The sequence below is a fragment of the Ornithorhynchus anatinus genome, chromosome 1 (genome assembly GCF_004115215.2).
Source record: "Ornithorhynchus anatinus isolate Pmale09 chromosome 1, mOrnAna1.pri.v4, whole genome shotgun sequence".
NCBI lineage: Eukaryota > Metazoa > Chordata > Mammalia > Monotremata > Ornithorhynchidae > Ornithorhynchus > Ornithorhynchus anatinus.
In genome coordinates this window covers 67,958,037-68,534,752 of record NC_041728.1, presented here as the reverse complement: position 1 = coordinate 68,534,752, position 576,716 = coordinate 67,958,037, and the positions used below count along the sequence as shown (strand labels likewise).

Sequence of the window (576,716 nt, the reverse complement as noted above, 5' to 3'; positions counted from 1 at the left end):
TCTTGGCGATACTAACAATATTGGTATCTGTTAAGCGCTTACTATATCCCAAGCACTGTTCTAAGCACTGGGGTAGATACAAGGTCATCAGGTTGTCCCACGTAAGGCTCACGGTCTTCATCCCCATTTTACAGATGAGGGAACTGAGGCCCAGAGAAGTGAAGCGACTTGACCTAGGTCACACGGCTGACAAGCGGCGAAGCCGGGATTAGAACCCATGACCTCTGACTCCCCAGCCCGGGCTCTTTAGGCTTTGACGTTTCCATTACGGGTAACCCCAGTGAAAGGGACCCTAAGGAGAGAGAGTATCTCTCCGGGACACAGCTGCTTCACATTTGAGTTTCACTAGCGTATATAACCTCTCCTGCCATGGTAAGGCGTCGATTCACAGCTCGTACATAGGAGGTTCGTAGCGTGTACGGTACTGCGCTCATTACAGTACCTGGCACGTAGTAAACGCTTAACAAATGCCATTTGTTAAAAAAGGCATAGAATCATGCTCTGCACACAGTAATTCAGTGGAAAGAGCCCGGGCTTGGGAGTCAGAGGTCACTGGTTTGAATCCCGGCTCTGCTACTTGTCACCTGTGTGACTGTGGGCAAGTCACTTCACTTCTCTCTGCCTCAGTTACTTCATCTGCAAAATGGGGATGAAGACTGTGAGCTTCACGTGGGATAACCTGATGACCCTGTATCTCCCCCAGTGCTTAGAACAGTGCTCTGCACATAGTAAGCGTGCTTAACAAATACCAACATTATTAAGCGTTAAACGCAATTGATTGATTGATGACATCTCTTCTTGGATGTCTCCTTCGACCCCTCGAACTTAAGGTGTGCAAAACGGAGCTCCTCATCTTCCCACACCAACCCTGTCCTCCCATCGCTGACTTTCGTGTTCCCGAAGCCAGCACCACCATCCTCCCTGTCTCAAGCCCGGTAACCTTGGCATTCTCATTCATTCATTCTTTCATTGAAGCGTATTTACTGAGCGCTTACTATGTGCAGAGCACTGTACTAAGCGCTTGGAATGTACAATTCGGTAACGGATAGAGACAATCCCTGCCCAATGACGGGCTCACAGTCTAAACCCCACCCATCTCTCTCGGTCAACCCCATGTTGCCCGTCAGTCACGAATTCGTGTGGGTTCTTGCATGTAACGGCTCCAGAACCCATCCCCTTTATTTAATAATAATAATAATGTTGGTATTTGTTAAGCACTTACTATGTGCAGAGCACTGTTCTAAGCGCTGGGGTAAATACAGGGTCATCAGGTTGTCCCACTTGAGGCTCACAGTCTTCATCCCCATTTTCCAGATGAGGTAACTGAGGCCCAGAGAAGTGAAGTGACTTGCCCGCAGTCACACTGCTGACAAGTGGCAGAGCCGGGATTCAAACCCATGACCTCTCGAAGCCCAGGCTCTTTCCACTGAGCCATGCTGCTTCTTCTTTATTTACATTAGTGTCTCCCTCCCCCTCTGGACTGTAAGTCCGTTGCGGGCAGGGAGCATGTCTACCAACTCTGTTCTGTTGTAGTCTCCCAAGCGCTTAGTACACTGCTCTGCACACAGTAAGTGCTCAATAAATGCAACTGATTGATTGACTGACCCCTTCCTCTCCATCCAAACAGTGACCATCCTGGTCCAGGCACTGGTCACTTTCACGCCTCGACTTCTGCATCAGCCACCTCATTAATCGCCCCCATTAGACCGTAAGCCCGTCAAAGGGCAGGGACCGTCTCTATCTGTTACCGATTTGTCCATTCCAAGCGCTTAGTACAGTGCTCTGCACGTAGTAAGCGCTCAATAAATACTATTGAATGAATGAATGACCTCCCCGCCTCCAGACTGTCTCCACTCCAGCCCACCCTTGATGAAGATGACGATGATATTTGTTAAGCACCTACTACGCGTCAAGCCCTGTTTAAGTGCTGGGGCTAATCGGGTTGAACACAGTCCGTGTCCCACCCGGAGATCACAGCATTAAGCCCCGTTTTACAGATGAGGAAACTGAGGCACTGAAGTACACCCCCTTACCCTCTCCTGCTTCCTCTTTTCTGTAAATTATTTTCATGTCTGTCTCCCCCACTTGACTGTAAATTCCCTGAGGGTTGGGGTAGCGTCTGCCGACTCGAGAGTATTGTACTTTCCCAATCAGTACAGAGCTCTGCACACAGCAAGTTCTCAATAAATACCGTTGATTCTTGTTATTATTAGCGATAATGGTAATAATAGTATTCGTTAAGCGTTTACTATGGGCAAGTATTGTACTAAGTACTTGGGTAGATACAAGACAATCAGGTCAGACACTCTCCTCCATGGGACTTCCTTCCCTTCCCCCCCGCCCTCTACTTTTCTCCCTTCCCCCTTCCCCTCCCCTCAGCACTGTGCTCATTTGTATATATTATTTATTACCCTATTGATTTTGTAAGTGAGGTATACGTCCCCTTGATTCTATTTATCTTGATGATGTTGTCTTGTTTTTGTTTTGTTCTGTTTTGCTCTGCTGTCTGTCTGTGTTAGACTGTGAGCCTGTCATCGGGCAGGGATTGTCACTATCGGTCGCCGTATCGTTCATTCCAAGCGCTTAGTACAGTACTCTGAACATAGTAAGAGCTTAACAAATACTATTGAATGAATGAATGACTTACAGCCTAAATAGGAGGGAGAACAGGTATTTTATCCCCATTTTACTCATAAAGAAACTGGGGCACTGAAACTGGGCCCAAGGTCACGGGAAGCAAGGGGAAGATCCGGAATTAGAACCCAGGTCCCCTGACTCCTAGGCCTGTGCTCTTTCCACTAGGCCATAGTTCTCCTGATTGATTGAATGATTGATTGATTGATTGATTGATATTGCTGGGTCATCCAACGGGGGGACCCACCCCAGGACTCTATCTCCATCAGTGGCATCAGAGAACAGGCGGAGCAGCTGTGAGCCCTCACCTTCAAACTTGGAAGTGGATCATCATGGCTCAGTGTAAAGAGCCCGGGCTTGGGAGTCAGAGGTTGTGGGTTCTAATCCCATCTCTGCCACTTGTCAGCTGTGTGACTGTGGGCAAGTCACTTCACTTGTCTGGGCCTCAGTTCCCTCATCTGTAAAATGGGGATTAACTGTGAGCCTCACGTGGGACAACCTGATTACCCTGTATCTACCCCCGTGCTTAGAACAGTGCTCTGCACATAGTAAGCGCTTAACAAATACCAACATTATTATTAGTATTATTCGATCCCCCCAACATCCCCCCTCTCTGGCCTTAATTTTCCTTCCAGTGACTGAACAGGAATCATTTTTTCCATAGGCGTATCTAATAGTAATTATAATAATTATGGTATCTGTTAAGCGCTTACTATTTACCGAGCACCGTTCTGAGCGCTGGGGTAGGTAGAAGGTCATCAGGTTGGACACGGTTCCTGTTCCACGTGGGGCTCACGCTCTTAATCCCCTTTTACAGATGAGGAACCCGGTGGAGGCTGCTGGTGTTTCCAGATGCCCAGGTTGATGGGGGGAAACAGGTTTCCCTACTCACCCCATAATGGGGAAGGCCTCCTCCCCCCCATTCCCATCTTCAGCCTCCCTTCCTATCCCCCAAACTGCAGATCCAACGCTTCTCCGCAACCTCTCCCCGACCCCACCAGTGGAGACACCAAATTCGGAGACACCAAATTTCTCTTTTCCCCATTTTCTTCTTGCCCCATCCCTTAGATATCGTCAACTGGGTATTCCACCCCTCCCCTCGCCAGGGTGGTCTCCCCACTACAGGTCTTCCACCACATCCCTTCCTTTGGGGGTCCATCTCCAACTGATTCTGCATCACCACCACCTCCGCAACCATCCCCCCCCCGCCTCATCTCCCTTATAATTGTGGTATTTGTCAAGCACTTACTACGTTCCCATCCACTGTACTAAGGGCTGAGGTAGATACAAGATAATCAAGTCCCACACGGGACTCACAGTCTAAGTAGGAGGGAGACACCCCACTTTGAAGATGGAACTGAGGCCCAGAGAAGTAAAGTGACTGGCCCGAGATCCCACGGCAGACAAGTGGCGGAGTCAGGATTAGAACCCAGGTCCTCTGACTCCCAGCCCCGTGCTCTTTCCATTAGGCTACACTGCTCTTTGCTTCTTCGCCTCCTGTCCCAGCCTCATCCCACTACCAGCTGCAGCCTGCATTTTTCATCCCTCACCTCCTTCCCTGAATATTTATTACTCTCTCCTCCGTCTCTTGCACTGTTTCCTCTGGCTCTGCTTCAGCTTTTCCCATCTTTTCCTTCTCCCTCAATCTTCCCTCCAGTTCCTTTCCCTCTCAGGAAGAAGCCGCTATTTTTTCTTATTCTAGCAACCAATTCTTGACCATCCTGTTTCTAGAGAAATGTCCCGCACTCACCTTTTTCTTGAAATTCCATTGCTTTGCTTCTCTTTTTCCCAGTTTCTTCAACTGGACAGTTGCTGAAAACTAGAAGAGTCTTGGGTGTAGGGTATAGGTTTTCTTCTTTGTCCTTAGATCGGAAGGCGTCTTCATAGACTGAAAATTGTGCTGTCATTCCACATCACCCCCACGACACTGTAAACCCTCTGATATGAACTCTCTTCTAGTTTCTAAATCTCAGTTTCTTTGGGGAGCCATTCGACCAACATTTGATAAGGGAATGAGGGAGTTTAGAAAAATCAGATTGGTTCTTCGAGAAATGTCTTTTTATCCCCAACTCAAATTAGTTTTGTCATTCCCCGTTTTCCCACACACACACACAAAAAAATTAGATGGCCAAGAATCTAACCCGCCTGAAACTGGATTTCCAATGCTAGCAATATGGTATGAAGGGCAAGTATTTTATTCCCATTTTACAGATGAGGAAACTAAAGCCAGAGAGCTTAAATGATTTGCCCGAGGTCACATAGCAGGCAACTGGCAGAGCCAAGACCGGAGCCCAGGTCTTCTGGCTTCCAGTCCCATGTCCTTTCTACTAGACCACACTTCCTTATATGTACATATCTATAATTATAATTCTCTTTTTTTAATTAATGATGTGCATATATCTATAATTCTATTTATTAATAATGATGCTACTGATGCCTGTCTACTTGTTTTGATGTCTGTCTCCCCCCTTCTAGACTGTGAGCCCGTTAAGGGCAGAGATTGTCCAGAGATTGTCCAGAGAAGCAGTGTGGCTCAGTGGAAAGAGCCTGGGCTTGGGAGTCAGAGGTCATGGGTTCTAATCCCGGCTCCGCCGCTTGTCAGCTGTGTGACTTTGGGCAAGTCACTTAACGTCTCTGGGCCTCAGTTACCTCATCTGTAAAATGGGGATGAAGACTGTGAGCCCCATGAGGGACACCCTGATCACCTTGTATCTATCCCAGCGCTTAGAACAGTGCTTTGCACATAGTAAGCGCTTAACAAATACCAACATTATTATTATTGTCTCTATTTGTTGCTGAATTGTACCTCCCAAGTACTTAGGACAGTGCTCTGCACACAATAAGCACTCAATAAATATGACTGAATGACTGAATGTATGACTGCTTGTCCCTCATATTCACTCATATGGACTGCTCTTGGATCAGGTGTTTGTTTTCAGGGGGGCATTAGGAACTGCCTGCTTAACATATATGTATAGGTTCATAGCATGTTGTCTTCAGAGACAGCATAGGAAATCCAGAATCCCAGACACATTGCTTCAATTAACTCAATAAAACTAAAGATATCTTTCTTGCAAAGAGTTGAGTTGGACAATTTCAAGAATCGGCATTGCGAGGATTCGAGGACGGTCACTATCCTGTCACTGGACAGTAAAGTACTCTTTTAGGTTTCTCCACAAAGAGGGAAGACGGTACAGGCTCAAAATGGCAGCAGGAAGGAGTTAAGTGAGGGCTGCCTAATCGTGAGAAACTGGTGACATCTCCTTGACTTAGGGTACTTGCCCGGGGGGTGGTGTCCTAGCGGCCCTCTGATTCCAACACTTGCCCGCTTTAAGCACAACACAGAAAAATGGAATGGATAACTTCATCGCTTCCCTAGGCACGCTCAGGGCTCCAGTTATTTGAACCTTGTCACCGAAAACCAACACGTCAACACGCCGCATCCGTTGGGCAACTTTGCCCCCGGATAAAAGTCCGACACCTCTGTGACTTCAGAGTCTGTGTACCAAACCGATGAATTGCACTCCCCTTATCTCCCGGGACAAATTCTTTGGAGAGTCCACTTTGTCGAGGCATTTTCTGTTCTATTATTAGTGCAATCAATTCTTCGGTACAAAGCCAGTTAAGGTTAAAAAGACAATCTCGCCCAAGACTCAGAAGGAAAATTAGGATTTACATATTCCTATAGCTCATTACTCATACAGGAGTATTCACCGTGGGCTTAGCCAGGGCAGAGCACTGCTCTAAGGCTCGGGAGAGTACAATGAGCGTTAATAGACCTGCTCCCTACTCTCAAAGAGTTTACCATCTAGCAAAGGAACCAGACACCAAAACAAATTACAGGTAGGGGAAGGAACAGAGTAAAAAAATATATGTTTTTTAGTGCTGTGGGGAGAGTAGGGGTGGGTTAATACACTGGGTGGTCTGCACACAGTGAGCTCTCAATCAATCCGTTGTATTTACTGAGCGCTTACTGTGTGCAGAGCACTGTACTAAGCACTTGGGAGAGTACACTATAACAATAAAACAGACACATTCCCTGCCCATAATAAGCCGACCGTCTAGAAGAGGAAACAGAGGTCAATATAAATAAATACAATTACAGATTTGTACAAAAGTGCTGTGGGACTTTCCCTCTCCCAGTCCCACAGCACTTATGTACATATCTGTCATTTATTTATTTATACTAATGTCTGTCCCGCCCTCTAGACTGGAAGATCACTGTGGGGAGGGAATGTATCTATTTATTGTTGTATCGTACTCTCCCAACTGCTTAGTACAGTGCTCTGCGCACAATAAGCGCTGAATAAATTCAATGGGATGAAGGAATGAATGAATAAAGGGAGCAAACCGGGGTGAGGAGAGGAAAGGAGGGCTTAGTCAGAGGAGGAGATGGGCCTTCAATAAGGCTTTGAAGGTGATAAGAATAATTGTCAGATGTGAAGAGGGAGAGTGATCCAGGCCAAAGGCAGGATGTGGGGGAGAGGTCTGAGGTGAGGGAGACAAGATCGAGGTACCCTGAGAAGGTTAAGCAGCCTGGCATAGTGGATAGAGCACGGGCCTGGGAGTCAGAAGGTCATGGGTTCTAATCTCGGCTCCGCCACTCATCAGCTGGGTGACCTTGGGCAAGTCACTTCACTTCTCTGTGCCTCGGTTATCTCAACCGTAATGGGATGAAGCCTATGAGCCCTATCTGGGACAACCCGATTACCTTGTATCTATCTCATTGCTTAGAGCAGTGCTTGGCACATAGTAAGCGCTTAACAAATACCAACATTATTATAGAGAAGAAGCGCGGCTCAGTGGAAAGAGCCCGGGCTTGGGAGTCAGAGGTCATGGGTTCACATCCCGGCTCGGCCACTTGTCAGCTGTGTGAAACTTTGGGCAAGTCACTTCACTTCTCTGGACCTCAGCTACCCCATCTGTAAAATGGGGATTAAGACCGGGAGCCCCACGTGGGACAACCTGATCACCTTGTATCCTCCCCAGCGCTTAGAACAGTGCTTTGCATATAGTAAGCGCTTAACAAATGGCATCATCATTATTACTACTATTAACATAAAAGGAGCAAAGTGTGAAGACTGGGTTGTAATAGGAGAGTAGCGAGGTTAATTAAGTACCTAAGTTCTTAGAGGGCACAGACTTATGGGCACAGATGGTGTGGGAGAGAGAGAAATAGAGTGGGGAGGTGGAAGATTTATTAGTTTAGGTGGGAGGGATCTCAGCAAGGCACAGGTAGATACCTCATCTAGAAAATGGGGGTTAAGACTGTGAGCCCCACGTGGGCAACCTTGTATCCCCCATGCTTAGAACTGTTCTAAGCAAAGCATTGTTCTAAGCGCTGGGGGATACAAGGTGATCAGGTTTTCTAAGCAAAACACTGTTCTAAGCGCTGGGGGACACAAGGTGATCAGGTTTTCTAAGCAAAACACTGTTCTAAGCGCTGGGGGATACAAGGTAATCAGGTTGTCCCATGTGGGGCTCACAGTTTTAATCCCCAGGTAACTGAGGCACAGAGAAGTGAAGTGACTTGCCCAAAGTCACACAGCTGGCCAGCGGCGGAGCCGGGCTTAGAACCCACGACCTCTGACTCCCAAGCCCGCGCTCTTTCCACTGAGCCACGCTGCTTCTCTAACAAATACCAACATTATTATTATTACTATTAAAATGGGATGGAAGAGGTGACCAGCCAGCTAGGCCATTTTCTGAAGGTCATGTCATCTGACTTCCATCGGAGCTTCCTCTCCGCAGGGAAGACAGAACCCAATCCTTTAGTCCCGTGCAAAACAGTTCCCGGGAGATGGAAAATCCACTCCCAGCACAGATGGCAAATGTGTCAGTAGCCTGGAGCTAATCCCCCGACAGGACAAACCTGCCCGGCGGGTTATGAATGATATCACCCGTGCGGAGAGATGGGCTCACCCTCCGCCACTGCCCAGCACATCGTCCACATTAGGCCTGCTATGGAATCCCCGCCCCACCCAAGTGAGGCGGGAGAAAACAGGCGTCTTCCCTTTTAAGAGCCAGACAATAGATGGTTACTGTGGTGTCTGTGAGCCAAGCACTTTCCTAAGAGGTGGGCTAGATAATAATGTTGGTATTTGTTAAGCGCTTACTCTGCGCAGAGCACTGTTCTAAGCGCTGGGGTAGACACAGGGGAATCAGGTTGTCCCACGTGAGGCTCACAGTCTTAATCCCCATTTGACAGATCAGGGAACTGAGGCATAGAGAAGTGAAGTGACTTGCCCAGAGTCACACAGCTGACAAGTGGCAGAGCCGGGATTCGAACCCATGAGCTCTAACTCCCAAGCCCGTGCTCTTTCCACTGAGCCACGCTGCTTCTCTATTCATTCAGTAGTATTTATTGAGCGCTTACTATGTGCAGAGCACTGTACTAAGCGCTTGGAATCTACAATTCGGCAACAGATACAGTCCCTGCCCGTTGACGGGGTAGATGAAAGATCATCAGGGCTGACACGCAGTCCCTGCCCCACATGGGACTCGCAGGCCAAGCAGAAGGGAGAGCAGAGCTCGTCTTCCTAGATGGCATTGGAGATTGGCCAGATCCCTTCTCTGTCTCTCCAAGATAGCTAAGAAAAAAGCCAGGTGCTAAGGCTGGGTTAATAATCATAATCATAATGATGGTATTTATTAAGCGCTTACTGTGTGCAGGCACTGTACTCGGCGCTGGATACCAACAAATCGGGCTCGGCGCTGGATACCAATAAAACGGGTGGGACACAGTCCCTGTCCCACGTGGGGCTCACAGTCTCCATCCCCATTTTACAGATGAGGTAACTGAGGCACAGAGAAGTGAAATGACTTGCCCGAAGCCACACAGCAGACAAGTGGCAGAGCTGGGATTAGAACCCATGACCTTCTGACTCCCAGGCCGGTGCCCTACCCACTACTTCATGCTGTATGAACCCATGAGTTCTAACCGATGCCTAGAATCCCCCCACCTCTACAGTGGTGCTGCAGTTAAGCTTTTCTTCCTACAAATGGACTGCTAGGAAATGTGCCTAGTTTCTCAGTGGCTGGTTTCTGAGTCACTAGCTTCCCTTCACACCCTAACGCAGGCATCCACAGACAGACATCCCGTTTGCTGAGCCGTATCCCCTCTGACAAATGTTTCCACCTGCTCTTCTCAAGAATTCCTAAGGTCCAGAGAACCTGGTGCCAGCTCCATGGAGTTCTAGAGAAGCCGCTTGGCCTAGTAATGTTAAAAATATTGATGGTACTGGTTAAGCGCTTACTAGGTGCCAAGCACTGTTCTAAGCACTGGAGTAGATATAGGGTATAGGTTGTCCCAGATGGGGCTCACATTTTTAATCTCCATTTTACAGATGAGGTAAATAAGGCCCAGAGAAGTCAAGTGACTTGTCCAAGGTCACACAGCTGGTAAATGGCAGAGCAGGGATTAGAACCCACGTCCTTTGACTACCAAGCCCGTGCTCTTTCCATTAAGCCATACTGCTTCTCTAGAAGAAAGACCATGGACCTGGGAGACAGAGGACCTGGGTTCTAATCCCAGCTCTGCCCCTTACCTGCTCTATGTCCCTTGGACAAGTCGTTTAACTTTGGTGTGCCTCAGTTTCCTCATCTGTAAAATGGGGATTCAATCCCTGTTCTCCTACTTAGACTGCGAGCCCCATGTGGGACCTGATTATGTTGTATCTTCCCCAGGGACACATAGTAAGTGCTTAGCAAAAATCATAATTATTATTACTATTGGAGATCTGGCAGCAGAGTTTAGAGTGGGGAACAGCAGAAAGTGGGATTAGGAACGGAGGGGTTGAAGGTGGCTTTATTAACTTTCTGTCCCTGGTTGGAAGTCTCCAAACAGGTGTATTTCTAAGGGGAAACTCCAGTCGGGTCATCCCGTTGGGGCTACCTAATAACAATAATGTTGGTATTTGTTAAGTGCTTACTATGTGCAGAGCACTGTTCTAAGCGCTGGGGAAGATACAGGGTTATCAGGTCGTCCCACGTGAGGCTCACAGTCTAAATCCCCATTTTACAGATGAGGTAACTGAGGCACAGAGAAGTAAAGTGACTCGCCCACAGTCACACAGCTGACAAGTGGCAGAGCCGGGAGTCGAACCCATGACCTCTGACTCCCAAGCCCGGGCTCTTTCCACTGAGCCACGCTGCTTCCCCTAAGCATCCTGCTCCCTAGAGACCCTAAGAGGTCATTAGAGAAGCAGCGTGGCACAGTGGAAAGAGCACGGGCTTTGGAGTCAGGGCTCATGAGTTCGAATCCCAGCTCTGCCACTTGTCAGCTGGGTGACTGTGGGCAAGTCACTTCACTTCTCTGGGCCTCAGTTCCCTCATCTGTAAAATGGGGATTTAGACTGTGAGCCCCACGTGGGACAACCTGATTCCCCTGTGTTTACCCCAGCGCTTAGAGCTCTGCACATAGTAAGCACTTAACAAATACCAACATTATTATTGAGCACTTTCTCCTGTCCTCCACCAAGAAATACCTCTCCCTCAGCTAAGAGAGAATTTACCCTGTTTTTGAAGAAGTAGTGTGGCCTAGTGGAAAGAGCACAGGCCTGGGAGTCAGAGCCCCTGGGTTCCAGTCCGGGCTCCGCCACTTGTTCATTCATTGATTCAATCGTATTTATTGACCACTTATTTTGTGCAGAGCTCTGTACTAAGCAGTGAGCAAATCACTAAACTTTTTTTTATATGCCATTTTTTCAGCGCTTACTATGTGCCAGTCACTGTTCTAAGAGCCGGGTAGAAACAAGCTGATCAGGTTGGACACAGTCCCTGTCCCACATGGGGGTTCACAGTCTTAATCCCCATTTTGCCGATCAGGTAAGCGAGGTAACAGAGAAGTGAAGTAACTTACCCGAGGTCACGCAGCAGACAAGTGGAGGAGCCAGGACTAGAACCCAGGTCCCCCTGGCTCCCAGGCCGGAGCTCTATCCATTAAGCCATGCTTAACTTTTCTGTGACTCAGTTACCTCAGCTGCAAAATGGGGTTTCAATATCTGTCCTCCCTCCTACTTTAACTGTGAGCCCTGTGTGGGACAGACACTGTGTCCAACCTGATTAACTCCCCTCTAGACTGTATATTCATTATGGGCAAGGAACATATCTGCTAATTCTGCTGTAGTGCACTCTCCCAAGTGCTTCGTTCAGTGCTCTGCACACCGTAAGCACTCAATAAAAGGTTTTGAATGATTGACTCCCCTGTATCCACCACAGTGTTTAGTATAATGCCTGGCACGTGATAAGTGCTTAACAAATACCATTAAAAAACCCTCTCTGCAGAGAAATTCTATCACTTTTCTCTGAGAACTATTCTAGGGTCTGACAGAACAGATCTTTGTACTAAGGCTTGAGAGACCTCAAGGCATACAGCAGGCCAGATTGGGTGTCCACTAACTGAAGGAGAAAAGGGGCTGGGGCTGGAAGCTTTAGAGAAAAATGGACAAGGATTTCAGAGGCTGCACATTCAGGCTGAGACTGAAAAACGACAATAACTCGGGTCTGGAACCCAGAATAGAGTTGGGCTAGAGTCAAAGAGAGTTATTCCATTAGCCAGGGTGGGAATTGCCTGAGGCTTGCATTTTATCTCAAATACCAGAGTGAGATGTTCTTTAGAATGATAATAATGATAATTAGGGCATTTGTTAAGTACTTACTATGTGCCAAGCACTGCAGAAGATACAGGATAATCCGGTAGTACCTACTCACTATTCCAAGTCGGGCCTATACTTTTAAGGAGAGGGAGAACAGGCAAATATGGTCCCTATTTTACAGTTGAAGAAATTGATGCATGCTAACAATAATAATAATAATAATAATAATAATGGTATTTGTTAAATGCTTACTATGTTCCAGGCACTGTTCTAAGTCCTGGGGCAGATACGATATAATCGAGTTGGACAGGACTAACAGTCTTAATCCCCATTTTAGAGATGAGGGAGAGAGGTGAAGTGAGCTGCCCAAGGTCACAGAGCAGACAAGTGCCAGAGCTGGGGTTAGATCTTCTGACTCCCATGCTTGTGCTCTGTTAGAGATGTTAAGTGATTTGCCCAAGGTGACACAAGAGGAAAGAAGCAAAGTCAGGATTAAAATGCAGGTTCCTTGACTCCCAGACCCAAGCTCTTCCACTAGGCCATGCTGATGGTGTAAAAAAGAAAAAAACACAACACCCTTCAAGCCTAACAAGGGGTGGATTGCTGAGGATTTGGAAAGAAGGAAATTCTATTAAGAAATTGTGAGAATTCAGAGACAGACAAGCAGTCAGGCAGGCGGTCAGGCAGACAAGGAGTGAATCAGGCAGTCAGGTGAGCAGACGGTCAGGGAGACTGTCACGGCAGACAGACAGAAGGTTAGTCAGACCCTCAGCGAGTCAGGCAGGCTGTGGTATTTGTTAAGTGCTTACTATGCGCCAGACACTACACTAATCTGGGGCAGATACAAGTAAATCGGTTTGGACACAGTCCCTGTCCCAAGAGGGGCTTACAGTCTCAATCCCTATTTGACAGATGAGGTAACTGAGGCCCAGAGAAGTGAAGTGACTTGCCCAAGATCACACAGCAGACAAGTGGCGGAGCTGGGATTAGCACCATAACCTTCTGACTCCAGGCCTGCGCTCTATCCACTACGCCACGCTGCTTCTCGGGCTGTCAGGTGGGCAGTCAGGCAGTCAGATAGACAGGCAGGGAATGCGTCCGAGAGGCAGACTGTCAATCTCATAGTCAGGTAGCCAGCCAAGAGGCAGTCAGTAAATGGACCTGCTTTGATAGGGTTTCCACTGGCTAGAGCACAGTCCCCAGCAGTAGTAGGGCGGCCTTTCTAAAGACGAAGGAGAAACAATCCTTGCTCTCAATACCTACTTCAAAGGACACCCTTGGCTCCCCCATTCCTGGGCACAGCCCCAACAGCCCTGGGGGCCACGCCAGTCCAGAGTCGGTCCTAGTTTGGAGGGGTGAGGCGGGGAGGAAAAGATAAGGAAGACCCTTGAATAGCTTTGACCCATTTTTGATTGGCGGATATGAGGGGTCAAGGTGATTGAGTGCTTTAAAGCCCGTGGTAAGGAGTTTCTGTTTGATGTGGAGGTGGATTGAGGAGTGGGGAAACACGGACTCCGTGGTTTTGTAGAAAAGTGATCCGGGCAACAGAGTGAAGTGGGGTGACCTAGTGGACGGGGCACGGGCCTGGAAGTCAGAAGAGCTTGGGTTCTAATTCCGGCTCTGCCACTTGTCTGCTGTGTGACCTTGGGCCAGCCACTTCACTTCACTGTGCCTCAGTTCCCTTGTCTGTAAAATGGGGATTAAGAGCGTGAGCTTCAAGTGGGATGTGGACTGTGCCCAACCTAATTAGCTTGAATCTACCCCAGCCCTTACTACAGTGCTTGGCACATAGTAAGTGCTTAAGAAATACCATTAAAAAAGTAGGGACCCGAGTGTGGAGAGACAGGAGGCCGGGAGGTCAGCAAGGCGGGGTAGAATAAATGCTTGGATTAACATGGTAGCGGTGTGGATGGAGAGGAAAGGGGTGGATTTTAGCGATGCTGCAAAGGTTGAACCAACAAGATTAAGCGACAGATTGACTATGTGGGTTGAGTGAGAGAGATGAGCTGAGGAAGTGCTCAAGGTTATGGGCCTGTGAAGGTGGTAGTGCTGTCTAGAGTGACAGGAAAGTCGGGGGAAGACAGAGAAAAGTAAAGAAGATAAGGCTACCCGTTCTCAGAGACGATGTGTGTTTTTAGCATTTACAGTAAAAAAGCATTAATTTGGATCTCACTCACCCGAAATTCATAATTCAGCCCCCTGCTTCTTTCTTTTCCCCTCTCTAGGGCTGCCGGAGGAAAGCACACTTTGATCTACAGTAGAAAGTGTTTGATCTTCAGTGTGGTTAACAAAGTCTCTATTAAACTGCAAGTTTCTTGCTAGCAGCAGGAGCAATTCAAAGAAACCTGGGAGCCAGAGGGAACAAGGAACCTGATTCTCCATCTGTTTGCTGCTATGCAGGTTAAAGAGACAGTCAGTGAAAGAGACAGAACTGTACAGATTCCGTGAAGCTCCGTCGAAACTTTTTTTAGGCTATTTGTTAACACTATGAGCCAGGCACTGTGCTAACTGCTGGGGTAGATACCAGCAAAACGGGTTGGACGCACTCCCTGTCCCTCATGCCCAGGGTCACACAACAGACATATGGAGGAGCCAGGATTAGAACCCAGGTCCTTCGGACTCCCAGGCCTGTGCTCTGTCCACTAAGCCACGCTGTCTCTCTTATGCAGAGCACTGTACTAAACACCTGGGAGAGTACGATATAACCAGAGTCAGACACATCTCCTGCCCAACACCATCCTCTCTACCAAATTCAGCTCCCTTGTATCCCTGTCTCTCTATCAGTCTTTCACCAGAACAACCCACCCTGGCATTATCATGGATTTTTCTCTCTCAATCAATCCATGGTATTGATTAAGCACTTACTGAGCACTTACTGTGTTCAAAGCACTATACTACATACTTGGGAGAGTACAATATCCTAGGCTGTGAACCCCACATGGGATAAGGACCTTTTCAAACTTGATTATCTTGTATGCATTCATTCATTCAATCGTATTTTTTGAGCACTTACTGTGTGCAGAGCACTGTACTGTGATTGGGAAACTACAGTATAACAAAACAGTGACATTCCCTGCCCGGAGTGAGCTGACAGGCTAGAAGGGGGAGACAGACATCAATACAAATAAATGAAATTATAGCTATGTACATAAAGGCTGTGTGGTTGGGAGTGGGGAAAATCAAAGGGAGCATGTCAGGTTGTATCTATCCCAACATTTAGTGCAGTGTTCGGCACATACTAAATGCATAACAAATACAATTATTACTAGAGTTATTATTTTAATACAATAGATTTAGTAGACACGCCTCCTACCCACAAAGAGTTTACAATCTTGTGAGGGAGACTGACACTAAATTACATTACAGGTAGGGCAAGCCACAGAGAATAAGGATTGATACAGAAATATATGTGCTGTGAGACTGGTCGGTCAGTCAGTCGCTTGAGCGCTTACTGTGTACAGAGCGCTGTTCTAATCACTTGAATGAGTACAAAACAATAATAAACAGACCCATTTCCGGCCCACAGTGAATTTACAGTGTAGAGGGGGAGACAGACATTTATATAAATAAAAAATAAATTACAGATATTTACATAAGTGTTTTGGGGGTAGGAGGGACGAGGCATAAAGGGAGCAAGTCCGGGTGATTCAGAAGGGAATGGGAGAAGACGAAAGGAGGGCTTAGGCAGGGAAGGCATCTTGGAGGAGATGGGCCTTCAATAAGGATTTGAAGGTGGGGAGAGTGGAGTATCAAAGTGCTTAAGAGATACAGACCGAGCAGGATAGGTGATGCAGAAGGAAGGGTGAACAGAGTGGGGATGAAAGATGAATCAACTTTTCAACCTCCGTAGGCCTTTTGTTGCCTAATCCTCCCAGTTCTTTCTCTGCATCATTTCCAGGATCCACCCCTTCCTCTCCATCCAACCAGACACCACCCTGTCCAGGAACTTGTCATAACTCACCTTGACTACTGAAGCAGCCTCTTCACTGGTTTCCCTGCCTCCAGACCCTCCCCACTTCAATCCACACTTCCCTCCCTTGCCTGGATCATTTTTCCAAGACGTGATTCTGCAACTGTCTTCCCACTCCTGAAATAAATTGTTGACCATTTTTCTCCGTGTGAGGCAGAAGCCCTTGAGAATGGCTTCAAGGTATTTAATCAGATCTTTTCCTCCTACTTATCCACTCTTTTTTGCCCAGTATTCTGCAACTCACACTCTTCATGCCCCTCTAACCTAACCTACTCATTGGGCCTCTTTCTCATCTCTCCCGCCATCAATTTTTTTGCTCACCAACTCCCCCCAAGCTTAGAACTCTCTCCCTCTAAAGACCGTAGCCTTTCCCAGCTTCACCATCCTTCTGAAAACACAACTCCTCCATGAGGCCTTCCCTGATTATTTTCAAATCTCCCACATTCATTACCCACCAACTTTTACTTCAGTACTTCCGCACCATATCAACTCTTAGATATTCTCAGTCTCCCTTAGTACTCATATACAGATCTTCCATACTCTGTTACTTAAACAGTAACTGAGAAACGTGTCTACCAACTCTATTATGCAGCGTGTCTCAGTGGAAAGAGCACGGGCTTTGGAGTCAGGGCTCATGAGTTCGAATCCCAACTCTGCCACTTGTCGGCTGTGTGACTGTGGGCAAATCACTTAACTTCTCGGTGCCTCAGTTCCCTCATCTGTAAAATGGGGATTAAGACTGTGAGCCCCACGTGGGACAACCTGATTCCCCTATGTCTACCCCAGCGCTTAGAACAGTGCTCGGCACATAGTAAGCGCTTAACAAATACCAACATTATTATTATTATTATTACTCTCCCAAGAGCTCAGTACAGTGCTCTGTACACAGTAAGAGCTCAATAAACATGATCGATTGATTGATGAGGTCATTTACATGCCTTTCCTTCTTTTCATTCTTCTTCCCATCCTTTCTCCTCTCCCCACCCCAAATTCTGCCTCCTTTACTAGACTGTAAGCCCCTTGGGAGCCTGGGCTTCAGAGTCAGAGGTCATGGGTTCGACTCCCGGCTCTGCCACTTGTCAGCTGTGTGACTGTGGGCAAGTCACTTCACTTCTCTGTGCCTCAGTTACCTCATCTGTAAAATGGGGATAAACTGTGAGCCTTACGTGGGACGACCTGATGACCCTGTATCTCCCCCAGCTCTTAGAACAGTGCTCTGCACATAGTAAGCGCTTAACGAATACCAACATTATTATTATTATTAGGACAGGAACTGTGTCCTTTCTCATGATTTTGTATCTAGCCCAGCCCTTAAGACATAGAAAATGTTTTAAAAATGCAATAATTAATAATTATAAGCTCAAGGGCAGGGATCCTATCTATTAATGTAATGTTCCAAAGTCTTAAAATAGTTCTTAATTAATTCTATTGATTGATTCATATGTTCATCTGAATTAATGAGATTTTACTGTATTTATTCATGTGAATGCTGTCCTTCAGAAGCTACCTAACTTGTTGGTAAATAAGCTTAAACTTAGATTCCCAAAGTTTCCGAGTTCAAATTCTGTTCTGGGTCTGACTAACTCTGTAGCTTCAATTTCCCCTTCCCTAATATGGAGCCTGTGTTACTGCCCTTCCACCTGAGGTTTTTCATGCATTCGATCATATGTATCGAGCATTTATTGTGTCTAGAGCACTATACTAAGTGCTTGGGAGAGTACAGTATGATACAATACAATATAAATATATATAGTAGATATTTATATATACAATATAAGCAGACACAGTCCCTGCCCACAGCGAGCTTTCAGTCTAGCGACTTCGTGTGGAAGTTTTTGTGTGGAAGAGCTAGGAAAAGCAAAAAATCAGTTATATTTATTGAGTCCTTACTGTATACAGGGCATTGTATTAAGTGCTTGGGAGATCACACTACAAAGGAACTGCTGGACACATACCCTGCTCACAGTGTATCACATCTGTATCAGCCTCCTTGCTGACCTCCCGGCCTCCTGTCTCTCCCCACTCCAGTCTAAATTTCACTCTGATGCCTGGATCATTTTTTTACAAAAGCATTCAGCCCACGTTTCCCCACTCTTCAAGACCCTCCAGCGGTTTCCCATCCATTTCTGCATCTAACAGAATCTTCTTACCATAGGCTTGAAAGGACTCAATCATCTTGCTCCCTCCAGCTCGCCTTGCTTCTTTCCTACTACAACCCAGCCCTCACACTTCACTCCTCTTAATGCCAACCTACTCACTTTCCTTTGATCTCATCTATCTCACCATCCACCGCTCACCTGCGCCCTACCTCTGACCTGAAACACCCTCCCTTCTCATATCTCACAGACAAGTCTACTCTCCCCGGCTTCAAAGTCGTATTGAAGGCATATCTCCTCCAAGAGAGCTAAGCCCTCATTTCCTCTTTTCCCACTCCCTTCTGCATCACCCTGACTTGCTCCCTTTAATCACCCCCCACCCATCTGCCCCACAGCACTAATGTCCATAACCCTAATTTATTTATATTAATGTCTCTCTCCCCCTCTAGACTGTGAGCTCATTGCAGGTAGGGAGTGTATCCGTTACGTTGTTGTGTTGTGATAATAATAATAAGTGTGGTATTTGTTGTGCCAGGCACCGTCCTAAGCGCTGGGGTGGATACAAGCCAATCGGGTTGGACACGAACTCTGTTCCATGAGGGGCTCGCAGGCTCAGTCCCCATTTTACAGATGAGGTAACTGAGGCACAGAGAAGTGAAGTGACTTGCCCAAGGACATACAGCAGACAAGTGGCAGAGCCGGGATTAGAATCCATGACCTTCTGACTCTCAGGCCCGTGCTCTACCCACTATGCCACATTTGTAGTCTCCCAAGAGCTTAGTACAGTGATCTGCACACAGAAAGAGCTCAATAAATACGATTGATTGACAATGAGTTTACAGTTTAGAAGACTACCTGTAAGAGTGCAGGCAATGTGATGAATGGATCGGATCAGTTTACAATACTCCTGGCAACAATAATCTGTACTATATGCAGCCCCCATTAAAGCATCTTTGTGTCCAGAGAGTGTAGGATAACACTTTGAGTGCACAAATATCAATGTTATTTATTTGGTTCTCTATTCATCTGTGGCGATATACCCTGCTCCATTAGAGAAAGACGGTGTCTTCTACTTCTTGTTTTAGGTGTGCAGAAAATAGCTCTGGGTTCTTCAGGGAAAATGTCATTTTTAGATTTCAGTTCAAAGGAATATTAAAATCCAAAGGTCGGCAAATGTCCTGGATATCAGGTTAGAGATAAGACTGAACTTTCTTCCTCAGGGAATATACTGTCCTTTTTTTTTAATCTCAAGGGAAATTGACAATGGCTGGTTGGCGTTTCTCAGTTCAGGCCAATTAGGCAAATCTTTGGCAATTTCATTGTGAGGGCAGCACGGAGTGCTGTTATTCACTCCTTAGAATTTGCCATCGAGATCAATTTCAATGTAAGTGGCTCATTTCTTATTTGTAAAAAAAATCTGTAATTTCTCCTCCTCCACTATCATTTCAACTACTTGGCTGAATCAGATGGTTTAAAATAAGCCAAGCTCTTTTATTCAAAAACATGTTGTTTATCTTAAAGAGAGACAAAGCATTTTGCTTAATAGCAATGTCTTCGGTGCGAAGTGTCCCTGGGTAGCTCTCTTCTCTGGGAAGTTAGAGATGGGGGTGCTTCAGCAGCATGGTGTAGTGGATAGATAAAAAGCCTGAGTGTCAGAAAGGTCATGGTTTCTAATCCTGATCCTCCACTTGTCAGCTGTGAGACCTTGCGCAAGTCACCTCACCTCTCTGAGCTTCAGTTACCTCATCTGCAAAATGGGGATTGAGACCGCGAGCTCCATAAATACGCTTGAATGAATGAATGTGGGACAGGGACTGTGTCCAACCTGATTTGCTTGTAGCCACCTTACTGCTTAGTATAGTGCCTGGCACAAAATAAGTGCTTAACAAATACTACAATTATTATTGTTACTATTATTAAGCAAGGAATTCATAGAGCCTCACTCCTCCCAGTTGGGGGAATCCCTAAGCAATCGTCTTGGTCCATTCAAGGGGAATGAGGCCCAGAAGATGCTTGGGTTCCATCAGCTCTCCCCCTGCTATTTTACCTCCCTAATCTACGACAACCCAGTCTGCACACTTCACTCCCCTAACATCAACCTACTCTCTTGTACCTGAATCTCATCTCTCTTGCCACCAACCTCTTGCCCACACTCTCCCTCTGGACTGAAACTCCCTTCCTTTTCAAGTCTGTCAGACCATCACTCTCCCCATCCTCAAAGCCCTACTAAAATCATGTCTCCTCCTAGAAGCCTTCCCTGACAAGCTCCACATTTTCCCCATCCTATTCTTCCTCCTTCTGTATCACCTAGCACTTGGGTCTGTATTTCTAAAAGGCTCTGGTACTCAACCCACCCCCAGCTCCACAGCACTTAGGTGCATTTCCTGTTCCTCTGTTGTTTCCCCTCTTCTTGATTTATTATAATGTCTGTCTCCCCCACTAGACTGTAAGGTCCTTGAAGGCAGGAATCCTGCCAATTCCAACTATATTGCATTCTATTCTCCTAAGTGCTTAGTACAGTGGTCTGCACACAGTAAGTGCTCAATAAATATGAGTGGCATTCAATTCCTAAATATATAGTTCCACAGGCAGTTGTCATAGATGAGGTTCAGAGAGGTGTATTTGCTGTCCAGGAGGAGCCCAGGTTCCAGGGAGCTGTAATGTTTTAGTTTGTTTTTTCTAATGGTATTTGTTAAGGCTTACTATATGCCAGGCACCATACTAAGCGCTGAGGTAGAATTGAGTTAATCAGGTTGGACACAGTCATGACCCACATGAGGTTGACAGTCTTAATCCCCATTTTACAGATGAGGGAACTGAGGCACGGAGAAGTGAAAGTCACACAGCAGACAAGTAGCAGAGCTGGGATTAGAACCCAGGTCCTCTGACTCCCAGGCTCATCCTCTTTCCTCTAGGCCACGCTGCTTCTCGATGCCAGAGTTCACAGAGGCTAACATCCCCACACATCCCCACCTCTCTCTCCAACATTTAATAATAATAATAATAATAATAATGTTGGTATCTGTTAAGCGCTTACTATGTGCAGAGCACTGTTGTAAGCACTGGGGTAGACACAGGGGAATCAGGTTGTCCCACGTGGGGCTCACAGTCTTCATCCCCATTTTACAGATGAGGGAACTGAGGCACAGAGAAGTTAAGTGACTTGCCCACAGTCACACAGCTGACAAGTGGCAGAGCTGGGATTTGAACTCATGACCTCTGACTCCATGACTCCAAAGCCCCTGCTCTTTCCACTGAGCCACACTGCCTAGTTGGCCCTATGTCGTGCACAGAACCCCCAGGTAGCCATTGCTGTTGGCTCAGTGAAGAGGACACTTGCTCGGAAGCAACGTGGCTTAGTAGGTAAAGCACGGGCAAGCTTGTGTGACCTTGGGCCAGTCACTTCTCTGGCCCTCTATAAAATGGGAATTAAGACAGTAAACCCATGTGGGACGGGGATTGTGTCCAAGCCAATTAACTTGTATCTACCCCAGTGCTTTTAATGTGCATGGCACATAACAAGTACCATAATTATTATTATTAATAGTAATAATAACTAGGAGACCTGAGTTCTAGTCCCCGCTGGGCAAGCAGAGACTGCTCACTTGGGCTCTGTTAAAGTTGGTGAAGCTTTCTGACCCAAGAACCCCTAGGTTGTTCCCTGAGGGGGACAGGCCCTGCAGGAATCTCTGGTAACATCTGGTTAGTGTGGGTGGTGAGGAGCCCAGTGGTTTCCAAGGCAACCACCTGCTGGATTAGCTTTGGCCTGGAATGCCCTCCCTCTTCATATCCACAGACCATCAGTCTCTCCACCATCAAAGCCCTTATTAAAAGCATATCTCCAAGAGCCCTTCCCTGACTAAGCCCAGATTTCCTCTTCTCCCGCTCCCTTTTATGTCGCCCTTGCATTTAACAATAATAATAATCGTATTTGGTAAGCGCTTACTATATACCAAGCACTGTTCTAAGCGCTGGGGTAGATACAAAGTTATCAGGTCGTCCAACATAGGGGTCACAGTCTTAATCCCCATTTTACACATGAGGTACCTGAGGCCCAGAGAAGTTAAGTAGCTTGCCCAAGGTCAAACTGCAGACAAGTGGCAGAACCAGCATTAGAACCCACATCCTCTGACTCCCAAGCTTGGGCTCTTTCCCCCAGTCCACACTGCTTCTCACTTGGATTTGTACCCTTTATTCACCCCTTCCTCAGCTCCACAGCGCTTATGTACATATAGAGAAGCAGGGTGGCTCAGTGGAAAGAGCGCGGGCTTGGGAGTCAGAGGTCATGGGTTCAAATCCCGGCTCTGCCACGTGTCAGCTGTGTGACTGTGGGCACGTCACTTCACTTCTCTGTGCCTCAGTTACCGCATCTGTAAAATGGGGATGAAGACTGTGAGCCTCCCGTGGGACAACCTGATGACCCTGTATCTCCCCCAGCGCTTAGAACAGTGCTCTGCACATAGTAAGCACTTAACAAATACCAACATTATAACATCATTATCTGTCATTCATTTATTTGTTAATGAGATGTACATCACCTTGATTCTATCTGTTTGCTATTGTTTTAATGAGATGTTCATCCCCTTGATCCTATTTATTGCTATTGTTCTTTTCTGTCCGTCTCCCCCGATAAGACTGTAAGCCTGTCAAAGGGCAGGGACTGTCTCTCTCTGTTACCGATTTGTACATTCCAAGCGCTTAGTACAGTGCTCTGCACATAGTAAGTGCTCAGTAAATACTATTGAATGAATTTATTTATATTTTAATATCTGTCATTTCCCCTCTACACTGTAAAGTCATTGTAGGAAGGGAACATGTCTACCAACTCTCCTTTAACTCTCTTTTTTATGGTATTTGTTAAGCCCTTACTTCATATCAGAGTGTCCTATGCTCTGGGGTAGATATAAGATCATCAGGTCTGATAAAGTACCTGTCCCATGTGGGGCTCACAGTCTTAATCCCCATTTTACAGATGAGGTAACTGAGGCATAGAGGAAGTGAAATGACTTACCCAAGGTCACATAGCAGACAAGAGCTGGAGTTAGAACTCAGGTCCTTCTGACTCCCAGGCCCGTGCTCTATCCATTAGGTCATGCTGCTTCTCTACACTATAATTCTGTTATATCATACTACCCCAAGTGCTTAGTACAGTGCTCTGCATACAATAGGTACTCAATAAATATGATTGATTGATGGATGGATTACAGCTAGGATTAGCATTACACTTTGGGCACTTTGGTCATAAATGGATCCTGCAAGTACTTTACAGTACACTGCCTTCCTGATATCCCTCCCCCTCCACACACATACATTCACACACCCACACACAGACACACACACACATTTGTAGGAAAGAGAGTCAGAGTGATGCAGAGCAAGCGACCCACACTGTAATCAATCCCTTTACTCTTGTCCTGAAAGAGGCTCAGCCATTATTCCTTTTTTTTTTAACTATATTTGTTAAACACAGATACAAGTGCCGGGTGCTGTACTAAGCACTGGGGTAGGTGCAAGTTAATCATTCATTCATTCAATAGTATTTATTGAGCGCTTACTATTTGCAGAGCACTGTACTAAGCGCTTGGAATGGACAAATCGGCAACAGATACAGTCCCTGCTAATTGGGTTGGACACGGTCCATTTTCCACATGGGGCTCAGAGTCTTAATCCACATTTGACAGATAAGGTACCTGGGGCACAAAGAAGTTAACTGACTTGCCCAGGACCAAACAGCAGACAAGATTCTTGACGGGAAACCCATGATTATTTTGTCCTGATGGTCACACCCTTTCTCCTGGAGGTTAGATTCTGGGGAGATTTTTAGCCTTCCTCGAGTATCTACTGCTTTCTGAGGCCTTCAGCTCTTAGCTCCAGGGACTCCAAGCCTCCAGGGCTCTTCAGGGCTTAATAATAATGATGATAACAATAATAATAATAATGTTGGTATTTGTTAAGCGCTCACTATGTGCCGAGCAGTGTTCTAAGCGCTGGGGTAGATACAAGGTAATTAGGTTGTTCCACATGAGGCTCACAGTCTTAATCCCCTTTTTACAGATGAGGTAACTGAGGCACTGAGAAGTTAAGTGACTTGCCCAAAGTCACACAGCTGACAAGATGATGATAATTATGGTACTGGTTAAGGGCTTGCTGTGTGTCATGTACTGTACTTAGTGCTGGGCTAGCAACAAGATCATCAGAGCCCTCATGGGGTTCACAGTCTGAGCAGGAGGGAGAACAGACATTGAATCCCTATTTTGCAGATGAGGGAACTGAGGCACCGGAGAGGTTAAGCGACTTGCCCAGATCACACAGCAGTCATGAGTCAGAACCAGGATTAGAACCCAGGTCCTTTGACTCCCGTGCTTGTGCTCTTTCCGCTAGGCCATCTTGCTTCTCACTAGAGGCTTGTCGAGAGGCTAATAGGATGATAATAATAATAATAATAATGTTGGTATTTGTTAAGCGCCTACTATGTGCAGAGCACCGTTCTAAGCGCTGGGGTAGATACAGGGTCATCAGGTTGTCCCACGTGAGGCTCACAGTCTTAATCCCCATTTTACAGATGAGGGAACTGAGGCACAGAGAAGTTAAGTGACTTGCCCAAAGTCACACAGCTGACAGGTGGTGGAGCTGGGATTCGAACCCATGACCTCTGACTTCCAAGTCCGTGCTCTTTCCACTGAGCCACGCTGCTTCTAGGATCAGTACCTGGATGCTTTATGTTGGGTTTCAGGGTCTTTAGCTGACAAGAGAGGAACTCACCAGCTTTAATCTCTTTATCATCCTCTAAAAAAAGGTGTCTTCCCCCGGAAAAATCCAAAAGGCAAGTCTTCCCCCAGAAAAACCCACGCACGTGGGCCTGCCCTCACTCACATTTATCCTTCATCTGAACAGCTTGTAATGATCTGGACTGAGAGGGACTTGAAATTCAAACCCTTGAGCCAAGCCAGGCGTGGATCCAAGGTCTTCCCAGACCAATATTCTGCCACAAACTGTGGCCACATGATCCGTAGAGGAACGCGGTGACGGTTGCCTTCCTGGACATCCATCTTATCACATGGGATGGTCCATATGACCACCCCGGTGTTTCTTTCTTCACCCACAGCACTTTTATATATATCTGTATTATCTGTAATTTCATTTATTTATATTAATGTCTGTCTCTCGCTCTAGTCTGTAAGCTCGTTGTGGGCAGGGAATGTGCCTGTTGTATTGTTATATTGCACTCTCATCCATTCATTCATTCAATCAATCATATTTATTGAGCACTTACTGTCTACGGAGCACTTGGAAAGTACAATCCCAAACACAGCACACACAAAGTGCTCAGTAAATACATCTGACTCACTCACTCACTGACCCCTAACTTTCCCTCTCAAAACTCATTATGGCCCTCCTCTCTGTGAACTTCCCCAAACCCCTCTGGAGCTTATTGATATTTTGGACCCGCCCAGCTTGCTAGGGAATGAATCCCGTATCTTTACCACCTTCTCAGTGAAGTGTTTCTTACAGTTGTCCGGCAACTCCCACTTTCAAGCTTCAGTGTTCTGCCTATTGTTAATTGCTCTGTCATAATTTTGTCCCCTTTCAGCCTGCATCCTTCTACCTTGAAGAGACCTGAGCCTTTCAGTGGCCTAGTAGAAAGTGCATGGGCCTGGGAGTCAGAGCACTAGGTTCTAATCCTGACTCCATCATGTACCTGCTTTGTGACCCTGGGCAAGTCACTTAACTTCTCTTGGCCTCAGTTCCCTCAACTGCAAAATTCAATACCTGTTTTCCCTCCTACTTAGACTGTGAGTCTCATGTGGGACCTGATTATCTTGTATCTTCCCCAGCATTTAGTACAGTGCTTGACCCATAGTAAGCTAAATAATTAGTATTTAACTTTATTATCCAATTAAATAATTAATTTATTAAATTATTTAATAAATCAATTTTATTTAACAAATAATTAGTATGTCACATTAATTGAGTACTTACTGTGTGCAGAACACTGTACTAAGTGCTTGGGAGAGTACAATATAGCAGAGTTGGTAGATTCCACTTGTAGATTGATTGATTGATTAATAGACATGTTCCCTGCCAACAGCAACCTTACAGGCTAAAAGGGGATACAAACATTTATATAAATAAATTAGTATGCACGTAAGTGCTTTGGGGCAGAGGTTTGGGTATTCACATTATTTCAGTCTGTCCCCCAGGAAAACTTCTCTATCGCTCTAATCATCTTGGTTACCTGTCTCTCTCCCACCTTTCAGTTCTCCTGTCTAAATTTCAGTCACAAGGGTTGGATTAGGTTGGTGCAATGAAATAAATGATCCCCCCTGGAACTCTAGGGGTTCCAGGCAGTGGGTCTGAGGGCTCCAGTGTTAGATTCTTCCCAGGAGTTCGTTCCTATCATACCCGATTGGATCCAATTAGAGAAGCAGTGTGGCTTAGTGGTAAGAGCATAGCTGCAGCCATCCAAATGACCCGGGTTCTAATCCCAGATCTTCCATTTGTCTGATGTTTGGCCTTGGGCAAGTCACCTCGCTTCTCTGGGCCTCAGTTACCTCATCTGTCAAATGGAGATTAAGATTGTGAGCCCTACATAGGGCAGGGATTGTGTCTAACCTGATAAACTTGTATCTCCCCCAACACTTTAGTAGGGTGCCTGGCACATAGTAAGTGCTTAACAAATACATAAAAAAGAGAAGTGGAGTAGAAATAAAGGAAATCCGCTTCCTCAGTGCCAAAAGTAAAAATTGATCACTCCTGGAATAAGGGGGTGGGGACCTCCTAAAGGTGCCAACTCTGCTACTTTTACCCGTCCCTTCTTTCCCCAGCTGGAAGGTCTACAGAAACTCTGGCTCTGGTGCAAGACCTTTTCTAATCACTCCTGCAAGTGGCTTTTTAAAAATGTTTTTTTCCATGCTTCCTCTGTGTCAAACACTGTTCTAAGCACTGAGGTAGGTACAAGTTAATTAGGTCAGACACAGTCCCTGTCCTTCATGGGGCTCACAGTCTAAGCAGGAAGGTGAGCCGGTATTGAATCTCCATTTTACAGCTGAGGAAAATGAAGGTCAGAAAAGTCTAGTGACTAGCTCTAGTTCGCACAGCGAGCGATTGTCAGAGCCAGGATTAGAAACCTGTTTCTCCGACTCCCAGGCCTTTGCTCTTTCTACCAGGCCATACTATTTCTTAGAGGTCTTGTAAATGTTCTTCAATGCCCAACGTTGGCTCTGGGGTCTGTCCTAAACAAACGTACTTAATGATCCTGTTTGAGCTAAAGAAGGAAAAATAATAGACTTAAACACAAGGCTCTTTATGCAATCCAAAGAGGAAACTGCTGTGGCCCAGGGTGCTGCCTATTAAACAAAGCCAGAGACCCATTAATAAAGAACGAGTTACATAACCGAAAGCTAAAACAGAGACATTCTTATCTCAAGGTCATAAGAGAAGAACCTCAGATTAGCAGCTGTTCATTCCAGTGACATTCCAGTGAAGTTTTCTCTCCTGCAATGGCTCTGTGTTCAGTGAATAAGAGAGTCCTGGTAACTCTGCCTGGTCATAATGACAAAGGCCACACCTGGCCGATGCTTATTGCTCTTCTGACTTGGCCAATCAGTCAGTCAATCGTATTTATTGAGCGCTTACCGTGTGTAGAACACTCTCCTAAGTGCCTAGGAAAGTAGCAATGCAACAGACGCATTCGCTGCCCACAACGAGCTTACAGTCTAGAGGGGGAGACATTAATATAAATGAATAAATTAAAGATTCGTACATAAGTGCTGTGGGGCTGGGAGAGGGGTTGAATAAAAGGAATCAGTTAGGGTGATGAAGAAGGAAGTCGAAGAAGAGGGCTTAATCAGGGAAGGCTTCTTGGAGATGGGCCTTCCATAAGGCTTTGAGGTGGGAGACAGTCAATGGCTGTCAGATAGGAGGGGGTGGCGTGGCTTAATGGAAAGAGCACGGACTGGGGAGTCAGAGGCCGTGGGTTCTAATCCCGGCTCTGTCACTAATCTGCTGTGTGACGTTGGGCAAGTCACTTTACTTCTCGGTGCCTCAGTTATCTCATCTGTAAAATGGGGATTAAGACTGAGAGCCTCAGGTGGGACAACCTGATTACATTGTATCTTCCCCAGTGCTTAAACAGTGCTTGGCACGCGCATAACAAATACCATTATTTTCAAGCACTTAGAACAGTACTCTGTACACAGTAAGTGCTCGATAAATACAATTGAATGAATGAGTGTGCTCCAGGCCAGAGGTGTACCAGTGTGAGTCCTCTATGGAACGGGGACAGTGTCCAAGCTGATTATCTTTTACCCCAACACTTAGAACAGTGCCTGGAACATCGCCCTTCACAAATGCCAGTATTATTAATCCTCCCCATTTCAAAGATGAGGTAACTGAAGCACAGAGAAGTGAAGCCACTTGCCCAAGGTCACAGAGCAGACAAATGGTGGAGCGGGGATTAGAACCCAGGTCCTTCTGACTCCCAGGCCCGGGCTTTAGCCACTAGGCCAAGCTGTTTCTCTCTTCCGCTACTGTCACCTTGTAGGTCGTCAGTGAATGCCCAGAGTCTGGCAGCAAGGCAAGGAGAGCTCAGAGCAGTCAGCACCCTGGGCGACAACCGCCAGTCAGACTGAAAGGTCAAGTCACAGGCCACCAGGATGACTTCATCGCAAAACCAAAAATGTCATTCCCACAAGCTCAGCCTAACCTTCCTTCTCCCTACTGTGCTGAATTTTGACAAAGGAACCAGAGAGCAAATCTCTCTAGTGTCAGTGATATTCCCTTCCCATTTCAAGACCCTCAAAACACCTCGAACTTTTGTTGACCTGCAGCTGGGCCCTGGATAACTGAGCGGAAACCACAAAAGCATGGTTCACTTTGCAATTTCCAGCCTGGCAGTGAGCCTCAAAAGAGTCTGTGTTTAAATCCATGGACGGCAGGGCAATCCCAGCCCAGTGGGTCGCTACCCCATGGGGTCAGGGTTAACCAACCAGAAGAAGAATCTATGTTCATTAAGAGTCTGTTCCCTGCTTTTGGCTAGGGTGTTACACAACCTCTAACTGCACTTAAACTGCGGAGTTGGCAAGTTCATTGGAACAGGAGGGTCGGGAAGAGGAGCTTTTTTGAAAACTTACCCACATTCCAAATGAGCCTGGCTGCACTTTTCTTGGATTTAAACAAAAGCTGATTTGTAGAAAAAAATAACTTTAAGATTCCCCCTGGCTGAAGCAGGCCAGGATGAATGTTTCTTTGCCCTGTTTTTGCCTTCAGGAGAAAGTGATAGCCCTCGGGGTCACAGAAAGGTGAAGGAACAGCATATTTCTCCAAAATGCTTCTAATCAAAGGGCCTTAGGATATAATCAGTTAATTGCTTCTGACATATTGCGATTAGGTTGTTTTACAGAAAGAAGTCATTATCGAGCTTTCTTTTCTCCTCATCCTTTCTCTTGTTCTTCCCAGGGCTTAGATCACTGGTTTGCACACTGTAAGTGCTCAGTAAATTTATTTGAATAAAAGAACAGTGTCTTATCCAGAGTGAATTCTTACAGACTCTACAAACCTAGCCCTTTCACGTGGCTTTGGGGAATAAATTGAAACAAGTGCCCTTAATACAGTAAACACTCAATAAATACCACTCATTGATAAATTTCCCTTGGGCACAGATAAATAGTTTTGAATTCTTTCCCTCCAGTAAAGTCCTGCTGCTGATTTTCTGTAAATCTAGGACCAAGAACCATTGTGACCTAGTGGAAAGAACACAGGCCTCCAGTCAGAGGGCCTGGCTTCTGATCTCGACTCTGCCAGTTGCCTGCTGGGTGACTTTGGGCAAGTCACTGACTTCTCTGGGCCTCAGTTTCCTCACATATAAAATTGGGGTTTCAACCCCTGCTTTCTCTCCTACTTAGACTGTGAGCCCCAGCAGACAAGTGGCAGAACCGGGATTAGAAACCAGATCCTTCTGACTCCCAGGCCTATGCTCTAATCACCAGGCCATGCTGCTTCTCTGACCTCAGGGCCTGAGGGAAGTATTCGGCAGGAGAACGGGGGCAAGGAGACGAATGGGTCCCCCGCTCCCTGCCCTGCTGGTAGGAAAGGTAGCTCATTGTTCCTGATTTCCTGGGAACTTTGGTGGTCAACTTTTAGGAGAAAAGTTCCCTCTAAACTGTAAACCTGTTATATTGTACTCTCCCAAGCACTTGGTACAGTGCTCTGCACGCAGTAAGTGCTCAATAAACACAAATGATTGAATGAATGAATGAATGAAAGTAGAAATCCAAGGCTAGTCACAGAATAAGCTCTCCTTTCCCCTACGGAGCGGGAGTTAGTATCCTGACCCACTCCACACGAAGGAAAACTCCAGCCTCACATAGGTGAACGCAGGTGTATTCTGTGTTTTCTTACATTTTACTCCAGACTGTAAGCTCACCTTCCAGACCGTAACGCGGCACGGGCCGGGGACGTGCTTATCAGCTCTTGTATCGTGCCCTCCCAAGTGCTTAGTACAGTGCTCTGTACATAGTCAGTGCTCGATAAATACCACTGATGATGATGATGACAACTCAATTTCCTCCACTCTCAAACCTTCTGCTGCCGGGGGTGGGTGGGACCAAATAGGCTGCCGTGAAACCTGTCATCCTGGTCGTCTGCTCTGAACGCTGGAATTTTATGGGTTTACACTGGGAAGATGAAAAGACAGCACTAGCACTGAAAGCCATTCTAAAACATTTGAGAGAAGGCTGGCTCTGTGCCTGGAGCTGGATGAAGACAACGTAGATTATAACAACAACAATAATAATATTTGTTTGGTGCCTTTCTATTAAGCAAAGTGTAGATACACGTTAAGCAGGTTGGACACATTAATTCATCCGTTCAATCGTATTTATTGAGTGGGTACTGTGTGCAGAGCACTGTACTAAACACTTGGAATGTACAATTTGGCAACAGATAGAGACAGTCCCTGCCCAACAACGTGCTCACAGTCTAAAATGGGGAGACAGACAGCAAAACAAAACAAGTAGTCATGCATTAATACCATCAAAACAGGTAAATATAATCATAGATACACATCATTAATAAAATAGAGTAATAAATAGTATATACAAATATACACAAGTGTGGGGTGGGGAAGGGGGTAGAATAGAGGGAGGGAGTAGGAATGGGGGGAGATCAGCCTGGGAAGGCCTCCTGGAGGAGGTGAGCTGTCAGTAGGGCTTTAAAGACAGGAAAAGAGTTAGTTTGGCAGTTTTGAGGAGGGAGGGCTTTCCAGGTCAGTGGTAGGACGTGGGCCAGGGGTCGATGGTGGGACAGGCGAGAAAGAGGCACAGTGAGAAGGTGAGCAGCAGCGGAGCGGAGTGTATGGGGTGGGCAGTAGAAGGAGAGAAGGGAGGTGAGATAGGAAGGGGCAAAGGGATGGAGAGCTCTGAAGCCAAGAGTGAGGAGTATTTGTTTTCTGCAAAGGTTGATAGGCAACCACTGGAGCTTTTTGAGGAGGGGAGTGACATGCCCAGAGCGTTTCTGTAGGAAGATGATCTGAGCAGAGGAATGAAGAATAGACTGGAACTGGGAGAGACAGGAGGATGGGAGATCAGAGAGGAAGCTGATGCAATAATCCAGTCGGGATATTTTGAGAGATTGTGCCAGCAAAGTAGCAGTTTGGATGGAGAGAAAAGGGCGGATCTTGGCGATGTGTGAGACTGGAGTTGAATCAAGCTAATCAGTACCTACCACACATGGGGCTCATAAATGAGGTAACTGAGTCACGGAGAAGTTAAATGATTTGCCCAAGGTCACACATCAGACAAGGGGTGGAGTCTGCATTAGAACCCATGTCCTTAAACTCCCAGGCCCAAGCTCTGTCCGCTAGACCACACTGCTTCCTTTATTGGTGAACTTTTAAATCTTCCAATTATCCGTGTTTTGTTGTCTCTGTAATTCTATCTGCCTTCCCCAACCTAGATTGTGATGCCTGTGAACGCCTTATCTTGTTTCTACACCAGAGCTTAGTATATAATAAATTTGGAATAAATGCCCTCCTTTCTGCATTTGCCTATGCATTTGGGTCTCTACCTCTTAAGCACTTTTGATATTCACTCCACCCCAGCCCTACAGCACTTATCCTATACTCTGCTGTTTCCCCAATATGTAATTTATTTTAATAACTGTCTCCCACACTTGAGGACAACTCTAATAATAATAATTGTGGGGGGTTTTAAAGTGCTTTCTATGTGCCAAGCGCTGTATTAAGTGCTGGGGTAGATACAAGATAATCCGGTCCCACATGGGGCTCACAGAATAAGTAGGAGGGAGAACAGATATTGAATCCCCATTTTGCAGAAGAGGGAACTGCGGTCCAGAGAAGTCCACAGGCCCAGATCAGTGGTGGAGCTGGGATTAGAACCCAGGTCCTCTGACTCCCAGGCCTGTGTACTTTCCACTTCACCACACTGCTTCTGTATTGTGCTTCTCTGATGCATTGTTCTTTCCCAGGTGCTCAGCACAGTGCTCTGCGTATAGTATATGTTCAATAAATACCACAGACTGAGTGAAATGCAATTACTTCTCTGCCACAAGTCACAGGATAAATGAGGGCAAAGAAGCTCAGAAATGCTTGCTGACAACTTTGTCCTGCATTCTAGAAACCAGCTCAGTTTTCATCCAAGGATTTCAAATTACTCAATTCTTATGGGGTCTGATGCATAGTACAGTGAGATTTCTCAAGATGCCACCCATCCTAGGCCAGCCTTGCTTACAAAAATGATGGCATTTGTTAAGCACTTACTATGTGCAAAGCACTGTTCTAAAGCAGTTACCATCATACTCTCCATTGTACTGTCATGGGATCTAAGGCCTAGAGATGTTAAGGGCCTTGGGCAGGGTCACACAGCAAGTTAAATCATGGATTAAGATTCAGGCTTCCTAACTCTCCACCAGTGCTCTGTTTTGGGAAAAGGCATGGCCTAGTGGAAAGAAACCAGGCCTGGGAGTCCGAAGACCTGGGTTCTAATCCCAGCTCTGGACCAGTACTGTGGCCATTTAGATGGAGAGGAACGAGAGGTTTCTAGAAATGTTAGGGAGGCAAAACTGATGGGATTTGGCTATGGGCAGAATATGGAGATTGAAAGAGTGGAAGGAATCATTGATAATATCAAGGTTACAGGCTCAAGACAGGGAGAATAAATCAAGAGAACTGAGGCATGATGGTCTGGAATAAGTGGAAGAGATCTAGAGGTTTTTGTGGTGAAGGAGGATAGTTTTTTGGGGAAAAAGGTATGTGGGGAAGAAGGCTGGTTAGGAGGCTGTTGTTGGAGAGTGGGATTTCGGAGTTGATGTGGTTAGAAATGGCATACTGACAAAAGTGATGATGAGATCCAGTGTGTCTAGGCTACACACTGGTGGGGAAGATGAAGAAAGGTGAGAAAAGAAGCAAAATCTCTTAGAAAATTGGAGGTTGGCAGGGGGGAGGCAAATTACAGCTGCTAATAATTGTAGTGGCTGGATGGAAGGGACAGATTGTTAGCTTCAAAGGAAGAGAAAGATAGAGAAGGATAGAGGCAGGGGGGCCTAGTGTAAAAGCAGCACAGGGGTCAAGGAACAGGCTGATTCCTCCCCATTTTCACTGCAAGAGGGGTGGAAAGGGAGATGGTGAGGCTCCCTCAGGGGCAAGCAGCAGGGGAGACAGTGAAGTGAGCCTGGCCTGAGGCAGGAAGAAGGGGAATTTTCCCACAGTGGAGTGGTGATTCTCTTTATCTCATCTTGCTGGGAAATGGTTCAGTTCGGGAAACTGGGGAGGGGACCCAGGAGGATTGGAAGGGAGTGAGCTGGTAGGGTACATTGCTGGGGAAGAGCAGTGTGGCGTAGTGGTTGGAGCACTGGCTTGGGAGTCAGAAAGACTTGGGTTCTAATTCCAGCTCCACAACATTCATTCATTCATTCATTTAATCGGACTTATTGAGTGCTTACTGTGTGCAAAGCATTGTACTAAACACTTGGAAGAGTACAATAGAACAATAGACATATTCTCTGCTCACAGCAAGCTCACAGTCTAGAAGGGGAGACAGACACTGCTATAAATAAATAAATTACAGATGTATACGTATGTGCTGTACATCTGCTATGTGGGACATGGGCAAGTCACTTTACTTCTCTGTGCCTCAGTTCCCTCATCTGTAAAATGGAGAGTAAGGCTGTGAGCTCTCTGAGGGACATGGAATGTGTCCATTCTGATTATTTTGTATCTACCCCAGTGCTTAATGTACTGCCTGGCACATAGTAAGCACTTAACAAATACCATAAAAAAAAGGTGATTTGGGATTGTAGAGGGAGGAGGGACCAGGGATGGGGTGAGCAGAGAGTCTGGTAGGGGAGTTGTGGTGAAGTCCTGGAATCTCCAAGCCTGGAGCTTCCACTCCTTGGTCCTGCCTGGTTGCAGCTTCCACTCCCTGGTCTTGATTGGATGCAGCTTCTGGTCCCTGTTTCTGATTAGACACAGATTCTGGTCCCTGGTCCAGAGGGACTGAAATTTCCCATCTCTGATCCTGAGTGGCCACAGCCTCCAGTCCTGGGTTCTAAATGACCACAACTTCCATTCCCTGGTCCTGAATGATCACTGCTTCCAGTCCCTGGTCCTGAGTGACTACAGCTTCCAATTCCTGGTCCTAAGTGACCACAGCTCTAGTTCCTGGACCTCAGTGGCAGCGGCTTCTAGTACTTGGATGCCCACAGCTTCCTGTTCCTGGTCCTGAGTGACCATTCATTCATTCATTCATTCATTCATTCATTCATTCAATCAATCATATTTATTGAGCACTTACTGTGTGTAGAGCACTGAATTGAGCACTTGGGAAAGTACAATACAACGATAAACAGAGACAATCCCTGCTCACAACAAGCTCACAGTCTAGACCTGGGGAGACAGACAACGATACAATAAATAACATCATAGTGTTATTTAACATGCATAAGTTAGTAACATGCATAAGTGCTGTGGGGCTGTAGGGTGAAGGGAAGAGCAAAAGGAACAAGTTGGAGCCATGCAGATGGGAATGGGAGATGAGGGAAAGTGGGGCTTAGTCTGGAAAGGCCAGTCCATGTTCTTAGTGGCCACAGCCTTCCAGTCCTGGGTTCTGAATGACCACAACCTCCATTCACTGGTCCTGAGTGATCACAACCTCCAGTCCCTGGTCCTGAGTGACACAGTTTCCAATTCCCAGTCTTGGGTAACCACAGCCTCCAAGCCTGAGTGACCACAGCCTCCAGTCCCAGTGCTGAGTGGCCATCTCGGTGCCTCAGTTCCCTCATCTGTAAAATGGGGATTAAGACTGTGAGCCCCACGTGGGACATCCTGATTCCCCTGTGTCTACCCCAGCGCTTAGAACAGTGCTCGGCACATAGTAAGCGCTTAACAAATACCAACATTATTATTATTATTATTATTATAAGCCTCCAGGCCCCGGTCCTGTGAGGCTGTAGCTTCTGACCTCTGGTGCTGAGAGAGTGCAGTTTCCTGACATTCTAAAGTTGAGAAGGGATGAACTGCAAGGCTTCTGGAGCTGGCAGTCCCCAAACAGTCCACGGTCAAGGGGGAAACCATTTCACCTCAGCCTCCTCAGTCCTCCCCTCCACCCTGCCATTGGTGGCCCCCCATTTCCCACGGCAGGCCCCCGGCCTCCTCCATGGGGGTGGAAATTCTGGATCTGAGCAGAGTGCCAGAAAGAAAGAACTCACACACTCACACAAACACACAGCATCAAGAGAGACCACTTTCCTGCCACTGCTGCCTCACTACGGAGGCAGCCTGCCTCACTAGGCCGATAATAATAATGACGACGATGGTATTTGTTAAGGGCTTACTATGTGGCAGGCACTGTACTAAACGCTGGGGTGATTACAAGCAAATGGGGTTGCACGGTCAACACAAGCTGGAGGTGGGACCTTTCCTTCTGTTCTTCATCTTCTCAATCCATTTCCTGAGCAGCGCATCCCGACAGGCCCCAACTCTGGGGGATGGGTTGGTGGGTGTGAAGAGATGGGGAGAGTCCTCAATCATCATATCCATTCCTGGTGCAGCCCTGGATCCCTCCTACGATAATAATAATGATGGTATTTGTTAAGCCCTTACTATGTGTCAAGCACTGCTCTAAGCGCCGGGGTAGATACAAGCTAATCAGGTTGGCTCACTGTGGACAGGGAACATGTCTGCTAATTCTGTCATATTGTACTCTCCCAATCACTCAGTACAGTGCTCTGCACATAGTAAGAATTCAAAAAATACTATTGATCAGTTGATTGAAAGGGACAAGGTTTAGTCTGATAACTTTACAAAATACCCCAGTACTTACAAAGAGCAAGTGCTCCATAAATGCCCAAAGAATTACAGTAATAGGACTAAGAATAATACTGGTTCAGTTAGTGAGACAGTTCTCCTTGTCTGCTGAACAGCAAGTTCTGGGTTCTGCAGCCACAGGTCAGGGACTATCTTCCAAGAACCCTATGCTTCTAGTTGGCTGGTGTCTCTGCCGTCAGGAGGCAGAGCAAAAGTTTCCAGGTTAAAAGCAAATACTGAAGTAAAATCTGCCTAACAAAGCTGGAGTTGGCCCTCCCCTTTTGCAGGCCCTTTGGCAGCTCGCTGGTTAACTCTCGAGTTGCCAGAGCTCCATTTTCTTCTGGGTAGCTCCCAGAAATTCACAGATACTTAAGGCCAGAGTGTTTTTTAATAACCAGCTGGACGTCGTGCTGAATCCTGCGGGTGTTTGTGTCTGGAATTATCATGCAAAATTACTTAGAAATTATCTATTTCTCTGCTAATAACAAATCCAGTCTTTCCCAGATGAGGGCAGTTTGCTGGGAGAACATTGACAATATCGTTACAATGGCCTAAATGAACTCTTGGATGGTACATTCTTCTTTAATGGTAATAAAAAATAATAATTATTATTATGGTATTGTTAAGCTCTTACTGTATGCCAGGCACGGTACTAAGCACTGGGGTGGGTATTAACAAATCAGGTTGAACATAATCCCTGTCCCACACATAGTCCCTGTTCCTGGCACATACTAAGCACTTAACAAATACCATCGTTATTATTTATTTTTGCAAAACTGGGAGCATCCAGAGAGGCTTATAGTCAAGGTTATCAGGGGAAAGAACGGAATCCTCAGAGACACCTCTGCCACTCGTCCCAGCCTGAGCCCAGCCAGGGATGGGACAGAAAGTCAGACTCTAATAATAGTACTAATGATAACTGTGGTATTTGTTAAGCATTTACTTTGTGCCAGGCACTGTATTACACTCTGGGTAGATACAGTATAATCGGGTTGGACACAATCCTAGTCTCACATAGAGTTCACAGTCTTAATCCCCGTTTTGTAGATGAGGCCACTGAAACCCAGGAAAGTGAAGTGACTTGCCTAAGGTCACACAGCAGACAAGTGGCACATCTGGGGATTAGAACCCAGGTCCTCTGACTCCTAAGCCAAGCAGCGTGGCTCAGTGGAAAGAGCACGGGCTTTGGAGTCAGAGGTCATGGGTTCGAATCCCAGGTCGGCCACTTGTCAGCTGTGTGACTTTGGGCAAGTCACTTAACTTCTCGGTGCCTCAGTTACCTCATCTGTCAAATGGGGATTAAGACTGTGAGCCCCACGTGGAACAACCTGATTCCCCAGCGCTTAGAACAGTGCTCTGCACATAGCGCTTAACAAATACCACCATTATTATTATTATTATTACTAGGCCAGATCAGGTGACCATTTGGAAGCTGGTGGACAGAAAAGGGATGGAATAGGGTGGAGGCCTCTAGGCTTTGCTCAGAGGAAAAGACCTTTGTTCCCATACCCATGACCAAGAAGCCTTCCGTGTTTCTAGTTTCTGAGAACCTGCTAACCAGACTAGGGCACTGGAGAAGGTGAGGTGAGAAGTGTGTGTGGCCCAGTGGAAAGAGACAGGACTGGAAACCCCCATCAGGAAACCTGGCTTCTAATCCCAACTTGCCTGTGGTCTGCCCTTGTGTAAGAAATTCAATCAATGGTATATACTGAGCGCTTACTGTGTTCAGAGCACCATACTTGGGAGAGTACAATACAACAGAGTTGGTAGACATGGTCTCTACCCACTTAACTTCTCTTAGCCTCTGTTTCTCTATCAGTAAAATGGGGAATAAATACCTGGTCTCCTTCCCCCTTAGATTGAGAGCCCAGTATGAGGCAGGAACTGTGTCTGAATTGATTGTGTCTATCCCAGTGATTTGTGCAAAGTCAATGCTGAAACAATATTATTATTATTATTACTCACTCTACCTCAGTCTCATCTATCTCACCTCTGATTCCTTGCCCAAATCCTCCCTCTGGCCTGGAACTCCTGGAACTTCCTTCCCCTTCATGTCTGACAGACCACCTTGAAAGTCTGATTAAAATCATATCTTCTCCAAGAGGCCTTCCCTGATTAAAGCCTCTTTCACCCTACCCTCTCTCCCTTCTGTGTCACCTATCCACTTGAATCTGATCCATTAAACATTTAATATTCACCCCACCCTCAACCTCACAGCCCTTATGTCCCTATCCATAATTTATTTTAATGTCTGTTTCCCGCTCTAGACTGCAAGTTTCTTGAGGCCAGGGATTGTGTCTACCAACACTACTGTATCGTATTCACCCAGGCACTTAGTACAGTGCTCTGTACATTGTGTTCAATAAATACCACTGAAGAGAGGACCGAAGGGCAGACATTTCCCAGATAACTTCGCAGGAGGAGCAGGGCGGCACTGGGAGGTGCTGGAGGTAGAGCCGCTGAAACCATGGGACAAAATGGCAGAGAGGATCAGGGGGCAGCGTCCCTGACCTGGGAGTCAGAGAGTCCCCATCTGCCATCTCCTTCCTCCTGACCGCTCCCACTCCCTTCTGCGTCGTCCTGACTTGTTCCCTTTATTCGTCCTTCCCGCTCCCCCAGGTCCACAGCACTTAAGTGCAAATCTGTCATTTTATTTATTTATATTAATGTCCGTCTCCCACTCTAGTCTGTAAGCTCTTTGTGGGCAGGGAACGTGTCTGTTATATTGTTATATTGTACTCTCCCTAGCTCTTAGGATAGTCCTCTGGCACAGAGTAAGTTCTTGATAAAGACGACTGACTGGCTGATTGATTGAGCCACTGAGTCTCTGCCGGGCCTCGTGGCAGTGCCAGGGGGGAGGGGCTGGCTCCGTGCGGGAACTCCTCATCTCCAGGAGTCCCCCGTGCCCTCAGCTGGCTCTGGGGTGGAGCAAGCAGGGGGTATTGCAACTTGGAGCCCATCGCTGAGGGCGTCTCCAGACCAGCTGGCTCGGGAAGCCGGGGGCCACGACCATCCAGTCTTCCAAGGTCAGCCGGGCTTTAGGCCCAGCGTGGTGCCCAGGGCTGCCCCTGCTCGGTTTGTAGCCCTGCAACTATATTTAACTTGGAACAAAGTCTGAAACCTGCAGAGACGGATCCTGTTACTTCCCCGTATACAAAATAGTCATCTGATTCACAAGTCCCACAGTGCAGAAAACAAGCAGGCACGGATTCCCAGATGGTAAATTTGATTTCTCCTAAATCTCAGGCAAGAAACTGAATCTAAATGCGGCCAATCCTGTCCAACCCTGCCCCTGAGTCGAAAAGCCAAATCCTGTTTCTCTGCTGCAGAGACCGTAGGCAGCGGGGCTTCGAGCCAATCGACGGTATATATTCGGAACGTACTGTGTACACATAGTCTGTCAGTCAGTCAATCCTATTTGGTGACTGCTTACTCTTTGCAGAGCACTGTACTGAGCACTTGGGAGAGTAAAATACAACAGTAAACAGATATATTCCCTTCTCACAATGAGCTTACAGTTTAGAGAGTACTGTACTGAGCACTCGTAAGAGTAAAATACAACAATAAACAGATATATTCCCCTCTCACAGTGAACTTAAAGTGTAGAAAGTACTGTATTAAGCACTTGGGGGAGGAAAATAGATGGAGGAGACTGGCTACCTACTGGGTTCCTTATCACTGTCTGCTGGTCAAGTGCATTAAAGCTTCAGAACCTCTCTGCCTGAGTAATAAGGGAGAGTCTGTGAAATGTAACAATCAAGGGAAGACTTAAGTCTTGCTGAGTCTAGAAGGATAGGTCACGATTAGTGCCAAGTGATACCATCAACCATGATTAGTGCAAATGTGAAGCCAAGTGGGAGGGCCCCATCAATCAACCAGTGGTAGTTATTGAGCACTTACTGTGTGCAGAGGACTTTTTTTATGGCATCTAGTATTATGTGCCAGGCACTGGAGAAGACACAGCTGAACTAGATACAGCTACAAAGCACTGGCGAAGATACAAGATAGATTTTGTTAATGAGATGTACATCACCTTGATTCTATTTATTGCTATTGTTTTAATGAAATGTACATCCCCTTGATTCTATTTATTGCTATTGTTTTTGTCTGTCTCCCCCGATTAGACTATAAGCCCATCAATGGGCAGGGACTATATCTGTTGCCGATTTGTACATTCCAAGCACTTAGTACAGTGCTCTGCACATAGTAAGTGCTCAATAAATACTATTGAATGAATGAATGAATGAATGAATGAATGAATACAAGCAAATCAGGTTGGACAAAGTCCGTGTCCCACATGGAGCTCACAGTCTTAATCCCCATTTTACAGATGAGGTAATTGAGGCACAGAGAAGTGAAGTGACTTATCTGAGGTCATGCAGCAGACAAGAAATGGAACCAGAATTAGAACTCAGGTCCTTCTGACTCCCAGGCCTGTGCTCTATCCACTGGGCTTTCAATGTATTATCGGCCAGCAACCCACTTCAAGGAGCGGCCAAAATCCAGTGGATCGTGCACCTCAATGATAGTCATGGCTCATCATTCAGCGTGACTCGGTGGAAAGAGCACTGGCTTAGGAGTCAGTGGGCATGGGTTCTAATCCCGGCTCTGCCACCTGTCAGCTGTGTGCCTTTGGGCAAGTCACTTGACTTCTCGGTGCCTCAGTTACCTCATCTGTAAAATGGGGATTAAGACTGTGAGCCCCAAGAGGGACAAGCAGATTACCCTGTATCTACTCCAGCGCTTAGAACAGTGCTCTGCACATAGTAAGCACTTAACAAATACCAACATCATTACTATTATCATTCGCTTTGTCTTCCGCTGACTTGATCTGGCCTCTAGAAGGTCTGAGAAGTGAAGCCACCCGAAATGCTGGTCTCCCAGCAGGACCGGTGAGGTTGGTGCGGATGCCCCCGGGGGCCCGTGGGACCAAGTGGGCCCCAGGACCAGCCTTGTCAGGAGCAGGGGTGTTGGCTGGCCAAGGGGGTACCAGCAGGGCTGCTTCTAAATCCAGCGGCCCATCCATTCTGGGTGGGTGAACTCCAGAGTGATCAAAGTGACTTTGGGCATACTCAGTTTGGACGGGCAGGGATTGAGGTTTCAATCCGCACCCAGACCTGTTCCATTTGCTGCCAGAGAGTCTTGGACAAGCAGAAAAGCACCAACCCCTACCTGCTGGGCTGCATTTTACACAAAGACCCACGGTCACATGCAAACACCGAAATACACACATAAGCTGACCCTAATAGTCACAAACATTCTCACACACGTGCACACATAATAATAATTATAATAATACTTGTGGTATTTAATAAGTGCTTACTATGTGCCATGCATTGTAATAATAACAATTATGATGGCACTTAAGTGCTTGTTTTGTGCCGGGCACTGTTCTAAGCGCTGGGGTAGATACGCTGGGGTAGCGCTGTGTCCCACATAGGGCTCACAATCTTAATCCCCATTTTACAGATGAGGTAACAAAGGCACAGAGAAATCAAGTGACTTGCCCAAAGTCACACAGCTTATCAGTGACGAAGCTAAGATTAGAACCGACGATCTCTGACTCCCAAGCCCGTGCTCTTTCCACTAGGCCATGCTGCTTTTGTACTAAGCGCTGGGGTAGATATAAGCAAATCGGGTTGGACACAGTCCCTGTCTCACACTGGACTCATAGTATTCATCCCCATTTTACAGACGAGTTAACTGAAGCCCAGAGAAGTAAAGTTGCTTGTCCAAGGTCACACAGCAGACAAGTGGTTGGGCTGGGATCAGAACCCAGGTTTATTTTGTTTTTATTGTATTTATTTTGTTAATGAGATGTACGTCACCTTGATTCTATTTATTTGCTATTGTTTTAATGAGATGTTCATCCCCTCGATTCTATTTATTGCTATTGTTCTTGTCTGTCTGTCTCCCCCGAGTAGACTTTGAGCCTGTCAAAGGGCAGGGACTGTCTCTATCTGTTACCGATTTGTACATTCCAAGTGCTTAGTACAGTGCTCTGCACATAATAAGCGCCTAATAAATACTACTGAATGAATCCAGGTCCACATGAACAAAAGTACTCACACACACATAAATGCAGAGTAGCCTAGTGGAAAGAGCACGGGCCTGGGAATCAGAGAACCCGTGTTCTAACCCTGGCTCTGCCGCATGTCTGCTATGTGGCCTTGGGCAAATCACTTCAATTTTCTGTGCCTCAGTTACCTCATCTTTGAAACAGGGATTAAGACTGTGAGCCCTATGTGGGACAGGACTGTGTCCAACCTAATTAGCTTGTGTCTACCCCAGCGATTATTACAGAGCCTGGCACATAGTAAGTGCTTAAGAGATATTTTTAAAAGTGGCAGGTCAGGAATTAGAACCCAGGATCCAGGTCCTCTGACTCCCAGGCCCATGCTCTTTCCACTAGACCACACTGCTTCTTGCTGTGGAGAAAAGTTGGGCATAGAACATGGCAACAACCTGAAAGGGTAGTCACACCTTGTGGGGGTCCTGTCCTGTTGCTCTAGAGGCCAGAAAACTCTATTTATTGTTATATTATACTCTCCCAAGTGCTTAGGTCAGTGTTCTGCACACAGTAAGTGCTCAATGAATACGACTGAATGAATGAATGAGACATCCTGCTTTAGGCCACAATCTTCTTGCGAGGTTCCTCGGTCGTGGTGGCAACGGAGCAGCAATAATGGCAACTGTTAAAGCCAAAAAAGAGAAGGAGGCAGAGTTCCTACCGTCACCATTGCGACCAATCTGGTCTTTCTGGGACAGCGATGGGCATTCCGGCACAGCCAGAAAGATCGCATCCGGCCACACGAAACTCCCATCGCTGGCCTGCCCAGACCAGTTCCAGTGCAGCCAGACAGTCGGGTTGATAATGGCCAGCATCCAGCCGTGACTGCTTCAGGTTGCTCCCAACTCGGATAGGCCCGTGCCACTGCTCAAATGCTGCTGTGCTCTGCTAGGGGCCCCATTGGCAGACTCTCTGGGAACCCCGCTGGGAGCCCCCTTGGCAGACTCTGTGGGACCCCTGTAGGGATCCCTACTGGGAGCCCCATTGGCCACTCCTCTGGTAGCCCCATTGGCAGCCTTGCTGGGAGCCCTGCTGGGAGCCCCCCGGGAGCCACCTTGAAAGCCCCGCTGGCAGATCCGTTGGCAGGCCCAGGCAGCAGGGGCTGGGCAGAGATTTCTAGGAAGTGATGAGCCCTTCGTAAGGGTGAGGAGCCCCGCTAGCCAGGGCACGGGGCAGATGGGGTGAGTTTTTTGCGTGTGTGTGTGCGTGCACGAGCGCACACGTGTATCTGCCGGCTGGGTCTTTTACATCTGTGTCTGCAGGGGCAGGAAACGTTGCTATGGAAATTGGACACGGCCTCCGGGTGCCTTTGCTGATCTCTGACAGCAGCAAGCAGAAAGTCCAATTTCCCCTTGGGTGTGGAGCCTGAGGATGTGCACCAAAATGGGTCTTTAGATGAGGCAGGTCTATCTGTTACCGATTTGTACATTCCAAGCATTTAGTACAGTGCTCTGCACATAGTAAGCGCTCAGTAAATACTATGGAATGAATGAATGGCCTGCCCCAGGTTGGGGGCTGGTGGGGAGAGACAGAGACAGCGACAGAAAGATGGAGACAAAGGAAGAGCAAGGCAGAGAGACAGAGAGAGAAAGAGAGGGAGGGAGACAGGGAGAGAGAGAAAGGACCCAGCTCCAGAGAACTTTTCCTACCTCGGCGAGTTTGACATTGACCCACATTCTAGGTCGGTGACTTCCCCGGAGGCAACCCTATTAGGACTATGTCACAAAGTCACAGTGCCTCGGAGAGACGTGATTGGTTCTCATTCAGAATCAGGTCACCACCCCTGCAGATCATTTCCAGGGGAGGATGCTGCGACTTGCCTGGCCCAGGTCACCCCTTCCCACAGAAATGACCAAGGGAAAAGAGAAACCGCCGTGGGGACCGGCAGTTTCGGAGGCAGTGACCAGCGAGCCTCCTTTATTGACCACGGTTGTTGTGGCAGCTGGAAAGCTTTCCACGTGGACCGTCACTTTTCTGGATTTGTCAGTGACAGGGTGGCTTCCTGACCAGGGCTTCCTGACCATCACATGTTCCCAGCATTACAGAGGAGAGAAGGACCAAACTTCCTTTTTTTTATTGTATTTGTTAAGCACTTGTGATGTGGCACATAGTAAGCACTTAAACTTCATTTGGATTATGATTATGATTATTATTCGAGTGTAAGCCCCTTCAAGGTTAGGATGATGTCTTTTACTTTTAACTTTTATTGTTTATACCCAAGTTCTAGAATAGAGCTTAGCTCAAAGCAGACACTTAGTACACATAATCGGGTTAGGCACAGTCCCTGTCCCACATAATAACAATAATAATAATTCTGGCACTTGTTAAGCGCTTATTGTGTGCCATTGTACTAAGCGCTGGGGTGGAAACAAGCAAAACAGGTTGGGTGGGGCTTCCGGGCTTAATCCCCATTTTACAAATGAGGTAACTGAGGCACAGAGAAGTTTAGTGACTTGCCCAAGGTCATACAACAGACAAGTAGCATCGTAGGGATTAGAACCCAGGTCCTCTGACTCTCAGGTCTGTGCTCTTTCCACTAGGTCACCTGTACTTTTTCATATATTCATTCATTCATGCACGGATGCATGCATTCATCTACTCTCAATTCTGCCACTGGATCGTTGCGTGATGCAACCTTTGGGCCTCAGGTTCCTCAGCTGTAAAATGGGGATGAACTAGATTGCAAGTGCCATGAGGGATAGGGATTGTGTCCAATCTGTTAATATTGTTCCTACCTCCATTTTTAGCACATAATAAGCACTTAATAAATAACATAAATATTATTCATCAATATTTACTAAGCACCTACTATGTGCAGAACACTGTACCGAGTGTCTGCTTTGAGCTAAGCTCTATTCTAGAACTTGGGTATAAACAATAAAAGTAAAAGACATCATCCTAACCTTGAAGGGACTTACACTCGAATAATAATCATAATCATAATCCAAATTAAGTTTGTTAAGTGTTTACTATGTGGCAAGCACTGTACTAAGTGCTGGGGTAGATATGAGACAATCAGGTCCCATATGGAGCCCATAGTCTAAGTAGGAGAGAGAACAGGTATTGAATCCCATTTCACAAATAAGGAAACTGAGGACCAGAGAAGTTAAATAACAAGATCAGTGATATGTGTTTTAGGTTCTTATCCCAGCTCTGCCAGCTTTGGGGCAGGGAATGTGTCTGTTTTCATACTGTATTCTTCCAAGTGCTTAGTACAGTGCTTTGTACAGTAAGTGCTCAATAAATATGACTGAATGAGTGAAAGGGCCCTTGAAAGAAAAACAGGCAGAGGAGATGGGGGAGGAGAGGACAAGGACGAGTCACATGCCCTGAAACTTCCAGAAGTTCTTTTCTGAAGCATGATTTTCATACTTATTTAGTTAGAAATCATCATCATCATCATCAACAATGGTATTTATTGAGCACTTACCATGTGCAGAGCATGGTACTAAGCCCTTGTCTTGTCTTATGCTGGTGAGTTGTCTCTGACCCATAGTCCCTCCATGGACACATCTGTCCCAGAACGCCCCACCTCCATTTTCAATCATTCTGGTAGTGGATCCACAGAGTTTTCTTGGTAAAAATATGGAAGTGGTTTACCATTGCCTTCTTCCAAGCCGTAAATCTGAGTTTCCACCCTCGACTCTCTCCCGTGCCGCTGCTGCCCAGCACAGGTGAGTCTTGACTCATAGCGGATTTGCCTTCCGCTCGTTAGCCACTGCCCAAGCTAGGATTGGAATGGACAGGCCTCTGTTTGACCCTCCCTCCTGTAGCCGAGACTGGTAGAGGACTGGAAACTCTCCAGATGCCATTCTGAGAGGGGGACTAAGCCCTTGGGAGAGTACAATAGAACAGAGCAGGTGGACACATTCCCTGTCCAAAATGAGCTCACAGGAAAGAGGAGATGATTCACTATGTCACTTGAACTGAAAATTTTACCACTTTCTCCTGTGCCAATGGGGACGAGACCGACATTAATATAAATAAATGACAGATATGTACATAAGTGCTGGGGGGGCTGGGAGGGGGGAAGAACAAAGGGAGCAAGTCAGGGCGACACAGAAGGGCCCGAGAGAAGAAAGGAGGTCCTAGTCACGGAAGGCTTCTTGGAAGAGATGTGCCTTCAGTAAGACTTTGAAGCGGGCGGGAGTCATTTTCTGTCAGATATGAGGAGGGAGGGCATTCCAAGACAGAGGCGGGACGTGGGCGAGAGGTCAGTGGTGAGAGAGATGAGATAGAGGTACGGTGAGTAGGTTAGCATTAGAGGAACCAAGTGTGTGGGCTGGGTGGTAGTAGGAGAGTAGCGACGTGAGGTAAGAGGGGGCAAGGGGATTGAGTACTTTAAAGCCAATGGTGAGGAGTTTCTGTTCCATTTGGAGGTGGATGGGCAATCGCTGTCTCTTGCGGAGTGGGTAAACATGTCCTGAATGTTTCTGTAGAAAAAGGATTTGGACAGCAGAGTGAAGTGGAGTGACAGGAGGCAGGGAGGTCCCCAAGGAGACTGATACAATAATCAAGGCGGGATAGGACAAGTGATTGTATTAACATGATAGCAGTTTGGATGGCGAGGAAAGGGCGGGTTTTAATAATGTTAAGAAGGTCGAACCGACAGGATTTAGTGTTGGATTGATTGACCGAAAGCAGGGAGAGGACACAGAGCAAGGAGAGGAGGCAGAACAAGGAGGGGACACAAAGCAAATCACAGAATCGACCTATTTTTCTTTGGCCAGGGCTGCTGTTGAACCAAGGTAATCTGCTGTGATATAACTGCTGTTTAGCGAGAGCTTTGTGAATCACATTTAGGAGAATGTGATACAGTTGGTTGGCACAAATCCTGCCCTTAAGTATCTTACAGACTAGTGGAGAGTGGTTGAGGCAGAGACGTGCTAAGGAGGAAAAACAGACTGAATTGGGGTGATCAGAGGAGGGGAGGCGAAGTGGTTATATTAGGGTCTCTAACAGAGACTGAGGCACTGAGAAAGAAAATGGAAAGGGAAGGGGCCAGGTTTAGTTTTGTTCCATCTGAGATAATAATAATAATAATAACAACAAAAATATGTATTGAGCACTTACTGTGTGCCAAGCACTGTACTCATCTCTGAGGTAGATACAGGATAGTCAAATCAGACACAGCCCGTGTCCTACTTTGGGCTTACCTGTGTCTGCTAATTCTGTTGCATTGTACTCTCCCAAGCACTTGGTACAGTGCTCTGCCCAAAGTAAGTGCTCAATAAATACCATTGATTGATTGATTGATCAAGAAGAAGCATGGCCTGTGTTAAGAGCATGAGTCTGAGAGTCAGAGGACCTGGATCTTAATCCCACTCTGGCAATTACTTGCTTGGTGACTGTGAGCAAGTCACTTGATTTAACTTCTCTGTGCCTCAGTTTCCTGAAGGGTAAAATAGGGATTAAATACGTGTCCCTCCTCCTACTTAGACTGTGAGCCCCATGAGGGACTGACCTGATTATTATGTATCTACCCCAGTGCTTAGAACGGTGCTTGACACACTGAGAGAGATGACATAGAGGTACAGTGAGTAGGTTAGCATTAGAGGAACGATAATATTATAATAATATGTAATATAATAATATAGAATAATAATTAGGAGGTAGGACAACTATTGAATCCCCATTCTAGAGATGATGAAACCGAGACCCAGATAGTTAAGTGACATGTCCAAGATCACCCAGCAGGTGAGTGGCAGAGTTATAAGAGAAATTTGACTGACTCTGTCTTGGCTCCTCCAAGGGGACTAGTGTGCCTGAAACTCCACGTGCCCATTGAGGTTTTCCTGTACCCCATAAATGCTGTAAGGAGAGATGAGATTCTCTCATGACCTAGATACAATCCTGAGTAGCAGCATGGCCTAGTGGAAAGAGCACGGCTTGGGAACCAGAAGGGCCTGGGTTCCAATTTCAGCTCTGCCAACTGCTTGCTGGGCAAATCATTTCACTTGTCTGTACCTCAGTTTCCTAAACCATACAGTGGGGATACCCGATCTCCCTCTTGCTTAGACTGTGACCCCCAAGCAGGAAGGGACTGTCTCTGACCTACTTAACTTGTACTTATCCCTGTGCTCAGAACAATATTTGACACATAATAAATGCTTAACAAATACCATAAAAAAGAATTACTGGGAACATGGCAGTGGATTTGGTTTCCAGGATCCCACAGTGGGTTAATGGCCCAGCTGAGGGTTTTCCCAGAAGAGTCTGGCTTCCTTCCATCAGCCAGAGGCGAAGGTGTAAGGTGGTGCCTGGGTGCAGTGGGAAGTGGCAGCTTCATTTTTCAGCACGAGCTCCAGTTAGACATGCTGGTTTGGAGAATGTCATTCTGGGCGGGCACCTGATGTGAGATCAGCTCCTGAGGAGGCTCTGAGAAGAAACAGCATGACCTACTGAGAAGCAGCGTGGCCTAGTGGATAGAGCATGGGTTTGGAAGTCAGAAGGACCTGGATTCTCATCCCTGATCTGCCACTTGTCTGCTATGTGACCTTGGGCAGGTTCCTTCATTTCTCTGTGCCTCAGTTCCCTCATCTCTAAAATAGGAATCAAGGTGGTGAGCCTCACGTGAGACAGGGACCGTGTCCAACCTGATTACCTTGTATCTACCCTAGTACTTGGAACAGTGCTTGGCACAGAGTAAGTGCTTAGCACATACCATAATTATTATTATAATTTTTCTGTCAGCTTCAAATCACCAGTGGAAAAAACTAGGACCGTCAATCCCCTTCCCTCAGACTTATCGCTTCCCAACAGCCCTCAAGAGTCTTATGTTATGGGCGCCTCACAAACATTAATGAAAGGGGTCAGAACAGTCTCCGGCCTTGCGGCTTCACCAGGTCATTAAGTGGTAACAAAAATAATAATTATGATATTTGGTAAGTGCTTACTATGTGCCAGGCATTGTACTAAGCGCTGGGGTGGATATGAGCAAATGGGGTTGGACACAGTCCCTGTCCTGTGTGGGGCTCGCAGTCTCAATCCCCAATTTACAGATGAGGTAACTGAGGCATAGAGAAGTGAAGTGACTTGCCCACAGTCACAAAGCAGACAAGTGGCAGAGTCGGGATTAGAAACATAACCTTCTGACTCCCAGGCCCACGCTTCATCCGCTATGCCAAGCTGCTTCTTAAGGTGTTTGGGAAAATGTAATTAGACATAAAAGACCTAGGTAGCCCTGATGTTGAGGAGTTACACTGTGATGAATGCTACAGTTCCAGAGCTGGGTTTCTTCAGGTTCCTGGTGCTGTCTGCAGTTGTCAGGGCCACGGTCTTTCAGCCCGGCGCGGGCCGTAACCTGGTTCGGCCCAGCCTGAATCTCAGGGAAGCGGGATGTGGATCCAGCTTTGATCTCCGCTTTCACAGCAGCACTGCAGCAGGCCTAGTGAAAAGAGCACCGGCTTGGGAGAATCTGAGTTCTAATCCCAGCTCTGCCAATTGCCTGTTGTGTGACCTTAGACAAGTCACTTACCTCATCTCTGCCTCAGTTTCCTCATCTGCAAAATGGGGATTAAATACCTGATCACCCTCCTACTAGGCTGCTGATCTAATCACAGCTCTGCCGCCAGACCCTTCCTAGGCCATGCTCTCTACACAGTGAGTTTTTCATCTGCTAGTGAAGCAAGAATTCCCCTGGATTATTTAGATCAACTAGACTTGACATTTGGATTTGCATCCTTTATTCACCACTCCCTCAGCCCCACGGCACTTATGTCGGCTGTGTGACTGTGGGCAAGTCACTTAACTTCTCTGTGCCTCAGTTCCCTCATCTGTAACATGGGGATTAAGACTGTGAGCCCCATGTGGGACAACCTGATTCCCTTATGTCTACCCCAGCGCTTAGAACAGTGCTCGGCACATAGTAAGCGCTTAACAAATACCAACATTATTATTATTATTAACATTATTATTATTATATATCCATAATTTTTTAATTTATATTAATATCTGTCTCTCCACCTAGACTGTAAGCTCACTGTGGGCGGGGAACATAACAACCAACTCTGTTATACTGTATTCTCCCAACATTTAGTGCAGCTCTCTGCATAAACGCTCTATAAATATGATCGATCGATTGATTAATTGATTGATTAAGGGAAGGTGAGGATTTGGAGAAGGAGCATGGCCTAGTGGAAAGAACACTGGACTGGGAGTCAAAGGACCTGGGTTCTAATCCCAGCTCTGCCACTTGTCCGCTGTGTGACCTTGGGCAACTCATTTAACTTCTTTGTGCCTCAGTTCCCTCACCTGTAAAATGGGGATTAAGTCTCTGATCCCAGGGAGAGGGACATGGATCATGTCCAGCCTAATTAGCTCTTATTACCCCAGTGTGCTTAGTACAGTACCTAGCCCATAGTAAGCACTTAACAAACACCATTACAAACAAAAAGCAAACTTGGTTTACCAGATCTAGCACGGAGATTCCCAAGACAAAGAAACAGTTTACACATGATATATTATCTCCCTTCAAATCAAGGGGTACCTTTATTCATACATTCACTCATTCATTCAGTAGTATTTCCTGAGCAACTACTGTGTGCAGAGCACTGTACTAAGCACTTGGAAGGGAGTATAATAGAGGAAAAAGACTCCTCCTGGAAAGCCCTCCCTCTACATACCCCCCAGACAGACAGTTACTCTCCCGCCCTTCGAAGGCTTCTTGAAGGAATATCTCCTCCAAGAGGCCTTCCTTGACTAAGTCCTCTTTTTCTATTTTTCAATTCCCTTCTGCATCATCCTGACTTGCTCTCTTTATTCATCTCCCCTCCCAGCCCCACATCACCTATGTACGTATCTGTAATTTATTCATTTATATTAATATCTGTTTCCCCTCTAGACTGTAATCTCACTGTGGGCAGGAAATATGTCTGATATTATTTTATGGTGCTCTCCCAAGCACTTAATACGGTCAGTGTTCTGCACACAGTAAGCTCTCAATATATATGATTAACTGATGGCTGACCGACTGACAGACCGAGTGGAAGATTATCTGAATCAACACATGTGAGCAGCCTGGGGCGGGGAAACCCTGGCATCGTGGACCAAAAACCAGCCTCTCTGGGTCAGGCCCAACCCCCAGGCAGGAGGGCCAAATCCCATTCGGAGCCAGAAGTGATACCAAGAAGAAGAAGACTGAGGAAACATTTTCAAGATAAAGACATATTTGTGTCTAACATTAAAATATACCAAATTGATCCAGAGTTGGGGAAGGAACGGTCAGAAAGGAGACCGTAAGGAGGCCTGCTTACGAGAAGCAACATGGCCTAGTGGAAAGAACACAGACTTGGGAGTCAGAGGACCTGGTTCTAATTCTGGCTCCACCAAGTACCTACTGTGCAAAAAATGGGCAAGTTGCTTATTCAATAGTATTTATTGAGCACTTACTATGTGCAGAGAAGCAGCGTGGCTCAGTGGAAAGAGCATGGGCTTGGGAGTCAGAGGTCATGGGTTTGAATCCCGGTTCGGCCACTTGTCAGCTGTGTGACTGTGGGCAAGTCACTTCACTTCTCTGTGCCTCAGTTACCTCATCTGTAAAATGGGGATTAACTGTGAGCCTCATGTGGGACAACCTGATTACCCTATATCCACCCCAGTGCTTAGAACAGTGCTCTGCACATAGTAAGCACTTAACAAATACCAACATTATTATTATTATTATTACTAAGTGCTTGGAATGTACAAATCGGCAACAGCTACAGTCCCTGCCCATTGACGGGCTTACAGTCTAATCGGGGGAGACGGACAGACAAGAACAATAGCAATAAATAGAACCAAGGGGATGTGCAACTCACTAAAACAATAGCAATAAATAGAATCAAGGGGATGTACATCTCGTTAACAAAATCAATAGGGTAATAAAAATATATACAAATGAGCAGACGAGCACAGTGCTGAGAGGAGGGGAAGGGAGGGGGGAAGAGCAGAGGGAAAGGTGGGGAAAGGAGGCTTAGCTGAGGAGAGGTGGGGGGGGCAGAGAGGCAGTAAAGGGAGCAGAGGGAAAAGGGGAAGCTCAGTCTGGGAAGGCCTCTTGGAGGAGGTGAGGTCTCAGTAGGGCTTTGAAGAGGAGAAGAGAGTTAGTTTACTTGCCTCTAGATTGTAAGCTCATTATGGGTAGGGAATGTGTCATCTAATCTCCAATCTCCACTCAATCTCCAAAGGCTCCTTCCCCTCTGCCTTCAAACATGCCCACATCTCCCCCATCCTAAAAAAACCCGCTCTTGACCCCACTTCCCCCTCCAGTTATCGTCCTATCTCCCTACTACCCTTCCTTTCCAAAATCCTAGAACGAGTCGTCTACAATTGATGCTTAGAATTCCTTAACTCCCATTCTCTCCTAGACCCCCTCCGATCTGGCTTCCGTCCCCTCCACTCTACCGAGACTGCTCTCTCTAAGGTCACCCGTGACCTCCTTCTTGCCAAATCCAATGGCTCCTACTCCATTCTGATCCTCCTTGACCTCTCTGCTGCCTTTGACACTGTCGACCATCCCCTCCTCCTCCGTACCTTATCTCACCTCGGCTTCACGGACTCCGTCCTCTCCCGGTTCTCCTCTTACCTCTCTGGCCGGTCATTCTCGGTCTCCTTCGCTGGCGCCTCCTCCCCCTCCCATCCTTTAACTGTCGGAGTTCCTCAAAGGTCAGTTCTCGGTCCTCTTCTGTTCTCCATTTACACTCACTCCCTCGGTGAACTCATTCGCTCTCACGGCTTTGACTACCATCTCTACGCAGATGACACGCAGATCTACATCTCCGCCCCCGTCCTCTCCCCCTCCCTTCAGGCTCGCATCTCCTCCTGCCTCCGGATGTCCACCTGGATGTCGGCCCGCCACCTAAAACTCAACATGAGCAAGACTGAGCTCCTCATCTTCCCTCCCGAACCCGGTCGTCTCCCAGACTTCTCTATCACCGTGGATGGCACGACCATCCTTCCCGTCTCTCGGGCCCGCAATCTCGGTGTCATCCTTGACTCGTCTCTCTCGTTCACCCAACACATCCTGTCCGTTACCGAGACCTGCTGGTTTCACCTCTACAATATCGCCAAGATCCGCCCTTTCCTCTCCACCCAAACGGCTACCTTACTATTACGGGCTCTCGTTATATCCCGGCTAGACTACTGTGTCAGCCTTCTCTCTGACCTCCCTTCCTCCTCTCTCGCCCCGCTCCGGTCTATTCTTCACTCCGCTGCCCGGCTCATCTTCCCGCAGAAACGATCTGGGCATGTCACTCCCCTTCTTAGACAACTCCAGTGGTTGCCTATCGACCTCCGCTCCAAACAAAAACTCCTCACTCTAGGCTTCGAGGCTTTCCATCACCTTGCCCCTTCCTACCTCTCCTCCCTTCTCTCTTTCTACCGCCCACCCCGCACGCTCCGCTCCTCCGCCGCCCACCTCCTCGCCGTCCCTCGGTCTCGCCTACCCGCCGTCGACCCCCGGGCCACGTCCTCCCGCGGTCCCGGAACGCCCTCCCTCCTCACCTCCGCCAAACTGATTCTCTTTCCCTCTTCAAAACCCTACTTAAAACTCACCTCCTCCAAGAGGCCTTCCCAGACTGAGCTCCTCTTCTCCCTCTACTCCCTCTGCCATCCCCCCTTTACCTCTCCGCAGCTAAACCCTCATTTTCCCCTTTTCCCTCTGCTCCTCCACCTCTCCCTTCCCATCCCCACAGCACTGTACTCGTCCACTCAACTGTATATATTTTCGTTACCCTATTTATTTTGTTAATGAATTGTACATCGCCTTGATTCTATTTAGTTGCCATTGTTTTTACGAGATGTTCTTCCCCTTGACTCTGTTTATTGCCATTGTTCTCGTCTGTCCGTCTCCCCCTATTAGACCGTAAGCCCGTCAAACGGCAGGGACCGTCTCTATCTGTTGCCGACTTGTTCATCCCAAGCGCTTAGTACAGTGCTCTGCACATAGTAAGGGCGCAATAAATACTATTGAATGAATGAATGAATAATTCTGTTGTATTGTACTCTGCAAGCATTTAGTATAGTGCTCTGCACATAATGAGCCCTCAGTAAGTAACCAATCAATGTTAAGTAACATTGATTGGTTGATCGATAGATAAAACAAAGAGGCCAGCACTTCGAATTTCTTGCCACGGAGAAGAGAGTTGTGGAGGCAGTGAAGTCTCCTCTAGACTGGAATCCCATAGTGGGCAGGAGATGTGTCTGTTATATTGTACTCTCCCAAGTGTTTAGTACAGTGCTCTGCTCACAGTAAGTGCTCAATAAATACGAGTGATTGACTAACTGAAAACCTCTAAATGGATACACACACTCTCTCTCTTTCTCTCTCTCCCCCCTCCCCTGACACTCCTCATCTCCCCCATACGCCTCTCCTCCCCCTGGGACTTAGCCCCAGGCCTGGGTCCCTGCAGAGGAAGAATGCTAATTTGCCTGGCGGAGGTGTCAAGCAAGCAGCTGAGATTCTTAGGGAAGCAAATCAAACAAATCCAACCCATTTGCCTCTCAAACTGGGAAGAATTTTCCCCAGGTGTGTGGAGCAAGAAGTTTCTCTCTCCAAAATAGACTGTCAGGGAAAGCTGGAATGAGCTGGAGGGGATGAAGCCGGATAGAAGGCGGAAATCTCTGTCCCTCTGAAGGCAGACAGGGCCGTCCTGACTCCATAGCTTGGATGCTGAGCCCCAAATCTTTTTCCTGGCTGTTTTCTCCCAGGGCCTCAGTTTCTCTAGGCTGTCCCCTGGGAGATGTGAGAAGTGGGAGGAAGCTGTGCTGTTGAAGGCAGGTGACCTTCAACTCTGAAGCGCTTCTGTACCCTGGAATGCAGTGTCAAAGGGGAGACTAATTATTGCAACCCTGCCGAGATGGAAGCCCAGTCTGGCTCTAGCTGTCCAGAAAGAAGGTGAAGGGAAGGCAGCCAGAGCTGGAAAGAGGAAGTGAAAAGTTCTTTTATTCCAGTAGCAGAGCTAGAAATCACCCTTGAGTCAACCCCCAGGCTTGAAATTGTGCTGAAGGAAATCATATCCTAATGAGCCCACTGTGGGCAGAAATATGATTGTATTGTTGTATTGTACTTTCCCAAGTGCTTAGCACAGTGCTGTGCACACAGTAAGTGCTCAATAAATACAATTAATAATTGAGGTATGTATTCAGCGCTTACTATTTGCCCAGCACTGTGCTAAACACTGGGGTAGTAACAGGATTGATAATCGGGGGGACACATCCCTGTACCATATGAGGCTCACAGTTTAAGAGGGAGGGAGAACAGGAAACTGAGGCCTAAAAAAGTTGTGTTATAATAATAATAATAATAATAATAATAACTGTGGTATTTGTTAAGCGCTTACAATGTGCCAGGCACTGTTCTAAGCACTGGGGTAGATACAGGATAATCAGGTTGGACATAATCCATGTCCCACATTTAGGAGATTTAAGGGCTAAGTCTCCATTCAATCAATTTATTGAATATTTACCATGTGTAGAGCGCTGTATTAAGCTCTTGGAAGAATACAATATAACAGAGTTGATAGGCATGCTCCCTGTCCGTAACGAGCTTGCGATCTAGAGCAGGGACAGACATTCCTATAGATAAAGAAATTATAAATATGTCCATGAGTGCTGTGGTCTGAGGGAGGGGTGAATAAAGGGTGCGAATCCAAACTTAAGGGTGATGCAGAAGGAAGTGGGACGAGAGTAAATAGGGTTTAGTCAGGGCAAGAGGGGGATAGGCATCTTGGAGGAGATGTGCCTTCAGTAAGACTTCGAAGGTGGTGAGCTTAATTGTCTGAAATGAAGAGGGAGGGTGTTCCCCACTTTTTAAATCCCCCCACCTCCAGTGGCCACCTACGCCTGGCCGGTTACCCAACTCCAGAAGCAGCATGGACGGGTGGGAAGAGCATGGGCCTGGGAGTCAGGGGATGGGGGTTCAAATCCCAGATCTGCCACTTAATAATAATAATAATAATAATGTTGGTATTTGTTAAGCGCTTACTATGTGCCAAGCACTGTTCTAAGCATTGGGGTAGATACAAGGTAATCAGGTTGTCCCACGTAGGGCATGTAGGACCCCCTTTTACAGATGAGGTAACTGAGGCCCAGAGAAGTGAAGTGACTTGCCCACAGTCACGCGGCTGACAAGCGGTGGTGGCAAGATTAGAACCCACAACCTCTGACTCCCAATACTGGGGCTCTTTCCACTAAGCCACACTGCTTCTCACTTGTCTGCTATGTGACCTTGGGCAAGTCATTTAACTTCTTTATGCCTCAGTTCCCTCCTCTGCAAAATGGGGATTCAATGCCTGCTCTCCCTCCTGCTTAGACTGTGAGCCCAAGTGGGTCCTGGTTATCTTGGATCTACCCCAGCGTTTAGTACAGTCTTGGAACATAGTAAGCATTTAAAAAATGCCACAATCATTATTATTATTACCCAGCCATGCTGGAGTGCAGGGAATTGGAAGTCAGCATGCTGTTGGATGATGATGATACTTGTTAAGTGCTTACTATGTGTTAAGCACTGTTCTAAGCACTGGGGTAGATACAAGATAATCGGGTTGGACACGGTTCCTGTCCCACGTGGGGCTCACAGTCTTAATCCCCATTTTGCAGATGGGGTAACTGAGGCCCAGAGAAGTGAAGTGACTTGCCCAGCAGACAAGTGGCAGAGCCAGGATTAGAACCCATGACCTTCTGATTCCCAAGCCCTTGCTGCCTATGCTTCGGCAGGGGTTCCAAATCCTCCCGATGGCGTCCTGGCGGGGATAAACTACAACCACGATGGGAACGCGGCCCTCGAGCCAACTGTATTGTGTGAAAGACCAGTCGAGAGTTTGATTTAATAGCTGAGGACTCGGCCTCGGAATGTCCCCTGATGTCACCGCTCTCTCTGCCCAGATCCGGGGAAGAGGTGCGCCTAGCTCTTGGGTCTCTCGCCGTTATGGTCCGTTTGCCAATGGAGAGGTGTTGTAAGACAGGCAAGAAGCACTTCCGACTGTCATCTCGCCATGTGGGGAAGCAGCATGGCGTAGTGGGTGGATCACGAACCTAGGAGTCAGGCTCTGTAGTAAGCGCTGGTATCAATACACACAAATCAGTTTGGATATAGTCCCTGTCCCACATGGGGCTCACAGTCATAACCCCCATTTTATAGAAGAGGTAACTGAGGCCCAGAGAAGTGATGTGACTTGCCCAAGGTCACACCGCAGATAAATGGCGGAGTCAGGATTAGAACCCATGACCTTCTGACTCCCAGGCCTGTGTTCTGTCCACGAGCCGCCAGCGCAACCTATTCGTGACCAATTCCATCCCCGGGCACCCACCCAGGCCGTGCCAGAATCAGAGGCGGAGGTGGGTTCAGACAGAAAAGGGAGCTTCACCGTCAGAAACCTCAAAACCCTCCTAAACCACATCTCCTCCAAGATGCCTTCCCTAAATCCTTATTTCCCTTATCCACCCTTCTTCTGAGTTATCTATAGACTGTGAGCTCATTGTGGGCAGGGAATGTCACCGTTTATGGTTGTATTGAACTTTCCCAAGCACTTAGTACAGTGCTCTGCACACTGTAAGCACTCCGTAAATATGAATGAATGAATTAATTAATTTGGCTATGAACCCCTTAAGCACTCTGATGCTCACCTCAGCCCCACAGCCCTTATTTATATAGCCATAATTTCTTCTATTGTGTGTCTCCACCTGTAGACTGAAAGCTCCTTGTGGGAAGGGATCAAGTTTACCACCTCTATTGTACTTTCCCAAGTGCTTTAGTACAGTGCCCTGCACAGAGTAATTATTATTATTATAAAGTGCTGTTGAGTCATTTCCGATTCATAGCGACTCCGTGGATAGACACTCTCCAGAACGCCCTGTCCTCTGCCATAATCCTCAACCTTTCTAACGGTTCTTCCGTTAGCGTTGTTATGGTCCCTATCCATCTAGCTTGCCGGTCTGCCTCTTCCATGTTTTCCCTGGGCTTTTCTTAGCGTCGGTGTCTTCTCCAGAGAATTAATCCTCCTGATTATGTGTCCAGAACATGCTACTCTAAGTCGAGGCATTTGGCCTTCAAAAGACCACTTTGGCTTAATTTGCTCCAAATTCTAGTTGTTTGTCTTTTGAGCAGTCCATGGTATTTGCCAAGGCATTCTTCCACACCACGTTTCAAAAGAATCGAAGTTTTTCCTACCTTGTTTTTTCACCATCCAGCTTTCAGATCCATACATTGTCCCTGGAAACACCATAGAGTTGACAGTTTGTATTTTTATAGCAATCGTTACATCAGCACATTTCATGACTTTTTCCAGGCTCTTCATAACAAGTCTTCCTGGAAGCACTCAATAAATACCACTGACTGACTGACTGGAACTGGGTGGGTGGGATGACACAGCTACTCTTCCCTGAGACATCCTTCTCCTCCCTCTTTTTATTCCCTTCCCCCTTCTCTTCCTCCTCTTTCTGCCCTTCCTTCTCCTTCTCACCCTCCTAAGTAGTACAGGAGGCACCTAAGATGCGTGGAGAGGGACCATCCAGAAGCAAACGTTGCTTGGCAAAATTTGCATAGGGCAGCAGTCAGAGATGGGGTATTAAATGAGGAGATGGCAGCAAAGCAGTGCTGGCAAGGGTGGTAATAAGAGTAATCGTAATAATAACAGTGGGGTTTGTTTAGCGCTTACTATGTGCCAGGCACTGTACTAAGCACTGGGGCAGATACAAACAAATTGGGGTGGACACAGTCCCTGTCCTGCGTGGGGCTCACAGTCTCATTCCCCATTTCTCAGATGAGGGGACTTGGGCACCGAGAAGTGAAATGACTTTCCCAAGGTCCCACTGCAAGCAGGTGGTGGAGCCGGGATTAGAACCCCTGACCTTCTGACTCCCAGGTCCATACTCTATCCACAACTGTTGGGCAGGGATTGTCTCTATCTGTTGCCGAATTGTACATTCCAAGCTCTATGTGCTCTGCACATAGTAAGTGCTTAATAATTACGACAATGAATGAATGGTGGTGTTTGTTAAGCTCTTACTATGTGCCAAGCACTATTCTAAGTGCTGGGGTAGATATATATGTATGTAGGTAGGTAGATATGGGAAGCAGCTTGGCTTAGTGGAAAGAACCCAGGCTTGGGAGTCAGAGGTCATGGATTCTAATCCCAGCTCCACCACTTGTCAGCTGTGTGACTTTGGGCAAGTCACTTAAGTTCTCTTTGCCTCGGTTACCTCATCTATAAAACGGGGATTCAGACGGTGATCCCCACGAGGGGCAACCTAATGACCTTGTCTCTACCCCAGTGCTTCTTAGAACAGTGCTTGGCACATAGGAAGCGCTTAACAAATACCATCATCATTATTATTTTATTCCAGGTTAATGTGGGACAGAGCCCCCGTCCCACCTGGAGCTTGCAGTCTAAGTAGGAGGGAGAATGGGGATCAAATCCCCATTCTACAGATGAGGAAACTGAAGGTGGTGCTGGTGGCTGTGGCGTCAGTGGTACCTGTAGGGGAAATGGTGATGACGTCCTCGAGATTCCTCCTGCCGGTGCCCCACCGGTTCTGCCGTCATTGATTCATTCAGTCGTATTTACTGAGCCCTTACTGTGTGCAGAGGACTGTGCTAAGTCTTTGGGAAAGTACATTATAACAATAAACGGACACATTCCCTGCCCACAGTGAGCTTAGAGTCGGGCGGGGGGAGGCAGACATTAATATAAATGAATAAATAACAGATAGGGACATAAGCACTGTGGGGTTGGAAGGTGGGGATGAATAGAGGGAGCAAGTCAGGGAGATACAGAAAGGAGTGGGAGAAGAGGAAAGGAGTCAGGGAAGGTCTCTTGGAGATGTGCCTTCCATAACACTTTGAAAGTGAGGGAGAGTAATTATCTGCCGGATAATGGCATTTGTTAAGTGCTTACTATGTCCCAAGCACTGTTCTAAGCACTGGGGAGGATACAAGGTGATCAGGTTGTCCCATGTGGGGCTCACACTCTAAAATGGTTCTGAAATGGGTCACAGTCTAAAATGAGTGACCCCCATTTTACAGATGAGGCCACTGAGTCCCAGAGAAGTTAAGTGACTTGCCCAAAGTCACACAGCTGACAAGTGGCTGAGCCAGGATTTGAACCCATGACTTCTGACTCCCAAGCCCGGGCTCTTTCCACTGACCCACGCTGCTCCTCCAATGTTGGTATCTGTTAAGTTCTTACTATGTGCCAAGCTCTATTCTAAGTGCTGGGGTAGATACAAGGTGATCAGGTTGTCCCCAGTGAGGCTCCCGGTCTTAATCCTTATTTTACAGATGAGGTCATTGAGGCACCGAGAAGTGAAGTGACTTGCCCAAAGTCACACAGCTGACAGGTGGCATAGCCGGGATTAGAACCCATGACCTCTGACTCCTAAGCCCGGGCTCTTTCCACTGAGCCACGCTGCTAAGCGCTGGGAAAGGATAGGAGGAGGGATAGGGCATTCCAGGCCAGAGGCAGGACAAGGACGAGGAGTTGGCCGCCACTGCCGCTGCCCAGATTCCGCCTTCCTCTAACTCACTGACACTGGCGGGAAAAGGGAGGAGATGTCCGGACAGCCCCCACCCGCACTGCCCTTTTAAATCCCTCCACCGGCCTCTCTTTCTCCCACCTCTGAGCTTGAGAGACAGCTGGGGCAGGGCTGGGGGGAGGGGGGAGGCAATGCAGCCAAGGAGAAAGCAAGCCACAAGGCTGGCATCCCCCCGCATTCCACCGCCAGCCACACAGCCCGTGAAGAACAGCTGCCCGTGGCTCGCGAGCCACAGTTTGGCCACTCAGTCAGTCCACCCTATGTATTGAGCGCTTACACTCCTGGCCAACACTGCGTGCAGGAGTCGAAGACTGCGGTCTCGGCCCTCCGGCAGCTAATGGCCTAACTTTTTTTTAAGACTAACTGTGACTGGATGGTGTCCTTTACTTCCACTATATGCTCCCAAATGGTTAGCACGGTGCTCTTTTTTTAATGGTATTTGTTAAGCGCTTACTGTGTGCCAGGCACTGTTCTAAGTCCCGGGGTGCTTACAGTGTAACCAGGTTGAACATAGTCCCTGTCCCACAGTCCCTGTCACGGTCTTAATCCCCATTTTATAGACGAGGGAACTGAGGCCCAGAGAAGCGAAGTGATTTGCCCAAGGTCACACAGCTGACAAGTGGCAAAGCCAGGACTAGAACCCAGGTCCTACCAACTCCCACTAGGTATCAGGCACTGTACTAAGTCCCGGGCTGGATCCAAGCAAATTGAGTTGGACACAGTCCCTGTCCCACACAGGGCTCACAGTCTTAATCCCCATTTTACAGATGAGATAACCGAGGCACAGAGACGTGAAATGACTTGCTCAAGGTAACCCGGCAGACAAGTGCTGGATCTGGGATTAGAACTCAGGTCCTCCACAGGCCTGTGCTGCTTCCACTAGGCCACGCTGCTTCTCGCAGCCTTTCTTGGCTAATCCTCATCTCACCAGCAGGACCCGAAGGTCCAGAGAGATTGTTCCGAGGACTCACCCAAAGTCATTAGCCAAGGTGGCTCGGGAATTGGATGTCAAAGCGCTTAGTTCAGTGATCTGCATATAATAATTGCTTGTGGGCAGGGAATGTGTCTGTTTATTCTTATATTGTACTCTTCCAAGATCTTAGTACGTTGTTCTGCACAGTAAGAGCTCAATAAATACTATTGAATGAATGAATGAATGAATGAATAAATACCACTGATTGACAGGTGCATGAAAGAGGGTGGCCATTATCTGGATCCTCCTGCCTCTGTTGGAAACAGAATATTGAGCTGGTTGGACCACCAAGATCACTCAGACACACCCTTCTGATCATCTTAAACCCCGACTCCCTCCCCAGCCACTGCCGGGACCTCTGATTTATGCCACCTCTTCAATTGCAAGGTGAATTTTTAATGGTATTTGTTAAACGCTTACTATGTGTCATGCACTGTTCTAAGTGCTGGGGTAGATACAAGTTAATCAGGCTAGATACAGTCCCTGTCCCACCTGGGGCTACCAGTCTTAATAGGAGGAAGAACAGGTATTGAATCCCCATTTTACCGTTGAGGAAACCGAGGCCCTGAAAAGTGAAGAAACCTGCCCAAGTTCTCACCGCAGGCAAGGGGTGTGGGCTGGATTAGAACCCAGGTCCTTTGGTTCTCAGGCCTGTGCTCTTTCATTCATTCATTCATTCAATAGTATTTATTGAGCACTTACTATGTGCAGAGCACTGTACTAAGCACTTGGAATGTACAAATCGGTAACAGATAGAGGCAGTCCCTACCCTTTGACGGGCTTACGGTCTAATCGGGGCAAGGTTCTTTGGTTCTCAGGCCTGTGCTCTTTCCACTAAGCCATGCTGTTCATCAATTCTTCATATAATTCTTCGTCAAGACAGTTGAAATAAACATAATTGGTATGAGTCCCCAAACCCGGAGTTAGTAGGTGTTGGAGCCAACGTATTAGGCAGTAAAAACAAGCTGTTCTGGTCCTTGAGCTGATGTCGCTATAAATAAGCGACTGAGGAATGGGATACCCTTTACTGACTCAGCCCTCAGCTATCTAATGACTAAAGAGGGAAGAGTCACAGCCGGTTTGTTCTGCGACCCATTCTGAGCTCTGGGGCCAAGCACCAGCTTGGCTCATCTTTACCAGCCCATCAAACCTGGAAGCAGTAGAGGTCTTCCCTGACTAAGCCCCGATTTTCTCTCCTTCCACTCCCTTCTGCGTCACCCTTGCACTCTTCCAAGAGCTTAGTAGAGTGTCCTGCACACAGTACGAGCTCGATAAATACCATTGATTAGTTGAATGAGCGAATGAATGAATAAATACCACTGATTGACAGGTGCATGAAGGAGGGTGGCCATTACCTGGATCCTCCTGCCTCTGTTGGAAAAATAATTTGCTCCCTTTATTCACCACTTCCTCAGCCCCACAGCGGTTACGCACATATCCTTCATTTATTTATTGATATTAATATCTGTCTTCCCCACTAGACTGTAAATTCGTTGTGGGCCAGGAACTTGTCTACCAACTCTGTTATATTCTACAGAAGCAGCATGGCGTAGTGGATAGAGCCTAGTCCTGGGAGTCAGAAAGTCATGGGTTCTAATACCAGCTCCACCACTTGTCTGCTGTGTGACCTTGGGCAAGTCACTTCACTTCTCTGTGCCTCAGTGACCTCATCTGTAAAATGGGGATTAAGACTGTGAGCCTTACATGGAAGAGGGACTATGTCCAACTCAATTTGCTTGTTTCCCCCCAGCACTTAGGTCAGTGCCTGATACATAGTAAGCACTTAACAAATGCCATCATTATTATTATTATTATTATTACTCTCTCAAGTGCTTAGCACAGAGCTCTGTACAAAGTAAGCACTCAATAAATATGACGGATTGACAGTAGAGACCCACAGCTCCCAAGTATATTCTCATGCGGGCACTCCAGCCTTGAGGAAGGGATGTGTTTTTCCTATCTATTAATACACCAATAAATCAGTGGTATTCACTGAGCGCTTACTTTGTGCAGAGCACTGACCTAAGTGTTTGGGACAGTAAAATTCATCACAGTTCTGTGTGGCAAATGTAATTCCTCAAGTTCTATCTCCCAAAATAATCAATTAATCAAATATCTGGGCTAAGGATATTTTAGGAAACAAGGGAATTCATTTCTTCTGGGTTAGAGTTCCCCAGGGACTCCTTTGCATCCCAAGACCTATTTTCACTTCCTTTTAAGCACTTTTATTGCCCTTCTCTGAAGCCTCTTTGGGTTCTTTTTTTTTTCTAATGGTATTCATTAAAGCCCAGGCTTGGGAGTCAGAGGTCATGGGTTTGAATCCCTGCTCTGCCACTTGTCAGCTGTGTGACTGTGGGCAAGTCACTTAACTTCTCTGTGCCTCAGTGACCTCATCTGCAAAATGGGGATGAAGACTGTGAGCCTCTCATGGGACAACCCGATGACCTTGTATCTACCCCAGTGCTTACAACAGTGCTCTGCACCTAGTAAGCGCTTAACAAATACCAACATTATTATTATTATTATCATCAACTGGGACACAGTCCATGTCCCACATGAATCTCACGGTCTTAATCCCTATTTTACAGATGAGGGAACTAAGGCACAGAAAAGTTCAGCGACTTTCCCTAGGTCACACAGCAGACAAGCAGCCGAGCCGGGATTAGAAGCCAGGTCCTTCTGAGTCCCAGGCCTGTGCTCATTTTCCACATCTCTCTGGGACCAAACTGATCCCCACAGTCGCATAAGAACCTGGTCGTGCCTGGGTGGAATGACTCTCATTTCTCGTTTTCACATTGACCTCTTCCAGCATCATTCATTCATTCAATCGTATTTATTGAGCACTTACTGTGCGCAGAGCACTGTACTAAGTGCTTGGAATGTACAATTTGGCAACAGAGACAATCCCTGCCCAACAACGAGTTCACAGTCTAAAAGGGGGAGCATCATGCTAGCTTGTTGTGTTCAGTAAAAGAAACAGTCGGTCGTATTTATTAAGCACTTACTGTGTGCAGAGCGATGTATTAAGCACTTGGGAGTACAATATTACAGCATAACAAATGCATTCCCTGCCCTCAACAAGCTTACAGTCTAGAGGACTGTAACCAATCATAAAGCTAAGTCTGTAACCAATCGTAACTCCAATCATCCGTCCCCTGAGGATCAAGGTATGAGCCTAAAGTGCAGAAAAACCCAGCTCTACACCCTCTCAGAAGCCAACGTTCTCCTATTTTTTCCCCCATTTCTCTTTTTTTCACCATCTATAGGTCCCCTGCTTCTCATTCCTGGGTGAGAAAAGGTATCTTGACCCCAACTCCTCGGATCCCAGATAATTCTTTCTATTCAGTTAATTCATCATTGGCACTATTGAGCACTCATTCTCTTCAGAGCACTGAATTAAGCACTTGGGAGAGTACAATAAAGTTAGTAGACAGTATCCCTACTCTCAAGGAGCATTCTCTTAAACTGTTAAAGGCAATTATTATTATATCTCTAGAGCTATTTCCTCACCTTTATTCAGACACCACATACTTAGTACTGGCCCATTTTCACAATAATAATGAATAATTATGGTATTTGTTCAGTGTTTACTGTGTGCACTGGGCACTGTACTGAGCACTGGGGTGGATACAAGCAAATCAGATTGGACACAGTCCCTGTCCCAAATGGGGCTCACGGTCTCAATCCCTTCCAGATGAGGTAACTGAGGCACAGAGAAGTGAAGTGATTTGCCCAAGATCACACAGAAGACAAGTGACAGAGCCAGGATTAGAACACATGACCTGCTAATACCTAGGCCCGTGCTCTATCCACTACACCATGCTGCTTCTGTAGCCCACAGAGGACTGGTTCTCAGTATTTTTCTGTATCTGTACCTTTAAAAAATTTCACTTATAATGATTTGGTTATAAATTGAAGGCTAGAGAAACAAGACTATAACACAAAACAATGCAATTTTCAGTACAAACATTTGTTCTTTTCCTTATTTAACTGCATTTCTCTGGTTTGGACTCAAGATATGAAGCCTACTCTGATTTTTTTTTAAATGGCATTTGTTAACCACATACTATATGCCAGAAACTATAATAAACTCTGGGGTAGATAGAAGTTAATCAGGTTGTACACTATCCTTGGGGCTCACAGCCTTAATTCCCATTTTACAGATGAGGTAAATGAGTTCCAGTGAAGTGACTTGCCCAAGGTCACACAGCAGACATGTGGCAAAGTCGGGATTAGAACCCAGGTCCTCTGACTCCCAATCTATGCTCTTTCCACTAGGCAACACTGCTTTTCCCTAGGTCTTGCTGCTTCTCAGTGTAAATTAAATGAATCAGTAGAAAGTCTGAATTGTATATGTGAATACATGTATTATGAGAAGCAGCGTGGCTTAGTAGAAAGAGCCCGGCCTTGGGAGTCAGAGACCGTGGGTTCTAATCCCAGCTCCACCACTTGTCAGCTGTGTGACTTCGGACAAGTCACTTCACTTCTCTGTGCCTCAGTTACCTCATCTGTAAAATGGGGATTGTCTCTAAGCCCCACGTGGGACAACCTGATTACCTTGTCTCTAACCCAGAGTTTAGAACAGTGCTTGGCACATAGCGTTTAACAAATACCATCATCATCATTATTATTATTATTATTATTACCCTTTCACCTCCATCCAATCTGCTACCATGTTAATCCAAGCACTTATCCTATCCTGCCATGCTGACCTCCCTGCCTCCTGTCTCTCACCACTCAAGACCAAACTTCATTCTGTTCTACAGAAACTTTTAGTCCACATTCCCCCACTTCAGTCATTCATTCATTCAACCATATTTATTGCACGCTTACTGTGTGCAAAGCACTCCTCAAGAACCTCCAGTTGTTGCCCATGTACCTCCGCAACAAACAGAGGCTTTACCATCGGCTTTAGAGCAGTCTATCACCTTGACCCCTCCTACCTCACCTCCCTACTCTCCTACTACAACCCTGCCCGCAGACTTCGGTCCTCTGATGCCAACCAACTCACTGTACCTCGATCTTGTCTATCTCCCTGCCGACCTGTTGCCCGTGTCCTACCTCTGTCCTGGAACGCCCTCCCTCGTCCTCTCCAACAGACAATGACTCTCCCCCTTTCAAAGCCTCGCTGCAGGCACGTCTCCTCCAAGAGGCCTTCCCTGACAAGTGATTGGAACAAACTTTGCTTTCCCTCTTTCTTTTCCTTGTCCCAAGTCATTTCTCTTTGCCCATCCAGGTCTGCTTCTTCCCCAGACACATTTACTCACATATATATGTTCACACATACAAAACTAGATAATCAATAGTTCTGTTAGCTCGCTATAGGCACGGAATATGTCTGTTTACTGTTATATTGTACTCTCCCAAGCACTTAGTACAGTCTTTTGCTCATACGAAGTACTCAATAAATATGACTGAATGAATGAATGCTGTTCTGCCATGGCACCCACTACTTGCCATCTTGGGCAGGGAGCGATGTGTTTTTAAGGATCCCACCTCAGTCAGCAAAGAGGAGGTCAGAAGGACTTGGGTTCTAATCCTGGCTCTGCCACTTATCTGCTGGGTGACCTTTGGCAAGTCACTTCACTTCCTCACTATCTGCAAAATAAGGATTGAGTCTGTGAGCCCCACGTAAACGTGGACTGCGTCCAACCCGATTAGCTCATATCTACTCCAACGCTTAGGACACTGCCGGGCACATAGTGACAAACACCATAAATGCCATAAAAAAGTTGGTCCCAGGAGAAGATGCCTGTGTCCCCATTCTATCAATCAATCATTCATATTTATTGAGAACTTACTGTGTGGAGAGCACTGTACTAAGCACTTGGGAGAGTACAATATAACAGAGTTGAGAGAGTACGGAGTTGGTAGATAGGTTCTCTACCTACATCCAGTACAACAACACTATGCAAAACAGTGATTTCCTCTCCCTCTTAGATCCCTATGGATGTAAATAAGGCAGCACAGGGTGGAAGAGCGAATTTAAGGCAAGCGTTAAGAAAGAAAGGTCAAGCATATCCTGATCCCAAATTAGTAAGGCTAAAATTAGCTCAGCTGGGCCCAACAGACAGACCCTATTGGGTTACAAGTTCACTGGAGTTCACAGTGCCCACCTGAATCCTGCTTTGGCTCGGACTGGCTGACGGGGGTCTAAGAAAGAGAAGGAAGTTCTGGGAGCTTGGAATTTAATCCCTGGTCTTGCCGATGGAAGGCTTCAGCCACCCAGAGCACTTCTGTGTGGAATGATATATTCATTCATTTATTTTGCTTTCCATACTCCTGCAGCTAGCGGGTTTATGTCTACTGCTGGGGGCCTCCTGTCTCTCCCTTCAGATTGTAAATTCCCCTAGGGCGAGGCCCAGGTCTTTTATATTTTTGATATACTCTGTCAATATTAATAGATGTTGATAAAAATATACAGATGTACATGATTACTGCAGATAGGATTTAAGTACCCAACTGCCAAGCGGGGGTATCGGCCTGATGAAGCTGGGGTGTGATGACTCAATCGAAGAAGACTTCCTGAAGGATGTGGCACTTCAGGAAAGGTTTAAAAACAGAGAGGAGCAGCATGGCCTAGTGGAAAGAGCATAGGCCTGGGAGCCAGAGGGCTTAAATTCTAATAATAGTAATAATCATCGTGTTATTTGTTAAGTGCTTGCTAAGTGCCACACACTAAGCTCTAGGATGGATAAAAACAAATCGGGTTGGACGCAGCCCCTGTCCTACATGGGACTCACAGTCTCAATCCCCCTTTTACAGATGATGTAACTGAGGCCCAGAGAGTGAAGTGACTTGCCCAAGGTCACACAGCAGATAAGTGGCAGAGCGGGGCTTAGTAACTATGACCTCCCAGTTCTGTCACTTGTCTGCTGTGGGAGCTTGGCAAGTCACTTAACTTCTCTGGGCCTCAGAGAAGTTTCCTCAGTTGTAAAATGGAGATTTAATAGAGGTTCTCCCTCCTAAGGAGACTGTGAAAACGCATGTGGGACAGGGATTGTGTCCGATCTGGTTATCTTGTATCTCCTCCAGCGCTTAGTAAGTGTTTAGCAAATGCCGTAATTAAGGGAGAGTTGTGGTCTGGCAGATTTGGGAGAAAGGGAAGTTCCTGGCCTAGGGAACGACCTGCACAAGGAATCAGAGGGGGAGAGTTCAGCTTTAGAAAGAGTTAAAAGTTGAGCTTTAAATAATAATAATAATAATAATTATGGTATTGGTTAAGAGCTTATTAAATTCCAAGCACATGAATCTGGTCAGACCCATTCATTCATACAATCATATTTATTGAGTGCTTACGGTGTGTAGAGCACTGTAATAAGCACTTAGAGGATTCATTCATTCAATCGTATTTATTGAGCTCTTACTGAATGCTAAGCATTCATTCATTCATTCAATAGTATTTATTGAGCGCTTACTATGTGCAGAGCACTGTACTAAGCGCTTGGGATGAACAAGTCGGCAACAGATAGAGACAGTCCCTGCCGTTTGACGGGCTTACAGTCTAATCGGGGGAGATGGACAGACAAGAACGATGGCAATAAATAGAGTCAAGGGGAAGAACATCTCATAAAAACAATGGCAACTAAATAGAATCAAGGCAATGTACAATTCATTAACAAAATAAATAGGGTAATGAAAATATATACAGTTGAGCGGACGAGTACGGTGCTGTGGGGATGGGAAGGGAGAGGTGGAGGAGCGGAGGGAAAAGGGGAAAAGAGGGTTTAGCTGCGGAGAGGTAAAGGGGGGGTGGCAGAGGGAGTAGAGGGAGAAGAGGAGCTCAGTCTGGGAAGGTCTCTTGGAGGAGGTGAGTTTTAAGTAGGGTTTTGAAGAGGGAAAGAGAATCAGTTTGGCGGAGGTGAGGAATGCTGTGGGGCTGGGTTGGGGTGTCAAAGTGCTTATAAGGAACAGACTCAAGTGCAAAAGTGACACTAAAAAGCAGCATGGCCTAGTGGAAAGAGCACAGATTTAGAAGTCAAAGGACCTGGGTTCCAATCCCAGCTGGTCTGCTACTTTTCTGAAGTGTCACCTTAGGCAATTCACTTCACCTCTCTGCCTCAGTTCCCTCCTGTGCAAAATGGGGATTCAATATCTGTTTTCTTTCCTACCAAGATTATGGCCCTCATGTGGCACCTGATTATTTTGTATCTACTCCAGTGCTTAGTACGGTGCTACTAACTGCTTGGGAGAGTACAATACAACAATAAACGGACACATTCGCTGCCCGCAACCAGCTTACAGTCTGTAGAGGGGGAGATGTACAGAGGGGGAGACAGATATCATTACAAATAAATTAATTACAGATATGTACGTAAGTGCTATGGGGCTGGGAGAGGGGAAGGACAAAGAGATCATTTCCAGTCCCAACTGGGACTCAGTCTAATGAGGGAGAACAGGAATTAAATCCCTGATTTACAGATGAGAAAATCGAGGCCCCAAAAAGTCAAGTGATTTACCCTAGGTCGTGCAGCAGCCAAAGGGCAGAGCAGGGTTTAGAACCCAAGTTCTCTGACTCCCAGGACCAAATAGGCCTCCGAGTTGATTTAGTGGAATGCTTTCAAGGATCAAACTGGCTTTCTGCTAAAATGCCGGTTATTTGCTGCTTAGTATGAGCCCTGGGGTCCAAAACAAAGGGAAAAGGGACCCCGGGGGGGGGGGGGGATTTACTGCAGCTGTGCATGTTGGGGCAGGTTCAGTCTCAACAGGGATTAAGGGGGGAAAAAATCCCTGGCATTCTTAAATTGCCCAGCCCAAACTGGTTGTGAAAGCAAGCCCCCTGCCCCCTCCCAACCCACCCTACACACACTCACTCTCTCTCTCTCACTCTCTCACATACCCCTTTGAACAGCTCCATTAAATGACCCCACAAAACTCAGGCCCAGGCAGGGCCTTGAGGCTACTGTGCTCAGGGTCGATTCAGCCAGAAGACTCTTGCCACTAGAGGCTTAAGTGCTAGGACTCAGGAATGGGAGTGAAATCAATCAATCAATCAGTCACTGGTATTTATTGAGCACTTACTGTGTGCAGACCACTGAACTAAGCCCTGGGGGAGGGTACAACATAACAGAGTTGGTAGACACGTTTCCTGCCCATGGACACCTTAAGGTCTAGAGGGAAGATGGACATTAATATGAATAAAAAATGATGGATATGGACATAGGTGCTGTGGGGCTGAAGGAGGGGGGAAGGAAGGGAATAAATCCAAGTTCAAGGGCAACCTAGAAGGCAGTGGGAGAAGAGGAAAGAAGGGCTTAGTCAGGGAAAGACCTCTTGGAGGAGATGGGCTTTAAATAAAGCTAAAGCCAGAGGCCTTCAACGCCTTCTGTGCCGTGAAGCTGATGGGTGAGGGCAAGACTGGCCCCAACTTTGAAGTTTGGGTGAACGTAGTTTGGAAGTAAGGTAAACCGGGAGTCAAAATTGGCTCCTACCCAAATGGGGAGACAGAGCCAAGGCACATGAAGGCGGCCAGCCGTTCCCCTGGGCCCGGAAGCTGAAGCTGCGCGGGAGAGGGAGCGACCTTTTACACTGTGATGGCGGTGGAGAGACTCTGGCTCATCCTGTGGTTCCTTGTGGATAAGGAGAGTCCACAAGCCCCTGCGCAGAACCAGAGCGGGCAGCCCCTGTCACCCGGACTGTTGCGCCTGCCCCCTCTCAGCCTCACAGCAGGAGATGAGCAAGTCTAGATAATAATGAGAAGAATTATAATGTTATTTGCTAAGTGCTTCCTGTGTGGCAGGCACTGTACTAAGCGTTGGGGTGGATATAAGCAAATAGGGTAGATTCAAGTTAATCAGGTTGGATACAGTCCCTGTCCCACCTGGAGCTCACAGTCTCAATCCCCATTTTACAGTTGAGGTAACTGAGGCCCAGAGAAGTGAAGTGACTTGCCCAAGGTCACATAGAAGACAAGTGACAGAGTGGGGATTAGAACCCATGACCTTCTGACTCCCTGGCCTGTGCTCTAGCCACTACTCCATGATAGGAAAGGGTGATGTGACAGAGCATCTTAAAGCTATGGGTAAGGACTTTCAGTAGGATACAGAGGTGGATGGTCAACCATTGGAAGTTTTTCAGGAGTGGGGAGACATGGACTGGATGTTTTTTCAGAAAAATGATCCCGGAAGCAGAATCGGGTATTTGCCAAGTGTTTACTATATACCAGACACTGTGCTAAGCACTGGGGTAGAACAAGATAATGAGGTCAGTCACGATCCCTGTCCCTCATGGGGCTCACAGATTAAGGGGGAAGAAAAACAAAGATTTAATCCCCATTTTACAGATGAGGAAATAGAGGCACAAAACAATTTAAGTGACTTGCCTGAGGTCACGCAGCCGGCCAGTGGCAGACTCAGTATTAGAACCCAAGTCCTCTGACTCCAGGCTCATTCAAGCTAACTCCGTCCCTGCTTCAAAACTCTTCTAATGGACTTCTTTCAAAAAGCCTTTCCTGATGCACACCTCAAACCACGTGTATATACTTGTAAATCTCACATATTTTTCTGCCCTTCCATACTCTTCTGCTTTGGATTTTTCACTGGGCTGAAAGCTCCTTACTCTCCCCAGTACTTAGTATAGCTCTCTGCACAGAGAAAGTGCTCAAAAAATACAACTGATTGATCGATTTGGTGTGATCTAGGGGCAGGGTGGAGGTTTCAGATAGCAAGAATACAGGAGACGTGACTTAGTGTATAGAGCCCGGGTCTGAGACCCCGAAGAACCTGGGTTCTAATCCCAGCTCTGCCACTTGTCTACTGTGTGACCTTGGGCAAGTCACTTCACTTCTCTGTGCCTCAGTTACCTCATCTGTAAAATGGGGATTAAGATTGTGAGCCCCACGTGAGACATGGACTGTGTCCTACCTGATTTCTCTGTATCTACTCCAGCACTTAGTACAGTGCCTGGCACATAGTATGCACTTAGTAAATACCATAAAAAAAGAAAAGCTGGCCAGCAGGGAAAGGGAGTCAGTTAGCCCACCATGAATACCCAGTACACAAACCTAAAGAGGGTTGGAAAATCCTGCTAGAGGTTTCTGGGGCTCGGGCCAATCTGAACACGCCTCTATCCTACTCATTCTGTTTCTTTCGAGTCCTCCAAAGTTCCGTAGGAGAAATTGCGCCAAAGTTAACTCTCTTTCCCTGGCTTCTGGGACAGCTAATTCTGGGCGTCCTCATTTCAGAATGGCTTGTTTTCCTCTCCCCAGTACCATCATTCCACCGTTTCATAACCCAGTTCAGGGCCCCCTAAAGTCCAGAGTCCAGGGAAGAATGAGAAGGAAATATTTCTGTGGCTATCAAGGCAGACGCGATTAGGCTACGATCAAGGCCCTCACACAATCGGTAATTCACCCTGGCAACGCTCAATCTAAGAGCAAGAACCTGCACTTGTTCAGCACTCCGCAGTGATTTCTCACTGATTACCACATTTTATCCTTCCCGAAAGGAAGGGAGAAGTGAGGCTCTGAGGTCCAGAGAGATTGTCACTTGCCTGAGGTCCCAGCAGGGATGAGATTTGGACCCTGGACTCCTTAATAATAATAAAAATAATCATTGTGGTATTTGTTCATTGAATGCTTAGTTTGTGCAAACTACCATACCAAGCGCTGGAGTAGAAACAAGATCATCAGGTCCCACATGGGGCTCGCAGTCCAAGTAGGAGGGAGGGAGAACAGGTAACGAATCCCCATTTTGCAGGTGAGAGAACCGAGGTGCAGCGAAGTTAAATGACCTGCCCAAGGTCACACAGCAGTAAGTGGCGGAGCCGGAATTAGAACCCAGGTCCTCTGCCTCACAGACCTGTGCTCTTCCCAATATGCCGGCCTGCTTCCCTGATTCTTTTCTCCCAGATCAGTGTTCTTTTCCAAGGCCAAGTAAACAGGGCAAAGTGTAGCTGCTCAGAAATATTAGGAAGCCATTTCCTCTGGAAGCTGGGCATCAAGATGCCTTTAAAGTTGTTGTGCCCCATCCTGGGGAAGGCTGAGATAGCGGGCATCTAGCCAGATCGTATCCAAATGCAATCCGGGCATTCAGCCCGACGAATCCAAATGCAGTTGACCAATCAATCTGTGGCATTTCTTGAGCACTTACTGTGTGCAAAGCATTATACTAAGCACTTGGGAGACTGCAATACAACAGAGTTGGTAGACGTGTTCCCTGCCCACAAGGACCTTACAGTCTAGAGGGGGGTAAATCAGGTTGGACAAAGTCCCTGTCCCACATGAGGCTCACAGTGTAAGGGGGAGTGAGAACAGCCACCTAGTTATAGAATGCAAGCTTTTTTTGAGCAGAAACCACGTCCTCCCACGGTCCCGGAACGCCCTCCCTTTCGCCCGTCTCCCCTGATTAGATTGTAAGCCCATCAAAGGGCAGGGACTGTCTCTATCTGTTGCCGATTTGTACATTCCAAGCACTTAGTACAGTGCTCTGCACATAGTAAGCGCTCGATAAATGCTATTGAATGAATGAATAGGACCTGGTTTCTAATCCCAGCTCTGCCACTTGTCTGCTGTGTGACCTTGGGCAAGTCACTTCACTTCTCTGTTACCTCTTCTGAAAAATGGGTATTAAGACTGTGAGCCATCTGTGGGACAGGGACTGTGTCAAAGCTCATTAGCTTGTATATATCCCAGTGCTTAGAATGGTGCTTGGCACATAGTAAGCATTTGACAATTACCACCATCCTCAGAAAATTTGTCTACCAAGTCTGCTGTATTGTACTCTCTCATACATTTAGTCTGGCTCTCTGAACACAGTAAATGGTCAATAAATAAATAAATTGGTTGATGGATTGATTGATTGATTGATTGATTGATTGATTGATACTTGGCCTTCAGGCTGCCCCTTTAGAATTTGCCCTGGTTGTAGGGGGCCCCAGGGTTGGGGGGTGGGGGGATGGGGCTACAGTTTAAGAGAGCAAAACAGAATTTCAGGAACCTTTTTGGTCATTTCAGACTGTTAAATTTTGGGCTAGTGTAAAATAAAGACATTGGATTAGTTTAGAGAAGCAGTGTGGTTTAGTGGATAGAGTCACGGGCCTGGGAGTCAAAGGGACCTGGGTTCTATTTCCGCAGTTGTCTCATGTCTGCTGTGTGACCTTGGGCAATTTCTCTGGGCCTCAATTACCTTATCTGTAAAAATAGGGATTAAGAGTGTGAGCATCATGTGAGACAGGAAATGTGTCCAACCTAATCACCTCATATCTACCCCAAAGCTTAGAACAGTGCCCGGCACATAGTAAGTGCTTAATAAATACTACTATAATAATAATTATTATTATTATGATACAACAGAATTAGCAGACACATACCATTCTTGTCAGGCCTTCTCCACTTCAAAGGTCACTTCCCTGGGGGAACCGGCATTGACAAAATGCTCGCCTGGCCATACTGGGCTAGGGAAGAGAGACCCTGAATGCCCAGTCCCTTGTTTTGCAGGGGAAGGGGCACCCAGAGAGGATCCTCCAGGATCCAGGGAAAAGGGTTAGAGATCACTTCCCGCTGGATTCAAGTGCAGCAGTGGCCAAGAGGACACGGCTTCCCTTGGGTCTGATTAGTTCTCAGGCTAGTGTCCCGGCTGCAGCCTTGTCTCCGATTCTACATTGAGGATTTTTAACCTTTCAGAAGACTTGCTCGGCAGGCAAACTTCCTGCAGGCAGAACCAGGATTTGGGGGCCAAACTGGATGGGGCTTTTCACCCTGCAGCTGGTCTAACGGTCTCCCGAAAAGCCTGCCTCAGGAGCGCCTTTGCAGATGTTGGTATTTCTAGCGGGTCCCTGTTACGCGCTTACTACCCACCGGGCACCGTACTAAGCGCTGTGGTAGATATAAGATGATCGGGTTGGACACAGCCAATGTCCAGACCTGTGCCTTATGCACAAGCCTCCCCACTTCCCGCTCATCTCCCTGGGCTGTTGCCAAAGAGAGGAGGTTTCTGCTACTGACAGCCGCCGGGCAGCTGAGGAAGGCGGACTCAGTGGCTGCCACGTTAAAGGGCAGAAATTCAAGTCGGAGGGATTCTCGGGAGTTGTTTACTCAGTATTCTGTGATTAGCACGGCTTTGGTGTGCTGTCCTGCAGAATCACATCTCTTTCGGGGTCCCTCAGTGAGACCTCAGGGTAGGGGGAGAGGCCGAGGAGAAGGGAGACGGCTCCCTGCTCGGACGCGCTGAGGCCCACCTGTTCGAAACGTCACCCGGAGGCCAACCTTCGCTGGGTGAATTCCTAGACCTGCTGAGTGGTCTTTTTCCCCACCTGATCTTGTTCTCTTCACGACGATGCAGAAGGAGGCATGGCCTAGACTGGTGGCAATAATAGGGATAATAATAATTCATAACTGTTAAGGGCTTACTTTGTGCCAGGCACTGTACTGGGCGCTGCGGTGGATACATGCAAATCGGGTTGGACACGGCCCCCGCCCCACACGGGGCTCAGTTTTTAATCCCCATTTTACGGAGGAGGTAACCGAGGCACAGAGAAGTGAAGTGATTTGCCCAACGTCACCCAGCAGTCGAGTGGCCGAGGCGGAATTAGAACCCAAGTCCTTCTGACTCCCGGGCTCTATCCACTAGGCCACACTGCTTCTCGATGAGATGGAAGTCAACAGGGAGAGCTAAGGTCAATATTTGGCTCTGCTGCCTGATTAATCTCCATTTCCCTCTACCCCTTTTCATTATCCCCCACTGCGACTTCGGCCCTTCCATACCACTTAAGCACTTGGGTGCTCACGACTCCCTGCAGGACTTACGTACATACCTTTATACTCTAGTACTTCCTCCTATTTGTAACTTATTTATGCATGTCTCCCCTCTTCACCCTTCCTTAGGTTATAAATTCCCTGAGTGCGGGGAACATTTATAATAATTTCTATTATACTCTCCCAAGTGCTTGGTTAGCTGCTCTGCACACAGTAAGTGCTCAGAGCAGTGTGGCTTAGCAGAAAGAGTGCGGGCTTGGGAGTAAGAGGACGTGCGTTCTAATCCCGGCTCTGCCACTTGTCTGCTGTGTGACCTTGGGCAAACCACTAAACTTCTCTGTGCCTCAGTTACCTCATCTGTAAAATGGGGACTAAGACTGTGAGCCCCACGTGGAACAACCTGATTACCTTGTATCTACCCCAGTACTTAGAACAGTGCTTGGCACTTAGTATGTGCTTAATAAATGCCAAAATTATTATTCCAGTGCTTGGAACGGTATTGTTACAGTAATACTACTATTAATATTATTATTGTATTTATTGAGAGCTTACTTCATGCAGAGCACTATACTATGCGCTTGGGAGAGTACAATATAACAGAGTCGATAGACTCTGCCCACAAGGATCTTACGGTCCAGAGGGAGAGTCAGACATGTCTCCCCCTCTCGACTGTGAGCTCGTTTTAGTCAGGAATGTGTATGTTGTTACATTTTACTCTCCCAAGTGCTTAGTACAGTGCTTTGCACACAGTAAGCACTCAATAAATATAGCCGAATGAATGACTGAACATGAAAACAAATGACAGAAGTGCTGTGGGGATGAGGGTGGGGTGAATAAAGGGCACAAATCCAGGTGCAAGGATGATGCAAAAGGGAGAGAGAGTTGGGGAAATGAGAGTATATGTCGGGAAAGGCCTCTTAGTTGGAGAAGACCTCAATATATGCTGCTAATTCATTGTTTACTGTATCCCTATAAGTGCCAAAGAGAAATATAGCCAATATGACACTTTCTTTAGCTCTCTTTCATGATACTGCTAAAGCATTTTCATTCTAGGTTAGGAGAGGGGCCTGGCAGTCAGGAAAACCACCCAGGTTCGGGTGTTTCTTGGGTGGATTTCCACAAAAGGGAGGATGTGATTTCATCTATGGTTTAATCAGGCAATCAATCAGTGGTATTAAGTTACCACTTTGTGCAGAACACCATACTAAGTGCTTGAGACATAACAATACAAAAGGTGATAGACAGGATTCATTCATTCATTCACTCATTCAAACATATTTATTGAGTGCTCACTGTGTGCAGAGCACCGTGCTAAACACTTGGTAAGTACAACCCAGCAACAAATAGAGACAATCCCTGCCCACAATGGGCTCACAGTCTAGAAAGGGGGTGGCAGACATCAAAACAAGTAAACAGGCATCAGTAACATCATTATAAATAATAGAATTATAGATATATGCACACCATTAATAAAAATCAATTGAATTATAATTATAAAAATGTACATATATACAAGTGCTGTGGGGCAGGGCGGGGGTAGAGCAAAGGGAGTGAGTCAGAGAGATGGGGAGGGGAGAGGGAGCAAAGGAAAAAGGGGGAAAAGTGCTGTGAGGCTGGGGAAGTTGCAGGGAAGGGCTTAGAGGTCTTTGAGAGAGGTGATAGGAAGGGGAAATAGGGTTTGGGGATAAGAACCTAGATCAGGAAGTCTTCCTGGAGGAGATATGCCTTGTATTACGCATATGACGGAACACATGTGACTGACAGAGGGCACCCTGGGTAGGGTCCCTCTGGTTGTGACACAAAAATACTCCTCCTTGAGTTCACATTGTGTCGAGTTCGTTTCCAAAGCAGGCTGTTCCTTTCGCTGAGGCCTTTTATTATTAGTTTTCACTCTTGTCTTGCCCATGACCCGATTTATCTGTGCAGGGGAGGGGCCTGGCGGGAGACCCTTTCAGGGACTTTCCTAAGACATCCTAAGGGTCCATGCGTACACACACACGCACACACATACATACACACACAAGTTCTTTTGGGGGGGGGCGGTGGGAATTCATCATCATCATAATAATAACAATGGTATTTAAGTGCTTACCATGTGCCAGGCACTGTTCTAAGCACCTGGGTGGATACAAGCAAGTTGGGTTGGACAAGTTGGGTTGGGAAAGTCCCTGTCCCATGTGGGGTTCACAATCTTAATCCCCATTTTACAGATGAGGTAACAGGACAGGGAAGTAAGTTGACTTGTCCAAGGTCACACAGTGGACAAGTAGTGGATCTGGGATTAGAACCCATGACCTCCTGACTCCCACGCCTATGTTCTACCCACTAAAGTTGCTGGACCAAACATAAAGGTGCCGCAGTGGAACGAAGATGGCCCAGAAGAAAACTGGATGAATGACCACGGTAGCTCTTCCTCACCCAGACTAGATCCCACTAATGGGTTGAATCGAGTGGGAACACTGGTGTTGACCCCAAAGTTCTGCTTGGCTAAGTGGATAGAGCACGGGCCTGAGAGTCAGAAGCACCTGCGTTCTAAAACAGCTCGGCCACATGCCTGCTCTGTGACCTTGGGCAAGTCACTTCAATTCTCTGGGTTTCAGTTCCCTCATCTGTAAATAGGGGATTGTGAGCTCCAGTGGGACAGGGACTGTGTCCAACCTGATCAACTTCTGTCTACCGCAGCACTTAGAACAGTGCTTGGCACATAGTAAGCACTTAGCAAGGTCTATAATTATTATTTTTACCTGTCTGGCCTCCATCCACGGTCAACCCAGTTTGAACGGCTAAGCGTCAGATAGGGCCAGCCCAAGCGAGTAGGACAGTCACTGCAGCTTGGTCATTTCTTTGCACTTTCCTTTGCTATTTCTTCCCCTTTCCCTCTCCTCTTCCTTTTTTCCCTCTCCCCTACCCTTCTCTCCTCTCTTTTTTTCTCTCTATTTCTCTCTCTCTATCTCTCTATCTCTCTCTCTCTCAGAACCCTCTAGCCCCCATACCTCCCTAGGCTGTAAGCTCTGCTGCTCCTTCCAAAATGGTCCCCGGATTTCTGGCCCTTAGACCCACAGTGGCCGAAGGAACCACGACCAACACAACATTTGATGGATGTACAACTTCAAAAATAAACTTGGGCTGTTGCCTTTGTTCTTTCCAATTTCAAAGCTGGCGAATCTGGCATCCACTCAATCGATGGTAATTTTTGAGCGCTTATTGTGTGCAGAGCATTGTACTAAGCACTTCAGAGAGTACGATACTATGCCTGCCCACAAGGAGCTTCCGATCCACAGGAGGAGAGGGACATTACTACAAATTACTGAAAGGGGCAATAGTAGAGTGGAAGAATATGTGTATAAGTGCTGTGGGGCTGGGGTGAGAATGAAAGTGCTTAAGGTATTGTACTCTCCCAAGCGCTTAGTACAGTGCTCTGCAAGTAGAAAGTGCTCAATAAATATGAACGATTGATTAATGAAGGGGTCCACAGCCAAGTGCATAGTCAATGCTGAGGGAAGGGAGGATAAAGAAAAATGAGGACTTAAGGAAGGCCTCTATGCGTATGCCCCAGAATAATAATGATAAAAATAATAATGTTGGTATTTGTTAAGTGCTTATTAGGTGCAAAGCACTGTTCTAAGTGCTGGGGTAGATACAGGGTAATCAGGTTGTCCCACATGAGACTTACAGTCTTAATCCCCATTTTACAGATGAGGTAACCGAGGCACCGAGAAGTTAAGTGACTTGCCCAAAGTCACACAGCTGACCGGTGGCAGAGCCAGGATTAGAACCCATGACCTCTGACTCCTAAGCCCGTGCTCTTTCCACTGAGCCACGCTGCTTCTCTAAGCACTTGAGAAGAATTCCAGTGAGAAATCACCCCACCACAGAGTCTCTCTTGCATCGTTCATCGGGAGGGGAAGGGGGAAGAGCACAGGGTGGGGGGGTGGGGAGGAGGAGCAGAGGGAACGGAGGGGCTCAGTCTGGGAAGGCTTCCTGGAGGAGGTGGACGCTTACTATGTGCAGGGCAGTGTATTAAGAGTTGGTAGCCCATTATGAGCTTACAGTCTAGCTCACCCCCACCCCCACCAACTCCCACCCAAAGGGGTAAACCCCACACGCTGGCACACAAACAGCTCTTCTTGGAATGAGACCATCCCAACAGTGGTGGATTCAGACCACAGAGATGGTAAATAAAATAAATAAATGTTGGTATTTGTTAAGCGCTTACTATGTGCAGAGCACTGTTCTAAGCGCTGGGGTAGACACAGGGGAATCAGGTTGTCCCACGTGGGGCTCACAGTCTTAATCCCCATTTGACAGATGAGGTCACTGAGGCGCAAAAAGTTAAGTGACTTGCCCACAGTCACACAGCTGACAAGTGGCAGAGCTGGGATTTGAACCCATGACCTCCTACTCCAAAGCCCGGGCTCTTTCCACTGAGCCACGCTGTGGTAGCAACCCTCCTGCCACACGCAAGAGAGCAGGACTATGCTATTTTTCCTTCAGCTCTGGGGCTGCACTTGGGCCAAGCATCTTCGGGTTTCCCTGTCGTTCCCCACTCTGTGCCTTAGCCTCACATGAGGAGCGCTTCACCCAGGAAGAAAAATGCTGATGAAAAACCTCCCGAGTATTATGGGGTAGATTTGGAGTTACAGAGGACAGGAATTCCCACCACCTTTTGGTACCCCCCTTCTTCTTCTTTGAGAAGACGATGGGAAGGGAAAAGAATGAGGGTGGGACTGGGGGGCGGTCAGGGCACCCAGGCCGTAGTCCTGGCTCCATCACTGATCTGTTGCGTGACTCTGTGCAAGTCACCTAACTTCTTTGCTTGCTTTCCCAGCTATAATACGGGGGTAAAACGTCTGCTCCTCTCTCTCTTAGACTTGGGCCCTAGATGGGGCAGGAAATGCCCATCTCTCTCTCCACCTCCCACTTCTGTGAACCCTCCTTTTTTGATGGTATTTGTGAAGCAGTTACTCTGTGTCAGACACTGTTCCAGGGGCTGGGATAGATACAAGAGAATTAGGTCAGACGAAGTCCCTGTCCCACCTGGGGCTCACAGTCTAAGGGGAAAGGTGGTTAGCAGAAGCAAGTCGCACGGGCCCGAGCCAGCCGGCCCTGCCTTCCCATCGATCGAGCTAACGCTGGGAAAACTGGCCCAAGAACTGAAATCCGGCAAGGGGCGGACTCTCCCATGTGATTGTGATGATAAAAGATGTCGTGATAATAGGAATGATATTATTTCCCTGGTAATGTCTTAATTTCTGACTTGTCTGTTTCTCATTAGCCCCTAGTGTCTACAAACCTTCCTTTTTCTTTGTGCCAGTTTCCCCACAGCTCCCCTTAGGCTGTTAGCCCTGGTTGGGACAGGGGCGATATCCTAATTGTTCATCTGTATTTAGGTGGTATTCATTAAGCACACAAGGTGCGTGGCTCACTGGAAAGAGCACGGGCTTTGGAGTCAGAGGTCATGGGTTCGAACCCCAGCTCTACCACTTGTCAGCTGTGTGACTTTGGGCAAGTCACTTAACTTCTCTGAGCCTCAGTGACCTCATCTGTAAAATGGGGATTAAGACTGTGAGCCCCACGTGGGACAACCTGATTCCCCTGTGTCTACCCCAGCGCTTAGAACAGTGCTCGGCACATAGTGAGCGCTTAACAAATACCAACATTATTATTATTATTATTATTAATTATGGTATTCATTGATTTGATTAATCAATCCATCCCACAGCAACCCAGCATAGGGACCGGGTCTTAATTGTTTATTTGTATTTTCCCCAGCGGTTAGGCCAGGGCTCAGTACACAGTAAGTACTTAATAAAGTCTGTAAACAGTCAATCCATCAATTCACCTTACAGCCTCCCAGAGTTCCGGGGACTGGGGTCCCAGCTGAGGCAGGAGGGTCTCCTAGAGGAGTAGACTGGGTTCTTTTTTTGCCAGCAAACAGGGAAGAGGTCTTTCCATTTGCTCTGACAATTATGGCGTTTGTTAAGCTCTTAGTATTTTCCTCACACTGTACTAAGTGCCGAGGTAGATAGAAGATAATGAGGTTGGACACGGTGCCTGTCTTACATGGGCTCACAGTCTGAGGAAGAACAGGGATTCACTTTCAGTTTACAAATGAAGAAGCTGAGGCCCAGAGGAGTTAATCGACTCATCCGAGGTCACACAGCAGGCGAGTGACAGGTTCAGGATTAGAACCCAGGTCCTCTAGCTCCCAGGTCTGTGCTCGTTCCACTGGGCGACACTGCTCCTCTGGACAGAGTCAAGGAGAAGACGGGGGCCGGGGGAGAGATTTATCCGTGAGAAGCCGGGTCAGTGAAAGGGGAGACTGGCTTAGCTTCCACTGGAGATGGGAACCTTATGGTATTTTAGAATGGCATTTCTCCAGTCTGTTTCAGCAAAGGGTCAGGTAACTGAGAATGAGATTTTAAATATTCGCAAGCAGCCTCTGCCTTGTTCTGTAAAGTAATCTCCGCCGGATACCCTCGCGCCCGGTTGGTGGATTCCAAAATATGCGCCCTTGGTCTAGAGACAGCTTAACTGTCACCGTGCCTCCAGTGAGCACTTTCTTTCCGTGACTCAGGAATTGGGGTGAGAGCACGTGGTGTCTCGTAAGGGGATGAAACACTCTCGAGGGGCTGCTCGGAGACACCCTTCATCCTACCGGGGGAAGGACAGAGGCAGGCCAGGCTGCCGGACAGGAGGGGAGTGCGAGATTGCTGTGAGCAGCAGGAAGAAGCAGAGGGGAGTCGATACCCAGACAAGAGAGGTTGAGGGGTGGATCAGTAGTGTGTCCTATTGGAAAGAGCATGGGCTGGGAAGTCACCCTATTTATTTTGTTTAATGAGATGTACATCACCCTGATTCTATTCATTTGCCATTGTGTTTATGAGATGTTCTTCCCCTTGCCTCTATTTATTGCCATTGTTCTTGTCTGCCCGTCTCCCCCGATTAGACTGTAAGCGCATCAAAGGGCAGGGATAGTCTCTATCTGTTGCCGATTTGTACATTCCAAGAGCTTAGTACAGTGCTCTGCACGTAGTAAGGGCTCAATAAATACTATTGAATGAATGAATGAAAGTTGGGGACCTGGGTTCTAATCCCAACTTCACCATTTGCCTGCTGGGTGACCTTGGGCAAGTCACTTAGTTCGGGAACACTTAATAAATACTGTTATAATTATTAATACTTGGCAGTGTGGAGTGTTCACGTGGAACAAAGAAGAACCAGAATTGTTTCTTGTCAGAATTCTGGCAGTCAGATGGATTATCCCTGGCTGCTGTGGTAGCAAGGTGTTAGAGACCCAAGACGTTTCCCCTGAGAGCGGGTGGACATTTTAATAATAGTAATGTTGGTATTTGTTAAGCACTTACTATGTGCAGAGCACTGTTCTAAGCGCTGGGGGAGACACAGGGTCATCAGGTTGTCCCATGTGAGGCTCACAGTCTTCATCCCCATTTTACAGATGAGGGAACTGAGGCACAGAGAAGTGAAGTGACTTGCCCACAGTCACACAGCTGACAAGTAGCAGAGCCGGGATTCGAACCCGTGAGCTCTGACTTGCAAGCCCGTGCTCGTTCCACTGAGCCACGCTGACTGTCACACTTCCATCTTCTAATATCATGTTCCGAAGACAAGTGGTTCCTGCTTTTTGGATAACAGCAGGAAAAGCCACGAGGCCTAGTGGATAGAGCAGGGGCCTCGGAGGCAGAGGGTCATGGGTTCTAATCCCGGCTCTGCCACTTGACTCCTGTGTGGCCTTGGGCAAGTGACTTTACTTCTCTGTGCCTCAGTTCTCTCATCTGTAAAATAGGGATTATGTGAGCCCCGTGCAAGACAAGGATTGTGTTCTATCCGATTTAGGTGTATCCACCCCAGCGCTTAGTACAGTGCCTGTCACATAGTAAGCGCTTAATAAATACCACAGTTATGATCATTATTATTGTTTTTTGAGTATGGAGACCTCCTTGGGAATTTTCCATCTAGTGCCTGTCTTCAGCTGCCACTGCTGAAATGGCATCGTCATTATTATTATAACTGCTGTTCTCTTTCCAAATGGTGCCTGGTGACAGGGAGATTGGGAGACCCAGTCGGGAAATGCTGCCGTTTTTCCAAGCAGAACAGCCCCAGATCATGGACAGCTCAGCTCGGGACATGAGGGGCTACTATCTTAGGAGCAGAAGAAATCAATCCTACTAACTTACTCCATTTTGGGCTAACTAGGTTTAAAAAAACAAACAAACCATTGTTCCAGAAAATTGAGGTTTGAAAATGCCAGCATTATTATTATTATTGGGAATTTTCCATCTCGGCTGTTTCCCTGGATTTCCCAGATACCTTTGCTTCCCGGGTCAGAGCCGGGAGAGCAAGACAAGCTTCCTCGATCTTTACAGGGAGGAAATGATGAGGAAGACCCTCTCTCTCTCTGGCCCCGTCAAGTTTGAGAAGACAGAGACCCAGTGAATCGCGTTCCTATGAAGAGAAAATAAGCTTCCACCTTGATCCTGCTTACTGCTCTCTCTCTCTCTCTCCTCCCTTTTCTTGCTCTCTCTTTCTCTTTTTCTCTGGTACCTATCACCGTGGTTCTTAGGTGCGCCTATAAACATCTTGGGCTAAAAGCAGAGTGTTTGGTGTGGGGGGGAGGGCGCCTGCCAGCTCAGAACCCTTCAGCCCAGGAGCTGGGGGATGAGAGTGACAAGGTGGAGTAAGTGCTCTTTTATTCTTTTTTTTACTGCCCCACGCAAGTGCTCGCTTTGTTCCGAGCACCGGAGAAAGGCTTGAGGATGTTGAACCAGACCTGATCTACAAAGGTCTCACGGTCTGGAAGCAGGAGTGGGAGGGAAGGGCAAAGGCAAACACACTGGGAAAGAAAATAACTGGGTAATTTTTTAAATGATATTTGTTATGCACTTACAACATGCCAGGCACTGCATTAAGCAGTGGGGCAGATAGAAGCTAATCAGATCGGACCCGATCTGTGTCCCACATGGAGTTTCGATCTTAATCCCCGTTTTACAGATGAGGGAATTGAGGCCCAGAGAGGTGAATAATAATAGTAACGACAGTATTCGTGAAATGCTTACTATGTGCCAAGCACTGTTATAAGCACTGGGGGAGATACGAGGTAATCGGGTTGTCCCTCGTGGGGCTCACGGTCTTAATCCACATTTTACAGATGAGGTAGTAATAATGTTGGTATTTGTTAAGCACTTACTCTGTGCAGAGCCCTGTTCTAAGCGCTGGGGTAGATACAGGGGAATCAGGTTGTCCCACGTGAGGCTCGACTGAAGCACAGAGAAGTTAAACTACCTGCCCAAGGCCACACAGCAGACAAGTGGTGGAGCGGGGATTAGAACCTGGGTCTTCTCACTGCCAGGCCGGCACTGTTTCCACTAGACCTCACTGCTCCCCTAAACCTAGACTGTGAGCTCGTTGTAGACAGGGAATGTCACTATTGTTGTGCTGTATTTTCCCAAGCGCTTGGTACAGGGCTCGGCACAGAGTAAGTGCTCAATAAACACAACTGAATGAATAAATCGGTGACGTTCAGTGAAAAACGACAGCCGCAAGAGAGGCAGCCCCCGCATCTCTGCCAGAGGACCACAGCACTTCTCCAGGCTCCGAACGGGCCGATCCTGGTCTGACCCTCCCCAGCCCCGGAACAGTTACGACAGAGGGTTCCACCTGTCCGCCTCCAGCGGGCTGGTTCTCCTCCCCATCCACGGCGGGAAAGGAGGGGAAAGGAGAGGAGGCCCCGCGGCTTCCGATCCCCAGGAGGGTCTGGAATCCCGACGGCTCTGGGCCCGGGGCCTCGTGCCTCCGGACTGGGGAATCCTCGAGGAGCAGAGTGGCTCAGCGGCCTAGTCTCCTCTAATAATAATAATAATAATGTTGGTATTTGTTAAGCGCTTACTATGTGCAGAGCACTGTTCTAAGCGCTGGGGTAGACACGGGGGAATCAGGTTGTCCCACGTGGGGCTCACAGACTTAATCCCCGTTTTACAGATGAGGTCACTGAGGCCCAGAGAAGTGAAGTGACTTGCCCACAGCCACACAGCTGACAAGTGGCAGAGCCGGGATTCGAACCCGTTGACCTCTGACTCCCAAGCCCGGGCTCTTTCCACGCCCGTCTGGACCTCGAGGGTCTCTGCCGGGATCCTCGGCACGGTCCTCTAATCCCGGGATCCTAGGTGTAGACCTCTAATCCACGTGACTCTGGATTGGGGAATCCTGGAGGAGAAGAGTGGCACAGCGGCCTAGTCTCTTCTACCGCCCGTCTGGACCTCGAGGGTCTCTGCCGGGATCCTCGGCGCGGTCCTCTAATCCCGGGATCCTTGGCGTAGACCTCTAATTCCAACAGGCGACCCCCTCCTTTGTCCCTCCAAGCCACAGACACACACAAACACACAGGGACACACACAAGACCAGGGTCGTGTCCCCCTTCTATACCAGGCACCATTTCAGGGTGTGGATAATTAAATCCATTTAATGGATCTGGGCCGGACACGCGGCTGCCGATGCTGCCCTCAAGCGGCCCCCTGCTGGAAACTACGGCCTGCCTGGCGCTTAGCAATGTTATTTTTTCGTGGTTCTGCCTTCGACGACGATGATAATAATAATGTTGGTATTTGTTAAGCGCTTACTATGTGCAGAGCACTGTTCTAAGCGCTGGGGTAGATACGGGGTCATCAGGTCGTCCGTAGTTTGCCGTAGATGGTGAGGCCTGACAGACTGCAGGAGGAAGGGTGTGAGGAAGGATGGACTCACAGTCTTCATCCCCATTTTACAGATGAGGGACCTGAGGCACAGAGAAGTGAAGTGACTTGCCCACGGGCACACAGCTGACAAGTGGCCGAGCCGGGATTCGAACCCGTGACCTCTGACTCCCAAACCCGGGCTCTTTCCACTGAGCCACGCTGATGAGGGCTTTTGTCAAGCGACAGGCCCCCTCTCACGGGCGACCCGGAATGTTTCATCCATTCGATAGTATTTATTGAGCGCTTACTATGTGCAGAGCACTGTACTAAGCGCTTGGAATGGACAATTGGGCAACAGATAGAGACAATCCCTGCCCAATGACGGGCTCACAGTCTAAACGGGGGAGATAGCAAAGCAAAACAGAGCCAAAGACATCATCATCAAGGTAAATAGAATCAAGGAGATATACACCTTATTAACAAAATTAATAGGGTAATAAAAAATATATACAAATGAGTACAGTGCTGAGGGGAGGGGAAGGGGGAAGAGCAGAATCAGAATGTGAGCCCGTTGTTGGGCAGGAATTGTCTCTATCTGTTGCCAAAATTGTACATTCTAAGCGCTAGTACAGTGCTCTGCACACAGTAAGCGCTCAATAAATACGATTGAATGGATGGATGGATGGATGGATGGATGGATGGATGGATGGATGGATGGATGGATGGATGGATGGATGGATGAAAGGTTGAGCCATGCAAGATTTTATTCCACATGGAGAATTGAACGTCCCTTTTGGGAGGAATACACTTATTTTAGTTAGTCGCACATGGCAAATTGAACTTCCCTCTTGGGAGGAATACACTTATGCATTACTTGCACATGTAGAATCATCTAGCTGCCCTACCATGAAAGCTTCCCAACGGGGAAGGATTCACATGGGTAACTCACACGTGGTGAAGCAGCTAGCTCCCACCCACACACACTTCCCTCTCAGGAGGAATCCACTTGACGGGCTACATGTCCATGGCGAAGCGCCCACGCTTCCAGCCCCACGTGCATTCAATGGGACACTCAACTGTCCCATGGCTCTTCACTTGGGGCAGAGTGGGCATCCCATGCTCTGGGCAGAGGTGACACACAGCCAGCTGCCGCGAGACTCGACCCACTGTCCAGAACGTCGGAGGCGCTAGGTATTTATCACCTGTCCATCCGGGCTTCTCGAACTTTCGATTTCTGCTCATCCAGTCTCCGTCCCTCCACCTCCCTGCTCCTCCGTACCTTATTTGGTTGGCACGGGGGCGAGGGACACCTTCTGTCTTCCTGGCCAGGGATGTCTAGCAGTTTTGGTTTCGGTGGTGGTGCTCCGCCTGCGCTTCCAAGATCATTCATTCAATCGTATTTATTGAGCCCTTAGTGTGTGCAGAGCACTGTACTATGCACTTGGGAAGTACAGTTCGTCAACAGAAAGAGACCATCCCCTACCCAAAAACGGGTTCACAATCTAGAAGAGACAGATGACAAAACAAAACCCGAGCGTGTCCCACACGAGGAGGAGGCTGACCGGTGGAGAACGGTCACGAGAAGCAGGAGGAAGGAGCGGCGCCGGGGCCCTGTGGGGCAGGAGCCGGGGTGGGCCGGGCGCTGGCTCCGGGACCGACGAGGGGCAGCCCTGGCTCGGGCGGGCGTCCACTTTTCCAATTTGGGCAGTCACGAGAGAGCATCTGACCTTGAGAGGGTGGGTGCCCCCATTCACCTTAGAACAGGGGGTCACCCGAGGAGACCCTTGGTCTTAGACCAAAGGGCCAGAGGCCCAGTTATTGATCAGAAACCAAACGGAGTTCATCTCGTGGATCAATTCGGGGGCTCCGCCAAAGGAACAAAGATCAGGTCGGTGTTCAGAGCGGGGGAGTCATCAGACTCACTCAATGAAGGTGTCTGGGGACCGTCGGATTTATTCATTCAATTGGATTTATTAAGCGCTTACTGTGTGCAAAGCACCGTACTAAGCGCTTAAGGATAGAGGGGAGTTCATCACTGACACCATCCTGACTGGAATAGGTAGGTTGATCTCCGATTCACGACCACGATTAGTCATTTATATATATTAGTCTGTTTCTTCCTCTTGACTGGAAGCTCGTTGTGGGCAGGCAACGTGTCTACCGACTCTGCTGTATGGTATTCTCCCAAGCACTCAGTACAATGTTCTGTCACAGTAAGTAGAGAAGCAGCGTGGCTCACTGGAAAGAGCTGGGGCTTTGGAGTCAGAAGTCATGGGTTCGAACCCCAGCTCTGCCATTTGTCAGCTGTGTGACTTTGGGCAAGTCACTTAACTTCTTGGTGCCCCAGTTCCCTCATCTGTAAAATGGGGATTAAGACTGTGAGCCCCACGTGGGACAACCTGATTCCCCTGTGTCTACCCCAGCGCTTAGAACAGTGCTCGGCACATAGTAAGCGCTTAACAACTATTAAGTGCTCAATAAATACCATTGACGATGATGTCACAAGGTAGAGGGTGTTAGATGGACGCAGCAGAAGCAGTGTGGCCTGGGAGTCAGGAAGTCAGGGCTTCTAATCCCAGATCCATTCATTCATTCACTCGTATTTATTGAGCACTTACTGTGTGCAGAGCACTGTACTAAGCACTTGGAAAGTAAATTTGGCAACAGAGACAATCCCTACCCAACAACGGGCTCACAGTCTAGAAGACGGGCTCACGGTCTCCACTACTTGTTTGCTGTGTTTGCTACTTGTTTGGGCAACATGGTATAGTGGATAAAGCACGGGCCTGGGAGTCAGGAGATCACAAGTTCTAATCCTGGCTCTACCACTTGTCTGCTGTGTGACCCTGGGCAAGTCACTTCACTTCTCTGTGTCTCTGTTACCTCATCTGTAAAATGGGGATTGAGATTAGAGAAGCAGCGTGGCTCAGCGGAGCCTGGTCTTGGGAGTCAGAGGTCACGGGTTCCCAGTTCTGCCACTTGGCAGCTGTGTGACTGTGGGCAAGTCACTTAACTTCTCTGGGCCTCAGTTACCTCATCTGTAAAATGGGGATTAACTGTGATCCCCACATGTGACAACCTGATTACCCTGTATCTACCCCAGCGCTTAGAACAGTGCTCTGCACATAGTAAGCGCTTAGCAAATACCAACATTATTATTATTGGACAGGACCTATGACCAACCCAGTTTGCTTGTATGCACCCCAGGGCTTAGTACAGTACTTGACACATAGTTAAGCGCTTAAATCCCATAATGATTAAGTCACTTCACTTCTCTGTGCCTCAGTTACCAAATCTGTAAAATGGGAATTAAGACTGGGAGCTCCACGTGGACAGGGACTTGTGTCCAACCTGATTACTCTGTCCTAGCACTTAGTAGAGTGTCTGGTACATAGCACTTAAATACCTTTGGGGAAAAAAAAAAGACTTTTAAAACAGCTTTGGCAGAAATGCAGGCAAGTAAGCAGCACGAACCACCCAACCCATAGTGTAAAGGACTTCGTTTTGCCTACACTCCCCAAAAGCTATTGGGACATTTGAGGTGGCCAGCTGCTGTCAGTAGTGGAAGCGTTGTGTGCCCTGGGTCAGGGTGTTTTTCTCAGATAGAATTTGAAGGAAAAGCAGTGTGTTTTCGCTTCCTGTGCTGAGCTGGACTCCCTCCTCCTCTGCTATCCAGACAGAAGCTGTTCCTCTCCCTTTAAAGCTTTACCCTGGCTAAAAAGGAAGCTAGGGCGAGCCACTCTTGGGTTAATTTAGTCTAACCCCTCTCAAAGCACCTCCCCCAAACACAACTTTAGGGCTGCCATGTGGCCAAGCACGTGGTGAATGGCTTCTGACAATCAGCAGTAATAATAATTATGGTATTTGTTAAGCACTTACTATGTGCAGAGCACTGTTCTAAGCGCTGGGGTAGATACAGGGTAATCAGTTTGTCCCAAGTGGGGCTCACATTTTTTTAATCCCCATTTTTACAGATGAGGTAACTGAGGCACAGAGAAGTGACTGGCCCAAGGTCACAGCCAACAAGTGGTGGAGCCAGGATCAGAACCCATGACCTCTGACTCCCAAGCCTGGGCTCTTTCCACTAAGCCATGCTGCAGTAAACCTCAATGGCCTAAAATTTAATTCTGTAAACCTCAACTTTGGTATCATCTGTCGCTATTCCGATTCATAATATTTTTATGGCATTTCTTAAGCACTTACTGTGCATCGAGTACTGTTCTAAGCACTGGGGTAGGTAGAAACTAATCAGATTGAACTCAGTCTCCACCGCACATAGGGCTCATGGTCTAGAGAAGCAGCGTGGCTCAGTGGAAAGAGCACGGGCTTTGGAGTCAGGGCTCATGAGTTCGAATCCCAGCTCTGCCACTTGGCTGTGTGACTGTGGGCAAGTCACTTAACTTCTCTGTGCCTCAGTTCCCTCATCTGTAAAATGGGGATTAAGACTGGGAGCCCCACGTGGGACAACCTGATTCCCCTGTGTCTACCCCAGCGTTTAGAACAGTGCTCGGCACATAGTAAGCGCTTAACAAATGCCAACATTATTATTAATATTATTATTACTAAATAATACAGTACCAATATTGATTCCGTCTCAACTTTGACCATAATGCTGATGGGGAATCAGTCATGATCATTCATTCATTCAATAGTATTTATTGAGCGCTTACTATGTGCAGAGCACTGTACTAAGCGCTTGGAATGCACAAATCGGTAACAGAGAGAGTCCCTGCCCTTTGACGGGCTTACAGTCTAATCGGGCTTTCACGGAGGGGGTTGATTGCATGCTAATGAGTTTCTAAAGCAGCCCCTTTGAGGCCATTTAGCTTTGGAGTCTAATATTTCTCCTTTCCCCTGATTTCCTTCTCCAGACCAGAGCCTGAAAGACCTGGTTGGAAAACTTGTCCAAGGTGGTGCCTACCCAGCAAAGGTTTTCCAATCAGGTTCCCAGAGCCCCACCCCATACCTGTCATGAACCCTCCAGTAATCCCCACGTCTGGGGAGAGAGCTTGCCTTCTCCAGAGCTGCCTTGCTGATCCGAGGAAAGATTGTGGAGGCTCACTGGGTGGGAGAAGGATGAGCATGAAAAGACAGTAAAGGGAGAAACCGACCAGAGATAAAAAGGAAAAAAAAACCTAGGAGAAACAGGTTAAGAAGGCAGGCAAGGAGAATAGAAGAGTCACATTCAGATACACGGTCACGTACACACACATTATCATAATGTTGGTATTTTGTTAAGCGCTTACTATGTGCAGAGCATTACTCTAAGCGCTGGGGTAGATTCAAGGTAATCAGGTTGTCCCACGTGGGGCATTGTCATTATACAAACACACACACATACAGAGCCAGGTATGTTCTCTCCCTCTTAAGCTCTCGCCCCTACTTCCACCACTGCACAAGTTATACCAACTCAGAATGAAGTGGGGAGTGGGACTAAGCTGGTTTATTTGACTTATGTAAACAGCCATTAAGGTTGTCCTCCATGTTCAAAGCTGAGCACCACTGGGGGTGGACTCTTCCTCTCCCTGTAGCTACCGCTGTGTTTCTGGGACAAAACAGGAGGAAAAGCACATAGTAAGCACTCTACGAATATGTCTGATTGACTGAAAACCACCTGAATTGATGTCAGGCGGGCAGTCTGCTACGAAGGTTCTTTCGGGCGGGTTGAGGGGCTCAGTCAAAAAGCACAAAATTGCATCCCGCATAGAGCAAACCCCCTCAACGGGAGACGTTTGGTTCCATGACAGCCAGTAAGTGCAAAGAAGTCACAGTCCTTTGTGACCCATTTCCTTTCTCTAGGGAAGACGGAACTCTGCTTTTTCCTTATTGCCCAGGGACATTGTTTACAAAGACTCTTAGGGGATGCATTCAGAATTCCTCAGAAAAGCTTGCTGTTGGACCCTTCCTGAGCCCTCCCTGCAGCCTCTCTCTCTCTGGGCCTGGAGCCAAGGGCTGGCAGGTTTATGCTCCCACTCAATGGTTTCCAGAGGTGCTCTAGGGACCCTCTTGGGAGCCCCTAAAAGAGGCTTCAGATGGCATCTGCGGGGACTCCCAGAGTACTGCAGTCCCCTTGATCAAAATCATACACTAAGAGACTCCGGAAGTAGGAGCTGGCTGCTGCTCAATAATAACAAAAGTGGTATTTATGTGCTTACTGTGTTCCAGGCACTGTACTAAGCACTACGGTAGATCCAAGCAAATCGCGTTGGACAGTCCCTTTTCCATATGGGGCTCACAGTCCCAATCCCCATTTGACAGATAGGTAACTGAGGCCCGGAGAAGTGAAGCGATTTGCCCAAGGTCACACAGCAGGCAAGTGGCAGAGCTGGGATTGGAAGCCATGACCTTCTGACTGCCAGGCCTGTGCTCTAGTCACTCAACCTTCCACTTAAACCTAGCACCCAGCCCTTTTTTCAGGTGACTGGGTTGTAGGCACCGAATTGTTAAAGTCCTATCTCTGCCCCTACCCTGTTTCACTAAGTCTCCACCTCTCTTCTCCATTTTCCCACACGGAATGAACACAGGCGAGGGTATAAGAAAGAAGATGAACAAGTACTTCTTTGGCCAAAGAGCATGGGGTAAAGTTTTACAAAGTAACACAATTCCCGCATCCCTAAGAATATATTTATGCCATACCGATATGTGTAAATCCCCAGGAGAGGATGAATGAGCCATAAACTGCATTTAGCCTGACACTAATTCAGTAGTACGTGTTCGGCGCATACTATGTGCCAGGCACTACTTTAAGCACTGGGGTAGATACAGGGTAATCAGGTTGGATCCGGTCCATGTCCCACATGGAGCTCACAGTCTTAATCCCCATTTTACAGATAAGGGAACTGAGGCACACAAGTGACTTACCAAAGTCAGACAACAAACAAGTGGCAGAGGCAGGATTAGAACGCAGGTCCTTCTGACTCCCGGGCCCGTCCTCTATCCACTGGGCCACACTACTTCTCCATTCAAAAGGGGAAAGAGCCAGTTTCAGGCCAGAACAACAAGGATACATGCCCATACATAGCTAGAATCCAAAGAACCAACATTCATGCCCACATCAGCAATAAGGTCCACACACTCACTACAACATCATAGAGGTCACAGGGAGGAGGGAATTGGAGGTCAACCGAACAGAACTCAATTAAGATTAGAAAATAAAGCAAGGAAAGGAGGAACAAGACAAATTTCAAATGCTGATTTATTGCAGTTAACATTTACAGTAAAATAATATCTTATGAACAAGTGAGTGGCGCCGTGGGCAAAGAGGCTCTGTTGCCGGGATTTGAACCTGAAAACGCCCTCGGCCAATCGGTAGCCCTATGGTGGTGGGCCGGTTTCTAGTCAGCAAGTTATTAAAGACACTCACGTCCTGTAGAAGTTCAAATAAAAAAAATCTGGAAAAGTTCTCTGCGTCTCGGGCTCCCAGCTGCGGCAGTAAGTTCTCAACCAACACCTCCTTTCCTCCAAAAACATCTCGGTTCATTTGTTAGGTAAAAGCAGTTGCCTAGCAACCCTAAGCCTGCAGATGGCACTTTAAAAAAAAAAACACAATTGGAAGCCTCCGCTGACCTCTTTTATTCATGTTTACCATCCTTAAGCAAAGCCATACTGCAAAGCCATACTGCAGGGTACTAAAGCTGGAAACAGTGAAGGGACAGGCAGTCGGCTCAATTAGGAGATGCCTTGGGGGGGGTACGGGGGGGGGGGCTTCTGTTTTCCCAACCTGAGGCCAGTTTCCCCTCTTCTCCCCGTAGCTGTGATATAGACTGTTTCTATAACCACTCGAAACTAGTTCAGAGAGAGACGTGGCAGAGAGGAACCTTCAGCAAGCAGTCGGCGGCTGGAACCAGGACTCTGCCTATCAGTCCCGCCCTTTTCTAGGAAACTGCTCACACAGGGCAGCTGAGTCGGGAGCACCCACCTGTGCCGGCCTGCGACTGCTCAGGCCTGCAGCAAAAACAGGTTGTTCCCTCTGTCTCATTTGTTTCAGGTCAGTCGAATTTATTGAGCGCTTTCTGTGTGCAGAGCACTGTACTAAGCACTTGTAGAGTACAATATAACAATAAACCGACATCCTGCAGGGTGGCCAAATAACACCGGATCCCATTTCAGGAAGATTGAACTTCTAAAAAGAGAACTTTTAGCTGGGAGCACCCGGTTGCCTAGGCCAGGCCCGTTTGCCTTCTTTTCCTTAATCAGTGGTACTTAGTGTTTACTATGTGCTAAGCATTACACTGAGCACTTGGGGGAGAGTACAGTACAACAGAGTTGGCAGACACGTTCCCTGCCCACAGCGAGTTTACAGTCTAGAGGAGCTGACATCTAAAGCTACAGATGTAGAAAAGTGGCATAGAGAATCTGCAAGTAAGGGTGAAGAGGATGGGCACAAATATAACCACTTTCGAAAAGTCCTGGTGGAAATTGATGGCTTTATTTCATTCATTTAAAATTAAAAACTATTGTTGAAGAAAAAGCAACTCAGCTTTGGAATTTGAGATTACGCTTGAGAGCACACGTGGCCAGGGAGTCAAAGGACCTGGGTTTTATTCCCAGTTCCACCACTGGCCTATGTGAACTTGGGCAAGTCACCTAACTTCTCTGTGCCTCAGTTGCCCCAACTGTAAAATGGGGATTCAAGACCCCTTCCTCCTCCTCATAAGACCGTGAGCCCCATGTGGGACAGGGACTGTTTCCGACCTGATTATCTTATCTACCTTAGTGCTTACTGCTGTGCTTGACACACAAATGCTTCACAAATACCGTAATTGTCACTGTCATCACCAGTGGCACCTGAGAAAACTAAATTCTGCCTTGCCAACCCAGAAGAACAGATGCATGTTACAATATGCAGGTAACAATGAAAACGTGCCAGAAGGACACACGCAAAGGTTCTTTGTGGAAATCTGTAGAACCTCAAGGAGACATGGAGATGGGAGAGCCCTGGTTCCCATCTTTGCTCTGAAACCACTGCGTTCCCCTCCCAGTTCTCCGGAAATGCAGGTGCCTCTTCCGAGCTGTGGGATATGGAGGCAGGAATTGAGGCGGAGGGAGGCTGGGTGTTTCAAACAGAATTCCTGGATCTAAAATAAAGACTGCCGGTGCCCTTTCCCAACTGGACAGGGGACCGACCAGCTGCAAGCTAGAACGACCACGCTGTTAAAGTCCCCAGTGCATTAAATCTGTCCCATTGGCAACTCCCTCTCCCTTGGACAGAGGGAAAATACACAGCATGTGGCTGTGACTCAACTAAGATCAAACAACTGTGGACCTTGGAAGAGTCTTTATAGAGCTGCAGTTCAGAATGCACCCGCCGTTTGCTTTCCTTTGCTTAATTTTTTTTTTAAGTTTGCAGGAAAACCTGGTTGAACAGTAAAAAAAAACCAAAACAAAACACCTCGTGTACAGATTCTACCCCTTTTCTAGGTTAGAAACTGTTTGTGTTAAGTTTCAATCTGCACATTAGCATCCCTTTTCACTGGCTGAGTTTAATAGCTGCAGTCATGTGAAAGGCATCCCGCTCTATCCCAGTGACAGTTCTTTTCCTCCGTTCATGTAGAGTATTCCAGTACACGGCATCCTGCCTGGGACCCTAATAACCTCCTCCGAGAAGACAAGTAGCTGGACGATGGTTAGACAAAAGTGAAGAGTCTATTCTACCTGAAGTAAAGCCAACCCTAGGAAACAAATCCACTGCTAACATTTGTAAAGCTCTGAACAAACTCTGTTCTAATCTGGGGGTGAGGGGCAGGGGAGATGGACGAAGGGGGGGGGGGGGGTGTACCCCTACCCAAAAGCTGAGATTCTAAGCATTATACTCTAAAGTGCAAAGGGCATAGGAAACAAGCTCCTTCTGAGTGTGATTCTCCTAGGTAGGAATTAACATCATTTGTTCATATCAAAATGATCAATTCTGAGGGTTTGAAGGTACGGGTGGGACTTAAGGGCAACATGCAGTCAATGAGGATGAACACATAACTCAATGTTGAAACTTTAATTATAAAACCCCCAAACTGGGACTAGCAACGGATGTCAATACAAATGAACTAGCATGTCAATACAAATGAACAATGGCTTGGAAAAAAAAAACAAAAAACCACCACCAATTTAAATAAGTTTGAGAGCACACTGTACAAATTGTACCCACGTGTCTGTTAACCTTTTGGAAATATAAAATCGACCAAGTCTGCAGTACTTCAATTCATCATGTGCAAGGTTATCCTGAAACCTGATTAACACACTTTATAAATACAAGTTATGTTTAACATGGATAAATCCAACATAGTTAAATACCTAAACATATAACAGGAATTCTACAATATTAAGATGCAATACTTCCACCTGAAAATTAATTTCAATCACAAAGGAAACATACTTGCAGATCTTTAATATTCAGAATGCAAATATATTTTCAATTGTGGAAGAAAACAACCATAGTGATAAGATTAGAAACAGTGTATATAATTGCATAATCTACAAAGGGATTGTAGATATTTCTACATGTGTAGTTATTCTATTTTAATGAAAACAATTTAATACTTAAGCTTACATCAAAATCTACTTGAGGCAAAAAAACCTGTTTATTTCTCAACGAGATACAAATCTTAAATCAAAGTGAGCAAGGCAACATTAGATCAACCACTTGAGATGGTGACATCTAGTTTTTGAAATTGCAAATGAAAGATGAACGTGGTTCCTATCATGTTACCTTCTTCTCTCTTTATAAATGGGACGAAGTAGAGAAACAGAGCTTCAGTGTGTAGGGGTTGGAACCATCTGCAGAAAACAAAAGCAGGAGAGATTTTTCACTCGGCTAGCGCCCCAGGCATTTTCAGAACTTCTCAGATAAATAATTTTATCCCCGAATAAGAAAAATAATAAAAAATAACAATTGTGGCATTTGTCGAGGAGCTGGGAGCTAGGATCCTTGTGGGTGGGGAATCCCTTGCCAAGACTCAGATCCGTGGAGCGGAGGTGATGACCCGCTGCCTGAATGCCATGGCGTTGACTTCTTTTCATTCCTGATGGGAAGAGCACAGGCCTGGGAGTAAGAGGACCTGGGTTCTAATCCCAGCTCTGCTCCTTGCTGGCTGTGCAGTCTTGGGCAAGTTGCTTAAATTCTGTGCCTCAATTTCCTCATCTGGGGATTCGGTACCTTTTCTCCTTCCTTAGACTGTGAGTCCTGTGTGGGACAGGGCCCCCCGATTGCCATGGATCTACCCCGGCAGTTTAACACAGTGCCTGGAACATAGTAAGTGCTTAAATACCCTAATAATAATAATATCATTAATCCATCTCACCTCTACTTTGAAACCCCAAGTCACCCTGCTTTTAAATAGTGTAATTATTTTGAGTTACTCAGCAGTAATAAACAGAATTTTGAAGGGGTACTGATCTCTCTAGCTGAGCTGTTCAAAGCTGGGCTCGGGAGCACTGGCAACAAGACAAAAGAGAGGGCATTTACCAGGCTAAAATGAGAACATAAGCAGAGTAGACCGCAAAACCAGAAGTTTGGCTTTTACGCTATATCAGTAGAAAAATTCCGCAAATTTCTCCCCGACACCTGCGCTAATTCGAAGTCTGACATTAAAATGAAATGAAAAGAATTTTACTTACTTGGAACTCTTATCTGGTAGTGATTGAGTGCAGTTAGGGCTTCTACCGCATCCGTCTTGCACTCCCACTCCAGCAGCCCAGAAAGTGTTTTGGCCGAAGCTGTAAAAGACAGAATGCAACGGCCCTCACCCGCTGTGATCGACAGCTCAGAGAACTTCATTTTGGAAATTGAGGGGATGTTCACTTACGTTTTGCATCAAACACTTTGTATTTGATAAATGTGAGAACCTCATGGTCACTACACAACTGTCACAGAAACAGAAACAAGAACATTATGAAGTATTCTCTGACGAGGCTAAGTACGTGAACCTTGAACAGAAAGCGGGCTGTATACTAAGTGCCGGTTAAGACCAACAGCAGTACCATGCAGAATCTGGTCTCTGACAGGTCACCGTGAAGCATGGTGAGACCCTTTGGATGACTGTTTCACTTCTTGACATCGATCCTTATGGTCACGGGTGGGCCGACCACCAAACACCCCAACTTTAAGAACTCATTTTGGACTTTTCATCTAGAGGAGCTATCTGCCCTCTTCTTGATGCTACTGCTATTTCCATCTTGTTAAACTATCCCTGATTTTCACCCCAGAGGCAGAATGGACTCAAATGATCAAGGCCTTGGACTAGATAGTTTTCCACCTGCATAGACTTTAAAAATATGAAAACACCTATTTAATATTTCAGGAATCAATTCCTACCTTTGTGAAGGTCTCTTCCGTCACACACAACGGAACATTGTAATAATGCAGCACACAAGAGGGTGGCTGGATGATATTCTTAGACGCTTGGCCGGCACTCGTAAAGCGATTATTCTTGCTCATGGCAAAATCCTTGTAACTACTCGTACCATCCTCCAGCTCAAATATTTGACTTGGAACAACAGAATGCTGCTTAGACACACTGGGGATTGAGGGGAAAAGAAAAGAAAAAAGTCCCCATATCTTGTTAGATAAAAAAGCAGCCAAGCAATCATCAAGCAGTCAACCACTGATATTTATTGAGCACTTACTGTTCATTCATTCATTCAATAGTATTTATTGAGCGCTTACTATGTGCAGAGCACTGTACTAAGCGCTTGGGATGAACAAGTCGGCAACAGATAGAGACTGTCCCTGCCGTTTGACGGGCTTACGGTCTAATCGGGGGAGACGGACAGACGAGAACAATGGCGATAAACAGAGTCAAGGGGAAGAACATCTCGTAAAAACAATGGCCACTAAATAGAATCGAGGGGATGTACAATTCATTAACGAAATAAATAGGGTAATGGAAATATATACAGTTGAGCGGACGAGTACAGTGCTGTGGGGATGGGAAGGGAGAGGTGGAGGAGCAGAGGGAAAAGGGGAAAAAGAGGGTTTAGCTGCGGAGAGGTGAAGGGGGGTGGCAGAGGGAGTAGAGGGAGAAGGGGAGCTCAGTCTGGGAAGGCCTCTTGGAGGAGGTGAGTTTTAAGTAGGGTTTTGAAGAGGGGAAGAGAATCAGTTTGGCGGAGGTGAGGAGGGAGGGCGTTCCGGGACCGCGGGAGGACGTGGCCCAGGGGTCGACGGCGGGTAGGCGAGACCGAGGGACGGCGAGGAGGTGGGCGGCGGAGGAGCGGAGCGTGCGGGGTGGGCGGTGGAAAGAGAGAAGGGAGGAGAGGTAGGAAGGGGCAAGGTGATGTAGAGCCTCGAAGCCTAGAGTGAGGAGTTTTTGTTTGGAGCGGAGGTTGATAGGCAACCACTGGAGTTGTTTAAGAAGGGGAGTGACAGGCCCAGAGTGTTTCTGCGGGAAGATGAGCCGGGCAGCGGAGTGAAGAATAGACCGGAGCGGGGCGAGAGAGGAGGAAGGGAGGTCAGAGAGAAGGCTGACACAGTAGTCTAGCCGGGATATAATGAGAGCCCGTAGCAGTAAGGTAGCCGTTTGCGTGGAGAGGAAAGGGCGGATCTTGGCGATATTGTAGAGGTGAAACCGGCAGGTCTCGGTAACGGATAGGATTTGTGGGGTGAACGAGAGAGACGAGTCAAGGATGACACCGAGATCGCGGGCCCGAGAGACGGGAAGGATGGTCGTGCCATCGACGGTGATAGAGAAGTCTGGGAGAGGACCGGGTTCGGGAGGGAAGATGAGGAGCTCAGTCTCGCTCATGTTGAGTTTTAGGCGGCTGGCCGACATCCAGGCGGAGACGTCCCGGAGGCGGGAGGAGATGCGAGCCTGAAGGGAGGGGGAGAGGACAGGGGCGGAGATGTAGATCTGCGTGTCATCTGCGTAGAGATGGTAGTCAAAGCCGTGAGAGCGAATGAGTTCACCGAGGGAGTGAGTGTAAATGGAGAACAGAAGAGGGCCAAGAACTGACCCTTGAGGAACTCCGACAGTTAAAGGATGGGAGGGGGAGGAGGCGCCAGCGAAGGAGACCGAGAATGACCGGCCAGAGAGGTAAGAAGAGAACCGGGAGAGGACGGAGTCCGTGAAGCCGAGGTGAGATAAGGTATGGAGGAGGAGGGGATGGTCGACAGTGTCAAAGGTAGCAGAGAGGTCAAGGAGGATCAGAATGGAGTAGGAGCCATTGGATTTGGCAAGAAGGAGGTCATGGGTGACCTTAGAGAGAGGAGTCTGTACTAAGTGCTTGGGAGAGTACAATAACAGATCCGGTAGACACTTTTTCTGCCCACAAGGGACTTACAAACTAGAGGGGCAACAGTCATTAATATGAATAGATAATAATACGTAATTTCTCGATGTGTACCTAAGTGCTGTGGGGTGAAGGTGAGGCGAATACCAAACGCCTGAAATCTCAGATCCAAGTGTATAGATGACGCAGAATGGAGAGCGAGCTGGGGCAAAAGAGGGCTTAATTGGAGAAGGCCTCTTGGAGATGTGACCTTAGTAAGGCTTTGAAGGTGGGGAGAGTGGCGGTCTGGTATATATTGAGGGGGAAGGTGTTCCAGGTCAGAGGGAGGACGTGGGAGAGGGGTCAGCAGCAAGATAGGTGAGACCAGGGCACCGTGAGCAAACTGGTGCTAGAAGAACGAAGTGTGCGGGCTAAACTGTAGTAGATTGGTGAGGTAAAATAGGATGAGGCGAGCAGAGCGAGTGCTTTAAAGCTGATGGTGAGGAGTTTCTGTTTGAAGCAGAGTTTGTCGGGCAACGACTGGAGGTGCTTGACGAGTGGAGAGATAAGCACTGAACATTTTTGCAGAAATATGATTCGGGCAGCATGGTGAAGTATGGACTGGGGTGTGGAGAGGCAGGAGTTAGGGAGGTCATTACGAAAGCCCATGCAGGAGTCAAGGCAGGATAGGATATCAGTGCTTGGATCGGCGTAGTGGCAGTGTGGATGGAAAGGAAAAGGCTGTTTTTAGCGATGTTGTGAAGGTAGACCGGACAGGATCTGATGACAACTTGAATGGGAGAGATGAGTCAAGGACACCACCAAGGTTATGGGCTTGTGAGATAGGGAGGATAGTGGTACTGTCTACACATAGGGGTCAGATAGGGTTTGGGTGGGAAGTTAAGGAGTTCTGTTTTGAACAAGTTTATTTTGAGGTATCAGCAGGACATCCAGGTAGAGATGTCCAGAAGGCAGGACGAAATGTAAGACTGCAAGATAGGGAGAGAGGTCACGGCTGGAGATCCGTGGCTCAGTGGAAAGGACACGGGCTTTGGAGTCAGAGGTCATGAGTTCGAATCCCAGCTCTGCCACTTGTCAGCTGTGTGACTGTGGGCAAGTCACTTCACTTCTCTGTGCCTCAGTTACCTCATCTGTAAAATGGGGACTAAGACTGTGAGCCCCATATGGGACAACCTGATTCCCCTGTGTCTAGCCCAGCGCTTAGAACAGTGCTCGGCACATAGTAAGCGCTTAACAAATACCAACATTATTATTATTAGATGAAGATTTGGCAATCATCTGCAGATGATTCGCTTCATTTTTTTTCCCTCAGATTGACATAGGCTAAACCAACTCGCCAAGGCTGTTTGTAGAAATAAAAATCACACTCCAGAAACGGAGCGAACACGGACCTCATGTTAAGAAAAAAAGCCTCACAATACTAAGGCCTTGGTCCAGGCCATGCACACACACAAACTGTTCTAGCCAAATGGATGGGTATGGTCAGGAGAACTTTCCCTAATTCCCATCAACGTTTTATCCAAAGCATATAGGGAAAACACATGTAGTGAGAGAGCTGACGGTACAGTAACTTGTTCTAGTTCCCATCACCCATTGATAACTAACGCAGTTATCCTACTAGAGTAGTCAGGTAATTTCTCTCTGAGCCATTCCTCCTATTTGAATACTTTCCACCAACTTAAATATTGACTTAAAGCAAAAGGGATCGATTTTAACATGCAAAGAAACTAAAAGCTGAGCCAGATCTGAACTGCACACCCTGCTATTTTACTTTGAACGCTTCAGTTTGGAAAAAACTCCTAGCTTCAAGCATGCTTCGAGTTTTACGCGAAGGCCGACAAACACTCAAATCTGCAGCATTAACTGACACCGTACGTTGCCTCACTAAAGTCACGCGGCACTATTATGAAAGTGAAAATGATCAAATAGTTACCAAACATTGAGTCTTTTTCCAAATAATTTAACATTATTGAGGTGTGTGACAGCTCTTTCTACTGCATATTCATCCCCCATTTCTACCAGTGCAGTACCAGGAATGGTCTTCATGAATTTGACCTGTAAAAAAAAAAATTCACAGTAACCAGGTAAATCGAGGCAATTGGGCAAGCCCATCACACTGCAAGTCACTGAACTGAAGAGAGTACCAAAGCCAAATCCCAAAGCAGCAAACCCCTCTGTATACAAACCTAATTCCCACTAACAAACCATTCAATAGCCTTCACTAACTTCTTGCAAAAGTAGCCACAATCCAGCAGTAAGTGGCTGGCATTAGAAACCAACTCTAATTCTGACTTTATTAGACACCTGAGACAATTTGCAACCTCAACTTATCGATGCCCCCGCCCCGTCCCCAGCCTCACAAAGATTCTGGAAGTAACATATTTATGTCTCTAATGTACTCTATTACATGTTTCCTGAGTTTAAATACAGCAGAAAAATTGTCATAGCAGAATTATTTCAAATGGCACTAAGCTAAATTCATGTTAATTGTAGTACGCAAACCAGTACGCTGCTTGATTTCCTTTAAATCAAAATTTATAACCTTGACAACTTAATATTCACCCACAAACTTGAGTCTAATATAACGTGGCAGGGAGAAAAACATATATGGCATGGACATCACTAAATGTCCAAAGCAATATGTATCATATCCATGAATATGCCTCATTAAAGATATTACAGTTTCTATTAAATGTCTTATGACTGTCCACTGAAAGAAATTAGTTTTGGCAGCAAAGAGATGTAGAGGAGAACTGGTGTTCAATTAATCAAACAGAATGCCGGGGCATTTTTTAAATTATTATTGTTATTATGGCCGTGAATGCTCTGTGCTTCTCACCTCTATTCTTGAACACTCAGAAAATGGGAAGTGATTTTTACAACCCAAATGAAACCCACATGGGCCTCTATCACACATCAGGGTAAAAATAGAATTAACAGAAAGAAAAAAAAGAGAGAGACTGACTTGGTCACAATCCCAATACCCAAATAGAAACAAAATCAGGACTACTACTGTAAATGCCCACCAGCCAAAATAAAGGGCAGAAAATCATCCACCACTCACAATTCTTACCACGTGGATTCTAGTTGTCGCCTGTGTAATATAAAGGGCCCTCCTGGCTCTAGCTGAAGATCTACGTTAACAGAACTATTCCTCACTCTCCTCCTTGAATCCCAAGAGCCCACTGACATCGAGATTCTTTTTTAATCTGTGTGCCCAAGCGGCCCTACAAAACGATAATGTGACCTCTTCCCTTACGCAAAGCGCCCTTGCACACAGCTGCATTCGTTCCCTTGTCCTCCACAACCGACCAGGTGGAATATCTGGGGAAGAGGTTCTCGTGCCCATGTCAGACTCGGGATTCCCCGTCTGGATGGCTGAAAAGCCGAAAGGACTACTCCTAGCTTCCTAACTAGACAGACAGATAGATGTTTAAGTTTTACCTTTTCGATATTTCCATATAAGCAGAACAAGTTGAAGACCCTTGAGCAGTTCATCTTTAGTTGATGCAGCCCACTAACCATAACCACTGAGCCAGAGGGGTTTCCCCCATGCATGTAGGAGGAGGAGGCCTGGGGGAGTGGATAGGCAACAAGCTCAGGTGTATCTCGAGAGCCCATTCGGTAACGGCTCGGTAAGGGCAATAGTGGGCCATGGGATCCTACAAAAATGGTGAAAAGACATACTTATTACTTATTCCTTTTGCAAATACAGGTTTCTCTCACCAACCGATGATTAGACCAAGAGGACCACAGGATCCCCAGCATCAGTCACCGTGACTGAAGTCCCGTAAAGTTTGTGAAAGTCTAAAATTAACATCCGAAGCCTGGTAGTCATTTGCCGTTCCTAGTTGCGGGGGAAAATCAGTTACGGTAATTGTTTAAAGCTTGATGTTGCCAGAGCCTGGTAGGAGTCCCTCCAAATCCCACTGTGCTCTGTGCTAATCCTGTATCAGTGCTCAATCGACCCAACAGTGGTATTTACCGAGCACGTCCTGCGAGCAGAGCTCTGTACTAAGCACTCAGGAGAGTACAACAGAATTAGCATTTACCGCTCATAACGAGCTTACTCAGCAAACACTGTGACAGTGAGCTAAAAACAGTCACAATTCATTTTCCCTATGCAATGTAAATAAACAGCAAAGCACAATGAGTAGCACCAGCCTGAGAAGACCGGCAGCATTATGTACCGTCACAGAAAATCGTGGTTACTCCAGTCCGAACACTGTGTTAGTTAAACGGTAAACAGAATGGTGAACAGAATACTGACCATGGACACTCAAAATTGCAGTTAGCAAAAGAAACCTGTATTCTCGTGGTACATTTCAGTTTACGTGATACTCCAAAATGCCAGGAAGGTAGCCACGGAAATGCAGATAAATTCTTGGGTTCACATAACCACAAAAGCAAAAAATGGTCTCTGCAATGTGGCAGTTAGAAGAATGTTTAAGGAGTCAGAGCAAAAATCACTGGCAAAGTTATGATTTGTAGGACTACCCACCCCACAGTTGGAAAAATTGATTCTCATTATCAAACCCGACAACTTAGTGGAGGTGCCACATTAGCCCAGTAGTGAAATCTGCCCGGCTCGTGTGTCATCCCCAAAGCCACCTGTAGCATTTCTAAACACATCAATTTATGTATTTCACTTTATGATTTTTCCGTAACCTTATTTCCAACGGAATCTGTGTTTCCTCCTGCTTCCTCCGCTTGCATACAATGTATCTGACACTGTCCTCTACTAGATTCTAAGGTCCTTGAGGGCAGGGGTGATGTCTTTTACTTTTATTGACCTTTCCTAGGCATTTGGAGCAGTAAGAGTTATCAGTGTGGTGAACCGTACTGGACCCTTGGGAAGAAAAGCCACGATAAAGTGGCACATTCCCGGCCCACAAGGAGCTCACAATCTAACAGGGGAGACAAAACACAAACACATTTCAACTAAAGTGGTCAAAATAAATTGAGTGGATGTATATACATGAGTGGTTCATAGAGTGTAAATGAGCCCATAAGTTCCACAACGCTCTGCACCGAGTAGGGATTCAATAAATACTGACCGCTCCGGAAGGGAGAAAATGTGTAATGCATATCCAGGAACATGAGTTTTAAGATTGGGCCAAAGCTGGGAAAGCAGCTTAAAGTAAACTAGCTCCCCTTTCTGCATCACACCTCAAACATTTGCTCTTTTGAGAAGTGATGGGAGGAAAAACTATGAATGGAATTCTGCAGGCTAATTCTCTGGCTAGTTCAGGAGTGGAGAGGTCCACATCTAAAATATCCTCAACAAGGAAATTTGTCATGGAGTTTCTAGTAAACAAACACACTCAGGGAGTGGGAAGTAAAGCCACAGTAAAGTGGCACATTCCCCAGCGCTCAATGGGGAAAAGAAGAAAAAGTCAACAGGAGTAGGGCAAGCCTCCACAGAAAAGACAAGTGAGGAGGCCCGTGAAACTATTCCATCGATCTTAGGTGTGAACTTACCCAAATTTCAAAAACTAAGGAAACTGGAGACCTCGCTCCTTTGTGGACTACCCATCTTTATTCCTGCTCTACAAACTTCAAGCACAAGGAAGGACCTACTGCTAAAAACTGCAACTCAACTGACAGTAAAGCAGTGTGGTCTAGTGGAAAGACCTGGGAGTCAGAGGACCTTGGTTCTAATCCCGAATCCTCCACTTGTCTGCTGTGTGACCCAGGGCAAGTCAACTTCTCTGTGCCTCATTTATACCTCATCTGTAAAATGTGAGCTCTATGTGGGTCAGGGATTGGGTCCAACTTGATTACCTTGTATCTACCACACAACTTAGTACAGGGCTTGGCATATAGTAAGCACTCAACAAATATTACATATGTAAATATGTGTATACATATATTGAGAGAGCGAGAGATTTATACATACACTTTTTTTTTTTTTTAAAAAGGCAATTCTATAATAGGTCAAAATGTTGTCTCAGGTCCTATTTCCCAACCTTGGATAAAATGTATTCATCATCATGTTGGGGTTTTGGGGCTAGATTATCAGCTAAAACCCTGGCTGAATAAAATAAGGTTGAACCATCACTTGTCACTGGGCAAGGTTATTAGACTGCAGAAGGCAGAGAAGAAAACAGAGACAAGCCCCCCCCACCCGCTAATCTCAGAAGGTCAAGAGCCAAAGAAATAAATTTCCTGAGATCGTCTAAGCCAAACGAGGTCCTTCAAAAACTACGGATCCCTAGTTGACTTAAAACGGTCAGGATTTAAATATTTATGGACGAGTACCAGGACTGAAATCATAGGAAATTGTATTTAAGGCCCACCTAGAAGCAAGTCAGAAGGGAGCTCTGACAAGTAACTCTAAAAAGACCAGGGACGGGCCATTCTGCCACCAATTTAATTAAAATCCCCTTTTGTTTCTCCATAGTTATAAAACCGCAAGGCCAGATCCATTTAAATCGGAGACTAAAAAAAGGCAGGCTTCCTTGTGCCTTGGAAAACTTACTTACCATAGCCATCATGTCTAAAGGATGAAGGGTGCTCTCCCAAAATCGCCTGCCTCTGGCGACCCTTTCCTCTATCTGACACAGAAGTAGAAAAGCAGTTTTAACAATGGGAGATGTAGACCCGAACGATTGACTTGAGCTCTCACTCTGAACATACGTTAGCATTACAATTCAAAGAAAAGGTTTCAATTCTTGGTTATCTTTAAACATCCATTCAGAGCAGATTTAAACACAAGTCATAGGTGTAGAACTCCAAAGGTTGCGGAAAAGGCTTCATCTGGCTAACATATTCCGTATAACTTGAATACTGTTTGGCAACTACAAGATACAGACACGCTTAATCTAAGGGAAGACTGGATAATTTTCAGAAAGTGAAGGTACACAAAACTACAGGTTAACACTGTACAGAAGGCTTTACCTAGGCATGTTTTAAAAACAAGCTGTAAGGGCAGTACTTTTGAAAGACAGTACCTGAATCATACTATTAGCTTCAACAGCAACACATTTTCAAAGTGGGCTTCTTTCAAGAAGTTTCAGCATAAGCCAACAACAACCTGTGTTACATGGTTTCACAATCAGTAAACACAGAGTATTATATATGTACATATACATAGTTACAAGCACCTACTGATTTATGAGAGTGCTGAAAGAACTGCACATCAATAGCCCATAGTGTGTCACAGGTTAGGATTTCACCTCAAGCAAAAAGTCAATGTCTCCATTATCAGGAAAGGGCGGTCCTTTCAGCGCCCCCCTGCTTAAATATACCTACGGAAAGCTAACCAAGGGGTCAACATTATTGGGTGAGAGTTGTACCAACCCTCAAAGGATCATTCAGAATGACATGCCAAATTCCCTAAAGCTAGATTTGGTTGTGACAAAGGAAAAACAGTTGCCAGGTTTTTCAGGAATGGCATTTACCGTATTTGGTTGGTAAAAAGCTAAATAAATCTTTTTTATGCCCTAGTTTCAAAAGGCAGGACAGTCAATTTAATTCTTTACAACTTGAAAAGTGTTCCCTCCTAGACCTGACTATTTCTGGCTCTAGTAAATTTGAACAGACAGGTTTTCCATTTCTCTTAGACTATTTCTTAAGCAGAAAAGTGAGAGAGGAGATGAGAGAAATAGTACACTTTCCTACTAGGTGTCTGGTATAACCTACTAAAGGAGAAAAGGTGATCAAATCTACTTCAGGGATCGGGGGAGAAAGAGGAGGCAGCTTCTTTTCACATGCATGAAAGGGTCCAGCCACCTTTACAGACTGTTCTAACAAACTTAACTAAAAACGCTTTGTGACTCCTCACTTCCGGAAGGCTGAAGCATCATACTTTAAAAAGAAATCATTATTAGAGGGCCTTGTTAAGTGGCAGGAACTCAACGGTTCTAGTAACTGTTCTTCAAAATCACCTCTGGCTGTGTGTTCCTACACTCAAAGGTGCAGCTGGAGTAAGAGTGACTGCTGTACTTCAGCCAACTGAGAGTCGGCCCTTCTCTCAGGCCAATAAAGAGTTTTCCTCCTACGGAAGAGCAGACTACTATTCTTTTCCCTTCTGGCTGAAGAGAAAGTCGCAAGATTTAATCATCAACTTCCTACTTGTTGAAAGGATGTTATATGTGATAAGCATGCTAATGAGATTTTGATAAAAGCATATTTTAGCGGTTCCTTCGGAAGCAGAATGGAAGGGACCTAGAAAAATCAGGTTACCATTCTCATCTACAAAAAGAATCTCAAGTTGGACATTAGAGATCAAGCATTGAGTTCCAACTCCGACAAGCACCGCTTTTAAATGAATCATTCCTTTTATATAAAAAAAAAAACCTGCAGTCTCAATAGTGAATAATTTTTGAGAAGCAGTATGGGCTCGGGGCGGGGGGCTGGCAGGAGACCTGGATCCTAATCCCAGCTCTGCCACTTGCCTGCCATGTGACCTTGGGCAATACCCAACTTCTCTGGGCCTCAGTTTCCTCATCTGTAAAGTGGATATATAATACCTGCTTCTGCCTCCTTCTTTGACTGCTTGTCTCATGTGCTACAGGGGCTGCACTTCTGTTCTCGTACCTACCCTACCCCTTAATACAGCGCTTGACATTACCACACAATTATTATCCTCACCACTGATAGTCAATTAATTCCCTGCAAATTGCTAGGAGAAAATATTGTAGCTGCCCACTTGTCCCACTGAATTAAGTGGCTGAGACGCCTTTTTCGATCTGAGTCGGCTGTCCCGGGCCTCTAGCTACCAGAGTTCCACTGAGAACAGCAAATGAACGGCCCAATCACAGCTATAAAATTCAACCTGTTTGATGCAAATTAAGTATTTTTAAAAATTAAATGGTTCCAAAAATTAAAATACTTTGCTAAATCAATCAGCTAATTTGCTTTACAATGGATATTTCAGGGTCCCTAAAACCGTCAGGATTTCTTAGATGCCATAGTAAAACCTGTAAGTTCTTAAGCTTCAAGGTTGTCCTGAATTAAGTGAATTTTTCAAATTGTACTTCAATTGCTGGTAGCAAAGACTAGCCAATACTGAAGTCCCCTTGTTAGCCTTTTACAATTTTGAAATTCCAGAATTATTGCAGTTAGTTGTACAACAATTTTATGAATCAAACTGATGAAATCCCGCACTTCTATAAAATAGCTGATAGCTTAATACGCACCTCAAATTGAAAGCCCTTGTTTTCATATTTATCAACACAATCTACCTGCACTAAACAGGTTACTTCCACCTCAGTTAAGGGTCTTTTTTCCGAATTATACAGGTTACTAAAACATGAGTGACATGTACTATGAAATTACAAAAAGTGACAACTTTTATAAAACAGCCACCTTACAGAAATCAGTCTACACAGCACTTTGCCTTTTACAAATGCATCTGCACACCCCCATCGAATGGTCACAATTACGAACGTTCCCGATAAAATTAACTGACTGCACCGAACGTGCACTTCCTGCGCCTTCTGCCTTGAATATACCCAAGCGGATTGGTCCCGCAGCATCTGACATCAAAGGCTGCGTATAAATGAATCCCAATCATTTGATGCCAAACAAACATTTTGACTCTAAACTGCAAAGACCTCGTTACAGCAGAGTGCAGATTTACAACAGTACAGAAAAAGTCTAGAGTTGCACGCTCTTTAATAGAATGTCTTAAGTACTACAACTGTAACCTTAAGGGAAATCAGACCAATACACACATACAGTTTGAATTCATGGGCACAGTCTATCATGGTGTTCATCCCATGCAAATCTGAAGTACTGTGAGGGTCCTCCTCTTAACGCCTGTGGTGGTGGTGCATGCAGTATGCAGTCAAGGTGAATTGCAAGTCTGAGGTTTTTTGGTTTGTTTTTTTTCAGAGGGCTTTTTTGCTGGTGCCGATTGTTGTGCATGATGCGGTGTAGAGTCAGCCTGCCGGAGTCCTCTATCCTTCTTAATGCCTTGTCCAGGTTGGGGAAAAAAACGTCCTTTCCATAGAGAAGCAGTGTGCAAGTTTGTAGTTTGTAAGGAATATTCTGAATCAGTTTCCTCTCCTCCAAAGAGTGAGAGCTGCTTGGAGAAATGCAAGTCCTTGAGCTGCGGGCGTGCTTGCAAGTGAGCGCTCCTTGCGGAACTAAATAGCTCGGTACACACCAGAAGGGGGCATCTAAGGTTCAGGCATAGCTTTTCCGGGCTCAGGACAACAACAAAGCCCTTCACCACCAACGGCTGGCTTACTTGCATTAACTACTTCATTGCACAAAAACCTAACTGCACAGAAGTTTTGTTAGCACGCACATCTTGAAGACATCAACACCTACCTCGTCTGCCCAAGTACGGCTTAGTGTAGTCCCAACTGTCATTGTCATTCCGAATGACATTAAGGCGAGTCGGCTGTTGAGATTTAAAAAACGGGTAAGTTCACGGAACACATATCCCCTCCACAGCAATCACAGAGCAAAAAAAGGGAAGGTGCTTTACCCTTGCGTATTCAATTTTTAGTGTGCAACATCCGGCATATATATCTGCTCCATTGAGTGCTGCTTTAGCTTTCTGGGCACAGAGAACTGATTCGAACGTAAGTTACGTTAAGGAAATGGATACGAAGACTCCACGCTTATTGACCCATTTCCCTCTCTCCACCGAAAGCACCAAACTTTCCAAAGTAAAGTCATCTTCGCAGACACAGGGAGTGTTTTAACTAACTCTCCTACCTTCGTAATGGATTACAAAACATCCAAGGTCCCAGGTCACGTCCAGCATTAATCAATTTAACAAAAAAGAGAAAAGGCCCTTCTTCCCGACATCCCGCCAGTAGGGGTTTAAAAGTTTTATTCAAATAAACCCTATATGTATTCCTCCGCCACTACCCCATCAGGTTTTTTTGTGGTTTTTGTTTTGTTTTGTTTTTTAAAAAAAGCAGTTTGGGTTTGTTTTTAAACCCTTAATGTTAAAATGTTGAAAAAAACAAAAAACTGACCTTGAATTTTAGTTAATCAATTCAATTCTGCCAGTCACCACAGAAAACATGCTAAATCTGCTGCTCGCAGTGAATTGTCATTACTTTGCTTTCATTAAGGTGACCAATAAGTATTTTGGAATAGAATAACTTGCAAAGTTTGGTCAGTGTTCCATGCATTAGATTTTTCTTCCAGGGAGTTCCCTGCGGGCAGGGAATGTGTTTGTTACACTATTGTTTTTATTCTCCCAAGGGCTCAGTACAGGGCCCTACCAAAGTAAATGCTCAATAAATACAACTGCCTGGCTGATTGCAAAAGCTCCTTGGGCATTCAGAATCCACGGCAGTTTCAGCTTATCGCTTGTGTGCATTTCATCATTTTCCTCACTCCAACAGACAGCCTTGACCTCTAAATCTAAAGTCTGGATATTGTTAAATTTCAGAATAAGCTTTGAAAAGGTCAGATATCCTAAATTAAGCAACATTGCTCAGTACATGAAGTTATGCTGACCATTTGTTTAGCCACCTGCAAATGTTAGAAAGGAGCAATGCTACTGAAGAAACACTTGCTGTGCAAATTTTGAAGTGTCAGAAACACAAAGCCCCAAATTTTGGAAAAATTAAAGCTTCAAACCTGATTTTAACCTGACTTTAAAAAAAAATAATTGCTACACACCTAAAAACCCTACTAGAAAAATGACATTTTACACAGAAAAAACGCAGGGAGGATTTTGGACTCTACATTAACTTTTAACCCCAAATTTTAAAAGGGGGATCCATATGATTTGAAGATGCTAGAACTCTAAAACCAGCTTTCTTGAGTTCACTTTCCTCTTGGGGATTTCTGCACTTGATTTCATTTTAATTCAAAAATGAACACTGGAAAATGATTATCTTTCAGGCCTCACAAATGCAAAAGAATAATTTCCACTTATTTACACTTTTTTAAACAAATACAACTTAAAGCCTGGACACTTAAAAGAAAACCCAGGAGGGTTCAAAATGAAGGTAAAGGATAACCTAATTCTGGATGGTTTCGCATCATAAGCCCTCCAATGCATTCACTTTAATTTGGATGAAATTATTTTCTTAGAATTATAACACAATTTTGTTCTATTTGAAACAGTGGAAACAGAGCAATCTACTGAAGATGAGAAGAGATCAGTGGTAGGAACTGGGACTTTTACTTCTAAGGGTCTAAGTAAATTTCTACACACAAGAGACACTCAAATGTTGTTCAAGGTGAAAAGGCACAATTTAGGATAAAGTTATTCTTAATGCTAAGATTCTACCTGTATTAAAGATCAAAAAATTAGAAATTATCTTCCAGGTACTTTGAACATTTTTCGGTTAATGAACAGCCCTTTTGAGTTTTGGGTGAGGTTGCTCCACTTTGTTAAAGGATGAACTGCAAATAAGAAATATCCTCTATCTACCATAGAAAAGTGACTCATGAGAAACCACCTCAATTTACATGTTTCCAGTTAAGGAAAATAAAGGATATTCAACCATAGCTTGTATTCCATTTCTCTTGAATATAACAATTCGCTGTACTTTTCCAACAGGGTTACACACAGTATATAAGACATCCTGTAGGAAAAAAAAAGAGGCATTTATCATAAGATAAAAAGCTTGAATTTTACATTCTGATTATCTAGGCAAGTTTAAGAGATGATTTTTTTCCATAGGAAAAACAGCTTTAAATTTAAGCAATTAAATCAATTTATGCTTATTCTGATAGTTTAAATTATCACCGTCAACTAAAATCAAACCAATTACTTAAAATTTACAGGATGAAAATTATAAGGTCTTAGAAATTATACCTTAACCTAAGCAAAAACTCCAGTCTAAGTTTTAAGTACAAACATACTTCTCATGCAATTCCAAAATGTATTTTTTGAAATTCCTGTGAAGATGAGTGGATGCCTAATTCGGAATCTTAAAAAAGTTTAAGGTGTCCCTTAATTAATGCACTCAAGTGTGTGAAGAGATTTTACTGGAAGGATGCTGATCAGTTTTCCCCGTGTCCAAAGAGAACACCAGTTTATATTATAAACAGGGAAGAGTTGACCAGATCCTTTTGACTGGATCCTCACGACACCTCCTGAAACCACCTCTTCCTCTACATCCGAATTGCTATCATGGTGGTCAAGGCTCTTGTGATATTCCACATCTCCCCACTCCTCATACCCCTTCAGTTTTTACCCATCCATCCATCCCTGCACCAAATAGAAACTCTTCACCATCAGCTTTAAGGAATTCCATCTCCCCACTACCCATCCTGGCTCCTCTCCCACTACAACCTAACTCACAAACTTCACTCCTCTAACATTCCCCTACTTGTGCCTTACCCTTGTCTCTCTCACCAGCATCCTGCCTGGAACTTCCACGGCACTTAGTCACTCCCCCCTCTCTCATTCATCCTCATACTCGGGGGTTTCCCCATTTGCAATTTATTTTATGCCAATCCCCCACGCTAAATTGTCTGCTCCTTGAGAGCAGGGATCATATCTCCTTACTTCTATTCTACTCTCCCAAGGGCTATCGAAGACTGATATGGAACTGAAACAGGTCACCAAGAGATTCCCATGCCCGTGGAATCGATGGGCCTGTGTGATTTTGTCATTCTCCTACCCAAAGGAGAGAGTGGAGCACGCCACCGCCACAAAACTTTGGGAAGCCTATGACCGTGTTGTGACTGGACACGAGCTGCATGGGGCTTGAAAGTCTGCTCCTCTAGCCACAATACCAAACTGATCTTTGTTTTTGTACTGTCGGTGTTTTGTTTCATCTCCCCTTGTGTGTCACCAGTTCCCTCTCCCTATTTTCATATTGTGAACCTCCTCCAACTCAACCGAGGGCCAAGGATCATAACCAATTCCCACCGCCTAGTACAGAGCTTTTGCAAACGGTAAGTGCTCAATGCTGCTACTACAACTTTGGGCTACAGGATCTCTGGAGGTGTCTTGGAAGTTCTTAGATTCCACGGAGCTATAATGTCATTTAATAGTGAAAACGGAGATGAGATCCAGTAATAAGTGAATACCCTCTAAACTGAAAATTCAGAGGGCATTTTGATGTCTTGACAAATTTTCACTCATTTGGTTTTTAAACCTACTTGTCAGAAGCTGCAGGGTGCAGGAAATACCCAATCCTTGAGTGGGCCACAAGAGGAAAGTCTTCATACCCAATTTCAGAATTAGAAATGAGATTTGAGCTAAGTGGAAAGGGTTTTCTTTTTAGCCCGTGATTTTATCCAGAGGTACGATGAGGCAAGGGGCTGCCTAGGTCTCAGTTTTGACCCTGCACTGGGCTAAATGAAATCTTCTCAATCACAACCCAAGTCAAAAATAAAATCCTGACATTCCTAAGCTCTCTTGCAGTCACAGACTACAGAGAACACGGAGGTAGACTAAAAATTGCAGAGGTGGATGTTACCGAGCAGTGGCAGAGGGAAAGGACAAGGAAGGGAAGGAGCGTGGTCTAACAGAAAAAGCGTGGGCCTGGGAATGAGAAGACCTGGGTTCTAAGCCTGACTGCCAAAGGCTTGCTGTGAAACCTTGGGCAAATCACTTAACTTCTCGTCGCCTCAGTTCTCCTGTTCTCCTTCCTACTTACATTGTGCTCTCCATATGGGACAGGGACTGTGTTCAATTTAATTAACTTCTACCTACCCCAGCACTTCGAACAGTTTTTGACGCACAGTAAGTACATAAGTACCATAAAAACAGCTTTATGTGCATTAAGCAACAGTTTACTACAATTCCACTGTGTTATAATTGTGTTATAATTCCATGCCTTCTGAATTACATCACATTACCATTTTCGGTAGTTCACAAATTCAGTATCTTGTGAATTTGGCACAGTATAATTTTGAATCACTTAATCTTAAGAGTTTCGTGTGTGTGTGTGTGCTTTTTTTAAAAAAAAATCAGACATATAGTACATCCAGTAATGAGAATTAGATATACATTGCCAGCTGCTTCCCAAGTTTAAGGTAGTTACGATTCATACCCAGGGAACTAGGGGCCGGGGAGAGAGGAAGGAAGGTTGACCCACGAGAGCAGGACCCACAGTCCTGTTTCCCCCATGAATAACCTCCCAGGCTGCTGGACTCATTATATGCAGAGGAAACGGTATCCGCTCCAACTTCCTGACACCTCTGTAATCTCTTATATATGACTGAAGGCTGCTAAAGCTTTAATCTCTCTTGTGGGAGGAGGAGAGCCCAAACCCTGTACTCTAGTGATGCTCCCATCCACCACCCAGCGTAACAGCTGAAGGTGCAGAAGGCCCAGGCACTAACTCTAGTGAGAAGAGTGTCACGGTCATGTCAGGAAGTGGTACCTGACACCACTTCCCTTGCTCAAGCTGAATGGCTGCTGAGCGGCCTCAGGGGGCATCACCGGCCCCTCTGCTGCTCTGACCCAATTGGGAGGCAGTGTCACTTCTTTATTCCATGCTGTCCAAGCACCCAATACAGTTAACCTTACTAAAAGGACACTCATTCTACTACTATGTCAAAGGAAGGTTCTCTGGAGCCTGGGTGATGACGTGGTATTCATTTGCACTGTCGATGGCCTTGCCTCATTGCCCCAGATGGCAAGAGGTGGCTGGGTTTGAGCCACGTCTTGTCCCTCTGTTGGCCTCAATCTCCTATCCCCTGGTGCGTTACGGGGCTCCAACTTCCCATACGCCGCTCTCCCGGGGCTTCACTGGGGCTGCTCCCTGACACCATGACCCCACTGATGTTTCTGTTGCTCGGGCTGCCCCTCCCCTCACCAGTCTCTCACTGCTGCCTGGCCATTTTGGACCTTTCCTGCTCCCTCTCTCTCTTCCCTGTAGGGTGGCCCCACCCTGGCACCTCGGAGATGGAAGAAGCTGGTTCATCTGGAGGCAGTCACAGATACCAATAGAGGAGGCTCTCTGCCTCCACATGGGAGCAAGGGGATGTCAACCGGCTGCACACAACTAGTTCCTGGGGGAACCAGAGGTTCGGGAGCAGTTACAGTGGTCAGAGGTCATCGGGGAGGGGCTGGCTGAGAGGTTGGAGATGGAAGCACATTGGTGATGGCTATTTTGAAATTAACAGAGCAGTGAAAGTAAAACCAAGCCAGTTCCTCCCTAGTCGGTCAATTGTATTTATTGAGCACTTGCTATGCGTAGAGCACTGTACTAAAGCTTTTGGGAGAGTACAATAAACAGACATATCCCCTGCTCTTGGAGCAAGGGAGGCAGGGCAGGACCCCAACATCAGCAACACCAGAGGGTTCTTCCTGGGATCTCAGTACCATTCTCCAACTGTAAGCCCATTAGTGGGCAGGGACTGTCTCTACTTGTTGCCGATTTGTACATTCCAAGCACTTAGTACAGTGCCCTGCACATAGTAAGCGCTCAATAAATACTATTAAACGAATTCTCCTGCCCCACTCCTGTTAGCAGTGAAGGCACGGGGCTTGAGCGTGAGATTGGAGAAGAGATACTAGGGGCAAGAGGAGAAGGGGTGAGGAAGACTACCTGAACCAGGGAGAGTGGGAAAGAAGCCATACAGGAGCAGAGGCGGTAGGGGAGAAAACCGATCTACCAGCCGTCACTGGACGTAACTCCGCAGATAGGGCTTACACATTCCAGGGTGGGTCAACGGTTGGCGTATGATGCGTCTCCAAATTTCCATATTGTGAGATGGACATAACTCAGAAAATGCCTGAACTTTGGTTTTTGCTACTCTGTAATATTTAATACAGTAAAACTACATATAGGCAAGGGTGTAAAGCTTTCTAATAGAAAATGTAACAAAAATCTGCCAGTCATGATGGTACCTTCGAGCCATCCACCCCGAACACATTAATTTCCACTAAATCAATGACAACTGGAATGCACTTTTCTTGAAAAGCCTCATGCTATGGGAACACAATCGGATGACTGAATTTATTGAGCACCTACTACATGCAGAGCACTGTACTAAGCGCTTGGGAGAGTACAACTCAACAGAACTGGGAGACACCCCCCCCGACCTCAGGGAACTTACATGAAATATAATAGAACTTCCTGTATTTAAAAATGCACCACTACTGCCCAAATGTTTTCTCGCACACACAAACCTGTTTGTCCACCCAACATTTTTGAAATAAGGCTGACCATAAAGCATTAATAGAATTTGCCAAATATATGGGTGTGTAGATATATATATATGTATTTACACGTACATACACACACATATATCTGATTTTGAAGAGCTCTGCCCTAAGCCACTTGGCTTACAGCAAGTGAAACCACAATTAAAAATTCACATTTTAATTTCCAAATCTCTAAATAGCAATAAAACTGGACAAAAATCTAAAATAGAATCAACTTTGGTTTAACTTTATAATACTGCAGGCATACATACCACTGTAATTGGATAGAGAGGATTCTGGATGGATAGCAGAAGAACTTTGTTACCACCAGATGGATCATCAGTATTTCCTGGTCGGGTAATCCTTTTGCTTGTAGAATAGTTGAAAAACGCCTGTTGACCGGCGATATAGACTGGCTCATCCGCAGCAAATGTTACACATTCTTTGGCACTATCTATGTTTTCAAATTCCACTAAAGCCTGGCGTTTAAATGGCATCATCATTACATAGCTAAAAGAAAACATTTTTCATGAATGATTATCTGTTCCTAGTCACGAGAGAAATTTTTAAAAGTTTCTTTTCAGCTAAATATTTGAACCATCCACTTCACATTTTTTATGGTATTTAAGCACTTACTATGTGTCAAATGCTGTTCCAAGCACTGGGATAGGCAAGTTATTCAAGTGGAACATAAGCTCCTGTCCCACAGTGGGGTTCACGTCCAAGTAGAAGGGAGAGGAAGCAATGAATCCCCATTTTAGCGAGGAGGAATCTCAAGCACAGAGAAGCAACTTACCCAGGGTCACAAAGCAAGCAACTGTCAGAGGCAGGATTAAAACCCAAGCCTTTTCCATTAGGCTATGCTACTTCCCAAAACTTTTAATCAACCCTAATCAACACTAGTCAACAAAGTAGATAATAATCCCAGCCCTGCACCAAAATATTTAGTTGTTTCAGAAAGTTAGCACAGAGCACTCCACTAAGGACTTGGGAGAGTACAATACAATAGAATTAGCAGACTCGTTCCCTGCCCATACTGAGCTTACAGTCTAGAGCTAAAACCCACAAAATTGTCTTGAACAAAAGCAGTTTGAGAACTCACTGATTCAAGTATGTTTGGCATGATCAAATAGCAGTTATAATAATAAACAATATGTTCAAACCGAAACTTGAAATTAGGACTCTCAATGAAGCTGAGGCTCAGAAAATTTCAAGTGTTAGCACATTTTACAGAATAATGTTTCCCACCTGGAGCTTCACAGCATACCTGGTGAATCCTGGAACTAAATTAGAACTGCTGGAAAAATACTACTAGCACAGTACATAATTGTGATATTCGTTAAGCACTTTCTATGTGCCAAACACTCACGATAATGTGATCAGACCCAGTTCCTGTCCCACAGAGGACTCACAGTCTAAGTAGGAGACAGAATAGGTATCAAATCAATCCTCAGGCCCAAATTATGTGCCTGCTCTGTGACCTAGGCAGATCAAGTAGCGGACACGTGATTAAAACCCAGGTCCTCCAACTCCCAAGCCCACGCTCAATCCATCAAGCCATGCTGATTCTCAAAAACTTAGTGGCTCCTGCAGATCAAACCCATGACCTAGGCATTATTAGGGTAAACTGTCTTCAATATACCAAAAAAAGGAGACTCTTACCACTCAAGGTATATAGCAGCAGTGTTTTAATGAAAACCTATGCTCAGTTTTAGTAAAAAAGTATTTTCTAAAATGGCAATTTGAGGCACACTGCCTGACAGAATACGTGAGTGAAAGCTCCAAGCGGGGATAATGTCAGGGCAAAATGCTGCTGCCAAACGACTTCCTCGGCCCACCACTTCAGGTGGCTTAACGGACAGTTTCTTAGGAAGAACTCTTTAGCTTTATGGACAAAAGAATCAAGAGTCAGTTCAGGGTCCTCACCAAAAGCTCAGCAGTAAAACAGGCTAAGTGGCCAGTACAGGCAAGCGCTATCATTGATTTGCTTTGGGGAACTAAGGAAGGAGAATTTAAAGAAAATAAAATGCTGTGGATGCTACAAAACTGTCTTGAACAAAAACAGTTTGAGAAATATTTCTAGAGACTGTGGAAAAAAAATAAATAAATGTTGACCTGGAATCAAAAGTTGTAAAAAGCTCTTCATTCATGCTTATAAACTCTCCAAATACCATGATACTTATGGCATTCATTAAGTGCTAACAAAACCCAAGCACTGTGCTAAGTGCTGTGGTAGATGATCAAATCAGATGCCTTTCTATCTCACAGTCCAAAAATGCCTTATTTACATCCCTTTGTTTTTGGTGCATCTAAACCCTGGATTTTACAAAAAAAAAAAATATTGAAATTCAGTTAAGTGCAGGGAGGTAGGGGATAATAAATCAAATTCAGCAAATGCTTTGGTATTTGAAATAGGTTTCTCTTTCATATGGGTCAGAAACCTAAGAGGAACCTATTTCTGAGCCAAAAATGAAGTTAAGGGAAATTCCCTGAACCTTCCTTCTACCTATATCCCAGGATTCAAGACGTATTTTTTTTTTGAAATCTCTCCACAACTGAAATTGCTGATGAGAAGATATTTGGTTCCATTCCCGACCTCCAGATTTCCCCACCAATTTCCACCCACTTTTGTGGCAGTAACCAATGTCCCAAAATTTGAAATAATACCAATAAAAAGAAATGTCAAAAGGCCCTAACACAGTCTGCTACTGACAGTTGGATCCATTTCTCCAACATCAATTCAGAGATTGGTTACCAACTGACACAGGGTTTTGGTAGTGAGGTTTGAGTTTTGGAATTTCCACTCAACCGCCTTTAATTTTCACTTTTAAAGGTGGTCTTGGATTTTGTAAATCCAAGTCTTCAAGAACAAAAGAAATAATCCAGTTCTATCCCCCATTACCATGTGGAGAAATCTTCAAGAAAATTGGCCCTGTTCACCTACGGGATACCCCGTTCATTTTCTTACGTTATGACTGTGGCTCAAACTCTCCTGCCGTTCACCAGCCCTTCACTCATCCAAACAAGGAGAAGTTGAATGGCTAAAGAGCCTTACCCAATCTTGAAAAAAATTCTGACAGCCTATTCTTTGACTCTGGCCTCCATTTCAGAGTCCATGGAAAGCCCAGATAAAAAAATGAACCTTGAGCTCCCGTTCTAGTTGGCCAGGTTCAAAGTGGAGAAAGCCCCAAGCCGATCCCATTCTAGGGGAACCCGAGAAACTAGGCTGGTTCAGGAACTGAGCAGTGTCTCAGGTTGATTTTAAAGCCCCATCCCAAAGACCCTTCAATTTCATTTTGCCAAAGGTAGCTACTCAACTAACCCAAATTTCAGCTGCCTCAAACCCGGGATGACGTAGACCTAGGTTGTGTTTTCCAAGATTGTTCCTGTCCTCAGGACTTCACCCAGGTATCAATCTACCAAGAGACATTAACTTTAATATTCCTATACTCCTACAACTAATCCTATCCTCAATTCCCTTTAACCATCGGCCCATTTTGCAGTCTGCCTTCCGATCAGCAGCTAACCATACATACAGGAGCAGCATGGCACAGTGGATAGAGGCCAGGCCCGGGAGTCAGAAGGTCATGGTTTTAATCTCGACTCCGCCACCTGTCCGCTGTGTGGCCTTGAGCAAGCCACTTCACTTCTCTGAGCCTCAGTTACCTCATCAGTAAAATGGGGATTGAGACTGTGAACCCTGTGCAGGACAGAGACTGTGTCCAACCTAATTTCTCTGTATCCCTCCCAGCACTTAGTACAGTGCCTGGCACACAGTAAGTGCTTAAATAACACTATTATTATTACTGTTGTAGCATCTCCCATCAAACTGAAAGATGCCTCCTGGACACCCAGTTGCCCCGCAAACTTTTCCTAGTCCTGAAATTCTTCCCTGCAGCCACCCTGCTTCAGGCTGGTCTCTACTGCTGCTGCTCAAATAATGAGCCCCCACCCCAAGGACAGGGACCATGTCTCGTTCCCACCTGTGCATTCTCTCCCAGCACTTAATACAGTGCTTTGCACACGATAAGAGCTTAATACGATTACTACTTAAATCACTCTATTTAAAAATATATATATATATGTATATGTGTGTGTGTGTATATAAAATTACAGGCACACAATTCCTACTTTTAACCACTCTATCTTCATCCTCCAATTAATCATATTATTGAGTGTCTACTATGTACAGTGCACTGTTCTAAAAGCTTGGGAGAGTCCAATACAACTGAGTTTGCAACAGAAAAGACACTGACACAATCCAGAAGTTTAAAGGGATATGTCTGGAGAGCAGGAGCACTGGAAACCACAAGGCATGTTTTTAGATTTTCTTTAGAAATTGTATAACCTTGAGCAAATCATTTAACTTCTCTGTGCCTCAGTTTCCTCATCTGTAATATGTTCTCCTCTCTTAGACTGTGAGCCCTATGTGGGACAGGGACCATGCCTGATCATATCATCATGTACTTACCCCAGCATTTAGTACGTACTTAACAAATACCACTATCATCATTATTACTATTATCAAGCTATGACAGGCTGGGGCTTCACCTGGAAGACCCTCTCCCCAGCTTCCCCAACACACACAGGACACCCATTCCGATTGTTCCTGCTTCCTCCTGCTGGGCTCCCCAGAGTTCTTGCCTGGTTCGAGAACCCAGGAAGGAGTAGTGTGGCAGGAACGCCTACGATCCTTTGTTTGAAAGGCTCACAGGATGATCTGAACACCTTAGTTGAAAAGTCTCCACTCTGGAAAAAAGCTAAAGTCACAAATAAACTTCCAACCTGCTCTGCTGACCAGCGAACTTTTTGCTCTAGTTTTCAAATTTTCATGATTTGACTACTGTACCTACCATATCGTTCCAAATTTTTCAAGAGCCTCCACAAGGTCAGCTTCCACAACTGATTCGCAGAGTCCTCGGACGTGGACGACCGGAGAAACTGAAACTTTGTGATGACTTCCACCAGACTCCTAACAAGAGAAAATGATTTTCGGTTACTTAGGGGTTTTAATTTTCAGACTTATGTAAATTTCAATTACACAAAAAGCTCTGCATGGAACACTTTTTTTTAAAAAAAAAAATACACTAATGTTGAGTCAGACTCCAATTTAACCAAATTTCACTTCCCCAAAAGAGAAGAAATCAGTACGTCTATCTGAAATTAAGTTCGCTTCCAAGGAACCGGGTGGATTCAGACTACTTCTGTTGGTGTCGGAATCTAGAAAAATTACTGCAGATACCACAACTAGCCACGTCAATTATTTCATACTTCTTTTGCTTTCTTTCAAATCACAAGCCGGAAAAAACTACATCAGTCAATGGTATTAAGTGCTTACTGGGTCCAGAGCACTGTACTAAGCACTTGGGAAAGTATAACAGATTTGGTAAGCATGTTCCCTGCCCACAACAAGTTTACAGTCTAAAGGAATCAGCTCTCCCTCCTACCTAACCTCCCTCCTCTCCCAATCAATGGTATTTACTGAGCATTTACTGTGTATCAAGCACAGTATAATGCCTCTGGTTCACACATTCTCTTTCCCTGGTTCTTCCTTCCTCTGCCTCTCCCTAACTGTGGCTGTCTCTGAAGCCTTCGCTTTGGGTATACACTGCCCTTCTCGCTTTACACCAACCCACCGGCACCACCATCACCCTCTCTATCCCAGAAGCACACCACCTTTATAACATTCGGCTCCTTGTTCTCTATTAACTGTCACATTTATTCTGCTGGTTCTTATTCCACATTATTTCTGGATCCCCTCCACCCGAATGGCATCAGTCTGGTGCAGGTGCTCATCAAAACCCAACTAGACTCCTCAATCAGGCTCTTTCCATTCCAGGACCCATTTCATTCATCTACCAGGATCACTGTTCTAAAATGTCACTTTGAACACATCGTCCCAGGTCTCAAAAATCTTTATATGATCTACTGCCTTTTCTCAGTGACTTTACACTTTACACTCTCTAACTTCTGACCACTTGCTCAAACCTCTCCTGCTGCCTGAAACTCCTGAGCATGGCACTCCCCTTCTTCACAGCTCTTCTGAAATCCCACTGGATTTCTTCCCCCTCTAGACTGTAAGCTTGCTGTGGGCAGGGAATATGTCTACCAACTCTCTCATACTGTATTCTCCCAAGTAATTAGTACAGTGCTCTGCACACAGTGAACACTCAATAAAGAGCATTGATTGATTTTCCACAACCAGGTCAGCTTGCTTATTATGTCTATTCCAGTTAGCAAGGGCTCCTAGTCTGCTTCCTACCCTGTAACTCTGGGATTTTCTCCAGGCTCAGTTCTGGGGCCCCTTCTTATTTTCCATCTACACCAACTCATTCACTCCCAAGGCTTCAAAAACCAGCTCTATGCAGATGATTCCCAAATCTCCATCTCCAGCCCTTATCTTCCTCCTCTTCCGCAGTCTCGCATTTCCTCTCGCCTTCAGTACAACTCTGCTTGGATTCTCAACAGACACCTTAAACTTCACCTGTCCAAAACAGAACTCATCTTCCTACTCAAATCCCGTCCTCCCATCACTGTCGACAGCAACACTTTCTTCCCTGTTTCAAAAGCCCATAACGCTGGCGTTATCAACATCTCTCTCACCTAACCCACATTCAACTTTTCACCAGAGCCTGTAGAATAAACCTTCACAACGCTGCTAAAATCTGCCCTTTCCTCTCCAAACTGTCACTATGCTGATTCAAGCACATATCCTATCATGCCTAAACTCCAGTCTATAATTCACTCTGCTGCCAGATCATTTTTCTGGGGGGGGGGGGGAAACCCAAAAAAATCCAGTTCATGTTTCCCTACTCCTCAAGAACCTCCGGTGGTTGACCGTCCACCGGAGAAGTACAGTGACTTTCCCAAGGTCACACAGAAGACAAGTGGCAGAAATGGGATTAGAACCCAGGTCCTCTGACTCCCGGCCCATGTTCTTTCCACTAGGCTATGCTGCCTCTCCATTGATTGATTATAATCCTTGCTCAAAAGTGTCAAGTCTCTTGGATTTGGATTGGCAAGTTAGAGAGAGGAGCTGCTCAATCAATCAAATCATATTTATTGAGTGTGAACAGTATGCAGAGCACTGTACTAGCCGCTTGGGAGATTACAACATAACCATATAACAGACACATTCCCTGCTCACAAAAAAAGCTGCTTCCATTCAATTCTCACAATAGCTTCTGCTGGAAATGCATTTTAAAAGAAAGGGGTGTTAACCAAAAGTTCTACCCCACCAAGGTCACCTTTCTACAAGAAGATTTTGAGGGTAACACCGAGATCAGGGAGAGAATACCCATGTTCTTATTTTCTGAGCTCCCAACTCCCTAAACAAACTAGCAACTAAATCTAAGCTTAGATTTCTCTCTCCCCTGCACCTGCACAAAGTTTCTCTTCTCGGATTTTGTTCTTCTAAAATGTTGCTTTCCTACGGACAACCTCATCTGAGAGACTTAGCAAACTGGCTTCTCTTTGTTATGATCTCTTGTGACCATTCTTTGGACAGCAGCATTCTGAGGACAGCTTTTAAAATTATTTCCTTTTAAGAAAGATCACAGAACTAATGTTACATTTAAACAGGACTGAGAAGTTAAAGTCCTTTATATAACATTACTCCAGAATCAAGAAGACAATTCATTTAAGACAGTTGCCTAAAAGTATCCGATTCAGAATGGAAAAGTCAAATTCCAAGGGACATTGTTCTGTTCACGCAGCGACTTGTACAATAGTTGTTTCTTTTTCCACAGTATAAATGATCTTAAACTTTAACACCCCCATATACTCCCTTACCTCTGTTCTGCTTTCTCTTTCTCTGCCAAACAGCAGCATCCTACCTAGAGAAAGGCTTCCTCTACACACATACATATGTCTCACTCACTGTAAACCTCTATCTCTGCTCCTCTGATCTCTCCCCTTCGGCTAATCCAGACTTCCCACTACTTGCATTTCAAAATGTCCACCATGGAAGCTAGTTTCCAGAAATGGTAGCTTGCAGAAAGAGGCTGAGATTCTTAGTGAGGCAACTCATGGAGGGTTAGCATCATAATAACAATAATAATAATATTACTAAGCGCTTATGAGGTGCCAAGCACGTTTCAAGCACTGAGGTAGATACAAGGTAATCAGGTCGTCCCACAAGGGGCTCACAGTCCTCTTCCCCATTTTACAGATGAGGTAACAGGCACAGAGAAGTTACTCAAAGTCACACAGTTCAGTGGCAGAGCCTAAGATCAGCAAACCCGTTCTAATTCCTTAAACTTCTACTCTAAAAAATGACCCTTGAGTTCAGAAGTTTAAAATGGTCCAAAATCCCAACTGAAGCTTCCCAACAGGAGGGGACTTTAAAGGACCAATACACCCATCACCTCTCTTCAGTACTTAACCGAAGACGGAGAACGCTAGAAAGTTCGAATACTTTGCCCCGGATAGGATCCGCTTTAATAAAAACAACAGTTTTTAACACTTAAAAAGGAAGCGCTCTGCACCATTTTTAAGAGGGACTAGATAAAGCCAAGTGGCTGCAGAAGCCCTTTCTTTCTTCCTTTCAGCCGAAGAGCTTCTGCAGGCTCATCTCCGCTCATTTAAATGTAAAGGTATTTCCTGTACCATTCTAAGAAAGATCTACCTACCTAAACGCATATTAGTAAAAAGCTTACTAGACAGAACAGATGAAAGATTCTGCCTGGGAACATTCCTAACTGTGAGTGCAATGAACTACTCATAATATTCACAAGATGAGTACCTACTCTTTTGTATTGTGCTTTCCCAAGAGCTTACAGGGCTCTGCACAGAGTAAGCACTCAAATACCATTGATTAATTGATAGACTGTCTTCGGCACACAGTCCTGCAAATTTAGAGCTCCATGAAATGTGAAATTTGAAGCATATTTCCAGGACGACAATGCGTGAAGCTTAAGGATTTAAAATTAAAATATTTTAATAATCATTTTTCCTTTTTTTTTTTTTTAAAGTGACACTACTTTCTGGATTTTTGCACTATAGAAGTAATCAAGCTCACCCCTAACCACTTAGATAACAGTCTCTGGTCAATAAACTGGGCAGGAGCAGCTGGTGCTGAGCCCGAGAATAAAGATCACTGCCAGAACGATGGTAACAACCCTGTGGGGAAACAGCGGGTGGAGAGTGAACGCCTTTGCCCAAGACCATCTTTGATGCCAGCCAGGCAAACATAGCTCTATGGAGTAGCTGAAGGGATATGGTGAAAAAGCAGAGGTAAATCCTTTAATCCTTTAGTTCTCACTCCCCAAGCCTGAGTCAAGGATCATTAACATTATGGATTTTAAAATACACAAACACACACAGGGACAGTGAAGATAACAGGAAAGGAAACTGATTCTGGGAGGCTCTGAATTTTGTGTTGTCCTTCTTCCTGTTTGCCCTATCTCCTCTGTTAATACCTGGGGGTCTGTCCCTCTAACTTTCCATTCTTAACCTCTCCACTGTCCTGTCTTCTTGACAAAGCCTTTGCTCTCTATTTCCTTCCCCACGGCCACAACAGCAGCCAAAATATTAGCGACAACAGGAAGCGGGGAATAACCATAATTGTGGTATTTATTAAGCCCTTACTAGGTGCCAAGCACTGTATTAAATGCTGAGGCAAAAACAGGATAATCCGGTCCCACATGGGGCTCACAGTAGGAGGGAGGACAGGCACTGAATACCGATTTCGCAAATGAGGGAACTGAGGCACGGAAGGGAAGTGAAAGGTCACACGGCAGTTAAGTGGCGAAGCCGGCATTTGAACCCAGGACCTCTGACTCCTTTCATCAGGCCACGCTCCTTCCCTTTGCTGAAAGGATCTGGGCAGCACAAGTAGCCTTTATCCAAAATGGCGAAGCCACTACCCGAGAAATAGATGGGCATGCCACATCTGCTCTGTTGCCAAAAACGTTTTGCCGTAAGGCTGTGGCCGCTGGGGAAGGAGCGGGTAGATGGACCGTAGGTAAAGCAGAGGGATGAACAAAAGGGGAGAACATGGAGGAAACTGAGACGACAGAGGAAGTGGGGAGGTTAAGGATAGAAAGATAAGGGGGTAGATGGATGATTAGAGAATCAAATTTATTGAGTGCTTGCTGCACAAAGAGCACTGTATTAAGCAGTTGGGAGAGTACACTCTAACAGAGTGGGTAGACACGTTCCTTGCCTACAACAAGCTTACAGTCTAGGGAAGGCAGCTGGGGGACACAAACAGGGTTTGTTTGTGTGACCCAGTGGAGAGCACAGGCCTGGGAGTCAGACGACCCTAGGTTCCAATCCTGACTTCTCCATTTGCCTCCTCTGTGAACTTGGTCAAGTCGCTTCACTGGGCCTCAATTACCTCATCTGTAATAATGATGTAATTATAGGGGGATAAAATACGGGTTTCTTCTTCCCTTTTAAGACTGGGAGCCCCATGTGGGACAGAGACTTTGTCCAAACTGCTCTTATTGTATCTAACCCAGCACTTAAATACCACGACGTAATTGAAATCTTTGGGAACGTTTCACAGATCTTGACTTATTACTGAGTGCTCAAAATGTGAGGAAAAAAAAAGTAGGATAGGTTGCATAAATATAGTAAAAAGAAGTGTTGGCCTAAGCTAACACTTTTCCCACGCCAGGTATCCCTGAAAATAAATGGGATGGTATCTACTTCAACAGTTTGGTATATACATTTGAGACATTTCCCAACCGTTTTTCTATCCATGACAAACTTTGAATTTTAAGAAAATGTTAAGAAAATATGATAAATTTCACTCTAGTAAAATAATAAAGCTAGCTTAATCGGCAACACTTCAGCTTCAAGCAAATACAGCTGGAGCACACAAAGTCATTTGCTTGGCACATAGCAAGTGCTTAAATACCAATATTATTATTATTATTACAAGGATTTCAGGTAGATCTCACAAAACTCAGGATTACTAAGACATAACCCTCTTAGTATAAAGATTTCCCCCTTCTAGACTGTGAGCCCGTTGTGGGGTAGGGATTATGTCTCTCTGTTGCCGAACTGTACTTTCCAAGCGCTCAGCACAGTGCTCGGCACACAGTAAGCACTCAATAAACATGATTAATGAATGAGTGAATTTCAGGTAGATCTTACAAAACTCTGGATGGTTGAGAGACACCCCTCTTCAAAACTCAATTTTCAGTCCAAGAACAACATCCACACACCCATCAGCAAAAATGGCAATCTTGCCACTTCAGTTCTAATATTAATTTCATTACTGTTATGATTTTAAGGGAGGGCTTATAAAATAGCCTCTTACAATCCATTTTATGCTTTGGGGCAATCGGTACCATTTTAACAAGCAACTCTTCAGAAACCACATATGTAATAATACAAAGGAGCCTTCAAATGTACAGAAAACCTATGATATAATCTATTTTTAACTTTACCACTTCTTCAGACTACCTCATCACTGCTTAATACGACTTAGGAACCACAGAGGGCCAAATCTTATTTTACCCAAGGAAGGAATATTATTAATAATCATAATTACATCACTGTTCAAGCCACCCAGCGAGTTGAATTCTGGTGACTAAAATACTCCTTCAAAAGTACATAAAGAATGGCAGTAGGATTAAATGGTTTTACTCAGAAACCACCTCACCAAAAATAATCCCTACTCTGGCTGCTATTTATAAAAAGCGGGCAAACACAGTAAGCTGACAAAATGGATGATTTTATATACATCTGGTAGTCTTGAACCATTTTCCCCCTACTGCCACTAGGTACACCAAAGACACTGACGAGTGGTGAAATCATCGTTTGAAATTTTTAAAAAGGCTGAATACAATTAAAAAAAAAAAAGGCAATACATTAACATCCTAAAATTCAAAGCCATGCAGTAGGCTCTCTCAGACCCAGGTGTAAAGACAAGGGGAGCCTTATTTCAGCAGCTCAGCCAAGACTAGAATGGAGCTTGTCTGTTCTTAGACGCACGGATCCAGAAACGGTTAGGAAGTGCTGCACTACACGTATTCACCCCCTTGCCCTCTCTCCAAGTCTCTGAACTTCAACTGCAAAACCGTGTGATGCCCCCAACATCCCACAGAACCCCCAATGGCTTGCCTGTCCACTTGGGCAGGCACATTTTCGGCACTCCTGATGACGGGGCAATTTTACATATTCTGTCCGGTCTACCCTCTCCAGAGATATACAGAGTAAGCGGAAGCAGTGTCGAGTTCGGTACCACATATCCCTATATTTGAAAATTCTGCTTTAGTGGGAACTGGTTCTGCTTTAGTGGGAACTGGCAGAGTCTGCCAGAAAAGATACATTAGGTACATTTAAACAAGTTTTTAGTAACATTACCAAATAATTTAAATTTTTATAAGAGCAGGAGTTTAGAAGGAAGAGAGAAGCATGTACTTTGTCTCTCAACAGCGCTCCGCGATAGTCCCCAAACTAACAAATTCAACATCTTTTTCAAAAAATTCCCCAACCTCTTCGAGATGAATCTGTCACACTGGGACATTCACATGTTTATCTGAACTGCTTCTCCTCAAATGCTTTCATACAAAGCAAGCAGGATATGGAAATTTACTCTAAATATGCTCTTCAAGGTCAATTGCGGTAAATTTTAGAACACTGTTTACTCACAAGAGTGAAGCAGGTGAGTAACTGGAAAGTGAACAAGACACAAATCTCCACAATCTACTTTTCAGCATTCTAGCCTTTTTAACAGCCTATGCGTTTTTGGTCTTTAGGCCTCCTAATGTTTTTCTGTAAACAACTTCAAAGGATATTTCTACCTTGAGAATTTAAAATAATCTCTCTCGGTTCCCGGCTGAAGGTGAGCCAAGACGATACAAAGAGAAGCGGAGTTCTAATGAGCCACATGTTTCCTCCAGTATTTCAAACTCTATGCGAACAGTTCCCAGAGAGAGACTGGCCTGGGCCCACAGAGATTATGCCCATCCTACCCCTGTACACAAATGCTTCTGTGGCACAGAGAAGAGCAGCCGAGCGAAGCCAGACCACACGCTTTTAAATTAGGTGCCAGCAGATTCATCACATAATTGAAGCATATCATGCCTCTCATACCGGAAGCCCTCATCACACCCACATGTGTTTGCAATTCTTGCTGCTTCAGCAAACTCGGAAACTTTATCATTAATTCAAATTTGGGAGCCAACATTTGCATGGCGGTCTGTTGAGGCCATCCAAGTGGCAGGCAGTAAACTTTGGTCCCTCTTTAAATAAAGGAGACCATCTCAGGAAAAGAACAGCGCTAGGCTTAAAACAAAGCCAGAAAACAGAAATTCTCGTTAAGCATCACTTTCCTGTTTACTAAATTATGCAATCCTCCATTTTACCGTTACCGTCCCACAGGATACATACCCATAATTGTTTACAACCGAACACCCGTGTGGGGCAGGGATAGTAGGTATCCGACCTATCTCCACCCCTTGGCAGATAACAGAGAGATTAAAAAAGAGCACGAGTAGGGGCAGACGGAGTTTCTCTATTGTACTGAAAAACCAATGGTTCCAGAAAAATAACTGCCGACAGTTGGTTCTCACCCAACAGTTCCATGATTTCATAAGGTACTTTCATAACTGTGATTTTAACGAAGCAACAGGGAAATGTTTACTATACAAAAAGGTATACGGAACTATGGTTTAGGTTTTATATTATTCAACGATTCTTCCAACAACTTCACAAGCATTTTTTAAGTGTGCTTGTCTAGGTAAACGATCTCTAACCTATTTCCTCCCAAAATAGAAACTCAAGTAGAAAATACATCAAATCTGTATTTTAGCCCTAATAATAACAGCATTTGTTAAGGGCTCGCTCCGGGCTAAGCGCTGGGGTAGATGTAAGATAATCATATGGGGTTCACAGTCTGGGCTGGGGGGGAGGGGGGACGGGTCGACACGTATTGAATCCCCATCTTACAGATGAGGAAACTGAGGCACGGGCAGTTAAATGACTTACCCAAGGCCGCGAGACAAGCAGCAGAGGTGGGATTATCAATCAACGGTAATCAATTCGATCACTTTAATCCTATTCACTGGGCAGTTACTCTGTGCAGAGCACTGTACCAGATTAGAACCTAGTCCCTCACTCTGACCCCCCCGAGCCACGCTTATTCCTCTCCCCATTTGTTTTTTCAAGCCCTGGGGAAAGTGATTAGTTGCACGTCTATCTTTTAAAGTGACCTCTTCTTTCTTTTCCACACTTCAAAATACACAGAAGGAAGGATGTTCATTTCGCTGAATTTAACGTTTTCGATGCTCCGAGAGAAATTGTACCAGACGATAACAGTGCTTTCCCTGCCTCTTTCAGTAAAATGTGTCAGTCGGTTGCAGCGTCCATCTCAAGCTAGACTTTTGGCGAAAGCATACCCAACCCTCCCCCCAACTCCCCCGCGCACGCACACACACACACACACACACAAAAAAAACCCACAGAGTATTTGCTGCCAAAATCAAGTACACTGACAAGAAGCTAGCTTTTGCATGAAATTATCTCAAAGGAGAAACGTATCAGATTCCACTTATTCCATCTGGTTTAATCAGATTTCTGCAGTTAATTCAAAAGGCTACAGAGTACAAAGTCACCACTTAGTGCTAAAGGCCGTACAGTTTTACAGAGGAGAAGGGGGACCTTAAACGGCTAAATGCTAACTATATATACTTTTCTAACAACTACAATATCGTATGTCACCTCGATTGGCCTTTCTGAACTGTATTTCCCTTATAAACCTACCAATACCTCAAAAGCCTTTAATACATATATATATATTTTTTTTTAGAAAGGGGAAAGGGTAACCGTCAAAGACGGAGGCTAAATTTAATTCAAAGGGTAACTAACGAGAAAGGTTAGCTCTTTGTCGCCCTTTTTACGCCACGAACGTCCGACCTGAAATGGCAGGACAGTGTCAAAAGTCTTTTCTTTTTTTAAATGTCTTAGTCTTACCCATCAAAACCAGTCCAAACAATACTTCCGAGTAATTATACCTCTTGATCCGGGGAAGGGTTTGGTTTTTTGGGTGGTTTTTTTTCGAATTCGTTTTGACTCCTATTTTTACCACCCCCCCCCCCTTGCTTTTTCTCCCAATGGCTGAGGAACAAGAAGAAAGAAAAAACCTAACCGCACACAAGACGCGTGATCCGACAGTGTTTGTCTTGCTATGGCCAGGTTTGATTACCGAACAAGCTCTCTTCCCCTCTTCCAAGCCCTACTGAGAGCTCACCTCCTCCAAGAGGCCTTCCCAGACTGAGCCCCCCCCTTTTCCCTCTGCTCCTCCGCCTCAGCACGGTGTTCGTTTGTATATCTTATTTATTACCCTATTTATTTGAATGAGGTGCACATCCCCTTGATTCTATTTATCTTCATGTTGCCTGGTTTTTTCGTTGTGTTTCGCTTTGCTGTCTCCCCCGTTCAGCCTGTGTGCGCCCCTCGTTGGGCAGGGGATGGTCTCTGTGGCCCAAGTATCCATTCCAAGCGCTTAGTCCAGTGCTCCGCACATAGGAAGCGCCCGATAAACACTACTGACTGAATGAATGAGTACAGGCAGAGCTTTCCCGCTCGGCCGAGGCCGTTATGCCTGCGGCAGGAGATGCCGATGTGTCCATTCCAAGCGCTCAGTACAGTGCTCTGCACACAGTAAGCGCTCACTAAATACTACTGAATGAATGTCCCATCTCGTCCAGCGTGATCCTAGCTTTGGGGCTGGGGTGGAGGGTTTCCCACAGAGTCTTGGGGAGGGAGGGGGTTGGGAGGGAAGGCGGGAGTGTCCGGCCTCGGCCCAAGGGTGGGGCGTCGTGACCCCCATTATCTCCCACATGGAAATCGTCGGGGTCCCCCGGGGGCGGGGCGGCCTGGCCCACCCCCATCTTCTGGGTGACCCGGGCCGGGTCCCTCCTCTCCTCCGTCACCTCCTCTGTAAAAGGGGGATGAACACGGTGGGCCCCACGTGGGGCCACCTTCGGTCGGTCCCGCGCTTCCGACTGTGCTTGGCACATCGTCGGCGCTGAATAAATCATAATAATAATGTAATAACAATAAATAATAATAACGTTGGCATTTGCTAAGCGCTCACGATGTGCCAAGCCCTGTTCTAAGCGCTGGAGGGGGGGGGGTCCAAAGTGATCAGGAGGTGGTCCCCCGTGGGGCTCACGGGCTTCACCCCCGTTTTCCAGATGGGGGCATTGAGGCCCAGAGAGGTGAAGTGACTCGCCCAAAGTCACCCAGCAGACAAGCGGCGGAGCTGGGATAAGAACCCATCTAGGATGGGGGCTGGGGGGGGGGGAGGGGGGAGGCGCAACCTTCTGTCTAGGGAGGCGTTTTCGCGCAGTGCTTGGCACATCGTCAGCGCTTAGGAAATACTATAACGGGGGGGGGGGGGGGGGGGGGGGGAGCAAGCTTATGTCAGCGCTTCCAACATCCTTAGCGCTTAGGAAATACTACAATTGGGGGGGGGGCAACCTTCTGTCTGTGCCAGCGTTTCCAGCAGGGCTTAGCACATCGTAAATCCTTAGGAAATACTATAATGGGAGGGGGGGGGCTTCTGTCTATGCCAGTGCTTCTAACAGCGTTTGGCACATCGTCAGCGCTTAGGAAATACCATAATGGGGGGGGGGGGCAACCTTCTATTTTTGCCAGCGTTTCCAGCAGGGCTTAGCACATCGTAAGTGCTTAGGAAATACCATAATGGGGGGGGGGGGGAAACCTTCCGTCTAAGCCGGCCCTTCCACTGGCACATCGTAGGCGCTTAGGAAACACTATGGGGGGGGGGGGCCAATCTTCTTTATCAGCGCTTCCAACAGTGCTTGGCACATCGTCAGCGCTTAGGAAATGTTATAATGGGGGGGGCAACCTTCTGTCTATGCCAGCGCTTCGACCAATGCTTGGCACATCGTCAGCGCTTACGAAATATTATAATGGGGGGAGAGGGGGGGCAACCTTCTTTCTATAGTAGCGCTTCGAACAGTGCTTGGCACATCGTCAGCGCTTAGGAAATATTGTAACGGGGGGAGAAGTGGGCAATCTTCAAGGCCAGCGCTTCCAACAGTGCTTAGCACATCGTCAGCGCTTAGGAAATGCTATAATGGGGGGAGGGAACCTGTCTATGCCAGCGCTTCAAACAGTGCTTGGCACATCGTCAGCGCTTAGGAAATGTTATAATGGGGGGGGGGGGAGAACCTATGCCAGCGCTTCTAACAGTGCTTAGCACATCGTCAGCGCTTAATAAATGTTATAATGGGGAGGGAACCTGTCTATAACAGTGCTTGGCACATCATCAGCGCTTAATAAATGTTATAATGGGGGGGGCGGAACCTGTCTATGCCAGCGCTTCGCACATCGTCAGCGCTTAGGAAATATTATAACGGGGGGGAGGGAGGGCAACCTTCAATGCCAGCGCTTCGAACAGTGCTTAGCACATCATCAGCAATTAATAAATGTTATAATGGGGGGGGGGGAAGAACCTGTCTAAACCAGCAATTCGCACATCGTCAGCGCTTAGTAAATGTTATAATGGGGGGGGGGGGCCTAGGTCAACGCTTCGAACAGTGCTTGGCACATCGTCAGCGCTTAAGAAATACTATAATGGGGGGGGGGGGACACCTTCTTTGTATGCCAGCGCTGGGCACATCGTCAGCAAACACTGAAATGGGCAGGGACGGTCTCTCTGTTGCCCAGCTGTCCCTTCCAAGCGCTGCACATCGTAAAGGGATTGAAGGCATAACGGGGGCACGGGGCGATCCTGATGAGCTCGTCGGAGATACAGCCCCCCCCTCCCAAAAAAAGGGATAAGGGGCGAGAACAAAGGGCTTCGTCCCGTCGTGTGCGCGGGGGGGCAAGAAGGGGAGGCAGGGGAGGGATTACCGACGGAGGGAAGGTCCTGCCGCCGCCGCCGCCATCGGCCCGTCCGGCCTGGTCCCGGCGGCCGTCGCCCTCCTCGGCCGAGAAGTCGATCTCGCCCTCCTCCGTCTTGAGGCGCTTGGCCTGGCTCTCGTACTCCCGCTCGTCGTAGGGGTCGCCCGGGGAGGACGACAGGGACGACATGGCGGCGGCGGAGAAGACGACGACGACGACCACCACCACCACCACCACCCCGGCCGCCGCCGGCCCAACGCGTTGTCCCGGGAAGCCGCACGCGAGGGAGAGCGAAGAAGAGAGAGAGAGGGAGGGCGGAGCCTCCGTCGAGGCCGCTCCCCTAATGGCCGCCGACAACGGTCCCCGCCGCGCCGTCAACCGCCTTCGTCTCCTCAGGGACGCTCCTCAGGGAGGGGCACTTCCGGTCTTCCCTCATCCCCCTCAGCCGGGAGCGGGCCCGCCTCCCTCCCGCTCCCATTGGCGGAGCCGCCCGGCGTCCTGGCTTCCCATTGGTCGTCCGGGCTGCTCGTCAGGCCCCTCCCCTCCCCATTCCCCGCGCCCACGTCGCGCTTCCCGCCCGGAGCCCCCCGCACATGGCGTCGGGGGCGGCGCGCATGCGCCGACGGGGCTCGGCCGGTCCTGTGAGGCGAGGGGAGAGGGCGGCGGCGGTTAACCGCCCTTCCCGCTCATTTAAATGCGCTCATCGCGCTTCGCTTCATTCCTTCATTCATTCAGTAGTATCTATTGAGCGCTTACTATGGGCAGAGCACTGGACTAAGCGCTTGGAATGAACAGTCGGCCACAGAGAGAGACAGTCCCTGCCCTTTGACGGGCTTACAGTCTAATCGGGGGAGACGGACAGACAAGAACAATGGCAATAAATAGAGTCGAGGGGAAGAACATCTCGTAAAAACAATGGCAACTAAATAGAATCAAGGCAATCAAAGAAGGAGAAGGGAGAGCGGCGGCACGGCCCCGCCATAGCCCCTGTTAGTCCCCCCGACTCAGCCCTGCCTGTGGCTGGGCCTCCCGGGCGAGGCCCTGGGGCGCCAACTCCATGGGAGCCAAGGGGAATCATCATGATGCTCTCTGCCAAGCGCGCCTACTCTGTGCCAAACACTGTTCCAAACCCTAGTGGGGGTGCAGATCGTCCCGTTGTCCGGGACATGTTCATTTTAGTAGTCTCATCTTCATCATAGTGTTCATCCCCGTTTTAGAGATGAGGGAACTGAGGCCCAGAGAATGATAATGCTGGTATTTGTTAAGTGGTTGCTATGGGCCAATCCCACGTGGGGCTCCTGGTCTTCATCCCCATTTTACAGATGAGGGAACTGAGGCCCAGAGAATGATAATGCTGGCATTTGTTAAGCGGTTGCTATGGGCCAATCCCACGTGGGGCTCCTGATCTTCATCCCCGTTTTACAGATGAGGGAACTGAGGCCCAGAGAATGATAATGCTGGCATTTGTTAAGCGCTTACTCTGTGCCAAGCACTGTTCTAAGCCCCGGTGCAGGTGCAAGTCAACCGGTTGTCCCACATGAGGCTCCTGGTCTTCATCCCCGTTTTACAGATGAGAGAACTGAGGCCCAGAGAATGATAATGCTAGAATTTGTTAAGCACTTACTTTGTGCCAAGCACTGTTCTAAGCCCCGGTAGGGGTGCAAGTCATCAGGTTGTCCCACGTGGGGCTCCTGGTCCTCATCCCTGTTTTAAAGATGAGGGAATTGAGGCCCAGAGAATAATAAAGTTGGTATTTGTTAAGTGCTTGCTATGTGCCAAGCACTGTTCTAAACCCTAGTGGGGGTACAGATCATCCCGTTGTCCCACATGAGACTCCTAGTCTTCATCCCGTCTTATAGATGAGGGAACTGAGGCCCAGAGAATGATAATGCTGGCATTTGTTAAGCACTTACTCTGTGCCAAGCACTGTTCTAAGCCCCGGTGTGGGTGCAATTCATCAAGTTGTCCCACATGGGGCTCCCGGTCTTCATCCCCATTTTACAGTTGAGGGAACCGAGGCCCAGAGAATAATAATGCTGCCATTTGTTAAGTGCTTACTCTGTGCCAAGCACTGTTCTAAGCCCCGGTGCAGGTGCAAGTCATCCGGTTGTCCCACATGAGGCTCCTGGTCTTCTGGTCTTCATCCCCGTTTTACAGATGAGGGAATCGAGGCCCAGAGAATAATAATGCTGGTATTTGTTAAGCGCTTACTCTTTGCTAAGCACTAAGCCCCGGTGGGGGTGCAAGTCATCAGGTTGTCCATGTGGACTCCCGGTCTTCGTCCCCGTTTTACAGATGAGGGAATTGAGGCCCAGAAAAGAAGAATAATGCTGGTATTTCATCAGGTTGTCCCACATGGGGCTCCTAGTCTTCATCCCCATTTTATAGATGAGGGAATTGAGGTCCAAAGAAGAATAATCCTGGTATTTGTTAGGCGCCTGTTATGTGCTGAGCACTGTTCTAAACCCTGGCAGGGGTACAAGTCAACAGGTTGTCCCACGTGTGGCTCCCAGTCTTCATCCCCATTTTACAGAAGAGGGAATTGAGGCCCAGAGAATAATAATGCTGGTATTTGTTAAGCGCTTACTATGGGCCAAGCACTGTTCTAAGCACAGGAGTAGATACAGGGTAATCAGGTTGTCCCACGTGAGGCTCACAGTCTTCATCCCCATTTTCCAGATAAGGTCACTGAAGCACCGAGAAGTTAAGTGAATGGCCCCAAAGTCACAAAGCTGACAAGTGGCAGATCCGGGATTAGAACCCGTGACCTCTGAATCTCAAGCCCGGGCTCTTTCTACTGGAGCTTGAGGAGAAAAAAAGGCCAGGCCTCATCCCCACAGCGGGAAGCGCATTCGTCCCAGATAGCCGACAAAGTCCAAAGGTTTCAGAGCAGGAGAGGAAAGAGCTCGGAGTTTCCGAGCAGAATTTATTTTTAAAAAAACCCTCAATATCGGTGATTTTTACCTCATGATGTTCTTCAAAGCCTGTCCCTCCCAAGTCCCATTATCCCTTTTTTAAAATTGTTTAGCTCTTACAGTGGGCCAGGCACTGTTCTAATCCCAGCTCCGGCCACTTGTCAGCTGTGTGACTTTGGGCCAGTCACTTCACTTCTCTGAGCCTCAGTTACCTCTACGGAAAATGCGGATTAAGACTGTGAGCCCCATGTGGGACAACCTGATCACTTTGTATCCCCCCAGCGCTTAGAACAGTGCTTTGCACGTAGTAAGTGTTTAACAAATACCATCATTATTATTATTATTATTAACTAAGCACAGGGTTAGATACAACATTGTCAGGTTGGATACATTCCCTGTCCCACAGGGTGCTCGCAGACTCGATCTTCATTTTAGAAGATGAGTTAACTGAGGAGCAGAGAAGTGAAGTGACTTGCCTAAGGTCACACAGCAGACAAGTGGAAGAGCCAGGATTCGAGCCCAGGTCCTTCTGACTCCCGGGCCCATGCTCTATCCACTTGGCCACTGTGCTTCTTCCTCTCTTCCCATGGCCCCATTCATTCAATAGTATTTATTGAGCACTTACTGTGTGCAGAGCACTGTACTAAGCGCTTAATAATGGTATTTGTTGAGCACTTACTATGTGCCAAGCACTGTTCTAAGCACTAGGGGGGATACAAGGTAATCAGGTTGTCCCACATGAGGCTCACAGTCTTAATCCCCATCTGACGGATGAGGTAACTGAGGCACAGACAAGTGAAGTGACTTGCCCAAAGTCACACAGCTGACAAGTGGCTGGAGCCGGGATTAGAACTCACGACCTCTGATTCCCAAGCCCAGGTTCTTCCCACTGAGTCACACTGCTTCTCTAGAGGAAAGAGCACAGACCTGGTTTCTAATCCCAGTTCTGCCACTTGCCTGCGGTGTGATTTTGGACGCGTCACTTGATTTCTCAGTGCTTCAGTTACCTCATCTGTTAAATGGGGATGAAATACCTGTCTCCCTCCCCTTTAGGCTGTGTGCCCCATGGGAAATGGGGTTTGTGTCTGATCTTGATTGTATCGTATCTACCCCAGTACAGAGAAGCAGCGTGGCTCAGTGGAAAGAGCACGGGCTTGGGAGTCAGAGGTCGTGGGTTCTAATCCCGGCTCCGCCACTTGTCAGCTGTGTGTCTTTGGGCAAGTCACTTCACTTTTCTGTGCCTCAGCTATCTCATCTGTCAGATGGGGATTAAGACTGTAAGCCCCACGTGGGACAACCTTATTACCTTGTATCTCCCCCAGCGCTTAGAACAGTGCTCTGCACATAGTAAGCGCTTAACAAATACCAACATTATTATTATTATTATACAGTAGGGCTTATCAAATACCACAATTATTTGTCCCCATCCTCTCCTCTCCCCCAAAGAAATGCCATCTCTCCCATGCCTCAGAATGAAAAGTTGGCTTCCAAACCCCTGTCCATGATGGGTTATCTCTCCTAGTCTATTCAGTCCCAACCCCTGGTCTTTGTCCCCTTCGACTCTCCCCTCCAGCTAACACCAACTTTATGGCTGAAAAATGAAGGGATGATGTGTTTTCCTTTCTCCTAGCTAGAACTGGATTAGTCCTCCCGGGGGAACCTCAGCTATTAGATTTTTGTGGAGGCCCCCATGTAATGCAGTCGATTAGACGGTAAGTCCGTCAGTGGACAGGGACTGTCTCTATCTGTTGCCGATTTGTACATTCCAAGATCTTAGTACAGTACCCTGCACATAGTAAGCGCTCAATAAATACTATCGAATGAATTGAATGAATGACATCATGACCCACTGCTCATACTGTAATTTGATCATTCATTCATTTAGTCGATTTATTGAGCGCTTACAATATGACAATAAGTAGACGCATTCCCTGCCTACAGCGAGCTTACAGTCTAGAGGATGATCTAGCTCACCCGCTGTCCGTAGGCAAAATCTGGTTTGGAGGCCAACCAGTGCAGCTCAACTAGCCCTGCCAGCCCCCATTTTTCCTAGACATTCCCTGGCAGCCGGTTGTCTCAGGCCCAGGCTCGGACCTCCCTTTCTGCATATCCTTATCAATCAATCAAGCAGTAGTATTTATTGAGCACTTACTGTGTGCACCGCACTAAGCACAATGTAACCGAATTGGTAGACACGTTTCCTGCCCACAAAGAGTTTACGGTCTAGAGGGGAAGACAGACATTACACAAATAAATGAATTATGGATACTGACATGAGTGCTGCGGGACTGAGGGAAGGACAAATAAAGGCTACAAATCCAAGAGCAAGGGCAACGCCGAAGAGAGTGGGAGAAGAGGAAATGAGGGTTTAGGCGGGGAAATCCCCCTCTAGACCGTAAGCTCGTCGTGGGCAGGGAACGTGTCTTCCAACTCTATTCTACCGTTATATTGTACTCTCCCAATACAATATATTGATTGGAAGCCCTCTTAAAAGAGATGTGCCTTAAATAATGCTTCGAAGGTAGGGAGAGTGTTGGACATGAAGAGGGAGGGCGTTCCAGGCCAGAGGCAGAACTTGGGCGAGGGATCAGCAGAGAAATAGACGAAATCCAGATACAGCAACTAGGTTGGCATTAGAGGAGCGAAGTGTGCAGGCTGGCTTGTAGTGGGAAATCGGGGAGGTGAGGCAGAGGGGGAAAGGTGTTTGAAAGCTGACGGTAAGGCGTTTCTGTTTAATGCAGAAGCGGATGGGCAACCACTGCAGGTTCCTGAGGAGGGGGGAAACGTGGCCTGAACGGTTTTGTAGAAAAATGATCCGGGCAGCAGGGTGAAGTTTGGACTGGAGCGGGGAGAGGCAGGAGGCAGGGAGGTCCACAAAGAGGCTGACGCAGTAATCAAGGAGGGAAAGGATAAGTGCGTGGTAGGAGTTTGGATGGAGAGAAAAGGGAGGGTTTTGGCAATTTTCATTCATTCAGTCATTTATTGAGCATTTACTGCATGCAAAGCACTGAACTAAGCGCTTGGGAGAGTACAATATAACAATAAACAGACATGTTCCCTGCCATGTGAAGGTTGAACAGGCAGGTTTTGGTGATAGACTATGTGGGTTGAATGAGAGAGATGATTTGAGGATAACACCAAGGTTACAGACTCGTGACCAGGGATGATGGTTCTGTCTACGGTGATGGGAGGACAGGGTTTGGGTGGGAAGATGAGGCGTTCTAAACCCAGCTGCCTTTTCATTCATTCATTCATTCAATCGTAATTACTGAGCACTTACTGTGTGCAGAACACTGTACTAAGCACTTGGAAAGTACAAGTCAGCAACAAATAGAGACAATCCCTACCCAACAATGGGCTTGCTTTTCTTCAGGGCCTGCAGTAGACTCAGGTCTAACCCCACCTTTCCTCTTCTACTTGCAAGGCGCATTTCAGCACCTGGGATGGGATCTGCCCTGCGCTTTCATTCATTCGGTTATTTTTATTGAGCACTTACTGTGTGCGGAGCACTGCACTAAGTGCTTGGGAGAGTACAATGCAACTATAAACAGACACATTCCTTGTCCACAACGAGTTTACTGTCTGCAAAATCTAGGCCGCTAGGAGGGAGAACCAGGTTTCCATAGCAGGGAAGTGGGTCTCATTTTACTCGAAATGAAGCAAACAAAATCTAACTCCAGCACCAGCCCCACCCAAAATATCCTCACCAGCCCCACTCTATCCAAGTCATGCTCTAGCTTTCAGAGCCCGGACCTGGGCTTAACTGCAGAGAACGGCACACAACGGTGGCTGACGTAATGGCAGGACAGGGGGACCGAGGATCCTCTATGTCTGTGGCCAACCCCTGCCAAAGTGGCTGCTCAGGAAAAAAAAAGGAAGCCAAATTCAAAGTTTTTACATCTTTCTGTTTAAACTCTGAAGAACAGGAGATATTTTTGAGGTACACCGTGGTGCATTATCCCACGGCAGAAAACGAGGAGAGTTTTCTAGCCAACCAAGGGGTGCAGAGGTTGTGTGGGGGAGTGAATATGTGAATATTTGTACTTGTGTAGGTGAATGTTGGGGGTGGTGTGGAGCCCCTCCTCCTTTCTGGCCCCCAGCCCATTTGATAGAAATCACAGTCACACCTGCCACCCAGCCAGCCACCGCTCCAGTAGGGACACCAAACAAATGAGGGGAGGGGACCCCGCCTATGTCTCTTTCTCTCTGGGGGCGGGGAGACAGACACCAATACAAAGAAATAAAATGACAGATAGGTACATAAGTGCTGTGGGGCTGCGAGAGGGGAAAGAGCAAAGGGAGCAAGTCGGGGTGACGCAGAAGGGAGTGGGAGATGAGGAAAGGTGGAGCTAAGTCTGGGAAAGCCTCTTGGAGGAGGTGTGTCTCCAGTAAGGCTTTGAAGCAGGGGAGAGTCATTCTCTGGCAGATTTGAGGAGGGAAGGTGTCCCAGACCAGAGGCGGGAAGCAGGCTGGGGGTTGGCAGGGAGACGGGAGAGATCGAGGCACAGTGCGACAGCACTAGAGAAGTGAAGTATGAGGTCTGGGTGAAGGAGAGTAGTGAGGCGAGGTCTCTACCCCCCGTTGATCTCAGCTGTGAGATGAAAAACTCAGGTTCTGAGAGACACCAAGACTGCTCTCTGCCCCGCTGCTCTCTTCCCACAGGTCTCTGCCCCCCAGTTCGTCTCAGCTGTGAGATGAAAGAATCAGGTTCTGAAGGACCCCGAGTCCCAGGGTTACCTGCCACTTTTCCTAAAGGTCTGGGCATTTTCTGTCTTTATGTCTTCCCCGAAAGTCAAGGGTCGGGTGGCCATGGGGAGGTTTGCAGGGTCCGGGCCTTCTGAGCCGGGTAGCCTGAGCCCGTGGCTACCATGGCTTCTACAGGGCTTCCGTGTATCTGGATGCTGTGGCTTGTGTGGCATCGCCGAGCCCAAGACCCTGGGCGAGAGCCCCTAAAAATCCCTATGTTAATCCGGCCCTATCCCTGGCGCTGGAAACTGGGAGGCTGCAGAGAAAAGTAGGTTTAGTCCTCCAAGACTTCCTCAGTTAGAAATGCTAGCAGAAATCCTGAATATTAATTCAGGTGACGCCTGAGGCATAAAAATTCTGAGGGATTATCGTGCTGATGCATTTCCGTGAGTCATGATGAACTCACCCAATTCGGTGGAGACGCTTTATTCAGCCAGAAGTATTCTTATTCAAGACCCCTCCCTTCACCTCTCAAATAAATGAAATTACGGAATGTGTGTTGTTGTCTTTATCACCCAATATAATATAACATCAATCATTTTGATTGAGTGCTTACTGAGTGCAGAGCACAGAACTAAGAGCTTGGGAGAATACAACAGAGTTGGTAGAAACGTTTCCTGCCCATAGCGAGCTTACAGTCTAGAGGGGGAGACAGACATTAGTATTCATTCATTCAAGCATATTTATTGATCCCTTACTGTGTGCAGAGCACTGTACTAAGCGCTTGGAAAGTTCAAGTTAGCAACAAAGCTCACAATGGGCTCACATTCAAGAAGAGGGGAGGCAGACGTCAAACCAAGTAAACAGGCATCAGTAGCAACAGCATAAATTATGGATATGTACATAAGTGCTCAAATTCCTCCTGACACTTCTCCCTGCCTCTTCAACCCCTGGTCTTTAATTTCAAGAAAATAAGGTCTAGTACTGACTCCGTCTCATGACAGCCAAGAGACCATTTCCTGAGTCATGGCTCTCCTCCCTCTCATTTCAATCCAGCACTCTATTCCTGTTTTCGCTCTGTCCACTGACTCAGCCTTCATTTAATTATTTGTTTCTGTAAAATTAGAAGAAAAAAGTATCTAACATGAACCTGCTTCCAAGATCTCATTAATTTACTAAAGCTAGTTCTCCGCACAAGAGCGGTTGGGCATTCATTCATCCAGTCATATTTATTGAGCGCTTACTGTGTGCAGAGAACTGTACTAAGCGCTTGGGAAAATACAAAAATAAATAGTGACATTCCCTGCCCATTCCCTGTCTATTCACTTACAACTGACAGTGCTTTACCTTAAGATGTACTGTGCTTTCTATTTTCTTGCCTTCTCACATTTGAATCTCACTCCGGGCTCACAAGGCTGCATGCATTCGTTTATCACCCACTCGGTAATTGTAAAACAGTGGGTACGTAGAGGGGAATAGAGATATCAGTTCTAGAAGTTGCACTAATACATGGTGTGATTTTGATGATTTAAATGATAAAAGATCGTAAATTCCCGTACATTTCCAGTTCATCCATACTTACACCCACTAATGATGGGGTCATCAGATCTGAAACCTTGAAAGCTTAATTTAAACCTAATATGGGACATTTGTGAGGAGAGAAACTAGGAAGTCATTATAATGCATGCAGTCAGGGAAAAAGGTAACTACTTCTGAAGGAAAATCCACCGCAAATTAAGGGTCTCGACCTCTGCAGCTTCCATAGAAATTGCCTCTCCTTTATTCCTGGAGGGGTATCTAAGGGAGCCAGGCAAGAGGGGCAGCTTTCGAGGTGCAGCAGAGAAAGGGGAGCTAGAAAGAGAGCAGCACTTCAGTCTGGTTGATGTGTTTTCAGAAAATAGAGGCAGAGTTTGAAAAATTTGCCCCGAGTGCAAAAATATCCATATGGTAGCTTAGAATGGACTCGAGTGCCTTTTTTTTCTGCCTCAGTCACTGGATGCTTTTCTTTCAAGCCCCTTGTCCTTTATTTCCAAAAAGTGTTTTTTGTTTTTTTCCACTAGAGGAAAGAACGCAGTGTTCCTATCCTACGACCACCAGCGCTTACCATCAATTGTGCTTTAACCTATCCTCTGCCTTCTACCTCAGCTCTGACTGCAAGCTTTTTCTGTAATACTGCCCAACAGCAGTATAATCAGTAGTGGGTGAAGTTGTGGGTGTGCCGTGAAAAAAGAGGTGAGAGAGCAAAAAGATTTATTTTTTAAAAAAATATAAGACACAAAAAGTAAAAGGAAACAGGGAGGAGACCAACAGTAGAGGTGTTTTTTTTTGTTTTGTGTTTTGAGACACAAAAAAAGAAAAAGAGAAAGTCAGACAGATGGCAAAATGCCAGTGCCAGATCGGTAGGGTTTAGAAAGGCTCTCAGACAGTCAAATCCTCCAGCTATCGTTTGTGATGATTAAAATATTACCGCATTTTCACAACCCCCTACCACCGCAACCATGGCAAAGCACAACTTTTATATCAAAATTGGCATTCGGGCAGGCCATGACAGTATGTATGTCGATTTGTCCACAGACTGTAGCCCAGGGTGATGAAAGGCCAATCTTCAAATAACAAAAGGCTACAGGGAGTGAGGGAGAGCAACCATAAACAAATAACAGAGGCAAGATGTAGAAAACACACACAAAAAAACCAAGTACACAGGTTAAAACTAATCAAAGATGTCCTGCAAAAAAAAATGGAAGATGAAACCCTTCTAGGCTAGTATTTCCTTCCCGTCTCTCAGGCCCTCAATCTCGGTGTCATCCTTGACTCGTCTCTCTCGTTCACCCCACACATCCTATCCGTTACCAAGACCTGCCGGTTTCACCTCTACAATATCGCCAAGATCCGCCCTTTCCTCTCCACCCAGACGGCTACCTTACTGTTACGGGCTCTCGTTATATCCCGGCTAGACTACTGTGTCAGCCTTCTCTCTGACCTCCCTTCCTCCTCTCTCGTCCCGCTCCAGTCTATTCTTCACTGCGCTGCCCGGCTCATCTTCCTGCAGAAACGATCTGGGCCTGTCACTCCCCTTCTTAAACAACTCCAGTGGTTGCCTATCGACCTCCACTCCAAACAAAAACTCCTCACTCTAGGCTTCGAGGCTCTCCATCACCTTGCCCCTTCCTACCTCTCCTCCCTTCTCTCTTTCTACCGCCCACCCCGCACGCTCCGCTCCTCCGCCGCCCACCTCCTCGCCGTCCCTCGGTCTCGCCTATCCCGCCGTCAACCCCCGGGTCACGTCCTCCCGCGGTCCCGGAACGCCCTCCCTCCTCACCTCCGCCAAACTGATTCTCTTTCCCTCTTCAAAACCCTACTTAAAACTCACCTCCTCCAAGAGGCCTTCCCAGACTGAGCTCCTCTTCTCCCTCTACTCCCTCTGCCATCCCCCCTTTACCTCTCCGCAGCTTAACCCTCTTTTTCCGCTTTTCCCTCTGCTCCTCCACCTCTCCCTTCCCATCCCCACAGCACTGTACTCGTCCGCTCAACTGTATATATTTTTCGTTACCCTATTTATTTTGTTAATGAATTGTACATCGCCTTGATTCTATTTAGTTGCCATTGTTTTTACGAGATCCCCTTGACTCTATTTATTGCCATTGTTCTTGTCTGTTCGTCTCCCCCGATTAGACTGTAAGCCCGTCAAACGGCAGGGACTGTCTCTATCTGTTGCCGACTTGTTCATCCCAAGCGCTTAGTACAGTGCTCTGCACATAGTAAGCGCTCAATAAATACTATTGAATGAATGAATGAATAGTATTTTGTCCGCGCTATAGATAGTAATTACAAGACTCTGCTCTCAGCAGTTCTCCGTCTTCATAAAGGGCATAAGTGGAGCAAGAGGCCCTTAATTGCAGTAAGAGTGATTTAAGTCGGATTACAAGTTGCTATGCACACTTAGTGGGCTAGAAGAACTCTAGGGGCAGAGGATCATTCTTTCAATTGTATTTCTTGAGCGCTCACTGTGCGCAGAGTACTGTGCTAAGCTCTTGGGAGAGTACAATAGAACAATAAACAGACACATTTCCTGCTCACAACGAGATTACACCTGGTGACTTCTGCCTTTGGGCTGGAATGCCCTCCCTCTTCATAATCGACAGATAATTACTCTCTCCACCTTCAAACCTTATTGAAGGCACTTCTCCTCCAAGAGGCCTTCTCTAAATCCTCATTTCCTCTTCTCCCACTCCCTTCTGTGTCACCCAGCCCCACAGCACTTTCATTCAATTGTATTTATTGAGCGCTGTACTAAGTGCTTCCGTACGTATGGGCATATCCATAATCTATATCCATTACGTACGTATCATAATTTATTCATTTATATTAATATTTGTCTCCCCTCTAGGCTGTAAGTTCACTGTGGGCAAGGAATGTGTCTGTATTATTATTGTGTTGTACTCTCCCGATGGCTTAGGACAGTGCCCTGCACACAATAAGCACTCAGTAAATATGATTAATTGATTCAGCAGTGCTTATGTTCTGTTCTCCCTCCCACTTAAACTGTGATTTCCCCGCACTGGACAAGGGCCGTGTCCAACCTGGGTAACTGGAATCTAGAGGAACAGCATGGCACAGTGGAAAGAGCACCGGCCTGGGAGTCAGAGGACCTGGGTTCCAATTCCACCTCCTCCACCTGCCTGCTGTGGGACCTTGGGCAAAGTTACTTAACTTCTCTGTGCCTCAGTTCCCTCATCTGCAAAATGGGGATTCAATCTCTGTTCTCCCTCCTACTTAGACTGTGAGCCCCATGTGAGACCTGATGATCTTGTATCTATCCCAGCACTTAGTACCGTGCTTGGCGTATAGTAAGCGCTTAACAAATACCACAAGTAACAAATTACTCCTTCATCACAACAGCTCTTCTTGGGCCACATGGCTCCTTTCTCTACCTGCTTCCCATTTCTGTTATTATCATTATTATTGTCATTATGGTATTTATTAAGCGCTTACTATGTGCCAAGCACTGTTCTAAGCACTAAGGTAGATGCAAGGTAATCAGGTTGGACACAGTCCCTGTCCCACTTGGTGCTCACAGTCTTAATCATCTGTCACTGTTGCTCAGTTGAACATGACAGAGGCTTACTGGTGTCACCACATAAGACTCTTTTCGATGGTTTAGGGCTGGGGTGGATGGCCATCTAATCGGTGTCAGGGTCCCAAGCCATAAGTGGCCAGCACTGTTCCAGAGTCTGCCTCTAACTAAAAGCACTAGATCATTTTTCTCCCATCGAGTTCTCTAACAGCAAGAACATTTTCCGCTCGAGCAGTTAAAAGGTGCAACTGAATCATCTGTGGAGTCGCTGAATCTTTGGGAAAGATTTTTCTCCATCTCAGTCTGCTGCATTGTTCTGCAGAAGCCATCTGCAAATTTCAAAAGCGAAAACTCCGACAGACACCGATAATTAAATTTTAGCTTATAATTACGGTGGTGACGTTAAAAATGTCAAAGTGAATTTTTTCCTGGGTTTCTGTTGGGGTGTTGACACTAGCTTAAAGGCCCAAAAGCTTATTTATGGAACACAATTCCCATCTGCCATGATCATGTATTGATTCATTGTAAATTAGCATACCATTGCGAAGTTCTTGGTAGTCAATCGATGGTATTCGCTGAGCGCTTACTGTGTGCGCTGTACTGAGCACTTGGGAGACTACAGTATAACCACGTTGTTAGACATGTTGCTTGCCCACAATGAGCTTACAGTCTTTGCAGTGTGTAACACCACTGCCAATCTACTTACTCATTGCACTCGGTGCCTGGGTGAAACATGACCGACAGGGACAAGTGAGTGAGAGTGACGCTAGGAAACACCTACCCTTATATTCAAACCTTGGTGCAGGATTTCAATCCTGAAGTCTCAGGGCTGAGGCTCATCCATCTTCCTTTCATTCATTTGTTCAATCGTATTTATTGAGCTCTTAGTGTGTACTAAGCTCTTGGGAAAGTTGTTGTCTTATGCTGTCAAGTCTCTGCACATAGTGAGGGCCCAGTAAATACGATTGAATGAAACTTGTGTCCGACCCACAGCGACACCATGGACACATCTCTCCCAGAACACCCCACTTCCATCTGCAATTGATCTACTAGTGGATCCCTAGAGTTTTCTTGGTAAAAATCCAGAAGTGGTTTATCATCACCTCCTTTCGTGTAGTAAACTAGTCTCTGCCCGCGATTCTCTCCCGTGCCGTTGCTGCCCAGCACAGGTGAGTTTTGACTTGTAGCAGATGGCCTTCCACTCTCTAGCCACTGGCCAAGCTAGGACTGGAATGGGTAGGCCTCTACTTGACTCTCTCTCCCATAGTTGTGACTGGTAGAGGACTGGAAACTCTCCAGGTGTGACCCTGAGAGGCTTGGGAAAGTACAATATAGCAATAAAGAGAGCCAATCTATTCCCACAATGAGTTCACAGTCTAGAGGGGGAGAGATAGACATCAGTACAAGAAAACATTCATTCATTCAATCAATCGTATCTATTGAGCACTTACTGTATGCAGAGCACTGTACTAAGTGCTTGGAAAGTACAATTTGGCAACAGATAGAGACAATCCCTACCCAACAATGGGCTCACAGACTAGAAAGAGGAGACAGAAAACAAAATAAAAGAAGTAGACAGGCAACAGGCATCAAGACATCAAAACAGGTAAACAGGTACCAATAAAAATAAATAAATATCATCTTCATCATCACCATCATCACCACCATCATCATTCACTCAATCGTATTTATTGAGCGCTTACTGCATGCAGAGCACTGTACTAAGCACATCACCACCGCCACCATCATCATCATCATATGAGTTTGCCTCACTCCAGGAACTGTACCGTGTATCTATTCTAATTATATCTGCCACCAAAAGGGCTACCATTCTATTTTAATAAAAGTTTTTTATCGAATGTTACAAAACTACAATGACTATTAGCCACTCAAATGCTGAAGAAATCTTAGGCAGTGTTTCTTTGAAAAATCAATGTATCCATTAGAAGCATACTGTAAAAGATCTCCCCGTGACTAATGACGTAATCTCTTCTTCTTCAGAGAGGAATTTCAAGCTTGTAGGCAGGGAAAATGTGTATTTATTGTCAAATTGTACTCTCCCAAGTGCTTAGTACAGTACTCTGCACATAGTAAGCACTCTAAATATGACTGAGTGAAACTGAAACAAAAAAAGCAGAGTAGGAGTGTCTGCAATGTATTTATTTATGTATATTAATGTCAGTCTCTCCCTCTGGACTGCGGACTCGCGGGCAGGGAATGTGTCTGTTGTTATATTGTACTCTCCCTAGTGCTTAGCATAGTGCTTTGCACACTGTAAGCACTCCATAAATATCACTGAATGAATAAATGAGTTTCTACAGATCACTGATCAAGTGTGGCCGGCCATTCGGTTTTAATACTGCACAGTCTGGTTTTCAGCTGACCTCCCCCTCTCAGTCTCAGTGTGATACCAGACACCTCTCTGTTGGCTATTTTTATTTTCAGCACTCAGCTTCCTCTTCCCACCTTTCCTACTCAATCTCTTCTCTTCAGGAGAAATTAAGCAACTGCTTGTGACAGGGAAAGTTAGCCTACTACACCATTCTTAAAACTGTACGAAGCACGGATCATTCAAATGAGAAGTCTAGAGGTTTCTCGGATGATATACCATCAGTGATTTACGAGAAGCCTTATGGGAGATCTAAATCAATGATATAAGAATTAAAACCTAAATAAATGGTATTTCCACTAGGTGGGATTTCATAGAGTACCAGATCCAGTAAATTAAGGACAGCTTGGCTTCCTCCTAATATGACTCATCCCTTTTAAGAGCTATAATTTACTCTAAGACGGTCTGCTGCGGAATTCTTCAAACTTGAGAGATGCATTATAAAATGTCTTTTTATAGAGGATAGTCATCTCAGAGAAGAAACTTGTTTTAATTTTGGCCTTTCCTAGACTTCGGTTTATTTAGAGGAAGTGAAATTTATGTATAAAAGTGGAATACATGAGAAACAGCTTGGCCCAATAGATACACATGGGCCTGGAGTCCGAAGGACCTGGGTTTTCTAGTACTGGTCACATCTCTTGTCTGCTGTGTGACCTTGGGCATATCACTTCACTCCTCTGCTCCTCCATTACCTCATCTGAAAATGGGGATTAAGACTGTTATCCCCAAGTGAGATATGGACTGTGTCCAACCTGATTATTATTATTATTACTGTATCTGTTAAGCACTTATAATGTGCCAGGCACTATACTAAGCACTGGGGTGGTTACAAGCAAATCAGGTTGGACACAGTACCAACCCACGTTGAGCTCACAGTCTCAATCCCCATTTTATAGATGAGGTATCTAAGCACAGAGAAGTAAAGCGAATTGCCCAAGGTCACACAGCAGACAAGTGATGGAGGCAGGATTATAACCCATGACCTTCTGATCCCGGGCCTTTGCTATATCCATTGTGCCATGCTGTTTCTCCAACTTATATTAGCTTGTATCTGCCCCAGCGCTTAGTACAGTGCCTGGTATGTAGTGACTGCTTAACAAATGCCATAAAAAATGTATCCTGTCTATTGTATTTGATGTGTGGGTAAGTCCGTACTCTAATTTCTCTTTGGGAAGCTCAGATCTTGCTCCCCAAGGACCATTATCCTCCAGCGCTTAATACAGGGCCTGGCACATAGTAAGCACTTAAATACCATTATTATTAAGTCTATGGAGCACCACGCTGGAGCACCATGCTGGAGCCCTGTGCTCCTTTACCAACAGTAGATCAGGGTCAGCTCAAGGCATTGGGATACCCCAGTGGAAAGACGGGACAGGGAAGATGAGGCCAGAAGTTGGAATCACGAATAGAAAATAATAATAACAACAGTAATAACGGTATTTGTTAAGCGCTTACTATGTTACAAGCACTGCTCTAAGCACTGGGGTGGATACAAGCAAATAGGTTGGACACAGTCCCTGTCCCACGTGGAGCTCACAGTCTTGACCCCCATTTTACGGATGAGGGAACTGAGGCACGGAGAAGTGAAGCGGCTCGCCCAAGGTCCCCCAGCAGACAAATAGCGGAGCTGCGATTAAAATCTAGGTCCTTCTGACTCGCAGGCCAGGGCTCTATTAGATGACACAGCCAAACAGCATCCTAGGTCATGACTTAGTTTGCCAACGGGGTGAAACGGTGACACCTCAGCACATCCTCTAAGCCACGAACAAACTCACACCCCCAGGGTCAACCTGTGATTGGACCTGACCCCCAAAGGGAGAAGGAGAGGGGGTGGGAGTTCATTCAGTGAAGTTGGACCCCTGTTTAGATTGCCTTTTCTCTTAGTTTTCTCCCTGCCCTGAGAGAGAGAGAGTGTATGTGTGTTTGTGTGTTCATTTGTGTGTGTATGTTTGTCTATCCCCAAATCTCTGCGTCTAACAGAAACTCTTTTCCCACTGGCTTTGAAGCACTCAGTCAAGCTCTCCTGCTCCTACCTCACCTCGCGGCTCTCCTACTAAAACCAGCCCGCACACCCTGTTCCTCTAAGACCAGTGTACTCACTGTAACTCAATCTTGGTATCCAACAGCTGAATCCTCACCCCTCTAGCCTGGAACCCCTTCCCCCTTCATATCCGACGGACCGCCGCTTTCCCCACCTTCAAAGTCTTACTAAAAATAACATCTCCTCCAAGAAGCCCCAGACTAAGCCCTCATTCCCCCATTCTCTCTCTCTCTCTCCAGTCTACATTGCTTTCGCACTGGGATCTATACCTTTTAAGCAGTTGATATTCACTCCACCTGCAGCCCCGTGGAACTTATGTACATATCGGTAATTTATTTTTATGTCTGTCTCTCCCTCTAGATGGTAAGCTCCTTGTGAGTAAGGAGTGTTTCTACCAACTCCCATAATAATAATAATAATAATAATATCTGTTGAGAAGCAGCATGGCTTAGTGGCAAGAGCACGGGCTTGGGATGCAGTGGTCATGTGTTCTAATCCCGGCTCCGCCACGTGTTACCTGTGTGACTTTGGGCAAGCCACTTAACTTCTGTGTACCTCAGTTCCCTCATCTGTAAAATGGGGATGAAGGCTGTGAGCCCTACGTGGGACAACCTGATTAACTTGTATCTACCCCAGCGCTTAGAACAGTGCTTGGCACATAGTAAGTGCTTAACAAATACCAACATCATCATTAAACACTTACTATATGCCAACCACTGTATTTAGCGCTGGGGTAGCTACAAGATAAGCAGGTCCCACATGGGATTCACGGTCTAAGTCGTAGGGAGAACGGGTATTGAATCCCCATTCCATAGACGAAGGAACTGAGGCACAGAGGAGTGAAGCGACTTGCCCAAGGTCACACAGCAGGCACCTGGTAGAGCCGGGGTTAGAACCCCGATCCTCTGACTCTCAGGCCCGGGATCTATCCATTAGGCCATGCTGCTTCACCTTCTACTGTATTCACCCTCATAGGATGGGGACTGTGTCCAACCCAATTTACTCGCAACCACCCCAGCACTTAGTACAGAGCTTGGCACATAGTAAGCGCTTAACAAATACCACAATTTCTATCATCATTATTATTATCCTCTCCCAGGTGCTTAAGCGCTCAAATCAATATCATGGGTTGAAATCTGGTAGGCAGGGCTATCCCTGGGAGAGGGCTATTTGGAGTGAGTTCTCCAGGCCCCATCTCACCCAGCGAACAGGATTCCAAAGAATTTCCATGGCCCGGGATTTTGAGAGACAGGAGCAAGTGTGCCCCCCGATCCCTGGTGTTTCAGCCAGCCGGCCACCCCTCCCCTCTGCAGCAGTTCACTTCACAAGAGGCATGGTTTTACTCCCCTTCTTCCATCTCCTGGCAAACTGAGCGTGCTGGGAGTGGAAGAAGTTTGTCTGGGTTATCCTGAACCTTGAAGGGAGAAGCAGGTGAGTGCAGCAAACTCCAGCCCATGGTCGCAGCAGTGACAGGGACAAATGCTCTACACACAGTAAGCACTCAATAAATACAACTGAATGAGTGAATGAAAGAATAAATAACAGCAGCTGCAGAAAGCGCCGTGGCCTAGTGGATAAAGCACAGGCCTGGGAGTCAAGAGGAGCTGGTTTCTCAACCCAGCTCTGCCACTTGTCTGCTGTGTGATCTTGGGCAAGTCACTTCACTTCTCTGGGCCTCAGTTCCCTCATCTGTAAAACGGAGATTAAGATTGTGAGCCCCATGTGGGACAGGGACTGGGTCCAGCCTGATTACCCGATTGTATCTCCCCCAGCGCTAAGAACAGTGCCTGACACTTAGTAAGCGCTTAACAAATACCAGAAAAAGAAAGACAGAAGGTTTTCTTTCTTCCCATGTCTTCCTCTCCCCTTCCCCCCAGAATCCAAGACACGTGACAATTTGCAGCCTAGACGACTTCTTAGATGTAATTTCGGCTCAGCAGAGTTAAGCCTCCCAGAGCTGCGGAGTTTTTACCAGTGTTTCATGGAATTCTTCAAGGCTGTTATTTACTGCTGTGGTAATTATAGCATAGATCTGGGCTTTCGGCAGATAGGTGGCCTTGGCTTTAAGGAGCGCAGGGATGATATCCTTCCCCTAGCTGCCATCGGGGTCACACGACACGGTGGGGGCGGTTAAGCTACTGAAGGCTAGTGTTTCTCTGTGTGTGTGTGCCCTTCGTCCATGCCAAATCAGCGGGCCCTTGGAGACAACTGATAATCCAAACTAATCAAGACGGAGGCTCGTTCAGGTCATCGAAAGTTAGGAACTGAACCTGTCAAGCTGTCGGTCACGGGACCAGTTTTGTTTGTTCAACCAGGCCCTCGGCTGGACCAACTCCAGTCTGGATAGCGGACATTTGACCTCTCACTTTCCTCTGAAACGTTCCGGTGCTCCCCTGACCTTTTTAAGATGACGTCTCCATAGCAGAAGGTACAGGGGTCATTTGGGAAGAGGTCGCTCCGCTGATGGATGCAATACTGAAGAGAAACTCCTCTCGTCATACTCAATTTAATCCATCTAGGAAACCTAGGCCGTCTTCTGTTTCTCCTTTGTGAGGGTCTTCCAGACCCCCCAAATCACATTACCTGCTTGGGAATCACACTCCCCATCGATTAGAGTGGGTGCGGGGAGAGGTATTCTGAAAACTCAAGAAAGAACGTCTTGTTCCAAATCTGTATAAGGACCTGGGTTCTAATCCTGGACTCTATTTAGTTGCCATTGTTTTTACGAGATGTTCTTCCCCTTGACTCTATTTATTGCCATTGTTCTCATCTGTCCGTCTCCCCCGATTAGACTGTAAGCCCATCAAACGGCAGGGACTGTCTCTATCTGTGGCCGACTTGTTCATTCCAAGTGCTTAGTACAGTGCTCCGCACTTAGTAAGCGCTCAATAAATACTATTGAATGAATGAATGACTCCACCACTCGTCTATTATGTGATGAAATCATTTCATTTCTCTCTGCCTCAGTTACCTCATCTGTAAAATGGAAATTGAGACTGTTAGCCCTATGTGGGACAGGACTGTGCCCAACCTATTTAACTTGTATCTTTCCCAGCATTTAGTACAGTGCATGATATATAGTAAGTGCTTAACAAATGCCATTAAAAAAGGGGGAAGGCAATTATCTTGACTCCATCCTCTCATATTCACTCTGGCACCAAACCCTGATGAGCCCGGCACATAGTGCTTAAACAGATGCCAAAAAAAATCGATCAATGGTATTTACTGAGCACCTTCTAGGTGCAGAGCCCCGTACCAAGCGCTTGGGAGAGTACTATACAATAGAATTAGTATCCATCAGTTTCGGGGGGGTGGCTTGTAGAACTGGGGGTTCAAAGTTCCCGCTGAGCCTCGGGTTAGTTCCTCTGATGGCAACGATAAACAGAAAGGTAGGCCCGTTACTCAGAATAGTTCAGGTAATTTTACCTGCTTCTGATTGCATTAGGGTGAAAAGAAGTCACTGTTCCAGTACACTGCACTACCCCAGGAAATAGAACCAATATTAGCTTCACAGAAGAGTCAAGCGAAACCACAAAGAGATAGAATTTCACGTGCTGTCTTCGAGCATTTCTCTTATCTATCTTGCGCCCCTATTCACCTTGACCTAGTATTTTTCCTTATTCAGTGGAATTTCCTGGGTTATTATCAGTTCTTCCCCAGCACAGCAGGCTGACGGAGGTCAGATTTACCCCCCTCCCTGACAGATCTGAGAAAAGAACCCTGCTGCCGGGCTCGACACTTGCACTTTATCGCCTAGTTTTGCTCATAATTGTGCTATATATTCGTAATTCTGAAATAACAATTGCAGTAAGAAGCATCTGGCTGGGATATTTTGAGTCTACCCACAGTACTTGGTACATAGTAAGCTCTTTACAAAGAGAAGCAACATGATCTTGTGGATAGAGCCCGGGTCTGGGAGCCAGAAGGACCTGGGTTCTAATCCCAGCTCCGCCACTTGTCCGCTGTGAGACCTTGGGCAAATCAGTTCACTTCTCTGTGCCTCAGTTATTTCATCTGTAAAATGGGGATGAGAACTGTGAGCCCCAGATGGGGCATGGACTGCGTCCAACCTGATTAGTTTGTATCTACCCCAGAGCTTAGTACAGTACCTGGTACATAGTAAGCACTTAACAAACACATAAAAAAGCAAATGCATTATTATTATCATTATTTCAATGATATCCAAAATCCCTGTTTGTTCTTAATGCTTCCATTCACACATGGCTTTGAAAGAAGTCTTCTAGACCCCAGAATGGGCCTTTATTAAAAGTTATTTTCCAAATCACTTAAACGTAGCTAAATTCAGACCCTCTTGATTTACCCTGCTCATATTAAAGAAGTTTTTTTGTTTTACATTTTGCGATACTCTACCATCATCTTTCCAATCCCATAGAGTCCTTGGTCCTCCTTGTTTAATTTTGGTTTTGGTTGGTGGCGATGAGGAAGGTCGAGGAGAATGATGATGGGATGATTCTAGAGTAAAATAAAATCTTTTCTAGATTCATTTAGAATGGAATCAGAACACACTATTTCCAAAAGTCTCGTCTTTTAGAGTGGGCTAATAATAATAATAATAATGGCATTCATGAAGTGCTTACTTTGTACAAAGCACTGTTCTAAGCGCTGGGAGGGATACAAGGTAATCAGGTTGTCCCACTTGGGGCTTACAGTCTTAATGCCCATTTTACAGATGAGGTAACTGAGGCACAGAGAAGTTCAGTGACTTGCCCAAAGTCACACAGCTGACAAGCGGCAGAGCTGGGATTTGAACCCATGATCTCTGACTCCCCAGCCCGTGTTCTTTCCCTTGAGCCACACTGTTTCTCTACCATAAGTAATAATAATAATAATGTTGGCATTTGTTAAGCTCTTACTTTGTGCAGAGCACTGTTCTAAGCGCTGGGGTAGATAGTGGGTAATCAGGTTGTCCCACGTGAGGCTCACAGTTAATTCCCATTTTACAGATGAGGTAACTGAGGCACAGAGAAGTTAAGTGACTTGCCCACAGTCACAAGTACGTGTGACAAGGTTTTTTCCCCAAACCTGGTGTCATGAAGACCTCTCCGAAAAATCTGAGGAAGCAACCAGAGAACACAAACAACTTTCATCTTGTTGGGAAAGAGCATTTCCTTACACTCTGCCATTTCTCCAATCTGTAATGAATTTTAATATGCTTCCCCTTCTAGACTGTAAGAGCCTTATGGGCAGAGATTATGCTAATAATAACGGTATTTGTTAAGCACTTACTATGTGCCAGGCACTGTACTAAGCGCTGGAGAGGATACAAATAAATCGGGTTGGACACTGTCCCTGTTCCATTTGGGGTTCACAATTTCAATCGCCATTCTAGAGATGAGGTAACTGAGGCCCAGAGAAGAGAAGTGACTAGCCCAAGGTCACACAGCAGACAAGTGGCGGAGGTGAGAATAGAACCCGGACCTCTGACTTCCAGGTCTGTGCTCTTGCCTCTATGCCATGCTGCATTTCTCCAATCTGTAATTTATTTTAATATTAGTTTCCCCTTCTAGGTTAGAAGAGCCTTATGGGCAGAGATTAAGTCTACCAACTTTTTTTCTTGCAATGGTTCTTGTGAAATGTTTCCTATGTGGCAAGCACTGGGATAGATACAAGATAATCAGGTTGGACATAATTCTGGTTGCACAAGGGGCTCACGGTCTAGGTCGGAGGTAGGAGGATTGAATTTTGTTATCTATCTGTATATTATGTATCTGTATATATCTGTCACGTATTTATTAATTTATCTATCTATTTATACTAATGTCTGTCTCCCCCTCTAGACTGTGAGCTCATTGTGGGCAGGAATGTGTCTGTTTTTTGTTCTATTGTACTCTCCCAAGTGCTTAGTACAGTGCTTTGCGCGCAGTCAGCGCTCAATAAAGATGATTGAATGACTGAATTCCCATTTTACAGATGAGGTAACTGAGCCATAGAGAAGTTAAGTGACTTGTCCAAGGTCATACAGCAGGCAAGCAGTGTTTGTACTCTCTGAAGTGCTTAGTATCGTGCCTGAACAAGTTAAGTGCACAATTAATACCATTGATTGATTGATTAAATAAGAAATGGTCAATCTATTAATGGTATTAATTGAGATAAGGAAACTAAGGCACAGAGAAGTTAAGTGCCTTGCCCAAGGTCACACAGCAGGCCGGTGGCAGAACTGAGATTAGAACCCAAGTCCTCTCCCTTCTGCACCACTGCTCTTTCTTTATTAAAATAGATTACGTATATATCTGAAATGTATTTTAATGTCTGTCTCCTCCTCTACACTGTAAGCTCTCTGTGGGCAGGAACCATTTCTATCAACCCTGTTGTACATTCCCAAACACTTTATACAGCGCTTAATCAATAAATACCATCAAATGATTAACTGCAGGGTCCTGTGACTTTTTCCTTAATTCTCCTCACGTTATTATTATTGCTTTTAATGGCATCTGTTAAGTGTTATGTACCAGCCACTGTACTAAGCATTGGGGTGGCTTCAAGACAATCAGATTGGATACAGTCATATACGCTTCACTACCTGAGAGGTGAGTCAGTACATTGGGCCATGAAAGACTATATAATTCTTTTGGCCATCTCCCCGGAAGCTTTTCAATGGGGCAGTGTTTAGTGCATTTGTGAAACTGCTTTCATCTCCCTCATTTTTACATTTACTGTCGCAACTGGCCAAGCAACAGCTGATTCCGGTTGAGAAGGAACAGTTCTTGCTTCATTCATTTTATTGACTTGCAGGCACGCAAGCAGAATTGCGCATTGTTACTAAATAAAAGTTCCTTTTATATATCTGGGGACGTTTCTGGGGTCATCGCTTCATCTTACTATTTGAACCCGCTCCAGTCAAATGACCAGAGTTGTCTGTCGTTGGACTGTTCTCCTCTGAGCCTACTGTTATTTCAGGGAAGTCGGGTGGGAGAAAAATGTTTTCCGTCTTCAAGGTCAACTGTCAGTTTTTCTACTAATCGTTACAAGTATTTCCGGTACATCCTCCGATGAGACTATCCTTGTCTACTATATAACACCGGGGTATCGTCAGAGAAGCAGCTGGGCCTAGTGGAGAGAGCAAGGGCCTGGGAATCAGAAGGTCCTGCATTCTAATCCCGGTCCTGCCGCTTGTCCGCTGTGTGACCGTGGGCAAGTCATTTTACCTCTCTGTGCCTCAGTTAGCTCATCTGTAAAATTGGGATAGAGACTGTGAGCCCCATGTGGGACATGGACTGTGTCCAAATTGATTAGCTTGTATCTCCCCCAGCGCTTAGAACCGTGCCTGGCACATAATAAGCAATTAACAAATACCACAATTTTTTATCATTTGTTGATTACTTTCATTTATTTTGATGGTATTTATTCAGCACTTTCTTAATAAGAAGCAGAGTGGTTTAGTGGCTAGACCCTGGGGCCTGGAAGTCGGACGGACCTGGTTTCTAATCTTGGCTCAGCCACTTGTCTGCTGTGAGACCTTGGGCAAGCCACCTAAGCTTCTCTATGCCTCAGTTCCCTCATCTGTAAAATGGGGATGAAGACTGTGAGCCCCATGTGGAATAGGGACTGAGTCCAACAAGATTAACTTGTATCTACCCAGTACTTAACACGACTAGCACATAGTAAGCACACACTTAACCAATCCTATTAAAAAAAGTCAAGCACTGGGGTGGGTAAAAGATAGATCGGAATTAGTCCTACTTCATTTCTATTATCCGTGAACACAGTTTTCTATTTAGGATCTTTAATTTTTGAAAGAGAAATAATACAATGATTGCAGGGCTTATTATGTGCCAGACCCTGTCCTAAGCACTGAGACAGATACCAGGTCGTCAGGACAGACACAGTCTCTGTCCCATATGGGGCTGCCCACGAAAACTGAAGCTATAAACCACAATATGAGCCCCAAGCTCTGACTCAGTAATGGAGAGTCCGGACGGCCGAAGTTTTGTTGGGCAAACGTGAGTTGTGGTATTCAGGGCCGAACTCGGGTTTTCAATCAATAAATCGATCACATTTATTGAGCAATTACTGTGTGCGGAGCACAGTATCAAGCGCTTGGGAGAGTACGATACAACATAACAGAGTCAGTGGACGCATTCCCTGCCAACAACAAGCTCAAAGCCTGGAGAGGGAGATGGATATTAAAATAAATAGATAAATTATGGATAATAATAATTACGATATTTGTTAAGCACTTATTATAGGCCAATCACTGTACTAATCACTGGGATGGATACAAGCAAATCCAGTTGGACACAGTCCCTGTCTCACATGGGGCTCATAATCTCAATCCCCATTTTACAAATGAGGTGACTGAGACCCAGGGAAGTGAAGCGACTTGCCCAAGGTCACACAGCAGACAAGTGGCGGAACTGAGATTAGAACCCATGACCTTCTGACTGTTAGACCTGTACTTTAGCCACCATGCCATGTCGCTTCCATAAATGCTGTGAAAAAAGGGTGCAAATCCTAGAGCAAGGGCGACTCAGAAGGGAGTGGGAGAAGAGGAAACGTACACCTCTTCGGGAAAGGCCTCCATCCGGACACTGGCGGCTCGGGCCTCTGCTCCCGCTCTGCCCTACTCTCGAGGCTAGGAGGTGGAGGGAAATGCGGAGCCTCCCAGACAGAGGGGTGTCCTAATAGCAGCTGAGCTGTGAGGGAAGGGGACTCTCCTAGGAGGCTCCAGGAGGGAGGAAGGAGACCCCTCTAGCAGAGCCAGGTGAGCAGAGGATTCATTCATTCAGTAGTATTTATTGAGTACTTACTATGTGCAGAGCACTGTACTAAGCTCTTGGAATGTGTGGGAACTGCCTCACAGGGAGTCACCATGACGATGCTGTAATCGACCTTTGAAAGGTCTTCTTCCTCCCAAACCCCAAACCCCGAAATCCAGTTACACCCACGGTGCCCGGAGGTGGAGACAGAAAGAAGTAATAACTGTGGTGATAATAATAATAATAATTGTGGTATTTGTTAAGTGCTTACTATGTGCCAAACATTGTTCTAAGCGATGGGGTAGATACAAGGTAATCAGGTTGGACAGAGTTCCTGCCCTACATGGGGCTCACAGTCCCATTTTACAGATGCGGTAACTGAGGCCCAGAGAAATGGAGTGACTTGCCCAAGGTCACACAGCAAACATGTGGCAGAGCTGAGATTAGAACCCACATCCTCTGACTCCCAGGCCCATGCTCTTTCCACTTAGACCAAGCCGCTAGACCATGTTGGTATTTATTTCGCATTTTCTACGTGGCCAAGCCCTGGGGTAGGTAACAAGTTAATCAGGTCAGATGCAGTCCCTCCCCCACATGGGGCTCACTGCCTAAGTAAGTTTCCTCAGATGAGGAAACTGAGGCCCAGGAAGTGAAGTGACTTGCCCCAGGTCACCCATCAGGCAAGTGGAAAAGCCAGGGTGAGGATCTAGGTCCTCACACTCTCGGGCCCATGCTAGGCCAGAGGGCCAAAGTCTGGGCAAGCAGGAGCAACTCTGCATCACCTCCAAACCACAGGATCCTGCAGCTTTAACCTTATTTCTCCTCGCTTTATCATTATTATTATTATTACTGTATTTGTTAAGTGCTATGTGCCAGACACTGTACTAGACACTAGAGTCTTCTCTTACGCTGTTGGGTCATCTCCGACCCATAGCGACTCAATGGACACATCTCTCCCAGAGCGCCCCGCTCTCCATCTGCAATCGTTCTGGGAGTGGATCCATGGAGTTTTCTTGGCCAAAATACAGAAGTGGTTTACCATTGCCTTTTTCCACGCAGTAAACTTGTGTCTCCGCTCTTGGCTCTCTTCCGTGCCACTGCTGCCCAGCACAGTTGAGTTTTGACTCGTAGCAGATTGCTTTCCACCCTCCAGCCACTAGCCAAGCTAGGAATGAAATGGGTTGGCCTTTGCTTAACTCTCTCTCCCATAGCAGAGACTGTTAGAGGACTGGAAACTCCCCAGGTGCGACCCTGAGAGGGGAGAGCTGGGGTAGTTTCAAGATAATCAAGCTGGATACAGTCTATGTCCCACATGGGGCTCATGGTCTCAGCCCCCATTTTACAGATGAGGTAACTGAGGCACAGAGAAGTGAAGTGACTTGCTCAAGGTCACACAGCAGACAAGTGGCACAGGGGAAATTAGAACCCAGGTCCTCTGACTCCTCGGTCCAGGATCTTTCTACTAGGCCAATGCTGCTTCTCGGAAACTCTTCCTAAACCCACCTCCTGCTTATCCTCACTTCTACCAGAGGAGTGGGGAGGGAGAGAGACTTAAACCAAATCAGTTTTGCTTCCTGTTCCAGTTGGGGAAGAAAGATGCTCATCATCTGCAAGTTTCAATTATCTAAACTGTCCCTTTTCTGCTTTCGCAAGGATAATGCAAAATTGCATTTGAGCGTTTCATTTATCACATCCCTCTGAAAGGAAGCATTGTCACTGTTTGCTAAATAGAGTAGTTGGCTTACTCCTTATTCGTAAATGCAATCTCCGTTTACAATGCCAAACTCTCTTCGGCCCCATTTTCCATCCTCGGGATAATGGAGTGTTCTTTTGTTATTCTAATTGCACCCTTCACCACTCCCCTGCCACAAGCCTGGCAGACCATGAGAAGTCCTTCTCTCAAGTCCGTGCGATGGAATTTTTGCTGCTAATGGAAACAGGCTTTGCCCATTTCAGTGTGTAAGTAGGAGGGTTAACGTCTTCAGTGTGCAGCTGGATGTATGGTTTCCATTAGTGACTGGGCTTTCATCAGCGCCTCCTCCACTCCCTATTTCGTACATCCTCCTCGTCACTAAATCTGTGGGTTCTAATCCCGGCTCTGCCGCTTGTCAGCTGTGTGACTTTAGGCCAGTCACTTAACTTCTCTGGGCCTCAATTACCTCACCTGTAAAATGGGGATTAAGACTGTGAGCCCCACCTGGGGCAACCTGATTACCTTTTATCTACCCCAGCACTTAGAACAGTGCAAGGCACATGGAAAGTGCTTAACTAATACCATAATAATAATTATTATTAATATTAAGGACCAGGAGCAGGCCAAGAAAAATTGACACTGCTTGCAGCCAGTGGGTGTTTCTTTTTTCAGATTGTGTTTGTTAAGCGCTTACTATGTGCCAGACACTGTACTAAGTGTTAGGGTAGATACAAGCTAATCAGGGTGCACAAATCCCTGTCCCACATGGGGCTCACGGTCTTAACCCCCAGTGGAGAAGCAGTTTGGAATAGTGGACACAGACCTGGGAGTCAGAAGGTCATGGGTTCTAATCCCGGCTCAACCACTTGTCTGCTGTATAACTTTGGGCAAGTCATTTCATTTCTCTGGGCCTCAGTTACCTCTTCTGTAAAATGAGGCTTGAGACTGTAAACCTCACATGGGACAGGGACCATGTCCAACCCCTATTTCCATGTAACCACCCCAGCGCTTAGTACGGTGTCTGGCACGTAGTAAATGCTTAGCAAATACCACAGTTATTATTATTACCGATGAGGTAAGCGGGGCACAGAGAAGTGAAGTGACTTGCTCAAGATCACACAGCAGCATATGACCGAGCCTGGATTAGAACGCAAATCCTCTGACTCCCAGGCCCGTGCTCTATCCAATAGGCTACACTGATTCTCTGAGGTACAGAAAGCAAGATCACACTTGTCCCCCGACCTCCCCCATCCCTTGCCCCCAGTGATCTGACCATCTACAGTGATCTGACCATCACCATCGTATGAGAGCTCCCCCAAATCACCTCTCGCCCTCCTCAATCCCCTCTCCTCCCGGTCCCCTCTTCAACCTTCCCATCCTTCCCAGCAGTATCTTCTGAGATCTCCTACCTCCTCTCAAATGCCACCCCCTCCACAAGCGCTTCAGACCCCATTCCTCTGCACCTTATAAAAACTCTTGCCCCTTCCCTCCTTAACGACCATCTTCAACCATTCTCCTTTTCTTCTGCTTATGTTACCCAACCTTGGTTTCACTGACTCTATCCTCTCCTGGTTTTCATCTTATCATTCTGGCCGTTCATTCTCAGTCTCCTTCGCAGGCTCCTCTCTCTCCTCCCCCCATCCAGTAACTGTAGGGGTTCCTCAAGGGTCGGTTCCTGGCCCCCTTCCGTTCTCCATCTACACTCATTCCCTTGGAGAACTCATTCTCTCCCAGGCTTCAACTACCACCTCTATGTGGATGATATCCAAATCTACATCTCTTCCCCTGTTCTCTCCCTCCCTCCGGGCTCACATCTCCTCCTGCCTTCGGGACGTCTTTACTTGGATATCCATCCTCCCCCCGCCCCCTCAAACTCAACATGTCCAAAACGGAGCTCCTTATCTTCCCTCCCAAACCCTGTCCTCTCCTGAACTTTCCCATCACTGTAGACGGAATAACCATCCTTCCTCTCTCACAAGTACATGACCTTAGTGTCATCCTTGACTCCATTCTCTCATTCAACCCACGTATCCAATCTTTCGGCCTCGCCTTCACAACATCACTAAGAACCACCCTTTCTTCCCCATCCAAACCGCTGCCTCGTTAGTACAATCCCTCATCCTATCCCGCCTAGGTTACGGCATCATCCTCCTTTCTGACCTCCCAACTTCCTGCTTCTCCCCACTCCAGTCCATACTTCAGTCCGCTGCCCGGATTATCTTTCTATAGAAACATTCAAGGCTTGTCACCACACTCCTCAAAAATCTCCAGTGGCTGCCCATCCACTTCCGTATCAAACAAAAACGCCTCACATTGACTTTAAAGCTCTCCATCTCCTTGCCCCCTCCTCTCCTACCTCACCTCACTTTTCTCCTTCTACATCCCAGCCCACACACTTTGCTCCTGTGGTGCTAACCTTCTCACTGTGCCTTATTGTCTCACCTGTCTCACCGCCGACTTCTGGCCCACGTCCTACCTCTGCCCTTCAAAGCCCTACTGAAGGTGTATCTCCTCCAAGAGGTCTTCCCAGACTATGCCCCACTTTTCCTCATCTCCCACTCCCTTCCACATCACGCTGACTTGCTCCCTTTGCTCTTCCTCCCTCTCCCCTCCCCACAGCACTTATACATATGTATGCAATTTTATTTATTTATATTGATGTCCATTTGTGTTGATCTCTGTCTCCCCCACTCTAGACCATGAGCTCATTGTGGACAGGGATTATCTCCCTTTATTGCTGTATTGTACTTTCCCAAGTACTTAGTACAGTGCTCTGCACACAGCAAGCACTCAATAAGTTTGATTGAATGAATGAATTTATTTCCAATGGGCCTGAATTGCCCAGAATCTCACAGGATCCGAAACCGTGTCCATGGAAAGGATCCTTTGACATGACCCTTCTTCTCAGCTCCCCCTCTCTTCCTCGTAACCTCGACTATCTCCCTTAGCTCTCTCCCCCCTGCCCCACAGTACTTATTTATGTATGTATATATTTATTCATTCATTCTTTCAATTGTATTTATTGAGTGCTTACTATGTGCAGAGCACTGTACTAAGCACTTGGAATGTACAATTATTTAATTATATTTATTTATACTGATGCCTGTTTACTTGTTTTGATGTCTGTCTTCCCCCTTCTAGACTGTAAACACTGTGTGGGCAGGGATCATCTCTCTTTATTACTGAATTATACTTTCCAAACATTTACTACAGTGCTCTGTACACAGTAAGCGCTCAAAAAATACAATTGAATGAATGAATGAATGAATGAAGAAAATTGCTTTTCTTTTTCATTTAACTCATACGAGTTCTATCTTTTTGTATTCTCATTGCTTCCTTTGGTCAAAAGATACAACCAGAAAAATCCTTGAACCATAAAATCTGGGGTTAATGCCAGAGAAAGTTAAAAGTTTGCTAGAACATTTTGTAGACTTCCTTTTGTCTATTTCCAGCTTCCCTCTGCACTCTAACAAACATTATTTACATGTCACATTGCACAAGCTAAGAAGCTCTGTGCTCTATATGCTATCCTCATGAAATGTCTAGAACATACTGTTATTGACTGTCCATGATTATGGTATTTGTTAAGCACTTACTATGTGCTGAACATTATTCTAAGCGCTGGGATAGATACAGGGTAATCAGAATATCCCAGGTGAGGCTCACATTTTTTAATCCCCATTTTTACAGATGAGGTAACTGAGGCACAGAGAAAGTAAGTGACTTGCCCAAGGTCACACAGCAGACAAGTGGCGGAGCCAGGATTCAAACCCATGACCTCTGACTCCCAAGTCCATGCTCTTTCCACTAAGCCATGCTGCTGTTCATGCTACTGTGGTTATTGTTATAATTAGCAATTGTTAGTTCTTACTGTGAACCAACTACTGTAGAAAAACCATAGGTCTGGGAGTCAGGAGACCTATCAATCAATCAGTTAAACCATCAGTGTATTTGTTGAACCCTTGCTGTACTAAGCGCTTGGGAGAGTATAGTATAATAAAGTTGGTAGACGTTCTCTACCCACAACAAGCTCCTGGCTCCACTGCTAGTCTGCTGTGTGACCTTGGGCAAGACAGTTAACTTCTCTGTGTCCCAGTTTCCTCCTCTGTAAAATGGGGATTAAATCCCTTTGCTCCTCCCTCTTTATCTGTGAGCCCCATGTGGGACAAGGAATTGTGTCCAATTAATTTATCTTGTATCCACCCCAGCATTTAGTACAGTGTAAATAGCAAATAGCTTAACAAATACCAGCATTATTAACCAGTCAATCAATCATTCAATTGTATTTACTGAGCAATGAGTACTGTACTAAGTGTGTTTGATCGTATTTTTTGAGCGCTTACTGTGTGCAGAACACTGTACTAAGTGCTTGGGAGAGTACGATACAACATTATCAGACACATTCCCTGCCCACAGTGAATTTACAGTCTAGAAGGGGGAGACAGACGTTACTGAGTACAGAGCATTGAACTAAGCACTCGGGAGAGTAATAATAATAATTATGATGATGGTACTTGTTAAGTGCTTACTATGTGCCAAGCACTATTCTAAACACTGGGGGAGATATAAGTTAATCAGGTGATGGGTTCACAGTCTTAATCCCCATTTTACAGATGAGGTAACTGAGGCACAGATAAATTAAGAGACTCGCCCAAAGTCACACAGCTGACAAGTTACAGAGCTGGGATTAGAACCCACACCCTCTGACTCCCAAGCCTGTGCTCTTACCACTGAACCACGCTGCTTCTACAACATAACAGAGTTGGTTGACAGGTTCCCTGCCCACAAGAAGCTCGTAATCAAGAGGGGAGACAGACATTAATATAAATGAATAAATTACAGATCTGTACTTAAATGCTGTACCCCGCCAGGATCGTAACTGGAGAGTTTCCAGTCTTCCAGTCTCGGCTACGGGAGGGAGAGTCGAGCAGGGGCCGACCCATTCTATTTCTAGCTTGGCCAGGGGCTGGTGAGTGGAAGGCAATCTGCTACAAGTCAAAACTCAGCTGTGCTGGGCAGCAGCGGCACAGGAGAGAGTCGAGGGTGGAGACTCGAGTTTAAGAGGAAGGAGGAGATGGTAAAACACTTCTGCATTTTAGAAAAGTCTGTGGATCCACTACCAGAACGATTGCAGATGGAGATGGGGCCTTCTGGGAGAGATGTGTCCGTGGCATCTTTATGGAATAGAGATGACTCCACGGCATAAGACAAGACAGGCGCTTAACAAATTCCACTATTATTATTAACCCCACCAGGGATCAGGCCAGGAGGTGAGGGGAGCTCACATCTCTCAAAGCTGCCTGATGGAACCTTGGCTAGAAAGGAGAACAGTTACGGGCTCCCCTGGCACGACTCAAAATAGAAGCCCCTGAGCAGTGCCAATACTGGATCCGAGCTGCCTTCCACCTGACCCGAGATTTTAGCTGAGAAACAGTGTGGCCTAGTGGGAAGAGCACAGGCCTGGGAGTCAGAGGACCTTGATTCTAATCCTACTTCTGCCACTTGAGGGTTGCGTGACTTTGGGCAAGTCATTTGTCTTAACGTCTGTCTCCCCCCCAGACTAAATTCACTGTGGGCAGGGAATGTGTCTGATAATGCTGTATTGTACTCTCCAAGCACTTAGTACAGTGTTCTGCACCCAGTAAGCGCTCAATAAATACGATCAAACACACTTAGTACAGTATTCTGCACACAGTAAGCGCTCAATAAATATTATCAAACCAACGATTGAATGAATGAATGAATCTCACTTCTCTGGGCCTCAGTTTCCTCATCTGCAAAATGAGGATTAAATCCTACTCCCTTCTACTTAAACTGTAGGCCCAGGGTGGACTGTTGTGGGCAGGGATTCTGTCTGTTTATTGTTGTAGTGTCCTCTCCCAACTGCTTAGTACACTGATCTGCACACAGTAAGGGCTCAGTAAATATGATTGAATGAATGAATACGTCCAACATGATTATCTTTTATCTACCCCAGCCCTAAGCACAATGTGCAGTAAGCACTTAACAAATACAGCTATTATCTCTGCCAGGAGCAGGAACTTTGCCGGCCTAGACATCCATCCCCAGGCATCTAACAACTAGCAACATTAACAAGCTTCCCAACAACCAGTCCCTGCTGTCCTTAATTTTCCCCTCTGATTGTGGCTTAGCGGTTAGAGCACGGGCCTGGCAGTCAGAAGGGCATGGGTTCTAATCCTGCTCCGCCACTTGTCTGCTGTGTGACCTTGGTCTCTGGGCTTCAGTTCAGAGCAGGAAATGGTGATGGAGACGTGGGACAGGTTCATTCATTCAATATATGTACAGAGCACTGTACTAAGCTCTTGGAATGGACAAATCGGTAACAGATAGAGACAGTCCCTGCCCTTTGACGGGCTTACGGTCTAATCAGGGGAGATGGACAGACAAGAACAATAGCAATAAATAGAATCAAGGGGATGAACATTTCACTAAAACAATAGCAAATAAATAGAATCAAGGCAATGTACATTTCATTAACAAAATAAATAGGGTAATGGTTCAGTTGTACCCGTTTGTACGGTGCTTGTACAGTGCTTGGCATGCAGTCAGCACTTTACAAACCTCACAGTTACTGTGGGCAAAGAACATGTCATTTTAATATCCTGTCCTTCCCAAGGGCCTAGTACACAGTGCAGGTGGTCAAAAATGCTACTTTTACTACTAGTAGTAATAATTTCCACCAGAAATTACTAGTAATAATAGTTATGGTATTTGTTAAGCTCTTACTATGTACTAAGCACTGTATTAAGCCCCGGGGTAGATGCAAGATAAGCAGTGTGGCTCAGTGGCAGGAGCCCGGGCTTGGGAGCAGAGGTCATGGGTTTGAATCCCGGCTCTGCCACTTGTCAGCTGTGTGACTGTGGCCAAGTCACTTAACTTCTCTGGGCCTCAGTTCCCACATCTGTAAAATGGGGATTAAGACTGTGAACCTCACGTGGGACAACCTGATGACCCTGTATCTCCCCCAGCACTTAGAATAGTGCTCTGCACATAGTAAGCACTTAACAAATACCAACATTAGTAGTAGTAGTAGTAGATACAAAATAATTAGTTCCCATATAAGGCACAGTTTAAGTAGGAGGGAGAGCAGGTATTGAATCTCCATTTTGCAGATGAGGGAACTGAGGCACAGAGAAGTGAAGTGACTTGCCCAAGGTCACAGTGCAGGAATGTGGAATAGAACCCAGGTCTGCTGACTCCCAAGCCTGCGCTCTTTCCAGTAGGCCATGCAACTTTATGGTGCTTCTAGAATTAGTCCCCTAGTTTTCCATCTAGATGGTAAACTTTCCCCTCTAATAGTAATAATAATAATGCTGGTATTTGTTAAGTGCTTACTATGTGCCAAGCACTGTTCTAAGTACTGGGGTAGATATAGGGTAATCAGGTTGTTCTACTTGGGGCTCATGCTTTTAATCCCCATTTTTCAGATGAGGTAACTGAGGCCCAGAGAAGTGAAGTGACTTGCCTAAGGTCACACCCCAGACAAGTGGCGGAGGCGGGATTAGAACCCACATCCTCTGACTCCCAATCCCGTGCTTTTTCCACTAAACCACACTGCTTAAGCTCAGTGTGGGCAGGGAATCTGTTTATTCTTATATTGTACTCTCCTAAGCACTTAAAACAGTGCTCTGCACACAGTAAACACAGAAAGCACTCAATAATGATTGAATGAGTGAATGAATGACTAGTCAGACCCCTGCCGGACTCCAGAGCTGAAGACACAGGGCCCAGGTTGAGCTCTGGAAAGCAGGAGGAGGAAGGAGATGCCAGGGAGGATCAGGCCTAACTCCCCTCGCCAGCCTGGAGACCCCCTAACCATGTCTTAGGGACTCTGAGCCCCCAAACCCTCCTGCCACTGCAGACACAACCTCACCCTTGCCCTGGGGGACCCACAGCCCCTAGCCCTTCCCCCTCTCCCTTCCCCCTCTCCCTGGCCCCCATGGATAATAATTATGGCATTTGTTAACCGCTTACTATGTGTCAACCACTCTTCTAAGTGCTGGGGTAGATCCAGGTTAATCAGGTCGAATTGAGTCCCTGGCCCCCATAGACTAGTAGATAGAACACGGGCCTGGGAGTCAGAAGGTCATGGGTTCTAATTCCAGCTCCACCGCTTGTCTGTTGTGTGACCTTGGGCAAATCACTTGGCTTCTCTGGGCCTCAGTGCCCTCATCTGTAAAATTGGGATTAAGACTGTGAGCGCTGTGTGAGACAGGGGCTGTATCCAACCCGAATATCTTGTATCTACCCCATCACTTAGTATAGTGCCTGGCACGTAGTAAAAGCTTAACATATATTATAATTATTATTATTGGCTCACAGTCTAAGTAGGAGGGAGAATAGGGGTTAAATACCCATTTTACAGATGAGGAAACTGAGGCACAGAGAAGTTAAATGATTTGCCTGAGGTCCTGCAGCAGGCAAGTGGTGGGCCCGGGATGAGAACCCAGGTCCTCTGACTCCCAGGCCTGTACTCTTTCCATTAGGCCATGCTGCTTCTTGACTAAATTTTGTGCAATTTCCTGCCTAATCTAGAGCCCTCTTCCGCCGGCCACTGCTGCTCCTTTCTGTGTTGAAAGACCTGTTGCCCAGGAAGAAGACTGTTGCAGGGTGGGAGAAAACCGGCGGAAGAATAGAGTGGGTCCCTAAATCTATTAAGAATGCTCCAGAGGAAGATACCTTGGAGACCAAGGCACCTCGGCTCTCCTCTGCATGGGGAGGTAGAGAAACCATCATCATCATCATCATCATCAATGGAATTTACTGAGTGCTTACTGTGTGACTTATTGAAGGCACATCTCCTTCAAGAGGTCTTCCCTGACAAAGCTCACGATCTCATCTATCTTGTCGCCGATCTCTCGCCCACGTCCTGCCTCTGGCCTGGAACGTCCTCCCTCCTCATATCAGAAAGATAATTGCTCTCCCCCCGCTTCAAAACTTTACTGAAAGCACATCTCCTCCAAGAAACCTTCCCTGACTAAGCCCTCCTCTCCTCTTCTCCTATTCCCTTCTGTGCTGCTCTTATTTGCTCCTTCACTTATCCTCCCTCCCATCCCCACAGCACATATGTATATATCTATATATATCTGTAATTTATCTATTCATTAATTTTTCTATTTATTTATATTAATGTTGTCTCCACTTCTAGACTATGAGCTTGCTGTGGGCAGGAATGTGTCTGTTTGTTGTTATATGGTACTCTCCCAAGTGCTAAGTAGAGTACTTTGCACACAGTAAGCACTCAATAAATATGATTGAAAAACTCCTCATTTCCTCATTTCCCACTCCCTCTGTGATGCCCTGACTTGCTACCTTTATTCACCATTCCCCTCCCCAGCCCCATAGCACTTATATATATACTGTGATTTGTTCATTTATACTAATGTCTATCTCTCCTTCTAGACTGTTACCTTGTTGTTGTCAGAGAATTTGTCTGTTATATTATTGTGTCATATTCTTCCAAGCACTTAGTACAGTACCCTGAATACAATAAATACAATCGATTGCAGAGAACCCTTCTAAGTGACTGGGAGAGTACAAAAGAACAGAACAGATCAATCAATAGATTGAATAGAGTTGGTAGACTCGTTTCCTGCCCACAATGAGCTTACAGTCTAGAAAAATGTTTAGAGGGAGTGGTAACAGAGACCAAGGAAAGAACTAAGCAATGACTATCTGGCCAGGAAAAGCAAGCAAAATTAAGAAAGCCAAAGCATAAAAAATGGCATCTAGGGTTTATCGAAAGAACTGTGAAGCCACTTGAAGGAAGTCAAATTCATCCTATTTTCTTGGTTTCTGAGACTAATGTTGTACCTGCCAACTGCTCATTAATGCTTATATGGAGATTACTTCTGCTGAAATTATTCCCTTTCCTCAGGACCAAGAAAATAATCTCACTATGCTGCGAAAAGATTGTCACAGTTTTTGGTTTTTTTAATGTTATGTTAAACTATTACTGCGTGTCAAGCACTATTCTAAGTTTGGAGGTGGATACAAGGTAATCAGATTGGCCTAACAGTCATGGGCTCACAGTCTTAATCCCCATTTTACAGATGAGGGAACTGAGGCACAGAAAAGTGAAGTGATTAGCCCAAGTTCACACAGCAGACGTGGTGGAGTCAGAACTAGAACTCAAGTCCTTCTGCCTCCCAGTCTCTTGCTCTATCCAGTAGGCCATGTCTCTTCTCAATTAAGAGAGTCAATCAAGGTCAAAAGAGCCTAGCAGTGTGATGCTTCACAAGCTGAACATTTCCAGATTTGGGAGTCACCCAGATCTTTCATTCAAAAGTTCATTCAGCTGCTGGGGCAATCAGTCACTCAATGAAATTTACTAAACACTTATATTGTGCATAGCACTGTATTAAGTGTCCGGGAGATTAGAATACAATAAAGTTGGAAGACACATTCCCTGCCCACAATGAGTTGACCATCTAGGGAGCACCACCAGGACCCAAGCCAAGCTTTTCCTCTCAGGATCATAACTGAAGAGTTTCCAGTCTTCCAGTCTCGGCTACGGGAGGGAGAGTCAAGCAGAGGCCTACCCAATCCATTCCTAGCTTGGCCAGTGGCTAGCGAATGGAAGGCAATCTGCCACTCACCTGTGCTGGGCAGCAGTGGCATGGGAGAGAGTCGAGGGCAGAGACTCAGTTTACTGCGTGGAAGGAGGAGATGGTAAACCATTTCCATATTTTTACCAAGAAAATTTCTATGGATCCACTACCAGAACGATTGCAGATGGAGAGCGGGGCGTTCTGGGAAGGAAATGTCCGTGGTGTTGCTATGGATCGGACATGACTCGACAGCATAGGACGACAACAACAAAATGAGGAAACTGTGTGGCAAGTAGCAAATCTTCAGCTGCAACACTTGATTAACAACCCCAAAGGTCCAAGCAAAACCCGAGACCCTTGAGAGATCAATTGAACTACAAATTTACTGTAAGAGGATGCAGGAAGGTGAAGGACACTGGCTTTGCCCATTCCATATAGCTGCTGAAGAAAAAGGGTCATTTTCAATAGTTAAGGTCAGGATTCTCCTTGAGGACAAAAGGATAGACAAACCCTAGATCTATCAATCAGTTGTATTTATTGAGCGCTTACCGTGTGCAGAACTCTGTACCGAGCACTTGGAAGAGTATAATAGGTTTGATAGACATGACCCTTCCCCTCAAGGAGCTTACACAGTCTAGGGTTCAAGGGAAAGGGACTAGGTGGAGGGTTATGAGTGGAGGGAAGGCCACGGGGGAGAAAATTATGATTGTTAAAATCAATCATATTTATTGAGTGCTTATAGGATAAAAACATCTAATAAGTGCTGACCCTGCTTCTGACCGTCTGGATAACCATAGTTATTGACGTGCATTAAAGTGAAATTGGGCTGGCATCTCCAGTCCATCCAATCTGAAGCAAAATCTGAGGAAAACCTGCCACAAGAAGGTGAAATATGTACAGTGATACTTTTTTAAGGACAATTTACTGTTTTAGTCTCGACTCAGGTCTGACATGTTGGACATGGACTCACTTCTCCCACTTTCTGCCTCTCAGCCTTGAGAAGCCTGTCTGTCAATCCATCACTCAAATATATTGAGTGCTTATGGTGTGCAGAGCACAGTACTAAGCGCTTTGGAGAGCACAGAGCCCACTGTTGGGTGGAGACTCTCTGTTGCCAAATTGTACTTTCCAAGCTCTTAGTACAGTGCTCTGCACGTAGTAAGCGCTCAATAAATACGATTGAATGAATGAATGAATACAATATTACAGAGTTGGTAGACACATTTACTGACCACAACGAGCTTATAGTTTAAAGGACAAAAGCTACTCATCTCCCCACACCACAGACAAAAAAGTACCAACTTTAATTTCCTCACACTCCCCCAGGGGTTGAAGGGATGTCTCTCTTTTGAACTAGACGTTTTGGGTCATTAGTGGGTCAAGAGCAATCTTATGGCCACATGACCCTTCTTTTTGGCAGCCGAGTTTTATTATGTAGCTGTCAAGCTAGGAATGAGGTTTTCAAGCCATGGTACAAAGCCTTAGCATCTCTAAGCTCCACTTGTCTGTGACCTCATTGTTTATCATAAATGACTGATGATTGACTAAGCTGAATAGGTTCAGATTCTCCTCTGGGAAGGCAAAGCAAAGACACATGTTGAATGAGGGTTCTGGAGAAGGCACGGTTCTTTTTCCCAGTTAGGAGTAGCAAGGAACCCCCAGAGCTTCCTAAATTCCTGTGCCAAGAAAACACAAGGGAAGCAGCATGATCTGGTGGATACAGCACATGCCTGGGAGTCACAAAGACCTGGTTTCTAATCCTAGCTCCTAGGTTTCTAATCTAATCCTAACTTGCCTGCCGGGCAAGTTACTTCATCTGCAAAACAGGGATTAAGACTGTGAGGCTCATGTGGGACATGGATGGTGTCCAACCTGATTAGTTTGTATCTAACCCAGCGTTTATCTTCCCAGCCAAACCCTGCCCTCCCCTTGAGTTTCCCATCATTGTAGATGGCACCACCATCCTTCTCATCTCACAAGCCTATAACCTTGGCGTTACTTCATTCAACCCACATATTCAATCCATCACTAAATCCTGTTAGTTCCACCTTCTTCACATCACTAAAATCCACCCTTTCCTCTCCATCCAAACTAGGAGCACGTTAATATAATCACTCATCCTATCCCACCTGGGTCACTGCATCAGCCTCCTTGCTTACTTCCCAGCTTCCTGTATCTCCCTATTCTAGTCCATACTTCACTCTGCTTCCTGGATAATTTTTCTACAAAAACGTTCATGACATGTCACCCCGCTCCTCAAAAAACTCCAGTACCCATCCACTTCTGCATCAAATAAAAACTCCTCACCATTGGCTTTAAAACACTCCATCACCTTGCCTACTCCTACCTGACTTTGCTTCTTTCCTTCTACAACCCAGCCCTCACTCTTTGCTCTTGTAGTGCTAACCTTCTCACTGTACCTCCATCTCACCTATCTCCAACACCCGATCCACGTCCTACCTCCGACGAATGAATGAATGAATAGACGAAAGTGTTTAGTACAGTGCCTGGCATATAGTAAGTGCTTAACATTAAATACCATTATAAAAAGGAGAGGGGGGAGGAGATACAAATCAGACTCCCCAGTCTGATACACCATGTCTTTCAATCTAGGCAAAATACGATGCCATACATTATTTTTCCTCCTAAAGCAGGCTTAGATAATTTGGTTTCTGAAAACACTCTGACTGGAACCATGTTGTCCACTGGGTTTTCAGACTCTCTTAGTAACTGGGTGTCGATTAAATCGATTTACTGTGCGCCTGGTGATGAATGTGGTTCCCTGCAGCTGTAAAATGGAGTCTAAGTGGCCAGCAATCAAGTGGTTTTGTTTATGACGATTTGGAAGTGGGGGTGGGGGGGGCGGGGAGGAAAGCAAAGTTAAATATGGAATCCACTTGCGCCAAGAGGGGCTATATTTGCAATAAGAACAGGAATTGTTTCTGCTGCTTCAGGGTCCCCAGTTTGTCCTTCCTGTCGGATATATGTTTATAGAACGACACCTATTGTCTGCTTGGAACTCCATTTCCCAAGTGAGAGTTCAGGGTCTTAAAGGTGTAAGAGGTGAAACGGTAAGAGCACAAGGCACTTCTTCAGTCGAGCACCTATGTTTTTTCTAATATCTTTAGGGCTTTAGGGCAGTGCTAATTCCTGAACCAGGAACACTCCATCTGGAAGGAAGAAGGAAGACTAGAGTGTTCAGATGAGGGAAAAAAATGGCAAACATGGCTGAGAATGGAGAACTACATCATTTTCAAGCAATTCTTTTGCTTCTAAAGATTTACCCTTGGACTAACTTCATCAAACTTTATCAAAACCCATCTTGACTATTGCATTGGAATTTTCAATCACCTCCCTGCCTCCCGTCTCTCCCCTCTCCAGCCACTCCATACTTGAGTATGCTGTCCCAATCATTTTTCTCAAAAATCTCTTCGTCCACTTCACCCCACTCTTTGAAAACCCCCAGTTGGTTGCCCATCCGCCTCTGCATCAAACATAAATTCCTAACCGTTGGCTTGGAGAAGCAGCGTGGCTCAGTGGAAAGAGCCTGGGCTTTGGAGTCAGAAGTTATGGGTTCGAATCCCGGCTCTTCCACTTGTCAACTGTGTGACTGTGGGCAAGTCACTTAACTTCTCTGTGCCTCAGTTACCTCATCTGTAAAATGGGGATTAACTGTGAGCCTCATGTGGGACAATCTGATTACCCTGTATCTCCCCCAGCGCTTAGAACAGTGCTCTGCACATAGTAAGCGCTTAACAAATACCAACATTATTATTAAAATGGGGATTAAGTCTGTGAGCCCCATGTGGGACAAGCTGACTACCTTGTATCTAGCCCAGCACTTAGAACAGTGCTTGGCACATAGTAAGAGCTTAACAAATACCATAATCATTATTATTATTTTAAGGCACTCAATCAGTTTTCCTCATCCTACCCTACCTTGCTGATCCAACCCACACCGCAAACTTCGCTCCTATCAATCGATGGGACTTACTGAGTGCTTGCTATATGCAGGGCACTGTACTGAGCACTTGAGAGACTACGATACGACAGCGTTGGTAGGCATCAATCAATGGTATTTTTTAAGGGCTTACCATCAATCGATCAAATTGCTGAGCACTTACTATGTGCAGAGCACTGTACTAAGCATGTGGGAGAGTTCAGTTCAAAAGAATTAGCAGTCACATTCCCTGCCCATAGTGAGTTTACACTCTAGAGGGGATGACAGACATTAGTAGGAATAAATGAGTAATTTATAATGTATAATTTAAAGATGTGTGCAGAAGTGCTGTGGGGTTGGGGGTGGGGAGAATATATCATGTCCAAAGATCACAGATCCAAGTGCAGAGATGATGCAGAAGCGAGACATTTTCCCCGCTGAGGTCTATAACCCCTCTCATTGCCTGGGCCAGAGCTCAGAAAGCTCAGAACCCTCTGCCATGGAAGTTCCAGAATACTGTCTGGCAGGGGAGCTAGAAGAGACTGTTCCCTTCTCTGAATTAAAAGGAACTGCAGTGTGCTTCTTGGCCTCTGGCTCATTCCATGATTCCAGTTTTAGTGCCTTTGGCTTACAGCAGTCTCAGTTAGGCAGGCTACATCTTGGAGAGCATTTCATCCCTTTTTCGCGTAGGTCCTTGCTTGGTTTGTGCTGCCGGAATGCTCCTTGCAGCTGATCTCTCTCCTTAGGAGCTGATCGTGACCCATTTAGATGCTAACCGGTTTTTGAGGTTTTTTTAATGGTATTTTGTAACTGCTTACTATATGTCAGGCACTGTTTTAAGTGCTGGGATAGATGTAAGATAATCAGGTTGGACGCAGTCCATGTCCCACAGGGGGCTCACAGTCTTAATCCCCATTTTACAGATGAGGTAATTGAGGCGCCAAGAAGTTAAGTGAGTAACTGAGGCACCAAAAAGTTAAGTGACTTGCTCAAGGACACACAGCAGACAAGAGGCGGAGTGGGGATTAGAACCCAGGTCCTTCTGACTCCCAGACCTGTGCTCTATCCACTAGGCCTCATCACTTAACCAGTTCAGCCTACTCTAGCACCACACCCAGCTTTGGTTTCTAAACATGCTTCAGGCCAGTCTGAAAATCCTCGATGCCACCGATTAGATGTCAGCTCGCTGTGGGCAGGGACTGTGTCTGTTTAGCATACCCTCCCAAGTACTTAATACAGTGCTTTGCAAACTAGCTTTGCAAAGTAAGCTTTGCAAAAGTAAGCACTCAATAAATACGATTGAACCAACGTTTGAGTTATTGGTGATCCTCCTATGACATCCCTCTTCTAATAATAATAATAATGTTGGTATTTGTTAAGCGCTTACTATGTGCAGAGCACTGTTCTAAGTGCTGGGGGAGATACAGGGTCATCAGGTTGTCCCACATGAAGCTCACAGTTAATCCCCATTTTACAGATGAGGTAACTGAGGTACAGAGAAGTGAAGTGACCTGCCCACATTCACACAGCTGACAAGTGGCAGAGCAGGGAGTCGAATTCATGACCTCTGCCTCCGAAGCCCAAGCTCTTTCCACTGAGCCACGCTGCTTCTAGTCAACAGCTGGAAGAGGACGATGGGAATTTCGCTCTCTCCACGCAGAAAACCATTACTGATGAGTTTGGCTAATCCAGGTGACTAATAAGCAAAAGCAGAGCTAAATCTCAAATCTCTCTATCGTAGATTAATAATGCATTCTCTCTGCTGCTGAGAGCCAAGCACATTACTTTCTCAGTTTTTAACAGAATGAAAAGGCCTTTGTCCCCCTTTGGAAACAGATCAAGAAGCGAAGATTCATATTTTCTTAAAAGATGGAATGAATAGTCACTTTATCCCCCCCTTTAGCTGTGTATGGAATGGAATAAAATTATATTCTCATGTGCTTTCTGCTCAGAACTAAGACATGAATACGCAATCTGCGCATAATCCAAAGCAGTTAGGTGCAGAATTCATTCTGAATAGCCTGGCCACGGTCCATCTTGGCTTGCATGTCCCTTTGGGCAAAGCAGTGATTGGAGAGGGTGTGTTCAAAATCAGTCAATAAAACTGGGTTGGAACACAGACTCCTCTTTTCAATTTGTGCAGGCCAGCAGAACTAAGAGGAAATGAGAGTGGGAGTGTTTTAAAAAATGGAGCAGAATGAGTTTAAGAGTGAGAATCTACACAACTAGAAGCCACGTGGCTTAGCGGATAGAGCACGGGCCGGGGAGTCAGAAGGACCTTGGTTCTAATCCTGACTCCTCCACTTGTCTGCTGTGTGACCTTAGGCAGATCGCTTCATTTCTCTGGGCCTCAGTTACCTCATCTGTAAAATGGGGATTAAAACTGTGAGCCCCATGTAGGATATGGACTGTGTCCAATTTCATGAGCCCCATGTAGGATATAATAATGTTGGTATATGTTAAGCGCTTACTATGCGCAGAGCACTGTTCTAAGCGCTGGGGTAGATACAGGGTAATCAGAATGTCCCACGTGAGGCTGACAGTCTTCACCCCCATTTTACAGATGAGGTAACTGAGGCACAGAGAAGTTAAGTGACTTGCCCACAGTCACATAGCTGGTGGCAGAGCGGGGATGGACTGTGTCCAACTTCATGACCCTCATATCTACCCCAGCACTTAGTATATACACTGTGTGGTACATAGTAAACCATAATAATAATCATTGTGGTATTTGTTAGCACTTATTATGTTCCAAGCACCGTACTAAACACTGGGGTGGATACAAGCAAATCAGATTGGACACAGTCCCTGTCACCCAAGGGGCTCCCAGTCTCAATCCCCATTTTACAGATGAGGGAACTGAGGCACAGAAGAAGTGAAATGACTTACCCAAGGTCTCACAGCAGACAAGTGGCAGAGCCGGAATTAGAACCCATGGCCTCCTGACTTCCAGGCCCGTGGTCTGTCCACTATGCCATGCAGCTGATACCTCCAAGCTTTGATTATATGCTTTTATCCTAGCCTAAAGGCAGCCAGGGACCAGATGCTTCACCTCAGGTGGGACGGTCCCAAAATCCAGATCATGCCACCTCATCTTTAGATGATGGTTAGTAGGAACCATTAATTAATTAACTATGGTATTTATTAAGTGCTTACTCTCCACCAAGAACTGTATTAAGCACTGGGGTAGATTCAAGATAATCGGGTCCCACACGGGGCTCGCAGTCTAAGAAGGAGGGAGAACAGGGAATGAATCCCCATTTTGCAGTGAGGGAACTGAGACACGGAGAAGTGAAACAACCTGCCAACGTCACACAACAGACAAGTGGCGGAAATGGGATTAGAACCCAGGTCCTGTAGTTCCCAGGCCCGTGTTCTTTCCCGTAGCTTCTCATTAAGATCTCATTAAGGGAATGTCACTGTTTATTGTTCTATTGTTCTCTCTCCCAAGTGCTGAGTACAGTGCTCTGCACACAGTAAGCGCTCAATAAATACGATTGAAAGAATGAGTACACGTATACATGAATGAATGAATGACTTAAGGTACGACTTGGGCTGGATTGGTGGTAGCAGGAGCAGTGGTTGAAAAATAATAATATTGATGGCATTTGTTAAGCACTTACTTTGTGCCAAGCACTGTTCTAAGCTCTGGGGTAGGTACAGGGTAATGAGGTTGTCCTACGTGGGGCTCATGGTCTTATTTCCCATTTTACAAATGAGGTAACTGAAGCACCGGGAAGTTGTGACTTGCCCAAAGTCACACAGCTGACAAGTGGCAGAGCCGGGATTAGAACCCATGACCTCTGACTCCCGAGCCAGGGCTCTTCCCACTGAGCCACACTGCTATAGACGTCAGAGAAACCCGATCCTCAATACAGTGGGTAGCGGTAGTGATGATGACAATGAAGAAAACGGAAAGCTTGTTGTGGGCAAGGAATGATAACTGTGGTATTTGTTAAGTACTTACTATGTGCCAGGCACTATACTAAGCGCTGGAGTGCATACAAGCAAGTCGGGTAGGACACAGTTCCTGTCCCTCTTGAGGTTCACAGTCTTGATCCCCATTTTACAGGAGGGGTAACTGAGGCCCAGAGAACTGAAGCGTCTTGCCCAAGGCCACACTGCAGACAAGTGGTGGAGTCGGGATTAGAATTCGTGACCTTCCGACCCCCAGGTCCGTGCTCTATTCACTAGGCCATGCCAAGGTCTTAGTAGGGTGCTCTGCACACAGTAAGTGCTCAATAAATATGATTGGCTGGTTGACTAGGGGTGTCAAGAGCAGGGTAACCTACCCACTGACCTTCTGCCTCCATCATATTTTGTGCTTCTGGTCTGAAAGTCATTCATTCATTCATTCAATCGTATTTATTGAGCACTTACTGTGTGCTCAGCACTGTACTAAGCGCTTGGAATGTACAATTCGGCAATAGATAGAGACAATCCCTGACCAATAATGGACTCACAGTCTAAACCAAGACCATAGTCCAAGACCATCATGGTGTTGTGACCTCAAGGGAGTAGACTGGGATCGAGACCGAGGTGACCTTGGAAGTGATGGACAGCCGGCCAATCAGTCAGTTAATCGTATTTACTGAGTGCTTACTGTGTGCTGAGCACTGATCTAAGCGCTGGGGAGAGTACAACAGAACAGGCACATTCCCATAGCGAGTTAATAATCTAGAGGGAGAGGCAGACATTGATATGATTAAATAAAATTACAGATATGTGCATAAGGGCTGTGGGGCCGGGGGGGGGGGGGTTGGAAAAAGCGATCAAGTCAGGGCGATGCAGAAGGGAGTTGAAGAAAAGGGAATGGGAGCTTAGTCAGGGAAGGCCTCTTGGAGGAGATGGGCCCTCAATAAGGTTTTGTAGTGGGGGAGAGCGATCGTCTGGCGGAGGTGAAGAGGGAGGGCATTCAAGGCCCGAGGCGGGATGTGGGCAAGAGGTCGGCAGTGAGATAGATGAGCTTGAAGTACAGTGAGAAGGTTGACATTAGAGGAGTGAAGTGTGAGGGCCGGGCTGTAGTAGGAAAGCGGCGAGATGAGATAGAAGGGAGTAAGGTGATCGAGTGCTTTAAAGCCAAAGGTTAGGAGTTTCTGTTTGATGCAGAGGTGGGTGGCTAAGCACAAGAGGGTCTTGAGGAGTGGGGAAACACGACCTGAACGTTTTTATCGAAAAATGATCCGGGCAGCAGAGTGAAGGACGGACTGGAGTGGGGAGACACAGGAGGCTGGGAGATCAGCAACCAGGATCACGGCAAAGACCCAAACAATAATAATAATAGTATTTAATGAGTACCTGCTGAGCGTAATGCACTGCACTAAGCACTGGGAGGGAGAACGGAAGCCCGAGACGCAGTCTCTGCCCACAGGGAGGGTTGTGTTCTAATGGGGGAGGCACATATAAAAATATTTATCATGAAATCAGAAGAGCTACAGCGCCCAGTCGAACGAAACCTTACGGCGATCAGTCAATCTGTGGTATTTATTGAGAGTTTATTCAGAGCAGTTAAGAGACTTCATACAAGCATATATGCAAAATGCTGAGGATAGCTATAAACAGATCCAGAAGCACAAGGGTCAGTTGTTTTGTTGGTCTCACCTCGGGGCGGCGGGAGGGGGTCAGCAGAAAAACCTGCTTCTTTCTTTTTTTATGGTATTTGCTAAGCGCTTATTACATCTCGCTTCACGTCTTCTTGCCGCCGCTGCTACGACTGCAGAGACTCGAGGGGCAGGAACGGTGGCTGGGATTAAGGAGAGAGGGAATTTTCCTGCCTCTCCCCTGCTGCTGCCTCCATGTTGTGGCAGCTTGAGACGAGGCCCCGCTCCACTGTCGTAGCCGCCGTCATGTCATGGAAAGTTTCCTCCCCTGAGCCTCTGGCTTGGAACAGGACCTCCGAAAATCCCGGGAAACAGATTCCGTGGCCGGGATAGCCACGGAGGTGCCATCAGAGAAGCCTCTCCTCCCCGGCTGAGTTGTTCTAAGCAAAGATGTCTTTGCGGGGTGGGGAGGCCGTGTGTATGTGCGTGTTTAGTTTGGGGCCTGGGGAGAGGACAATGTGTGTGTGCGTTTTGTTTTGCGCCTTTGTGTATGGGGACAGGACTGTATGCGCGTGTCGGGGGATGGTGTTTGTCTTTACATATGAGGAGAGGACAGTGTGTTTGTGAATGTGTATGTGCTCGAGTTTTGTGAAATTGTGTATTGGGAGAGGAGAGTATGTGTGGCAGGGGGAGTATTTATCTTTATGTATGAGAGGATAATGTGTTTGTGAATGTGTGTGTGTTTTGATTTATGCCTTTGTGTATGGGGGAGGACAGTGTATATATATGTGTGTGTGTGTATGTGTTTGTGTTTTGTGCCTTTGTGTATGGGGAGCAGACAGTGTGCGTGCATTTTGGTTTATGCCTTTGTGTATGGGGAGAGGACAGTATATGTGGGGGGTGGTGTGTTTGTATGTATGAGGAGAGGACAGTGTGTTTGTGTATGTGTATGTGTTCCAGTTTTGTGCCTTTGTGTATGGAGGGAGGACAGTGTATATATGTTATGTATATTTTTTAAATATTTTTATTACCCTATTTATTTTGTTAATGAGATGTACATCTCCTTGATTCTATTTATTGCTATTGTTTTTGTCTGTCTGTCTCCCCCGATTAGACTGCAAGCCCGTCAGTGGGCAGGGATTGTCTCTATCTGTTGCCAAATTGTACATTCCAAGCGCTTAGTACAGTGATCTGCACATAGTAAGCACTCAATAAATACTACTGAATGAATATGTGTGTGTGTATATGTGTTTGTGTTTTTTGCTTTTGTGTGTGGGTAGAGGACAGTATGTGTATGTGGGAGGGTTGTGTATTTATGTATGAGAGGACAGTGTGTGTGTGTATTTTGTTTTATGCCTTTGTATATGGGGGAGGACAGTGTATACGTGTGTGTGTGTATGTGTCTTTGTGTATGGGGAGAGGACATTGTGGGTGCATTTTGTTTTATGGCTTTGTGTATATGGAGGGACTGGGGGCGGGGAGGGGAGTTTGGGCCTTTGTGTATGTGGAGAGAACTGTGTGTGTGTGTGTGCGTGCGTGAGTGTGTGTGTTTTGTTTTGTGCCTTTATGTATGGGGAGAGGAAAGAGAGTATATGTGTGTGTTTACATCTTTGTGTTTTGTTTTCCGCCTTTGTGTATGGGAAGAGGACCGTGTGTGTGTGTGTGTGTGTGTGTGTGTTTTGTTTTGTGCCTTTAAGTATGGGGAGAAGACATAATGTGTGTGTGAGCGTGCGTGTTTTGTTTTGTGCCTTAAATATGGGGAGCTGTACTGTGACTATGTGTGTATTCACCTCATCTGAATATGTCTCTCTGTTTCTTTCCTCTCTTCACTTCTGTCCCTGCCTTTCTCCGTCCTTCTTTCCCCACCTCTAAGTCCATGATCTTCTCTCCTCCTCTCCAAGCCCACTTCTACCCTCTTGTGATTCTGCCTCTATTTCTCTGCCTTTCTTTCCCCCATCCTCTTTCAGTCGACTTAGTTCCCTTTTGTCTTCCTTTCCTGCCTTCTCCTCCCTGACAATTTAGAAAATATGGTCACTTTACAAAGGGGAAGTCCAACTTCATTAAGATATTTAACTGCAGTGACAAACGAGGTCTCACTGAGATGTCCCCCTCATTTTTGAATGGGTGCAGACAGTCACGCACTCATGAATGGCTCCTTAACTTTTCCAACCTCTGGTTGGAAAAATCGGACTTTTTCGAGGAAGGGAAGACGTCTTGATCGTCGTTCTTTATTCGCCTGTGACTCTGCTGCGTCACAATGCTAAATAACTGAAATTTCCTGTTTCTGCTCTCGGCTACAGTGAAGATGTCCCAGTAAAGCAGGATATGACAGTTCGGTGGAAGGCTGCAAAGCTACAATGAAAATCCAAGGATTTGAAGCATTTAAGACCTCCTCTCTGACTTCTGTGTCGTAGAATTTGGATAAGGCCAGGCTGGCTGCGAATTCTGGCCTTAAAAACCCCTAGTAAAGTGGCCACTTCTGACTTGAGCAATCTGTCGTCTATCCTTCAAATGAGCTTCTGAGCCAACGGCTCCCTTCCCCCATCATAAAAGGAACTGAACTAGTAGGAGAAGGGAGAGACTTCTCAAAGGAGATGATATTGTCTCCTAAAGGTCTCCAAATCCCCACTCAGCCCTGTTTCTAGCCTGGGACTTCCTTTTTCTATACTGCAGAAAACCTACAGGAAAACAGTGTATTCATTCAATCACTCAGTTGTATTTATTGAGCCCTTATTGTGTGCAAATCACTGTACTAAGAGCTTGGGAGAGTACGATATAACAACAATCAGGTACAATAATCAGAGAAGCAGCGTGACTTAAGGGAAAAAGCATGGGAGTCAGAGGTCATGGGTTCCAATCCCGGCTCTGCCACTTGTCAGCTGTGTGACTCTGGGCAAGTCACTTCACTTTCCTGTGCCTCAGTGACCTCATCTGTAAAATGGGGGTTAAAACTGTGAGCCCCACGTGGGACAACCTGATTCCCTTCTATCTATCGCAGCGCTTAGAACAGAGTTTGACACATAGTAAGTGCTTAACAAATACCAACATTATTATTATTATTATACATTCCTGACCACAACAAGCTCACAGTCTGGAGTACTCTGCCAAGCTCTTAGTATGGTGCTCTGCACACAGTGAGAACTTATGAAATACCATGGATTGATTTATTAATTGATCATTAGTGTCTCTGGTCATCCCCAAACTCCAATGTAGGTCAGAGAACATCGAGCTTAATTTCATTTTGAATACTGGGTTCCTTAAGGTGCAGCTGTCAGTAACGAGCAGTTTTTAGATAATTCTGAAATATTGGAGTGTGGTTGACTGGGAGACATGATGGTTCTGGAGTAATGAACTCAAATCTCTGCCGTCACTAATTTGACACTGGGTAAATTCCTTACCCTACTCATCTCAGGTTTTCTCTGTTGCCAGCAGTAACACACAGATCTCATTTTTGTGCATGATAAACTAACAAAAATGAATGTGAAACTTTGTGTAAAAGCAAAGTACTCCAACAGTGTTTGTTAGAATAATAGTTTCTTTCTTGTTTCCTGGGTTCTAATCCCCCCAGCTCCGCCACTTGCCTGCTGTATGACCTTGGACAAGTCACTTCACTTCTCTGTTTCAGTTCCCTCAACTGTAAAATGGAGATTGAGACTGTGAGCCCCACGTGGGACAGGGACTGTGCCTAACCCAATTTGCTTGCATCCCCCCCAGTGCTTAGTATGCTGCCTGGCACATAGTAAGCAGTTCACAAACACCACAGTTATTATTATCATTATTATTATTATATTTACACTTCTCCTCCATCCCACCTTACAGAACCTCTGGGCAGTTACATGCTATAGAAAGTGTTGGGAGAAGCACACCTAAATCAATCAATGGTATTTATTGTGCACTTACTGCATGCAGAGTACTGTACTAAACTCTTGGGAAAATACAGTGCCACAGAGTTGACAGACACATTCCCTGCCCACAAGGAGCTTACAGTCTAGGAGATGTAAGAACAGATAATATTCCCACATGGGAGAACAGAGGATCCCTCTCAGGGTCAAACCTGGAGAGTTTCCAGTCAGTACTCTAACGGTCTTGCCTATGGGAGGGAGAGTCAAGCAGAGGCCTACCCATCCATTCCCAGCTTGGGCAGTGGCTAGCCAACGGAAGGCCGTCTGCCACAAGTCAAAACTCACCTGTGCTGGGCCGCAGCGGTGGGGGACAGAGTCGAGGGTGGAGAGTCAAATTTACTGCGCAGAAGGCGGCAATGGTAAACCACTTCCTTATTTTTACCAAGAAAACTCTGTGGATCCACTTCCAGGAAGATTGCAGATGGAGGTGGGGCGTTGAGGGAGACGTGTCCATGGTGTCGCTAAGGGCCGGAGACGACTCGAAGGCATAGGACAAGACAAGAGAACAGAGGCAAAATTTCTAGTGGAGTCTACTTCTCCAAAGTCACTGTCAACATACAAACCTCTCCCCTCCTTGCAAACTTCAGATGATTGCCCATTTCCCCCTGCGTTAAGCAAAAACGCCTGACCGCTTACCCAGCTTTCCCCATATCCACTCTCTTCACCCACTACCCCCCCAGCTCCTACTCTCCACTCTTCCCAAGGAAAACTTTTCATTTCGCTCTCACCTGAAATCTCCTGCCTCTGGCACTTTGCTCACACTCTTCTCCCTGTTGGAACTCCTTCGCCCTTCAAGTCGGCCAGTCCATAATAATAATAATGTTGCTATTTGTTAAGCGCTTACTATGTGTCAAGCACTGTTCTAAGTGCTGGGGGCGATACAGGGTAATCAGGTTGTTCCATGTGAGGCTCACAGTCTTAATCCCCATTTTATAGATGAGGGAACTGAGGCTCAGAGAAATGAAGTGACTTACCCAAAGTCACACAGCCGACAAATGGCGGAGCAGGGATTAGAACCCACGACCTCTGACTCCCAAGCCTGTGCTCTTTCCACTAGGCCATGCTGCTTCTCTCCCCACTTTCAATGTTCTCCTGGAAAAGCCACCTCTTCCAGGAAGCCTTCCTTGATTAATTTTTCCTTCCCCAAGTCGTGTCATTCCAATAACCATTTCGACACATACATTTATACATTTAGACACCCATAGCAGTCATGTCGATACTTATTTACGTATTCTGGTATTTATTTGTTTACTTATTCCACTACTCATCTTATAAATCTTAATATTACCTGTTGTAGCTCTGTTTTTATCTCCTGCTCCTGCTAATGGTAAGTGTTTTGAATCTGCCTCTCTCTCCCATTAGATTATATAAACTCCTTGAGGGCAGAAACCATGTCTTTTACTTCCACTGAACTCTACCACGTACTTAGTACAGTGTCTTGCACATTGTAGGCAGTCAACAGTATTCATTCAACAGTATTCATTCATTCATTCAATCGTATTTATTGAGCGCTTACTGTGTGCAGAGCACTGTACTAAATGCTTGGAATGTACAATTCGGCAACAGATAGAGACAATCCCTGCCCAGTGATGGACTCACAGTCTGAAAAGGGGAGACAGACAGCAAAATAAAACAAGTAGTCAGACATCAGTACCATCAAGATAAATAGAATTATAGATATCTACACATCATTAATAAAATAGAGTAATAAATAATATATACAAATATGCACAAGTGCTTTGGGGAGGGGAAGGGGATAGAACAGAGGGAGGGAATAGGGGAATTGGGAGGGGAGCAGGGGCAGAGGGAAAGGGAGGGCTCAGTCTGGTAAGGCCTCCTGGAGGAGGTGAGCCCTCAATAGGGCTTTGAAGAGGGGAAGAACGTTAGTTTGGCAGATGTGAGGAGGGGGGACATTCCAGGACAGCGGTAGGACGTGCACCAGGAGTCGAAGGCGGGACAGGTGAGAACTAGACACAGTGAGGAGGTTAGTGGCAGAGGAGCGGAGTGTATGGGGTGGGTCAAAAGGGATTGACTGATTGATTAGCGTCAGGAGCCTCAGAAGTGGGAGTTCCACTTTATTAATAAATTGGAGCACTAGAACATACCATCAGAAAAAAGAGAGTTGAAGGTGAGCTGAGGCGCTTAACAAATACCAACGTTATTATTATTAAGAAAGGCCTAATTCACACTGTGGGCTAGAACTGGCCCTCACTGAAGAAGTTGAATTATCTCAGAGGTTAGAACCCTGATGTAGGAGAGTAAGTCGGGGAGGGGAGACCAATCAGTCAATCAATCGATCATATTTGCTGAGTGCTTCTGTGTGCAGAGTAAGCACAATACAACGGACATGTTCCCTGACCACAAAGAGCATACAGTCTAAAAGGGACAGTTTAAGGCTTAGAGTTTGTCATCCTTTTAAATATGTAAAGAAAGCTTACCTGAGTGGGGAGAACAGAAAAACTAATAGAGAATGGCAGGACAGGTATGAATAGTCAATCAGTGCTATTTATTGAACATTTACTGTAGGCAGAACACTATATTAATAATAATAATGTTGGTATTTGTTAAGTGCTTACTATGTGCAGAGCACTGTTCTAAGCGCTGGGGTAGACACAGGGGAATCAGGTTGTCCCACGTGGGGCTCACAGTCTTAATCCCCATTTTACAGATGAGGGAACTGAGGCACAGAGAAGTGAAGTGACTTGCCCACAGTCACCCAGCTGACAAATGGCAGAGCAGGGGTTTGAATGCATGATCTCTGACTCCCAAGCCCGGGTTCTTTCCACTGAGCCATGCCAAAAATTAGTTTACATAGGACTGCTGTGAAAGAATTGAGGAGCCCTCACTAGAGATGTGCATGGGTTAGGGTAAGGGTTTGGAGGTTTTTTTGTGCATTTCCACGAGTCTTGTGGGCCTGGCTAACTTTGTGGTAGCCATTTGAAAACATTAGATGTTCTGTCCCAAGCTCTTAGAGGGCTCTGCACCTAGTGAGTGCTCAGTAAATATCACTGATTGATTGTTTGGACTGCTAGGGGCAGTTGGGAGTCCACCAGTGCTTAGGTAATGCGAAAGTGCTCATGTGACATTTGGGAGGCTATAACCTGGGGAGATTAAAGATCAAGTGGGATTATGTGATTTCAAAAGAGCTTTGAAGATGTTCATTCATTCATTCATTCAATAGTATTTATTGAGCGCTTACTATGTGCAGAGCACTGTACTAAGTGCTTGGGATGAACAAGTCGGCAACAGATACAGTCCCTGCCATTTGACGGGCTTACAGTCTAATCGGGGGAGACGGACAGACAAGAACAATGGCAATAAACAGAGTCAAGGGGAAGAACATCTCGTAAAAACAATGGCAACTAAATAGAATCAAGGCGATGTACAATTCATTAACAAAATAAATAGGGTAACGAAAATATATACAGTTGAGTGGAGAGTAGCGGTCTGTCTCAACAACAATAATAGTAATAATATTAATAAAAATAATAATAATGGTTCGTGTTAAGCACTCATTGTGTGCCAAGGACTGTACTAAGCTCTAGAGCAGATACAAAATAATCAGATTGGACACAGTCCCTGTCCATAATAATGATAATAATAATAATAAAGATAATATCATTTGTTAAGCACTATGTAACACTCATTGTTCTAAGCCCTGGGGTAGATTCAAGTTAATGGGGTTAGATGCAGGTACTGTCCACTTGGTGCTCACAGTCTAAATAGGAGGTGAATAAGTATTTAATCCTCATGTTACAGATAAGGTAACTGATGTGGAGAGAATAATAATGGTATTTGTTAAGCACTTACTATGTGCCAAGCACTGTACTAAGCACTGGGGTAGATACAAGGTAATCTGGTTGTCCCAGGTAGGGCTCACAGTCTTAATCCCCATTTTTACAGATGTGGTCATTGAGGCACAGAGATGTGAAGTGGCTTGCCCAAAGTCACACAGCAGACAAAGGGCAGAGCTGGGATTAGAACCTATGACCTCTGACTCCCAAGCCCATGCTCTTCCCACTAGGCCTTGTTACTTCTAAGAGGAGGAAATCCCAGGCAGAGGAAAGGAGAGAGCAAGAGGTAGGCAGTAAGAGAGATAATAATAATGTTGGTATTTGTTAAGAGCTTACTATGTGCAGAGCACTGTTCTAAGCACTGGGGTAGACACAGGATAATCAGGTTGTCCGATGTGAGGCTCACAGTCTTAATCCCCATTTTACAGATGAGGTAACTGAGGCACAGAGAAGTGAAGTGACTTGCCCACAGTCACACAGCTGACAAGTGGCAGAGCCGGAATTCGAACCTATGACCTATGACACCCAAGCCCAGGTTCTTTCCACAGAGCCATACTGCTTCTCTAATGAGAATAAGGCACTGTTTGTAGATTAGCATGAGAGAGAGGAAGGAAGAGAGCAACCTGAAATAAGGAGAGAAGAGAATGGCTAAGCAGGAGGGAGAGAGATGACTGCCAATCAATCAGTCATATTTATTAAGCACTCACTTTGTGCAGAACACTGTACTAAGCACTTGGGAGAGTACAATACAACAAAATTAGTGGACACATTCCCTGCCCGTAATGAGTTTACAGTCTTTCAATCAATAAGTGAGCATTTGCAGTGAACACTGTTTGGGAGAGTCCTCTACACAAGAAACAGCAGATACGTTCCTCGCCCATAAGGAATTTACAGTCAGTGGTCGAGAGTTTCTGTTTGAAACAGAAAGTGGAATGGATAACCACTTGTGGTTTTTGATGAGTGGGGAGACCTGGGAAGAATGAGGTTTTAACAAAACAACCTGGGCGGAGATTTGAGGCAGAAAACCCAAAGAGGAAGCTGATGCAGTAGTTCAAGATGGATTTAGAGAAGCAGCGTGGCTCAGTGGAAAGAGGCCGGGCTTAGGAGTCATGGGTTTGAATCGGCTCTGCCACTTGTCAGCTGTGTGACTGTGGGCAAGTCACTTCACTTCTCTGGGCCTCAGTTCCCTCATCTGTAAAATGGGGATTAAGACCGTGAGCCTCACGTGGATTACCCTGTATCGACCCCAGTGCTTAGAACAGTGCTCTGCACATAGTAAGTGCTTAACAAATACCAACATCATTATTATTATTATCATTAAGCCTGGGTCAGCACTGGGGCTACTTGAATGGAGAGGAGGGGGCAGGTTCTGGAAATGTTCTGGAGGGAAAAACGAGGATTTGGTATCAGACTGAATTTGGGATTTGCAGATTCAAAGTTCGCCAAGTCCTCCTCTAGACTGCAAACGTATTGTGGGTAGGGAATGTGTCTGTTATACTGCTATATTGTATGCTCCCAAGTGCTTAGTACAGTGCTCTGCCCGCAGTAAGAGCTCAATAAATACGATGACTGATTGATTGAAGAGAGGGAAAAGGCCAAGGCTGTGAGCTTCAGAGGTGGTGAGGGAGGCAGTGTCATCAATTGGAATAATAATGTAATTATTATTATAATGGGCATATTAGCTGGAGGAGAGGATTTGGGAATGAAGGTGAGTTCAGTTTTCAACATATTGAGCTTGAGATGTGCCCAGGTGGAGATAGTAATAATAATTATGGCATTTATTAAGTGCTTACTATGTGCCAGGCAGTATACTAAGCACTGGGGTGGATACAAGGTAAACAGGTTGGACACAGTTCCTGTCCCAAGTGGGGCTCACAGCCTCAATCCCCATTTTACAGATGAGGTAACTCAGGCCCAGAGAAGTGAAGGGACCTGTCCAAGGTCACACAGCAGACAAATGGAAGAGCCGGTATTAAAACCCATGACCTTCTGACTCCCAGACCCGTGATCTATCCACTACACCATGCTGCTTCATCCTGGCCCGGAGACAGGAGGAAACTCAAGATTGCAGAAAGGGAGAGGTCAGGGCTGGCTGGCTACACAGTTTCAGAAGTCATCTGTGTAGACACGGAGGTTGAGCAGATGAGCTCACCAAGAGAGTGAGTATAAAGTAAAATCAAAAGAGAAAGTCATGGAAAACAGAGTCCTGGAGGACACTCAGAATTGTGGGTTGGGGAGGTAGAGGAAGAGTTGGAAAAAGACTTCGAAAAGAGTGGCCAGAGAGGTAGGGAGCAAACCAGGAGAGAACACAACAAGACTGGATTGGGTTTTCAGGAGAAGGACGGGGTCTGCAGTGTCGAGAGCAGCTGAAAAGTTGGGGAGGATTAGGATAGTGTTGAGATAGAAAGATAAGAGAGGAGAGATGCTTGTTTAGAGACTCCTGGCTGTGAGTATATCTGTAATTTTACATATCTGTAATTTTATTTATTTGTACTGATGTCTATTTGTACTGATGTCTTTCTCCTCCCACCTAGACTGTGAGCTCATTGTGGGCAGAGATTGTTTCTATTATTGTATTGTACTTTCCCAAGCACTTAGTATAGGACTCTGCACAGAGTAAGTGCTTAATAAATAGGACTGAATGAATACCAGGGATTATCAGAGCTCTTTACTAACAATTTTTTAAGCGCTGGGGTAGATACAGGGCCATCAGGTTGTCCCAAGTGAGGCTCACAGTCTCAATCCCCATTTTACAGATGAGGTCACTGAGGCACCGAGAAGTTGAATGGTTTGCCCGAAGTCACACAGCTGACAGGTGGCAGAGCCGGGATTAGAACCCGTGACCTCTGACTCCTAAGCCCGGACTCTTTCCACTAAGCCATGCTGCTTCTCTAAGATGGTGGAGGTTGATGGAAGGAGCTTCTTATGCCCACCCTGGCTGATATTTCTTTATACCCATTTTTTATGTATTTATTACGGTATTTGTCAAGTGCTTACTATATGTCATATACTGTTCTAAGCACTGAAGTATTTATTCATTGTCATATTTATTGAGCGCTTATTGTGTGCAAAGCACTGTACTAAGCGCTCGGGAGAGTACAATATAACAATAATAATAACTGTAGCATTTGTTAAGTGTTTACTATGTGCCAGACACTGTACTAAGCACTGAGGCGAATACAAGCATATTGGGTTGGACAGAGTCTCTGTCCCGTGTGGGGCTCACAGTCTTGATCCCCATTTTACAGGCGAGGTAACTGAGTCCCAGAGAAGTGAAGTGATTTGCCTAAGGTGACAGAGCAGACAAGTGGTGGAGTCAGGATTAGAACCCATGATCTCCTGACTCCCAGGCTTGTGATCTAACCATTACACCATGCTGCTTCTCCTAAGACACAATAGGCACATCACTTCCCACAACAGGTTTACAGTCTAGAGGGGGAGATAAACATTAATATGAATAAATAAATTACAGATAAGTACATAAGTGCTGTGGGGCTGGGAGGGGGGGGTTAGATACAAATCAATGAGATCAGATGCAGTCCCTTTCCCACATTAGGCTCACAGTCAAAGGAGCTTCCTCACAGGGCACTGAAATCCCATTTTACAGATGAGATAACTGAGGCACATAGAAATTAAATGACTTGCCCAAGGTCACACAGCAGGCAATTGGAAGAGCCGGGATTCGGACTTGGGTCCTCTGATTCCTGGACCTGTGCTCTTTCTACTAGGCCATGCTTCTCCCCTCACTCCAATTTCCCCCAATTATCCTTTCCTTCCTTCCCTTCCTGGCTTCCTTCTGGACTGTAAGCTCGTCATGGGAAGGAAATGTGTCTACCGATTCTGCTAGATTGTACCCCCCCAAAATGTATACTCCAGTGCTCTGCACACAGTAAGCGCTCAGTAAGTATGAGTGATGGACTGACTTCTAAAATCTGAGAGGCAGGAAGAGGGAGAAGTGAGCAGGTGGACTGACTGTCTTAGAGGCCTTTGCCTGATTCGCCAGACCCAAGGCGAGGCTAAAATGGTAAATCGTCCTTAAAAAGGTATCGCTGCACATGTCTCGTCTTCTCGTGGCCGGTTTTCCTCGGATTTTGCTTCGGATTGGACGGACTGGAGATGCCAGCCCAATTTCACCTGAATGCACGCCGATAGCTATGTTTATCCGGGCGGTCGGATCCAAGGTTCAGCAAGTACTAGACATTCTTACCCTGGATCTACATGAATATCTTCAAGTTGACCAGATTAACCTCACCCTTGGCATCCTTTCTAGCGTCTCAGCTGTTTTTAAGTTCTTGGTCTTTTGAAGACATCAATAGTTGAGAACCGAGTTCTCATGAGGTTGAGTTACGACCACATAAATCAGGAGGCTGGCGGTTGGGTGGAGGGGCAAAGATGAAACGAGAATCGGCACGGTGAAATGGCAGCACCTGCTCGAGAACCGCCAACAGAAACTCCGAGAAGGCTCCCCTCTGCCAGGGCCTGGACGTTCTGATGTGTGGTGATGTTCTGAAGGTTTTATCTCTGGAAAAGATGCTCAAAAGAAGAACATTTAAAACACAGCTGGCTCTTGAGTTCGTTAGTGACACCTGCCCCATTTCTCCTAGCAGAGGTCATGGGTTCTAATCTCGGCTCCTCCACTTGTGTGACCTTGGACAAGTCACTTCAATTCTCTGGGCCTCTGTTACCTCATCTGTAAAATGGGAATTAAGACTGTGAATCCCCAATTTGCTTGTATCCACCCCAGCGCTTAGTCCAGTGCCTGACACATAGTAAGCTGCTCTTACTTGCTCCTTCATTCTTCCTCCCTCCCATCCCCACAACACATATGTACGTATCTGTATATGCCTGTAATTTGTTTATTTATTCATTTATCTATTTACTTATATCAACGTCCGTCTCCCCCCTAGACTGTGAGCTGGTTGTGGGCAGGAATGGGTCTCTTTGGTATAGTATACTCTCTCAAGTGCTTAGTATAGTGCTTTGCACACAGTAAGCACCCAATAGATACGTTTGAATGAATGAATAATGTACGTAAGTGCTGTGGGGCTGAGGGTGGTGTGAATATCCAATATCCAAAGGGTACAGATCCAGGAGAGGAAACTCTGCTACTCCCTCCTTTCATCCTCTCTCCTTACCCTACTCACATATCCAATCAGCTCTCCTTCTCAGCCCCCCCCGCCCCGGCTCTGAACTATTTCCAGCTATTTCACTTCTCATCCCTTCCCAATGGAGAAGGCCCAGACTGCCTTGTTCTCCTGCTTATTTCCAGTCCCTAGGGCAAGTTATTCAGCGTCTCCGTGCCTCAGCTTTCTCATCCAGAAAATAGGGATTAAAATGGCTGCTCTCCTTACCTCTCAGATTTTGCAGACTGTCCAAGCTGGTTTCTATACCAGCACTTAGCACAGTGCTTGGTACCTAGTAATACTTATTAAAAACCCTAACTGATTTTCTTGCTGAAATATTTATCTCCCCGATCCACAGCACTTTTCTCCCCAAGCGTTGTTTCTTTCTGCCCTCAAAACTTCCACACCTCCTTCCCTGCCACACCTACTGCCTCAAATCAGAGAAGCAGCTTGGCTTAGTGGAAAGAGCACGAGCTTGGGAGTCAGAGGATTTGGGTTCTAATCCTGCTCTGCCACTTGTCTGCTGTGTGACCTTGGGCAAGCCGCTTAACTTCTCTGAGTCTCAGTTACCTCATCTGTAAAATGTGGATTAAGACTGTGAGCCCCATGTGGGACAACCTGATTACCTTGTATTTACCCTAGTGCTTAGAACAGTGCTTGGCACGTAGTTGTTATTGTTGTACTCTTTCAAACGTTTTAGTGCAGTGCTTTGCCCACAGTAAGTGCTCAATAAATAAAATTGAATTAATTAATTAAGAGATTAATTACAAGACTTGGGTTGAGGTTGATTCTTTTTTAAATGGCATTTGTTAAGCACTAACTATGAACCAGGCACTCTACTAAGTGCTGGAGTAGATACAAGTTAATCCATCCCTGTCCCACATGGGGCTCACATTCTTACTCCCCATTTTACAGATGAGGAAACTGAGGCCCAAAGAAATTAAGTGACTTGCCCCTATCATCTCCCTGACTTGCTCCCTTTGCTCTTCTCCTCTCCCAGCCCCACAGCACTATGTACATATCTGCAACTTCATTTCATTCACTCACTCAATTGTATTTATTAAGTGCTTACTGTGTGCAGAGCACGGAAAGAGCCCGGGCTTGGGAGTCAGGGGTCATGGGTTCGAATCCTACTCTGCCACTTGTCAGCTGTGTGACTGTGGGCAAGTCACTTCACTTCTGTGTGCCTCAGTTCTCTCATCTGTCAAATGGGGATTAAGACTGTGAGCCTCACGTGGGACAACCTGATTACCCTGTATCTATCCCAGAGCTTAGAACAGTGCTCTGCACATAGTAAGTGCTTAACAAATACCAACATTATTATTATTACTAAATGCTTGGGGAAAAAACAATTCAACAATAAACAGTGACAATCTCCACCCACAACCAGCTCACAGTCCAGAGACTGTGTACTGTACTTGTATCATCCTGATGCCTGTATCATTTATTCATTCAATAGCATTTATTGAGCGCTTACTATGTGCAGAGCACTGTACTAAGTGCTTGGAATGTACAAATTGGCAACAGAAACAGTCTCTGCCCATTGACGGGTTTACAGTCTAATCGGGGAAGAAAGACAAAAACAATAGCAATATTCCACCACCCCAGACTGTAAACTCGCTGTGGGCAGTGAATGTCACTGTTTATTGCTGTATTGTACTTTCTCAAATGCTTAGTACAGTGCTCTGCACACAATAAGCGCTCAGTAAGTACGACTGAATGAAGGAAGGTCACACAATAGACAAGTGGCAGAGCTGGGATTAGAACCTTGATCCTTCCAACTCCCAAACCCAGCCTCTACCCACTAGTCCACACTGCTGCTCTGCATTTACAGAGAGGGACCCACTGCTAATTCCGGTGCTAAAGACTCTCTGCATGAATCTATTTCAGTTAATCTATTTCAGATTCCAACCCAGCCAGCATTTAATTAGCATTGGAAGAGCCCCCAGGACCCAGAAAGGCAATAAACAGGCAATCCCACCATGACACAGGCAGGCAAACATCACTTTGACTTCTGCTCCCATCAAATCTTGGCATCCTCATGTGGCTTTAGCTGTGGGTGATTAAAACATTTTTTGTGGGGGGTGGAGGGGCTGTAATGAGAGAGATGAGGACAGAGGAGAAAGAGATTTTAAAAGCCTGAAGTGGGAGTGTGTTTAAAGAGCCACATAGCATGACACATGCTTAACAGCTGACCAAAGTACAAAATAAGTAACTAAGTAACTGTACTGGAGCAGTAATTTAAATCTTTTATCCATGAACTTCCTCTCCCTCCCTCTTTGACTGTGAGTCCCATGTGGAAGAGGGATTGTATCCAATCTGAATATCTTATATCTACCCCAGCCTTTAGTACAGTGCTTGGCACCAAGCAAATGCTTAACAAATACCACCGTTGTTATTCACATTTTCCAAACTACACCCTCCCCTATCCTCAAAACCTTCTAAACTGAAACCTCTCTACAGGAAGTATTCTTCAGCTCAGCAGAAATCCTTAGCAATTTTATCCAGGCCAATTCATGTCTCTCATTCATGTATGTCCTCCATTCATGTGTTGGTTCATTTTTCCAAACTCTTATATTTATATTTTTCCTCCTGCCCCCATTATATATATATAGTTTATGTCTGCCTGTCTTTTCCATCAGATTGTAAAATATCCCAAAGCAAGGAGCATATATTTTATTTTATAATACCATTTTTTAAATGGTATTTCTTCAGCACTTTGTGCTAGAGACTGCTAACCTTCTCACGGTGCCTCGATCTTGCCTGTCCCGCCGTCGACCCCTGGCTCTCCTCTTACCTTTGTCCTGGAATCCCCTCCCTCCTCAAATCTGCCAATCACACTTCCCCCCTTCAAAGCCCTACTGAAGATTCACCTCCTCCAGGATGCCTTCCCAGACTAAGCTCCCCTTTTCCTTAGCTCCCCCACCCACCCTATCACCCTGACTCGCCCCTTTTGCTCTACCCCCCTTTCCATCCCACAGCACTTGTGTACTTATCTATAATTCTATTTATTTATATTAATGTCTACTTACTTGTTCTGATGTATATATATATATATATATCAATAATTCTATTTATTTATATTGAAGCTATTGTTGCCTGTTTACTTGTTTTGATGTCTGTCTCCCCTCTTCTAGACTGTGAGCCCCTTGTGGGCAGGGATTGTCTCTCTTTGTAGCTGAATTGTACTTTCCAAGTGCTTAGTACAGTGCTCTGCACACAGTAAGCGCTCAATAAATATATTTGAATGACTGAATGCAAGCTAATTAGGTTGGACACAGTACATGTCCCATATGAGGCTGACAGTTTTTGTTCCTATTTTACAGAGAAGCAGCATGGCTCAGTGGAAAGAGCACAGGCTTGGGAGTCAGAGGTCATGGGTACAAATCCCGCTCTTCCACTTGTCAGCTGTGTGACTGTGGGCAAATCACTTAACTTCTCTGTGCCTCAGTTACCTCATCTGGAAAATGGGGTTGAAGACTGTGAGCCTCACGAGGGACAACTTGATTTTCCTGTTTCTACCCCAGCATTTAGAACAGTGTTCTGCATGTAGTAAGCGCTTAACAAATACCAACATATAAAGATGAGGAAACAGAGATCCAGAGAAGTTAATTGACTTGCCCAGGGTCACTCAGCAGACTGGTGGCAGAGCCAGGATTAGAATCCAGTACCTCTGATTACCTGGCCTGTGCTCTTTCCACTAAGCCATGCTGTTTCTCAAGCACCTAATACAGTAGTAATACTCTGATGAGTATACACTCAGTACATAACTGCCCATTGTGCGTACTCAGTAAGTAGTTCATTCATTCATTCAACAGTATTTATTGAGCGCTTACTATGTGCAGAGCACTGAACTAAGCACTTGGAATGGACAAATCGGCAACAGATAGAGACAATCCCTGCCCACTGATGGGCTTACAGTCTAGTCGGGGGAGACAGACAAAAACAATACCAATAAGTAGTACTGAGTGGCCAAATATGTAAAAGGAATGTCAGCTCCTTGCACCTTAGAAATACTTGAACTGAGTAGCATGTAGGCCTTTTTTATTTTTTAATGGTATTTGATAAGCACTTACTACACGTCAAGCACTTTTCTAAGAGTTGGGGTAGGTACACGTTAATCAGGTCGTTCCATGCAAGGCTTATAATTTAACTAGGCAGAAGAGCACATTAGAGAAGCAGCATGGCTTAGTAGAAAGAGCACGGGCTTGGGAGTCAGAGATCATGGGTAATTATCCTGGCTCTGCCACTTATAATAATAATAATGTTGGTATTTGTTAAGTGCTTACTATGTGCTGAGCACTGTTCTAAGCACTGGGGTAGATACAGGATAATCAGTCCCATGTGGGGCTCACAGTCTTATTCCCCATTTTCCAGATGAGGTAACTGAGGCACAGAGAAGTGAAGTGACTTGCCCCAAATCACACAGCTGACAAGGGGCGGAGCCGGGATTAGAACTCATGACCTCTGACTCCTAAACCCGGGCCCTTTCCACTGAGCCATGCTGCTTCTCTATCAGCTGTGTGACTTTGGGCAAGTCACTTCACTTCTCTGTGCCTCAGTTACCTCATCTGGAAAATGGGGATTAAGACTGGGAGCCCCCTGTGGGACAACCTGATTACCTTGTATCTACCCCAGTGCTTAGAACAGTGCTTGGCACATAGTAAACGTTTAACAAATACCAACAAGTACCATAATTATTATATTGAATCCCCATTTTGCAGTTGAGGAAACTGGGGCACAGAGATGTTAGGTGACATGCCCAAGGTCGCACAGCAGACAAGTGGTGGAGTCAGGATTAGAACCCATGTCCTCTGACTTCCAGGCCTGTGTTTTATCCACTAGGCCAAGCTGCTTTCCAGTCCTTTCCTTGCTGAAGTGAGTTTAATCCCCATGACAAAAGGCTTTGTTCCCTGCACAAGTGTGGTCAGATCATTCCCATGGTTACATGATTAAAAGGGTTTGAAAACCGTTGGCAGGTTCTTAATTAAACAGAAAGGCTCTTTTCTCAGTTTATAATAATAATTCATTCATTCATTCGATTCAGTCATCTTTATTGAGTGTGAACTGTGTGCAGAGCACTGTACGAAGCGCTTGGGAGAGTACAATACAGAAATAAACAGACACATTCCTTGTCCACAACGAGTTTATGGTCTAGAGCGGGTTGGCGGAGGATGACCACGACGACGACAATGACATTAATATAAATAAATGAATGACAGATCTGTATGTAAGTGCTGTGGGGCTGGGAGGGGGGAAGAACAAAGGGAGAGGGTCAGGGCGAAGTAGAAGGGAGTGGGAGATGAGGAAAGGTGGGGCTTATTCTGGGAAGACCTCTTGGAGGAGATGAGCCTTCAATAAAGCTTTGAAGTGGGGGACGAGTAATTGTCGGGTTTGACGAGGATGTCTGTGACCTTGGTCAAATCACTTGACTTCTCTGGGCCTCGGTTACCTCATCTGTAAAATGGAGATTCAATCCCAGAGCCCCAAGTGGGACAGGGACAGCTGTGTGACTTTGGGCAAGTCACTTACCTTCTCTGTGCCTCAGTTCCCTCATCTGTAAAATGGGGAATAAGACCATGAGCCCCCTGTGGGACAACCTAATTACGTTGTATCTACGCCAGCGCTTAGAACAGTGCTTGGCACATAGTAAGCGCTGAACAAATACCAACATTATTAGTGGCTCAGTGGAAAGAGCCCGGGCTTGGGAGGCAGAGGTTCTGAGTTCTAATCCCTGCTGTGCCGCTAGTCAGCTGTGTGACCTTGGGCAAGTCACTTAATTTCTCTCTGCCTCACTTACCTCATGAGAGAAGCAGCGTGGCTCAGTGGAAAGATCCCAGGCTTGGGAGCCAGAGGTCATGGGTTCTAATCCTAGCTCTGCCGCTTGTCAGCTGTGTGACTTTGGGCAAGTTACTTAACTTCTCTGTGCCTCAGTTAACCTCATCTGTAAAATGGGGGTTAAGATTGTGAGCCCCATGTGGAACAACCTGATCATCTTGTATCCCCCAGCGCTTAGAACAATGCTTTGTTCGTAGTAAGCACCTAACAAATACCATCATTATTATTAAAATGGGGATGAAAACTGTGAGCCTTACGAGGGACAACCTCATTACCTTGTATCTATCCTAGAGCTTAGAACAGTGCTGGGCACAGTAAGCGCTTAACAAATACCAACATTAGTATTATTATATAATAAGTGCTCAATAAATACGATTAAATGAATGAATGAATGATTATCTCTCCTAGTCCCTGGTCTTTTCACTCTCATCTACCCAAAGACAATTCAACCATCTCCTCTGCATATCGCTGGATTAAATTGCTATTGTTGTCATCAATGCTTCGAACAGTTCTTGGCACAAAGTAAGCACTTAACAAATACCATTATTATTATTATTTACCTCAGGGACCCCACCATGACTCGCCTCCCCTCCACTCCTCCTGTCAGCCCATCCCAGTCCTCCCTTCCCACCACACCTCCACCCAGAGTAGGTATGAAGGCAGGCAGTGTTGGAAATGTAATAATGTATGAATCTGGGCCTTTGTCACCTGGGGGTTAGGCAACCACACCCTGATCTGACTGCAAGGAAAGAGGGAAGATGAAGAAATGGCTGCTTCGGCGCTTACTATGTGTCAAACCCTGTTCTAAGGTCTGGGGAAGGTATAAGATATTGAGGTCAGGCACAGTCTCTGTCCCACATGGGGCTCTGGGATTGAATCTCCATTTTACAAATGAGGTAACTGAGGCCAAGAAAAGTCAAGCGACTTGGCCAAGGTCACAGAGCAGGCAAGTGGCAGAGCTGGGATTAAAATTCACTTCCTCCGGCTCCCAGGCCCACGCCTTTTCCATTAGGCCATGCCGCACCTCTATATTTATGGATGTTCCGGGTGAATCTGTGTACATCTGTTGTGAACCGAAACCGAACCAAACGGGGAATTGGGCTCGTTTTGTTCCTAGTGACTGTATTGATTTTCACTTCCCCTTTAAGTCTATGATATTTCTTTTTGTTGATTCGTTTAGCTCCCGGGAGAATGGCCCGTCGGGCACTGGGGCAAGAACACTGAGCACCTTACCAGGCTACATGGGCCTGGGTGGACGGGTGTGATGGGGGTTGGTGTGGAGCTCCCTAAATTCCCGGCTACAGCCCTGTGATCAGCCTCCAGCTGAACTTTTTAACCCTTTTTAGATCTTCCAGAAGGCCCAGCCTGGGTTCCATTATAACCCAGCTCCAGGAGAGTTAAGCTGGTGGTAAAGGCAAATTATTAAAGAAATGTTTGGGGAGCTGAAGGAGGCCCTGGCAACAGCAGCCCAGGGAACAGCAATTTTCTAGTTTCTCTGCCATGGAAAGGGAACTTACATGAATAGTAGTAGTAGTAATAGGGGGCCTGGGAGCCAGAAGGACCTGGGTTCTAATCCCGGCTCTACCTCTTGCCTGCTGTGTGACCTTGGGCTAGTCACATCATTTCTCTGGGCCTCTGTTCCCTCATCTGTAAAATGGGGATTGAGACTGTGAGCCCCATGTGGGACAGGAACTCTGTCCACCCCGATTATCTTGTATCTACGCCAGTGCTTAGGGCAGTGTTTGGAAGCAGCGTGGCTCAGTGGAAAGAACCCGGGCTTGGGAGTCAGCGGTCATGGTTTCGAATCCCGGCTCTGCCACTTCTCAGCTGTGTGACTGTGGGAAAGTCACTTAACTTCTCTGTGCCTTGGTGACCTCATCTGTAAATTGGGGATTAACTGTGAGCCTCACATGGGACAACCTATTACCCTGTATCTACCCCAGCGCTTAGAACAGTGCTCTGCACATAGTAAGTGCTTAACAAATACCAACATTATTATTATTATTAAATGCTTAACAAATTCCACATTATTTTTATTAGAAGTAGAAACAAGTCCTTACTGTGTGCCGAACACCATAAGTGCTGGCAAAGAATACACAGCAGGGATAAGAAGAGACTTGGCCTAGTAGATAGAGCAAGGTCCAGAAAGTCAGAAGGACGTGGGTTCTAATTCCCCCTCCACAACTTGTCTGCTGGGTGATTTGGGCAAGTCACTTCACTTCTCTGTGCTTCAGTTATCTCATCTGTAAAATGATCGTGAGCCCCATGTGGGACATGGACTGTGTCCCACTTCATTAGCTTGTATCTACCCCAGTGCTTAGTAAAGTGCCTGGCACATAGTAAGAATTTAACAAATATCACTAAAAAAAAATTAGATACAGTCCCTCTCCCTTAGGGGGTCTCACAGGAGCGGGAGAGGCCCAAATTCTGGAAACCACACCACCAGCCTTGATTTGGCCTGCACACAATAAGCGCTCAATAAATATGATAAGCTGACTGACTTAAGTCCTAACAAAACCAGGAAGGTTTTGTTTTGGGAATCTGCTCTGATTTTCCTTTTGTGGAAGAAGCACAGTCAATTTCAATTGCACTGGCAATCGGGAGACCTGGGTTCTAATCCCAGTTCTGCCTCATGCCTGCTCTGTGAAAGAGCATGGGCTTTGGAGTCAGGGCTCATGAGTTCGAATCCCAGCTCTGCCACTTGTCAGCTGTGTGACTGTGGGCAAGTCACTTAACTTCTCTGTGCCTCAGTTCCCTCATCTGTAAAATGGGGATGAAGACTGTGAGCCCCACGTGGGACAACCTGCTTCCCCTGTGTTTACCCCAGCGCTTAGAACTGTGCTCTGCACATAGTAAGCGCTTAACAAATACCAACATTATTATTATTATTGATTTGGGGCAAGTCGCTTCGGTTTTTTCCTATGCTTCAGTCTCCTTATTTTAATGTGGGAATTAAAAATACCAGTTCTCCCGCCCCCTTAGACTGTGAGCTCCATGTGAAACAGAAACTTCCCCGGTTTGCATATACCCTATCTACCCTGGTACTTAATACATTGCTTGTTATAATAATATCTGCTTTCAGGAATCAGCATTGATATCCGCCAAACTAGCACACTTCCCCCTTCAAAGCCCTACTGAAAGCTCACCTCCTCCAGGAGGCTTTCTCGGACTAAACTCCCCCTTTTCCTCAATTCCCCTCCCCCTTCCATCGCCTCTACTCCCTCCCTCTGCTCTACCCCCCTCCCCGCCCCACAGCACTTAAGTATATATGTACATATTTATTATTCTATTTATTTTATTAATGATGTGTATATCTATAATTCTATTTATATTGATGCTATTAATGCCTGTCCCCTTGTTTTGTTTTGTTGTCCGTCTCTCCCATTCTAGACTGTGAGCCTGTTGAGTAGGAATTGTCTCTTGCTGAATTGCACTTAGTACAGTGCTCTGCACACAGTAAGCACTCGATAAATATGATTGAATGAATGAATGAATGAATATCCAGGACTTGTTCAAGCATTAGCACAAGTCTGACTCTAAACAAAACTAACTCTAGAAAGGATCCCCTTTCCCTTCTCTTGAAGTCAAGGTGAATAATCATGCCCATAATGTTATGATTTCTCTTCAGAATCACATAGCTGGATGCGGATGCTACTGGGAGCACAGGTCCCAAAAGGATTTCCCCGGTATTTAAAAAGCAATTTTTACACATGTAAGATTGAAGCTGTGTGGCCCAGTGGAAAGAGTCTGGGCCTGGTCAACAGAGGACCTGGGTTCTAATCTCAGCTCTGCTAATGGTTTTTTTATGTGACCATGGGCAAATTACTTAACTTTTCTGTGCCTCAGTTTCCTTAAGTATAACAATAATAATAATAATAATGGCATGTGTTAAGCACCTACTATGTGCCGAGCATTGTTCTAAGCACTGAACGAGTATAAAAATGAGGATTAAAAATCTGTTCTCCCTCCTACTTAATAGTAATAATAATGATAATAATTGTGGTATCTGTTAAGTGCTTACTATGTGTCAAGGACTGTACTAAACATTGGAGTGGATACAAGCAATTTGGGCTGGACACAGTCCCTATCCCACATGGGGCTCACAGTCTCAATCCCCATTTTACAGAGGAGGGTAACTGAGGCCCAGAGAATTGAAGAGACTTACCCAAGGCCACGCAGCAGACATGTGAGGCATCTGGGATTAGAACCCATGACCTTCTGACTCCCATGCCCGTGCTCTATCCACTATGCCATGCTGCTTCTCGACTGCTCCTACTTAGACTGTCGCTCCTTCCCTCCTCCCCTCCTTAACTTCTATCTTTAACCACTCACTCTCCAGTGGCTTCTTCCCCTCTGCCTTCAAACATGCCCATGTCTCCCCCATCCTAAAAAAACCCTCTCTCGACCCCACTTCCCCTTCCAGTTATCTCCCTATCTCCCTCCTACCCTTCCTTTTCAAGCTCCTAGAATGAGTCATCTACACTCGCTGCCTAGAATTCCGTAACTCCAATTCTCTTCTGGATCCCCTCCGATCTGGCATCCATCCCCTCCACTGTACTGAGACTGCTCTCTCTAAGGTCACCCGTGACCTCCTTCTTGCCAAATCCAATGGCTCCTACTCTATCCTAATCCTCCTTGACCTCTCAGCTGCCTTCGACACTGTCAACCATCCCCTTCTCCTCCACACCTTGTCTCACCTTGGCTTCACGGACTCCGTCCTCTCCCGGTTCTCCTCTTATCTTTCTGGCCTTTCATTCTTGGTCTCATTCATTCATTCATTCAATAGTATTTATTGAGCACTTACTATGTGAAGAGCACTGTACTAAGCGCTTGGAATGTACAAATCAGCAACAGATAGAGACAGTCCCTGCCCACTGATGGGCTTACAGTCTAATCGGGGGAGACAGACAAAAACAATAGCAATAAATAGAATCAAGGGGAGGTACATCTCATTAAAACAATAGCAATAAATAGAATCAAGGTGATGTACATCTCATTAACAAAATAAATAGGGTAATAAAAAATATATACAATTGAGCAGATGAGCACAGTGTTGAGGGGAGGGGAAGGGAGAGAGGGAGGAGCAGAGGGAAAGCGGCGGGGGTGGGGGAAGGGGACTTAGCTGAGGGGAGGTGAAGCGGGGGTAGAGGTGCAGCGGGCTCCTCCTCCCCCTCCCATCCTCTAACTGTAGGAGTTCCTCAAGGGTCAGTTCTCGGCCCTCTTCTGTTCTCCATCTACACTCACTCCCTTGGTGAACTCATTCACTCTCCCGCCTTCAACTATCATCTCTATGCAGATGACACACAGATCTACATCTCTGCCCCGTCGTCTCCCCCTCCCTTCAGGCTTGTATCTCCTCCTGCCTCCAGGACGTCTCTACCTGGCTGTCTGCCCGCCACCTACACCACAACATGGCCAAAACTGAGCTCCTCACCTTCCCTCCCAAGCCCTGTCCTCTTCCTGACTTCCCTATCACTGTGGATGGTATGACCATCCTTCCCGTCTCTCAAGCCCGCAACCTTGGAGTCATCCTTGACTCGGCTCGCTCATTCACCCCACACATCCAATCCGTCACCGAGGTCTGCCGGTCTCACCTTCACAATATCACCAAGATCCGCCCTTTCCTCTCTATCCAAATGGCTATCGTGCTGCTACAGGCTCTCTTAATATCCCGGCTGGATTATTATGTCAGCCTTCTCTCTGATCTCCCTTCCTCCCGCCTCTCCCCGCTCCAATCTATTCTTCATTCTGCTGCCCAGATCATCTTCCTACGGAAACGCTCTGGGCATGTCACTCCCCTTCTTAAAAACCTCCAGTAGTTGCCAATCAACATCTGCACGAAACAAAAACTTCTCACTCTAGGTTTCAAGGCTCTCCACCACCTTGCCCCTCCTACATCACCTCCTTTCTCTCTTTCTACTGCCCACCCCGTACACTCCGCTCCTCTGCCGCTCACCTCCTCGCTGTCCCCCGTTCACGCCTATCCCACCGTCGACCCCTGGGCCACATCCTCCCGCTGCTCTGGAACACCCTCCCTCCTCACCTCTGCCAAAATAACTCTCTTCTCCTCTTCAAAGCCCTGCTGAGAGCTCATCTCCTCCAAGAGGCCTTCCCAGATTGAGCTCCCCCCTGTTCCTCTGCTCCCTCTCTGCTCCCCCTCCACCCTCTGCTCCCTCCCCTTTCCCCCCTTCATCTCCCCTCAGCTAAACCCCCTTTCCCTCTGCTCTCCCCCCTTCCCTCAGCACTGTGCTCATTTGTATAAATTGTTTATTACTCTATTTATTTTGTCAATGAGGTGTACATCCCTTGATTCTATTTATCATGATAATGTTGTCTTGTTTTTGTTTTGTTTTGTTTTGCTCTGCCATCTGCCTCCCCCAGTTAGACTATGAACCCGCCAGTGGGTAGGGATTGTCCCTATCTGTTGCCGAATTGTACATTCCAAGCGCTTAGTACAGTGCTCTGCACATAGTAAGCACTCAATAAATACTATTGAATGAATGAATGAATGAATGAATGAATGAATGAAAGGACTGCTCTACCATGCTCTACCAATCTTAAGATATTCCATAATTATTATTATCTCAAATCGGGCCTGGGCCTGCAGCCTCTGCATTTCTCAAACCAGCACTGCACAAGGAGGAAAACTTTGCTGCAGAAACTGTAGCAGACCCAGGAGAGGCTGGGATCTTGCAACGACTACAGTTCCCAACGTGCACTGCAGACAGAGCGGGGAGGAAAACCAGAAATCCGTCCACGTGTGCTGGACTCCGAGGCCTTGGTCGGATGTAATTTGAGGCTTCCGCATCACCCCCAGGGCAAGGCCAGCCTGGGAAGAGGAAGACGAGGAGGAGGAAGAGGAGAAGGAGTGGGAAAATAACGACTACAATAATAATAATCATAATCATAATTATGGTATTTCATTTATTCAACTGGATTTATTGAGCCCCTTCTTTGTGCACATTACCCTATTTATTTTGTTAATGAGATGTACATCACCTTGATTCTATTTATTTGCTATTGTTTTAATGAGATGTTCATCCCCTTGATTCTATTTATTGCTATTGTTCTTGTCTGTCTGTCTCCCCCGATTAGACTGTAAGCCTGTCAAAGGGCAGGGACTGTCTCTGTTACCGATTTGTACATTCCAAGCGCTTAGTACAGTGCTCTGCACATAGTAAGCGCTCAATAAATACTATTGAATGAATGCACATCACTCTACTGAGCACTGAGGGAAAGTACAATTCAACAATAAACAGTGGCATTCCCTGCCCACAACGAGCTCACGACTTAGAGTATTGTTAAGTGCTTACTATGTTGCAGGCTCTGTACTAAGCGCTGGGGTGGATATAACAATAATAATAATAATGGCGATGATATTTGTTAAGCACTTACTATGTGCCAAGCACTGTTCTAAGCACTGGGTTGATACAAGGTAATCGGATTGGACACAGTCCCTGTCCCACATGGGGCTCAGAGACTTAATCCCCATTTTACAGATGAGATAACTGAGGCACAGAGAAGTGAAGTGATATGCCCAAAGTCAGACAGCAGACAAGAAGGGGATCCGGGATTAGAACCTATGACTTTCTGACTCACAGGCCTGGGAAAAGGGGTGGGGAGGAGGGATGGAAGGGGAAAAAGAGGAGGGGAGGGAAGGTGTGGGGGAAGATGGGGGGGAAGGGGCATGAGAAGCAGCATGGTGTAGTGGCTAGAGCACAGGCCTGGGAGTCAGAAGGGTTCTAATCCCTGCTCCACCATGTGTGTGACCTTGGGCAAGTCACTTCACTTCTCTGGCCTCATCTGTGAAATGGAAATTGAGCCTGTCAGCCCCATGTGGGACAGGGATTGTGTCCAATCTGATTTGCTGGTAACCACCCCAGCTCTTAGTACAGTGCCTGGCACATAGTAAGTACTTAACAAATGCCACAGTTATTAATGGGGGGAGGAGGAGGGGAAAGAGGGAGGAGCAGGGGGAGGGCAGGGGAGAAAGGAAGGGAGGGGAAAGGAGGGGGAGTGGGGAAGAGAGAGGGGGAAAAGAGAGGGAGGAGGGAATAGGAAGGGAGGAGGAAAAGGGGGGAAAGAGAGAGGGAAAAGGAAGGGAGAAGGGAAAGGGGAGGGAAAAGGAGGGAAAGGGGAGAGGGAAAAGGGAGAGGGAAAAGGAAGGGAGAAGGGAAAGGGGAGAGGGAAAAGAAAGGGAGAAGGAAAAGGAGAGAAAGGGGAGAGGGAAAAGGGAGAGAAAAGGAAGGGAGAAGGAAAAGGGGGGGAAAGAGAGAAAAGGAGAGGAAGGGGAGGGGGAAAAGGAGGGAAGGGAAAAAGGGGAGGGGAGAAAGGAGAGGCAGGGGAGGGGGAAAGGAGAGGAGAAGGAAAAGGGGGAAAAGGGGGAAGGGGAAAAGGAGTGGGAGGGAAGGGACAAAAGGAAGGGAGAAGGAAAGGGGGAGGGAGAAAAAAGGCGGGGGGGGGAAAGAAGGGGGGGACAAAGGGAGGGAGAAAAGGGGGAAAAGGGGGGAGGAGAGGGAGGGGAAGAAAGAAGAGGCAGAGGAGGGGGAAAGGGAAGGGAAGGGAGAAGGACAAGGAGGGAACAAGGGGAGGGAGAAAAAGGGGGAAAAGGAGAGGGGGGGAAAGAGGCAGGGGAGGGGGAAAAGGAAGGGAGAAGAAAAGGGGGGGAACAAGGGGAGGGAGAAAAGGAAGGGAAAGAAAGGGAAAGGAGAGGGAGGGGAAAAAAGTAGAGGCAGAGGAGGGGGAAAGGAAGGGAGAAGAAAGGGGAGGGGGAAAAAGGGGGAGAAGGAGAGGGAAGAGGAGGGCAAGGGGGCGGGGGAAGAAAGGAGTGGGCGTGTCCGCGGTGCTGGGCACTGGGGAGGCCGGCGACTTGGCTCGGGGCACGTTTGGGGCATGGTGCGGGTGAGCCGTGGGGTGTGGGGGTGCCCTCCGGGCTCGGGCCCCGGGGAGCCGCCCGTGGAAGAGTTCCGCCTGCAGTCGGACCAGCTGGACGTCAGCCTCATCTCCTGGGGCTGTGCCCTCACCGCCCTCCGCCTGCCCGGGGCACACCCCGGGGCACACCCCCGGCCACACTCCGACGACCTCGTCCTCGGCTTCTCGGACCTCTCAGGTGGGTTCCAGCCCCCCACCACACCCCCCAGCCTGGGGCCTGCCACCCCAGGACCGTGCGGGGAGTGACAATAATAATAATAAAGATTGGTATCTGTTAAGGGCCTACTGTGTGCCAGGCACTGTACTAAGCGCTGGGGTGGATCCAAGCCAATCGGGTTGGACCCAGTCCCCCGGCCCAGGGTCTCCATCCCCATTTTACAGATCTGAGAAGTCAAGTTACCTGCCCGAGGTCACACGGTGGCGTCTGGAGGAGGGGGAGAAGCAAGGCCCGCACCCCGCGGGACAGAAATCGAGGGGGGCTGGATGCAGGGTGGGTGGGATCCCCCCAAACTCCCAGGCTCCCGGACCCCCCGACAGGGCCAGGGTGGGAAAGAGGGGAGATAACAGCAGGAGACCTCCCATACACACACCTCTTTTTAAAAATTCATATCTGAACTGGCCCTATTAGGTGCCAGGCACTGTACTAAACTCCAGGGTAGAGCCAAGCTTATCAGGTTGGACACGGTCCCCGTCCCACGTGGGGCTCGCAGATCTCAACCCCATTTTACAGATGAAGTCACTGAGGCACAGACGAGTGAAGCGACTTGCAATCACCCAGCAGACAATATCACAAATAACTATGATATTTGTTAAGCGTTTACAATGTGCCAGGCACTGATCTAAGCGCTGGGGTAAGATACACACTAATCAGGCTGGACACAGTCCATGCCCCACATGGGACTCACGGACTCAGTCCCCCCTTTACAGATGAGGGAACTAAGGCACGGAGAAGCCAAGTGACTCGCCCATGGTCACACGGCAGACAAGTGGAGGAGCAGCATTAGAACCCTGCTCCTTCCGACTCCCAGGCCCGGACCACCTCTGGTAGCCCCCGAGGGGACCGGCCAGGCTGTCTGCCCGTGAGGGCAGGAGTACAGAGCCCGGTCATGGAGCCTGGACTTTGCTCTCCCTCCAATGGAGGGTTGTAATGCTGTTTTAGCAAACCCACTGAAGCTGATCTTATTTCTAAGGACCAGCCTCAGTCCTTTAAGTGGAACCCAGCCATATCTCTCCACCTCAGGAAAACTCCGGATCAGGTGTTAATAACGTTGGTATTTGTTAAGCACTTACTATGTGCAGAGCACTGTTATAAGTGCTGGGGTAGATACAGGGTAATCAGGTTGTCCCACGTGAGGCTCACAGTTAATCCCCATTTTACAGATGAGGGAACTGAGGCACAGAGAAGTTAAGTGGCTTGCCCACAGTCATAAAGCTGACAAGTGGCAGAGCCAGGAATCGAACCCATGACCTCTGACTCCGAAGCCCAGGCTCTTTCCACTTAGCCATGCTGCTTAATAGTTGTGGTTTTTGTTAAGTGCTTTCAGTGTGCTAAGCACTGGGGAAGATAGATGCTAATGGACACAGTTCCTCTCCCATGTGAGGCTCACCATCAAGGTAGATGGGAGACTAGGTATGGAATCCCCTTTTTACGGGTGAGGAAACTGAGGGTCAGAGATGTTAAGTGAGTTGCCCAAAGTCACAGAGCAGTCAAGTGACAGAGCTGGGATTAGAACCCAAATCTACTAGATCCCTTGGCACTTCCAAAGCCTGCAGCCTATCACTCCCCTGGGATTTCAAGCTTTTTCTCCTTCCTTTCCCACATCCCTCTCACCTCCTTCCCCACGGCCCCCAAAGATACTAGATTCTGGGGATCCAGGACCTGAGAATGACCCTGGTGCCTATGCCTGACCCTTGTCTTCTCTTGAAGCTGGCCAAGCAACTAGGTTAAGCACTTACTATGTGTTAAGCACTGTTCTAAGTTCTGGGACAGGTCTAAGGTAATCACTGTCAGACCCAATCTCTGCCACAAATGGAGCTCACAGTCTAAGCAGGAAGAGAACTGGGTTTGAACACCCCCATGTTGTTACTTAATTCCTCTCTGTCCCTTTTGCCTTTCATCCAGTTTGTCCCCAGGTCTCTAGCTTCTTCCCCAGCTGTATTTCTAAAGTTGGTTCCTTTCAATCAATCAATCAATGGTATTTTTATTCAGCGTTTAATGTGTTCAGAGCCCCGTACTAAGCTCTTGGGAGAGTTCAATACAGTGGAGTTGGTAAGTTTGATCCCTGTTCCTAAGAAGCTAGCTGGGGAGACTAGACAATAAAATAAATTACAGATAGGATTTGTACATAAATCAATCAGTCAATTAATCAATAATGCTGCCAAGTGCTTACCGTTTACAGAGTACTGTACTAAGCACTTGAGAGAATACAGTATAACAGAGGCATGGTAGACATGTTCATGTCTGTGAAGAGAACAATCTAGAGGGACGAGTTCTCAGTCCAGAGGGATAAGCTGATTTACAGTTTAGAGGGGCTTGTTGTGGGGCTGGGGTGAGTAAGAAAGTGCTCAAGGGGCTCAGACCCAAGGCGAGACGTAGAAGGAAGGACGGGGAAATGACAGGTTAGTCAGGGAAGGCTCCTTGGAGGAGTCGTGATTTTAGAAGGGCTTTGAGGATGGTGAGGTGGTGGGCTGTCGATATAAAGGAGGGAATTCCAGGCTGAGGGGGACGAGGGAGAGGAACAAGAGTCAATGGCAAAAGCGATGAGATTGAGGTACAGTAGGTTGGTTGGTGTTAACAATAATAATAATAATAATAATGTTGGTATTTGTTAAGCGCTTACTATGTGCCGAACACTGTTCTAAGCACTGGGGTCGATACAAGGTAATCAAGTTGTCCCATGTGAGGCTCACAGTCTTAATCCCCATTTTACAGATGAGGTAACTGAGGCACCAAGAAGTTAAGTGCTTTGTACATAGTAAGCACTTAATAAATACCACTATTATCATTATGTGACTTGCCCAAAGTCACACAGCTGACAGGTGGCGGAGCTGGGATTAGAACCCATAACCCCTGACTTCTAAACCCGTGCTCTTTCCACTGAGCCACGCTATGATAGAGGAGTGAAGAGGAGTGAAGAGTGCGGGCTGGGTTGTAGTAGGAGTCACCATTGATTGATCGAAGCTAAATGGAAGGGGGAGAGCTGATTGAGTGCCCTAAATCCGGTGATAAGGAGTTTCTGTTTGATATGGAGATGGATGGGCAACCATTGGAGGCTTCTGAGAAGTTGAGTGATATGCACAGAATGATTATTTTGGGGGGTTTTTTACAATGATCTGGACAGTGGTGAAGGGTATGGACTGGACTGGAAGGGATGAGGTGGGGAGATCATAATAATAATAATAATGATGGTATTTGTTAAGCGCTTACTGTGTGCCAAGCACTGTTCTAAGCACTGGGGTAGATACAAGGTAATCAAGTTGTCCCACGTGGGGTTCACCGTCTCCCTCCCCATTTTACAGATGAGGTCACTAAGGCCCAGAGAAGTGAAGTGACTGGCCCTAGGCCACACAGCTGATAAATGGCAGAGCCGGGATTAGAACCCACGACCTCTGACTCCCAAGCCCGGGTTCTTGCCACTAAGCCACGCTGCTTCTCTAAGATCACCGAAGAGGCTGATGCCGTCGTCGAAGCGGGCTAGGATAAGGGCTTAAGTCAGTGTGGTAGCAGTTTGGAGGGAGAGGAAGGGTTGGGTTCTGGAGCTGTTGCGAAGGTAGAGCCGAGAGGATTCGGTGATGGACTGAATGTCTGCATCGAGAAACAGCGTGGCCTGGTGGATAGAGCAAGGCCAGGGAGTCAGGAGGACCTGGGTTCTAATCCCAGCTCCGCCACATGTCTGCTGGGTGACCTTGGGCAAGGCACTTCACTTCTCTGGACCTCATTTCCCTCGCCTGAAAAATGGGGATTAAGACCATGAGCCTAGTGTTGGACTCTGTCCAACCTGATTACCTTGTATCTACCTCAGTGCTTAGAACAGTGCCTGGCACATAGTAAACGCTTAACAAATACCATAAAAAAAAGGAAAAGAAAAAGATAAGTCAAAGATGATGCCAAGATAAGGCAAGAGGGTTTTCGGTCTCACGTTGGTCTTTTCAGGCACACTTGCAAACGTGAATGAGCCATCGAAAATGAAGAATGATTTATATACGAATGTACATACGTACGCGCACACAGGCACACATCATCATCTCCTTTAGAGAAGGAGCGTGGCTTAGTGGAAAGATCATGGGCTTGGGTTTCAGAGGTTGTGGGTTCTAATTCCGGCTCCGCCACTTGTCAGTTGTGTGACTTTGGGCAAGTCACTTAACTTCTCTGGGCCTCAGTGACCTCATCTGTAAAATGGGGATTAAGACTGTGGGACAACCTGATGACCTTGTATCTACCGCAGTGCTTAGAAGAGTGCTTGGCACATAGTAAGCGCTTAACAAATACCAACATTATTATCTCCTGCCACTGAGCCACCGCATTTGTCCTTCTCTCCAGGATGCCATCTCCATTTTTGTCCTTCCTATTTTTAAACCCTCCCTGTTATCTCTTCTAGACTGTAAGCTCCTTGTGGGCAGGGAACATGTCTACCAACTTTACCATGTCTACCAAGCCCTCAATTCATTCTGTTTGTATTTATTGAGCACTTACTGTGTGCAAAGCACTGTACTAAGAGCTTGGGAGAGTACAATACAACAAGAAACAGACACATTCCCTGCCCTTGAGTTTATAGTCTAGAGGGGAGCAGACAAACATCATTACAAATAAACAAATTACAGATGTGTACATAAGCATTTAGTACAGTGCTCTGCACACAGTAAGCGCTCAATAAATACAATTGAATGAATGAATGGAGTGCTAAGGGGCTGGGAGAGGGAAAAATAAAGGGAGCAAGTCAGAGCGACGCAAAATTCAGTGCTCTGCACTCAGTACGCGCTCAATAAATACTTCCTCCCTGGCTATAGGTTACTCTGATCACCTCTACTATATCTCAGGTTCAGTTGTTAATCTTCTTTCCATTCTTAGGTTTCTTGTCAGTATTTATGCCATTTGATCTTTTAGTCAGTCACTCGTATTTATTGAGCACTTACTATGTGCAGGGCACTGTACTAAGCGCTTGGGAGGGTACAGTATAACAACAGAACAGACACATTCCCTGCCCACAGTGAGCTAAAGTTTCATATCCATCTGTAGGTTCGGTATCTGTGCCTGTCCTGGGTCCTCCGATAGATCCAGGGATTAGAACAGTGCTTGGCACATAGTAAGCGTTTAATAAATACCAGCATTATTATTGGAAGCTCCTTGAGGTGAGGGACTGTGTTTTGTGAGGGACTGTGTTTTGTGATTCCTTTGCAACTCCCCTGGGGCCCCACTGAGTGCTCAGACTCGAGCTGCCTTTCTGACAAAGAGCTACATTCATTCATTTATTCACTCACTCAATCGTATTTATTGAGCGCTTACTGTGTGCAGAGCACTCTACTAAGAGCTTGGAAAGTACAATTCGGCAACAGAGACCATCCCTACCCAACAACGGGCTCACGGTCTAGAAGGGGGGACACAGACAACAAAACAAGTAGGCAGGCATTGATAGCATCAAAATAAATAGAATTAGAGATATATACTCATACCAAGGGATGCTCAGTAGGGTCTTCGGACTATCTGCAATAATCTTGTCAACCTTCTCCAGGACTTCAGTAGCATCATCCAAGCAATTAGAACATTTATCTGGACTGCTGCCATGGTTTTGACAGCTTTTGAACACACATTTTTGAGGCTGTGGTTTAATAAATTCTAGATAGTTTTTTTAAATTATTCGAAAAGTGCCCCCAGGGGAACCACTTTTAAAAGAATGAAAGTTTAGAAGCAACATTTGCATGCCGATGCCAGAGATTTAGCATGGTATAGTGGATAGAGCGGATAGGGCCTGGGTTCTAATTCCGGCTCTGCCACATTTCTGCTGTGTGACCTTTGCGTAGTCACTTAGCTTCTCTGTGCCTCACTTCCCTCACCTGGAAAACGGGGATTAAGACTGAGCCCATGTGGAACATGGACTTCGTCCAACCTGATTAGCTTGTGTCTACCCCAGTGCTTAGTACACATAGTAAGCGCTTTAACAAATATAACATTAAAAAAATCAGAAAAAGAACTTCTTTTTCCCACTCCTAGTTCAGCAGACTTCCACCTGTGTTTAGATTAAGTACAAATGTCTCCTTGTTCCTTGTGGGCAGGAAATGTGTCTGTTGTACTCTCCCAAGTGCTTAGTACAGTGCTTTGCACACGTTATACAACTGAATGAATGAGTAGACCTTTTAATTCAAAGTGGATTTTTCGTGGGGAGAAAGAGAGGGTGGATTACAGAGCTCTTGAACAGAAGCCGGAACAGATTTAACTAGAGCGGCACTAACAGGCCCCATGATTATATTGCAGAGTTCTGGTTTATTAATAACCTGTAGTAAGCAAGTTTAAATGATAAGCCTTGACAGGGGAAATGGCTGCCTTGAGATAATCCCATGCCAAAGATGTTCTGAACCATGAGAAACAGCTGAGCGCATCCAATCCCATGACTCCCAGGGCCCGGAGGAATTGCTAGCTATGTATGAGATACTGTACCTCCCAATTTCGGGGAAAGATTACGTAAATCTCTTGGGTAACCGCAGTGGCAGACAAGATTCGAATGATTCAATGATACCCTTGGGGAGAAAAACAGATCTCTCCTCTGCAGAATGCCGAGGATATCGTCGAAGGGTTCTTTTTGAGCTGTCCCTCAAAAAGATCAGTGGTGTGTGTCCTTTGATTTAGCTTCACTAAATTTTAAAATATTCTTCTCACCACTCAAGTGTTGATCATCAGCATTTTTTCAGGTCCACTACATGCAAAGCCCTGTACTAAGCACAAAGGGAGCTGACAGAAGTGTGACAGACTCCTGGCCCTCAGGGGGATTACACCATTGTTTATTTTTTAAAACCATTACTAAGAACATTTTCTTATAAACACCATATGCTCAGATTCCTTGCTTCTCTCTGGGCACATAATGTGAAGCCATTTCACCCTCCCACTTGAATTTGCGCCCTTTAGTCATAATAATAACAATGTTGGTATTTGTTAAGAGCTTACTATGTAATAATAATAATGTTGATATTTGTTAAGCGCTTACTATGTGCCGAGCACTGTTCTAAGCGCTGGGGTAGACATAAGGGAATCAGGTTGTCCCACGTGGGGCTCACAGTCTTAATCCCCATTTTACAGATGAGGGAACTGAGGCACAGAGAAGTTAAGTGACTTGCCCACAGTCACACAGCCGACAAGTGGCAGAGCTGGGATTCGAACTCATGAGCCCTGACTCCAGGGCCTGTGCTCTTTCCACTGAGCCACGTTGCAGAGCACTGTTACAGGGTACAGATACAGGGTAATCAGGTTGTCCCACGTGAGGCTCACAGTTAATCCCCATTTTACAGATGAGGTAACTGAGGCACAGAGAAGTTAAGTGACTTGCCCACATTCACACAGCTGACAAGTGGCAGAGCCGGGAGTCAAACCCATGACCTCTGACTCCGAAGCCCAGGCTCTTTCCACTGAGCCACGCTGCTAATAATTATGATATTTGTTAAGCACTTACCATGTGCCAGGCACCTTACTAAGCGCTGGGGTTGATACAAGCAATAAAATTGGATATAGTCCCTATCCCATATAGGGCTCACAGTCTTAATCCCCATTTTACAGATGAGGGAACTGAGTCCCAGAGAAACTAAGTGACTTGCCCAAGCTCACACAGCAGATGAGTGGCAGAGAAGGGATTAGAACCCATGACCTTCTGACTTCCAGGCCCATGCTCTATCCATTAGGCCGTGCTGCTTCATCCCACCTTCAGCCCCACAGCACTTGGGTTCATATCCATAAATTATGTATTTATATTAATCTATGTCTCCCCTCCTACACTGTAAGCTCCTTGTGGGCAAAGACTGTACTTACCAACTCTGCTATATCATACTCTCCCAAACGCTTAGTAACACAGTAGTGCTCAATAAATGATTGATTGATTAATGGATGGATAAAGCACAACCCACATCTGTTACATCTAACTTACAAACCACTGGGGCACAGGAGATTTGGCAAACACTTCACCACTTTTAATATCGAGATGATCTTTGGAAGCGAAATAGTCACTTCCCAGGATGAATTAATTACCCACTCTAATGGAAAAGTTGGCAGCAAGAAGCAGATGAATCTTCTTTTAAAATCATAAAAAATAATCACATTTTCATAGACAGTTGTCTACTCTGGGGAACAGGTGATGGGAGATGCAAACTGGTTCAAAAACAGACTTCTTTGCCTTGTTTTTGGTAGATGGAGGGTGGAGCCATGATAAATGCTCATTTGGAGGAGATCTAGCACTTTAAAACAAAATGGTACCTCCTTATCATTTATGGCTTCTCCTCTAATTTGGAACTCCCTCCCTCCATCTGACAGATGAATTACTAATTTACAAATATTATTTAATAATAATAATAATGTTGGTATTTGTTAAGCGCTTACTATGTGCAGAGCACTGTTCTAAGCACTGGGGTAGACACAGGGGAATCAGGTTGTCCCACGTGGGGCTCACAGTCAATTTATTATTCATATGCTCTGTGTGGAGCACCATACTAAGCATCTGGGAGAGTTGAGTAGAGTTGAGAGACATGATTCATCCTCTTCGGGAGTTTAAGTTCTACTAGGGGAGATAGATGCTAAAATTACAGGTTATTATTATTATTAAGTGCAGTCAAGACATTTCCTATTCATAGTGACTCCATGGATATACTTTCTCCAGAACGTCCTGTCCCCTGCCATAATCCGCAACCTTTCTAACAGTTCTTCCGCTATTGTTGTTAAGGTCACTATCCATCTTCTCTCTGACCTCCCTTCCTCCTCTCTCGCCCCGCTCCAGTCTATTCTTCACTCCGCTGCCCGGCTCATCTTCCTGCAGAAACGATCTGGGCACATCACTCCCCTTCTTAAACAACTCCAGTGGTTGCCTTTCAACCTCTGCTCCAAACAAAAACTCCTCACTTTAGGCTTCGAGGCGCTCCATCACCTTGCCCCTTCCTACCTCTCCTCCCTTCCCTCTTTCTACCGCCCACCCCGCACGCTCCTCTCCTCCGCCGTCCACCTCCTCACCGTCCCTCGGTCTCGCCCATCCCGCCGTCGACCCCCGGGTCACGTCCTCCCGCGGTCCCGGAACGCCCTCCCTCCTCACCTCCGCCAAACTGATTCTCTTCCCCTCTTCAAAACCCTACTTAAAACTCACCTCCTCCAAGAGGCCTTCCCAGACTGAGCTCCTCTTCTCCCTCTACTCCCTCTACCACCCCCCCTTCACCTCTCCGCAGCTAAACTGTCTTTTCCCCCCTTTCCCTCTCCTCCTCCCCCTCTCCCCATCCCCTCAGCACTGTACTCGTCCACTCAACTGTATATATTTCCATTACCCTATTTATTTTGTTAATGAATTGTACATCGCCTTGATTCTATTTAGTTGCCATTGTTTTTACGAGATGTTCTTCCCCTTGACTCTATTTATTGCCATTGTTCTCGTCTGTCCGTCTCCCCCGATTAGACTGTAAGCCCATCAAACGGCAGGGACTGTCTCTATCTAATAATGTTGGTATTTGTTAAGCGCTTACTATGTGCCGAGCACTGTTCTAAGCGCTGGGGTAGACATAGGGGAATCAGGTTGTCCCGCGTGGGGCTCACAGACTTAATCCCCATTTTACAGATGAGGGAACTGAGGCACAGAGAAGTGAAGTGACTTGCCCACAGTCACACAGCTGACAAGTGGCAGAGCTGGGATTCGAACTCACGAGCCCTGACTCCAAATCCCGTGCTCTTTCCACTGAGCCACGCTGCTATCTGTGGCCGACTTGACCATTCCAAGCGCTTAATACAGTGCTCTGCACATAGTAAGCGCTCAATAAATACTATTGAATGAATGAATGAATCTAGCTATCAGTCTGCCTCTTCCACATTTTTCCTGGACTTTTCCTAACATTAGTGTCTTCTCCAGAGAATTAGGCCTGATGATGATGTGTCCAAAATATGCTACTCTAAGTTGAGTCATTTGGCCTTCCAAAGACCACTTTGGTTTAATTTGCTGTAAAATCCATTTGTCTTTCGAGCAGTCCATGGTATTCACCAAAGCGTTCTCCCACACCACATTTCAAAAGAATCTATGTTTTTTCTATACTGTTTTTTCACTGCCCAGCTTTCAGATCCTTACACTGTCATTGGAAATGCCATAGAGGTGACAATTTGTATTTTTATGGCAATCCTTACAACAGCACATTTCATGGCTTTTTCTGGGCTCATTATAGCTAGTCTTCCTAACATTAATCTTTGGTGTATTTCTTGGCTACTATTTCCCTTATTATTGATTATCGATACCAGGAGAGAAAAATTGTCAACTATTTCAATCTTCTCTCCATCTACTTCTCTCACTTCTCTCCATTTACAGGTAGGAGGAAGCAATAGCTCTCCCCACATTGAAAACCCTCCTAATATCCCATCTCCATCAACCCTTTCCTGATTAATCTCCCAGCACTTTGTTTTTAATGATACTTGTTAAGCGCTTTCTCTTTGCCAGGCACTGTGCTAAGCACTGGAGTAGATACAAGGTTGGGCACAGCCCATGTCCCACTTGGGGCTCATAGTCTTAATCCCCATTTTACAGATGAGCTAACTGAGGCACAGAGAAGTTAAAGTGACTTGTCCAAGGTCACCCAGCAGCTAAGCAGCAAAGCTGGGATTAGAATCCAAGTCCTTCGGACTCCCAGACCTGTGCTCTTCGGGCCATACTGCTTTGCAGCTCTTTAGGAGGTTTTCTCTTCAAAATTTCTAAATATCATAGAGCCCTAGTAACTGAGAGTTTAAGAGGATCACCTTCAGTTGCGTCTAAGAAGTAACACGGGCCTGGAGTCAGAAGGTCACGGGTTCTAATACCGGCTCTGCCACTTGCCTGCTGTGGGACCTTGGGCAAGTCACCTCACTTCTCGGTGTCTCAGTTACCACATCTGTAAAATGGGGATTGAGACTGTGAGTCCCATTGGACTGTGTCCAACCTGGTTTGCTTGTATCCACCCCTAGCTCTTAGAACAGTGCCTGGCACATAGTAAGCCCTTAACGAATACCATGATTGTTATGTTTAGATCGTGAGCCCGTTATTGGGCAGGGATTGTCTCTATCTGTTACCAAATTGTACATTCCAAGCGCTTAGTACAGTCAGAGGACTGTACTTACTTACATAGTAAGTGCTCAATAAATCCTACTGAATGACTGTAAGCCCGTCAAACGGCAGGGACTGTCTCTATCTGTTGCCGACTTGTTCATTCCAAGTGCTTAGTACAGTGCTCTGCACATAGTAAGCACTCAATAAATACTATTGAATGAATTATTATCATTATTTTCTCCTCCCTGCTGGACAGAGAGTTATTATGGGAACCCAGGAAACCACATCCTGAGACTGCACTGTGCCTGATGTCCTGAGAACCGCACCCATTCGGCATTGGAATGTGGCCCCTACATATTGGGCAATTTTTGTCTCGCAAGTGAACCAGGGATGGTAACCCACTTGCTCAGCAGACAGAATTTCATTTAAAGAAGGTGGTTGCTGACTCAACTGATCTTCAGATCTGGGATAATAGTAATAATAATACTGTTTGTTAAGCAATAATAATAATAATGTTGGTATTTGTTAAGTGCTTACTATGTGCCGAGCACTGTTCTAAGCGCTGGGGTAGACACAGGGGAATCAGGTTGTCCCATGTGGGGCTCACAGTCTTCATCCCCATTTTACAGATAAGGTAACTGAGGCACCGAGAAGTTAAGTGACTTGCCCAGAATCACACAGCTGACAAGTGGCCGAGCCGGGATTCGAACCCATGACCTCTGACTCCAAAGCCCGTGCTCTTTCCACTGAGCCACGCTGCTTCTCTTACTATGTGCCCTGGCATTGTATTAGGCGCTGGGGTAGGTACAAGATAATGAGGGCTCACAGACTAGACTGTAAGCCCATCAAAAGGCAGGGACTGTCTCGATCTGTTGCCGACTTGTTCATTCCAAGCGCTTAGTACAGTGCTCTGCACATAGTAAGCGCTCAATAAATACTATTGAATGAATGAATAGGAAGGAGAAGAGTTATTGAATCCTCATTTTATAGATGTTCTAAGCCCTGAAGTAGATACAAGGTAATCTAGTTGTCCCACATGGGGCTCACAGTCTTCATCCCCATTTGACAGATGAGGGAAGTGAGGCACAGAAATGGGAAATGACTTGTCCAAGGTCACGCAACAGACAAGTGGCAGAGCCAGGATTAGAACTCATGACCTTCTGTCCTAGGCCCATGCTCTATTCACTTTGCCACACACCTTCCCCTAACTGTTAGGGGGTAGGGCAAGGGAGTAGGAAGGGGAATGTAGGATGGGGAAATGAAGGCCAGTCAGGGAAGGCTTCCTGGAGGAGATGGGATTTTAACAGGGCTTGAAGATGCATCACAAATGAAGGGGGAAGGAGTTTCAGGCAAAAGGAAGGATGTGAGTAAGAAGTTGGAAACAACTGAGACAGGATCAAGGCAAAATCCTATCATCCATTGTAAACCCTAAAAAACCTCAACTGCTCATTAGGAGCAACCTAGAGAAACGTTATCAGAAGAGAAAACACTGGAGAACTAGAGAGAAGAGGAGTGGCAAAATCTTGCTTCCAAATCAAGATCAAAGAGAAGTCTTTCCTGAGCTTAGTTCTCCCCTATTTTGTAATAGGTGAAAGTTCAGCTCAGAAGAATATCATGGGACAAAGTTGCTAAAACCACTTCGAGTGTACAACCTCTTTCCTTCACATTTCACCATGTAGTTGAAATTATAGACCCTTCGACACTTTACATTAACGGTAAAGATAACACTAACGTGTACCTTTGTACCTTTTTAATGCTGGCCTCCAACAAGCCTACCTCATGGATAGAATTCATCTTTATGACATCCTGATAAATAGGAGATGGGCCAGGATTCTTGAGAGTTTTAAAGGATAATTCCTTACTTTACAGGCTATCTCGGCAAACAGCCTTATTTGGGAGCGGTAATTGGGCGAGTTGCAAACCGCATTGCCAAAGGAAAGTTTTCTCTGAACGGAAGAGAATTCCAGCTTGCCATCAACAAGGAACCCAACTCCCTGCATGGAGGGAATCGAGGATTTGACAAGGTAAGCTGGCGAGCAGAGCACTATACTAACCACTTGGGAGAGTACACTATAACAATATTACAGAGACATTCCCTGCCCAGAGTGAGCTTACAGTTCATTAATATCCTGCTGATATCCTTTAGACCAAAGGCGGTCGGGAACATGTCTGCCAACTCTACTGTAGTGGACTCTCCCAGCACTTAATACAGTTAGAGCTCAATAAATACCACTGATCGACTGATTATCCAGAAATGCTTCAGGCTAAATATTTTAAATATGTTGAAAGTTCATACCTTTCAGGACCTCTCTACCTAGTGACTTGGGAGTGAAACTGATTTCACTGAGGTTTCCAATTGTGCTCTCCAGACTGTAAGCTCCTTGTGGGCAGGGAAAGTGTCTACCAGCTCTGTTATCCCGATTAGACTGTAAGCCCGTCAAACGGCAGGGACTGTCTCTATCTGTTGCCCACTTGTTCATTCCAAGCGCTTAGTACAGTGCTCTGCACATAGTAAGCACTCAATAAATACTATTGAATGAATACTCTCCCAAGGGCTTAGTACAGTGCTCTGCATACAGTAAGCACTCAATAAATACACTTGATTGATAATAATAATCATATTTATTGAGCACTTATTGTGTGCAAAACACAGTACTAAGTGCTTGGAAGAGTTCAAGATAACATCAGAAACATTCCCTGCCCACAGTGAGCTCAGAGTCTAGAGGGGAGACAGACATTGATATAAATAAATAAATTACAGATATGTATAGATATATACATATGTGTTGTGGGGAAGGGAGGAAGGATGAATGAAGGAGCAAGTATGAGTGGTGCAAAAGGGAGTGGGAGAACAGAAGACGAGGGCTTAGTCAGAGAAGGCTTCCTGGAGGAGATCAATAAGGCTTTGAAGTGGGGGAGAGCAATTATCTGTCTGATATGAGGAGGGAGGGCATTCCAGGCCAGAGTAAGATGTGGGCGAGAGGTCAGCAGAGAAATAGATGAGATCGAGGTACAGTGAGACGGTTATCACCAGAAGAACAAAGTGTGCGGGCTAGGTTGTAGTAGGAGAGCAGCAAGGTGAGGTAGGAGGGGGCGAGGTGGTTAACTGCTTTAGAGCCGATGGTGAGAAGTTTTTGCTTGATGTGGATATGGATGGGCAACCACTGGAGTTCCTTGAGGAGTGAGGAAACAGGGTCTGAACATTTTTGAAGGAAAATGATTGGGGCAGCAGAGTGGTGTGTGGACTGGAGTGGAAAGAGACAGGAGGCTGGGAGGTTAGCAAGGAGGGTGTTACAATAATCAAGGTGGGATAGGATAAGTGCTTACATTAATGTGGTAGCCGTTTGGATGGAGAGGAAGGGGCGGATTTTGGTGATGTGGTGAAGGTAGAAGTGACAGGATTTAGTGATGGCGTTAAGTGATAGTGACAAAGGGACAGCCTCTCCCCAGGGACATAGGTACCCAGGGCATTGGGACCATGTGGGTGATCAATCAATCCTTTCTGTTTCTCGAGCGCTTACTATGTGCAGAGAACTGTACTAAGCACTTGGGAGTGTTCATTACAACATAATTTGTTTCATTCAGTTGTTTTTATTGAGCGCTTACTGCGTGCAGAGCACTGTACTAAGCACTTGGGAAAGTACGATACACAGACATATTCCCTGCACATAATGAGCTTACCACTAGATTCACTCCCCTGAGCTTTTTGGGCAGGAAAAAAAGCCATATTCAGCCCACCCTGCCCCTAAAGCATAAAAGGGCCAGAGATGGAAGCAAGATGGACACAACCCTTGGCAGCCTTGAGACCTCCAGAATTCCCATTGTTGGCACGAGTCTGCAGAAAGAGCCGGGAATGCTCTTATCCCCCTCTCCTAGACGGGGCCGCCTTCCTTCAGTCATATGCCCTAAGATGGGAGTTCAAAGTGCCGCCCCTCACGTGACCCATGAGGTAAAACATCATTTTTTACACGGAGCGTGATTCATTCATTTACTGAGAGCTTACTATGTGCAGAGCACTGTACTAAGCGCTTGGAATGTACAATTCGGCAACAGATAGAGACAGTCCCTGCCCAATCACAGGCTCATAGTCTAAGTGGGGGAGACAGACAGCAGAGCAGAGCAAAACAGAACAAAACAAAAACAAGACCACATCATCAAAATAAATCGAATCAAGGAGATATACACCTTATTAACAAAATAAATAGGGTAATAAATAATATATACAAATGAGCACGGTGCCGAGGGGAAGGGGGAAAGAGCTGAGGGTGGGGGAGCAGAGGGAAAGGGAGGGCTCAGTCTGGGAAAGTGTCCTGGAGGAGGTGAGCTCTCAGTAGTGATGCGATCATCTCTTGCGGCTTACTGTGTGACATCAGCATTCATTCATTCAATAGTATTTATTGAGTGCTTACTATGTGCAGAGCACTGTACTAAGCGCTTGGAATGTACAAATCGGTAACAGATAGAAACAGTCCCTGCCCTTTGACGGGTTTACACTCTACGCTGTTTCGTCAGGCGGAGAGTCAGGGATTTCCAGAGTCAGTCACCCCCTCTGGCTTGGCCCTACTCCCGCCACGGGCCACCGAACAGGCCGCACTTGGGGCTGAGTCCACCAGATCCCTCCTGAAGCAGCCGCTCCGCCCGCCCCCAACCTTAGAGAAGCTGAGCCCACGGGTGCCTCCCAAAATGGTGGCACCCCACACACCCCCATTAGCCTGAGCTTCAGTCCCGGAGCGGTGACACTTCAGCCCCACAAGCAGCTGTGGGTGAGTCATAACCCGATGATAACACTGTCACTCACACACGCCATCCTCCCCTGGCTTCAAGTACTTGTACCATGCTTCCCCATCAGCTGCCCTTCCTCCCCGACCTACATTGGGGAAGCTGCAAGGCCTAGTGGCTAGAGCACGGGCCTGTGAGTCAGAAGGAAGTGGGCTCTGATCCTGGCTCCACCACTTGTCTGCTGTATGACCTTGGGTAAGTCACTTCACTTCTCTGGGCCTCGTTTCTGTCATCTGTAAAAGGGGGATTAAGATTGTGAGCCCCATGTGGGACAGGGACTGCGTCCAACCCGATTACCTTCTATCTACTCCAGATCTCAGTACAGCATCTGGCACATAGGTAAGCGCTTAATAAATACCATTATTATTATTATTATTATTATTATTATTATTATTATTACATTGTGCCCTCACTATATGGCTACCATCTTGTGAAAGCCCCAGAACAGGCAGGGGGTGGCAGCCGTCATGTTAGGAAGGTCTCAGGAGTTCTAATTCTGGTTCTGCCACTTGTCCGCTGTGTGACCTTGGACAGGTCACCTCACTTCTCTGGGCCTCAGTTTCCTCATCTGTAAAATGGGGATTAAGACTGTGAGCCCCATGTGGTGCATGGACTGTGTCCAACCTGCTTAGCTTCTATCTATCCCGGCCCTTAGAACAGTGCCTGGCATGTAGTAAGTGCTTAACAAATAACATTAAAAATAAAACCATTAAACAAGTACCATTTATAAAAATGGGGATTAAGACTCTGAGCCCCACATGAAACAGGGACTGCATCTAACTTGATTAAGCCCAGGCCTGGGAGTCAGAGGACCCAAATTCTTATCCCCACTCTGCCACTTACCCCATGTGTGATCTTGGGCACATCAGTTAACTTCTTTGTGGCTCAGCTTCCTCATCTGTAAAATGGAGATTGAGTACCTGTTGTCCCTCATACTGAGATTGTGAACCCCATGTGGGCCAAAGACTGTCTGATCTACTTATATGATATCATCTTCAATGCTTAGTACAGTGCTTGGCAAATAATAAGCTCTTTAAAATATTATTATTATTATTAGCTTTAATCAAGTCTTAAAACAGCCCTATAAGGAGAAGGTAAACCAAGACAGGGAGAAAATGTGTAACTTCCTGGAGTCTGTGTGTTAGCACTGCCTCTGGAAACTTACTAATAGGCTGTCTGCCAGAGTACTGTGGGACCAAGGAAGAAAAATATGAGAGGAAAGAATTAAGAGTTCAAAAAAAAAACTCTCAGGAAAGAGTATGTTATTTTATTTGGGAATTGGAAAAGAAAAGCCTCATTTTTTTCTCTCAAGAGACCTTTCCCCACATAAAAAACACGATACTGGGGATGTGAAAGGCTGTTGTTCAGAAATAACCAGCGCCTGAGGTGATTAGCCGTAAATAAGAAATTGAAAACACTTGCCTTCCCGGAAAGGATTCGGCTTGATCCGTGACATGTGATTTTTCTGTCTTTGTCTGTGGATTAAAGGCCTTTCTTCCAACGATATCTTCTCCAGTTCCTGTGGAGCGCGCAAGAGTTGCCCAATGGTGTTCAGTTCTTCCGGATCAGTCCAGATGGCGAGGAGGGCTACCCTGGGGAGCTGAAGGTTTGGGTGACGTACACGCTCGACGGAGGGGAGTTGGCAGTGAACTACAGAGCTCAGACCAACAAGCCCACGCCTGTCAACCTGACAAACCATACCTATTTTAACTTGGCTGGTCAGGTAAGTCCCCGTGGCCGGTGTGACTCCCTGCTCAGAACGTGGGATTATAGGCGCCCTGGCTACTTACAGTGCTCTGCACACAATCAGTGCTTAATAAATACCACTGATGGTGATGATGATGATGATGATGATGGCCCTGGTCGGCAGATAGGTTGGTTGCGGTGATGAGGGTCCCCTGCTTCCCAGCATTAAACCTCATTTTACAGAGGAGGAAACTCAGAGAAGCACTGTGTCTTGCCCGAGGGCACACAGCAGACAAGAGGCGAAGCCGGAATTAGTACCCAGGTCCTACTGACTTCTAGGTCTGTGCTTTATCCACTAGGCCATGCCGCTTCCCAGCAATAATGCTTCCGAGGAACCAGAACTTTAGTGAAGTCTCTCTCAGGCCACTAAATGACCACCCGATGCTCAGAATGTGCACTCCCTGACGTGAGTGATCACTTTTCTCCTAGAAGGGTATTGTCACATACTGCGAGCCCACAGGATGGTAGGCCCTGCCCAGAAGTCACCCCTGAATGGTTACACCGATCAACCAAGCGATGATATTTAGTGAGCACTTATTATGGGCAGAGCACTTTACTAAGCACTTGAGAGAGTAATGTACCACAGAGTCGATAGACCCGTTCTCTGCCCAAAAGGAGCTTACAGTCTAGAGGGGATAATAATAATAATGATGGTATTTGTTAAGCGCTTACTATGTGCAAAGCACTGTTCTAAGCGCTGGGGAGAATACAAGGTGATCAGGTTGTCCCACGTGGGGTGCACAGTCTTCATCCCCATTTTACAGATGAGGTAACTGAGGCACAGAGAAGTTAAGTGACTTGCCCAAAGTCACACAGCTGACAAGTGGCGGAGGCGGGATTAAAACCCATGACCTTCTGACTCTTAGGCTCGTGCTCTATCCACTCAATCAGTCCTGCTACTGAAGATATATTCCTGTCGCCCATTCCTATGAAATAGGAACTGAGTCATTTTGAGTTTCACTTCTTTCTTCTCCCCACCCCGGGAAAGATGAGTATGACTATTGGTTTCAGGACTATTGACTTGAGCGACTGCTACGTGCAGACCACTGTATAAGGTGCCTGGGAACATTTGAAAAATATAGACGACACGATCCCCACCCCCTGGGGAGCTTACAGATTAAGGGGAAGGCAAATTAAATAACACGCAGTTTTTAAAAACATGGGAATGGTTAAAAATAATAAGTACACATGGATAAACAAATCAAATATAAAGAAAGGTGCTCTAAATAAGGGTGCCTGGTGGCTGAAAGAATGGAATCAATCAGTTAATGGTATTTGATTATTTTAAAAAATTTTTTAATGGTATTCGTGAAGCACTTACTATGTGTCGAGCACTATCCTAAGGGGGGAGCAGCATGGGCTAGTGGATAGAGCATGGGTCTAGGAGTCAGAAGGTTCTGGGTTCTAATCCCAGCACCACCACTTATCTTCTGTGTGACCTTGGGCTAACCACTTCACTTGCCTCATCTGTAAAATGGGGATTAGGATTGTGAGTCCCTAGTGGGACAGGGACTGTGTCCAACCCAATTAGCATGGATCTACCCCAGTAGATTAGCTTGTATCAACTCCAGTACTTATTACAGTTCCTGACACATAGTAAGTGCTTAACAAATACCACTTTTAAAAAAAGTGCTGGGGTAGGTACAGATTTATCATGTTGGACACAGTCCCTGTCCCACATGGGGTTCACAGTGTAAGTTGAAGGAAGATTTTATGGAGCACTTACAGTGTGCAGACCACAGTGTGGGAGAGTACAAATAGTTATGATCCCCGCCCTCAGGGGATGTCACTTGGATCCATTGAAGGAGAGAGGGATTGAGCTGGACGAAGCCGAGTTGGGAGGATGTTCTAAGAAAAGATAAAGTTGAAGCAATGGTTTGGCGCAGGAAAGTTGGGATGAAAAATGGTAAGAAGTTTGTTAGGTTTGAACAGCGAGGTGCTATGAAATATGCAGAACTACTGTGAGCTCACTGTGGGCAGGGAATGTGTCTGATGTTATATTATACTCTCCCAAACCCTTAGTATAGTGCTTTGCACACAGTAAGTGCTCAGTAGATACAATTGAATGAATTAACATGGAAGAGAAAGAGGAAAGGGGCATGGGCTAGATGCTGGAGAAAATTGGAAGAGGAATAAAAGATAAGGATCTAACGTCAGCCACGTAATTGTTGTGGTTTCCCAGACCTCTTACTTCCTGGCTTGATTGACCGTTACCATATTTTCCAGGCAGTTTGGTCCCATGATCCATGTTCTGAATCAACTTCATCCTATTTTTGTTGGATCCATCCATCGCTCCCTCCTTGTCTGCCCACCCAACAGAATAGAAGCCAAAAGTAAAAATATATATCCCTCTCAGGATGGCATCTGGAGAGTTTCCAGTCCTCTACTAGTCTCGGAGGGAGAGTCCATCAGAGGCCTACCCATTCCATTCCTAGCTTGGTCAGTGGCTAGCGAGAGGAAGGTAATCTGCTACAAGTCACCTGTGCCGGGCAGCAGCGGCATGGGAAAGAGTCGAGGGCGGAGACTCAGGTTTACTGGGCGGAAGAAGGCAAGGGTAAACAACTTCCATATTTTAACCAAGAAAACCCTATGGATCCACTACCAGAGCGATTGCAGATGGCAGTGGGGCGTTCTGGGAGAGATGCGTCCATGGAGTCGCTATGGGTCGGAGATGACTCGACAGTATAAGACAAGACAATAACATTTAACGCGTCTATCAACTCCATTATATTGTACTCTCCTAAGTGCTTAGTAGAGTGCTCTGCATGCAGTAAGTGCTCAGTAAATACTATCAATTGATTATTAAGGGCTTACTGGGTGCAGAACACCAACTAAATGCTGGAGAGAATACACAGGTATTGCTCTGTCCCTTGCGGAGCTGCGGGGAAAGGGGCTTACAATTTATGAGTCATATGAAGGAACTGGAGTTAGACCCATCAGGAATGAGGAAACATTAAAACACAACCCAGACAAGTATGCCCAAAATACGAACAAAATCAATGGGGAGCTATGGCTAGAGGAGCAGAATTTCAGGCTTCTCAGGACTCAAGAGTTCAGGCACACCTGCAGTCACTAATCTGAACTGTGCTTGGCACATAGTAAGCGCTTAACCAATACCATTGTTATTACTATTATTATTATTCCTGGGGAGTTGTGGAGGTCTCATGCAGAGAAGCAGCGTGGCTCAGTGGAAAGAGCACGGGCTTTGGAGTCAGAGGTCATGGGTTCGAATCCCGGCTTGGCCACTTGTCAGCTGTGTGACTTTGGGCAAGTCACTTAACTTCTCGGTGCCTCAGTTACCTCATCTGTAAAATGGGGATGAAGACTGTGAGCCCCACGTGGGACAACCTGATTCCCCTGTGTCTACCCCAGCGCTTAGAACAGTGCTCGGCACGTAGTAAGCGCTTAACAAATTCCAACATTATTATTATTATTATGCAGTGGATGCCCACAGGAGCAGCTCTTATTTCGGTTCTGGAGGGCCCTGAGCATGCCGGGAGCAAGGGTCCAGGGAGACGGGAGGGAAGGTGTGCAATTACTCTGTGGAGATGAAGTTCCCAAGACCACAGTTCCCAAGCTCTGGGGATTAAAAACATTAAAAAAAAAATCTCTTAATACAGTGGTAAACTTAAAGCGCTTACGGGGTACTAGTACAGTCCGTGGTACAAAGCGCTGGGGCGGATACAAGCAAATCTGGTTGGACACAGTCCCTGTCCCACATGGAGCTCACAGACTTAATCCCTACTAGATGAGGAAAACTGAGGCAGAGAGAAGTGAAGTGACTTGTCCATGGTCACACAGCAACTTCATGGTGGATCTGGGACTAGAACCCAGATCCTTTGACTCCCAGGCCCGTGCTCCATCCATTAGGCTGTGCTGTTCCTCTTTCAACAGTACTCTTTCTCCCTCAGTGTAACTGACCCAACTCTACTAAGCCAAATAATTTTTCCAATGGGACAGGTTTAGGGATTCAGATTAAGCTCTCTGAGGGCAGGGTTCATGTCAAATAATTTATTCTGTCATACTTTCACAAGCACTTAGTACATACTATGGATGCTCAGTAAATGCTTTTGCTTTTAATGAAACACCACACCTTAGATTATTCTTTTCTGAGAGCTGGCATTCATTTTATAAATGTATTTCAAAGGCAGAGAATCATTAAAAACCATCAGTTTCAAATTTGATTGATTCAAAGGCAATACATTAGAAACCAATGAAAATTATGCTTCCCCCGTTTTTAAATTTCAACTGGCTTTAGGAAGACAGCTAGGCTTTTGTCAGATTTCTTCTCACATTTCTTCTTGAACCTTCTTCTTACTGTGGGCCTTAATAACTGTGAAAGAGGGAAAGGAGCAGCTTCTAAAATACCTGATTACACCTCTAACTACAGTTTTAAGTGGGCGAGAAATCTTGGTAACCTCTGATAGAAATGTATATTCATGACTTATGAGAAAGAGCTGGCATGTTCTGACAGTGTTAACTATCCCACCAAATTGAAAGGGCACCCAGTTCCCAATCTATTGTAGCTGTTTGTGTTCAGTTATGTACATATTCTTATATTTTATTATTTCCCCTATCTGTAATTTATTTCAATGTCTGTCTCCTGTAAACTGCAAGTTTCTCATGGTTTCCAGTTTCCAGTTTCTTCTTTGTTATTTTATTGTACTTTCCCAAATGCTTAGTTCATTGTGCAAAAAATACCATTGATTGATTGACTGAATCTGCTCCGGGTCTCCAAGGTGACTGAGCATCCCGATTGAGGCAGGACCTTTCAGAGATTTCAGGATCTGTCCCACCTCTCTCCTCAGCTTCCTTGGATTGCATTTGCGTCCCCCAGAAATGATGGAACTGAGGTGCCTGCACATTACTTTCCCCACCTTCACAGCCATTTTGAAGGAGCATCCCCTCCAAGAGGCCTTCCCTGACTAAGCCCTCCTTTCGGAGAAGCAACATGGCTCAGTGGAAAGAGTCCGGGCTTGGGAGTCAGAGTTCTTGGGTTCGAATCCCGACTCTGCCACTTGTCAGCTGTGTGACTGTGGGCAAGTCACTTAACTTCTCGGTGCCTCAGTTCCCTCATCTGTAAAATGGGGATTAACTGTGAGCCTCACGTGGGACAACCTGATTATCCTGTATCTACCCCAGTGCTTAGAGCAGTGCTCTGCACATAGTAAGCGCTTAACAAATACCAACATTATTATTCTTCTTCTCCCACTCCCTTCTCTGTCACCCTGACATGCTCCCTTTATTAATCCTCAATCTCGCTTATCTCTCTACCAACCCCTAGCCTATGTCCTGCCTGGAAAGTCTTGCTTTCTCAAACCCGAGAGACAATGACTCTCCCTGCTTCAAAGCCTTATTGAAGCACATCTCCTCCAAGAGGCTTTCCCAGACTAAGCCCCCCTTTCTTCATCTCCCACTCCCTTCTGCATCACCCTGACTTGCTCCCTTTGCTCTTCCCCGTCCCCTCTGCACTTATGTGTCTGTCATTTTATTTATTTGTATTGATTTCTTTCTCCCCCTTCTCACACACTGTAAGTTTGTTGTAGGCAATGAATGGGTCTGTTGATTGTTGCACTGTACGCTCCCAAGCGCTTAGTACAGTGCTGTGCCCACAGTAAGTGCAATAAATACAATTGAATGAATCCCCCTGTCCCAGCCCCATAGCACTTATATCCACATATGTAATTTATTTCTATTAGTGTCTGTCTCCCACTGTAGACTGTAAACTCATCGTGGGCGGGCAGCGTGTCTGCCACCTCGGTTATATGGTGCTCTCCCAAGCACTTAGTACAGTGCTATGCACACAGTGAGCATTCAATAAATACGATTGATGGGTTGGTGGATTGAACCTTGCTGATGGAAGGGCTCCCATGAGGAGGGAGTTGTTTGCTCATGATGGCCAGCGTCCCTGGTCCCACGTTGGGCCGGGCTTCCAGTGCCAAGCATGCAGAGCTATGCCCAGTGCCCAGTGGCGCGGGTGGACACCCAGCCCAAGACCAGCCAGGTTTTTCTTTTCTCTTTTTTTTTCCTGCTATTTGTTAAGTGCTCACTATGTGTCAAGCACTGTTCTAAGTGCTGGGGTAGCTACAAACTAATCAGGTTGGACACAGTCCCTGTCCCACATGGGGCTCACAGTCTTAATCCCCATTTTACATTTGAGGAAACTGAAGCCCAGAGAAGTGAAGTGACTTGCTCAAAGTCACACACAAGCGGTAGAGTCGGGATTAGAACCCAGGGCCTTCCGACTCCCACTTCGCTCTAAACCAGGGCTACTGCTGCCTCCGCCCAGCCAGAAGCCAGAGTGCGGGCTCCAGGTGAACTTGTCCATCCTGAGCTGGCTGGACCTCCCCCAGAGCCACTGGACAGAAGCACAGGAGAAGGCAGCAGCAGAGAAAGTAGAATACTACCCCACCACTTGTCTGCTGTGTGACCTTGGGCAAGTCACTTCACTTTTCTGGGCCTCAGTTACCTCATCTATCAAATATTTCTTTGTTTTATGGTGTTTGTTAAGCGCTTCCTCTGCATCAAGCACTTTTCTAATAGTGGAATACAGATTTATCAGGTTGGACACAGTCCCTGTCCCACATGGGGCTCACAGGCTGAGTAGGATTGAATCCCCATTTTACAGTTGAGGAAACTGAGGCACAGAGAAGTTAAGAGACTCATCCAAGGTCACGCAGCAAGCGATAGGCAGAGCTGTGATTAGAACTCTGATTCCCAGGCCCGTGCTCCTTCCTCTAGGCCACGCTGCTTCTCTGAGGGGATTAAGATTGTGAGCCCCATGTGGGATATGTACGATGTCCAACCCAATTAGCTTAGATCTACGCTAGTGCTTAGTACAGTGCCTGACATGGAGTGTTTAACAAATACCATAAAAAAACCATGCCAGTCTCACAGCGCTATTGTATATACCTGTAGTTTTATTTATATTGATGTCTGTCTTCCCCCCTGTAGACTGTGAGCTCTTTGTGGGCAGGGAATGTCACTGTTTATTGTTGTATTGTACTTTCTTGAATGCTTAGTACAGCTCTCTGCACACAGTAAGCGCTTAATAAATGTGATTGAATGAATGAATGAATGAATGAATGAATGAATGAATGAATGAATGAATGAACCCTGCTGCCCTTCACTTCCCTGATTTCATTCCCCTTGGCACCATTTTCCTTTTCCTCCCCACACCTTTCCTCGTCCTTTTATTGACCTTGTCACATCCTATCTAAGGCAACCCGGTTTCCAGCCACTTTATTCTGAGTCTCTTTTAGGAACCAGAGAGCTAAACCATGTTCTTCTCAGTTGTTGAAGAGAATATGTTCTAGGACAAAATTAAAAACCTTTCTGAAGTCTAGAAACTTTCCACTCATGCATCCCCCTACTCTACAAAGCCTGACACTCTCTGATAGAAGAAAATTAAATTATTCTGCCACAGGTTTCTCTTCACACGATCATACTGTTGGCCACCAGTATCTTGGGGTGGCCAATTTGATCGTTCTAAGATTTGTTCTAGAATTTTCCCAGGTATGTTAGCTAAGTTATCCTTTTCCGCCCTGGCATTCCTTTAAAGAAAAGAGCGCCAATTTCCCGTTTTCCATTGCAAAATACTTTTTCCTGTCCTTCACCCCCATAAACAAAGAGCAAAAATAGCATAACAAGGACAGTAGCCATAGCAGTACAAGCCAGCTGTTTATCAGGTTCCCTAAAAAGGAAACTTACCTTTTTTTTTCCCATCAAAATCAGGAGACCAACCATCCCAGCCCTCTAACTTAAAAGTCCCATTTTCCCTCCACAGAGAAGTAATAGTAACAATACTTGGTATATCAGCTATTTTTCATGTCCGTTCTCTCGTATGCATCCAATATTCCTGCCAGGGAGGAATCCATTATCCCCATTTTACAGATGAGGAAACTGAGGTCAAGGGAAGTTAAGTGACTTGCTTAAGGTGGATGGTGGCAGAGCTGGGATTAGAACCTCATGCTGTCTCCACTTCAATCAATCGGTGGTCTTTATTGTGTGCTTACTATGTGCAGAGCAATGTTCTAAGCGCTTGGGAGAGTACAGTACAACAGAATTAGCAAACACATTCCCTGTCCATAATGAGTTTAGAGTCTAGAGGGAAAGCACGGTACAGTGCACAGCAGACAAGTGGCAGAGCCAGGATTAGAACTGAGAAACAGCCTGGCCTAGTGGAAAAAGAACAGGCCTGGGAGTCAGAAGGATCTGGGTTCTAATCCCGGCTCCGCCACTCATCTGCTTTGTGACCTTGGGCACTTAAGTTCTCTCTACCTCAGTTACTGCGTCTGCAAAATGGGATTAAGACTGTGAGACCTATGTGGGACAGGAACTGTTGCTTCTATCCACCCTAGTGCTTAGTACAGTGCCTGGCACATAGTAAGTGCTTAAATACCCCAGTTATTACTAATTATTATTAGAACCCAGGTCCTCTGACTCCCAGGCCCGTGCTCTTTCCACTAGGCAATGCTGCCTCTCTGTTTTCCCGCCTAGTTAGATCGTGAGCCCCATGTGGGACAGAGACTGTACCTGACCTGATCAACTCATATCTACCCCGGCACAAAGAACGGTGCTCGGCACATAGTAAGCGCTTAACGGATGCCATAATTAGTATTATGGCACCACACTGCTTCTTTAAGAACCCAAGAATCCTGGGAGGTGGGGGAGGGAGGGAGGAGGGTTAGAAAAGTGTCTTTGTAAAGGAGGTGTGGATCAGGGCCCCCGCCAAGCCACGAGACAGATTAGTGGGAGCAGGGAAGGCTCATCAAAATCAGGGATCCAATTTTTGGCTGCATCGCTCAAGGAGACATCTCTGCGCCTCAACGATGAGACGCAGAGGGTAACCACCTCCCCCGACCCCTCAGAGAAACGGCGGGGAAGTTGAAAAGCATTTGCCTAAGAGGAAGCCTATCTGTTTCTCGAAGAAAGTGGTTTTTGGTGTCATCGGCACGAGTTTCTGCTTTGAAGTTTCAGGCGCTTTGGAGTTCCCATTGGTTTTTTAAAAAAATGAAAAATGGCTTTCAAGGCTGGCAAACTGGTGAGGACCGGTTTTTGTTTCAACCTGGGTTTCACCGAAACTTTGCTAAAAGAGCTGTGCAAGTCAGCTTGGGAAATTTCAAGCGACAAAGAATACCACTGGTGTTAGCAAGAGGTTGTAACAGAAATCTTTATGCAACTCCCACTCGTATTCATAAGGAATAATAATTATAATGGTATTTGATAAGCACCTACTATTTGCCTAGTAATGTTCTATGTGCTGGGATATAATAATAATAATAATGATGGCATTTGTTAAGCACTTACTATGTGTCGAGCACTGTTCTAAGCAGTGAGGTAGATACAAGGTAATGAGGTTGTCCCATGTGGGGCTCACAGTCTTCATCTCCAATTTACAGATGAAGGAACATAGGTACAGAGAAGTCACACAGCTGATCAGTGGTGGAGCCGGGATTAGAACCCACAACCTCTGACTCCCAAGCCCGGGCTCTTTCCACTATGCCATGCTGCTTCTAACAGAAGCAGATAGAAGCAGAAGCAAAAGCAGAAGAAGGGTAGATGCAGGATAATTAGGTTGGACATAGGTCCTGCCTCACATGGTTGGACATCACAGTCTTAATCCCCATTTTACAGATGAAGCAATTGAGGTCCAGAGAATAATAATAATAGTTGTGGTATTTATTAAGCACTTACTACGTGTCTATTGTTCTAAGTGCTCAGGTAGATACAAGATAATCAGGTTGGACACAGTCCCTGTCCCACATGGGGCTCACAGTCTTAATCCCCATTTTACATATGAAGCAGTTGAGGCCCAGAGAATAATTATAATAATTGTGGTATTTATTAAGCGCTTATTATGTGTCTAGTATTGTTCTAAGTGCTCTGGTAGATACAAGCAAATCGGGTTGCACACAGTCCCTGGCCCACATGGGACTCCCAGTCTTAATCCCCATTTTACAAATGAAGCAACTGAGGACCAGAGAATAATAGTAATAATTGCAGTGTTTGTTAAGCACTTACTATGTGCCAGACACTGTACTATGCGCCGGGGTGGTTACAATTAATCAGGTTGGACACAGTCCATATCCCAAGTGGGATGCAACGTCTCCATCCCCAATTTACAGATGAAGTAACTGAGGCCCAGAGAAGTGAAGTGACTTGCCCAAGGTCACACAGCAGACAAATGGTGGAGGCAGGATTAGAACCCGTGTCCTTCTGACTCCCAGGCCCGTGATCTAGCCACTAGGCCGTGCTGCTTGACACTACCTTTGTAGGAAGGACGCTGCCAGGCACGCGTGAGGGAAGAACACGTGACCAAGCTGAGATGCCTGCACTGCAGTCTTTAGCAAAATCGTTCATTCATTCATTCAACCGTATTTATTGAGCGCTTACTGTCTGCAGAGCCCTGTACTAAGCCCTTAGGAGAGTACACTATAACAGTAAATCCCTAGGGCTCCATTCAGCAGCCCCGGTGGATGTGGCCGACATCTAGACGTTTACGGAGGCGAGTTGGTACAGTTCAGCGGGCCGAGCAGAGAATGGGAAGCAATAAGTCTCAGACTCAACCCAGTCTTGGACGTGAAATAGTTGTAGCCTTGGGGAAACCATTTCATATCCATTTCTGCATCTACCCACCCCCATAGTGCTGCTCTGATAGTGCATATAAAGTAATAATAACACTTAGGGTTTGTTTGCTAAGCCCTTCCTTTATTTTTTTAGAGCGCTTGTTAAGCGCTTACTATGTGCCAGACACTGTACTAAGCGCTAAGGGAGATACAAGCTAATCGGGTTGGATACAGTCCCTGTTCCACATGCAGCTCCTAGTCTTAATCCCCATTTTACAGATGAAGTACCTGAGACCCAAATAAGTGAATAATAATAATAATATAATAATAAGGGTATTTGTTAAATGCTTCCTATGTGCCAAGCACTATACTAAGCATTGGGATGGATATAAGCAAATCAGGTTGGACACATTCCTTGTCCCATGTGGGACTCACAGTCCCAATCCCAATTTTACAAATGAGATCACTGAGGCACAGATAAATTAAGTGACTTGCCCATGGTCACATGACAGACCAGTGGTGGAGTCAGGATTGGAACCCATGGCCTTCTGACTTCCAGGCCCATATTCTATCATGAACATGCTGCTCCTCGCGATTATAGTATTTGTTAAGCGCTTAATATGTGCCAAGCAACGTTCTAAACGCTGGGTAGATACAAAGTGATTAGCTTGGACACAGTCCCTGTACCACATACGCCTCACAACTCAATCCCCATTTTACAGATGAGGGAACTAAGGCCCAGAGAAGTGAAGTGATTTACCCAAGGTCACACAGCAGACAAGTGGCATAGCTGGGATTAGAACCCATGAACTCCTGACTCCCAGGCCCGTGCTCTTTCCTCTAGCCACACTGCTTCTCACAAAATAAAGTGGTAACACTGCAAGACATAACAACCTCTATATGAGCGTGCAATTACATAGTTAAACAGAGTAAAACAAGAAAGGCAATCCAAGCTATGCTTGCGTTCCAGGTTGGTGTGTGAATTGGCATTTCTCCCCGAGAAATTTCCTGAGAGCTTGAGGGTGAACAAAACGACTGTATAAATTGGCTATAAAGAACTCAATCAGTTCTCCCACTCCTACCTTATCTCACTGATTACCTATTACAACCCAACATGCACACTTCGCTCCTTCGACGCCAACCTACTCGCCGTCCCTTGATCTCATCTGCCTCACCGCCATCCCCTTGCCCCCGAACTGCTTCTGGCCTGGAACTCCCTCCCGCTTCATATCCTGCAGGCCATCCCTCTCCCCATCTTCAGTGCCCTATTAAAATCACATCTCCACCAAGAGGCCTTCCCGGACTAAGCCCTCATTTCCCCTCCTCCCTCTCCCTTCTGCATCGCCTCTGCACTTGGATCTGTACCCTGTAAGCACTTAGCTCTGCCACTTGTCAGCCGTGTGACTGTGGGCAAGTCACTTCACTTCTCGGTGCCTCAGTTACCTCATCTGTAAAATGGGGATTAAGACTGTGAGCCTCACGTGGGACAACCTGATTACCCTGTATCTACCCCAGCGCTTAGAACAGTGCTCTGCACATAGTAAGCGCTTAACAACATTATTATTGATATTCACCCCATCCTCAGCCCCTCAGCACTTTTGTTGTTGCGAGTCGTGTCCGACCCACAGCGATGCCATGGACGCATCAGTGCTCGGCATGTAGTAAGCGCTTAACAAATAGCGTCGTTATTATTATTATTACCTCTCCCGGCACGCCCCACCTCCGTCTGCAGTCGTTCTGATAGAGAATCCAAAGAGTTTTCTGGGTAAAAGTACGGCAGCGGTTTACCATTGCATCCTTCCGTGCAGTAAACTTGAGTCTCCGCCCTCCACTCTCTCCTCTGCCACTGCGGCCCAGCATGGGTGAGTTTTGACTTAGAGCAGGTCGCCTTCCACTCGCTAGCCACTGGCCAAGCTAGGAACGGAACAGGTAGGCCTCTGCCTGTCTCTCCCTCCCGTAGTCGAGATTGGTAGAAGACTGGAAACTCTCCAGGTGCGACCCTGAGAGGTGCAGCACTTGTGTACATATCTGTAACTTCTTTTAATGTCTGTCTTTCTCTGTACTGTGTAAGCTCCTTGTGGGCAGGAAATGTATCTACCAATGCTGTTGTATTGTACTCTCCCAAGCACTTGATACAGTGTTCTGCATATAGTAAGCACTCAATAAATACCATGGATTGGTTGTTTGATTAAATTGCTAACTTTGGAGCAGTGGACTATATGGCTGATTCCTAGAGTGCATTCTTCTAGTTTCGGAGGTTCGTGTTGCCTCTGGCCTGGAATGCCCTCCCTCTTCAAAGAAGCAACATGATTTACCGGATAGAGCACAAGCCTGGGAGTCAGAAGGTCATGGGTTCTAATCCAGCTCTGTCACTTGTCTCCTGCATGACCTTAAGCAAGACACTTCACTCCTCTGTGCCTCAATTACCTCATCTGTAAAATGGGGATTGAAACTGTGAGCCCCATATGGGACAGAGACTACATCCAACCCAATTTGCTTGTATCCATCCCAGCGCTTAGTATAGTGCCTGACACATAGTTAGTTCTTAACAGATACCCTTGTTGTTATTATTATTGAGCACTTACTATGTGCCGAACACTGAAGTCAGAGCTTGGGAGAGCACGAGACAACAGAATTAGCAGACTCATTCCCTGCCCATAAGGATCTGGATTACCTTATTCACCCAAGGTCACACAGCAAGCAGTTGCCAGAGCCAGGATTAGATCCCAGTCCCTCTGACTCCCAGGCCCTTGCTTTTTCCACCAGGCCACGCTGCATCTCGCGTACAACAGAGTCTATAGGCATGTTTCCTTCCCCCGAGGAGCTTACGTCTAAAGGGAAGACCAACCTAGAGCCTCAAGGGTTTAAAAATGCATTCCAACCACTCTGGTTTCTGACCTCTCAGCAGCACCACGGCCTCTGACAGGAAAGCTCGTTGGGGTGGTTAACCAAACCCACGCGTATCCCCGAAAGTCCCCCCATGAGTATTTATGGATTCACGAGAAGCCACCCTCCCTATGCCTTTCATACTGAGAAATAGATCACGTGACTAGCCTCTTAGTGCGATGATCAAGAATGATCAAGAATGAAATCTGACAGTAGCACCTTCCTCTCAGTGTCTCTCTCTGACTCTCTCTTCCTCTCTCCTCCTTTGCTTTAGGGTTCCCCGAATATATACGATCACGAGGTTTCTATCGAAGCCGATGAGTACTTGCCCGTAGATGATACTCTGGTTCCTACAGGTTGGTGACTCTATTTCTAATCTTGGTTTTCCCGAATGTGTATGGTTTTGGGGCGGGGGTGTCCGGATTAACCGGAAGACTACCATGTGTTTTGGAGAGGACTATCAACGGATGGGGCCTGGTGAAGTTACTTCCTGTTCACAGCGGATCTCCATGGATGGTGTTGGTGTTGGAAGTGGTCCTCTTGAAATTAACAGTAGTAATAATAATAATCATAATGATAATGGCATTTGTTAAGCGCTTACTATGTGCCAAGCACCGTTCTAAGTGCTGGGGTAGATATAAGGTAATCAGGTTGTCCCACATGGGGCTCACAGTCTTCATCCCCATTTTATAGAAGAAGTAACTGAGGCACAGAGAAGTTAAGTGACTGGCCCAAAGTCACACAGCTGACAAGTGGCGGAGCTGGGATTAGAACCCACGTCCTCTGACTCCCAAATCTGGGCTCTTGCCACTAAGCCACGCTGCTTCTCTAATTCATTCGATTCATTCAAAATTCATTCAATGGTATTTATTGAGTGCTTATGTATGGAGAGTGAAATGACTCATCTCCAACACACATCCACCTCTGCCAGCTGTCGGGGGAGCCAGTTGGTGCCCTGAAATGGAGAGCTGGCAGGGGTTTGGATACAGCCCATAATTGCTGAATAAATGAGAAAAATTATGGTATTTCTTAATCACTTACTGTGTGTCAAGCGCTGAGGTAGGTAGAAGTCACTCAGTTCAGATACAGTCCCTGTCCCACAAGGACTTTCATGGGGCTATTTCATCCCCATTTTACAGTTGAGGAAACTGAGGCCCAGAGAAGTGAAGTGACTTGCTCAAGGTCACCAAGCAGGCTGATGTCAGAGCCAGGATCAATACCCAGATCCTCTGACTCCTTTCCCTAGGCCTCATTGCTTCCCAGTTAGTTGAAGGATGCTAATCCATATGCCTCCCTAAATGATAGATTGCTGTTCTGGTTGGGTTTATCGTGGGGTAGAGGAGGGGATGTGCAGGGTGGGAGAACAGTGAAAGGCCATGTGAGGAAGCAGGGGATGGGAAAGGCAAAGTGTGCAGGGTGAGCAGAAGGTACGTTCATTCGTTCATTCATTCAGCTGTATTTATTGAGCACTTACTGGGCAGAACACTGTAATAAGTGCTTGAGAGAGCACAATACAAAAATAAACGGACACTTTCCCTACCCACAATGGGCTAACAGTCTGGAGGGAGAGACAGACATTAGTATAAATACATAAATAAAAATAAAATTAAATACATAAATAAGGTACGAAAGAGGAACTGACTGTAAGCTTCTTGTGGGCTGGGGTTGCACCTATCAACCCTGTCGCAATGATAATAATTGTGGTATTTGTTAAGTGCTTACTACATGCCAATCACTGTACTAAGCGCTGGGTTGGGTACAAGCAATTCAGGTTGGACACAATCCCCATCCCACATGGGGCTCACAGTCTCAATCCCCATTTTGCAGATGTGGTAACTGGGGCACAGAGACTTGAAGTCACTGAGGTCACATAGCCAACAAGAACCCATGACCTTCTGACTCCCAGGCCCGTACTCTATCCATCACGCCATGCTGCTTCTCTGTATTATACTTTCCAAGCACTTAGTTTAGTGCTCTGCACATAGTAAATGTTCAATAAACAGCACTGATTGATCGATTGGTAGATTGGGAATGAAGAAGGCTCCCCCATGACTCAGGACCCGCTAGGCCTACCCAGCCTAGGTGGGGGTCTCACCGAAATAAGTGAAGTGAGGCCGGCAAGGGAGAGGCAGCAGTGCCTTTTTGGACCACTGAGGCTTGGTTTGCCCAGGGTACTCTGTCATCTGTGCCCTAGAACCTCCGGTCGGTAGGTTCCCACGGCCTCGCTCCGCGACCCCACACTATTGTCAGCAAACGCAAAGGTAGAGTGGCGCTTCGACTTGGGAGATGTCGCCTCCTGAAAGTCAGAAGAAATAGATGCCTCCGCCGGTCTTGTGGTAACTCTTGAAGCCCTCGAGAGGCCGATTGTGCCAAAGGAGGTAGGTGAACGAATGCCATTGTTTGGCTCGAGGGTAACTGGACATTTTCCCATTTTGCAAGGCCCGATTTAAGGGCTGATGCATCAAATGGGGACGTGGTGGCCGCCTGGAACCACCTGGGGAAATGCAGGAGAAGGTTGGTACGCTAGAGCGTGATCTTGTGATCAGCAGGGTCAGAAAACTGGCCGGTGCCATTTTTATGGCTGACATACCTAACGAAATCTATATTTGTATGTGTTTGTGTGGCCGGGGAGCATGAGGCGGGGGAGAGAGAGAGATGTGTACGTGCGTTTCTTCTGTGGAGCTGCTAAGTTTCAATAAACTGAAAGCCACAAAATACAGAATCCAGGGGGTAAAAGGACATTTTTCAATCTTGCAAGAGAAAATTGGTGCAGCGAGCTGTAGGTATTGACACCTAATGCAGCTGAGCGTGCAGGTCAGCTTGCTGTTGGAAACCCAAATGATTTACCATATGTTCTTGCGGTCGGCATCAGGACAGAATCAGATACCGGTGGTCTCCGCTGAAAACCCACAATTGCATTGGGACCGTGTGGACTGCTTTTTCAGCTGTGCATCTGCTGCACGGCCTCACTTCGCTTAAGAGCAGTTGGAGCTGGCATGAAGAACCAATCAGTCAACCAACCTCCTGCCACCTCCTCTCTCCCGGATAATTTGCTATATAACTGCCAAGAGGCAGGAATCAGCCCAGGCCTTTTAGAAGGCAGCCCTGGAATCCTGGAGTTCCATAAAATATATGAAAGTTGAAGAAGTGAGGGAAATAATTTCTGATGTCCTTCTGGTCTACTCAGCCGTGAAAGTCTTCCTCTACGGGCCTAGGAGTCAGAAGTCAAAGAAGAAGTGGATTGAGGCTCACTCGGAAGAGTGCTACTATGCTGTGTGAAAAGCTAGGCAAGTTCAGTAGAGCCTCCCCACCACAGCACAGTGTCCACGTCTTCCTCTGGGCCAGAACCGGACGGACCAGGGGAACGACAGCTTCTGAGGAGTGGCGGGAATCCTGCCTGTCCCAACCCGCCTCGTAAAATTGGGACCCGTGGGGCCGCCCTCCCTGTCCCAGACCCGGTTCTGATGGTTCCTTCCTCCCGAGAGACCACCATTGATTCTCCTTGAGTTTTGTTTTCCTTTGATCTCCTTGAGATCGGGTTAGCAAGAAGTAGAATTCAAGCTACAGACAAGGGCTTCTAATAGCTAAGGCCAAAACCCAGGAAAGGTTAATTATTTTGGGTGGGAGGGTCAGTTGGTTGCATATCTGTTTTTTCAGACAAACTTGCACACTGAGAATAGCATCTTCTTTGAACCTGAAGGTGATATGTGTGTGTTTATATATATGTATGCATATATATATGTATATATATCCAACCCACACTCAGTAGTCTGGGTGTGTCAAGCATAGTCTCATAACCTCATATCAGTTTCCAGCCAAGCCACAGTCTCTCATTTGATGTGCCTCTGCTGTACCTGGAGATATTTAATAGCCTCCCTTTTATGGTCATATGCTCATCTATTACTGTGCATTTATAACCCATTTCACTCTTGATTGCTGCTTCTTGGTCTTTTGGTCACAGAAACTAGGAAAAGCAATGTTCTCTGGGACAGTGCTGAGGTACAGCCAAGCCCAGGAGCAGTTGAATGGAAAGAGAATCTTGTGGGTAATTCCGCCAAGGTCGGGAAGCCCGAGCCCTATTAAAATGTGCTCTGCTTCCTCGGTGCCAACCTTGAGGGCATCCTGGCTCCTGGTCTTTTCCACAGTGTCTGAGAGCGCTGTGGGCTTGCCTTGTGGCTGTGGTGGCCATGGCCATTTTGCCCAGCTGTGCAGTTGGAGGCCAGGGGGAAAAGCGAGGCACTCCTTTCCATCAATCATGTTTATTGAGTGTTTACTATGTGCAGAGCACTGTACTAAGTACATGGGAGAGTACAATACAACAGAATTAGCAGACTGCCTATAACGAGTTTGCAGTCAATGCTAGCTGATTAACTGGAAGGAGAGGAACCCCTCAGGGATACTCTAAGCTCAGTGTGGACAGGGAAACTAGCTGTCAACTCTGTTGTACCTTATTCTCCCAAGGGCTTGGTGCAGTCCTCTGCAAAGAGTGCTCAATAAATACCATTGATTGATATATCAGGGCTCTGCATACAATAAGCGCTCAATAAATACCATTGATGGTAATTTTATCAGGGGGTGAAGGAACCCCTCATATCCTCCTAATTCCAGAGTAGTGAAAGGCCGGCCTTCTGGTTTTTGGCCTTTGAGAAACAAAGATACTCTGTAAGCATATTAATAATAATAATGGTAGTTATTTAGTGTTTACTATGTGCCAGGCCCTGTATTAAGGGCTGGGATGGATACAAGCAAAGTGGGTTGGACATAGTCCCTGTCCCACAGAGGGCTCACCATCGTAACACCTGTTTCACAGATGAGGTAACTGAGACACAGAGAAGTAAAGTGACTTGCCCAAGAGAACCTAAGGGGCTAAGACATGAGTAGTCTCAGGCTCAGGTAGCATCAGACCTTACCCCCCTGCCAGTTCCCATCTTCTGATGACCAGCCTGGCCCTGTCAGTCAGAAGGCCCTCAGGGAGGCCAGGCCCCATTTGAGCGACTGAGAGGGTTTTCCTTGTTCTTCAGTCTTTCAGAAGCTAAGTCCGTCCCTCCCAAGTCCTCAAGTCCTCCATTGGTGAGGGAATACAAAAGGGTTTGCAGCTTAGTAGATGGGAAGCTACTAGTAGGCTGAAGCCACCGAGCTGGAAACGGGGCCCATCGAGATGTTTGGGCACTCCAAGTGTTTATTCTCAGCACTTGGCCTGAAATGCCGCAGATGGTTTTCGGGCCCAAAAATCAGACCTCCTTCCCCGTTCCTGATCGAACACAGAGCTGGCTGAAGAGAAGGAAGTTCTGGGGGTTTCCCTGCAGGGTGAGCCAATCAATCCATCAATCAATGGTTGACTGGTTGAGGCAGTGCTGAGAAGATGCTGTTTCTGATGGCTTTTTCACCCTGACGGCCCCGGTTACTGTCGTCTGCAACTGACTGTGAGCTTGGAGCAGCCAGACTAGTTGAAAAGAAGCCTTTTAACCCTTTTTGTTAATCACAGGAGGAAAATAAACCCACCCAACAGACAATGCTGGTAATTTTTTAATGATATTTGTTAAGCGCTTACTTTGTGCCAGGCACTATTAAGCACAGGAGTAGATACAAGCTAATCAGGTTGGACACAGTCCCTATCTTAATCCCCATTTTCCAGCTCAGGTAACTGAGGCACCGAGAAGTGAAGTGACTTGCCCAAGTCACACAGCAGACAAGTGCTGGGCAGGATTAGAACCTAGGTCCTGCTGACTTCCGGGCCTATTCTCTGTGCACTAGGCTATGCTGTTTCCCCATCTTGTTGTAGAACAGTATGTTCTCCTGGCCTGGGAGTCAGAGGATGTGTGTTCTAATCCTGGCCCCACCACTTGTCTGCTGTGTGACCCTGGGAAAGTCACTTCAGTTCTCTGGGCCTCAGTTACCTCAAAGTAAAATGGAGATTGAGACTGTGAGCCCCATGTGGGACAGGGACTGTGTCCAACCTGATTACCTCATATCTACCCCGGTGCTTAGAACAGTGTTTGGCACGTAGTAGATGCTTAACAAATACCACAACTTATTAATAATAATAATACCACAGTAAATATGATTGAGGATTTAGTGACTAAATCCTATGGTGGTGGGCAGTTCACTCTTCTGCAAGAGCAAAGCCCAGGTGAAGCCAGATTTTGCAAGCAGTGCCTTTATTCTCTGATCCACAATTCTGAATCCTGTCAGAGACCCAAGGGCACTAAGGACAGAACTCACAGCCTCCTTACCTTTGCTGTCTTAAAGGCTTCTTAGGCCAAGTCTCATCAAAACACCTCTTTTTTAACCCAAGCTGATTGTGCTGAGCCTGCTGTTTCTGCTCTTCCTATTAAGTTTTCCAATCACTGGGGCTCAGTGGATGGAGTTAGAAGGGGGAGAAAAAAACAAAAAACAAATCAAGTTTCCTGCCCAGTAACCAAGAGACACATTGAAGCTGTATCTGCTTTGCCCCCAGACGGTGAATTGGCTGCATTCTTGCTGTTTCTCTTTCTCACATTCTCCCCTCCCAAGCATTGATAGTCATGTACCATTAACAATAAACCAGTGCTGTGCTTTCTGGAGGTGGTGTTCTGGAAATGCAACACAACAATTTGTAGTTATATTAGTAATGATAATGATATTTGTTAAGCTCTGGGGTATATAAAAGATAAAGCAGATGGGCCACAACCCCGGCCCCACCTGGGACTCGCGGTCTAAGTGGAAGAGAGAACAGGTATTGATTGAATCCCCATTTTACAGAAGAGGAAGTGAGGCATGGAGAAGACAAGCGGCTTGCTGAAGGTGACACAGCTAGCTCTTAAAAGCACCGAATAATTTCCTGCGGGGGATGGAGTCTCTTAGCCCTGCCACTCTTATTCTATTCTCTTACCCTTTTGGTCTTCCCGTAACTGTGATAGGAAAAACCCACTGTCCACCTTTAGGGTCTTGGAGGTGAGAAGCTGCAATCAGGTCAGACAGAAGCAGCGTGGCTCAGTGGAAAGAGCCCGGGCTTGGGAGTCAGTGAACGTGGGTTCTAATCCCCGCTCCGCTGCTTGCCAGCTGTGTGACTTTGGGCAAGTCACTTAATTTCTCTGTGCCCCTTACCTCATCTATAAAATGGGGATTAAAACTGTGAGTCCCACATGGGACAACCTGATCACCTTGTATCCCCCCAGTGCTTAGAACAGTGCTTTGCACATAGTAAGCGCTTAACAAATACCACCATTGTTATTAAAGAAAAACTCTCCCATCCCCCAGCACCCCGGGGGCCTCTTGTTAGCTTTCCCAATCAGGATCACAGCACAGCACATGTGAGCTCTTTGTGGGCAGGGAAATGTGTTATATTGAACTCTTGCAAGCATTTAGTACAGTGCTCCATAAAGATGATCGATAGAGTGATTGAACTAAGCCCAGCTGGGGAGAGAGAGGAAGGGGAGGAGGAAGGTGGTCAAATGTCTGTAACACATGGAAGCAGTGCAGTCTAGTGGATAGAGTACAGGCTTGGGAATCAGAAGGACCTAGGTTCTAATCCCAGCTCTGCCACCTTGGGCAAGTCATTTCACTTCTCTGGGCCTCAGTTACTTCATCTGGAAAAAGGAGATTAAAACTGGGGGTCCAAGGGGGGACAGGAACTGTGTCCACCCAATTAGCTTGTGTCTGCTCCAGTACTTAGTACAGTGCCTGGTACAGGGTAAGCACTTAACAAATGCCCCAATTATTATTTAGTATGCAGAATGGGATTTGTCCCACTTTCAAAATGTCTAGCAGGAGGGCAGGCATGGTTTGGTATCTGAGTGATGGGCTCCCTTTTGGTAGAAAAGGCGGGCAGGGTAAACCAGGCGACAGCCAATATCCGAAGGTTTCCCCAGTTGAAGTTAGTGCTTAGTACAGTGCTCTGCAGAGAGTAAATACTCCATAAATACCAACAGTTGATTGGCACCAGTCATGTCCAAAAAAAAATCAAGCTGCAGCAGCCTAACAAAAGGGATGTTTGTTACAATATTAAATATAGATCCATATGGATGAGGACAGAGACAGTCTGTCACTCCAAAAGCGGGCTCAACCTCATCAGGGAAAGGAGGGAGAGGTAGTATTTATATTCTGTGGTAGGTGGGGTGTTCCTTCACACCAACAACAGAATCCAATTTAAGTGTGGCTGCAATTTTCTTAATAGTTGGCAGGGTGTGGCTGAAATTCATGACAGGGAAAGAGTATGGCTAACCATGATTTAAGAAAACAGAAGCAGTGTGGCCTAATGGCAAGAGTACGGGTCTGGGAGTCAGAGGATGTGGGTTCTAATGCTGCCTCCACTACTTGTCTGCTGTGTGACCTTGGACAAGTCACCTCACTTCTCTGTGCCTCAGTTACCTCATCTGTAAAATGGGTATTGAGACTGGGAGCCCCAGAGTGGAACAGGGATTGTGTCCAAACTGATTATCTTGTATTTATCCCAGCCCTTAGAACGGGGCTTGGTACATAATAAGCACTAAATGCATATTATTTTAAAAATAGTTTTTTAAATAAATCAATAACATTCCAAGTGTTATCTTGTTATGATTAATTTGTATCTACCGCAGGGCTCAGAACAGTGCTTGGCACATAGTAAGTGCTTAACAAATATGATTAATTATTAAGATAGATGAATACAAAATGGAGACTGAAAACAAGATGGAGTAAGGATGGTTAAGAATTGGTTTCCCCACAGCCCTTGTAAGCATGTGTTTTTCCCTACAAAAACCAGTCCCAGAAGTTCCAACTTTCGGGTCCGGCTGTGGTTAGCAATAGGAGCCGGGCTGTGTACCATGACGTCTGGTCACCCTTTAGACTGTCCCTTTGCCTTGTTTTTCCTAACCTAGCTGTTTGCTCTTCTGCTGGCCCGTTCGATCGAGTTCCCCTTCTGCGTGCAAGACACTGCACTAAGCACTTGGGAGGGCATGGCAGAAACGAAACAAATTACTCTTTGATATTTATTGGAGGGAGAAAAGAGGGAGGCAGGAAACCTCCCCCGCTAATGGCATGAAAGCCAAACTCCCTGACAAGGATTTGACATTTTGAAATGCCCTGAGCTATGGGACCAGGGCCAAGGACAGTACAGGGAAATACAGGCCTGAGAAAGACCTTTGCACTTGAATTTGCACCCTTTATTTACCCTTCCCTCAGTCCCATAGCATTGCTGTACTTAGTCGTAATTTATATATTTATATGAATGTCTGTCTCCCCCTCTAGATTGTAAATTCGTTGTGGGCAGAGAACATGTCTACCAACTCTCTTATGTCATACTCCTTCCCAGTGCTTAGTCCAGTACTCGACACACACTAAGCACTCCATAAATACCAGCAGTTGATTGACATCTGTCATGTCCAAAAAAAAATTAATTTAGAGAAGCAGCCTGGCCTAGTGGAGAGGACATGGGCCTGGGAGTCAGAAGGACCTGGGTTCTAATGCCGGCTCTGCCACTAGTCTGCTTTGTGACCTGAGGCAAGTCACTTCACTTCTCTGTGCTTCACTTATCCCCAGCTGTAAAATGGGGATTAAGTCTGTGAACCCTGAACCCCATGGGGGACCGGGATTGTGTCCAACCTGAATAGCTTGTATCTCCCCCAGAATTTAGGTCAGTGCCTGACACATAGTAAGTGCTTAACAAACATCATGAAAAAAAAGGACTGAAAGACCCAAGAAAATTAGGTTTAGCCCTGCTTGGTTAACAGTTAAGGGTAGCGATAGTTTTGATGTTAGCAGTTACAGTGAGAGAGAGAGAGTGTGTGTGTGTGTGTTTTCTGTCGGGGAGCCTAGTGCCCCTTTGCCATATGCTCCTAAGGGAGGCAGGGGAAAGGTTTAATTATTCCCATTTTATTAGAAAGAAAATTGGGTTTCAGGATTAAGTAACTTCCCTAGGTCATCCAGCAAGTCAGTGGGGGAAGGCGATGGTAGAACCAGAACCTGATGAAGGTCTCTGGGCCTGGACACACTCCATTCGGCCATGCAGACAATCCAGACTTTTTTCCCGAGCCCTGTGGCGTGCAGATCCTGAGAAGAGAATCCAGGAACTCCCCAGTTTGTGCTCCTCACTCTTTCTCTGAGTGTCCAGCCAAAAAGGGCTAAGAAAAAGGTGGTGTTCCATAGGAAATAATGAAAAGTGCTATTTATACAGGCCCCAAATTCTGAAAATTCATCAATCCAATGTAAATATAGTAAAACAATGATTTAAAACATGGTTAATCGAGAGATCTCAAATAGGGATGTAAATACGTATCAATATTGGGAAGCAGTGTCGTCTAGTGGCAAGGCTATGGGTTTGGGAGTCAGAGGACGTGGGTTCTAATCCTCGCGCTGCTACTTGTCTGCTGTGTGACCTTGGGCAAGTCAGTTAACTTCTCTGTGCCTCAGTTACCTCATCTGTAAAATGGGGATTAAGAATATGAGCCCCAATATGGAATAGTGACTATGTCCAACATGAATAGCTTGTATCTACCCCAGTGCTTAGAATAGTGCTTGGTACACAGTAAGCACTTAATAAATGTCATTATTATTAATAATAAAACATTGGTAATTTGATTTTTTGGTATACCTGTATAAATGATTAACCTTCCAAGTGTTACCTTTCACATCCTATTCAGGAAAAGGACACCTGGGGCTACTAAATTAACAGATTTCTCCTTATCTAAAGCCAAACAGAAAAAGCAGCTGCTGAAATAGGCTTTTAATCTTTTTAATCAAGTCAAAGTTGGGCCAAAAGTTGATGGTATGGAGAAGAATGCAGGGATTGAAAGAAGATGTTTAAGCCAACGTAAATTTAGCTTGCTGGATGTTATCATTAAGAGACATAGATCTGTAAGAAATACTAGCATTAAAATGAGTTATTGCTACCATGTAAAGAGCACTGAATTGATCAATCCATCAGTGGTATTTACTGAGCACTCTACTTAGTGCTAGGGAGAGTACAATACAACCAAATTGGCAGAGACACCTCTGCCCACTGAGCTCTTTGTACGCAGGGAATGTGTCTATTATTATATCGTATTCTCTCAAGTGTTTAATACAGTGCTCTGCACACAGTAAATGCTCAATAAATATGAATGAATGATGAGCATGATGACCTGTACCCTGTCCTCGAATAGCTTTCAGCCTGCCCAAGGTTTCTTAAAAATGGACTGTGCAGTTAGGGATAGAACTTGTTTCTTAAAAATGGACTGTGCAGTTAGGTATAGAACCTTTTAAGCGCTTACTTAGTCAGTCAACCAGTGCTATCTATAGAGGGTGTATTGTGTGCAGAGCCCTGTACTAATCACTCGGGAAAGAGTACAATACAATAGAATTGGTATTTATGGGGTAAATACGAGATTATACAGTTAGACATGGTCCCTGTCCCACATTGGTCTCACGGTCTAAGTGAGAATAGGCAGTTACATAGAACAATAACTGAAATAAACTAGAACAGTGCTAAACTACATACTTATAACCAACAAATGGGACTAAGAGCTTGAGAAAGTACAATACACCAGGGTTGGTAGACATGTTCCCTGCCTATGAGTTTTCATGGAGAGAGGGAGACAGTCATTAAAAGAAAATAAGGATGTGTACTTAAGTGCTGTGGAGCTGAGGGTGGAGTGAATATCAAGTGCTTAAATAGTACAGATCCTAGTGTATAATAATAATGTTGGTATTTGTTAAGCGCTTACTATGTGCAGAGCACTGTTCTAAGCGCTGGGGTAGATCCAGGGTAATCAGATTGTCCCACGTGAGGCTCACAGTTAATCCCCATTTTACAGATGAGGTAACTGAGGCACAGAGAAGTGAAGTGACTTGCCCACAGTCACATAGCTGACACGTGGCAGAGCCGGGAATCGAACCCATGACCTTTGACTCCGAAGCCCAGGCTCTTTCCACTTAGCCACGTTACCACCCGCTTTGGGCTGCATTCCCAAGCAACCCGACTCCGAGAAGACCCGGTCCCGGCGCGCCGGGGGCCGCTACCGGCCTCACACCGTCCACGGGCTGTGCCTCGATCAGAAGGACTTGGGCCCCCCCATCACAAGCAGCCCCAGGGAGTGGCTCATCAGATCCCATGTGGGGCTCGTTGTCTAAGAAGGAAACAGGGTTTGAATCCCCATTTTCCAGACGAGGGAAATGAGGCCCAGAGAAGTGAAGAGACTTGCCCGAGGTCGCACGGCAGATGCAGATGGAAAAGGGGTTAGTGGAAAGATAGGAGAAGTTCCCTATCCAAGTACCCTCAGAACGGGAATATGTTGAAAGCACCTGGAAACATGGTTGTAGGCTGATGCTTTAGAAATAATAATAGTAATAATTATGATGGCATTTGTTATGCACTTACTATGTGCCAAGCACTGTTCTAAGCACTGGAGAGGGGTAACAAGGTAATCAGGTTGTCCCACGTGGAGCTCACAGTCTTAATCCCCATTTCACAGATGAGGTAACTGAGGCTAAGAGAAGTGAAGTGACTTGCCCCAGATCACACAGCAGACATGCAGTGGAGCTGGGATTAGAACCCAGGTCCCTCTGACTCCTAGAACCCAGGTCCCTCTGACTCCCAGGCCTGTGCTCTCTCCACTAAGCCACTGGATTGAGGTGAAGGTCGACCCTTAACCCACTGGTTCAGAGGTGAAGGTGGTCCTAGGAAGATTCAGGTCTCATGGGCTCCTTGGATCAGGGGTGATAGTGGATAGCCTCAGTCTCAAAAAATAATAATAATGATCATTGTATTTAATTAGCACTTCCTCTGTTGGGGTAGATACAAGATAATAGACTCTACAAGGCCCTTTTTCCACCCAGAGCTCACAGTCTAAGAGGGAGGGAGAACAGGTATTTTATCCTCATTTGTAAGCTCATTGTGGGCAGGGAACGTGACTACCAACTCTGTTATACTGTGCTCTCCCAAGCCCTCAATAAACTATTTTAACAGATGAGGAAACTGATGCACAGGGAAGTTAAGTGACTTGCTCACACAGCAGGCAATCCACTAGGCAGCAGTATGGCTTAATGGGAAGAGCACAGACCTGGGAGTCGGAGGATCCGACTTCTAATCCCAGCTCCGCTACTTATCTGCTCTGTGACCTTGGGCTAGTCATTTAACTTCTCTGTGTCTCAGTTCCCTCGTCTGCAAAATGGGGATTCCTCCTTCTTAGACTGTGAGTCTTACATGGGACCTGATTATCTTGCATCTGCCCCAGCGCTTGGTACAGTGATTGGCACGTAGTAAGTACTTACCAAATACCACTAATATTATTATTAGGCCACCCTGCCTCCTAGACCCATTGGCCTGAGCGGGCACAGAGTAATAGAGAGGCAGCATGGCCTAGCTGCAAGAGCACAGGCTTGGGAGTCAGAGGACGTGGGTTCTAATCCTGGCTTCGCCACTTTTCTGCTTGTCATCTTGGGCAATTCACTTTACTTCTCTGGACCACATTTAGCCAACCTCACACACTTCAAATTTATCCTTTCCTGCCTTAACTCTGCCCTCTCCTCCGCCAGGCAAAGCTTCTCCTCCTCCCTCATCGACACCCATGCCCGTCACCCCCGCCGATTGTTCCGGACCTTTAACTCTCTCCTTAGGCCCCCTGTTCCTCCCCCTCCCCCATCTCTCACCCCCAATGATCTGGCCACCTATTTCCTCACGAAAATCAACACGATCAGGTCTGAGCTCCCCAAAGTCACCCCTCCGCCTCTCCCCTCCCCCCCACCAACCCCCTCCCCTACTTTCCCATCCTTCCCTGCGGTATCCTCAGAGGAGATCTCCTCCCTCCTCGCAAGTGCCACCCCCTCCACCTGCGCCTCGGACCCCATTCCCTCTCACCTTCTTAAAACCATCGCCCCTGCCCTCCTCCCTTCCTTAACTTCTATTTTTAACCACTCAATCTCCAAGGGCTCCTTCCCCTCTGCCTTCAAACATGCCCACGTCTCCCCCATCCTAAAAAAACCCGCTCTCGACCCCACTTCCCCCTCCAGTTATCGCCCTATCTCCCTACTACCCTTCCTTTCCAAAATCCTAGAACGAGTCGTCTACAATCGATGCTTAGAATTCCTTAACTCCCATTCTCTCCTAGACCCCCTCCGATCTGGCTTCCGTCCCCTCCACTCTACCGAGACTGCTCTCTCTAAGGTCGCCCGTGACCTCCTTCTTGCCAAATCCAACGGCTCCTACTCCATTCTGATCCTCCTTGACCTCTCTGCTGCCTTTGACACTGTCGACCATCCCCTCCTCCTCCGTACCTTATCTCACCTTGGCTTCACGGACTCTGTCCTCTCCCGGTTCTCCTCTTACCTCTCTGGCCGGTCATTCTCGGTCTCCTTCGCTGGCGCCTCCGCCCCCTCCCATCCTTTAACTGTTGGAGTTCCTCAAGGGTCAGTTCTTGGCCCTCTTCTGTTCTCCATTTACACTCACTCCCTCGGTGAACTCATCCGCTCTCACGGCTTTGACTACCATCTCTACGCAGATGACATGCAGATCTACATCTCCGCCCCCGTCCTCTCCCCCTCCCTTCAGGCTCGCATCTCCTCCCGCCTCCGGGACGTCTCCACCTGGATGTCGGCCCGCCACCTAAAACTCAACGTGAGCGAGACTGAGCTCCTCATCTTCCCTCCCAAACGCGGTCCTCTCCCAGACTTCTCTATCACCGTTGATGGCACGACCATCCTTCCCGTCTCTCGGGCCCGCGATCTCGGTGTCATCCTTGACTCGTCTCTCTCGTTCACCCCACGCATCCTATCCGTTACCGAGACCTGCCGGTTTCACCTCTACAATATCGCCAAGATCCGCCCTTTCCTCTCCACCCAAACGGCTACCTTACTGTTACGGGCTCTCATTATATCCTGGCTAGACTACTGTGTCAGCCTTCTCTCTGACCTCCCTTCCTCCTCTCTCGCCCCGCTCCAGTCTATTCTTCACTCCGCTGCCCGGCTCATCTTCCTGCAGAAACGATCTGGGCCTGTCACTCCCCTTCTTAAACAACTCCAGTGGTTGCCTATCGACCTCCGCTCCAAACAAAAACTCCTCACTCTAGGCTTCGAGGCTATCCATCACCTTGCCCCTTCCTACCTCTCCTCCCTTCTCTCTTTCTACCGCCCACCCCGCACGCTCCGCTCCTCCGCCGCCCACCTCCTCACCGTCCCTCGCTCTTGCCTATCCCGCCGTCAACCCCTGGGTCACGTCCTCCCGCGGTCCCGGAATGCCCTCCCTCCTCACCTCTGCCAAACTGATTCTCTTTCCCTCTTCAAAACCCTACTTAAAACTCACCTCCTCCAAGAGGCCTTCCCAGACTGAGCTCCTCTTCTCCCTCTACTCCCTCTGCCATCCCCCCTTTACCTCTCCGCAGCTTAACCCTCTTTTTCCTCTTTTCCCTCTGCTCCTCCACCTCTCCCTTCCCATCCCCACAGCACTGTACTCGTCCGCTCAACTGTATATATTTTTCGTTACCCTATTTATTTTGTTAATGAATTGTACATCGCCTTGATTCTATTTAGTTGCCATTGTTTTTATGAGATCCCCTTGACTCTATTTATTGCCATTGTTCTTGTCTGTTCGTCTCCCCCGATTAGACTGTAAGCCCGTCAAACGGCAGGGACTATCTCTATCTGTTGCCGACTTGTTCATCCCAAGCGCTTAGTACAGTGCTCTGCACATAGTAAGCGCTCAATAAATACTATTGAATGAATGGATGAATGAATGAATGAACCTCATCATTAAATGGGGATTAAGACTGTGAGCCCCACGTGAGACAACTTGATTACCTTGTATCTACCCTAGTGCTTAGAACAGTGCTTGGCACATAGTAAGTGCTTAACAAATACCATCATCATCATCATCATCATTATTATTATTATTATTAATGCCAGGTGAACAGCCATTTATGTTGCCCGGTTTCATGCCCATGCCAAGATGACAAGTATCCCTCACCTCAGCTAGGCGTGCTCTTCCGCCTAGCGGTAGGTGCTTCAGATGGTATAATATCCAAAAACAAAGGCCCAGGTCAGTTGAATCTGAAAGAGGCTCGATGGAAAAAGCAGCCCTAGAACAAAGCCACAAACGGAAAGCCCAAGCAGAGCAAGAGAAAAAAAAGAAAAAAACCAAATTGCACATTAAATGGACGGGGGCCTCTGAGGTTATATGAGCTACAAAGCACTCTACAGAGGTTTCTTTGAGCTAAGTAAGCAGTGTTTCATCAGCCAGCCCCTGGAATTGTTAAAATCCCACCTGAGAGGGTGCCCTGCTTAATTAGCGCTCCTTCAAGTTGTTTTCCTAGATGCTTTGATGAGATTTTAGTGAGGTAGCATAATTACTGTGTATTCCAGGCTGGTACCTGTGTCCGTGTTTATGATTCCTGATCTTCCTTCCATAGGCTCTGCGGGCTAGCTGCTTTGTTCTCCAGAGCTAAAGAGAGGGGTAGATGTATTTAGGACAGATCAGGTTTCTTAAAAAAAGCACTTGCCATCTCAGGGAGGAAGCAAGTCTAAGTCCCCCCTCTTCCACTTGTACTTTTTTTTAAAAAAAATGCTATTTATTAAGCGTTTACTATGTGCCAGTCGCTTTACTAAGTACTGGGGTAGGTACAAGTTTGACAGATTGGAGACAGTCCCTGTCCCGCATGGGGACTTCAGTTTTAATCCCCATTTTCCAGAAGAGGTAACTGAGGTACAGAGGAGTTAAGTGCCTTGCCCAAGGTCACAAAGGTGACAAGGGATGGAACTGGAATGATAATCCTGGTCCTTCTGACTCCTGAATCCACTAGGCCTCGCTGCTTCACTTTTGCAGAGGGAGGGCACCAGAGATCTAAATAAGATCTCTGACCCAAGTTACCCGAGTAATTGCTGCCTCTTCTGTCCCTCATCTCTAATCAGTCGGTCAGTCAATCAACCATATCATAGAGCACTTATTTTGTGCAGAGCACTGAACTGAGTGCTTGGGAGAGTACAATATAACAGAGTTGGTAGACACCATCCCCTGTCCACAAAGAGTTTACAGTCTAGAGCAGGAGACAGTACAAATAAATAAATAGTGCATATGTACAGAAGTGCTGTGGGGCTGAGGGAGGGGTGAATGAAGGGTGCAAATCCAAGTTCAAGGGCAATGCCGAAGGGAGAGGGAGTAGGAGGAAATGAGGGCTCAATCAGGGAAGGCCTCTTGGCGGAGATGTGACTTTAATTAGGCTTTTAAAGGTGGGGAGAGTGCTCATCTGAGAGTATTCTCCATCCTCAGCCTCCTGCCCTTGAGCGTTTTCCAGGCCTGCCGAGTCCCACCGGGCAGAGAGACAGTGGCTTAGGAGATGGCAGGGAGATCATGGCCCTGGGGGAGGGGAGAGGCCGAGACTCTCTGTGGCGGGGGATCTGGGCCAGAAGTTTGGACACGTGTCCAGGACCAGGTCCATGCCCAGGTCCCTGCCCTGGATCGCTTAACACAATGACCTCCCTCCCACCCAGCCGGGACAAGGGTGCTTGGCCTGGGGCTACCACAGTTATATTCCACTCTACTATAATCCATGGCATTAGGTTCTTCTCACCTTCCCCACCTCAGCAAAAAAGAAAAAAAGACTCTGCTGAGCCCTGAACTTTTGCATTTCCTCCTACACTCAGGACAGCTCTATTTGCATGTTCTGACACCTCAAACTTATAACTTGTCTAAAACAAATCCTCACCTTCCCACCCAAACCCCATCTGCCCCCGACTCTTCCATCACTGAGAAGCACCACCACATCCTCCCCGCCTCACAAGCCCGTAACCTTGGTGTAATCCCCGACTCCTCTCTGTCATTCAACCCTCATATTCAGTCTGTCACCAAATCCGTGTCAGTTCTGTCTTCACAACATCCCCCAAATCCGCCCTTTCCTCTCCATCCAAACTAGTACCACATTAATCCAAGCACGTATCCTATCCCGTCTTGATTACCACATCAGTCTCTTTGCCTCCCAGTTCTCCCCACTCCAGTCCATACTGGACTCTGCCACCTAAATCATTTTTCTACAGAAGCGTTTGATCTGTTTCCCCTCCCTTCAAGAACCTGCAGTGGTTGCCCATCCACCTCCGCATCAAACAGAAACTCCTTACCATCGGCTTTATAGCACTCAATCACCGTGCCCCCTTCTACCTTACCTCCTTGATTTTCTACCTCAACTTAATACACATTTCACTCATCTAACACCAACCTACTCACTGTATTTCCATCTCACCTATCTTGCCACCGACCACTTGCCCACGTCCTGCCTTTGGCCTTGAACTCCCTCCCCTTCACCACCACTTTCCCCACCTTCAAAACCTTATTCAAATCACATCTCCTCCGAGAGGCTTTCCCTGACTAGCCCTCATTTTTCCTACTCGCATCTCCCTTCTGCATCACACTTGGATCTGTACCCTTTATTTCCCCCCTCTTCGCCCTCTCCAGTACTTCCGTACTTCCGTAAATATCCGTAAATTACTATCCTTAATTTATTTTTATCTACTTAACGTCTACCTCCCCACTAGACTATAAACTAGCTCCTTGTGGCCAGGAAACATATCTCTCAGTTCTGTTAAGTGGCTTGCACACAATAAGTTTTCAGTAAATATAACTGATTGATTAAATCTGGGCAAAATCCATGCAAATAGGGAGTTTGAGATACACCAAAGACCCCCGTGGCTAAAAACAAAGGGCAATTTGTCAGTAGAACTGACCTCTAATCCTGTCCCCACTGTCAACATGGCCCAATAATAATAATAATGATAATTGTGGTATTTGTTAAGTGCTTACTATGTGCCAAGCACTGTTCTAAGCACTAGGGTAGATACAGAGTAATCAGGTTGTCCCAAGTGGGGCTCACACTTTTAATCCCCATTTTATAGATGAGGTAACTGAGGCACAGAGAAGTTAAGTGACTTCCCCGAGGTCGTCCTCTTTCCACTAAACCATGCCGCTTCTCTAGTGGATAAAGCATGGGTCTGGAAGTCAGAAGGACCTGGGTTCTAATCCCGGCTCTGCCACTTGTCTGCTGTGTGACCTTGGGCAAGTCACTTCACTTCTCTGGGCCTCATTTACCTTATCTGCAAAATGGGGATTAAGACTGTGAGCCCCATGTGGGACTGGGACTGTATCCAACCTGATTAGCTTGTATCTACCCCAACACTTAGAATAGTATTTGACACATAGTAAGCGCTTAACAAGTACCATCATCAGCATCCCTTGTATGCTCTGTGCATAGTAAGCACTCAATAAGTAGTTTGATTGATTGCTCTCTCATTCACCCCACACATCCAATCTGTCACCAACACCTGCCTGTCTCACCTTCACAATATCACCAAGATCCACCCTTTCCTCTCCATCCAAACTGCTTCCGTGCTGTTAACAAGCTCTCATAATATCCTGGCTGGATTATTGTGTCAGCCTTCTTTCTGATCTCCCTTCCTTCTGTCTCTCCCCACTCCAGTCTATTCTTCATTCCGCTGCCCAGATCATCTTCCTACAGAAACACTGTGGGCATGTCACTCCCCTCCTTAAAAACCTTCAGTGGTTGCCCATCGACCTCCACACGAAACAAAAACTTTTCACTATGGGCTTCAAGGGTCTCCATCACCTCGCCCCCTCCTACCTCTCCTCCCTTCTCTCTTTCCACTGCCCACCCCGCACGCTCCGCTCCTCTGCTGCCCACCTCCTCACCGTCCCCCGTTCGTGCCTGTCCCGCTGTCGACCCTTGCCCACGTCCTACTGCTGTCCTGGAATGCCCTCCCTCCTCACCTCCGCCAAACTAACCCTCTTCCCCTCTTCAAAGCCCTACTGAGAGCTCACTTCCTCCAGGAGGCCTTCCTAGACTGAGCTTCCCCTTTTCCCTTTGCTCCCCCTTTCCTTCCACTCCCGCCCCCCCGCCCTCTGCTCTTCCCCTTTCCCCTCCCCTCAGCACTGTGCATATTTGTATATATTATATATTACTCTATTTATTTTGTTAATGATGTGTATATCTCCGTGATTCTATTTATTTTGATGATATCTACGCCAGACTATTTGTTGCATCAACTTGCATCCACCCCAGCGCTTACCACAGTGCCTGGCACACAGTAAGTGCTTAACAAGTACCATAATTATTATTATTGTCATTATCATTACAAGAGAAATATAAGACAAGATCCTTGAGAATACCATAATCTAATGGAGGCACAAAGCAGACCCAAATGGGAAATACAGAGAAATAAAGCCAGAGATGTACATGATTAAAAACAAAAGTGAGCAGAAAAATGAATAAAAAAATATTGGGCTGAGGGGGGATAATGGTTTATCTACGCCAGACTACTTGTTATCTACTCCAGACTACTTGTTTTGTTCTGTTTTGCTTTGCTGTCTGTCTCCTCCATTTAGACGGTGAGCCCATTCTTGGACAGGGATTGTCTCTATCTGTTGCCCAATTGTACACCCCAAGCGCTTAGTGTAGTGCTCTGCACATAGTAAACGCTCAATAAATACTGTTGAATGAATGAATGAATGAATGAATGAATGAAATAAAGGGCAATTTGTCAGGAGATCTGACCTCTCTAATCCTGTCTCTACTGTCTGCTCCCTCTAGAGCCATGAGCAATACCCATCAGTTCCTCAGTTCACCTATCTTTAAAACAGATCTAATAATAATAATGATGTTGTTATTCGTTAAGCGCTTACTATGTGCACAGCACTGTTCTAAGCACTGGGGTAGATACAAGGTAATCAGGTTGTCCCACGTGAGGCTCACAGTCTTAATTTCCATTTTAGAGATGAGATAACTGAGGCACAGAGAAGTGAAGTGATTCGCCCACAGTCACATAGCAGACAAGTGGCAGAGCCGGGATTTGAACCCATGACTTCTGACTCCCAAACCCGGGCTCCTTCCACTGAGCCACGCTGCTTCTCTAGTCATCTCTGTCCCACTCCTATTGTGGCTCAGTGGAAAGAGCCTGGGCTTCAGAGTCAGAGGTCATGGGTTCGACTCCCGGCTCTGCCACTTGTCAGCTGTGTGACCGTGGGCAAGTCACTTCACTTCTCTGTGCCTCAGTTACCCCATCTGTAAAATGGGGATTAACTGTGAGCCTCACGTAGGACAACCCGATTCTCCTGTATCTCCCCCAGCGCTTAGAACAGTGCTCTGCACGTAGTAAGTGCTTAACAAATACCAACATTATTATTTCTCAGGAACGAGGCTGCTATTGGTGAGATAATGTCCACAGAGAAGACAGGAGCTCCTCGGAAAGCTTGATGAATGCAGGCCGAGACCCTCGCAGACAAGAACTCTGCTTTGAAAACACTCAGATTTGCTTATTCATTTCAGCAGGGATAATAATTATTGTGGTAGTTGTTAAACACTTACTGTATGTTTGCACAGTACTCAGTGCTGGGGTAGGTACAAGGAAAATCAGGTTGGGTACGGTCCTTGTCCCTCATGGGGCGGCTAACTAAGTACCGAGGGAGAACCGGTATTGAATTCCCATTTTGCAGATGAGGAAACTGAGGCAAAGGGAAGTTAATGATTTGCCCAATGTCGCACAGCAGGCATGTGGTAGAACTGAGCTTAGATCCCAGGTCCCCTGACTGCTTTTCTGCCAAAACATAGACATGGACACTTTCGCCACATTTATCCATATCTCAACTACCCTTCTTTTTAGGCCCCTGAGCAGAGAACAGCTGGCCCAGAGAGCACTGTGGGCAGAGAATGTGTCTGTTATATTGTTGTGTTCATTTAATCGTATTTATTGAGTGCTTACTGTGTGCAGGGCACTGTACTAAGTGCTTAACGCTTAACTCTCCAAAGTGCTCTGTGCTCTCCCAAGTTCAGTGCTCTGCGCACAGTAAGCGCTCAGTAATATGACTGGTTGAGTAATCATATACCCTGGTGCATCCAATACTTAAGTTGTCTCACTAATTTTAGACCTGCTGACTTCTTTTTTGTGGTATTTGTTATGTGCTTATTTTGCCAATCACTATGCTGAGTCCTGGGTTGGTTGGAAGATAATCGGGTTGGGCAGTGTCCCTGTCCCACCTAGTCTTAATCCCCATTTAACAGGTGAGGGAAACGAGGCACAGAGAAGTGAATGGATTAGAACCCAGGTCCTCTGAGTCCCAGGCCTGTGCTCTTTTCACTAGGCCACGCTGCTTCCGACTTGTTCTAGGAGTGTGTGCTCACCGAGCCTTGGGAGGAAGCCAATGGGAAGTTCTCGGTCCAGAGCCTTCCCCTGCATGCTTGGATCACAAGGAATTCTAGGGCTCAGCCGGTATAAAATCATCAAGCCAATCGTAAATTTCCATTTGCCAAAATTCATGCAGTAGAAGATAGTCATTCAAGCCTTCGAAGGAGTGTGAGCCAGGGAGAAACTGTAGTTTCTGTAGAAACTGTAGGGAGAAACTGTACAGTCGATTAGACTGTAAGCCCATCAAACGGCAGGGACCGTCTCTATCTGTTGCCGACTTGTTCATTCCAAGCGCTTAGTACAGTGCTCTGCACATAGTAAGAGCTCAATAAATACTATTGAATGAGAAACTAAAAGGTACCCCCACCCCAGAAATAGTCCAGAGTTGGTGTTTGATGGTATCTGTTAAGCACTTACTATGTGCCAGATACTGTACTAAGCATTGGGGTAGATACGAGGTAATCAGGTTGGTCACAATCCCTGACCCATATGGGGTTCACAATAGGAATCTCCATTTTACAGATGAGGAAACTGAGGCCCAGAGAAGTGAAGTGAAAACCTGGTGGGTCACCAAAGCCATTTTTATTATTACTATAAGTCCTATTATTACTACTACTAATAATAATAATGATTGTAGAATTTGTTAAGTTCTCATTATGTGCCAAGCACTGTCCTAAGCCCTGGGGAAGTTACAGGTTCATCTGGTCCCACTTGGGACTCACAGTCTAAGTAGGAGAGAGAACAGGGATTGCATCCCCTTTTTACAGATGAAAGAACTGAGACACAGAGAAGTGAAGTGACTTACCTAAGGTCTCACAGCAGGCAAGTGGCGGAGCCAGGTTTAGAACCCAGGTCCTCTGATGTCCAGGCCCATATTCTTTCCACTAGGCCACACGGCTTCAAATCAATTATCATTACCATTATCAATCAGTGGTATTTTTTGAGCATTCACTGAGGGCAGAGCACTCCGTTAAGTGCTTTGGAGAGTACAACAGAAGCATTGCTGTTATATTTTACTGTCCCAAGCACTTGATACAGTGCTCTGCACACAGTAAGCACTCAATAAATGCGATTGAATGAGTGATGAAGGAGAAGACACATTCCCTGCCCTCAAGCAGTTTTCAGTGTAATGTAGAAAATCTAACTGCACGCCTATGAAAATGAAAGACAGAAAGCCCCACCTGCCCAGCTCGTTTTGAAAGCCTCTCTCAAATCTCTAGATTTGAGCTCTTTGAAGTCAGGGATCACGCCTACTGATCCTACTCAATTCTTCCAAGCACTTAGTACAGTGCTCTGTACACAGTAGATGTTCAAGAAATACTATCAATCGATTGATAAAGGGTGCTGAGCCTGTTTCCTCATGAGCCAAATGGGGAGATTAACCCCCTGCTCTCTCTCCTTCATAAGGATGTTGGAAGATAAAAGAGGATGAGTAATGTGAAAGCACCTGGGGAAAATAAAAGCCCCTTACAAGTTCAAGGTGCTGGTTTAAAAAAGGTGGCCTTTACGTCATCGGTGGTATTTATTGAGTGCTTACTGCACACACAACACTTTTCTAAGCACTTGGGAGAGGACAATACAAAGAGTTGGTAGATGTTTCCCTGCTTTAATAATAATAATGTTGGTATTTGTTAAGCATTTACTATATGCAGAGCACTGTTCTAAGTGCTGGGGTAGATACAGGGTAATCAGGTTGTCTCACGTAAGGCTCACAGTCTCAATCCCCATTTTACAGATGAGGTAACTGAGGCACAGAGAAGTTAAGTGACTTGCCTACAGTCAGACAGCTGACAAGTGTCCTAGAACCTGATAGGACCTGTCGGGAAGGGTAAGAGGCACTGTAGGTGTGCCAGAAATCCATGAGAAAAGTCACCAGGCCCTGGTCTTTATCGAATGCATACTATGTGCAGAGCACTGTACTAAACGCTTAGGAGATTACAATTCACTAGAGTAGGAGAAGCTGCATGGCTTTGTGGAAATAGCATGGGCTTGGGAGTCAGAGGACATGAGTTCTAATCCTGGCTTCGCCATCTGTCTGCTGTGTGACTTGGGCAAGATGCTTAACTTCCCTGTGCCTCAGTTACCTCATCTATAAATTGGGGATTAAGACTGTGAGCCCCACGTGGGACAACCTGATTAACCCTGTATCTACCCCAGCACTTAGAACAGTGCTTGGCATATAGTAAGTGCTTTACAAATACTGTAATAATAATAATAGAGTTGGTAGATACAATGAGCTTACAGTCTGGAATAGTATTTATTAAGCACTTCCTCTGTGGAAAGTATCGTGCTAAGCACTGGGAAAAAGTATGCAGATGGGAATTAGACACAGACGCCCTCCCTCCAGGGGATCTCAATCTACTGTGTCTGCCAACTCTATTATACTGTACTTTTCCAAATGCTTAGTACAGTGCTCTGCACACAGTACAGTGCTTGGCACATAGTAAGCGCTTAACAAATACCATCATTATTAATAAATACCATTGATTAGCATACTAACAGACAGCTGCTGGCCACCCCAATTTATATCCCTGCTTTTCCTACCCATATGCAACCATGTTCAGGTGTTTTAGATTCAGAGTTGATTTCCCCCTCAATCAAAGGTATGTACTGAGTGACCGCTGTTTGCAGATCACCATACTAAGCAGTTGAGAGAATGAGAGAAGACATGATTCCTTTCCTCACAAAGCTTACAGTTTTAGCAGTGGGGAGACATACATAAAATCATTTAAAAATAGGAACTGGGGTGTGGTAGCTGGAGAGAGAGTGTAAAGGTAAGTGGTAAGAGGTCAAGGTAAGTGGATGGTTGGAAGTGAACAGAAGCATGGTGGTCTAGTGGATAGAGCACAGGCCTGGGAGTCAGAAGGACCTGGATTCTAATGCTGGCTCTGCCACTTGTCTGCTGTGTGACCTTGGGCAAGTCACTTCACTTCTCTGTGCCTCAGTTCCCTCATCTGTAAAAGGGGGATGGATTGTGCACCCCGTGTGGGATGTGGACTGCATCCAACCTAATTAGCTTGAATCTACCCCGGCACTTAGTACAGTGTCTGGCTCAGAGTAAGCACTTAACAAATACCATTAAGAACAACAAAAAAAGTGTCTGTTTGATGTGTGAAGAAGAATGGGTAACCACTGGGGGCTTTTGATGAGTGGAGGAACATGTGCAGAACGCCATTCTAGAAAAGCGGTCTGAGCAACGAGGGGAGTGTAGGCTGGAGGCAGGGAGACCATTGAGGCTGATAAAGTGGTGATATGACAGGTGTCTGGACCAGATTGGTAGTTGTTTGGATGGAGAGTAAAGGGCACATTCAGGAAATGTGGCAGAGACAGACAGGAGGGAGAGATGGAGAGAGAGAGTGGGAAGGAGAGCCTGAAAGACGAGACAAGAGCGAGATGGAGTGGTAGAGAGGCAGAGAAAGAAAAAGGAGGAAGGAGACCAGAGAGTAAAGGGCCCATTTGGGAAATGGGGCAGAGACAAAAAGACAGATAGGAGGGAGAAATGGAGAGATAGCTAAAGTGAGAAGGACAGCCCAAAAGACAAGCCAGGAGAGAGTTGGAGTGGTAGAGCAGCACAGAAAGGAGGAGGAAGACAAGAGGTGAGTCAGAGACTGGATAGGGGAGTGTGCAGCCCAGTTTACCTGGCTTAGAGGTGGAGGTGGCCTCCCCAGGGCTCTGGGAGCCAGTAAGAAATGAGGGAATGGAACAGTGCTTGGCACAGAGTAAGCGCTTAATAAATACCATCATCATCATCATCAAGCTGAGACCTTACCGAGGAAGTGGCAGGTCCCAGCAAGGCCTGCTGCGCTGGGATCCCTAGTTAGGCCCAAACCCACTGGACACGACCCCAGAAAGGGGAGCCCACATGTTCAACCAGAAGCAGTGTGGCTTAGTGGAGAGAGCCCGGGCTTGGGGGTCAGAGGTCGAGGGTTCTAGTCCCTGCTCCGCCACTTGTCGGCTCTGTGACTTTGGGCAAGTCACTTCACTTCTCTGGGCCTCAGTTCCCTCATCTGTAAAATGGGGATGAAGACTGTGAGCCCCACATGGGACAACCTGATAACCTTGTATCTACCCCAGCGCTTAGAACAGTGTTTGGCTCATTGTAAGCGCTTAACAAATACCATCATTATTATTATTATTATGCTGGCTTTCCCTCCTGCCCCTGAACCTAATTCATTGCTCTTCCTTTTGAGGGATGGATGTGGGGCGATGGTGCTGTGGGCAGGGAACCCATCTGCTGCCTCTCTTGCATCGTGCTCTCCTGAGTACTTGGTGCAATACTCTGCACATAGTAAGTGCCCACATTGGTGATGATGATGATGGTATTTGTTAAGCGTTTACTGTGTGCCAAGCACTGGGGTAGATACAAGCTAATCAGATTGGACACAGTCTCTGTCCCACATGGTGCTCACAGTCTTAATCCTCATTTTACAGAGGAGGTAACTGAGGCAAGTGAAGCGACTTACCCAAGGTCACATGACAGAGAAGTGGCGGAGCCAGAATTAGAACTCTGGTCCTTCTGACTCCCAGGCCCTTGCTCTATCCCCTAAGCCATGCTGCTTCAAACCCCACCATTATGGTGACGGGCCTTGACTGAATCCAGAGTTTCTTTTTTATTTTTTCTTTTCTCCTGAGATCAGTTCTGTTGTCTTTTGTTCACTAGACCGGGGCCTGGAGTTTTGTAATTGGGTTTGTGCAGGAGTAGTATGGTGCTGCTTTGGTAGTACATTGGTGATGCTGTGACTAGTCAGCTAACACTGGAGAGTGCTAGGAATTCTGCTGAGATTAAAGGGGGTGGGCTGATCCCGGAGAGATGGCTTCCCTTGAAAAGGCACCCCTAGAAGATAATCAGGTTGGACACAGCTCCTGGCCCATCTGGGGTTTACAATCTAAGTAGGAGGGAGGAGGATTTAATCTCCATTTTATAGATGATTCCTTGCCCCTTCCAAGAAAAGCAAGAATCACGGGTAACAGGAAATTAAGAGCCGTCACACTGAAATCCCCTGCTCCCTAGATGTGACCCCTCAGGCTGAGTCTGAGAAAAGGATTGTTAAATTTATTGGCCAGAGACTGAGAAAATGAGACCTCTATTCAGCATTGCCCATCTGTATTAGACTTGCGATCATAGCTGATTTAAACATCGATTATTAGAGAATATGGGCTGCGCGTGTGTTTGCAAAATGGCTTTTCCTTTTGCTGCCATAAGAGTGTGTACGATGTGTTCTACCCTCCACTTTGACAAAATCCCATTTTGCACCTGCTTAATGGATTTGATTTAAAACAACTGTGTTACAGCGTGAAGAGAGGTATAATTTCTGTCACCGAATTCCCAAGTGATGCTGGGATGGATATTTCTACTATCCAAGCGAAAGGCAAGCCTCTTCTGTGGCATCTCCTAAATCACCATGTTTAGAGATAAGGACTTCATCTAAATAGCAAGAGGGAAGCAAACAACCCGAGACATCTGCTCAGGGACCATAATAATGATAATAATACTGATTATCCTTTATCTTCTCCAGCACATAGTAAGTGATAACAAATGCCTCTATTACCGTCATTCTTAAGAAGCAGTGTGGTCTGGTGCACAGACCATGGGCCTGGGAGTCAGGAGGACCTGGGTTTTAGTCCCAGCTCCGCCACATGTCCGCTGTGTGACCTTGGGCAGGTCACTTTGCTTTTCTGGCTTCAGTTCCCTCCTCTGTCAAATGGCGATTAAGACTGTGAGCCCCATGTGGGACAGGGACTGTATCCGACCTGATTACCTTGTATCTACCCCAGCGCTTAGAACAGTGCCCAGCACCATAGTAAGAGCTTAAGAAATACCATTTAAAAAAACCCAAAAAACAAAACTTGGGTTTGGGCCACCTCGGAGCAAGGGCAGCGAACCCCCTTAGATTGTGAGCCCCGCCAAGGGACAGGGCCCATATGTAATTCCCACTTGGGTATTGTCACCCAACACAGCATGCCTCAGTGGAAAGAGCACGGGCTTGGGATTCAGAGGTCATGGGTTCTGATCCTGGCTCTGCCGCTTGTCAGCTGTGTGACTTTGGGCAAGTCACTTAACTTCCCTGTGCCTCAGTTCCCTTATCTGTAAAATGAGGATGAAGACTGTGAGCCCCACGTGGGACAACCTGATCACCTTGTATCCCCCCCAGTGCTTAGAACAGTGCTTGGCACATAGTAAGTTCTTAACAAATGCCATCATTATCATCATTATTATTATTATACAAGGTAATCAAGTTGTCCCACGTGGGGCTCACAGTCTTAATCCCCATTTTACAGGTGAGGTAATTGAGGGACAGAGACGTTAAGTAGCTTGCCTAAGGGCACACAGCAGACAAGTGGCGGAGCCAGGATTAGAACCCATGCCCTCTGACTCCAAAGCCTGTGCTCTTGCCACTGAGCCATGCCACTTCTCTGCCGTCAGAGCCATCTTGGGCCTGACTGAACTGTGTCCAGCCACCTCCGCCCCGCTCCCACCGCCCACCTCCTCATCGGCTCGTTTGTTTACGAAGCGCAGCCGTGAGGGGAAGCTCTGTCCTGGAGGGGACACGTGGACAGTCCCTGACCCACGAGATGGGGTTCACAAACCAAACAGAGGATTGTCACACAGTAACAACCCCATGGTTCAAATCTAGTTAAAAGTTCAAGGCTTCCCAGTAACAGCAAGTTAAAGTTCAAAGATTTGGCTTCTATTTGTATTTGACCATTTATGGTGGGGTGGATGTGGGGGAGTCCCAGGCCTCAGGGTGGGCACTTAATTAATAAATTCATTCAATTGTATTTATTAAGCGCTTACTGTGTGCAGAGAACTGTACTAATATCACTTGGGAAACTACAATACAATAAGAAACAGTGATATTCCCTGCCCACAACAAGCTCACTGTCTAGAGAAGGGGAGGCAGGCATCAATACAAATAAATAAAATTATAGATATATACATAATAGTAATAATTATGGTATATAAGTAAGTGCTTACTATGTGCCAAGCACTGTTCTAAGCACTGAAGAACATACAAGTTAATCAGATTGGACACAATCCCTATCCCACATTGGGCTCACCGTCTTAATCCCCATTTTACAGATGAGGTAACTGAGGCCTAGGGAATTGAAGTGACTTTCCCAAGGTCAAAGAGCAGATGAGTGGAAGAGCTAGCATTAGAAAACATGACCTTCTGACTGGCAGGCCCGTGCTCTGTCCACTAGGCCATGCTGCTTCTCTAGAAGTGCTTTGGGGCTGGGTTCGAGGAGAGCAAAGGGAGCAAGTCAAAGTGACACAGAAGGGAGCAGGAGATGAGGAAAAGTGGGGCTTAGTCTGGGAAGGCCTTTTGGAGGAGGTGGGCTTTCAATAAGGCTTTGAAGGGAGGGAGAGTCATTGTCTGTCAGATTTGAGGAGCGAGAGCGTTTCGACCAGAGGCAGGATATGGCCCAGGGTTCTGCGGTGAGACAGGCAAGATCAGGGCACAGTGAGAAGGTTACCGCTAGAGGAGTGGAGTGTGCAGGCTGGGTTGTAGAAGGAAAGAAGCGAGGTGCGGAAGGAGGGGACACGGTGCCGGAGGGCTTTAAAGCCAATGGTGAGGAGTTTTGTTTGATACGGAGGTGGCTAGGCAACCACTGGAGATTTTTGAGGATGAAAGAGAGGCCCGGCTCACGGGAGCGGCAGTAGCAACGTTGCGTATCCGTGACAAGTCCAGCGGCGTTAGGAAGGGCCAAGCCCAGAGGTGCCAGGGCAAAGAACTGCCAAGTCCAGGGGCGCCCGGCAAGCCCTGGCCCACGTTAAGCAGAGTCACGGGGTCCTACCCACTCCAGGTAGGGCAGGTGGGCTCCTTCTCAGCATTCCACGGGGGGGGAGGATGGCTCCTTCCTGCCTCAAGCCTGTAAGCCGGAGGTGGGGAGAGAATATGTCTGTTTATTGTCATATTGTCCTCTCCCTAGCGCTCAGTACAGTGCTCTGCACACAGTAAGCACTCAATAAATCCGATCGACTGACCGACTGACCCCTGCGTTAGGCCGAGGCTCAATCTAAGATGTCTCCCTACCTGCCAGGAAGGCAGCCGTCTTGCTCGGGGGAGGGACTCCTCCCTCGGGTTCTTGGCACTTGCCCAGCAACGCAACCGAGAGCCCCGAGAACCTGCTTCCCACTCCTGCTTCCTTTCTCATGCTCTCGGTGTATCTGAAAAAGCTATTTTAGACAAACACGCACCTGGGCTCGGCTCCTGACACCCATTTCTGTTTTTAGCATCAGAGGCCTCTGAACTGTTGAGTAGAGCCCCACGCTATTTTTTCTCTCCTTGGTGAGCAGGAAGACTCACCCGAGGAGACTCACCGAGCTCTGCCCTCCTCCTGCTGGGGGTCTCACCCAGGAGCTTCAAAAGCCCCTGCTCCTTCAAGGAATTGGCTTCCTCTCACCTCCTCTCATCATCAGCAGGGGCATTTATTGAGCACTCCCTGGGTGTACAACACTCTACCAGTTGCTGGGGGACATGAAATATAAGGGTAGAAGACACCATCCTTGTCCTTGTTTACAATCTAATACAGAAGGACCTGGCTTCTAATCCCAGCCTCCGCCACCTGTGAGCCTGGGCAAGTCACTTCACTTCTCTGGGCTTCAGGTACCTCATCTGTAAAATGGGAATTAAGACCTTGAGCCTTATGTGGGACATGGACTGTGTCCAACCTGATTAGCTTGTATCTAGCCCAGCGCTTAGTACAGTGTCTGGCACTTAAGTACCATTAAAAAAAAAATAGGCACGATGGGAGCAAGGGGATAAACATGATACATTTGGTATCATTATCATCATCAGTGTGGTTTTTATTGAGCACTTACTGTGTGCAGAGAGAGCGCTGTCGACTAACAGAAGTAAAAAATGAGTAATATATGCATGAATGCTAAGAGGTAACTCTTATTTAATTCATTTCCTTATGTCTCCTTGTCCTCCTCCTTCATTCGTTCATTCATTCGCTCATTCATAAATTAGGACATATTGAGGGATTACTCTGTGGAGAGCACTGAGGTGCTTAGGGGAGTAAAATAAGAGTCAAATATGTGGTTTCTGCCATCAGTGAGCTTATGATCGAATGGGAGAAATACATATTAACATGGTATACACAATGAGGAAAAAGAGGAAGAACATTCAGCACACTGCCTCGGTGCTTAATTTGTAATGACATAAGGTCCGGTGGTCCAAGCAATTCTGTAATTTTGCATTTCACGTGTCTACAGTGAGTCATTATACCAAGTTTATTTGAAAGTGCAGCAGACTAGAATGGTACTCTACGGGTATGAGATGTTTTCGGTATTTTAGAAGTTTACAGATCTAGGATGGAGATCTCATTTTTCCTGTCATAACTGAGGCGGCGAGCCCAGACATGGCAGCATTACAACCTGCCTCATGAGCCCCAGACCAAATTGGGAGCTGTTCTTTCCTGGCTGGGCCGTCGGTGGGGATGATGAGGATCCCTGAGAAGGAGGCTGGGAGGAGGCAGGCATAATGTTAACAACAATTATTAATGGTATTTGTTAAGTGCTTACTATGTGCCATGCACTGTATTAAGCACTGGGGTAGATACAAAATAAGTTGGACACAGTTTCTGTTCCACATGGGGCTCATTAGGAGGGAGAACAGAATTTAACCCACATTTTACAGATGAAGAAACCGAGCTACAGAGAACTTGGGTGACTTGCCCAAGGTCCCTCAGCATGTGACAAGCACAAGTCTGGCAGTCAGAAGGACCTGGGTTCTAATCCCGGCTCTGCCACTTGTCTGCTGCGTGACCTTGGGCAAGGCACTTAATTTATCTGTGTCTCAGTTACTTCATCTGTAATATGGGGATTAAGATTGTGAGCCCAATGTGGGACACGGACTGTGTCTAACCTGATTAGCTTGTACCTACCCCAGCACTTAGAATGTGCTTGGCACTTAGTAAGTGCTTGACAAAAACCATTAAAAAAGAAAAAAAGCTGGAATTAGAACCCTGGTCCTCTGACTCTCAACCCCATGCACTTTATAACTAGCTCACACTGGAGATTTGGGGGCCCAGTTTAAACTATTTGCCCAAGGTTGGATGAATTCTCTGGCTAATGATGGCCCTATCAAACCATCAGTGGTATTTATTCAGCGCTTACTGTGTGCAGGACGTTGTACTGAGCACTAGAAAGAGTACAATACAGTAGAGATAGTAGACCTCTGCCCTCAAGGAGTTTACCGTTTGCGGTCTAGTCGGAGAGACAAACATTAAAATAAATTTCAGAAAGGGAAAACCAGAGTATAAGGATATGAACATAAGTGGTGTTGAGGTGGGGTGAGTATCAAAGTGCTTAGTGGGTGCGAAGTGCATAGGCAACTCTGAAGGGAAGGGGAATAAGGTGGCGAGATAAGAGGATGGTCAGAGAAGGCTTCTTGGGGGGAGATATGGGTTTCTTTTGGTAGGATTTGGAAGGTGAAGAGAGTCATAGTCTGTCAAAATAATAGTACTTAAACAACTCCGGTGGTTGCCTATCGACCTCCGCTCCAAACAAAAACTCCTCACTCTAGGCTTCGAGGCTCTCCATCACCTTGCCCCTTCCTACCTCTCCTCCCTTCTCTCTTTCTACCGCCCACCCCGCACGCTCCGCTCCTCTGCCGCCCACCTCCTCGCCGTCCTTCGGTCTCGCCCATCCCGCCGTCGACCCCCGGGCCATGTCCTCCCGCGGTCCCGGAACGCCCTCCCTCCTCTCCTCCGCCAAACTGATTCTCTTCCCCTCTTCAAAACCCTACTTAAAACTCACCTCCTCCGAGAGGCCTTCCCAGACTGAGCTCCTCTTTTCCCTCTACTCCCTCTACCACCCCCCCCTTCACCTCTCCGCAGCTAAACCCTCTTTTCCCCCTTTCCCTCTGCTCCTCCCCCCTCCCTTCCCATCCCCTCAGCACTGTACTCGTCCGCTCAACTGTATATATTTCCATTACCTTATTTATTTTGTTAATGAAATGTACATCGCCTCGATTCTATTTAGTTGCCATTGTTTTTACGAGATGTTCTTCCCCTCGACTCTATTTATTGCCATTGTTCTTGTCTGTCCGCCCCCCCCTCCCCCCGATTAGACCGTAAGCCCGTCAAATGGCAGGGACTGTCTCTATCTGTTGCCGACTTGTTCATCCCAAGCGCTTAGTACAGTGCTCTGCACATAGTAAGCGCTCAATAAAGCGTTCATACTATTGAATGAATGAATGAATGGGTTGGATACAGTCTCTAACCCACGTGGAGCTCACAGTCTCATTCCCCATTTTACAGATGAGATCAGTGAGACACAGAGAAGTGAAGTGACTTCTTGCCCAAGGTCACACCGCAGACAAGAGATGGAGCTGGGCTCAGAACCCATGACCTTCTGACTACGCCATGCTGCTTCTCTAATGAAGCACTCTGAATCTTGGTGCTCATCAAGGGGAGAATCTCAGAGTTTTCCCTTTTATGCTTCGAACCCAATCCCTCTTTCAAGGCAGCCACAAGAATACCCCGTGAAGTACACTGGGCTGCTTACTCTAGGACTGCCAAATGTATTAAACTCACCGTCAGCAGCACTAGAGCCGGCCTTCACCTTTTCAAGTAGGCTGGGTAGGAAGCCGTATTCAGAAAATCATGCCTTCTGAAGCAGGAAATATAGACCCAGGCGTGGGTGTGTGCTGGAAACCTCCTCAGCCCCATTTATTTTCCCACTTTCAGTTGTTTCGGAGGTTGACAAGGCTGATCATGTTTTCCAGTCAGTGGGCGGGCTCTCAGAAAGCAGCGGCTGATGATGTCTTGGAGCCGTGAAATTCCCCAGGAGAGTGGGGAAAATGAAAGAAACTCAGCATAGGGCTGATTTGACTTTCATTCATTCATTCAGTCGTATTTATTGAGCACTGACTGCTTTGCTGTCCTAAGAGCTTGGGACAGTGCAATGAACAGATTTATTTCCCTGCCCACAAGGACTTGGTGCTAATTAGTTAGTTAATGATGGTAATTAAGTGCTTACAATGTGCTCCACATACTGCTAAGTGGTAGTGTTGATCCAGTCTGCATCTAGGAGCCCCCATCCTAACAAGAGAGAAAACTGAGGCACAGAGAGGCTAAGTGATTTGGGGAGGTTCATTCATTCAATAGTATTTATTGAGCGCTTACTATGTGCAGAGCACTGTACTAAGCGCTTGGAATGTACAGTTCTGCAACAGGTAGAGACAATCCCTGCCCAGTGACGGGCTCACAGAGTTGGGGAAGTGCTGTGGCCTGGGCTTGGTTAGTCCAATTTGGGCCAGGGTGGGAGATGGGATACGATGTTTAGAGCCTGGCTCTTCTCTGTTTCCTGTTTCCCAAGTGATTTTTCTCCTGGCCTAGTGGATAGAGCACGAGCCTGAAAGTCAGAAGGTCATAGTTCAGAAGGTCCCAGCTCTGTCCCATGTCTGCTGTGTGAGCTTGGGCAAGTCACTTCACTTCCCTGGGCCTCGGTTACCTGATCTGGAAAATGGGGATTGAGACTATGAGCCCCGCGTGGGACAGGGACTGTGTCCAACCCGATTTGCTTGTATCCATCCCAGCGCTTAGTACAGTGACTGGCACGTGGTACGCGCTTAACGAATACTACGATTATTATTATTATATCCCAGGTCTCACGACTCCCAGGCCCGTGCTCTTCCCACAGCACTTGGCCATGGACATGGTTCCACTGGGACCCTTCTCCGAATGAGAGTCTGTGGTGCTGATTTTTCTCCGGGAATGCGGGCTCTGGTGGCCAGTTCCCTAGGCAACAGTGCACACGTAAGCTGAGCAGCCTAGTAGGAACATGCCAGCTAATGCAATTTAACTGCCACTCGGAGAGGATAACATCATAAATCCCCCGAATGGGGCAAGGTGTCCTGAGACTCGATGAAGAAAAATCACTTGGGAAACAGGAAACAGAGAAAAGCCAGGCTCTAAACATTTTATCCCATCTTCCAATCTGGCCTGAATTGAACTTTTCTCCACGCTGGCTGAGAAATTCCATTCGTCTTAACTACAGCTCCCTAATGACGCATACATGTCCTCGTCCCTTATGCTCTTTTAATGTTTTGGTGCTTCATTGCTCCCAAAGCGTCTTTCTCCAGTCTGCCCTAACAGTATTCAGAGATTGTGCATCCCTGAAGGACAGGGTCTGTACCTGCATACTCTTAATGCAGCGTTCTGCACACAGTACTTAATCAATGGTATTTATTGAGTGTTTATCCTCTGCAGAGCTCTGAACTAAGCACTTGAGAGAGTACAATACAACAGGATTGGTAGACACATTCCAGCGCTTAGAACAGTGCTTGGTACATAGTGAGTGCTTAACAAATACCATCATTATTATATTCCCAATAAATATTAGTGGTGCTAATATTACCAGTACCCAAATCTGAAAAGACAAAGACTGAGAGGAGACTTGGTTGACCCCTACACAATCAGAGAGGTGAGGCTTTCTCTGAGTATAACTCCACCTTCCTGGTCATGCCATTTCATTCATTCATTCAGTCATATTTATTTAGCGCTTACTATGTGCAGAGCACTGTACTAAGCACTTGGAATGTACAATTCAGCAACAGATAGAGACAATCCCTGCCCAACAACGGGTTCACAGTCTAAACAGGGGAGACAGCAAAGCAAAACAGAACAAAACAAAACAGTCTAGCATAGATAACAACAAACAGTCTGGCGTAGAAAAACCATTATCCTCCCTCAGCCCAATATTTTTTTATTCATTTTTCTGCTCGCTTTTGGTTTTAATCATTTACATCTCTGGCTTTATTTCTCTGTGTTTCTCATTTGGGTCTGTTTTTTGCCTCCATTAGATTCTAGCATTCTCAAGGATCTTGTCTTATATTTCGCTTGTAATGATAATAACAATACTAATAATTATGGTACTTGTTAAGCACTTACTCTGTGCCAGGCACTGTGGTAAGTGCTGGGGTAGATGAAAGTTAATCAGGATGGACACAGTCCCTGTCCCATTTTACAGTTGAGGTAACTGAGGCACAGAGAAGTGAATTGCCCAAGGTCACACAGCAGACGGAGCCAGGATTAGAAGCCATGACCTTCTGAATCCCAGGCCCGCGCTCTATCCACTATGCCCTGCTCCTTCTCAAGCATTTTGGTGTTCTGTCTGAGATAGAATCCTGTACTGGATGGACCATAGAGTGGCACTGCATAAGGTTTCATGTCCTTAGGTTCTCCTCAAGTTCTTCCTTTTGGGCATTAGGTTCCTTTCAACCGGGTTTTCATGGCAAGAAATACGTTGTATAAAATTCCATTTCAGGTCTCCTGCCCCCTCTGTAGTTTTTAATCTCTTAAACCTTTGAATCTGAGGGAGGCCAAAATGTCCTCTCTGAGGTGCTGGCAAAGACTCCCAGAATTCCCTTTGAGTTTGCAATGGGCATCTCATCCCCCATCTGCAGAGAATAATAATAATAATAGCATTTGTTAAGCACTTACTATGTGCCAAGCACTATTCTAAGTGCTGGGGGGTTACAAGGTAGTCAGGTTGTCCCACATGGGCTCACAGTCTTAATCTCCATTTTACAGATGAGGTAACTGAGGCCCAGAGAAGTGAAGTGAGTTGCCCAAAGTCACACAGCTGACAAGTGGCGGAGCTGGGATTAGAACCCATGACCTCTAACTCCCAAGTCCATGCTGTCTCTGGGTCCACCTGGCGGTGCCGCCATGATTCTGGGCCCAAGGGAAACACCAGTCTGCCGTGCACCAGGAGCCATGAGGTGGCCAGGCTCCCTACGAGGGGCTGGTCCATCTCCCCAAGAAACAGGGCCAGACAGAAAGACTTTCAGCAATGGGGACGGACATCGGTTTCTCTCCCAAAGACAGAGGAGGAGCGGTTTTGGACTTCCCCACCGACCTCCTCTCAGCAGAACCAGCCGCGGGGTGGTTTTGGAGCAGTTCCGTTTCCTCCTTTGTGCCTCTCCGCCATCTGGCCCAAGTTCCTGGTTCCCCTTGGCCTCAGAACCCTCGGCACTTCACGTACCGGGCTGCTCCCGCTCACCAGTTGGGAAATCTGAGTCGCCCGGGCTCCCCGAGAACCTGGGCAGTTGCCTTGGTGCTAGGAGGTGCCACTCGTGAGCTCTTGCAGGGTAGAGTCTGGGGCTGGCAAATGTGTATTCCTCTAGAGGGCAGGGGCTGGCTTGCTGAGGAATGTCCTCACTGCGGCTCCATTCTGTGTTCTTGGCCCTCCCAATCAATCGACCTATCAATCAGTGGTATTTTTTGAGCTCTATGTGCGGAGCAGTGTACGAAGCGCTCGGGAGAGTGCAATTAATTCTGTAATTAGCAACAGCATCTGAGGACCTGGAAGGCAGTGTCTGAGGACCCGTTGGGTCCTGGATCACAGGCCTGTTTGAGTCTCACGTAGAGTCACCCGCCTTCCAATCAATCAGTGGTATTTATTGAGCGCTCCCATCTGGGACAGCTGCATGTAGGGTCTTTCCTGTGGCTGACAGCAGGACGCGACCCCCGCTGGACCCAAAATATCCAAAATGTGCCACCGCTCTCCACCCCTCCCTGCAAAGGGATTGCTCCCTCAGGGAGCTCCGGGTGACCTTGGCCTTATTGGAGTGATTTCTGAGCCTCCCTCCCCACCCCCCGATCCAGAATGGGGTCCCTCAGTCTGGGTTTGGGTGTCACGGTCAATGTTCTCCCTGAGGGGAAAAGAAAGAACAGACAGGAATTACTGTATCAGCTTCCTTGCTAACCTCCCTGCCTCCTGTTTCTCCCCACTCCAGGCCATTCTTCACTGCTGCCCGGATCATTTTTCTATGAAAACATTCAGTCCATGATTCCCCACTCTTCAAGAACCCCCGTGGTTGCCCACACACCTCCGCATCAAACAAAAACTCCTTACCATCGACTTTAAAGCACTCAATCACCTCGCCCCCTCCTACCGTACCTCCCTGATTTCCTACCACAACCCAGCCCACGCACTTCACTCCTCTAATGCCAACCTACTCACTGTACCTCCAGCTTGTCTATCTCGCCGCCGACTTCTCACTCACATCCTGCCTCTGGCCTAGAACGCCCTCCCTCTTCATATTTGTCAGACGATCACACTTCCCACCTTGAGAGTCTTAGTGAAGGCACATCTCCTCCAAGAGGTCTTCCCTGACTAAGCCTTCATTTCATCTTCTCCCACTCACTTCTGCATCACCCTTGTATTGGCGTTTGCAACCTTTATTCACCCCTCTTCAGCCCCACACCACTTATGTACATATCTGTAATTTATTTATATTAAATGCCGGTCCCCTCTCTAGACTGTAAGCTCGTTGTGGGCAGGAATGATAATAATGTTGGTATCTGTTAAGCACTTACTATGTGCAGAGCATTGTTCTAAGCACTGGGGTAGATTTACAGGGTAATCAGGTTGCCCCACGTGAGGCTCACAGTCTTAATCCCTTTTTACAGATGAGGTAACTGAGGCACAGAGAAGTTAAGTGACTTGCCCACAGTCACACAGCTGACAAGTGGCAGAGCCGGGATTCGAACCCATGATCTCTGACTCCCAAGCCCATGCTCTTTCCACTGAGCCATGCTGCTTCCCATATTCATTCATTCATTCAAGCTTCTCAGGAAGCTTGTTTATCAACTCTGTCGTACTGTACACTCCGAAGCGGTTAGTACAGTGCTCTTCTCTCGGTAAGCACTCAATAAATATGATTGATTATAGAGAGCATTGTACTAAGTGCTAGGGAATGTACAATGCAATAGAGTTGGCAAACTCATTCCCTGCCCACAAGGAGCTTATACTCTACAGGGGGAGACAGACATTAAAATAATTACAGTTGGGTAAAATAGTACAAGAAATAAGGTCGCTTAGACTGTGAGCCTCATGTGGTAATAATAATAATGTTGGTATTTGTGAAGCGCTTACTATGTGCCGAGCACTGTTCTAAGCGCTGGGGAAGATACAGGATAATCAGGTTGTCCCACGTGAGGCTCACAGTTAATCCCCATTTTAGAGATGAGGTAACTGAGGCACAGAGAAGTTAAGTGACTTGCCCACAGTCACACAGCTGACAAGTGGCAGAGCCGGGATTCGAACTCATGACCTCTGACTCCCAAGCCCGTGCTCTTTCCACTGTACGACGCTGCTGGTACAGGGACTGTGCCCGAAAGAGCATGCACGTGGGAGTCAGAGGACACCGGTTCCAATCCCGGATCTGCCGCTTGTCTGCTGTGTGATCTCGGACAGATCACTTCACTTCTCTGTGCCTCAGTTACCTCGTCTGTAAAATGGGGATGAAGACTCTGAGTCCTATGTGGGACAGGGACTGTGTCTGACCCAATTATCTTGTACTATCTCAGCGCTTAGTACAGTGTGTGGCACATAGTAAGCGCTTAACAAATACCAATCAATTTGTTTCTACTCCAGCACTCAGAAAGGTGTATGACACATAGTAAATGCTTAAGAAATACTATGAATCAATAAAGTGAGCCCTCTCTAGACGGCGAACTCGTTGTGGGCAGGGATTGCCTCTGTTTCTTGTTAAATTGAACTCTCCCAAGCGCTTAGTACAGTGCTTTGCACACAGTAAGCAAGCACACAATAAAAATGCATAATGCTCTGATTCTTAGTCAGTGGCTTGATGGTGTTTTACAGATTTAAGGGCATTTCAGTGTGAGGTGATATATATTGGTTAGATGAGAAGCAGCATAACCTAGTGGTTAAAGCACTTAGAGTAAGTGCTCAATAAATACAACTGACTGGCTGACTGGCTGGCACTTAGTAAGCGCTTAACGAATACCACAAAAAAAACTTCAGCTCAATCTTCCCGATAGATTTGTGAGGAACATCCCCATTTTACAGATGAAGGAACCAGAGCTCAGAAAGAGGGAGTGTGTTTCTCAGGGTCACACAGCCAATTCTGGAGGGAAATGGAATTAGAGCACCTGCCCCGTGAATGGCCTGAATGGTTGCAAGGGCTTAATATATAATTTGTAAAAATGTGTCTAAGTGCCTTGGGGGTGGGGTGATTATCAAATGTCCTAAGGGCACAGATCCAAGGGCACAGACCACCCAGAAGGGAGAGCGAGTCAGCCAGGGAGAAGAGGGCTTCATCGAGATAGGCCCGATTAACATAACCTGTCTACTTATTTTGTTTTGTTGTCTGTCTCCCCCTTCTAGACTGTGAACTCGTTGTTGGGTAGGGATTGTCTCTGTTGTCGAACTGTACTCTCCAAGTGCTTAGTAAAGTGCTCTGCACACAGCAAGCGCTCAATAAATACGATAGAATGACTTCATTCATTCATTCAATAGTATTCAATAGTATTCAATAGTATTTATTGAGCGCTTACTATGTGCAGAGCACTGTACTAAGCACTTGGAATGTACAAATCGGTAACAGATAGAGACAATCCCTGCCCTCTGACGGGCTTACAGTCTAATCGAGGGAGACGGACAGACAAGAACAATAGCAATAAATAGAATCGAGGGGATGAACATCTCATTAAAACAATAGCAAATAAATAGAATTGAGGTGATGTACATCTCATTAACAAGATAAATAGGGTAATGAAAATATATACAGTTGAGCGGACCAGTACAGTGCTGAGGGGAGGGGAAGGGAGAGGGAGGGGGGAGGAGCAGAGGGAAAGGGAGGAAAAGGGGGTTTAGCTGAGGAGAGGTGAAGGGGGGAGTAGAGGGAGCAGAGGGAAAAGGGGAGCTCAGTCTGGGAAGGCCTCTTGAAGGAGATGAGCTTTAAGTAGGGTTTTGAAGAGGGGAATTCATTCAATAGTATTTCTTGAGCGCTTACTATGTGCAGAGCACTGTACTAAATGCTTGGAATGAACAAGTCGGCAACAGATAGAGACAGTTCCTGCCGTTTGACGGGCTTAAGAGGAAGAGAATTAGTTTGTCGGAGGTAAGGAGGGAGGGCGTTCCAGGACCGCGGGAGGATGTGGCCCAGGGGTTGACGGCAGGATAGGCGAGAACGAGGCACCGTGAGGAGGTGGGCGGCAGAGGAGTGGAGTGTGCGGGGTGGGCAGTGGAAAGAGAGAAGGGAGGAGACGTAGAGGGGGCAAGGTGATGGAGAGCCTCGAAGCCCAGAGTGAGAAGTTTTTGTTTCATGCGGAGGTCGATAGGCAACCACAGGAGGTTTTTAAGAAGGGGAGTGACAGGCCCAGAGTGTTTCTGCAGGAAGATGAGCCGGGCAGCGGAATGAAGAATAGACCGGAGCAGGGAGAGGGAGGAGAAAGGGAGATCTGAGAGGAGGCTGACACAAGGGAGATCTAAGAGGAGATCTTAGAGAAGCAGCGTGGCGCAGTGGAAAGAGCACGGGCTTTGGAGTCAGGGCTCATGAGTTCGAATCCCAGCTCTGCCACTTGTCAGCTGTGTGACTGTGGGCAAGTCACTTAACTTCTCTGTGCCTCAGTTCCCTCATCTGTAAAATGGGGATTAAGACCGTGAGCCCCACGTGGGACAACCTGATTCCCCTGTGTCTACCCCAGCGCTTAGAACAGTGCTCTGCACATAGTAAGCGCTTAACAAATACCAACATTATTATTATTAACATTATTACAATAATCCAGCTGGGATATTATGAGAGCCCGTAACAGTAAGATAGCCGTTTGGGTAGAGAGGAAAGGGCGGATCTTGGCGATATGATAAAGGTGAGACTGGCAGGTTCTGGTGATGGATCGGATGTTTGGAGTGAACGAGAGAGCCAAGTCAAAGATGACACCGAGGTCACGGGCCCGAGAGACGGGAAGGATGGTCATACCATCCACAGTGAATGAATACTGCCTCATCAGCTCTTAGGATCTGCAGAACTGTATCCCTTGGACAGTGGTGAACTACTTGGTTCAATACATACCGTTGACAGATTGAATCTTTATTTTTATCATGCCCTTCCCATCAGGAGAGGTTGCTCCCGTGCAGGGAACTGCCTTTGATCTGAGAAAACCTGTGAACCTTGGAGAGCAGATGAAGAAGTTTCAGATTGATGGCTTTGATCACAACTTCTGCCTGAAGAAAACCAACAAAAAACATTTCTGTGCAAGGTCAGATGTTATTCGCTGGACATATTTCTGGGGAAGAGTCAGGCGAAGTGCCCCTCCCACCTCATTAATTCTTTTTGGCCTCAAGTTCGGTTGGGGGAGATTAGCGGCGGGTGGTCCTGAAGGCTGAAACCCCGACAGGTTCCCCGGAGACAAGCTTCGGGCTATCTGAGCCCTCCCCGGGACCCCAGAAACGCAGTGTTTCTGTTTGGTAAGAACATTCCCTGCCCCTTTTTGAGACTGGTCCTTCAAGAGGCTAGAGCCCAGGCCTGGGAGATGGGAGGACCTGGGTTCTAATCCAGGCTCCACCACTTGTCTTTGCTGTGTGACCTTGGCAAGTCACTTTACTTCTCTGGGCCTCAGTGGCCTCATCTGGAAAACAGGGATTAAGATTGTGAACCCCATGTGGGACAGGGACTGTGTCCAACCTGATAAGCTTGTAACTACCCCAGTGTTTACAGTGTCTGGCACAAAGTAAGCACTGAATAGATAGCATTAAAAAAAAAAGTCAGGTCAGTCACAGTCTTGACTGTGACATACAGTCTTAACCCCCCATTTTTCAGATGAGGCAACTGAGGCCCAGAGAAATAAAATGACTTGCCCAAGGCTACATAGCAAACAATACCCTTACCCTAAGTGGAAGGGAGAACTGGTAGTGAATCCCCATTTTACAGTTGAAGAAATGGAGGCAGAGAGAAGTGAAGTGATTTGCCCAAGGTCACAGAGCAGACAAGTGGTGGAGCCAGGATTAGAATCCAGGGCTTCCGACTCCAAGGCCTGTTCTCTTTCCAGTAGGCCATGCTGCTTCCCTTTCGCAATTTGATAATCCCCGCAGCCCCAGAGATTTATATACATCTCCTTATACTTTACTATTTCCCCATCTGATATTTATATGAATGTCTGTCTCCCCCTGTAGGCTGTAAGTGCCTAGTGGGCAGGGAAAGTGTCTACCAACTCCATTGCCATGTAATAATAATAATGTTGGTATTTGTTAAGCGCTTACTATGTGCAGAGCACTGTTCTAAGCGCTGGGGTAGATGCAGGGTAATCAGGCTGTCCCACATGAGGCTCACAGTCTTAATCCCCATTTTACAGATGAAGTAACTGAGGCACAGAGAAGTTGACTTGCCCAGAGTCACACAGCTGACAAGTGGCAGAGCGGGGATTTGAACCTATGACCTCTGACTCCCAAGCCCGGGCTCTTTCCGCTGAGCCACGCTGTGTACTCTCCCAAGCACTTAGTACAGTGCTCTGCCCCCTGTAAAATGCTCAATAAATCCCATTGATTTTTCAGTCAATCAATCAGTCGTATTTATTGAGTGCTTACTGTGTGCTGAGCACTGTTCTAAGCCTTGAGAGAGTACAATATAACAATATAACAGACATGTTCCCTGCCCACAATTTAACAGTCTAGAGGGGGGGGCAGAGAATATGAATAAATTACAGATATGTACAGAAGAGGCAGAGGGGGTGGTGAATAAAAGGAGCAAATCAGGGTGATGCAGAAGGGAGTGGAAGAAAAGGAAATGAGGGCTTAGTGAGGGAAGGTCTCTTGAAGGAGATGTACCTTCAATAAGGGTTTGAAGGTAAGGATTGGCGGAGGGTGGTCTTTGCCCCGATAGGTTCCCCGGTGGCAAACTTCAGGCTGTCCGAGCCCACGCTGGGACCCCATATCGCCTGTCGGATATGAAGAGGGAGGGCGTTCCAGGCCAGAGGCAGGATGTGGGCAAGAGGCCGGTGGCGAGATAGATGAGATCGAAGTAAAGTGAATCTGTTAGCATTAGAGGAGCAAAGTGTGTGGGCTGGGTTGTAGTAGGAGAACAGCGAGGTGAGGGAGGAGGGGGCAAGGTGAGTGAATGAGCGGTTTAAAGCCAATGGTGAGGAGTTTCTGTTTGACGCGGAGGTGGATGGGCAACTACTGAGGTTACTGAGGAGCGGGAAACATGGACTGAACATTTTTGTAGAGAAATTATTGGGGCAGCAGAGTGAATAAGGGAATGTGTCTGTTATACTGTTATGTTGTACTCCTCCAAGTGCTTAGTACAATGCTCTGCACACAATAAGTGCTCAATAAATATGATTGACTGTAGTGGGGAGAGATAGGAGGCAGGGAGGTCAGCAAGGAGGCTGATACATTAATCAAGGAGGGATAGGATGAGTGCTTGGATAAAAATGATGGCAGTTTGGATGGAGAGGAAAGGGCAGAGTGAATTTCTGACCCTCGCTCTTTCATCCCCTTGTTTCCCCCACCTCTGGTCCCCCCAACGACCACTGGCCCCGGTGGTGCCCAGGTAACCTTTGACCTTTGATCTTCCCCAGGGTTTATCACCCTCCCAGCGGCCGGCAGCTGGAGGTGTACACCACGCAGCCTGGGGTCCAGTTTTACACGGGCAATTTCCTGGAAGAATCGCTGAAGGGGAAAGGCGGCGTGAGCTACCCCAAGCACTCTGGCTTCTGCCTGGAGACCCAGAACTGGCCGGACGCTGTCAATAAGGTAAGGTGCAGCCTTGGGGGCCGCAGCAGGAGAGTCCGGGAGAGGCAGGGACCACCCCCACAGTAGCAGCACAGGGAAGAGCAATCAATCAGTCAATCGGTGGTATTTATTGAGCGCTTTCTGTGTGCAGAGCACTGTACGAAGCATTTGGGAGAGTATACTCTTCGATCGTATTTCATTAACTCATATTTAATAGTAATGATGGTAGTTAAGCACATACTGTGTGCCAAGCACTGTTCTAAGCACTGGATTTAACTAAGCACTTGGAAGAGTACGATATTCAATAGTATTTCTCTTAATCATATTTAATAATAATGATGGTATTTGTTAAGCCCGTACTGTGTGCCAAGCACTGTTCTAAGCGCTGGATTTATTGAGCACTTACTGTGTGCAAAGCACTGAACTAAGCACTTGAAAGAGTACAATATTCAATCGTATTTCTTTTAATCGTATTTAATAATAATGATGGTATTTGTTAAGTGTGTACTATGTGCCAAGCACTATTCTAAGTGCTGGATTTATTGAGCACTTACTGTATGCAAAACAGTGTACTAAGCGCTTATAATATGGAAGCAACCCTCCCGCCAGCACCCCCAGGAGGCAATCTCAAAGGATCCCTCGGTCAATTTAGGCCCCCGGGCTCAAGTTCTGTTTCTGGCTAATGCCGACGCAAATGGACCTATCTCCCCCTCAAAAGCACATCAGTAAAAATAATAACAGTGGTATTTAAGCGCTTACTATGTGCCAGGCCCTGTACTAAGCACTGGGGTGGATATAAGGAAATTTGGTTGGATGCAATCCACATCCCACATGGGGCTCATAGTCTTAATCCCCATTTTACAGATGAGGTAATTGAGGCCCAGGTGATTCTCCCAAGGTCACACAGCTGAGAAGTGGCGGAGCCGGGATTAGAAGCCAGGTCCTTCTGACTCTCAGACCCTTAGCCAAGTGTACTTTCCACTCGGCCCAACCTGCCTTGGGTTTTTCAAGGAAATGGTCCCTTTTGGATCCCCTGCACTTAAAACTCCAGGACCTTCTCTAAACCAGAGGTAAAGAGGTCTGTAAGTAAGGGCAACCGGTTCTGGGTCTAAAACTGTTCTCCAAAATGGAAACCTATCTGGTCTTCACCGGCAGGGGAGAATGGACAAGGTGAGCCTGGGGAGACGGGTCCCTGAGGAACGGTATGTCAGGGAGTTTGGCTGTTGGGAGTCAGGACTGCCAACTGTCAGGCAAAATGGCAAAACCGAAGCAGGCGTGGAAATGGTGATTGGGCACTGGGGACTCTGACCACGCTGCTGGAAAATCATTTTCTCCAGGCTGAGAACCCCAGGCCAAGGCTCAGCTCTCTGTCTTTTCCATTTCCACCCCAGGATTAGTCCACGGCCCTCTCTGCACAGTGACAGCCGTGTGCTCCGAAAGGAAGTGTCCCATCGGAAAGCGCCTTTTCTGACTCAAATCTGCACCCAGGTCATCGATCCGGTAGTTCAGTGCCGAGTTACAACAAAACCACTGGAAGCCCAGTCTCCCTGCCCACAGTGGGCTAAGGAGGCAGATTTTCTTGGGACCATCGAACAATCAATGGTATTTCAATCGACGGTATTTATTGAGCGCTTACTGGGCTCAGAGCACTATACTAAGCGCTTGGGAGAGGACATTATAACAGAGTTGGTAGACATGGTCCCTACCCACAACAAGCTTACAGTCTAAAGGGTGAGAGACATTAATATTAATACAAATAAATTACAGATTTGTAGATCAGTGCTTTGGCTGTACATAGAAGTGCTTTGTATTAAGCGCTTAGGAGAGTTGGTAGACACATTCCCTGCCCACAACGGGCTTAAAGTCTCGAGGGGGAGATAGGTGTTAAAATAAATTGTGTCTAGGAACATAAGAGGTGGGAGTCTGAAGGCAGAGTGAATACAGAGGACAAATCCAACTGTAAAAGTGATGCAGAAGGGAGAGGCAGTAGGGGAGATGAGGAGTCTGAAAAGGCCTCTTGAAGATGTGATTTTCAAAAGGTTTTGAAGGTGGGAACAGTGTATTGTACTCTCCCAAGGACTTAGTACAGTGCTGTGCACACAGTAAGCACTCAATAAATCCAACTGATTGATAGATGGTCCGTTAGATATGAAGGGGGAGTTCAAGGTCCGAGGGAGGATGTGGGCAAGAGGTCTTTTGGAAATTCATCCGGTGCCCGTCCCGTCCGATGGGGCCAAAGGAATTTGACTTTTCTCAGGGTCTTCTCCCCTCCAGCTTGTTCCCTCACAATTTTTTTCCCTCTTAAAAATCTAGAGCTCATCCCCGGATGAGGGCAAGGCTTGCTGTTTGTGACCTGAGGTGTTTTCTTTCCAACAGCCCCATTTTCCATGCGTGTTACTACAGCCGGGAGAGGAATATAACCACACCACTTGGTTCAACTTTTCCGTGGTCAAAAAATAGTAGACCTGAGTCTCACGCAGCCCCGGGCCGAGGACAAAACGTCTGGGCACTGAAGCTGTGTCCGCCTGCCAACTTCTCCCAAAGGGAGCCAGAGAAAGGGGAAGCTTGGAGGCCTGTGATCTGTGGTACCTGAAAGTGAGATTAAAGCAATAAAAGTTGCAACTATTGAAATAGTCACCTAGTACCTCACTTCTTGCCGGTGTTCTTTGGAGTAAGGAGCTCCATCTGGATTTTATAGAAACGAGTGTTGGTGCTCCACTGGAGAAAATCCTAGTTCCCCCCCGCAGCTGTTGATTTCCACCTCCCCGTCTTCATCTTCTTCAAATGCCGTCGAGTCATTCCAACCCATAGCGATTCCATGGCCACACCCTCCTCAGACCGTCCCATCTTCTGTCATAAAGTCATTCTGGTATATGCATCCATAGTGTTTTCATTCATTCATTCCATTGTATTTATTGAGCACTTACTATGTGCAGAGCACTGTACTAAGTGCTTGGGAGAGTACACTGCACTGTACAATACAATACAGTCACACAGCTGACAAGTGGCAGAGCCGGGATTCGAACCCATGATCTCTGACCCCAAAGCCCGTGCTCTTTCCACTGAGCCACGAGGGCAAAAGAGTTAGTTTGGAGGATGTGAGGAGAGAGGGCATTCCAGGACAGGGCTAGGACGTGAGCCAGGGGTCAACGGCGGGGTAGGCGCGAGCGGGGGACAGTGAGGAGGTGAGTGGCAGAGGAGCAGAGGGTGCGGGGAGGGCAGTAGAAAGAAGGGAGGAGAGGTAGGAGGGGGCAAGGGGATGGAGAGCCTTGTAGCCTAGAGTGAGAAGTTTTTGTTTCATGCAGAGGTCGATAGGCAACCACTGGAGGTTTTTAAGAAGGGGAGTGACATGTCCAGAGCCTTTCTGCAGGAAGATGAGCCAGGCACCGGAATAAGAATAGACTGGAGCGGGGAGAGACGGGAGGAAGGGAGATCAGAGAGCAGGCTGACATGATAATCCAGTTGGGATATTATGAAAGCTTGTACCAGCAAAATAGCTGTTTGGATGGAGAGGAAAAGGCGGTTCTTGGCAATATTGTGAAGGTGAGACCGGCAGGGGTTGGTGACGGATTGGGTGTGTGGGGTGAACGAGAGAGCCGAGTCAAGGATGACACCAAGGTTGCGGGCTTGAGAGACGGGAAGGATGCTCGTGTCGTCCACAGTGACAGGGAAGTCAGGAAGAGGACAGGGTTTGGGAGGAAAGATGAGGAGCTCAGTTTTAGACATGTTGAGTTTTAGGTGGCGGGCAGACTTCCAGGTGGAGACGTCCTGGAGGCAGGAGGAGATACGAGCCTGAAGGGAGGGGGAGAGGACCGGGGAGGAGATGTAGATTTGGGTGTCATCTGCATAGAGATGATAATTGAAGCCGGGAGAGCGAATGAGTTCACCGAGGGAGTATAGATGGAGAACAGAAGAGGGCCAGGAATTGACCCTTGAGGAACCCCAACAGTTAGTGGGTGGGAGGGGGAGTAGGAGCCCACAAAGGAGACCGAGAATGAATGGCCAGAAAGATAGGAGAACTGGGAGAGGACAGAGTCCGTGAAGCCAAGGTGAGATAAGGTGTGGAGGAGAAGGGGATGGTTGACAGTGTCGAAGGAAGCTGAGAGGTCAAGGAGGATTAGGATAGAGAAGGAGCCATTGGATTTGGCAAGAAGGAGGTCACGGGTGACCTTAGAGAGAGCAGTCTCGGTAGAGCGGAGGGGACGGAAGCCAGATCGGAGGGGGTCCAGGAGAGAGTTGGAGTTGAATTCAAAGCAGCGAGTGTAGTCGACTCGTTCTAGGAGTTTGGAAAGGAAGAGTAGGAGGAAGATAGGGCGATAACTGGAAGGGGAAGTGGAGTCGAGAGAGGGTTTTTTTAGGATGGGGGAGACATGGGCACGTTTGAAGGCAGAGGGGAAGAAGCCATTGGAGAGTAAGCGGTTAAAGATAGAAGTTAAAGATAGAAGTGAAGGAGGGAAGGAGGGAAGGGGCAATGGTTTTTATAAGGTGAGTGGGAATGGGGTCCGAAGCACAGGTGGAGGGGGTGGCACTTGCGAGGAGGGGGGAGATCTCCTCTGAGGATACTTCAGGGAAGGATGGGAAAGTAGGGGAGAGGGTTGGGAGCTGCGGGGGAGGGGAAGGAGAAAGGGGAAGGGTGACTTTGGGGAGCTCAGACATGATGGTGTTAATTTTCGTGATGAAGTAGGTGGCCAGATCATTGGGGGTGAGGGATGGGGGAGGGGGAGGAACAGGGGGCTTGAGGAGAGAGTTAAAAGTCCGGAACCTCAGTTATTTCATCTGTCAAATGGAGATTAAGACTGTGAACCCCATGTGGGACAACCTGACTACCTTGTATCTTCCCCAGCGCTTAGAATAGTGCTTGGCACACGGTAAGTGCTTAAATACCGTCATCATCATCATCAAGGCTTTGAAGAAACCTCAAAGAGACCCACCTCACTCTAAGGATCCAACATGCACCCAAACCGCCCCCCACCCACCCCTGTATTGTGCACGTGACACAGGACCCTTAAAGAAATGGAAACTCCACTGCCCCGATCTTCTCAACGACCCTTGGAGACCACAGACTGTTCTCCAAAAGCTCCAGGTGTTTAGCAGCCTATCCGCTCCATTTCCCACATCTCTTTTCTGCTCTATCTCCCTCAATCAATCCGTGGTATTAATTGAGCGCTTACTATGTGCAGAGCACTGTACTAAGCACTTGGGAGAGTGCAAGACAACAGAACCAGCCGCCACCTTCCCTGCCCCTAACGAGATTGCAGGAGCAACACTAGCTCTGACCTCTCCCAGATCCCTCTCTCCACCCCAAAATAAAACCTTTCTCCTTCCGATTGACCTAGGTTAGCTACAATTGATTAATTGAGCTCATCGGAGGAAGACCAGTGGTGACAGCCAACGCCCCCCCCACCAAAAAATCCATTTTTCCCCCTCCAAAATTCGAGTCATTTAAGGTAAAATTCCTAAATTGTTTTTATTTTTCAACCAGCGGCACTGAGGAGAGCCAGCTCCGCATCTGAGCTCAGCGTGGAGAGTGGGACTGGAAATAGGACACTGATTCCTAGGAGTTTTTACTGGGCTCCATCTCCAGAACTTCTCTGGGCCTCAGTGACCTCATCTGTAAAATGGGGATTAGGACTGTGAGCCTCATGTGGGACAGAGACTGTGTCCACCCTGATTAGATTGTATCCACCCCAGCGCTTAGTAAAGTGCCTGGCACAGAGTAAGCGCTTAACAAATACCTTAAAACAACCAAACAACAGCCTGATTACCTTGTATCTACCCCAGCACTTCGAACAGTGCTGGGCACATAGTAAGCACTTAAATACCATTCATTCATTCAGGCGTATTTATTGAGCGCTTGCTGTGTGCAGAGCACTGTACTAAGCACTTGGAAAGTACAATTCAGCTACAAATAGAGACAATCTCTACCCACCAGTGGGCTCACGTCATTATTATTATTAATCAATGGCTCCTCCCAATTTAATGGCTCGTTTTACTCCCCCCCCCCCCCCCCCCGACACACACACACACTCTGACAGGTTTGGAACAGGCTGTCACCTCGTAGGAGATGTTAGGGGATGGGCTTGGGGAGTCATCAGACCAGCCTCATCTCCCTGCACTATTTCTCTGGAGGCTCCTACCCCAGAACAGAGAGGGACCTTCCCTGCTGGTGCCCCCTCACCTCTCAGGGGAGGGAGAGGGAGGGAATATTTATTTATTCATTCATATTTATTGAACTGTACTGAGCGCTTGGCAATACAACAATAAACAGACACGTTCCCTGCTCACAAAGAGCTTACAGTCTAGAGGGGTATATAGGACACGGGTATTTGCCAGATCACACTACGGGATTTCAGATCCCTGATTCATTCACTTGTATTTATTGAGTGCTTACTGTGCCTGTACTAAGCGCTTGGGAGAGGGCAATACAACAATAAACACACTCGTTCCCTGCCCACAACGAGCTTATAGTCTAGAGGGGTATGTAGGACACAGGTATATGCCAGATCACATTACGGGATTTCGGATCCCGGATTCATTCACTGGTATTTACTGAGTGCTTACTGTGTGCAGAGCCCTCTACTAAGCGCTTGGGAGAGTACAATACAACAATAAAGACAAGTTCCTTGCCCACAACGAATTTACAGTCTAGAGGGATATGTAGGACACGGGTATATGCCAGATCACATAACGGGATTTCGGATCCCTGATTCATGCGTATTTATTGAACGCTTACTGGGTGCAGAGCACTGTACTAAGCTCTTGCAATACAACAATAAACAGTCAAGTTCTCTGCCCAAAACAAGCTTACGGCCTAGATTTGCTACTTACTAAAGGCAAGCTAACACTTAATGTGCCAAACTTCCAAACACACTGGCCAAATGAGCGACAAGAGCTCCAGAAACCTCTGTGATCAGAATCTCCTGAAATGAGGCAGCCGACCCCAAAGCCTGACAACTCCGACTGGGACACAGGAGAAGTTTTTCAATAGCTCAGAGAAGTTCTAGGAGCCCCACAGAGTAGCAGTGTAGCTAGAGCTTGGACCTGGGAGTCCGAAGGACCTGGATTCTTATTCCGGCTCTGCCACTCATCTGTTGGGTGACCTGGGGCAAGTCACGTCACTTCTCTGGGCCTCAGTGACCTCATCTGTAAAATGGGGATTAGGACTGTGAGCCCGTGTGGGACAGCGACTGTGTCCAACCCGATTAGCTTAGAACAGAGCTTGATACATAGTAAGTGCTTAACAAATTCATTCATTCAGTCGTGTTTATTGAGGGCTTACTGTGTGCAGAGCACTGTACTAAGCGCTTGGAAAGTATAATTCGGCAACAGAGAGAGACAATCCCTATCCAACAATGGGCTCAAGGTTCAGAAGCGGGGAGACAGACAACAAACAGACAGACTTGTATCAGAAAACAAAGCAAATAGGCAGGCATCAATAGCATCAAAATCGATAAATAAAATTAGAGATATATACACATTAATAAAATAGAATAAGAAATATGTGCAATTATACACAAACGGGGAGGGGAGGACATACCTACTCCTTATACCTTGATCTCATCCATTCGTTCATTCAATCGTGTCATTATTCTATCAAATCCGGGGTTGCCCCTATAGGTTTCCCTTAGGCCTGGAATTCCTTCCCTGATGTCCCAGCCTAATGCTGACCATGATAATAACAATAATAATGTTGGTATTTGTTAAGCGCTTACCTCGTGCAGAGCACTGTTCTAAGCGCTGGGGGAGATACAGGTGGTCCCACGTGAGGCTCACAGTCTTCATCCCCATTTGACAGATGAGGTCACTGAGGCCCAGAGAAGTGAAGTGACTTGCCCACGGTCACACAGCTGCCAAGGGGCAGAGCCGGGATTCGAACCCATGACCTCTGACTCCCCAGCCCTGGCTCTTTCCACTGAGACACGCTGCTTCTCTAATTACCCCCCTCCTGGGGCAACTCCCAGGAGCTTCAGTTAGATCCATCAGCCCTACTAGATTCCCACGGGTATCCATGGCATTGGTAAGAGCTAGCAAACTTGCCCAGCTAGGCCCTTTGGATCTGGGCAAAAGAAACCCGGAATTCCGGGAACATGAAAAGGAAGATTCATGGAAGTTATGTACTGGCCGGCCAGGAGGCTGATCCTTAGGTTACTTGGAGGACACTCCCCTCTAGTGGATGAATTTCTGGCTGCCAAAGAAGGGAGTTGGGCGACCCAGGTTTCTGGTCCTGTGGGCTAGTATCAGTTAACTCTTCTCGCCCTTTTGGCTAAGATCAAGTGCAGTATTTGTTCTTATCGGTTTAATATCTGATATGTGAGGTAGAGAAGCAGCGCGGCTCCGTGGCAAGAGTCCCGGCTCGGGAGTCAGAGGTCGTGGGTTCTAATCCCGGCTCTGCCACTTGTCAGCTGTGTGACTTTGGGCCAGTCACTTCACTTCTCTGGGCCTCAGTTCCCTCATCTGTCAAATGGGGATTAGGACTGTGAGCCCAACGTGGGACAACCTGGTCACCTTGCATCCCCCAGAGCTTAGAACAGTGCTTGGCACATAGTAAGCGCTTTACAAATACCACAATTTTATTATATTTTATTTTTTGGCTAAGATCAAGTGTAATATTTGTTCCTATCGGTTTAATACCTGATATGTTCTCGATGTGAGGTAGAGAAGCAGCGCGGCTCAGTGGCAAGAGTCCAGACTTGGGAGTCAGAGGTCGTGGGTTCTAAACCCAGCTCCGCCACTTGTCAGCTGTGTGACTGTGGGCAAGCCACTTCACTTCTCTGGGCCTCAGTTCCCTCATCTGTAAAATGGGGATTAAGATTGTGAGCCCCACGTGGGACAACCTGATCACCTTGTATCCCCCAGCGCTTAGAATAGTGCTTGGCACATAGTAAGTGCTTTAATAGTAATTATGGTATTTGTTAAGCGCTTACTATGTGCAGAGTACTGTTCTAAGCGCTGGGGTAGATACAGGGTAATCAGATTGTCCCACGTGGGGCTCATTTTTTTTTATCTCCATTTTTACAGATGTGGCAACTGAGGCTCAGAGAAGTGAAGTGACTTGCCCAAGGTCACACAGCAGGAGTGGCAGAGCTGGGATTAGAACCCACGACCTCTGACTCCTAAACCCGGGTTCTTTCCACTGAACCACGCTGCTTCTCAAATACCACAATTTATTTATTTTTTATTTTATTTTTTGGCTAAGATCAAGCGTAGTACTTGTTCTTCTCAGTTTAATATCTGATATGTTCTCGATGTGAGCTAGAGAAGCAGCGCGGCTCAGTGGCAAGAGCCTGGGCTTGGGAGTCAGATGTTGTGGGTTCTAATCCCAGCTCCGCCACTTGTCAGCTGTGTGACTTTGGGCAAGTCACTTCACTGTGCCTCAGTTCCCTCATCTGTAAAATGGGGATTAAGACTGTGAGCCCCACGTTGGACAACCTGATCACCTTGTATCCCCACAGCACTTAGAACAGTGCTTTGCACATAGTAAGCACTTAACAAATACCATCATTATTAACACATCCACCACCATTCCAGGGAGGTGAACGGATTCCCGCTCACATCACCTACTTGGGACCTGCGGGTGTTTTCCCCCAGAAATTCATTCATTCATTCGTTTCATCGTATTTATAATAATAATAACAATGTTGGTATTTGTTAAGCACTTACTATGTGCCGAGCACTGTTCTAAGCTCTGGGGGAGATACAGGGTCATCAGGTTGTCCCACGTGAGGCTCACAGTTAATCCCCATTTTACAGATGAGGTAACTGAGGCACAGAGAAGTGAAGTGACTTGCCCACAGTCACCCAGCTGACAAGTGGCAGAGCCGGGAGTCGAACTCATGACCTCTGACTCCCAAGCCCGTGCTCTTTCCACTGAGCCATGCTGCTTATTGAGCGCTTACTGTGTACAGAGCACTGGACTAAGCACTTGGAAAGAACAATTCAGCAAAGCACTGTATTCAGCACTTAGAAAGTACAATTTGGCAACAGATAGAAACAATCCCTACCCAACAACGGGCTTACGGTCTAGAAGGGGGAGACAGACAACAAAACAAATCAAGTAGACAGGCATCAGTAGCATTAATATAAATATACTTATAAATAGAGAAATCTGTAACGCATACAAGCGGAACCCCAGGTGAATTTGACCAGTGAACCTGTGGCAGGTGGTAAAAATCAGACTCTCAAGCGGAAAATCAGAGTGACCCTGCCATCAAAAAGCCCTTTGTGTAAGTAGCATCAGTGGGACACTGATATGTGTATTTCAGTATATGTGTAATGTATGTAGATATATAGCTATATATCTATATCGATATATCTGTATATAGCTATATATATATATCCATATAGATATATATGCAGATATATAATAATAAATAATGATGTTATTTCTTAAGCGCTTAGTATGTACCAAGCCCTGTCCTAAACACTGGGGTAGATACAAGGTAAGCAGGTTGTCCCATGTGGGGCTCACAGTCTTAATCCCCATTTTACAGATGAGGTAACTGAGGCACAGAAAAGTTAAGTGGCTTGCCCAAGGTCACACAGCAGACAAGTGATGGAGACGGAATTAGAACCCATGTCCTCTGACTTCCAAGCCGGTGCTCTTTCCACTAAACCACCTTGCTTCTTTATATACATACCTCAAACAAAACATACCTCATACATACATCAAACAAAAACTCCTCACTCTAGGCTTCAAGGCTCTCCATCACCTTGCCCCTTCCTACCTCTCCTCCCTTCTCTCTTTCTACCGCCCACCCCGCACGCTCCACTCCTCTGCCGCCCACCTCCTCACCGTCCCTCGGTCTCGCCCATCCCGCCGTCGACCCCCGGGTCACATCCTCCCGCGGTCCTGGAACGCCCTCCCTCCTCTCCTCCGCCAAACTGATTCTCTTTCCCTCTTCAAAACCTTACTTAAAAATCACCTCCTCCAAGAGGGCTTCCCAGACTGAGCTCCTCGTCCCCCTCTACTCCCTCTGCCATCCCCCCTTTACCTCTCCGCAGCTAAAGCCTCATTTTCCCCTTTTCCCTCTGCTCCTCCACCTCTCCCTTCCCATCCCCACAGCACTGTACTCGTCCGCTCAACTGTATATATTTTCGTTACCCTATTTATTTTGTTAATGAATTGTACATCGCCTCGATTCTATTTAGTTGCCATCGGTTTTTACGAGATGTTCTTCCCCTTGACTCTATTGCCATTGTTCTCGTCTGTCCGTCTCCCCCGATTAGACCGTAAGCCCATCAAACGGCAGGGACTGTCTCTATCTGTTGCCGACTTGTTCATCCCAAGCGCTTAGTACAGTGCTCTGCACATAGTAAGCGCTCAATAAATACTATTGAATGAATGAATGAATGAATACCTATAAATATACACATACATATATATACATACACACATCTATGCATATATATATACATTATTATTATGGTACTTTTAAGTGCTTACTATGTGCCAAGCACTGTTGTAAGTGCTGGGGTAGATACAAGTTAGTTTGTTTGGACACAGTCCCTGTCCCCCATAGAGCTCACCCTGTTTATATCGACATATATATCAGATTCAGGGCCTCTCCCTTCCTGCATGAAGCCATCTCAGATCGAGCCCTACATCACAATAATAGTAATAATAATGGTTATGGGATTGGTGAAGCACTTAATATATACCAAAAACTGTACTGATTGAGACCATGAATCCCACGTGGAACAGGGACTGTGTCCTACCTGATTTGCTTGTATCCATCCCAGTGCCTGGCACATAGTAAGCGCTTAAATACCATTATTATTATTAATGTAGGTATTTGTTAAGCACTTACTATGTGCAGAGCACTGTTCTAAGCGCTGAGGTAGATACAGGGTCATCAGGTTGTCCCACGTGAGGCTCACAGTTAATCCCCATTTTACAGATGAGGTAACCGAGGCACAGAGAAGTGAAGTGACTCGTCCACAGTCACACAGCTGACAAGTGGCAGAGCTGGGAGTCGAACCCATGACCTCTGACTCCGAAGCCCAGGCTCTTTCCACTGAGCCACACTATTACTAAGTGCTGAGGTAGGTAGAAGATAATCAGGTCAGACAGTCCCTGTTCCATTTGGGATGCACAGTCTAAGTAGGAGGGAGTAAGATTTAATCCCTGATTTACAAATGAGGAAACTGAGGCACAGAGAAGTACAGTGAGTTCAAGATCACACAGCAAGTAAGTGGAAGAGCTGGGACTAGAATCCAGCTCCTCCATTTCCAAGTCTTTGTTCTTTCCGCCAGGCCAGGCTGCTTCTCTGGTATTATCCTCCTCCTTTTATCTTTTCCAGTTGTCCTAACGCTTGCATTTTTCCATGCAAATTTTTTGTACACACAGCCAGTTCTGCATGGTTAGGAGAGAACGCTGTGGCAGAATATGTAACGTTCTTCGGAAAACCCAGACACAATGCAATTCAGTGTCGGAAGAAACGACTGTGTACCTCGCTCAGGGCAAGACTACCTTAATGCTAGCTTGTTCTAGGAGGTCTGACTATATTCTTTTTATGACATTTGAATTTCCTGCCCCTGGCAATCTTCCTTAGTTTTGCCTGACCCTGAGTTTGGTCTTGGGGCCCGTTCCAGATTGCAAACAGAGAGCAGGGTTGGCTGCCCAGATAATTTTTTCTGAAAAAGTGTTCAGCACACATCTCCATAAACTTTTATTACCCTATTTATTTTGTTAATGAGGTGTACATCCCCTTGATTCTCTTTATCGTGATTGTGTTGTCTTTTTTTTGTCCGTCTCCCCCGATTAGACTGTAAACCTGTCATTGGGCAGAGATTGTGTCTATCTGTTGCCAAATTGTACATTCCAAGCGCTTAGTACAGTGCTCTGCACATAGTAAGCGCTCAATAAATACTGTTGAATGAACTTCAAAAAACCTCCAGTGGTTGCCCATCCACCTCTACCTCAAAAAGAAACTCCTTATCATCAGCTCTAAGGCACTCAAGCATCTTCCTCTCTACCTTACCTCGCTGATCTCCTACAATCCAAACTGCATATTCTGCTCCGCTAACGCCAACCAACTCTCTACCTCGATTTTGTCTATTCTCCGTACCTCAATTTTGCCTATCTCACCGCCAGCCCCTTGCCCACATCTTCCCTTGGGACTGGAACTGATAATCATAATAATGTTGGTATTTGTTAAGTGCTTACTATGTGCACTGTTCTAAGCGCTGGGGGAGATACAGAGTCATCAGGTTGTCCCACGCGAGGCTCACCGTTAATCCCCATTTTACAGTTGAGATAAATGAGGCACAGAGAAGTTAAGTGACTTGCCCACAGTCACACAGCTGACGAGTGGCGGAGCCGGGATTCGAACCCATGACCTCTGACTCCCAAGCCCGGGCTCTTTCCACTGAGCCACACTGCTTCTCCAACTACCTTCCCCTTTATATCTGACAGAATACCACTCTCCCCAATTTCCTAATCCTTCTAAAATCACATCTCCTCCAAGAAACCGTCCCTAAATCCTCATTTTCCCTCTGCATCATCTATGCACCTAAGCCCCACGATACTATTCTTTTTTTATTATTATTAAGTGCTGTCGAGCTGTTTCCGATTCATAGCAACTCCACAGATAGACCTTCTCCAGAACGCCCTGTCCTCTGCCATAATCCACAACCTTTCTCATGGTTCTTCCGTTACCGTTGTTATGGTCGCTATCCATCTAGCTGCCGGTCTGCCTCTTCCACGTTTTCCCTGGGATTTTCCTAGTGTCTTCTCCGGAGAATTAGTCTTCCTGATGATGTGACCAAAATTTGCTAATCTAAGTCCAGTCATTTGGCCTTCCAAAGACCACTTTGGTTTAATTTGCTCCCAAATCCATTTGTTTGACTTTTGGGCAGTCCATATTCTTATTCGTATTCTTATTCATATTCCTATACATATTCTTCTATTCCTCCTATCTTCAATTTACCCATAGGGAAGCAGCATGGCTTAGTGGAAAGAGCCCGGGCTTGGGAGTCAGAGGACACGGGTTCTAATCCCTGCTCTGCCACTTGTCTGCTGTGTGACCTTGGGCAAGTCGCTTAACTTCTCTGTGCCTCAGTTACCTCATCTGGAAAATGGGGATTAAAACTGTGAGCCCCCTGTGGGACAACCTGATCACCTTGTATCCACCCCAGTGCTTAGAACAGTGCTTGGCACATAATAAGCATTTACTAAATACCATAATTATTATCTTAATGTCTGCCTCCCCCGGCAACTCTAAACTGACAGTCGAGAAGCAGCGTAGTATAGTGGGTAGAGCACAGGCCTGGGAGTCAGAATGTCATCGGCTCTAATCCCGGCTCTGCCACTTGTCTGCTTTGTGACCTTGGGCAAGCCACTTCACTTCTCTGAGCCTCAGTTCCCTCATCTATAAGATGGGGATTGAGACTGAACCTTATGTGGGACAAGGACTGTGTCCAACCCAATTTGCTTGAATCTACCCCAGCGCTTAGTACAATGCTTGGCACATAGTAAGTACTTAATACCACAAAGATTATTATCATTATTATTTATAAACTCATTGTGGGCAGGGTTCACATCTACGAACAGTCATATTGTACTTCCCCAAGTGCTTAGTACAGTGCTCTGCACACAGTAAGGGCACAGTAAATACCATGGGTTGATTGATCGATTGATTGGACACCCTGGTCCAACTGCAGCATACTGGGACCTGCAGGACCTGGGTGATTCATTCATTCATTCATTCAATAGTATTTATTGAGTGCTTACTATGTGCAGAGCACTGTACTAAGCGCTTGGAATGAGCAAGTCGGCAACAGATAGAGACAGTCCCTGCCGTCTGACGGGCTTACGGTCTAATCGGGGGAGACGGACGGACGAGAACGATGGCAATAAATAGAGTCGAGGGGAAGGACATCTCGTAAAAACCGATGGCAACTAAATAGAATCGAGGCGATGTACATTTCATTAACAAAATAAATAGGGTAATGGAAATATATACAGTTGAGCAGACGAGTACAGTGCTGAGGGGAGGGAAAGGGAGGGGGGAGGAGCAGAGGGAAAGGGGGAAAAGAGGGTTTAGCTGCGGAGAGGTGAAGGGGGGGGTGGTAGAGGGAGTAGAGGGAGAAGAGGAGCTCGGTCTGGGAAGGCCTCTTGGAGGAGGTGAGTTTTAAGTAGGGTTTTGAAGAGGGGAAGAGAATCAGTTTGGCGGAGGAGAGGAGGGAGGGCGTTCCGGGACCGCGGGAGGACGTGGCCCGGGGGTCGACGGCGGGATGGGCGAGACCGAGGGACGCTGAGGAGGTGGGCGGCAGAGGAGCGGAGCGTGCAGTAGAAAGAGAGAAGGGAGGAGAGGTAGGAAGGGGCAAGGTGATGGAGAGCTTCGAAGCCTAGAGTGAGGAGTTTTTGTTTGGAGCGGAGGTCGACGGGCAACCACTGGAGTTGTTTAAGAAGGGGAGTGACAGGCCCAGATCGTTTCTGCGGGAAGATGAGCCGGGCAGCGGAGTGAAGAATAGACCGGAGCGGGGCGAGAGAGGAGGAAGGGAGGTCAGAGAGAAGGCCGACACAGTAGTCTAGCCGGGATAACGAGAGCCCGTAACAGTAAGGTAGCCGTTTGGGTGGAGAAGAAAGGGCGGATCTTGGCGATATTGTAGAGGTGAAACCGGCAGGTGTTGGTAACGGATAGGATGCGTGGGGTGAACGAGAGAGACGAGTCATGGATGACACCGAGATCGTGGGCCCGAGAGACGGGAAGGATGGTCGTGCCATCCACGGTGATAGAGAAGTCCGGGAGAGGACCGGGTTTGGGAGGGAAGATGAGGAGCTCAGTCTCGCTCACATTGAGTTTTAGGTGGCGGGCCGACATCCAGGTGGAGACATCCCGGAGGCAGGAGGAGATGCGAGCCTGAAGGGAGGGGGAGAGGACGGGGCGGAGATGTAGATCTGCGTGTCATCTGCGTAGAGATGGTAGTCAAAGCCGTGAGAGTGAATGAATTCACCGAGGGAGTGAGTGTAAATGGAGAACAGAAGAGGGCCGAGAACTGACCCTTGAGGAACTCCGACAGTTAAAGGATGGGAGGGGGAGGAGGCGCCGGCGAAGGAGACCGAGAATGACCGGCCAGAGAGGTAAGAGGAGAACCGGGAGAGGACGGAGTCCGTGAAGCCGAGGTGAGATAAGGTACGGAGGAGGAGGGGATGGTCGACAGTGTCAAAGGCAGCAGAGAGGTCAAGGAGGATCAGAATGGAGTAGGAGCCATTGGATTTGGCAAGAAGGAGGTCATGGGCGACCTTAGAGAGAGCAGTCTCGGTAGAGTGGAGGGGACGGAAGCCAAATTGGAGGGGGTCTAGGAGAGAATGGGAGTTAAGGAATTCTAAGCATCGATCGTAGACGACTCGTTCTAAGATTTTGGAAAGGAAGGGTAGTAGGGAGATAGGACGATAACTGGAGGGGGAAGTGGGGTCGAGAGCGGGTTTTTTTAGGATGGGGGAGACGTGGGCATGTTTGAAGGCAGAGGGGAAGGAGCCCTTGGAGACTGAGTGGTTAAAAATAGAAGTTAAGGAAGGGAGGAGGGCAGGGGCGATGGTTTTAACCTTATCCCAGCTCTGCCATGTACCTGCTGTGTGACCTTGTGCAAGTCATTTAACTTCTCTGTGCCTCAGTTACCTCATCTGGAAAATGAGAATTAAATCACAGAGACTGTATCTCACCTAATTATCTTGTATCTACCCCAGTGCTTTGTACAATACTTAACACATAGCAAGCACCTAAAAAGTAGTAAAAAAAAAATTGCTAAAGAGCTGCCAACCAACCCGTTGGGGTTTAGCTGTGACCTACCTCCGGCAGGTGTTGCCAAATCTTTTTTTTTTGTTTTTTAATGGTCTTTGTTAAGCCCTTACTATGTTCCAGGGACTTTACTAGGAGCTGGGGTAGATACAAGCTAATCAGGTTGAACAGAGTCCCTGTCCCACATGAGGCTCAATCCTCATTCCATTTTACAGATGAGGAAACTGAGGCAGAGAGAAGTGAAGTCACTTACCCAAGGTCACACAACTGACAAGTGGTGGAGCCAGCAAATTGGAACCGAGGTCCTTGTGACTCCCAGCTCCATCATTATTATTATTATTAATAAACTGGTCAAGCACCAGTTGTTGAGTAGTGTTCTAAGAGCTGGGGTAGATACCAGTTAATCAGATCGTACACAGTTCCTGTCCCACGTGGGGATCACAGTCATCGACACCATTTGCCATTGTTGGCTACAGTGCAAAGCGCAGGAGTTTTGGCCATCCGTTGTGACTATTGTGACATGTTCCAGCTCTTTGGAATGACTGGTCCCTGAGGAGGATGGAAAAGTGAAAAAAAAAATAGTGCCGTGAACCCATCAGCATCAGAGAAGCAGCGTGGCTCAGGGGAAAGAGCACGGGCTTTGGAGTCAGAGGTCATGGGTTCGAATCCCCATCTGCCACTTGTCAGCTGTGTGACTGTGGGCAAGTCACTTAACTTCTCTGTGCCTCAGTGACCTCATCTGTAAAATGGGGATGAAGATTGTGAGCCCCATGTGGGACAACCTGATTCCCGTGTCTACCCCAGCGCTTAGAACAGTGCTCTGCACATAGTAAGCGCTTAACAAATACCAACATTTTTATTATTATCATGGAAATAGGTCTGCTTCCCTGTATCCTCTGTGCTCTGGAGGTGAGGGGACAGTTGCAAAATCCTGCCCTCTAAATTAAAATGGTGTTCTTCCTCGGAAGGCGCAAGCCCTCAGCCTACAGAGGTCACGTCCTTCTTCCTACTTGTTAAGGGCTTACTATGTACCAGGCACTGTCTTAAGCACTGTGTGGATACAAGCTCAACAGGTTGAACACAGTCCATGTCCCATGTGGGGCACACAGTAAAAATCTCCATTTTACAGATGAGATTACTGAAGCCCAGAGGAGTGAAGTGACTTGCCCAAGGTCACACCTGTGGTGGAGCTAGGATTAGAACCCCGGTCCTCCTGACTCCCAGGCCCGGGATCTGTCCACTAGGCTACTGCTGCAGACAATAATAATTGTGATACTCGTTAAGCCCTTCCTACGATCGAGCCCTGTGCTAATCGCTGGGGTAGAGAGTAGGTAGTCGGGTTGGTCACAGTCTTCGTCCTCTATAGGGCTCACAGTCTAAGTAGGAGGGAAGCCAAGTAGACTGTAAGCTGCTTCCCTCTAGGGAAGCTAGAAAATTGTGAGGGGGGAAAGTGTCTATCAACTCTGTTAATATTGTACTCTCCCAAGTGCTTAATACAGTGCTCTGCAACATAGTAAGCACTCAATAATAATAATAATAATATTTGTTAAGCACTTACTATATGCTGAGCACTGTTCTAAGCACTGGGGTAGATGCAGGGTAATCGGGTTGTCCCATGTGAGGCTCGCAGTTTTACAGATGAGGGAACTGAGGCACAGAGAAGTGAAGTGACTTGCCCATAGTCACACAGCTGACAAGTGGCAGAGCTGGAATGTGAACCCATGACCTCTGACTCCCAAGCCCGGGCTCTTGCCACTGAGCCACGCTGAATCAATACCACTGGCTGTAGGCAGGGAATGTTTCTACCAACTCTATTGTACTCTCCCAAGAGCTTAGTACAATCCTCTTCATGAATAAGCGGCGTGATTTAGTGGAAAGAGCCCGGGCTTGGGAGTCAGTGGTCGTGGGTTCTACTCCCGCTCCACCACTTGTCAGCTGTTTGACTTTGGGCAAGTCACTTCACTTCTTCGTGCCTGTAACCTCACCTGTAAAATGGGGATTAAGACTGGGACCCCCACGTGGGACAACCTGATTACCTTGTATCTACCCTAGTGCTTAGAATAGTGCCTGGCATATAGTAAGCGCTTAACAAATATCATTATTCTTATTATAAGCGCTCAAATACCACTAATTATGGTCTGTAAGCAACTTGCTGCTCAGTAATCCAAGATGCTCCCTAAACAGCAGGAGTTGTTCCATGGACCCTGGGGGTGAGGAGAAGAGGCAGAGTTGCCAGTCTGCCTTCCAAACTAATAATAATTATGGTACTTGTTAAACGCTTACTATGTGCCAGGCCCGGCACTAAAAGCCGGGGTGGATATGAGCAAATCATTCCCTGTCCCACATGGGGCTCACAGTCTCAATCCCCATTTTACATTTGAGGTAACTGAGGCCCAGCAAGTGAACTGAATTGCCCAAGGTCACAGCAGATGACTGGTGGAGCCGGAATTAGAACCCATGACCTTCTGACTCCAAGGCCCGTGCTCTATTCATTCATTCATTCATTCAATAGTATTTATTGAGCGCTTACTATGTGCAGAGCACTGTACTAAGCGCTTGGGATGAACAAGTCGGCAACAGATAGAGACGGTCCCTGCCGTTTGACGGGCTTACAGTCTAATCGGGGGAGACGGACAGACGAGAACAATGGCACTAAACAGCGTCAAGGGGAAGAACATCTCGTAAAAACAATGGCAACTAAATAGAATCAAGGCGATGTACAATTCATTAACAAAATAAATAGGGTAACGAAAATATATACAGTTGAGCGGACGAGTACGGTGCTGTGGGGATGGGAAGGGAGAGGTGGAGGAGCAGAGGGAAAAGGGGAAAATGAGGCTTTAGCTGCGGAGAGGTAAAGGGGGGATGGCAGAGGGAGTAGAGGGGGACGAGGAGCTCAGTCTGGGAAGGCCTCTTGGAGGAGGTGATTTTTAAGTAAGGTTTTGAAGAGGGAAAATAGCTGTTCTATTCAGCTCTTAGAACAGTGCTTGGCACATAGAAAGCGCTTAACAAATACCATCGTTATTGTTATCCACTACACCATGCTCAACTTCTCAGTAAGGCAGGAATGTAGCTTTCGACTGCACCTCAGTTCTAAATATGAACCAGTTATTAGAGCGAAAGGTGGGACTAACGAGGGCCGGAGTTACCTTCTAGGATGTGGTGATAAAATAACCTGTATGTGGCCTTTTTCTCCTCCGAGGGCTTCCAATTCACAGGTCTGGGCTTGACTGAGATTTAGAGGGAAGACTAGGGTAGGGAGTCAGCACACCTGGGTTCTAGTCCTGGCTCCGCCAGTGGCCTGCTGCGTGGCCCAAGGCAAGTTACATAACCTCTCTGGGCTTCCTTATTAATAATTGCATTTGTTAGGCACTCGCTATGTGCCAGGTACCGTACTAGGGGCTGGGGTGGATGCAAGCAAATCGGGTTGGACCCAGTCCCTGTCCCACGTGGGGCTCACAGTCCCAATCTCCCATTTTTACAGATGAGGTACTGAGGCATTTTCTCAACTCCAAAACAGGGATGGTGAGGATAGAATGATATTGAATGCACTTTGAAAAAAGAAAGGCACTTCCCACATGTAAAGTTATTCCTGGAGGGAAAGAGGAAGGCAGAGAACTGGACAGTGAAGTCCTACAGCCGAGCAGGAGAACTCCTGTCGCTTTGGTCTTCTTGGCCTGTTTGTCTTCCTTGGAAAAAGGAAGGCGCTTCACAAACGTAAGGTATTTTTAGAGGAAAGGTAGAGAACTGGACAATGAAGTCCTACGGCAAAACAGGGCTCCTTTCGCTCCTTGGCCTTTCCTCCTGAGCCTTCGGCTAGTTGGCCGTGTGGATCAACTCCCCCAGAACCTGTCACGTAAACCCTGTATGGTTTATACAGTGTCTGTGTGTGGATTGGCTCAACACAGCTCCCCTCTAAGGACTTGCAGAGCAGGGGAAAGGGAGAGGCAGGAAGGTCCAGAAGGCAGCCTTGCCAAGCCTGGGCAACGCCTGAGGGGCCGAAAGTACCTGGGTTCTAATCCTAGCTCTGCATCTCGCCTGCTGTGTGACCTTGGGCGATTCACTTCGCTTCTCTGGGCCTCAGTTACCTCATCTATAAAATGGGGATGAAGGCCGTGAGCCCCACGTGGGACAGGGACTGTGTCCAACCCGATTTGCTTCTATCAGTGCTTAGTACAGTGCCGGGTGCACAGAAAGTACAAAACAAATATTGTTCGTATAATTATTATTACAGAGGCCAAGTTGAGAGCTGCTCTTCTGCCCTGGATGAGCTGGTCCTGGTCGAAAACTCCCAGGTAACAGGAGTTTTGACAAGCAACCGGACCAGGTATTTCTGCTCGTTGGATCCAAAGGCTTCCTTACTAAAGGTGAACGGTTCAAGACTTGGTAAATAACTTGTGATCCAGAAGCTTGAGACCTCAAAGTCCCCCCCAAACTCCCACTTCTCCATTTGCAGCCCATTGATATCATGGCCAACTGACGGGCAGCCCAGTTAGTACAGTGGGGAAAGGGCTGATAGTAGCTGCTGCAAATTGAAAGACCTTTTATTTCAATGGAATTTTCCTTCAGAAATATTTTCAATCAGTGGTACTCTGCCAATTTTTACCAGTAGCATTTGCACAAAAACAACATTCCATTAGAAAGCCAGCCACCAACGTACTCGAGTAACCCAGGAACCCTAATTTCAATACACAGCTTTGAATTCATAAACCTTAGGAAGTATCTTCAGACGCTTAGGATACTACAATACCTTTAGACTAAGTTTGTTGCAGGCAGTGAGCCCTATCAACTGTTATACTGTACTCTCCCAACCACTCAGTACAGTGCTCCGCACATACATGGTAAAGACCATCGAAATATGATGATGGCATTTGTTAAGCACTTACTATGTGCCAAGCACTGTTCTGAGCACTTGAGTGGTACAAGATAACCAGGTTGTCCTACCTGGGGCTCACAGTCTTAATCCCCATTTTCCAGATGAGGGAACTGAGGTCCAGAGAAGTGACTTGCCCAAAGTCACACAGCTGACAAGTGGCGGAGCCGAGATTAGAACCCATCAACTCTCACTCCCGAGCCTGGGCTCTTTCCACTGAGCCACGTTGCTTCTCTTATCTAATAACCTATCTGTGGTAGCGTGTGTTAACATTTAATACTGATCTACCTATAAACGAATAGGTCCCCATTTCAGGTCAGGCCTCAGGCTGGTTAGGCCAGTGGTGGAGTGTGAGAAAGTGGGTACGGTTTGGTCAGTCACCTGGACTCGCAGGCCCATCGCCAAATGACTACTCCTTCCCGACAACACATCCGAGAAGCCGCAGGAACATTCAAACCTAGCAGTCATCCATGTCCCAGAGAGCCCAAGACAATATTTAAGCACTAACCCTAAGCCAAGCACCGATACAAGACCATGAGGTCCCACATGCGTCTCCCGGCCTGAGTAGGAGGGAGGACAGGCACTGAATCCCCATTTTGCAGATGAGAGAACTGAAGCGCGGAAAAAGCAGAGTCGCTCGGTCCTTACATCTCAAGGACCGAGTTTACCCAAGGCTCACGTTCGCAGCAGGCCAGCTGCTCCACGGAAATACGTCCAACTTTTAAGGTACATGGTCACTTGGGCTTAATGTCTTGGTTTTCCAGAGCCCAAAGCAAAACTCGAATCTGTCAGTTCTACAGCACCAAGATTGTGTTGTCACGTTGTAAAACTTTCTTCTGACCCATCGGCTTGCATCACACTGTATCCAGATTATGAGAAATATTTTCTACTTCCTATCCAATCACATACAGAAAACATCAGGGTAGGATGGCTCCCTGCTCCCCTTCACTCCTGGCATCTCCAGCTTCTCCAAAAATAGAGCAGCACTAATTGTTTTTGTCTCTGGTTTTACTGTTGAGGTTTGTCTTCAAACAGTACAGAAGAGTTGGAGCTGATGAAACGCAACCAAATAGCCTGCTGACCACCACGGGTGGTTTTAATACCAGTTACACTCAAAATCAACATTCAAAATACTGACGGAAGCTTTGTCTTAGCCTCCAGATATTAAGACTGTCTCAAGTACTTTAGTCAAAGGATCTTATGACTCCTGGCTGCGCCTCCCGTTGAAATTCTGCAATTCGCAGTGGACAGGACAATTACACAGAACCGACAAACCAGAAGGAAAGCATGGTGCAGGGCTAGCAACAGCGGGCCATTCGCCCGCTCTGAAGACAACCTGGAAAGAACCAATAGGGTTTAAAGTTGCAACTCTTTACACTGAATGAAGTAACCTGTGTAGAATTCCAAGCCCTAGAGACCCAAGTCATGCTAAGGCAAAAACTGAATGTGACGTCGGAAAAATAAAGGGAAAACTAAGTGTAGCTCTTATGTGTTTTAACCGTTAATCTTCAGTTTACCTGGACACAGCATGGCTCAGTGGAAAGAGCCTGGGCTTCGGAGTCAGAGGTCATGGGTTCGACTCCCAGCTCTGCCACTTGTCAGCTGTGTGACTGTGGGCAGGTCACTTCACTGGGCCTCAGTTACCTCCTCTGTAAAATGGGGATTAACTGTGAGCCTCACGTGGAACAACCTGATTACCCTCTATCTATCCCAGCGCTTAGAACAGTGCTCTGCCCATAGTAAACGCTTAACAAATACCAACATTATTACTTACGCCAGCAAGGCAGCAAGCGGTGGTAAATTTTTTATGGACTAAGACTTCTGCAAACTACCACATTAGCGTGGGCAGGTATCTGGACTAATTTGGCAAAGCTGGTTTATATCTTACTATTTAGTCCTGAATTAATGACCTGGAAGAGCATGTGTTTGCTGTTCTGTTAAACAAAGTCGCGCATCACCGAGATGCCAAAATCCTCCACAACTGAGAGATGCCATTTTTTTAGTGTAGCGCTGTTTCGAAGGGTAACCTCTGCCTACTGAGCACGTCTAAGATTGGACGCACATCACACGCGGTGAGTTTTCAAAGGAGAGACCGGTCAGTCATTGCTGGGTTTGAGCCCAAATTCTGAACTCATCCTCTGTCCTGAGTCAAAAGCTCTGCCCGCCCATTTCACATCCACTGTCACCAACAACAGACTTAGAATGCACTCGGTTTTCAACATGTACCTCGCTAAGACAGCAGTGACAACAAATTGGAATCTAGTTAGAAATACACATTTTTATTTTTAAAATGTGCCAATAAAAAAATCCCACATTTGCAGATCATAGGATGTTAATACATACAACAACAACAAAAAAATGTACACTACCCTACTGATGTGAATTTACAGAGCTTAGAATATCCAGATCCGTTGGTTTGTTTTTTTTTTGATTGTTAGATGGTTGAAATACCCTTCTAGGACCAAGTCCTTACATTTACAAACAGACACCACAAAATCCCTTATAATAATGTAAACAAAATAGCTTTCTTCCTAAAAGGTGGAATTTCACAATTTTAGTCCATTCTTTCGGGACTTGCACTCCTGCGGGGACTTCCTGATGGAGAACGACTGAAAAGAGAATCAACAGGAGAGTTAGTGCACCCGCTTCAAGCTCAGGTGGTAAAAGCCCCCGCCCGGGGACCATTTGCTACCCCAGAACTCAACCAAGTCAAGTCGTGGGGCAGCGGTAGTATTTCGCATGATAGTTTCCATTTAGTAAAGCCTCAACACCACCTAGGACCTTCCTTAGACCTGGAACATGAACAAGGTTAGTTACGGCATTTTACATCCTTCATGGAAAGTAGAAAACGTTTTCCCCTCCTGTAGCCAGGAGTGTAGTAGAATTAATGGATGATGTGTACGAATGGCTCGTTTCAAAACCAAAACAGCTAGGGATGTTTAAAAAAAAAAAAGAAGTCAGAGCAAGGAAAGCACAAGTGGAGGTAAAACAGTCTAATGAAAGCTCAGGTAAGAGCCCGCTTTAACGATCCCAACCCCCGTCCTAAACAATCTGCGGACAAGAGCCAAGAAACGCATCCTCCATTATCCCTCCTACTTTGTTCCTGACATGTTCATTTCTCCTTTCAAAGTAACTCCTTATCCATTAAGTCAGGCATCTAAGAGGCCTGACCCCCAGGTAAGTCATCACTTGGAAAGCAAAAAAAAAATTCCATTCCAATGAGCAATATCTTATAAATAGTATCACTTTGGATCCATACAGCACCGATCTTCCAAAGAGCTCAAAGGCAGCAAAAATTACGCAACATGAAACCCTTGAAAATCATGACCTTCCAGTGGCGGCACTGATAAATATCAGCCATATTCTAGAGGAAGAGAGTTCAACTTACCTTCTCTTTGGAGTTGGTGATCTGGACTTTGACCGGCTGTCAAAACATGGAAAAATTCTATTAAGATATAAAGGTACCGAAACCAGTCCTAGTTAGGAGACCTTGAAATGAATCCGTTAATAGATTAGGTCCAGCATGGTCTAAAAAAAAAAAATCCACAGGACTAGAGGCTTAAAAAACAAAAAAAAAAAACCAAAAAAGGTTTAGTGATTACTAGCTCCTTAGGAGGGGAAAAAGTTGAGGCCTGGTGGTATCGGTGGACCAGCGGTTGTGGGTACAGCCTCCACTTGCTCAGCCTCAAATTCAGAAGTCCCATTTATCTTTTATCTCAATCGACAGCCAGGATTTTAATGGGAACCTCTGCTGACTACAGCTGATTGCATTTGTTCACAGAATGCAATTTTCGTTCTTCACCAAGGGATGGACTAGGAGAGCTCGAGGCATGCAGGGCAAATTAAAAAAGTCTGCCGTGCCTCTATCCTCCTTTTAAAAAAATAAAAATAACCTGAGGCATTTACTCCACTCCAAGATGAGTGATCTTTTGATGCTCATCCTTAAGTCACTTCCCAAAGTTTAGAGGCCACAACTCGTGTTTCCTATAAGACAGTTCAGGGCTTTCACCCCGACATTCCCTTACCATGCCCTTTCATTTACCACCTAAAATTCCGTGTTGCGAGAACTGAGTTAATCGGTGGAAAAATTCAAAAGCACTTTGAGCTCTTTAGAGATAGGTGTTATACAAATACCAAGTGTACGAGGAACGGTATTCATGTACTTACCTGCTCCTTGGCCGGGAAATGGACCTAGATCTGGACCTCGACCTTGATCGGGACCTTGGGGGGGGGGGAAGAGAGGAGCATATTTAAGGAACTTATATTAACCCTGCCGCCTCCGGTGGATGCTGCACCTTAGCAAGTCGCCTCAAATCAAGAAATGGTATTACTGAGTGCGGAACCCTGGGCCGAGCACTGGGGCAAGTTCGGTACAAGAGTCGGTAGGTGCGATTCCCTACAGGCTACAGTTGGGAGGCTACGACTGGAGACAGACCCTCCATTCAAGGGGGGAAACTGGTTGTAGCGGATACATTTTCAAGACCCAGACAGTGCTAATTTCTGCGTTACACTGCTAATTTCTCGCCAGAGCACCCTACTTTGCTTCCCACTTGGCGTGACGGTCCAATAACCGGACTCAAGCCCCATTACATTTCCCTCCCCACCCCACCACTGGCAGTTACACCATCACTCCGAATGCTCCCTGGAGGAGCCGGCAACCAAATATAGCCACTTCTACGTAAACCGCCGGCACGTTCCGAATGTTTAAGCGCCTCATTTCAAGCTCCCGTAAAGAGAACCAACGGAACCGGGGCCGGGTCTTCCGGCTTATAGGCTGCCTGACAGGAGCGAGTCCCACCCAAATGACAAGGTGACGTTATTTTAAGAAAGTAGTAAATATGACAAGAGGTTTTTCAACATACTCGAAATACCTTGATCTTTTTAGAGAGCCGGATCTAGACCTGCGGGGAGAGGCAGATCTAGATCTACGAGGAGAGGCTGACCTCGAGCGGCGCGGGGAGGCCGATCTTGACCTGCGGAGGAGGGAGAATTCCTTGAGTGAGCAGGGGGTTGGGGGTGGGTTGGGGGTGGAAGGGGAAGAGAAGGGGAGACGCGCCCCCGTTTCCGTCTCTCCCGAAATATAGGTACCGAACGACTCTCTCTCACCTCCTCCCACGGCTCCGGCTCCGCGAGCGAGAATACCTCCTGCCTCTGGACCTGGAATGCGATCTAGACCGCGACCTATTTTCCAAGTTAGGAAAAACAAATGTCAGAAGATCGTTCTAGCTTGCCGCGGTTTGTGTGCCTCTGCTGAAACCAAATTTCAGACCACTATTTAAAACTTAGTGTCTGTTCAGTTGGAAACAGACTCTGGGCCTATTATTGGTTGAGTATTTTTTTTTTTTTTAAATTTAAAAAATAAAACACTACCTAGAAAAGATTCGTTAAATGACATTTTAGAATTACATTAAAATAGAAAACACTGTAATGTGTATTTAAAATAAACCTTGCAAGTTTGCAGGTCGACCCTCTTTGGCCCAAGGTCTAGCAGATCTAGACGGTCTAGAAGTATCTATAGCCGATCGCTGCATCTAGATGTTTTCTTCAATCTAACGACGATCAAACTGACAGCCAAATGTGAGCCAGGTGAGGCTTGATTGACGCAAGAAGATTTTTCTAGATGGGCATGTGGTCAATCTGCTGTTCCTCTTTCTAAACCGGAGGGGGGGGGGCCCCAATTGAAAGCCAAATTTACTGTTTACGGCGATCACCGTCTCAAATTTTCTGCCCTTTACAGAATAAGGTGAAGCTAGGTGTAGATGGCTCGAGGGGATCTGGCCTCTTATGCTGATCACCTCAAGGTCTAGGAGGATCTTAATTGTCGGATTTGCAAGGCGCCTCAGCATGATATCTTAAGGCTCGTGACATTCTGAATCAAGGCGACTGACTCAAACGAAGAAACCTGAAAGGTTTTGACCAGGTTGATTATTAATATATTAACATTTTAAGAAATTAAACACAAAACTGTAAAACACACCTGTACATTTACAAAACAAGTAAAACTTTTTTTTTTAAAAAAATAAATTTAAAAAAAGACATTCTCTATGCCAACACCCCATTAACTTTTGCAGACCGACCGTTTCTTTCCTGAAGACATACCTGCTTCTCCTGCGACGGCTATAGCGGTGACAATCGTAAGCATAATGACCTTTCTCTCCACACTCATAGCATCTATCATTAGGATCAAATGGACGCCGGGCAGGCGGTCTATCGTATCGCGAGCGACGGGGCATACCGGTCGACAGCTCAACTCTCACTCGGGAACCACAGATCACCCTACAAAAACGGCGAAGAGGCGGGTGCGTTAGAGGCGAGGCGACCGGCCCGGAACCATCGCCCGGTCCCGCGAGGCGCCGAGTCGAGCGGACGACCTTGGACGTACTTTCCATCTAGTCCTCGAACCGCATCTTCGGCATCTCGGGGATCTTCGAACTCCACGAAGGCAAACCCCGGAGGGTTTCTCGCGATCCACACGGTTCTTAAGGGTCCATAGTAACTGAAAGCTCTTTCGAGTTCTCCTTTACCAGCACCAGTTCCCAGGTTACCTACATACACTTTGGTCTCTGTGGAGAAACACACCGTTAAACCCGAAGACGACCCCAAGTAACCTTCCCCCGCCGTGGTTTCAAATTCAACTTATCAACGCTCGATGCCCTTCTCCTTTAGGGACGGGCACGCCGTGCTCTGGCGGATCCGAGAATCCCCGGGTCCCAATTGATACCCTCTAAAACGTGCAGAGCACTGTACTGAGCGCTTGGGAGAAAACCACCTCGCAGTTGGCAGAGGTACCGCCTGCCCGACCACGAGCTTACAGAGGGGGAGACGCTTCCAACGGATGCGATTTATCCTGCATCGTTTCAAGTTCCCCAAAGCCGATGCACTTCCCGCTCTCCTCTGGCGTCCTCTGGGGCTTCATTTCCAAAATCGGTTCTACCCAAAACGCACTTTCCCCCGGGGGCGGTGAGAGGGCTGAGTTCCTGTTCCCCTTGGATGGTTGGCTTCTTCGGGATTTAATTCCCAACCCAACCGGGGCGCGAAGAAGGTGGGAGAGTGGCCCCGGGCACGCTCGGATAATCATAATAATAATGACGGTCTTTGTTAAGCGCTTACTCTGTGCCCAGCACTGTTCTAAGGGCCAAGGAAGATACAAAGGTTATTAGGTTGTCCCACGTGGGGCTGCTCACAGTCTCCATCCCCATTTTCCAGATGAGGACGCTGAGGCCCAGGAAAGCGACTTGCCCCAAGTCACCCAGCAGACAAGTGGCGGAGCCGAGATTAATAATAACAATGATGATGGTCTTTGTTAAGCGCTTACTCTGTGCCCAGCACTGTTCTAAGCGCCGAGGGGGATACGAGGTAATTAGGTTGTCCCCTTGTGGGGCTCACAGTCTTCACCCCCATTTTCCAGATGAGGTCGCTGAGGCGGTATTCGTTAAGTGCTTACTATGTGCCAAGCACTGTTCTAAGCACTGGGAGGGATACAAGGTGATCCGTTTGCCCCATGTGGAGCTCACAGTTTTAATCCCCATTTTGCAGATGAGGTACTTGAGGCACAGAGAAGTGACTTGCCCTAAGTGACCCAGAAGACAAGTGGCGGGGCCGGGACTGGAACCCACGACCTCGGACTCCCAAGCCTGGGCTCTTGCCACCGAACCCCGCTGCTTCTCAGTCAGCTGGGGCGGGGGAGAATTAGGCCAGGCCTGATAACGAGGAGAAAAAAGAATAATGATGGCGGGGTCTGTGGAGCGCTATGTGCCAAGCAGTGCTCTAAGCGCTGGGGGAGCCCCACGTGGGGCTCCCAGTTTTCCTCCCCGCTTTCCCAGCGGAGGCCGAGGGGTTTGGCCAAGGTCAGGTGGGCCGGAGAGGCCATCATTCCCTCCCCCTCCACTTTCTGTGTATTTGCTGAGCGCTCACTGGGTGCAGAGCCCTGTACTAAGCGCTCAGGTAAGTCCATGGCCAGCGGGGAAGGGGGAGGAGGAGGGGGAGGAGGAGGGGGAGGAGGAGGGGAGGAGGAGGGGGAGGAGGAGGGGAGGAGGAGGAGGAGGAGGAAGAGGAGGAGGAAGAGGAGGAGGAAGAGGAGCCTGCCCCGCCCCCAACATAGCGGGCTGGGGGAGGGGAGAGGCCTGACAGCACACGCAGGCTGCCAACGTTAGCACCCCACGCGGGGTAATAATAATAATGACAGTATTTAAGCCCTTAGTATGTGCTTAGCACTCTTCTAAGCCCTGGGGGGGTTAAAATAAAAATACGGCCTTTGATGACTGCTTACTATGTGCCAAACACTGTCCCGAGCGCTGAGGGGGGGGGATACAAAAAAAAATATTTTGTTAGGCCCTTACTACGTGTCAAGGACTGTTCTAAGCGCCGGGGGGATACAAAAAAATGATGGTCTTTGTTGAGCGCTTACTATGTGCCAAGCACTGTTCTAAGCGCTGGGAGATACAAAAAAAATGGTATTTGTTATGTGCTTACTATGTGCCAAGCACTGTTCTAAGCGCTGGGAGATACAAAAAAAAATGGTATTTGTTATGTGCTTACTATGTGTCCAGGACTGTTCTAAGTGCCAGGAGGGATACAAAAGAAAATATGGTATTTGTTAAGCGCTTACTACGTGCCAAGCACTGTTCTAAGCGCTAGGGGATACAAAAAAAATGGTATTTGTTATGTGCTTATGTGTCCAGGACTGTTCTAAGTGCCGTGGGGATGCAAAAGAAAATATGGTATTTGTTTAGCGCTATGTGCCAAGCACTGTTCTAAGCGCTGGGGGATACAAATAAATGGTATTTGTTATGTGCTTATTATGTGTCCAGGACTGTTCTAAGTGCCGAGGGGGATGCAAAATATGATATTTGTTAAGCGCTTACTATGTGCCAAGCACTGTTCTAAGCGCTGGGGGGGATACAAGGTCATCAGCTGTCCCACGTGGAGCTCCCAGTCTTCATCCCCATTTTGCACCTGAGGGAACCGAGGCCCAGAGAAGGGAAGTGACTTGCCCACGGTCACGTGGAGAGGCGGGATTGGAATCCAGGTCCTTCAGGCTCCCAGGCCCGGGCTCTAACCACTACACCTTGCTGCTGAGGTGATCCCCCGCGGGGTTCCCAGTCTTCGCCCCCATTTTCCAGATGAGGTGGCTGAGGCCCAGAGAAGCCAAGTGAGCTGGCCCAAACCCCGCAGCAGAGAGGGGGCGGAGGGGGGGATTGGAACCCAGGCCCGGGCTCTTCCCACGGGGACAGAGGGGCGACGGGGCCCACGACCACCCTTCCCTCCGTCCGTCACATCCATCCAACCGTAGTGAGCGCTGAGCGGGTGCAGAGCACTGTCCTAAACGCTTGGAAAGGACAACTGCAGGGGGGGAGAGGAGGAGGGGGAGGAGGAGGAAGAAAAGAGTAAGAAAGGAGTAGGAATAAAAAAAGGAGGAGGAGAGGGAGTAAGAAAAGGAAGAGGGTTAAGAAAAGGAGTAAGAAAAGAAGGAGGAATAAAAAAGGAGGAGAGGGAGTAAGAAAAGGAGGAGGGATAAGAACAGAAGGTGAAGGAGTAAGAAAGGAAGAGTAAGAAAAGGAGGAATAAAAAAAGGAGGAGAGGGAGTAAGAAGAGGAGGAGAAAGAGTAAGAAGAGGAGGAGAAAGAGTAAGAAGAGGAGGAGAAAGAGTAAGAGGAGGAGGAGAAAGAGTAAGAAGAGGAGGAGAAAGAGTAAGAAAAGGAGGAGGGTTAAGGAGGAGGGGTAAGAAAGGAGGAGGAATAAAAAAGGAGAGGGAGTAAGAAAAGGAGGAGAAAGAGTAAAGAAGGAGAAAGAGTAAGAAAGGAGGAGGAGGAATAAAAAAAGGAGGCGAGGGAGTAAGAAAAGGAGGGATAAGGAGTAAGAGAAGAAAAAGGAGTAAAAAAAAAGAGGAGGGATAAAAGTAGAAGAAATAGGAAAAGAGGGAGGAGGAAGAAGAGAAGGAAGAAAAGGAGGAGAAAGAGGAGTAAGAAAGGAGAAGGAGTAAGAAAAGGAGGAATAAAAAGGAAGAAAAAAAAGGAGGAGTAAGAAAAGAAGGAGAAGGAGTAAGAAAGGAAAAGGAGGAGTAAGAAGAGGAGGAGGAATAAAAAAGGAGTAAGAAGAGGAGTAAGAAAAGGAGGAGGAATAAGGAGTAAGAAAAAGAGAAGAGGAGGAGTAAGAAAAGGAGAAGGCATAGGAAGGTGGAGGAAGAGAAGGTGGAAGCAAAAGAGGAGAAGGAAGAAAAGGAGGAGATGGGGGGATGACAGGGCCCGGGGCCTGTGGCGCCAATGTGCGCAAAATGGCAGCCGCCTCCGGCCGCCGCTCCGCCCACAGGCCCCGCCGGCCCAGACCGACCGACCGACAGACCGACCGACCGACAGACCGACCGACCGACCGACCGACCGAGGGGGAGAGGGTGCGGACGGCAGCCCGGGCCGCCCGCCTCGTCCCTCCGTCCCTCCGTCCGCGGGGAGGGTGGGGGCGGCGGGGCGGCGGGCGGGGTCCGCCATTACACACGCGGGGAGCCGCGGCCTGGCGCCGGGCCCGGGCGGAGCCTCACCTCCTCCGTAGCGCCCGTAACGCGACATGGTGTGGGGGCGGGCTCCGCTCCGCTCCGCCGACCGGGGGTGGGGGTGGGGTGGGGGGGGGTGGGGGGGGGCCCGCGCCGTCCGCCCAGCACACGCCCACCGGGACCGGGACCGGGACCAGGAGCCGGAGCCGGAGCGTCCGCCGCTGCCACAGCCGCCCTCGGCCTCGCCCGCCGCCGACTGCGCGAGCGCGCGCCGCCCCGCCCCCTTTTATAGCCCCCGCCCCCCGGGGGAGGGGGGAGAGGGAGGGGGCCGGGCCGCGCCTGCGCGCTACGGCGGCCCCGCGCGCCACAAAGGAGCGGGCCCGGGGGGCGGGCCCTGTTGCCACGGCGACGCCGCCACCCGGCCTCGGGGGCCCGAGGGGGCCTCGGGCTCTCGGCCCCGCAGGCCCCACCAACGCGGGCAGCCCCGGGGGGCTACGAGGGGCCCCAACGCAGGTACACACACACACACACACACACACAAGGACAGGGACCCAAGGAGAGACACAGAGACGTAGGGAGAAAGAGAGAGACGAAGGCAGGGAAGACAGAGACATGGGGACAGAGAGAGAGATGGGGGAGAGAGAGATAGAGGCCAAGAGAGAGAAGAGAGAGGCGGAGAAGGAGGGACACAGGGCAAAGAGAGAAAGGCGGAGAGGGAGACAGAAGCTGAGAAAGATTCAGAGGCGGGGAGGGAGAGAGAAACAGGGAGAGAGAGAACAGAGGCTGAGAGGAGAGAGAGGCCGAGAGAGGAGAGAGAGAGACAGAGGCCAAGAAGAGAGACAGAGGCCGAGAGAGGAGAGAGACATGTCAAGAGAGGAGAGAGACAGAGGCCAAGAGAGGAGAGAGACATGTCAAGAGAGAGAGAGACAGAGGTCAAGAGAGAGAAAGACAGAGGCCAAGAAGAGAGACAGGCCGAGAGAGGAGAGAGACAGAGGCCGAGAGAGGAGAGAAACAGAGGCCGAGAGAGGAGAGAGACAGAGGGCAAGAGAGGAGAGAGAGGTCAAGAGAGGAAACAGAGGCCGAGAGAGGAGAGAGACAGAGGCCAAGAAGAGAGACAGAGCCCGAGAGACAAGAGAGAGGCTGAGAGACGAGAGAGAGGCCGAGAGAGGAGAGAGAGACAGAGGCCGAGAGAGGAGAAAGACAGAGGCCAAGAGAGAAGAGTGACATAGGCCGAGAGAGAAGAGAGACAGAGACCGAGAGAGGAAAGAGAGAGACAGAGGCCGAGAGAGGAGAGACAGAGGCCGAGAGAGGAGAGAGAGACAGAGGCCGAGAGAGGAGAGAGAGAGACAGAGGCCGAGAGAGAAAAATGACAGGGGCCGAGAGAAGAGAGACACAGAGGCCGAGAGAAGAGAGACACAGAGGCCGAGAGAGGAGAGAGAGAGACAGAGGCCGAGAGAGAGACAGGCTGAGAGAGGAGAGACAGAGCTGAGAGAGAAGAGAGACAGAGGCCAAGAGAGAGAAGAAAGAGAGACAGAGGCCAAGAGAGAAGAGAGGCAGGCCAAGAGAGAAGAGAGACACAGAGGCCGAGAGAGAAGAGAGAGAGGCCGAGAGAAGAGAGACAGGCCGAGAGAGAGACGGAGGCCGAGAGAGAAGAGAGACAGAGTCCAAGAGAGAGAGACAGACTGAGAGAGGAGAGACAGCTGAGAGAGAAGAGAGACAGAGGCCAAGAGAGAAGAGAGAGAGACAGGCCAAGAGAGAAGAGAGACAGAGGCCAAGGGAGAAGAGAAAGTCCGAGAGAGAGAAGAGAGACAGGCCGAGAGAGAGACAGAGGCCGAGTGAGAGAAGAGAAAAACAGAGGCCGAGTGAGAGAGACAGGGAGACAGAAGCAGAGAGAGACACACAGATTTTCCCTCAGCCCTCCAAAACAGGATGAAAGCACCTCTCCTCCCCTGTCACAAACCCTTGAGCCGTAAGAACCAATCAATCGTATTTACTGTGTCCAACCGGATGATCTTGCATCTACCCCCTGCGCTTAGTACAGTGCCTGGCACACAGTAAGCGCTTAACAAGTAACTGAATTATTATTATCATTGTTCATTCATTCAATAGCATTTATTGAGCGCTTCCTATGTGCAGAGCACTGTGCTAAGCGCTTGGAATGGACAATTCGGCAACAGACGGAGACAATCCCTGCCCAATGACGGGCTCGCAATAAATGGGGGAATTATGCGCTTACAGTGTGCAGAGCACCTGTACTAAGCGCTTGGGAGAGTACAGTATAACCGTGGCTCAGTGGAACGAGCGCGGGCTTGGGAGGCAGAGGTCACGGGTTCGAATCCCGGCTCTGCCGCTTGTCAGCTGTGTGACTGTGGGCAAGTCGCTTCACTTCACTGTGCCTCAGTTCCCTCATCTGTAAAATGGGGGTTAAGACTGTGCGCCTCACGTGGGGCCACCTGATTGATTACCCTGTATCTCCCCCAGCGCTTAGAAGAGTGCTCTGCACATAGTAAGTGCTTAACAAATACCAACATTATTATTATCATTATTATTATTAACGGACACATTCCCTGCCCACAACAAGCTCACAGCCTAGAGGGGGAGACAGACATTAATATAAATAGATAAATTACGGATAGGGTGCTGTGGGGCTGAGGGAAGGGGGGATAAAGGGTTCAAATTCAGGTGCAAAGGCGACAGAGAAGGGGGTTGAAGAAGAGGAAAGGAGGGCTGAATCAGGGAAGGCCTCTTGGAGGAGATGGGCCTTCAGTAAGGCTTCGAAGGGGTGGGGGGGAATGATTGTCAGAAGGGGATAGGAAAGGGGCATCGCCCAGCACACAACCGTGGGCACGGGAGAGGAGGAGGTCGCCCAGAACATAGCACCCTAGAAGTCCCCCCCTTTCCGCTGCCAAATGGGACTCTTCTGAAATGACCCTTCCTCCAAGAAGCCTCCCGACACACACCTATTAATCTCTCATCTTCCCCGGTACTATCCCTCGACTGCCAAGCAGCATGGCTCAGTGGAAAGAGCCCGGGCTTGGGAGTCGGAGGTCGTGGGTTCTAATCCCGGGCTCCGCCACTCGTCAGCCGCCTGACTTGGGGCACTTCTCGGGGCCTCGGTGACCTCATCTGTAAAACGGGGATCAAGACCGTGAGCCCCACGTGGGACGTCCTGATGACCTTGTATCTCCCCCAGCGCTTAGAACAGTGCCGGGCACATAGGAAGCGCTTAACAAATGCCACTGTGATCATTCAGCATTTCTTTGTCCTTCCGATATACTCGCGACCACCTGTAAACGGCCTCTGGGCTGGGAAGATGTGGAAAAGGCAGATACCATTTTTTGAAAATCGTCGAAAGGTTGGCCGCTACCGTATCTCCTTCACGACATTGTCGGGGCTGATTATTTTCAACTGAACAGCCGAGAGGGGCTAAGCCTAACCACAGTCTGTCAATCAATCGATCGTATTTATTGAGCGCTCACTGTGTGCAGAGCACTGTTACTGAGGCACCTTTTTGTACAGCCCTGGAAGTAAACTGGAATTCGACCTCCCATTTAAGAAAAGGGCCAGAACGGACATTCCGGGACAGAGAGGACGTCTGGCATTCCATTATAATTATCTTTTCCTCGCAGCTATCCTCATGGTACAGATTTTATATACGCTGTTGCCTAAACGCTGACTCGTGTTCATGTCGCGTCTTCCTCCTTCAGGCAATCGATCGGATTCGTTGAGCCTCTCTGGAGTGCAGAGCGCTGTGCTGAACACTTGGGAGAGTACACTAGAGGAAACAGACCTGATTCCTGCCTTTAAGTATTTTACAGTGTAGCCGGGGAGAGAAACACCAAAACAAATTACATATAGGAAGGAAAAAGGAGTATGGGACAGTTACAGGAGTTAGTGCTTAAGTAGTAAGTGAGATATACATAAATGCTTTGGGTATTTTAACAAACGGAAAGAAAATTAAACTTCTCGAGGGCAGGGTTCGTATCCCCCGATTAGGCTGTGAGCCTGTCAGTGGGCAGGGATTGTCTCTATCTGTTGCCCAATTGTCCATTCCAAGCGCTTAGTCCAGTGCTCTGCACGTAGTAAGCGCTCAATAATTACTATTGAATGAATATCTGTTTAATCTCAGTATAATGCTTTGCTCACAGAAGACGTTCAATAGCGACCGAGCAGTTGAAGGTGGCTTCTAGAGCTCAAGATTTGTAAGCTCGCTAGGGGCAGGGAAGGTGTCTGTTGTCATATCGTACTCTCCCAAGCGCTCAGTGCAGCGTTCTGCACACAGTAAGCTCAATAAATACTATTGAATGAATGAATCGACCTCACCGACGATCGATAACTGGCCGCCCGTGCCGATTCAGAGAGTCAGGTCAGAAGAGATGCATGAGATTCCTCAAAGAGAACGTTTGTATGTAAAATGTCATTTGGCCGAATTAACGAATGACTAGGTGTAAAGGGTTTGGGTTTTTCTTTTTTAAATCCTCTGATGAAAGGTGGCGTTTGCCTACTGTACGGGATATTGAATCACCCTATTCTTTGAAACGGACGATCGATTCCTAGAGATCTGTGTGGATTTGGAAATCAGGGCCTAGCAGACATGGGGATTCTGTTCTTCTTCCCTGCCGGTTCCTCCCATTCAGGTTTTGATGCTGGCGTATAACCCGAAGAGTACTCTCCCAAGCGTTGAGGACAGTGCTCTGCACACCGTAAGCGCTCAAGAAAAATGACCGATTGATTGAGTCTGGTTACACCTCGCCTCTCTGGCACCGTTCAGCTGAAAATGTAGAGTCCCACCAATGTCGTGAGGCGGATAATGATAATAATGTCGGTATTTGTTAAGCGCTTCCTATGTGCCGAGCACTGTTCTAAGCGCTGGGGGAGATACGGGGTCATCAGGTTGTCCCACCTGAGTCTCACAGTCTTCATCCCCATTTCCAGATGAGGTAACTGAGGCCCAGAGAAGTGAAGTGACTTCCCCAGTCACACAGCTGACAGGTGGCAGAGCCCGGATTCGAACCCATGACCTCTGGCTCCCAAGCCTGGGCTCTCTCCACTGAGCCACGCTGCTTCTCCTATCGCTTAACCTTTCGACCGTCTTCGAAAACATTATCTCCGTTTTCCACATTGTCACAGCTCAGAATGTGATGATTGGAATAAGTCTTCCTCTCCCTTATCTCAGTTTCCTTCCTCGCCGGTTTGAGTTTTCCTTTTCATTTCAAGATCGCCGTTCCATTTTAAATAGACAAAAGAGGAAAACGAGGCCTCCTAAAAAGTGTGTGTTTATGTTGGCTCTTCAGGAGGCAGGTATTTCCAAACGTGTTTAGTCGTTCCACTCTTGGTCTCATCAAGGTGCGTCGACTTTTATGATTTCTTTATGGCGTTTGTTAAGTGCTTACTATGTGTCAAACGCTGTCGGGGTAGGTACGAGTTAATAATAATAATAATAAAGTTGGTATTTATTAAATGCTTACTATGTGCAGAGCACTGTTCTAAGCGCTGGGATAGATACAGGTCATCAGATTGTCCCACGTGGGGCTCACGTTTTTTAATCCCCATCTTTACAGATGAGGTAATTGAGGCACAGAGAAGTGAAGTGACTTGCCCAAGGTCACACAACAGACAAGTGGCGGAGCCGGGATTAAAGTCTACGTAGGAGGGAGGACAGGTATCCTCGTTTTACAGGGGAGGAAACTGAGGCCCAGAGAAGTGCATCTTTAAATCCCAGCTCTGTCACTTGTCTGCTGTGTGACCCGGGGCAAGTCACTTCACTTCTCTGGGCCCCCGTGCTCTCATCTGTAAAATGGGGATTGAGACCGTGAGCCCCATGTGGGACAGGGACCGGGTCCAACCCGTCCTGCTCGTATCCTCCCCAGCCTTTAGTACGGTGCCCGGCACGTAGTAAGTGCTTAATACTAATAACGATGGTATTTGTTGAGCGCTTACTATGTGCCAAGCACCGTTCTAAGCACTGGGGCGGATACGAGTAAATCAGCTGGTCCCACGTGGGGCGCGCAGACTGAAGACGAGGCTCAGAGAAGTGAAAGTGACCCAGTTGACAAGTGGCGGAGCCGGGATTAGAACCCACGACCTCCGACTCCCAGGCCCAGGCTCTTTCCAGTAAACCACGCCACGTAACGAATACCATCCCGGCCCTGCCACTTGTCAGCTGTGTGACTGTGGGCAAGTCACTTCACTCCTCTGTGCCTCAGTTACCTCATCTGGAAAATGGGGATTAACTGTGAGCCTCACGTGGGACAAGCTGATGACCCTGGATCTACCCCAGTGCTTAAAACAGTGCTCGGCACATAGTAAGCGCTAACAAATGCCAACGTTATTATTATAATAATGTTCAGGGTCACCCAGCAAGCAACTGGCAGAGGCGGAACTAGAACCCAGGTCCTTCTGACTTGCAGGCCCGTGCTCTGTCCACGAGGCCACCCGGCTTCGACTTTTCTCCGGTGTCCCTGAATTTAGACTTTTTCAGGTTTACCGAACCAGGCAACCACACGATCCCCGTCCCGGTGCTTAGACAAGTTTCTGGGTTTTCCAGAAGTTTCTCCGTGGTTTCTGCTGGGCTGTCACCTCCAAAAGAGTCAGGCCTGAGCTCTCCCGTTTGAGACCCACTTTCCTTGGGAGGCAGAGGTCATGGTTTCGAATCCCGGCTCTGCCACTCGTCAGCTATGTGACCGTGGGCAAGTCACTTCACTTCTCTGGGCCTCAGTTACCTCATCTGGAAAATGGGGATGAAGACCGTGAGCCTCACGTGGGACAGCCTGATGACCCTGTATCTCCCCCAGTGTTTAGAACAGTGCTCTGTATATAGTAAGTGCTTAAGAAATACCAACATTAATTAAGTGGCCTTGAGGGACACCCCCTACACACACAATTTTCTGGTTTGCATGTGATCGCAGCGGCGAAGACCACAACTCCTCTCCCATTTAAGATTGGGTGGAGTAGAAACACGCTTGTGCCTTGCAGGAAATGAGATTTGGGTGCTTACAATCTGTTAACATTCATGCGAACTCGCTTAAAATGGGACAGGGGACACCTCGGGGAGGGGTGTAGGATGGCTTTGCCTTTGGAAACATCTTTCCCAAGAACGGGCGACTCTAAAGACACGGGAATGCACCCTAACCAGGGTGAAAACACACGTGTTAATGCTGTGAGCTTTTCGCTTTGGTTCGGTAGGCTGCGTTGTATCAACACTGGATCCGGCTTTGGTGATTAGAGAAGCAGCGTGGCTCAGGGGAAAGAGCCTGGGCTTGGGAGTCAGAGGTCACGGATTCGAATCCCGACTCTGCCACTTGTCAGCTGTGTGGCTGTGGGCAAGTCACTTGACTTCTCTGTGCCTCAGTTCCCTCATCTGGAAAATGGGGATTGACTGTGAGCCTCATGTGGGACAACCTGAAGACCTTGTATGTCCCCCAGCGCTTAGAACAGTGCTCTGCACATAGTAAGCGCTTAACAAATACCCACATTATTATTATTATTATTGTTAATCCAACTCAGCCTCAAAACGATAATACTGCGATTCCCTCAAAACAATAATACTGTGATTCCCTGAGGGCATGCTTAAGGGTTGGAATTGTAAAATGAATTAAAGAGATCACCTTTCGCTTTCCAACATTTTAATATACTTCTTCTTCTCCCCCATAATATGCTGCGGAGATTGGGTTAATTTTGAATAATAACTCATTGGACACCCTGTTTTTCACTCCCAAGTCCTAATCCCTTTTAACTTCCATTTTTGTCTTATTAAGAATAACTCGCTATATAAATCATTTATTCAGATTACTGTCGAGAAGCCGCGTGGCTCGGTGGCAAGAGCCCGGGCTTGGGAGTCAGAGGTCATGGGTTTGAATGCCGGCTCCGCCACTTGGCAGCTGTGTGACCGTGGGCAAGTCACTTCACTTCTCGGTGCCTCAGCTACCTCATCTGTAAAATGGGGATTAAGACTGGGAGCCCCACGTGGGACAAACTGATCACCTTCTAGTCCCCCAGCGCTTAGAACAGTGCTTTGCACAAAGTAAGCGCTTAACAAATACCATTATCATTATTATCTCTCCCCCTCTGGACTGGAGGCTCGTTATGGGAAGTGACCGTGTCTACTAATTCTCTTGTATTGTACTCTCCCAAGCGCTGAGTACAGTGCTCTGCACATAGTAAGCGCTCAACAAATACCATCGATTGATTTAAATGGCCATTATCTTTTTTCACATTTAACTTTGAACTTGTTAGCTATGACCATTCAAGAGACACCGAGGACTCAAGATCACTCTCAGTGCGTAGAATTTAAGCACGGTGATTTTTTTAAAAAAGCTTCTGTTGTTAAAAATAGTTTAAATTAATCAGTGCCAGCTGCGTGGCGGGGAAAGCGTCTACCAATTCTTTTAGACTGTGCTCTCCCAAATGCTTAGTACAGTGCTCTGCACGCGGTAAGCGCTCAGTAAATGCAATTGATTGATTGATGCTTGGGAGGACACCACAGAATTAGTATGTGATCTCTCCCCTCAAGAAGGATATAATCCAGCCAGGAAGATAGACCTAAAATATATTGCAGATAGGAAGAAATAATAGAAAATAAAGATGTTCACGTTAAGTGCTGGCAGATATACAGCATGGCGTAGTGGAAAGAGCATGGGTGTGGGAGAGGATCTGGGTTCTAATCCCGCCTCCTCCACTTGTCAACTGTGTGACCTTGGGCAAGTCACTTCATTCATATTTATTGAGCGCTTACGGTGTGTCATTTCTCTGTGCCTCAATCACCTCCTCTGTAAAATGGGGATTGGGATTAAGACGCGAGCCTCAGGTGGGACATGGACTGTGTCCAACCTGACTAGCTTGTATCTATCCCAGGGTTTAGCACAGAGCTGGGCACATAGTAAGCGCTTAAATTTCACTGGGGCTGGGGGGGGGGGGGAGGTGTGGGTACGTCAACCCAAGAGTTCAGAGGACAGGGAGGTGTGGAAGTGGCAGTTGGTGGAGTCGGCTGAGAAGCAGCCTGGCTTAGTGGCAAGAGCCCGGGCTTGGGAGTCAGAGGACGTGGGTTCTAATCCCGACTCCAAAACTTGTCTGTTGTGTGGCCTTGGGCAAACCACTGCACTTCTCTGGGCCTCAGTTCCCTCCTCTGTAAAATGGGGTTAAAGACTGTGAGTCCCATGTGGGACAACTCAATCACCTCGTATCTACTCCAGTGCTTAGAACGGTGCTTGGCACATAGTGAGCGCTTAACAAATGCCATTATTAGAATTATTAGTATTATTAAGTGTGGTGGATAGTGGAGGGATTAATCAGGGAAAGGCCTGCCTGATTTGATCTCAGGATTTCGGAAGGGCTTTGGAAGATAAGAGTTGTGGGCTCCGTGGGGAGGGGAAGGAAGCTCTAGGCTGAAGAAGGGTAGGAGCAAGTGGTTGGTGGGGAGAAAGATGAGGATGAGGAACGGTAAATACGTCAGCTTGAGAGCAACGAAATGTGTGCGTGGCTCAGTGGAAAGAGCCCGGGCTTGGGATTCAGAGGTCATGGTTCGAATCCCGGCTCTGCCGCTTGTCAGCTGTGTGACCTTGGGCCAGTCACTTAACTTCTCTGGGCCTCAGTGACCTCATCTGTAAAATGGGGATGAAGACTGGGAACCCTACGTGGGTCAACCTGATTACCTTGTATCTACCCCCAGTGCTTAGAACAGTGCTTGGCACATAGTAAGCGCTTAACAAATACCGACATTATTATTATGTGATCTGGAGCATAGTGGCGAGAGCCCAGGCTTGGGATTCAGGGGTCGTGGGTTCTAGTCCCGGCTCTGCCACTTCTCTGCTGTGTGACCTTGGCCAAGTCCCTTCACTTCTCTGGGCCTCAGTTCCCTCATCCGTAAAATGGGGATGAAGACAGTGAGCCCCACATGAGATGACCCGACTACCTTGTATCTACCCCAGTGCTTAGGACAGTGCTCGGCACATTGTAAACGCTTAACCGATACCATCATCATTATTGTTATTATTATTATTGTTATGAAAGAGAGACCATAATTGGGAGGGAAATTGCTGATTGAATGTCTTAAAGCCAGTGATCAAGAGTTTCTGCTTGATGCTGACAAAGCTCCAGGCGTGGGGGAGGATGTGAGCAAGAAGACAGGAGTGGGAGAGAGGAGACTAGGGCCCAGTGAATTGGTTATAGCTTCAGAAGAATGAGGAGTGCAAGCTGGGGTGTAGTGGGAGAAGGGGGTGGGTAAGTAGGAGGGAGAGAGCCGAATAAAGGTCATTCATTCGTTCGTTCATTCAGTCACATTTATGGAGCACTTACTGTGTGCAGAGCACTGTAATAATAATAATAATGTTGGTAATTAGTTAAGCGCTTACTATGTGCAGAGCACTTTTCTAAGCGCTGGGGGAGATACAGGGTCATCAGGTTGTCCCACATGAGGCTCACAGTCTTAGTCCCCATTTTACAGATGAGGTAACTGAGGCACAGAGAAGTTAAGTGACTTGCCCACAGTCGACAAGTGGCAGAGCTGGGATTCGAAACCATGACCTCTGACTCCCAAGCCCGGGCTCTTTCCACTGATCCACGCTGTTTTACTAAGCGCTTGGGAAGCTCGAGAAGCAGCCTGGACTAGTGGCAAGAGCATGGGCTTGGGAGTCAGAGGACGTGGGTTCTAATCCCGGCTCCGCCACTTGTCAGCCGTGAGACCTGGGCCAAGTCACCTCACTTCTCTGGGCCTCGGCGACCTCATCCGGAAAATGGGGATGAAGACTGTGAGCCCCACGAGGGACAACCTGATTACTTGGATCTACCTCGGCGCTTAGAACGGCACTTGGCACTTAGTAAGCGCTTAACAGTTACCCACGTTATTATTATTATTATTGTTGGGAAAGTACAATGCAGCAATAAACGGTGACGTTCCCTGCCCACAACGAGTTTTCAGTCTGGTGGGGGGAGACAGACATCAACACAGATCAATAAGATGACAGATAATATATATAAGTGCTGTGGGGCCAGAAGGGGGGAAGAGCAAAGGGAGCAAGTCAGGGCGATGCAACAAGGAGTGGGAGATGAGTAAAGGGCCCGAGTTTCTACTTGATGGGGACAGAAATGGACAACCATCTCTTGGAGGTTTCTGCGGAATGGGGAGCAATGTTAATGAGATGTACATCAACCTGATTCTATTTATTTGCTATTGTTTTCATGAGATGTTCTTCCCCTTGACTCTATTTATCGCCATTGTTCTTGTCTGTCCGTCTCCCCCGATTAGACTGTAAGCCCATCAAAGGGCAGGGACTGTCTCTGTTACCAATTTGTACAGTCCAAGCGCTTAGTACAGTGCTCTGCACATAGTAAGCGCTCAATAAATACTATTGAATGAATGAATGAATGAGCTGCGTACAGAACTCCATTTTAGAAAAGCGGCGTGGCCCAAGAAGCAGCGTGACCGAGTGGAAGGAGCACGGGGATCTGGGTTCTAATCCCGGATCTCCCCCTCGTCCGCTGCATTCTCCCACGTGCATACTGCAGTGCTCTGCACACGGTAAGCACACAAGAAATACGATTGACTGACCGACTGATCATGGGCAAGTCACTCCACGTCTCTGGGCCTCCGTTACCTCATCTGTCAAATGGGGATTAAGACGGCGAGCCTCATGTGGGGCAGGGACTCTGTCCAACCTGATCGTCTGGTATCTACCCCAGCGCTTAGTACAGTGCTTGGCACATAGCACTTAAGAAATACCATTTAAAAAAATGTCTTTGCCTTTGTCTTTCCCATGTCTTTTCCTTCTCCCCTCCTCCCATATCGTCCTTGATCTCTCAACATAATAATAATAATAATGGTGTTTGGTAAGCGCTTACTATGTGCCAGGCATGGTACTAAGTGCTGGGATTGATACAAGCCATTCGGATTGGACACAGTCCCTATCCCAGATGGGACTCACAGTCTAAATCTCCACCGGACAGATGAGGTAGCTGAGGTCCAGAGAAGTTAAGTGACTTGCCCGAGGTCACACAGACAGGTGGTGGAGACGGGATTAGAACCCATGACCTTCTGACTCCTCGGCCCATGCTCTATCCACTAGGCTATACTGCTTCTCGCTGTGCCGTGCCGCTTCTCATTCTGTTGTATTCCTCCAAGCATTTAATTCAGCGCCCCAGTGGTTGACAGAATGGCATCTTGTGAAACTCTGTGGCCCCTGGGTTATCCACAGATGTCGTGGTCACACATTGGCGAAAAAAAGGTCTTTGATCTATGCATTCACAAAATCCCAAATGTTGTTCCCTCTGAATTGCCCTTATGGTCACTGTCATTTTTATTCCCTACCAAAGGAAGAGAGAAATGTATCCACTCTAGCACTTGGAACAGTGCCTGACCAGACCTGACCTGTAAGCGCTGAACAGATGCCGTCATTTTCATTATCGTCATGAACACGGGCAGTTGTGAGTTTTCTGCATCTTGAGGAGACCCCCCCGTGGGTGGAGGGGGCCCTTTGGCTGCCTGGCGACGTGGCCCGTTTTATCGAAACCATTGGAAATCATCCCGAAGGCCAAGTGGGAGAGAAAATCACCCTGAACCCGATGCCCCCCGTAATTTTGAAGGGTGGGCGGATTCAGCTCTGCCCTGTCGCCCGGGATGGCGAGGGCAGGGAACGTGCTCAGTTCCCTGATTGGCTTGTTTTGGGCTCCTTCCAAATACACCATCAACCTTTCTTAATCTTCCGCCCTGCAGAATCAGAAAGAATCGAGTCCGGGGTTCAGGGTAATAGTAATAATATTAATTGTGGTAATTGTCGAGGGCTTTCTGTGGGCCAGACACCGTACTGAGCGCTGGGGTGGATAGAGGAAATCGGGTTGAACACGGTCCCTGTCCCCCGTGGGGCTCACAGTCTCAATCCCCATTTTACAGATGAGGGAACTGAGGCAGAGTTAGCTCCTTCTTGCCCAAGGTCACACAGCAGAGAAGCGGGATTAGAGCCCCGTGACCTGCCGAGTCCCGTGCCTGCGCTCTAATCCGCTACACCGTGCCGCATTCGTCGAAAGAACATGTTTGACTTTCGATCGGGTACCTTTTGTAGCTTCAGTGATGTCGACTACTCGGTGTTTTTGCTAAATTCTTTCTTTCAGGCCACGCCAACCCACCCAGACTCTTCCACTAAGATTTAGTTTGTGACGAAGAACTAAATGTAATATAGACGCACTTGTTATCCCAACTTCTTTCCTTAGGGTACCCTTTTTATTTTTAATGAAAAGAGCTTATCCTTCCTGTTGCAGCGACACCTAAAGGTTTCACGGTAGGACCGAACCCTAAAAAGGAAAGAAAGAGAGAAAATCCATTCGGCCCTCCCCCGTTAATTTCATCGCTCCAGTTCCCACTCCGAATACTCTCTTCTAGCCTTTCCGGAGTGGGAAGGAGATATGGCTTTTGCAAAAATTGAACCGGGAAGCGACGACGAGGACAATTTCGAAGACGCCTTTGAAAATATCCCAGTAGCCACCACGATGGATCTTTCCACTGCCCTAGAAGAAAGCACGGTTGCACTGTGCTTATTCCTAAATAACCGATTCTCAGATGCTCTCAATTTCCTTCGCCCGTGGTATAAGCGAAGCATGTATCATGCCACCGGCTACGGCTTCATCTTAGTACTGCGGGCTCTCATGACCTTTGAGACTCAAGACATCCAGCAGGGGATCGAGATCATGAAGGAGGCCATGAAGACCTGTCAGAGCTTCAGGAGAAAATCTTCGCTGGTCCAAACCCTGTCTCATATCATCTTCAAACCGAATATGGAGTCCATAGGAGAAGTGGAACTGCACGCCGAAATCTGTTACGCCGAGTGTCTGCTCTTGAAAGCGGGCCTGGCATTGATAGAGGACGAAACCATGCTGAGTTTTATCAAAGGGGGCGTCAGCTTCGGGACGAGTTACCACATCTATAGAGACTGCCAAGAGGCCATTCTGAAAATCAAAAGTTTCCACCAGACCAAAGCCTTCAAACACCTGGAGAGAGGGGTGAAGTTTGGCATCGGCGCATTCAATCTGTTGCTGTCCCTTTTACCCGAGAGCGCCCTTCGCTTGCTGAACTTCGTCGGCTACACCGGGGACAGAGATTTAGGTCTCGCCCTGCTCCACCAAGGAGCGGTCGGGACCAGCGTCAGGGCCATAATGTGCATCTTAACCTTACAGATCTACTACAATTACCTCTGTTTAATTTTCGGGGTCGAGACCAACGATTTCCACAGCTTAGAGGACCTCCTCACGCCCTATCTCACCAAGTTCCCCAAGTGCGCCATCCTTACGTTCTACGCGTCCAGGATCGAAATCATGAAAGGGTTCTTCGGGACCGCCCAGGCGCGATTGCAAGAATGCATCCTGTTGCAAGACGAATGGAGGGAGATCCATCACCTCTGTTACTGGGAGCTGATGTGGACCTACATTTTTGAGCAAGACTGGCATTACGCCTATCACTACGTGGACCTACTTCACCAACATAACAAGTGGTCCAAGTCGATGTTCACCTTCCTCAAGGCTTCCATTCTGTGTATGCTTCCCGGCGACTTCGCCACAGCCATGGGCGAGGACGTCAAATCTCTGTTTATGCAGGTGAGGACCCAGAAGCAAAAAATCGGGGGGAAAACTCCCCCGACCGATAAGTTTGCCGACGTCAAGTGCAGGCGCTATTACAGTACCACCTCCTGGCACGTCGCCCAACCGATCCTGGAGATGATGTACATCTGGAGCGGTTTCCAAGTGATAGCCAAGAGACTCGACTTGGTTGCCCGCTGGATGCAGGTCATCGAAACAGAGGAGGAGGTTCTACACGAGCGTCCCAACCTAGAGTACTTTATGGATGACCAGTGTTTGGTGAAGCTCCTGAAAGGTTGCTGCCTCAAGTATCTGGACCGACTCTGGAAAGCCGAGCTGTGCTTCGATCACGTCATTCAAAATGAGAAACTGTTGAAGTTCGATCACTACCTGGTGCCCTACGCCTACTACGAACTGGGAATACTGTTCCATCAGAAAGGCGATGATGAGAAAGCACTCACGTACATCGAGCATGCCAAAACCTACCGAGACTTTGCCATGGAGTCGAGGTTGCAGTTTAGGGTTCACACAGCCCTTCAGCGTATATGTGGGAATCTAGCGAAGGATGTGAATCCGGACTTCTGAGCCACTTTCCTTAGCACGAGTGTAACGTTCACAATAAATAAGATGCCGTTAGCAGGTGGGAAAAAAAAAATCTACTCTGGGTGGAAAGGAAATCAAGTGGAAGAAACGTTGGGGAGATCCCAAACGGTAACAAGTAGAGGTACCTGCCCTCCTACCTTCCTTAACTTCTATTTTTAACCACTCAATCTCCAAGGGCTCCTTCCCCTCTGCCTTCAAACATGCCCACGTCTCCCCCATCCTAAAAAAACCCGCTCTCGACCCCACTTCCCCCTCCAGTTATCGCCCTATCTCCCTACTACCCTTCCTTTCCAAAATCCTAGAACGAGTCGTCTACGATCGATGCCTAGAATTCCTTAACTCCCATTCTCTCCTAGACCCCCTCCGATCTGGCTTCCGTCCCCTCCACTCTACCGAGACTGCTCTCTCTAAGGTCGCCCGTGACCTCCTTCTTGCCAAATCCAATGGCTCCTACTCCATTCTGATCCTCCTTGACCTCTCTGCTGCCTTTGACACTGTCGACCATCCCCTCCTCCTCCGTACCTTATCTCACCTCGGCTTCACGGACTCCGTCCTCTCCCGGTTCTCCTCTTACCTCTCTGGCCGGTCATTCTCAGTCTCTTTCGCTGGAGCCTCCTCCCCCTCCCATCCTTTAACTGTTGGAGTTCCTCAAGGGTCAGTTCTCGGCCCTCTTCTGTTCTCCATTTACACTCACTCCCTCGGTGAACTCATCCGCTCTCACGGCTTTGACTACCATCTCTACGCAGATGACATGCAGATCTACATCTCCGCCCCCGTCCTCTCCCCCTCCCTTCAGGCTCGCATCTCCTCCCGCCTCCGGGACGTCTCCACCTGGATGTCGGCCCGCCACCTAAAACTCAACGTGAGCGAGACTGAGCTCCTCATCTTCCCTCCCAAACCCGGTCCTCTCCCAGACTTCTCTATCACCGTCGATGGCATGACCATCCTTCCCGTCTCTCGGGCCCGCGATCTCGGTGTCATCCTTGACTCGTCTCTCTCGTTCACCCCACGCATCCTATCCGTTACCGAGACCTGCCGGTTTCACCTCTACAATATCGCCAAGATCCGCCCTTTCTTCTCCACCCAAACGGCTACCTTACTGTTACGGGCTCTCGTTATATCCCGGCTAGACTACTGTGTCGGCCTTCTCTCTGACCTCCCTTCCTCCTCTCTCGCCCCGCTCCGGTCTATTCTTCACTCCGCTGCCCGGCTCATCTTCCTGCAGAAATGATCTGGGCATGTCACTCCCCTTCTTAAACAACTCCAGTGGTTGCCCGTCGACCTCCGCTCCAAACAAAAACTCCTCACTCTAGGCTTCGAGGCTCTCCATCACCTTGCCCCTTCTTACCTCTCCTCCCTTGTCTCTTTCTACCGCCCACCCCGCACGCTCCGCTCCTCCGCCGCCCACCTCCTCACCGTCCCTCGGTCTCGCCCATCCCGCCGTCGACCCCCGGGTCACGTCCTCCCGCGGTCCCGGAACGCCCTCCCTCCTCACCTCCGCCAAACTGATTCTCTTTCCCTCTTCAAAGCCCTACTTAAAACTCACCTCCTCCAAGAGGCATTCCCAGACTGAGCTCCTCTTCTCCCTCTACTCCCTCTGCCATCCCCCCTTTACCTCTCCGCAGCTAAACCCTCATTTTCCCCCTTTCCCTCTGCTCTTCCACCTCTCCCTTCCCATCCCCACAGCACTGTACTCGCCCGCTCAACTGTATATATTTTCGTTACCCTATTTATTTTGTTAATGAATTGTACATCGCCTCGATTCTATTTAGTTGCCATTGTTTTTACGAGATGTTCTTCCCCTTGACTCTATTGCCATTGTTCTCGTCTGTCCGTCTCCCCCGATTAGACCGTAAGCCCGTCAAACGGCAGGGACTGTCTCTATCTGTTGCCATCTTGTTCATCCCAAGCGCTTAGTACAGTGCTCTGCACATAGTAAGCGCTCAATAAATACTATTGAATGAATGAATGAATACCTGCTCCCTCCGTGTCACCTTTCCGTCTTTTATTGGTCCCTTTCCTTGTTCATTCATTCATTCAATAGTATGTATTCATTCAATCGTATTTATTGAGCGCTTACTGTGTGCGGAGCACTGTACTAAGGGCTTGGAGTGTACAATTGGGCAACAGAGATGATTTTTTGACCACTGCCTCGGCCTTCCAGCCTTCTGTCGCTCCCCACCCCAGTCCGTACTTCCCTCTGCTGCCCTGCTCATTTTTCTACAGATGAGCTCGTTCCACATGCCCCCGCTCCTCCAGAACCGCCGGTGGTTGTCCATCGACCTCTGATTCAAGCAGAAAGGCCTCACCACTGGCTTTATAGCACTCCATCACCTTACCCCCTCCTATCTTACCTCGCCCATTTCCTACTATGACCCGACCCACACATTCCGCTCCCCAATCAATTAATCGATCACATTTATCGAGGGCCTACTACATGTAGACCCCTGTACTAAGTGCTCGGGAGAGTACAGCGCAACAGAAATAGCAGGCACGTTCCCTGCCCATAACGCGCCTACGGTCTAAAGGGGGAGACAGACATTACTATGAATAATTTATAAAATGTCATTTAAAGATATGTACGGAAGTGCTGTGAGGTTGGTGGGGTGAATATCAAGCGTCCACAGGTCACTGATTGAAGCGCATAGATGATGCAGAAAGGACAGGGAGCCGGGGAAAAGAGGGCTTAATCGGGGAAGGCCTCTTAGAGGAGGCGTGACCTCGGTAATGCTTTGAAGGTGGAAAGAGTGGTGGTCTGGTTTAGATGGAGGGGGAGGAAATTCCAGGCTGGGGAGGCTAGGAGGAATTCCAGACTAGGAGGAGGGTGTGGGAAAGAGTTCGGCGGCAAGATAGATGAGGGCACGGTGAGTAAACTGGAGCCAAGGGAGCGGAGTGTGCGGCCTGGGCCGTAGTAGGAGATTAGTGAGGTCAGGTGGGGTGGGGCGAGGTAATTGACCGTTTTAACACCAAAGGTAAGGAGTTTCTTTTTGATGCGGAAGTGGATAGACAGCCACTTGAGGAGGTTCTTGAGGAGGAGGGAGACATGAACCGAATGGTTCTGTTGATAAGTGATTCGTGCAGCAGAGTCAAGTATGGAAAGTGTTTGGAGCAGCATAGCGGCAGTTTGGATGGAGAGGATAGGGCAGATTTTAGCAGTGTTGTGAGGAGAGAATGGGACAGGATTTGGTGACAGATTGCAAATACGGGTGGAATGGCTCCTCTAGGTTAATCAGTTTGTCTTCAGTGAAAATGTTCGTTCATTCATTTCATTCAATTGTACTTTTTGAGCCCTTACCGTGTGCAAAGCGATGTACTAAAGCACTTGGGAGAGAGCAGTGCAACAACAGACACATTCCCTGCCCACACTGAGCTAACCGTCTCGAGCACAACTTCTGCTGGTTTCTACTTACTGATGTGACATTTTCACTTCCAGTCACAGCTCCAATTATCTTTGCCACAAAGGAGACTCCCTTCTTACTCAGTCACCTCTTGAGGGCAGAACATTTTTAAATTTACGTATATGAATGTCTGTCTCCTCCTCCAGACTCTGAGCTATTTCTTTGAGGGCAGGGAATGCACCTCCGCCACTTGTCAGCTGTGTGACTGTGGGCAAGTCACTTAACTTCTCTGTGCCTCAGTTACCTCATCTGTAAAATGGGGATTAAGACTGTGAGCCCCACGTGGGACAATCTGATTCCCTTGTGTGTCTACCCCAGCGCTTAGAACAGTGCTCTGCACATAGTAAGCGCTTAACAAATACCAACATTATTATTATTATTACCTGGGAGAGTATGTATAACAAGGTGGCACCTGGAGAGTTTCCAGTCCTCTACCAGTCTCGACTCCGGGAGGAAGAGTCAAGTGGAGGCCGACCCATTCCATTCTTAGCTTGGCCAGTGGCTAGCGAGTGGAAGGCGATCTGCCACAAGTCAAAACTCACCTGTGCTGGGCGGCAGCGGCAGGGGAGAGAGTCGAGGGCGGAGATGCAGGTTTACCGCGCGGAAGGAGGCAGCGGTAAACCGCTGCCGTACTTTTACCAAGAAAACTGTACGGATCCACTACCAGAACGACTGCAGATGGAGGTGGGGCCTTCTGGGAGAGAGGTGTCCGTGGTGTCGCCCTGGGTCGGACACGACTCGACGGCATCAGACAAGACAAGGGTAAGTTTGCCTTTGGTTTTAGAGCTTTAAGATTTATTAGTTTTAAGTAGAACCTTCTTTGACAAACGGGTAATACTGAGTGACCCAACCCAGCAAGATGCCTTCCTCCTGGTTCCACGTTATTGTTCAGGAGGATCATTATACTTCTGCGTCGTCTCTGCACTTGGATCCGTGACCTCTGGGCATTTGGTATTTGCCCCACCCTCAGTCCGTCAGCACTTGCGTACTCATCTGTGTTAAGCTTGAGGCGATGGGAGGACATCCAAGTAGAGACGTCTTGAAGGCAAGAGGAAACGCCAGCCTGCCGAGAGGGAGAGGGATGAGGGCTGGAGATGGAGATTTGGGTATCATCCTCATAGAGGTGGTGGTTGATGCCATGGGAGTGAACGAGTTCTCCAATGGAATGGGGGTAGATGGAGAACGGAAGGGGACCCAGAACGGAACCTCGCGGGACTCATTCATTCAATAGTATTTATTGAGCGCTTACTATGTGCAGAGCACTGGACTAAGTGCTTTGGAATGTACAAATCAGTAACAGATAGAGACAATCCCTTTGACGGGCTGACAGTCTAATCGGGGGAGATGGACAGACAAGAACAATAGCAATAAATAGAATCGAGGGGATGAGCATCTCATTAAAACAATAGCAAATAAATAGAATCGAGGGAATGTACATCTCATTAACAAAATAAATAGGGTGATGAAGATATATACAGTTGAGCGGACGAGTACAGTGCTGAGGGGATGGGACGGGAGAGGGGGAGGAGCAGAGGGAAAGGGGGGAAAAGAGGGCTTAGCTGAGGGGAGGTGAAGGGGGGGTAGCAGGGGAGCAGAGGGAGCAGAGGGAAAAGGGGGAGCTCAGTCTGGGAAGGCCTCTTGGAGGAGGTGAGCTCTAAGTAGGTTTTGAAGAGGGGAAGAGAATCAGTTTGGCGGAGGTGAGGAGGGAGGACGTTCCGGGACCGCGGGAGGACGCGGCCCGGGGGTCGACGGCGGGATGGGCGAGACCGAGGGACGGCGAGGAGGTGGGCGGCGGAGGAGCGGAGCGTGCGGGGTGGGCGGTAGAAAGAGAGAAGGGAGGAGAGGTAGGAGGGGGCAAGGGGATGGAGAGCCTTGAAGCCTAGAGTGAGAAGTTTTTGTTTCATGCGGAGGTCGATAGGCAGCCACTGGAGGTTTTTAAGAAGGGGCGTGACAGGCCCAGAGCGTTTCTGCAGGAAGATGAGCCGGGCAGCGGAATGAAGAATAGACCGGAGCGGGGAGAGGGAGGAGAAAGGGAGATCTGAGAGGAGGCTGTCACAATAATCCAGCTGGGATATTATGAGAGCCCGTAACAGTAAGATAGCCGTTTGGGTGGAGAGGAAAGGGCGGATCTTGGCGATATGATAAAGGTGAGACCGGCAGGTTCTGGTGATGGATCGGATGTGTGGAGTGAACGAGAGAGCCGAGTCAAAGATGACACCGGGGTCGCGGGCCTGAGAGACGGGAAGGATGGTCGTACCGTCCACGGTGACAGGGAAGTCAGGAAGAGGACAGGGCTTGGGAGGGAAGATGAGGAGCTCAGTTTTGGACATGGTATTTGTTAAGCGCTTACTATGTGCAGAACACTGTTCTAAGTGCTGAGATAGATACAGGGTAATCAGGTTGTCCCACATGAGGCTCACAGTTAATCCCCATTTTACAGATGAGGTAACTGAGGCACAGAGGAGTGAAGTGACTTGCCCAGAGTCACACAGCTAACAAGTGGCAGAGCGGGGATTGGAACCCATGACCTCTGACTCCAGAGCCTGGGCTCTTTCCACTGAGCCACGCTGCTTCCACTGAACCACTGATAGGGTTTAGGAGGCAAAAGAGGAGCCCGCGAAGGAGACTGAGAATGAACGGCCAGAGAGAGGAGAACCGGAGAGGACAGAGTCAGTGAAGCCAAGGGTGGATAACGTTTCCAGGAGAAGGGGGTGGTCCACAGTGTCGAAGGCAGCCGAGAGGTTGAGGTGGACTAGGATGGAGTAGAGGCCGTTGGATTTGGCGAGGAGGAGATCACTGGTGACCTTTGAGAGGGCGGACTCTGTGGAGCGAAAGGGACTCAAGCCAGATTTGAAGGGGATCGAGCAGGTCGGAGGAGAGGAATTTGAGATAGCGGATGTAGACAATTCGCTCAAGGAGTTTGGAGAGGAAAGGCAGGAGATAGATGGGGTGAGAACTGGAGGGAGCCGTGGGGTCAAGGGAAGGTTTTTTGGGGATTGGGGAGACATGGGCATGTTTGAAAGCGGGGGGAAGAAACCACTGGAGAAAGAAGAGCCGAAGATGGCTTTTAGGGAGGGAAGATTGTTGATTGTTGGTATTTGTTAAGCGCTTACTATGTGCAGAGCACTGTTCTAAGCGCTGGGGGAGACACAGGGGATCAGGTTGTCCCACGTGGGGCTCACAGTCTTAATCCCCATTTTACAGATGAGGTAACTGAGGCCCAGAGAAGTTAAGTGACTTGCCCACAGTCACACAGCTGACAGACCTCCTCTCCTGGTTCTCCTCTTACCTCTCTGGCCGGTCATTCTCGGTCTCCTTCGCTGGAGCCTCCTCCCCCTCCCATCCTTTAACTGTTGGAGTTCCTCAAGGGTCAGTTCTCGGCCCTCTTCTGTTCTCCATTTACACTCACTCCCTCGGTGAACTCATTCGCTCTCACGGCTTTGACTACCATCTCTACGCAGATGACACGCAGATCTACATCTCCGCCCCCGTCCTCTCCCCCTCCCTTCAGGCTCGCATCTCCTCCCGCCTCCGGGACGTCTCCACCTGGATGTCGGCCCGCCACCTAAAACTCAACGTGAGCGAGACTGAGCTCCTCATCTTCCCTCCCAAGCCCGGTCCGCTCCCAGACTTCTCCATCACCGTGGATGGCACGACCATCCTTCCCATCCCGCAGGCCCGCAATCTCGGTGTCATCCTTGACTCGTCCCTCTCGTTCACCCCACACATCCTATCCGTTACCGAGACCTGCCGGTTTCACTTCTACAATATCGCCAAGATCCGCCCTTTCCTCTCCACCCAAACGGCTACCTTACCGTTACGGGCTCTCGTTATATCCCGGCTAGACTACTGTGTCAGCCTTCTCTCTGACCTCCCTTCCTCCTCTCTCGCCCCGCTCCGGTCTATTCTTCATTCCGCTGCCCGGCTCATCTTCCTGCAGAAACGATCTGGGCCTGTCACTCCCCTTCTTAAACAACTCCAGTGGTTGCCCATCAACCTCCACTCCAAACAAAAACTCCTCACTCTAGGCTTCGAGGCTCTCCATCACCTTGCCCCTTCCTACCTCTCCTCCCTTCTCTCTTTCTACCGCCCACCCCGCACGCTCCGCTCCTCCGCCGCCCACCTCCTCGCCGTCCCTCGGTCTCGCCCATCCCGCTGTCGACCCCCGGGTCACGTCCTCCCGCGGTCCCGGAACGCCCTCCCTCCTCACCTCCGCCAAACCGATTCTCTTTCCCTCTTCAAAACCCTACTTAAAACTCACCTCCTCCAAGAGGCGTTCCCAGACTGAGCTCCTCTTCTCCCTCTACTCCCTCTGCCATCCCCCCTTTACCTCTCCACAGCTAAACCCTCATTTTCCCCTTTTCCCTCTGCTCCTCCACCTCTCCCTTCCCATCCCCACAGCACTGTACTCGTCCGCTCAACTGTATATATTTTCGTTACCCTATTTATTTTGTTAATGAATTGTACATCGCCTCGATTCTATTTAGTTGCCATCGGTTTTTACGAGATGTTCTTCCCCTTGACTCTGTTTATTGCCATTGTTCTCGTCTGTCCGTCTCCCCCGATTAGACCGTAAGCCCGTCAAACGGCAGGGACTGTCTCTATCTGTTGCCGACTTGTTCATCCCAAGCGCTTAGTACAATGCTCTGCACATAGTAAGCGCTCAATAAATACTATTGAATGAATGAATGAATGACAAGTGGCAGAGCTGGGATTTGAACTCATGACCTCTGACTCCAAAGCCCATGCTCTTTCCACTGAGCCACGCTGCTTCTGGAGAGGGCAATAGTTTTGATAAGGTGCGAAGGAAACAGGTTCCGATGTACAGGTGGAGAGGGTGGCTTTTGAGAGGAGGCAGGAGATCTCCTGTTGGGAAGGATGGGAGAGTTGAAGAGAGGGCCAGAAGCGGGAGGGGCTCAGGAGGGGCAGGGACGACAATAAATATCACAATCAATAAATACCACTGAATCTCCATTTTACAAATGAGGTAACTGAGGTCTAGAGAAGCCACGTGACCTGGCCAAGGTCACAGAGCAGGCAAGTGGCGGATCCGGGATTAGAACCCGGGTCCCCTGACTCTCAGGCCCATGCTCTCTCCACTAGGCCATGCTGCATCTCTACGTTTATGGATGTTTCAGTTGGATTTACGTGTATTTGCTGTTATCCAGGACAGAACGCGGAATTGGGCTCCAGGCCGGTGGAAGGATGTGGGCGAGGGGTTGGCGCCGAGACAGATGAGAGCGAGGTACAGTGAGCAGGTTGGCATTAGAGGAGTGAAGTGTGTGGGTTGGGCTGAAGGAGGAAACCAGCAAGGTAAGGGAGGAAGGGGCAAGGTGATTGTTTTAAAGCCGATGGTGAGGAGTGTCTGCTTGATGCTGAGGTGGATGGGCAACCTCTGGAGGTTCTTGAGACGTGGGGAAACATCGGCTGAACGGATCTGCGGAATAACGATCCGGCAGCAGCAGCAGTGGAGTGGGGAGAGGGAGGAGGCAGGGAGGTCAGCGAGGAGGCTGATGCAGTAGTCGAGGCAGGATAGGATGGTAGCAATTTGGATGGAGAGGAGAGGGTGGATTTTTGCAACTTTGTGAAGGTGGAACTAACAGGCTTCGGTGACCGTGCCTTGAACGAGAGAGATGAGTGGAGGACGACACCAAGGTTATGGGCTTATGAGACAGGGAGGATGGTGGTGGTGTCTACAGTGAGGGGGAAGTCAGAGGAAGGACAGGATTTGGGTGGCAAGATCAAGAGTTCGGTTTTGGACATGTGAAGTTCGAGGTGCCGGTGGGACATCTGGGGAGAGATGTCCTGAAAGCAGGAGGAGATATAAGGGTGCAGAGAAGGAGCGAGATCAGGGATGGAGATGGAGATTTGGGAATCAACTGCCGAGGGGTGGTAGTTGAAACCAGGGAGAGGATGAGTGGGTGTGGATGGAGAATAGAAGCAGTGTGGCCTAGTGGATAGAGCACGGACCCGGGAGTCAGAAAGACCTGGGTTCTAGTCCCGGCTCTGCCACACGCCTGCTGTGTGACCTTGGGCAAGTCGCTTCACTTCTCTGGGCCTCAGTTACCGCGTCTGTAAAATGGGGATTAAGAGTGTGAGCCCCACGTGGGACAGGGACTGTGTCCAACCTGATTAACTTGCATCTACCCCAGCGCTTAAAGCAGTGCTTGGCACATTATAAGCCCTTAACGAGTACCATAATATATGTATCTAGGCATATATATATATCGTAGTGTGTTTATTGAGCACTTCCTGTGTGAAGAGCACTGTACTAAGCGCCATGTAATAGAAGGAAACCCAAACTACGTGCTACTCCCCTCCTTCCTCCTCCCCCCGGTGAAGCAGCATAGTGTAGTGGACAGAGCAGGGGCCTGGGAATCAGAAGGTTATGGGTTCTAATCCAGGCTCTGCTGCTTGTCTGCTGCGTGACCCTGGGCAAGTCACTTTACTTCTCTGTGCCTCAGTTACTTCATCTGTAAAATGGGGACTGAGACGGCGAGCACCATGTGGGACAGGGATTGTGTCCAACCCAATTTGCTCAGTGCTTAGTACAGTGCCTGGCACAGAGTAAGTATAAGTGATATATATATCTTATACTCACTATAAGTACAAATGCCATAATTATTATTATTATTACTCCCCGCCTTTCCCTCCCTTCCTTACTCTCCTCTCTAATAATAATAATAATGTTGGTATTTGTTAAGCGTTTACTATGTGCCGAGCACTGTTCTGAGCGCTGGGGTAGACATAGGGGAATCAGGTTGTCCCACGTGGGGCTCACAGTCTTCATCCCCATTTTACAGATGAGGGAACTGAGGCACAGAGAAGTTAAGTGACTTGCCCACAGTCACACCGCCGACAAGTGGCAGAGCTGGAATTCGAACTCATGAGCCCTGACTCCAAAGCCCGTGCTCTTTCCAGTGAGCCACGCTGCTCTCTCCAACTCCCTACTCTGCTGGGTGACTGTGGACAAGTCACTTTACTTCTCTGGGCCTCAGGTCCCTCATCTGTAAAATGGGGATTGAGACTGTGAGCCCCACGTGGGACAGGGACTGCGTCCGACCCGATTTGCTCGCATCCACCCCAGCGCTCAGGACAGTGCCTGGCACCTAGTAAGCGCTGAACAAAACGCCACAATTATTAGTATTCCAGCATATTTTGGACACATCACCAGGAGGACTAATTCTCTGGAGAAGACACTGATGCTAGGAAAAGTCCAGGGAAAAGGTGGAAGAGTCAGACCGGCAGCTAGATGGATGGAGAAACAGTGTGGCTCAGTGGAAAGAGCCCAGGCTTGGGAGTCAGAGGTCATGGGTTCTACTCCGGGCTCCGCCCCTTGTCAGCTGTGTGACCATGGGCAAGTCACTTCACTTCTCTGTGCCTCATCTGTAAAATGGGGATGAAAACTGTGAGCCCCACGTGGAACATCCTGATTACCTTGTATTGACCCCAGCGCTTAGATCAGTGCTTGGCACATAGTAAGCGTTTAGCAAATACCAACATTACTATTATTATTATTATGGAGACCATAATGGTAACGGAAGAACCGTGAGAAAGCTGACGGATTATGGCAGAGGACAGGACGTTCTGTGGAAAGTCTATCCATGGAGTGGCTATGAATTGGGAGACGACAGCCCTTAATAATAACAGTCCAGTGCCTGGCCCAGAGTAGGCGCTTAACAAAATAATAATAATAATAATGATGATGATGGCATTTCTTAAGCCCAAAATAATAATAATAATGCAACCTTAGGGGGAAGCAGCGTGGCTCCGTGGACAGAACCTGGGCTTGGGAGTCAGAGGTCATGGGTTTGACTCCCGGCTCTGCCACCTGTCAGCTGTGTGACTGTGGGCAAGTCACTTCACTTCTCTGTGCCTCAGTTACCTGTAAAATGGGGTTGAAGACCGTGAGCCTCACGTTGGACAACCTGATGACCCTATATCTACCCCAGCGCTTAGAACGGTGCTCTGCACCTAGTAAGCGCTTAACAAATACCAACATTATGATGATGATGATGGCATATGTTAAGCACTTACTATGTGCAAAGCACTGTTCTAAGCGCTGGGGCGGTGGGGGGTGTACAGGGTCACCAGGTTGTCCCACATGGGTACTGGACAGTCAGTCTCTAACTGGCCAACAGATCATCATCATCAACATCATCATCATCATGGCATTTGATCAGCGCTTACTATGGGCCAAGCACTGTTCTAAGCGCTGGCGGGGGGGGGATACAGGGTGACCAGGTTGTCCCACGTGGGGACTGGACGGTCAGGCTGTAGCCGGCCAATAGATCATCATCAGGATGATGATGGCATTTGGTAAGTGCTTACTATGTGCCAAGCACTGGTCTAAGCGCTGGGGGAATGCAGGGTCACCAGGTTGTCCCACGTGGGGACTGGACGGTCAGGCTGTAGCCGGCCAATAGATCATCATCAGGATGATGATGGCATTTGGTAAGTGCTTACTATGTGCCAAGCACTGGTCTAAGCGCTGGGGGAATGCAGGGTCACCAGGTTGTCCCACGTGGGGACTGGACGGTCAGTCTCTAACCGGCCAACAGATCATCATCAGGATGATGATGGCATTTGGTAAGTGCTTACTATGTGCCAAGCACTGGTCTAAGCGCTGGGGGGGCTGCAGGGTCACCAGGTTGTCCCACGTGGGGACTGGACGGTCAGTCTCTAACCGGCCAACAGATCATCATCATAATGATGGCATTTAGAAAGCACTTACTATGGGCCAAGCACTGTTCTAAGCGCTGGGGGATGGATAGAGGGTCACCAGGTTGTCCCACGTGGGGACTGGACAATCAGGCTGTAGCCGGCCAAACAGATCATCATAATGATGATGATGGCCTTTGGAAAGTGCTTACTAGGTGCCAAGCACTGTTCTAGGCGCTGTGGGGGGATACAAGGTGACCCACACGGGGCTCCCCGGCTTCATCCCCATTTGACAGATGAGATCACTGAGGCCCAGAGGAGGGACTGGCCCAAAGTCTCACAGCTGACAGGTGGTGGGGTGGCGATGATTCATTCATTCAGTCGTATTTATTGAGCGCCTGCTGTGCGCAGAGCACTGGCCTAAGCGCTTAGAAGGGACAAGAACCCACGACCTCTGACTCTCCAGCCCGGGCTCTTCCCACTGAGCCACGCTGCTTCTCTAAATACAATAAAAAATAACAATGATATGAATGATATAACCACAGCAATATGACGATGATATTATAATATGAATAATAATTATTCTCAGTCTCTGCGCCTCCCCCTTCCTTCCCGCCTTTTCCCGCGCTGGGGCCCAGCCAAGATGGCGCCGCCCGCCTCGAGGCGGACCGCGGGGAGGCCCCCTAACGGCCGACCGGAAGTGACGCGAGGAGCAAGGCAGGCCGGGAGCGCGCCCGAGAGAGATCCCTCTCCCCTTGGCTCCCCTCTCCCCGGCCGCTTCCAAGTCGGGACGCTTAGGTGGGTCCCGGGTCCCGCGCCACGGCCCGGCCCGGCCCGTTGGGACCTTCCTGGCCGTCCTCAGGGGAGCCCGGGCCATGGAGAGCCGGGGGGGAGCGGGCAGGGCAGCGGCGGGCGGAGCATGCGCAGTAAGGCCTCGGAGGAACCGAAACTGGAGCGGTCGGGCACGTGGGAGGCTGCGCGCATGCGCATGTATGGGGCGGTGGGGCTGTGTGTGTGTGTCTCTCTGCGCGCGCATGCGCGTGTTTGGGGCGGTGGGCGGTGTGCGCCCTTGCGCGTGTATGGTTTTTTGGGGGGGGGTGTGCGCATGCGCGTGTATGGGGTTTGGGAGGTGTCCATGCACGCGCCTGCGTTGGGGGGGGTGTGTGCGCGCATGCGCATGTATGGAGTTTTGGGGGGTGCGTGCACGAGGTGGGGGGGGTGTTTGCGTGTATGGGGTGTTGGGGGGTGTCCGTGCACGCGCGTGTATGGGGGGGTTTGTGCGCATGCGCCTGTAGGGCGTTTGGTGGGGGTGTCCGTGCACGCGCGTGTATGGGTTTTTTGGGGGTGCCGTGCACGCGCGTGGGGGGGAGGGTGGAGGTGTGTGTGCGCATGCGTATGTATGGGGCGGTGGGAAGGGGGTTTGCGCGCATGCGCATGTATGGGTTTTTTGGTTTTTTTTTTTGTGGGGGAGGGTTGTCTGCGTGCACGGGCGTGTATGGGGTGGAGCGGTGTGCGCGAGGGCGCATGCGCGTTATGGGGGGGGGAAAGTGCGCGCCAGCGCATGCGCGTCTCTGGTCAGGTTCATTCATTCATTCAGTCGTATTAGGCGCCGACTGTGGGCAGAGCACTGTACTAAGCGCTTGGAATGGACAGATGGGCAGCGGAGAGAGACAATCCCTGCCCAACAACGGGCTCCCAGTCTACGTGTGTCTGTTAATCCTCATAATAATAACGGCGATGGCGTTTGTTCGGCGCTTTTCCTATGAGCCAAGCGCTGTACGTCGCTCTCTCGCAGAGCGCGGGTCTGGAAGAAGCAGGAAACCCGCTCCGCCTCAGTTTACCCCTCTGGGCCTCGCTCCGCCCGTCCGCAAAATCCCAGCCTCCCCCCACCGACCAGGGGAGAAGGGGGTAATAATAATGCTGGTGTTTGTTAAGCGCTTCCTAGGGGCCGAGCACTGTTGTAAGCGCTGGGGGAGAGACAGGGTCATCAGGTGGTCCCACGTGGGGCTCCCAGTCTTCATCCCCATTTGACAGATGAGGTCACTGAGGCACGGAGAAGTTCATAATAATGATGTTGGTGTTGGTTAAGCGCTTCCTAGGGGCCGAGCACTGTTCTAAGCTCTGGGGGAGTTACAGGGTCATCAGGTGGTTCCACATGGGGCTCCCAGTCTTCATCCCCATTTGACAGATGAGGGAACTGAGGCACGGAGAAGTTCATAATAATGATGTTGGTGTTGGTTAAGCGCTTCCTAGGGGCCGAGCACTGTTCTAAGCGCTGGGGGAGAGACAGGGTCATCAGGGTGTCCCACGTGGGGCTCCCAGTCTTCATCCCCATTCGACAGATGAGGTCACCGAGGCCCAGTGAAGCGACTTGCCCACAGTCCCACAGCTGACAAGGGGCAGCACCAGGATTCGAACCCATGACCTCGGACCCCCCCAAGCCCGGGCTCTTTCCACTGAGCCATGTACTGTTGGTGTTGGTTAAGCGCTTACTATGTGCCAAGCATTGTTCGTTCAATAGTATTTATTGAGTGCTTACTATGTGCAGAGCGCTGTACTAAGCGCTGGGAATGGACAAATCGGTAAGAGATAGAGACGGTCCCTGCCGTTTGACGGGCTTACGGTCTGATCGGGGGAGACGGGCAGACAAGAACAAGGGCAATAAATAGAGTCAAGGGGAAGAACATCTCATTAAAACAATAGCAAATAAAGAGAATCACTGTTCTAAGCGCCGGGGATAACTAATAGGAAAGCACTTCTGTAGAGAAGCCAAAGCCCTGCTTTCAATCAGTGGTATTTATCGAGCGCTTACTATGTGCCGAGCACTGTATTAAGCCCTTGGGAGAGTTATAATACTGTTGGTATTTAAGTGCTTGCTATGTGCAGAGCACCGTTCTAAGCGCTGCAGTAGATAGAGGGTAATCGGATTGTCCCACATGAGGCTCACAGTCTTCATCTCCGTTTTACAGATGAGGTCACTGAGGCCCAGAGAAGTGAAGTGACTTGCCCACAGTCACACAGCGGACAAGTGACAGAGGCGGAATTCGAACCCATGACCTCTGACTCTTTCCACTGAGCCATGCTGTTATAGCAGACGCGCGGCTTGCCCGCAGAGAGCCTTCGGCCTAGAAGGAAGAACCTTTCAAAGCCTTTCCCGGCATAGAGTACAACGCTCTGCGCAAGGTGTTACCGCTAAGAATGCTGCCTTGAATGTGGGAAGACAGTCCCAGCTTGGCCTGGTGGTTACAACATGGGCCTGGGAGTCAGAAGGTCATGGGTTTTAATCCCAGCTCCATCACCTGTCTGCTGTGCCACCTTGGACCTTCTAGACCGTGAGTTCATTGTTGGGCAGGGATTGTCTCTATTTGTTGCCAAATTGTACTTTCCAAGCGCTTAGTGCAGTGCTCTACACGCAGTAAGCGCTCAATAAATCGTGGCTCAGTGGAAAGAGCCCGGGCTTTGGAGTCAGAGGTCATGAGTTCGAATCCCAGCCCTGCCACTTGTCAGCTGTGTGACTGTGGGCAAGTCACTTCTCTGGGCCTCAGTTACCTCATCTGGAAAATGGGGATGAAGACTGGGAGCCCCACGTGGGACAACCTGATTCCCCCGTGTCTACCCCAGCGCTTAGAACAGTGCTCGGCACATAGGAAGCACTTAACAAATACCAACATTATTAATAAATGCGATTGAGTGAATGAATTCTCCGTGCCTCAATTCCCGCATCTGTAAAATTGCCTTGAGACTGTGAGCCCCATGTGAGACAGGGACTCTGTCCAACCCGATTTCTTGCACCTTGATTCTATTTATTCTTGATTCTATTTATCGCCATCGTTCCCGTCCGTCCGTCTCCCCCGATTAGACCGTAAGCCCGTCAAAGGGCAGGGACCGTCTCTATCTGTTACCGATTTGTCCATTCCGAGCGCTTAGTACAGTGTTCTGCACATAGTAAGCGCTCAATAAATACTATTGAATGAATAGTACGGTGCCTGGCACGTAGTACGCGCTTAACGGATACGACAACTATTAATATTATTAGCCCGCCCGTGCCTCTAGACCGTAAGCTCATTGTGGGCAGGGAACGTGTCTACCAGCGTGGCTCAGTGGAAAGAGCACGGGCTCAGGAGTCAGAGGTCATGGGTTCGACTCCCGGCTCTGCCACTTGTCAGCTGTGTGATTGTGGGCAAGTCACTTCGGGCTTTGGAGTCAGGGCTCATGAGTTCGAATCCCGGCTCTGCCACTTGTCAGCTGTGTGACCGTGGGCAAGTCACTTCACTTCTCTGGGCCTCAGTTCCCTCATCTGTAAAATGGGGATTAAGACTGTGAGCCCCACGTGGGACAACCTGATTCCCCCGTGTCTACCCCAGCGCTTAGAACAGTGCTCGGCACCTAGTAAGCGCTTAACAAATACCAACATTATTATTATTATTATTCTCTGTGCCTCAGTTACCTCATCTGTAAAATGGAGATTAACTGTGAGCCTCACGTGGGACAGTCTGATGACCCTGTATCTCCCCCAGCGCTTAGAACAGTGCTCGGCACATAGTAAGCGCTTAACAAATACCAACATTATTATTATTATTAGGTCATGGGTTCTAATCCCGGCTCTGCCGCTTGTCAGCTGTGTGACTTCGGGCAAGTCACTTAACTTCTCTGTGCCTCAGTTACCTCATCTGGAAAATGGGGGTGAAGACTGTGAGCCCCGCATGGGACCTGATGACCCTGTATCTCCCCCAGCGCTTAGAACGGTGCTCGGCACCTAGTAAGCGCTTAACAAATACCAACATTATTAACACTATTATTACCAACTCCTCTAAGCGCCCAGTACAGCGCTCTGCACCCAGCAAGCGTTCAGTAAATACCGCTGATGGACGGATACCGGCCCGGGCCTGTTTGCATCCGTAACCATCTTAGCCGTAGCCGGGCCCGGAGGTCCCGCCGCCCTGGGGTGGCAAGAACCATCAGTAAAAACGGAAATGTCTCCGTTTAGGTCGAGCCAGCCACCGGGACGAGCTATGAGCGAGTGGACGAAGAAGAGCCCATTAGAGTGGCAGGCTTACGTGAACAAAGAAGTCAAAGTCACCGCCAGTGAGAAGAATGAGTTTCAAGGATGGGTTTTAACCACAGACCCAGTTTCCGCTAAGTAAGTGCGCATCGTTTCCAGATAGTCTGTCCTAGCCGAGAGAACGCGGGCCTGGAGGTCAGCGAGCCTGGAGGTCAGAGGACCTGGGCTCGAATCTCGGCTCCGCCACTTACCTCGGTCGAGTCACTTAACTTCCCTGGGCCTCAGTTCCTTCCCCCCCCCCCCCCCGCCCTTCCTATTTTTCCCCCTCCTACTCCCACTGTGGGACTCACAGCACAGATGTATATATCTGTAATTTATTTATTTACCTATATTAATGTCTGTGTCTGCCCCCCCCCCCGCCAGACTGTGAGGCCGTTGTAGGAGGGGAACATGTCTGTTGTATTGTACGCTCTCAAGCGCTTAGCACAGTGCTTTGTACACAGCACTCAGTAAATAAAATTGAATGAATGAATGGGATGGGGACTGTGTCTGGCCCGACTGACGTTTAATAATAATAATAATAATAATAATAATAATAATAATAATAATGGTATTTGTTAAGCGCTTACTCTGTGCAGAGCACTGTTCTAAGCGCTGGGGGAGAGACAGGGTCATCAGGTTGTCCCACGTGAGGCTCACAGTCTTCATCCCCATTTTACAGATGAGGGAACTGAGGCACAGAGAAGTGAAGTGACTTGCCCACAGTCACACAGCTGACAAGTGGTGGAGATGGGATTCTTCTCTCTGACCTCCCTTCCTCCTCTCTCACCCCGCTCCAGTCTATTCTTCACTCCGCTGCCCGGCTCATCTTCCTGCCGAAACGATCTGGGCCTGTCACTCCCCTTCTTAAACACCTCCAGTGGTTGCCCGTCGACCTCCGCTCCAAACAAAAACTCCTCACTCTAGGCTTCGAGGCTCTCCGTCACCTTGCCCCTTCCTACCTCTCCTCCCTTGCCCCTACCTACCTCTCCTACCCCTCCTACCTTTCCTACCTACCTCTCCTTCCTACCTCTCCTACCCTTGCGCCTTCCTACCTCTCCTCACCTTGCCCCTTCCTACCTCTCCTCCCTTCTCTCTTTCTACCGCCCACCCCGCACGCTCCGCTCCTCCGCCGCCCACCTCCTCACCGTCCCTCGGTCTCGCCCATCCCGCCGTCGACCCCCGGGCCACGTCCTCGCGCGGTCCCGGAACGCCCTCCCTCCTCACCTCCGCCAAACTGATTCTCTTCCCCTCTTCAAAACCCTACTTAAAACTCACCTCCTCCGAGAGGCCTTCCCAGACTGAGCTCCTCTTCTCCCTCTACTCCCTCTACCGCCCCCCCTTCACCTCTCCGCAGCTTAACCCTCTTTTCCCCCCATCTCCCTCCGCTCCTCCCCCTCTCCCTTCCCATCCCTTCGGCACTGTACTCGTCCGCTCGACTGTATATATTTTCATTACCCTATTTATTTTGTTAATGAAATGTACATCGCCTCGATTCTATTTAGTTGCCATCGGTTTTTACGAGACGTTCTTCCCCTCGACTCTATTTATCGCCATCGTTCTCGTCCGTCCGTCTCCCCCGATTAGACCGTGAGCCCGTCAGACGGCAGGGACTTTCTCTATCTGTTGCCGACTTGTTCATTCCAAGTGCTTAGTACAGTGCTCTGCACATAGTAAGCGCTCAATAAATCCTATTGAATGAATGAATTCGAACCCATGACCTCTGACTCCCAAGCCCGGGCTCTTGCCACTGAGCCACACTGCTTCTATCTACCTACTCCAGCGCCGAGAACAGTGCCTGGCACAGAGTAACCACGTAAATACCATTGGAAAAAAATGAATCCTCAATTGGTGGAATTTAGGGTGTGCCGAGCACTGTGCTAAGGGCTTGGGAGAGTACGGTTTCTTCCTGCAGAGTTCAAGGCCTGCAACGTGAACCCCTGTGTTTCTGGGTGCCCAAGGAGCTGGAGTCGTGTGTCGGGGCTTCGTGCACCTAAAGGTCCGGGTTCAGGAAGACGGTGCTCAGGATGGGGCTGGGGGAAGGTGGGAAACGAGCGGTTTGGACGTCAGCTCCCTCTCTCTGGGTGAAAATGTCGAGGGAGAGTTCGTGCTGAGCGACGTTCTGGACCCCAGCCGGGGCCTGGCCGTATCTGCAAACGGCCCTTCTGGTGGGCAAGTCACTTAACTTCTCTGTGCCTCAGTTCCCTCCTCTGTAAAATGGGGATTAAAACCGTGAGCCCCACGTGGGACGACCCGATGACCCTTTATCTCCCCCAGCGCTTAGAACAGTGCTCGCCACATAGTAAGCGCTTTACAAATACCAACATCATTATTATTATTACCATTCGTACACGTACTCAGCTGTGGCCGGGTGCTCGGCGTGTCCGACGTGGAGAAACATCATTTCTCCAGCTGGCATTAGGACGGCGGGAAGAAGCATCGATAATAGCTTATGTCCCTGACGTCCAATATCTTGGTTCGGGATGGACGATCGATTATTCCATTATTAGAAGCAGCGTGGCTCAGTGGAAAGAGCCCGGGCTTGGGAAGTCAGGTCATGGGTTCGAATCCCGGCTCTGCCCCTTGTCAGCTACGTGACTGTGAGCAAGTCACTTCACTTCTCTGGGCCTCAGTTCCCTCAGCTGTAAAATGGGGATTAAAACTGTGAACCCCAGGTGGGACAACCTGATGACCCTGTATCTACCCCAGCGCTTAGAACAGTGCTCTGCACATAGTAAGCGCTTGACAAATACCAACATCATTATTATTCTTCTTCACTGGACCTGTCTCCAATCCTAAATTTCCTTCTAAACTACTGAGAACCGTCAAGCCGCTAACTTGTCCAAACCCCTCTTGACTCTGCCTGTGATCTTTTCAGCCCACGCAGCTGCCCGTGGAAACAAATTCCAAAAGCCTCTCAGTCGCTGGGTGACAAACCAGCCCACGGGTGGGTGACAGAATGCACACTCAAAGAAACTGAAAGTCCAGCGGGAGACCTGAGAATTTCTGACCCCAGTTTGAACCCAGGGTGCTCTTTCCCACTTACCCCGGGATCACCCCTGTTGAGAAGCAGCGTGGTCCAGCGCATGGAGCGCCGTCCTAGGCGTCAGAAGGACCTGTGTTCCAATCCTGGCTCCGCCGCCTGTCTGCTGTGTGGCCTTGCGCAAGTCACTTGACCCCTCTGTGCCTCTCTAAATGGAGATTACGACTGTGAGCCCCAGGCGGGACAGGGACGGTGTTCAGAGAAGCAGCGTGGCTCAGTGGAAAGAGCACGGGCTTTGGAGTCAGAGTTCATGGGTTCGAATCCCGGCTCGGCCACTTGTCAGCGGTGTGACTTTGGGCAAGTCACTTCACTTCTCTGTGCCTCAGTTCCCTCATCTGTAAAATGGGGATGAAGACTGTGAGCCCCACGTGGGACAACCTGATCCCCTGTGTCTACCCCAGCGCTTAGAACAGTGCTCGGCACCTAGTAAGCGCTTAACAAATACCAACATCATCAAGCTGACAGATTTGTATCTACCCCAGCGCTTGGCACATAGTTAGCGCTTAACAAATACCAAAGTTATCATTGGTGAAGTCGGGCGCCGGCCCGAAGGGCCCAAATGGGGGTTTCACAACGGGGCGCTGGGAGATTCTGAGGAAGACGTAGCGTTGTCCCAAGGCAGAACCGTGACGCTAGAACCTCAGATCTATGAACACCGGCTGGGCCAACGGGGTGAGCCTGGTGGGGTCGTGGGACCCCTCAGTGTGGGCACGGGAGGAAGGGAGACGGGTGCCAACCAGCGGCCCATAAAAGATCAGATTGGCCCTGCCGGAAGTCAGGCAGGAGTCGAAGTGAAACCTAACGTACTCTGCCTTCCTTTTCTATTCTTTTAGTCTTCAAGGAAAATCAGTTTGGGGAGGAATTCTAAGCACATTTGCCACAGAAGCAGCGTGGCTTAATGGAAAGAGCCCAGGCTTGGGAGTCAGAGGTCGTGGGTCCTACTCCCGGCTCCGCCGCTCGTCTGCTGTGTGATCTTGGACAAGTCCCTTAACTCCTCCGTGCCTCAGGTACCTCATCTGCAAAATGGGGATTAAGACCGTGAGCCCCACGTGGGACAACCTGATGACCTCGTATCTACCCCAGCGCTCAGAACGGTGCTCGGCACAGAGTAAGCGCCTAACAAACACCATCCTCATCATCACAGGCATCGGGTCGCGTTTTCATAGACGCGATGAATGCATCCTTACGGTACTTGGCAAACGCTAAAACTGTGGGTCAGGCCCTGTTCTGAGTGCTGGGGGAGATGTGAGTTTAATCAGGCCGAATGCAGTCCCTGTCCCACGTGGAGCTCACAGTCTAAGTAGAGGGGAGAACAGGTGTTGGACCCCCATTTTGCAGCTGAGGTAACTGAGGCACCGACAAGTTAAGCGACCTGGCCAAGATCACCCAGCGGGTGAGTTGGCGGAACCAGAACCTAGGTGTTCGGGCTCCCAGGCCTGGGTCCCTTCCGCTAGACGACGCTGCGTCCTTTTCTCTGTCCGTATTCTGTATTTCTCTTTGTACTGTCTCCCCTTATTAGAGAGGAGGTTTCTAACAGGCAAGCAGAAAAAGAGCGATGGTGGTCATAGCGGTGAGTATATCCGGCAGGGATCACATCTACCGATTCCATTCATTCATTCAATAGTATTTATTGAGCGCTTACTATGTGCAGAGCACTGTACTAAGCGCTTGGAATGGACAAATCGGTAACAGAGACGGTCCCGGCCCTTTGACGGGCTTACGGTCTAATCGGGGGAGACGGACGGACAAGAACGATGGCAATAAATAGAATCGAGGGGATGAACATCTCATTAAAACAATAGCAAATAAATAGATACGAGGCGATGTACATCTCATTAACAAGATAAATAGGGTAATGAAAATATATACAGTTGAGCGGACGAGTACGGTGCTGAGGGGAGGGGAAGGGAGAGGGGGAGGAGCAGAGGGAAAGGGGGGGAAAAGAGGGTTGAGCTGCGGAGAGGTGAAGGGGGGTTGGTAGAGGGAGTAGAGGGAGAAGGGGAGCTCAGTCTGGGAAGGCCTCTTGGAGGAGGTGAGCTCTAAGTAGGGTTTTGAAGAGGGGAAGAGAATTAATTTGGCGGAGCTTTCCCTAGAGCTTAGTCCAGTGTGCTATGCACGGTAAGTGTTCAGCCAATATCAGTGATTGACCATTGAGTAATAATGATGGTACTCGTTAAGAGCTTACTGCGTGCCAAGCGCCGTTCTAAGCGTTGGGGTAGATGGAAGTTAGTGAGGTTGGACACCGTCCCTGGCCCACACAGGGCCCACACTCTTAATCCCCATTTTCCAGATGAGGTCACTGAGAAGTGAAGTGACTTGCCCAGGGTCATCCAGCAGACATGTGGTGGAGCATTACGCCAAGGGCTCGGGAGGAACAAAGCAAGTTCATTGAGTCGTATTTATTGAGCCCGTACCGTGCACGCAGCACTGTACTAAGCGCTCGGGAGAGCACGGTACGGCAATAAATAGACCCGTTCCCTGCCCACAGCGAGCTTAGAGTCTCGAGACGCGTTTACAGTCTAGAGTGCCATCGAGAGCCCCGGGCCTTTCCACCGTGGCAGGGTCCGACTGGGTCGCGGCCCGGGGCGTTTGGAATGGGGGTAGGAGTCTCAGTTTCACGAAGGGAGAACACCCGCGACGGTTTGTTCGGCCTCTTTCTCCCCCGGCCCCGAGGCCCCCCGCCCTCGACCGGGGTCCGCTCTGACTTCCTGCTGCCCGTCTGCTCTTCCCGACAGCGTTGTCCTCGTCAACTTCCTCGATGACGGCCAGGTGACGGTGACCGGAGTCACGGGTCACGCGGTGCAGGCGGTGGAGGTTTTGCGGGAGGGCGACGAGGCCACGAGGGAGAGGCTGCTGACGCTCTTCACGCCCAAGGAGAGTCGCGCGTACAGCCCCGAGGACCTGGAAAAGCGCAAAAGCCGCCTGAAGACCTGGCTGGAGAAGAACCACATTCCCGTCTCGGAAGTGGGAGACTCGCGGAGGACCCTGTGCGTGGCCGGGGTCCTGACGATCGACCCTCCCTACGGGCCGGAAGACTGCAACAGTTCAAACGAGATCATCCTGTCCAGGGTGCAGGGCCTCATCGAAGGTCACCTGACGGCTTCCCAGCAAGAGACCGGGCCCTAGCCTTCCGGCCCAATTCCAGTTTTCCTCGCGGATCCCGGGGACCCCGTCGGCTCGGGTCTCCTCCGCGGGAGACTCCCCGCCGTCTGGGCTACCCCACCTGAGGGCCGGGACGTTCGATCCCCTCTCGGCTCAGTCGGAAGACCGGGACGGCTCTTCCCTCGCTAGCCGGGGGTGGGCACAGCTCACGGGGTGGAATTGTATCCCTTCCCAACGCAGTCAAGGCCGCGGGTGTGCCCCCTCTTCCCCCCCGCAGCCAAAGAATACTAACATTTGTTCATTTTGCCCCTCACTAAAATAAGGATCGGGTAAAGCTTAGTTTCGACTGTTATTTTAGGTCAGCGCTTTCTCTGTTCTTGGCTGAGGCAGATGCGGTTTGTTTTCCTGTCGGTCACGAGCGCTCCGGTCAGCCCCCGAGGGTTTCGGCTTGTCCCGCTCGGTCCAGAGCACGGTGGGAGACGGGAGCAGCCGGCCGTACGACTCCGTCACGCCGCTCCCAGAGAAGCCCTCCCGGTTCAGCGTCTTCCCCCTCCCTTGGAGGGAGCAGAAAGAGGGTGGGAATAACAGGCCGCCATTATAGACCCCGGGGGGGGCTCCCTGCCCGTTGCCGTGTAGCCCCAGCCTACGTTCAGCCCCTCCCCGGGCTGAGGGGAGCGAAATCTGACGGGAAGGAAGTCTTGGGGTCCGGCTTGCCTTGGTGTTTCAAGGTCTACCTGCAGCAGGACCGTCGAGGGTTTAAAAGCCGCCTGGAGTTCTGCCGGTCTGCTCTGGGACTCGGTGGGAGACGGGACCGGCTGGGAAGATGTTCTATGGTATATTTGAATCCCGTTCCGCCCCCCGGTATTGGTTCTGCCGTGAGTTGTGACCCAGCCCCGGAGGGCGGAGTCCAGTGGCTTGAACTAGAGAAGGCCCAGACCCCCAGTGGAACTGACAACTCATTGGCCTCCTCAGGCAGGGATTCTTCAGCCTGGTGGGACGGAGGGGGGAGAAGCAAACAGCTTTAGCCCTGTCACGGCCCTGGGTCACCCACTCTACAACCGACGGTCGCTTCTTCCCCCCCCTCCACCCAAGAACGTACCAGAATGGACTTGCGGAACTGAGCCGCTCAATTCTCCATTCATTCATTTGTATTTATTGAGCGCTCACTGTGTGCGGAGCACTGTACTAAGCACTTGAGAAAGGTCAATACAACGGACACACACTATTATCCACCTGGTAGATCACCCTCCCTCGTATCGGAGCAGCAGGCTCTGGATCCTGGTTGAAAAATTTCCACAGGAAACGTCTTAAATAGACTTCATATTTAAAATAAATTTTTTTTTTTTTTTTTGAAGTCAGCCATATGGTTTGAAGTAGGTGCTTGGCTCACTGGTTTACTTAGACGCCGACTGGCACCAACGCCCCAGCCGACGGATTATCCGTGCTGGGGGGAGGAGGGCGGAAGGGGCGGAGGAGGAAAGGGAGCGTCGGAGTAAGAATTCCAGCTCCCAGGGAATTTAGGCTTGGTGGGTGTAGGGGAGGGAGAGCCCCCATTTCCTGTTCTCCATTTCTAACGTGCTCAACTGCTGGCATTTTAGGGAGTCAGTGCGGGGAAACCCGCTGGTTGGAGTTTGGGGGGTGGATTTACCACCGGGCTGCCGTCAAAGGCGAGAGATCGAACACCTGGGCTTGAAGAGCTGGAGACACAGGTGACCATTCACTCATTCAATAGTATTTATTGAGTGCTTACCATGTGTAGAGCACTGGACTAAGCGCTTGGAACGGACAAATCGGCAACAGATAGAGACGGTCCCTGCCTATTGATGGGCTTACGGTCTAATCCGGAGAGACAGACAAAAACAATAGCAATAAATAGAATCAAGGGGATGAACATCTCGTTAAAACAACAGCAAACAGACAGAATCAAGGTGATGTACATCTCATTAACAAAATAAATAGGGTAATGAAAGTATATACATTTGAGCGGACGAACACGGTGCTGAGGGGAGGGGAGAGGGGGAGGAGCAGAGGGAAAGGGGGGAAAAGAGGGCTTAGCTGAGGGAGGTGAAGGTGGAGGGGTAGAGGGCAGCGGGACTCAGTGGAAAGAGCCTGGGCTTGGGAGTCAGAGGTCATGAGTTCAACTCCCAGCTCTGTCACTTGTCAGCTGTGGGACTGTGGGCAAGTCACTTAACTTCTCTGTGCCTCAGGGACCTCATCTGTAAAATGGGGATTGACTGTGAGCCTCACGTGGGACAACCTGATGACCCTGTATCTACCCCAGCGCTTAGGACAGTGCTCTGCACAGAGTAGGCGCTTAACAAATACCAACATAGAGGGGGAGCGGAGGGAGAAGGGGGAGCTCAGCCTGGGAAGGCCTCTCGGAGGAGGTGAGCTCTCAGTAGGGCTTTTGAAGAGGGGAAGAGAATTAGTTTGGCGGAGGTGAGGAGGGAGGGCGTTCCGGGACCGTGGGAGGACGTGGCCCAGGGAAGGGAGGACTAGAATGTAAGCTCACTGTGGGCAGGCACTAACTGCTGTAGGCTCCCATAGAGCTTAATACAGTGCTCCGCACACAGTAAGTGCTCAATAAACGCTACCGACTGAACTGCAGGGGAAGCAGGTGGGGCTTGGCAAGGGGCCTGTACCTCAGTGGGGCCCCGAGCAGGCCCAGAGACCGGACGTGGGTCCAGCTTCTGGTCTCACAGATGTTTGAAGTTACTTTCAGGTCAGATAATAATAATAATGTCAGAGGACCTGGGCTCGAATCTCAGCTCCAGCACTTACCTTGTTCATGTCACTTAACTTCCCTGGGCCTCAGTTCCTTCATCTGCGAAATGGGGATTCAGTCCCTTTTTTCCCCCTCCTATTTTTCCCCCTCCTACTCACACTGTGGGACTCACAGCACAGATGTATATATCTGTAATTTATTTATTTACCTATATTAATGTCTGTGCCCCGCCCCCCCCCCCGAGACTGTGAGCCCATTGTAGGAGGGGAACATGTCTGTTGTATGCTCCCAAGTGCTTAGCACAGTGCTTTGCACACAGTAAGCGCTCAATAAATACAATTGAATGAATGGGACGGGGACTGTGTCTGACCCGATTGATGTTAAATGATAATAATAATAATGTTGGTATTTAAGTGCTCACTATGTGCAGAGCACTGTTCTAAGTGCCGGGGGAGATACAGGGTCATCAGGCTGTCCCACGTGAGGCTCCCGGTCTTCATCCCCATTTTCCAGATGATGTAACTGAGGCACAGAGAAGTGAAGTGTCTTGCCCACAGTCACCCAGCTGACAAGTGGCAGAGCCGGAATTCAAACCCATGACCTCTGATTCCCAAGCCCGGGCTCTTTCCACTGAGCCACGCTGCTTCTCTAGGCCAGGGTAGGGATTCTATTGGCTCCTCAGTAACGCACGCCGTGATTTTTGTTACCATCCTGTGATTCGTTTCACCCACCTAGAATCATAATGACATTTGGTAAGCGCTTACTATGTGCCAAGCACTCTTCTAAGCTCTGGGGCAGATATCAGCTAGTCAGGTTGGACACGGTCCCTGTCCCCCATTGGGCTCACGGTCTCAATCCCTCGTTTTACGGACGAGATCACCGAGGTACAGAAAAGTGACTTGTCCAAGGTCACCCAGCGGACCGGTGGTGGAACGGGATCGGAACCCACGTCCTTCCGACTCCCAGACCGGCGCTCCGTCCACTGGGCCGTTCGGTCCGTCGGCAAATCCTGTCAGTCCCACCTTCACAACGTGGCGGAAAACCGCCCGGTCCTCTCCGTCCAAAGTGCTACCGTGCCGATCCAAGCACTTTTCATTCAATAGTATTTACTGAGCGCTTACTATGTGCAGAGCACTGTACTAAGCGTTTGAAGCACTGCTCCTATCCCGCCTTGACCGCTGCCTCTCTGACCTCCCCGTCTGTCCCCGTCACAGTCCGTACTTCACTCCGCTGCCCGGATCGTTTCCCGTTCGTGTTTCAATCCGTGTTTCCCCACTCCTCAAGAACCTCCAATAGCCGCCCGTCCACCTCCTTAGGAACTCCTTACCGGCTCAGCCGCTTGTCAGCCGTGTGACTTCGGGCAAGTCACTTCTCTGTGCCTCAGTTCCCTCCTCTGTCAAATGGGGACGAAGACCGGGAGCCCCACGTGGGACAACCTGATCACCCTGTATCCTCCCCAGCGCTTAGAACAGGGCTTTGCACATCGTAAGCGCTTAACAGATGCCATCTTTTTTTACCGTCGGCTTTAAAGCCCTCAGCTCACCTCGTCCGACGTCACCTCACTAAGCGCTGCACGCTCTGCTCCTCTCCCGCCGGCTTACCCGCTGTGTGACCCGATCTCGTCCGTCTCACTCGCCGACCCCTTTCTGTCGCTTACTTGTGGCGGACGGGGCGGCTTTCACCGTGTCGCGAAGGGAGACCTGCCGGCATTTGCCGACAGATTGAGCGGCCCAGTGGACAGAACAGTCTGGGAGTCGGAAGGACCTGCGTTCTGATCCCGCTCCACCACTCGTCCGCTGGGTGACCTTGGCCGCTTTTCTGACTCCGCCGCTTGTCAGCTGTGGGAGTGTGGGCAAGTCACTTCACTTCTCTGGGCCTCCGTTCCCTCATCTGTAAAATGGGGATTAACTGTGCGCCTCACGCGGGACAACCTGATGACCCCGTGTTTCCCCCAGTGCTTAGAACAGTGCTCTGCACATAGTAAGCGCTTAACAAATACCAACATTATTATTATTACCTCGGTGACATCATCTGTAAAATGAGGATTAAGACCGGGAGCCCCACGTGGGACAAACTGATTACCTTGTATCTACTCCGGTGCTTAGAACAGTGCTTGGCACATAGTAAGCACTTAAATCCCATCATTTTTATTATTATTTCCAAGAGACCTCCCCTTATTAAGCCTTCTTTTCCCCGGCTCCTCCCTTCCGCGTCATCTACGCACGTGGATCTGTGACCTTTGGACATTTGATATTCGCCCCACTCCCAACCCCGCAGGCTCCCAACCCACTAGCACTCAGGTACATACGTAAGTTATATATTATAAACTACTTATTCCTATTAATGTCCGTCTCCCAGACGAACTCGTTACAGAGAGCGAGTCTGCTAATCCTGAACTCTCCCATGCTTGTCAGCTGTTTGACTGTGGGCAAGTCACTTAACTTCTCTGTGCCTCAGTTCCCTCATCTGTAAAATGGGGATGAAAACTGTGAGCCCCACGTGGGACGACCTGATTACCCTGTGCCTACCCCGGCGCTTAGAACGGTGCTCTGCACATAGTAAGCGCTTAACAAATACGTTTAGGATAGTGCTCTGTAGTGGGAGCTCAATACATACCACCAATTGATCGATTGACAACCAAAACCCCTGAAAGACACAGGACCCACCTGGGTTTCAGGTAGCCGGTCACCCATCCCGAGGGAGGACTGGCTAACCGCTGCCTGGCTACGACGACGAGTCTCCAAATCAGGGTCTTCCACCCAGAGGCTACTCCCTCTCCGCTTATAAATAGATTACCGCTCTCAAAAGGTTTCAACAGCAACAGCGGTTCGACAACAGAATCAAACTAGATCCAAGAATAAGTCTATTTGTCATCTGGTATTTGTTCCTTACCTAAACCGGGTTTTGTTTTGTTTTTTTAAATGGTGTTGGTTAAGCATTTATCATCTCGTCCGTCTCCCCCGACTAGACCGTAAGCCCGTCAGAGGGCAGGGACTGTCTCTGTTACCGAACTGTCCATTCCAAGCGCTTAGTACGGTGCTCTGCACAGAGGAAGCGCTCCGTAAATACTATTGAATGTATGAATGAAGCATTGAACTAATAAACGCCGGGGCAGATAGAAGATAATCACGTTAGACACAGTCCGTGTCCCACATGTCTTAATCCCCATTTTACAGATAAGAGAAGCAGCGTGGTTTAGTGGCGAGAGCACGGGTCTGGACGTCAGAAGCCCCTGGGTTCTAATAACAACGATGTTGGTATTTGTTAAGCGCCTACTACGTGCCGAGCACCGTCCTAAGCGGCTCCGCCACTTGTCTGCTACGTGACTTTGGGTAAATCACTTAACAGAGAAGCAGCGCGGCTCAGTGGAAAGAGCACGGGCTTTGGAGTCAGAGGTCATGGGTTCGAATCCCGGCTCTGCCACTTGTCAGCTGTGTGGCGGTGGGCAAGTCACTTAACTTCTCTGTGCCTCAGTTCCCTCCTCTGTAAAATGGGGATGAAGACTGTGAGCCCCACGTGGGACGACCTGATGACCCTGTATCTCCCCCAGCGCTTAGAACAGTGCTCTGCACATAGTAAGCGCTATACAAATACCCACATTATAACTTCTCTGCGCCTCAGTTCCCTCATCTGTAAAACGGGGATTACGACTGAGCCCCATATGGGGCACGAACTGTATCCAACCTCCATTCATTCAGTCGTATTTATTGAGCGCTTACTGAGTGCAGAGCACTGTATTAAGCGCTTGGAAAGCACAATTCGGCAACAGAGAGCGACAATCCCCGCCCACAGCGGGCTCACAGTCTAGAAGACAGACAGCAAGACGAGTCAACAGGCATCAGCAGGGAAACCTGATTAGCTTGTAACTACCCCAGCATTTAGTATTCATTCATTCGATAGTATTTACTGAGCGCTTACTATGTGCAGAGCACTGTACTAAGCGCTTGGAACGGACAACTCGGTAACAGATACAGTCCCTGATCGGGGGAGACGGACGGACAAGAACGGTAGCGCGTAATAAGCCCTTATCTAATACCAAAAAAAAAAAAAAAGGACAAGCACGAGGCTCAGTGAGAAGATTAACGTGAGAGTACCTCATCACCTTCTGGAGTGGGTGTCCCTGGAAGGAGAGATCTGGGGAGACGATTCAGTTCAACCCAGAGGGCGAGGGTGGGGCGACGGGGGGAAGGAATAACCCACGCTTTGTCTGGATATGGGCGACAGAGGTCACGGGATCCCCTCGAGGGAGTCGCCGACTGAATGCTCTTCTCTGTGTCCTAACCTTCGGAAAAAACGGCCACGAATCAGAAGCGTCCCCAGCCACGCGGATGCCACGTGAAGTCAGCTCCCGCCGCCCCGAGCCCTGCCTTTCCCATCCCTTCTGCCCCGTGGGATTCCCTCCGGAAATGGGATAAACTCAACGGCCTGGGCGGACTTCCAGGATAGCTACTGCTGAAAAGAAGCCTTTAGCCCCAGCTTCCAATTTCTAGACCGTAGGCCGGTGGCGGGCCGGGGACGTGTCCGTTTACTGTTGTCTCCGAACTCTCCCAAGTGCATAGCGCAGCGCTGTGCACACGGTAGGCGCTCAGTAAATACGACGGATCGAATGAACGAATGAATCGTGCCGACTCCCGCCCCGTCCTCAAAGCCCGGGTCCCTGCCCCACCGCGGCCGTGAGAGACAGACGGGGGCTCCGGAGGGTGGGCGGGGTTTCTCCGACCCCTGGCCGGAAAGTCACCCACTCCATCAAACCCGACCGGATCAGATGAATTAGGAAACTGGAACCCGGCTCGGGGTTGGCACCATTCGGTGATCTTTTTGAGCCGGAAATAATGCCTTTGCCGGGGAACTGCCGGGCTGTGATGTGGGAAATGCCAAGGTGAGACTACGAGGACGTGAAACGTGGCAAGCGCAGCGGAAACTCTGCCATTACCTAGGTTGAGGTGAGTCTGTATTTGCCGTTCCACTGCTCTAGAAAAAAACCACCTTTTGAGGCCCAATGATAGGATTTAGGTTTATGAAGGCAGCATCTTGGTTACCTCGGTTACCTCATCTGTAAAATGGGGATTAGGACTGTGAGGCCCGCGTGGGACAGGGGCTGTATCCAAACTGATCAGCTCGTCTCTACCTCAGCGCTTAGTACAGTATCTGGCCCAGAGTAAGCACTCGACAAATGCCACGTTAGAGAAGCAGCGTGGCTCAGTGGAAAGAGCACGGGCTTTGGGGTCAGAGGTCATGGGTTCGAATCCCTGCTCGGCCACTTGTCAGCTGGGTGACTCTGGGCAAGTCGCTTACCTTCTCGGTGCCTCAGTTACCTCATCTGGAAAATGGGGATTAAGACTGAGCCCCACGTGGGACAACCTGATTCCCCCGTGTCTCCCCCGGCGCTTAGAACGGTGCTCGGCACATAGTAAGCGCTTAACCAATACCGACGTTATCATCGTCGTATCGACATTATCATTACCAAGCAGGCACATAAGTGGCAAACACTTTTATTAATAATACTTTTTAGCCGGATTACAGAAATAGTAAAATAAATATCTGATCTTAATAAGCCATTCACTGAATCCCACCGACGTTTATCTGTCTTGCTGGTGTTTTAGAAAACAAACTCTCCCCTGGAAAGATTCCACACAACTTACATTTGTCTCCTCCCCAGTCAGAGGGCAATGCTGTTGGATTTCCTGTTCCAAGATTTTTAACATGTGAATTTTGAGAAGCTTCTCAGCTAGGAAGGCTTTCCCCCCCACCCCCCCCAAAAAAAAAAAAAAAGGAACCGGTAACGCCTGGTGAGAGTTAGCAGCGTCCCGGACAGAATTCCTTAGGCCAAGCCACTTTTGACAGAGGGAAAGGTCTCGGGGGCTGTGTTTGAAACCGGGACCTTGGGCCCGAGAGAGCAATCCAGGGCCCGGGCCCCACGCCAGTGGGCCGATGCCCTCTTGCGAGTCGCGGAAGGGGTCTCTCTCTACCTCTACTTCTCCTGCGGGGGACCAGATGTGGCTGGTCGGCATCTCCTCGTTTCCCAGGACCAACCACTTCACCGTCGCACGGCTGACGCCGACGAGGGATTCGGATCTGACTCGACCCGGACCGCTGTCCCTCCAAGTGATCTGGCCAGAGAGCTCCTCCGGCTGAAAGGCCTCGGTAAGGTGATCCCCGGGGATGGTCTGGGAGATTTCCCGGAGCAGCGGATGAAACTCTCCAACAGCCGCCGATCATTAGGTTCTCCGATCGGGTTCGAGGAAAGAGGGACGGCTTGAACGGCTTTCGGCGGCCAGGCCAAGTGACAGATCCTCTCTTCCCCTCCCCCCGCGGACCTCCGTTTTCTTCCGGGTTACCGCCCCGCCAGAGGACGTGTCCGTCTCCTCTCCCGACGCGAGCGCAGCATTGAGTGAAGCAGCGGTATAAACGAAGACAAGACCGGACGAATCTACAGGCCCCACATCGCACACCTCCAGGAGAACGCGGCCAGAGGACTCATCTCTACGCCCGGCCCGGAAGCTCTTCCGTGGCGTTTGCCGCGGAGAGTCCGCCTAACCTTAAAATGAAGTCGAGAGGCCCGAGGCCGGAGAGAACGTGGCGAAAACGATGAAGCGAAGAGGCCCAGGCCTGAAACACTGGGCCGGACATCCTCACACGTCTTCTCGGAAGGACGACGATCTCGCTAAAGGACCAGGCCGGCTCACGCCTCAGTGCCGGGCCGGTCCTCGCTAACCCGGTGTCGCAGGCAACGACGGCCTACAGATCCAACCTCTCTAAATTCCCCGAGGCCCGGGCTGGACACCTCGTCTCCCTACTCACCTACTGCCCCTCTGCGTCCCCGCCGCGGCGTACCCTGCTGCCCTGTCGCTCCCCGGCGTCTGAAGGAGGTTTTTAGTCCTTGAAGCGAGCAGCCCAACGGCGGGGGAGAGGGGTGTAACCGAAGTCCCTCCGCTGAGAGACGGTCAGAAGCGCTCGCCGGGAAAACGACACGGACCGGCGCGGGGCGGCGTCAACGGTTCTGTTCGCTCGAGGCCGGGTTCGCCTCCTGCCAGGGTCGGGAAAGAGAGGGAAAGAAGACTGGCTTGGCGTCGGAGGGCTTCTCCACGTTCCCCCTCGACGACGGACGCCATCCCCGGGGCGGGGGGCTGGCCGTCGGCTGGGCCGAAGATCCTCGGTTTCGTTTGTCCCCGAACGTCTTCGGGCAGGTACTCGGTCCCCTTGTTGACGGGGCGGGGGCCGGGCGTCCCCTCGGGGCTGGGGTTCGGGGGGGGGGGGCCGAGGGGAGTTGGGCCCGCCCGGAGCCGGCCTCTACTGGGTGGTGACCAGCTTCACGATCGTGCCGATGATCCGCGAGCCTCGGGGGCACGTGCAGAGATCCATGCTGGGGGTCTTGATCTTGTCCTGCAGGAGCTGGTCCAGTTCGCAGCGAAGCTCCTTCACCAGCTCGGCCACCTGAACCAAACGGAAAGGTCAAATCCCGCCCCGGCGCTGGGAGGGAAAGAAGGGGCCCGGGGTCGAGCGTCAATCGCCGGATAATGATGATAATGACGTCGGTATCTGTTAAGCGCTTACTGTGTGCAGAGCACTGTTCTCAGCGCTGGAGTAGATAATCAGGTTGTCCCACGTGAGGCTCACAGTTAGTCCCCGTTTTCCAGATGAGGTCACTGAGGCACAGAGAAGTGAGGCGACTCGCCCACAGTCAGCTGCCGAGTGGCAGAGCCGGGATCCGAACCCATGACCTCGGACTCCCAAGCCCGGGCTCTCGCCACGGAGCCACGCTGCTTCTCCGATCCGTCGACGGTATGGACCGAGCGCTCGCTGGGTGCCGAGCCGCCGCACTGAACGCCACGACCGAGTCGGTAGACACGTTCCCTGCCCACGGCGAGCTTCCCTTCGTTCAGCCGTATTTACTGAGCGCTTACTGTGCGCGGAGCGTTCTGGCCTTTCTGGGAAAAGAAAAGCTGCCCAACAGACGAGGGTGACCCACCGAACCTCAGATGCTCGACAGTCAGAGCAGCATCGACTGGGGAACAGAAGAAGTCGCGCGGCTCAGTGGCAAGAGCCCGGGTTTGGGAGTCAGAGAGGTCGTGAGTTCTAATCCCGGCTCCGCCCCTTCTCAGCTACGTGACTCTGGGCAAATCACTTCACTGGGCCTCAGTTACCTCATCGGCAAAATGGGGATTAAGAAGTGGGACAACCTGATGTATCTATTCCAGCGCTCAGAACAGTGCCCGGCACGCGCTGAGCGCTTAACCAACACCGCCATTATTAAAAGATGGCGGGGTGGGGGCCCCCACGCTCCGAACTTGCCCGTGCCGCCGCAGAGAGGGGCCGAGGGCTCGGTCCCCTTCCTTCCTGGAGTCTTCCCTCGGGGGGCCCGCGTGGCGCCCGTCCCGCCCCCTCCCCCCCCCCCCGTACCTGGTGCGAGGCGGCGGCGAAGCGGATCCAGCCGTCGTCCAGGGAGACGACAAATTCTCCGCGCTGCAGCTGCACGTTGACCTGGCCTCCGCCGAAGAGGACAAGGGGGTACACGGACACCATGCTGCAGTCCCGGATGAACACCCGGCTGGTCTTGATCTTCTCGTGGTACACCAGGTACGGGCTGGCGAACTGCCTCACCTGCAACCGACGGTGCCAGGGTTTGCCCCCGGGGTCGGGCACAGACGCTCCCTAGCTGCGAAGCGCCGCACGAGGCCGTCGGGGGGAGTAATAACAACCACCGAGGCTACGTGCTAAGCGCTGGGGTGGCTAGGAAGCAGCGCGGCTCAGTGGAAAGAGCCCGGGCTTCGGAGTCAGAGGTCATGGGTTCGACTCCCGGCTCTGCCACTTGTCAGCCGGGTGGCTGTGGGCGAGTCGCTTCACTTCTCTGGGCCTCAGTTCCCTCGTCTGTAAAATGGGGATGGACCGTGAGCCTCACGGGGGACGACCTGATGACCCTGGATCTACCCCGGCGCTTAGAACGGTGCTCGGCACATGGTAAGCGCTTAGCGAATACCAACATTATTACAAGTTCAGGAGTCCCTGCCCGCGAGGAACGTACAGTCCGTTCGGGGAGCCGGACATTAAAACTGGACAGAGCCCGGGCCTGGAGCCAGAGGGTGGCGGGTTCTAATCCCGGCTCCGCCACCCGCCTGCTGTGGTGACACAGAGCAAGTAATAATAATAATAATGATAACGTTGGTATTTGTTAAGCGCTTCCTATGTGCCGAGCACTGTTCTAAGCGCTGGGGTGGACACAGGGGAATCAGGTTGTCCCACGTGGGGCTCACAGTCTTAATCCCCATTTTACAGATGAGGGAACTGAGGCGCAGAGAAGTGAAGTGGCTCGCCCACAGTCACACAGCCGACAAGTGGCAGAGCTGGGATTCGAACTCATGAGCCCTGACTCCAAAGCCCGGGCTCTTTCCACTGAGCCACGCTGCTTCTCCAGTCGCTTCACTTCTCTGGGCCTCGGTTCCCCCGTCTGCGAAACGGGGACTCGGTAGGGGAAGCGGCGTGGCTCAGTGGAAAGGGCCTGGGCTTCAGAGTCAGAGGTCACGGGTTCGACTCCCGGCTCTGCCACTTGTCAGCCGGGTGACTGTGGGCGAGTCACTTCCCTGGGCCTCAGTGACCTCGTCTGTAAAATGGGGATTACCCGTGAGCCTCACGTGGGACGACCTGATGACCCTGGATCTCCCCCGGCGCTTAGAACGGTGCTCGGCACGTAGTAAGCGCTTAACGAATACCAACATTATGATCAGAACAGTGCTCTGCACATAGTAAGCGCTTAACAAATACCAACATTATTATTACTTATTCTGTGCACCCCACGTGGGGCCCGATGGTCCACCTCAGCGCTCAGTACGGTGCTTGGCACATAGTAGGCGCTTAGGGGATGCCGCGGTGATCACGGCCCCACCCCGGCTTGACTGGAGCGACGGAGAGCTGGCGGGAGTGGTTCCCGGGCCCGACCCCCATCCCCACTGAACCCGAGGTGGAGCCAAGCGGGGCCGAAAGACATCTCTTTCCTGACCTTCCCTCGGGCCCTTCTCCTGGAGTCCGGGAGCTGCTGGGACTTCTAGTTCCGGCAGCCCCGTGGAACAACCGCTTGGGAGAAACTAAGGCGGGGAGGAACGCCACTGCCTTCCGGTTGTAGCTCCTCCCGTCCCGCGTCCGCAACGGTCCCACGACGGAGTCTTCGGCCAGTTGGAGAAATGATGATGTTGGTATTCGTTAAGCGCTTACTAGGTGCCGAGCACCGCTCTAAGCGCCGGGGGAGATACGGGGTGATCAGGTCGTCCCACGTGGGGCTCACACACTTTGAATCCCCATCTTACAGATGAGGGAACTGAGGCCCAGAGAAGTGAAGCGACTCGCCCACAGTCACCCGGCTGACAAGGGGCGGGGCCGGGAGTCGAACTCATGACCTCTGACTCCCAAGCCCGGGCTCTTTCCACTGCGCCACGCTGCTTCTCCCGTTCAGGGAGAATGGGTCCAACAACTCCATTCGGGGAAGGCGGGGCCCGAGCTATTTCCCTAGTCGGAACCATCTCCTCTTCGCTACTGCTGTTCGTTAAGCGCTTCCTACGTGCCAGGCACTGTACTGAGCGCTGCGGTAGGTGCGGACCAACCAGGTCGAACACAGTCCGTGTGCCGCATGGGCCTCGCGGTCTTCGTTCGTTCGGTCGTATTCCTTAAGCGCTTCCCGTGCGCAGAGCTCGGGAGAGGTCGGTGCGGCGATAGACCGGCATTCTTAATGCAGTCTGAATCTGCATTTTTTTTTCCAGATGAGGGTACTGGGACACAGAGGTCAAGTGTGTGGTTCAGTGAGAAGCAGCGTGGCTCAGCGGAAAGAGCCCGGGCTTGGGAGTCGGAGGTCATGGGTTCGAATCCCGGCTCTGCCACTCGGCAGCTGGGTGACCGTGGGCGAGTCGCTTCGCTTCTCTGTGCCTCAGTGACCTCGTCCGTAAAATGGGGATTAACTGTGAGCCTCACGTGGGACAACCTGATGACCCTGTATCTACCCCAGTGCTTAGAACAGTGCTCGGCACATAGTAAGCGCTTAAATACCAACGTTATTATTATTATTGTTAACACAGCAGACAAATCCACCCTACCTACCTTTCGCCCCAACTTTTAACACCTTCCATAGATGTTATATAAGAAGGCAAACCCTTGCTGTTGAGAATGTCATCGGCTGTCCCAACAAAAATATCCGTTAAAGTACAGCTACAATATAATCATGCTATTTGTTAAGACAAGCGGCGTGGCTTGGTGGAAAGAGCCCGGGCTTGGGAACCAGAGGATGTGGGTTCTAATCCCGGCTCTGCCACTCATCTGCTGGGTGACCCTGGGCAAGCCACTCAACTTCTCTGTGCCTCCATGACCTCAAATGTAAAATGGGGATTAAGAGTGTGAGCCCCACGTGGGACAGCCTGATTACCTTCTATCCACCCCAGCGCTTGGCACATAGTAAGCGTTTAACAAATACCATCATCGTTATTATTACTAAGCACTTACCGTGTGCCAAGCACTGTTATAAGTGCTGGCACTGACCTGATTTTCATTCCTCTAATTCAATAGCATTTATTGAGCGATTACTATGTGCAGAGCACTGTACTAAGCGCTTGGAATGGACAAATCGGTAACAGAGACAATTCCCGCCCATTGACGGGCTTACGATCTAATCGGGGGAGACGGACAGACAAGAATAGCAATGATTTAATTGCTCTAATTTGAACCCTGCTAGGCGAATCATAGTATTACGATGGAAAATAGATCATTTTTAAAAGAGAAAACCATTCTGAAGAAAAAAAAATGGCCTTCTCGCCACTGGTTTTCTAGAAAACGAAATTTACAGACCAGGGCCCACTCAAGCTAATCCCTTTCCCCCACCGATCCGACTGTCCCGTTGTTCACGTCGCACCTCCTCGGCTCTCGGGGCCCCGTCCAGTCTCTCCCGCTCCCCTCCCCGATCCTCGACTCACCCTCGGCTCATTCTTCTGACCCATCTGCCGTCGGCCGTCGGCGTCGGCTCCCCGTCCCGCCCTCCCGCCCCCCGGCCCCGTCACTTCCACCCTGCACTTCTCGTGAAAACGGAGAGTGGAGTGGAATTTGCTACCGTTTACGGAAGCGACCGTCCTCAGAGCCGATACTGGGGAAGGAACCCGAGTCCAAATCCCCAAGTTCTCTTTCGAATGGGAGATCCCCTAACTTTCCCCCTCGATTCCGAGTCCCGTTGAGAATCCTCGTTGGGCCGAACGCCCGCCGTGAACCCCTCCGGAGGCAGGCTGCCTCGGCTTTTACCGCCAGCGGCATTCCCTGAAAACGCTCTTTGCGGAAGCGGACGTAAACCCCAGCTGCCGGCCGGCTTCTTCCGGCTGAATTCACCCACGCGTTAAAGGTGGTGGGCTCCGCGCCGTCGGCCGTGGATTGCCACAGCGGTTTTACGGAGCGGGTTCCTTTCCCCCTCCCGGACCGGGCCCCACCCAGCCTCTGACCTGGTAGTTCACCGACGAAGGGTGGATGTGAACGTAGCCGTCGTTCTTGGTCACAAACTTCAACTCGTCCGCTTTCGGCTGCATTCTCACAGCCCCGGTGCTGGTTTTCTGATATTTCCCTTCCGGGGTCTTGACCTAAACGAGGCGGTCAAAACGCAGACATTTTCCGCTTTCATTTGCGACGTTCATTCATTCATTCGGTCGTATTTATCGAGCGCTTACCGAGTGCAGAGCCCTGTACTGAGCGCTCGGAAAGTACAATTCGGCAACAAAGAGAGACGGGTCCCGGGGTAACGTCCAAACGACAATCGAGGGCTCTCTCTCTCGTCCTCCTGCCCTTCCTGGCTGATCGGCTCCTAACGCGGCCCGCTGCCTCTGCTGGAGCCCGTCGTCGGGCAGGGAATGTCCCTCTCTGTTGCCGAATTGTACGTTCCAAGCGCTTAGTACAGTGCTCTGCACATAGTAAGCGCTCCATACTAGTGAGTGAGTGAATGAATGAATGAATGAAAGGGCTGAAAACTGCTTGTTTTGGGCCACGAGGAAGGGGAGAAAGAGCGGAGGCAACCAGTTCTGACCGTACCGTAGACGAGCCCGGTCAAGAAAGGGAAGTCTTGGCATCTGTCGCCAGGTTCAGTCCTCTCTATTGGGGTGCCCACTGGCACCAGACTGAAAGCCCGTCAATGGGCAGGGATTGTCTCAAGCGCTGAGTGCAGTGCTTTGCACATAGTAAGCGCTCAATAAATACTACGGAATGAATGAAGCCAATGGAATTTTTTTTTTTACGGTATTTGTTAAGCGCTTACCATGTGCCAGGCACTCTACCAAATGCTGGGCAGATGCCAGTTAGGTTGGATACAGTCCCTGTCCCACAGCCTTAACCCCCATTTTACAGATGGGGTAACAGGTACAGAGGAGTGAAGTGGCTTTGCTCAAGGTCACACAGCAGACAAGAGGCGGAGCGGGATTAGAACCCAGGTTCTGGTGACTCCCAGGCCTGTGCTCTATCCACTAGGCCGTGCTGCTTGTCAACGGATCTCTCATTTTCAGCTTAAAATACACACTGAGGACCCTAGGGATTTTCTTAACTCTACATTTCCCTCCTGGACTCATGCACCCCTAACTGTGGCTGAGATGATCCTTTCTTTAAAAAGAAGTCGTGAGGGGTAAACAGCAGGAGGAGGAAGAACATCAGTGGAGGACGTGGCCCACTCCTAGTGAGCGTCCCCATAAGCTAACGGCCGGCATCGGGAGGGAGAGTCCCCGGGGAAGGGGCCGGGGGTCGGGGAGGGACACCTTGGCTGAGCAGCAGCATGGCACAGTGGATCTGAGCACGGGGCTGGGAGTCAGAAGGTCACGGGTTCTAATCCCCGCTCTGCCCCTCGCCTGCCGTGCGACCTCGGGCAAGTCACTTCACTTCTCTGGGCCTCGGTTACCTCATCCGTCAAACGGGGATTGAGACCGTGAGCCCCTCATGGGACAGGGACTGGGTCTAACTCTATCTGCTTCGGTCCACCCCAGCGTTTAGTACAGTGCCCGGCCCATAGTAAGCACTTGACGAACATCACGGTTGTTATTATTACCGGCTAGGAAAGGCTAAGGAAAGGGAGAAGACTTGGCCTCCTCTCTCTCCCCCTTAGTCTGAGGCTAAGAAGGCTGTCTAGGCGAGGAACACGGGAATGCTTCTGCGCTGGTTCATTCAATAGTATTTGTTGAGCGCTTAATATGGGCAGTGCACCGTACTAAGCACTTGGAATGTACAAATCGGCAACAGATCCTGGTTTCCATTTCACTGCTTCTCAACTCCCCCCAGCCCACCAAAGACTTTCATAATAATAATAATGTTGGTATTTGTTGAGCGCCTACTATGTGCAGAGCACTGTACTAAGCGCTTGGAATGAACAAGTCGGCAACAGATAGAGACGGTCCCTGCCGTTTGACGGGCTTACGGTCTGATCGGGGGAGACGGACAGACGAGGACGATGGCGATAAATAGAGTCGAGGGGAAGAACGTTCTAAGCGCTGGGATAGAAACAGGGTAATCAGATTGCCCCACTTGAGGCTCACAGTCGTCATCCCCATTTTACAGATGAGGTCACTGAGGCACAGAGAAGTTAAGTGACTTGCCCACAGTCCCGCAGCTGACACGTGGCATGGATTTCCAGACTATGCCAGTGTAGAGCTGAGAGGTATTCTGCGCCCCTCTGCCCCGCAAATGACCACGGGTCCCCGCGGCTGCCCCAGCCAACGTTTGGGACAGAAAGTCCTGGAGCGAAGATTCGAGGAGGCCTCCCGGGATGCAAGTTCTGCGGAGAGTTGCCGGCCTGGGACCAGTTTCTTTCCTCTGGAGGAGGCGGCAGGAGGAGAAATGCTCTTTGCGGAAGCGGACGTAAACAGACCAGCTGCCGGCCCACTTTCGCCCACTTTTTCAGTCGACGCAAGGTTAGGGGACTGGATAAAGGCATTTCTCACCAGGGTTCCGGTTCCGAGCTATTTATTCTGTATTTGCAAGAGCAAAAGGCAAGGAAATGGGATTTCTACCTTGTGGGGAAACGTACTGCCCGGTGGGGTGGAAAACTGGCTTCATTCATTCATTCGGTAGTATTTATTGAGCGCTTACTCTGTGCAGAGCACTATACTAAGCGCTTGGAATGGACAGTTCGGCAACAGATAGAGACAATCCCTGCCCAGTGACGGGCTCACAGGCTTCCAAGGAACAGTGTTCAATTTTCCAACCACTGGCGCTCTCGCTGCCCAATCTCAACCCGCCGTATGGGGGAAAATCAATCATATTTATTAAGCGCTTACTGTGTGCAGAGCACTGTACTAAACGCTTGGGAACGTACGATATTAAAGAGCGACATTCCCTGCCCACGATCAGTTCACAGTCGAGAGATAATTACAGCATTTGTTAAGCGCCTACTATGCGCCGGGGACCGTACTAATCGGACTGGACACAGCGCCTGTCCCACGTGGGCCTCAGTCTCAATCCCCATTTTACAGAGGAGGTAACGGAGGCCCAGAGAAGTGAAGTGACCTGCCCAAGGTCACTCAGCAGACATACGTCTAGTACAAATTCCATCATTATTTTTACGGGTAAAGGGCTGGGCTGAGGGGCCCAGGCGAACTGCAAACTGAGCGATAATCGGTCAGTCGATCGCATTTATTGAGCGCTACGTTTAAAGCGCTGTACTAGGCGCTTGGGAGAGCACAATATAACAGAATATAACGGTGTACACGTTCCCCGCCCACAGGGAGCTTCCAGTCCTCCCCACCCACAACTCTTCTTCTATCACCCTCGCGGGTTACGCAGAGGTCACACAGAGGAAACCGGAAAGCCCAGAGGGAGGTTTCATTACCTGGACTACGTTAGGATACAAAGCAGCACACAACATTGCCGATATCAACTTGGTATTCTCAGCGTTCGAGTTGGCCTGTCGAAGGAAGGAAGACGAAAGTATTATTGCTGTGGGCTTCACGTCTGCCTCCGACGCTTTGGGGTCCCTGCACCTATTAACTGGGAACTGCGAATCTATTTGTTAAGTATCATCACGTACTTCTAGAAGGCTTTTATTTTCCAAAGTGCTTTGCCAACACTTATCGCCTTTGCAGTTCTTGTTTTTCTCATTTTACAGAAGAAGAAAGCGGAGGCCCAGGGAAGTCTGGTAAATCGCTCACGGTTACACAGCCGGTCAGAAGGGAAAAAAACTGCTTTTTTTTCTACAAGTGAGAAGTAAGGTTCTGACCTAACACACTGACATCTCCAAAGAGATCAAAAAACTTTACAAATTGTGGTTTTTGTCACGTGCTTACTCTCCGCCAAGTACTGTACTAAGCGTCGGGGTAGTTACAAGGTTATCAAGACCCAGGGGGGCTCGCAGTCTAAGTAGGAGGGAGAACAGGTCTTGGAATCCCCGTTTTGTAGACGAGGGACCTGAGAACCAAAGAAATGAAGCGACGTGCCCAGGGTAACACAGCAGACAGGTGGCGGAGCCGGGATTAGAGCCTACGACCTTCTGACTCCCAGGCCCGTGCTCTTTCCACCAGACCATGCTGCCTTTCTCGGTGAGGTTGCTTTCAACCATAATAATAGTGGTATTTGTTAAGCACTTACTATGTGCCAAGCACTGTTCTAAGCCCTGGGGTAGATACAAGGTAATCAGGTGGTCCCACGTGAGGATTCCCAGTCTTAATCCCCATTTTCCAGAAGAGGTAACTGAGGCCCAGAGAAGTGAAGCGACTTGCCCAAAGTCACACAGCCGACAAGCGGCGGAGCCGGGATTAGAACCCATGACCTCTGGCTCCCAAGCCCGGGCTGTTTCCACTAAGCCACGCTGCTTCTTTTGGACTTCTGATTTCTTACTGCCTGTTTCTTTAGCTTCGTTAAATGTGGTGAAAGTCTCTAAAGTGCTGCACATTCTGATTTCAAAGTGGTAATAATAATAATAATGGTATATGTTAAGCACTTACTATGTGCCAGGCACTGTACTAAGCGCTGGGGTGGTTACGAGCAAATCGGGTTTGGACACAGTCCCTGTCCCAAGAGGGGCTCACAGTCTCAATCCCCATTTTCCAGATGAGGGAACTGAGGCCCAGAGAAGTGAAGCGACTCGCCCCAGGTCACACAGCAGACAAGTGGCCAAGATGGGATTAGAATCCAGGACCTTCTGACTCCCGGGCCCGTGCTCTAACCACTGGGCCATAACGCCTCTACTCACTACAGTACTACTGTGAGAAGGTGTCGGTAATAATAATAATACTGTTGGTATTTGTTAAGCGCTTACTATGTGCCGAGCACCGTTCTAAGCGCTGGGTAGAAAAGCATATTTTACTCGCACGCACCAAGCCAGGGAAAATGGGATTATTCTAGATTTCGTTCACACGGGCGGGCCTGGCCTGCCCATTTCTGGCTTCCGAAGCTTCGCTGCTGTTCCGTTTCCTTCGTTCAACTCTATTTATTGAGCACACGGTGTGCAGAGCACTGTACTGAGCGCTCGGGAAAGCACAACCCAACAATAAACGGCGACATTCCCCGCCCACGACGAGCTTAACGTCTAGAGGGAGCTTACGGTGGGGAAGAGCTGATCCCTGCTAGCGCAAAGAACGGAAAAATCCGTCATCCAAGGAGGTGAAGTGGAGCCGGGCCCCGGGGAAGGGGACCGAAGGAGGGCGGCCGCTACAGTCCTCAAAGTTCACATTTCCTTACCTCTTCCCCGGTGGCGTCCAGCACACCGTCGCCTCCTTGCGCCCACCTCTTCTCGATCTCCCTCGCTCTCAATCCCTCCTTCACAAACCCAATGTCGGAGAGCAGCTCGGTGAACTGCCGTTTGAGACTGGCTATCTCCTGAAAGGGGGAGAGCGAGACGGGCCGTGATCCGACGAGAAAGGAACGGCGAGGAGGGGCTAGAGTGGACGTGTGATTCAGAACTTCCCAGTAAGCTAGGCTCTGTCCCGCGACCGTCGCTGGGGACTGCAGAGCGGCGATCGGTCTTACGAGATCACAAGATGCAAGATTAGGAGACCGGATAACGGCCTTTCTCAAAAGGGTTCCAGTTCCGAGCTATTCATTCTGTATTTACAAGAGCAAAAGGCAAGGAAACGGGAATTCTACCTTACGGGGAAACGTACTGCCCTGTGGGGTGGAAAACTGGCTTCCAAGGCACAGTGTTCAATTTTCCAACCGGTGAGGCTCTCGCTTCCCAATCTCAACCCACCCTATGGGCCCCCCAAGAAATCCCGAAACAGGATAATAATCAACCGATCATATTTACCGAGCGCTTATTGTGTGGGGGGGCACTAAAATAATTATGGCATCTACTAGGTGCCAAGCACTGGGGTAGATACGTAGTTCTAGGCACTGGGGTGGAAACGAGGTAATTTATAATAATAATGTTGGTATTTGTTAAGCGCTTACCAAGTGCAGAGCACTGTTCTAAGCGCTGGGGTAGATACAGGTAATCACGTTGTCCCACGTGGGGCTCAGAGTCTTCATCCCCATTTTCCAGATGAGGTCACTGAGGCACAGAGAAGTGAAGTGACCGGCCCACAGTCACACAGCTAAGTGGCAGAGCTGGGATTCGAACCCATGATCTCTGACCCCCAAGCCCGTGCTCTTTCCACTGAGCCACGCTGCTTCTCTTTCCACATGGGGCTCACTCAATCCCCATGTTAGAGACGAGGTGACCGAGGCCCAGAGAAGTGAAGTGACTTGCCAAGGTCACCCAGCAGACAAGTGGCGGAGCCGGGATTAGAACCCACGACCTCTGACTCCCAAGCCCGGGCTCTTGCCGCTAGGCCACGCTGCTTCCGACTGTAGTAAATGGGGTCATCAAGGGAGTCTGAAGCAGCACGGCGTAGTGGCTAGAGCCCAGGCCTGGGAGTCAGAAGATCACGGGTTCCAATCCCACCTCCGCGACTTGTCTGCTTCGTGACCTGGGGCAAATCACTTCACTTCTCTGGGTCGCAGTTCCCTCATCTGTAAAATGGGGATTAAGACTGTGAGCCCCACGTGGGACAGGGACTGCATCCAACCCAACGCTCAGTAGGGCGCCTGGCACATAGTAAAGCGCTTAACAAATACCGTAATCATTATTATGTCTAAGAGAGAGAGAGGCTGGCAGGTGGGGGACCACAAGAGCAGACAAAACCAAATATCCTGGAGACTGGGCACTGCCCCTCGATTCTATTTATCGCCATCGTTCCCGTCCGTCCGTCTCCCCCGATTAGACCGTAAGCCCGTCAAAGGGCAGGGACCGTCTCTATCTGTTGCCGATTCGTCCACTCCAAGCGCTTAGTACAGTGCTCTGCACATAGTAAGCGCTCAATAAATACTATTGAATGAATGAACGAATATCGAGTTATTAATACCCAGCGGGGGAACGGGGAGATAAGGCCCCCGGCCCGTTCGGCTCTCTCAAATCCCGGTGGCAAACCGCAAAGCTGCCGGCTTACCTGGAGAACCCTTCCCGACAGGAAGTTTTGCCTGCAGTAGTTGTAACTTGCCCGAGCGCCTTCTTTGATACTCAGGCGCCAACCCTAAGCGAGGAAGAACATTTGGTTAAATTCCACGTGCCCCACAGCGTTAACCCCAACAGCCCAACACCGGCTCCATTTTTTATTCACTCACTTTATAAGCCTGAAGAAGGGCCAGGTAATCGCTGTTGGCAAGAGCGAACTCCAGCTTCTTCTGGTTTGCTTCCTCTCTCTTGTCCCAGGGAGACACCTAAATAGAGACACATTTATTTGACGGGCTTGTCCGTAGCTCCGGTTTCTAAGGATCTTCCCGCAGCCCGAAGCCGGAGGCTCGGGGAAAGGACTAGCCTGGAGCCGGCACGCGGATTGCGGTTTAGGTGTGTTCTTTTTTCAGTAGTATTTGTTAAGCGCTTACTATATGCTAGGTACCGTAGTAAGTGCTGGGGTAGATACAAGATAATCCGGTTGGACACCGTCCGGGTCGCACGTGGGGCTCACGGTCTTAAGCCCCCTTTTAACAGATGAGGTAACCGAGCCGCAGAGAAGTGCGGTGACCTGCTCAAGGTCACACGGCAGCCACGCGGCGGAGCCAGGATTAGAACCCAGGTCCTCTGACTCCCAGGCCCGTGCCCAGGCCTCAAGCATGCTGAATCCTCTCCCTCCATTTCCTGGGCCAAACTATCGAAAAGCAACACCGAGAGTCTAGATGATGCGTCTGCACATCTGAAAGGTAAGCTTATTTTTCCAGAGTGCTCTCACATCACTAATCTCATTTTATCCTCACACTATCCACGTGAGGCAAGTATCATCCCCATTTTACAGAGGAGGAGACTGAGGCCCAGAGAGTTAACAGGACTTGCCCCAGAGGTCTCACGGAACAACTGGGAGTAGAATCCAATCTCCCGACTCCTAGACCAGTGCCCTTTCCATGACACCAACCCTGACGCCCAAAAGACCCCAAACATGCCCATTTGACACAAGGGCTCGTTAGTCGTTCTTGAATTTCCTCCGTCTCTGGCTCTTCCTTCCAGGACTCAACTTGCCTTCTCGGCTGTGAAAAAGCAACCGAGAGTCCCTACCCCTTGGTTTCTTTTTTCCGCTTGGCTCCTGAGCCCCTATTTGGTTTTCTCCCTCTTTCTGCTGTCCTCTGGCCCTGGGGAGCTCTCAGAAGCCCCCCTGGGGTTAAAAAAACCAAAACCTCATGGGAGTCTACTTGCAAAATAATTTCTTGACCTGAAGTCCAAACAAAATTTAGCACTTCGCTCCTTCTGTGCCTTTAAATTGAGAACGAGCCCCATGACAAATACAGGACTAGTGTAATTAATGGGGCTCGATCCGTCGTATTAATTGAGCACTTACTGTGTGCAGACCACTGTACTAAGTGCTCGGGAAAACAGAGTGCAACAGAGTTGACAGATATATTCCCCTTATTAAAGGATACATTCCCCCTATATTCCCCTTAATAAAGATATATTCCCCTTATTCCCCTTGAGAATTTCGTCTTTCAGTCAAAAAGATGGCTATTTTTCCTCGGGAATCCTAGTGATGAGAAACTTACATTTTGCCAGTCTCCGGAATACGAGTAAATAAAATAAATGATGGTATTTGTTAAGCGCTTACTATGTGCAAAGCACTGTTCTAAGCGCTGGGGGATACAAGATGATCAGGTTGTCCAACATGGGGCTCACAGTTTTATTCCCCTTTTTCCAGATGAGGTAACTGAGGCACAGAGAAGCGAAGTGACTTGCCCAAAGTCACACAGCTGGCAGGCGGCGGAGCCGGGATTAGATTAGAATTAATCTAATGAGATTAGAACCCACGACCTCTGACTCCCAAGCCCAGGCTGTTGCCACTGAGCTAGGCTGCTTCATCCTCCTAGCCTTCATCCTCACTGTGTGCTGAAGGCAACAAACTCATAAAATAAATGTTTCTGGTTGAAAAGAACATTTTTCAACAATGGAATGAAGAAGGCTTTGACACGATGGATCTATGTCCTGAGTATGAAGAAACCCTGTAGAAGCAGTCAATTTCACCAGGCTAGGCATGCCAAGCAGCGGGGTACGGTTTGTTTTTATGGCATTTGTTACGCGCTCACTATACGCCAGACACTGTACTAAGCACTGGGATAAATACAAGTTCCCCTGGTTGGACCTGATCCTTGTCCCACTTGGGGGACACAGTCCTATTCCCCATTTTACAGATGAGGTAACTGAGGCCCAGAGAATAACGTTGGTAATTGTTAAGCGCTTACTACGGGCAGAGCACTGTTCTGAGCGCTGGGGTAGATACAGGGTGATCAGGTTGTCCCACGTGAGGCTCACAGTTAATCCCCATTTTACAGATGCGGTCACTGAGGCACCGAGAAGCCAAGCGACTTCCCCAAGGTCACACCGCAGACAAGTGGCAGGGCCGGGATTAGAACCCAGGTGCTTGTGACTTCCAGGCCTGCGCTCTATCCGTTAGGCCGTGCTGTTTCGATGGTCTGCCCGGTCACAGTGCAAACCCTGAGTGTACTATTACCGTTACTATGATTCATAATGATAACTGTGGTATTTGTTAAGTGCTTACTATGTGCCAGGCACTGTATTAAGTGCTGGGGTGGATACTAAGTAATCGGGACTGGTGTCCCCGTCCCACGGAGGGCTCCCGGGCTTAATCGGTATTTTACAGCTGAGGTAATCGGGTTGGACACAGTCCCCGTCCCCCGGAGGGCTCCCGGGCTTAATCCCTATTTTACAGCTGAGGTAACAGAAGCACAGAGAAGTGAAGCGACTCGCTCCAGGTCACACGGCAGACGAGCGGCAGAGCCGGGATCAGAACCCGGATCCTTCTGACTCCCGGGCCCGTGTCCCCGACTAGACCCGGCTGAGAGGCAGACCGTCCGGGCCCCGAAAACTTACGAAAGGGGACTTGAAAGCCAAACTGGCAGCGATGGTGAGGGCGGGGTCCAGGCAACGGAAGATGGTCCCAAACAGCATGAGCTTGCCAATCCTCACATCCACCGGCAAGGAAGCCAAGTGATACCCCAGGGGGGTCAACTTCTCGTTGGGAGTCAGCGCTCCCAGGTCCTGCAGTCGAACTTTGGAGGCCCGCAGCGACTCGCCGTGCGGGGGTTCGATGAGCCGCGACAACACCGACTGAAGGCTGTGATCGGCGAACATCTCCAGAATCTTAATTCTGCCAACGGGAAAGAGATGCCCGGTTAGGCGGGAGGGGAATGCGATTCACGAGCCCCACGTGGGACGGGGCCCGCCTCCAGCCTGATAACCTCAGTGCTTAGAACGGTGCCTGGCACAGAGGAAGAACTTAATAGTTGCCATCATCACCCTGGACGGACAAACCAGGCAAGGCGGTGCCGTCCTTCTTGGACCAAGGAACAGAGGGAAGTTCCGTTCCCTACACGACGGTCCGACGAGAATTTACTTTTCATTTTCAGGTGATTTTGCTTCCTTTGGAGGAATTTTTCTTTTGCGGCCCACTTGAGACCTGACTTAGTATATTAAAAACGGGCCCTACTTAAATACAGGCTCGCTTCTAATGTGGTCGGTTCTAGACGGGCTTCCCCTTTAGGCGGAGATGAACTTTATCCCAGACAGGGACAAAGGACAGTGAGAACACGATTGAAACGTCTCTCCCTCTAGACTGTGAGCTCATTGTGGGCAGGGAACGTTCTGATGGTATTTTGAACTCTCCCATATTGTTTTAATGAGATGTTCTTCCCCTCGATTCTATTTATCGCCATCGTTCTCGACTGTCCGTCTCCCCCGATTAGACCGTAAGCCCGTCAGAGGGCAGGGACCGTCTCTATCTGTTGCCGGCTTGTACATTCCAAGCGCTTAGTACAGTGCTCTGCACATAGTAAGCGCTCAATAAATACTATTGAATGAATAGTACAGTGCTTTGCACACAGTAAGCACTCGATAAATACGATGATGATCATTATTAATAATAAGCTTATATGGTCTTCATGTTTGGCCTTTAATAACGTTGGTGCTTACCACGTGCTAAGAACCTTGCTAAAACCTGGCCGTAGATACAAAATCATCTGCAGTCATCCCACAGTGGGTTTCTAGTGTTAGAGGAAGGAAGGGAACGATATCTGATCCCCATTTTACAGATGAGGAAACTGAGGCAAACAGAAGTCAAGGGACTCGTTCAAGATCATAGAACGGGCAAGTGGCAGAGCTGGAACTAGGGTCTGGATCTACTGATTTCCAGTCCCACGCTTTCCACGCTGCTCCCCGTCCCCTCCTTTCCCCCCCACTCTCTGCTCTTCCCCCTTCCCCTCCCCTCAACACTGTGCTCATTTATATATATTATTTATTACCCTATTTATTTTGTTAATGAGGCGTACCTCCCCTTTATTCTATTTATCGTGATAATGTTGTCTTGTTTTTGTTTCCTTCTGTTTTGCTCTGCTGCCTGTCGCCCCCGTTTAGACCGTGAGCCCGTCATCGGGCAGGGATTGTCTCTACCTGCTGCCGAATTGTCCATTCCAAGCGCTTAGTACGGTGCTCTGCACATAGTAAGCGCTCAATAAATACTGTTGAACGAATGACTATTACGGAGTTAATCTCCCTTATGCCATAACATTCTTTCTTCCTAACAGATGAGTTGTATTTACTGAGCGCTTAATGAGCGCAGACCACTGTACTAATGAGCTCACAATCTAGAACGAGAGGCAGACGTTAATATAAATAAATAAATTACGGATACGGACATAAGGGCCGTGGGGCTGACGCGGGTGAATTGAGGCGGCAAATCGGGGCGACGCGGAAGGGAGTGGGAAAGGAGGAAATGAGGGGTTAGGCAGGGAGGAGATGTGCCTTCGATTAAGGCTCTGGAGGTGGGGAGAGCGATCGTCTGTCGGTGTTTGTTAAGCGCTTACTATGTGCCAGGCGCCGTACTAAGCATTGGGGCGATTACAAGGAAATCGTTCCGGGCCAGAGGCAGGACGCGGACGGGGGGTCGGAGGCGAGACGGACGAGATCGGGGTACAGTGAGTAGGCTGGCCTTAAAGGAGTGAAGTGGGTGGGCTGGGATGTAATGGGAGAGCCGTGAGATTCATTCAATAGTATTTATTGAGCGCTTACCATGTGCAGATCACCGTACTAAGTGCTTGAGATGAGGTAAGAGGGGGTGTGCCCTGCCGCAGACAGAGACAGTAACCAGACCAGTACGGAGAAAATCCTGTCAGAGAGCCCGCAGAGCCATACCTGAGGCAGAGCTGTTCCAGGGGCACTCTCTGAATTTCCGGCAGCTGCTGCTTCAAAAGCTGGTGTTTAAAGTGATGGCTACTGAATAGATGGAAACACACTCCCGATGCCACCCGGCCGGCGCGGCCCTTCCTCTGCAGAGCGTTAGCTCGTGAAACAAAAGTGTCCTCCAGACTCTCCATTCCTTTGCTTGCGTCGTACCTGCGGGGGGAAAGACGAGTTGGTCCACACGACAGGAGGGTCGTGATTTTGTACTCTCCCGCGCGCTTAGTACAGTGCTCTGCACACAGTAAAAGCGCTCAATAAATACGACCGAACGTACGAATAAGGGAATGATTTCCCCTCACTGTGGGTAGAGATCGACGACCCCGGTGCTTAAGCCGGGCAATCTCAACTCTCTCCGAAGCCCTTCGACGGCACAGTTCCGCGCCCGTCCACTGATCCCCATCGTCAATTATTAACAATTATTAACACGCTTACTATGTGCCAAGCGCTACTTTAAGCACTGGGGTAGAAGCAAGCTAATCAGGTTGGATGCAGTCCCTGCCCCACATGGGGCTCACAGTCTTCATCCCCATTTTACAGATGAGGGAACTGAGGCCCAGAGAAGTGAAGTGACTTGCTCAAGGTCACACAGCAGACAAGTGGCGGAGCCGGGATTAGAACCCGTGTCTTCTGACTCCCTAGCCCATTCACTTGCCATTAGATCATGCTGCTTCTCGTTAAGCTCTCACTGAAAACCACCGATTCGAAGACACAGTAGAGAAGCAGTGTGGCCTACTGGATAGAGCCCGGGCCTGGGAGTCAGAGGTCATGGGTTCTAATCCCAGCCCCACCATTTATCTGCTGTGTGACCTTGGGCAAGTCACTTCACTTCTCTGTGCCTCAGTTACCTCATCTGCAAAATGGGGATTGAGACCGTGAGCCCCGTGCGGGACAAGGACCGTGTCCGACCTGATTTCCTTGTAATTGCCCCAAAGCTTAGTACGGTGCCTGGCACATAGTAAGCGCTTAAATACCATTATTATTATTACTTCTCACTATCCATAGTTCATTATCTTTTCCCAGGGAACTTAAAGTTCTCTATTACAGGGGAACTTTAAGCAGTTACCATTAAATTTCCTCATAACGTCAGTGATGGTGGAGTCTCTCATTATCATTTAAATGATAGATGATCCTCAGTCCAGGCATGAGGATGGGAGAATAAGAGCGAAGAAATTGACTAGACTAGACCGTTTAGACTGGGAGCTCATTATCGGGCAGGGATCGTCCCTATTTGTTGCCGAATTGTACATTTCAAGCGCTTAGTACAGTGCTCTGCACATAGTAAGCGCTCAATAAATACGACTGGATGAATGAATGACTACCGTCCTCACGGTTCATGACCCTGCCATTCATTCATTCGATCGTATTTACTGAGCGTTTACTGTGTGCAAAGAGCTTGGGCGGGAACAATATAACAACAGACAGACACATTCCCTGCCTACCACGAGCTCACAGTCCAGAGGCGAAGACAGACATTAATATATTGAAATACATAAATTAATGACAGATATATACATATGAGGTGTGGGACTGGGAGGGAGGACGTTTGAAGGGAGCAAGTCAGGGCGACGCAGAAGGGAGTGGGAGAAGGGGAGAGGAGGGCTTAGTCAGGGAAGGCTTCTTGGAGGAGATGGGCCTTCGATAAGGCTTTGAAGTGGGGAAGAGGAATTATCTGTCCGATATGAGGAGGGAGGGCTTAGCAGGCCAGAGATGGGATGTGGGCGAGAGGTTGGCGGTGAGACGGACGAGATCGAGGTACAGTGAGGTTAGCAGTTGTGTTCTTCCTGGGGTAGTGGGCTGGTTTTGGTTTTTTTTTAAATGGTATCTGTTAAATACTTAGTCTATGCTAAGCAACGTTCTAAGCACTGGGTGCGACAAGTGAGTAAGCAGACAGGGATATAGTACTTTCGATCGATCAATGGTATTTGATAATAATAATAAAAATAATGGTGCCTGCTATGCGCTTACTACGTGCCTCGCACTGGTCTAAGTGCTGGGGTAGATAAAAGCAAATTGGGTTGGACACAGTCCCTATCTCACGTGGGGCTCACGGTCTTCACCCCCATTTTACAGATGAGTAACTGAGGCCCAGAGAAGTGAAGTGACTTGCCCGAGGTCACCCGGCAGATAAGTGGAGGAGCCGAGGTGAGGACCTAGCTCCTTCGGCCTCCCAGGCCCTTCCTCCGTTAAGCCGCTCTGCTTCCGCTTCTCAACGGACCGCAACGAGCACGCTTTATCGAGCCCCTACTGTGTGCAGAGCACCGTACTAGGCGCTGAGGAGAGTACAGTAGCACAGAGCCGGTAGGCGCGATGCCTGCCCCAAGGGAAGTTTACGTGTAAAACCCACTGCGTCCCGTCACCCTGCAGGATGCCCACGGTCTGGTCAAACGCCTACACCGCTGACGGCACGGCCCCGACGGGGCCCTTCCCGGCTCCGGTCGTCTCCCGCCCCGCTGCAGCCGCGGGGAGGCGGGGGAAACGGGGCCAACGGCGTCGCAGAGGCGCAGTGCGAGCCTTAGAGCGTGGCCGCCGGGAGCACATTTTCCCACGTTCCTTTTCTATCAGTCGATCCAAAAGGGTTCGCCGAGTCCTCGCCGTCTGCAGGGCACTGGACTGGGCACGTGGGAGAGGGCAACATGACTGACGTTTACAATCTGGTGGGGAAGAAGCAGCGTAGCTATGTGGAAAGAGCCCCGGCTTGGGGGACAGAGGTCCCGGGTTCGAATCCCGGCTCTGCCACTTGGCAGCTGTGTGACTGTGGGCGAGTCACTTCACTTCTCAGTGCCTCAGTTACCTCATCTGTAAAATGGAGATTAAGACTGTGAGCCTCATGTGGGACAACCTGATTACCCTGGATCTCCCCCAGCGCTTAGAACAGTGCTCTGCACATAGTAAGCGCTTAAATACCAACATTATTATTATTATTATTATTATTATTATTAACAGATTATAGACAGGGGTAACGGCACGGTACGGGGACGGAGGGAGGACAGGGTTAGCGGGGGTAAGGAGAGGTTAAGCAGGGAAGGTTTCTCGGGGGCGAGATGATTTTCCGTCCACCTTTCAGAATTTCTCCCGGTGGGACGGAAGCTAAGGCAGTCCCGTCAGCCTTCAGTCTTCCTAATTGTAAGAGCTTTCACCAACCGCCAGGAAAACCAGTATATACACCCTACGTTTTAAATAGCAATCTGGGTCATCTCTAGCTTTTTCAGTGAGAAAATGTTAACTCTGTTCCGTGTCTGTCTCTCTTCCCACACACAAAATGCATATATATAAGTTATATAATACATACATTAAATATGTAGTTACACGCGCACACATATTTTGTTTTTACACTAAGCATGGGTCTTGCCTAGGTGTTGAGGGACAAACCAGTTTAGGTGAAAACTGTGTCAAACCCGATTATCTTGTATCTACCCCAGCGCTCGCTCCCCTCTCAGGGTCGCGCCTGGAGAGTTTCCGGTCCTCTACCGGTCTCGGCTATGGGAGGGCGAGTCGAGCAGAGGCCTACCCGTTCCATTCCTAGCTTGGCCGGTGGCTAGCGAGCGGAAGGCCATCCGCTACGAGTCAGAACTCACCCGCGCTGGGCAGCGGCGGCAAGGGAGAGAGTTGAGAGCGGAGAGTCGAGATTACCGTGCGGAAGGTGGCCATGGTAAACCGCTTCCGTATTTTTACCAAGAAAACTCTCTGGATCCACTCCCAGAACGATTGCAGATGGCGAACTGAGCGTTCTGGGAGAGATGTGTCTGTGGTGTCGCTATGGGTCGGAAACGACTCGACGGCGTATGGCAAGACCCCAGCACTTAGCACGGCGCCCGGCCCCACGATAGGGGCTTAACGAATACCACCCACACGAAAAAGGGTGGCTACTCCTCTACTCACTGTCTTTCCCACCACCAAGGGTATTTTCTGATCGTTTCCACTGGCCTCTCCGCGTCCCAGTCTCCACCCCGTTCTCCGACCCCGCTCTCTGCCCCAGGGGAAGAAGGCTACCTCTTTTCTTTCATCTTCCCCGAATCGATCACGTAGACGACGTCGTCGATGGTGACGGATGTCTCGGCGATGTTGGTGGAGATGATGATCTTGGTCACGCCCACGGGAGGCTTAATAAAGACAGCCTGCTGCTCTTCACTGGACAGGGATGAGTGAAGTGGATGAACGATGCACCTGGAAAGATATGGAAGCACATTTGCCTCTGCATCAGAATCATGTCTTCTTTTCCCCCCCGTTTCTCTTTACCTTAAGGGCGTGGATCTTTTCAAACTGATACGGGGCCGCAGGAAGAGAGCTGGCCTAAAACTCAAAAAGACCTGGGTTCTAATCCCGACTCTGCCACGGGTCTGTTGTGTGATCTTGGACAAGTCGCTTCACTTCTCTGTGCCTCAGCTACCTCATCTGTAAAATGGGGATTCAACCCTACTCCTTCCTACTTAGACCGTGTGCCTCAGGCGGGACGGGGATGACGTCCGACCTGATTATCTTGTGTCTACTCCAGGATGTGGTGAAGCGTGTAGTGAGCGCTTAACAAGAACTAAACTGTTATCTAGGTCTGAATCTGATTTCCCGCCTCCATAAAAAACGGATGAATGGATGGAAAGGCCTTTGGTCTTGCCTGAAAGAATGTCAAATTACCATGTTGGTCAATTTCCCTGATGAAAGGGCCAGGTATTCATTCATTCATTCATTCATTCAATAGTATTTATTGGGCGCTTACTATGTGCAGAGCACCATACTAAGCGCTTGGAATGTACAAATCGGTAACAGATAGAGACAGTCCCTGCCCTTTGGCGGGCTTACCGTTTAATCGGGGGAGACAGACAAGAACAATGGCAATAAACAGAATCGAGGGGATGAACATCTCATTAAAACAATAGCAAATAAATAGAATCAAGGTGACGTACATCTCATTAACAAAATAAATAGGGTGATGAAGATATATACAGTTAAGTGGATGAGCACAGTGCTGAGGGGACGGGACGGGAGAGGGGGAGGAGCAGAGGGAAAGGGGGAAAAGAGGGCTTAGCTGACAGGAGGTGAAGGGGTGGTAAAAGGGGAGGAGAGGGAGCAGAGGGAAAAGGGAACGCTTAGTCTGGGAAGGCCTCTTGGAGGAGGTGAGCTCTCAGTAGGGATCTGAAGAGGGGAAGAGAATGAGTTTGGCGGAGGTGAGGAAGGAGGGCATTCGAGGACAGCGGGAGGACGTGGCCCAGGGGTCGACGGCGGGATAGGCGAGAACGGGGGACGGTGAGGAGGTGGGCGGCGGAGGAGCGGAGCGTGAGGGGTGGGCGGTGGAAAAAGAGAAGGGAGGAGAGGTAGGAGGGGGCAAGGTGATGGAGAGCCTTGAAGCCTAGAGTGAGAAGGTACAGGTATACTGGTAAAACTGGTTGTCTGTAGTGCCAGGTGTTCAGCAAATGTTCTGGAGTAGAAACCCACCTAGGTTCCCAGGGCTTGGTAAGGGACCGTCTGGTGATGTATCCCTATTTTTAATGGTATCTGTTAAGCACTTACTTACTAATACTGTTCTAAACACTGAGGTAGATACGACTTATTTAAATTGAACCCGCATGAGGCTCGCAATCGATCCCTATTTAACTATAACCGCAAAACCCTCTTGGTAATATAGAAAATACATACTCACCGCTTAGTTCTCCTGTTGTTGAACAGAGCATTTGATTGCAACTGTTCGTAAAGCTGTTTGATCTCTGCTAGCCCCGGTAAAAAAACCAGTACGGCACCTAAATAGAACAAAACCAAATCCAATTAAGGCAAGAGAACCGAAGCTAGTTAGGATGACCAAACGGAATTAATGCAGCAAACTAACTGTCTTTCCTCCGGACTGCTAAATCTCTTGGATTTTTTTCTTTCCAAGGACTCTTGGATTGAAATGAACAACGATGTGTATTTCTAAGAATCTCTTATCAGAAAACGGTTCAGGGATTTTTAAATATAAGGCTGAGGAAGTAATCACTTTCAATCTGTAACTGAGGTCAAGAAATAAGTGTCATGCCCAAAGTTAGACAGCAAAGACAAAACTGGCTAGCTTGTTTTCCTTGCTTTAAGAACAGTTGTTCTCCCACCAGTTGGGTAACCAAGAATAATCTCTCCAATGACTTAAAAAACAGTTTTTTATTTTTTGTTTTTTTAAAAAGGGAAAACTGGCTGGATATTTTCATAAATTCGCAACGTGGCGTAGTGGAAAGAGCATGGGCTTGGGAGTCAGAGGTCGTGGGTTCTCATCCCGAATCTGCCACTTCTCAGCTGTGTGACTTGGGGCAGAGTCGCTTAACTTCTCTGTACCTCAGTTACCTCATTTGAAAAATGGGCATTAAGACTGTGAGCACCACCTGGGACAACCCGATAACCTTCTATGTGCCCCAGCGCTTAGAACAGTGCTCGGCACATAGTAAGCACTTAACAAATACCCTCATTATTATTATTATTCATATCTGACAGACGATCACTCTCCCCACCTTCAAAGCCTTTTTAAAATCACATCTCCAAGAGGCCTTCCCAACTAGGCCCTCATTTCCTCTTCTCCCGCTCCCTTCTGTGTCGCCCTTGCACTTTCATTCATTCATTCAGTCATCTTCACTAAGCGCTTACTGCGTGGAAGCGCTGGGGAAAATACAATACAGTCATAAAGAGTGACAATCCCTGCCCTCAACGAGTTCACAACCTAGAGCTTCCACTTGGATCTGCACCCTTTATTCACCCTTTCCTCAGCCCCACAGCACTTACGTACCTATCCCTAATTTATTTATACTCATGCCTGTCCCCGCCTCTAGACTGTAAGTTTGCTGTGGACGGGGAATGTGTCTGCCAACTCTGTTGTAACATACTCTCCCGAGCGCTCAGTACAGTGCTCCGCACACGGTACGTGCTCAGTAAATACCACTGATTGATTCTGTTGTCTCCTTCCTCGAAACCCCCGGCCCTATCTCTTCCCACTGCCCTCACCTGCCTAGTCCCCTTCCCGTCACCCGTCCCTTTCTCTCCCCCCTCATCATCCCACTCCAATACAGGCGGCTCCATCCGCCAATCGCGTGCTGAGACTGACCCGAGCGACAGGCTGGGGACTCCAGGGAAGAGAGGGTGAGCGTTTCTCATCATGACGGAACCAGATACTTAGCTCGGGATGTTGGGGAAGGCTAGGGTTGCTGGTTGTCCCTCACATACACGACTATTCCTTATTTCAACCGCCCTGTCCCGTTCTGCCGGAGAGATGCGGAACTGTCCGATGAGCGGCACAGACCTGCCACCCTGGGCTTACTCTTTGATCCATTCACTCAATCGTATTTGTTGAGCACTTAATGGGTGTTTACGTCTAGACTGTAAGCTCGTAGTGGGCCGGGAATGTGTCTGTTTATTGTTGTACTGTACTCTCCCAAGCGGTCAGTACGGTGCTCAGCACACAGTAAGCGCTCAATAAATACGACTGAATGTGTGACTATGCCCTCTTTCAATACCGCTGATGTCCTATTATCGACTTGCCAATCTGTGTCCCTTCACCTCTCTCTTCATATTCAATCATTCATTCAATCGTATTTATTGAGCTCTTATTGTGTACTGTACTGAGCACCTGAGAGTACGATATTACAAAAAATTGTAAAGACCCGACAGGTTAAGGACTTCTACTTTTACTGCATGTTTAGCAGAGCCAAACACAGTGTTCCTTCAATAGTATTTACTGAGTGCTTACTATGTGCAGAGCACTGTACTAAGCACTTGGAACGGACAATTTGGCAACAGATAGAGACAATCCCTGCCCAGTGAGGGGCTCACAGTCCAGTCGACGAGCTCACAGTGTTCTGACACACAGCGGATGCTCAAAAAATGCACCAAACTGATGGTCACAGCCTATCTTGTATAATGAAATATTAGCTATACCCTCTTTGTTATATTTTATGGTTAAAGCCAAAGAACCACATTACCTGGTGGGTATGAATGCTTTCCATCAACAATCCATTCCAGTAAGGCCTCTATTAATTCCAGGTTAACTTTCTCCATATCCATGACTGACATTGTTTTTATGACCGATTTACTAACGCCTGGAAGAAGGAGAGAGGCTAGTAAAGTGGAGTAAATTCCATGAAACGACTCAGCAGCTCTGTCTGTCTCAACCATCTCTCCTTCCAAAAGTCCAGGCCACCCAATAATGTCTTTTGCATCTTTTACTTGTCCCTGCGAAGCACCGAGGGCAGCCTCCTTTTCCTGTGCTGCTTCCTGCTCTGTACCAGGGAATGGAGAGGGCGAAAGAGGGAAGAAGAGGGAGAAAGACACACACCCAGACACACACGGTCTGAGGAAGGAGCCAGTTTTGAGAGAAGCCCCTCAATCCACCTTTCAACCCTCCGGCAAACATGTATTCCTGGCCCTTGTGGCACTGTTTTTTACATCGGCCTGGGGCTGGGTGGCCCTCGCCTTCTTCTACCGAGGCCCCGTAACCAACCCGTTTGCACACAGCTCTGTACTAAGCGCTTGAGGATGTGAACGCACTCAGGGGAGGGGTTGGGAGCAGAGAGGGCCGAGACCCCACTGTGTGGAACCCCACGCTTGACCACCGAGGTTAGATGGACGGGGGATCGAGCTCCGGATGGAATTTCTATTGCTAGAAGACGCCTGGTTGCCATTAGATACTTGGATGATCTTGCACCTGCCACATAAACCCACCAGATCCACCAAAATTAATTTGGGTTTCTTCCAGATTTTCAATTATTCTAAAGGAGGAAGCCAAGACAAGATTTAAAGCGGAGAAGATGTTAATCTTGGAAAATCAGTACGATCTCCCCTGCGCCTATCACAGTTAATCTTCCTTCGAAACTGGAAAAGTCTAGGTACCCTACAAAATCTCTTGCCCCCACCACTGGAATTTGAGGCCCAGCAGCAGACACTGCTGCAATATAATAATCAATTAAAAAACAAAACAAAAAAAACCACATCTATTTTTGGTATCAGTGACTTCCCAAACACCCCATTGGCTGGTGGCCCCTTCTTGGATTTTGTTTCGGGCCCAGAAATCGGGAAAACACTGAAAGCGGAAGAGAAGACCTCGCTATACACTGAAGGGGGATCTGGGAGAGGCGGGGAAAGGAGATAGCACCCTCTCTTCTCCCAAACCCCAGCTCCATCCATCCGGCTATCATCGGCCTTTTCAAAGAGGAAAGGAAAAATGAGCACCAGGCTCCTAAGGAGAAAAAAAGAGGTTTCGCCTCACAACTCCATCAAAATTTTTACATGAAAATTATAGTTTAAGAGTGAATTTTTCTGAGAGTCGATGAAATCTAGTCATTCGTTTTGCTGTGCTCCAGAAAAACAACCAAGTACAGGGTGGGCTGAAATCGCATTCCTCCCTTAGCTCAAAAAAACCCCCCAAAAACAAACCCCTTGAAGATGATGAAGAACTTATCTGCAGGCTACTGCTTATGAACGTTAGCGGCAGCAGAGGAAATTATGCCAGACCCAGAGAGAGAGCTCTAGGGTTCAATGTTTTATTTGCTCTAATGAATTAAAGGTCTTCAGAGCCAACATCAACTGAACGTGATCTGGCTGAGTGACCACAGAACTCGAATCATGGCGGGAGGTGGACGGAGGAGAAGGAAGTCGTGAGATCCTTAAAATAGGTTCAAGATTACAAAAAGAGATGTCCTTTAAGAAGTTCCCCTCCTAAACCACGTTACCTTTATAGCGAGCCATGAGCTGTTTAAAGTTTAACTGCTGATCTGGGACTGAATCCTTGACAGAGTTCTGATCCTGCAGGTGGAGGGAGAGCCTCAGGTCCTCCTCTACTTCTTCAAAGGCCGTCCTGTTGCGTCTCGCTTTGAGTTTCTCCTCTGAAGTCTGCTTCACGGAGCGCATGTACGGGCTACCGTCCTCTAACACGTACCTGAGGAAAACAAGCAACCACTGGCCATTCGCTCGGCCCTCTCCCCGACAGCCTGACCGTACAGAAGCGGGGACTACTGAACGGCCCCGCCCCTGTTTTCCTACACGTAGGGAGTGAGTTGGGCGGGTACTCTGGAACCCAGCCGGCTGGGAGACTTCGAAAACTTTTTTTTTTACAAGGTTCAAGAGAAAGTTTTAAAAAATTGAGAGGGGTAGGAAGAGCCACATTTCAAGGCAACTGACTGATGGTGGCGACCCGTCTGCGCTTCTGTCCGTACAGGCAATTGGGCCGGATGTGGCCAGGCTAAGAGAAGAAGGTGGGAGAAGTCTCAGGCAGGGTGGTCTGTCCTCCCTCAGCTCTGAGGGTTGGCAGGGGACACAACATTGGGCCACTTCCCTGTGGCCCAAACAACTACACATAATGATAATATTAATAATATCGACGGTCTTTGTTAAGCGCTTACTATGTGCCGAGCACTGTTCTAAGCGCTGGGGTAGATATAAGGTAATGAGGTTGTCCCACGTGGGGCTCGCAGTCTTCATCCCCATTTTACAGATGAGGGAACGGAGGCACAGAGAAGTTAAGTGGCTTGCCCAAGGTCACATAGCAGACAAGTGGCGGAGCGGGGATTAGAACCCACATCCTTTGACTCCCAAGCCCGGGCTCTTTCCGCTAAGCCACGCTGCTTCTCATCCCAGCTGCTCACACATGCACTCAGGCAGTCAGTTGTACTTATTGAGTGCTTACCACGTGAACTGCACTGTATTAAGCACTCGGGAAAATATAGTATAATGACATTCCCGGCCCACCAAGAGTTTATGGTCTGCCCCACCCCTCCAGATGGGAGGCCTGGGGGTTCTTCAGATTTGTTTGGATGTTTGTCCCCAGAGTCACTTAACTTCTCTGTGCCTCAGTTCCCTCATCTGTAAAATGGGGATTAAGACCAGGATCCCTCTGTGGGGCAGGGACTGTGTCCAACCTCATGACCTTGTATCTATCCCGGCGCTTAGAACAGTGCCTGGCATATAGTAAGCGCTTAACAAATACCACTATTATTATTACTGTTATCATTAGAGTTCCAGAACGCGAATGCAATGGGGGTGGGCCGGTTCTATCTGGAGGACTCAAATACACGTCTAAAAACAGCAAATTGGAGTCCTGTGACTGTTATTTACGTAGAGCCACTTACAACCAATTAAGAATCGCCGCTACAGAGTAAGGGGACGGCAATCCGTCACCAGTCTGGCAAAAGGTTCTGGTTCGACTTTACATCCTTCAGAATGAGGAAAGGAGAATTACTTTCCACAATCTAAAAAATGGCCATCGAAGAATGAAAAACCCTGCTTTTGTTTATGCTCTGGAGAGTGCTGTGATGTGTTTCTTACTTAGTCACAGCAAGGGCATCTTCCAGGAAAAACTGATCAACAGGAAATGTTCGACCTGCAAGACAAAAAAGGAGGATGTAAAGAAGGGCCAGTGGGCAGGAAGGGAGGCGAGGAGACAGGGTGTGTGGGCCAGGGAAGACGAAAAGATTTTCAGGCTAACGCCGTTTCTTTTTTCACTTTTCTGGAAGAGTAATTTCTTTCGTAGGAATTCCTAATTACTCAAAGAATGGACTCTGGTAGTAAACAGGTCATTCCTTCTATGAACTTGCTGCCAAAACTCTACCTGAACGTCAATCGATCAACTGTATTTTTTAAGTGCTTACTGTGGGGGAATACAATATAACAGATTTGGTAGACATGTTGACCGCTCACGAGGAGCTTTTGGTCTAGAGGGGAAGACAAACGTTCATATAAATAAATTATGGACACGTATATAAGTCCTGTGGGGCTGAGGATGGGGTGAGCAGAAGGGGCAGATTCACGTGCAAGGCTGATGCAGAAGGGAGAGGAAGTAGGGGAAATGACGGCTTTTTCAGAGAGGGACTTCATTTCTCCTATTACTTCTTGCCAATATAAACAGAACACCCAAATTTTATATTGGTTTCTTGTTTCATAGGAGGAGAAACAGAATCCCAAAGAATTCTTCCCCACAAATCACACAGTGATATCTTGGTAAAACTAAGAACAGTTACCAGGTCTTCTATCTTTTAATTGTCCTTTTTTTTTTTTGGTATTTAATGATGTGCCAGGCACCCGTGTTAAGTGCTGGAGTAGACACGAGCTGTCCAACGCAGGGCTCACAGTCTTAATCCCCATTTCACAGATGAGGTAACTGAGGCCCAGAGAAGTGAAGTGATTCGCCCAAGGTCACACAGCAGACAAGAACTGGAGCCAGGATTAGAACCCAGGTCCTCTGACTTCCCAGACACTGCTCTTTCCACTAGGCCGTGTTGCTTCCTATTTAAATAAAGGGAACCAGGCAGCCTCAAATTGCATTTTGGCTCAGGTCACAGAAACGAATACAGTCTTCCACCCTATAAGAAGCAGCGTGGCTCAGTGGAAAGAGCACGGGCTTTGAAGTCAGAGGTCATGAGTTCGAATCCCAGCTCTGCCACTTGTCAGCTGTGTGACTGTGGGCAAGTCACTTCACTTCTCTGTGCCTCAGTTCCCTCATCTGTAAAATGGGGATTAAGACTGTGAGCCCCACGTAGGACAACCTCATTCCCCTGTATCTACCCCAGCACTTAGAACAGTGCTCTGCACATAGTAAGCGATTAACAAAGACCGTCAATATTATTATTATTAAGTCTGCTCTAATTCGGTTTAGAGTAGCATTTTTAATAGTACATTAAAAAGGGGACGAAGCATTGTACACCCTAACGGAGACTGCAAGCCATAGTTATGAAATTCAAAAGAGGTAGCAAAAAAGTGAGATTAGGCACCCGACAATTTTAGAAAGTGATGCTTCAACTGCAGTTCTCATTAAGAACCAGAAGTCCATGCAACTAGAACAAGATCCTCTAGATTCTACGCTTGCTGTGGGCAGGGAACAGGTCTGCTAACTCTGTCGTACTGTATTCTCTCAAGTGTTTAGTATAGTGCTCTGCACCTAGTAAGTGCTCAGTAAATTCATTCAATCATATTTAGTGAGCGCTTACTGTGTGCAGGGCACTGTACTAAGCACTTGGTGGAGTAAAATACAACAATAAACACTTTCCTTGCCCATACAATTGACTGATTGAATCCTCCTCTCTCCCACCGCTCCAGTTTATTCCTTCACTCCGCTGCCCGGCTCATCTTCCTGCAGAAACGCTCTGGGCCTATCACTCCCCTTCTTAAAAAACTCCAGTGGTTGCCCATCGACCTCTGCACGAAACAAAAACTTCTCACTCTGGGCTTGAAGGCTCTCCATCACCTTGCCCCCTCCTACCTCTCCTCCCTTGTCTCTTTCTACTCCCCTCCCCGCACGCTCCGCTCCTCCGCCGCCCACCCCCTCGCCGTCCCCCGTTCTCGCCTATCCCGCCGTCGACCCCCGGGCCACGTCCTCCCGCGGTCCCGGAACGCCCTCCCTCCTCACCTCCGCCAAACTGATTGTCTTCCCCTCTTCAAAACCCTACTTAGAGCTCACCTCCTCCAAGAGGCCTTCCCAGACTGAGCTCCCCTTTTCCCTCTGCTCCCTCTACCCCCCCTTCACCTCTCCTCAGCTAAGCCCTCTTTTCCACCCTTTCCCTCCTCTCCGCACTGTACTCGTCCACTCAACTGTATATCTTTTCATTATCCTATTTATTTTGTTAATGAGATGTACATTACCTTGATTCTATTTATTTGCTATTGTTTTAATGAGATGTTCATCCCCTCGATTCTATTTATTACTATTGTTCTTGTCTGTCCGTCTCCCCCGATTAGACCGTAAGCCCGTCAGAGGGCAGGGATTGTCTCTATCTGTTACCGATTTGTACATTCCAAGCACTTAGTACAGTGCTCTGCACATAGTAAGCGCTCAATAAATACTATTTATTGAATGAATAAATGAATGAAAAGCACTATGGTGTAGTGGAAAGAACACAGGTCTGGGAGTCAGAAGTTCAAGGGTTCTAATCCCGGCTCTGCCACTTGTTTACTGTGTGACCTTGGGCAAGTCACTTCACTTCTCTGGGTCTCCGTTACCTCATCTGTAAAACGAGGATTGAGAGTGGGAGCCCCAGTGGGACAAGAACTTGGTCCGACCCAATTTGTTTGTAACCACCCCAGTGCCTAGCACAGTCCTGGCCATGGTAAGCACTTAATAATACTAATAATAGTGGTATTTGATAAGCATTTACTGTGTGCCAAAGTACTGGGGTGGACTTAAGCAAATGGGGTTGACACAGGCCCTGTCCCACATGGGGCTTCACTGTCTCAATCCCCATTTGACAGATGAGGTACCCGAGGCCCAGAGAAGCAAAGTGAATTACCCAAGGTCACACAGCAGTCAAGTGCTGGAGCCGGGGCGGAGCCCATGACCTTCTGACTCCTAGGCCCACGCTCTAGCCACTAAGCCACACTGTTTCCCACCACGATTATTATTATTACTGATTGATTGGAGCATCATTTTAAAACATTTTCGTCATGCGAGTGCTAGGTGCTGCCCATTTTCCTCACCTGGAATGTTAATGACGGGGCAGAAGTTGAAGTATTCCGAGAACAGCTCCGCATTCAGGGTGGCACTCATTAGAATAACACGAAGATCTGGTTTCTGCGCTATTATGTCCTTCAAAACCAGCAGCAAAAAGTCACTGTGGGAAACAAACAGGAGACTTAGAATGTCGTACAAGTCTGTTCCCTCTTTTGAGTTTCCATTTGCTTTTTCTCGCTTCCTTTCCTTTTCTGCCCTCTCGGCTCCTCACCGCTGCACCTCGGACCAGCTGGACGGCCCTTGGCAAGCTCGGAGTTTTCCTTCCACCCCGACTCCTTTCAGAAAGGTTGATTTACTGAATCTTGGCTCTGCTTGGACACCTTATATCACACCCTCACAACAGGCACGCTACTGTATTTAGTACAGAACCAGCTGAAAACAGCCCCAGACCGAATGGCCAAACCGATGCTAAATGAAGTGGAATCCAAGTTCTCTGTGGGTTGGGCTGGGTCCTCACTTGCTTTATGTGATGCTCCACAGAGCACTGGGTGTACAGGAAATATTAAATAAAGAATACATATACAGCCCTCCGTCACACTCAAAGATGATGCCAGTGACGGGGAAATTCATCAATGGGTCGTGGGTCTTCCTGAAAAGGCCAATGCGGGCTGCCCAATCGGGACTACACGGCACACACACAAAACTGTCATCTGTTGTGCTGTTGTGTTTGTTGCCGTTTTCGTTTTCGCCCCTGCCTTACGATCTTCTCAAAGTTTCCGGTCCAGAGAGCTGCTCCGTTTCTTGACTGTGCTGTGCCACGCCGCTGCAAGTTCAGCTGAGACACAGTACGAGGTGAGGCTACATTTTCATGCATCCGCCAGTTAATCAATCAGTCGTATTGGTCAGGCATCTAATGGGTGTGTAAAACGGAGATACCCCTTGAAATGTTTCCTCTGTCCCTCTTGATTGTGGTTGCCTGAATTTCAGCTCTATATAGAGCAGCTGTTTGGGTAGGTCCACCACCCTCCATCCTCCTCTCAGATCCCATCCAGGACAGCTAAACTGAGGGGAAGCATGGCTTCCATGCTAGGAGACTGACTTCCTTCCAGGTCTTCATTGTTTGAGATCCCGTCTCACCATTCGACGTTGACGGTGGCCCATAAGTGACGCTGATGGAACCGCTCAAGGAGACGCAAGGGGCATCCGTGAGAAGTCCAATCATCGCTCACGTGGAGAAGGTTGAAGAGCACCGCAGCTCCCACAGACCTTCCATTTAGCCCAGAGTCTAATACAATTTCCCCGAGAATGGGCCCGGCCTTTTGGAATCTATTTTCTACTTCCTTGTCTATCACGGCACTTTCGGTCAGTGGGCTGCCCAAGTAGTAGAATTCTCTTATGGCATTTCGTTCTGTCCTGACAGTGATGGTCTTTGGTTGGGTGCATAATTTCCCTGGGATGGGCTGATACATTCATTCAATCATATTTATTGAGCACTTACTATGTGCAGAGCACTGTACTAAGCGCTTGGAATGTACAATTCGGCAACAGACAGAGACGATCCCTGCCCAGTGACGGGCTCACAGTCTAATCTACATTTACTTAACTTCTCTTCAAACTTATCAGTCCACAGTGCCCTTGCGTGCGTTTTTGGGAGGGAGCCACTAGGGCACAGTCATCGACACAAAACAATTCTTCCAAGATTGTCCCTAGACTTTGGATGACGCATGTAGGAAGCAGCGTGGCTCGGTGGAAAGAGCCAGAGGTCATGGGTTCGAATCCCGGCTCTGCCACTTGTCAGCTGTGTGACTGTGGGCAAGTCACTTCACTTCTCGGTGCCTCAGTGACCTCATCTGTAAAATGGGGATGAAGACCGGGAGCCTCACGTGGGACAACCCGATTACCCTGTATCTACCCCAGCGCTTAGAACAGTGCTCTGCACATAGTAAGCGCTTAACAAATACCAACATTATTATTATTATTATTATTATTGTTATGTAGCCTGTTGAAGAGTTTCCCAGAGGAATGGAAGCATATTCTAACACCAGACCTGGTCCCTTATTGCATCTTCCAGCATGGCTGCGTAGAATAAATTGAACGGGAAGTAAAGAATAGATACTATCTGATGGTGGTGCTAGTTGGCCTTTAAGACTGAACAAATAGCCAACCTAATATTTTCAGGCCACTTCACCTTCAGACCAGGATTTGAATTCTACCTCAGATTCTATACAACAAAGTACTATCGCTAGCATTCTGAAACCAGTCTGAAAGCGGGTTACCATGCTTTCGACTCACCCATCATTCAGGGGTGTTTACTGAGGGTTCTATTTATCTCGATTCTATTTATCTCGATTCTATTTATTGCCATTGTTCTTGTCTGTCTGTCTGTCTCCCCCAAGTAGACCGTAAGCCTGTCAAAGGGCAGGGACTGACTCTATCTGTTACCGATTTGTACATTCCAAGCGCTTAGTACAGTGCTATGCACATAGTAAGCGCTCAATAAATACTATTGAATGAATGAAAGAACACTGCACTGGGGCCTGAGGAGAATTCAAAGGAAGGAGGAGATATGAGATACGGTCCCTGACTTCAAAGATTTATGCTCTAATATGGGGAGTCAAAACAAACCTAAAAATATATACAAAGTCATTCAAGAAGCCAAAACGAATGGACACACACACAAACACATAGACACTCTCCCCTCAGCACCCCCAACCATCACAGAGATCCAAGCGAGCGCCGGATAACTGCCAAGGGAGGGAGAGCGCAAAGAAGGGACAGGACGACGGAGCAGGCCGGTGGACCGCGGTAAAACGGCCATCGACTTTTTACCTTTCTTCTGTCCTTTCGTGAACTTCGTCCACTATAATGTGGGTGACTCCCTGTAGAGCCGTGTCACCTTCTAGCCTTCTCAGCAGGACTCCAGCAGTGCAGTATAAAAGTCTCGTGGCGGAAGACTTAACGAAAAAGTGAGGATGCGGGGGAGGTGTTCAGTAGGGTTAAGAAACAAAAACAGCTCGGCTAATAAGCACATCTGAACTGTGGGGCGAGATGTCCCGTTGGCTAACCACAGACTTTTTCTGGTTCTCGGCAGAAGAAGTGAAAGCTTCCCTACCTCACATTACAACAATCTTAGGGATCACTAGGGAAGAGTTTTAAATGAGAACCTGTGTGAAAGCGATCCGTTATTAAACTGACCCTTTAATCAAGAGACCTAAGGCAAGCACGAGAGCATCTCATTAGTCCTTAAGTCATTTGAGGGGCTATTTCACCCCTATGCACAATCTTATTTTTAGACTGTTACATTACCACCGATGCCAACAAACTAAATGACCCCCCCGAGAGGAAATTAAAAAAATACACGTACTGCCATTTTCACTCCTTTCTTGCAACTTCTAGGGGTTTGGGGCAAAGCTGATGTCTCTCCATAGCGCTTGCCAACTGCCGGTATATTTTACTGAAGCTTTTTTGAGCATGCTGCCCAGCTGGGTAATAGACACTCCTTCGATGTTTCTATTTCCCACAACCCACACTCTCTCACTGTGGATATTTCTCCCCAGTCCCTCGGAGAAGCGCCAAATCTGCGCTCGGCAAAGCTTTGGCTACTAAGGGCACACTCAGAACTAAAATCTCCGAGACAGGAGCCCAACATACAGACCTTGACGCTTTCTAACCGGATCTGGTATCCAACCGTGAGACCGACCCTCTCCGCCCTCTCTTTGGCCACACGCTCGGCTACAGAGATGGCGGAAATCCGGCGAGGTTGGGTGCAGATGATGTTGGCTACTTTCTCGGGCGGCCCCTTCAGGGTTTCGTCCAGGATGAACTGAGGGATCTGGGTGGTCTTCCCGCATCTGCGTGTCGTAATCAAAACTAAAATTAGTTGGCAGCAGCGTGGCCTAGTTTTTTTTTTTTAATGATATCTGTATACAAGCTAATCAGGTTGGACACAGTTCACGTCCCTCAGTCTTCATTTCCATTTTATAGATGAGATAACTGGGGCAGAGGGAAGTTAAGTGACTTGGCCGAGGTCACGCAGCAGATGGGTGGCAGAGCCGGGATTAGAACCATGTCTTTCTGAGTCCCAAGCCCACGCGCTATCCACTAGACCACATTGCCTTTAGTGGAAAGAGCACAGACCTGGGAGTCAGAGGACCTGGGTTCTAGTCCTGGCTCCTCCCCTTACCTTTCCTGTGACCTTGGCAAGTCACTTAACTTCTCTGTGCTTCAGTTTCCTTGGCTGTAAAAAAAAAAAATTGAGGATTTAATACTTGTTCCCCTTCCTACTTTGACTCTGAGCTCCATTTGGGGCAGGGACTGGGTCAGATCTGATTAACCTGTATCCACACCAGCACTTAACACAGTTCTTACTAGTGCTTAACACATACCATAAGGTACACAATAAGCTCCCAATACGGCTGAATACCATAATAACGTTAATGGATAATAATAATGGTGTTTTTAAGCGCTTACTCTGTGCCAAGCACTGTTTTAAGTGCTGGGATAACTACAATCTAATCAGGTAGGACACAGTCCCTGTCCCACATGGGGCTTACAGTCTTAATCCCCATTTTACAGATGAGGGAACTGAGGCATAGAGAAGTTAAGTGACTTGCCCAAGGTCATATAGCACAAAGCCGGGATTAGAACCCAGATCCACATGGGAGAAAGAAATAGAGCTGATAATGTCGCAGCACCATTTTATTTACAGTGTATCGGAGGCAAAGAATGTGTTTCCACTGTACTTTCCCAAGCAATGACTATTGTGCATTTCGTCCAGTGAGAGTGTTCAATAAATGCCTTTACTAGAACAGCGCCTGGCACAGAGTAAGCACTTAAATACCATAATTATTATTATTGCTATTACATCTATTAGTAACCATCTGTTGGCATTACAACTCTTGCTTAAAAATGTCTCCCCACCACCACCACCTTCTGAAATTTACTTCTGTGGATAAGGGGGCTAAGGATAGGGGATTGTCACTTATATCCCATTACAATAGCCTCTGGGCCCCAAGGAGAATTCCCTATCCCAGGCATAAACGAAATCAAGCTCCAGGTTCTTTTCTGCTAGGCAGACACCAACAACAACCAGGTCGGTGTAAAAGGTGGCTCCGTCCTCTGCCTGTAAGACAAATCAGTCCTCTGTTGGAAAAGTAGGGAATTTTAAAGATGAAATCCCACCACGGTCCTGAAATCATATCCTAAGATAATTCCCTCTATAGTCAAGTGAGGTAGGAAAAAGGCAGAGTGCTACAAAACAGCAGGGGAGCACAAGCCTCGGAGTCAGAGGACCTGGGTTCTAATCCTGGATCCACCCCGTCTGCTGTGTGACCTTGGGCAAGTCACTTCACTGGGCCTCAGTTACTTCATCTGTAAAACGGGGTTTAAAACTGAGCCCCACGTGGGGCAGAGACTGTGTCCAACCTGATTAGCTTCCATCTACTGCAGCACCTAGTACAGTGCCTAGCACAGAGTAAGCACTTAAATACAAACCCGAAATGACCTTTCCCCACCCCCAACCCGGTCTCACCGAAGGGAAAAGTAATGTCTCATGATCTACGTTAGTCTAATCGTTCCCGCTCGAGGCCCGGAAGGATATTCGAGAGCCTCTGACGACTCTCAGGCTAAAGAGACTTAAGTGGCAGTCTGGTCCAAGAGCGCTTTACGTCAATAAGGGGAAACGGCCCAGAAGCGGGTCTCATTCATTCATTCAATAGTATTTATTGAGCACTTACTATGCGCAGAACACTGTACTAAGCGCTTGGGATGTACAAATCGTTAACAGATAGAGACGGTCCCTGCCCTCTGACGGGCTTACGGTCTAATCGGGGGAGACGGACAGACGAGAACGATGGCGATAAATAGAATCGAGGGGAAGAACATCTCATTAAAACAATAGCAAATAAATAGAATCAAGGTGATGTACATCTCATTAACAAAATAAATAGGGTGATGAAGATATATACGGTCTCAACCCCAGATGCTTCTTCCGGGGGGCGGTCTTTCGAGGGCCCCAGACCTAAAAGTCACAGGTGGGTTGTAGCGAACTAACAGGGCACTCTTGGGGTGCCCTCTAGAGTGGAGTCTCAAGGAAGACCCGGTCCCAGTTGTAGAGAGCTGTGGACAGTCAGGGTCCTGGTGTCACAACTGGACACGTGACCTCAAAAGTGACCGGAGATGTCACTGTCATCAGCACTGAGAACTGTCTGCTGGCGTTGCCAAGAAATATCTGCAAAGCACACACTTCATCTAAGTGCTTTTTGGTTCAATTGACCCGGATGGACTCCGATATTATTTTCTGGTTTCATATCAGATGATGATAATAATAGGGATGGTACTTGAGAAATGTTTTCTATGTGCCAAGTACTGTTCTAAGCACTGAGTTAGATACAAGATAATTAGGTTGGACACAGTCCCTGTCCCAAGGGGGCTCACAATCTTAATCCCCATTTTCCAGATGAGGTGACTGAGGCACTGAGAAGTTAAGCGACTCGCCCACGGTCACACAGCAGGCATGTGACGGAGCCAGGATTAGAACCCAGGATCTCTGACTTCCAAGCCCGTGCTCCTTCCATTAGACCTTGCTGCTTCTGTGGGTCACCAAGGCCCAAACCACACTGGGACTATTCCAAGTCCCAGTCCCACTGGCAACTTCAACTGGGACTATTTCACGTTCTTACCCAGTCATTCCACTCACGACAAGCACCTGCCGCTTGCTCAGCAAATCGAGAATGGTGCCTCTCTCTTCCCATGCGGGGAGTGACTGTCTTTCTTGCAAGATTGACTGGAATTGCCTGGAAGCCTAGAATAACAACAGTTAGTTTCACGATCAGGCTGCCTGCCATCACTTTCCCCAGAGCACTGACAACATGCAGATGGAAACGGTTTCCTCTTCCGGGGATTTTTTTCCCTCTTTCCCCTTCATCAACCGCAGAATATCACAGTCTCTCTCATGAAAGTTGTGCGGCAAGAGTTGTAACGTGCCTTCGACCCGAAGGATGGAACTTCTGCGGCTATTTCCTCCTAAGAAATTGGCATCTGCTATCTAGTGGTCACTGTCCTATCCAGTGGATTGTAAAACTTTACCCTATTCCTGATTTACTTGCTCTCTAAAAGATGATACTAAAAGGGTAGTTTACCCCCAGCGATCACAGCCCACAATAGCTTCTTATTATTCTTATCATCATCATCATCATCACAGTATCTGTCAAGCGCTTACAATGGGCCAAGCACTTTTCAAAGCGCTGGGGTAGATAACGAGTTAATTAGGTTGGATACATTCCCTGTCCCACAATCTAAGTAGGAGGGAGAACAGACACTGAATCCCCATTTTTCAGTGGAGGAAACTGTCGTCCTGAAAGTGACTAGCCCAATATAATACAGCAGACAAGTGGCAGAGCCGGGATTAGAATCCAGGTCCTTCTGACTCCCAAGCCCGTTCTCTATCCATTAGGCCATTTTGCATCCCGTAGCTGACAGTAACAGACACCCATTATTACTTGGACTATTTAAAGGAGGTCAGTTATCAAAAGTCCAATTTTCCAAGGGAGAAAGAAAAGACCAGAGAGAGGGAGAGAGAAATACTTGTTTGGGGATGACTGGAAAATTACTACACATAGAAAACTCTGTAAAAAAGAAACAAGAAAACTTAGATGTTGCAAGTCCAAGTCTTATTAACAGTGCTTGGCACGTAATAAGTGCTTAACAAATTTATTATTATTATTACCCGTTCTCCTCCTAAGTTGGGCCAGTTCGTGTCCTGTAACATTATTAAAGGGCTACAATCTCTAACCAATCAGTGGTATTTATCCGGTGCTTACTGTGTGCAGGGCATTGGGCTAAGCCCTTGGGAAAGTACGATGTAACAGAGTTGGCAGACACGTTCCTCACCCGCAACGAGCTTACTGTCTAGAAGTCTAGGTGTCCAGATGTCTGGCTGACACCTTTTCTTCCGAAAGAAAATAAATCTAAAGGGCAGCAAGGGGAAGAGGAGGAAGACAAAGCTGCAATGACTAGTAACCGTTCTCAATACCAGAACTGCAGCCAAATGAGCAGGCCCCCGCTCGGTTTGACGGAGACACGATGGCGATGTCGAATACGTATCTGGCTACAGTCACGTCTAGCGGGCAACATTTCCTCTCTTGAGAGTAAGACAAACTTAACGGCCTACAGTTCCCGCTCACTATCCTCCCACTGGGCTGCCGCTCTCCAACCAAACCCATTAGTAATGTTATCCATTTGGAACCATGCCACCGTGACACACACCTCTTCTGGGTGTGCTTTCAACTCTGAATGCAACTGAGAAATTATCATTCAGTGAATTCCCAAACTCTCAAAGGTTCAGGCAACAAACGTGTCTGTCCCCAGATGGCAGGAAAGCTTGGGTCAGACAGATGACCTGGCAAGGCACCCTCTAAAGATGCTTCGGGCAACTTTCAAAGACTTTCCAGCCCATACATTCCTGTTCGTTTCCCCGGGACAGTTTCTAGGGAGAGAGGTGGTTGCGAGCAAGCTGAGGCTAGAGTTTCAACAATTCCCCTCACTGCCCTGGAAGTAGAACAAACCACTGCTAAGTGCTGCTAGAATAAGTTCCACATTGGCTTTCTTCAAGTCCTTAAAAATCCCCTCTCGACTGGAAGGTCACTGTGGGCAGGGAATGTGTCCATTTAGTGTTATACTGCACTCTCCCAAGTGCTCAGCATAGTGCTCTACAAATGATAAATGCTCAACAGATACGACTGACCTTCCTTCCAACACTCTTGTCCCACTTTATGCCACAATTCAGAACGTCTAGCCTACAAACCACAGTGACTCCTTTCCACACCTCACTCATTTCTTATTCCTGCCCCCCTCTTTCTTCTTCCTACTTGTTTCGCTTTCCCCCAGCCTCCCTTCCCATTCCTCTCTTCCTTGTCACTTCCACTCTAATAATAATAATGTTGGTATTTGTTAGGCGCTTATTATGTGCACAGCACTGTTCTAAGCGCTGGGGTAGATACAGGGTAATCAGGTTGTCCCACGTGAGGCTCAAAGTCTTAATCCCCATTTTACAGATGAGGTAACTGAGGCGCAGAGAAGTTAAGTGACTTGCCCACAGTCACACAGCCGGCGAGTGGTGGAGCTGGGATTCAAACCCATGACCTCTGACTCCCAAGACCGGGCTCTTTCCACTGAGCTACGCTGATTCTCTAGGAGTGTATTGTCGACACCGAATGCCCCAGCTGCCTCTCCAACTCTCTAGCTGGCCCCTTCAAATGGGTTTTGGTCCTTCCATCCCACAAGTCAACCATAGGAGAGTAATAGGTCCCGAGAGCTTCAGGGCAATGCTGGCTCTAGTGGACCTGGGCGTCAATCTCAGCTCCCACCTGACGACCTGGGGAAGACCGCCTAACCTTATTTGGTCCCCGATCTATATTAACTCATTAGGGTGGGGAAACAACTTCAAAATAATGATACAATGCTCCGTAAATAAGCAAGGACCTGTGGCAATACAATGATGTTTAAAAGGTAATCTGCGTAGAGTATCCGGCTTCTGCAGAGTCGTCCGGTAACTTATATACTCTCTAATTCATCCCACAGCTGATTTCACTGACAACTTTATTTGCCAAGGCGGTGCGGATTAGTGCTGTGGCTTGTGGGCAAACAAAATAAGGCACAGTGAGGATAAGCGACTCGGGGTCATGGCGAATCAAAAATCCAGTGGCAAAGAAAGTCCAAAACCTGGGGGGTCTCAGCCAACGCTTATCTTTCGGGCCCGGCTGCCCATTCTCTTTGACCGTGTCCTACCTGTTTGATCCGAAACTGCTTGCAGATTTTAGCATTCTCAACATGGACAGATTTGGCTGACCAGTCATTTCTCCTGGAAGTCTTCTTCTTGAGGTTCACGTAGCTTTCGTTCTCCACCATCACAGGTCCTGGACCTTCATCCTCATCTTCCTCCTCCTCGGGTTCCGACTCTTTCTTGACTTTAAAGACAGAAAGAAATGTTAAGAACTATCTCCTTCTTAATGAGAAGAAAAATACCCTCAAAGAATACAAATCGACTCACGAGGGGAAATTTTATTGTTGCGATATTAACTCCGCACGGTCCTTATCCCACCTTCCTCCTTCCATAAAATAAGGTGAACGAGAGTTTTTATCACATAGGTCTTTAAGCATTGATGGGGCTCAATTAAACCTAATAACTCAAAATTTTAGTACCAGCAGGGGTAAACAAGGCTTGATCGTTTACGGATATTGTATCAGCTGTTTGGGAAGAAAAAAGGAAAATTTCTGAAGTCCAGATGGACACATTCGATAGTTTTTTTGGTGAATATGCTTCTAAGGGATTTCCCATAAAATCAGAAATTTATTCAAACATTAGAAATATTCATCTCCACTTTCTCAAAAGATCTGAAGCCTATTAATTCAGATAAACTGATCTGTAGGGTGAATTCAGGAAATACTTTTGGGGAAAACCATTTGAGGTTTCTGTACCAAAGGCCACAAAGCTGGTTTCTCAAACCCAGCCTTCAAAGGGTAGCAAAAAGTAAACCCATTTTGCTCACGGATCCAACGTGGCAAGGAAAACTAAATGTCTTGTCCAAGATGAGGTAACAAAAGTCAATGGAAGACCTGGGAAAATGTATCAATTGTCATCAAAGCCACTGCTCTACGGATTCCCAAAGAACGGTACATCTGATACTTCACGTACCTTCCAGCACCCGATTTGAAACAAAGGAACTCTGGGGAACCACCGGTTTGCGACTCGCTGCTACGCTCATTTTGGGAACTGTTGACACAAGGTTGACAGGAGGAAGGCTGTACTTGTGATGGGTATTTGTTAGTAACTTAACTATTTCAGATTCATCCTCTAAAATCGTTATCAAGGAATAAACGACCGGTTCCGAAGTCTCTGCCAGCATCAGGGCCTTTTCGTAGAGGAACTCGGAAATGTGTAAACGGCAAGCCAGAGGTAGGTTCTCGTCGGTAGAGTAAAATGCCACAAGGGGAGCCTGGAAGGGGTATTTGCTGTTCTTAGAAAAGCGAATTTCAAGCTCGTATAAAAAGGAGGTATCGCCATTCGGCCTAAGATGTGCATCATCTACAAAGCCGTCCGCTCTCCTTGCTGGTTGCTTCCGGGGCGTTTCGTGCTTGAATTTGCATTTTGATCCAAATCTGCAACTGCCTTGAAGGTAAAATTTACAGATTTCACCTGACACTTGCTTGGCCACGTCTTTGGCACTCTCCCTTTGCTTTGACTTGCTGAGTTTATTTGTTAGATACCCCAGTTCCAATCCAACTGTCCACACTCGGTTCTGAATCCTTTCTACAAATTTTTCCCCGCAGATGGACTGGAGAGCCAACGCCTCTTCCCGTCTCTGTTCCAGACACTCGGCCTGATTAACACAGATGGCTGCCTCAGGGATCTTCATCCTCTCTGCATATCTTTCCGAAAAGCATTGCGACAGCAGGTGCTCCAACGATGCGCCAACGTCGCCGTCGCAGGACTTCAGGGCTGCTTGGCAGCGTTCGGCATCGAAACCGTATCTAGAGGACAGAACGCGGCACGGAAACTTGAGAGAAATGACTTCTGTAAAATCAGATTGCTGTAAATGCATTCAGTCCCTTCGACTGAAGGGGAGAAGGGGAGGAGAAAGAAGGAAATACAGACAATTATTTTCCCCACCCTCTCCACAAAGCCTTACTGAAGGCACATCTCCTCCAAGAGGCCTTCCCTGACTAAGCCGTCCTTTCCTCTTCTGCGTCTCTCTGACTCGCTCCCTTTATTCATCCCCCTTCCCAGCCCCATAGCACTTATATACATTTCAATAATTTACTTATTTATATTAATGTCTGTCTCCCCCATTGGACAGTAAGCTCGCTGTGAGCAGAGAAAGTGTTTATTGTTTTATTGCATTCCTCCAACGGCTTAATATAATGCTCTGCACAGAGTAAGTGCTCAATAAATACGATTGACTATTTGAATCTCCAAGTATATTCAGCATTAAAAGATTAACACAGGAAGCTTTCTGAGGTCTTTCCATCAGAGGCTCCTGACTATTACCAAGTTGGCTCAATCACTGACTCTGCTGTGACAAGAGGGTCAATCACAATGGAGGGTTTTCGGTACAAGACGGGCCCACCAACCCACAAGGTCTGAAGTCACTGAATCATTTCAGAAAGGCTTTAAAGCGGTCACAAGCTAAAAATGGGCTCCAAGTCACACTTCCCTTAGGACATACTGGGACGGAGGATGCAGAACTCCAAAGGCATAGGGCTTATCATCCATCAGTCAAATGAACCACTCGGTTTTTGGAAATTTGCTCCAGGAGGCGGGTAAGTAGCCTTAATTTGCCTTTAAGGAGGCGGGTAAGTAGCCTAGTTTTGAATTGGACTTTGGGAATATGGAAGCCCCTGCAATCACAAGAGGAATTAGTTGCCCACAGAAGATGAAGCGCGGCATGTTCCTCTCCCTCAGCTCCTAACTCTTTTCCTCCTCTTCCCTCCCTGCCATCACTGTGGATCCTGGTAGAGTTGAACCAATCTACTGCCCTTCCTTTCTGCAATACCCGCGATTGGAAAGTTTCCTGGAGAAGATGGGCGGACTCACTAGGGCGATAACGGCCGCTGATCGTTTTTATATTTTTAAATCAATGAAAAGCAACGTAGCCTAGTGGATAGAGCGAGGGCCTGCCAGTCAGAAGGACCGGGGTTCTAATTCCGGCTCTGCCACCTGTCTGCGGTGTGACCTCGGGCAAGTCACTTCACTTCTCCAGGCCTCAGTTACCTCATCGATAAATCGGGGATTCAGACTGTGAGCCCCATGTGGGACATGGACTTGGTCCAACCTGATTAGCTTGTATCTACCCCAGCGCTTGGTACAGTGTGTGGCATACAGTACATGCGTAACAAAAAACATTAAAGAAAAAATGCTGAAAGGGCTCACCTGGAAAGCTTCTGAATGGCAAAAGGAGAAACCTCAAATTCTGGGATTCTGGACTCCACGGGGGCAAAGCCAGCACGGTCCAAGCGAGCGTGGTCGGGAACTCGGGAAGTTTCCTGACCGGCTGACCAGTTCTGCTCATCATCACCATAATCAGACTCCTCCTCTTCCTCCTCGTCCTCTCCTGAAGCCCCCTCTCTGTCAAAAGAAATGGTCACACGTTATTAGAGCTTCACTCGCACTTGTTTCAGAACCGAACAGATTTTCTTAACCATTTAAGCAAAGACCTCATCAGCTCGTAGGAAAAAAATCCTAAATCAGCCTGGTTTTGCTTAGGAGAAAACGCCTTACTAATCTGACCGCCTTTTCTGAAGGATCGCTCAACAAGTATGTGGAGAGAGAGGACCTAGGCTACACAACATATTTACATGTTCAAGAGGCTCTTGAGGTACCAGCCCCAAAGTTTTGTCTAGATGATGTAACGATGAGATTAAGATTGATTCTGTCATGGAGAAGGGGCTAAAAGGCAGGAACAAAGGGGAGGGTGAAGAGCCCCTTTTTCAGGATAGAGCGGTGTAAATACTGGAGTTTTCCTGCAATCGGTGCTGGAGTCAGTTCTACTTGCCATCTTCAGTGATTTGGAAGAGGATGCGGCCGTGAAATCTTAAAATCTGCAGATACTAAACTCTTGTGGCTAGTGAAATACCATGCAGCTGGGGTCAAACTGCAGGAAGACCTCATCGAGCCTAATGAGTAGACTGAAAAAATGGCAGATTCAATGCACTGTCCATGCCAGAATGATCAAATGAATGCTGGGCGGCATCAGGATGGGCACGGAAAAACAAAAAGCAAAGGTTTACCACTCTACTAAAACACGGAACTCACAATTAGAACACTGTGTGCAGATCTGGGCCCCACATCTTCGAAAGATTTACTAGAGCTGGAGAAAGTACAGTCCATGAAGTTACACTTTGTGGACCTTTAGAACTACCACCTAAAAGCCATTTTGGGCTCTCTTTTCTTCGCAAAACCTGGTCTGAAATATTCTGCCACATAAGAGCAGGTTTCCTCCCTAAAATCTCTCAAACATGGTTCTGCACACGTCTCCCCATTCCTCAGAAATCTCCAGTTGTTGCCCACTCCTCTCTGCGTCAAGCAGAAACTCCTGATCATCATTTTGAATTGTACTTTTGAAGCACTTGAATTGTACTTTCCCAGCGCTTAGTACAGTGCTCTGCACACAGTAAGCGCTCAACAAATACGACTGAATGGATTTGGAAGATCCAGACTGTAAGTGCCTCCTCTAGACTATTAACCTGCTGTGGGCAGGGAACGTGCCTATCACCTCTGTTAAATTGTACTCTCCCAAGTGCTTAGTAGAGTGCTCTGCACACAGTAAGTGCTCAATGAATACTTCGGATTGAAGGCACTCAATCAGCTCTGTCCATTGGGGTGGAATGCCTTTTCTCATCTGCTAAATCAATTCCCCTTCATGTTCCTCCTAAAACTCTTTGGGAGGAGTTTTGTGAAGCAATTTCAGAACGCAAAACGGCAGCGGCCCGGAAGAAAAAACTGAGTGGCAACGTTACTCGAAGGTCTTGCCAAATAAACAAGGTTTAATAATTCAGCTGGAAAAACAGCCATAAGAGCAAATACGTTTTTCAGCTGTCAACTAGTCCACCGTTTCAGGTTCCCATTGCAACAGGTCCAGAAAACATTCACTGCATTCACAATATTTCTTCCCTACCAAATGTAATTTCTTTAAAATTACATTTATTTTAAAAATAAATACCTGTATTTCTTATTATCTGCAATTTACTTATAAAAGTGTCTGTCTCCTCCTCTAGACTCTAAGCTCATTGTGGGCAGGGAATATATCTGTCTATAGTTACATTGTACTCTCCCAACCGCTTAGTGCAGTGTTCTGCACACAGTAGGCACTCAACAGATATGAGTGAATGAATGAAGAAGGGAAGGAATGAAAATGTGCTCGGATAAAGAAAACTAACTCGGATCCAGGCTCCGGCTCCGGCTCCTGTCCTTGGAGCTCCCGGAGAAGAGCTTTCACTTTCTCCTGATTCTCAGAAGTCATGTGGAGGGTCTGCAGAGGGGTCCTGGCTTCCGGCCTCCGTTTGGGTTTTTCTCCTCCTCTCCTGCTGGCACTGTTGCTGGGTCTAAAAGGAAAAAATTCACATTTAGTTAGGCCCGTGGGACCCTCAAAAAAGACCTGTTTTGTTGTTGCTGTTGTTTTGTTTATATGGCATTTGTTAGGCGCGTACTACGTGCCAGGCACCGTACTAAGCACTGGACAGACGCAAGCTGATGAGGTTGGACACAGTCCCTGTCCCACATGGGGTTCACAGTCTTAATCCCCCTTTTCCAGATGAGGTGACTGAGGCCCACAGAAGTGAAGTGGCTCACCCAACGTCACAGAGCAGACAAGTGACAGAGTGGGATTAGAACTCAAGTCCTTCTGACTCTCAGGCCCACGCTCTATCCACTAGACCACACTGCTTCCCATGTCGGCTGCTGACTGACTCCCAACATAGGCAACATTAAACAGATTGTCCAAGATCTAGTTGCAGCGGGCAATGCAAGTGCAGAAATTGATTTAGCGGGCCTTCGATCCCTTGCTCTTTCCTCTTGACCATATTATACTGCTTCAAGATTGTAAGTCCCTTCAGGACATTGTCTGTGTTTGATTCCCACCCGTGTACTCTTTCGCGGCACTTGGTACAGTGCTCTGCACACAGTTAGCATTTAGTAAATACTATTACTACTAATTGCCTGGACCATGAGCATACTCTCAATTACTAAATCTGCATTCGTTTAAGATTCAGAAAAATACCTCAATTATCACCGATTAGCTTGGTCTTGGTCTTTGTTACTAATATTTGGGAAAACAATAATAATGGTATTTGTTAAGCGCTTACATAAGCCAAGCACTGTGCTAAGCGCTGAATAAAAGTGCTATGTAAATACATGGCAACCGACCATGGCTGCTGAGAATTGACAATGATCAAGATAGTTTTTCCTTATTCGCTGGGGATATTAGGCAATATTGTTAAAGTACTTTCCACATAGCCTGCTTAATTTGACACCTTACAATGACTTTATGCAATAGCACCGTATGACAAAGCTTGGAAATTTCTATGCTTCCATTTTTTAAATTGTTGCTTTTTTAAGGAAACAGCTCTGACCTCAAATGTCCCTTCATAGGTGAGGAAACTTTCCAACACTGAAAAAATAGCTCAGTAGATTATTGAAAATGTTTCAGCCACATTAGAAGGGATTTGCAACTCATTCACTCAAATTTAACATGTCCAAAACAAAACTCCTTCCCACCCAAATGTTGTCCTCCCTGCCTTTCCGTCACTGTAAACACCACCACCATTCTCCATCTCAGAAGCCTAAAGCCTGGGCATTATACTTGACTCGTCTCTTCCATTCAACCCTTCTATTCGGCCTGTCGTTAAATCCTGTTGGTTCTACCCCACGACACTGCAAAAATCTGTCCTTTCCTCTCCATCCACACTGCTAGCATGCTGCTAACAATAATAATAATGGTATCTGTTATGCACTTACTACGTGCCAAGCATTGTTCTAAACGCGGGGGTAGATAGAAGGTAATCAGGTTGAACCACGTGGGGCTTACAGTTTTAATCCCCATTTTACAGATGAGGTCACTGAGGCTCAGAGAAGTTAAGTGGCTTGCCCGAGGTCACACAGCAGACATCCACGTCCTGTTTCCTAAACTCGTGCTCTTATTCACTAACGCCACGCTGCTTCTCAAACAGTTCCAAAGAGTTGTCGTATCCCGCCTCGACTACTGCGTTCCTACTCCGGCTCTTATTTCACTCTGCCCTCTGGCTCATTTTTCTATATGAGTGGACGTCTCCCCACTCCTCAAGGACCTCCAGTGGTTGTCCATCCACCTCCGCATCAAAAAGAAACTCCTTATCGACTTTAAAGGACTGCCGGCTCAGCCCCTCCTACCTTACCTTGCTGATTTCCTACTAGAACCCGGCCCGCACGCTTCCCTCCTCTAATGCCAACCTATTCACTGTACCTCCATTTCATCTATCTCATTTCCGATCCCTTGCCCATCATCCCCCGCTGGCCTGGAATGCCCTTCTCCTTCACTTCTGACAGACCTCCTCTTTCCCCATCTTCAAAGCCCTATTAAAATTACATCTCCAACATCCCCGACCAACCTCTCATTTCCCCTCCTTCCTTTCCCTTCTGCATCGCCTGTGCATTTGTATTAGTATCCCTTAAGCACTTCATTCACGTGATTGTATTTATTGAGCGCTCACTGTGTGCAGAGCACTGTACTAAGCGCTTGGAATGTACAATTCGGCAACAGATAGAGACAATCCCTGCCCAACGGGCTCACAGTCTAAAAGCACTCAATATTTCACCCCACTTTCATCCCCACAGTACTCATGTACGTATCCAAATTTTATCTTTACGTCCGTCTCCTCCCCTAGGCCGTACAATCTTTTTGGATAGGGAACGTATCTCCCGACTCTGTGACACTGTACTCTCCCAAGTGCTTAGTACAGTACTCTGCACACGGTAAGCACTCAATAAATACCGTTGATTGTTGATTGATTGATCGATTCATGGGAGTTAAACTAGAAAACTAGCCTAAATATTCTGGTCATGAATATCTGGACTGGTCATAGCGCTTGCCCTGATTCTATTAATTCATAGCATTTCTATCAATGGTATTTGAGCACTTACTGTGTGCAGAGCACTCTACTAAGCGCTTGGGAGAGTGCCACACCGCAGAGTTGGTGGTCACTTTCCCTGTCCACACCGAGCTTACAGACTAGATGGGGTGAATTTATATAAATTCATATAAATATTAAGTCTGGATACATACCTAAGCGCCGTGGGGCTGAGGATGACGGGAATACCAAGTGCTCGGAGGGGACGGATCCTAGCGCAGTTGATTAGATTGCAGTGTTGGACCTGTGTGCTGGGCCACTTCTAATGCATTTCGGGTCCGGTTGATCCCCAGGAGGCCCGCTCCTCCCTCCCTCCATCACTCTGGCACCCCAGGACCACCCCCTTCATGGTTTCTAGACCGTGAGCCCGTTGTTGGGTAGGGATTGTCTCTATCTTTCACCAAATTGGACTATACAAGCGCTTAATGCAGTGTTCTGCACACAGTAAGCCGTCAATAAATACGACCGACTGAATGAATGAATGGTAACTGTTGCCCAAGGAGGAGTCCCAGGCAGGGAACAATTCTGGGGGGCGATGCCCGAGGTGATACCGAGGCTAAACAGAGTCCTTGGTCTTTTTTAGTGTGGATATGTGGGGGAGGACCGCGAACCCCAAATCCTTCCATTACTATGGAAGAGGATTACACTTAGCTTTCATATACTTCACTCACTACCGGATCTGCCAATTCCCCCAAAACACACACACGCACAGAGTAAATGGCATTTCAAGCATTACACATAATTTGCTCAATCAAATATAAGCAAAACAAAGAAAGAGAATTGCTGACTTTAACCGCCTGAAGGGCCACCATCGTTTTTAGAATGAAAACCCAGAAAATCATAATGACCTGGAGGAACTCCTTGATTCACTAAAGATGCAAAAATCATCTCCATCATCCCAAATCTTGCTTGATCCTTTTCTACTGCCACCTCCTCCACCACTGGCTTGTGGTTTACTAGAATGACTTCTTCCTCTTCCTCGTCCTCTTCCTCCTCCTCCGCCGCCTCTATTAGATGACCCTTTCCCACCTCCTTTGTTCGGCTTTCCTTTCCTCCTCACCGAAGAGCTCATTTTCACCTGCGGGGAACAAAAAAACGAATAAAGGATTCACATCACTTCTGAGATGAGTCATCTGTCAAAGGTAGTCTACATTTATACCTTCAATCTGAAATACTTTAAAAGGAAACTGGGGCTATTTTTATGACTTCCGATTTTTAAAAAGCATTTTACCTTAGCTCAAACTAAGAAAATGTTTGGTGAGCCTCGCCAGCTCGATGGCTTTTGTAACACCCACTTATTAACAAACGCATTCATCCGCCACATAAGCAAGGGGTTTCTCTTCTGGTTATAAAAAGATTAAATAAAGTCCAATGCGACCGAGCAATTCCAACACCGAAGCTGACACGAGAACCATCACCCCATAAACATCAATCAGTGGTATTTACTGAGTGCTGCGGGCAGAGCACTTTACTAAGTGCTTGGGAGAGTTCAATATAATAGACACCTTCCCTGCCCACAATGAGCTTACAGTCTAGAGGAGGAGACAGACAGTAATAAATGAATTAAGGATACGTAAATAAGTATCGTGGGGTCGGAGGGGGGATGAATAAAAGGAGCAAGCGGGGTGACGCAGAAGGGAGTGAAGGAAAAGAGGACTTAGAGAAGGCTTCTGGGAGTAGGTTTGTCTTCAATAAGGCTTTGAAGAGGGGGAGAGTAATTGTCTGTCAGATACGAGGAGGGAGGGCGTTCCAGGCCAGAGGCAGGACACGGGCAAGAGGTCGGTGGCGAGATAGATGAAGTCGAGGTACAGTGAGTAGGTTAGCATTAGAGGAGCAAAGAGTGCGGGATGGGTTGCAGTAGATTAATGAGGGTATGTAGGATGGGGAAAGGTAAGGAGTTTCTGTTTGATGCGGAGGTAGATGGACAACCACTGGAGATTCTTGAGGATTGGGAAAGTATGGACTGAATGTTTTGGTAGAAAAATGATCTGGGCAGCAGAATGAAGAAGTATGGACTGGAGTGGGGAGAGACGGGAGGCGGGGGATCCGCAAAGGAGGCTGACACAGTAATCAAGGTAGGATAGATAAGTGTTTGGATTAACACGGGAGCAGTTTGGATGGAGAGGAGAAGGCAGATTTTAGTAATGTCGTGAAGGTTGACCCGACAGGATAGATTGAATATGTGGGTTGAATGAGAGAGAGGAGTCAAGGACAATGCCAAGGTGATGTGCTTTTGAGACAGGAAGAGTGGTGATGCCATCTACAGTGATGGGAAAGTCAGGGTAAAAGTCAGAGTTAAAGATAAACATATCTCCCCGTCCCCCCTGCCCGCAGTTTCAAGGCTCAAAGTTATCATAAGATGAGAATCCTGGGTCACTCAGTTCAAGAATCAAATTCATCATTCCTACAGGGTCACCACCCAACCCAGATTAACATTTTCATCCCTCTGGCCTCAGGTGCTTTCAGCCCACTACAGATCTAAGATCGCTACTAAGGAAGCAAGCCCCCTCACTTTCTCTATCAGTGGTACTTATAGACGACCTACTGAGCGTGTAGTACTATATTAAATGCTTGGGAGAATACGACAAGAAAGGAAGACGTTGCCTGCCCTCCAAGAGCTCACAATACCAACCAGTGGTATTTACTGAGTCTAACCATGGCCTCACTGACACCGTCCTCTCCTGGTTCTCTTCCTCCCTGGCCACTCGTTCTCAGTCTCTTTCACGGGCTCCTCCTTTGCCTCGCCCCCTGAGAGTCCTTCAAGGCTCAGTTCTGGGTTCCCTCTTACTGTCCATCTACACCCACTCCCTTGGAGAACTCATTCGCTCTCTCGGCTTTAACTACCACCTCTTTGTGGATGATTCCCAAATCCACATCTCCGGCTCTGATCTTTCCCCTTCTCTGCAGTCTCCAGGACACCTCTCCTTGTATGTCCTGCCAACACCTCCAACTTATCATTTCCAAAACAGAACTCCTCATCTTCCCACCCAAATCCTGTCCTCCCCGTGACTTTCCCATCACTGTAGATGGCACCACCATCTTTCTTGTCTCACCAGCCCATAACTTGAGCATATACTTGACTCCTCTCTCTCACGCAATCTACATAGTCTGTAAATACTGTTAGTTCAGCCTTCACAGTGTGCTAAAATCCATCCCTTCCTCTCCAACCAAATTGCTACCACATCGATCCAGGCACCTATCCTATCCCTCCTTGACAACTACAACAGCCTCCTTGCTGACCTCCCTGCCTCCAGTCTCTCCCCACTCCAGTCCATACTTCACTCTGCTGCTCTGCTCATTTTTCTACAAAAACATTCAGTCCACGTTTCTCCACTCCTCAAGAACCTTCGGCTATTACCCATCCACCTCCTCATCAAACAGAAACTCCTCACCGTCGGCTTTAAAGCACTCAATCACCTTGCCCCCCTCCTACATTAAACTTTGCTACTCTCCTACTACAACCCAGCCTGCGCACTTTGCTCCTCTAATGCCGACCTTCTCACTGTACCTCGATCTCATCAATCTTGCCACTGTCCCTCGTCCACATCCTACCTTCGGCATGGAACTCCCTCCCCCTACATATCCAAAAGTCCATCACTCTCCCCACCTTCAAAGCCTTAAACATCTCCACCAACAGGCCTTCACTTTATTCAATCGTATTTATTGAGCGCTTACGGTACACAAAGGACTGTATAAGTGCTTGGGAGAGTACAATGCAACAGACAGACACAGTCCCTGCCCACAACGAGGTCACAGTCTAGAAGGGGAGATAGACATTAATATACAGAAATACATAATTAAATGACAGATAGATAAGTATGTGGCGTGGGACTGGGAGGATGATTAGACTGTAAGCCCGTCAAACGGCAGGGACTGTCTCTATCTGTTGCCGACTTGTTCATCCCAAGCGCTTAGTACAGTGCTCTGCACATAGTAAGCGCTCAATAAATACTATTGAATGAATGAATTGAATGAATGAACGAAGGGAGCAAGTCAGGGCGACGCAGAAGGGAGTAGGAGAAGAGGGCTTAGTCAGGGAAGGCTTCTTGGAGGAGACGGGCCTTCAGTAAGGCTTCGGAGTGGGGGAGAGCAATTATCTGTCTGATATAAGGAGGGAGGGCGTTCCAGGAGAGGCAACTAAGCCCTCGTTTCCTCCACCCCTTCTCCTTTCTGCACTGCCCTTGAACTTAGATTTGAATCATTTATCCACTCCATCCTCAACCCCACCACACTTATGTACTTAATCGTAATTTATTTTAAGGTCTGTCTCCCCCTCAAGACTGTAAACTCGCTGTGGGAAGGAAACGTGCCTACCAACTGTTACACTGTACACTCCCAAGTTCTTAGTACACTGCTCCGCATACAGTAAGCGCTCAATAAATACAACTGGCTGGTGTTAAGCCTTGAAGCCACACAAATTCCCTGTCGCTTCTCTCTCTAAGATGAACAACTGTAGAAATAATGAGCAGGTCCCAATAAAGATTGCTCACCAGTCACCGTCTTCCGATTCTGTCACTGAGAAATAGAAAAGGGGCTTCTTTTTTTAATGGTATTTGTTACACACTTACTATGTGCCAGGCATTGTACTAAGCTGCGGGGTGGATAGAAGCTGATCGGTTTGGACACAGTCCCTGTCCCACATGGGGCTCAGAGTCTTAATCCCCGCTTTCCAGATGAGGCCCGGAGAAGTGAAAATGACTTGCCCAAGGTCACAAAACAGACAAGTAGCGGAGCCGGCACTAGAACCCTTTATTGCTGTATTGTACTTTCCCAAGTGCTTAGTACAGCAGTCTGCACACAGTAAGTGCTCAGTATATAAGTGAATGAATGCATTGATTCCCCTTCCCCCTTCACCTCCCCTCAGCTGAGCCCCCTTTCCCTCTGCTCCCCCTCCCCTCTGTGCTCATTTGTATATATTATTTATTCCCCCATTTATTTGAAAGAGGTGTAAATCCCCTTGATTCTATTTATCGTGATTATGCTGTCTTGTTTTTGTCCGTCTCCCCCGATTAGACTGGGAACCCGTCATTGGGCAGGGATTGTCTCTATCTGTTGCCGAATTGTCCGTTCCAAGCGCTTAGTACAGTGCTCTGCACATAGTAAGCACTCAATAAATACTATTGAATGAATGAACCCGGGCCCGTACTTTATCCACTAAGCCACTCTGCTTCTGAGGTTGGTGGGTCCCTCCGATCCTGGCTGTAAATCACTGGTGAAGCAAGTGGCGAGCCCAGAACCCAGACATGGAAAGAAAATGAATCCATCCTCCAGTCCTCGTGGATCCAAACGTTTCCTGCCCCAGGATGCGGACCTCTTGTCCGGCTCGGGCCCAGGAAACAGTTAATAATAATAACAATAACGGCGTTTGTTAAGCGCTTACTAGGTGCCAGGCACTGGACTAAGCGCTGGGGTAGTTACAAGCATATCGGGTTGGACACAGTCCCTGTCCCGTGTGGGGCTCCCGGTCTCAATCCCCCTTTCGCAGATGAGGGAACTGAGGCCCAGAGAAGTAAAAGGACTTGGCCAGGGTCACGCGGCAGTCATCGGCAGGGCCGAAGCAGAGCTTCCTGCCCTCGCTCGGGCCCCGACAAGCCTCCCCGTGGGATCCGTCGTCACCCCGCACACAAATCCCCACAACCTGCCTGCCCTCACTCACTCACAAATACAAGATCGACTGTCAGAATAATCGATCACCTTTACCATGCTGATGCATGAGGGAGCGAACATTTTCAATACCAAATGGAAAAAAAACCCCGGCATCTCCCACTCCCTTCCAATAATAATAATTCTGGTATTAGTTAAGTGTCTACTGTGTGCCAGACCCCGTACTAAGTGCTGGGGTGGCTACAAGCAAATCAGGTTGGACACAGTCCCTGTCCCACGTGGGGCTTCCAGTCTCAATCCCCATTTTACAGACGAGGTCACTGAGGCCCAGAGAAGTGAAGTGATTCACCCAAGGTTTTACAGCAGACAGGTGGAGGAGCTGGGATTAGAAGCCACAACCTTCTCAATGCTGCTTTTCTATCTCCCACTCCCTTTCACGTCACCCTGACTTGCCCCCTTTGCTCTTCCCCCCTCCCAGCCCCAAAGCACACAATAACAAGGATGATGGAAATTGTTAAACATTTACTATGTGCCAAGCACTGTTCTAAGCGCTGAAGTAGATACAAGGTAATCACATTGTCCCACATGGCGCTCACATCCCCCCCAGCGCTTAGAACAGTGCTTGGCACATAGTAAGCGCTTAACAAATATCATTATTATGATGATCTGTTGGCCGGCTACAGACTGACCGTCCAGTAATAATAATAATAATAATGTTGGTATTTGTTAAGCGCTTCCTATGTGCTGAGCACTGTTCTAAGCGCTGGGGTAGACACATGGGAATCAGGTTGCCCCACGTGGGGCTCACAGTCTTAATCCCCATTTTACAGATGAGGGAACTGAGGCACCGAGAAGTGAAGTGACTTGCCCACAGTCACACAGCCGACAAGTGGCAGAGCTGGGATTCGAACTCATGAGCCCTGACTCCAAAGCCCATGCTCTTTCCACTGAGCCACGCTGCTTCAGTACTCACGTGGGACAACCTGGTGACCCCATATGCATCCTTCCAGCGCTTAGAACAGTGCCTGGCACACAGTAAGCGCCTACCAAATGCCATCACCATTATTATTATGATGATCTGTTGGCCGGCTACAGGCCGACTGTCCAGTCCCCACATGGGACAACCTGGTGACCCTCTACCCGTCCCCCCCAGCGCTTAGACCAATGCTCGGCACATTGTAAGCGTTGACCAAATGCCATCATCATCATTACGATGATCTGTTGGCCGGTTAGGGCCTGACCCTCCTGTCCCCACGGGGGACACCCTGGTGACCCTGCCTCCCCCCCAGCGCTTAGACCAGTGCTTGGCCCATAGTAAGCGCTAACCAGAAGCAGCGTGGCTCAGTGGAAAGAGCCCGGGCTTGGGAGTCAGAGGTCATGAGTTCGAATCCCAGCTCTGCCACTTGTCAGCTGTGTGACCGTGGGCAAATCCCTTCACTTCCCTGTGCCTCAGTGACCTCATCTGTCAAATGGAGATGAAGACTGGGAGCCCCACGTGGGACGACCTGATTCCCCTGTGTCTCCCCCAGCGCTGAGAACAGTGCTCGGCACATAGGAAGCGCTTAACACATACCAACATTATTATGAGGATGATCTGTTGGCCAGCTAGGGCCTGACCGTCCAGTCCCCACGGGGGACACCCTGGTGACCCTGCCTCCATCCCCCCAGCGCTTAGAACAGTGCTTAGCACATAGTAGGCGCTTAAGGAAGCCCCACATGATGATGATGATTAGGAGTCCCCCCCCCTCGGGCCCAGGAGGGCTCCCCTCAGGGCCCACTTCCGGTGCCCGCCGCCCAGTCCTGCTCTTTCCCAGAAGCCCTCGCGGGCGTTGCCCCCCCCCCTGCCAGTCCTGCCCTTCCCCCCTCCCCCCGGGCCTCCGCTCACCTCAGGGTCTCGAGGCCTCGGCCGCCGCGCGGACCCCGCTGGCTCCCCATTGGCCCAGCCGGCCGCCCCCGCTCCCTCCTCATTGGCCAATGGCCTTCTGCTTCCGGGTGACGGGCGGGGGGGTGCCGTTACCCCGGCAACCGAGCGGCGCGCCCGAAGCCTCGTCCAGGCCCGAACCAACCTCCCAGAGGCCTCCGCGGCCTGGCCTTCTGCCCCATGGCTGGTGAGGACCCTCCTAGAGCGTCACTCTTAGAGCGATAACTGGCTGCAAAACAGTGCAATAATAATAACAAATACCACTCTTAGAGCGATAACTGGGTGCAAAACACTACAATAATAACAAATACCACTCTTAGAGCGATAACTGGGTGCAAAACACTGCAATAATAATAATACTGTCTCTATCTGTTACCTCTTTGTCCATTCCAAGCGCTTAGTACAGTGCTCTGCACATAGGCGCTCAATAATACTATTGAATGAATAATAATAATGATAATAATAATAATGTTGGTATTTGTTAAGCGCTTACCCCGTGCAGAGCACTGTTCTAAGCGCTGGGGGAGATACAGGGTCATCAGGTGGTCCCACGTGGGGCTCACGGTCTTCATCCTCTTTTTATTATTAATAATAATAATAATAATGTTGGTATTTGTTAAGCGCTTACCACGTGCCGAGCACTGTTCTAAGTGCCGGGGGAGATACGGGGTCATCAGGTGGTCCCACGTGGGGCTCACGGTCTTCATCCTCTTTTTATTATTAATAATAACAATAATAATAATAATAATAATGTTGGTATTTGTTAAGCGCTTACCACGTGCAGAGCAGAGCAGTGCAGAGCACTGTTCTAAGCGCTGGGGGAGATACGGGGTCATCAGGTGGTCCCCCGTGGGGCTCATCCCCATTGTACAGATGAGGTCACTGAGGCGCAGAGAATAATAAATAATAATAATGATGGCATTTGTTAATAATGTTGGTATTTGTTAAGCGCTTATTTTGTGCAGAGCACTGTTTTAAGCACCAGGGTAGATACAAGGCAATCATGTTGTCCCACATGGGGCTCACAGTCTTCAGCCCCATTTTACAGATGAGGCCGCTGAGGCACAGAGAAGTTAAGTGACTGGCCCAAGGTCACACAGCTGACAGGCGGCGGAGCCAGGATTAGAACCCACGACCTCTGACTCCCAAGCCCGGACTCCTTCCACTGAGCCACGCTGCCTTGTTCTGTTCTAAGCGCTGGAGGGGGATACAAGGTTATCAGGTGGTCTCCTGTGGGGCTCATCCCCATTTTGCAGATGAGGTCATTGAGGCACAGAGAATAATAAATAATAATAATGATGGCATTTGTTCTATTCTAAGCGCTGGAAGGGGATACGAGGTCATCAGGTGGTCCCCCGTGGGGCTCCCAGGCTTCATCCCCATTTTACAGATGAGGTCACTGAGGCCCAGAGAATAATAATGACGGCATTTGGTAAGTGATTACTATGGGCCAAGCACTCTTCTAAGCACTGGGGGGGATACAAGGTCATTAGGTTGTCCCACGTGGGGCTCACAGGCTTCATCCCTATTTTACAGATGAGGTCACTGAGGCACAGAGAATAAGAAATAATAATAATGGTGGCATTTGTTAAGCGCTTACTATGTGCCAAGTACTGTTCTAAGCCCTGGGGGGGGAATCCAAGGTGATCAGGTTGTCCCACGTGGGGCTCACAGGCTTCATCCCCATTTTACAGATGAGGTCACTGAGGGCCAGAGAATAATTAATAATGGTGGCATTCGTTAAGCGCTTGCTATGTGCCAAGCACTGTTCTAAGCACTGGGGGGATACAAGGTCATCGGGTTGTCCCTCATGTGGCTCTCAGGCTTCATCCCCTTTTGCAGATGAGGTCACTGAGGCACAGAGAAGTGAAGTGACTTGCCCAAAGTCACACAGCTGACAAGCAGTGGAGCCGGGATTTGAACCCATGACCTCTGACTCCCCAGCCTGTGCTCTTTCCACTGAGCCACGCTGCTTGTCTAATAATAATGATGGTCTTGGTTAAGCAACGTGGCTTAGTGGCAAGAACAGGGACCTGGGAGTCAAAGGTCGTGGGTTCTATTCCCACCTCCGCCACTTGTCCGCTGTGTGACCTTGGGCAAGCCACTTCACTTCTCTGGGCCTCAGTTATCTCATCTGTGGGATTAAAACTGTGAACCCCCCCCATGGGACAGCCCGACAACCATGTAATAATAATAATAATGTTGGTATTTGTTAAGCGCTTACTTTGTGCAGAGCACTGTTCTAAGCGCTGGGGGAGATACAGGGTCATCAGGTTGTCCCACGGGAGGCTCACAGTCTTCATCCCCATTTTACAGAGGAGGGAACTGAGGAACTGAGAAGTTTAAGTGACCTGCCCAAAGTCACACAGCTGACAGTTGGCGGAGCAGAGGTTCGAACCCATGACCTCTGACTCCTCCCCCAGTGCTTAGAACAGTGCTCAGTACATAGCGCTTAACAAATACCGTAATTATTATTTATTATTATTAAACGCTTACTATGTGCCAAGTATTTTTCTAAGCACTGAGGCAGATACAAGGTAATCAGGTTGTCCCACGTGGGGCTCACAGTCTTTAATCCCCATTTCACAGATGAGGGAACTGAGGCACAGAGAAGTGAAGTGACTTAGAGAAGCAGCGTGGCTCAGTGGAAAGAACCCGGGCTTAGGAGTCAGAGGTCATGGGTTCTAATCCCAGCTCCGCCACCTGTCAGCCGTGTGATTTTTGGGCAAGTCACTTCACTTCTCGGTGCCTCAGTGACCTCATCTGTAAAATGGGGATTAAGACTGTGAGCCCCACGTGGGACAACCTGATGACCCTGTATCTACCCCAGCGCTTAGAACAGTGCTCGGCACATAGTAAGTGCTTAACAAATACCAACATCATCATCATTGCCCACAGTCACACACGGACAAGTGGCTGAGTCATTCATTCAGTCGTATTTATTGAGCACTTACTATGTGCAGAGCACTGTACTAAGCGCTTGGAATGTAAAATTCAGCAACAGATAGAGACAATCCCTGCCCATCTACGGGCTCACGGCCTCAACGGAGTCGGATCTGCCACTTGTCAGCTCTGTGACTGTGGGCAAGTCACTTCACCTCTCTGGGCCTCAGTTACCTCATCTGTAAAATGGGGATTAAGACTGTGAGCCTCACGGGGGACAACCTGATGACCCTGTATCTACCCCAGCGCTTAGAACAGTGCTCTGCACAGAGTAAGCGCTTAACAAATACCAACATTATTATTAGAACTCATGACCTCCAACTCCCAAGCCCGGGCTCTTTCCGCTAAGCCACGCTGATTCACTTTTGGGAGGATGCGCTATGACGATGAAGAGATCGGATGCCTCTCTCTATCCCAGAGTCCTGGGGGCCGCCCGGAGGGAGAATCTTTAAATCTCAAATCCAACTGTTTCTTCTTCCTTAAACAGATTCCGAAGTCTATAAAATATCCTTCATTTTCCCAAATGGGGACAAGTATGGTAAGCATCCTTTTAAGCTGTAATTTTACATGAAGTGATAACGATAATAATGATGGTACTTTTTATGTGCTTACTATATGCCGAGCACTGTTCTAAGCAGGTACGAGTGAATCAGGAATCTTCATCCCCGTTTTGCAGATGAGGTAACTGAGGCCTGGAGAAGTGAAGTGGCTTGATCACAGTCACCGTGGTGGAGCCAGGATTAATAATAATAATAATGTTGGTATTTGTTAAGCGTTTACTATGTGCAGAGCACTGTTCTAAGCGCTGGGGGAGATACAGGGTAATTAGGTTGTCCCACGTGAGGCTCCCAGTCTTCAACCCCATTTTCCAGATGAGGTAACTGAGGCCTGGAGAAGTGAAGTGGCTTGATCACGGTCACCGTGGTGGAGCCGGGATTAATAATAATAATAATGTTGGTATTTGTTAAGCGCTTACTATCTGCAGAGCACTGTTCTAAGCGCTGGGGGAGATACAGGGTAATTAGGTTGTCCCACGTGAGGCTCCCAGTCTTCAACCCCATTTTCCAGATGAGGGAACTGAGGCCCGGAGAAGTGAAATGACTTGCCCACAATCATGCAGCTGACAAGGGGCAGAGTCAGAATTCGAACCCATGACCTCTGACTCCCAAGCCCGGGCTCTTTCCACTGACCCCCGGGCCCGTGCTGGTCCACTCAGCCACGCAGCTTCTGGAGTGTAGAAGCCACTTCTCTTTTCGTCATTTTGTATCAAAAATCTTAGCGTCCTAATGCATCAGCGCGAAACAACGGTGGATCAATCTGTCGGTCCATCTCATATTTGTACTGAGTGACTACTGGATGCGGAGCACCATACGAAGGACTTGAAGAGCAGAGAGGGAGTAGCTGGTGCCGAATTGTCCATTCCAAGCGCTTAGTACAGTGCTCTGCTCATAGTAAGCGCTCAATAAATACGATTGAATGACTGAAAAGACGGTCTCTGCCTTCAAAGAGCTCGTAATCTAACTGGGGAGAGAGGCAGATTCTATAGATAGACTATAGAGAAAAAAAATGTTGGTATTTATTTAAGCGCTTACTATGTGCAGGGCACTGTTCTAAGCGCTGGGGTAGATACAGGGTAATCACGTGAGGCTCACAGTTAATCCCCATTTTACAGATGAGGTCACTGGGGCCCAGAGAAGTGAAGTGACTCGCCCACAGTCACACAGCTGACAAGTGGCAGAGCCGGGAGTCGAACCCATGACCTCTGACTCCGAAGCCCAGGCTCTTTCCATTGAGCCACGCTGCTTCCCCAGAATACCTTTCCTGTCTCCGTTATGCTATAATGATTATGTCTGCTTTGCCGGGCCGTGAATTAAATCATATTTATTGAGTGCTTCCTATGAGCAGAGCTCTGTACTAAGCCCTTGGGAAAGTACAATATAACAATAAACAGACACATCCCCTTTCCACCATGAATTTACAGTCTACGGGGAGGCTGTGAATCAAAGCTTTTTTTCATTCGTTCATTCAGTCGTATTTATTGAGCGCTTACTGTGTGCAGAGCAATGTACTAAGCGCTTGGGAGAGTACAGTACAACAACAATATCGTGATCCAGGAGTGTTCAGGCAGAGATATTCAAGTTGATCCAGGAGTCATCTGGCTAGGGCAAGGGTAAAATAATAGTAATAATAATAATTGTGATAATTATTAAGCACTTACTACGATCCAAGCATTGGATTTAGGGCTGGGGTAGATATAAGATAATCTGATCAAGCATATCCCTGCCATAGAGGCGTTCAGTCTAAGGTGGAGGGAGAGTGGGCATTTAATGCTCATTTTACAGATGAGGCAACTGAGGCCCAGATAAATTAAGTGGGCTGTCCAAAGTCATACTGCAGACAAGTGGTAGAGGTGGGATTAGAATCCAGTTTCGATGTCCAGGCCTAGAGTCTTTCCATTCGTTATTTTTAGGAGTGGGGCACTACTGAAAAAAAGACCAGAAATCCATAATTTTGCAGTCCACGATTTTATTTTAGTAGTAACACTGGGAAAGGGGTAGCTTAGCCATTCAAATATATGGATTTTTTAGTATCAATGCAAGACTTTTAAAAATAGTTTAATCAAGTTTATTGATACAAAAGTAGACAGATTGTAAGCGCCTTGTGGGCAGGGAATGTGTCTACCAACTTTGTCATATTGTTCTCTCCCAAGTGCTAAGTACAGTGCTCTGCACACACAGTAAATGCTCAACTACGGATGGATTGATTAATTACGAGACAGGGTCTAGCCACTGATCAATTTTGAGAGGACCACGATGTAAATGACTGAACTATCTGTTGCTGATTTGTACATTCCAAGCACTTAGTACAGTGCTCTGCACATAGTAAGTGATCAATAAAAACTATTGAATGAATGAATGAATGAATGAACTGTTCTCTACAACTCTAGGTCAGGCCTTATCTCAATTCTCATCAGGCCCTACTGGCTTGGTTGTTAAAATGTACTGGCAAATAAGGGAAAAAATTGCTCAAAATCTTGGTAGGGTCACGCTCCACGGTGAAGTGGGCCACCTATTGCTCTCCCTTGGGCTAGAATTTGGTCTGCAATAGAGAGTATTGATTTGCCATGATGGTTAATTCAATCTCATCTCTCATCTTTCTCCTTGAAGATAATAATGATGGCATTTTTTTAGGGCTTGCTAGATGCCAGGCCCCGTATTTGGAAATCAGCAGATCGTGTTGGACACAGTCCTCATCCCCTATGGGCCTCTCAGTCTTAATCCCCATTTTCTAGATGAGGGAACTGAAGCACGGAGAAGTGAAGTCACTTGCCCAGGATCATACAGCAGACAAGCGGCAGTCATGATGAGGGTATAGTTGAGGTTTTAGGTATCTTTTCAATATTCTACATGTTGAGACAGAAGGAACTTGTGTAATTTTTTCAACCAGCATTTTTGGGTTCCTTTTTAATCAATCTGCGGTATTTATTGAGCACTTATTATGTGCAGAGCACAGTACTGAGCCCTTGAGAGAGGATAATATGAACGTTCAGGCCATGTTTGTCCACTCCACAAGAAACTCCACCTCTGCATCAAACGAAAACTTCTCATCAGTGGCTTTAAAGTCCCCAATCACCTTGCCCCCTCCTTTCTCCTATAATCCAGCCCGCACACTCCGCTCCTCTAATGCTAACCTTCTCACCGTATCTTGATCTCGCCTACCTAAGCGCCGACCTCTCGCCCACGTCCTGCCTCTGGCCTGGAACGCCCTCCCTCTTCATAGCCGACAGACAATGACTCTCCCTGCCTTCAAACCCTTATCGAAGTCCCATCTCCTCCAAGAGGCCTTCCCTGACTAAGCCCTCCTCTCCTCTTCTCCCACTCCCTTCTGCGTCGCCCAGACCTGCTCCCTTTATTCATCCTCCCTCCCAGCCCCGCAGCACTTACGTACAGATCTGTCATTTATTATATTAATGTCCGTCTCCCTTTTCTAGACTGTAAGCTCATTGTGGGCAGGGAATGTGTCTGTTTACTATTATATTGTACCCTCCCAAGTGTTTAGTACTGTGCTTTTCACACAGTAAGTGCTCAAATACGATCAACTGACTGTCTAACTGTAAGACCATTGTGGGCAGGGAACATGTCTACCAACTCTGATATATTTTACTCTCCCAAGTGCTGAGCCGAGGCTTTGGAGTCAGATGTCATGGGTTTAAATCCCAGCTCTGCCACTTGTCAGCTGTGTGACTGTGGGCAAGTCACTTCACTTCTCTGTGCCGCAGTTCCCTCATCTGTAAAATGGGGATTAAGACTGTGAGCCTCATGTGGGACAACCTGATTTCCCTGTATCTACCCCAGCGCTTAGAGCAGTGCCCTGCACGTAGTAAGCGCTTAACAAATACCAACATTATTACACTGCTCTGCACACAGTAAGTGCTCAATAAATATGGTCGATTGATTGAATGAATGAGATTTGGCGAGCATCATTTAAATGATTTAAATATTAGTGGAAATACAACACTGTATTTACACAAGCCTATGAATGCCTGTAGATAGATCTCTGAGTAGACCATCGAATCAGTGGTATTTATTGAGCACTTACTGTGTGCAGAGCACAGTACTGACACTTGGGAGACTGCAATACAGTAAGAGTTAGTAGACATGATCCCCGCCCTCAGGGAGCTTATAGTGTATTAAATATTATTTATATTACATATTTTTATATAATGTTATCTTTTCACTGTCAGTTATATCTTTTAACATGAAAGACAACTAAATCAATCCGACATCTTTATTGAGTACTTTACTGTGTGGAGAGTACAGTTCTGTCCGCTTGGGAGAGTACAGTGTCCTGGAGTGGGTAGACGTGATCCCTGCCTTCCGGGAATTTACAGACTATTAAACATTCCTGGAAATTCAGGAATCTATTTCAATCAGCCAATCAATTGTATTTATTGAGTGCTTACTAAATGCAGAGCACTGTACTAAGCACCTGGGCTGTGAGCCCATTGTTGGGTTAGGATTGTCTCTATCTGTTCCCTAATTCTACTCTCTTACCTATCTGTAATTTTATTGATTTGTAATGATGTCTGCCTCTACCACTCTACACCGTAAGCTCACTGTGGGCAGGGAATGTGACTGTTTATTGTTGTACTGTATTCTCCCGAGGGCTTAGTATAGTGCTCTGCACACAGTAAGCGCTCAATAAGTACGACTGAATGAACAAATGAATGAATACAGTGCAACAGAATGAGCAGACATGTTCCTCGTCTTCAATCTTGGAGACTTTGTTGCTTGGAGAATTAAATTAATCCCCTTTGTTGTTGGGGCCAGCGAATAAGCCAAGTTGGGACAGGAGGTTGTTGGAGAAAATGCCGATAGGGTAATGTGTCACAGTTGCAATCCCATTTCTGGAAGCACATCAATTCAGCTGTTTCGGCAAAGGAATACACCACCAGTGTGCCTGAAATACTAAAATAGACTTTGGGGAGTCAGAAGGACCTGGGTTCTAATCCCGGCTCCTTCACTTGTCTGCTGTGTGAGCTTGGGCAAATGACTTAACTGCTCTGTGCCTCTGTTACCTCATCTGTAAAAAGGGGATTAAGACTGTGAGCCCCATGGGGGACAGGGACTGTGTCCACCCGTATCTACTTCAGTGCTTAGTACAGTGCCTGGCACATAGTAAGCACTTAACAAACACCATAAATAAAAGTAGTAACAGGGATGGCGAGAGAAGCACCTGTAGGGCTCAGGGGAACTGGAAGTTTGGGGGGCTGAAATTCCAGGCAGGCAACAGGTAGTGAGTCTAGTTAGGGGAGTGTGATTCACCCCTACTGGTTTCATTCATTCATTCGATATTATTTATTGAGCGCTTACTATGTGCAGAACTCTGTACTAAGCGCTTTCAACAGCTACAAAACCACTTTCTAAAGTTTTTCCCAGGTCTTTGCCTCCTCCCCTCCTCCAACATCTCCCCAGATCTCTCATCGATCCAAGCAAATCGGGTTGGATACAGTCCCCGTCCCCCATGGGGCTCACAGTCTTAATCCCCATTCGACAGATGAGGTAACCGAGGCACAGAGAAATGAAGCGACTTGCCCAAGGTCCCACAGCAGACAAGTGGTGGAACGGGGATTAGAACCCAAGTCCTTTTGATTTCCAGGCCCGTATTCTATCTACTAGGCCGTGATGCTTCTGAACGTAACACGTCGCTCTCGTGTAACAGTGTTTCAGTATTCCAGGCAGGTTGTCAACATTCCAACCTAAAATATTGCCCAAATTGTTTGTTTCGACTGTTGCCCCAGCCCTTGACTGCCTGGTAATAATAATAATAATAATGATGGTACTTGTTAAGATCTTACTGTGTGCCAAGCACTGTTCTAAATGCTGGGTAGATGCAAGTTAATCAGGTTGGACACAGTCCCTGTCTCACATGGGGCTCACCCTCTTAATCCTCATTTTCCAGATGAGGTAATTGAGGCATAGAGAAGTCAAGCGGCTCGCCCAAGGTCATACAGCAGACACGTGGCAGAGCCGAGATTAGAACCCAGGTCCTTCTGACCCCCAGGCCCGTGCTCTATCCACTAAGCCACGCTGCTTTTTTCCAGGAACTTCTTCGGAGAAAGGGAAGCCTTGTGGCCTTCTGGTCATGTCTTGCCCTCTGGACTATAAGCTCACTGTGGGCATGTAACGTGTCTACCAATTCTGTTGGATTGTCCTCTCCCAGGCGCTTAGCACAGTGCTCGGCACACGGTAAGCGCTCAGTAAATACCATTGATTGATGTGGCACAATGGAAAGAGAATGGGTTCTAATCCTTGTCTTCTACAGGCCTGCTGTGTGAACTAGGGAAAATCACTTGCTCGGTCTGTGCCTCTGTCTCATTTGTAAAGTTGGGCTGTTACAGTAATTATGGTATTTGTTCATTCATTCATTCAATCGTATTTATTGAGCACTTATGTGCAGAGCACTGTACTAAGCGCTTGGAATGTACAATTCGGCAACGGATAGAGACAGGCTCACAGTCTAAACGGGGGAGACAGACGGCAGAGCAAAACAGAACAAAACAAAAACAAGACATCATCAAGATAAACAGAATCAAGGAGATATACACTTCATTAACAAAAAAATATGGGACGCTTCATGAATTTGTTAAGCACTTACTATGTGCCAGGCACTGTTATCTGTTTTCTCTAGACTGTAAGCTAGTCGTGGGCAGGGAATATGTCTGTTTATTGTTATATTGCATGCTCCTGAGCACCTAGTACAGTGCTCTCCACACAGTAAGTGCTCAATAAATACAGCTGAGTGAATAAATGAATTCCCTACCTCTTCGATTATGAGTTCTGTGTCTGATCTGATTCTCTTATAACGATTCACATCAGTGCCTAGAAAAGCAGCACGGCTTAGTGGCTAGAGCCCGTGCCCGGTGGTCAGAAGGAGCTGGGTTCTAATCCCGGCTCTGCCACATGTCTGCTATGTGACTTTGCGCAAGTCACTTCACTTTTCTAGGCCTCAGTTCCCTTATCTGTAAAATGGGGATTAAGATTGTGAGCCCCATGTGGGACAGGGACTGTTTCCTGATTAACTTGTATCTAACCCTGCACTTAGAATGGCACATAATAAGCACTTAACAAGAACTATTATTATTATTATTATTATTTCAGTGCCCAGCACTTAGTAAGTGCTTAGCTTAATACAGTCCATAATTACCTGATCCCATACTTTAGACTTGCCTCCAAACCTGAGGGTTCAATTAGACTTTCTGAAAGGTGTTGTAGTTCACAGGAAGTTCTAGCAGGTCATTATTGAATAATCTACTGTGGGATTAGAACTTGCTTGGGGAAAAGGTGCACTTTAAACTTCTGTGATTTGGATGTTTGAGCACTTCTTGGTAAATAAGGTACTATTACTTAGACTTTGAGCCCCTTGTGGGACAGGGACCGTGTCCTACTCCAGTGCTTAGAAGAATGCTTGAAACAAGTGCTTAACAAATGCAATAATAAAAATAATAATATTTAGGATTCCTGCTGTTCGAATGTAAGCTCCTTGTGGAATAATGTCACTTCTTTAGTCTGTACTTCCCCCATACCTAGTGGGTGCATGATAAATAACAATGTTAATTAGAATTTTTGTTCCATTTGGATTTTATAGCACCTAGAACTTTTCCCGATTCTTTTGTTTTAGAGGGCAACTGTACGAGAACATCGAATGGAGCCCTTGAGAGAAATGGAGAGGGAGTTCATACCACCCAAAATGGAATTGTCTATGTAGGAAACTGGAAAAATGACAAGGTAGAAACAAATTATGAAGTTTTCATTGTATTTAAGTTTGAACACTGGGTGTCGCAGGAAATATTCTCTATGTATTAAATCCATGGCCACATAGACAAAAATAGATCTAGTACACATCTCGGAACATATGGAGGGAGTGAAGAGAGAGAGAGGGAGACATAACCTGCATGCATATATGCTGTCTTTTGTATTCAAAGATGAAGTTACCGACAGTGAGGTTTTATCTGAGGGTAAAGTATGGCTAAAAAAGATCGAGAGAAATTAACAGTACCTTTCACACCCGCTTCAGAGCAAAACGTGACATTTTAGAATGCAATGTGGAAAGCATATGAAGGAAGAATAAGGGAATGCAGAGCTGTTATGCAGAGGTGACTTGGTTATAATGTGATGCGGCTTCACTCCTCTAACGTTAACCTTCTCGCTGTTCCTCGATCTCGTCTCTCTCGCCCCCGACCCCTCACCCACATCCTCACTCTGGCCTGGAACGCCCTCCCTCTTCATATCCGACGGACGATTACTGTCCTCACCTTCAAAGCCTTATCGAAGGCCCATCTCCTCCAAGAGGCCTTCCCGGACTAAGCCCTCCTTTCCTCTTCTCCCACTCCCTTCTGCGCCGCCCTGACTCGTTCCCTTTGTTTATCCCCTTTCCCAGCCCCACAGCACTAATATATATAAATTACCTATGTAATTGATCTATTTACATTAATGTCCGTCTTCCCCTCTGGTCTGTAAGCTCGCTGTGGGCAGGGAAGGTGTACGCTTGTGGTTGTGTTGTACTCTCCCAAGTGCTTAGTACAGTGCTCTGCACACAGTAAGCGCTCAATAAATATGATAAAATGAATGAATGAGCCAGCCTGACTCCTTGGGGGGCCAGAGGGAATCCTCTTCCTCCTTCTCCTCCTCCTCCTCCCTCAGCCTTGTCAGACAGCAGGACCCAGTCCCTGGCCCTGCCTGGAAACCTATGGGATTCCCATCTTCCCAGATTCCCATCTTCCCATCGTCCTCCCCGAGGCTGCAGGGTGAGCGGGAGTCTCTCTCACCACCCCACTCTTCTCTCTTCTCTTTCTCCCCCTCTTCGCCCCACATCCCCACCACCCAATAATAATAACTGTGGTGTTCGTTAAGCGCTTACTATGTGCCAGCCACGGTACAAAGCACTGGGGTGGATACAAGCAAATCAGGTTGGACACCGTCCCTGTCCCACGTGGGGCTCACAGTCTTAATCCCCATTTTACAGATGAGGAAACTGAGGCACAGAGAAGTGAAGTGACTTGCTTAGAGTCACACAACAGACAAGTGGCAGAGCCAGGCCTGTGCTCTATCCACTAACTCCCCCATCATTCTGGAAAGAGTCGAATTTTACTTTCACTTCTGCTTTCCCGGCCATGGTTTTTTGGGGTATCTTGCTGTCATCCTGATTCTGCCTGGAAGCCCAACCATTTGTCAGAGGTGGGGTAAATTGAAAAATGAGTGGGATGAAGTTATTACAGACTCGTCGGCCAGTGAAATCGAGTTAACGGTAGGAGCCAATTTATGGATGGGAACTTGATGAACTTTAAACCCTTTATCTCTATTTTCGCTTCGAAATAGATGAATGGATCGGGCAGACTTGAACATCCTTCAGGAGCAGTTTATGAAGGACAGTTCAAGGACAACAAGTTTCATGGACTAGGCACTTACACATTCCCAAATGGAGCAAAGTACTCTGGAAATTTCAATGAAAACAAGTGAGTTCTAGGGTTCTAATGATGATGATACTGATAAAAAAATTATATTTGTTAAGCACTTACTATGTGCCAACCCCTGTATTAATAATAAAAATGATGGTATTTGTTAAGTGCTTACTAAGCACTGGGGCAGAGACAAGGCAGGTTCCCTTAATCTGGGCAGATCCCAGACTAAGCCCCAATTTTCCTCATCTCCCACTCCTTTCTGTGTCATCCTGACTTGCTCCCTTTGCTCTTCCCCCCCTCCCCACCCCACAACACTTACGTACATATCTGCAATTTTATTTATTTATATCGATGTCTGGTTATCTGTATTGATGTCCATCTCCCCCCTACCCCAGACTGTGAGCTCACCTTGGGGAGAGATTGTCTCTCTTTATTGCTGTATTGTACCTGCCCAAGCGCTTAGTACGGTGCTGTGCACATAGTAAGCACTCAACAAATATGATTGAATGAATGAATGAATATGATTGAACAAATGAATGAATAAAAACTAATCGGGTTGGATACAGTCCTTGTCCCACACAGGGCTCACAGTCTCAATCCCAGTTTTACAAAAGGGGTAACTGAGGCCCAGAAAAGTGAAGTGACTTGCCCAGGATCACACAGCAGACAAGTGGAGGAGCTGGGATTAGAACCCAGGTCCTTCTGACTCCCAGGCCCATGATCTATCCACTAGGCCATGCTGCTATTTAGATTATTTCTGGAAGATTGCTGTCAGTTCTTGTATGAACGAACACCAAGGAAACACATTTTTCTATTTTTGGAACACATGAAAAGGGTGTTTAAAGACATTTTCAGATTAACAAACATAAATCTATGGATAATTACAATGCACATTCATTGTACTGCTTTCCCAGATAGACATTTTATTTTTAAATCACATACCTCTCTTGTCTGTGTAATAAATTTTGTTTCTGAACAGTATTAGTCGTGTTTCAAAATTCGTGTTGATAGAAGTGGCGGACGCCTTTCAGCATGATGACGCTAGACCTTTCATTTATCTCGTTGAGCCTTCTCTATCCACTATGCAGAAGTTCCTGTCAACATCTCCAAACCTTTGCACAAAGGTTTAAATCACTCCTGGAATTTTCTTTTCCATCCTCTCTCCTTTTAGGTTGTTATTTTATTCTATTCCTCTCTACTACTTCCCCTAGGTGAAACATCACCTAAATCTGTTAGGATCCGGGACAGACCTGATATCGGGGCAGTTCCGTTTAAAGTAGGATCTCTCGTCTCCTTCTCTGGTCCACGAGACCCGTACCAATCAGTCAATCAATCAGTGGTATTCATTGAGCCCTTTTTTTATGGTATTTGTTAAGCGCTAACTATGTACTGGGCACTCTACTAAGCAGTGGGACAGATACAAGCTAATCAGGTTGGACCCAAACCATGTCCCACTATACTAAGCAGTGGGATAGATACAAGCTAATCAGGTTGGACTCAATCCATGTCCCACTGGACTCCCGTTCGCTGCGGGCAAGGACTGTATCTGTTTGTTGTTGTATCGTATTCCCCCAAGCGCTTAGTACAGTGCTCTGCACCACGTACACACGCAATAAATTCAGTTGAATGAACGACTGAATGAATGGCCTCCTGGCCATGCCGATGATAGGCCTACCCCTGTCTAAGAGGTCCAGGGTGGGAGCTCAGAAATCTTGGGTGACCCAATTGGGAAGAGTGCCCAGGTTGTGTGGGAGAAGGCATTTCTCGGGGATGTGAAGGCAGAGCGCTGTGACATCAGGCTTGGCCTAGTGGGAAGGGCCCAAGGCTGGCAGTCAGAACACCTGGGTTCCAGCCCCTGGCTTGCTGGGCGTGACGTGGGGTGGGAAAAAACAACAACAAATCAATCTGGCAACCAATGGCATTTATTGAGTGCTTACCGGGTGCAGAACACTCTACTAAGCACTCGGGAGAGTACCATGTAACAGCATCAGTAGGTACGTTCCCTGCTCACCACAAGAGAGGGAGAGAGACGTTAATATAATACGATATACATTACATTATAATACGATATGTAATGTCCGCCACTAGATGCAGCATGGCTCAGTGGATAGAGCACGGGCCTGGGAGTAAGAAGGACCTGGGTTCTGATCCTGACTCCGCCACATGTCTGATGTGAGACCTTGGACAAGTCACTTCACTTCTCTAAGCCTCAGTTACCTCATCTGGAAAATGGGGATTAAGAGTATGAGCCCCATGTGGGGACAGGGCTGTGTCCGACGTGCTTAACTTGTATCTACCCCAGTGTCAAGAACAGTGCTTGGCACATAGGAAGTGCTTAACAAGGACTATTATTATTAATATTCTTACAAATTACAGATATGGATATATGTGCCTTGGGGCTAAGGGAGGGGTGAATAAAAGGAGCAAATCAAGGTGACGCAGAAGAGAGTGGGACAAAAAAGATGGCATTTATCGAGCACTAGCTATGTGCTAAACACCTTGCTAAGTAATAATAATAATAATAATGTTGGTATTTGTTAAGCGCTTACTATGTGCCGAGCACGGTTCTAAGCGCTGGGGTAGACACAGGGGAATCAGGTTGTCCCACATGGGGCTAAAAGTCTTATCCCCATTTTACAGATGAGGGAACTGAGGCACCGAGAAGTTAAGTGACTTGCCCAAAGTCACACAGCTGGCAAGTGGCAGAGCTGGGGTTCGAACCCATGACCTCTGACTCCAAAGCCCGTGCTCTTTCCAGTGAGCCACGCTGAGGGGAGAGGTTCACGATGAGCAGTCGCTTCACCTCTCTGGGTCTCAGTTTCTTCATCTGTCAAATGGGGCTAAGATAGACTGTGAGCCCCATGTGGGACAGAGACCACGTCTGATGCGATAACCTTGGTATCCTCCCGTGATGTAAGCACTTAATGCCGTAATTATTATCAGGCCAGGCTTGAGGGAGACGAAGCAGCGTGGCTCAGTGGAAATAGCCCGGGTTTGGGAGTCAGAGGTCATGGATTCGAATCCCGGCTCTGCCACTTGTCTGCTGTGTGACTGTGGGCAAGTCACTTCACTTCTCTGTGCCTCAGTTACCTCATCTGTAAAATGGGGATTAACGGTGAGCCTCACGTGGGACAACCTGATTAACCTGTATCTACCCCAGCACTTAGAACAGAGCTCTGCACATAGTAAGCACTTACCAAATACCAACATTATTATTGATTAGACTGTAAGCCCGTCAATGGGCAGGGACTGTCTCTATCTGTTGCCAATGTGTACATTCCAAGCACTTAGTACAGTGCTCTGCACATAGTAAGCGCTCAGTAAATACTATTGAATGAACTGGAATCCCAATAGCATCAGAGGGGTGGAGCCTGGTGGAGATTTACCCATTTGCCTGTGTAAGATGAATGTTCTCAGTCTCCTTCGTGAACAGACTTTGGTTGTTGTTGTTTTTGGATTATTGCAGGGTGGAAGGCGAGGGCGAGTTTACCGATACCCAGGGCCTGGAGTGGAGCGGCACCTTTCATTGCACAGCCGCACCAGGGCTGAAACTAAAACTGCAGATGTAGCTCTGACTCTCTCGCCTAGAAGGCAAGGCCGATGGACTTCGGAAGTTGTGGCCACCAGATTCTTTGTCAGCCTGAAATTTCCTTCGAGACGCCTTCGTTTGCTCCTCATTATAATTCCATCGAATAAAAGAGGATCCTTTCTTTTCAGTTAGTTCTCTCTCGTTAACCTTTCTTTCAGTGTTTTAGAGCTTATTAAAATGTTTACTGGCCCAGAGGAAATTCGGAGAGGCTGAATATTTTTACTGGCTAGAACCTCCCCAAGCCCCAGGAATGCTGGGTCCCACCTTGGCTCTCCAGTGGAATTGTAAGCTTGTCGTGGGCAGGGAAAGTGTCTACCAACTGTTATATTGTAGTCTCCCAAGCGCTTAGTACCGTGTTCTGCACACAGTAAGTGCTCAATAAATACCATGGATTGATTGGATTGCTAAAGGCCATTTCCCATTTCAGGGCCACATACTTTCCAAGATTAAAAGATGAAGCCTCCGTGGCCTAGTGGAGAGAACACAGGCCTGGAGTCAGAAGGACCTGGGTTTTAATCCCAGCTCCGTCACGTGTCTGCTGTATGACCTTGGGCAAGTCATTTCACTTCTGTATACCTCAGTTACCTCATCTGTAAAATGGGGATTAAGACTGTGAACCCCATGCGGGACAGGGACTGTGTCCAACCCGATTACCTTGTATCTACCCCAGGACTTAGTGCCTGGCACATAGTAAGTGCTTAACAAATACCGCAGTTATGATGATGATGATGATGATGATGTTGAAAACTCACACTCCTGACCTACTTCCTGCAGATTTGGAGGAATCTGGGTCTGAAAGGGGCTTTGAGGTACAAATACAAATGGAGTAACTTTATTCAAACAAGTTTTAAAAGAAGGGTTCACTCCGTTCCCTCTAGACTGTGCACCCCTCTAGACTGCGAGCTCATCGTGGGCAGGGAATGTGTCTGTTGTTGTACTGTACTCTCCCAAGCACTTATTCAAAGGAATGCTTTGCACACAGTCATTGCTCAATAAATATGAATGAATGAATGAATGAATGAATGAATGAATGAATGAATGAATGAATGAATGAATGAGTTCTCCTATAACACAAGGACTTGGTTCCTCACTAACGCCGCCTTACGAAAACCTTGTATTCAAATAGTCCCGTCTTGCTTGCACCGTCTTGACTGGCACCATTGCGCAGCGATTTCATCCAACATGGCATCACATCCTGACGAGGATTAAAAGCGTGTTGTTCTAGCAGAACCTAGAGATTCTGCTAAAATACCTCAACCGTACCCAAGCTGCATCTTTCCGCTGCTTACACTGACCTGAAAAGACCTCCTCTTTTTGCCTATTTCTGGCTCGGATTCCTCTGGGCCGTGAGCTCATTGTAGGTAGGGAATGTGTCTTTTTATTGTTCTAATGTAAGAATAATAATAATAATAATGTTGGTATTTGTTAAGCGCTTACTATGTGCAGAGCAGCACTGTTCTAAGCGCTGGGGTAGATAAAGGGTCATCAGGTTGTCCCACATGAGGCTCACAGCCTTAATCCCATTTTACAGATGAGGTAACTGAGGCACAGAGGAGTAAGTGACTTGCCCAAGGTCACACAGCTGACAAGTGGGGGAGCTGGGATTTGAACCCATGACCTCTGACTCCCAGGCCCGTGCTCTTTCCACTGAGCCACGCTGCTTCTCTCCCAAGCATGCAGTACAGTGCTCAGCATACAGTAAGCGCTCGGTAAATGTAATCGACTGTCTCCGGACTCAGGAGTGCCTGTGGGTTCCAATTCCCATGATTCCCAGGTAGTCTAGACCTCCCAAGGGGGGGTTGATAATAATAATGGCATTTGTTAAGCGCTTACTATGCGCAAAGCACTGTTCTAAGCGCTGGGGAGGATACAAGGTCATAAGGTTGTGCCGCTTGGGGCTCAGTCTTAATCCCCATTTAACTGAGGTAACTGAGGCCCAGAGAAGTTGAGTGACTTGCCCACAATCACACAGCTGACAAGCGGCAGAGTTGGGATTTGAACTCATGACCTCTGACTTCCCAGCCTGTGCTCTTTCCACCGAGCCACGCCGCTTCTCTAATTCTAATTCCAAGGTTAGAATATCAAGCCTCTCATACCAAGTTGTCCTGCACCCCCAGAGAGCCAAGCCTACATCCTCAGAGCTAATCCACACGCCCCGAACTGGGCCCCGTCTTCTAGTGCCAAGCAGGGGTGTGGGTCCGGATCGTATTTATTGAGCGCTTACTATGTAAAGAGCTGTGTTTTGCTAGCGCCAAGCTGTGGGGTGGGTGGTTGAATCCAGATCAGGGGTTCTGTCAATTAATCATATTTATTGACTAGTTACCGTGGGGGAGCACTATATTAAGCGCTCGGGGGAGTACACTACAACAGAGTTGGGTAAACGCATTCCCTGCCCACAGTGAGCTTTCAGTCTAGAGATAGACATTAAGAGAAATAAATTACTGATATTTACATGAGGGTTGTTGAGCTGAGGGGGTGGTGACTAAAAGGAATAATAATAATGATAATGTTGGTATTTGTTAAGCACTTACTATGTGCAGAGCACTGGGGTATACAGGGTAATCAGGTTGTCCTACGTGAGGCTCACAGTCTTAATCCCCATTTTACAGATGAGGTAACTGAGGCACAGAGAAGTGAAGTGACTTGCCCACAGTCACACAGCTGACAAGTGGCAGATCCGGGATTCAAACCCATGACCTGTGACTCCCAAGCCCGGGCTCTTGCCACTGAGCCATGCAAGGATACCACAGAAGGGAGTGGGAGAAGAGGAAATGAGGGTGTAGTCAGGGAAGGCCTCTTGGAGGAGATGTGCCTTCATTCATTCAATCATATTTATTGAGCACTTACTGTGTGCAAAGCACTGTACTAAGCACTTGGGAGAGTACAGTGTAACAACGAAACAGACACATTCCTGCCCACAGGGAGCTCACAGTGATGTCACAGCTCACAGTAGATGCAAGATAATCAGGTTGGACACAGTCCCTGTCTCACATGGGGTTCACAGTCTTAATACCCCATTTTACCGATGAGGTAACAGGCACAGAGAAGTGAAGTGATTTGCCCAAGGTCACACAGCAGGTACGTGGTAGAGCTGGGGTCAGAACCTAGGTCCTTCTGACTCCCAGGTCTATGCTCTATCCTCTAGGCAGTACTGCTTCTCATGAAGTGAAGATTTTTCGTGAAGTGAAACTGTTTTTTAAATGATAAAGAAATTCAAGGTGCTACCGTTGTCAAGGTGTAACTCTAGGCTCCTTTGATAGAAAGTCTAGGGAACCATCATCGGTATCATCATCACTTAATAATCATGGAGCCGGGATCAGGAGAGTACATGGCGTGAGCAGTAAATACTATCTTGTTCACTCTGCAGTGGGCCTTGTGAGGGAAGAAAGTGGGTGACAACTGGAAAAATGGTACAACAAAGGATCATGAGGAGCTGAAGGGGAGACAAAAATGCAATCCATAACATTTTTGGTGGGGAAGTTGCTGCCACTTTGAGTCGTTTCCCTCATTTTTGTTTAATTAACCGCTTTCGGGGCCCTTTTAAAATTGAGCTCTCCAAATACTTTCCCAAATAACTAACGATCCATGTTAAACTGAATTTTCCAAATAACTAGTGATTCATGTGAACAAGAGCAAGGTTGGCTGAAAACCTGATGCATTGTGGCGATGGACTTTTAGAATCCTAACCTTTCTGTGTTTCAAAATGACTTTCCAAGATGCAGAGGTCCTTTTCCAAAGCAGGGAGACCCTAAAAATCTCTTTCCCTCATCCTTTCCTTTTGCTTAATCGAAACCCTCCACAGGGTTCATTTTTATGATGAGTTGATGAGGAATTTGACCTGAAGAGGCTGTAATTAGAGCACATTAGTTATCCCTGTGTTTAAAGAGTCTGATGAGCAGGTGACACTCTCATTCCAGAGAAGGCGGACCAGCTGATATTCTACTCCTGCTCCTTATATCATTACAGTTATTTCCCCAACTCAGATCAGCTGAGGAGGATTTAACCACTGCTACCAGAGAGCGGTAAGTGTTCTTTTTCTCTGTGTTTTAAATGATTTAAATGTTTTTAAAAGATGATAACTATTTGCCGGGCTTGGAAATTAGATTTGAAACATGTTACATGGTATGTGTTAAAAGGGTAACTTTTAAAAAACATGAATTTCTCAAAGATCATCACCAGTGAGTAAAAAGTTCAATTCCTCCCTTGCCTAAGGAGTGCAATACAGTCCAGTCTGTCCTTGTAGATGACCAGTTAAATAAATACTTTAGTCACTGGGTACATATATACACTTTGGTACATATTTGCATATTATATATATATATATGCACATACAACTTCATTGCTAAGAGGCAGAGATATCCTACCCAAAATAGGTGTACACACATCTTTCATGAGGGACTAAATTTCCAACCTATTAAAAAGTCCTCACCCAAGCCTCCTAAATTCACCTTCTAAATCTAGTATATAGAGGTGTAAGCATTTAAAAACCATTTTAGAATTGCAACTAAGCAAATTAAAGGCATGCTTGAGGTTTGGAGATATGATTTCTTCCCTCATTTAAAGTGGAAAAAGACATTATGAATTTTATGTAACAAATTTATGTATGATAACCAAATAAGTACAAAGCCTATTTTGGGGGAAAAAAAATCCTAAAAATTTCATGGTTCTATTTTTAAATAGATTATACATTTCTGCCCTCCACTTACACGAATTGGGGGTATCTATTTGGTGTCCCAAAACAGACTAGACCTCATATCACTCAACCACCGGAGGCTTCCCCTCACTACTCCCTCCCCCAACCCAACGAGCTTTTCAAATGCAAATTTGCAAATCCTGTTAGAAACAAGATAAAGAATATTGCCAAAGGTATGGCTAGACGACTGACTTGCTTTTTAGTCACCGGGCATCAGAAGTGATTTCTACTTTCATTTCATTCTCTTAAAAAAATACCAGTTCTCCTTTGGTGTGGCAGCAGAACATTTAAGTTGCAGAAGGCAGCTTAACATTTTGCAAATGCAAAAACTGACACATTAAAATAGAAAACAAAGTGATTGAGACTCAGGAAAAATTAACTCCCTTTTCCAAATGGTCACGAGAGGAAAACAAACAGCATTTTGGGTTTGAGTTCTAATAATTAATCCGCTTGTCTGCTGTATGACCTTGGGTGAGCCTCTTCACTTCTCTGTGCCTCAGTTACCTCATTTGTAAAATGGGGATTGAGATTGTGAGCCCCATGTGAGATGGGGACCGTGTTCAACTTGATTTGCTTGCATTCACTGCAGTGCTTAGTACAATGTCTGGCACATAGTAAACCCTTAACAAGTGCCATCATTAATATTATTATTATTATTATTAACTAGCCATGTCCTGGTGTGGGGGAGGAAACAGATGAGAAAACTGCAGCTTTATTCACTCTATCACTAGCCTACAAAGGATTATGTGATGATCATGAGGCTCTAGTTTGACTTTTCTGGGCTACAGTCTGTCCACCTGTAAAAGAGGGCAACATCATTTTCCCCTGTTGGGAGTCTGGCAGAAGCTGTTGTTGTAAAATTCCTTCCATTTTTAAAGGAGGGGAGTGCCAGGGGTGAGGGTGCCTAAGGACATGGCCTTGCCCATGGGCGTCCTTGTGCCTATAGTAACTGCTCAATAAATGCAACTGAATGAATGAAAGTAAGTGGGGTGAGCTGGGCTGAGGAGAGGATCAGAAATGGGGGTGTGGGGCAGGAGAGATGATACAAACTCCCCGCCTCACCATCCTCACTCACTGACAGGAAACGAGGAGTCAGCAATCCTATTTACTTATGAATCGATCGTCTTTTTTGAGTGCTGGGTATGATTTCTGTAATATCTTTTATTGTATCCACAATTTATTGTAGCTGTAATTCATTTATTTATATTGATGTCCATCTCCCCCTCTAGACTGTTGTATTCACTCAAGCTCTTAGTATAGTGCTCTGCACATAGTAAGTCCTCGATAGGTATGATTGAATGAATGAATACATCTGCCCATGGGAGTGCTCAAAGTAATGGAACTGCCTGGGTCCATGGAACTGCCCAGTCAGGGCTGAATAATAATAGTAATAATATTTGTTAAGTGCTTACTATGTGCCAGACACTGTACTAAGTGCAGGGTGGATACAAGCAAATTGAGTTGGATACAGTCCCTGTCCCGTGTGGGGCTCACAGCCTCAATCCCCATTTTTTTACAGATGAGGTAACTGAGGCACAGATAAGGGAAGTGATTTGCCCAAGGTCACACAGCAGACAAGGGGCAGAGCGGGAATTAGAACCCATGACCTGATTCCCAGGACCGTACTCTACCCACTGGGCCAGGATGCCGAAACAAGGTGGGCAGGCCATCGGTGGGAGGGAGGGTGGTGGGGCAGGGGTGGTGGGGTGGAGAGGAGGTTGCCGCTGCCCTCCAGGCTTCGGGCGGCCGTGACTGAGGACTTTTAAATCGGTAGCCCCCGGCTGAAAGCATCTGGATCCAGTGAACCCATCTAAGGGGGTCCTAGTAGCCACTAGGGTGGAGGTCAGTGGCATTTTGGACTTCCCTTCCTGAGTGAGGATGTCCCCAAGGCCACAATGAGGGGACAGAACCCTGAAAAAGTGAGGCCTAGTGGAAAGAACACGGTTCTCGGAGTCAGGAAGACCCGGGATCTAACCCCGGTTCCGCCACTTGTTTTCTGTGTGACCTTGGCCAAGTCACTTCACTTCTCTGGGCCACAGTTCCGTCACCTGAAAAATGGGGATTAAGACCGCGAGGCCCATATAGGACAGGGACTATGACCAACCTGATTAAGTTGTATCTACCCCAGCACTTAGTACAGTGCCTAACGGAGTAACCACTTAAAAAATACCATTAAAAAATGTTTGACGACCACATTTCCTCAGCCTTTTTGGGACCTATCGTCCCACTTTTCCCATCTCATCTGCCCTTGCGACTCCCAAGTTGGGTAACGGACAGAAGCGGCACGGCATAGTGGATAGACCACTGGTCTGGGAGTCAGAAACGTCTTGGGTTCTAATCCCGGCTCTTCCACGTGCCTGCTGTGTGACCTTGGGCAAGTCACTTGGCTCCTCTGTGCCTCAGTTACCTAATCTGTAAAATGGGGATTGAGACTGTGAGCCCCATGGGACAGGGACTGTTTTCAATTTGATTTGCTTGTATCCACCCCATTGCTTAGGACAGTGCCTGGCACATAGTAAGCACCTAACAAATACCCTCATCATTATTGGACAGGGCAGCTGACAAGTGGCACAGTCAGGATTAGAACCCATGACCTTCTGACTCCCAGGCCCGTGGGATTTGTGCCACCACCTGGAGGTCTGGCATCATTGGGGCCCTCCCACCTCACCCCAAGGGTCCCGCAGACCTCACTCCCCGCTCTTCCATTCTCTCCGACTCTTTTCCTGCCACGGTGAGACAGCTTTCAGATCCCCATGGAGCCTGCTACTGTTAAAGGCCCGTGGTCCTTCTGGGCGGTGGATTGCCCTTGAGACCGGCCTGCTTCTGCAGAAAGAATAGGGTTAATTTGGAAGGGGTTTAGTGGCAGAGCCAAGAGCGGGACAGGAGGAAAGCCACACTGCCCCGGAGGAGTTGCCGGGGCCGGGAGGCCCGTGTGAGCTTCAACAAGACTAGGGGTTGGAGGCTTGGGGGCGGCCGAGGTCAGCCCGCACACCTCGGTCCTCTAATGTGAGCCTTCTCCCCGTGTCTCAATCCTGTCTCTCTCCCCACCGACCTCTCGCCCACATCCTGCCTCTGGCCTGGAACGCCCTCCCTCCTCGAATCCGAAAGACCATTGCTCTCCTTCCCTTCAAAGCCTTATTGAAGGCACATCCCCTTCAAGAAGCCTTTCCTAAGCCCTCTTTTCCTTTTCTTCCACTCCTTTCTCCCTGACTTGCTCCCTTTATTCACCCCCCCCCCCCATCCCATAGCACTTATGTCCATATCTGTGATTTCTTTATATTAATGTCTGTCTCCCCCCACCCCCGACCCCCGACTGTAAGCTCGTCGTGGGTGGGAATGTGTCCGTTTATTGTTACACTCCCTCTCCCAAGCACTTAGTACAGTGCTCCGCACCCAGTAAGCACTCAATTAAATACGATCGAATGAATGAGTGGAAATGGGCAGAGGAGGAAGAGTCTGGTGTGTGGATGCCTACCCGGCATTCACACTGGTGTCATTTTAGGTCGATCGTGGCTTTTGACTCGTGTTTCTGGTGGAGGAGTCTTCAGCTAAATCTCTACCTCATGCTTAGCTGTGGTTGAAGCCCTGCCAGCCAAATTTGGGGGCGGGTGGGGAGAAGAAGGGGGAGCAAGTTGGACCAGGGCAGTAGTTCAGTGTCAGGACTTAAATTCCTCCAGCCTCCTATTTGGAGTGAAATGACCTCCTTCCCTGAAGTAACAGGAGTGGAGAAGCCCAAGGTCTCAATCTGCCCCAGCTATGGGGAATGTCAATGGTCCCCCGATTGTGTTTGTCATTATGAGTAATAATAATAATTGTGGTATTTGTTAAGCACTTACTATGTGCCGGGCACTGTACTAAGCACTGGGGTGGATACAAGCAAATCGGGTGGGACACAGTCCCTGTTCCCTGTGGGGACAATCTCAATCTTCATCTTACAGATAAGGTAACAGAGGCAAGTAGAAGTGAAGTGACTTGCCCACGATCACTCAGCAGACGAGGGGTGGAACGGGAATTAGAACCCATGACCTTTCGATTCCCGGGCCCGTACTCTACCCGTTATGGCATGCCGCACACTTACTGTGTGCAGAACACTGTACTAAGCACTTGAGAGTACAATACCCCAACAATAAGCATCTGTCCACAACAAGTTTACAGTCTAGAGGGGGAGAAAGGCATTAATCTTAATCCCCATTTGGGGGCTAGGGACTTGTCTTGGTGGTAAAAGCAAGGAGCAGGATATGTGTCTACCAATCCTGTTATACTGTACTCTCCCAAATGCTTAGTACAGTGCCCTGCACAGAGGGAGCACTCAATAAATACAATGGAAGACAAAGGGAATAAGTAGGGGATGGTACATTTGGGAGGGGTGTGCGTATGTGCGAAGCTGAATGGATGGGAGCAATAAGGAAAAGAAAGGGTTGTGTTGGTAATGTGCTCCAAATACATTATTTTAGGATCATTTTTAATCTTTTTCCACTTTACCCACCTCCCCTCTCCTTTTCTCCCTTACACACACACACACACACACATCTCTCTTTCGTGTCCTCCCTCTCTCCCCCCCAAACCCACTTCCCCATCACTTACAGCATCTAGCCAGCAGTGTGGCCTAATGAACAGAGCCCGGACCTGGGATTCAGAAGGTCTTGGGTTCTAATCCCACCTCCTCCACTTGCCTGCTCTGTGACCTTGGGCAAGTCACTGCTCCGTGCCTCAGTTACCTCATGTGTACAATGGGGAATAAGACTCTGAGTCCTCTGTGGGTCAGGGACTGTGTCCGACCTGATTAACTTGTATCTACCCCAGTGCTTAGAACAGTGCCTGGCACACAGTAAGCACTTAACAAATACCATAAAAAACAAAGCAAACCAACAGAAAAAACCTCTCTTTGACTCTGACTCCATGGAGGCTCCACTCCTGCACTTCTCAGTGTCAGAGCAGCCATATACAAGGACTGAGCCCTTCAACAGGCCTCCATCGATCATAGAGACACCCCTCCTTCCTGCCCCCCGATTCTTCAGAGCCAGGCCTGTTCCTGGAGGTGACTCTTCGTATACCAAAAGGAGGCAAGTAAATAATCAGTGGTATTTTTTGAGCACTTACTACGTGCAGAACACTATTAAGCACTCACGAGAGTACAACAGAATCAGCAGATACGTTCCCTGGTTGGTGGATGTTGCCTGTCGTGGGCAGTCAATAAATCCCATCGAACAAACGAGTGACGGACTTAGGCCACTGAAAGCCTTGAGCGCGGCCCACCTCTCTGTGGTTTTGGGCACTTGCCGAGCTTGGTTTCGTTTGCGTGCAATGCATCACAGCTGTGTTAGACGAATTGTCGGTTGTGCGTTTACCTCTAAATTTGCGAAGCGTGGTACAGGAGGGATGTATTGAGGGGAAGAGGGAACGAAGGGTTGAAATAAAAGGTGGAGAGGCAGAGGCCCACCATCTCATCCTGGGATCTAAAACTCTGTCACAGGCCTGCTGATAAGTGTCCATTTTGTGCTAAAAATAGGATAATCTGGAGGCAACATGGACCCTGATTTTACAGTGCCTCTATCGGTATGAGAAAAATGGTCAAAAATTTGGAAATTTGTCCGCGTTGTGGAAATACTGTTGTGGCAGGGGTTGGACGTGACTGAAGGGGTCAGGGTGGATGTAGCGTGGCTCAGTGGAAAGAGCACGGGCTTAGGAGTCAGAGGTCATGGGTTCTAATCCCAGCTCTGCCACCTGTCAGCTGTGTGACTTTGGACAAGTCACTTAACTTCTCGGTGCCTCAGATACCTCATCTGTAAAATGGGGATTAAGACTGTGAGCCTCACGTGGGACAACCCGATTACCCTGTATCTACCCCAGCACTTAGAACAGTGCTCGGCACATAGTAAGCGCTTAACAAATACTAATATTATTATTATTATGTCAGAGGGGTTCAGCTGATGGAAGACCCAGCAGCAGCAAAATGGGTTGTGTTGAGAAGCAGCGTGGCATAGTGGAAAGAGCCCAGGTTCGGGAGCCAGAGGACGTGGGTTCTAATCCCGGCTCTGCCACTTGTCTGCTGTGTGAACTGGGGCAAGTCACTTCTCTGTGCCTCAGTTCCCTCATCTGTAAAATGGGGATTAAGACTGTGAGCCCCACGTGGAACAAGCTTGTAACTACCCCAGTGCTTAGAACAGTGCCTGGTTCGTAATAAGCATTTTAACAAACACCATTATTATTATTAGAAGAAAAATGCTACCAGAACAGACTAAAAAGTTGTGAGTTTGGGGAGATGGAGGGGCCAAGAAGTCTATGAAGTGTGGGAGTGTAGGGTTACTGGCCTGGAAAGTTCACAGAAACAGAGGCTCAGAGGGTTGACACTCTGAGAGGAAGTGATTTCTCCCCCCTGCCCGTCCCCAGCCCCTAGGGTTATGTGAAATCCTTTGAATCAGCTTCCTGCTACCAGCTCTCTGCACCGAGACCCCCCCATCCTGCCCTCCTGAATCTCCCAGATGCATCTGTATCCTTTCCAGCCCAGGCCAATATTCCCCTGCTCCGGAACTTAAATGATTGATGAGCTCGCTGTGGACTGGGAATGTGTCTACCGACTCCGTTATATTCCACTCAAGCACCGAGTATGGTGTTCTGCACACAGTAAGCACTCAATAAACACGATTGACATACTGAGTGCCTGTTAGGTGCCGAGCGCTACACGAGGTGTTTGGGAGAGAGGAGCAATAGAGGACACTCCCCTGACCTGGAGCAGTTTTTAATCTTAATAGGGAAAAGCAGATGTGGATTGTATATATTCAGTGAAAATGAACTAAACGTAGATAAAACAGATAGAAAGTAAGAGAAAAAGTTCATGTCTTATTTCTGTCACCCCAACATGAGGGTCTATGATTGTTGGCAAGAAGCCAGCGTAATGCAATTATTAAATGAAAGTTTCAAGGACACTGGGAAGTTACCACCGTCTCAAATTAACTATGTTTGTGCATGTTCGTAGAGGTCGAGCGAAAGAACAATTAGGACAGAACAACTCGGATGAAGATCGGGGACAGGAGACTGGGGATGACTAGTGCTGGTCTCTGTTGGGGCGCTTTGGGAAATCCTGGGTCATTCAATCAGTGGTATTTATTGAGTGCTTACTGGGTGCACAGCACTGTACTAACCACTTGAGAGAGTACAATACAACATTAAAGCAGTCACAGTCTCTGCTCACACTGAGTTAACAGGCTAGAGGGGGAGAGTGATGAATATAAATAAGTAAATTACAGATACGGACAAAAGTGTTGAGGGGATGGGGAGAGGGGTTGAATAAAGGAAGCAAGTCAGGGCGATGCAGAAGGGAGTGGGAGAAGAGGAAAGGAGGGCTTAGGGAAGGCCCCTTTGGAGAGATGTGCCTTCAATAAGGCTTTGAATGGGGGGAGAGAGATTGACTATCAGATATGGGGCAGGGAGGTTGTTCCACGCCAGATCAGGGCGTGGGAAAGAGGTCAACGGCGAGAGAGACGAGATCGAGGTATAGTGAGAAGGTTGGCATTAGAGGAGCAAAGTATGTGGGCTGGGTTGTAGTAGGAGAGTATCGAGATGAGCTAGGAGAGAGTAAGGTGATTGACTGCTTTAAGCCAATGGTGAGGAGTTTCTGTTTGTTGGGGATAATGACTGGAGGTTCTCGAAGAGAGGGGAAAGAACGTTTTTGTAGAGAAATGATTCGGGCACCAGAATGAAGTATGGACTGGAGTGGGGAGAGACGGGGGCGGGGCGGTCAGTAAGGAGGCCGATAGAGTAATCAAGGTGGGATAGGATACGTGCTTGAATTAACATGGCAGTAGTTTGGATGGAGAGGAAAGGGAGGATTTTAGCGACGTCGAGAAGGTGGAACTGACAGGATTTAGCGATGGGTTGAATGAGGAGGGGAATCAAGGATAATGCCACGGTTACGGGCTTGAGAGACAGGAAGGGTGGTGATGCCATCTTCAGTGGTGGGAAAGTCAGGGGGGAGGACGGGGTTTGGGTGGGAAGATTTGTGCACCTAAATATAACGTGGATTTTCTTTAATATAGGGTTCTTGAGGAACATATGCAGGCTGTAACAGGTTTTTTGATCCACCTCCCCAGCTAGAACTCTGTACTGAAAATGAACCAGATGACATTCTCAAAAAAAGTATTCAAGTAAGGAAAAAAAAATCCAGAGTCTCATGAGCCAGATTTGGGGAGTGGCTGGTTTAGGAATGATTTTCAGTCTTTGAGGCTATGTTATTGAGGCTGGGAGCCCCATGTGGGACAGGTACTGTGTCTAACCCGAATGGTTTGTATCCATCCCGGCACTTAGTACAGTGACTGGCACACAGAAAATGCTTAGTAAACACCATTATCATTACTATTATTATCATTATTGGTCACTCTCTGGAGGAGGCATGCCAGCTGGAATGAGGGTTGGCAGGAGGGGGAGGGTATGGAAACCGTACTCAAGGCAGGAGTGTAGGAATTACAAATTGAGGGATTTCAATTAGGCACAATACCTAACGGTTGTTAGGTCTGGGATGGGTTTTACTGGTTCTTGTGGAAACTCTAGCCATATTAATAATAATGGCCTTTATTAAGTGCTTACTGTGGGCCAAGCACCGTACTAAGCATATACAAGCATATTGGGTCGGACACAATCCCCGTCCCACATGGGGCTCACAATCTTGATCCCCATTTTTTACAGGTGAGGTAACTGAGGCCCAGAGAAGTGATGCGACTTGCCCAAGTTCCCACAGCAGACAAGTGGTGGAGTCAGGATTAGAACCCAGGTCCTCTGACGCCCAGGCTCTATCCACGAGGCCACGCCGCTTCAAGCCATCATGGTCCATAGCAGGATAGTCCCTGCCCTCGCTGTCACGGACCAACCTCATCTGCCTGGGGTCGTCTAGGCCAGATGGGTCCCATCGGAGAGCTGCCTGCAGCTTTCCGAGTCGATACAAATTCCCAGGCTCCCTCTGAGTGTGTCTGCGCATACGGAAACAGCATGGTTTAGTGGATAGAGCCCGGCCCTGGGAGTCAGAAGGTCATAGGTTCTAATCCCAGCTCTGCCACTTGTCTGCTGTGTGACCTTGGGCAAGTCATTTTACTTCTCTGGACCTCAGTTCCCTCATCTGTAAAATGGGGATTAAGGCTGTGAGCCCCATGTGGGACAGGGACTGTGTCCAACCTGAGTACCTTGTATCTACTCCAGTGCTTAGAACAGTGCTTGGCACAAAGTAAGCGCTAAACAAATACCATTATTATTGTTGTAATATTTTCGGAACTGTTGTAAACGAATGTCAGGTGCTTAGTCAAAAGCTGCATAAAGATCCACTACTTTGTAGTCTTCTTGAGGGTGGGAACATGCCCAACTCTATTGCACTGTACTCTCCCAAGTGCTTAGTACAGTGCTCTGCACACAGTAAGCACTCAATAAATACCATTGGTTTGCTTAATTGATAGAAATCAATTGGCGTTTGAAGTATGACTGGGTCACCATGGCCACTAGTGGTGAAGCCTTTTGTCTAATAATTGACAAGTAAGCAGTGTGGCTTAATGGAGAGAGCAAAGTCCTGGAATCAGAAGGACCTGGGTTCTAATCCCAGCTCTGACACTTGCCTGCTGTGTGACCTTGGCCAAGTCATTTCACTTTTCTGTGCTTCAGTTACCTCATCCAAAAAATAGGGACAAGAGTGTGAGCCCTATGTGGGACAGGGACTGTGTCCAACCTGCTTAACCTGTATCTACCCCAGTGCTTAGAACAGTGCTTGGCACATAGTAAGTGCTTAATGAGTACCATAATTATTATTATTGTTCTAATTATCATTACCCTTTTCTTCTGTTGCCAATGGTAAAGAATGGGTGTTCCTTAAACTGTGAGCCCCCACTGGGTCCAGAGATTGTGTCTGACCTGATTAACTTGGATCCACCCCAGTGCTTGACACCTAGAAAGAGCTTAACCGATACTATGATCATTATTATCATTATTATTATTATTAATAATAGTCTCATGCAGCAACTGGTGTCACAGCTGAGTTGCAGAGCCTCTTTTTTTCCAGTTGTAATTTGCTAAGAAGGTGATGAAACTCTGGAATTCAGTTTCCACATTCATTATTAAGTGCTGGACTACAATAGGTGTGATGAGAGAAGCAGCGTGGCTCAATGGAAAGAGCCCGGGCTTGGGAGTCAGAGGTCATGGGTTTGAATCCCAGCTCTGCCACTTGTCGGCTGTGTGACTATGAGCAAGTCACTTCACTTCTCTGTGCCTCAGTTCCCTCATCTATAAAATGGGGATTAAGACTGTGAGCCTCATGTGGGACAACCTGATTACCCTGTATCTACCCCAGCACTTAGAACAGTGCTCTAAACATAAGCGCTTAACAAATACCAACATTATCATTATTATGAGAAGCAGCGTGGCTCAGTGGAAAGAGCACAGGCTTGGAAGTCAGAGGTCATGAGTTCGAATCCCGGCTCCGCCGCTTGTCAGCTGTGTGACTGTGGGCAAGTCACTTCACTTCTCTGTGCCTCAGTTCCCTCATCTGTAAAATGGGGATTAAGACTGTGAGCCTCATGTGGGACAACCTGATTACCCTGTATCTACCCCAGCGCTTAGAACAGTGCTCTGCACATAGTAAGCGCTTAACAAATACCAACATTATTATTATGAGAGAGAGAGACCCTTTAAATGGTGTGGGAAGACCCTTTAAATGGTGTGGGAATATTAACAGGCCTTCCCTCTCCCCATCTTCAAAGCCCTTCTGCTATCACATCTCCTCCAAAAACCTTATCCCCTTGACCCTTATCACCCAAGCACTTAAGATATCACAGCCCCCATAACACCTGACTAGGGATCATATATATTCTATCACATCCCCTATAAAATTTAAGCATCTGTCTCTCCCCCAGATTGTAAATTCTTTAAGGGCAGGGACTAGATTTTTTTTTATATGGCATTTAAGCGCTTACTATGTACCAGGCACCGTTCTAAGCACTAGGATAGTGCTGATCAGTGGTGGACACAGTCCACATCCCACACGGGCCTCACTGTCAATCCCCATTTAACAGATGAGGGAACTGAGGTACAGGGAAGTGAAGTGACTTGCCCGAAGTCACAGAGCTGACAAGTGGAGGAGTTAGAATTAGAACCCGGGTCCTTCTGATTCCCAGCCCTGTGCTTTAGTCACTAGGACGCTGCTTCTAACTCTTGGACTTTCTCAAGTGTTTACCGGAAGAAGGCTTTGCACAAAGGTGCTCAGTAAATGCTGTTGATGGTGATGATGTCTCCCTCCTTGATGCTTCCCTCTGTTCCATTTCAGGGAAGAGAGACCGGTGGGCCCACCTTTTGGGGATACCGTAGCTTGCACCTCTTCTCAGTAACAATTATTAAGCACCCACTATGAGCTACCCTCAACGTTTGGCGAACATATAATAGAAGTAAAAGATGCATTTACCACAATTAAGCTTATAAGCTTATAGTCCAGTGCAAGATGAAAGAAGGTACAAATTGCGTGGCCTAGTGGAGAGAGCACGGGCCTGGGAGTCAGAGGACCTGGGTTCTAATCCCGGCTCTGCCGCTCGTCTGCTGGGTGACCTTAGGCAAGTCACTTCTCTGGGCCTCAGTCGCCTCATCTGGAAAATGGGGTTTGAGATTGCGAGCCCACATGGGACAGGGACCATGTTCAACCCGATTTGCTGTATCCACCCCAGTGCTTAGTACAGTTCCTGGCACATATATGCATTTATATAGATATACAGATGGAAATATATATAGATATCAGATATGAATAGTTATAGATATAATAATTGTGGTATCTGTTAAGTGGTTACTGTGTGCAGAGCACTGTACTAAGCACTTGGGACATGGTGCTGAAGGTCATACCTAAAAGAGCTGAGGGTCTCTGGCTAAGTATAAGGTTCAGGTGTCCCTCCAGAGAAACAGTTTAGGATCACATAAAATTGACATACTTCTGCAAATGGCAGAGGTGATGTCATCATGTTACACTGCACTCCTAGTGTGAAAAACAGCGTGGCCTAGTGGAAAGAGCATGGGCTTGGGGGTCAGGACCTGGATTCTAATTCTGACTCAGCCACTTGTCTGCTCTGTAACCTTGGGCAAGTCACTTAACTTTTTTCTTTCTCAGTTACCTCATCTGTAAAATGGAGATTAAGACTGTGAGCCCTGTGTAATAATAATAATAATAGTGGTATTTAAGTGCTTTCTGTATCTCAGGCACTGTACTAAGCACTGGAGTAGATACAAAGTATTTGGGATGCTCACCACCTGATTAGCAGTGTAGGACACCCACATAGTTAATACGTGTCTACCCAGCACCCAGTACAGTGCCTGACAGGTAGTATGTGCCATTAAAAAAAGGAAACTATCAATTTAACAGTGGATTTTTCTGGCAAAATCCAATTGGTTCTATTTGTCCTACTTCTCCTTGCTCTCTCATTTGCTTTAAACACCACTGAGCATCCCATCTTTCTAGAAGCTCTTTGGCCTTGATTTCATCACCTGAGTAGAGTCCCGCTTTTCTTCTCACTCCTCAGTCTCCTGTTCTGGCTTTCCTGGCTGCCGTCACCTATTAACTGTGTGGGTGTCCTACACTGCTCAGCCCCAGTGTCTTTCACTCTTCCTCATCCAGCAGTCACTCCACTCTCTTGCTTTCAGCCACCCTCTCCATGCCGTTGGCTCCCACATCTCCATCCCTAGCCTTGCCCTCTTGCTCTATTTTCCTTTCCAGAGGAGTGTGCATTTTCCATTCTGATTCAGAGACCGCCAGCGGCGCTTCAGTGAACGGGCAGTCGAATTTCCTCGGGGGAGATGGCAGTAACCTGATTTCCCTTACCAACCCAAAATAATTTTTCCTGGCCGCTGCTCTATTTCACCGGGTACATCAGTGCCACAGGATACATTCTTCAGGAGGCCACCAGCTGCCCGGTCTCTTGCAGGAGGGATTTCGTTCACCCCCGTATCGGCGACAATATTTATCTCTCAACGGGGTTGCCGGTTTCAGCTCTGATGCTGAAATACAGTGAGAACAGTGGCAGACCATGTGATCTGGCCCTGGTTCCTTTTGGGTGTGCTTTCTCTGCAGAATGGAGGAAATAGACCTGGATTGCTAGGGATTTGAGATCCTCAAATGGAAGGGTTTAAGTATTTCAAGAGATTAATGTACTGGTAATAATAGCTGGGCTATCTAAGTGCTTACTATAATAATGATGGTATTTGTTAAGGGCTTACTATGTGCCAAGCACTGTTCTAAGTGCTGGGGTAGATACAAGGTAATGAGGCTGTCCCACGTGGAGCTCCCAGTCTTAATCCCTATTTTACAGGCGAGGTAACTGAGGCACAGAGAAGTGAAATGACTTGCTCAAAGTCTCAGAGCTGACAAGTGGCGGAGCTGGGATTAGGACCCATGACCTCTGACTCCCAAGCCCATGCTCTTTCCACTGAGCCACACTGCTTCTCTATGTGCCATCACAGTATTAAGCACTGGGGTTGATTCCACATAAGTAGAATGGACAGTTTCCATCCCCCCCGGGGCTCATGGTCAGAGGGAGGAGAGAGCAGCGTGGCTTAGTAAAAGAGCCAGGGCTTGGGAGGCCAACGACATGGGTTCTAATCCCGGCTCTGCCACCTGTCTGACCTTGGGCGAGTCACTTCTCTGTGCCTCAGTTACTTCATCCCACGTGGGACAATCTGATTACCTTGTAACTATCCCAGCTCTTAGAATAGTGGTTGGCACATAGTAAATGCTTAACAAATACCTTTATTATTTTATCCCCTTTTTTTACAGATGGGCAAACTGAGGCACAGAGAAGTTAGGACATACATCAGGCAAGTGTCAGAGCTGGGATTAGAACTCAGCTTCTCCGACTTCCAGAACTGGTCTGTGCAGCTTCTAATAGGTTAAATGTAGAGGTGGCAGCGGGTGGGGAGGGGAGAGTAGGGAGGCAGGGGGAAAAAAAAATCCTAACCTGGTTTGTGTTACTTTTGACTGGCACAGAGCAGGTGCTTAACAAAGACCATTAAAAAAATGGCAGAGGGGAGAGACTCAACCTTATGGAGAAGCTGGTGGTGCTGGAGAGAGCTGATAATAACCACAGTGCTTGGTAGAGCAATGGCTACAGATCTGAATGAACCTTCTTGCTAAATTACACTTTCCAAGCGCTTAGTACAGTGCTCTGCACACATTAAGCACTCAATAAATACGATTGAATGAATGAATGAGGATTTAATCGGGGGACAGTTTCTTGAAGGAGATAATCATCTATTTTATTAATGACGTATATATATCTATAATTCTATTTATTTTAAATGATGGTACTGATGCCCGTTTACTTGTTTTGATGTCTGTTCGTCCCCATCCCCCACCCCGTTTAGACTGTGAGCCCGTTGTGGGCAGGGATTGTCTCTCTCTGTTGCTGAATTGTACTTTCCAAGCACTTAGTACAGTCTTCTGCACACAGTAAGCTCTCAATAAATACGATTGAATTAATGAAGGTACCATCCCGTGGAAACGTTTAAAACCTCCTTCCCAATAATAATTAGCCACCTTGAGTTTGAGACCCCTTTTGCAAAGCGCTTTCCCCCACATAACATCCCTATGTGGTAGGCAAGGAAAAGGTAGGTACTAGTTTTCCCATTTCTCAGAGAGACAAACTAAAGGTCACAATCAGTTTCATTTTACTGAATTAAAAAAATGATGGGCCTGCTCTGAGCAAAATCCTATAGTAAACACTAAGTGAAATTAGCAAGTATGCGAAAAGCCCAGCCTCTCATCCAAGAACTCACAACCTGAAGTGGGGAGATGGGGTAAATTTTATTACATATGTATACACTCGAGCTGGTTGTGGGCAGGGAACGTGTCTACCACCTCTGTTGTATTATACTCTTCCAAGCGCTTAGTACAGTGCTCTGCACACAGTGAGCACTCAGTAAATACCATTGATGGTTAGACTCACCCTAGTGAACACGAATGTGCTTGAAATAGGATAAAAAGCAAGTGGTAATAGACTGTATAGTTTCAAATTGGAGAAATGAGGGAATAATATTCGCCCCATCCCCACATCTCATGCTTACTCAAATTGATGCCTGACTCCCTCTCTAAACTGTAATCATGTTATGCAGGGAAATTGCTATTTAAGAGCATGGGCTCGGGAGTCAGAGGTTATAGGTTATAATCCCGGCTCTGCCACTTGTCAGTTGTGTGACTTTGGGCAAGCTCTTACTTTTCTGTGCCTCAGTGACCTCATCTGTAAAATGGGGATTAAGTATGTGAGTCCCACGTGGGACAACCTAATTACCTGGTTATCTACCCCAGTGCTTAGAAAAGTGCTAGGCACATAGTAAATGCTTAACAAACACCATCATCATTGTTATTATTACTCTCCCAAGTGCTTATGACAGTGCTCTGCATGATAGTGCTGAATAAATATTGATTGATTGAAGTAAGATCTACAGGCACAGATCTAACCTCTGAAGAAAGCTGAAGTGTTTGGTCCTGTTGCAAATTACTGATCCTGATTACTATTTGCTGAGGCAAATTCGCATTGAGGAATAAGTACATAAGGCTGAATTTTTTATTTTTTTTTGGTGTATGTTTTTGTATCGATTACTCGTTAAGCTGCATCATTTAACATTTAGTCCTGGTTTCATGCAGGGTGGCTCACCTGTGTCCTCACTGAAGCCACACATTAGCTGTGTCAGGAGGAACAGAATGAAAGCATCTTTTGGGAGCAGAAGACTTAAACATTGTCAATAAAATTATTCTCAAAGCTACCTTGCGACCCTATTGCGACCCTAGGAAGTAATGCTGCAGTGAAATTTGGTTTAAGGTTTAGTGCTGGGAGGAGAGAAGATGCCCAGAACTTCAGAACAAACTGACTCATAGCAGAAGCACAAACATTTTCAGTAGAATTAGAACCTTCTTTAATTAGGCAGTGTTTTCATCAGTTAATCAACGGCATTTACTGAGAGCTTATCGTGTGCAGAGCACTGCATTAAGAACTTGGGATCCCCTGGCTGGAAAAAACTCTTCGAAGGGATTGTCATCATCGCTGGTATCATTCAGCGTGGCTCAGTGGAAAGAGCACGGGGTTGGGAGTCAGAGGTCATGGGTTCAAATCCCCACCGCCGCTTGTGAGCTGTGTGACTGTGGGCAAGTCACTCCACTTCTCTGTGCCTCAGTTACCTCATCTGTAAAATGGGGATTAAGACTGTGAGCCTCATGTGGGACAACCTGATGACCCTGTATCTACCCCAGTGCTTAGAACAGTGCTCTGCACATTGTAAGCGCTTAACAAATACCAACATTATTATTACCATTATTGCTCTGCACATAGTAAGCGCTCAGTAAATACAATTGAATGAATGGTACGTACTGAGCACTTATAGTACACAGATCCCTGTACTGACTGCTTGGGGAAGTCCGATGCAACAGAGTTAGCAGAAATGTTTCCTGCCTATGATGATCTTACAATTTAGAGACAGAGAGATGACTCGTGTTTGTGTAAAAGGCTAGAATACTTAGCTGTAAGGCTGGGTGGTGAATAATGAAACCCTATTTTTTAATTTCCTCCAAAACCATTACCCCAAAGATTGGGCTGGTTGTTTCCTTCCAGAAACCTGGCAGAGTGTTCCTAGATAAGTGGAATTACAAGAGTTCACCTCCTCTTCCTAATTTCTCATTTTACTAAATTAGGAATGGGCACCTAGGCCCCATTCAATAAGGAAAATTGAAATGGAAATTAACTCGAGTCTGTCTTCAATTATTTTGTATTCCCAGAAGTGCCAAAGTTTCATTTTATGTCACAGCAGTAATTAGAAAGTAATGTAAAGTTCTAAGGTTTTGTGTGTTTGTGCAGGGAGGGGGGGTGTCTGTGTTCTGGGTCAGGTTGAAGAGTAAAAATTTTGCTCCTGAGTAGATATTTAGATTTTAGTTGACTTTATAAGGAGGCTTGCTCAAATCTTGATATTCCTTTGTACATTCCATATTAATGGAAAATATTAATATTAATATTTTAATATTTTATTTTATGAAAAGATTCCATTTTTGTGATATATTCAGGCAATAATTCCTGAGTGTTTAAATAGATTCCTATTGTGGGGTTGGAATTCCTTGGAAGCCTGTCATGAAGTAAACTGGGATTCTTAGAGTCCAAAGATACTGCTGAAGAGAGAGAAGTCAGAATAGCAAGAAAAGCAGAATAGCAGCTAGAGGATGGGCCTAGAAGTCAGAAGGACCTGGGTTCTAATCCCACTCCATCACTCGTCTGCTATGGGACCTTGGGCAAGTCACTTCACTTTTCTGTGCCTCAGTTACCTCATCTGTAAAATGGGGATTAAGACTGCGAGCCCCACGTGGGATAGGGACTGTGTCCAACCTGATTAGCTTATGTCTAAACCAGCGCTTAGTACTGTGCCTGGCACATAGTAAGCGCTTAAATTCCATTTAAAAAAATAGCAAGCGGACCCTGTAGCAATAACCGAATGAAATTCTGGTTTCTGGTTTGAGTTGTGATTAGAGTGACCTAAAGCAAGGTTTAGGGACATACGGGTCAGGATGTCAATTTTAGGGGGTAGTGCTTTAAGGGGATGCAGATGGGGGAGAACTAGGCCTCTGTAGGACCCTGGGTACCAAATCTTGATGGGCTTTGGCAGCAAAGAGCTGTTTGCAGCCCAGAACTACTGTACCAGCAAGAAGCAGCATGGCACAGTGGGTAGACCACAGACCTGGGAGTCAAAAGGCCATAGGTTCTACTTATCTGCTATGTGACCTTGGGTAAATCACTTCACTTCTCTGGGCCTCAGTTACCTCATCTGGAAAATGAATGGGGATTGAGCCTGGGAGCCCCATGTGGGACAGGGACCGTGTCTGATCCGATTTGCTTGTATCCACCCCAGAGCTCAGTACAGTGCCTGACACCCAGTAAGCACTTAACAAATGCCACAATTATTATTGAGAAGCAGCATGGCGTAGTGGATAGAGCACGGGCTTGGAGTCAGAAGGTCATTGGTTCTAATTCCAGCTGGCCACTTGTCTGCTGGGTGACCTTGGGCAAGTCACTTCACTTCTCTGGGCCTCAGTTCCCTCATCTGTAAAATGGGAATTGAGACTGTGAGCCCCTTATGGGACAAGGGACTGTGTCCAATCTGATTTGCTTGTATCCACCCCAGAGCTTAGTACAGTGCCTAACACATAGTAAGCACTTAACAAATACCATAATTATCATTATTATTATTCAGTTCTGCTCCCCAGACAGTCCCTCCAGCACTCCACCATTCTGAGTCCAGAAGCAGCTCAGTCTCCTGAACCTGATGGTCTCAAGGGACTGCCCAAGGCCCAGAGGCCTAGATCTGGTTCTGAGGAGCCCACGTACCTCCAAGCCTCTTTGCTGTGGACTAGAGTGTGGTTTGAGTTCCGGGAAGTGGATCTGTGTCAACTGAGTGCCAGCCAATCATTCAGTCGTATTTATTGAGCACTTACTGTATGCAGAGCACTGTACTAGGCTCTTGGGAGAGTACAATATAACAGAGTTGGTAGTCACGTTCCCTGCCCACAGTGAGCTTACAGTCTAGAGGAGAGACAGAGCGATATGAATAAAAATAAATCACTGCTTTGTAGATAAGTGCTATGGGGCTGAGGGAGCAAGTCTAAGGGGGATGCAGATGGCAGTTGGAGAAGAGGAAATGAGGGCCTTGTCAGGGAAGGCCTCTCTCTTCCCATTTTACCAACATTTCCAGCAATTTAAGTTCTCTGGGTCATAGTGGAATACATGAATTTGTAAAGAAACTTATACCCCCCAATGAGCACTTGCCCCCCTCCCCGCAACCCATCAAAATGGTCTAATTCACACACCGAACCCCAGACCGGTCAATCAATCCGTGGTATTTATTGAGTACTTGCTGAGTGCGGGCCACGGTACTAAGCCTTTGGTTGAATACAGTACAACAGTGTCGATAGACATGATGCCTGCCAACAAGGAGGTCAAATAAATAAATTACGGATACGTACCTAAGTGCTGCGGGGCTCAGGGTGGGGTGAATATCGAGTGCTAAAAGGGTACAGAGCGTAATGCGTTGTTGACGCAGAAGGGAAAGGGAGTAGGGCTTAATTGGGGAAGACCTCTTGGAGGAGATGTGACCTTAATTAGACTTTGGAGATCAGGGAAGTTGTGGTCTGTTGTATAAGGAGGGAGTTTCAGCCCAGAAGGAGAATGCGGGCAAAGGATCAGAAGTGAGATAGATGAGATCGAGGTACAGGGAACAAGCTGGCACTAGAGGAGAAAGTGTGCGGGCTGGGCTGTAATAGGAGATCAGTGAGCTAAGGTAGGAAGGGGTGGACTGATTAAGTGCTTTAAAGCCAATGGTAAAAAGTTTGTGTTTGAAATCAAGTCATGAATGGGATGCCAGCCCATAAGCTCCGAGTTCACGATTTCCTCTCCTAGGGTTCTAACCTGAACTCTGCTTTGAGCCCCGTCCCCGACATTACCCTTTCTGGGGTGTTGGGAGCACAAGGTCTATCAGAGAGCCTCCCTTCATCTTCTTGCTGTCAGTTAGTGTTGGTTTTAACTGGCAGGGCCTCATCTAGGAGTAGACCCCGAAAAACTAAGGCACTAGCTGGATCCGGGGAGAGGGAGGCAGGGAACGGGCAACTTGGAAAAACAAAAAACCAGGTCAGAATTCTCCCCTCTTCTCCCATTCTGACTCCTGTCAAGAGGCACCCGTTTTCCTCTCCTGGCTCTACCACTGACCCAATTGTGTGTTCATCATAGCTTCTTTACCTTATCCTTCTAGCTTGTTGGGGACAGGGAATGTGTCAGTTTATCATTGTATTGTACTCTCCCAAGCATTTACTACAGTGCTGTGCACACGGTAAATGTTCAGTAAATATGATTGACTGACTGACTCCCTTTCCCTCACTTCTCCTTCTCTGAGGGTGGGCCACCAAATTGCTTATTTTTGCTTGTGTGGTATTTAAGCATTTACTATGTACCAGGCAATGGACTAAACACCGAGTAGATGCAAGGGAATCTGGTTGGGCACAGTCCATGACCCACATATGGCTCAGTCTTAATCCCCATTTTACAGATAAGGGAACTGAGCACAGAAAAGAGAAGTGATTTGCCCAAGGTCACACAGCAGAATAGCAGTGGAGGCAGGATTAGAACCCAGGTCCTTCTGACTCCCAGGTCTGGGATCGATCCACTGGGCCTCGCTGTTCTGGGCCGGAGTATCTTTACCAGTAAACCAGATAGGTAATAATCTCCCTTGGTGATGTCAGCCAAGTGCTTTGAAATATCTAGATGGATGGTCTAGAGTTATTGCTCTAGGTAGAACAAGACAAGTACCATTTTCTGGTACTGCAAAAAGGAGGAAGAATAGCATGGGCTCATTGAAAGAGCATGGACCTGGGAGCCACACGTTCTGGGTTTTAATTCCATTTCTGCAACTTGTCTGCTGTGTGACTTCAGGCAAATCACTTAACTTCTCTGGGCCTCAGATACCTCATTTTTAAAATGGGGATTAAATCCTCCTCCTTCTGATTTTAAACCGTGAGCCCCAGGTGGGATAGGGACTGTGTCCAATCTGATTATCTTTTATCTGCCCTGGTGCTTAGTACTGGCACATAGTAAGCACTTAACGAGTACCATTTTCAAAAAAAACAACTTTATTCCTCTGACTTCATTGAAGCCCTTTATGGTGGGAAAGTGGAGGATGAGAAGAGATTCCCCAAATTACCTTTAAGCTCTTTTTTTTTTTAATAAATGATAGTTAAGCACTGACTGTGTACCAGGCACTGTACTGAGTGCTGGGATAGATACAAGCTAATTAGGTTGGGCACAGTCCATTTTGCCCAGAGAGCTCACAATCTTACCCCCCATTTTGCAATTGAGGTAACCGAGGCCCAGGGACTTGCGCCAGGACACCCAGCAGACAAGTGGCAGAGCCGAGATAAGAATCCCGGTCCTTCTGACTCCCGGGCCCGTGCTCTATCCACTAGGCCACGCTGCGTGGTCCTAAGCAGACTCCCCTACTCTATCTGACGCCTCACTTCCCCCAGGCCTGAACTGAACCTCCCAGAAAGCCCCAAACTGCCCCAGGATTTGGGAATGCAAATTTATTTGATCAAAGCACTAATCGTGTGTGGCTGAGAACCCCATGACCACCGACAATGGTGGAGCAAACAGGATGCCATCGTCCTGCCAGTCGAAAGAGCAACTGTAGAACCCACTTGCAACTAAGTGCCCAGGCAGATCATTAGCGGGGAATAACAGAGTCCAGGGACTCCTCCCTATCCTAAGATGGCTCCCTCACCTCCAACCCTTCCTGCCAGCCACATCTCATTCCTCCCTTCCATCTCCCACTCCTTCTCTTCAGAGCCAAACTTCTCTTCTAGGCCCCAGAAATGCTCTCTTCTCCTCAGTGCTCCCACCAGACTGTATGCTCATTGTGGACAGGGAATATGTCTGTTTATTGTTACACTGTGCTCTCCCAACCACTTAGTACAGTGCTCCTTACACAGTAAGTGCTCAATAAATATGACTGCATGAATGACGGAAGCAGCGTGGCCCAGAGAAAACAGCCCAGGACGAGGAGGCTTGTAGATCTGACTCTGCTACTTGTCTCTTGTGTGACCTTCGGCAGGTCACTTAGCTGATCTGAGCCTCAGTTTCTCCATCTGTGAAGTAGGGACTCAATATGTGTTCTCCCTCCCCCTTAGCTTCACACTTGTCAGCTGTGCGACTGTGAGCAAGTCACTTCACTTCTCTGTGCCTCAGTTACCTCATCTGTAAAATGGGGATTAAGTATGAGCCTCACATGGGACGACCTGATTACCCTGTATCTCCCCCAGCGCTTAGAACAGTGCTCTGCACATAGTAAGCGCTTAACAAATACGAATATTATTATTATTAGCCTGGGAGCCCCATTTGGGAGAGGGACTGTGTCCGGCAGTGCTTGACACATAGCGCTTAACAAATACCATCATTATTATTATCTTAAGTCTACTACAGCACTTATCATTATAATATAAAATATATTGTATATAAATATATACTACCACTACTACTAATAATAATGACAATAATCTATTCCACTTACCAGCCTGGCCAACACCAGGAGGCTACATTGTAATCCAGACACAACTCCAGTGCTGAAGTGAAATGTCACTTCAGGTGGTGGCACCTTAGATCAACTGGAAAAGTTAATAAGTGGTATTTATTGAGCGCTTACGATGTACTGAGCACTGTAGTAGGTCTTTGGGAAAGTACAATACAATAAAGTTGGTAGATACGATCGCTGACTGCAAGGAGCTTACAGAGTAGAGGGGGAGAGGGGAGGCAGACTTCAAATAGGTTGCAGAGAGGCAAAAAGAGTATAAGGATAAGTACATAAGCGCTGTGGGGCTGGGGTGAATATTGAAGAGTTAACGGGATACACAGCCAAGCGGTGAACCAGAGGGGAGAGTGGGCAGGGGAAATGTGGGCTTAGTCAAGGATGGCCTCTTGAAGGAGATGTGATTTTAGGAGGGTCTTGAAGGTGAGGAGAATGGTAGACTTTTGGACTTAATAATAATAATGTTGGTATTTGTTAAGCGCTTACTATGTGCAGAGCACTGTTCTAAGCGCTGGAGGAGATACAGGGTCATCAGGTTGTCCCACGTGAGGCTCACAGTTAATACCCATTTTACAGATGAGGGAGAACTCACGTTCCCGAAAGATTTGGAAAAGTAGTTTACTGGGATTATCTGCTGCAGAACTAAGGATATGAAGAACAATATGAGTACTTCATTGGAAAGAAATCTACGTTGTCCTTGACTCGAAAATGGCTTCATTAGCGAGTTTTTTACTGTAGTGGAATTTACTGTCAAGAAATTTCATCTTTATTGTAAACTGTTGAACTGTTTCTTTTGGGTACAATCTACTCATTGCACTGAGTCCAATTAGTCAATCATTTATTGAGCGCTTACTGTGTGCAGAGCACTGTACTAAGCATTTAGGAAAGGACAGTATATAGAGTTGGTAGACACGTTCCCTACCCACATTGAGCTTCCTGTCTAGAGGAGTCCAATATAGATTTGAACAAAGGAAACTCATAGGGCTGCAGCTGGTTCAGCCATGGCAGGCCATCGAGGGAGTTCCAAAACTTCCTTTTTTTTTAATGGTATTGTTTTGTGCTTACCATGTGCCAGGTACTGTACTAAGCGCGGCGATAGACCTATGATAATTATGTTGGACACAGTCCATGTCCTATAAGGGGCTCATAGTCTTAATCCCCATTTTACAGATGAGGTAACCGAGACCCCGAGAAGTTAAGTGACTTAAGATCACACAGCAGGCAAGTTAAGTGCTCACTATGTGCCAAGCACTGAACTGAGCTGGGGTAGATACAAGCTAATCAGGTTGGACACAATGTCCCACATGGAGCTCACAGTCTTAATCCCCATTTTACAGATGAAGAAACTGAGGCACAGAGAAGTTAAGTGAATTGGCGAAGGTCACACAGCCGACGGGACAAGTGGCACTAGGCCATTCTGCTTCCCTTTTGGGAGTAACTAGCCATTGTGTTTGGACTGATGCTCAGAGTGGCCCAGAAGTGTGATAAAAAGGACTCTCTGAGTCAGTCTAGGCCACTGAAGACTCGGGAGCTTAGACATTCTAGAAGCTGCATAGAGTAGTTGGTGAGGGTCTGATGGTGAGGGTCTCTGTCAGCATTTCCCCCACTTCCCTTCCCCCAATCAATGATTCTAGGGGGATTGACCATGAACCAGGGCTCGTGGTGCTTTATGCTGTCAGCGAGTCAGTTTGTCCTAGCTGCATTACCTCCTGGAGAATTTAGTCCCAAATATCCACCTGGAAATTCAGGGGTGGAGAATCACGGGAAAATTGGCTGAGGTCACTCAAAATCAAGGAGATCTACTCACGACTCACAAAAATGCGTCCACTTTTTTTTCGAATTATTTTTTCTAGACCCAAGTCCTGTTGAGAAACAGGAGTGGAGATATGCCCAAAATGATCACATCTAGGTTTGCCTGGAATTTCCGAGTGCTCAAATTGCCTAGATTTTCTCCTTGTTGAGTCTAATTCACCTAGGCCCCAGTTCTCTATTTGGGAACCCTTGTGTAGTGAACCGGCCTCGGTTGGTTCTACAAAAGACACGGTATTCCGTACTTGGAAGTCTCCAAAGAGAGATATCAGAACTGAACGAACGGTCCTGAAAGTCACCCTGATCCAAATATATGCATGTGAAGAGAGCTAGTCATATGAGTCATTTTAATTGACCAACGTTCTTTATTCCCACAGGAGAGAATGAAAATATGCCAGTGAGTAACACTTCTACACAGATTTACCAGGTAAAGATGAGCTGCGTGTCTTGAGTGAATTCAAATGCAGTTAACTCTTGAGTATCCAAGCCCCTCCTCCAGCCAGTTGATGGGACAATTTTTTTATAATAATAATAATAATGTTGGTATTTGTTAAGCGCTTACTATGTGCCGAGCACTGTTCTAAGCGCTGGGGTAGACATAGGGGAATCAGGTTGTCCCACATGGGGCTCACAGTCTTAATCCCCATTTTACAGATGAGGGAACTGAGGCACAGAGAAGTTAAGTGACTTGCCCACAGTCACACAGCCGACAAGTGGCAGAGCTGGGATTTGAACTCATGAGCCCTGACTCCAAAGCCCGTGCTCTTTCCACTGAGCCACGCTGCTTCTCCACTTCTTTTTTGGTGTGCATTAAGCACTTACTATGTATCAAGAACTGTTCTAAGCACTGGGGTAGAAACAAGGTGATCGAGTTGGATACAGTCTCTGTCCCACATATGGCTCACAATCTAAGTTGGAAGATGGAGGGATTGGCCAGGGACTAAATCTCCAATTTAAAGATGAGGTAACTGAAGCCTGGAGAAGTTAAGTGACTTGCCCAAGGTTGCTCAGCAGACAAATGGCGAAGTTGGGATTAGAACCCAGGTCCTCTGACTCCCAGGCTCATGCTCTTTCCACTAGGCCATGCTGTTTTTCATTTTGCTGTACACTGACCATCAGAGGCTGGGTAGGAGGACACAATCTCAATGACTTTCTCCTTTTTCTGAGAATTAACTGCCACTTACAATTTGAAAGGCAATATCCACTAATAGTACATACACAAATTAAAGGTAATAGTGATAATAATAATAGTGTATTTGTAAAACGCTTAATGTGTGGCAAACACTGTACTAAACTCTGGAATAGATACGAGATGATCAGGTTGGACTAAGTCCCTGTTGCACACAAGGCTCGCAGTCTAAGTAGGAGGGGAACCGGTATTTAATCCCCATTTTACAGATGAGGAACCTGAGGCTCAGAGAAGTTAAGCGACTTGTCCAAGGTCACAGAGCAGTAAGTGGTGGAGCTGGATTAGAACCCAGGCCCTCTGACTCCCAGGCCTGTGCTTATTCCACTAGGCCATGCTGCTTCCCTAGTAGATGGCAAACAGAGGCCCTTTTTAGTCATGGAAATAGTTTTAATTTCCAATGAAGTTAAGTGAGGTTACCCCTCACTACAAGCCTTTCAGATTGGTGGTGGTATACTTCGATAACCGCATTTAACTACAAATTTAAAAGAAGTTATTGCCCTCAACAGGTCATCATTATTATTCTTATTATTGTTAAAGTCCTTATTGTCAAATATATCCTTTAGTCTCTTTGCATATGGAGGGTATCTTATGCTGCCTCTGTACAGCAGACAAGGTGAACTCTTGACCACTGGGAGGAAATCCCAAAATGGGTCTTGCAGGGACCAGGGATGAACCGTGTAAAATCACTGGGGGAAGTGTCAGAGTGTGCAGTCCTCATTCCACCTCTGGAAAAATGAAAAATAATGTAGCTAATTCTGGAATCCCGGGACAGATGCCATTCTGTCCCCTGGGATAGTCAGACCCTGTTCTCAAGTCATGACATCTGTCACTCACGAAAGCTGTCACGGCAGCCTGCGGCTACCCTCGCGAGATTATCCGTGTCACTGGTTTCTGGTCTTCCTCTCCCAGTCCATTTTTGCCTGGAAGTTAACTGTCTGACCTATTGACAAGGTCACAATATCAGTCCCACACAAAACCTGATGAAAGCTTTCTTGGCAGCCTGCTCATGAAAGGTTATCTGTGTTGTTGGTTTCCGGTCTTCCTTTACCATTCCATTTATTGCCTAGAAGTTAACCGTCTGACCTATTGTCAAAGAGGGAGCCCCTCACCACACCCCCTCCCCAACTTTTCTAGTTTCAATCCTTCATCTTTTTACAGAGGAAAAGCTAGTCTCCTTCCTGGAAGCTAGCTGAAAGTCTATCATGGGTCCAGCTCTCAGATCCCTATCCCAGTCTGAAAATCCCGCACACCTCTCTGGCACATTACGGGGGCTTCTCAGTCCTACATCCCGGCCGGCCGATGCTGAATAGCCTCCGTTGGATCCTAAAGCACCTCTCTGGGACGTTACCGGGGCTTCTCAGTCCTACATCCCGGCTGGCTGATGCTGAATAGCCTCCATTGGATCCTAAAGCCCTCTGGTTCTCCTGTTTGTTCATTCATTCATTCACGTGCATTTATTGAGTGCTTATGGTGTGCAGAGCACTGTACTAAGCGTTTGGGAAAGTATGACACAACAACAAACAATGTCTTGAAACACTGCTCAGTGCTTCCCAAGTCCCTGCACCCCCCCATAGCTACCACCACTCTTTGACTGCAGCCCAGGCCACTCCACAAAAGAAAAGAGGTTAACCTCATTTCAGGACTGGCTGCAGAAAGCTCATGGAGAAAGCATTCCCTCCTGCTCCTGAGACTTTACGCATCCCTTATCTTCCCAACACCGGGAGCTTCTCCTCAAGCCACCAAGTTCCGAGTTCTCAATTATGTTTAATAATCTCTTAATTCAGTAACAATGAAAGTAATTACAAGAATAAACTGCCATTCCCTAGAGCTAAAGTTTCCCCTCAAGGACCCCCTGTACTTCCCTGTAGATGGCTCAGGATTTATGTAAGTGCTTAGTACAGTGCTTTGCACATAGTAGGCTCCCTATCAATACAGTTGAATGAATATACCTCTAGTCTTTCCCCCTCTTCTCTAAGGGTATCCCCGTTTCTAGTCTCACCCTCTCCAAGTCCTTCAGAAGCAGGATCTCTTAACATCCTTTTTCTCCTTTGGGTGGGAACTTTGTTCCTCCAGAGACCTAATTCTTGGCTCCGAACCTATATAGGGTATCCTAACCCTTGCCTGGGATCCTCTCCAATCCCACTCTCCACCCTGTATCTGTCCAGAGTCCACAGCATGAACTTTCCTCGTGTGTGCTTTTCCAGGCACATGTCTTGAAACCCCTCACTTCAAGATGGCTGAGGGTGTCCTTATCTAGTCTCCCTAGTTCCTTCATTCTGATTAACTCTGGCCGAGTATTCGCACTTCCCTCAGGGAGGGGCATCATGGAGTGACTCCCCTGGCTTCCTCTTTCCCATCCTGAGTGTGGAGGCTAGCTGGCGTCATACCCTCTCAGTGATCTCTCACCCAATTCCAGGTCTGGCAGAGTTCTTGCCCCTTATCTGCATCCTTGATCCAATTTACAGTGTGTCTAGAGTCTCCCAAATCCATATTAGGAACCTTCTTACTTCATAAACAGTAAAATGATGAAACTTAATGTGCTCCACTATACACTCACCAGAAGCTGGTACATACACAAACTATGGCTGTATGTAGAGGCTGCCATCAAAAAATCAGTGTTTTTTTTTTGAGCACTTACTATGTGCAGAGTACAAGGAGCAAACAGTCTAGGGGGGGAGGTAGACATTAACATAAATTATGGCTATGTACGTACGCGCCTTGGGGCTGAGAGGGTGGGGTGAAGACTCTCAACCCTCTGAAGAAAATGGGTCCATAAGAACTGGAGTGTACAAATGAGGAGAAGCGACCTCTTCCTTTCACTACATATCCCGCTTGGACAGTGATAAGTTGAATGGAAAGAACCGAGGGATACCCAAGAGGTGAGATTCCAAACTCGCTTTCCTGCTGACCCGCTGGGGACAAAATGTTGTGTGACTCTGTTTTCTGGCCGACAAGATAAAGCTATGTTTAAGGCAGCAGTTGGGAGGTTTAGAGAGGGTGGTTCGTAAAGGCCTTCGAGATGCTCATCTCCACGTTAGAGTTCGGTGTAATTCCAAAGCGAATCAGTCGATGGTATTTATTGTGCACTCACTGTATGCGGAGCATTGTACTGAGCGCTTGGGAGGGAATGGAACATCAGAGCTGGTAGACACGTTCCCTGCCCAAAACAAGCTTACAATCTAGAGGGGCCTGAGTTCTATCTAGTGCTTTTATTATTAAAGCACCTGACATTATTTTAATTTACCCCTGTGAGGTTCAGAGATCATTGTCCCCATTTTACAGATGGGAACACTGAGGCATGGGGAGGTAAAGTGTCTGCCCAAAGCCACCCAGTAGACAGGTGGCAGAGCTGGGACTAGTATCTGGGGCCTCCCACTTCCAGGCGATTGGGAGAGTACCATAGAACAGTATAACAGACATATTCCCTTCCCAAAGTGAGCTTACAGTCTAGAGGGGGAGACAGACATTAATATAAATAAATAAAATTACAGATATGTAGCTGAGTGGCATGGGGCTGGACCTCTCTGAACAAACACCATGATTTCCATAACACAAATAGTCATCTCTTATACTGGAAGATAATGCTGTTGGTGGTGAAATTCACATCTGGGTCCCTGGGTGGCTGAAATGCTCAGTGTAGGACCACAATCCTGACCTCATCGTGCACACACAAAGACGGTCGCCATATTCTCTTCCATCGGTCAGTAGCATTTACTGAACTCCTATTGTGGGCAGTGGATTGCATTAGGTGCTTGGTAGAGTTAGAAAATGTAATCCTTCAAAATATAAGCTTACAGTCTAGTTGGGGAGACAGACATTTAAATTAATTATAGAGTACATGAGGAGTGTACTTAAGTAACTGTGGGTGGGTGCTGTGGTAACTAGCGGTTATGGGGGACAGAAGGGCTGAAGTGGCCACTGGGGGATATAAAGTGAGGAGATTAGGAATTGATCAGGGAGCCTGTCATTGGACAGGAATTGTCTCTATCTGTTGCCGAATTGTACATTCCAAGCGCTTAGTACAGTGCTCTGCACATAGTAAGCGCTCAATAAATACTATTGAATGAATGAATGAGGGAAGGCTTCCTGGAGGAGATGGGGGTCTCAGAAGGACTTTGAAGACAGGGAGAGCTATGATAAGCCAGATTTGGGGCTTCGGTCTGTCTACCACAGTCATTTCCCAGCATTCAGTTGTGATCCTGTGTTATCTAAGTCCTCATTTTACCTCATCCTTAAAATGTTTTCTCTGCCCTTTCCTTCCCCCCTCCCGAGCTATTTTTTGGTCACTCCATTTCAGGTCACCTCATGGCAAGTATCCTACGGGCATCCAAGCTCTCCTGTTTCATCTGGGGAAGTTGCATTACGGGGAGTTGAATTTCAACAATAGAAGACTGACTTTGTTATTTGTGTTCCTCCTTTGTCACAGTGTTGACTATTGCCTATGGCTGACATTTATAGATGTGGCATCTGGCGGGGGTGGATCTGGGTTTCATAAACACAGAAAAAGTTGGTCAATACTATATAGCTCTGTAGACCTTCATTTTGGTCTGGTCCAAATACAATATGGCCACCACATGCTCTCTGCCAGTTTTTCAGAGGATGTGCTGGCCTTCTGGGTTTGATTTTTAAAAATTCCTTCTTTGGTATCATTGGCCAGTGGGTTTGCCTCAATAACCTTTTTTTTTCATTCATTCAACAGTATTTATTGAGCGCTTACTATGTGCAGAGCACTGTAGTAAGCGCTTGGAATGTACTTGTTAAGGGCTTACTATGTGCCAGGCACTGTACTAAGCGCTGGGGTAGATACAAGCTAATCAGGTTGAACACAGTCCATGTCCTACAAGGGGACCACAGTCTTAATCCCCATTTTACAGATAAGGTAACTGAGGTACCGAGAAGTTAAGTGACACAGGAGACAAGTGGCAGATCCGGGATTAGAACCGGATCCTACTGACTTCTAAGGCCGTGCTTCTGTGAATTAGCTCAGTTACGCTAATGAAGAAATTTGTTGTGTGTTGGGTTTCCATGGTGCATTAACTCAGTATTCTTCAGATTTGTCATTAGTCCATAGTGCCTGTTTGACTTGGCAAAGTGATTTGTAGTGAACCACTAGTCTTTTGGGTGTCTGCTTCTGGGGTCCATATAGAAGCAGCATGACATAGTGAATAGATCACAGGCCTGGGAGACAGAAGGTCCTGGGTTCTAATCCCAGCTCCACCATAAATCTGCTGTGTGACCTTGGGCAAGTCACTTCACCTCTCTGGGCCTCAGTCACCTCATCTGTAAAATGGAGATTGAGACTGAGCCCCACATGGGACAGGGACTGTGTCCAACCCAATTTGCTTGTATCCATCCCAGTGCTTTGTACAGTGCTTGGCACGTGGTAAGAGCTTCACATATACCACAATTATTATTATTGTTATTGTTGTTATTGTAGAACTCTTGAATGACTGACTCTAGGATTTTGGATGAGATGTTCATAATCTATTGACTTGGAAGAATTTCCAGGAAGATTGGAAGCATATTCTAACCCCACTGCTCAGGTACTTTGCCACAACCTCCAATATGGCTGTTTAGAATAAAACAGTAGTAGTAGAAATATTAACAATAATATGGTATTTAGTTACTATATACCAAACCCTGTATTAATCACTAAATACATGCTCCTCAGATCAGTCTATAATAATAATGATGGTATTTGTTAAGCACTTACTATGTGTCAAGCACTGTTTTCAGCCCTCGGGTTGATACGCGGTAATCAGGTTGTCCTACGAGGGGCTCACAGGCTTCATCCCCATTTTCCAGTTGAGGTAACTGAGGCCCAGAGAAGTGAAGTGGCTTGCCCAAAGTCACACAGCTGACAAGTGGCGGAGGCAGGATTAGAACCTACGACCTCTTACTCCCAAGCCCGGGCTCTTTCCACTAAACCATACTGCTTCGCTCAATTAGATTTGTTGAGTGCTTACTGTGTACAGAGCACTGTACTAAACACCTGGGAGAGTACAATACGACAGAGTTGGTAGACACAATCCCTCTTCCACATGGGGCTTACCATCCAAGAGGGAGGAAGAATGGGTATTTAATCCCCATTTTACATCTGAAGAACCCCAGAGAAGTGAAGTGAGCTGTTCAAGATCAGCCAGTAGCCATGTGGCAGAGCTGGGATTAGAAACTGAACAGGACTGGGCATGGCACTTTTTCTCCTCTCCTGTAACCCTCTGCTTTCTCCCTCTAGTCGTTTCTCTTTCCTCTCTCTTTCCTTTCATCTCTCACTACCAGTCCCAGAGAGACTGGGTTTCTGGAACCTTAATCGCTCTCTGTGAAATGCTCGGATGGAGGCTACCACCATGAATAAGCCTTGCCCTAATGCTGCTCTCTCTAGAGGGGGCCTCATCTTCTTCCACTCCCCCAGACTCACTGGGAAAGGGGAAGGAGTCTGTTTCCTTCTCGCTCCCCAATGCCGCTCTCGCACCATTTCACCTTCCCCATCCCTCTCTTTCCCTTCCTTCAAAGCCCATATCATCCACCTTTACCACCGACTTCAGATACTAGTCATGGTCAGCTACTGCCCACCCCCCCAACTTTTTTAACCATTTTGAAACCTGTCTTACATTCCTTCTCTCGTTCTCTATTCCTACACTGATCCCTAAGGACTTCAATATCCACATAGATGTTCCTGAAGGCCCTTCTGCTGCCAGCTTTCGATCACTTCTCAAATCCACAGATCTCCTCATCCACCCCAGTTCACCCACTCACCAACCTGGAGACAAACTCGATCTCATCAAATCTAGTCTCTGTATGACCACTTCCCTCACCTATCTGACCACAACCTCCTCACCTGCCTTCTCTCCAACACACCTCCTCTCCACAAACCTGTTGTTCCCCCACAGACACCTCTGATCTTTTGACGCCATCCAAGTCATCTCTCAAGTCATCCCGCCCCATGTAGCCTCCATACCCAAATGACCTTCCCTTGATGACCAAATTGCTAACCTGAACATCACCGTCTCTACTGAACACTCACTCTACTGAACTCACTCTCTCTTCTATCATCTCCTCATCTTCCCTCCCAAACCCGGGCCTCTCCCAGACTTCTCTATCACCGTGGATGGCACGACCATCCTTCCCGTCTCTCGGGCCCGCAATCTCGGTGTCATCCTTGACTCGTCTCTCTCGTTCACCCCACGCATCCTATCCGTTACCGAGAACTGCCGGTTTCACCTCTACAATATCGCCAAGATCCGCCCTTTCCTCTCCACCCAGACGGCTACCTTACTATTACGGGCTCTCGTTATATCCCGGCTAGACTACTGTGTCGGCCTTCTCTCTGACCTCCCTTCCTCCTCTCTCGCCCCGCTCCGGTCTATTCTTCACTCCGCTGCCCGGCTCATCTTCCCGCAGAAACGATCTGGGCCTGTCACTCCCCTTCTTAAACAACTCCAGTGGTTGCCTATCGACCTCCGCTCCAAACAAAAACTCCTCACTCTAGGCTTCGAGGCTCTCCATCACCTTGCCCCTTCCTACCTCTCCTCCCTTCTCTCTTTCTACCGCCCACCCCGCACACTCCGCTCCTCCGCCGCCCACCTCCTCGCCGTCCCTCGGTCTTGCCCATCCCGCCGTCGACCCCCGGGTCACGTCCTCCCGCGGTCCCGGAACGCCCTCCCTCCTCACCTCCGCCAAACCGATTCTCTTTCCCTCTTCAAAACCCTACTTAAAACTCACCTCCTCCAAGAGGCGTTCCCAGACTGAGCTCCTCTTCTCCCTCTACTCCCTCTGCCATCCCCCCTTTACCTCTCCGCAGCTTAACCCTCTTTTTCCCCTTTTCCCCCTGCTCCTCCACCTCTCCCTTCCCATCCCCACAGCACTGTACTCGTCCGCTCAACTGTATATATTTTCGTTACCCTATTTATTTTGTTAATGAATTGTACATCGCCTCGATTCTATTTAGTTGCCATTGTTTTTACGAGATGTTCTTCCCCTTGACTCTATTTATTGCCATTGTTCTTGTCTGTCCGTCTCCCCCGATTAGACCGTAAGCCCGTCAAACGGCAGGGACTGTCGCTATCTGTTGCCGACTTGTTCATCCCAAGCGCTTAGTACAGTGCTCTGCACATAGTAAGTGCTCAATAAATACTATTGAATGAATGAATGAATTCTATCCCTTCGTCAATCTCATACCACCAACCCACAGCCCCGGATCATCTCCACAAATGATCTCCTTCTTTCCTTTGCATTAGCCGCAGAGGGCTGCTGAAAGAAATCTAGATATCAGGCCGACCTCAACCACTGCACGTTCATCCTTGCGTGCTTTAACTCTGTCCTCTCCTCTGCCCAGCAACATTATATCTTCACCCTTATTGATTCCCATGCCCACTGCCCTGGCCAGTTGTTCCAAATGTTAGAGCCTCCCCATTTCTTGCCCCTAATGACCTGGCCACCTATTTTATTGAGAAAATAGAAAACATCAGGCGTGATCTCCTTAAAACCTCCCCTGCTCTTCTCCAGTTACTTCATCCTCCTGCCCCTTCTTCAACTCTCTCATTTTTGCCAGCAGTATTTCAAGAAGAGATCTCCTCCTGCCTTCTCTCAAAAGCCACCCCCTCCACCTATGCAGCCGACCCCATCCCTTCACACTTTATCAAAGCACTTGCCCCCTCCCTTCATCCTCTCCTCATTGCATCATCAACTGGAAGTCACTACTGTCTTCAAACATGCTCATGTCTCCCATATCCTGAAAAAATCCTCCTTTGACCCCCGGCTCCCTCTAGTTATTGCCCCATCTCCCCTCTACCATTTCTCTCCAAACTTCTTTAGTGAGTGGTCTACATCCACTGCCTCCTGTTTCTCTCCTTCACTTCTCTCCTTGACCCCCTTCAATCTGACTTCCATCCCCTTCACTTCACCACCACCCTCTTGAAGGTCCCCAGTGATCTCTTTCTTGTCAAATGCAATGGCCTCTACTCCAACCTAACCTTCCTCAACCTGTCAGCTGCCTTCGACACGGTCAACCACCCACTTCTCCTGGAAACACTGTCCAAACTTGGCTTCACTGACAGTGTCCTCTCCTGGTTCTCCTCTTATCTCTCTGGCTGCTCATTCTCAGTCTCTTTCACGGGCTCCAACTCTGCCTCCCACCCCTTAACTCCCATGGCTTCTTCAGCTACAGCGTCTATGCGGATGATTCCCAAATCTATATCTTCAGTTCTGATCTCTCTCCCTCTCTCCAGGCTCACATTTCCTCCTGCCTTCAAGACATCTCTACTTGGATGTCCTCCTGTCACCTCAAAATTAACATATACAAAACAACTCTTCATCTTCCCAACCAAATCCTATGCTCCCCCTAAATTTCTCAACGTCACAGACAGCAACACAAATAATGAGGGTATTTGTTAAGTTCTTACTATGTGCCAGGCACTGTACTAAGCGCCGGGATAGCTACAAGCAATTCAGGTTGGACACAGTCCCTTTCCCATGCGGGGTTCAATCCCTTAATTCCTGTCTCACAAGCCCGTAACCTTGGCGTTATCCTCAGCTCACTTCTCGCATTCAACGCACATATTCACTCTGTCACGAAATCCTGTCAGTTCAACTTTTTCAACAGTGCTAAAATTCACCTTTTCCTCTCCATCCAAACCGCTGCCACATTAATCCATTTACTTATCTTATCCCACCTTGATTGTCGTATCAGCCTCCTTGCTGACTTCCCTGCCTACTGGACTCCAGTCTAAGCCTCACTCTTAAGCCGAATCATTTTTCTACAGAAACATTCAGTTCATGTTTCCCCACTCCTCAAGAACCTCCAACTGTTGCCCATCAACCTCCGCTTCAAAAAGAAACTCCTTACCATCAGCGTTAGAGCGCTCAATCACCTTGCTCCCTTCTACCTTACCTCACTGCTCTCCCACTATAACCCAGCCCCACACACTTCGCTCCTCTAATGCCAATCTATTCACTCTCCCTCAATACCATCTATCTTGTCACCAGTCTCTTACTCTTGTCTTGCCGCTGGCCAGGAACACCTTCCCTCTTCATATGCAACAGACAATGACTCCCCCGCCCCCTTCAAAGCCTTATTGAAGGCACGTCTCCTCCAAGAGGCCTTCCCTGACTAAGCTCTCCTTTCCTCTTCCACTCGCTTCTGCGTCACCCTGATTGCTCCCTTTCCCTTTCTAGCAATGGGCTCATTTCCCACATTGCCCTTTCTATTTGGTGCTGGAGGCTTATTTTTCTACTAATAGGGGGCTGTGTTTTGGGTTGGAGGTGGGGAGGTGAGCGAGGGTGACAGGAGATGCAGACACTGCTTTGTGTTTAGGAGAGAAGACGGAGGGGAGGAAGGAAGGAAGCAGGTGTCTTTCAGGGCCTGAGGTGACAGACTGATCCCGCAAAAGGGCAGTGCTGAGGCTCTTCACGTTCTGTCCTCCCTCCCTCTAGCTACAGGGCCATGTCAGTGTGGAACACTAAGTTGGGGACTTATCCTGGTGGCTGATAATGAGAAAATAAAAAGGCAAAGATCCCCAAGGCACCCTGTACCCTCTTCTGTGTAGAGCATTTGGGGATGCCCCCTCTGAGACCTGGAGGCACCATTTTGATTAATACCTAGGGAAGCCTTAGAAGCCGCCTAAAGCATGGGCCTGGGAGTCACAAGGACCTGGGTTTCACTCCTGACTCCACCTCTTGCCTGCTGTCTGACCTGGGGCTAGTTACCTAACTAAAAGCCTGGGTTTGGGAGTCAGAGGTAATGGTGGGAGTCAGAGGTCATGGGTTCTAATCCCAGCTCTGCCACTTGTCAGCTGGGTGACTTTGGGCAAGCCACTTCACTTCTCTGTGTGTCTGTTACTTCTTCTGTAAAATGAGGATTAATAATAACGATTGGTATTTAAGACTGTGACCCCCCACGTGGGACAACCCGATAACCTTGTATCTACTCCAGGGCTTAGAACAGTGTGTGGCACATAGTAAGCACTAAACAAATACCATTATTATTATTATTATCATTATTATCTGTCCCTCAGGCACCTCATCTGTAAGATGGGGATTAAAACTGTGGACCCCAGTTGGAACATGGACTGTGTCCAAAGTGATTAGTTTGTACTGACCCTAGCACTTAGTACAGTGCCTGGCATATAAGGAGTGCTTAGCAAATACCATAAAAAAAGCCAGCAGTAGACTAGGATAGTGGGGCTAGCTGGAGGGAAGTGGCTTGGAAGAGTTGTGGATGGCTATGAGTGGGGGAGGGATGTCAAAAGTAGGTAGGGTCTTCAGAGCACAGGGGGCAGAAGGGGCAGAGAGGAAGCAGCGTGGCCTAGCAGAAAGATCACGGGCCTAAAAGTCAGAGGACCTGAGTTCTAATTGGGGCTCTGTCACCTGTCTGCTGTGTGACCTTGGACAACTCACTTAGCTTCTCTGTGCCTCAATTATCTCATCTGTAAAATGGGGATTAAGACTGTGAGGTCCTTGAGGGACAGGGACTGTGTCCAGGCTGATTAGCTTGTATCCACCCCAGCACTTAGTACAGAGCCTTGCACACTGTCTTATGGTGTCATTTCCTACCCGTAGCGATACCATGAACACATCTCTCCCAGAAGGCCCCGCTCTCCATCTGCAATCGTTCTGGTAGTGGATCCATAGAGTTTTCTTGGTCAAAATCCAGAAGTGGCTTACCATTGCCACCTTCCGCACAATAAACTCGAGTCTCCGCCCTCGACTCTCTCCCGTGCCGCTGCTGCCCAGCACGGTTGACTTTTGACTTGTAGCAGATTGCCTTCCACTCGCTAGCCACTGCCCAAGCTCGGAATGGAATGGGTAGGGCTCTTCTTGACTCTCCCTCCCTTAGCCGAGACTGTTAGAGGCCTGGGAAGTTTCCAGGTGCCACCCTGAGTGCAAGTGTAAGTGCTTAACAAATACCTCTGACGAAAAGGTGGAGAGAGAAATCAAAAGGTTAGGAGACAGAGGAAGTAAAGAGGGAGAAGGGGGTGCCCTGTGACTACTGTATTCTCTCTGCCCCTTCAACCAGCATCACTGTCACTGTCACCACCCCTGCCCAGTGGAAACAGAACTGAAAATGCCAAGGGGGAGGAGGAATGGAAGAAGGGGTCCTATTCTTCTTCTTCTCTGGCACCTCCACCAACAGCGACGGCGAGTTAGCTTTTTTCTCTCTCTCTCCATGGCCCATTTCCAGTCACTTTTGAAATCAGACGCTGAGTTTCCAACACCAGGTCCACTGCCATTTCTTGCCGGGGTAGGAGCATTCTTAGGGGGTCACGCGAATGCATCCCAAGGTTGCCTTAACAGTTGGTTGCCACTGTTATCTACATCATCTACATCATCTTGGCTGCTGAACTCCTCCTAATGAGTAGGTGCTATGCACAGACACACACCTGGAACTCTTTGGTTAAGGATTTCAATAGCAAAAGCAGTTGTTCCAGTAAGACCAGTCCCCGATCAGTTTCTTATTGCATCATCTACGCACTTGGATCTGTACCCTTTTAGTACTTGGAATTCACCTATGTACATATCTTTAATTTATTCCTTTAGATGAATGTCTGACTCCCCTTCTAGACTCTAAGCCCGTTGTGGGCAGGGAACGTGCCTACCAACTCTGTGGGATCAACTATGCCAGACAGAAACCCCTCACCATTGGCTTTAAAGCACTCAATCACTTTGCCCCTTCCTACTTCACCTCGCTATTCTCCTCCTCCAACCCAGCCCACATATGTCACTTCTCTAATGCTAACCTCAGTGTTCCTTGATCTCGTCTATCTCACCACCGACCCCTCGCCCACGTCCTGCCTCTGGCCTGGAATGCCCTCCCTCCTCAAATCCAACAATTATTCTCCTTCCCTTCAAAGCCTTATTGAAGGCACATCTCCTCCAAGAGGCCTTCCCTGACTAAGCCCTCATTTCCTCTTTTCCCACTCGCTTCTGAGTCACCCTGACTTGCTCCCTTTATTCATTCCCCCCTCCCAGACCCACAACACTTATTTACATGTCTGTAATGTATTTATTTATATCATGACTGTTTCCCCCTCTCGACTTGTAGGCTCATTGTGGGCAGGGAATGTGAGAGCTTGCTGTTACACTGTACTCTCCCAAGTACTTAGTACAGTGCTCTGAGCACAATAAGTGCTCAATAAATATCACAGATTGATTGATTCATTAAATCCAGGGGTTACGGTTCCTCTTTATCACTATGGCCAAAAGTGGGACCCGATTTCATCTCCCCCAAGGCTTTTCAGATGTCGGCTGGAACACTAAAAATCCTGGCTGTCCTACCTAGTGCAATAAATCACTAGTTGAAGTGGGTGAAAGTATGACTGGTCAACTTCCTTTCCCTCCACCCATCTCAATTGATGAAGAGAAGCAGCGTGGCTCACTGGAAAGAGCACGGAGTTGGCAGTCAGAGGTCATGGGTTCAAATCCTGGTTCAGCCGCTTGTCAGCTGACTATGGGCAAGTCACTTAACTTCTCTGTGCCTCAGTTACCTCATCTGTAAAATGGGGATTAAGACTGTGAGCCTCACGTGGACAACTTGATCACCTTGTATCCTCCCAAGTGCTGAGAACAGTGCTTTGCACATAGTAAGTACTTAACATGGCCATAATTATTATTTATTGGAAGAGTGTATGGGCTTGGCTTTGAGGTGCTGACTTCGAAGGGGTGGGGGTTAAGGTTTCCGTGGCAGATGGGCTCTTCAGAACCTGGACCAATTACATATTTTAGGAAGTCTAGACTCCACACTGTGACCTCATTGTGGGCAGTAAATTTGTCTGTTGATTGTTCTGGTGCACTCTCCCCAGTGCTTTGCACACAGTAAGCACTCAATAAATATGATTGAATGAATGAGTGAATGAAGTCCTGGCCGGGGGCTAAGGGGCCATGGAAATTTGTCCAGTGTGCTAATGATCTTTTTTTTCTTTTAATGGTATTGGTTAAGCACTTTCATTCATTCAATAGTATTTATTGAGCACTTACTATGTGCAGAGCACTGTACTAAGCGCTTGGAATGAACAAGTCGGCCAAGCACTTACTTTGTGCCAGACAATGTACTTAGCACTGAGGTAGATACAAGCTAATCAGTTGAACACAGTCCATGTCCCACATGGGGCTCACAAGTCTTATCCCTATTTTACAGATGAGGGAACCGAGGCACCAAGAAGTGAGGTGACTTGTTCAAGGTCACATAGCAGACATATCCAATTCATCACAAAATTCTCAGTCTCACCATCACAACATCGCTAAAATCTGCAATTTCCTCTCCATCCAACCTGCTACCACATTAATACAGTCACTCATCCTATCTCCCTAGGTTACTGCATCAGCCTCCTTGCTGACCTCTCAACCTCCTGCCTTTCCCTACTCCAATCCATACTTTACTCCGCTGCCCGGGTCATCTTTCTGTAGAAACATGTAGGACATGCCACTCCCCTCCTCAAAAATCTCCTGCGGTTGCCTATCTACCTCTGTATCAAACAGAAACTCCTCACCATTGGCTCTAAAGCACTCCTTCACCTTGCCTCCTCCTACCTCACCTTGCTTCTCTCCTTCTACAATGCAACCTGCACACTTCGCTCCTCTGGTGCTCTGCCAACCCCTCATCTAAGTCCTCCTTCTGGTCTGGAACTCCCTCTCCCTCACCATCACTCTCTCCATCTTCAGAGCCCTACTAAAATCAAACTTTCTCACTGTGCTTCCATCTCGCCTATCTCGCCATAGACCCCTGGCCCACATCCTACCTCTGTCCTGGGATGCCCTCCCTCCTCAAATCTGCCTCGCTATTACTCTCCCCCCCTTCAAAGCCTTCCTGAAGGCACATCTCCTCCAAGAGGCCTTCCCTGACTAAGCCCCACTTTCCTCATCTCCCACTCCCTTCTGCATCACCCTGCCTTGTTCCCTTTGCTCCTCTCCCCTCTCCCCACCCCTACAACACATGTATATATCTGTCATTTTATTTATTTATATTGATGTCTGTTTATTTGATGTCTGTCTCCCCCCTTCTAAATTGAGCTCACTGTGAGTGGGAATTGTCTCTCTTTATTGTTATACTTTCCCAAGCCCTTAGTACAGTGTTCTGCACATAGTAAGTGCTCAAATGCGATTGAATAAATGAAAGTGGTGGAGCCTGCATTAGAACCCAAGTCTAATGGTATTTGTTAAGCGCTTACTCTGTATCAGGCACCGTATTTAGTACTGAGGCAGATACAAGATCATCAGGTTCCACACGGGGCTCACAGTTTAAGTAGGAGGGAGAACAGGTACTGAATCTTCATTTTGCAGATGGAGGAACTAAGGCCTAGAGAAGTGAACTGACTTGCCCAGCAAACAGGTGGCGGAGCCGGGATTAGAATCCAGGTCCTGTTACTCCGAGGCCTCAGTCCTCTCCACAAGGCCATGCTGCTGTGCTTTAAGGAGCTCGTCCAAACCCAGGTTAAGGGAGATCCTGATGATCTTGGGAAAGACAAGAAATAGGGCCTCTTAGCTGTGAGCGGTGTAACCCAAGAGGGTGTGCCTTGGTTGACAGAATTCATTCATTCTTATTTATTGAGTGATTATTGTGTACGGACACTGTACTAAGCGCTTGGGAGAGTACAATACAGCAATAAACAGTCACATTCCCTGCCCACAAGGGGCTTACAGTCTAGAGTGAGGGACAGTCTAGAATTCCCAGAGCTATGCTGACAGTGCCAGAGGCACCAATTTGGATTGGCTCAGGCCTTCCCTGTGGAAGCAATGTAGCTGAGGGGAACTCTCTGCCTCCGGGTTTTTTTATGGTATTTATTAAGCACTTACCATGTGTCATGCACTGTATTAAGTGCTGGGGAAGAAGCAAATCGGGGTGGAACCAGTCCCTGTCCCACGTGGGGCTCACAATCTCAATCCCCATTTTCCAGATGAGGGAACTGAGACCCCCAGAAGTGAAGTGACTTACCCAAGGCCACACAGCAGACAAGTGGCAGAGCTGGGATTAGAACCCGTGACCACCTGACTCCCAGGCCTGGGCTCTAGCCACTGTGCCAGGCTGCTTCCCCTGCCTTCCTCCTGTCCGTTTGCCTCAGGGGTTTGGCGGTCCTGGACTAGCTTGCAGTTCATGCAGAAAGAGAGGGGATTCAAAGAACAGACCTGTTGATTCCAGCCAACCACCTGAGGGCTGATGGAAGTTTTCCAGCCTCTATGGTGCTCGGAATGTTCCACTTATCTTCAAAGTCCTCACTCCTCACCTTCCCTGCAATCAGTCAATGGTATTTACAGTGTATTGTACTAAGTGCTTGGGACAGGACAACGTAGAGTTACATTACATTCATTACATTCCCTGCCCACAAAAAGCTTTCAGTCTACAAGGGGAGACAGACGTTAATATAAATAAATAAATTACAGAAAGATACATAAACTGGGGTATTTGTTAAGTGCTTACTATGTGCCAAACTCTGTACTAAGTGCTGGCAGGGTATAATAGGGTTGGACACTGTCCAGGTCCCACATAGGGCTCATAGTTTTAGTCCCCATTTTACAGATGAGGGAACTGAGGCACAGAGAAGTGAAGTGACTTGCCCAAGGCCACACAGCAGACAAGTAGTGGAGCTGCGATTAGAACCCCGATCATTCTGACCCCGGGTCTGTGCTCTATCCACTAGACCACGCTGCCTGTCATACAAAGGTGTCATGGGGCTGAGTGAGGGCTAAGTAAAGGGAGCAAATTAAAGTGCAATGCAGAAGAGAGCGGGAGAAGAGGAAATGAGAGCCAAATCCAGGAAGGCTTCTTGGAGGAAGCTTTAATAAAGTTTTAAAGGTGGGGAGAATGATTGTCTATCAGATTTGAAGAGGGAGGGCATTCCGGGCCAGAGACAGGATGTGGGCAAGAGGTCATCAGCGAGATAGACCAGATCGAGGTACAGTGAGAAGGTTAGCATTTGGGGAGTGAAGTGTGTGGACTGGGTGAGTGGTAGGAAATCAGGAAGGCAAGGTGATTGAGTGATTTTAAAGCTGATAACGAGTTTCTGTTTGATGTAGAGCTGGAGGGGCAGTCACTGAAGGCTCTTGTGAAGTGGGGCAACAGGGACTGAACATTTCTGTAGAAAAACAATCCAGGCAGTATGGACTGGAGTGGGGAGAGACTGAGCACATGCATCTGAGAGATGTGCCCGTATATTGGTTTAACAATCTGTCATATTTCAATCAATCAGTCAATCTTATTGAGTGCTTACTGTGAACAGAGCACTAGTGTATAGCTGCATTATATGTGATGGATGTCAGAGCCTGCTGAGTGCAAGTGGGGATGCCTGCTGCTCGTTTAGGGCTGGTGTTGAAGGAGCAGGGTGAGAAAGAGGAAAAAGGAGAGGGGAAAGGGAAAGGGGAATAAGAGGGAAGGGGAGAGGAAGGGGAGAAGGTACTTACCGTAGGCTCCCACGCCATCTCCTCCTTCACTGTCTCCATTATCACCCAAGAGGCAGCAACTCTGACTTTCACCTTGGGTGGATCAGCTGAGCCAGAGTCACTGATGCTTGACGATGTGGCTGAGGGCTCCCTTGAGGTTGGAACGGGCTCCCATGAGGTTGGAACGGCCACCTCGGGGGCTCCAGGCTCCTCTTGACTCCCACCCCATCCCTGGAACAACTTCCGGGTTCTTGGAGAGGCCTAGAACTGATGTGGATAGGTGATGACTCGCCTCACAGACTCTGGGGGTGAGAGGAGATTCCGGTCCTGACCTGGAACCCGATGAGGCAGATGGGAACCCCTATAGGTGCTGGGGCAATGGGCCAGGTGGGCTACCCTCCCTGTCCAAAAAGGCATAAGGGTGAAGGTTGACCTGTTGGACACCAATTCTAAGGAGCTGCCATCCCTCCTTGAATGCCATAGGCACAAACCGGTAAAGTGAATCTGGAAGTCTTTGTTTTACCTCAGAGCTAAGAGCCCTGGCAGCTCCTCAGGGAGACTGTGTGTGGGGTGAGGGGAGGGAGAGTGAGGAGAGGCCTGCCAAACTGAGTCTCACACCACAAAGGAAGATGACCAAGTCATTTGCAGGAAATCACCCTCCTACACTGCTAGGCCTCACCATTCTTTCCACGGGGATGAGTGATTTCCAGGGGCCACAGATCCAGGCCAAACAGCCACCTTCAGCTGAGGGCTTCCACTCCCTCTCACATCAATCAGTCAAACAGTGTCATTTATCAGTCAATCATTTATTGAGCGCTTACTGTGTGCAGAACACTACTAAATGCTTGGGAGAGTACAATATAACAGACACATTCCCTGCCCACAACAAGCCTAGTGTCTAGAGGGGGAGACAGACATTAATATAAATAAATAAATTACAGATATGTACCTAAGTGCTGTGGGGCTGAGAGGGGGGGATGAATAAAGGGAGCAAGTCAGGGCGATGCAGAAGGGAGTTGAAAAGGAAAAGAGGGCTTAATCAGGGAAGTCCTTTTGGAAGAGATGCACCTTCAGTAAGGCTTTGAAAGCGGGGAGAGTAATTGTCTGTCGGATATGAGGAAGGAAGGCGTTCCAGGTCAGAAGCAGGATGTGGGAGAGAAGTCGGCAACGAATAGACGAGATCGAGGTACAGAGAGCTTAGTGTATACAGAGCGCTGTACTAAGCCCTTGGGAGAATGCAATATAGCAGAGTTAGTAGACATGTTCCCTGCCCACAAGGAGTCCAGGGTTGCCCTATTTAAACAGCCAGTGTCCTTTTTTCATCAGGCGGGGAAACAATCCCTTGGGAGAAAGTGAGACAATGATTTAGACCAGTGGCGGTGCGGCCCAGTTTGAAGGAGAAGGAGAGATGAGGCGGCGAGTCAGCTGCACCGGGGAGGGCCTTTGCTGCTTCTGGGTGGAGAGGTCGATTCGGATACAACCTGACGGAGAGCTGGTCAACAGCAGGGAGCCCTTGGGCTTGGGCTGAGCAGCCTGGCCTCAGGGCTGAGCACCCTCCTGGCGAGGATGGCGGGGGCAGGAAGGAGCAGAAATCCGACCCAGAATGAGCTGCAGAAGGAGTCTAGTTTAGCCTGAAGACAAAGGGGGATGCTAAGAGATCAAAATAAAAGGGTGGGACCTGCCGATTCATCTTAACAGGAGAGAAAGGTGCTGAGAGGGTGAAGTGACTGGGGAAAACCACAACAACAACAATAATAATAATTATAGTAATGAAAGAAATAGGGTTTTTTTTAAGCACTCAGTGCCAAGCACTGAACTAAGTGCTGCAGAAGATATAGATGATCCAGTCAGAAAACAGTTCCTGTCCTCTATGGGCCTCTCTAAGTAGAAGAGAGAACAGGAATTTAATCGTCATTTTAAAGATGATGAAACAGAGGCCCAGAGAAGTGAAGTGACTTGCCCAAGGTCACGCAGCAGGCAAGTGGCAGAGGCGGGATTAAAATCCAGGTCCTCTGATTCTCCGGCCGTGCTGCTTCCCCACGGACAAGAGAACGGCGGTAAACAAGTAGGGAGTATCCGAACCCTCTTTTTTCCATGAGCCTAAGATGCCCTCTGTGGTGCCGTAGGCTTCGAAGCCCATGTCTTCCCCGGACTTCCCTCCCACGGGAGGCTGGCCGCAGCGGCAGGAAGGAGGAGGGATCAAAGCCTCTCTAGAACTGCTTCACGAAAAAATCAACGAGATGAAAGCCGTGTTCGACTCCCTGGAGGACAAGGTAGACTCACCCGTTCCTACCCCCGGGGTGGGCTCAGAACTGGCCGGGGGTGCCACAGCCACCGAGGACCTCGGGGAGAAATGCTGTGGACCAAGCGGGAGACAGGAGAGGCCCACTGGGGGGTTGGACTCACCTGTCCCCCAGCAGAAAGGACAGGGCCCTCTTGCCCATCTTGTATCCCAGGAGGGGCAGGTGGCTCATCTGTTCCTGGACACCAGATCCTTGGCTTCCCATTTTGGCCCCTATTCCCCCACTTCCCCCCAACCTGTTGGCAGAAGTGAAGATACCCTTCAGCCAGGCAGAGGCCGGGTGGAAATCCACGGGTGCTGGGGGCGGGGAGGGTCCCTGGCTCTTGGAAAGCCCACGCTTACACCCACCGTGGAGCATCTGATGGCAAAACCGAATGTCACGGGATGGCGTTCCCCTTTCAGTGAATGACTCCAATCTGGGGTTCCATTTTAAAGCTGTTTTTCTGCCTTTAAGTACAATTGTTGATGAGCTCCCACTGTCTCTCTGTCCCTTCCCCCAAATCCATATGCAGGTACTTGGCACCCCCTACCCTTTGTCCTCCAGAATCCTATGCCTTCTGTTATCCCCTCAGGTTTCTCATCACTTGAGGCGGCTCAGGACCCCCAGGGCTGGGCAGAACTCAGAGCTGGAGGGGAGGGTATGACAGCCCACCCCACCCCTCTCACCCCCAGCCAGTGCTCTGCCTAGGGGTTGCTAATGGAAGAGCAGTGGAGAAAGGGACTGCCTGGAACTCCTTGCTCTGCCTCGGTCCGCCCCCCGCCTCTGGCTCGTGGGCATCCAGAAGTGGGCAAAGAGCAACCTGTGCTGCTTCATTCTGAGCTAGTGAAAATCCCTTGGGGGCAAGCAGGGTCCTGGGCTGGCAGGCTAAAGGCCTAAGAGTTGGCCGAGCTGCAACAACCCTTCCCCAACAGCTCCTTCAGCTCCTGTAATCAATCAGTCAATAAATCAGTGGTATTTATTGAACGCTTTAGGTGTGCAGAGCTCTGCACTAAATGCTTGGGAAAGTACACTACAGTCAAGAGCCGGTAGACACCATTCTGGCCATCTGTCCAGAGGTTTAATGTGGAACCAGGGGGTCACCCTGGCCACAGTCCCCTCAGGCTATTACCAGCCCAGAATCCTGCGCCTGGGGCTTGACCTGGAGAAGAAGGTCACCCCCCCTTTTTTCCCTACTCCACCCACTTCTGTGGCAACACTGGGGAGGAGGTGGGGTCCTCTGTACCCACTAAGCACTCATTAGACAACGACTGATTGACTGATTGATTGAATATGGCACCAGGGAAAGCAGTGTTTGAGGACCAAATTGGTGCCTTCATGGCGGGGAGCTGGGGAGTGGTGCTCCATGCTGGCTGGCACCAGTGAGGGAGGGATCATCAGGAGGGATATCTGCAAAGTGACGTCCAGGGCTGTAAATGACATTCGTGGAAAGATATATGAAGCCTTGTTCTTTCCCTTCCCCACTCTAAGCTAGTGTGGAAATCCCTTGGGGGCAAGCAGGATCCTGGGTGGGCAGGCTGGCACAGCTGCAACAAGCCTTTCCCAACAGCTCCTTCAGCTTCAGCAATCAATAAATCAGTGGTATTTACCGAGCGCTTTATGTGTGCAGAGCACTGTGCTGAACATTTGGGAAAGTACACTTTCCTCCTCTCCCACACACCTCCTCCCCATAAATCTGTAGTATTCCCCCACAGAGACCTCCGATCTCTGGACCCCCATTCAATTTTCTCAACTCATCATGCCCCACTTAGCCTCCCAACCCGAACTACCCTCCCTTGATGACCAAAAAGACGTTCTCAACACCACCGTCTCCGCTGAACTTAACTCACTCGCTCCCTCATCCATTCGTTGATGTCGTACCATTAACACTGCCTTGGATCACCTGCACAGTGGGTCTCCTTCGCTCTAGTGCTCGAGCCACAGGGTGCTGCTGGCAGAAATTGAAATAGACTGACTGTCCACTTCAAGTTCGCATGCCTTAACCCTGCTCTCTGCTCTGCCTGGCAGAATTATTTCTCCACCCTTATTGACACCCCTGCTCATCGACCTCTCCAGTTGTTCCAGACATTTAATTCCATCCTCAGACCTGCCCCTTCCCCATCCCTTGTCCCCAGTGATCTGGCCACCTACTTTACTAAGAAAATTGACACCATCAGTGTGAGCAAAATTGCCTCTCCTCAGTCCCTCGCAATTCCGACCCCCTCTTCTACTCTCCCATCCTTGCTAGCAGTACCTCTAGAGGAGATCTCCTGCCTCCTCTCAAAAGCCAACCCCCCTCCAACCATCCATCCCATCCAACCCCATTCCTTTGCACCTTATCGAAACTCTCACTCCTCCCTTCTTCCATCCTTAATCTTCAACCGTTCACTCTCCAGTCCAGCGACTTCTTTCCCACTGCTTTCAAACATGCTTATGTCTCCCCTAGCCTAAAAAAAAAACCCTCTTTGACCCCTCGGCTCCCTCCAGTTATTGTCCCAGCTCCCTCCTACCATTCCTCTCCCAACTCCTTGACCTAGTTGTCTACACCCACTCTCTCAAATTCCTCTCCTTCAATTCTCTCCTTGACCCCCTCCAATCTGGCTTCTGTCCCCTTCCCTCCACAGAATGAATGAGAGAGAGGAGTCAAGGATAATGCCAAGATCCTCTCAAAGGTCACCAGTGATCTCCTCCTTGCCAAATCCAGCGGCCTCTCCTTCATCCTAGTCCTCCTCAACCTCTCGGCTGCTTTCAACACTGTGGACCACCCCTTCTCCTGGAAACGTTATCCACCCTTGGCTTCACTGACTCTGTCCTCTCCTGGTTCTCCTCTTATCTCTCTGGCCTTCTATTCTCAGTTTCTTTCGTGGGCTCCTCCTCTCCCACCCCCTAACTGAGGGGTCCCTCAAGGTTCAGTTCTGGGTGCTCCTTCTATTCTTTATCTACACCCACTCCCTTGGAGGACTGATTTGCTCTCTATGCAGATGATACCCAAATCTACATCTCCAGCCCTGATCTCTCTCCCTCTCTCCAGTCTTGCATCTCCTCCTGCCTTCGAGACACCTCTACTTGGATGTTCTCCCGTCACCTCAAACTTAACATGTCCAAAACAGAGCTCCTTATCTTCCCACCCAATCCCTGTCCTCCCCCTGACTTTCCCATCACTGTAGACTGCGCCACCATCCCTCTTGTCTTACAAACCCGTAACCTTGGCGTTATCCTTGACTCCTCTCTCTCATTCAATCCACATATTCAATCCATCACTACATCCTGTCCGTCCCACCTTCACAACATTGCTAAAATCCACTCTTTCCTCTCCATCCAAACTGCTATCACATTAATCCATTCACTCATCCTATCCCACCTGGATTACTGCATCAGCCTCCTTGCTGACTTCCCAGCCTCCTGTCTCTCTCCACTCCAGTCCATACTTCACTCTGCTGCCCGGATCATTTTTCTACAAAAACGTTCAGGACATGTCATCCCTCTCCTCAAATAAACTCGAGTGGTTGCCCATCCACCTCTGCATCAAACAAAAACTCCTCACCATTGGCTTTAAAGCACTCTATCACCTTGTCCCCTCCTACCTCACCTCGCTTCTCTCTTTCTACAACCCAGCCTGCACACTTCACTCTTCTAATGCTAATATTCTCACTGTGCCTCCATCTCATCTATCTCACCACTGTCCCCTCACTCACATGCTGCCTCTGACCTGGAACGCCCTCCCTCCTCAAATCCAACAGACGATTCTCCCCACCTTCAAAGCCTTACTGAAGGCACATCTCCTCTGAGGGGCCTTCCCAGACTAAGCCCCACTTTTCCTCATCGCCCACTCCCTTCTATGTCACCCTGACTTGCTCCCTTTGCTTTCCCCTCCTCCTTCCCCCCACAGCACTTATTTACCTATATGTAATTTTATTGATTTGTAATGATGTGTGTCTCTACCACCCTACGCCGTAAATTCATTGTGGACAGGGAATGTGACTGTTTATTGTTGTATTGTACTCTCCCAAGTGCTTAGTACAGTGCTCTGCACACAGTAAGCGCTCAATAAATATAGCTGATTGAACGAATGAATGCACTATAGTAGAGCTGGTAGACCAGGTACTGGCCATCTGTCCAGAGGTTTGATGTGGAACTAAAGTGAAAAAACTTCTTTTCAAAGGTTTGAGGAGCGTCAAACCTTCCTTTTTCTACAGGTGAGGGTCTAGGCTCCCAGAGTAAAGACTCTCTCCCTCCATTAATAGGCGTGGCAATAATAATGATAGTAGTAGTATTTGATAAGTACTTACTACATGCCAAGGACTGTACTAAGCGCTGAGGTAGCTTTTATATCTCACCTTCTAAGTTGGAGGGAATTCCCACTTTGCAGATGAGAAGCAGCGTGGCTCACTGGAAAGAGCACGGGCTTTGGAGTCAGAGGTCATGGGTTCGAACCCCGGCTCTACCACTTGTCAGCTGTGTGACTTTGGGCAAGTCACTTAACTTCTCGGTGCCTCAGTTACCTCATCTGTAAAATGGGGATTAAGACTGTGAGCCCCACGTGGGACAACCTGATTCCCGTGTCTACCCCAGCACTTAGAACAGTGCTCGGCACATAGTAAGCGCTTAACAAATACCAACATTATTATTATTATTATGAGGGAGCTGAGGCCTGGAGAAGTTGAGTGACTTGCCCAGGGACACACAGCGGACAAGTTGCGGAGCGGGGACTTGAACCCAGGTCCTCTGACTCCCAGGCCCGTGCCTAACCACTAGACAATGCTGCTTTTCTGCCATGCACAGTCCACATCCTGTAATCATGCCATCCACCTGCTCAAAGGAGATAATACAGCATTGGGCTGCCATTGTCAGCTGGGGGTCTACCCTTTAGAGCCATCTCTGAATTGCTTCTCATGTAGGAAATTAATAGAGCCGAATTAGAGACGACCGCACTTTCTCCAGTTTATGTTTCTTCTTGTGTTTTACACTGACCGTAGAGAAGCAGAGTGGCTCAGTGGAAAGAGCACGGGCTTGGGAGTCAGAGATCATAGGTTCTAATCCTGCCTCCATCACTTGTCAGCTGTGTGACTTTGGGCAAGCCACTTCACTTCTATGGGCCTCAGTTACCTCATCTGTAATATGGGGATGAAGACTGTGAGCCCCACATGGGACAACCTGATTACCTTGTATCTCCCCCAGCACTTAGAACAGTGCTTGTTACATAGTAAGTGCTTAACAAATACCATCATTATTATTATTCTACCATGAAACAAGTGGGACTGACTCTCCAAGTCACAATAGCCTAAAAAATGTCATATAATACATACACTTTCAAATGGGTTCATATTAGCTAACTCTCCTGTCCTTTCAGAAGCAATTAGTTATGGTATTAATTGAGTTCTTACCGTGTGCCTTGCTAGTACTGGATGAAGCAATGAGGTAAATAGAAGATAATTAGATAGGATATAGTCCCTGTCCCACATGAGGCTCCCAATATAAGTGAGCAATTTGGTTTAATCAGTATTTTCTTTCCCTAAGGATGCAAAGAAACTTAATGGAGTTTAAAATGAAGAAGTCTCAGGTATAATTTGTTACAATCAATTATTCAAGTGGGGGGAATCTCAGCTTATTCCCTTTAACCGTACATCCACAAGCAATTCTGAGAAGCAGCCCGGCCTAGTAGAAAGAGTAGAAAGAGCTTGGGCCTGGAAGTGAGAGGACCTGGGTTCTAACATTGGCTCTGCCACTCACCTGTTGTGTGACCTTGGGTAAGTCACTTAACTGCTCTGTACCTCAGTTTCCTCATCTGTAAAATGGGGACCCCATGTCTGGTCTCCCTCCCACTTAGACTGTGAGCCCCTTAGGGGGCAGGGATTGTGTCCAGCCTGATTATCTTGTGCCTACTCCACTACTAAGTCCAGTGCTCGGCACACAGTAAGAGTTGAACAAATACCACAGTTAATATTATTGTTAAGAGCGTGGCTTAGTGGAAAGAGCACGGGTTTGGGAGTCAGAGAACATGGGTTCTAATCCCAGCTCCACCATTTGTCTGCTGTGTGACCTTGGGCAAGTCACTTCACTTCTCTGTGCCTCAGTTACCTCATCTGTAAAACTGGGGATTAAAAAATGTGAGCCCCACATGGGACAATCTGATTACCCTTGTATCTACCCCAGTGCTTAGAACAGTGTTCAATACACAGTAAGTGCTTAACAAATACCATCATTATTGTTATTATTAACAAATGTCGCAATCATTATTGTTAATACCTACAAAATCAGATTGTCCATAGAGCCGAATATTTTGTCTCATATACTGGAGCACCAAAGAAAGCTTTCATCATCATAATCATAGGATTTATTAAGGGTTTAATATGTGCTCTGCATTGGACTAGATACTAAGTTTTGAGGTCAGACACAGTTCTTATCCCATTCAGGACTTCAAGTCTATTTCATCCCAATTTAACAGAAGGGGAAATCAGATGGGGAGGTTAAGTGACTTACCCAAGTTTGCCCAGCAGGCCTGTGGTAGATCTGGGATTCGAACCCAGGTCTCCCAATTTTCAGTGACCTGTTCTTTCCATTAGGCCATGATTACTGTAACCCATGATTACTGTCTATGATTAGAGTTACGCCTTCTTGAGCCCATTGATATTTTCTGTTCATTGACTTCCTATGGCAGTGTCATATTCTTATCTTCTCCAGTGTGAAGAAGTGTTTCCTATTATCTTGTTTAGCACCTTTCAGGCCTTACCTATCATCATCGAGCAGCAGCGTGGCCTAGTGGAAAGAACACGGGCCTGGGAGTCAGAGGACCTGGGTACTAATCCCACCTACTCTATTTGCTGTGTGACCTTAGGCAGGTCATTACCTCTCTGTAAAATGGGGACTAAAATTGTGAGCCCCGTGTGGTACACGGACTGTGTCCGAGCTGCTTATCTTGTATCTACCCAATGCTTAGTACAGTGCCTGGTACATAGTAAGCGCTTAACAAATACCATTAAAAAATTGTCAGTTATATTTACTGAGCACCTGATAAGTGGAAAGCACTGAATTAGGTGCTTGGGAGAGTTCAGCAGAAGCAAGACATATGATCATTGTCCCCAGGGAGTATGCACTGTCATGGAGACAAACGACAAAAAGTATTTACACACTGTGGGAGTAGAAGTAGCACAGAACAAGTGCCTTGCAGAATGTAAGTACTCGGGACATAACTTGGTGATCATACTCTCTGTGCACGTTAACAACTCTCCCTCCTCCCAAGAAATCTGAAGGGCATTTTCTGAGTCATCCTCATCTTCTATCCTAGTCACTCAAATACTTGCTTGAAAGAGAGACCAGATTTAAGATCTGGGAGGAATTTCTTATCTACAGGAACTTGATTTTTTAAAGAATAACAACAGTTGTATTTAAGTGCTCACTCCGAGTCAAGCATGTACTAAGCACCGGGGTAGATACTAGATATCAGATTGCACAGAGTTGCTGTCCTTCGTGGACTTCACTGGCTAAGTAGGAGGAAGGAGGATTTAGTTCCTATTTTACCTATGAGATAACTGAGGCTCAGATAAATTAAGTGACTTGCTCAAGGTCACACAGCATGCAAGTGGCAGACCCTGGATTAAAACCCAGGTCCTCTGACTGCCAGGCTCATAATTTCTCCACTAGACTCCACTGCAATGTGGCTTAGTGGAAAGAACACAGGAATCAGAGGCTGTGGGTTCTAATCCTGGCTCCGCCACTTGTCAGCTGTGTGACTTTGGGCAAGTCACTTAACTTCTCTGTGCCTCAGTTACCTTATCTGTAAAATGGGGATTGAGACTGTGAGCCCCACATGGGACAACCTGATTGCCTCGTATCTACCCCAGCACTTAGAACAGTGCTTGGCATATAGTAAGTGCTTAACAAATACCATCATCATCATTATGATTATTATCATCCATTTTGGATGATGAAAAGGTCTTTGGAGTCAGAGGTCATGGGTTAGAATCCCAGATCTGCCACTTGTCAGCTGTGTGACTGTGGGCAAGTCACTTATCTTCTCTGTGCCTCAGTTACCTCATCTGTAAAATGGGGATTAAGACTATGGGAGCCCCACATGGGACAACCTGATTCCCTTGTGTCTACCCCAGCGATTAGAACAGTGCTCTGCACATAGCGTTTAACAAATACCAACATTATTATTATTATTATTATTCTCACCAAGATGTTTTAAGCTAAATGGAATATCTCCAGAAGTCCTGGGAAGCTATATTTTTCTTTTTGTTTTCTCTGCTCCCATTAAGCAACTTTAATTTTAAGGCAATGGATACTGTGAGAGAAAACCTGCCCCCTCCTCGCCCTTCCCCTGGTGACACCAATCCCCCTGCACCTGCTCTTTTCTCCACAGCATGACTGGGGCTGATTTTACATGATTTTACACCTGGTAGGTGAGGGAACATACCACTGTCGTTGAGACTCCTAATGTCAATGGGGTCTCAACCAGCAATGGCAGGGCTTCCGGTGATCACAAGGGTGATGTTGGTCTCCAGTTTCTTAGGGGACAGCGTAGCCCTGCCAAGATCCCTGATATCCAATGCCCTTGACATCTCGAGTGGACCCCAGTCTCTCCGAGAGATGGCTGTGGAAGCAGGTGGCGAGCGAAGCAGCAGGGTTTAGCGGCAAGATCCCGGACTCGGGAGGCAGAGGACATGGGTTCTAATTCCGACTTGCCACTCGTCTGCTGTGTGACCTCAGGCAAGTCACTTCACTTCTCTGTGGCTCGGTTATCTCATCTGTAAAATAAGGATTAAGACTGTGAGCCCCATGTGGGGCAGGGACTGTGTCCAACCTGATTTACCTTGTATCTACCTCCATGCTTAGAACAGAGCTTGGCACATGGTAAGCATTTAACAAAAACAATAATAATAATAATAATAAAGTTTTGTGCCATATTGCAGTCTCAGGGGACCATCGGACTAAGGTGACCAGATGTCTCGCATCAGGTAGGGTGGTCCCGCTTTTGGGCAGCATGGCCTAGTGGAAAGACCTCGGGCCTGGACATGAGTCCTAATGTCAGCTCTTTCAATTGCTTGCTGTGTGACCTCAGGAAAGTCACTTCACTGCTCTGATCATTTGTGGGCAGGGAATGTGTCCATTTTATTGTTGTTTGTACTCTCCCAAGCGCTTAGTACAGTGCCCTGCACACAGTAAATACTCAATAAATGCGATGATTGATTGATCGATTGTTTCTCTGTGCCTCAGTTCTCCTGTTCTCCCACTTATTTAGACGGTGAAACCCATGCGGGACAGGGACGGTGTCCAACCTAATTAACTCGAATCTACGCTAGTGCTTAGAACGGCATTTAAAAACAAAGTAAGCACTTAACCAACACCATAAAAACAGAACATCTTACCTCATGTGGTACATTTGGTCCCAATTTTGGCTCAGGTGGCAGGAGGGGCTCCCACAGCCCTAGCAGTGGTGTCTGGAAGCAAGGATGAGGAGAGGAGGTAGTTGCCCAGCCTTTCTTGGCCAGTGGCCGTTGTCACTGTGGCCATTACCACCTCAGCGGAACTGGCTCTTCGTAGGGTGTTTCTGGAAGGATCTGACTATGCCGCTGGAAATTCCCCCGAGTGGGTCAGAAAGGGGCAGTTCAGCCTTGACGCTGCCCCCCGTCTGTACCTGGCAGATGGGCTGCGTTCCCCGTAGCCCTGGTTGAACTGGTTCGTTCCGGCTGGGCAGTGAGAGTAAGTAGCAACAGAGAATAACAGTGAATGAGCTCTAATAATAAGTGTTAAGTACTTACTATGTGCCAGGCACTGTACTAAGCACTGGGATAGATACAAGCAAATCAAGTTGGACACAGTCCCTGTCTCATGTGGGGCTCACAGTGTCAATCCCTGTTTTAGACAGGAGGTAACTGAAGCACAGAGAAATGAAGTGACTTGCCCGAGCTCACAGCAGACAAGCGGTGGATCCGGGATTAGAACGCATGACCTTCTGCCTCCCAGACATGTTCTCTATCCACTACGCCATGCTGCTTCTAACAGCACCTTTAGCTTCTCCTTCTTCCCTTCCCCTCCCTCAATCAATCAATTAACCAGTCAGTGGTATTTATTAAACATTTAGTGTGTGAAGAGCACCGTACTAAGTGCTCGGGAGAGTACAGTAAAACAGAAATAGCAGACACATTCCCTGCTCATAACGAGCTTCCAGTCACCGTGGCCATCACCATCACAAGTGAACTGGCTCGTCATAGAGTGTTTCTAGAAGGTTCTGGCAATGCTGCTGGAAACTTTCCAGGGATGGGTCAGGAAGGACCCTACCCTACCCTGGTCGTAACCCGGTTGACGTGGTGCCGTTCCCCGTAGCCGAGGATGAACTGGTTCATTCTGAGCCAGGGGTGCTGTTCTTTCCGCCTGGGTTTTGTTGGCGGTAGCAACAGAGAACAACAGTGAATTGGTTCTAGCTTCTCCTTTTTCCCTTGCTCTTCTCTCAGCTTCCTTCCTTCTTGTCTCTACTTTCTTCTCTTCCCTCAACAGCTTCCCTTTCTCTCTCTCTTTTTGAATCCCTCAGTGCCATTCTGCTCCTAGAACACCTGCTCCTTTCCCTCCTAACCATGTCCCCTTACATTAATATATTTGATTCAGGAGACAGGACATTAGAATGTCAGGTGAGTGATTATTATGGGCTGAGGTCAGTGGTTCTATCTCCAGTGGGAGCATAAAAAGTGCTTGGGGGAACTGGATCCCGGCTGCCTCCTGGACATCCTGCCCCAGAGTTAGGGATGAACCATTTCATTGTCCCCTCAAATCCATAAGTTTTCCCTCCTGGAACTGCTTCTGGACTGTTCTTCCATTAATTTACCCAAATGTTTCTCGAACTTCTATACTCTCTGCTGCACAGCTTCCTGGAATAGTGAATTATTTTGGTATTTGTTAAGTGCTTACTATGAGTCAAGCACTGTTTTAAGTGCTGGGGTAGATACAAGGTAATTGAGTTGTCCCACGTGGGGGTAAAAAGTTACCATTTTACAGATGAGGTAACTGAGGCACTGAGAAGCAAAGTGGCTTGCCCAGGGTCACACAGCAGAGAAGTGATGGAGCTGGGATTAGAACCCACATCCTCTGACACCCAAGCCCACGCTCTTGCCACTAAGTCACGCTGAATTCCATCTACTCACCATTAGCTGGGTGAAGCAGTGTTCCCTTTTCTTTGCCAAGTGCTTGGTACGGTGCTCTGCACATAGTGAGTGCTCAATAAATACCATTGATCCACTGATATGTGCTGACCGTACCACCTTCAAGCTTCCCTCATCTTTGTACTGTGGGAATTGGTGAATTACCTTGTGTTTGTCCTGTTCACCTCTTTCTTAATTTTTTGTGGTACTTGTAATACACTTCCTATGTGTCAAGCACTGTTTTAAGTACTGAGGTAGATACAAGTTAATCAGGTAGATCACCATCTTGTTGGATTTTCTAGACCTCAGTATTTTTTTCCTCTGCATCTTTCCATTCTCTCTTCCCAAAGAGGTTTCTTGATCCTCTAGATCACCTTGGTTGTCTTTCTTTAGGTCTGTGATGTCCTATTTTTTGCGATATTTGTTAAGCGCTTACTATATGCCAGGCACTGTACTAAGCACTGGGGTAGATACAATCAAATTGGGTTGGACACAATTCCTGTTCCACATAGGTCCTTTATTGGGTGCCCAGAAGCGAGGGTGTGCCCTGTCTTAAAAAAATGGCGGACCTGTGGCTTTCGTTTGATTTCTCTGTCACCTTCCTGAAAATGTCCGGTATTTTCTTGACCTCTTTTTCTGGAGCTACATTGATCACACATGTGCCACTTCCTCAAAGGAAGACCCTCTTAGGGATCTCCCCATAACCCTTTCCTTATTTTGCTGTTTTGGCAGTCTGCACCAGCATTTCGCCACCCATGTGCATAGGTAGGATGGGCACCGTAGTGGCCTGCCTGTGAGCTTCACTCCCAAGCTCTTTGGGAAAGAGCGGGCAGCCATAAGTGAACTTGCTGCACCTTGGGAGCTGGAAATGGGCTGGAGATGAAGCCAAGATGGTGGCTCCTCTCTGCCCCTTGTCAGCAGGGTGTTAATAATGTTGGTATTTGTTAAGCGCTTACTATGTGCAGAGCACTGTTCTAAGCGCTGGGGTAGACACAGGGGAATCAGGTTGTCCCACGTGGGGCTCACAGTCTTAATCCCCATTTTACAGATGAGGTAACTGAGGCACAGAGAAGTTAAGTGACTTGCCCACAGTCACACAGCTGACAAGTGGCATAACCGGGATTCGAACCCATGACCACTGACTCCAAAGCCCGTGCTCTTTCCACTGAGCCACGCTGCTTCTGGCCCATTCCTGCCCCCGTAGGGTTCCCGCCCGTCTCCCAACCCCCTCAACTGGGCTTCAGAGCCAGGCAGAGCCTGGAGAACGTCCACTCCACAACATCTCAGAAGCCCATAACCTTGGCGCTGTCCTTGACTCATCTCTCTCATTCAACCCACATATTCAATCTGTCACCAAATCCTGTCAGTTCTGTCTTCACAGCATCCCCCAAATCCACCCTTTCCTCTCCATTCAAGCTACTACCATGTTAATCCAGCCACTTATCCTATTCCATCTTGATTTCTGCATCAGCTCCTTGCTGACCTTCCTGCCTCCTGTCTCTCCCCACTTTAGTCCATACTTCACTCCACTGCCCGGATCATTTTTCTACAAAACTGTCCAGTCATGTTCACCCACTCCTCAAGAACCTCCAGGAGTTGCCCATCCATCTCTGTATCAGTCAGATACTCTTTACCGTTGGCTTTAAAGCACTCCTACCTCACCTCACTACAACACAGCCCGCACACTTGGCTATTCATTTTACCTCTATCTCATCTATCTCGTCACTAACCTCTAGCCCACATCCTGCTTCAGGCCCGTAACACCCTCCCTCTTCATATCCAACAGACGATCACTCTCCCCACCTTCAAAGCCTTATTAAAATCACATCTCCTCCAAGAGGCTTTCCCCAACTAAGCCATCATTTCCTCTTGTCCTATTCCGCTCTGCATCACCCTTGCGCTTGGATTTACACCCTTTATTCACCCCTCCCTCAGCCCCATAGCACTTACTTACATATCTGTAATTTATATTACTGTCTGACAACCCCTCTAAACTTTTCAACTCAATGTGGGCAGGGAACATGTTTACCAACTGTGTAATAGTGTTATTCTCTCAAGTGCAAAGTTGACAGTATTAAGCTCTGCTGTTCACACAATAAGCGCTGAACAAAATATGATTGACGATCAATCGATTCACCTTTCTCTCTCCTGGCTAGGGTGGGGGGGATCTCTGGCAGAGATGGGGGGTGGGGCTCCAGAGCGGCTGTGGCCCCAGTTTAAAACGCACAGGGACCAATAGACACCACACCATTTTCCAGCCTGCTGTCACCGTTGCCGATGCCGGCTGAGGAGAATTGAGTCTGAGCCAGGGATGTGTGTAGGGCCGTCCGGACCCTTGGGGTCTGAACCGGTGCCGCAGTTGCTCTGGAAGTCCAACCCCAACTCATTCCCAAAGCGTCCCCCAAGTCCTCTGGACGGGATTGTCGGTGAAGAAGGCGACTGATCCGTCCTCATGGCGAGAGGAATCTGGTGATCATCAGAAACTCCTGTGGCAGGAGCAGCAGAGAGGTTGACCAGATGGGAGCTCACCTCAGCTTCCCCCCTCAATCAATCAATCAATGGAATTTATTGAGCATTTACTATATGCAGAGCACTGTACTAACCGCTTTGGGGAGTACAATACAGTATAGTAAGCCACAATTCCTGCCCTCAAGGAGTAGTGTAACCTCGAGGATAGACCGTGGGTATGGAAGTCATAAGGACCTGGGTTCTAACTCCGGCTCCACCTCTTGTCTGCTGTGTGACCTCGGGAAGTCACTTCACTTCTCTGCCTCAGTTACCCCATCTGTAAAGTGGACTGTGAGCCCTAAATGGGACAGGGACTATGTCTAACCTGATTACCTTGTATCTACCCAGCGCTTAGAACAGTGCCTGGCACATAGGAAGTACTTAACAAATGCCATAAAAAAATACAGACTAGAAGGAGAGGTAGACATTAAATTGCAGATGGATATGTACATAAGTGCTTAAGGGGGTACAGACCTTCTGTATAGGCGATGCAGAAGAGAGAACAAATAGGTAAATGAGGGCTTTATCAGGAAAGGACTCTTGGAGGGGTTGTGATTTTAACAGGCCTTTGGAAGTTGAGGGGTGGTGGTCTGTCGGATATGGATGGGGAGGAAGTTTCAGGCCAGAGGGAAGATGTGGGCAAGGGAAAGATGAGATTGAGTACAGTGAGTAGGTTGGTGAGAGAGGAGCGAAGTTTGCAGGCTGGGTTTTAGTAGGAAATCAGCAAGATAAGGTAGGAAGCGAAAAACTGATCGAGAGCTTTAAAGCTGATGGTAAGGAGTTTCTGTTTGATATAGAGGTGGTATGCCACCAGCAGAGGTTGTTGAGGCATGGGGAGGCGTAGACTGACTTTTTTTCTTTTAAAAAAAGATCTGGGCAGCGGAGTATAGTAAGGATTGGAGAAAGGAGAGACAAGAGGCAGGGAGGTCACTGAGAAGGCTGATGCAGCAGTCAAGGCAGGATAGGATAATTGCTTGGATCAGTTTAGCAGCAGTTTGGAAGGAGAGAAAAGTGTGGATTTTAGTGATGCTGTGAGGGCCGAATGATGGGATTTGGTGACAGATGTTGGACAGCAGGGAGTAGAGGATCAGGCCCAGGAGGTAGGCTTCTGAGACTGGGAGGATGGTGGTGTTGTCTATGGTAAGTCTGAGGGAGGATAGGGTTGGGTGGAAAGGTGAGGAGTTAGAATGTCCTGCTAAGTCACCACAAACTTAACAAGTAGAGATGTCCTGAAGGCAGGAGGAATTGGGAGACAGCAGAGAAGGAGAAAGATCAGGGCTGGAGATGTAGATTTGGGAATCAACCATAGAGAGTTAGTAGTTAAAGCTGTGGGAACAAATGCATTCTCCCACATGGGAGCAGGTGTAGATGGATACTAGAAAGGAACCCATAACTGAGCCTTGATGGAACCCCACAGTTGAGAGACATCATTCCCCTGCCCTCCTCCCCTTGTTACTTTCCTCTCCTCATAATCCCCTCTTCCCCTGCCTGGCCCCACCTTGTCATTCTCCCTTATTGTCTTATCCTCTTTCTCTTCTTCCTTTTCCCTTTCATCTCCCCTTCTCTTTCTTTTCTCTTCAATGCCACACCCTCATGACAGTTTGCTCCCCAAGTTTACTCAAAAAGCAGGCACCCCTGCCTGTATTCTGGCATCCCCAAAGGGAAAACTGGGGGCATGTGGTGGTCTTTATAGACACCGTGGAGATTGTGCTTCAATCAATCAGTCAATGGTATTCATTGAGCACTGACTGTGTGCGGAGTACTATACTAAGCACTAGGGTGAGTACCATTTGATGTTTGCTTGCAGTTGCAGGCCCTGGCGTCTGAACTGAAGTCTGGATTCACTGAAGCCATGCAGGAACTCTCAAGAATTCAGCACGGAGAGTACGCCCTGGAAGAGAAAGTCAAAAGCTGCCGATGCACCATGGAAGAGAAAGTGGCAGAGATGAAGAATTCGTTGAACTATTTCAAGGTAGGCAACTTTCCGGCTGTCGGTTCGACTGGGACGCTTTTCCAGCCTGAGCCACAGCCGCTGACCGCTCTGCCATCCGGAGCCTCAGATGGGACATCTTCCTTTTTATCACGGACTAAGATCAAATTAATCTCTAATCTCTAGACACTAGACTGTGTCTAGTCTAGACAATAAATACAATTGATTTGTCGTATTTAGCGTATCGTATCGCTCAATAAATACAATCGATTGTTTGATTGATAATCTCTTATAGGAGGAGCTCAGCAATGCCATGTCAATGATTCAGGCCATCACAAGCAAACAGGAAGAAATGCAGCAGAAGATCGAGCAGCTTCAGCAAGAAAAGCGGAGGGAGTCTCGGAAAGTCAAAGCCAAGTGAGTGACGTGTGAAGGGAGGGATAATGGCAGGCTCAAACATGAGCCAGAAGCGATTTGGGATGTTGTGTTCCCCGTGGGGGAATCTGTGTGGTGGACGGCCTTAGGATGACTTCTTAATCAATCAATCAATCAGTGGTATTTATTGAGCACTTACTGTATGCAGAGCAGTGTACTAAGCTCTCGGGAGAGTACAATAACAGAGTTGGTAGACATGTCCCTTGCCCACAATGAGCTTATGGTCTAAAAGGGGAGACAGACATTAATATCAATACATGGGGGATGTGGACATAAGTGCTGTAGGGCTGAGGGAGGGATGAATAAAGGGAGCAAATCCAAATGCAAGGGTGATGCAGAAGGGAGTGGGAGAAGAGGAAATGAGGGCCTATTCAGGGAAAGCATCAAATCAGACCTAACACGAAGCTCAGGGTCTTAGGGAAGGAAGAACAGAATGTCCGTTTTACCTCAGGCTTACTGCAGGTATTGAATGTCCATTTTACCCAGGAGAAAACTGGGGCACAGAGAAGCTGAGTGCCTCAGGAGTTATTTAGTGTCACAGCTAGCAAATGGTGGAGGTGGGGTTAAATCTTCTAGACTGTGAGTCCGTTGTTGGGCAGGGATCGTCTCTATTTGTGGCCGAAATGTACTCTCCAAGCACTTAATACAGTGCTCTGCACACAGTAATTGTTCAATAAATATGATTGAGAGAATGAAATGAATGAACCCAGGCCTCCTGACTTCCAGGCTCATGCTTTTTCCATTAGACAAGGCTGTGAGCCCAGGTTATCCCAAGGAAGCAGCATGGCCTAGTGGGTAGACCACGGCCTGGGATCAGAACGAGTTGGGTTCACTTCACTTCTCTGTGCCTCAGCCACCTCATCTCTAAAATGGGGATTAAGACTGTTAGCCCCAAACGGGTGGCAGAGAGGATAGAGCACAGGCCTGGGAATCAGAAGGTCGTGGCTTCTAATAACAGCTCTGCCACTTGCCTACTGTGTGGCCTTGGACAAGTCACTTTACTTCTCTGGGCCTCAGATACCTCATTTGTAAAATGGGGATGGAGACTGTGAGCTCCATATGGGACAGGGACAGTGTCCAACCTGATCTGCTTGTATCCACCCCAGTGCTTAGTACAGTGCCTGGCACATGGTAAGCATTTAACAAGTACCTCAGTTATTATTACTAATATATTGGACATGGACTATGTTCAATCTGATTAATTTATACTGTACCCCAGTACTTAGTACAGAGCCTGGTACATAGTAAACACTTAACAAATACCAGAATTATTATTATTATCCTAGGGAATCCAAGGTAGCGTACATTTACTTCCAGATTTATTCATTTTATTCTAAATCAATCAATGGTATTTACTGAGTGCTTACTATGGGCAGAGCACTGTACTAAGCACTTGGGAGAGTAAAGTCCTCCTGCTCTCATCTAATTTTCCTGGTGGCAGTGCCCCAAGGTACTCCTCTATTTTCAGCAGGTGGTCCGAGTTAGGATTTTGAAAACGAAGCAGTCCAGTTGCTGTTTCCTGCTCAGCGTTTAACAAATACTAGGAAAAAAAGTGGTGAAGGAGAACTCTCTGGGAACCGGGCAGATCCATATTTAATTCTTCCTTCACCATTTTTAATGGTATTTTTTTAAAGGGTTAGTATATGCTAGGCATTAATCTAAGCGCTGGAGTAGATACAAGATAGTTAGGACACCGTCCCAGACCTACATAGGGCTCACACCCTCAGTCTCAATTTTAGAGATGAGATAACTGAGGCACAGAGAAGTTAAATGAATTGCCCAAGGTCACACAGCAGACAAGCGGAGGAACGAGGATTAGAACCCAAGTCCTTCTGACTCCCAGGCCCATGCTCCATCCACTAGATCACACTGCCTTTCAACCTTAGACTAACTGAAGGATGATCTGACTTGTTGCAGGCCACTGGAACCGGAAGAATGCAGATGGTCAATCACTCAGTATTTACTGAGCGCTTACTGTTTGCTGAGCACTGTACTAAACACTTGGGAAAGTACAGTATAACATTATAGCATTATATTTTTTTAAAAAATATATGTATTTATCTCTTCAGCTGTTGGATTTTAATTTATCCTGTAAATTCCTGTATAATTTAAAAATTACAGTACAGTATAACATTATAACAGACACATTTCCTGCCCATAACGAGCTTACAGTCTAGAGGGGGAGACAGACATTAATAGCAATAAATTACAGATAAGTGCTGTGGGGCTGGGAGGGGGGATGAATAAAGGGAGCAGGTTAGGGTGACGCAGAAGGAAGTGGAAGAAAAGGAAAAGAGGGCTTAGTCGGGGAAGGCCTCTTGGAGGAGTTGTGCCTTCAGTGAGGCTTTGAAGACGGGGAGGGTAATTGTCTGTTGGATATGAGGAAGGGGAGGCAGGACATGGGAGGTTGGTGGCAAGATAGATGAGATCAAGGTTCAATGAGAAGGTTGGCATGAGAGGAGTGAAGTGTGAGGAGACTAGCAGGTGAGGTAGGAGAGGACAAGGCGATTGACTGCTTTAAAGACAAAGGTGAAGAGTGTCTGTTTGATGGTCCTAAGCAGGCCATTTCTCCCAGAGTCAATTCACTGGAAGTTTGGGAACGGTGTCAGTAATGTTCTTGAACAGACAGGATGTGGATAACATAACCATTACTTTGCTTGGGGAAAGCCCAACTCTTTCCCTCATCTCAGATGAACTCAGAAGTTACAGCCCAGAGGGTCTCCTCTCTAGTGGTGGTTCCGGATCTACAAGGTGATTCAAGGCTTCGTGGCAAGGCGGGGGTGTCGGGAGGCAGACCGGCAGCCTCAGCTCTGTTTTTCCTTCCCTAGGAAAACCCAGAAGGATGAGCACGCGGCCGCAGCCGGGCCGGCGCCGGTCCAAGGCAGCCCTTTTCGATCGATCAATATCCCTGAGCCCGTGCTGGCTGGCGAGGACTTCACCAATGTTGGCCCCGGCCAGGCATATGAGAAAGGTACGGTTTCCGGCTCCGACTGAAGAAACTGAAATTGACAGAGTGATGATGTTCCCTAGGAAAACAGAATTGCCTAGTGGATAGAGTGTGGACGCGGGAGTCAGAAGGACCTGTCTGTTTTGTGACCGAGGGCAAGTCACTTCATTTCTCTGGGCCTTGGTTCTCTCATTAGTAAAATGGGGATTATGACTGTGAGTCCTACGTGGGACAGGGACTGTGTCCAGCCTGATTAGCTTAGTACAGTGCCTAGCACATAGTAAGTGTTTAAACTACCATTTCAAACAAACAAACAAAAAAACCCCAAACCCAAAAAACTACATTTCCAGGAAGAAGGAGGTCTCTTACCTGGGATTCCAAGACCTGTGGCTTTCCCTCTTCTCAGCTATATGATGATATGAAGGCTAACTTTTTTCCCTCCCACCACTAAAATTTAAGAAACAAAACTTGGTCTCTGATCCTGCATTTTTTTTTGTAGTATTTGTAAGCCTCATCTCTCACACTCCCTCCCCCTGCAAATCTTCGCTACTGTCCCACAGAGACCTCCGCTCTCTCGATCCCATCCGTCTTTCCAATAGCATCTCGCCTCACCTTGCCGCCCTGTCCTCTCTTCCCACTCTCGACGATCAGGTCTCCGCTCTCAACTCCACCCTCTCTACTCATCTTGACTCTCTTGCCCCCCTTTCCCTCCGCCGCTCTCGCTCCACTAACCCACAGCCCTGGATCACCTCCTCCGTCCGCCTCTTACGCTCCTATGCTCGAGCTGCTGAGCGCTGCTGGCGAAAGTCCAAGCACCGAGCCGACCTCACACACTTCAAATTTATCCTTTCCTGCCTTAACTCTGCCCTCTCCTCCGCCAGGCAAAGCTTCTTCTCCTCCCTCATCGACACCCATGCCCGTCACCCCCGCCGATTGTTCCGGACCTTTAACTCTCTCCTTAGGCCCCCTGTTCCTCCCCCTCCCCCATCTCTCACCCCTAATGATCTGGCCACCTATTTCCTCACGAAAATCAACACGATCAGGTCTGAGCTCCCCAAAGTCACCCCTCCGCCTCTCCCCTCCCCCCCCAACAACCCCCTCCCCTACTTTCCCATCCTTCCCTGCAGTATCCTCAGAGGAGATCTCCTCCCTCCTCGCAAGTGCCACCCCTCCACCTGCGCCTCGGACCCCATTCCCTCTCACCTTCTTAAAACCATCGCCCCTGCCCTCCTCCCTTCCTTAACTTCTATTTTTAACCACTCAATCTCCAAGGGCTCCTTCCCCTCTGCCTTCAAACATGCCCACGTCTCCCCCATCCTAAAAAAACCCGCTCTCGACCCCACTTCCCCCTCCAGTTATCGTCCTATCTCCCTACTACCCTTCCTTTCCAAAATCTTAGAACGAGTCGTCTACAATCGATGCCTAGAATTCCTTAACTCCCATTCTCTCCTAGACCCCCTCCAATCTGGCTTCCGTCCCCTCCACTCTACCGAGACTGCTCTAAGGTCACCCATGACCTCCTTCTTGCCAAATCCAATGGCTCCTACTCCATTCTGATCCTCCTTGACCTCTCTGCTGCCTTTGACACTGTCGACCATCCCCTCCTCCTCCATACCTTATCTCACCTTGGTTTCACGGACTCTGTCCTCTCCTGGTTCTCCTCTTACCTCTCTGGCCGATCATTCTCGGTCTCCTACGCTGGAGCCTCCTCCCCCCTCCCATCCTTTAACTGTTGGAGTTCCTCAAGGGTCAGTTCTCGGCCCTCTTCTGTTCTCCATTTACACTCACTCCCTCGGTGAACTCATCCGCTCTCACGGCTTTGACTACCATCTCTACGCAGATGACACGCAGATCTACATCTCCGCCCCTGTCCTCTCCCCCTCCCTTCAGGCTCGCATCTCCTCCTGCCTCCGGGACGTCTCCACCTGGATGTCGGCCCGCCACCTAAAACTCAACATGAGCAAGACTGAGCTCCTCATCTTCCCTCCCAAGCCCGGTCCGCTCCCAGACTTCTCCATCACCGTGGATGGCACGACCATCCTTCCCGTCCCGCAGGCCCGCAATCTCGGTGTCATCCTTGACTCGTCCCTCTCGTTCACCCCACACATCCTATCCGTTACCAAGACCTGCCGGTTTCACCTTTCCAATATCGCCAAGATCCGCCCTTTCCTCTCCACCCAAATGGCTACCTTACTATTACGGGCTCTCGTTATATCCCGGCTAGACTACTGTGTCAGCCTTCTCTCTGGCCTCCCTTCCTCCTCTCTCGCCCCGCTCCGGTCTATTCTTCACTCCGCTGCCCGGCTCATCTTCCTGCAGAAACGATCTGGGCATGTCACTCCCCTTCTTAAACAACTCCAGTGGTTGCCTATCGACCTCCGCTCCAAACAAAAACTCCTCACTCTAGGCTTCGAGGCTCTTCATCACCTTGCCCCTTCCTACCTCTCCTCCCTTCTCTCTTTCTACCGCCCACCCCGCACGCTCCGCTCCTCTGCCGCCCACCTCCTCGCCGTCCCTCGGTCTCACCTATCCCACCGTCGACCCCTGGGTCACGTCCTCCCGCGGTCCTGGAACGCCCTCCCTCCTCACCTCCGCCAAACTGATTCTCTTTCCCTCTTCAAAACCTTACTTAAAAATCACCTCCTCCAAGAGGCCTTCCCAGACTGAGCTCCTCTTCCCCCTCTACTCCCTCTGCCATCCCCCCTTTACCTCTCCGCAGCTAAAGCCTCATTTTCCCCTTTTCCCTCTGCTCCTCCACCTCTCCCTTCCCATCCCCACAGCACTGTACCCGTCCGCTCAACTGTATATATTTTCGTTACCCTATTTATTTTGTTAATGAATTGTACATCGCCTTGATTCTATTTAGTTGCCATTGTTTTTACGAGATGTTCTTCCCCTTGACGCTGTTTAGTGCCATTGTTCTCGTCTGTCCGTCTCCCCCGATTAGACTGTAAGCCCGTCAAACGGCAGGGACTGTCTCTATCTGTTGCCGACTTGTTCATCCCAAGCGCTTAGTACAGTGCTCTGCACATAGTAAGCGCTCAATAAATACTATTGAATGAATGAACTTACTATGTGCCAGGTACTGTTCTAAGCACTGGGGTAGATACAAGCTAATCAGGTTGGACACAGTCCCTGTCCCACAGGGGGCTCACAGTCTTAATCCCCATTTTACAGATGAGGGAACTGGGGCCCAGAAAAGTAAATTGACTTGCCCAAAATCACACAGTAGAAAACTGGCAGAGCCAGAATTAGAACCCAGGTCCTTCTGACTCACTGAGCTGTGCTCTATCCACTAGGCCACACTGCTTCTCTACTGAAGTCTTGACTTCATCTTAAAGATAGAGCTGTGTATCTCAAAATTGACATGGATTAAACAGTCATTTTTGTAGAGTTAGCAACCCTTACCTCTGCTATTCTAGGTGTGGGTGAAGGGACACTAGAGAGAAACCCATAAACAGCGTGGCCTAGTGGAAAGAGCATGGGCCTGGGAGTCAGGGGACCTGGATTCTAATCCCAGCTCTGTCGCTTGTCTCTCTGTCACTGTGTAACCTTCTCTCTGACTTAGTTTCCTCATTGGTAAAATGGCAAATGAGTACCTGTTCTCTCTCCCACTCAAACCGTGACCTCAAGTGGGATAGGGATGGTGTCCAACGGATTATCTTGGATCTACTCTAGCACATAGTACAGTGCTTGGCATATAATGCACTTAACAGAGACCATAAATAAAAAAAAAAAACCTTTTACTTGCCAACACTGCAGTGAACAGAACCCTTGAGGTTTGAAGGAAAAAAATCCCAGATCCCATCCAGGAACTCTGTTGTTGGCTGGCTTGCAGGCGGAAAACTGAGTAACTCAGTCACGCAAATAAAATCAAACCCATCAATCAATTAGTGGCATTTATTTTGTGCAGAGCACTGTAGAAAGCACTTGGGAGAGTACAATACATTTGCTAGACATGACCCCTGCCCTCTCCCCCACTTCAAAGCCTTATTGAGGGCACACCTCCTCCAAGAGGCCTTCCCTAAGTTCTCCTTTCCTCTTCTCCCACCTGCTTCCGTGTCACCCTGACATGCTCCCTTTATTCAGCCCAGAACACACATGCACTTATCTTGTTGTTGTATATTGTACTCTCCCAAGCGCTTGGTAGAGTGCTCTGCACACAGTAAGCACTCAGTAAATACGACTGACTGAAAGAGCTTCCAGTCTAACAGGAGCAGCCTTTGGATAACAGGACAAGCAGCATCACAAAAGGAAATCTCAGCGTGGCTCAGTGGAAAGAGCACGGGCTTTGGAGTCAGAGGTCATGGGTTCGAATCCCAGCTCAGCCACTTATCAGCTGTGTGATTTTGGGCAAGTCACTTAACTTCTCAGTGCCTCAGTTACCTCATCTGTAAAATGGGGATGAAGACTGTGAGCCCCACGTGGGACAACCTGATTCCCCAGTGTCTACCCCAGCACTTAGAACAGTGCTCAGCACATAGTAAGCGCTTAACAAAAAAAACCCAACATTATTAAATCTGTCACCCCTTGGTACAGAAATGTGTTAACCTTTCTATTGTCACTTCCATGAGGGCATTTGCGCCGGTAGATGCCAAGGCAGCCTGGAGGTGTGGGGATGTGGGGTAAAGGATGGGTTTGGGTGTGGGCTGCTATTTCGATCCATGCTGGAAGCGCTCAGTAAGTACAGTCAGCAATCTGTGAATACCACTGATGGATTGATCAAAGTGACTGTCTTCCTTGCCCAGGGTGGCCAGGGCTATTGGGAGGAATATGCATCACCAGGACACCTTTCACTGGGGACAATTAAAAGGGACCTGGGTTCTAATCCCAGCTCCAACCTGTCTGCTGTGAGACCTTGGACAAGTCACTTCACTTCTCTGTGCCTCGGTACCTTCATCTGGAAAATGGGGATTAAGACTGTGAGCCCCATGTGAGACAGGGACTGGGTCCAACCTGACGACTTTGTATCTACCTCAGCGTTTAAAAGCCAGAGCAGTCCCCCGAACTCGCTACATTTTCCCTTCCGGTTCAAAGTCATAGTATTTATTAAGTGCCTACTCTGCACAGAGTACTGTACTAAGCGCTGGGAGAAAGTACAGAGGGGGGAATTAGACACAATCCCTGTCCCTCGTGGGGCTCTGCTGAGCCTATTACCACCTGCAGTCGCTCCCCTCCCGCAGAACTGCTGCTTGGAAACGGGTCTTCTTCTCTCTGCAGCTCCAGAGTCCAGGGCGACCCAGGCTGGAGACGGGAACGTGAAAGCTATGATGGGGCCCGGTAAGCGCTCAACTAGAGAAGTCAAGATTCATAATTGAATAAAGGGGTATAAAAAAGCACAAAAAAGTCAGAACTCACTGATAGGTTTTCAGGACGTTGAATGCTGGAGGTGGTGGGAAGTCTGGGGGCTTTGAAAGTAGGGAGGCCTGCGGTGTGGTGGTTTGAGGAGGGGAACGGCACTTAAATATTTGACATCTGCCTACCCTGTTTGAGTGTTAGCTGCTTGTGATGATGGTAATGGCATTTGTTAAGCAGTGCTTTCTACAGTGCTTGGCACATAGTAAGCGCTGGGGTAGATACAGGATAATCAGGTCCCATGTGGGGCTCAGAGTCTAAGGGGGAAGGAAAACAGGTATTGGATCCCCATTTTATAGGACAGTCAGTATAGGACATCACACCCAGCAGGGGCTCAGTAAAGACAGTTACCGAAGAGGAGAGAAGCAGCACTGCCTAGTGGATAGAGCATGGGCCTGGGAATCAAAGGATCTGGGTTCTAATCCCCACTCTGCCACCTGTCTTCTCTGTGACCTTGGGAAAATCACTTCACTTCTCTAGACCTCAGGTACCCCATCTGGAAAATGGGTATTAAGACTGTTTCATGTGGGACAGAGACTATGTCCAACCTGATAGGCTTGTCCCTGCCTCAACACTTATAAGTAGCGTGGCCTAGTGAATTAGAGCATGGGCGTGGGAGTCAGAAGGATCTGTGTTCTAATCCCGGATCCGCCACCTGTCTGCTGTGTGACCTTGGGTAAAGCACTTAACTTCTCTGTGCCTCAGTTCCCTCATCAGTAAAATGGGGATTAAGATTGTGATCCCTAGGTAGGACAGGGGCTATGTCCAACCTTATTGCCTTGTATCTACCCCAGCGCTTACTACAGTGCCTGGCACATAGTAAGCACTTAATAAATGCTATTACGATTATTACTACAGTGCCTGGCACATAGTAAGTACTTAACAAATACCATTAAAAAAAAATCACTAATACAGCTGCTGCTACTGGCCCTGCTGGGCCCAGTCAGCTATATTGGGGTTGCCAGTTCAGGGCTTCCCTCTCAGGGTCGCACATGGAGAGTCTCCAGTCCTCTACCAGTCTTGACTATGGGAGAGAGAGTCAAGCAGAGGTCTGCCCGTTCCATTCCTAGCTTGGCCAGTGACTAGCGAGTGGAAGGCGATCTGCCACAAGTCAAAACTCACCTGTGCTGGGCAGCAGCGGCACGGGAGAGAGTCGAGGGCAGAGGCTCGAGTTTACTGCACGGAAGGAGGCAGTGGCAAACCATTTCTGTATTTTTACCAAGAAAATTCTATGGATCCACTACGAGAAGGATTGCAGATGGAGGTGGGGCGTCTGGGAAAGATGTGTCCATGGCGTCGCTAGGGGTCGGAGACGACTCGACGGCATAAGACAAGATCGGGGTTGGAGGGAGCCCCAGAATAAGGATTTCTTTTCCCGTGGAGTCCCATGGGACTCCTCTAGACCATAAGCTCATTGTGGGCAGGGCATGTGTCCATTCTATTGTCCTCTCCCAAGCTCAGTACAGTGCTCTACACGCAGTAAGCGCTCAATAAATATGACTGACTGACTTACAGAGGGGCCATCATCTCTCAGGATGGCCAACTGTAGCCGGGCAGTGGGAGGGGTCGGGGCAGTGCCGTTCGGTCCGGCCTCGGAAACGTGGGAGGACTCGACGGTGTCCGCTGGCTTCTAGGAGGGAGCGCCGCAACCCCTGAAACGGAAGAAGGTCTCAAGTCCTGCTTGGCTGCCGATGTGCAGACCAAGGGTCACCTGTCAGCCGGCGTGTGGAGGCAACCCAAGGAGAGTAAAGACTGGAGCGAGGAGTACGTGTCCAAGGATCACCCGGACAAACTGAAGGAAGTTGGCCAGAGCAGACACAGCAGCTTGGAAAACGTCTTATGTGAAACTTCTTTGTCGGGTGAGCTTCAGCAGGGACTCTGGTTGAATAGGGTCCTGTGGCATTTTGACTAAGACCACGGGGAAAGTGTAGGAGAATAAGGGAAAACAGGCTGAATTGTAGAAAGAATGAAGTGCAACCACGTTAGAGGCTGGGAATGTGTCTGCTAATTCTGCTCTATTGTACTCTGCCAAGCACTTAGTATAGTGCCAGGCACATAGTAAGCACCCCCTCAGGATGGCACCTGGAGAGTTTCCAGTACTCTACCAGTCTCAGCTATGGGAGGGAGAGTCAAGCAGAGGCCTACCCGTTCCATTCCTAGCTTGGGCGGTGGCTAGCCAGTGGCAGGCAATCTGCTGCAAGTCAAAACTCCCCCGTGCTGGGCAGCGCGGCACGGGAGAGAGTCGAGGGCGGAGACTCAAGTCGACTGCGTGGAAGGAGGCAAGGGTAAACCACTTCCATACTTTTACCAAGAAAACTTTATGGATCCACTGACGATTGCGGATGGAGGTGGGGCGTGCTGGGAGAGATGTGTCCAAGGAGTCGCTCTGGGTCGGAGACGACTCGACAGCACAAGACAAGACATAGTAAGCGCTCGGTAAATAGTATTGATTGATTGCTCTGCGCATAGGAAGTGTTCAACAGATACCACAGATTGATTGACAGCCAGCAGGAGTGACTTTTTGATGGCGATCAAACCTTAGGAGCGCCCACCAAGGAGAGGGCCTCAGAGAACTTTAAAGAGAGAATGGTTTAGGCATTTCTGGAGATGGGGGCAGGGCCCTGACCCTTTGAGAGCTTTCTCAGCTCTCTTGGAGAGTGTAGAGTGCCACACTGAGGAAGATTCTGAGCCTGTCTCTCATGTCAGCCTGTCAGAGGTAAGCGACAATGAAGTGAGGAACCACTGAGCACAGTTCTGAAACTCCTTTCCACACAAAGAGGCGGTGAACGGCCCTTGAATTGTAGGAGCTTGTCACACAACCGAAATCACCCTGGTGAGGGCAGACCTAAATGCCTGACAACTCAACAGGCCTTAATAATGATGCTTTTTGTTAAGCGCTTACTATGTGCCAGGCACTATTAAACACTGAGGTGAATAAAAGCCATTCGGGTTGGACACAGTCCATGTCCCAAGTGGGGCTTAAAGTCTCAATCCCCATTTTACAGATGAGGTAATTGAGGCCCAGAGAAGTGAAGTGACTTGTCCAAGGTCACCCAACGGACAAGTGGCAGAGCGGGGATTAGAATGCATGACTTTCTGACACCCAGTCCTGTGCCCTGTCCACTAGGCCATGCTGAAGAGGGAGATTAAATATTAATGATATTTGGTTTCAAGTAACATAAATAATTTCATGTCTTTACTCAAGGTCTACTGTCGGTATTTGTTAAGTACTTACTAAGTCCCAGGCCCTGTACTAAGCGCTAAGGTAGATACAAGCTAATCAGGTTGGACACTGTCCCTGCCTCACATGGGGCTCACAGTCTTAATCCCCATTTTATAGAGGAGGAAACTGAGGCCCAGAGAAATGAAGTGACTTGCCCAAGGTCACACAGCAGACAAGTGCTGGAGCTGAGATTAGAACCCAGGTCCTTGTGACTCCCAAGCCCATGCTAGGCCCCACTGTTTCTCAGTGCTTCCAGCCCACCCATTTTTCATTTTGGGTGGAAAAACCCCCCGAGATCAGAGACTATCCATTTAACTCTCGGGGCAGGGCCTAGCACAATGTTCTGGGCAAACGGGGCTTTAAATCTTTCTTAAATCCCCACCTAATCCTGATGGGATTAACGCCCTGTTGGCTTTAGGTGTTGTTTTGTACTCTCCCAAGCGTGTCGAACAGTGCTCTGCACACAGTAAGTGTTCAATAAATACAATTGAATGAATGAGTGAATGAAAGGCGGACGTTTCTCTCAAACGCGACTGCACGGTTTGTTTTGGTTCTGGAGACCTTGCATCCCATCGCGGGAAGGGAACTAACCCTTGGTCCAGTACAAACACGCCTAAGACTTCCCTGGAATTCACCTTTCAAACGGGGCTGTAGCCACCTCTCCCGGACCTTCGTGAGCTGCAACGCAGGAGATGCGAGGAGCTCCTCAGAACCAACCCGTCAATCAATCAATGATATTTATTGAGCACTTACCGTTTGCAGAGCCCTTTACTAAGCATTCGGTGGTATTTATTGAGAGCTTACCGGGTGCAGAATACTGTACTAAGCACCTGGGAGAGTACAGACAACAGGGTGGATAGACACGTTCCCTGCCGGCAATGAGCTTACAGTAGAGAGGGGGAGACAAACCTGAATATAAATCGTTTATAATATATAATTTATAGATATGGACTTAAGTGCTGTGGGGCTCAGGGTGGGGCAAATATCAAATGCCGAAAGGTCCAAGATCCCAGAAAATCGAAGATCTTTCCTTGTTTGATGTCTTTGCGGCCATGGTCTGCTGATCTATCACTAGGCCCATCTGCAGCCTAGGGGTCCAAACGGAGGCTGCAGTTATACTCTTTAAAAAAAATCATCCCAGGCTGTCACCACCACAGGGCTTCGCTGTGATTTCTACCAAAGTGGGTGAAGCCGTGTGGCCTAGAGGATAGGGCCCAGGCCTGGGAATCAGAAGGACCTGCGTTCTAATTCCGCCTCTGCCATTTTTCTGTGTGACCTTAGTCATGTCACTTTACTTCTCTACGCCTCAGTTCCCTCATCTGGAAAATGGGGGTGAAGACTGTGAGCCCCATGTGGAACATGGACTGTGTCCAATCTGATTAGCCTACCCCAGCATTAAGAACATTGCCTGGCACATAAGCAGCGCTTAACAAACAAATACCATTAAAAAAAGGGAGAGAAGTCTCCCAGCACCCACCGCTCCAACTCTTCTGAGAGTTGATGAGCAATGCCACCACCTTCCCGCCCCCAGCCAAAGTCCAGTGGAAACTGCAGTGGCCAGGGCCAGGGGTCAGTCACAGGCAGCATGGAGTCTCATCAGGAAAGGGGAGAGCCATGCAGCTCTGCAAAACCGAGAGTCGCTTGCCTGGAATATTGGCCCATTAGGGGAAAAATAAACCATTGCAACCATAGATCCTGTCTGGTGCAGCTTAAGACCAGTCTTGGGGCAGACAAAGGGTTTAGTCAGGGGGATCTGTTAGCAGAGCCTTTCCAGGAGCATGTGGGATAGTATAATATAGTTTTCATAAACCTTTTGTTTCCTTTTTTGTTTGTTTCCTCCTTAAAAGCCAAGAGGCAAACGGTGGCCCTGGACTTGCTTGAATCTGAAAGAAAGTATGTCATCAACATCTCGCTGATCCTAAAGATTAAAGCCACGTTCCAGGGATCTGATGGGAAGAGGAATACCAAGGAGAGAAGGTACCACTGTCGGCTGCCTCTGTCTTTAGCGTAAGGTGGAAGTTTCTCAGGTTTCTCCTGGCGCTCTTGGGATTCCATTTTATGCAGTGTGAGCAAAGACGGGGCATCCCTCAGCCACCCTCCTCCGGATCACATGAGAAGCAACGTTGCGTAGTGGTTAGAACACGGGCCTGGGAGTCAGAAGAACCTGGGTTCTAATTCCGGCTCCTCCACTTGTCTGAGCTGTGACCTTTGGCAAGTCATTTCACTTCTCTGGGCCTCAATCTGCCTCATCTCTCAAACGAGGATAAAATGAGTCGAAGGACATAGAGGAATAAAAGCTAATTTTGTGGGCTGGTGAAATAGGGATGATGGTGGTACTGTTTAGAGTGATGGGAAAGTCACGGGGAGGAGAGGGTTTGGGTAGGGAGATGAGTTCTGTTTTGGACATGTTTAGTTTGATGTGACATCAGGACATCCGACCCAGCGATGCCCTGAAGGCAGAAGGAAATACGAGCCTGCAGAGAGGGGGGGAGGTTGGGTCTGGAAATGAAGATTTGAGAGTCAGCCGTGTTTTAGTACCGATTGTGATATTCGTTAAACACAGGGGCAAATTCAAAGTCCTTGGCTTACATGGAGGCTCTCAATCTATGTAATTGAAGCTGTGGGAACGGATGAACTGCCCAAGGGAGTGGGTCTAAGTGGAAAAAGCTCAATAAGGGAAGAAAATGTGTGTGTTAAATCTGTTGTCCTCTCCCAAGCACTTAGTAGAGTTCTCTGCATGCAGTAAGTGCTCAATAAATACCATCGATTGATTGATGGATTGATTGGCCCATTGATGAGTTGAGTCCTTATCAGAGAGCAACCAAGAAAGCTTGAATTCCCCTCGTACCACCCTGGCACCATCGTCAGAGGTTCCCCAAAGCCTCTGCTGAGGAAAAAGGGAAGAGGCCATGTAACTTCATTATGGGCAGGGAACCTGTCTGCTAGTTCCATTGCAGTGGACACTCCCAAGCACTTAGTACAGTGCTCTGTACATAGTAAGTGCTCAATAAATACCATTGACTGTTTAATGTAGATGTCTGCGGAAGGAGTTAGCCCCATCTCTAGACTAGAAGCTCACTGTGGGCAGGGATCATAGCTGCCAACTCTGTACTGTACTTTCCCAAGCAGCACTTAGTACAAGGCTCAACACATAGTATGTGCTGAATAAATACCATCGATGATGACAATCTGCAATTGCTTTTCTTTCAAATGGCACTCGTACCAGGCACTGTACTAAGCATTGAGGTAGATACAAGATAACTAGGTTGGAGTCAGTGTCTGCCCTACGTGGGGCTCAAAGTCTAAGTCGGGGGGGAGGAGGACTTAATCCCCATTTTATAGATGAGGTAACTTCGGCCCAGAAAAGTTAGACGATTGCCCAAGGTCACACAGCAGGCAACTGGCGGAGCCGGAATTAGAACCCAGGTCCTCTGACTCCCATGCTCGGGCTCTTTCCACTCGGCCACGATGCTCCTCTTTTTTCCCAAGTTTCTTCTCGACTGCCCCTTGTCTGGATCTGGGGGTGGTTTTGGTGGCCAGAGTGTCTCAGGCCCTGGTGGGAGCCCCCCTCTCAGTGGGAAGGCTCTTCAGACCGCTCAGCATGGGCGCACAGGGAGGGAAGTAGGTCCTGGTGGATTGGGTGGGCTTTCTCCAGATCTCTGTCAGTGTGTCTGTCTGTCCATTCTGCCTCCAGTTTCTTCCCTGGATCTTTGCGCTACCTTGTCCAGCAACACCTGGATTTGTTGCACGCCCTGCAGGAGAGGGTCCTGAGGTGGCCACGCCAAGGAGTCCTGGGAGATTTGTTCCTTAAGCTGACCAACGACGAAGTGAGTTTGGGTCTGAACGATTCCTAGCTCTCGGGCTGTTCGCCACCACCCCCTCATCCCCAGAGCACTTATGGACATGTCTGCTAATTCTGTTGTAATGATAATGATGATATTTGTTAAGCGCTTACTATGTGCCAAGCACTCTTCTAAGTGCTGGAGTAGATACAAGGTTATCAGGTGATGCAAGGTGAGCCCACGTGCGGCTCACAGTCTTCATCCTCATTTTACAGATGAGGGAACTGAGGCACAGAGAAGTGAAGTGACTTGCCAAAATCACACAGCAGACAAGTGGCGGAGCCGGGATTAGAACCCACGAGCTCTGACTCCCAAGCCCGGGCTCTTTCCACTAAGCCACACTGCTTCACTAGTGTTGTAGTTATAGTGTGGTCTCCCAAGTACTTTGCACAGTGCCCACAGTATATTATTATTACCATCAAGTGCTGTCCAGTCAATTCCGATTCATAGCGACTCTACAGATAGATTTTCTCCAGAACATCCCGTCTTCGGCCATAATCCGCAACCTTTCTAACGGTTCTTCCGTTATCGTTGTTATGGTCTCTATCCATCTAGCTGCCGATCTGCCTCTTCCAACTTTTCCCTGGACTTTTCCTAGCATCAGTGTCTTCTCCGGATAATTAGTCCTCCTGATTTTGTGTCCAAAATATGCCAATCTAAGTTGAGTCATCTGGCCTGCCACGGACCACTGTGGCTTAATTTGCTCCAAAATCCATTTGTTTGTTTTTTGGGCAGTCCAGGGTATTCCAACACCGCAAACTGCTCAATAAATACCACTGATTGATTGTACCTATAATCAATATAATTATTTATATCAATGTCTGTCTCCCCTTCCCACAGTGAGCTTACAGTCTAGAGGGGAATGTGTCTGTTTATTCTTATATAGTGCTTAGTACAGTGCTTTGCACACAGTAAGCACTCCATAAATGTGATTGAATGAATGAATTGTCGGCAGGAGATGCTGACTCTGTGGTATCGTACTCTCTCAATTGCTTAGTACAGTGATCTGCACACAGTAAGTGCGCAATAAATACCATTGATTGTTTGGACCCACAGTTCTCTTCACCCAGGTCTCCTGCTGCAACCTTCGCTCCTCTTGGTTCCCAGCGTGGGCCGGTGGGTCCGGGGTAGAAATAGTCATCCTCATTTTATGTGTGAGGAAAGGGAAGCCCAGAGTGACCTATTCAATCGTATTTATTAAGCACTTACTAGGTGGAGAACATTGGTCCAATATTGGGACTGCCCGGCGTGTGTTCTGGGGGCACACCGGCCTATGGGTGACTTCAGCACTTAGTACAAAGTGTTTTCATTCCCTGTAATCTGTCCCAAGGAGTCCAAGCCCATGCCCATTGACAGGGTTTGCAATTCCCACCATCTGCCAATGAGAAAAATTTGTTAAAGCGTTTACTATGTGCCAGGCACTGTACTAAGCACTGGTGTAGATATAAGCCCATCAGATTGGACACAGTTCTGGTGTGACGTGGGGCTCATGGCCTTAATCCCCATTTTACAGATGAGGTAACTGAAGCACAGGGAAGTGAAGTGACCTGCCCACAGTGACACAGCAGACGAGGGACAGAGCCAGGATTAAAACCCAGGTCCTTCTAGGCCACTCTGCTTCTCCTCCAGCTGTAGCTGTTATGTACGGCAACCTATTTGATCTCTTTTTTGAGCTTCAACACGTAACTACTGGGTCATTGTCCCATCATTTCAGGAATATTTAGATAAAGAAATAGTCTACTGGACTAGTCTTGCAGAACATTAAACTATAGGGCCTGACCAGTTACTTATGTCAACCCTCCTTCTGGCATATTATTGCTCCCCAAGATGCAGTTTGTAGCCGAACTAGAACAGCGTAGCAGAGGAACAAGCCTGTTTTTCCCTAGTGAGAACCTCCAGGACTTTGGTTTGAAAGCCGGTTCCTTCCCAGTAGCTTTCTGACATCAGTTCAGGAGCCTGAGAAGGTTGGAGAATTCTTCCAGAAGATGCGTGATTCCTCTCTCAGGACCACACCTGGAGAGGTTCTAGTACTCTACTAGTCTCAGCTATGGGAGAGATAAGCAGAGGCATACTGGGGTTAGAGAAGGAGCATGGCCTAGTGGATAATGAGCCTGGGCCTGGGAGTCAGCAGGACCTGGGTTCTAATCCCAGCTCCGCCACTTGTCTGCTGTGTGACCTCGGGCAAATCACTCTGCTTCTCTGGGCCTCAGTTCCCTCATCTGTAAAATGTGGATTAAGACCGTGAGCCCCATGTGGGACAGAGACTTTGTCTAAGTTGATTACGTTGTATATGCCCCAGTGCTTGATAGAATGCCTGGCACATGGTAAGCACTTAAATACCATTAAAAAAACAATTCTTTCTTGGGCACCCACCCTCACATCCAACAGCTCTAAGTCTCCATCCCACATGGACGTTTTTCTACAGGGAAACTCACCCTAGGCTGCATGTTGTGCATCTATCCAAATGCCCCTTGAACTGGCTGAGGGAACAGATTTCCATAGGAACCAAACTTGTCCACTTTACACCCTCTGCACTGCTAGAAGTGGGTGTTCTTAAGTTTGCATCGTTTACAAGACAAACACAAGTTGTCCATCAATAGTCAAACACTTGCCATCTTTTGGCAGTTTCTCCCCTTTCTCGCCATTTTTAATTGTTCTCTCCAGATGGGCCCCTCTGCCCTTTTGTAAACGCTTATGCGGGCTTAAGAACGTTTCCTTTTGGATTCTGCTTAATTCCATGTGACACAGCTGGGACTCCAGCCTGGGGACCCTCTTTTCAGTCTAGTTTCCTCTCTAATGATAGTACCTCGGGACGGGTGTGAGATGGTAAGCCCACAGGGCCAACGCTGCCTCCGGAAAGATCAGTTACTGGCACGAGAGGCAGAAAAGTCCTCTCTTCCCTGCACTAGGGACCCTGAATTCATTAGAAAGCTAGGACAATACCAACTGCATCTTCCTCCCTCTTGGGGAACCCAGTGGCCGTGAACTTCCAAAGACCGTTAGTATTGTAAAATCGGCAAGAGGTTTGGGGTTCACTAGGCTAAAATTCTTAGCATGGGCTTTACGTGTTCCTCCAGCTTACTCACTGTACCCCAGTCTCATCTATCTCCTTTCCCTTTGTCCTTCCCCTAGCCTGGAACTCCCTCTCCATATTCACCAGACCGCCACTCTCTCCACCTTCAAAGCATTATTAAAGTCACATCTCCTCCAAGAGGCCTTCCCCGATTAAGCTGTCTTTTCCCCAACTCACTCTCCCTTCTATGTCATCTACATGCTTGGCTCTGTGACCTTTAGGCACTCCCAACCCCATGGCACTTATGCACATATCTTTAAATTATATATTACAAATGATTTATTCATATTAATGTCTGCTTCCCCTTTAGACTGTAAGCTTGGGCAGGGAACGGGTCTGCTAATTCTGTTGGATTTGTCCTCTCCCAAGCGTTCGGTATGGTGTTCTGCACACTGTAAGCGCTCAGTAAATGCCATTGATTAATTGATTTGTGTTGCAGAATAATTTCTTGGATTACTATGTTGCTTACCTGAAGGACCTGCCTGAATGCATCTCCCTGGTCCATGTGGTGATCCTGAAAGAGGTGAGCTCACTGTGGATGAGAGAAATAATAATAATATTGGTATTTGTTAAGCACTTACTATGTGCAGAGCACTGTTCTAAGCGTTGGGGGAGATACAGGGTAATCAGGTTGTCCCACGTGAGGCTCACAGTTAATCACCATTTTACAGATGAGGTAACTGAGGCACAGAGAAGTTAAGTGACTTGCCCACAGTCACACAGCTGACAAGTGGCAGAGAAAGCCCTGTTAATGGCAATGGCGAAAAAAAATAGGCTCGAACCACTGAACTGTGAATTACTCATTGATTTAGAGCTGCCGTTAATGTTACAGAAGGCCCTAGCAGGAGTAATAGTATCTTATCTGTAATTTATTTCTATTCATTCATTCAATCATATTTATTGAACGCTTACTGTGTGCAGAGCACTGTACTAAGCGCTTGGAAAGTACAATTCAGCAACAAATAGAGACAATCCCTACCTAACAACGGGCTCACAGTCTATTAATATCTGTCTTCCCCTCTAGACTGTGAGCTCACTGTGGACAGGGAATGTATCTGCTTAATGTTATACTGAATGCTCCCAAACGCTTAGTACAGTGCTCTGCACACAGTAAGCGTTCGATAAATATGATTGAATGAATGAATGAAATTTAAGAGACTATTATGCATTATGTGCTGGGGAAAAATACCCAAGTAATCCCCAAGAGTCTCCACAATCTGAATGGTGAGAACGTAGGCGAAGAAGTGTGGCCTAGTGGATAGAGCACAGGCCACGGATTCAGAGGACCTGGGTTCTAATCCTGGCTCTGCCAACTGTTTGCTGTGAGGCCTTGAGCATGTCACTGAACTTCTCTGTGTCTCAATTTCCTCAATTGTAGAATGGAGATTAAATACCTGTTGTCCCTTCTACTTAAACGGCGAGCCCCATATGGGACAAGGACTGTGTCCATCCTTATTTAACTTTTAACTACCTCAGCGCTTAGAACACTCTTTGACACTTAGCAGGCGCTTAACAAATACCATAAAAAAAAATTTAAAACTCAAACACAAGTTGAGACAAAACAATAAAAATACAAAACTGATAAAAGGCAAAGTGAGAGATAATAGAATAAGAGCGAGGTAAGAGTAGAGTCCCTTCTCAGGATGAGGAAACCTGGAGAATTTCCAGTCCTCTACCAGTCTCGGTAGGTGGGGATGAGTCAAGCAGAGGCCTACCCGTTCCATTTCTAGCTTGGGCAGTGGCTAGCGAGTGGCAGGCAAATTGCTGCAAGTCAAAACTCACTTGTGCTGGGCAGCAGTGGCATGGGAGAGAGTCGACGGCAGAGACTTGAGTTTACTGTGCGGAAGAAGGCAATAGTAAACCACTTCCATATTTTGGCTACACTATGGATCCACTACCAGAACGACTGCAGATGGAGAGTAGGACCTTCCGGGAGAGATGTGTCCATGGAGTCGCTATGGGCCGGAGACTATTAGACATTAGCTCACTCACTCAAGAGTAGAGTAACATAAGCCCTGGTCCAAAATTGAAAATGGCTCCTGCGCTTACAGTTATTCCTACCTAAAGAAGAATGAGGAATGAGACACTGGCCTGGATGATAGATGTAGCGGAGGCAGGCGAGACGGGCAGCTTCCTTTCTCTCTGTTTCCAGGAAACCTTCCCTATCAAGGTGCATGGCCTAGTGAAAAGAGCATGGACCTGGGAGTCGGAGGAGCACTGTTCTAAGCGCTGGGGTTGTCCCACGTGAGGCTCAGAGTCTTAATCCCCATTTTACAGATGAGAGAACTGAGGCCCAGAGAAGTTAAGTGACTTGCCCACAGTCACACAGCTTACAAGTGGCGGAGCCAGGTTTTGAATCCATGACCTTGGACTCCCAAGCCCAGGCTCTTTCCACTGAGCCATGCTGCTTCCCATCACTTATCTTCTCCGTGCCTCAGTTACCTCATCTGTAAAATGGGGATTAAATCATTTTCCCTCTTAGATTGTGAGCCCCGTGAGGGATAGAGACTGTGACTTGATTATCGTGTATCTACCCCAGCGCTTAGTACAATGCCTGGCACATATAAAGCACTTAACAAGTGCCATTTTAAAAAATCAGCTAAAATGATGGTTGTACTTTGCCACGACCCCGACGGCCAGCACCGGACAAACTCCGTGGGTGACTGTGAAGTGACTCCACCTTTCTTTCTATTCAGGCTGAAGAAGAGGTAAAATCTGATCTCTACACCCTGTTCTTTCATATAGTCCAGCGCATCCCGGAATACCTTATTCATCTGCAGGTAGGTGTGATGGGGCGAGAGCTTGTAAGGACCGTAAGCTTGTTGTGGGCAGGGAACGTGTCCACTAACTCTGTTATCAAGCAAAAACTCCTCACTCTTGGCTTCAGAGCTCTCCATCATCTTGCCCCCTCCTACCTCACCTCCCTTCTCTCCTTCTACATCTCAGCTCGCACACTCCGCTCGTCTGGTGCTAACTTTCTCACTATGCCTCGTTCTCATCTGTCCCGCCATTGACTTCTGGCCCATATCCTACCACTGATCTGGAAAGCCCACGCCCCTCAAATCCGCCACACTAGTACACTTCCCCCCTTTAAATTCCTACTGAAAACTCACCTCCTCCAGGAGAGCTTCCCGGACTAAGCCCCCCTTTTCCTCTGCTGCCCCTCCCCCCCCATTCCCCCTACTCCCTCCCTCTTCTCTACCTCCCTCCCCGCCCTACAGCATGTGTGTGCCTATATGTACATATTTATAATTCTATTTATTTTATTAATGACGTGTATATATCTATAATTCTATTTATTTACATTGATGCCATTGCTGCCTATTTACTTGTTTTGATGTCTGTCTCCCCCTTCTAGACTGTGAGCCCGTTATGGGCAGGGATTGCCTCTATTTATTGCTGAATTGCACTTTCCAATGCTTATTACAGTGCTCTGCACACAGTAAGTGCTCAATAAATACCACTGAATGAATGAATGTTACATTATCCTCTCCCAAGCGAATGGTCCAGTGCTCTGCATATAGCAAGCGCTCAGTAAATACGACTGATGGATTGATTGATCGACTGAAGGATGACCAAGGGCACCTCACACATCCCGAGAATTTTCAGGTCTCCTTCTGACAGTACGTTACGGGCAGGGAACGCGTCTGCTAACCAAGCGCTTAGTACAGTGCTTTGCACATAGTGAGTGCTCGATAAAGACGATGGATTGATTGACAGCAGGGCCCGGGAATCCTGTGGCATCTGATCATCTTGATGGTATTGATTGAGTGCTTACTGGGTGCAGAACCCTGGAGGTGACCTTGGGCAAGCCACTTAACTTCTCTGGGCCCCAGTGGGTCAGAATGGACCGGTCCTCCCACCCTTTCCCCGCTGCTTCTTTTAGACCGTAAGCTCCTTGTGGGACGGGAACGGGTCGGCTAATTCTCTTCATTGTCTCGATCGTATTTATTGAGCGCTTACTGTGTGCAGAGCATCGTACTATGCGTTTGGGAGAGGACAATACCACAATAAAGAGACACATTCCCTGACCACAGCGAGCTGTTGTCTTGGACTCTCCCAAGTAAGCAGTACAGTTTAGGACAGTACGGCGCTTAGTACAGTGCCCTGCACATAATGTGTAAGTTGACCTGGAACGCTCAGGAATCCAAGACGGGCTCGCGTGGGCTCTGGCCCAAGCCCTTCCTGCCACCCACCTGGCTCTTCTCTTTCTCCACTGGCTGCAGAATGTCCTGAAGTTCACGGAGCAAGAGCACCCGGACTATTACCTGCTGCTGGTGTGCGTCCAGCGCCTTCGGGTCTTCATCTCGCACTACACCCTCCTGTTTCAGTGCAACGAAGATCTGCTCATTCAGAAGCGGAAAAAACTCAAGAAGTAAGTGCCGGGCCGGGCTGGGGAAGGTGTTGGTGGGGGGTGGGAGGGGGCCGCTGAGCGAGGGGATGCTGGTGAGAGTGGGGAGGGAAAGGTGGGCTGCTCAGCTTGGACCTCGGCCCCAGGCTCTGCATCAGATATGGGCTTAACAAAGGCTAACACGACGATGATGATGATGACTTTACCCTCCTCTCTTCTTCTCCCACCCCCTTCTGCGCCACTCCTACTTGCTCCTTCATTCATCCTCCCACCCAGCCCCACGGCACATATGTACATATCTGTATAGATCTGTAATTTATTTATTTTTATTTACCTATTTACTTATTTATATTAATGTCTGTCTCCCCCTCTAGAATGTGAGCTTGTTGTGGGCAGGAATGTGTCTGTTTTTAATTACAGTGTACTCTCCCAAGCGCTTAGTACTGTGTTTTGCACACTGTAAGCGCTCAACTAATGACTGAATTGAATCGAAAAGGATGACGATGATGATAGAGGGCTGGGTGAAAAAAACTCCTGACTCTTCTAGACCGTAAGCTCTGTGTCTACCAACTCTGTTATAGTGTACTCTCCCAAGTGCTTAGTACAGTGTTCTGCACACTAAGCACTCAGCAAGTACCAATGATTGATTGATTGGACTCTGCCAACCTTGCCCTAGGGCCGAAAGGGCACCGTATCTTAGCAGTCAATTCAAACCATCCCTTCAGGGCCGATGCTCGATGGGGATCCACTAGATTATAAACTCCTTGTGGACACGGATCATGACTACCAACTCTTTTTTTTTTTTATGGCATTTTTTAAGGACTTACTATGCGCCGGGCACTGTCCTAAGCGCTGGAGTAGATACAAGCCAATCAGATTGGACACGTCCATGTTCCTCATGGGGGCTCACACTCTGATTCTATTGTACTCTCCCGACTACTTAGTTCAGCTCTACTGCATGCAGTCTGTGCTCTGTAAATATCATCGATTGATGGATAGGGAGAGAAAGGGTGAGGAGAGTTGCAGAAAAAATACCTTCATTGGCTGGGGGAATTCAGAGCAGCCCCCAACCTCAACCAATCTGTCCTCAATCCATCAATTAGAAGCTTTAACTGAGCGCTCAATAAATACTATTGAATGAATGAATGAGCGCCTACTCAATCAACAGTATTTATTGAGTGCTTGAGTGCACAGCGTCATACTAAGCGCTTGGGAGAATACAACAGAGTTGGAGGACACGTTCCCTGTCCACATGGAGTCCTAAAGAGGGAGACAGATTTTAAAATAAATTATGTATATAGACATAAATGTTATGGGGCTGAGGGTGGGGTGAATAAATGGCATTATTAAAATGGTATTTAAGTGCTTACTATGTGCCAAGCACTGTTCTAAGCACTGGGGTAGATACAAGGCAATCAGGTTGTCCCACATAGGGCTCACAGTCTTGATCCCCATTTTACAGAGGAGGTAACTGAGGCACAGAGAAGCTAAGTGGCTTGACCAAGGTCACACAGCCTACATGTGGCGGAGCTGGGATTGAACCCACGTCCTCTGACATCCAAGCCTGTGCTCTTTCCACTAAGCCACGCTGGTACAAATCCAAGTGCGAGGGTGACACAGATGGGAGAGGGAGTAGGGGGAGTAAAGGCTTAGTCAGGGAAGGCTGTCGGGAGGAGATGTGATTTTAATAATGTTTTGAAGGTGGAGAGAGTTGCGGTCTTTCGGCTGTGAAGGTGGAGGGAGTTCCAGGCTGGAGGGAGGTGTACATCAAGGTGCAGTGAGTAGATTGGTGATAGAGGAGCCAAGTAAGGATGGTGGGTTGTAGTAGAAAATCAGTGAGGTGATGTAGGAGGGGGCAAAGCGATTGCTTTAAAGCTAAAGGTAAGGAGCTTCTGTCTGAGGTGGAGGTGGTACACTCCGAGCTCAAACTGTCCGTAGAACCGTCCTAGCAAAAACTGGCCTCCCAAACGTTAAGCTCCCAGAGAAGGAAGGCAGCCTCAAGGAATTCTGCAGGTTCATCCTTGCAGCCCCGCTGAAAAAGGAAAATCAAATCGCAATCCCCGAGAAACACAGTGGAATGGCAGTTCTCCATGATTTTCTACAGTATTTGTTAAGACCTAGGTGCTGTACAAAGCCCTGGGGTAGATACAAGATCATCGGGTTGGACACAGTCAGTGTCCCCCATGAAGTTCACAGTCTTAATCCCCATTTTACAGACGAGGGAACTGAGGCCCAGAGAAGTGAAGTGACTTGCAACACAGTAGGTGACTTGCACACTTGTATTCCGCACAGAGTAAGTGCTGAATAATTACGATCGAATGAATGAACTTGCTCAAGGTCAAACAGCAGACGAGTGACGGAGCCCATGCTCTATCCACTAGACCGAGCTGCTCCTCTGAATTCCGGTCACCTGTCGATACGCTGGTCCGGGCTAAGAGAAGGCACCAAGACTAGTGCGAGGCAAATTTCATGGTCTATTTGCTGCAAAACATCAGATAGAGCAGCCTCCTGTGGCCCTGAGAAGTCGCACAAAAGCGAGGCTTCCAGAAACTGTTATCACGGCCTGCAGACCAAATTAAGGAACAGTTGTGATAGGTGATGAAGGCCAAAGCAGAAGAGAGCCGGGGATGGGCAGACCACCAGAAGACCGAAAACTTCGCTGAAGACGTCACAGGGCCCCGGACATGCCATCATGGGGTCTCTGCAGAGTGAAGACGGCTCCAGTTTCATCACAATCAATCGGGGGATATTTACTGAGCACTGACTCTGGGCAGAGCACTGCACTAAGCAATTGGGAGAGCACAGTACAACCAAGTTGGTAGACATGATCCCTGCCTTCAGTGAGCCTACAGGGAATCCTAAAAAGATGACAGGAACATTTCAACATTCTCCACGACATGCCTTTCTCTACTGAAGACGAAGCTCTACAAGACCCCCAGAACCTCCCAATATGTGAAGACATGACACTTGTACCAACCGTCAGAGACGGCATCGAAGCGATCAGAATCATAAAACAGAAAAAGCATCTAGCCCTGAGGGCGGACCTGCTGAGATCTTCATCATCATTATGGTATTTGTTGAGCATTTACTATGTTCCAAGCACTGTTCTAAGCACTGGGGCACATACAAGGTAATCGGGTTATCCCACGTGGGGCTCATTTTACAGATGGGGTAACTGAGGCCGGATCCTCAAACGTGATGGGGACACGTTTCTCCGGGTAAGCTTGTTATGGGAAGGGAACGTATCTGCTAATTCTCTTGGATCGGACTCTCCCAAGTGCTTAGTACAGTGCTCTGCAAATAGTAAGCACTCAATAAATACCAGTGATGGATTGATTGGCTGACACATTGCTTCAGCATTTGCACAACAAAATGGACCATGGAAAAATAGCCTCTCGGTCGCAAAGATGCCACATCTTCAAGAAGAAGAAGGGCAAGACGTAGAAGCAGTGTGGCCTAGTAGCTAGAGCACGGGCCTGCAAGTCAGAGGACCTGTTTCTAATCCTCTTTTCACCCCTCCCCTGCTGAGGCAAGACCTGAGGCAAGTGACTTCACTTCTCTGGGCCTCAATTACCTCTTCTGAGAAATGGGGATGAAGACTGTGAATCCCATGTGGGACACGGACCTGATTAGCTTCCATCTATCCCAGTGCTTAGTCCAGCATCTGCCTGGTAAGTAGTAAGCGCTTAACAAAGACCATAAAAAAAAGAGAGAGACGAGATTGCAGCAATTACGGAGGTACCACATTCCTCTCCGTGGCTGCCTAGATCCTAGCAAGAGTCCTCCTGGATTTAGCTACTAAAGAGTACTGCTCAAATGCTCCCAGGATTTCCAGGTGGGCTTCATACCGAAGCAAGGCACAGGAGATGTGATCTTTGTTAACTGTCAGATCCAGAAATGGACACGGCCTCAGAGCTGCCCACCCACGTCCTGCCTCCTTATATCCAACAGATCACCGCTCTCCCCACCTTCAAAGTCTTACTGAAGACACATCTCCTCCAAGAGGCCTTCCCCGACTATGCCCTCATTTCCTTTTCTCCTGCTCCCTTCTGCATCATCCTTGCACTTGGATTTTCCCCCTCAGCCCTACAATCCTCATGCATAGAACCATAATTTGTTTCTAGTAATGTCTGTTTCCCCCTCTTGACCGTAAGCTCTTTGTGGGCAGAGAATGTGTCTACCAACTCTGTTGTAGTATAGTTGTCAGTCGGTCGGATTCACTGAGTGCTTATGGTGTGCAGAACAACAATGTACTGAGTGCTTAGGAGAGTACGCTGCAACAGTGAACGGACACATCCCCTGTCTACAATGAGCTTACAGTCTATGGGGGGACAGACAGGCATATAAATAAATGACAGATAGGTACATAAGTGCTGTGGGGCTGCGGAGAGGGGATGAATGAAGGGAGCAAGTCGGGCGACGCAGAACAGAGGGAGAAAAAGAAAGGGGGGGCTTAGTCAGGAAAGGCCTCTTGGGGAAGATGTGCCTTCAATAGGGCTTTGAAGGGGGAAGGGCGATTAATTGTCCGTCGGACATGAGGAGGGAGGGCGTTGCAGGCCAGAGGCAGGATGTGCGTGACAGGTCGGCGGCGAGATAGACGAGATCGAGGTACAACGAGGAGGTTGGCATTAGAGGAGTGAAGTGTGTGGACTGGGTTGTAGTAGAAGAGCAGTGAGGTGAAAAATACTCCCAGGTGTTTATACAGTGCTCTGCAAACATTAAGCACCCAATACATTCCATCGACTGACTGATACACAGTTTTCATAGACTTTACGAGACCTTTTGATACCCTCAGTAGATCTGAGCTCTGGAAATTACTAAGCAAGAGTGTTGCCCTGAAAAGTTCATCAGTTTTTTTTAACGGTATATGTTAAGTGTTTACTATATGCCAGGCACTGTACTAAGAGCTGGGGTAGATACAAGCTAACCACATTGGACACAGTCCATGTCCCACATGGGGCTCACATTCTTAATCCCTATTGTAGAGATGAGGTAACTGAGGCCCAGAGAAGTGAAGTGACTTGCCCAAAGTCGCCTACCTGGGACTAGAACCCAGGTCCTTCTGACTGCCAGGCCTGTGCTCTATCCACCAGGCCTCATTGCTTCCAAAATCAAATGGCAAAACAGGATCACAAAACCAGTGAAGTTCTGGAACCCAATTGGTCGCCTACCATCAGAGCTGTGGTCACTTTAATACCCTGGGTGGGCCACGCCATGGGAAAAGAATGAGCCACAGCCAGTTGCTCAGACTCCTGGGTTATGGAGAACTGACACCAGGAGAGCAAAAGTAAGGAGGGCAGAGGAGAAGTTTTAAAGACATGGAAAATACAACAACACTGCAAACAACCTCAGCCTCAAACCACACTGCATCCCAGCTGAAAATGGAGTCAAATTGCAGAGGGTAGACCAGCATGGCGTACTTCTCTTAAATGAATGGCTCCTTGTGTAAAGAATGTGTAAAGAATAAGAGGTAAGGAGACAAAAGAGAAAATGGCAAGGGGTGCAAGAATCAGTCAGTCCCGCTTAGTACAGTGCTGGGCACCCAGGAAGCGCTCAATAAATACAGTTGAATGAATGAATCAATCAATGGTATTGATTGAGTGCCTGTCTCCCCCAGTTAGACCGTAAGCCCGTCAAACGGCAGGGACTGTCTCTATCTGTTGCCGACTTGTACATTCCAAGCGCTTAGTACAGTGGTCTGCACATAGTAAGCGCTCAAATACTATTGAATGAATGAATGAATGAATGAATACTATGTGTAGAGCACTGTACTAAGCGTTTGGGAGAGTACTATGCAACCAAATTAGCAGACAAGGTCCCTGCCCAACAGACATTAAACACAGGGCTCAAGTGGGATGGACTGTGTCCAACCTGACAACCTTGTTTATACCCCAGCGATTAACACAAAGCCCAGCACGTAGTAAGCACTTAACCGAGAAGCAGCATTGTCTAGTGGATAGAGCACGGGCCTGGAAGTCAGAAGGACCTGGGTTCTAATCCCAGCTCTGCCACTTGTCTGCTCTGTGACCTTGGGCAAGTCACTTTACTTCTCTGCGCTTCAGTTACCTCATCTGTAAAATGGCGATTAACACTGTGAGCCCTGTGTGGGACAGGGACTGTGTCCAATCCGATTTGCTTGTATCCACCCCAGCGCTGAGTACAGTGTCTGGCACAGTAGGTGCTTAACAAATGCCACAGTTATTATTATTAATAATAGAAAATCATAAAACACATAAGGGGGAGCCTTTTGTGTGTGTGCACAGTATGTCTGGGGCTGCGGGTACCTCACAATTTTGAAAATTTCCCTAGAGAAATTTCCAAATGGAGTAGCCACTGGGTCCGCTGGTCGTGGGCAGGGACTGTCTGTTATATTGTTATACTGCACTCTCCCAAGTGCTTAGGACAGGACTCTGCACACAGTAAGCGCTCTATAAATATGACTGACTGAATTCTGTGCAGAGGCAGTCAGTTGGAGGAGCTGAGCTAAGGAAGTCCATTCCACCCTAGAGATCAAGGCTGATGTGGGACTGCATTTATAGATTCCCAGAATCATCTGTATACAACTTGTATGGGAATTGTGGAAAAGAAAGAGCGTGGGGAAAAATCCAAAGTGCTTTTACGTCACTTCCCTTTTTTCATCTTCACAGGGACCCAAGGAAAAGAGAGTCAGTGGTAGTAACTCCTTTTTGCAGATGAGAAAACTACAGGCCAGAGAAACGAAACACATAATAGGCCATCATTGTCATCGCCCGTGGTATTAACCGAGCGCTTACTCTGTGCAGAGCACTCTACTCGGCCATTGGGAGAGTACAATGCAACAGAGTCGGTAGAAATGTTCCTTCCCCAGGCCGGTGACAGAAGAGAGACCAGAACCCAGCTTCTCAGCCTTGAGCTCTGTAGTATCCCTCATCAGCTTAGTGAGAAACAGCATGGCTTAGTGGAAAGAGCATGTTGGACGTCAGAGGTCATGGGTTCTAATCCCGGCTCTGCCACTTGTCAGCTGTGTGATTCGGGGCAAGTCACTTTACTTCTCTGTGCCTCAGTTACCTCATCTGTAAAATGGGGATTAAGACTGTGAGCCCCACTTGGGACAACCTGATTACCTTGTATCAACCCCAGTGCTTAGAACAGTGTTTTGCACATAGTAAGCGCTTAACAAATACCATAATAATAATAATAATAATAATCAGCTAGCATGTGGTAGGACTCACCTGAGCCCTTACCTCCCTTCCATGTCCTGGAGGTCACGTCAATCAATTAATGCTGTTTATTTAGTCAATCGGTCATTCAATCCATGGTATTACTGAGCACTGACTGTGTGCAGAGCACTCTACTAAGGGCTCGGGAGAGTCCAATCCAGCAGTGTCGGTGGATGTGTTCCCTGTCCACAACGAGCTTACAGTCTAAAAGGGGAGTCAGACATGAATATAGATAAGTATATTACAGACAGGTACAATCACTCAATCCAGGGTGTTTATTGAGCGCTTACTGTGTGCAGAGCACAGTATTAAGCACTTAGGAGAGTCCAATATAACAATATAACGGATACATTCCCCACCCACCATAAACCCACCAGAGAAGCAGTATGGCTTAGTGGAAAGAGCATGGGCCTGGAAGTCAGAGGTCATGGGTTCTAAGCCCGGTTCTGCCACTTGTCAGCTGTGTGACTTTGGGCAAGTCACTTAACTTCTCTATGTCTCAGTTACCTCATCTGTAAAATGGGGGCTAAGACTGTGAGCCCCACGTAGGACAACCTGATTACCTTGTGTCTCCCCAGTGCTTAAAACAGTGCTGGGCACCTAGTAAGTGCTTAACAAATACCATTATTATTATTATTATGAGCTTACAGTTTAGACAGGGAGACAGACATTAATATAAATAAATTACAGATAGGTACAATCACTCAATCCATGGTATTTATTGAACGCTTACTACTAATGCTTACTGTGTGCAGAGCACTGTATTAAGGGCTCAGGAGAGTCTAATCCAACAGCATTAATAGGCATGTTCCCCTGCCCACAATGAGCTTCCAGTTAGGGGGGATGACAGACATTTAAATAAATAAATTACGAATAGGTACCATCACTCAATCCGTTTGAGCATTTACTGTGTGCGGATTACTGTAGTAAGGGCTCGGGAGAGTCAGTCCAACAGCGATGGTAGTCGTATGTTTCCCTGCCCACAGCGAGGTTAGAGTCTAGAAGGGGAGACAGACATTAATATAAATAAATTCAGATAGGTACACTCACTCAATCCATGGCATTTATAGAGCACTTACTGTGTGCAGCGCACTGTACTAAGGGCTCGGGAGAGTCCAATCCAACAGCGTTGGTAGACGCGTTCCCCGCCCACGGGGAGGTCATAGTTTATTGGAGGGGGCCCCTCCTCCGAGGTTCCACAGGTTGGGAGAAGGGCCCAAGGGATCTTCCCCAAGCATCCACAACCCGGCTCCCATTTCTGCCCCCGCCAGATCCTCCATGGTGAAGCTGTACAAAGGCCTGGCTTCGCAGTGCGCCAGCCCCGGCCACGAGCTCTCCCCCGGGCCCGGTCCCGGCCCCGGCCCCGACGCCCTCCGCGACAGCGGGATACACGCCGAAGAGATGCTGCCGCCCTACCCTTCCGCCAGCAGCGCTGGCCCCGCCGCCACGTAAGCACCGGCCCACGGGAAGGGGTCAGAGGTCATTCCGCCGTCCCCCCCAACTCCCAACCTGGGCCTTTCCACTGTGGCCCCTGATGGCGCCCGGATCCCCGGGCCGGGCGGGAGCCAGGGAGAGAGAGAGAACTGCCAAGGGCCAGAGGGAGCCATTGAGGGAGCGGGAGGCTGACCGGACCTGGACGCTTTTCTCCTAGCGGCCTGGATGTCGGGAAGATTAAGGAAATCCAGGTCGACACCGCCCCTGTCCGTCCATCCATCCATCCCCAGCCCAACTAGCCCCCGCTCCAGAGTTTATCAATCACTCAATCAACCGGTGGTATTTATCGAGTCCTCACGGTGTGCAGAGCACTGTACTATGCACTTGAGAGAGTACAATACAATTGAGTCGGTAGACACAGTCCCTGCCCGTAAGGCATTTTCAGTCATTTCTATTCCGGGACAGAGCGAAGCGAACTTCAAGAAATGTTGTTCTTTCGCCCCCATCCCTTTGAGTATGCCTGGAGAGGCAGGGAGGTCTGGTCAACAAGACAAAGGGCAACCCCTCTTTCCATTCCTCCCCTCGCACTCCGCCCCACCTAAAGCCAAAAGGACCCGAAAATAGACCCCGGAGTGAGGCTGCCAGTGACTGTCTGTTGTCGAATTGCACTTTCCAAGCACTTAGTACAGTGCTCTGCACACAGCAACCGCTCAATAAGTACGAATGAATGAATGAATGAATGAATGAATGAATGAATGAATGAATGAATGAATGACCGATAGGCAGCCCCAGGGAGGAGTCCCTCCAGAAACACTGCTCAGGGCTCCTCTCCTGCAGCGAGGGACGGGCATTCACAGTAATGATAATAACAATAATAATCATAATTGTGGTATTGGTTAAACGCTTACTATGTGCCAGGCACTGTACTAAGCTCTGGGGTGGATCCCAGCAAATCCGGTTGGACACAACCCTGTCCCACATGGGGCTCGCAGTTTTAATTCCCTTTTCAACAGATGAGCGAACTGAGGCCCAGGGAAGTGAAGTGACTTGCCCAAGGCCCCAGAGCAGACTAGCGGTGGAGTCCGTATTTGAATCCAGGTCCTTCTTCCAGGCCTGTGGTCTAACCACTAGACCACGCTGCTTCTCTAAAGCCCCTGGGGTGACTCTTAGGCCTCGTGAGGCATTATCTCCTCACCTCCTGAGCTTTTCCAAACCTGGACTGAAGACAGGAAAGATATTCACTGCCCCCTAGACTGTAAGCTCACTGTTGCCAGGGAACATGTCTACCAACTCTGTTAAAATAGTGTCCTTTCCCAAGCATTTAGTACAGGGCTCTTTACATAGTAAGCGCTCAATAAATACCACTGATTGATAGACTGATTCATGCTTGGGCTCAGGACCCCAAACCCCATCAAGAACTGAGTTCCCTTGCTCTGCCCAGAGTTAAAAAACAAATATCAAAAATCAGTTGTATTTATTGAGCACTTACTGTGTGCAGAGCACTGTCCTAAGTGCTTGAGCACTATACTAAGTGCTCAATTGGACTGTCCCCTTCCTGAGAGAAAAACAAGAGCCAGAGAGAGCAGCAGCAGCCCAAAGTAGCCAGCTGTGGACGATCAGGGAGAGGGGTTGCCAACAGAGGTCAGCTTTGCTCCCTCCTGCCAATATAATAATAATGATGATGGTTTTTTGTTAAGCACTTACTATGTGCCAGGCACCGTACTAAGCGCTGGGATGGATACAAGCTAATCAGGTTGGACACAGTCCCCGTCCCACATGGGGCTCACAGTCTCCATCCCCATTTGACAGATGAGGTGACTGAGGCTCAGAGAAGTGATTTGCCCAAGGTCACACAGCAGACAAGTGGCGGAGCCGGGATTAGAACCCACGACCCTCTGACTCCTGGGCCCGTGCTCTATCCACTACACCATGCTGCTTCTCCATAATGATGGTATTTGTTAAGCACTTACTATGTGCCAGGCATTGTACTAAGCACTGCGGTGGGTACAAACATAGGTTGGACACAGTCTAATGGTCCATATGGACAATATGGGCCCCACACCCCCATCCCCTTAACCACATGAACTCCTCAATCGGTTTTAGGTTTCGATTTTCTATCCTCCCTTTCGGTTGCCTCATGTCGATGCGGGAACTTACATACGGTTCATCTAACACCATGTTGGGGTTGCAGTCAAACGGTTTGAAACATTTCCCCAACTGAGCCTTTCTAGCCCCGTGGCGAGAACTGTCATTCATATAATAGAAATAATTGAGGTATTCTTTAGGCTCTTACTGTGTGCCAGGCACTGTACTAAGTGCTGGGGTCGATACTAGCAAATCAGGGTGGACCCAGTCCCTTTCCCACATGGGGCTCACAGTCTCAATCCCCATTTTCCAGATGAGGTAACTGAGGCCCGGGACAGCAGACAAGTGGTGGAGTTGGGATTAGAACTCACAACCTTCTGACTATCCACTACACCATGCTGCTTCTCTATTAATGTCACAGCATCTAGTCACACTTGCCAGTTTCTATCTTTACATTGGTGGCTTTCAAACTAATTCACACTTGCATTTGGGGGTAACCGCCCACCACCCCCTCCAGCCCCCTTTTATGGCACAAATTCCCTTGATGGCACAAATTCCCTTGATGGCACATTCTTTTATGGCTCTTAGAAGGCATCTGCAGCGCATACAGAGACATCTAATTGTTCTCTGATTCTTCCTGGATAAACATCCTTATATTTCTTCCAGAGGGAAGGGGTGAGGGGCAGCTTTTCTCCAGTTCACCTTAAATACCATTAGGCTCCCTTCTTTCTAACTTTTATAATGTGAATGGTAATTTACTTTGGACCGGAACTAAATACGCCTCCCGCTCTATAAAACCTGGTGGACTTTGCACTCTTCTGAGAAGGGGGAAAGGGTAAATTGAGAGACACCCGTAATCTAATTATCGCACAGTTCGGCTAGGACAAGTCCTGAATCTTGTATTGTCATCTGTCAGTTGTCCATGTTGTTAAGAGAGCCGGAATAAGGAGTACCTGGTGTACGTTCTTTCAGGAGCCCCTCTCGGCCTGGGGAGAGAAATAAAGCCGCTCAGGAATAACTGGAGTTACCGGTCTCAGAGCGGCAGCATCTTGTCTGTTATTTTGTTATACTCCCAAGAGCTTAGCACAATGCTCCGCATACAGTAAGCGCTCAATAAATACGGCCCACTGATGACCTGACGAAACTTGCGGGGGAAGTCGAGATAGGCGTTCGAATGCAGTGGAACGGTAGGCACCCGGTCTCTTTCTGCTTCCCGGCATCGCTTAGTGAACGGCAATCCTTAAAGCAGGTGGAATTTATGGATTCTTACAATAATAATAATAATGACGGTGGTATTTGTTAAGCGCTTACTATGTGCCAGGCACTGTACTAAGCGCTGGGGTGGATACAAGCAAATTGAGTTGTTCCTGTCCCAGGTGGGGCTCACAATCTCAATCCCCATTTTCCAGATACGGATGAGGTACCTGAGGCCCAGAGCAGTGAAGTAACTAAGAAGAAGCTTAGTTCAGTGCTCTGCACATAGTGAGCGCTCAATAAATACTACTGAATTGAAGTGACTTCCCCAAGGTCACACAGCAGACAAGTGGCGGAACCGGGACTAGAACCCATGACCCTCTGACTCCCAGGCCCACGCTCTAACCGCTACGCGAACCCAGGCTGTGCTTCTCCCAGAACTCGCGTGATTGCAACAAAGACCCAGAAGAGCCTAACCACAGAGAGCTGCCACTTCTTTCAACTGGTCTGAGAAAGAGACGGAGAGGAGGAGAGAGGCATTCAGACAGGATGGGCAGAGAGGCATTCAGACAGGATGGGCGACGACCCAGAGACAGGCAGGCAGGCAGGCAGAGAGACGCTGGGGCAGATCAAGGGAGGGCCCACCGGCTCCGAGGTGTTGGCTCTCTCTGAGGTTCGGGAGTCGGTGGTTCCGGCCTCCCACTATGGACCATCACTAGGCCCCGAGGACGGCCTGGAGGCCCGCGGGCGCTCAGGTCCGAGCCGCTCGGAGGAGCTTCCCAGCTGAAAGGAACCGGCCAGGCTGACCCGGTTAAAGGGCCGGACCCGGCTCTAGGCGAGGATCAGTGCGGCCCTGGCCCGGGACCCACAAGACTCGCGGAAACCGTTCAGGGGGTAGGGGGGAGAGGGTCCGTGAGGAAAGGCCCGAGCAGGCCGCGCTCCTACGCCGTCTGTCAGGATCGGGCATCCCCGGGCCTCGGCGCCCGCCTTGCCGAACGGTCTGCAACCTCTCTTTTGTCTTCTGTTTCCCCCCCTAAAGACATCTGATGTCCCAAGTGAAGAAAACCCAACAGGCCCTGATGGAGAGCGTCGCGCCCACGAAGCCGTGCGAGTGGGAGGCCGAGGGCCGGCGGGCCGAGAGGCCCGAGAGTGCCCCGGCCCCGGCTCTGTTCTGCAGCCCCGAGCAGGAGCTGAAGGGTCTCTCGGCGCCCTTGCAGGCCATCCCGGAGATGGACTACGATTCCGCCGGGCCAGGTCCCGCAGAGAGGGCCGCCCGCTCGGCGGCCGACCTCCTCTCGGACGCCCGCGCCTTCGTCCCCGGCTACGAGGAGTTCGACTACGGGGGCGAGCTCTTCGCGCTGCCCGCCCCGTACGAGGACGAGCCCTTCCAGAACCTGGCCCTGTTTGAGAACTGCTCCCCGGCCTCGTCCGAGTCCAGCCTCGACATCTGCTTCCTCCGGCCGGTCAGCTTCACCCTGGACCCCGACCGGGCCGAGCACCCGCTGCAGCCCCTGCCCAAGAGTGCCACCTCCCCGGCGGGCAGCAGCACGTACAAGCACGAGCCGCCGCCGGGCAAGAGCAAGCCCCTGAGCCGCTCCCTGAAGGAGTTCCCGCGGGCCTCGGAGGGCATGGGAGCCCGGCTGTACAGCGCCCGCAGCAGCAGCGGCAGCCGGCTGCCCGCCAAGCCGGACCGGAGCGTCCAGCCCCACGGACCGGCCGCCGCCCTGTCTCGGAGCTCCCCAAGGAACTTCTTCCCCCCACAGAGGTCCCAAAGTGAAAAACAGACCTATTTGGAAGTAAGGAGGGTAAAGTAAAAAACCATATCAAATCCAATACAAAAAGAAAGAAAGAAACCCGCTCCGTCCCACCCCTAGATGAGTTCCCTCAGCAGCAGAGAAGGAAGGAAGCGAAGTCCCGAAGTTAAAGGGGGTCAGGGTCCACACGGTGCTGCTTTTTTGGTTTTTTTCCTCATAGTATCTGTGGAGCGCTTACTGTGTGCCAGGCACTAGACTAAATGCTGGGGTAGATAGAAGTTGATCAGACTGGCTGCAGTCCCCATCCCACGTGGGGCTTGGAGTCTTAATCCCCATTTTACAGAGGAGGTCGCTGAGGCCCAGAGATGTGAAGGGACTTGCCCCAGGTCACCCAGCAGACGGATGAGGAAGCCGGGATTAGAAACCAGATCCTTCGAACTCCCGAGAGTTAAGGGAGGAACCACAGCACTGCCCGCTGAGCGTCATTTCCTAAATGGCTGCGGGGGACGCAGCTAACAGACCCCTTCCACTTCGCACCCAGCTTGGGGGCAGAAGGGGGCCGGTTGGCCTGGCCTAGTTTGCTTCCAGAGAGAGAGGTGACGGAAGCCCACCTTGGGCTCTCTGGCGCATCCTGGCCCTGTCCGGGGGCTGGTGCGAATAACCTAGGAAGCCTGCTGCTTCCATTCTGGGGATCCGTGCTGGGAAGAGGATGGGACGATATCCCTGGAGGCATCCGTCAAGGGTATTTATTGAGCGCTTACTTTGTGCAGAGCACTGGAATAAGAGCTTGGGAGAGTACGATGCAACAGAGCTGGTAGACGCGATCCCTGCCCATAAGGAGAAGCAGCACGGCCTAGTGGATAAAGCCCGGACTGGGAAGTCGGGAGGACCTGGGTTCTAATCCCGACTCCACCATTTGTCTGTTTTGTGAGATTGGGCAAGGCACTTCACTTCTCTGGACCGCGGTTGCCTCATCTGTAAAATGGGGATTAAGGCTGTGAGCCCCATGTGGGACAGGGACAGTGTCTAATCTGATTAGCCTGTCTCTACCCCAGTGCTCAGAACTGTGTGTCTGGCACAGAGTAAACGGTTAACAAGTACCATAAAAAAAGGCCTCATTAGCTTGTATCTATGCCAGCACTGAATACAGTGCCTGAAACACAGTATGTACTTAATACCATAAAAAAAAGACCTGATTAGCTTGTATCTATCCCAGCACTTAGTACAGTGCCTGGCTCTTAGTAAGCACTTAACAAATACCAATAAAAAAAAAGACTCAATTAGCTTGTATTTGTCCCTGTACTTAGTAAAGTGCCTGGAACATAGTAAAACACTTAAATGCCACAAAAAAGAGACCTGATTAGCTTGTTTCTACTAAAGCACTTAGTGTCTGGCATATAGTAAACACTTAACAAATACCATTAAAAAAAATACCTGATTAGCTTGTATGTATCCCAGCATTTAGTACAGGGCCTGGCACCTAGTAAGTGCTTAACAAATGCCATTTTTAAAAAAGGAGTTTACAGTCTATATCTAGCATTCTGGGATGGTGTCATGTTGGGAAGCTGCTTCAGCCCTTTCCAGAGCATCCTGGAAATTGGGAAAACCTCCGAATCAGATTGGGGCTGGAACCTTCAAGGCGCCACTGATGCCAGGATCTCTGGCCCTGGGCAGCCCTGCAGCCGGCTATCAAGGGAGCACCCACATAATGCAGCCTGGGAAGTTTTATTGTTATATCCTATTCTCCTGAGCGCTTAGTACAGTACTTTGCATACAGTGAGTGCTCAATAAATACAACCTGATCACCTTGTTTCTCCCAGCGCTTAAAACAGTGCTTTGCACATAGTAAGCACTTAACAAATACCTCCATTTATTTTATTTTATACAATTGAATGAAAGAATGAATGAATCTTAATGTGAGAGAGCTGATCTGGCCCCCCAAGGGGCCAGAACCCAAGGGGTTCTGACTGCTGTGAGGTTTACTGAGCATTACTTAGCAAGGCCCAGAGATCGGGGGTATGGGTTCAGAACAAGGCTGGCTCCTCCACCTGTTTTTTTTTCCAAATGGTATTTGTTAAGCACTTACTATGTACCGGGCATTGTACTCGAGAAGCAGTGTGGCTCTGTGGAAAGAGTCTGGGTTTGGGAGTCAGAGGTCATGGGTTCGAATCCCAGCTCTGCCATTTGTCAGCTGTGTGACTGTGGGCAAGTCACTTCACTTCTCTGGGCCTCGGTTACCTCATCTGTAAAATGGGGATTAACTGTGGGCCTCACATGGGACAACTCTGTATCTCCGCCAGCACTTAGAACAGTGCTCTGCACATAGCAAGTACTTAACAAATACCAACATTATTATTATTACTAAACTCTGGCATAGGTTGGACACAGTCCCTATCCCACATGGGGCTCACAGTCTTAATCCCCATATTACAGATGAGGTCACTGAGACCCAGAGAAGTGGAGTGACTTGCCCAAGGTCCCACAGGAGACATGTTGAGGAGCCGGGATTAGAACCCAGGTCCTGCTGACTCCTAGGCCCAGGCCCTTTTCACTAGGCCACACTGCTGGGGAGTCCCAATTCTCCCTTTTATTCAATAGTATTTATTGAGGGTTTACTATGTGCAGAGCACTGTACTAAGCGCTTGGAATGTACAATTCGGCAACAGATAGAGACAATCCCTGCCCAATGACGGCCTCACAGTCTAAAAGCCAGCAGCACTCCCTTCTCTGGAGCTCAAATGACCCTGGGAGGGACAAAGATGATGGAGGGCACAGGAGTCACGTCACCCTACCCAAGTTGTAGAGTTTTAGCAATAGTTGATTTCCAGTCCGGCCCCCACCCCGACATCCTTAAGACCAATCATGACCAGCAAACTTGTCACACAGTTCAGAGACAGCTGCCTGCCAACCCCTACCTATCAATCAGTAATATTTACTGAGCACTACTCGTGTGCAGAGCACTGGACTAAGCGCTTGGGAGAGTACAACAGAACCCAGAAGCAGCACGGCGTAGTGGCTAGAGCACGAGCCTGGAAGTCAGATGGTCATAGGTTCTAATCGCAGCTCCGCCACTTGTCTGCTGTGTGACCTTGGGCAAGTCACGTTACCTCGTCTGTAAAATGGGATTAAGACTGCAAGCCCCACATGGGACGACCTGATTATTCTGCATCTGCCCAGCACGTAGAACAGTGCTTGGCTCATCATAAGCGCTTAGTAAATGCCATTATTATTATCAACACAGTCGGGAGACACATTCCCCACGTACCCTGGGCTTAGTCTAGAGGAGGAAAGAGATATTGAATAGAGATGGGGAAAATGGGAGAGAATAAGGATATGTATATAAGTGCTGTGGGGCTGAGGGTGGGGTGATTATCCAGAGCTTGAGGGGTACGGATCCAAATGCATAGGTGACACAGGAAGGAGGGTGTGAAATGAAGACTTAGGGAAGGTCTCTTGGAGGAGATGTGACTTTAATAAGGCTTTTAGAGGCTGGAGAGATTGGTGGCTGATCAACTGTGAGGGGGGAGGACATTCCCGGCTAGAGGCAGGATGTTGGCGCGGGGTCGGCGACGTGATAGACGAGATGGCGGTACGGAGGGTTAGGCTGGTGTTAGAGGAGTGAAGCGTGTAGGTAGGTAGGATGGGGAGAGCCGATTGAGTGACTTAAAGCCGACGGTGAGAAATTTCTGTTTGATGTGGATGTGGATGGGCAACCACTGGAGGTTTCTGAGGGGAGACGTGGACTGAATGGTTACCAGCAAAAGGAATTTAAGTAGAGAGCAGCAGGTGCATATATGTCTGAATATATGTCTTCTCTCCCAGCTCAAGAGTAGACGGACAAGACCAAACGGTCACTCTAGCTTCGGCCTAGCCTCAAGAGAAGGCTTAGTCTAGAGTCCCTCTAGACCGTAAGCTCATTGTGGGCAGGAAATGTGTGGGACGAGCTACTCTTCCAAGCACTTAGTAAAGTGCCCTGCACACAGTAAGCGCTCAATCGATACGATTGACTGACTGAGGAGATATGGAAGGGAAAGAAGAGATTGATCTTAGGGTTGGAGGAATTGTCAGTCCCGGGGTTATGTGATGGGCCAGACCTCGCTACCAAGTGCCCAGATTCCAACAACAAAAAAAATCACCTCACCTGCCCTGCCCTGCCCTTTCCTGCCCCTTCCCTATGATGCCCACCCACATCTCCAGCTTTTGACATCACGGAGGGACTCCATCTCACCTCTCTGTCAGTCAACCAACTGTACTTATTGAGTGCTTACTGTGTGGGAAAGTACTTCAACAATATAACAGACCCATTCCCTGCCCACAATGAGCTTACAGTCTAGAGGCCAGCTTCTTCACAGTCCCTGGGAGGAGCCAGAAAGTGCTAGCGAGCAGTCGTTCCCTCTCAAAAACAGTGGCTTAGACTCAGCGATCGCTCTCCTGGCTTCTTGGAGAACCAGCTGCCAGGACCCACCTTTACAGGAGGAAAACAGGTGTTTAAAGGAATGAATCCTGCCCGAGGTGTCCCCCCAGTCCGTCTGCAGATTCAATTCTGGTTTTAATGCTTTCCCCGAGCGGCAGAGATTGAGGTCACGGTGCTTTTACCTTGGAGCAGCCAATGCCAGGGGCAGGGTAAGACCGGGAAAGCAGAGAGGCAGGACTCTGTAGACGAGAGGTCTTCGTCCACTCGCTCAAGAGGAGGTTGGCACTGCTGGGCATTTGTACAGATGCAGACTCAGAGCCAGCTATGGTGCCGGCTCAGGGGTCCTGGACAGGGTCAGAAGACGGTAGCACAGACACCATCTTTGTTCTAACGCTAAAGTGAGGCCTTTGGCTATCCTCGGCAGCCTCATTCAATAGTTCATTCAATAGTATTTATTGAGTGCTTACTATGTGCAGAGCACTGTACTAAGCGCTTGGAAAGTACAAATCGGTAACAGATAATCCAAGTAGAAAATGTTACAGCCTCAAAATCTAGTTAAATCCCCTGGCAACAGATCAAAGTACAAAGAAACCAGACTATGCGGCAGGAGTGCAGTTACACAGTGAACAGAACATTGTGTAAAATTTCTTCTAAATACAGAAGTTGGAATTTAAAAAACCCAGCATTAATCACAACAATGTTAACACGGAAGATCACTAGGAAAGCAGCTGGCTCTGGCCGATGGTCAGGCTAGGCCTAAAAGGACACAGAACAACTTACAGTGGTCCCAGAGCACAGTTTAGCATTTATCAATGTTCATAAGCTTGCCGGATTTGAGGAAAGGGGCTCAGTAAAACGTCTACTGTGGGGCTGAGAGATGGAGGTGTTTGTGGTGGGCAGAGAACGTCAGGAAGAAAGATTTCGGGGGGCCACCGATGCGGTCACACTGGGCCAGGAAAGGTTTAGGCCATGCCTCCTACTTGCGGCCCACACTTCCGGTAGCATAAAGGCACAATTGGGTTTGAATACCCAGATGTCGCTTTTCCTTGGTTGGGGCGGAGAGACCTCTAGCTCATTCTCAGCTATTGGCAGAGCAGAAAGTACAATCAGTCAGTCATTCAATTGTATTTATTGAGCACTTACTGTGTGCAGACCACTGTACTAAGCGCTTGGGATAGTACAATACAACACTATAACAGATACATTCCTTGCTCTGGCTAAGGGTTCCCCAGAAAGATTTCCTTCCCATGTTCCCAGCCGACAGTAAAGTCTTTTAAGGGCAAGTAGGGAGGGAAGGAGTCCGAGACCGCTCCGTGCTGACTATGCCACCTTTTCCAGTCGGGGCATCGAAGTGTATGTCAGTCAATCGGTCAGTCAGCCAATGATACTTATTGAGCACTTAGTGTGTGCAGAGCACTGTATTAAGTGCTTGAGAGAGTATGATATAACAATAAACAAATTCCCTGTCCGCAACAAGCTTCCGGTCTGGAGTCTACAGTCTGACTCTGAGTGCCCGCCCGACGATCCAGCTCACCATGCCTCCGACTCACCCCAACCTCGGGCCCTGAGCCAGGGAATTGGGGTCCTGGGATCAATGAGGCTCCCAGTAGCCTGCCACTACGGGACCGCTGGAAGGGGGTTCCTTCTGGCTATGAGCCTTACCTCCAGGTGAAGGTGGACCCGACCCCATACCTCCCCTACTGGATGCCGCTCTCCCGCCTCCGCCACCCCGTCACGCCACGCGGCCCAAAACCCATCCCCTATCTGCCGCGGGAGGGGAATGCCCCAGCTCGCCAGCCCTGCCGAGAGCAGGGGTGGAAGTTCTCATCCCTGCGGCGTCTGTCTCAAAGCAGGTCCTGGTTGGCTCCAGGAATCCATACCCACATTCCCCGGCCACAAACGGGTCAGGGGAGTACGGGGCAGTCCCAGCCATCCTTCCTGGACCCGAACCAAGCCTGCCCTAGCCTCTCGTCCCCTCGCCAACACGCCCTGGTCCTCCCTCTCAACTTACACCATCAACCCCATGTGGGACAGGGACTCTGTCCAACCTAGTTATCTGGGTTCTCTCCCAGTCCTCAGAATGGGGCCCAGTACATAACACTGAACAAATACAGTTATTATTATTACTATTAATATTGTGAAGAATGATAATCATTATTACACCCTTTCCACCCCAGCCTGACCCCTCTCTCCCTCTCTCTCAACCCCTGTTGGCCTCTATCCCCAGGCCACTGAAGTCCATAGTAGTAGGAGGAATAATAGGAGTAGTCACAGTAATAAGTTTGTATATTTACTAACAAAACTAGTGCTTTGCCCCCAAGGGGCACCCCGAGTGATGATCCATCCCCAGCAGATGCCCAGAACAGACCTCTACCCCCAGGAAGTGCTCAGTCCTTGCCCTATAGCGGTTGCCCAATAAATACCAATGATAATAATAATAATCAAGGTATTTGTCAAGTGCTTAGTATGTGCTAGGCACTGTAATAAGTACTGGGGACAGTCCCCGTCCCACATTTGGTTCACAGTCTCAATCCCCATTTTACAGATGAGGTCACCGAGGCCCAGAGAATGAAATGACTTACCCAAGGTCAGGCAGCAGATGAGTGGCGGAGCCGGGATTAGAACCCACGGCCTTCTGATTTCCGGGCCCGTGCTCCACTGGCGCTGATCTCTTGTGAGCCCCAAGGCGCTCTCAGTCGGGGATTCATTTTGTCGGGGTGAGGAGGACGAGGAGACAGGGAAAGGCCGCTCTACCGTGAGGGGAGAAATGCAGGGAAGAAGGTAAAGAACAATCTCTTCTTGCTTTCAGGAGTTACATGTAGAAGACACCACCAGATTCTGCCCGAAGGAAGAGAGAGAAAGTGAACAAACCTCATTCAGCGACCAAAACCCCAGGCAAGACCAGAAAGGGGGCTTTCGCAGCTCCTTCCGCAAGCTCTTTAAAAAGAAGTGAGTAGCCCTTAGGCACGCCAGCGTGGTAGCCTTCTCCCTCCAGGCTGAGCCTGAGGTTTAGAAACGAAACAGCCCAATACTCCAGTAGCCTGGCCTCAAGCCGCCGCACACCTTAGCGCTAGACCTGCTTCGGGGAGAAGAGGGGTCCCTGCAGGCAGACGCAAACACGCCCTGCTGCCCCCCACCCCCACCCCATTCCTCCTCCTTCCGCCCTCCCCCCACCGGCCGCCCCTCATCCATTTGGCGTCCAAGCAGCTCCCGTGCTCCCTTCCCCTCTCACGGGCCCCGAGTCGGAAACCTGGCCGGCTCCTTCCCTCGGGCCCCTTTCCCCCCCTTCCTCCCCAGCTCGGGGGACCCTTAGCTCCAGTCTGCGACTTAGCATCACTGGGTCCCTGCTCCTCCAAAAACCCCCCCTTCGGGCGGCACGGGCGAGGGTCGCTGGCACCAAGCATTTCCAGCGAGAGGCCAAGGTGATGCCAACGAGGACAAAAAAATCCCACCCCCAATCGCATGGAGGGTTGAGTTATAAGTGCCTTGGAATCCCCCTGGCTGACAGCCTGCTGCCTTCAGCTGCCTTTAGCCTGTCCCCCATCTCCCCACCTCCCCTGCTAGAGAGATTCTCTAGATTAAAAAGCCCGCCGGGGTGACTGCCCGACCCCAAAGTCTAGTTAAAACACAGAGCCTTCCGCTTTTTGGAGGTGAAGGGAAATGGATGGGTGAAATGTCCTACTGTCCCACTGGAGCGGACATGCCCGGTTGGGCTGGGGAGAGGAGGGCTCCTGAACGGGCAAAGATGTTTCCATGGGGGACGATGGAGAGCACTGAGTATAAAAAAGGACACCCCCACTCCCAGACTTGGGTGAGTCACACCAATGTCCGCTCCCTCCCTCCTTCCCTAGTCAGTGTTTCCAGGACTCTTCCAAGTGCTCATTACAGTACCTACCACTCAATAGGTGCTCAGTAAATACCACTGATAGCTCGAGTCCAGCCCACTGGCACCCTTGCCTGGCCTGCCCCTTAGCTGGACTTCACAGATTGAGGGAATGGTTGCTCACCCCCCACCGCCGGACTCCTAAGCTTCCCTCTTTCCCATTTCCTGTGCTGGGTTCTGACTCAGCCAGCCCCCCCGCAGCAGCAGATCTAGAAGCAGGCTACCCCGGGGGCCCTACAAGCCCTCCCGATAGCTCGGTGCCCGATCTCCTCCTGGCTCAGAACCCAGAAGGCTAGAGTCAGCCTGGGCCATCACCCACATGAGAAGGCAGGCACCCTTTGCCCACTCCAGCGTGGAAGCCCCCTCCAGGAGACCCTCCCCGTGTCTCACGCGGGCCCCTGCTTGGCTCTGCCTCGGGACCACCAGTGATCCTATCATTCAGACCTGTGCGAGCTTGGAATTAGCCAGCCCGTTACTCCGGGGGGACTCGGGGAGGGGAGCCGGGACGAGCCCGGGCGCCTTTTCGCTTTCTCTCTCAGACCAGCGGCCCGGGCCCAGCCCAAGTGCTCCCCTTATCCCACTCTAAGGTGCTCCTTCCGGGGCCAAGAGAAGCCAAGGTGTTTTCCAGGGATTCCGGTGGTAGTGTGCACGAGGTTTTCCTTCCATCCTTCCACTCTAATAGGTGCCCCTTGACCCTGGGACCTGACCAGAGCTCTTACCCTGCCTGGCCATGTGCTCTGTTCCCTGAAGCCTCTGCCCAGCGGCCTGGTGCTGTCACAGCGGCTGAGCCCACCTGGAGGAAGGGCTGGACCCTATTTCTGGTCAGTGGGATTTATTGAGCATTTGCTGCGTGCAGAGCACTGTACTAAGCACCACTTGGGAGCGTATAGCTCATCTGGTAAGCTCGTCTCCAGACTGTTAGCTTACTGAGGGAGGGGATAAACCTCTGTTGCAATTTTAGGTCACTGAGGGCAGGGAGCATGTCTCCCTACTCTGTTGCGAATGTACTCTCCCAAGCGCTTAGTACAGGGCTCTGCACACCGTAAGTGCTCAGTAAATACCACTGGTCGATACACATGGTTCCTGCCCTTGAGGAGCTCGGTCAATTGGAGGGACATGAGCTCTCAGCAGGGGTGTTTAAAGTAGACCAATGGGCATATGCCTGGGCCTGCCTGAAGCACTTGGGTTTGGCAGGAAAATCTCCAGAGTTCACCAAGCCCATGCACCTATTTTCAGCCCTCACAAACTGAGGAAACTTTCATCAGCTCATTGTGGGTAGGGACTGTTTCTACGAACTCTGTTATACTGTCCTCTCTCAAGCACTTAGTACAGTGGTCTACACACAGTAAGCACTCAATAAATACCACTGACTGATTGATGTGGGAACCCAGGGGTTTGGAGCCAGAGCAACCTAGAGGTCAAGGCAAAGGGCACTTGTCTGCCCCTCCCTTGGGAAGGGGTTGTGACTTGGCTGGAAGAACACTTGACAAGTTTCAGTAACTGGTTACGAGTTGTGCACATACCTACTTGGTGCTTAATGCGCGATAGAGCCGATGCCAGGACACTGAAACCTGTCATCTTTCCCGTCGCTAGGCAAGCTTCTCCCAGTGGCCGTGCTAATCAGCTGGAGAATAGGGAGGGGGCTTGGGAGGAGAAGTGGCTGTATTTTGCAGCATCTAACGGGCTACAGTTTTCTAGACCCCCCACCAAACTCTGGGCCCCTCAGAAGTTAACATTGTCCTCTTTTCAGTCAGTCCCCTCCCCGGGATCCTGGGAGATGTGGGACTCTTGATCCCCATCTCCTCACATCCCTAACTTACCCCCCACACACACCACCCTCTCTTCTAAACCTACCCGTATAACCTATTTTGTTTTCTGCAGCTCCAATTGGATGGACGCCACCTCCGCCCTGGCCCTCCTATATCTGGTTGTCCTCATTCTCCCTCCTCTCCTCCCCACCCCAAGACACATATTGAAGGGGCTGGGGCAGGGTGGGTTGGGAGGGATGGACAAGAACAGGTGTGAGGGTGGGGAGGGGAGACTCAGAGGAGGGGACCTTCAGGGGATAAAGTCCAAGGTTCTCCTTCACCCACCTTCCTATCCCAGCCTCTGATATTCCCTGCAACAGAAAAGGAAAGCAGGTGGAGGAAGACTTTTGGACCTTCTCTCCAAAGTCATTCCTCCTTTTCTGAGCCTCCCCTTCTGCTATCCCACCATTCATTCATTCAACGGTATTAACTGAGCGCTTACTGTGTGCAGAGCACTGTTCTAAGCGCTTGGGAGAGCCCAATTCAACAATAAACAGACACATCCCCTTCCCGCAATGGGCTGGAGTTCACTGCCGACCGGCCCGATCTGGAGGCTAGGAGAGAATTTTAAGGAAGACCCAGGATCCGAACCTCATCATCGCTGCCTATTCTCTCCACCCTCCCCCCAGCCAAGTCCCCCTCAACCCGGTCCCACCCCGACCCACCCCTCCCTATCCCACTCACGGGGCACTTTCATTCATTCATTCCCTCATTCGATCGTACTTACTGAGCGCTTACTGTGTGCGGAACACTGTACTAAGTGCTTGGGAGAGGACAATGTAACGATAAACAGACATTCCCTGCCCATGAGCCGATGGCCTTGATGGGGAGACATGAGGACAGCTGGGCAAGGTGCAGTGGGATGGCGGCAGCAGCATGAGCTGTGAGGCCTTTCCCACTGGAGCCCCAAGAAATGTGACTATTACCCACATGGATTTAGAATAGAGTAGGGAGGGGTGCGGGGAGCTGGGCAGCCAGCCCAGGAGGCCAAGAAAGCTGCAGGATTCGGAAGGGCAGGGCTAGGAAGGAAGGGGTGAGGTGCCATCTCTGGTGAGTTCACCAGAGTGGCTTAGTGGATAGAGCCCAAGCGTTGGAGTCAGAAGGACCTGGGCTCAAATCCCAGCTCCACCACATGTCTACTGCGTGACCATGGGCAAGTCGCTTCATTTCTCTGGGCCTCAGAGACCTCATCTGTAAAATGGGGATTAAGACCGTGAGCCCCATGTGGGACAGGGATGATGTCCAGCCTGAATAACCTGTATCTATCCCCACGCTTAGCACCATGCTTGGCACAAAGTAAGCTCTTAACGAGTACCATAGTTATTATTCAAGAAGTGATTTCCGCTTGGCTGACCCAGACCCTCCATAGAGCCTGTCATTAATTCCTTCCAGCTCTGGAGATGAACCAGTTGGCTGCTGGCAGTTTCACTGGCCCAGGACTTTCCTGGTTTCCTCCAATTCCAGAGTCATTTTCACACTTTTAAAAGGTGAAACTTAGTTCTGAAGGCCCAGGACCTTCCAGGAGATAGAAAGGCACAGCAGGGGATTTTCTCTAATGTGCTTAGCTTCTAGCAATTGGTTTTTCAACTCCATAGTGATTGGCTTAACTCTCTAATCCACTGTCCTGCACTGATGAGCCAGAGTTCATTGGAAAGGAAACAATTCTGAATTCCTTCACCAGCAGGAAAAATAGCTGGGGACTCCAACCCAAAGCGGCCGGACCATGTGTTGCCGATGTCAGATCGGGCAGGCTGGCTGAGGGCTGACCGGGGGGAGCCTGTTTTGCACGCTGGTGCCATGTCCTTGGAGAACATATTGGTCTACCCCCATGGGAGTACGTGCGCACACTCGCATTCTCTGGTCCCTCTCCATCAGATGAAATGTTCCTCCTCCCTCATCTCCCCTTTCTCTCAGACCTGGAAATTAATCGGTCAGTGGTATTGATTGAGCACATACTAGGTGTAGAGCACTGCCCTAAGCACGTGGGAGAGTACAAAAGAATTAACATGCATGCTCCTTGCTCATTACGAGTTTATGGTTATGCCCTCAGTTGGTCAACCGCCCAACCCAATGCTCTCTGAGACTGTTTGCTGAAGCACCTGCTTTTAGATGAAACCCACCCCAGGCCCTTTTTCCTTTGGAAGGGAATTGTGGGGAGGCCAAGGAGAAGCTGTGTGGCAGGGATCGGGGGGGGGTGGATGGATGAGTTTCCTCATCTCATCCAATTCCTCTTTGTCAATTTTTTTGGGGTCTGGGAACACTCACTCAGCCCTCTTAGGTATTTTAAAAAACAAAACAAAAAAACAAAAGCAGCCACTCAGGACTGTTGTCCTCTTCAGTCCCAATCTCAGGACAGCAGTTATCTCTTCAGGTCCCTGAACCAAGATAGCACTCAGTTACACTCAGATGATGCCCTAGGTTGCAGGGAATGCTGCTGTAAAGGTACTAGTTTTTTGCTGTTTTTTTCAATTGGTCTGGTGCATTTTGTCCCCGTGCTCGGTTGAAGGAGGCTGTTGGTGTCCTCCTGCCCATGCTCGGTTGAAGGAGGCTGCTGGAGCTCTCCCGCCCATGCTCAGTTGCGGGAGACTACTGGGTTGGGCAGTTGGTGATGGAGCTCTTCAGCCTAAGGTAGACAAATTTCCTGTTTTCAGCAGAATAGTCATCCTTTTTAGGGTTTTGTGCCAATCTGGGAGGCCTAGGGAGGAACCCCGTAGGTAGTCGGCTCTGTGGAAGGGCGGCTGGCGGAGAAACCTTCAGATGAGGAAGAAGTAGAGGCCATCGTGTCGCTATGGCTGAAGTAACCCACCCAGGCCGTAGAGGCACTTCTGGCGGGAGTTTCAGGCACGACAGGAAAGGTGTTATCCAGCCCGGCCTGCACTTTCTGACATTCGCTACCTGGGTGGGCCTCTTTGGGTACAGCTGGGGGGCTGTTTTTGCCACTGGCTTCCGGCCAACCGCCCCAACCTAAAACTGCTAGTCATACCCGCCTTCCCCATCTGCCTCGGGTGAAATCGGCGCTGGCGGCCGTGAGGGTCACCTGATCCTTAGGCTCGGGGCCAAACTGCTGGGGCCACGTGGTGATGGCCAGCAGCTGATGGTGGTGGCGCCAACAGAGAAAGAAGGAGACAGTATCATTGTCAGTCCCTACTTCTTCCTCTCTGAGGCCCGTCCCAATGCCTGTCCTTACCTCTGGCCCCACTAGAAGCCATTACCACCCTCCCACCCCAAGTGCTCGGTCCTGTTCCTAGTCCTAATAGAGGTGGTTATGAGCTTCTTCCTACCCCATCCTAGTTTTCAGAATAACTGCTCCCTTTTTCCCAGGCAGAGAGATGAAAGAGATTTCCTTTATAACTTTGAAAAATTGTCCTTCTGGGGGACCAAGTAATAATCAGTGGCTGAGGATCATGAAAAAAGGGCCAACTGGAGATTAAATTCCATCTAGCCAAAAAGCCGCCCAGCAGTTTCTACTCCAGGAAAGCCCAGAATCTCCATACCTATAGCAGAACGAATCAAGAGTCTTGTCATCTCACTCCCAGGTTTGAAGATTAATTTACGCCAATGTCTTCAGGAACACTCATCCCCCTGCTTACCGATTTTCCCATTAAAAGCAGCATGGCCTAGTGGAAAGAGCACGGGCCTGGGAGTCAGAGGTCCTGGGTTCTAATCTTGGCTCTGCCGCTTTTCTGCTGTGACCTTGGATAAGCCATTTCACTTCTCTGGGCTTCCGTTTCCCCAATTCTAAAATGGGGATTTGATAACTGTTCTCTCTCGTACTTAGACGGTGAGCTCTGGGGACAGGGACAGGGTCTGACCTGATAAACTTTTTAACTACTCCACAACTTAAAACAGCATTTGACACATAGTAAGCGCTAAACAAATACCACTAAAAGCCTCATTTCTATGCACATGGGGAAATAACGTTTCCTCTGGTTCCACTAAGAACCAAAGACTCTTTCCAGGCTTTCAAAGCAATTTAGAAATGGCAGTTTTAAGATGCTCTGAAACCAAGGTTCGGCCCACGATCCACGCTAAGATGGGAGGGCTGAGCTTATCAAGGGACGGTAGCTGAGTCAGTGGCCAGATATCCCCAACCTTGTCATGTTCATCAGACAGGTTGGCAAAGCGGGAGGACCAGGTCTTTTGAACTCTTTCTGGCAAATATCACCAGGAGATCAGATTGTCGGAAGGCCAGGCCATCACTTGTGTCCATCCTACCTTCCCAGGCTCCTCTCCAGAGGAGAAAGAGGCCAGGTCTGGGGCTTGCTGTGGTTCATCTCCTTGCCCAGAGAGCTGCAGGCACCTCCGTTCGCTTTGCCAAGCTCTTGAATAGGCAACACCTCGGTCCAGGCGTTTTTTTGAAAGGGTCTGTACCCAGCCCAAGTTTCGAGAGAGGGAATCGAGGGCAGACACGGGTCCTTCCCAGATCATCGTCTATCATTCGACCAATCAGTGGTATTTATCGAGTGTTTACTGTGGGCAGACCACAGTACTAAGCACTTTGGGGAGTACAATACAACAGAGATGGTAGACACATTCCCTGTCCACAACAGGCTTATGATAACCCTGGGGAGTTGGAAAAGGTTGGCATTATCCAGGAGATTGCTTGAGGAGGTGCGGGGGGTCAAAAAACAATGGGCTCAAAAGCCCAGGGGTTCAAATGAATTGAAGGCAGGCCCTGGACCAAGGCTGGGCCTTGAGGAATATCAGTAGGTTAGTGATTTAGCCACAATTTTTGTGCCTCAGCAAAGTGCAACTATAAAGAAGGAAGGGGGTCCTGAAGCTACTGGTCCAGCAATGGGCTCTGTGGCATTTTGGGGCAGTGATGGGAGACTGGATGGTACACTGCCTCATTGTGGGCAGTGAAGGGAGACTGGATGGTACACTGTGTGACTGGGCAGGACACAGGAATGGGGAGGAGGGAAGGCACAGGCTGAGCCAGTGGAGCACACAGAAGGAAGTATATGGGGCCTAGGAAAGTAGACGGAGAGGCTCTGGAATGGGAACAGAGCCAGTGACCACAGCTGGTGATGAAATCAAAGATTCCCCGACCCCACGGACTAGATCGAAATGGGGAGGGTTTTGGCTCCAGGGTGGCCACCACGATGGGTCGGAAAATGGCATCTGATGCTGGGGGAGAGCCCAGGGATGCCTTTCCGCAGCCTGGAGTGATGTGGGGAAAGAGAGGAGGGGGCTGGGCTTTGGCTCTTCGCTCCTAGTGAAAGGGCTGATGCGGATTGGGGGGACTCTCTTGAATGACTGCAATATTTACAGCTAAGAGGGCAATGAGAGCAGAGGGGCAGGAGAGAAGAAGAGAATCAGAGGCTTTGGCTTTCATGCTCGGGAGGCACTGGCTCTGCCTACCCATTCAGGGCAAGCTTGTCACGCGGGAAGATGTATTCTCGTGTACGAGTCCTCGCCGAGAACTGCCCCTCTAGGAAGTCACCGTCCCCAGTGCTTCGGTAGGGTCTTAGAGCCGGAGAGCACCAGTCCCTCTTGTGACCCCCCCTGGAAATCCCAACTAAATGCATCTGGGGTATCTCCCAACGTGCAGCAGGCCCATCTCTGCCCTCCCCGCTCCTTCCAGCCGCCGCTCCCCTAGGGGGCTTCCAGGGGCAGGCGGGAAGGTGAAAGGGTGAGGCGGCAGGTCGAGGCCTTTAGTACCCCTGGGCAGCAGCTGTCAATTAGGTGGGCTCTTGGACCGCCCAGGAGGTGAATCCAAGAAGCAACCTCAACCCTTCCCGGCCTAAAACAATACCCCCAGATACCCTGTCGGCACAGCCTCCTCAACCCGACGGCGAAAGTCCCTAGCGTTCGATGCCCCCTAACCTCAGCTGGTGAAACAAGTCGGATGTCATTAGTGCCGTTCCGTTGCACGGAGACTCCATGACCGTTTTTAACCTGCTCTTAGGTTTACCCTGTCTAGACTCTGCTGGAGAGGCCTAGAGATGCATCTGAAAAATTAAAGGATTCATAATCCAGAGGAGTTAAGTGTGTCTGGTATTCCATTATGCCAGGGAACTATCAAAGGCTACACAACGGCAGTGATGCTGGGATGCAGAATAACCCGTCCCGTTTCCTTCCCCGCACTGGGGATTAGTAATCTGACGTCCGCCAACAGCGTCCCTGACCCTTGGGCGGCAGAAAGCCCGGAGCTTAAGTCTCCTCGAAGAACCCGAAGTGACATTCAAAATCTGGCCACCGAGCGGGTAATCTGTGGCCGGCCACGGACATGGCCTTATTGACGGTAATGGTCAGGGCCGTTAGAACATCGAGCGCGTAACAAATGTCGAGGGGGAGATCGTGACGCCTTGGGCGCGGGGGACAGAGTGGCTCGGTTTTGACCTGTGGAGAACGTATTCAGTGGGGTTGTGGGAGCTGTGAGAGCCGAGATACCTGGAGCTCGGACGGCCCGAGAGCATCCGATACGCGTTCTAGTCCCAGGGCTGGTTTTCCGACTTCCCGCCCAGAGCCTCAGTTGTTCAGAGAGCCCGGCCCAAGAGAGGCCTTTTTTCTAGACAGCCGCCGCCTCAGGCATCAACATACGCGAGACGGTTCAAAGCTGGAGTGGAGGCGGCAGATCCCCGGGAGATTGGAAGAAAGCGCCCTCGTCCGCTTGGGGAATCTGATTGGACTCGTTGGAATCACTGATAAGTTGGCCGGTCCTTTCTCATCTGTGTGGTCGAGATACGGTGTACCCTCGTTCCGACTGCTGTACTCCCCTCTCTCCTCTCTTTCTCTCTCTCTCCCCTCTCTCCTGTGTAGCACACATGCATGGCCATCTTCAATAAACCTTTCTTTTCGAAAACCAAACCAAAGCAAGAGTTTGTGATGGAAAAAGACGCATCCAAACCCTGGATAGGCCAATGTCCTCCTGGTCTGAGAGTAGCTGACCCCGGCTTAGGACAACCGCTAGCTCGGGGGTCGGTCATCTTGGACCCGAGGCGGCCCCACACCACGACCTCCATTTCCCCTCCACTTACTGCCGTGCTCAACTGACCTGAGGGACCGAGAAGCGCGTGGCAACCCGCTTTCTCGGCAAACCCATCCAAGAGGCCTAACTACCCTCAATTTGATCCGTCATCCTATAAGTCACTCATCTACGTTTCCCACCGGTCAAAAATTCACTTCAATCAGTCAGTCAGTGGTATTTATTGAGCACTTATTTTGAGTGGAGCACTGTCCTGAGGGCTTGGGAGAACTCGATACAACAGACTTCTCTCCCTCTAGACTGTAAGCTCCCTGTGGGCAGGGAATGTGTCAATTTTTTGCCATAGTGTACTCTCCCAAGCGTTCAGTACAGCGCTCTGCACACGGTGAGCCCTCAATAAATACGACTGACTGACGACCCCCACCCAGAACGAGCTTCCAGGCTAGGGACTGGCTTCGTATATAAGAATAAAGAGGGTCCGGTCTAAGAGGCCGCAGGTCTGTTTTAGGTTTACTAAACCTCTGGCTAAGTATGGTATCTGACAACAATTCCAACCAAATCAACCTGTCCTTTATCTGTGTGCTGAGATTTTAGGTCCAGTGGATCAGAATACAGGGAAATAACTAATGGGAGTCTCTCAATGGAGCCTTCACCTACCAAACAAGATCTCTTCAGAAACCGGCTTACTGTGGCCAATGACCTAGACCAAGGAACAGCTGTGTAAAACATACAGAAAGTTTTATTGTAAAATGGTAAGATCAGGACTGAGAACGCTCTGTGTGTGTGTGCGCGTGTGTGTGTGTGTAGATCTCTATCTGTGGGCGTGAGCTTATATCTGCATTTTAAATCATTAATGGAAGGCTGGTAGTCTAAAGATCTGCAAGACATTGATAAGAGATAAAGATTAAGTTTGTGAATAAGCTATGCCTTTCAATAACTAAGCCCTGGTGAGAAGACTGCTCGGGACCGTCTTCTTTTAAAAAGCGAGGAGTGCCTAAAAGGCTAGAAAAGCATTAGCTTGTAAGAACATAAAACCTTCCAACTCCAGGTTTCACTCCCATGCAACGTTGGACATATGACTATTAAACCTGAAAATTAATCGGATGTTTGCTAAGCACTTGGCTTATTCGTTAAACCCTATGTTCGTAGCTCGCCTGTCAATATACTATGCAAGATCACTTTGTATCTATGTGGTGTCTTTCTTCTGATAAACTCAGAATACTTTACATTTGGCGTCCAATTTATCCTCAGGGCCCTAGGGTGCTTACGGGGGAGCGACCCATTTGGTGCCAAGAACGAGGGCCCGCATGGGAAAGGGTTTGTGACTCGCATGAGATCAGAGGCCCTGTTTTATATCTTCATGCACGGCGAGAAATTGGAAAGGCGTGCCACCGGCACCTTTACCTGGGAAGAATCGCCTGAGGAGACGGCAGCATCTCTTTCCGTTAAGCAGCGAGGGTAAAAGCTGACGTCTCAAGCCAGCGTTGGGCTGGCACTCTGTGGGTAGAAGAATGCCCAGAGCCCTTGGTTCCTCCACTTGGCACGCCCAAGTCCTCACTGATGGATGGTGCTGTAGAACGAATATGGATTGACAGATTGTAAGATCCTTGAGGGCAGGGACTGTGTCTCTTAACCTTGTTGTACTAGTTCAGTGTTCAATGCGCAGCAATAAATATCATTTAATGAATAATAATAATAGTAATTATGGTATTTGTTAAGTGCTTACTATGTGCCAAGCACTGTACTGAGCGCTGGGGTAGATACAAGGTAATCAGGTCGCCCCACATGGGGCTCACAGTCTTCATCCCCATTTTACAGATGAGGGAACTGAGGCACAGGGAAGTTAAGAGGCTTTCCCCAGGTCACACAGCAGACAAGTGATGGAGCCGGGATTAGAACCCATGACCTCTGACTCCCAACCCCATGCTCTTGCTACTAGGCCATGCTGCTTCTCTATTCACATTGAATCCCTCTATTCACATCATCCCCTGTAAACGCTGAACAGCAGGAAGAGTAAGGGTTGATCAGGTCTTGCTTTGGATGGTTACTGCAATAATAATAAAATAATAATTGAAGTGTTTGTTAAGCGCTTACTATGTGCCAAGCACTGTACTAAGTGCTAGGGTAGATGCAGGATCAGCAAGTCCCCCATGGGGCTCACAGCCTGAGGAGGAGGGAGAACAGGAACCGAAACCCCACTTAGCAGATGAGGGAACTGAGGCACAGAGAAGTGAAGTGACTTGCCCAAGATCACACAGCAGACAAGTGGAGGAGGTGGGATCAGAACCCAGGTTTTCTGACTCCCAAGGCCAGGCTTTTTCCACTAGGCCACACCACTTCTCTATCCCCAAAGCTCCATCAGTGTTCATCCAGACCTTTCAGGAGGTCATTTAGGGAGTGGACAAAAGTCAATCCTATTCCTGGGACCCATCTGACAAGGCTGGTTGAAATAAAAAACCCATCTGGTAAATTTATTGAGGGAAATACCAGATTAACAACTCCAAATCCCTTCTAAAGATCAGGGACAGACTGGAAAATAGCTTCCTCATGATAAAGTAGGACGAGCAAATTAGCTCAGTAAATATGCTGAATGAATGAATGAGCCTTCCAACCTCTTTTCTTATATCATCTCTAGTGATAAATTTCCAATTTTCACTTTTACTTGTTGCCAAGTTCTCTTCTTCCTCCCAGATTCACCTGCTAATAATGGAACTTCTCAAGTAAAAGGTTCTTGTCAGATACAAATACCCACTAGCAGTTTCAACAAAGAATATTTCAGATCAAGCTTTTATTATCCTGCAAATGAATGAACCTGAATAATAAGGATGCAACATAAACTGTGGCCAAGCTGGTTCAGACCAGTGGTTCTTCCAATCAGGTATTATGACTCATTTGTAGATTTTGGCCCCAAACTTGGGTGGATAAGAGTAGTCCTGGACTGAGCAGAAAAAGCAAAAAGACATCAGGAAGCAGAGTTATCACTGTCCTGATTGAATGCATACACCACACAATCACTCATCTCTTTTGGGCACTTACTGTGTGCAGAGCACTGTACTAAGGGTTTGGGAGAGTAAAATATAGCAGAGTTGATAGACACGGTCCCTGCTCACAGTGAGCTTGCAGTCTAGAGGGACCAACTGTACCAGTCTCCAACTGGTTGCTTGGAAACATACAATTAAAAAGTAGAAGACATAAAAATAAACTCCTCTCTTGAGGAGTTTAAATCTACTGTGGGGAGAGAGGTGATATGGTATATATGTATGAGGACAAGAAGGATAATAGAGAAGCAGCGTGGCTCAGTGGAAAGAGCATGGGCTTTGGAGTCAGAGGTCATGGGTTCCAATCCCGGTTCGGCCACTTGTCAGCTGTGTGACTTTGGGCAAGTCACTTAACTTCTCGGTGCCTCAGTTACCCCATCTGTAAAATGGGGATTAAAACTGTGAGCCCCACGTGGGACAACCTGATTCCCTTATGTCTACCCCAGCGCTTAGAACTGTGCTCAGCACATAGGAAGCGCTTAACAAATACCAACATTATAATAGTTAAAACCGTTATCCATAAAAGCATGAGCAGTGTGGCCTAGAGGAAAGAACATGAGCCTGGGAGTCAGAGGGCCTGGGTTCTAATCCTAGCTGTGTGACCTCACTTCTTCAGGTCTCGGTTCTCCTTTTCTCCCTCCTACTCAGACTGTGAGCTCATGTGGGACAGGGACTATGTCCAACCTAACTCACCTGCACTTAGAATGGTGTTTGACATACAGTAAGTGCTTAACAAATACCTTTTTTTAAAAAAAAGTAAGCAAAGCTTGAGTACAGATAATAAACTGATACCACAGAAGTGTTATGAGAAACTGACCGGAAAGGTGGTAATTAGAGAACAACTAGAAAATGTGGGATTTTCATTCATTCATTCATTCAATCATATTTACTGAGTGCTTACTGTGTGCAGACCACTGTACTAAGCACTTGGGAGAGTACAATACAACAATAAACAGACATATTCCCTGTCCATAATAAGCTTACTACAAAGTTGGGATAATGTCTTGTCTTATGCCATCGAGTCGTTTCCGACCCATAGCGACACCACAGACACAGCTCTCCCTGAACTCCCTGCTCTCCATCTGCAATTGTTCTGGTAGTGGATCCATAAAGTTTTCTTGGTTAAAATACGGCAGTGGCTTACCATTGCCTCCTTCCGTGCAGTAAACTCAAGTCTCCGCCCTAGACTCTCTCCCATGCCGCTGCCAGCACAGGTGAGTTCTGACTTGTAGCAGATTGCCTTCCACTCGCTAGCCACTGGCCAAGCTAGGAATGCAGCGGGTAGGCCTCTGCTTGACTCTCCCTCCCGTAGCCGAGACTGATAGAGTACTGGAAACACTGCAGGTGTGACCCTGAGAGGGGGTGGGACAATGTAGAGGGACTTTATTTGGCAGATCTAGATGGGAAAGGAGTTTTAGGCAGAGGAAAATAGGATGGTGTCCCTAGATGGCTTGAACCACAGGTTAACAGTAGAAAGCTCTAACAGATTGGGCTACAATTACGACTCAACTGCCAAGTGACCATTTAGCCTTCTATAACTGCTCCCGTGGTCCAAAGGACTCATTCATTCGTTCATATTTATTGAGCACTTACTGTGTGTGGAGCACTGTACTATGCACTTAGGAGAATATAACAATAAACAGACACATTCCCTGCTCACAACAAGCTCACAGTCTAAAGGGTGGGGAGACAGACATCAATACAAATAAAAATATTCTTGATATGTATATAAGTGCCATGGGGCTGGGAGAAGGGAGAACAATATTGAATTGAATTGAAGGGCAGACTCCCTACCTTCAGGGAAGGGCTAAGTTCCTGAAAGTCTAGAATAAAACCCACAAGTCTGGATCAGTTTTACAGGAACAGAGCCCAGTCAGTCCAGATGCTGGAACAGATCTGAGGAAATGGAAGTGGTTGTGATTCCAGAAAGAACTCCAGGAACTCCTCCCCTCCTACTCAGACTGTGAACCCCAGGTGGAACTCTGTCCAAACTGATTACCTTGTATCTATCCCAGCACACAGAACAGTGCTTGATAGATGTTAAGTGCTTAAGAAATATCATCATAATAATACTAAAGCACATAAAACAGTGCTTGTCACACATTAAGTGCCTAACAAATATAATAATGATATGAGTAATGATAATACTTTAAAAAATAACAATAATAATACAAACTCAAGGGTCTTAGGGAACTAAAAAACTAAAAGTAACCCACAAGTTGGGAAGTGCTCAGATGGCAGCTGCAGGAGGCTGATTAAGAGAGGTCAGATCTTCCTAGTTTTAATAATAATAACAATAATAATAATGGTATACGTTAAGTGCTTAGTATATGCTAGGCACTGTACTAAGTACTGGTACAAGTCAATCTTTTCTCAAAATCATATCAGCTCTGTAAAACCACAGCTGGGAAGCTGCCCCCATGACCTGATCAATCAAAATTTGGGAGACAGGCAGGAAAATCTCTTCCTGAGGTGGTGTGAAAGTAGGAAAAGCAAATTAGCCCTCCAACTACTTTTTTTGGGAACAACTCTAGTGGCATGAGAAGCACTTCCGGGTGGGGTGGGATGCTTTTTGGTCTTTACCTTTACTTGTTATACTAGGAGTCAACACAGAAACCAGAACCTAGAGCACCAACCCAGCAACCTTATTGTCCTGAACAAAGACCAGCTCCCTGTTGGGACTCACCAAGTTTGTGACGATGGCAGGACTTCCAAGTAGAGATGTCTTGAAGGCAGGAGGAGAGGAGAGGCTGCGGAGAGGAAGAGAGATGGGGGCTGGAGATGGAGATTTGGGTATCATCTGCAAAGAGGTGGTAGTTGAAGCCGTGGAAGCGAATGAGTTCTCCAAGGGAGCGGGGGTAGATGGAGAATAGAAGGGGACCCAGAGCTCAACTTTGAGGGTCCCCTTGAGGGACACCCACAATTGAGAGGTGGGAGGCAGGGGAGGAGCCTAAGAGAGACTGAGAATGAGCGGCCAGAGAGATAGGAGGAGAACCAAGAGAGGACAGTGTCTGTGAAGCTGTGGTTGGATAACATTTCCAGGAGAAGAGGGTGGTTGATAGTGTGAAAGGCAGCTGAGAGGTCGAGGAGGATTAGGATGGAGTAGAGGCCGTATCCCTCTCGGGATAGCTCCTTGAGAGTTCCCAGGACTCTATCAGTTTCAACTATGGGAGGGAGAGTCAAGCGGAGGCCTAGCCATTCCATTCCTAGCTTGAACAGTGGCTAGTGTGTGGAAAACAATCTGCTACAAGTCAAAGTCCCTGTGCTGGGGAGCAGCAGCATGGGAAAGAGTCAAGGGTGGAAACTTGAGATTACTGCATAGAACAAGGCAATGGTAAACCACTTCCATTTTTCTACCAAGAAAACTCAATGGATTCACTACCAGAACGACTGCAGATGGAGAGTGGGGCGTTCCTAGAGAGATGTGTTCGTGGTGTCCCTAAGGGTCGGAGATGATTCGACAGCATAAAACAAGAGGCCATAGGCTTTAGCAAGAAGGAGATCATTGGTGACCTTTGAGAGGGTGGTTTCTGGGGAGTCAAGGGGTTGGAAGCCAGATTGGAGGGGGTCAAGGAGAGAATTGGAAGGGAGGAACAGGAGACAGCGGGTGTAGATGATTCGCTCAAGGAGTTTGGAGAGGAATGGTCAGAGAGAGATAGGGGTAATAAGGAGCGAGCCCTGGGGTCAAGGGAGGGTTTTTTTTTAGGATAGGGGAGACATGGACATGTTTGAAAGTTCCTGTAGTATATAGCTAGTATTTGTATAGTATATACATATAGTAGTATAGTAGTATGTAGTACATTTATATATATATATGCAGAGTAGTATATATAGTATATATACTATATAGCTATTATAGCTCCAATGGAGAGAGGCTGTGAGTACTGTCAAATGTCGCCTTGCCCGTAGCCAAAGACCATGGTGAGCAGTAAATAATAAAAATACTAATAATGGCATTTGTTAAGCGCTTACTATGTGCCAGCTACTGTACTAAGCACTGGGGTGGACACAAGCATATCGGGCTGGACACAGTCCCGGTCCCACATAGGACTCACATTTTCAATCCCCATTTTAAGGATGAGGTAAATGAGGCCCAGGGAAGTGAACTGACTTGCCCAAGGTCACACAGAAGACAAGTGGCAGAGCCGGAATTAGAACCCACGATCTTCTGATTCCTAAGCCCGGGCTCTATCCATTACACCATATTCTAGCTTCGAACCTATTAAGAAAGCTAGAAAACATTATGGGCCGATGCATTTTTTTGGATGCACTAGCAAGGCTAAAGCAACAGGTGAGCAGATACAACTTGGATCTAGCTAGGGATTTTGCAACAGGTGAGGGAAAAGTTCCTATTCCAAAGTAGGATGGCAGAATGGAAATACATTCGACACGATAAAGTGTGCGCCAGTGGATTCTGGCCTGAGACACCCAGTGATATGCTTTTAATTCCCCCTTCTGCTGATTTTTCCTTTGAACCGTTTGTTTGGATTCTGCAAACAAGAATAGGAAGAGAAGGCTAAATGGGGAGAGGAGCAGAGCAGTGCAACCTAATGAATAGTGTAGGTCTGCAAGTCAGGAGACATGTGTTCTAATTCCGGCTCCATCACTTGCCTACCGTGTGACCTTGGGCAAGTCACTTCTCCGTGCTTCAGATTTCTCATCTTTAAATGGGGGTTACATCTTCAGTTCTCCTTCCCCTTAGATTATGAACTCCGTTTGGGACAGGGACTGTCCCCTATCTGATTACTTTGTATTTATAGTACCATACACAGTAAGCATTTGACAAATACCACAATTATAATTGTCATTCATTCCAATCTCCAAGTATAGGGAAATATAGCTATTATGGGGAATGGGGACTCTCTTGTCTTTAGGGACAAGTGAGAACAAGACCAGAGGGAATAATATTAGACTACAGAAGGAAATTCCTGACCTAAGGAGTAAGATACTTCATTTTGCTAGTGAAGACTGTTAACTCATTTCGAGATTCATATTTCTATCTCTACTTTCCTTTGAGTTCAATGGACACTACAGATGGTGAGATTTAAGAAAAAAAAATCCTTCTCCCTATGTCTCTAGTTCTCTCATACCAACCTCAAAACCCAGGGTGACCGACTATTTTCTTCTTCCTTGTTTTGCTGCATAATCACTGGATTATCATCGCTATCATCACTGAATAGCAGAATTTAGTGGCATTTTGATCCTATGACAATATTTGGTTGTGAATGTTTTTCCTTCAGTTTTTTTTTTCCAGTATAAAAATAACTGTGGCATGTTAAGCACTTACTCGGTACCATCCACTGTACCTATAACTGCAGAAGGTACAAGATAATCAGGTTGGATACAGTCCCTGTTCCACATGGGGCTCACCATCTATCTAAGTAAGAGAGAGAGAACGGGTACTGAATCCCCTTTTGCAGATGAGGATCAGAGAAATGAAGTAATTTGCCCAAGGTCACACAGCAGGCAGGCGACTGAGCTGAGAAAGAACCCAGGTCCTTTGACTCTCCGGCCTGTGCCCTTTCCACTGGGCCATAATTCTTCCCTACTGTCAGTCTACCCTCGGGGGATGACTCTGCCAAGCACTTCAAAATCATCTGTCTTGCACGTGTGCCTCACCAGCACAGTTGTCCATATTACTGCCTGGATGGCTACGATATAATAATAATGTTGGTATTTGTTAAGTGCTTACTATGTGCAGAGTACTGTTCTAAGCGCTGGGGTAGATACAGGGTCATCAGGTTGTTCCACATGGGGCTCACAGTCTTAATCCCCATTTTACAGATGAGGTAACTGAGATACAGAGACATTAAGTGACTTGCCCAGAGTCACACAGATGACAAGCGGCAGAGTTGGGATTAGAATCCATGACCTCTGACTCCCAAGCCCGGGCTCTTTCCACTGAGCTACGCTGCTTCTCTCAGCAGAGCAAGTCAGAAGAATCTCTGAGCAGAACAGAAGGATATCCTATCTCCAGCTTCCAGACATCTCTCTGAATTCTCAAGCCCTGCTTTACCCTTGACCCTAATGGGTTCTTCAACTTCTGACTCAAACGATCATCGGGCCTGCTGAGAAGTCCTAAGGAACCTGATTCGAGCACACCAGGTTTCTGGACGGTCTAGAAAGATCCTACCTGCCGGGCTGTGTTTCATCTGAAGTGACTCTGCTCTTCAATAGCCTGTTCAGGATGACTGTGGAAAGAATCTTTCTGGGAAGGGAAAGTAGAATTGCACCAATAGCATTCCTGTCAGCTCTCCCTGTTTCTTTCTTGACGAAGGTGATTATGGTGGCATCTTAGAAGTCCAGTGGCTTGTGAGAAGCAGCGTGGCCTAGTGGAAAGAGCACAGGCCTGGGAGTCAGCGGACCTGGGTTCTAATCCCAGTTCTGCCTCTTCCCCGCTGTGACTTCACTGGACCTCAGCTTTCCTCATCAGCAAAACAGTAATTCAGTACCCGTGCTCCCTCCTACTTAGACGGTGAGCACCATATGGGACCTGATTATCTTGTTTCTATCCTAGTGCTTAGCACGATGCATAGCATAAATCGTGGCTTAGGTGAAAGAACATGGGCTTGGGAGTCAGAGGTCATGGATTCTAATCCCAACTCTGCCGCTTGCCATCTGTGTGACTCTGGGCAAGTCACTTAATGTCTCTGTGTCTCAGTTACCTCATCTGTAAAATGGGGATTAAGACTGTGAGCCCCATGTGGGACAACCTGATTACCTTGCATCTAACCCAGTGTTTAGAACAGTGTTTGGCACATAGTAAGCGCTTAACAAATACCGTTGCTATTATTATATAATAATGTTGGTATTTGTTAAGCGCTTACTATGTGCAGAGCACTGTTCTAAGCGCTGGGGTAGATACAGGGTGATCAGGTTGTCCCACGTGAGGCTCACAGTTAATCCCCATTTTACAGATGAGGTAACAGGCCCAGAGAAGTGAAGTGACTTGCCCACCGTCACACAGCTGACAAGTGGCAGAGCCGGGAGTCGAACCCATGACCTCTGACTCCGAAGCCCAGGCTCTTTCCACTGAAGTAAGCACTTCACAAACGCCACAAATATTTTATAGTGTTCCGTACAATTGCATACCCTTGAGGATTACGTACTTTCCTAGTAAATAGATTTCTACAGTGATGCCATCAGATCTGAATGCTTCGCCATCATTTTTCATAGCTTGGATTTGTGTAAATTAATTCCTCAGAAGTTGGATCTAAGGCTTCACGTTTTGGCTAATTTTACAGTACCATCATCAACAGGATTTACCGACCACCATCCTGAGGGCAGATCAGTGTGACTGTGAGCCCCACATGGGACGGGGACTGTGTCCAGTACAGCTTAGTACAGTGCCTGGCACACAGTAAGCGCTTAACAAAAACCATCATTATCAGTGTGCTAGGTGGTTGATGACCTATGACGGAAGTCAGAGTCACAATTCTTCTCCTTGCGGAGCTTAGAATTTAATGAGGGAGATGAGCGAGTACGCACGGCCAAATACAGAATAGGGAATAGAAAGAGTGCAGATGTAAAAGTTATTTGATGATGCATTTTTTTCTTCCTGGAGGAATCTAAAGGTTAAATAAAATCTAAAATAATTAAAATTATTTTAATTATTAAAATTAAATTAAATAAGTCTAATAAATTAAATTGGTCATTTTCAGTAATTCTGGCAGTATTTCCTTGCCATATCAAGTCTTGATAGCTGGCTGAGAGCTGTAACAGCTAAAGATGGGGTGATAAAATTACTTAAAAAGTCCTTTGTAATTAAAGCCTTAAAGTTTGTATTTTACCAGAAATAGCCAATAATTACACCTTTCTTTATATGTTTTTAAATGTCTTAAGGGTATTTGCTGTATATTTCAATTTTGCCTTTAACTTTATTCAATTAGGGAAGCAGCGGGGTCTAGTGGTAAGACCCCATGCCTCGGGGTCAAGAGGATCTGGGTTCTAATCCTGACTTTGCCAAAGGCTTGTTGTGTGACCTTGGGCAAGTCACTTGACTTCTCTGTGCCTCAGTGTCCTCAACTGTAAAATGGGTATATCTGTTTTCCCTCCTACTTACATTGTGGGCCCCATGGGGGACAAGGACTGTCTGACCTAATTGACCTATACCTACCCCAATACTTAGAATAGTGTTTGACAAATTATAAAGCCCTTAACCATCAAAATAAAACAGAAAATGGCGCACTTTTGAACTAATGGTATACCGAAAACACCCAAAAAGAACCCCTCCCACTGACAAACTGAGAGATACTGTGTTGGATAAAATCACATGCCTCTACTAATGGCTGTTCGGGAAACATCACACTGATAATTAGGGACACTGGTTTGCTTGTTCGGCAGGCTGACCCCTCAGAGGGTTGCAGGTATAGGCTGTGGAAGCTGGAGAGATCATCCCTGCTTTATAATTCCTGTATTTTAAAGGGCAGGAGAGTGATGTCAACAAAGCCACCTGTAGGGTAAAGGGAACAGAGTCAGGAATTCAAACTGCTTTATAATTCCTGTATTTTAAAGGGCAGGAGAGTGATGTCAACAAAGCCACCTGTAGGGTAAAGGGAACAGCGTCAGGAATTTAAACAATACTAGAACTAAGACATAGGTGTCAGGTTTTTGCATCGTAAATCCATACAATTTTTTTTTTTTTGAGACTGACATTCAATTCAATTGCATTTATTGAGCACTTACTCTGCACAGAGCACTATACTAAGCTCTTGCACTGAACTAAGCGCTCACCTCTAAAGAAGTTAGCTAACCATTGTTTTTTGCACCATTTGAAAATATGTGGCTTTTTACGTACCTCCGAGAGAAGTCAAATGAAATCCTTATAAACTTAGAAAAAAAATCTACATGCAGGGTGTATACACACGTGCACACACACACACACACACAAATACTCTGTCCATGAAGAATCAAGTTTCAAAAACTTCTAGCTCCACTTCCAGGAGCTAGGGCATTTTCTGGTGCATTCACCAGGGTGCACAGGGGCCACCCTGCCTCTTCATTTCCATCTGGTGACAAAAACAGAACCTGAGTTTTTAGTGGGAGGACAAGGATGGAGCCCTGGGGAGGCTTTGAGATAAGGGGTCAGAATGACCTCACTTGGGGGGGTTATCCTTTCATCCCTGCTTCTAAGCTGTCACATCTCTGTTGGGAGACCTGGGGTGAGGGAGGTTGGGAGGTCACCCCAGTAAGCCAAGGGGCCGAGAGCTGGGTTATGGTTGAAACGGTTACACATTCTAGGGCCCTGTGGTGCCCCTGGCATAGGTGCCAACCCTTTGTGGGTGATGAGCTCTTGGGATCTGATGATCTTGTATCCACCCCAGTGCTCAGTACAGTACTTGGCTCAGAGTAAGAGCTTAACAAATACCCCAATCATTAGTTATCATCACTATTACCAAAAGAGCTCCAATCAGGGTAGAGCCCAAATTCCCACCATTTTCTCTGAGCCCTTGCTGTCCAAGGGCCCGTGATCAGTCCCACGGCAAGACGTGGGTTTTCAAAACATGAGCCGAGGAGATGTTTGCTCTGTCACCTGCAAAATAATACACTGGGGTGGGGGGGCACTCCGTAAGGCATTTTTTTTTTTATTTTCAGAACATATCTTATTAATGCCAGAAAAAATAACAGCCACTATTTTCACTTTAAATGCAGACAGAATACAAAGGTCACCTACAGACATGGTTCAGTACATAGGTCATAATTAGACGTGCCAGTTAAAGATTACCGCTTTTGTTCTCACATCAGGGGACAGATCGGCATAGCTTTCCCCCCGCCCCCCTCCCCCACATTTAATCATTTTTAGCAAAACCACCATGCCGGGAAACAAAACGCAATACACATACGTCCACAAACTCATCTCGACTTAAAATCGATTCATTTCACTTTAACAAACAGAAAAAGGCTTGCTCTCTGGTGGGCTTTCCAGAAGTCTGTCTCTCAAACGGCATCCCGTCTCCCCGCCCCACGACTCTAACTGCTCTGAAAACAAATTACAGATATTCTTAGAAAAAGGCACAGTTGGCAGCTACCGAAATTGGCATGCATCTGGCACCGGTTCTCTCCTTCAGCCACAAAGTACGTGACATCCTGTCCGTGCTCTCCTCGTAAAGCGGTGGTCCGCTACGACCTCTCCTTAGTTCACGGGTTTTACCATTTTGCAGCAATTGGCTAGGTAATGCACTATTTTTTTGTTCCCTCAAGGCAAAAAGGGAATTTTGCTCACAGTCGACAGAAAATGCACTTTAAGGTGTCTAGCAACGGAAAATAAGGCATGACAATGATGTTGACAAACTCATGAGGGTACTGGGTCTCTCCAGATGTCTTCGAAGGGCCAGGTGTTGCTTTTCTCGAGGAATGCCGAATAGATTTCTTCAGCCTGCACCTCAAGCATTCTGAAATAGCTTTAAATAGTTAGAACCGTGATGTTTCAAAACAATGAACAAAAAAAAAGGACAAAAGTCCCCTCTCCATTTCCCTTTGACGGGTAAATTTTCGGCAACCCCATTTCATTCCTCTGAAATAGGCAACTGAGTTTGGAGGGGAGGAGGAGTCACCCTAAGCACCCTGGCTTGGGCACCCTGCTCCAGCACAGGCAGGGCGGGGCGGCTGAATACACCGTGGAGAGCAGTAAAGTCTTAAGGAACGAGTGGTTGTTACATTCGTTTCTCTTGAACTTGAAAGAGAAAACATTTCCCTGAATGCTGTTACAGTTGAAATGAACTGGGCCGTCTTTTCTCTTCCCGTTCCTCGTTTTCTGGTACCTCTGGGGTAAGACAGGTCAGAATGAAGACTACGGTCACTACTGGATAAGACAAGACACGATATACTTGCATTGCGGAAGCTAGAGAATTACGGCGAGGCCACAGTCTTTAACTGATAGAGTTTCTTATGGTTGGTGTGGTTTCTTCTTTTGAAAAGCCAACTAAGGCTTCTTTAGTCCAAACTAAACAAGCCACTGGATGGAAGCAGTTTCACTGCTGACGGCAGGGTAATCAATTGGGCAAATCCGCGACCGACACTCACGCTTGCAATGGGAGATAGCACGGTAAAGAAGTAATTGGATGGTTGGCAATTGTCAAAATACATCTCTCCACCAATCGGGTCCTTTAATTGAGTTTTGAATTGTTCTGGAGGAGGAAACAGATCACCTCCAGACCTCGCCAATGGGATCGGAACTCTACGGTTTCCATCCGACAGAATATTCTTTAAAAACATTCAAATCTATAAAAATCTTCAAGCCTGATCAAGATGAAAAGTGTCTTTGCAAGGCTCACCTTCAACATCTCTTTTTTTGGGGGTTCAAGAGTAGGGCAATTGGGGTGGGGGGTAAAGATTACATCAACCCCTCAGGCATAGATAGCTGAAGGACAGTGGCGTTGGAGGGACCCGAACAGAGACATCCTCTGTTGAATTGTGCTCTCCCAATTGCTTAGTATAGTGCTCTGCACATAGTAAGCACTCTCTAAATCCCACTGATGATGATCCTCAGCTCCTTCTAGGATAGAAGGGAAGCAAAAGGAGGCCTTCGGGAAAGCAAAGACGGGACGTTAATAAAGTAGGGAAAAAAACCGGAGCCAATAGTCACTTCCACAATCACATAAGCCTTCTGCAACCAGCGCAGATACGGGCTGGACGTCAACCAGTTGTTTTCTGAATACACCGAGGGCCGAACCAAAGGAACTGAGGTAAATTCAAGCAGGAGAAATTTCAGTTTGGTAGAAGGAAGGACTTCTTGACTATTAGAATGATAAGACAGTGGGACACGCTGCCGAGGGAGATGGTGGTGCTACTCATCCAGGGCGACACTTCAGGGAAAAAATACTTCTCTAGCTCTCCTGGGTGGCTGACTCACTCCCTGACTGGAGGCAGGCAGGGGGATGGACGAGATGACCTCAAGGTCCCTTCTAGTTCTGAGGTTCTAGAAAGGAAAAGCACTCCATCCTGTCAAAAGGCTAGTAGGTTACTCTGCAATACTGCCACTGGAATCCATTACATGTGCCTCGATTTGCAACAACAAATCCATTCAATTATGGGCAAATGACTAAATCAGAAGGACTATTTATTTAGCTGCAAATTAAGTTTTTAAAGGGGAATGACTTACTTTTAAAAGAGAAAAGAGGCACTAAAAGAGGGATGCCATCAAACAAGAGGAATAGAGCCAGCAAAATGAACCACACTGTGACAAGATTTGCTGTTTAATGCCGATGAAATTAAAACACTTGTTCAAACCAAGATCCGATGGTACGAACCTTGTGTACATTGTTTTGGGTCTAATACCGCTTCAAGGAATGTTTAAAACAGGTTTCTCCTATAATAAATCACTATTAAAAATACCATATTTTTGCATAATCATCCCAATTTTTGGCAACCACGAAACAGGGGAGGGCTATTATGTGGGAATTAATTAAATCTAGCCACGAGGAGGAGACAAAAAAAAAAAAAAGAGAAAAAGAGAAGCAGTATGGCCTAGGCCTTCCCTAGTGCTTAGTACAGTGCTTGGCACATAGTCAGCGCTTAAATACCCCTATTTTTATCATCACTGCTCAGAGTGAGGAGGGAAAGAGGGGAACAGGGAGAACAAGGTAAGAGGTGCACTGGATGCCGGGAAGGCACTCACTGACTCCCACCCACTCTCAGCTCGCCTCTTCCCACCCACCGAGGCCTTCGCCATCTCCACGAGCCTCAATCTGTGGCTTGAGCTCGTTCTGACCCCAGCACGAGCCGCTAATGCTGCTAAGAGAAATGATCGTAATTACTGTTATTATTATCCGCTTCCTTTCCAAATCACGGGGAGTGGCAGAGGCAATTTTGCGGGTGAATACAGGTGTCCCTAAACGACGTGGCTTAGCGCTGCTGCAATGTTTTCATTTAACCAAAGAGGAGGAAACACGTAAATACTAATGAGGTTCTACTACGGTGCGTGATTCATTAAGGACGGCTGAGGTCGGACACATTCCACAGACACTGAGCGAAGGTTTTGCCTCTCTTCAACAAGTGGCATGCGTTACTGTCACAGAACTGGTCAGAATGACAAGAGCAGGTTTAATAGATAATCCATATCATGCTTAATAATGCAGAGAGGTGTTCTGTCATGGAGATGTCTGATATCAGAAGACCTAAAGCAGTGGAGAGTAAGATGTTCAAGGCAAGCTTTGAAAT

At 47.8% G+C, this 576,716-nt stretch overlaps 7 protein-coding genes, 2 non-coding genes and 1 pseudogene across 22 annotated transcripts; 7 read left to right on the top strand and 3 right to left on the bottom strand.

The window, feature by feature from the left end:
* Nucleotides 1–97,521: 97,521 nt before the first annotated feature.
* HNRNPLL (heterogeneous nuclear ribonucleoprotein L like) lies at nt 97,522–137,026 on the bottom strand. The gene is made up of 13 exons (XM_029056409.2): nt 136,642–137,026; nt 123,654–123,772; nt 119,073–119,310; nt 114,189–114,274; nt 112,207–112,303; nt 112,047–112,119; nt 108,251–108,322; nt 105,210–105,427; nt 103,699–103,820; nt 99,856–100,057; nt 99,347–99,404; nt 99,159–99,257; nt 97,522–98,318 (listed from the first exon to the last, which is right to left on the bottom strand). The coding sequence occupies exons 1-13, from the start codon at nt 136,819–136,821 to the stop codon at nt 98,263–98,265; spliced, it is 1,620 nt and encodes a 539-aa protein (XP_028912242.1). The 5' UTR covers nt 136,822–137,026; the 3' UTR covers nt 97,522–98,262.
* Nucleotides 137,027–211,706: 74,680 nt separating this feature from the next.
* Nucleotides 211,707–290,238, top strand: GALM (galactose mutarotase). The gene is made up of 7 exons (XM_029065264.2): nt 211,707–211,964; nt 224,893–225,047; nt 229,319–229,525; nt 243,277–243,358; nt 284,990–285,131; nt 287,448–287,622; nt 289,978–290,238. The coding sequence occupies exons 1-7, from the start codon at nt 211,748–211,750 to the stop codon at nt 290,059–290,061; spliced, it is 1,062 nt and encodes a 353-aa protein (XP_028921097.1). The 5' UTR covers nt 211,707–211,747; the 3' UTR covers nt 290,062–290,238.
* A 5,606-nt stretch (nt 290,239–295,844) lies between these two features.
* Nucleotides 295,845–295,939, top strand: LOC114817007 (annotated as a pseudogene).
* Nucleotides 295,940–311,474: 15,535 nt separating this feature from the next.
* Nucleotides 311,475–319,822, bottom strand: SRSF7 (serine and arginine rich splicing factor 7). Of its 4 annotated transcripts, none has more exons than XM_029068410.1 (8): nt 319,751–319,822; nt 315,599–315,779; nt 315,316–315,492; nt 314,323–314,397; nt 314,079–314,189; nt 313,384–313,437; nt 312,605–312,640; nt 311,475–311,825 (listed from the first exon to the last, which is right to left on the bottom strand). In XM_029068410.1, exons 1-8 carry the CDS (start codon nt 319,776–319,778, stop codon nt 311,771–311,773), a joined length of 717 nt encoding a protein of 238 aa, XP_028924243.1. In that variant the 5' UTR covers nt 319,779–319,822; the 3' UTR covers nt 311,475–311,770. The 4 variants fall into 4 exon arrangements, with proteins under 4 accessions (XP_028924243.1, XP_028924252.1, XP_028924258.1 ...); XM_029068419.1 differs by having other exon boundaries at nt 314,088–314,189; XM_029068425.1 differs by lacking the exon at nt 312,605–312,640.
* A 289-nt stretch (nt 319,823–320,111) lies between these two features.
* On the top strand, nt 320,112–358,461 carry GEMIN6 (gem nuclear organelle associated protein 6). 8 transcript variants are annotated; one of them, XM_029072635.2, is made up of 3 exons: nt 320,115–320,215; nt 332,009–332,119; nt 333,072–334,916. In XM_029072635.2, exons 2-3 carry the CDS (start codon nt 332,104–332,106, stop codon nt 334,844–334,846), a joined length of 1,791 nt encoding a protein of 596 aa, XP_028928468.1. In that variant the 5' UTR covers nt 320,115–320,215; nt 332,009–332,103; the 3' UTR covers nt 334,847–334,916. The 8 variants fall into 8 exon arrangements, with proteins under 8 accessions (XP_028928477.1, XP_028928468.1, XP_028928470.1 ...); XM_029072637.2 differs by having other exon boundaries at nt 332,951–334,916; XM_039912240.1 differs by lacking the exons at nt 332,009–332,119; nt 333,072–334,916 and adding exons at nt 351,911–352,063; nt 357,743–358,461 and having other exon boundaries at nt 320,116–320,215.
* Nucleotides 358,462–366,310: 7,849 nt separating this feature from the next.
* Nucleotides 366,311–425,109, bottom strand: DHX57 (DExH-box helicase 57). Of its 2 annotated transcripts, none has more exons than XM_029061844.2 (24): nt 425,053–425,109; nt 418,412–418,641; nt 414,840–415,004; nt 412,834–413,028; nt 410,599–411,434; nt 409,692–409,870; nt 406,586–406,707; nt 403,561–403,756; nt 402,735–402,859; nt 399,932–400,065; nt 396,791–396,845; nt 395,200–395,405; nt 393,454–393,570; nt 391,161–391,257; nt 389,519–389,692; nt 385,481–385,681; nt 383,165–383,441; nt 380,419–380,514; nt 380,244–380,327; nt 378,499–378,636; nt 376,652–376,726; nt 373,296–373,430; nt 369,235–369,435; nt 366,311–368,268 (listed from the first exon to the last, which is right to left on the bottom strand). In XM_029061844.2, the coding sequence occupies exons 2-24, from the start codon at nt 418,633–418,635 to the stop codon at nt 368,125–368,127; spliced, it is 4,176 nt and encodes a 1,391-aa protein (XP_028917677.1). In that variant the 5' UTR covers nt 418,636–418,641; nt 425,053–425,109; the 3' UTR covers nt 366,311–368,124. The 2 variants fall into 2 exon arrangements, with proteins under 2 accessions (XP_028917677.1, XP_028917678.1); XM_029061845.2 differs by lacking the exon at nt 366,311–368,268 and adding an exon at nt 368,602–368,777.
* A 73-nt stretch (nt 425,110–425,182) lies between these two features.
* Nucleotides 425,183–441,712, top strand: MORN2 (MORN repeat containing 2). Of its 2 annotated transcripts, XM_029061843.2 has the most exons (5): nt 425,183–425,275; nt 428,519–428,569; nt 436,213–436,319; nt 437,910–438,046; nt 441,459–441,712. In XM_029061843.2, exons 1-5 carry the CDS (start codon nt 425,269–425,271, stop codon nt 441,559–441,561), a joined length of 405 nt encoding a protein of 134 aa, XP_028917676.1. In that variant the 5' UTR covers nt 425,183–425,268; the 3' UTR covers nt 441,562–441,712. The 2 variants fall into 2 exon arrangements, with proteins under 2 accessions (XP_028917676.1, XP_001510140.2); XM_001510090.5 differs by lacking the exon at nt 428,519–428,569 and having other exon boundaries at nt 425,200–425,275.
* A 3,796-nt stretch (nt 441,713–445,508) lies between these two features.
* Nucleotides 445,509–562,181, top strand: ARHGEF33 (Rho guanine nucleotide exchange factor 33). Of its 2 annotated transcripts, XM_039912234.1 has the most exons (16): nt 445,509–445,603; nt 470,565–470,614; nt 506,473–506,637; nt 506,891–507,012; nt 509,859–510,001; nt 515,198–515,257; nt 516,967–517,191; nt 520,403–520,532; nt 522,250–522,382; nt 525,910–525,993; nt 528,167–528,250; nt 529,697–529,845; nt 538,292–538,468; nt 542,773–543,529; nt 550,711–550,850; nt 561,115–562,181. In XM_039912234.1, exons 2-16 carry the CDS (start codon nt 470,579–470,581, stop codon nt 561,242–561,244), a joined length of 2,535 nt encoding a protein of 844 aa, XP_039768168.1. In that variant the 5' UTR covers nt 445,509–445,603; nt 470,565–470,578; the 3' UTR covers nt 561,245–562,181. The 2 variants fall into 2 exon arrangements, with proteins under 2 accessions (XP_039768168.1, XP_039768167.1); XM_039912233.1 differs by lacking the exons at nt 445,509–445,603; nt 470,565–470,614 and adding an exon at nt 490,856–491,016.
* LOC114816036 lies at nt 517,397–517,534 on the top strand. The gene has a single exon (XR_003763816.1). It is a non-coding gene; the product is annotated as a small nucleolar RNA SNORA7 (small nucleolar RNA).
* A 4,491-nt stretch (nt 562,182–566,672) lies between the features above and the next one.
* Nucleotides 566,673–566,810, top strand: LOC114816035. The gene has a single exon (XR_003763813.1). It is a non-coding gene; the product is annotated as a small nucleolar RNA SNORA7 (small nucleolar RNA).
* Nucleotides 566,811–576,716: the final 9,906 nt, after the last annotated feature.

Coding starts and splice junctions, on each gene's coding strand:
- ARHGEF33 (XM_039912233.1), top strand. CDS start 490,882: ATGTCTTCCCCGGACTTCCCTCCCACGGGAGGCTGGCCGCAGCGGCAG. Junction 491,017..506,472: donor TCGACTCCCTGGAGGACAAG/GTAGACTCACCC, acceptor GTTTGCTTGCAG/TTGCAGGCCCTGGCGTCTGA. Junction 522,383..525,909: donor TTAAGCTGACCAACGACGAA/GTGAGTTTGGGT, acceptor TTTGTGTTGCAG/AATAATTTCTTGGATTACTA.
- MORN2 (XM_029061843.2), top strand. Junction 428,570..436,212: donor CCCAAATGGGGACAAGTATG/GTAAGCATCCTT, acceptor CTTTTGTTTTAG/AGGGCAACTGTACGAGAACA. Junction 436,320..437,909: donor GAAACTGGAAAAATGACAAG/GTAGAAACAAAT, acceptor GCTTCGAAATAG/ATGAATGGATCGGGCAGACT.
- SRSF7 (XM_029068410.1), bottom strand. CDS start 319,778: ATGTCGCGTTACGGGCGCTACGGAGGAG. Junction 314,398..315,315: donor AGCCGTCGCAGGAGAAGCAG/GTATGTCTTCAG, acceptor CTTGGAAAATAG/GTCGCGGTCTAGATCGCATT. Junction 312,641..313,383: donor ATTTCCCGGCCAAGGAGCAG/GTAAGTACATGA, acceptor ATGTTTTGACAG/CCGGTCAAAGTCCAGATCAC.
- GALM (XM_029065264.2), top strand. CDS start 211,748: ATGGTGCGGGTGAGCCGTGGGGTGTGGGGGTGCCCTCCGGGCTCGGGC. Junction 211,965..224,892: donor CGGCTTCTCGGACCTCTCAG/GTGGGTTCCAGC, acceptor CTTACTTTACAG/GCTATCTCGGCAAACAGCCT. Junction 285,132..287,447: donor AAAAAACATTTCTGTGCAAG/GTCAGATGTTAT, acceptor GATCTTCCCCAG/GGTTTATCACCCTCCCAGCG.
- HNRNPLL (XM_029056409.2), bottom strand. CDS start 136,821: ATGTCGTCCCTGTCGTCCTCCCCGGGCGACCCCTACGACGAGCGGGAG. Junction 112,304..114,188: donor GGAATACAAGCTATGGTTGA/ATATCCTTTATT, acceptor AACGTAACTTAC/GTTCGAATCAGTTCTCTGTG. Junction 99,405..99,855: donor CGGAAGAGACCTTCACAAAG/GTAGGAATTGAT, acceptor TTTCTGTGACAG/TTGTGTAGTGACCATGAGGT.
- DHX57 (XM_029061844.2), bottom strand. CDS start 418,635: ATGAGCTCTTCGGTGAGGAGGAAAGGAAAGCCGAACAAAGGAGGTGGG. Junction 395,406..396,790: donor GATGCCCTTGCTGTGACTAA/GTAAGAAACACA, acceptor TGTTTTCCTCAG/GTACGTGTTAGAGGACGGTA. Junction 380,515..383,164: donor TGGCTTTCAAGTCCCCTTTC/GTAAGTTTTCGG, acceptor GTCTCTATTTAG/GTGTCTCCCTGGGACAAGAG.